At 39.9% G+C, this 557,673-nt stretch overlaps 13 protein-coding genes, 5 long non-coding RNA genes and 1 other non-coding gene across 48 annotated transcripts; 12 read left to right on the forward strand and 7 right to left on the reverse strand.

The window, feature by feature from the left end:
- The first annotated feature begins 13,426 nt into the window (after window positions 1–13,426).
- tanc2b (tetratricopeptide repeat, ankyrin repeat and coiled-coil containing 2b) lies at window positions 13,427–198,424 on the forward strand. Of its 22 annotated transcripts, none has more exons than XM_023949338.2 (32): window positions 13,427–13,805; window positions 41,391–41,482; window positions 60,289–60,389; window positions 113,132–113,203; window positions 116,226–116,405; window positions 138,484–138,600; window positions 146,219–146,367; window positions 152,502–152,685; window positions 154,174–154,422; window positions 162,578–162,709; window positions 171,302–171,340; window positions 171,838–172,119; window positions 172,286–172,410; window positions 174,337–174,568; window positions 174,681–174,850; window positions 175,113–175,391; window positions 175,761–175,928; window positions 177,036–177,196; window positions 178,516–178,624; window positions 178,724–178,846; window positions 178,925–179,161; window positions 179,265–179,474; window positions 180,244–180,337; window positions 182,035–182,168; window positions 183,612–183,735; window positions 184,059–184,234; window positions 184,996–185,128; window positions 186,789–186,818; window positions 188,386–188,477; window positions 190,698–190,844; window positions 191,926–192,026; window positions 193,579–198,424. In XM_023949338.2, the coding sequence occupies exons 3-32, from the start codon at window positions 60,323–60,325 to the stop codon at window positions 195,632–195,634; spliced, it is 6,372 nt and encodes a 2,123-aa protein (XP_023805106.1). In that variant the 5' UTR covers window positions 13,427–13,805; window positions 41,391–41,482; window positions 60,289–60,322; the 3' UTR covers window positions 195,635–198,424. The 22 variants fall into 22 exon arrangements, with proteins under 22 accessions (XP_023805106.1, XP_023805108.1, XP_023805109.1 ...); XM_023949339.2 differs by having other exon boundaries at window positions 13,467–13,805; window positions 60,292–60,389; XM_023949340.2 differs by lacking the exon at window positions 186,789–186,818.
- LOC144987745 (uncharacterized) lies at window positions 79,253–79,506 on the reverse strand. Its single transcript, XR_013651409.1, has 2 exons — window positions 79,403–79,506; window positions 79,253–79,324 (listed from the first exon to the last, which is right to left on the reverse strand). It is a non-coding gene; the product is annotated as an uncharacterized LOC144987745 (long non-coding RNA).
- On the forward strand, window positions 79,841–84,555 carry LOC144987743 (uncharacterized). The gene has a single exon (XM_078937053.1). It carries the CDS (start codon window positions 79,937–79,939, stop codon window positions 84,428–84,430), a length of 4,494 nt encoding a protein of 1,497 aa, XP_078793179.1. The 5' UTR covers window positions 79,841–79,936; the 3' UTR covers window positions 84,431–84,555.
- Window positions 198,425–198,609: 185 nt separating the features above from the next.
- On the reverse strand, window positions 198,610–202,337 carry g6pc3 (glucose-6-phosphatase catalytic subunit 3). Of its 2 annotated transcripts, none has more exons than XM_078937054.1 (6): window positions 202,202–202,337; window positions 200,145–200,254; window positions 199,980–200,070; window positions 199,764–199,882; window positions 199,417–199,558; window positions 198,610–199,325 (listed from the first exon to the last, which is right to left on the reverse strand). In XM_078937054.1, exons 1-6 carry the CDS (start codon window positions 202,207–202,209, stop codon window positions 198,983–198,985), a joined length of 813 nt encoding a protein of 270 aa, XP_078793180.1. In that variant the 5' UTR covers window positions 202,210–202,337; the 3' UTR covers window positions 198,610–198,982. The 2 variants fall into 2 exon arrangements, with proteins under 2 accessions (XP_078793180.1, XP_004080645.1); XM_004080597.5 differs by lacking the exon at window positions 202,202–202,337 and adding an exon at window positions 201,649–202,002.
- lsm12b (LSM12 homolog b) lies at window positions 201,283–209,674 on the forward strand. 5 transcript variants are annotated; one of them, XM_004080598.4, is made up of 6 exons: window positions 201,283–201,434; window positions 202,232–202,383; window positions 204,529–204,662; window positions 206,857–206,966; window positions 207,237–207,363; window positions 209,049–209,674. In XM_004080598.4, exons 1-6 carry the CDS (start codon window positions 201,409–201,411, stop codon window positions 209,139–209,141), a joined length of 642 nt encoding a protein of 213 aa, XP_004080646.1. In that variant the 5' UTR covers window positions 201,283–201,408; the 3' UTR covers window positions 209,142–209,674. The 5 variants fall into 5 exon arrangements, with proteins under 5 accessions (XP_004080646.1, XP_078793184.1, XP_078793183.1 ...); XM_078937058.1 differs by lacking the exon at window positions 209,049–209,674 and adding an exon at window positions 207,549–207,635; XM_078937057.1 differs by lacking the exon at window positions 209,049–209,674 and adding an exon at window positions 207,549–207,569 and having other exon boundaries at window positions 201,325–201,434; window positions 202,159–202,383.
- Window positions 209,675–210,297: 623 nt separating this feature from the next.
- On the forward strand, window positions 210,298–212,792 carry LOC101168993 (uncharacterized). Its single transcript, XM_004080619.4, has 2 exons — window positions 210,298–210,692; window positions 211,888–212,792. The coding sequence occupies exons 1-2, from the start codon at window positions 210,399–210,401 to the stop codon at window positions 212,650–212,652; spliced, it is 1,059 nt and encodes a 352-aa protein (XP_004080667.2). The 5' UTR covers window positions 210,298–210,398; the 3' UTR covers window positions 212,653–212,792.
- A 480-nt stretch (window positions 212,793–213,272) lies between these two features.
- On the reverse strand, window positions 213,273–218,016 carry tmem101 (transmembrane protein 101). Its single transcript, XM_023949642.2, has 4 exons — window positions 217,827–218,016; window positions 216,501–216,681; window positions 215,476–215,622; window positions 213,273–214,903 (listed from the first exon to the last, which is right to left on the reverse strand). The coding sequence occupies exons 1-4, from the start codon at window positions 217,955–217,957 to the stop codon at window positions 214,595–214,597; spliced, it is 768 nt and encodes a 255-aa protein (XP_023805410.1). The 5' UTR covers window positions 217,958–218,016; the 3' UTR covers window positions 213,273–214,594.
- A 345-nt stretch (window positions 218,017–218,361) lies between these two features.
- On the forward strand, window positions 218,362–222,228 carry gngt2b (guanine nucleotide binding protein (G protein), gamma transducing activity polypeptide 2b). The gene is made up of 4 exons (XM_078937059.1): window positions 218,362–218,489; window positions 221,328–221,564; window positions 221,670–221,758; window positions 221,869–222,228. The coding sequence occupies exons 3-4, from the start codon at window positions 221,675–221,677 to the stop codon at window positions 221,995–221,997; spliced, it is 213 nt and encodes a 70-aa protein (XP_078793185.1). The 5' UTR covers window positions 218,362–218,489; window positions 221,328–221,564; window positions 221,670–221,674; the 3' UTR covers window positions 221,998–222,228.
- A 6,017-nt stretch (window positions 222,229–228,245) lies between these two features.
- On the forward strand, window positions 228,246–237,096 carry si:ch1073-13h15.3 (inactive all-trans-retinol 13,14-reductase). The gene is made up of 11 exons (XM_004080596.5): window positions 228,246–228,468; window positions 231,757–231,939; window positions 233,436–233,677; window positions 233,757–233,952; window positions 234,066–234,263; window positions 234,339–234,458; window positions 234,765–234,903; window positions 235,252–235,361; window positions 235,483–235,649; window positions 235,755–235,914; window positions 236,062–237,096. The coding sequence occupies exons 1-11, from the start codon at window positions 228,312–228,314 to the stop codon at window positions 236,229–236,231; spliced, it is 1,842 nt and encodes a 613-aa protein (XP_004080644.1). The 5' UTR covers window positions 228,246–228,311; the 3' UTR covers window positions 236,232–237,096.
- A 25,113-nt stretch (window positions 237,097–262,209) lies between these two features.
- On the forward strand, window positions 262,210–280,808 carry col1a1b (collagen, type I, alpha 1b). The gene is made up of 51 exons (XM_004080595.4): window positions 262,210–262,524; window positions 264,227–264,412; window positions 264,974–264,993; window positions 265,149–265,184; window positions 265,726–265,827; window positions 266,185–266,250; window positions 266,333–266,377; window positions 266,474–266,527; window positions 266,814–266,867; window positions 266,972–267,025; window positions 267,146–267,199; window positions 267,281–267,334; window positions 267,446–267,490; window positions 267,598–267,651; window positions 267,772–267,816; window positions 267,942–267,995; window positions 268,734–268,832; window positions 268,931–268,975; window positions 269,060–269,158; window positions 269,261–269,314; window positions 269,403–269,510; window positions 269,692–269,745; window positions 269,875–269,973; window positions 270,066–270,119; window positions 270,233–270,331; window positions 270,600–270,653; window positions 270,774–270,827; window positions 270,994–271,047; window positions 271,140–271,193; window positions 271,318–271,362; window positions 271,464–271,562; window positions 273,212–273,319; window positions 273,776–273,883; window positions 274,219–274,272; window positions 274,351–274,404; window positions 274,504–274,611; window positions 274,761–274,814; window positions 275,769–275,822; window positions 275,929–276,090; window positions 276,178–276,285; window positions 276,380–276,487; window positions 276,578–276,631; window positions 276,702–276,809; window positions 276,904–276,957; window positions 277,048–277,155; window positions 278,308–278,361; window positions 279,042–279,149; window positions 279,237–279,516; window positions 279,602–279,792; window positions 279,887–280,129; window positions 280,236–280,808. Exons 1-51 carry the CDS (start codon window positions 262,443–262,445, stop codon window positions 280,380–280,382), a joined length of 4,341 nt encoding a protein of 1,446 aa, XP_004080643.2. The 5' UTR covers window positions 262,210–262,442; the 3' UTR covers window positions 280,383–280,808.
- A 1,829-nt stretch (window positions 280,809–282,637) lies between these two features.
- On the reverse strand, window positions 282,638–287,447 carry sgca (sarcoglycan, alpha). The gene is made up of 10 exons (XM_004080594.4): window positions 287,290–287,447; window positions 286,937–287,065; window positions 286,687–286,838; window positions 285,784–285,850; window positions 285,506–285,704; window positions 285,267–285,435; window positions 284,945–285,153; window positions 284,671–284,697; window positions 284,402–284,575; window positions 282,638–282,858 (listed from the first exon to the last, which is right to left on the reverse strand). Exons 1-10 carry the CDS (start codon window positions 287,324–287,326, stop codon window positions 282,828–282,830), a joined length of 1,194 nt encoding a protein of 397 aa, XP_004080642.1. The 5' UTR covers window positions 287,327–287,447; the 3' UTR covers window positions 282,638–282,827.
- Window positions 287,448–289,270: 1,823 nt separating this feature from the next.
- LOC101168498 (neurabin-2) lies at window positions 289,271–315,684 on the forward strand. 2 transcript variants are annotated; one of them, XM_023949443.2, is made up of 11 exons: window positions 289,271–289,388; window positions 289,485–290,977; window positions 305,755–305,887; window positions 307,021–307,141; window positions 308,213–308,317; window positions 309,071–309,203; window positions 311,113–311,265; window positions 311,380–311,433; window positions 311,528–311,757; window positions 311,831–311,936; window positions 314,448–315,684. In XM_023949443.2, exons 2-11 carry the CDS (start codon window positions 289,721–289,723, stop codon window positions 314,496–314,498), a joined length of 2,343 nt encoding a protein of 780 aa, XP_023805211.1. In that variant the 5' UTR covers window positions 289,271–289,388; window positions 289,485–289,720; the 3' UTR covers window positions 314,499–315,684. The 2 variants fall into 2 exon arrangements, with proteins under 2 accessions (XP_023805211.1, XP_078793187.1); XM_078937061.1 differs by having other exon boundaries at window positions 311,831–311,927.
- Window positions 315,685–316,608: 924 nt separating this feature from the next.
- LOC101168249 (histone-lysine N-methyltransferase PRDM9) lies at window positions 316,609–322,304 on the reverse strand. Of its 2 annotated transcripts, none has more exons than XM_011488352.4 (7): window positions 322,142–322,304; window positions 321,664–321,774; window positions 321,508–321,594; window positions 321,048–321,325; window positions 320,898–320,965; window positions 319,764–319,954; window positions 316,609–319,091 (listed from the first exon to the last, which is right to left on the reverse strand). In XM_011488352.4, exons 2-7 carry the CDS (start codon window positions 321,758–321,760, stop codon window positions 317,158–317,160), a joined length of 2,655 nt encoding a protein of 884 aa, XP_011486654.1. In that variant the 5' UTR covers window positions 321,761–321,774; window positions 322,142–322,304; the 3' UTR covers window positions 316,609–317,157. The 2 variants fall into 2 exon arrangements, with proteins under 2 accessions (XP_011486654.1, XP_011486653.1); XM_011488351.4 differs by having other exon boundaries at window positions 321,994–322,282.
- Window positions 322,305–323,693: 1,389 nt separating this feature from the next.
- On the forward strand, window positions 323,694–323,764 carry trnag-ccc (transfer RNA glycine (anticodon CCC)). Its single transcript has one exon. It is a non-coding gene; the product is annotated as a tRNA-Gly (tRNA).
- Window positions 323,765–341,147: 17,383 nt separating this feature from the next.
- On the forward strand, window positions 341,148–347,036 carry LOC144987791 (uncharacterized). The gene is made up of 2 exons (XR_013651457.1): window positions 341,148–341,397; window positions 342,015–347,036. It is a non-coding gene; the product is annotated as an uncharacterized LOC144987791 (long non-coding RNA).
- Window positions 347,037–445,182: 98,146 nt separating this feature from the next.
- On the forward strand, window positions 445,183–450,913 carry LOC111946414 (uncharacterized). The gene is made up of 2 exons (XR_002872134.2): window positions 445,183–446,627; window positions 447,286–450,913. It is a non-coding gene; the product is annotated as an uncharacterized LOC111946414 (long non-coding RNA).
- LOC101161678 (heparan sulfate glucosamine 3-O-sulfotransferase 3A1) lies at window positions 448,988–494,676 on the reverse strand. The gene is made up of 2 exons (XM_004080593.5): window positions 493,895–494,676; window positions 448,988–451,128 (listed from the first exon to the last, which is right to left on the reverse strand). Exons 1-2 carry the CDS (start codon window positions 494,416–494,418, stop codon window positions 450,507–450,509), a joined length of 1,146 nt encoding a protein of 381 aa, XP_004080641.1. The 5' UTR covers window positions 494,419–494,676; the 3' UTR covers window positions 448,988–450,506.
- A 16,618-nt stretch (window positions 494,677–511,294) lies between these two features.
- LOC144987760 (uncharacterized) lies at window positions 511,295–513,109 on the forward strand. 2 transcript variants are annotated; one of them, XR_013651426.1, is made up of 2 exons: window positions 511,295–512,383; window positions 512,817–513,109. It is a non-coding gene; the product is annotated as an uncharacterized LOC144987760 (long non-coding RNA). The 2 variants fall into 2 exon arrangements; XR_013651425.1 differs by having other exon boundaries at window positions 511,295–512,191.
- Window positions 513,110–513,172: 63 nt separating this feature from the next.
- On the reverse strand, window positions 513,173–514,419 carry LOC144987759 (uncharacterized). Its single transcript, XR_013651424.1, has 3 exons — window positions 514,186–514,419; window positions 513,647–513,761; window positions 513,173–513,566 (listed from the first exon to the last, which is right to left on the reverse strand). It is a non-coding gene; the product is annotated as an uncharacterized LOC144987759 (long non-coding RNA).
- Between the last annotated feature and the right edge of the window lie 43,254 nt (window positions 514,420–557,673).

Genomic DNA, 557,673 nt, shown 5'->3' on the forward strand with positions numbered 1-557,673 from the left:
TTAAAGATCCACTCCAAAAAGGGTGTGGGATTTTTATGATGATGGACGACATTTATAACAAAAAAATTAATTTAAAAGATTGTTAAAAATTGCATTTCTGAATGTTTTTTTCCCCGCCCACTTTGTTGTGAAACAGGAGCAGATTTAAATAAACAGCCAACTCCCTGCGCAGTAATGGGGAAGGAGAAGTGGGACGGGGAGAAATTACTCTGCAGAAACTATGTCCAAAAAACAACAGATTTTTCTTGGCATAACCATAATGCAACGACCACTGGGAACACTTTTCCAACAGATCAAAAGATGATCGGTGTGGGACTTAAAGTCTGTGAAATGGTCCAGGATGAAATCAGAGGACATACCATCAAAATGAACAAAATTCTTAAAGAAAAATTAACATTAAGGTAATTACCATGTTTATAATTATACATTTATTTACCAATCCCTAAACTTATTTATTTAAGATTCAAAATCAATAACCGACCAAACAATTAAGCAATGCACCACGGAGACCCCAAATAATAGAAAAATCAGAAAATAAAATGATGTGAATTAAGGGGCCAGGATGCTCCATGGGATTATTGGAAAACTTCTCAACAAATTCCATGAATCCTATGATCAAGCAAGCTGTTGTTTAGGAAGGAACCTCTACCTACATACTATGTTGTCTTTCAATCATATTTAAACTCAGTGATGATCATAAATAGAGAAAGTTTTGTAGCTTAGAACACAGTTAAATCTCAAATTATGACTTTCTTTTTTTATCTAAATAGTTAAAACAGCTTTGGAGAACTCTTCTACCATAGTATGTCCATAGATCCATGAAAATGCATGTGTGGCTTTGTGTGATGTCTTTACTCACAATAAGATTTTTTAATCCATAACTCAATCTTAGAGTAGAACCCTGATCTAAATCGTATTTTATTTTACCATTTACAGCTCACCTTTGATAGAGCTTAAGACTGATTGGAAACTTTTTTTTGTGTTTTCTTTTTTCACAACCTGATTTAAAAAAAAAAGAGTTGAAGTCATGAAACTACTTTGACATGTAGTGAGCATGACATGAGCATCAAAAACATCTAGTGAGTTTACGTGCAATAATTTTTCATCAACTTTTGTATGATGCTCATCTAAATACCACACCAACATTAGCTCAAAACATCTAACATTTTTATAGAGTTTCAGCAGTTTTTTTTGTGAATGGCTGAATTTCCAATACCAAATTCTCTCTGTAGGAACTTACCGTTCTCTGCTCAAGATACCGTACTCACTATGTTTAGTGATTTTCTGTTGGATTTTGGAACCACAAATCAGTGGAGTATTTTTTCTTATTATTATTTTACATCTACAGTATGGATCTAAGTTTTTAAAAAAAAGTAAAGGTATTTTGCCTCTGCTTCCTCAAAATGCACATGCAATCGATTAAAGGTCAGTAAAAATTAGTTTTGAGACTATTTTTTTAATTACTCGAGTGATGTCATTTCTAAGATCCGACAGTAAGGATTCTTAAGCCATGTAAGTTTTGCCATCCAGCTTTTTTAGCTCCTGTCATCTCTTTAAGAAAGAGTCAATGGGATGCAGAATGTCCTTCTTTGTTCTCTCTTATTTTTTCTGAAATATCTGAAGGTCAGGGGGCATTGAAGATTAAAAAGCTCTGCTGAACCTTCATTAAACTCTGGTGGAGGCTTATGTGTACTCAGAATCAAGAGGAGATATCTGTGACTGCTTCATCCATCAAATTCACCAGACACCTGTCTCAGACACCCTGCACAAAAGCCAGTTTCCAGGGCGTCACAATGGATGTAATTATATGTAAATATAAAAATATGTAATTTAGCTCTGTTGGTTTGCCTGTCAGTAGATCATTTTATCACATACTTCACAAAGACAGACATGTGTCACCGTCATGATTTAATTATGATCAGTGTCAAATGGGATCAAGCCTGACGAGAATTTGCAATGAATGTTAAGATCATGATGTTAGACATTTGTATCACATGTTAAGACATTGGTATCACATAGAAATGTTTAAAATTGAATAGGAGAAACTAATTTCTTGCAACTAAGTTCCTATCTGATACTGGCTGACAGTTAATAACACCTAAGAAATAGATCTTGGCACTTTACAACAATTTATGACTCAAATTCATGTATTATCTAGTATGTCTTAACCAGTTCTGCAGATGTTCAAGTTTCCTCTGCTTCAGGCAACACTTTGATTTGCTTCAACTATGACAGATTAAATCAATGCACCTGATTAAACCAGTTAACCATCCTTTAGTATTTATCTTCTACCACTGCCAGTTCAGTGCATGGTTTACTCCAACTTTCACTTTGTCCCTGCTCTGACAAATGGGTCTGCATGTGTATTGATTGAATGAAGAGGTCAGAGGAATGTCTAACCAGTGACGTGTGGTGAGGTTGATGGCTGGTGAGGCACTGAATCCTCTGGAGTCAGATTTACAATTGCTAAAACTGCAGGTAAAAGCATACACACAAGAACATAGTTGTCCTACAAAGAACATTTATTCTATATGCATGGATAGAACACTCTTCTTGTGTATAAATTATTCATATGTACTGTAAACATTAGAAAGTATACAGATGTGTTCAGCACACATTTGACCCTCAGTAACTATTTCTAGTATTTTTCCAACTTCAAAGTCTAGTACTTTAATCAGTGTATTTAAATGTTTTCTGTGAAAATGATCATAAAAATAAAACAAAAGATTTTACTTAACAGTCTTTTCATTTTTTTTTAACATTTTTAAAAAACGAACATTGAAAAATGGCTGCAAGGTGGTGCAGTGGTTAGCGCTGTTGCCTCACAGCAAGAAGGCCCCTGGTTCAAGTCCCAGCTGGGGGACCTAAAACTGAACATCAATGGGGGACCTTTCTGTGTGGAGTTTGCATGTTTTCCCCAAGCACACATGGGTTTTCTCCGGGGATTCCAGCTTTCTCCCACCGTCCAAACACATTCTTCCAAATTGTCCGTGAGTGTGCATGGGTGTGTGATAGGTGTGACCCTGTGACAGATTGGCAACCTGTCCAGGGTGTCCCATGCCTTTACCCATAAGTGACCGGGATAGGCTTCAGTGACCCCGAAAGGGACAAATGGAAGAAAATGAACATTGAAAAACATGTTTTGCCGATCCCTCTACACACAAAACTCTATGATATGTTCAGTGACATCACAATTATGACAGGTGAGGCTGTCATAATCGAGATAAAATAGAAAAAGGTAAATTAAGTAAATGTTATTTTTCACTGATCTGTGTTAAATATACATTTTCAGTCAACTCGTCAACACGTGTTCCACAGTTTCTGAGGTTAAAACCGCCAAATTTGAGTGTTGCACGATCACAGATGGAGCGGAAACTCCGGGTGAGGCTCTGAAGCACTGTGCCTCATGTCTGTCTCATGTCTGACGGCAGCCAAGTCTAACAGGGATGTCTATTTATCATTCACATGTCAAAAGCTCTGTGGGGAAGAGTAACTGAGGTTTGATTGGCACTAACCTTGTTTTTCTTGAAAAATTATTAATGATTTAGGTTATTGGGCCTGCTTTTGTCATAAATATTTAATCAAACCTGCCCCCCAGTTCCCTTAATCTTCTTCAGAAGATCTGTGCACATGCTCCTGAACACAATGAGGGTGAGTTTGAACACAAAAGTAAGCAGTTTTTAATGAAACTGTTCAGAAATTCTTACACAGACACCAGAAATGCACTAAGTGAAAGCTAAACCAGATCATAGTTCAACCATCCATAGATAGAAAAAAAAGAAGTGATAAATATATTAGGAATTTTGATTTTCTATTTAAAGCTCAACATTTTTCATTAAATATGTATGCAAGTTAATGGAGCTGCACCTTTCATGAGTGTCAGCATCACTAACCCTTATTGACAGACCTTTTATTAGCCTGTCTTGTGTTTTCAACTTGTGATTTTTAGCAAGGAAGGGACACTTTTCAGAAATGTGTGACATAAACAAGATGGTAAAAAAATTCTAATATGTAGTGCTTTATGTGGTTGTATAAAATAAGTGTGTTTGGGATGTGTAATTGATAACATAGAGGTTATTGTGTTGGGATGCAAGGGCGGGCTTACCATTAACCACATTAGGACAAAGTAGAGAATGGTAAGGGGCAAAAAATGTCTAAAATAATTTCCACATCCATTATTACTGATCTCTGTCATAAAAAAACCCACATCCCTTAAATAGCATAAGACTGTTGGCCGTCTCATGTGAAAGTGTTTCATTCGCCCCCGTCCATGTGTGGCAACGGACACCAAATTGATGACAGATGAGCAAGTTTGCTGCTGATGCACCGAGGTTCATGATCCACAGCTGTCTTCAGTTCAGTTAATTACCCTCAGCCTCTTTAAGTGTCTTGGTTTCTGTTCATCCTTGTCAGGTCATCTGCTCTGTTGTGTCACCAGTTTGGTTCTCCCCATAGTTTTGTCGTGTTTCAGTTTGTTTATTAAATGTTTTATTTCCTGTCACCAAACCTGGTCTCCTGCATTTTGGGTCCTCCACCACCAGTTCCTGACAGAAAGGGACAGAAAAGAAGAGGAAAGGGGGGAGAAAATTGCCATTTTCAGAACATTTGTTTATTTATTTTTTTATTGATGCCACTACATAGTGTAGTAGTGTTTGTTTCACTATCCAAGGTTTTGTGTTTTTTTTTTTTCCCCCCTTTTTTATTAAAACTTGACAAATTAAAAAAAAAAACACAAGATCATCATTTATGTCTTACTAAAACGTGAACGGGTTGGTAACAAATTAGCACATTTATTAAATTAAATGTTTTCATGGAAAAAAAAAATTATATATATGTAACTGAGCACCTGGAAAAACATGTAAACTCCACGTTCAAACATCAACATCGTTTACGTCACTTAGCTTAGCCATAGAAAGAAGGTAAGAGTTGAGCCAACAATAGCTGCAGTCAAAATGACTATGTACTTAAGCCAGTGTTTCTCAAACTTTTTCTCTTGTTCCCCCCTTTGAAGAAGGAAAAATGTTCATATCCCCCCCAACCCCGAAAAAACAGTGAAAAATTAAGCCAAATATGTCAAACTTTAATACCATATTAAAATCTTAAACATTCTTTCTGCTAGAGACTAGAAAAAAATTAAATAAAGGATCATTCACCTTGTAAGAACAATAACAATAACCGATAAAAACCGACAAAAAGAAACAAAAAGTTGTGTTAATGGCTGCAATTTACCTGCTTTGTGCTACACATCTTTTCAAAATGAGGTTGTAGGTTTGTTACTGCAACTCTCAAGTCATGCTCAATATTGAACCTGGCTCTGTTCTTTGTTTTCAAAGTGGCAACAGCAGAAAATCTGGGGGGACAGAGGCATTACATCCATTATACAAGCATTTCTCCATTCTTCAACAAATATGATCACAGTTGCAAAGAAAGGTGGGTGTAGGTATTCTATCCGTACCAGTCGCACGTGCGAAATGCGTCAACATCCGGGCTGCATTACCGGTCAAGGTATGTGACTACAATTTTAAAATTCATTGAATTGCCCTGATCTTATTATGTCACTGGAACGGGCACAAAGAAACATTTCCAATGGTATAAATATCATTCAGACCGGTCAGAGAATAAGAAAGTTATGGCATTTTAAGTGTTCACATGTCGGTCATAATTTTATTCCTGAATCATAAAGGAAAACAACAAAAGGTTTAGCGACCTGAATCAAAGATGGGAATATTCTTAGTGTCATAACTTTCTCATTACTTGTCCAATCCAAGAAAGGGAGGTATCATTGTAAAGCTATTCAAAAGAACTACAAGAATTAAAGTTGACATCAAACCAATTTTTATTTCTTTATTATCAAATAATTAATTAGGCAAATAATCAAGAAAATGGTACAGTTCAATTTGAAGCTACACAGATGCTGTGAGGCAGAGTAAATACTGACATTTTCAGCATTACATTTAATGTTTATAAAATGATTTAGTGTAAGAAAAACACCTTTTAAAGCAGACATCTTATTTCCACTAGATATTTTTGAGTTAACAGAAAGAGAAAATCAGAAAAAAAATGAAAATAATCTATAAAGTCTGCAAAAATATTAAACTAAAGGGATAAAAATACTACGAAATATTTGTAAAAAGTCATAATTTATTTTTAAATAAATACAATAATAAAACAGTTATTTAATTAAAAATACCACATTCTAAAAGTATTTAATTAAACTACATCTGCTCTAGTATGTTTGTGTGCATTCACTGCTTTGACAAAGAGACTTGCGAACAAAAAAACAGTACCTGCTAACTTTTATTTTCTCATTAAATTTTCAGGAGGTGGAAAATACAACAAAAATCGTCTAGTATTGTCAGGAACTGGTGGTGGAGGACCCAAAATGCAGGAGACCAGGATTGATGATAGGAAATAAAACATTAAATTAACAAACCGAAAAATGACAAAAATATGAGGAGAAACAAAACTGTGACACAACAGAGCAGATGACCTGACAAGGATGAACAGAAACCAAGACACTTACATAGGCTGAGGGTCATTAACTGAACTGAAGACAGCTGTGGATCATGAACCTGAAACTTGAGTGACTGACAAGAGGGAAACCAAAAACATGACAAGGGAAACCAAACCACTGAATCCTTACAAGTATCAAAACTAGACACCAACTAACTTAACTTAAAAAGCTGACTAGTGGTTTTGAGAACCGGAATTTTCGTCCAGAAAACTTTCTATGTTATACTGCACGGATTAAAAATATTTGAGAAGCATGTCAAAAACAAATTTACTATGTTACTATGTTATTAACCAGATGTGCTCGACCTTATGCTACCTACTGTTCAAGCAAGTCAACGCTGCAGCCTCGCGCACAGGTCTGATCGCTGGTTTGGAAGAAAATTCCGGTGGTTAAGATACTCATATGTGTATGCTAAGACGTTAAAACAGCCGTTAACAAGATTCTTATATTGTATTGTTATAAATGTTGTATTTTGTATTGTATTCTGCAAATGTTCAATGAAAAAAAGGAAAAAACAGTGTGTAATCCTGGAACCGAGCAGGTGGCCCCCGTAGGCGTACAGGTCGCGCCCCGTCCCCTCTCCCGTCGGCTGCCTCAGCAGATCCTGGGTAGGTCACAGCCACATCTTCCAAGGTGCCGTCTCCCTCATCCTCCGATGGAACCCTGTCTTGCTTTTTTGGGATCTTCTGATGGGCTTTGCCACCAGGCGTCTGGGGCCTCGTCTTGGCCTTACATGGTTGGTCCCATCTGGCCTTCGTCTTGGGATTTCGGCTGCCAAAAAACAAGTATATGGTTTAAGTTGGTTGAAATGCACAACACTCTTTGACCCTCCCTGAACAGGAACAGTCTATAAAGCACTTCTGTTAGCTGTTCACGAACTCTAAAAGGGCCCTTAAAACACCTTTGTAGTTTGGCACACAACCCACTCTTCCTGGCTTTATTATGGACCCAAACCAACTCCCCCTCTGAGTAATATTGGAAATTAGCCCTTTAGTTCAAGTCATCTTTTGTGTGTGCTGTACGTGGCTTAATCCCACCAGCAGGACCCGGTTTCTGGTGTGGTGGCAGAGACATATGTTCAGGCGGTTCTACCAAGATTTTAACCATTGACCACACAAACTTACAACCAGCATGGAGGTCACTTCTGCTCACAACACCCCCTCACTCATGGTGAGGAACTTTACACCCAAGATCCCCCACTTCCCATGAGGTTTAGTAGCTGAAGATGGGGCTAACCCCCAGGTCGCCACAGTATTATACTCTGACTATGAATTCGGAAGCCTCAGTTGGACTATTAGTTAAATTTTCCTACTTTTCTACAGTAACTTTTCTTTAAACTTGTTGTGATGTTGTCACCTTAGAATGAAGCAACTTAAGAAAGATTTGACATGACAGTTTTACACCAGATGTGCCTTTTTACATGGAGTATTTCTTTTTTGATTCCATTCCATGACATGCTCAAAAACACACAAAACACTCTTGTCAGTGTTAAGGCTTACTTTGGATTCTGTCTGATTGATTATATATAAACAAAACATGTTATTTCTGGTAGTTCATTATAGAATGGACAGACGTACAATATAACTGACTACATTTGTATATCAAAAGACAATATAGGGCTTGCAATAGCTCTCATTAGATTTCTGAGCACAGTACATGTTATTTGATGATGGGAAACCGAAATATTTGTGATTTTAGAGCTTTACACAATCTTTTTAGTTCAATGTGCATGTGTACTGTAAACTATGATGTAAACGTGCATGCAAAACTGTTAGTGACGGCCAGTGAGACTGCACTTCCACAGATGTCAGCTCACGTAACCTTGCTTTAAACGCCCTGTTTTTACACCGATGTCCAGCGGTTGGAGTTCCTCCGTCAAACCTCCCAGAATGATAGCAAGCTCCTAGTTCATTTGCTTCACTTGTTTTTTCACAGGGTCTGTGAAATGTGCGCGCATGGAGTCACAGATTAACAGAGATGGTGACGCGTGGAAAAAACCAACTGGTTTCTTTACGTAAACCTCACTCAGCCACACTTCCTTCCCCCATTCTCATGCCGTCTTCTTCTCCGGCCGAAGTCCCACTACAACACTTTAGGTGCACCGCTTCATAGGGCGCCCCCTACATTTAAGACTTTTAAGTGCGCCTTATGGTCGTGAAAGCACGTTATTTAGTTATTCCCAGCCTATGTTAGAATATTTTTCTAGCATTTAAATCTCCCGAGCAAACTTCCGGAAACAGTCTCAAAGTTCCAAAATATACTTCAGCTAGCCTCAAAATAAAAGTAAAAACAATCATAACTGACTTAAACATCGCACCAAAACATCAGTAATTTTAATACCCCAGTAGACAAAACGGTAATATTTGAATTAATGGAATTCGACCTACTTTTCAACACATGACAAAACAGATATTTTATAAGGAAGATACAAAAGGAGTTAAAAACATGGTTTTCAGTGAAAGGACTAAAGACTGCGGTCAACCCAGCCGTCTTTCGGATCTCCGGTGTAAAATCAGCCGCTCCTGAAATTTGTGTGCACTTGTATTCTCAGCTTTACGGGATCTAAGCGAACACTGCTGAAAACAATTTCCGGTTTTCAAAATAAGTCCAAAACACTGAAAAGTCATATGACTGAAAGAAAAAGAAAAAAAAAAACCGTACTATTCCTATATTAATTAAATGTAAGTTTATCATGAAAAAGGCTGAGATACAATTGGGTGTGTATAAGCAACAAGTTGGCTACATAGACAATCATTTCCAGGCACTTTTACCGAAGAAAAGTTTAATTATTAATATTTGAAAACCCAAATATTTTGTTTTCATAAAAAACAATGGTCTTTTTCTGACAAAGGCACTATGTTTGAGACACTGTAGCAAAAGATTTAGCGCTAATCCATGATAGTAACCACTTTAATTCCCTTAAAGAACAAGTTGGCTACACATGTCCACGTACATTTACTGTAGAAAAGTGGAATTATCCTGGTATGGACACCTAAATATTGTACATTTTAACAAGTGCTGATTGCCTTTTTCTAACAAAGATGCTATGTTTGAGACACAGTAGCAAAATGTTTTCTTTGTGAAAACATAAAAAAATTGGGTTTTAAAACATGAATCTTCTTTCTCTTTCGGCTTTTCCCATCAGGGGTCGCCACAGCGAATCATCCTTTTCCACCTCACTCTATCATGGACATCTTCTACCCTAACATTAGCCAACTTCATGTCCTCTGTTAAGACATCCATGTATCTCCTCTTTGGCCGTCCTCTTGCCCTCCTGCCAGGCAGCTCCATCTCCAACATCCTTCTACCAATATATCCACTATCCCTCCTCTGAACATGTCCAAACCATCTCAGTCTGGCTTCTCTGACTTTGTCGCTAACACAGGCAACATGAGCCGTCCCTCTGATGGACTCGTTCCTTATCCTGTCTAACCTGGTCACTCCTAAGGAGAACCTCAACATCTTCATCTCCGCTACCTCCATCTCAGCCTCTTGTCTCTGTCTCACTGCTACCGTCTCTAACCCATAGAGCAGAGCTGGTCTCACCACTGTCTTGTACACCTTTCCTTTGAGTCTTGCTGGCACTCTTCTGTCACACAACACTCCTGACACTTTCCTCCAACCGCTCCAACCTGCCTGCACTCGCCTCTTCACCTCTTTTCCACACTCCCCATCACACTGAACTGTTGACCCCAAGTACTTAAACTCCTGCACCTTCTTCACCTCAGCCCCCTGTAACCTAACGCTTCTACCTTGATCCCTCTCGTTCAGACACATGTATTCTGTCTTACTACGACTGACCTTCATGCCTCTTCTTTCCAGAGCAAACCTCCACCTCTCTAGCTGTTCCTCCACCTGCTCTCTACTCTCACTGCAAATTACAATGTCATCCGCAAACATCATTGTCCAGGGAGATTCCTGTCTTACCTCGTCTGTCAGCCTGTCCATCAGCATAGCAAACAAAAAAGGACTCAAAGCTGATCCTTGGTGTAGTCCCACCTCCACCTTGAACTCCTCTGTCTGACCTACAGCACATCTCACCACCGTCATACTTCTCTCATACATGTCCTGAACTACTCTGACATACTTCTCTGCCACTCCAGACGACCTCATACAGTACCACAGCTCCTCCCTCGGCACCCTGTCATACGCCTTCTCTAAATCTACGAACACACAATGCAGCTCCTTCTGACCTTCTCTGTACTTTTCCATCAACATTCTCAAAGCAAAAATGGCATCAGTGGTGCTCTTACGGGGCATGAAACCATACTGCTGCTCACAGATCTCCACCTTCTTCCTAAGCCTGGCTTCCACTACTCTTTCCCACAGCTTCATTGTGTGGCTCATCAACTTTATTCCTCTATAGTTGCTGCAGTTCTGCGTGTCACCCTTGTTCTTAAAGATCGGAACCAGAACGCTTCTCCTCCATTCCTCAGGCATCTTCTCACTCTCTAAAATCCTATTGAACAACCTTGTTAGAAATTCCACTGCTGCCTCTCCTAAGCACTTCCATACCTCCACAGGTAGGTCATCAGGACCAACGGCCTTTCCGCTCTTCATCCTTTTCAGAGCCTTCCTAACCTCATCCTTTCCAATCTCTGCTACTTCCTGCTCCACAACAACCACATCTTCCTCCCTTCTTTCCCTGTCATTTTCCACGTTCATCAGCTCCTCAAAATACTCCTTCCATCTTTTCTGTACACTCTCCTGGGTTGTTAGCACCTTTCCATCTCTGTCCTTAATCACCCTTATCTGTTGCACGTCCTTCCCATCTCTGTCTCTCTGTCTGGCTAGCCTGTACAAGTCCTTCTCTCCTTCCTTTGTGTCTAACCTGTCATATAGCTCATCGTAAGCCTTCTGTTTGGCCTTTGCCACCTCTCTCTTCACTCTACGCTGCGCTTCCTTGTACTCCTGTCTACCTTCCTCAGTCCTTTCTACATCCCACTTCTTTTTAGCCAACCTCTTCCTCTGGACGCATTCCTGTACTTCCTCATTCCACCACCAAGTCTCTTTACCGTCTTTCCTCTTTCCAGATGACACACCTAGCACCTTCCTACCTGTTTCCCTGATAATTTCTGCTGTAGTTTCCCAGTCATCTGGAAGCTCATCCTGACCACCCAGACCCTGTCTCAACTTCTGCCTAAATTCCTCACAAGTTTCTTCATTCTGTAGCTTCCACCACTTGGTCTTCTTTTCTGTTTTCCCTCTCTTCTTCTTCCTGACCTCCAGAGTCATCTTACACACCACCATGCGGTGCTGTCTGGCTACACTCTCTCCTACCACCACTTTGCAGTCATTAACCTCTCTCAAATGGCCTCGTCTACATAGGATGTAGTCCACCTGGGTACTCCTACCTCCACTTCTGTATGTCACTCTATGTTCCTCTCTCTTCTGGAAGTAAGTGTTGACTACAGCCATTTCCATCCTCTTCGCAAAGTCCACCACCATCTGTCCCTCCAGATTCCTTTCCTTCACACCAAACCTGCCCATCACCTCCTCATCACCTCTATTGCCCTCACCAACATGCCCATTAAAGTCTGCTCCAATAACAACTCTCTCTCCTCTGGGGAAACTCTGTATGACCTCATCCAACTCACTCCAGAATCTCTCCTTCACTTCTAACTCACAGCCAACCTGTGGCGCATACCCACTGACTACATTCACCATCACCCCTTCGATTTCTAACTTTAAGCTCATCATCCTGTCTGAGACTCTTTTCACCTCTAGAACACTGTTTACAAACTCCCCCTTCAGAATCACTCCTACCCCGTTTCTCTTCCTATCAACACCATGATAGAACAGTTTGTATCCTCCTCCAATACTACGTGCCTTGCTGCCCTTCCACCTTGTCTCCTGCACACACAGTACATCTACCTTCCTTCTCTCCATCATGTCTGCCAGCTCTCTGCCTTTCCCTGTCATTGTGCCAACGTTAAGAGTCCCTATTCTCAAACCTATGTTCCTGCCTTTTCCCTTCTCTCTCTGGCCACGGGCCCTTCTGCCTCCCCTCCTTCTTCGACCAACAGTAGTCAAATTTCCACCGACACCCTGTAGGTTAACAGCATCGGTGGCGGTCGTTGTTAACCCGGGCCTCGACCGATCCGGTATGTCTAAAGTGTTGTGGATGATTCGCATGGTTATTTTGGCAATTTTTACGCCGGATGCCCTTCCTGACGCAACCCTCTCTATTTATCCGGGCTTGGGACCGGCACAGAGGCAACTGGCTTGCAACCCCTGTGGCTAGCCAGGGGTTGCAAGCCAGTAAAACATGAATGATTTCACTTTTCTACCGTAAAAGTGTCTAGAAATGACAGTCTGTGTAGCCAACTTGGTCCTGAAGGGAAATATAGTAGTTACTGTCATGGATAAGAGCAAAATCTTTTGCCAGTGTCTCAAGAATATGCCAAACGGTCAAATGTTTGATATTTCACACCTGGATTGTTCAGTCTTTTTTTAAAAATTGAGTGTGAGATTATTCAAAACAGTTCAGAAGTAAAATATACTTACTCTCACAAATTATGAAGAAATAATATTTAAGGATATTAAAAATTTTATCACAAATACCAAACAGTTTTAGACTTTTTAATCAAGCCAAGTGTGCTTATGTCTACACTTCTATGTTCCATTATGAAGTGTTTGTACTGAGTCTCGAAAATCATATATCATAACATGTCCACATGTGAAAAATTAAAATACAATTAAAATTAACAAAAATAAACAGGCCATGATATGATTGGGTGTATGTTTATACACACCCAATCTTATCTCAGTCTTTTTTTCATAAAAAAAAAATATACATACATATGATTAATATAAGAATAGTATGTCTTTTTACTTTCAATCATTCACATGCCTTTTCGGTGTTTTAAACTTATTTTGAAAACCGGAAATGGATTTCAGCCGTGTTCGCTTAGGTCCTGTAAAGCTGAGACTACGAGAGCACCAAAAATTCAGAAGCGGCTGATTTGACACCGGAGATCCGAATGTGGGCTGGCTGGACCGGAGCTGCGGCTACCTGCAGCAAAGCCAGTTCGCATTGCGCCGTGGAGGCGCCCCGGGCGGGTCGCCACAGTAGACTTTGTTTTGTGGGCTGAATGTGGGGGGCTCGAACGGTGCTGCTAATTTTCACAGCCGCTTGCTTGAACACGAATCGGAAACGCGCAGGCCATTCAGAGGGACTTTGGAGCTGGCTCTAACCACTGCAGCGGACCGGTAGAGAAGGAGCCACGAATGCCACACGGCCAGGCAGGAGAGAGAAAAAAAACAAAACAAAGGTTCCGGTCTAGAGAAGGTAAACACGTCTCCTTTCCTAGTCGATGACTTTTTAAAGTTAATCTAAGTGTACTTTTATTAGACGTTAGCGTTTTTGGACAGTTTTGATGCATCATTACATGTTGACGATTATAAAGCTTATATCGTCTTGCTGTTCTTAAGCCCACGATAAGCCTATAACCCAGCCCCCCCCCCCCCCCCCCAGTGTTTAATGACATGCACTTTGTAGACAAAAAGAGGAATCAGCACATGTGAGGCATTGTTGTTTTTGCATCTTTAACATCACTATTTTTTATAGTAACTATAATAAAGCAGTATCGATCCATAAATCAAATGCCTTCTGCCAACCGTATATCACATATGCAACAGACTGTTGGGGGGGCTGCCCACCCAGACTTCCAAGTTCCCCACAAAACTAAAAGGTTTATGTGAAAGAAGCTGTTCTTACTTGTTCAGTGGCCCCAGGCCAGCATCTACTTCACTGTGCACAGCCTATTATCTGACATCTGGTCCTTCTTGACAAAGACGTATGTGGTAATAGTATGTTTCAGCACAGGCGCTTAATCTGTGTAATGCCTGTTGTTGGGAAGGCGAAAACACTTATTTCTCTCTGATCATCATTCGACACTTTTGCGTCTAAGACGCCAGGGGGAACAAATAAATATGTATTTTTTCAATTTCTGTAGGTCTTATGGGTTCTGGAAGTTTTTGGTTCCAGAGGACTCTCTTGATAAAGCATTCACCACAAGTGTAGTTGTGTGTAGTAAGATTTTCTCCAGCTCTCATGGTTTTTGCATGAAGCTAGAGATGGCTGCCTGCACACTCGTCTTTTTTTAAGTTCTTGGTTGTCAGCTTTTCGGAGATGAAAGGCAGTCATCTTCAGAGTGCTCCAACATCATGCCAGTGACTTGTGCTAGTTTGTGCGTTTTTACCCCCAACTTCTCCTGACACACATCTGCAAGTGTCGTTTTTCCATTATGAGATCATGATGTTTTCTACCGCCTGCTCCTGAAGCTTTTCGTCTTCTGTTGCTTATCTCTCTGTGTTGAGTGGGGGGTTTGTGACAAGGCTTTGTTTTCCACAGTCTGAGCCAACGCAGTCCCTACTGCTCATGCTCAGTGACAGGCCAAAGGTCTAAAATAAAAAACACATCATAAGCCAATGATTTTCCACAAACCCAGTTTTACACAAAGCAGCCTTTGGGGCTGTCAGAACAAAACAACATCTTTGAACCAAAGCGGCTGCATTTTTCTTTCAAATCTTGGAGGTATTGGGAAGGTCATCCTATCAGAACATGGTTGTATTTGTGCCAGAATTTGACACAGCTATTAACAGGTTTTCCATTCGTTAGATCAATTTTTGAGTGTTCAAACTACAAATATTAACAGTGTAAAGCAAGAAGCTTCACTTCCAACAAACGTAAATGTCTAAAGAGGTTGTGATCCTTGCACATCAGTCATCAGAGCTCCTCGGTTACCCGGGCGACGAGTATTGTGCTAGTGGATGCAAACGACACTGTCATATTTGTGAACGAATTGAGGGCAAAATAATTTTGGAGATTAGATTTTGTTCTAATATATCCACATTTTTTTAAACCTAACATCAAGCTTTTGGTTCTTACACCAACCGGACACAAAGAAAAGGCAATATAAATAGACTGTTTTTGCCCAAAGAAATGTTTTGGTTTCTGAACAAGAATGCAACAGACATGGCAAGCAATGTCAGAGTTATCCAGCTGTACAGTTTTGAGCCAGATATCAGATGAGGAAAACAAAGACGTGCATGGATCTAGTCGTCCACAAGTGGAAGTATCGGAATGGAGCGGAGCAGGGAGCTTGTGTTCCACCCAGTTTTCTATTTTCTAATTCTATTTCTCAGAAATGCAATTTTAAGCATAATGTTTTATACATGTCCTCCATCCTCAGAAAAATGCCACAAGAACATCTTAAAAACAGCAAAAACACGATTGTCATCGGAATGTGTCTTTAATGTATCTGAAAATTTTGGATTAGTTTTGAACTTGAACATTTGGCTCATTCTTTTGTAGAAAAAGCACTTTTACTTTGGCTTTTTGAATCATTTTTAAAACGTGCAAAAATATGATAAGATGATTTCATAGAAAATGAGATTTAAATGTGTTGTCTGGTTTTTATGAATCAAATGTTAGTCCCCAAAAATGTAAAATGTCATTGACTTAATCAGTCCCAGGTTGAGGCAGTTAAAAAGGTCAAGTATTACTTTGTGGTTTAAAAAACGTGATTAAATATGATTGTTTATCAAATTAACTTCGGGATATCTTTTCGAGACGACAATGCTTTTGAACTGTGTGGGTTTAATTAAGAGGATTTTAGCTGCACAAGATGGTTTGACTGCTCGCTCAGAGATTAAAAGGTTGCTGGTTTAATGAGCTCAAACAGCTCTTTTTGTGAGCTTCCACTGCCAAGCCAGACAGCACTGGGTGTTGCTCTCTGCCTCTTATCAGCTCTGAAAATGTGAGATTGTTTCCTGTATGGAGAGTAAAGGTGTAGCCCTCTGGGATTTTTTGCATTCATTTCCCTGAGCGCTCAGGCAGGGGCCCCCTCTTCATACTTTTTTAATCAGGAAAAACAGTCATGCAGAGCCAGAAAACCTACCAGGGATAGAAAAAAACAACAACAAAAAAGCATTCTCATCTTTATGTGTACTTTAGCTCTTTGCATAATCATCAGTTCAGGAAAAATCCAGTGTGACTGAATTAAAATCTTTCGGTCATATTTCCTTCTTGGTCACTAACTCGATTTTTGCTGCTTAAGCGGGAAACGCTTTAGAAGGCAATACTGGAAATGGCATTTTTGACACGGATGCTGGCAGACCTTCATCTCTGCTGCAAAAGGTTCCCCAGCTTCTTTGTTTTTTTCTTTAGTTTTCAGCATCAGCGATTAGTCGCAAATTGAAGACGAAAAGTCAAACTATGGGGTCAGCTGTTAAAACTCTAATGCAACATTCACACCAGGCTTTGCAACACATGTACAAGTGAACACATTCAATGAAAATTCTATATAAATGCTTGTATTCGCTCATTTCTGGCTTCTATGAACTCTTGGGTTCATACGTTGCTACACATGTTTTTAAGTCTGTTTTTGGCTCTAAATACAAAATGCGCTACCGTTAAACACATGTTCAAAATTAAACCAGTTGAAATTTCAGCAGTCGGGGACTCGGATTTGGTAGAGATGTAGCATCCTTTCAAAACACGGAAGTACCAATCATTTGAGAATTGAGCATGAAGGAGGAATTCATAATGCAGTTTGTGACCGGCCGGAATCATGGCACCAAGTCTTTCATTTATTGGAACAGTACTGTGACAGAAAAAGCCTGGATCAAAGATTCACAAGATATGCGCCGCTTTGGGTTTTTGCACCAAGCCTCGTCCCACTGTGAGTATGGGTACATGAGGCTAGTATTGGGTAGCGATAGTCCAGTGTGGACACAATAAAAGTTAATTGCAGATTGCTCGTTTAGTGCGTTCTTGAATGTACATTACATATCATGAGTCTAAATAACATTACGTGCAGAAATGACCCACTCCAATAAAAAGCATTCACTTGTAGGCGTCCTGATCCATCTACATCTTTGTTTTCCTCATCAAAGCTCTTTTAAAATAGCTCAAAATATGATTGGAGTGGTCTTTAAAGAGTGACAGAGTCTCTGGCACGTCCTCGATTTCATCACAGCCCTTTGATTATGTGGGAAGCAGGTCAAAAGTGTCTTCATAGCACTTCTTGTTAGTGACCAGACTTTGAAACTTATCCTTTCTGGACTCTCCGCCAGGGAAATATTTTTTTTTAGCTGTTGAACTCCCTTTGTCTCCTCTGTTTCTGCAGAGAGTATCTGACATTCACTGAGTTCTGATGAGGACAGTTTGACTTTTGCTTCTCACCTCCTTTTGATCACATTGACTTAGGTAAAAATGTTCTAATACAAACCTGCCTTCTGCTGCCATAAATCAAGCTTTGGCTCCAGGCTTTTATGTCTGCTGCCATTTGTCTCAAATAACCAAATTTTATGGATGTTTAGTTTTGCAGTACATACATCAAAAAATCCATAATGGTTGTTCTGCAATAGTCTCATTGATGTGATGTTTTTGTTGAGGATTTCCCAATCAAGTTTTTTTGGGCCCGATCTGATTCCGAGTCATTTGATTTGAGTATCTGCTGATACTGAGTCCTGATCTGATACTTTTCAGATTTAGGTTTTTCCTTATTTTTTTTATTTCATTGGCATTGTTCTATTATTTAACCCTTAAACAAAGCACGTCTGTGAAGTGGGTTGAACAGTCAAGTAAAAATTGTGTTACTATTGACTTGAAAAAAAAGTTAATTATAATTTATCATAGTAGTAGATCATCTGGACTTAGTTTTTAAAGTTAGAAGACGTTTCACCTCTTATCCAAAAGGCTTTGTCAATTCATTTCACAAAGCCTTTTGGATAAGAGGTGAAACGTCTTCTAACTTAAAAAATATAAATCTAGATGACAACCCCTAAATCTACTACTATGATGGAATCAACCTGGATGAATGAGAGTCATCGACTTAATTTTAATTTAGTTATATAGGTGATAATTAGTCATGTGAGAAAGCTTAGTGACTTTAGCTTTAATATCTTCAGAACGACTAAACATTTTTAACGTAATATCTTAATTTAAAATCATTTAAAAATAATGATCATTATTCATGACTAGCTGATATCATTTGAACCATTTATTAGTTGTTGTTGTTTTCTAGAGATAATGGAAGTCTTTTTTAAACACTTAAGACTTTAATCTTGTACGACACAATATTTTGGGTTTTATTACCCCAGTAGTTCATTTTCCTGACTGGGGCTCTGTCAGAGAAATATAAAAAGGCATAATAAAGAAAAGATCGGGTCTAAGGGGGTTAAATCACTTTTCCCCAGAGCTAGCACTTCTGCAGCTGTCTCACTGTCGCCGCAGGAGAGCTCCGTTCTATCAAAAAGATACATAAACCCGATCTTTTTCTGTTGAAATACCTTTGTGGGTCATCGTTTGGGTTGAGACAAACCAATAGACACTTGCTGTCAGGTTTAAGCTAGCTTGACAGAACTGTTTTTGTTCGCTTCCCGCTTGAACTGATGCCGTATTCTGCTGCGCTTTTTGGCAATAAAATGTTGTGATCCATTCATGACATGCAGACTACTAGTGGAGTATCCATCCAGAAAAATAAGCTTCAAATATAAAGCTCCGATCATAATCAGAATAAATCAAATATCCGATCACTTGACAGACAACATCTGATTTCGATTGAGTCAGCAACTATGTGATCGGCCCTGAAATTCCGATCACGTGATTGGATCGGGACATCTCTAGTTATTGTACAGAGGTGTGTGGTTTCCTAAGCATCCAAAACAGACAAGATTCATGTTTCTCTTCTTTTGTTTAATAAAATGTAACATGCAACTTTAAAACCACAATTGGTTCATCCAAAGATACAGGACCAGATCAAAGAGTTCTGGGGCTTCATTTATAAAACTTTGCGTAGGATTTGCGTCAGAAGTGGCGTACAGATGAAACATAGGACGTGCGTACGCACAGAAATATTCGGATTTATTAAACCGTGCGCACGCACATCCTACGCATCTTTCCCTTTATAAATCACAACCGATTCTAAATGCAGCGCAGCTTTTTGCGGCTACATGACACGCCCATAGTTGCCCATAAATAGTCCGTGAAACGCCCACAAATTAATATTCATGGCTTGCTAAATCATGGCAAACACAGAGAGGAAATCAAAAAAACGTAACTTCACTCAATGTGAAGTAGAAGTTATGGTTGACGAGGTGGAAAAGAGGATAAAACGTTGTTTGGAGGGCACAGTGTGGGCATTACTAATGCCAAAAAGGCACGTGAGCGGCAAACGGTGGCAGACGCCGTAAATGCTGTAGCCTCACAACCTCGGACCGTGGCCGAAATAAAAAAGAAATGAAAGAAATGATCGGACATCAAAGTCGAGGCAAAAAAACGTCTAGCGCTGCATCGGCAGAGTGTGTCCGCCACGTGGGGGGGTTGGGGGGGGGTCGGGGGGGGCGGGGCGGCGCTGACCCCTCTTGATGAGAAACTGGCCGCTATTATTGGGGAATCCCTATTAAGTCCCCTTATCGGCGTCCTCCTCGGAGGGGACGCCGACGCGCCAGGGTCAGGGTGACACAGGTAAGAGAAATAATTAAAATGAATGCAGTCAAGTCACATGTATGCAGGCTACACAATTACAGATTATTAATATAGAACAATTTTATTTTAGTTGCTGGGTGTTCCAGCGGGGCCAGTGGTTACGATGCTGCAGCTGAGCAGCCGTCTGGCCCCAGCGTCTCCACGGCACGCGGCTCTCAACCCTCCAGCAGTGGACGTTTCCTCACCGATGCAGTCCTTGAAATGCAGAGGGAAGACAGTAGTTCAATCAGAGAGGTGGCCAAGGAGTTGGGCGAAATCAAGATCGCCCTGACTGAAATAAACTGCACGATGAGGGAATTCTTAAATAAATAATATTTTCCACACCTCTTTTTCTTTATAAGCGACGCATCACTTCCAAACGCTGGCGCACAGCAGCAGCAAATGGCTCAAATGCGTGGGGATGGGGTTCAGGGTCGGGGCCAACACAGCAATCAGCGCCAGGGGGTAGAGGCACGTTTTTAAGCTGTGCCACATTGTGTAGCACAGCACATGCCAGCACGATTTGGCACACACTGTCACTTTCACGTGTTTCTTCCATCTGCCGACGGTGTCGCCATTTCTCATTTCACCCGTTTTTGTGCGTACGCCTGGGTCAGAGCTTGCGTGGAGGACCGCACATTTTCCCGTCAAGTTTGCTTTTTATAAATCTCAACTATTGCGTAGAGAGTGGCGTACGCCTTCTTTTGTGCGTACGCACAAAAGAAGGCGTACGCCTTCTTGTCCTTCTCCATTGTACAATGGTACTGGGGGCAATTACCATATCAATGAAGAGCAGTTAGCATCACTCAGTGAGGGTCCTTAGGCAAGGCCCTTAACGCTACTGCCTCCCGAGCGCAGTTCAGTTGCAGCTCACCGCTCCCCCAGGGGATGGGTCAAATGCGGAGAAGAATTTCCCCATTGAGGGATAAATAAAGTATACGGAAAAAAATAAATAAATAAATAAATGAGGCCCCTGGTGTTTTGACTGCTACTATGGAGGACTACTTGCTATTAAGTTATGGTATAGAAGCCTATTTAAGAGTCCACACAGCAAGGCGGTAGTAGATGCCAACTTATTCATGTGTTTAAGTCAATGATTTTTGCAATTGTGTAGGAATAACTTTGTGTCTCACAGAGAAATGTGTGAAAGAAAAACAGTTTTAAATTTCAACAGATGGGGTGGATGAAGTCATATGTTTACGTGTGACACTCAAGCCTCTTGATCTATCTGTGTAGGGCAGGGTTGGGCAAAGTACGGCCCGCGGCTGGATCCGGCCCGCCTCCATGTTTGGTCCGGCCCACTGAACAATATCAAAGACCCATGTTTTTTAATTTGTAATCTGTAATCAGACTCTGTGGATTTCATCGATCACGGGTTATTTTTAGAACGTAACTCCTGCAATAAACTAGGGAACTCTGTAGTGGTGATAAGGGAATGCAGATATATGCTTAGCTGCAACAGAAGACATATAAATGTGCTTTTTTCATTATTACTTGGTGAGAAACAGACGTGCAGGATACAGCGCAGTTGCTCAGTTTTAGCTCAAACTCTGAGACGTGTGAGGAGCTGCAGCCCTCAAAGTCTCAGCGGGTCAATGACGGGAGAGGATCCACTATTTGGTTTTTCTTTTAAATTTTTCAGTATATTTTTTCCTGACTTTTTGTCTTTGAAAATCACAGTTATTTGGTCATTTTTTAATTTCATAAATACACTCTAAAAAGAGTATTTGGGCTGTAGTTGGAAAGATGAACTTTTTACATTGATCTAACTTAATTATTTAGTTTGGTGAAAATAAATCATTTTTTTGAGTTCATTCAACTTAAAAATAACACTTAGTTTTCTGACATAGTCATTTTACTTTCCATCAACTTAATTCAATTAAGCTGGTATTACTTTGGTGTGAAGCTGTCAATGCGTCATGACGTCATAACGTAAGGCAGCGCAAGGAATTGTGGGATACATTTTCTTTGCCCATCTGGGCAGATTGTAAGTCTGAGTTTTGGTCCATGTGTTTTGATGTCTAGCTGTTTTACTCTGTTTTAATTAGTAATTTAAACTGTTATGTTTATTTCTTTCTGCACCCTGAGTTACAGTTTGGGAGAGGACGAGGACGAACTCCCTGGTGCGGAAAAACACTGCTCCCAGTAGTAAAGGCAGAGTTCACGACACGTGAGCTCCTGCCTTGTAATGCGAGACATTACTGGGTCACTCATGTCTCTGACATGGAAATCACAAGGCCCATTGGTTGTAACTTTAGAAAAGTGTGTCAATTCAAGTTGTATAAACAAAAACAAAAAAAATGTAAGTTAGATAAACTTATTAAATTGAGTTGGATAGACATAAAAAATTAAGTTGAATAAACTTAATTCAATTACGTGTTACCAATTGAAATGATTCAATGAAGTTGGATCAACTTTTTTCTTTTTAGAGTGTAGTGTTATTTATTTTATTAAAAGGATCATGAATTAATAAAACTTTATTATAGGGCTTTGCAATAACAGAAAGATAAAAGAAGTTTAAAGAAAAAGAGTTATTGTGGCTAGGGTTGGGCGATGTCCCCTAATTTGGCCGTTGACGATGTTTGCTGTCAACCATCGGGATGGACGATGACATCGTCGGGGGGGGGGGGGGGGGGGTGTTTTTACATTTTTCGTTCTTATATAACTGCTATTCGTTATTTCGCTTTTTTCCTTTTATTTCCCAACTAATGGTTAATCCGCGATGATCCAGTATAAACTGAGGGAAGTGACTTTTACTGAAAAAGTAACAAGCAAAATAGAAAAGAAGTGGTCCGCTCCCGCACTTAACTAGCGAAGTGGACCGGCGGAGGGCGGATTTACAGCTTTATGTTTGATGGGAGGGGGGGGGGGGGGTACATGAGCGGTATGTGTGGGAGATTTAAGACTGCGATCCGTCCCGCAGCTCTAGGGGTACGAGCTATCAAACTCAGAACCGGGTCTAAACGTGTGTCTGAGCACAGTTCGAAACGTCAGCACACACAGCGGTTTGAGCTTCAAAGCAGAAATGTCACTCAGTTCTTAGAAAACATTCAATCAATCACGTGGATTTGTGTTTCCAGTCGTTTCCCGACTAAATAAAGGCTGATGTTATTCACAGGATGCAGCACCACCCAAAGCTTATGTTGTTAGCCCGTGTTAGCATACTGCTAATCCTGGCTACGTTCAGAAAAAGCACTGACCACACGGATTAAAATTCAAATGATGAGCGAACAGGTGTTTCATAATAACCGTAAAATTATTAAAAGCACGTTTAGAAGATCGTCTCGTATTTTACCGAGCTGACATGTCAATGCATATAGCCGCTCGGCGCTGTTATCGTTTTGTATTGAATTGTTACCTTCAATAAAGTTTGGAAAAAAAGCCGCTCGGCGGAAGTTGTATCTTCTTCCGGTTTTCAAACTGCGCATGTGCGAATACTGCGCGTGTGCGAATGATTTATTCCGACCGAAATTGTGACCTTAGTGAACGTTTTTATATTCTGAAAACATTTTTCTGGGCCCATGTACACGGTTGGATTCTAATCCGACCATTGATCCCATCAGGATATTTTGTACATGTAACCGCGGCTTATGGTGTCGACGCGCAACGTGGCGGGGGCGTGGCATCACGATGGTGGTCTCTCCATCGGGATGTCAGTCACCCATCACGATGGACGATGATATCGTCCATCGGCACAACCCTAATTGTGGCCCTCACAAGAAAAAGTTTGGGGACCTGCTCTAGCATCCATGTTGTGTTGGAAGATTTGTCACTAAAGTTTCTACCAACTAGTGTCTGGATAGGTCAGTTGATTAAGTGCAGGACTGGCACATAGGACATCAGGGTTTCATTCCCAGGGGGCACGATGAGCTTTATTTAGTGTGGGTCCTTGGGCAAGAGCCTTTGCGCTACTCTCTAACCATGTAGCCAAGTCTGGGTTCCCCTAATAAAATACAGGGTTGTGTCAGGCGTAAAAATCTCTGCCAAACCATATGTGTGAATCAGTAAAAGCTGATTCGCTGTGGCGACCCCTGAAGGGATATGCTGAAAGGTGAGTAACAACACTACAGTTTAGACCAAAGGAATGCTAAGAGTTTCCAGAAACCATACCATTTAGTTTGGTTACGTTATAGTTGTAACCTAGAAAAAAGCAATTGTAGGTTGTTCTTTTGCCTATGTCTTCAGTTACCATTGATACTTGTATGGATATGTGATGCATTACGAACGTACAGAAAAAGTCTAAGCTATTACAAATGTTTTAAGTACTCATTTATGGAAGTTGTCCTTTTTATCTGTAATTATTGTAATTATTTGTATTTAAAAAAAAAAAGTCAAGAATTATGACTTGCACAATGTGTTTACTTATGTACTTAACAAAGTTATGCTGTAACCAACTATTTGGAACTCTTAGTTGACAGTAAGTGCCCTGCAGACAAGATGGCAGTGTTTGTGGCTTTTATTATCTTCGTGTAGATGTATAAATGGCTTTTAAAGCCAGAGAGATGCTGACTTGTAGGACTTGTTCAAAGTGATGCATAGCTGTGAATATACGCGAAGACCAGATGCCTATGTAAGAGGTAATTTCTACCACAATTCCTGTAGTTTGCACGGATATATATCAGGGTGACAGTTACTGCTGTGACTGTGCTCTTTGAGCTCATTGCTGCATTGCAGTTTTAATGAAATCAAGTTAATCACTTCTCTCCAGACAAGCAGAAGTGTTTTATCCATTCTTTTATGTCTGCTGCCTCTTAGATTACATCAGATTACCTGATTCAAGATAGCTAAACTGTGGGGTAATAAATATTTACTCCATTCAATGAGTCTGCCATTCAAACCTCCCCTTGGGAAGCAAATATCCCTGTTAGCCTATTAGACAGCTGCTTGCGCTTGCACCAGCTGTCGATGGCAGATAATTGGCAGAGTATTCATTAGGCTTGAAAGCTAGCTCTCATAGAAAGAACAACTGCTACAGCCACAACCCTGTTGAGCATTTGGTGACCTCTGACCCAGAACCCCTCCCCAACAAAGTGCATAGTTTAACACCTATCAGGTGGTTTCCCTCTGTTTCAGTCTGGCCACACATAAAAAAAGTTGGCTTTCAAGGGTTTCACTCATTTACCTTGTTATCTACACTGGCAACATCTGGAGTTATTAATTGTAGATCATCGGGGTCTTTGTCTTTTATTGTGAAACCTGGTTTTCTGCCAGAAATGTTAAAACAGTGCCTCTGTTGTTGCTGAAGTTTGTTATGAGGTGCTTGTGTGAAGTTCTCAATGAAACATCAGCGCCTTTTTAGATCATCTGTACGTGGCTGTTTTGTTTTTTCCTAAATGTTGTGATCATTGGACTCCTGGAAACAGGTCTCAGTTACGTACCTTTAGGGTTTGCTTCATTATAGGACTCACATATAGGACTCCTTTCTCAGTCTTTCTGCTGGGTGTGTCAAGTATTGTCAGAATGAAGAGAAAATGACTTAATGAAAAGTGCTGAAAGTGTTTTCATCTTTTTCAATGACACCTTTTGAGTTAACAAGCTGTGGTTACATTCCAGTCCAGGCCAAAAAAAGATGGTTTAAGCTGCTTTTTCTAACTGTATCTGATAACCAATATCTCCATGACACAATGAAGGCTGTCTTAATTAACAAAACATTTACATTTAGCAGTAACATGTCACAAATGTCTTAAGCAATATTTTAAAGTCCCACTCCAATCACCTTTCGATCTATTGTCAAAGTCTTCCCAGTGGTCTTTTAATTATGATTGTAACATTTTTAGCCCAAATTAAAAAACCTTTTGTAGTTTCCTCTGACATAGTTTCTGCAGAGCAGCAGTAGTTCATCAGAAATTCACCTCTGAGTTGTGGGCGGGACTTTACTGAATTAACTTAATCAAACTAAACCAAAGTCTGATTACTGACCTCTGTGTTTGCAGCTGCAACATCATGCAGCATGTTTGGTTCGGTTAAATTAAATATATCTTGTGTACTTCGTGCAACAAGAGTTTATTATCCTTTTACTTATCCTTTATTATTCTAACAGTTTATAATCCTTTACTTTAGTCCACAGTGTTCTGTTTTAAGGTTTTTATTCTGTGTCAACAGGTTTTCAACCACCGAGACTGGTTTTGGGGAGGGGGGCGTCTTTACACTGGTGATTTATTTTTCAAGGTAGGGGAGTGGTCTGCCGCTTCAGCCTCCAGCCAACAAATTATGTCCTTGTTCAAACATAACAGTGCATTGTGTTGGCTGTTAGGACACAGAATCCCCTCCGAGTTGGTCTTAAAATACCTTGTGGTTTCCAAACCCCAAATGCACATTAAGGAGACATGAAAGAGACGAGTTCAATGAGCAAATATATAGAAATTTAGCTCTCATAACGTTTATTTCACATCTTTATTATTCACTTTGCATGAAAGATAATCCCCACAACTAGTAAACCTTATGTCTTAAAGACCCACTCAGATGAAAATGGTATTTTTTATGTTTTTAACATGTTCTTGTAGCATTTTTCTAATGATGGAGGACATTTAGTAAGAAATGAAGCTTAAAATGGCATTTCTCTAATTTTTGCAAGCAACAAGCCCCTTGCTCCGTTCCATTCTGATACATTCACTTGTAGATGACTAGATCCATGTGCGTCTTTGTTTTTCTCATCAGAGCTGGTATCTAGCTGGTCTAGCACAAAATTGTACAGCTTGATAGCTATAATATTGCTCACCGTTTTTGTTGCACCAGTAATGTTAGGTTGGGGTTGTAATGGGGCTATTAGCTAGCGGGAGAGAGTGTAAACAAATGGATGATGGGAAGTAGAAGTGGGCTTACTCCACGGCGACAGTAACACTCAGAGGCAAATTTTTAACCAACTACTGCCGTTCTGTAGAAACTATGTTTTAGAAAACGACACAGGTTTTTAAAAAAAAAAAAAAAAAATAAAAAAAAATAAAAAAAAAAAATATATATATATATATATATATGATATAATGTACAAAAACTGAAAGAAATATCCATAACACTGACTTTATTGTGATCTGTATATAAATATAATTTCAATTTGTAAGGTCTTGTGCTGTTTTGGTTTAGTTTTTCCTTCTATATTTTTTTGTTTTGTTTCTAGGTTAGATTCAGTTTTTAAACAATGTATCTACCTCCTTCATCTTCACACCAAGTTCCAGTTTGTAATGATCTCCTTTGCATTTTGTTAGTCACTTAGTTTCTGATTTTCAGTTTGTCCCTATTCATCATGTTCATTTTATATCATGGTTCTGTTCAGGTTTAACTTTATACACTGTCATATTTAAATTCCTGATGAAAACATTGTTGGAATATTAGATTATTTACCGTACATTACAGGAGGTATTTATGTCTGGCTAAATCTAATCCCTTTGTGATTGGTTGAAGAGCAAACAAATGAGCACGGCAAATCTATTTCCTGTTTGTATCTCTTTTAAGTTTAAAAAGGTTATCTTCCAGTGCACATGTAAATTTATTTTTCACTGTAGTCTTTGGCAGTTATAGACTGAAGATAAGATAAATTGGACTGTTGGGAGATCTCTGAACCAGACAGCAGATTAGACAGACAGCCTAATTATTAATGGAGTATTATGTTTTGGGACTTGGGGCTTTTCTCAAACCCCTCTTCGGTGGATTAAAGAAAATGGGGTTGGGCTTGACCTATTACCATATTTTGTGCACTGTAAGGCATTTAAAAGTCTTTTTTTTTCTATACGAGTGCGCCTTATAATCCAGAGTGCCTCATATATATATATATATATATATATATTAATTGGTTGAAAGCTATAAAGCATTCAACCCATTGTTTTCCTGTTTCTCTTTCTTTCTTTCTTTCTTATTGTATCTTCCGCCATTTTCTGGCACTTAACTATTTCTACAATCTTTCAGCTATTTTAACCATTCGACTAATAAAATGTTCAGCTCTTTCAGCTTTTTCCAGCTATAACGTTTGGTCCTCAAAACCCTTAAACTTTTTAAGATATTCCAGGATTTTAAGGCATTAATTACCTGTCAATTTCTGACCTTGTTTGTAACACATGAAAAATATCGCTAAAACAAATGTTACTGTCCGAATCTACAATTCCGGAACACCCTCGAAATTTCCCAGAAGTCTCTGCGAAAAACCAGTGTGCATTGATGCTCATTAGATTGGTGAATATAGACCACACTACAGTATGTTTCAACAATTTTTGCAAAGAAAATGTATTTAAATTTATTTTTTAATAAAATGTCAGTTTTCATCTTCATAACACAGTGGATTCATAAATGGTCATCGCAAAATGCTCATATTTAGGGGCACAGTTAAGTGGCAGTTTAGCTTAGGCAGTAGAGCAGGTCGTCCAACAACCGAAGGGTTGGTGGATCGATCCCTGCTCTCCCCAGCCAGCTGTCGCCCCCCCGAGCGCGGCTAGTCTGCAGCTTACCGCTCCCCCCTAGGGGATGGGTCAAAATGCGGAGAAGAATTTCCCCATTGTGGGATAAATAAAGTATCATTTATTATTGTTATTATATAAACAACACAGAGGGAAATCGATTACGTCATAATCTCTGGTTAAAAATAAATAAATAAAAAAAGTAGTGAGCATTGTGTCCGAATTGCTTTTATAATCCATGGCACTAGATAGTCCCACACTATATAATTTTTTAGTTTTTTAGTGGTTGGGTGGGAGTTTGGACATAGCCTGTGTCTACGGTAACTATCTGTTAGTAACACGTAAAAGTGTGCAGACAATACCTGTAACTCCCAACCTTGTTTGCAGCAGGTAAAAAACAGAGATACTGCTAAAACAAATGTTACTGTGACCAATTTAACGCCCAATATTGTTAGTAATACGTAAAAAAAACACACTACGACACGGCTACACATTAGTAGCAAAAGTGTATTTACGATAACGCCAAACTTTAATTGAAACTTGGTAAAACACTAATATTTTGACAGACCGTTGTACCTCTCAAAATTGCTTCGCCATGAGTAAGCACAACAGATTTAATCTTTATGCAAAGTGCTTTGGATTATATAGTGCACTGTCATTTTTGAAAGAAATTAAGGTATTGAAGTGCACCAAAAAACTGTATTCTCAAGCATTTACTAAGTGTTTTTTTTCTTAGAAAGATCATTTCACAATGACTTCTGTCAAATAACTGTAGTTAGCTCAGAAAATCTGTGTGCTTCAAAAAAAAGACAACAGTCTATAATAACAGTTTGATATTTTTAAGTTAGGTTAAATAAGTTTAAATTTGAGTGCATAGGACTTAATTGGTTCATAATGTGGTCATGTGATTTTTCTTTCGGTTAGATGTGGCATCACCAACCCTATTTTTTCTGAAACGGCAAATAAACCAGAAAGAGGCTACAATTGGTATACCATTTCATGGTCAAATTTAAAACAAATGTAGGTGCACTCTTAGTACAGTTTTCATAATTATAGGATTTGGCCTTGGAGGGGACAAGATTTCTAAAATTGACCCTTGGTAATAAATGGGGAATGACTTGCTAGAGTACAAATACTCTTTAGGCAGTTTGGTAAACTGTATTTGGTTCCATTTACCTCTATTGACAACCTAATTTTAATTCAAAAGCCAGCCTCTGAACCCTTTCAAAATATGACAATGGTGTTCCAAATCTAAAACTTTGTAATAAAGTCATTGGATGCAAAGTCAAAGCATCCTTATTTGTAAACTTGCTACTTTCACCTCCGATATAATAACCTCTTGGCGTTCTTTTGTTTTCAAAGAATGCTGTTTCTGAAGTGCAAGTTGTAAAGGAAGTGTGACCAATAGATTTTTTTCCTGATCGCTTGTCTGCTCTGAAAGTTGAAAAGATCCAGAGAACGGCAGCTTTTCCTTAAGGTTAGGGTCAGCAACTCCCACAGCGGGTGACAGGAAGCCAGAGGGACTGACTTTACACAGCACCTAATGAGCCTCTAATTGATATCCAGCTGAAACGCCCCACAGAGTCTTAATGCCACTTCCAATGGGCCCATATAATGTCCGCTCTTCATTAAACTAACAAGAGGCAGAATGCCTTGAAGCATACATTTTATAGCGGAAGTCACAGCACTGACATGGCAGTTGGTAAGCGAAAGAGTTTTCTGCTGGAGTGAATAGATAACACACAATTGCACAGTTGTACACACTCACAACCACTCCCTTTTTTTTGTTTGACCAACCAGAAAATTAACAGTGACTGTGTCCTTTTATTTCATTGCTTTTAATCTTTGTTGGTCACAGTTTAATGTCTCTTCCAGCTGGATTCCTGGAATGTAAATAGAAAATTTCCCTGCATTTAATGAGATATAATGCTTAAAATGCAGTGACGTTTAAGAAAGGGTGTTAATCCAAAGAAATAGTTTAAATCCTCTCTCCAACAACAACATTTTTGGTAGTTACGGATGTTCACATTTTGAGCATTTTAGAATGGAAGTTGGCATCCATAAAATATTTGGCATCGTTTTTAATGGGTCCCACTTGACTTGGTGTGCCCCAAACTAATACCTACCACCCATAGCCGTCTTCTGCGAGCTATTTTGTCAAATTGGGTTATCTCCAAGCTTGTCTTTAACATTCTTACACTGCTAGATCTTCTTGGATTTTGACGGTACAAAGAGCTTTAGAGTCTCTTTGTGTTAGCTCCCTACCATTGACTGTATAAGAGAACTTGCAAAAAATACCTTACTTCCAGTTCCCACGAAATTAAGTCAATTCTATCGCCATTTTTTACATGATACAGATGCTGACAAGTTGGAACCAGATTGGTCCGAGACTGTCTGAGTGTTCATTTCTATGCCAACCACTCCCACCAATCAAGAGTGACCTTGGTGGAAGTCCACACCCCTACTACTTGTAAACAGGCTTGTGAGAATCTGTCAATCACATGTTTTGAATTTTTGACATGAGACCACTTACAGGCATCTGATTGGCCAGTTTATAACTTGAATAACATTCACCACAGAAAAAATATCCTGAAAAACATTTGAATTAGCAACAACATGTTAAAAAAAGGTAATAGAGCAAGAATAGTCATTATGATTATTAACTCAAAAATTCTGGAAAAGGTAGTCTCTGAACAATTGTCAGAATTCTTAGATAAAAGGAGTATCTATGACACTTTTCAGTCAGGTTTTCGTAAACATCACTACACAGAGACCTGCTGAAAGTGTCCAGGGATATTTTAATGTCTGCTGATTCTGAAAAATACACTGTCCTAGTTTCACTAAATCTTTCATCAGCCTTTGGCACGTTGACCACCAGATCTTATTCGACAGATGAAGGGACCTGATTGGTTTGTCAGGGTCAGTTCTCCACTGATTTTCCCCTTACTTATCTGTTCAGAATTTCAGTGTCATGGGCAACCACATAATGTCTAAGTCAGCAGACTTACAGTGTGGGCTTCCTCAGGTCTCTGTTCTGGGCCCTGTTCTGTTTCTCCTACACATGATCACTTGGGATGATTGTTTTACGTGGTATATGATTTTTGTCTTCTAAACATATATATATATATATATATATATATATATATATATATATATATATATATATATATATATATATATATATATATATATATATATATATATATAAATATATATATATATATATATATATAAATAAAAAGCAAAAAAAAAAAAAACGCCCCTCTCACCCTCCGTGGGTGGTTTCTCCTCCAAGCTCGGGTCCTCTACCAGAGGCCTGGGAGCTTTAGGGTCCTGCGCAGTATCTTAGCTGTTCCTAGCACTGCGCTTTTCTGGACTGAGAGGTCTGAGGTCTTTCCAGGTATCTGTTGTAGCCACTCCTCCAGCTTGGGGGTTACTGCCCCGAGTGCTCCAATTACCACAGGCACCACTGTCACCTTCACTTTCCATGCTTTCTCCAGTTCTTCTCTGAGTCCCTGGTATTTCTCCAGTTTCTCATGTTCCTTCTTCCTGATGTTTCCATCGCTTGGCACTGCCACATCCACCACAACGGCTTTCCTCTGTTCTTTATCCACCACTACAATGTCTGGTTGGTTTTCCATTACCATCCTATCAGTCTGGATCTGGAAGTCCCACAGGATCTTTGCCCTCTCATTCTCTACCACCTTCGGAGGTGTTTCCCATTTTGACCTTGGGGTTTCCAGTTCATATACTACACACATGTTCCTGTATATTATTCCAGCCACTTGATTGTGGCGCTCCATGTATGCTTTACCTGCCAGCATCTTACATCCTGCAGTTATGTGCTGGATTGTTTCAGGGGCCTCTTTGCACAGCCTACACTTTGGGCCTTGTCTGGTGTGGTAGATCTGAGCCTCTATCGCTCTGGTGCTCAGGGCTTGTTCCTGAGCTGCCAGGATGAGCGCTTCAGTACTGTCCTGGCCAGCCCTTTCTAGCCATTGGTAGGACTTCTTGATATCAGCCACTTCAGTTATGGTCCGGTGGTACATCCCATGCAGGGGTTTGTCCTCCCATGAGGATCTGTCCTCCAGCACTGTGTCCTCTGCTCTCCATTGCCTGAGACATTCACTGAGCACACTGTCATTTGGGGCCTTGAGCTTGATGTACTCATGCATCTTGGATGTTTCATCCTGGATAGTGGCTTCTACGCTCACTAGTCCTCGGCCTCCTTCCTTGCGGCTAGCATACAGTCTCAGGGTGCTGGATTTGGGATGGAACCCTCCATGCATGGTGAGGAGCTTTCGTGTTTTAACATCCATCGTCTGTATCTCTTCCTTTGGCCATCTTATTATTCCTGCAGGGTATCTGATAACTGGCAGTGCGTAGCTGTTTATTGCCCGCGTCTTATTTTTGCCATTGAGCTGGCTTCTCAGGACTTGCCTTACTCGTTGGAGGTATTTAGCTGTTGCAGCTTTCCTTGTTGCCTGCTCCAGGTTGCCATTTGCCTGGGGAATTCCAAGGTACTTGTAACTGTCCTCGATGTCTGTTATTGTTCCTTCTGGGAGTGAGACCCCTCCTGTGTGGACTACCTTGCCTCTCTTTGTCACCATCCGGCTGCATTTCTCGAGCCCGAATGACATCCCAATGTCAGTACTGTAGATCCTGGTGGTGTGGATCAGGGAGTCAATGTCACGCTCGCTCTTAGCATATAGCTTGATGTCATCCATGTAGAGGAGGTGACTGATGTTGGCCCCATTTTTGAGTCGGTATCCATAGCCAGTCTTGTTGATTATTTGGCTGAGGGGGTTCAGACCTATGCAGAACAGCAGTGGGGACAGAGCATCACCTTGGTATATCCCACATTTGATGGACACTTGTGCAAGTGGCTTCCCATTGGCTTCAAGGGTGGTTTTCCACAGCTTCATCGAGTTTCTCATGAAGGCTCTTAGAGTCCTGTTGATGTTGTACAGCTCCAAGCATTCAGTGATCCATGTCTGTGGCATTTAGTCATAGGCCTTCTTGTAATCAATCCAGGCTGTGCACAGGTTGGTGTGTCGTGACTTGCAGTCTTTGGCGACTGTTCTGTCGACCAGGAGTTGGTGTTTGGCTCCTTTGGAGTCTCTACCAATGCCCTTCTGTGTGTTACTCATGAATTGATCCATGTGCCTGTTTATCTTGGTTGCAATGATGCCTGACATGAGCTTCCATGTTGTGGACAGACAGGTTATTGGCCGGTAGTTGGATGGGATTGCACCCTTTGAGGGATCCTTCTGGATCAGGATCGTTCGCCCTTCCGTTAGCCATTCGGGGTGAGTCCCATCTCTAAGCAGCTGGTTCATTTGTGCTGCCAGGCGCTCGTGGAGTGCGGTAAGCTTCTTTAGCCAGTAGGCATGGATCATGTCAGGCCCCGGTGCTGTCCAGTTCTTCATACCTGAGACTCTTTCTTGGATGTCAGCCACTGTGATGGTTACTGGATTCTGTTCAGGGAGGTTGCTATGTTCTTTTCTCAGAGAGACCAGCCACTGGGCATTGCTGTTATGTGCTGTCTCTTTCTCCCATATACTTTTCCAGTACTGTTCAGTTTCCAGCCTTGGTGGGTCTGCTCGGCTGTTTTGACCCTGCCACTGAGTGTACACTTTTGCAGGTTGAGTTGCGAAGAGCCTGTTTATTCGTCTGGCTTCATTGTCTCTTGTGTACCTCTTTAGGCGGCTGCTCAAGGCTAGGAGCCTTCGTTTGGCAGTTTCCAGTGCTTCAGGTATGGACATCTGGCTGTATCTCTTAGGTACTTGCTTTCTCATTGTACCTCTTTGAGCCTCTGTCAGCTTACTCACATCCTTCCGAGTTGCCTTGATTTTGGCCTCTAACCGTTGCTTCCATGGTGGGTACTGTTTTCTTCCATGGTTGCTCTTATAAGCAAGCATCTCAAGGATCACTGCTGCTGAAGTGTAAACCAGTTCATATTTGGATTTTTGGGACCAGTGGCTACTTCCTATTTGGAATGCCAGGGTGGAGCGGTCACCAGGTCTAGTTCTAATATGTAGTCAATGACCCCAAACATATACCCTCCACCTAAAGCCATCTCATGTGAGCTAGTTCATCAAATTGTGTCGCCACGTCTTTAAACTGCTAGATCTTTTTGACAAGTCAGACATTCTTGGATTTTGACTGTACAAAGAGCTTTAGAGTGTCTTTGCATTACATATATTTTCCTGTGTTTACATTGTTAAAAGTAAGGATAAATGCATGTATATTTCTTTCACTCAGTAACAAAAAATTACACATTGTAAACTTATCAAATACTGAATATGACATCATATTTATTCACTGAGAGAGGTAGGTTAATCTCGCCCTAAACTTAGTTTAGAGAAGAATTGCTGAAAGGAAAAGCAAAAGTCAGCGCTGGCATGAAGTTGGAGACAATTTGCTTTCAGTGCTTTATTGAGATTGCATTATAAACTCCCCGCCAGACATTAAAAAGAGTATTCTCTATGACAAATGCTTTTAGAGTATTTATTCAAAATGAACAATTAAATGCTAATAAGAGAAGAGGTGCCAAAAGCTGACATATTTAAGTATAATTTATGGAGATTATGATAAAATGGGCAAAATTCATTCTGGAAATGTTGTCATCTCCCGTTAAGGGTAAATGCTTTGCCTCATTATGTTTATTACATTAAACATTGCAGCATTGTTTTTTTTTTTTTTTTTGTAATAGCAGAGACCTCTGAATGTGCATAATGGCCAGGGCCGGCCCTTGCCAATTTGGTGCCCTAGGTAAGATTGGTGGTGCCCCTTCGCATTGCAGTAAATTTAACTGCTAGTCTACATATACTTACAAGAAAGTCAATAACTTTGTCTCTGCAAATTTTTTTCTTTAAATACTGCAACTGCACATATAAAAATACTTAGAAAGAATAAAAAACAATATTACAAAAATGAACAATTTAAAACATTTTAAATGTTTGTTTCTCTTTCGGCTTTACCCATCAGGGGTCGCCACAGCGAACAAGTCGCATGGTAAACTTGGCAATGTTTTACGCCAGATGCCCTTCCTGACGCAACCCTCTCAAAGCAACCGGGCTAGGGACCGGCACAGAAGTAGAGAAGGGAACAGGGAGCAGCCCGGATTTGAACCTGGGTTTCACGGACGGAAGGCGCCGCAAACCAGCACGAGCTGTTTCAATTTAAACATCGAGCTGTTTCTGAATTTAAAACATTTTAAATACAATATAAATACTGTAGCTGAAAGTATATATTAATACATGTAAACAAGTGACATTAACTTAAAAAAATAAGATATTAAAGCAGGGGTGCTCATTACGTCGTTCGCGAAGTAAGGAAGTGATGGTAGATAGCGAGCCATGAAATTTAAATAAACAAAAACATAAAAATGTATTTTTAAAGAAATCCGTCACATCCTGTAAAATATGTCACTTGATTGACATTCAGAACGGCCAATCGAACATCCTCTGAAACAAAAGTCACTGTGTTTAACTACATTGAGGACACATTCTTTTACATACAGACATAGAGAGAGAAAGAGAAAAAAGAGAGAGAGATAGAGAATGAACTTCTTTTGATAAATGATTCAAGATGTAAGTCTAATGTAATCATATGATGATCACTAATGGCAACCGGATAAATGGAACATCCATATACCCTGTTGCTATAACTGTTAGTGAGATAAGACCAGAGAGAGAGAGAGAGAGAGAGAGAGAGACAAAGTGATGTACTGTAGATCTTTTGGAGCTTGATGTCATAAAAGTAGCTTGCATGCCAAAAAAGTATGGGCACCCCTGTATTGAAGAAACAACAAAAACATTCTTTTTTTTATTTTATTTAAAAAATGATCTTACAAAGACAAGGTGGCGCTTTGGTACTTGCCTTAACTTTAATTACTTAATGACTACACCACCACCTCCTCTTCAATCTGACAAAACCTTTTATTGGAGCAAAGTCTTTTAAAACATCTTCATATGACAACTGTTTTGAGACCATATAGTTTACACTTATGAGTTTATGACGGCATCTTCACTGAGACGTTCTTACATCATCATAGATTTCAAGTACGTTTTAATCAGTTTATCCTTTAACAGCGAGAGTGGCAGAGATTCTCAAAGTAGGTTGCAGTTAGCAGTTACCGTATCTGTTAGAGGAGATGGACAGTGAGCTTGCTCTATTGCTTGGTTTCTTATCTTCCACAGACAAATGCATTTTCTCTTAATGGATTTGTAGACTGTGCTCAAACCTTTGTATTTTTGAGAAATGAAAATGGGAAATCATGACAATATTGTTTAATTTTGTTTTATTGTCTTTAATTAATAATGATATGATGATGATGATGATAATGATGATATTTCTTCTTGTGTCTAGTTGGATCTCCTACAAAACAAATATTGAATTGATTGTTCAAGCTCTTGTGCTGTAATCTTTAATAGTAATGAACAGTAACCTTAAGGCAGACCTGCCAGTGTTTGTGGTTCCTTCGCACAGATGTTTGACGGTTAAGCAGTGTGCCTTTCAACAGCTGCTCAGACACAGCCCGCAAGCTGCTGTTACAGTAATCCTGTAAATGATTAGGCAAAACAGTTATGGTGCTGTCCAATGTGACAGAGGCTTTCAAACTGCCCAACGGAGCGAGGAACATCAGAGCAAACGACTGAGCGATGGGGAAATGAGGAAAGCTTCACAAGGAGCTGTTTTTGAACAAAACAATCTACACAACATGTCTTTTGTTTTAATAAATATCACATATTTTAATGTTTGTCTGCTTTTGCTCACCACAAAATGGTAAAACTCCAACAAAAACCAATGGTTCTAACTAAAAATGATTTATTTAAAAGGGGTCTTTGTGCTTCTACTATTCTGTGACAAACTACTAATGCTAAAAGTATTTTAAGTCTACTTTTGACCATGTGGTAGTATTTGAGTGTGTGGTAATGGAGTGGAAACAGTAACAGATTGGAATTGTTTGCTCTAAAATGCTTTTTTGGAATGAAATGCATAGTAGTGGATTGACGCTAAAAATAAACTCCCTAAAAGTAGAAACATAATTTAATTTGAGATTTAAGCATGCGATTTACTAGATTTGAGTTTAAAAAAAAGCCCTACAGTGAAAATTTTTTTAGAGTACCCATTAAGAAAAACCTAGAAACAGTTTTTTTGTAAGCGGCAGTGGAGTAGGAAGGTGCAGGAGTTTTCTAAAGTATTATGGCCAAAGGGCGATGTGCTATCTGGATTTGCTCTTTCTTCCTGCTTTTTCCCCCTGTTAAGTGTCTGTTTGAGGCAATATCTTTAACAAACATGCGGCAATTGTATATGCATGAAATCTGGGTAAAATGTCAATTTCAAAAAACGCAATGTGAAGGAAACCCCCTCAATAAAACTGGGAAATATATAAAAAATATTTGCCAAATTACAATCTTCAAGATAATCTTGATCTAAGAAAGCCCTAAGTTATACTTTTCTTTGAGTGCAATATATAATTTTCTTGGTATTATAATACTTGTTTTATAAAAAGTAATTTAATGTAATGTAATACAAATGTGAATGCATCATAAGTCGAACATTAGCAGTGCCATACAAAACGGGAACCAGCACTATCACCATTTGTAAAAACATCACCTTACGTTAACAATAACCGTTAACTAGTTGACTAATCGCAATAAAACAATTGTTGACTAATCAACATTCATAAATAAAAGACTTCTGGGAACACTTTTAAAAAACTCAAAAGATGATCAGAGTGGGACTTTAAAGAATTTTTTTTCACTCAGTGCATACATAAACTTAAGAGACAGAAAAGGGGATTCCCGTCATTTTTTATGACATGGTATTTACTTTAGTTGATTTAATCCTCACATGTTACACATTTTATAGCAGACAGACAGAAAGTCTTATTAAAACATACAACAATCTAAAACTATAATCTGTAAATTGAATTTTTGCCAATTTCTTTACCTAATGCAAAGCAGTAAATCTGGACTTCTGAAAACACATGTTTTTACTTCTAACTGTATTCGTTTGTACGTGTCTTCTGTCTGCTACACAAACACATCGCTACTCTGTGCTTTTTCCAGAGTTTTGACAAAAATAAAACATGATCCAGGGAGAATGAACATATGTTCTGAGCAATCAGGCCAGTTCCTCTACTTGTTTGTCTCACTGCACAGAGCAGTAGATGGTTCACGGTTTTTGGGCTCCAGCCAACTACATGAAGCCATTTGTACTGGCCGAAAGCTTAAAGACTAGAGGCCTCTGAGAAAGAGATGAGAGGAAAAGCTTAAAAGTCATTTTCAGTTAGTAAATAGGAACTTGGATTCTTCTACTTAGAGAGTTGTTTGATCTCAGTTCTGGCCTTTTCATTTATGAATGCACACACCCAATGGACACGGCAGAATTATGTGTACTGTCACATGATTAACACTTGATGTATCCATGGGAGCTGTCTCCATGGACGGTGTTTTAATGTTGACTGACAAGAGTTTTCAGCGAAAATCCCATCGTGGGAGACCATGGGGAGGTGTTTTGCCCCTTTGTATCATCATCAGCTCAAGGGGACAGCTGTCTAACCAATGTGACCTTTGGTTTAGCTGTGCAAGAGAAGTATCTTTTTGTGGCTTCTGGCATGTTCCTTTAATCCCAAACTAATGTATTTCTGTTTGTATTTTTTTTATTTTTTACCAATCATACTTGCAAGAAGTTGCCTAATTGTTTCTCATCATGGCTCCAGATGATTGATTTTTCTTGTCTCCTTTGCTTTAGAAACTCCTTTAATAAAATATTTGGGACAAATACAATAAATTGAATAATTACCCCGGCTTCTTCTTTTCATGGCTTTGATTAATTTAAAATTTCATTGGCACTTCTGTGCAAAATTCTTAAAGAGAAATTTGCAAGTCGTAATTAAATAAAAAGAGTAAAGTCTATCTGACACTCTTGAAAGTGAACACTTGAAAGATAGGTATGACATCACCGTGTACCTCGTCTCTGGCTCGCCTTTACTACTGCTTCTACTCCTGGCTGTGGATCCTACCTCTGGCTTGTCTCTGCTCTGTAACTGGCCGTGTACCTCCTCTCTGCTCCTGCTCACCTGGCTGTGGATCCTGTCTCCGGCTCGACTCGCGCCCCCGACTGTCCCCCCAACTCTGTCTGGATGAAGCTTGTCTGCTGGACTTTAAATATGCAGTTGTAGAGTTAGATAAGTTAGTTCTTCTCTATGAGTTCTGGTAAATCATCTGTCTGTCCTGGTGGAGGATCCCTCCTTCATGTGGGCACCCCTGAGGTTTCTTCGTTTTTTCCGGAATCAGTTTTTTTTTTTTTTTTTAGGAGTTTTTCCTTACCACAAAGGGGGGTCTAAGGGCAGCTTATCTCCGCTTACCTCCGCTTATCCGGGACCGGGTCGCGGGGCAGCAGTCTAAGCAGAGATGCCCAGACTTCCCTTGCCCCAGCCACTTCCTCCAGCTCCTCTGGGGAGAGGTGTCTATACAAATAACATTGAATTGAATTGAATAGTGCTCTGCTTTTTTGAAACTATAGGAAAATGGTTAGACAAAGCAATCTTTAAGGCAGCTTTAAAAGGTTTCTTAATGTCACCTTCAAATTAAAAGGCCACTTCTCCTCTGTGTGCTGTTCCAACCTAAAAGACAATTGTCAAAATGTACCTAAGGAAAGGTGCAGTGAAAATCTAGTTACAAAGATGGAGGATGTTTTCCAAGTAGATAGAAAATATGTTAATTTTGTGTAAAGTTAAAATTTCTTACTTTGAAGTTAAGACGATATTTGTTTTTGAAACAACTTGCCTGAAGTTGCGTTAACACCGCCCTTAAGTGGGCCACTCCCAATAACAATCTCTGTAAATATGTGCAAAAAGCGAGTTTCGTTCAAAACCCTCGCGTTCAGACGTTGCTACTTAAGTTTCTACAAATATTTTGGGGCTCTACATACAAAACGTGTGGCCATTGAACGTGCATTGAAAGTAAACCAGTTAAACTTTGACCAATCAGAGACTCGAATTTGGCAGTGGTGTATGGATGGCATCCGCTTTTAATGCATGTAAGTGCCAACCCTTAAAAAGTTGAACATGGAGGAGAAATGACTAATTGCAATTTGTGCCCGGCCGAAATTATATGACACCAAGTCTTTCATATATCAGAATACAGCTGTGACAAAAAAAAAACCTGGAGCAAAATTCACAAGACTTGCACCGCTTCACCATTTTACACCAAGTCTCTTCCAACTGTAGGTGGCAGACATGTACTGGTAAACCAGTAGAGAAACAAATAGAAGAAGATGCCCCTCCCTGCTTGTCCAGTGTGAACACCATGGACGTCAAAGAACCCGCTTTTATGCTTTCTTGAAGCCGTGTCACATGCCTGGTGTGTCTGTAGCTTAAGAGTTAAGAGAAGTGCACCTAGCTCTACTTGATTTCTATTTTAAATGAGCCTCAATCCTTAAGTCAAAAGGTAATAAGGCTGTACTATTTTCATGGTGTCAGTGTGCGTTTTGTATATAAGAAGCAAGGAAAATGTGAGCCCTGTAGAAGGGAAGAACCAAACTCCCTTTTACAGAAATACCTATTGTGGTTCACATCACATGACTTCTGACATCTCCCACATATTTGAGTCCTCCACTCTGAAAGCTGAAGGCAGCTGGAAAGCTCTGTTGGATAGCTGCTCATCTAATGATATAATGACACATTTAGGCAGAGTGCTTAGATGCTTTGCATCACTACTCTGAAAGCAGTTCTTTATTTCAGATCCTCCCACAGAAGAATCCTAATAACTGCCTCAGTGACAACCAGTCCTTGTTGCCCTGCATGCTTTTTTTTCTGAACCACCAGCTTTTGTTTGTAGTTTTTGTTGGATAAAGATCAGCAACAGAGTGAACGGTTACATGCCAGAGTGCCCACTCCTCTGGGCTTTATTTCAACTAAGCCAGATGTCAAGTTGTTCCTGCGATCTGCCAGTTCAGTCAGCTGAAAGGAAAGTTTGATTTGACTTGGGTGTCTTTGCAGAGATCACCGGATTTCAGCACTGCAAGAGGATTCATGGTCGGTGAGATGTAGCGCCCCATCGCTCTCAAAGCCAGATTTGTTGTCTGTTCATGGTGAGTCCTCAGCTTCACAGAACCTATGTTTACCTGCCAAACATCTCAGTGCACCAAAATGGCAGCGAAATGGCTTCAAAAAAGAAAAAAACAAAGAAGCAAGAACAAAAGATTTTTATTTTATGACTTTAATGAACCTTTAGGTGAATTTACAGTACTTTCATGTAAAGCTCCTCAATACTCTTAGTATCTTTTTTGTTTAAATCTTATCAAATTTGATAAATTCTTTACATTTTTACTGTTGTCTTTTGTTGCACCTGCCTCATCTTGTGTGCTTTTTATTACAGTAAGTTTGTCATAGTAAATATATAGTTGAACTTTTAATTTCTTTAGACAGACCACATTACTCAATTGATCTGCAGCTCCTCAAATAAACATTTCTGCAACAAACTTTAAAGACCAAGTTTGTTAAAAAGTGGATTGTTTTATTTTATGAAAGAACATGTCTTATAAGTACATTCTTCCTTATTTCATTAGGACCCACTCTGATAAAAATAGTGTTTTTGGTGTTTTTAACATGTTCTTGTAGAATTTGTATGGTTATGGAGCTCAAGTATAAAGAAAATTCTGCATTAAATAGCATTTTTGAGTATTTCTTTATTCAAATAACTGTAAATCAGGACCACACTGAAAAATGATGTCAGAAAAAGCTTACAGTTGTTACGTAGAAGTTAGAATCGGCAGGTTACCTGCTGCCTTCTCTGCCTCATCTAGCTCAAAACTGTACGGCTGGATAGCTCCAATTGCTGGCTATTTTTGTTTCACTGCTAATGTTAGGTTGGAGGCGTATAAACAAGGAATGATGGGATATCAGAGGAGGCTTACTTCTGCGCCAAAGGTCCTGCCCACAAATCAGAGGTAGATTTCTCATGGACTACTGCCCCTCTGTCCCTTTCTTGAACGTGTCCTCACTTCTGATTGATGTGTCAGCTTGAGGCCATATGTAATTACTTCGTGACTAGCCAGCCATAGAATTGTTGTTTTTGGCTCTGAAACCGATCTAAAGTCGAAGCAAAACCTTCAGGTGTTAGCATATACAGAAAACAAGCGCTGTCGAGAATTGATACAACAATTTTTATGAGTAAAAACAACAAAAAGAAGCAGGAAATTACAACTTTACAATCTCATTACCAACAATGCCTTCATTTTTTTTTGGACTATAAGTCGCTCTTGAGAGTAAGTCACACTTTTGGGAAATTTATTACCAAAATACAGGAAGAACATTTCATTTTGAAATGCAAGTAAAAAACAGAATAGATAAACAATAATAGACTAAATATATTGGTAATGAAGCTGAATATGGTAACCATATTCAGCCTCATGAAACATAGAAATCTAGTATATTTGCGCCACATATAAAGAATTATTCAGACAAGCATAACATAAAGAACAGGCTAACAAGTCAACTAAGCTCTTTATATCACTTCAAATCAATAAATCCATTGAATTCTTCATCCTCTCTGTCACTTTAGAAAAATTCCGCCAAGGCTGGTGTAAAAATGAGCAGCGCTTCTTCTTCTGTCTTGCTGTCAGAAGCAACAACTGATAAACACACCTACAGTGCCCTCGAGTGGTTGAGTACAAGTCCCCGGCCAAACTATGCTGAAAACTGAAGGGGGACCTGGCTGCAGAAAAGATGGAGCCATCATTAGCCAGAAGTGAAATGCCACAAGTTTTCAGAATTGTAGAACCTTTTATTAAAACTTTTTAGTGTGAATAAACGGTTTAGTGTGCAAAATGAGCTTAAGATGTTTCACGGTATGTTAAAGGGCATAGGTCTTGACATAGACATCTTGGTGTTAAAGATTTAAAGCTTAAACGGAGAAAAAAAAAATCATAATTGTTAGGGTCCCAGTTAAATTAGTCTTGTTCGATGAAAAAAATTAGTATTTTTTTAATCAAAATGTGGAGGAAAAAATCAACTTCTGATTCTGGTCTGAAAATGTTTATTTGTTTCAAGTGATTTTTGAACTTTGCATGTTGTCAATTTTTTAAAATACTTTTGTTTATGATATGTAGTTTTATTTGATCAGTTATAGATGAGTAATTACCTTTGTTGTGTTAGGAGAGTTTGGCTCCCAAACTGCAGGGGTATGCAAAGCGACACTCGCTGGCCCACATGTATACGGCTGTGACCAGTAAAACGCAAGCTGGTAAATGGAGTGGAAGACTAGCCCCATTAAACTCTGACTCTCCTCTGAGAAGGAGGCTAACAGCTCTGAATGCTGGCCTCTTGCTCCCTGGCAGAAAGTGCTGACACAAATTTTTCTCTGACAAAAATGCCTTCTGGCCGCACGACACTGGCTCTTTTCTTCCTTTTGATTGCTCCGCCGTAAAGCTGGGGCTACACAAAAGAGACCCAGTGTGCCACTGGCATATAGAGGGTGGCGTAAATTATAATCAGGCCATAAACTAGCACAAAGTACTGCATTGCTCACAGTTTACATGGGGATAAGTGAACCCTTTGTTTTGGAGAGGTGATTGGGATTTTACATGTTTTTTATACTTTTATCTCCTGCTTGCAAGTTATTCTGGGAAACAAACTGCAAGCTTCTTTGTCAAGGTGGTCCTATTTAACAACCTCATATACGATGCTCTGCAACATTGTTCAATCACGTGCAAATCCTAGTAATTTACTCGGCATCTGGGTCTAGGAAAAAGCGCCCTTTTCTTTTTAGCTGCTGTGCAGATCTGTCAGTTAGATATTGACCCATAGTGGTGACCGCAGTGTTGGCAAGTTGTCTAGAGAAAATAAATATTTCTTTCATCGTAAATTATTGGCTACTATTCCCTTTAGTATGCATGTCATAAATGATGGAAGGCATTTATGCTTTAAAAAAAGCGTTGATGTTTTTGCTGCTTATCTCTTACCATTAAAATGCTTTGAATACTTAAACTCCAGTCAATTGAAGGCCTTTTTTACTTAGTGTCCATCATGTATTGACCAGTCAGTTGCTTTTGGCTGCAAGTGCTTGTGGGGATGGTGATGGCTAGATTGATCAATGTTGTCAAGCTGCTAAAGGGAACGTGAAGAAGGTTGGTCCTCAGTGGGATGTGTGGGTGGGTGAGCTGCAGCCTACAGCTTCTGAAAGGGAGCTATGTTAAATCTGACACATCAAAGCCCACATCCCCAACACTGACAGCTACTGAAAACACATTTCAGTAGCATGATAAAGCAGGCTTGTTTCATTTTCCCATTTGGTAATGGAGGTCTATGTTGACATGTGTGTTGAAGCCATGTTGCTTTATGCCGATCTCATCTAACCTATTGACGGAGAACTGGACAGAGCAAGTGCGATGTCACCCAAAGAAAATGCCTTAGCGTGCTTGTTGGCTTTGCTCCAGGTGATAAAAAAGGATTGTGCTATTTGCCTTCTGCACAATTTGCAGTCCACATAACTCTGTTTTTGTAGTATTTTAAATAACTGAAATACCTCCACACGGGGGCCAAAATTTAATGTTTGAGTCACCGGCCAAGTTGGCTACTAGATTAAAAAAAAAGCATCTACTGACCAAACATATTTTTTACCGGCCAAATTATTTTTATTATATATCATTGACATTAAAGCTGCGGCGCTCTCATGAGGGAAGGAGGAGGATTCAGCACATCTGACAGGTCGCAGTTTTTGGTGTAACACCGACTCTGTAATGCTTCAGAGACACTGGTTAAACACAGTGGATTCAATTCTGGTATTATTTAGAAAATACAGTTTTTTTTTCATTAATGTCCAAAGAATTAATTTTGTTTTATTTATCTGCCACGTCCTAAAGTCTGGTCGTGAAAATACTGTCTGACTTTAAACCGGTATGTGTTTACATTTCGGCAACACACAGACCACCTTGTTAGCTTAGCATCATAGCATTAGCGTCTAACAATAGCGCTGTCTCCAAATCAACACTTCTTATTCTGTCTGTTGCTGCTGTAAGTGAAGCAGCTTTATCCTCCAGTTTTGTATACTGTTATAAATCGTCACATGTTCCGCCGCTAACTTCACATAGATGACGGGACTGTGGGGGTGGACGGTGTCTCGCGTGTGTTTGTTTACCTTGCAAACAGACGGTAGAGGAGAAAAGGAAAAAAAATTAACTGAAAGGAGAGTTAATAAACAAAACTAATTTTACGCAACGATTTACTTGCCATGTGGTGACTAACCCGCTAACTTTTACTCTCCAAAGAGGAGAAAATGCTCGCAACTGGCAAGTGTTAATTTTGAACCCTTCAAAGCAAAAGTTTATCGCGATAGACTCTGTTTTTTGTATAGAAAAAGTTCTATCACGATAAATATTGTTTAGTTTTCTTGCCCAGCCCTAGGAAAAGATATGTCCATATCTCCTCATGGGTTCATGAGGTCATTCAGAGACTCTCACAATACGGTGAGCCTCACAATATACTTCACGATAATCGCGCTTTGAGCGGTACTTCCGTTTCTCTGTGACCCAGTTTGACGACTTGCTGTCCCGCATTATAGTTTTTCGTTTTTTATTCCACTGTACCAAAACTGTGTATACAGATGACCTCTGTATTCCTGCACATCTCTTTCCCTGTTTATTTTTCTGAACACTCCTATTTTTGTATATATTCTTTCAAAATGTGTATTTGATAACTCGTCATTACCGTCTGTACATGCTTGTGCCAAACTCCTACTTGCTACTGTGACAAGGAAATTTCCCATTCGTGGGATTAATAAATAAATAAATCTAAATCTAAGCGGAAAGAAGGCCTGATCGGAAGAAAAATACGCCATGTAAACACGCTGTTCGGAATAGTCTACCCCGATCAGACTCGTTCGGATCAAAATTTCTTTCCGATCGAGATAGGTGGGTTATGCCGATTGTTGATCCCATCGTTGTGCATGTAAATAGTTCATTCCGATCGTGTGTCACTACTGCTCTTGTTTAACGTCATGCATAGACGGTGTTTCGCTCCAGAGAAAGCTTTGGAGCTCAAACTGGAACGACCGGCTGCTCTGAGGTTGCCGGTGTGCAGCGCGGAGCGCTGCTCCGCCCTCGCCCCGCTGGCTCCTTGCCTCTCCCTTCTCTTACACCCCTCGCAAGGGGGGTGCTTGGGAGGAGCACTTCGTGCCCCGTGATGTCTGGACCCTGCGCGGTCCTGGGTTCAGGTGCCGGTGGACGGAGCAAACCGTGTCTCTGAGCAGAGCAGCCAGACTTCTAACTTTGTTTTTGAGGGGAGGGGAGGATGCTTTGTCACGTGTGTGTTTTGTTGTTTTGTTATGTGTGGGAGACTTTGGACTGCGATCCCGCCGCTCTGGGTTAGCAAGCTGCTCGAGCAGAGCTCGGACCCCCAGCTCACACTTTGCTTTGGGGCGGTGTGTGAGCTTTTCAAAGCAGAAATGCTGCGCAGTCCTTAGAAACCATTCAAACAATCACCTGGATTTGTTACCAGTCGTGTCCCGACAAAATAAAGGCTGATGTTATTCCCACATATTTACGTGCAGCCAAGATGCAAATTGCAGCATTTCCCGCATCGATTCTATGTTCATCCAAGGCTAAATGTTGTTAGGGCCTGTTAGCCTTTTCCTAACCCTTCTTCCGGCTCCGTTCTGCAACAAAAAAAGCACTGACCCCACGGATTAAAAATAAAATGATGAGCAAACAGGTGCTTCATAATAACTATAACAATAATAAAAGCACGTTTAAAAGATCATCTCGTATATTAGGGAGCAGCCACATATCTATGTATGTGGCAGCTGAGCTTGTTCACAGCGAGACTCATTTCTTCTTCCGGTATTTTAAAGAGAAGTGCGCATGTGCAAATGATTTATTCCGACTGAAAGTGTGGCCCATGTAGACGTTTGTTATAATCGAAAAAGGTTTTTCTGGGCCCATGTACACCGTTGAATTCTAATCCGATATTTGATCCGATCAAGATATTTTGCACATGTAACCGCGGCTATTGAAACTGGATGCCCAAATCGCTTTCAGTGGGAACACAGCGTCAGCGAAATGGAAAAACACTTTTTTTTTTAACCTGTTTACTTATGGCAAAACCATAACAGCTAGAATTCACACTGGACTGCAAATACACCCCAGAACACCCTTAATGTGCACTCAATGTTTTAATTTTTTAGCAGGTGAGGCATGCATTAACTCCACAGTGCTTCATGATTCCTTCTTCAAAAAGAAATGTTCAGTGCTGTTTGCTGACTTATATGGTTGTAGCTAGCAGCTGATCTAATTGTCATTCTGCTCATTTAAGCATGCAGACTGCTGCACTGTTGTTGAGCGGACATTTGCTCACCCCAGGGATATATTAGCAATTATGTCTAAAGAGCCGTCTCAGGTGTTTTTTTTCTCCCCAAACAAGGACTTCCTTGTTTTTGTTCATTATCAGCATACAGAACAGAAATAATAGAAAATAGATAGCATAATATGTTGTGACTTTGCAATTTCTTCAACCAATAATGTCTCTTGGAAAAAAATGTTCGAGGAGAGCTAGTTTTTGTCGTCATTTAAATATTGTTTATCATAACTTTGACTTGCTTCCAGTACTCTTCACTGAGACCAAAGGTCTCCAGAGAAGGAATAAATAGCAGAGAAATCAATCTCTGCTAATGTGTGGTTTGAAAATAACATGCTGTGAACAGCATGAAAATAAGATCTGCATTGTTGTATTAGCAGAGCTCTGCAACTGTCATTCTGCTTCATACATAATTACTGTGTAGGAAGGAGATATGCAAAGTTGTCGTAAATCCATGTTTATTTTGTCAAAACAGGAACCCTGCTTCCACCACTTCCTAAAATTTGTGGCCTATAAATAAGAAATCGGTTCAGACCCTAGTCTGCATTCAGTTTTTCTGTAGAAATGTTGGATTGACTTGATTGCAGAGGACTATAGTAGTCCATGTACTCTGCTATTTAGAGGAAACTAATTCAAATGATAATTTAAATTGAAAAAGTATGCATACCAAACTGTAAACCTAATTTTCCAAGTCCAAAATAGTATTTTATAAAACTAATAAAGACAGCACATTCTTATTATAATAATTATTATTATATATATACCAGTACTACTTTATTAAAATTTTTCTTACACCATATGTCGCATATCGTGATTAAGTCAGGGTTCTAGTTTTGGTCCTACTTGTTAAAGTTGGTCATTGTCTAAAAGCTTTTCTTTTAACACGATCAGTAAAACATCTATGATCAAGAGGCCAATCAAGAGACCAACTTTGTGCATAATTTAGATGTGAAGGCTTATGATTATATTCTGTGAATTACCAAACAAACTACCCATTTGTTCCAGATATTAAATTAAGGCATAAAATGATTACGGGAAGTAGCTTGTCTTGCTAGTGTAACACAATGACCTGTTCACCTTGTGAATTGACCTGTCTTTAGTTACTTTTTCACCCTTTAACAATGAAGCTGTGGCCAGCGACAGCAAAATAATGCACACTCCTTGAATTACCTTAACTCTTCAGATGGTAAACCAGCTGACTGAGAGAGCACTTCACAGTAGTGATCATTAGATAATATATATTTAGCTTTAAATAATACTTAAAATCCATGGTGTTGTTTTTTTATGATTATTGAGCCATTGTAACCATTGCTGGCACATGTATTATGAGAAAAAAAGTCAAACTATTTCTCTTAACAGAGGATAATAATTTATGTAAAACAGAAAGATGCTAATTATTTACTGAAACACCATTGGAACATCTTGCTGTTATAAATGCATCAATGCCTTTCTTCTTCTTTATTGAGGGTTTTGATGTTTTATGGCTTTGTTTTCTGATTTTCTTTAGAAAAGAAGTTAATTTGTGGTAGTGACTAAATGTGGCAGTAACCTCAGCACCACATGTCCTTGTTCCCCCACACATGATTGACGTGTCGCGAGGCTCTGGCTGGAATCTAACAGACATTTATTGGTGGCTATCTGCCATCAGAGGTCGGTTGCTTAGTTAATGTGCTAATTGGCTTTTAGTTTCCTCTGGTCTTGTCTTTGCTTTCAATCAAACATCACACTAGCATGACAGCACTTAAAATGGCAGGTGAAGCTGGAAAAGAAATCAGTTAAAATCCTTTCTTTGCTTCCTACGCAGTGAATGGCAGTCCTGAGGGCCACCTTTGTCCTTGTTGGGCACACTTTTTCATTTTTCCGCAGATTCCATAGTCCTGGGATTGAAAAAAAGTATTCTCACCAAATATGAAAGTGGAACATAGGACATGTATGACAAGAATGTGATTGAGCAAATAATCGGAAAAATTTCCTTTAAATGAATTTCATTTTTCATCCATCTTCTTCCGTTTTGTCCTTTACGGGATCCTGGCCACTTAGGCGCGAAGGCAGGGGAGACCCTGGACAGGTCGCCAGTCTGTCGCCGGTGAATTTCATTTTTGATTCCAATATTTGATTTAAAATACATTTCAGTTTAATGTTAAATTATACTAATGTCAGCATTCTTTTAAAGGCTTATCTCTAAACAAAAACCTGCTAAATCTTTTTCAAAAGTTGTTGGAAAAAAAAAACATTAAACAGATTAGTAGGCTTAAAACTTGAAAACAAATTTGCACTTAAAACATAGTACACAACACAAAACACAGTTGGATATTAGATTAAGGAAAGGTAATGAAATTATGGTTTCATTTAAAAATTCATCTTGTTCTGAAGATCAAAATTTATTTCATGTCTTTGGATATTTATGGCTCTTTTGGAACATTCATTCATGAAGCCAGAAGTTTTAGATGCAATGATTTTCAGTCTTTTATTTTGTTTTGTAACAAATACTGAGACTATGTGGAATTTTGATAAGTTGGATTTTCTATCTGTCCGTCCGTCCGTGGCAGGGAGCATATACTTGAATATTTTAGCTTTTTAAGTATGTTCCACGACTTGATAAAATCAAGATGTTTGATTAGGTAAAACCTTTAAATATCCAAACATACTTTTGATAGTTTGCCTTTTGATTTAATGTTAATTAGGATTATTTATACTTTTTCTTAGAATTTAGTATTTTTTTCATATTTCTGACTTTTTTATTATTCCTTTTTTTCCATTATATATTATTTAGTTCCTGCTTTAATTTCAGACTTGTAATTTTCCCATTAATCTTTAAAGTATTGTTTCCTTTTCTGAATTCCTTCTTTATTCTTATGATGAAAAAAAAAATTAAAGAGTCATAAAGGCCTCTTGGCCCTAATCCTTTCTGCAATAATTAGAGCATAACCCCTTCATCTTTTTACTTTTAAGTGAAGTAAAACCTAATTACAATTATTACGTTTTCTTTGGTAACCCCATTTAACTGTAAGTGCTTTTATTATCTTCATTATTCTTGACTATTTTTGTATTTTATCCACTTTTGAAACAGGTTTCGTACTTAAAGTTTAAACAGAAGTCAATATGACTCTAAGGTTTTCACCCACGTTTTGCTTCTTCTGGTATGATTTTTTTGTTTATAGTGTTTCTTCTTTCATTGCTCGCCATAAGCAACACTGATTACATAAAAATGGAACAGTAATACAGTGTAAACCCTCCAACACTTCAGCTCATTTGCATTCGTAGGGCAGACATATTCCCTGCAAAAGCGGTTTGTGGATGAGATGAAAGAAGATTACAAAGGGTGCGCTGTTAATTCACAGTGGATAAAGAAGTTCTACAGTGAACGTGAGCATGGGAGAGGTGTACAGACAGAAGTGGAACGATGCATAATTCATCAGGAAACGGTTTCATCTCCCATCTCAGTCAGTGTGCCGCTTCAATAAAATCCTGATTCCATCCATGCCTGTGTAATTTGCAGTCTTATTTCCCCAGACGTGAACAAAACAAGCTGTTGTCAACAATCACTTTTGACAGTTGGACATGTTTTTCTGACTGTCTGTGAGCCCAGTTGTAGGCAGAAAGTCAATTTTTCAGCACCAAATGTCATCTTGAGAACCCATTCGACATATATAGAGTCGCTTTCAATCTCCCTCCCCCTGTTTGGCTGGATGGCAATATGTCATCGATCTGTTCTATTCTTGCCTCTGTTGTTTGAAGCCATACTCGCTCACTCGATCCATCCCATTCTAACTATATCTTAAGAGTAGGCAGAGTTCTCTGTACCTCTGTTGGATTACAGTAAGTTTGTCATTCCCTTTTTCTATTGAAATGCAGAACCATATATACAACCATTTTCTCTAGATTCCATTATGATTTAAAAAATTGAAAGTTTTACCCTTTTTTTTGCATCTTTTTAAATATTGCAAGCAAACTTTGTATAATACATCATTATTAAATGCTGTCACAATGAGTGTCATTCTTTTCAAGGCCATAATTATCGTCTTAGTTGAAAACAATCCTCCCCGTCTAATTCAGGCAGGACGCTAGGTTATTATTTAACATCACATCCTACAAGGTCAAGGTATAGGGGAGGGTTTAAAAACATCATGTGGATATGAAATCGATCTGAATTTTTTTAAAGTTGGTATTAACTCATTTCATTCATCTTTAGCATTTTTAAAATTTTCATAAAAAAAGCTTACTTATTTATAAATGTATTAAAAGGTTTTATTGTGATTTATTATTATGGTTTTCTTAAAGACCCGCTCCAACCCCCCACCCCCACCCCTGTACCCAGACAACTCCATCAGATTAAGAGAGCAGCTGCTAAAATACCATTACAATGCAGCAAGCACATATTTGAAACTGCTTGTGTCTCTGGAGTCCCACAAAGATCAAGGTGTAGGTTCCTCAGAGGCTTGCAGTTATGCATAAACCTATTCAGACACCCCTAAACAACACTCACAACCAGAAACGGCTGCAGTGTTCCCAGACTAGTCTTCAAACAGACTCGTTTACTGATGCCAAATGCCGTGCTACCCTGAATGGTCCCTGAATGGATGGATGGAGTAGTTGGTTGTTGGTTGATGGCCACCATGTCCCAACAAGGCTGTGACATCATCAAGAATGTGGCAGAGTTGTGTTTTGGGCTGGAATCATGAGGAGAGGACTGGTTGGCCCATTGACTTTTCGGAAGATGTGAAAAGGACCTCTGAAAAGTATGTGGAGTTTTTGACTGACCACTTTCTTTCGTGGTCCAAAAGGAAGAACTGTGTGTTTGGTAACAAAAACATCATGCATGACCATGCAATGGACCATCTCATGCTGCAAGGAATGCCTCTGCATCATTGGCAATGCAATGCCCCCCCATCCTCTCCTAACCTCAACCCTATTGAGAACCTTTGGAGCATCCTCAAGCAACATATATATGAGGGTGGGAAGCAGTTCATATCCAAACTCTGGGATTCTCTATTCTCCAAAGAAATTCAAGCAGAAACTCTCCAAAACTCACAAGTTCAATGGATGCAAAAATTGTGAAGCTGCTATAAAATAAGGGATCTTATGTTAACTTGACCTTTTAAGATGTTTTTGATTGAAATAGGTTTTTATTCCAGTAAATATGAACTCCTAATGCAGAAAATTCAACAAAAGACCATCTTCAGGTCTGCGGAATCAATAAAATGTCGTGGAACTCTGTTGTACGTAATAATGTGGAACAGTGCACTTTAAGGTTTTTGTTTGTAAAAACTACTGTTATCTTTAGGAGGTTTCTTCAATAACAATTAATATAGACTCTAATGGTTAGCGACTCAAAAATTATGCTATCATTTGCAATGATTATTTAGAAAAATCATTGAAAAATATAATTTACATAGCAACTTGAGATGCGCTGTAAATGTGTAATACCAATAATGTGATATGAAAAGGATAGAAATAGACAAACATAAGATTTTAAAGAACAGTGTAACTTAAAAATAAAATTAAAACATCTAATGGAATACGTTACACTAAATAACAAACCAAAGTCAAAAGATCTTGGTTTCAGTTTGAGACAAAACTGTGACATCTGCTGGCCTTCAAAAATTAACAACAACAAAAAAGCAACTGTTCTTTTTTTGCACTCGACTCTTTAGATTTTTTTAAACGAGTGTTACAAAATATTTAAAAGCAGAGCATTAATCAATTAACTTTCAAGCTATTAAATGTTTGCTGGAGACCTTGCAGATGAACTGCCAAAATGCATCTCCCAATAAAAATCCTGGCAGTCCGTGCAGAACTGCAGTGCAGCTGAATGGCTGTCTAATCTCACCATCCACTGCTTTGCTGCTGTGGAGCGCAACAGTATAAACCCATTATTGCAAAATGTAATGTTATCAAGGACTTATGAATAAATGCAAAAAGCACTACAGTGTTGGAGGAAGGCGTTTAATCCATGCACTCATAGGAAAAAGTTTTTGGATGACTTCCTGTGAAAGTAAACTCTGCGCGGAGCGGTTATGCTAAATATTGATTGTCACAGAAATCAGCATATTTTTTCCATTTGGGCTCACAGGGTGTAATGAAGTGTGACTGAATCGGTCATATGCTGTAAAAGATTCAATTCTGATGCACATCAAAGCAATCAAGTAAACAGTAAATAGTTAGGAAAAAGTGCAAATATTTTTAGACTTGTGATAATTTAATGTCATCATTAGTTCAGACTATAGATGGCCTCTTAATTTTAGTCAGTGCAAATGTTGATTACATGCAGTTACCCACATTCTAAAACTGACCATCATGCAATGACCATCTTATCCTTGAAGCTGCCTGTCAAACCCTGTCTTGTATCTCCTGCTGTACCTTTGTTTTGTGTTTTTTAGCAGCGCTGAAACAACAAAGGTGAACAAATGGGACTTTTCAAGAGAATTCATGCAAAGTCCTGTGGTTAATGAAATTTACATGTCATGTTTCAGAGCAAAGAACAGGTTCATCTTCATCGTTTAAATGTGGAAGTGGGTGGCAGTGGCTCAGGTGGTCGAGCAGGTTGTCCAATGATCGAAGGGTCGGCGGTTCGATCCCCGCTCCCCCCAGTCAACTGTTGTTGTGTCCTTGGGAGGAGGTCCTTGGGCCTCCAGTGTGGCTCAGCTGGTGTGTGTGAATGTACATGAATGTCCCGGTGATGGTAGAGCGGCCGTAGGCGCGAACTGGCAGCCACACCTCTGTCAGCCTGTCCCAGGGCAGCTGTGGCTGCATCAGTAGTTACCATCACCAAGCATGAATGAATAATGGACACATTGTAAGCGCTTTGAGCGTCTGGAAAAGCGCAGATAAATCCAATCCATTATTATTATTGTCATAACTCTTGCAGGGATTTCCTGATCCGATTGGAACTGATTTCCGATCACGTAGTTTCAAACTTGATCGGAAACGGATGTTGTGTCCCAGTCAGGGATCGGATATTTGATCAGCGCTATATTTCAAGCATTTATTACACTAGAACTCTAGGTATCAAGAATGGATGGCAAAATTTTATTGCCGTGAAACGAAGCGGAGTACGGCACAAGTTCAACCAGGAAGTGCACAAAAACAGTTTGGTGATCTAGTGAGATCTTCACAGTATCAGATCAGGGGATTTGTCAATTGTGTTTTTACTTTTTGACAATATTACTGCAATCTTTAACCTTTTTACACATAGTTGTCCTATTTCTGCTTGATTGTTTAAGTTACTTTACAGAAGTAATTTTTTGTTTTGTTTTAAATGATAAAAGAAGGTCAATTAAAAAATAAAAGGTACAACCTGGATCTGTTGATTACATTTGTTCATTTTATTAAATGTGTTACAAAAGTATCAGATGGAGACTCCGTATCGGCAGATATTGAAAATCAAATAACTCTGATCGGGGCCAAGAAAATCTGATTGGGATGTCCCTAATTCTTCTGCGACTTTTTGTGTGGCAGCATATGTTGCAGCAGCACTTGTGTAATGGCCAGCAGGTATAGCAGTGAGGTCTATAAATAAAGAGGCTGGATGAGGGACTAGAAATGATTGCTGCAAGTATTTAACTTCATGCAGAAAAAAAAATAGCAGTTAAATGAAACATTTGTTAAAGTATTTCACCTTTATAGCAAAACCATTTAGTCTGTTTATGGCTTTACCTTACCTGCACATTAATTAAACACTAAATATTTCCTCAAAAGTGATACTTCTGGTTACTAATCCATCTGCAGGTTCAGTCTGTAGGACATCTTTGTGAACATTGCATAGCGACACCTCTACCTAACATAGTTATTGTTGTTGTTCACAGAAACGAGCAGAAAAGAGCATGGCAAGCTAAAGTAAAACATAACGGAATCAGAGCTGCAATGCTGTTGTTGTTTTGATGTCTGCAGGGAGAAATGCTTTTTCAGAATTCACTTACAAGCCGTGCCGTCTGCCATTGAAGAGATTTCAAAGAAGACATGTGGTTAGACAGCTCTTATTGAATGGCTGTGCATTGTGATTTTTTTCCTCCATGTGCATAATCTGGCTAAGAGAATTTTGAGCACCTACCTGCATGGCAAACAGTATTTATTTGGTCTTCCCAGACGTTCTCTAAAACAAACGAGGCTAAATAAAAGGCCAGGAATTACGTTCACTTTCATTTGGCTCTTTGTGATTCTAATAAAGGTTGACAAGCTATTTTGGTCTTTTCCTATGAATGGATTTGAGTGAGAGGACAGAAAAGGTCTGAGTCTGTTCAAACTGGGTACAGACTTTGTAATGAAACCTTGTGACAGCTGGCTTGTGCAGGAGGACTTCAGCTTCCCCCGGGATCACGCCGCAACCAGTGCACACGGATATTCACTGAGTGTTTGGGATGCGCTGTTTTATAAGTCCTATACTTTCACAAGAGTTTAGTTCAGATTTGTTGTTTATTTTTTGTTAAAAAAAAAAGTCAGGCAAACTTATCAGAGAGAACTTATAGAGATATAAGTTAGAAAAATGTAAACTTTGGGTACATTCAGAAAAGTGTAGACAAAATGTCATTGTTGTTACATATTTTTTAGATAATTTTAAGGTTAATTCATGCATATGCGGATGGTACACTTATTTTTTTAAAGTTCAGACAGACATTATTTGGACAAAAGAATGTAAAGAAGGGGCCCAGTGACAGACTGGCGACCTGTCCAGGGTGTACCTCACCTTCACTAAACAGTAGCCGGGACTCGTCTCTGGCATTCCCGTGACCCCGAAAGGGATATAGTGGGTTAAAAAAAATTGATGGATGGATTGGATGGTTATTTACAGTTTTCATGGGTGTTAAAAAGTAAATATCCGTCCATCTATCCATCCATCCTTCCATCCATCCATCCTTAGAACCAGCTGAATCCCTTTCAGGGCCATGGAGTTGCCGGAGCCAAACCAGATACTGCTGACGGGGTTACACCCTGCACATGTCGCCAGGAAGTTGCACGGCCCAAAAGTAAATGTACAAAATGTATTAATAAACATTAAATCTTGAGATGAATTTTTTTTTTTACTTAACATATCCGCATCCATCAGAGTGTTTTAAAACTGTACCTGACAGATGGAACTAAATACACACACATAAAAGAAAAAAAAAATTCTGATCCTAAAAGTAACAAACGAGGTCTTTTAGACCAATCCCATCCCCCATGTGGTCCTTAGTGATATAGATGTCTGCACTGCCCATTGCAGTGCTAGTGGTGCCAGAATAAATCTAGATGAATAAATAATCTGTGGCAGGGCTGGAGGGAAATTTAGTCCGCAGCAACCCTAAGCGGTTTCTTCATTGCCTTGTGCGGCCTCTCACCTTGCGCGCTGGGCCCTGACACTTCCCTTATTGATATTGCTGTGATTAATGGAGCTCTGCCCCCCCCAACCATCCTCAGACAGGAGAATATGACTTATCTGTGTCTAAAGCGTGCGGGTGTGTCCTGCTGTAAGGAGATGCGAGGAGATTCACCACTGGATGCAACTCACTGGATGTTTTCTTGCTTGACTTTAGACATACACGTCCAGAATTTTCGGTTTAACCAACAGAAATGAAATGTTACATTTTATGAAAATATGTTTTATGACTATATCATTCTTATTTGATTTATATTCAGACAGAGAAATTGTGCTGTAATTAACCATTATTGAAACATGGCTGACCTTCAGTTTTTGCACGTTTCTTTCACATTTAATCGTGAAGAGCCCTTGAATGTTTTTGTTGTGTGAAGCTACGCGTGTTCGAGCGGGCACGTCCAATGAAAAGTCTATGTAAACGCAGTGGTACGCGCGTTTTAGGCTTCTGCTTTTAAAATTCTTGTGTTCGCGCACTGCTACCTATGTTTCTATGACCATTTTTGGGTTCTACGTTCTAAACGCGCTGCCATTGAATGCGTGTTGCAAGTTAGGCTAGGTTGAATTCTGACCAATCAAGGACTGGCTTTGGTAGTGAGATATGGATGGAATTACAAACTGTTAATTATGGAGGTGAAATCAATAACTATTGCTGTCAGAATTATATGACACAAAGTCTTTCAAATTAAATATAGCGGTGAAAGAAAAACACTGCAGCACAGTTCACAGTGCTTTGACATTTCCCACCAAGTCTGCCCCAACAGTAGGTGGTGGACGTGCTCTAGTATCGGGTAAAGACAGTCCAGTGTGAACACCATAGCTAAACACATTCTTGGTTTGAGTGTAGCATTAGAGCTATATTCCTAAAATAATTATTTTCCCCCACTAGTTTTCAATAACTTTTCTCCCTTTTCCTATTGGGCCTTCTGAGATTTCTGCTTTAAGGTAATCACATTAAACAATCCTGCCCCCCCATGAGAAGTGTGTGTGCTCTATTATTGTGTTTGTGTGGTTTGGAGGTTTGGAGTAACATAATAGAAATCCTATAAGACGGCCCAACTCTAACATCAATGGCCCCATTAAAATATACTTTATTGATTTGGAAAAAAAAGCTTTGTAATGAATTTATTGGGTGGGGGTAGCATTAGATTTGATTAGCATTAGTCTTTCATTCATCCAGATTGATTCCTTTGTTGTAGTAAGTTTTTACAAAAAAAAGCACTACACTCTATAATGAATTTAACTCAAACACACTCAACTGTTGTTTTTTTTTTACTTACTACTTGCATTAGATCAGTGGGCACAGTTGCTCCCACAATGTAGTCTTTTTTTTTCAAGGCTTTAGCTACGTACACACCAGACATGTAACAAACGCTCAAGATAGTGCTAAACGTGGGTTTTTAAATTTGCGTTTACTTAGCCCATGGTGTTCATGCTAGACAAGCAGGGAGGGGCTTCTTTTCCTTTTTTCTTTTTCCAACTGTAACATGCGGACATGTTACAGTTAGAAGTGACTTGGTTTCGAAAGGTTGAAGCTATGCAAATCTCGCGAATCTTAATCCAGGTTTTTTCTTTCACAGCTCTATTCCGATATATAAAAGACTGGGCCCAGAGTTATTAATGTCTTCTTCCAGAAACACACGAGAGCAGGAGTTTTGAACTCAGTGGACCCAATCCCGTATTTACGCCCGTTTACATAGACTTTATATTGGAAGTGGTCACTTGAATGCACTTTGCTGAGGGTGGTAGGAATGCAGCTTCAAAGATTCATTATTTAACTAAGAAATGCAATAATGTCATTTCATCCTTTATTTTAATGACACAAATTGTTAAACCATTATTTTTCCATAATTTCAACTAATGAAAGCCAAAAAGGTTTTTTGTTTAATACTACAGTGCCTTAGCTTATGCAGCTCATCTTAGATCCTGAGATGAGCTGCATCCGCTTACACATACATACAGATCATCTGTGAGAGTGTGCTGCTTCTTTCCAGTGCAATGATTGGTACACAAGGTCAGAGATGGTGAGAATGGTCATTTGCAACTCAGATTTGGAGCACACATCATAATACACATTTTTAGACGACATGGATCCCAAGTAAGCACAATGTTCTGTTTGCTTCGTATTTTCCTCAGCACGAGCCGCAATTCGTCAATACGCCGGACTCGGAGTCGCGGTGGTGCTACCAATACCAAGATGAATTTTGGGCAGCACCAATGCAGTCTCTCCATCTATATGCAGGATCCAAAAAGAGATTTTTTCGTCAAAATATGTTTTATACTCCTAAAAAAGTTCTACACTGGATGGAAAAGAAAGGGAATGAGGCAGATTTGAGTAGAACAGGTATAAAAAACAGGTGATGGAGAAAAGGGAGTAGATAAAGTGTGTGTGTGTCGGGGGGGGGGGGGGGGGTGCAGAGTTCAGAAAAAGTAGAGATAAAAGGAGTGGAGACATATAAAAATGCAATGAAAGTTTGAGGTTTAATGTTGCAAATGTCATTAATAAATACTCACAGAAGAAATGGAATTTTTGTACGTAACCATTCGCCCAAAACAAACAGACAAATACAATTAAGTACAATCCTGCATAGACACATGGAAATTTATGCAGATCAACACAAACAACTCTACACACAACATATACAAGCCAATGCAAAGACAATACAAAACCTGCACACAAACATATGTGTCTGTGTAGAAGCGATCTTTAAGGTGTGCTCAGGTGAGCAGTGTAGTGATAAACACACCTCCAAGGAACTAAAACAGTGACACCCCGGGGAACAAAAAATCACACCGTTGAAAAGAAAACTGGTCACCCTGGCCTCATATACTTTCAAATAAGATGCCCAAGACGGCTTTGTTCACCCTCAAAGTACTGTTGGACCACTACTCCCTTCCATTCTTCACTAATTACATGAAAGCATTTGATCCTTTGATGACACAGATAAGATTAAGCACTAATGAACAGGATCTCTTCCTGCATCCGATTTTAGATGGATAATGCCCATTAACTCCTTTTGAAGCTGCATTTTACTTCTCTCTTATCGTAAGAAAAATGCTTGAATGATATCCCTAATGTTCCTTCCAACTAATGCGTTATATTGTTAAGACTGTCGGGGAAATCTTCTGACAGAACTGGTCACGCTAAAGGAGCCCACAGGAAGCCTAAACACGCATCTTCTCTCTTTTTTCCCCCAGCAGATCTTTCTGTAGACGAGCATCTGCTGCAGCCATGTTCAGGAACAGCTTGAAGATGCTGCTGACGGGGGGGAAGGCCAACCGAAAGAGTCGCAGCAGCGGTAAGTCGGTCTTGTGATCGCAAATCACAACAGTGACACATCTGCTTGTCAGCAGCACATGAGGTGTTGACTCAGTTACTAAGAATATTTTAGGAGGCAGAACTGCAACTCAGGAGGTGCAATTTAAAAGAAAAAAAAAGTTAGGAGCAAAATGCACAGTTAAAAAAAAAATCAAACCAATAAACTGTGAAGAAGAAGAAAAAAGCTATGTAAGCTTTCTAAACTTAAAGAACCACTCTGATGAGAATTTGGTTTTTGGTGTTTTTTTAACATGTTCCTGTAGCATTTTTCTCATGAAGAAGGACATGTATTAAAAAAAAAATAAGATTAAAATTGCATTTCTGAGTATTTCTTTCTTCAGATTGTTGTAAATCAGGAGCAGGCAAAAAAACTGTTAAGAAAGATTGGATCTGTTACATAGAGAATATTCTGGGCCACAAACCCCCTGCTCCGCTCCATTCGGATGTATCCACTTGCAGACAAATATATCCATGTGCGTTTTTTTGGTTCCTTGTCTGAGATGGCATCTGGCTCAACTCTGTACAGCTGGATAGCTCTAATACTGCTGGCTATTTCTGTTGTAATGTTAGCTTGGGGTTGTCAGGGGCTGTAAGCTAGAGGGAGAGAGTGTAAACAGATGAATGATGAGAAGTAGAGGCGGTCTTACTCCACGCCAGCAGGTCCACTCACAGCTTAGAGTCAAATTTCAAATGAACTAGGGTCCTACTTACTAACTCGAAGAATCATTTTCTATTCTATCAAACCAGATCGATCTGTCTGAGGCAGCATCAAATCTAATCGACCAATACCATTATAAAATCATTTCAAAATGAAATAAATATATAACCAAATGGAAATAAGTAAATACCATATGGATTGAGACATGGAAAAAATGGAAAAACAAATGTTATTTCCAGTAAAGAAATAAAAAAAGTTTAGAAAAACGAAACACAACAAAAAAACAGAAAAGGTAGGTACTAAGGCTTATCACTAATTGGATCATGATATTCAGTATCACTTCATGTCAAATACCTTTCGGTTTAAATGATGGACAAATGTCATCATCCAATCAGTGATGTTCCATAGGATCTATGTTGACATGGTGCCTCTGCCAGCTGCTCTCCCCCTCCCCTGCCTGCTCTGCTCCGGACGCGACCAGCTGTCTCCACTTACCCTCATCACCACCATGGCCTCTTAAGGAGTTCCTGGACCTCCACTCGACGCCAGTTCGTTTACCTCCCACGGAATAATCTACTCTGGATCTCACCTGGTCGCAGTCCTCTAATTTCACGCCGTCTCACCTCTGGAATCCTGCAACTGCTCTCCTCCAGCCAGCCGCCGCGCCTCTGTTGGAAATAAGCCAAAACTCACCTTCCTATATAAAAACTTCTAAACTCACTTTAATGTCTGAGTCTCCTTCTGGGTTACAGCATCTGGGTCACTCCGAATTATAGTCATACCATGACATATGTTTTCCGGTTTCACGTTGTGTTTAGTTTTTCTAACATTTCATTTGGTTTTCAGGAAATTACTTTAGTTTTTGTGTTTTATGTTTTTTGTTCGTTTCTTTCACGTTTTGATTTCTGAAATGTAATGCTAAAATAGAATTTGTTTGGCTTTTTTTTACCTGCCTAAATGTTTTTGTGTGATTTGCACTTCAGGGCCACCGTAGGGAGGGGCTTCTGCTCCTTTTTTCTTTTTCCACTGTGAATTATTAATTTCTCCCTGATGATCAATTTTCTAATGGTTGGCACTTTGTGAATTAGAAGTACCATCCATGCAAATGGTAATCCCAAATCTTATCCCCTAATTGGTCAAAGTTTGACCTGAATTAACTCTTAACACGCCTTCAATGGCAGCTCGTTTTCTAAAAGAGCCTGAAAACGGTTGTAAATTTGCATTGCTACGCATGGATGCCAGAGCTGGAAGCCTAAAACGCGCATTTACATCGACTTTTTATTGGAAGTGGTCGCTTAAACAAGCGTTGCAGAGGGCGGTGTGAACGTAGCTCTAGATGCGTTTTGTTCATTTGGAGCATCTGCATAATGGAGAGGCAACGAAGCGATGGTGCCCAACTGTTTTGCCATCTTCATGTTTTCACTTGGCAGTGTTTGGATTCTTCCATCATGACATTTGGCTCGTCCAGCTTTTCTGCACTCGCCTATACATGTTTGCCCTTCTGAAGCTTTTACTTTACATTAACCATAAAAGAAAAAACCCTCAAACACCTGTATGGATGTATTTTTGATAAGCTGTTCAGCTATTTCCAAGGGCAGAGGGAGCAGAAGAGTTTATTAGGCAGGCAGCGCTCCCCACCCAGTTCCCACTCTTGATGCATCGCGAAAGCATTTGGCTCAAAGGAAGGAGTTTCTGCCCTGTAAAGAATGTGTTCGTGTACAGTCTGCGTGTGAATGGGCTGATTGAAACGCGCCTCTGATGGAAGATGGTGAGATGTGATTTTCGTCTGCTGTGTTTGACTTAAAAGGCAGTGTCAGACTTAAGGAATGGTGGAGCTGGAGGGGGGAAATAGACCCGCTAATCTGAAGACAACAGATGAACCGGCTGTCCCAGTGATCTGCGCTGGAGAAATAGTTTGAGCCCCAAGTTACCAAACTGGTGAATGGCAGTTTTAAAATTGAATAACAGAGATAAGCAGCTTGGAATGTGAATGGGATGAGTTGAACAAATCTGTGTCGTGGGGCACTCTGTGAAAAGAGCGTTATCTCACTGGAAAATAGCTTTGTGTTGCCAGCTTCATCCTAAGACGTTATCACTTATATTCGAGTGAGCCTTACATGTCATTGTACTTGGTCTAACGTCTGTCTGGTTAATCAGACGCCACTCAATATCTGAAGTCAATGCTCACTTAAGAGAATTTACCACAACACCCCAGGACTCAGTGTGCAGACTTCAGATAGAAGTATTTAAAAAAAAAAGTATTTTTTAACTTTAACTAACCTATTTTTCTGAGTATAAGTTGTGGTATTTTTTTGCATAGTTTGGCCCGGTTACTCAGGTGCAACTTGTATGCTATTTTCTTTTATATTAAATAGCGACAACCACTAGAGGGCACTGTAGGTGCGTGTATCAGTATTTGCTACTGACAGCAACATAGAAGAAGAGCTGCGTGTCACTACCCGATCGGTAACAGCTACCAGATCCATCCCCACATGTGTGAAAATAGATACTTCCACGGCACTTACTGGTCTTGAGATGTTAGAAGCAAGAAAAATTTCTTAAGATGTTGAAAAAAGAATGAAACACAAAATAAAAGTTATTGATCACAACTGTACGATCCTCACCGCAAATGTGCAAAATAAGATCACACGGCTGAGTGTACGCAATCCGTCCCGTGCATGGGCAAATGTCTTCTTCTGTTATAAACGGTTAATTTGACTGTAAAATAGTATTTCTCAGAATAAAAGGCCTTCTATTCTTTTCCCATTTCCAACAAGTAAAACATTGTATCAATGAGATTTTCATTGTCTGTATGAGGGAAACAGAAATTTGCATGATCAGGGAGTAATTGTTGTTATCTGTTGCAATGTTGGCGACAAGAGGAAGTGATGTAAGATTTGCGCATTTGTGGAACTCAGTGGTGGACCGTGCATGACGGTAGTTATGCGTGCATAAATTCTGGTTATTATTGTTACTTATTCAGTTATTATGATTTGTGTTTTAAGCTGAAATGTTCGTTCTTGTTTCCGTAAAAGTGTGACCTATATATGCTAATTTTTCTTCTTTATTATGCATTTATTGGCTGCTGCGACTCTGTGTGGAAGCCAGACTTTGTGACAGAGCTGCCAGCAGCAACTGCATGTACAAATGCACACTTTCCTGGAAAGCCACATCATAGCATGATCCCTGTACTGCATCATTTTTTTTTACACTGCAAACTGTCCTTTGCATTATAGATGAAGGCTTGTGTAAGTGTTTGGAATTTGTAGTACTTCTTTTCATTTCAGGGGTAAAAGTTCTACTATTTCCAATACTTTTTCCTGTCAGGGGTCTAAATTTGAAACAAAGTCAACTTTCTGACACCCAATTACAGTTTATGGCACTGACTGATTGGAAAATGAGAAATGGGGTTCGAAAGGTTGGGGTGTCTGGACAGGGAGCTGTTGCGTGACTAATAAGCACTTAGAGCAATGAGCGGGAGAGCTGCAGTGGAGCAGGGACAATGTAATTTACATAAATGTGTACATGGTTATCATGGAGGTTAGGTTGATTTAGGTTTTACAAAACTGAAGTTTAAAGTATATTTTGTGTGATTGCTGAAAGAACTGTAAGCTGTTTTGTGGAGCTGCAGCGCTCTAAATGTTTTGGGGATTCAATGCAGTTTGACATAATCTCCTTATCAAGCTTGTTTTAGGAGTCATTTTTTAAAATATTTCTGCCATATCAATAAAAAAAAAAAGCAAAAAAAAACACTCAGTCTAAAGATTTAGAAACATTCTGTTTTAAATCTTGCAACTATCTCCACCCGGGTCTGTGTTTAAATGCACCACTTATTTTTATTTATAGTAAGATATCTAAGTTTGAACAGCCTAGGTTACATATCTATTTCCAATGTTTTACAACTTTTTAAAAAAAAGTTTATGTAAAATAATGATTGAAATCTTTTTAATGTTGTCGCAGTTTGGTTCATTAAAAAAAGACCATTTGAAAGTTTGAATACTATGTCTTCAGTAAAGCATTAAAAGTCATATTTATTGAGTTAAAGAAATGTAACACTTTAATTGTTAATATAGCAAAAGGCAACACTGACAACTTCCTGTTTGAAGCATGTTCATAAACGAATCTATCTGGAATCAGGTCAGTTTAACTGCTTATCCATTGGTGGCTTGTGACGTTTGTACCATGTGACACATGGGCTTGTGCTTATTCAGTCCAATGTATATTGGCTCGATTTTGCAATTGTATTCAGGGCTCCAGACTAACTTTTTTCACTAGGAGCACTGTGGCCCCCAACTGAAAATTTTAGGGGCACAACCAGAAAATTTAGGGGCGCATACCGTAAATCAACATGCTAACCAAATCTACTAATTTCCACTGTGTTATGAATAAATACTTTAATAATGAGATGCAGAAATTACAATGTGCTGTTCCAAATTCAGTGTCACATTTTAATCTGCACTTTTGAAGTTGCAACAAAAAGGGAAACCGACAGTACCATCGCTGTCATGACAGTACAAATAGTAAACAAAAAACCATACATTCAGAATAAAAAAAAGTTTTTAGTAACGAAGTGATTACCGTAGTAACCTTTTGGTCATTTCACAGTTACAAACAATACTTAAATGTATGTAAACATTAGGGGATGGAAATACATCTTGGTGACACCAAATAGGTGCAGCCAAGATGCACAATAAGCGTGTTTGAGATCACCCAGGTGGACGCTGCACAGATCACCTGGTGTGAGATGTATATTTTTGTTTTTGCTCCAACATCACCTGTCATTCAAAACCAAAAAATATCACGAGAAAGGGGCGGGAGCAAGGCGCCAACCTACGCGAACACAGCTGGAAATTTAGCACTGCTCTGACTGAAAGCTGCCCTACCGACTACAAAACAATGCATTATGGGACATGTATCCTGATGGGCTTTTATATTTCAGTGATCAATTAAGATAATTTAAATTACCAACTGATTAAAAAAAGGCTACATACATTACAAAACAGTAAAATAATTATAAAAGATATAATATCAGAAATCACAGATCATACCAAGGGGGAGAGGCATATTACAAATAAATTGAATGTTAAGGACAACAACTTCCTGTTCACCTTCAGTCTCGCTGCAGCTTCGCCTTCATCTCCCCCCCCCCACGGGCCTGGTCTCCCCAACGATCCAGGCGCGGCGCTGGTTAGGTTGCATTTTCCCCACGTGTTTTAAGTGTGTCTATTGAGTTGTCGCTCACACGTGTTTAGAGCCCCGTTAGCTGTCACGCATGTAGGTGTGGGACATTTATGCTCCTCAGCTGACCTTCTCCCGCGGGAGCGATGTGCTGCCGTAACGCATGAGAACCGCGGTTTGCTTCGCGAGTTTGAACATCTGCTGCAGACTCTGACACTGGTACACTGGCTGCAGGTCGGAAGAAGGAATCAATAGTACACTTGTTCATAGCTCAGACGCACATATCAGCTTGTGATGATATTTGTCTCCGTTTCCTTCCCACAGATGTTTTCGCGCGCTCGATTATCTCTAGGCCCCTCCCCCTCCACGCATTTTAGCCACTTAGTGACTTTCCCTATTCTTCTCACACGCATTGGCTGCCTCACAGACAGGCTTCACTCAATGAAACGCGAGTGTGTGCTTGCGTCTCATGAGTATGTGTGCGAGTGTGTGTGTGTGTGTTTGCGTGCGTGTGCGCTCACGTCTCATTGATTATTTCATTGATCATTGACGTGCCCCTTCCACGTTTAATGTATAAAAAATATGGAGGGTGGGGGAGGCAAATTTATCGGTAGCACATGTGCGACTGTATGTAAAATTCAGTCGCACACTCTAATTTTGGTCGCAAAATGCGACCATTTGGTCGCAGTCTGGAGCCTTGGTTTTATGATCAAAGTAAATTCAATCATGCTTCAGCTGTAGAACAACCGTTTAAGGTAAGTTCTACCAACCGTCAGGATTAACTAGCTTCTATTGGCCCATTTTCAAAAATGTCTGAGTTCATTGAGTAACATTCAGCCTATGGTGACAACTTTAAATGTAGATATGGATAAATATAGATATGGATTGTTCTATATGCAGTCATTGATTTATGTTGACCGTGTTCAACTCACTTTTCCATGTTTTGTTTTGCTTTTTGAGCTGATCGGTTTGCATCAGAAACTCTTAATTTTCCTTGTTTGGGAGGTGTAAAAAAGGAAAAGTAAAAAAGTAAAAAGGTTTGTTAACAAATATAGCAAAATTTTAAACACTAGAAAATTAACTAATTTGTCGCTGTTAAGATGTAAACAATGTAATGTGCTTAATTAATAAAAATAAAAACAAAACTGGCTGTTCATGCACTTCAAATGGCCTTTTTCTAAAAACAAAAACAAAAACATTGCCTTGTTTATTATGCCTTATTCGTAACTGCCCTTACGGTTAGATGCGAGCTGTCTGCGGGTAATAAATGTGCAAACCTGTACGTAAACGGCACACAGGAAAATCAAGCAAAAATCAAGGACATAAATCCCTCAGTGGACCTGTAGAGTGAAAATGTCCATGCACATTTTTTTCTATGGAGGATGGTGACAGGTTGTAGCAAACGGATACCAAAGACAATGATGAAGTAAGGGTAAAGTAGGTACGTGTTGTCCAAATGTTTCGTCTCTCTCCCCCTCATATCCTGTGGACTTGTGAGTGCTGTTTACCCGATCAGTCAGTGCTCCTTACATGCCCCGTACAGGTCTGCCCATTCTTCGCCAGCAGATAGCCTGTATCCACCTTTAAGGGTAGTTGTGACTATTGGTTTATTAATGTCTAGAGTGTGGCTAGAGTGTGGCTAGAGTGTGGCTTAAGGGCACCGTGCAACAGCATCATTCATTCGTCATAAATGCGTGCAACTTAGATTAGCCTTATGAATACTTTACGATACCTCATGCACATCAATTCTACCTTCTATTTCAACGAGCCTCAAGGGAACTGCAAGATATACCTGCCCTCCCCTGAAGATGCAACCGCTCCTCTGTACAAACCTCCCTTAAGGGTCAACCCCCGTATGGGGTCTATGTTAATTTACTACTTGTTTTTTGTTCTTGGTTGGTGTGCAATACCACTCCCAAAGGGGGGGGGGGATCAATCTGAATGATGAATCAATCTGAATCGAGACAAGCTCCATAGATCAATAATCGATCTTTTATGCCTTTACTTTTCCGGTGACCTAACGCATGACAGCAGTAAAGCTAAAGTCTGCTAGCTTGGTGCTAACATATAATCGAATTTCCTTGATTGATTGACTAAACACACACTGCTGACTAAATGAGCAGCTTTTTATACTAACAGGCAGGAATTTTCCAAACTTTTAAAGAAGCTTTTTTAAAAAAAACAACCATTTGTGGTTTGAAACAATGGTTTTTATTTTATTTTGGAATGAATTGTAAAGCTAAAGCGTGAGCTCCACCTAGTGGCCAAACTATTGCTTATTATTGTATTTCTATACAAATAAATGTGTAAACAGTGTAAATTCAAAATCGAATAGTGAATCAAATTGATCCAGGCTTTAGTGAATTAAATCAAATAATTTCTTGAAATTCTTGGTGAAACCCAGCCCTTTGAGGTTCTTTTTTGGAGCTTTGAAAGTATAAATGTGCGCTGTTGTCATTAGCCTTTACAATATTGCGCAAATTTATTGCTATCACCATTAAACCTCTTGCGATATAAGAGAAACGTACTTTTAAATCACATTTTAGTTGACAATAAATGTATCTAAAATACATTAGTTTTTTTCTCTCCAGTGTTCCTTTGCTGCAGAACATTCAAACTTTCCGTTACTGGGAATACTGTTCAGGCAGCCAAGTTTCTCCTCCGTCTTAGTATGTGAATGTCTGAAGGCAGCAGGTTCTTGACAGGAATCAACCCCCCCCTCCCCCTAATTACAACAGTTTAATTGATGGCTCATTCTCCACTGTGGCTAAGAGATCTGATTAGAGATCATCAGATCAGCAAACATGCTTAGAGCTCTGAGGCACCAGCAAGAAGTGGCAGCCTTAATGCAGTTGAAATGCACTTACTGCCATGTCTCTACTGCAAGTTGCAGCCAGTTTCCTGTAGCCAAATAATATGCTTTGTCTTGTAGATGTGACGTCTTTGTAGATGATGTAAAGTGGACTTCATCATGCTCAAAGCACTTTTCAAAGTGTGTCTTTTCCTTTGTTCAGTCTTGCGCTGAAGTGAGTCCTTACATTTGAAGCGCTGTGACAGCTATAGAGTCCTTTGATTTCAGATTTGTAAATGAACACATATAAAAGTGTCATTTTTGGACAGCCACACCGACGATATATCATCAAAAAACATGACGTTTTTTTTCTGCAAACTGACTTTTTCTTTCAAATCTTTGAAGTTTTTTTTCTTTATTCTGCTTTGCAAAGATTTGCTTCCAGATCTCCTATTTTTATCCATTTTGTTCTTTTGTTGCACCTAATTCTATCTGCTGCTTTATATAAACATAACCGACTGCATAGAGATGAATCATTTCACCCTGCAGAATATTGTCAGAAAGATGCAAGAGGTTGTAGCAAAAGAGGCAGCAGCTTTACATGAGCCTTTGCTGGCTTTTCTCCATCGTGCGACAGATTGGCACCTACTGCTCCACAGAATGTTCCCTTCCTTCCTGTATTAATGAACCAGGGGAAAAAAAATGAATGGACAGATTTCAGTGAACCAGATCCTGTTAAGAGGCAAGAGTGTGGCTCTCCTGCAGAGCTTTCTTACACTGGGTTTGGACCTGTTTGCAGCAGATTTAAAAATAGCAACCCATTATTAGTTTTAGACCCAAAGAGTGTTGTGTTTTTTTTTAAACACTATCTGCCATTAGCAGTTAGTGCAAATTTGAAAATGGTTTAGTATAAAGACAGCTCAAAACATAGGATGTATTCAGACTAGAAAAGTCTGTTGGTCTGGATGGAGTTAGCATAATTTGGTCTAGAGTCATGAACCTTGCATTTGGTTTGTATTCAGACTGCTTTTCAACTGGACATATCTGTTAGGAACAAAGGTTTGTAAAAAAAAAAAAGCATTTGATTGAACATCTTTTCAGTCATTTACCAGGAGTTATGGGGGCGGGACAAAGGAACCAGAGAACAAATAATGGAAGTGCTACACTTTGCAATTTTTGTTGGTTAGTTCATTTATTCAAATTTAATATTTTGGTGACCAATTCTGAGCATCTGTATCAACATCAGGGACAACACTTTATACTTTGGTACGGTGGTGGCATACTGATTAAAGATTAGTGTGAAAGGCAATGTGTATCACGTTAGAAGTTGTTTTAATAAGCCTGGTGGCATCCAACCAAATTTCAATGAGTTGGTGTAACTCATCGTCATGCCTGTTACCTTCCTAGTCTGTTTATGTCCTGTAATGCCCTACGGTGACTCCAGTTGTTGCGCTCCGAGCATGTATACCGTTCTGACTGAGGAACCAGATCACAGTCCGACTGGAAACAAACAGAGGTCACCTCGAAAGATGGGTTCAAGAGCGGTTCCTGGTCCCGGACCAAGGTCCACTTGGGTGTATTCAGAATAAAAATTTGTTCCAGATTATCGGGGGAAACTAACTCTCATTCACTTTAAGCCAATCAAATGTGTCCAGTCTGAATATATACATAGTCTAAACCACAGATCGACTGAAATGTTTTCTTCAGGGCCGATACCGAAAATTAGTAGCCAGGATGGCCGATATTCAATTTATCCCTTCATTCATTTTTTCACGGATGATTTATGTCGTAAAAAGACATTTGCGTTAACGTGTTAAAAGTGACAGCCCTAGTAGTGTGACGTGCAAAGTACTGAATGATTGGTTCCGATAACATTTTAAAATGCTGGAGACAGAGCACCTGAGCCAAAGTAACTAGTTCAATATCGAATTGTCGGATAAAGAAAAAAATAATAAAAAGCCGATCCCTATAAATGTCAAAACGATAAATATATGTGCCAATAATCGGCATGGCAGATAATGTCAACCCCTAGTATAAAATACTAAGAATTGTAATATTTGTACGAGTTTCTATTTTCTAAAAATAGCTTTCGTGATCTGGTTGGTTTAAAAAAATCAAATGAAAAAACTGTAAATCCCATTTGTGTATTGCATATGTGCAACTTTTATACCTAGTATTTATCTTTCAGCTGATTTAATCGGATGGTTTATTTTTGCTTTTCTGGTTTCTTCATTCAGAAAGTGAATGAATGAATGGACGGGGTGCACAGCTTTAGAAAAGGATTTGACCTTTGGCTACTTGAACAACAGTCTGATGTCTGCGACCTCATTTAGCTTTACTGCGGCATGCCATTTTACTGTCACCCCAAAGCAAATGACATTTTGAAGTTGCTTTGAAAAAAAAATGCATGACTGCAAACTGTTTTTTAGAATAAAAGACTTCTCATCAGCAGATATGTGGGCAAGTTCATTCTGTTTCCTGGTCAGAACTCCAACATCCAGGAAAAGCTAGTTTTGGCTTTAGGAATTCCTAAAAGTTGACTTCCTGTTTGTAAGTTGCCAATAAAATGACACAGGTCTGCAAGGATTTGAATTTGGTAACACACATTTCTGTTGGATCCCTCATTAGTGCTTTAATAAAATGAGCAAAACTAGGTGATCAGGGATAAAGTAGTGTTTGATCTGATGGGGAACATGTTGTTTACTGCCCTTGTGGTTGGATATGGACTGTCTGCAGAGGAAAAATGAGCAAACCTGGCATATACAAGTGACATGGACAAAATATGAAAATTTTAGGCCACTCGATGAACCCGTATTGCAAAACTTTTTATTTAGGGTGACAGGTTTGATCTTTTGTCAGAGTGTTTATTAACTGAAAATGTTTGCAAGTAAATGCACTGCAGCAGGATCTTATGCCATATTGCAAGTGACAGGTCGTAACAAACATTTATACCACCCGTAAGTGTAAAGTAGGTGATACGCAGGCTTATCGTGCAGATTTTTCATATTTATACTTTGTGTTGGCATCCTACGGGGTCTTATAGGCACTTACGAATCCCCTCCACACTTGCACCCTACCACCTACTGGTATTAGTACGACAGAGTCACCCGTACGTCATAAGTGTGTGTAATTTACATGATCCTTATAAATACTTCATTATACATATTAAATACTTATTAAGTACAAATACATTTATTACAGGTACAACAATGGTATGTTCCATTTTCATGACTTACCTTGAGCAAGACTCAACGGGACTGTAAGACACACCTGGTCCCCTTCAGATGCGGCTGTTCCTGTCTATGACCATCCCCATGACCTGTATGGGTCAACCTCTGTACAGCTGTATTAGACTAAGGCTTCAGGCTAATCAGCAGGCACTTGTGACCTCATCTTTGAGTAACCTTGGCAACATAAACTTCAAAACAAAAGCCAGGTGAAGGTTAGGATCAGTCCAACTGTAGGCAAGCCGCCATTGCTTGGAGGTGTGGGTGAAGGGTCCTTGCTGTCTTGTGAAGTGTGCGATGCACTTATGGGCTCATCATCATGGTTCAGTAGAGCTACGAGATGGACATACCACCCTCGTCACAGCCACTTACGAGCCTTCACTAAATGACCTCCTTTAAGCCTGGCAGGCTCAGTAATGTGACAGGCGGAAATCTCTGCTGCGGTCCATTTTGAGACCTGCATGCACCCTGCAGGGCAGGAAGTCCTACCACTATTTTATTTTTACCCCAACTGTAATCCATGTGGGTTTACTTATTGTAAATAGTTTTTTACTTCTATCCCATTTGTGTATTGCATATGTGCAATACACAAAGGATGTAATAACACCTATAAATCTAATTATAATATCACACAAGCAAAAATGTCACTTACTTTGTACTTTGAACTATAATTCCAGGGTGCTTTATTTTTGAAAAATACTACAGAATTCAATGTAAAAGTGTTAACAGCTACAGAAAAAAGTAGAGCAAACTAGTCAGACAATATTCTTGCAATGAGCCACACTCATGTTCCTCTATTGCCACAATTATCCCAGTAAAGCATCTCCTCTTCTCGCTTTTTGCTCTAGTGATCTGTAGTGTGTGAAAAGTGTGTCTATTGAGCTGATGGTCCTCCCTCCTCACTTATCATAACTGCTCATTGGACTTGTGGAATAATGTCTGCCCTGAGACTGGAAAGGTGGGAGTTCAAATCCATGACCATGTCATACCAAAGACTCTAAAAATGGGACCCAATGCCTCCCTGCTTGACCCTTGACTCTGAGCATTAAGGGGTTGAATTGGGGAGGGGTTAAACCACTAAAGGATTCACTGCTCCCCCAGGGGATGGGTCAAATGCAGAGAGCAAATTTCACACATTTAGCAGTGTGACAGCAAATGGGACTTTTGTTACCATTGTAAGGCCTTGTGTATTGTAGCTAGTAATATTCACCCAATCAACGCTGGGAGGGATTCTTACTAAGATCTGAACGATCTTCATGACCTTTTTGTCTGCAGTGTGACAGCCCTTCTTGCAACTGATTTCACCTTCTGTTGAAGAACAAAGGGATTTTGCTGGAGTGCACCAAAATAAACTGGTTTTTCATTGTTTGTGCTGCCTATTTGTGAAAAAAAGTGTCTTCCAGTTGGAGAACTTCTTGATGATCATAGTCATGTTTTCATTGCCTCATTCTGCAGTCGTGTTCTTATTATAATATGTCCTCTGTGTTTTCTCATCTTTTGTTCTGAATCTGTACGGGTCACTTCTCAAGTTGATGGCGTGATTAATGCTGGGTGTCAATAGCTGAAGTGTGACTGATAATGTTTTCAGCTGCTGGTAGATCTCTGACCTAGATATGGTGGCATTTCTTAAGTGGTAGGTAAGTAGGAATGTAGAAAACAACTTTTGGCAGACCCCATCCTGTCTCCCATTATCCCACGTGTATTTTCAAAAAGGGGGAAAGAGCTGCTGTCAACGCTCGACTAACTGAATTTAAAAATAAACCAGTAACACATTTAAGCCTGAAAGATGAATGATTTTTTTTTCTACTAAAGATGAAAACAACTGTTCAAAGGCTTTTGTCACAACTGTTCAACAGAACAGTTTATGGGCTTTACAGCAGCTAAATTTATTCAGTACATCCATCTATTACTTTGTCTTCTGCAGAGTGGTGTTAGGGCTAAAACGTAACAACTTTAGAACAGCTCAACTCTAAAGCTAAGTTCACACTGTCCTCAGCAATGCACGTTCGAGCGACCACAAGTCAATTTAAACACGCATAAATGTGATGATTGAAACTATCGTGCTTACGCATCGCTATGTAAGTTTATATTAAAATTAATAATCGCAGTTTGTGCACGGACAGAATTATATGACACCAAGTCTTTCATATTTCGTAATCTAGATGTGAAAGAAAAATACTGGAGCAAGATTCACGAGATTTGCAACACTTCAACATTTCACATCAAGCTACTTCCAATTGCAGATGGTGGACATGCGCTAGTCAACAGTAGAACAAGCACAGGGTTTTGTTGGTAAAAAAAAATGAATCATCTGAATCAATCCAAGCCTAATAAATCAATAATCAATCCATAAAAGAAGAGATTAATCTTCTATGCATGTCCTTTGCCAGTGACCTAACGTATAACAGCACCAAAAGTTCGCTAGCTTGATGCTAACGTATAATTTGAATTTCCCATAGGATGGCTAATGCTATTGTTGTTTGACTAAACATACATTGCTGCCAAAAGTACAGCTTTATATAGTCACAGGCATCAATTGTCCAAACTCTTTTAAGTAAACATTTTTTTTAAAGTGACCATTTTTGTTCTAAAGCATAATTGGTTGCTATAGCGCGAGCTCCACCGAGGGATCAAACTTAAATGCCCTCCAGGAGAGGCAGAACAGAATGATCTGCACGTTTGTTGGAGCTTCTCCTTTTAAGTCATGTATCACTGTATGAAGTTCACAATCTGATTTATTATTTCACTAATAACATTTAACTGTATGTGAACTATATCAGATTAATATAAATATCTTCAGAACATGTAGATATAAAAAAAACCCTTCAAATAGACACATTTGAATTTCTGTTCAAATGTGCAAATCCAAATTGAATTGAATTGAATTGAGTGGATCAAAAGAATCTAATAAATTGTAAATCGGATTGATTCTGGAAATGATTGGTGACACCCAGCCCTAAACAAGAATAAGCCTCTCCACCCAGCTCGTCCAGTGTGAACACCATATGCTGAAAGGGGGTTCAAGAATGCACGTATAGCACGTTTTTGAACGAATCACTCATTCCTGGTGTGAATATAAGCTTGACACTCCCTTAGCTGAATTTGTATTCAACAGAGAGAATTGAATTAAAAAAATTCCAGCACAGGTGGAACATAGCTGTACCATGAATTTATAACTCTTCTGCACCCTAAATTCAAGTTTTTAGACCAAACTGAAGTTTTATCAATAAATAAAAGAGCTCTAGCTGTTTTTTTTATTAAGTCTGTTTACAAAAACATTTACTTTAGTCTTCTTTTGAATAAAAGCTACTAGTTAAATATTTATTCAGTGAGAGCTGGATAAGGGTTTTTTAGAGTGATGTTGGGGTTCAGTTTCTTACAAAAAACATTGACGGGTGAGTATAAGAGAACTGGACTGAGTTACTCCGATACTCAGGCGGTTGAGGCGCGAACTGGCAGCCACGCCTTTGTCAGTCTGCCCCAGGGCAGCTGTGGCTACATCAGTAGCTTACCATCACCAAGTATGAATGAGGAGTGAATGAATAATGGACACAATGTAAGCGCTTTGACCGTCTGGAAAAGCGCAGATAAATCCAATCCATTATTATTATTATTATACCACCTTGGTACCTGCAGGCTCCAAGAATCCAAAATCCTATAGACTTCTGTAGATAAAAAAAACAGCGATTACTGTCATTTTATTTGTCAGAATAGCCATACTTACTCTGCTACCTATTTTGACATGTTTTTTGACATGACAAGACTGGTTGATTACAATGATAACTTAGACTGATTCAGATACATTACTCCTCACTGACGTCGTCTGTCTCCAAAATTCAATTTTCTTAACAAGAAAAATGGTGACTGAATTGACTTTATTTTGTTAGAGTAAGTAAGGCATTTTTTATAGGTGGCGTGACTCAGTCCAGTTATATTATACAGTCAGTGACCGAGCAGCAACTCAGAACAGAAGTTTCAGGAGAACTAAAACCATTCTGGTTATCATTGTCTAAATGGACATGTAGTCCATTTGAGTTCCTGGATTGAGGTACTTATTTCTGGCTGATGAGGTTTTCCACGCTGGATGGCGCACAATGTGCATTGTTAAAGTTCAACATGGGTGGAATACATCAAGCTTAAAGGAGGCTTTGCTCTGATAAAGATTCATAAGAGCTCTGTTAGACATTTAAGCTGGAGTTAACTTGTGCATATTAGATTAGACTGCTTATATATTGAGATGTGGCCTGTAAAGAGCAGGCTCCCACCTTCACCCCACTGGATTATTAAATACTGGGGCAGGTGAGAAGCTTTTCTCTGAAAAAAATGTGAAAATGAAAAAACATTTAAACTTTTGTCAGATTAAAATTACAAATCCATGAGCCATGAGCAGCGTTGTATGACCCACAGGCTCTACCTACACCTACCCACCCGTCTTAGCCACTGTCACTGCCTGAGCGGCTACTTTGGGCCCTTCACTCTCTGCCTCTGCCATCCTGGTCAGAGCTGCATGTAATACATTCAATAAAAAACTCTTTTTTGAAAATGGCAGATTATGTTGGTTTTAATTCATAGCAACCATTTTTTGTTCGCCTGGGGATGACAAACGTAATTTTTTGAAGAATCGGCAAAAGTAAGCATTTGGATTTCCTTATCAACTGAGGTTTTTTGTCAACCACATTTTTTCACATTCCTATATTGTGTCATTGTTTTGTTCAGCTTAAGACAGGGGATTCATGTATAACATTTCCACAATATTCTAGTAAAGAATGTGCAAGCAACAGGGAAACGCCGCTTTTGCAAGCTCACCATGCTAACTCAATTCAAAATTTAATTACAACTTTTTTTCCCGAGTAGCTTCCTAACGATGCTCGATGAGTTAGGAGTCGATAGATCAAAATTCCTTGGAGGAGTTCAAATTTGTAGCTGGTACTAAAGGTGATTCCTTTTTTTTTTGTGGAAAACTCAAGGCAGTGGCCTCTTTCCGAGGTCAAAGGTAACTAAAACGTTGGTTGTGGTTGTAGACTTAATATAGAGGTATGCGTCGCCAAATTTCACACCACCACACAATGGCCACCAATCTGTAGATCCTGTGGCCATCCCATAAAATGTAAAAACGTCCTTTGGATATCCTCGACATTTATGTTTTTGTTTCTTAAGTGGAATTTGATTTTTCTTTTTTTAACCCTATAAAAGGTTTTGGCCCCATTGTTTTTTTTTTTTTTTTTTTTTTTTTTTTTTTTTTTTTTTTTTTTTTTTTTTTTTAACTTGTCCTGTCCAACAGCTAGGCAAACAGATGAGAGCTGAGGGCCTCTTGTGTTGGACATATTTTATTCTAACAAGAGGGGTTATTCATCTTCAGACAAACCAAAGGTATGTCTGAATAAACCCCTTTTGTAATTGAGGCCAAACTTTATTAATTTCAATCATGTTTGAAAATCTTTGGTGTTGGACCGGACGGAAAAGGAAAGAGGGGAACAAGAGAGAGGGACGTTAGAGAGAGGGGGGGGTAGGAGGGTGATAATAGGAGGGGAAGGGGGGTAAGACCATGAAGCAGCATAGAGCAGGCAGGTTTACTGGTTGTTTATCGTTACGGTACGGTTCAAATGTAGTACAAAAAGGGCGGGGCCTGTTCACACACACTCAAATATTATCAACACACCTGCTAGCCGCAGAAATGTCCACATGTCAACATGCACACAAAACAGATAGTGTTCACGAACGCATACTTATGCCTTTAAACCAACTAGTGTGAAATCTTTCATTCATTCAATCATGCAAACTATTAGTGCAAAGGTGAGCTAACACCTGTGCTCAGGTGAGTGTTTATGTTCTTCTAAAATGGATGGTGGAATGTGAAAAGAAGGAGGAGGAGCGCCCAGCCACCCCCACACCCATACCCCCGCCGCAGCAGCAGCGGCAGCCGGAATTCCCCCAGCGCCACACGGGAACAGGCAGGGAACAACCGCCCCCCGGGCGACCAAGACCGCCACCCAGGCCAGGGCCAGCAGGACCGCCGCGAGGCCCCCAGAGCCAGAGAGCAGGGAGGCGCAGAGGGAAAGAGAGCGCCGCCCCAGCCCAGCCAGGAAAGCAGCCCCCCGCCGCGCCGGAAGAGCCCAACGCAGGGCCCCACCGGAGAGGGACGCCCACAGCCCCAGACGAGCACCCCACCACCACCCAGGAGTTCCGGGCATCCCCCCGCCCCGACCCCAGGTACGAGCCAGGACCCCCCAAGGGAGACCCGCTCCGCACTCCAGGCAGCCACCCACCCGGCCCACGGTTGGTCCAGGTAGGAGCAAGGCAGGGGCCCGCCGCCCCCGCCCAGGAGGGGGGAACCCCGGGGAAAAAAGGGCGGCCCATAAGGGATGTTATAAATATGGCCCGACCAGGCTCGGCCATGTTGGAAGTTTGGCGGGGCCCAGCGCCCAGGGGCAAGGACCAGGACCCACCCCCCAGGGACACGAACACCCCCGGCTCAGGTGTAATATGAACCCCCCCACCGTGCGGAGAGAGCACCGCCGGGCCCAGGGAGCCGGCACCCAAGGGACACGGCCGCCATCGCCAAGGGGCCCACACCCCCCACCAGGGACGGGGTAGGGGACAGATGGACCCAGGTCCCACCTTCCTTGTAAAATGTGTGTGCGTGTATGGGTGTTTGAGAGGGTGTTTGTGTGCATGTGTGTGTGTTTATGTTTGAATGTATATATTGAAGGGGGAGGGGTGTGTGTACTAAGGGGGGTGCAGTTAAAATTGGCGAGTAGGGCACTAAGGGGACATCTCCTGATTACTCACAGTGATGTCCCCTCACCCTCCACACCAAGGGGCCCTAAATGTCTAAGGTGCGGTTAAAATTGGCGGGTAGGGTGCCAGGAGGACATCTGCTGCTTGCTGGCAGTGATGTCCAAGCACCCCCCCTACCAAGGACCCTACGTGTCTAAGGTGCTGTGACAACGAGCAGCTGTCACATTAAAGAAACAGACAGAAAAGGTTCATTGACAGAGTTTATTGTTTTGGTGCAGTTAAAGTTAAGCAGCGGCAGCAATGTTCTTCTAGGTCAGGAGCACCTGTGAAAGCACATAGATTTAAATATTTGTTTTACACCTGCTGCCTTGTCTATGCTTTGTCTGATTGTGATGACTTACCTCTGTTTTCTGTGTCAGAAATGGTCCGCCAGCAAAAGAGGTCCCTAAGGGTACAAGGACCTTATATTGGTTCCAGGGAGGGAACCAAAATCATTGTATAGTTAACAGGGGAGATTTAGATTAGTAATTTTAGTATTGGAGTGAATTATTGAAATGTTTTAGGAACAGTCTGTGTATTCTATTTTTGCATGGGGAAATTATCTATTTTTATAGGGGTTAGGGGAACTTTGAATGTACATATTTTAATATTTTGTGTAAATAGATTTTCTGTGGGAACCTGGGTGGATGGTAGCTCCCAAAGGTGAAATCCTATAAAGGTGGGAGTTGTAACCATTGGGGTTGGTTGTTGGTTGGTGGTTAGAGCTGGGCCATGACTGTGAAATGCCAACAGAAGAAATTGGAAAATAAAGTTTGAGTAAAAAATTAAGTCCTGAGACTCCGCCTGTGCTTCTACCATGAGGATGGCCTCCGAGACTACGAGCTGAACGTGACAAGTGGTGTCAGAAGCAAACAATTAAAAGCACAGTGCAGAAAATGACAAGAGGAAAAAAGACTGAGACCCCTGATCTTCCTTTGGATGATGATAAAGCCACCTCATCTCACCAGGAAGGAGCAGCTGCTCCTGATGAACCAGATAAATTGGAGGAGTTGACTACTCTGGTGAGGACTCTCGTCCAATCTCAGGCGTCCAGAGATAAACTGGTGGAAAAGGAGTCTGCACGCCAAGACCAAAGATGGAAAAACCTCCAGCATCAATTTCAGATGCTCCAAACACAAGTAAAAGAATTAAAAGATGATTTTGAGACCAGAGCGGAGCAGGATGATGATGATGATGATGTTGGAGAAGGGGCTGATGACGTGCAGCTTGCTATGCCAACCAGCTGTGGACCTGTCCCACCCACACAACGGGGACCAATACTGCAAAAACAACCCAAGATCTTACCACTTTCGCCTGAAGATGACATCGAACACTATCTCATGACATTCGAAAGGATAGCTACTGTTTGCCGCTGGCCTAAAGAGGAATGGGCTATTCAGCTCATCCCATTGCTCACAGGTAAAGCACGAAGTGCATATGTGCTTATGGATTTTGATGACTCTGAAGACTACGAGAAGGTCAAAGAAGTAATTCTGGCCAAATATGAGATCACGGCAGAGACATACAGGAAAAGATTTCGTGCTTTGGACATCAATCCTGGAGAGACCCCACGTGAACTCTATGTGCGCCTGAGGGAACTTTTCAACAAATGGGTGAAACCGGAAGCCTGCACTGTGAAAGAGATTTCTGAGAAGTTAATCCTGGAGCAGTTTCTTCGGATGATGAACCCAGAAATGGAAATTTGGATTCGTGAACGAGATCCACAGTCTGCAGAAGAGGCTTCACGTCTAGCAGAAGTTTTTCTATCAGCTAGAAGCGGGAGAGGAAGACCTAACTTTGGCCGTGACAGCTACTTCTCTGGGCGGAGTAAGTCTTATGCGGGTGAAAGGGGTGGTCAAACACATAGTAGAATGCATAATAGCCCCAGGCAATTTTCAGCTAAAGCCAAGGAGAGCAGATGTTCATTTTCTAGTTCTAAGCAGGATGTCCGCTGTTATCAATGTAATGAAATAGGCCACACCCAGTATACTTGTCCTGCCACTAGACAAAATCCACCTTCCCTGCTATGTACAGTGCCTAGACCCTCTCAGCCGGTTCAGGTCCAGAAAGAAGTTGTGACAGTACCTGTATTGATTAATGGTCAGAGAAAAGAGGCTTTGCTAGACTCTGGTTGCTTTAAATCGGTTGTTCTGGAGAGTCTGGTTCCAAGAGATTTATGGAATGAAGCTACTGCTACCATCGGTTGTGTTCATGGTGATGAGAAAGCGTATCGTACTGCTGAAGTTTATCTAACTATAGATGGTCAAACTTATCTCATGCCAGTAGTCCTTGTGCCAGAGCTGCCTTTTTCTGTTATATTGGGTAGAGATGTACCTTTGCTTTTTGATTTAATACAACAAGCGCATGCAAAGATGGATGGAGGTGTTTGTGAGACATCTGTTCAGGCTCAGAGGAAGCCAGTTGGATCAGATCATCAGCATGCAGTTTCTCTTTGCAATATAGTAACAACAAGAGCAAATGCAGCTAGAAATCTACTTGAGGAGCTTCCTTTTCACAACACCGAGTTAGAAATATCTCCTGTGAAAGTGCGAAAATCTAGAGCTCAGAGAAGAAGAGAAAAGTTCTTGGCTACAGTTGAAACACAGTGTGATGATGAGAAACAACCCAGCCACGTTTTGGATTTCCAAGTTCCAGCTGATATAGCTGCTCTCCAAAGAGCTGACCCCAGACTTAAAGTATGGTTTGACAAAGTCTCAGAAATAGAAGGGCAGAAGACCGGTAGAGTAGAGTGTCTGACAGATAAGATTTATCTGATTAAAAATGGCATCCTTTACCAACGTCATGGAACAGTTGAAGCCTTAGCACTGCCGCAATGTTTTTCAAAGAAAGTTATGGGGATTGGTCATTCCATCCCATGGGCTGGTCACTTAGCTTTCCAGAAGTCACTCAACAGAATAGCTAATAGGTTTGTTTGGCCTGCTATGTATACCCAGTTAAAGGAGTTCTGTGCTTCATGTGAAATATGTCAGTTAACAGCACCACAGGGAGTTGCCCGGGCTCCACTCCAGCCTTTACCACTTATTGAGACCCCCTTTGACAGAATAGGCATGGACATAGTGGGGCCACTTGAGAAAAGTTCATCAGGTCATAAATACATTTTGGTTATTTGTGATTATGCCACACGTTACCCGGAAGCTTTTCCCCTGAGATCAGTTAAAGCAAGACAAATAGCAAACTGCCTTATTCAACTGTTCTCCAGAGTGGGCATACCAAAAGAGATTCTGACAGACTGTGGAACCAACTTCCTTTCCAAACTGTTAAAACAAGTGTATAGTCTGCTAGGAGTTAAGGGCATTAAGACCACCCCATACCACCCCCAGACAGATGGACTGGTCGAAAGATTCAATCAAACCCTGAAAACCATGCTACGCAAGTTTGTGTCAGAGACAGGCACGGACTGGGACCAATGGCTGCCTTATCTTTTGTTTGCATACCGGGAAGTGCCACAAGCATCAACAGGTTTTTCACCTTTTGAACTTCTTTATGGTCGCCAGGTCAGAGGACCACTTGATCTCCTCAAAGATTACTGGGAAAAGCCAGTGACGGATAAAGACAATGTGGTGTCCTACGTCCTGAAGATGAGAGAGAGGCTTGAAAGGATGAGTACGTTGGCACAAGAACACATGAGGTCAGCACAAGCACAACAGAAGACGTGGTATGACAAGAAAGCCAAAGATAGAATTTTCCAGGTTGGTCAGCAGGTGCTGTTGCTCCTCCCCACCAGTGACAATAAGCTGTTGGCCAGATGGCAGGGTCCTTACAGCATCACCAAACGTTTGGGTGAGGTCACCTATGAACTTTACATGCCTGAAAAATTAAAAAAACATCAGCGCTTCCATGTAAATCTGTTGAAGGAGTTTCAGCTACCAGCATCAAACAAGCAGGAGTGCAACCAGACATTCTTTATCCGGGTGGCTGATGATGATGAGGAGGAGAGGGAGCAGTTGTTTCCACATGAAGAAATGGCATCCAGCCCTGTCGATGTGTCACATCTCCAACCGGATCGGCAGAGGGAGGTGGGGCGATTATTAGATGCAGAACTTTTCAAGGAGACACCAGGATTCACCACACTGGTTCAGCACAAGGTTCACCTGAAGGAAGATGCAGTTCCCCGTCGAAGGTACTACAGAATTCCAGAACGTTTGGTTGTAAAGCTCGAGAAGGAGATTGAACTGATGTTGAAGCTGGGCGTCATTGAGCCATCAACCAGTGGGTGGTGCAGTCCTGTTGTGTTGGTCCCAAAGAAGGATGGATCACTGAGATTTTGCATTGATTTCAGATATCTAAATGCAGTATCAAAGATCCAGTCATACCCGATGCCACGAATAGATGAACTGTTGGAGAGGGTTGGAAAATCAAAATTCATCACTACGCTCGACTTGAGTAAAGGCTACTGGCAAGTGGCACTTGCACAAGAGACCAAGGAGCTGACAGCATTTACAACACCTTATGGCAAGTTTCAATTCAAGGTGATGCCATTTGGTCTCCAGGGGGCACCAGCGACATTTCAGAGGCTCATGGATGAGATTCTGAGAGATGTTCCCCAGTTTGCAGCGGCATATCTGGATGATGTTATAATTTTCAGCCACTCCTGGCGGGACCACATGTCTCATCTGCGCCATGTTCTCCATCTAATAAAAGCAGCGGGACTGACGATCAACCCAGGCAAATGTGTCGTGGCCCAACAACAGGTCGAGTATCTGGGCCATGTTGTGGGTCAGGGTCTGGTGAAACCACGTGTTGGCAAAGTGGAAGCCATTCAGGAATATCCGATACCCACAACCAAGAAGAAAGTGCGGGCCTTTGTAGGGCTGGTTGGGTGGTACAGTAAATTTATTCCCCATTTTGCAGATCGAGCAGCTGTTCTTACTGATCTCACCAGGGCTTCTGCACCTAACAAGGTTGTTTGGACTGAGGACTGTGATGCAGCGTTTCGGGATCTGAAGAGGGCCATCACAAGTGAGTCTGTTCTATACAGCCCTGACTTCACTCGACCCTTCATCCTGCAAACAGATGCATCTGCTGTTGGACTTGGAGCAGTCTTGGTGCAAGAAGCTGAAGGGGAGAGGCATCCAGTGCTGTTCCTAAGCAGGAAACTCCTCGACCGAGAGACCCGATACTCTACAGTGGAGAAGGAGTGTTTGGCCATGAAGTGGGCGATTGACTCTCTGAGGTACTATCTGCTGGGGCGCCACTTCTGCCTAGAGACAGATCATCGTGCCCTGCAATGGCTGAGGAGAATGAAAGACTCCAATACACGTCTCACTGCATGGTACCTGTCTCTTCAAGCCTATGATTTCACAGTGCAATATCGAGCAGGAAAGACCAACTGTGTGGCAGACTGTTTGTCCCGTGTTCATGAGAATTGATGTACTATAAACTTGGGAGAGGGGGTGAGGAAATGTGACAACGAGCAGCTGTCACATTAAAGAAACAGACAGAAAAGGTTCATTGACAGAGTTTATTGTTTTGGTGCAGTTAAAGTTAAGCAGCGGCAGCAATGTTCTTCTAGGTCAGGAGCACCTGTGAAAGCACATAGATTTAAATATTTGTTTTACACCTGCTGCCTTGTCTATGCCTTGTCTGATTGTGATGACTTACCTCTGTTTTCTGTGTCAGAAATGGTCCGCCAGCAAAAGAGGTCCCTAAGGGTACAAGGACCTTATATTGGTTCCAGGGAGGGAACCAAAATCATTGTATAGTTAACAGGGGAGATTTAGATTAGTAATTTTAGTATTGGAGTGAATTATTGAAATGTTTTAGGAACAGTCTGTGTATTCTATTTTTGCATGGGGAAATTATCTATTTTTATAGGGGTTAGGGGAACTTTGAATGTACATATTTTAATATTTTGTGTAAATAGATTTTCTGTGGGAACCTGGGTGGATGGTAGCTCCCAAAGGTGAAATCCTATAAAGGTGGGAGTTGTAACCATTGGGGTTGGTTGTTGGTTGGTGGTTAGAGCTGGGCCATGACTGTGAAATGCCAACAGAAGAAATTGGAAAATAAAGTTTGAGTAAAAAATTAAGTCCTGAGACTCCGCCTGTGCTTCTACCATGAGGATGGCCTCCGAGACTACGAGCTGAACGTGACAGGTGCAAATAAAACCGAAAGAGGGGGGGCCCACTCCATACGGCAACCATAGGAGGGGGGCCACTCCCAAGTAGCCCCCCCCCAAGGCGCATCGCAGGCTAAACCCCCCACCCCCTCACCCTAATATGAGGTTATATAAGGAAGGGGGTAAGTTGGGGACAGCTGGTAGACTGTCCCCCGGTGGTCAAACAGCCGTCCCCCAGCCCACCCCCAGCAAAGGGGCCAGGGCCACCCAGCCCAGGGGCCCACCCCCGGAGGCGCCGACACCCCAGGCCCGGCACCACCCACCCCACACAGAGAGAGAGGAGCCAGAAAGCGTCGCCCCCCCCCTGGAGCAAGCCCAGGCCCCCACCCCCAGACGCCGGCCCTAGAAGAGCTCTGGTCAGGCCTCGACGGGACCGAGGAGGCCAACCGGCCGAGGCAACCACTGATTGCCTCAGCGGAGACCCCGACCCGCTAGCCCCCCCGACCCGTACTAATAATGGGCCCCCCCTCCCCCCCAGAACGCCCCCCCACAGGACAGGGCCGACAAGCCCCCCACCCCACCCCACCCAAGACCCCGCAGCCGAAGCGGGTGACACCCAGAGCGACCGGGGGCCCCGAGAGGGTTGTCCCGTCCCGTCCCAGAGCCAGGGAAGGGCCGATCCCAGCCCCAGGTGCAGATGGGCAGCCCATCCGGCGCCGCTGGGCCCCCCCCACCCGAGCAGGGCCCCCCGCCAACCCCCCCCAGTACAGGCAAAGGGACCACCCCCCCAAGCCAAGCCAGACCACCACCCCACCCCCCCACCACGCACCCCCACACCCAAGCCCAGAGGACCACGCAGCGCCCCAGCCCGCCCCACCCAGGCACCGGACCCGACCCCCCGACCAACGGAGCCCCCCACCGCCCCCGCCAGGCACCGGAAGCCCCGACCCCCACCCCAAACCACGGCAGAAGGGCAAGGAGCAGCGACGACCAGGCCCTCCACCCCCTAAGTCATGGAGTCAACCACAGGAGACCAGAGAGACTGAATTCTTTCAAAGTTACTTGAGCTTTGGGCTGACATTTTTTCCAAGCTGATATGATCAAACAGCAGATTTCTGTGTTGACTTATGTTTATATTTTTCTTGTTTTTCCAATTTATTAAAATAGTTTTTTTGGCAATACAAAGAGTTATGAAAATGATAGATGCTAATCCTTCTTCTATATCGATGGCACTCATGTCACCAAGCACACAAAGTGACGGTGAGGCAGTGATTGAAACCTTAAGCCAGACTGATAAATCGGCACATACCTGCTGCCAGAGAGCCCTGACAGGAGTGCAGAACCACAGTGCGTGCATGTAGCTGTCGGGTAGATTATTATCACAGTGCTCGCAAATGTCTGAGTTACTGAGACCCATCTTGAACATCCTCTGTCCAGTGTAGTAAATTCTGTGAAGAGTTTTGAGATGGATTAGCTGCAGATTTGGACTTTTTGTCAGTTTAAAGGTGTTTAGACAAAGTTCTGACCAGAAGCTTTCATCTGTGCTGATGCTCAAATCTGCATCCCATTTTTTTGTTGGAAGGGCAATATTGTTATCTAAATTACATAAAAGTTTGTATATTTTGGAGAGAGTTCTATTCATTGAAAAATTAATCAGAGTGGTAACTACATCTGGTAGCTTTAAATCGTCGTCTTTAATTTTATACTTTTTAGTAATACTTGATTTAAGTTGCTGATATTCCAAGAAGTTATTTATTCCATGTTTGTCTTGAAGTTCCTGGGGGGTTATGAATCTTCTATCAATAATTACGTGCTCTAGTTGTTTTATGCCCCCTGCTTGCCAAGCTGGGAAGTGAATCATTTTTTTGTTAATAAGGATGTCCGGGTTGTTCCAGATGGGTGTCATTTTGCACGGTTGAATTGATGATTTTGATATTTTGAGAAATTCCCACCAGGCTGTTAAGGTGACATTTATATTAATGCTTTTGAAACAATCCTGTTTTTTAACTGTTTGGCTAATAAATGGTAGCTGTGACAGGTTGATCTTTCCACATAACACCTGTTCCAAGTCTAACCATGAGTTGGTTTCTGGATTATTTTTTAACCATTTTAAGATATATTGTAATCTATTTGCAAGAAAGTATTTGTGGAAATTAGGTAGTTCTAATCCTCCACAGCTTTTTGCAGATTTTAAAGTTTTTAGACTAATTCTTGCAGGTTTATTGTTCCATAGAAAGCTTGATATGGATGAGTCTAATGTTTTGAACCATTTTAATGGCGGTTGTGTGGGAATCATTGAGAAGAGATAATTAACCTTGGGTAAGATTTTCATTTTAACCGTGGCTACCTTGCCCATAAGGGACAGAGGCAGGTTGGTCCAGCGTGTTAGATCGTCCTGTATGCTTTTCAGTAATGGGGTGTGGTTTAGCTGCACCAGTTCTGATAGTTTGGGGGAAAAGTAGATACCCAGATATTTGATATTTCCTGTTTTAACTGGAATTGTGAGTCTTTGTTCCATATTCCTGTTGAGTGGTAATAAAACAGACTTATTCCAATTAATGGAATAGTCTGATATGGAGGAGAATTCATTTATGATCATTGCTGTTTCATTTACAGAATGTAAATTCCTTAAAAACAGTAATATGTCATCCGCATAAAGACTAATTTTATGATGGCTGTGTTTGGTTTTTATTCCTATAATGCTCTCATTCTGTCTTATTGCTGCAGCTAAAGGCTCAATGAATATAGCAAAAAGAGAAGGAGAGAGTGGGCAGCCCTGTCTGGTTCCTCTTCCAAGAAAAAATTGTTTTTTGTTTTTTTTTTTATGGTTTGGCTGTAATGACATCTCAGCAAAAATGCAATTTTAAGATTAATTCTTATTTGTCCTCCATCATCAGAAAAATACCACAAGGAATATGGTTTAAAAAACAAACCTTTTCCTTGCAGTAGGTCCTTTAAACATTGTTGTTGTCTTGGAAGCAAATTTAAATTTAGAAAGTTAAGGATTTATTTTCGTTTGGAGTTCATGGATGTTTTTTTTCTGCATCAACTTTGACTTTACAACTTGTTTCTCCTGCCCCCAAGTGGCAAAAAAGAAACAAAAAGGCAGATGAATGTTCAGAGTGGTTTTAGAAAACAACATCGATTTACTAGTAATTTAAGGCTCAGCCAAACAGAAAAAGCAACTGTACCGCTTTGACCTCGAAGGAGTTAAGGAATTTCGCCATGGCTGGGGAGAAACACAGAGGAGGAGGATGGAGAGTAACTGCTGCCAGAGAACATGAAGAGGAGGAGTAGGAGGAGTGAGCGAGAGTACCCTGTCTGCTTTGGTTCGTGGGGATCTAAGTGTGTGTGCTTGAGTAGCTCAGTGAATGTATGCGCTCAGACACCTAGAGCTCGTCGCCCTCCTTCATTGCTCACATTGTGGCGAGCTCTCTGTCTGGGCCCTCCTTTGCCTCTCCCTCAATTCCTTTCTATTCTTTCCCTCTACAGTTTGTTTTTTTCCTTTCTGCATTGTTTTTCCCTTCTTTATTTTCCTTTTTTTGTTTCTTTTGGTGTAGGATTTTCTTTACTATGCTGCAGGATTTTTATTGCCTAGGCAGACGCTTTCTTGACTGATGATGAAGGTGAGTCGGATGAACTCTGAGGGTTTGTCACTGATGTGTTCGCTAAATTACTTTTTTAAAATTCCAAATGAATTAGCTTTTTTTTTTTTTTACAATCTAAGTGAGTGGCTATAGGTTTGGAAAAAGCCTCGGAGTGCTTAACCGTCCCTAAGTGTGTTATAGGGGAGCGCTGTGTGGCATCTGTATTTCTGAACTGGTCTCAGCAGCATGTGCGAAAGCCCAAGTTGAGCTCATTTGTTTGCTCGGCTGTGACTGCTGCGCTTGGTGTCACCTTGACCCGAGCTTTCACAGCAATTTGTGCCTCGACGACATCGTGCCACACCTTTGAGCATGGACACTGTCAGAATGTGTCACTGTAGACAGATACTGATGTAAGCGGAGAGGCCAATGGTGTCTGGCAGATGGCTCGTGGAGGAGGAATTAACTTCCAAATCATTCGTTTTTGATATGCTTTAAGTATTATGTTATGTCACTTCTTTTTATGTAAAATACCTGCGTGGCTATCGGCTTACAAATTGTTTGGTTTTTGCATTGTTTTATGAAAATGTGAAGTGAGATGTTTTCAATTTTCTAAAGCTTAAGAGTCAATCAAATCAGGTGACAGAAACGTTCATATTTTCCGTTTCTCCTTTTTTACTTTTAAAGTATTTTACATATTATTGCAATTGTTATATGAGCAAAAAGTACTTGATATTTGTTTTCTATCGAGACATCTTTCTTGGTCAAGTTGGAAAAATGTTTATTTTGGGCATCAGAAAGTTTCATTTTCTGACGCTACTACTTAGTTTTGCAGATTCTTGTCTACCGGTATGTATTTTGTCCTATTGTCCTGTGGGTACTGTTGCAAAAATACGGCTAACTCTGAGGTTTGTACTTGTTGTCTTTGTGTTGCTCTAAAAGTTATTGCTAAAAATGGTTTGGTTTTAGCAAATGTTGTGTCATATGTGCTCTTTGATTATCTGCCGTTCTTCTTTGTTTTCTTTTTGTTAAATCGTTTTAATCATGTCTGGGAGCTTTTGGCTGTAGCTCACACATTACGCTGTAGTGAAATGGACTCGTACGGGCGCTGCAGGTTTTTTGGTTTTTCAAACGCATGGAGGGTCATAGAGAAGAGTTGCTGCATCTTAAGAGGAGCGCAGGTGCGTCTTGCAGCTCCCTCAAAACTCATACAGCCACCTCAAGAGAGGTCATGAAAATGGAATGTATGATTGTCATGCGTATTGTATCATTTATCGTGAAGTATTATGTACCAGGTATGCTGTCGTATGGTCCCCTTAGTCTAGTAACCAGTAATGTGTGCACACCTACTTCACCCTGACTTACCCCTCACGTCATGTATAGGTGTTTGCTATGACCTTTGCCCCGCAACATGCCCATAGAAAGAGTGTGTTGCAGAGGGTGGTGTGAATGTAACTTAATGGTCAATGTGCTGGCTAAAGTGCTTTGAAAATGTAGTACAAAACGAAATAGATTATTAACTGTAAAACAAAAAAATGATTTTAACTCTTCTTTGGTCTTTTGCCTCCCCGGCAAAGAGAGTTAATTAACAAAAGCAGCCATTTGGTATTTATCTGTGCTTAAGTCCACCAAGTTGCCCTCAAGCATATATTGTGGACTAATTATTTTGCTTATTAAGATAAAACATCTTCTGTTTTTCCAAAATGGAATAACACAAGGCCTGTTAATTTCTCCTTTATCACCTCTGTCACTCCAGTTCCTGTTCTCTCCTCCTCTCTCTGTCATCACTTTGCAACTCTCTCTGTCTTTCTCACACACTCTTTCCCACCCACTCGGATATTTCTGGTGAACAAAAGGAGACGAAAGATCTGGAGATAAAACGCCAGAGCAGGGAAGACTTAATGTGCGTAGGGTAATGAGTCTTTGCCACTTCATCCCTCTTTTCCTCCCACTTTCACATCTTTTTTCCCTCCCCCAAGGTCTATCCATCTCTTAACAAAAATAGATGCTTCCATCCTAAGAGGAGTACCTTTTACTATCACTGGTTCTGTCCCTCCCCTTTTATCCCTCTGTTGCTCCTTTGTTTTTGATTGCTTTACCTACATTGATGTCCTTTTGTCAAGTATTACAACTTTACAGAATGAATATCTATTTATGCTTATTATTTCATTTTTTTTACTGACCAATCTTATTTATTATTTTCTCCTATTTACCACTTTGTGACTTCAATGACAAATCGTCGAAATACTCAGAAAATGTAACGTTACGTTCACGTCAGACACAGAAACGCGTGTGAGAGTGACCACTTTCAATGAAAAGTCTACGTAACTGCACGTATGCACGTTTCGGGCTTCCACACACAAAATTCTTGCATTCTTCCATCGTTGCCCAAATTGTCAAGTCAGTTTTTTTGGCAGATAGGTGAAACTAGGGCTGCACGATATGAAGAAAACTTGCGATATGCGATATCAGTGATTAATATTGCGATAACAATATAATTTGCGGTATATAAACAATTAGCAAAACAACCAAAAATATTATTCCCATTCCATTACAACAGCTTAAAAATTATACTACAAATGACCCTTGTTGACATAGGAGGCGAACATACAACATAATAGGGCGCCATCTGATTAGTTAACAACATGAAGGGGTCCATCTGATTGTTCAAATGCAGAAACGGATTCTTTCAATCCATTAAACACTTCAAGTTGCCATAAGATTGTTTGGCCACATCTAAGGTAACCATTTATTGCAAATTTGCTGTCTTTTGCGATATGCATATTGCACAGCTTGATATTGCGATAACAATAAATTTGCGGTATATTGTGCAGGCCTAGGTGAAACAATCGATCACTTCTGGATAGAAGCATGATCCATCCATCCATCTTCCTCCGCTTATCCGGGACCGGGTCGCGGGGGCAGCAGACTGAGCAGAGATGCCCAGACTTCCCTCACCCCAGCCACTTCCTCCAGCTCCTCTGGGGGGACCCCGAGACGTTCCCAGGCCAGCCGAGAGACGTAGTCTCTCCAGCGTGTCCTGGGTCTTCCCCGGGGCCTCCGCCCAGTGGGACATGCCCGGAACACCTCTCCAGGGAGGCGTCCAGGAGGCATCCGAACTAGATGCCCGAGCCACCTCAACTGGCTCCTTTCGATGTGGAGGAGAAGCGGTTCTACTCCGAGCTCTCCGCGGGTGACCGAGCTTCTCACCCTATCTCTAAGGGAGCGCCCAGCCACCCTGCGGAGGAAGCTCATTTCAGCCGCTTGTATTCGGGACCTCGTTCTTTCGGTCATGACCCATAGCTCATGACCATAGGTGAGTACTGGAACGTAGATCGACCGGTAAATTGAGAGCTTTGCTTTTCGGCTCAGCTCTCTCTTCACCACGACGGACTGATAGAGCGACCGCATAACTACGGACGCTGCTCCGATCCGCCTGTCAATCTCACGCTCCGATTTTCCCTCACTCGTGAACAAGACCCCAAGATATTTAAACTCCTCCACCTGGGGCAAGGACACTCCACCGACCGAGAGATGGCAAACTACCTTTCTCCGGTCAAGGACCAAGGCCTCAGATTTAGCGGTGCTGACCCTCATCCCAGCCGCTTCACACTCGGCCGCAAACCGCCCCAATGCACGCTGGAGGTCCCGGTTCGATGAAGCCAACAGGACAACATCATCTGCAAAAAGCAGAGAGGAAATCCTGTGGTCCCCAAACCAGATCCCTTCCGGCCCCTGGCTGCGCCTAGAAATTCTGTCCATAAAAACTATGAACAGAACCGGTGATAGAGGGCAGCCCTGCCGGAGTCCAACGTGGACCGGGAACAGGTCTGACTTACTGCCGGCTATGCGGACCAAGCTCCTACTCCGGTCATACAGAGACCGGACAGCCCTCAGTAAGGCTCCCCGGACCCCATACTCCAAGAGCACCCCCCCACAGGATGCCACGGGGGACGCGGTCGAACGCCTTCTCCAAATCCACAAAACACATATGGACTGGATGGGCGAACTCCCACAAACCCTCCAGCACCCTAGATAGGGTGTAGAGCTGGTCCACTGTTCCACGACCAGGACGGAAACCGCACTGTTGTTCCTGAATCCGAGGTTCGACTATCGGACGGACTCTCCTCTCCAGTACCCTGGCATAGACTTTCCCAGGGAGGCTGAGGAGTGTAATTCCCCTATGGTTGGAACACACCCTCCGGTCCCCCTTCTTAAAGAGGGGAACCACCACCCCTGTCTGCCAGTCCAGTGGTACGGTTCCCGACCGCCACGCGATGCTGCAGAGACGTGTCAGCCAAGACACTCCCACAGCATCCAGAGACTTGAGGTGCTCAGGGCGGACTTCATCCACCCCCGGGGCCTTGCCACCGAGGAGCTCGTTGACTACCTCAGTGACTTCAGCCCGGGTAATGGACAGCCCCACCCCAAAATCCTCACTCTCCACTTCTTCAAAAGAAGGCGTGTCAGTGGGATTGAGGAGATCCTCGAAGTACTCCTTCCACCGCCCGACAATGTCCCCAGTCGAAGTCAACAGCTCCCCACCTGCACTGAAAACGGTGCCTGTGGAGAACTGCTTTCCCCTCCTGAGTTGTCGGATGGTTTGCCAGAATTTCTTCGAGGCCAACCGATAGTCCTTCTCCATGGCCTCACCGAACTCCTCCCAGGACCGAGTTTTCGCCTCCGCAACAGTCCGGGCCGCAGCTCGCTTAGACTGCCAGTACCTGTCAGCTGCCTCTGGAGTCCCGCAGGCCAGCCAGGCCTGGTAGGACTCCTTCTTCAGCTTGACGGCATCCCTTACTTCCGGTGTCCACCACCGGGTTCTGGGGTTACCGCCGCGACAGGCACCAGAGACCTTGCGACCACAGCTCCGAGCAGCAGCAGAGACAATGGAGGTGGAAAACATGGTCCACTCGGACTCAATGTCCCCAACCTCCCCCGGTACCTGTTTGAAGTTCTCCCGGATGTGGGAGTTAAAGACTTCCCTGACGGAGGGCTCAGCCAGACGTTCCCAGCAGACCCTCACAGTACGTTTGGGTCTTCCAAGTCTTTCCGGCCTCCTTCCCCGCCAGCGAATCCAACTCACCACCAGGTAGTGATCGGTGGACAGCTCCGCCCCTCTCTTCACCCGAGTGTCCAAGACACAGGGCCGAAGGTCACCTGAAACAACTACAAAGTCGATCATTGACCTCCTGCCTAGGGCGTCCTGATGCCAGGTGTACTGATGGACACCCTTGTGCTCGAACATGGTGTTCGTTATGGACAAACTATGACGAGCACAGAAGTCCAATAACAAAACACCACTCGGGTTCAGATCAGGGGGGGCGTTCCTACCAATCACACCCCTCCAGGTGCCACTGTCATTGCCCACGTGGGCATTGAAGTCCCCCAGGAAGACAATGGAGTCCCCCGTTGGGGCACTTTCCAGTACCCCTTCGAGAGACACCAAGAAGGCCTGGTACTCCGAACTGCTGTTCGGCCCGTAAGCCGAAACCACAGTTAGAGACCTGTCCCCCACCCGGAGGCGGAGGGACATGACCCTCTCGTCCACCGGGGTGAACTCCAACACTTGGCGGCTGAGTTGGGGGCTCACGAGTAAGCCTACGCCAGCCCGCCGCCTCTCACCTTGGGCAACTCCAGAGTGGTAGAGAGTCCAACCCCTCTCTAAGGACTGAGTTTCAGAGCCCAGGCTATGTGTGGAGGTGAGCCCGACTATATCTAGACGGTATCTCTCAACCTCTCGCACCAGCTCAGGCTCCTTCCCTCCCAGAGAGGTGACATTCCATGTCCCAAAAGCCAGGTTCCATGATCGGGGTTTGGGCCGCCGAGGCACCCGCCCTCGACTGCCACCCAAACCACATTGCACCGGCCCCTTTTGAGGTCTCCTACGGGTGGTGGGCCCATGGGAGAGTGGTCCCACGTCGCTCCTTCGGACTGTGCCCGACCGGGACCCGTGGGAAGAGCCCCGGCCACCAGGCGCTCGCCTCCGAGCCCCGACCCTGGGCCTGGCTCCAGAGTGGGGCCCCGGTGACGCCAATCCGGGCGACGTAATCGGGTCCTCGTTGTTTCTTTTCATCAGGGGTTTCTGAACCGCTCTTTGTCTGGCTCGTCACCCAGGACCTGTCTGCCATGGGAGACCCTACCAGGGGCTTAAGCCCCAGACAGCTTAGCTCCTGGGATCACCCGAGCTCTCAAACTCCCCCACCACGTTAAGGTGGCGGTTCACGGGGAACCATGATATTTGACACAAATGTAGTCAACTAAGTCCTCTTTCATATAAAAGCAAGACCCACCTTGGATCTTGCTTGGTACTTCCATTATTCAAGATGGCTTCCATATATGGTTGCCAAAACATATTTTTGCTAAGAACTCAAAAATATGACCCTGTAGGGCATGATAATATTTTGTTAATTAATATAAACATGTACATTCTGCACATTTTAAGCCCAAGATCAAGTCTGTATGACAAATTGTTCTTGAGATCACATGTTTCATCTGAAACAGTGGGCAGGTACGACTGTACATTATTACAGTGTACCGTTCAAGAACAGCTGTTATAACTTCAAGTGTGGAGCTAAGTTTCGTTAACACTGGTGTCACTTCAGGAAAAACTTCCCAAGCATCAAATGCAGTCCTCTTGCCTCTGCCTGCAAATGAAGATGTGGTGTCTGAGCCACTGAAAGCATGGAAGAAAGGAAAGGCTTTGCACTTGTCAGAACCAAGGCAATACTTTCAGCCCAGCTCTGGTAATTTTCAAAAGTGCCACTCTTTCTCTTTTGGGCACGTGCTTTGTTGTATAAGCCAACTAAATGCAGGTTTAGTTGCAGGTTTGTACCAGCAAGTTTAGCAAAAATGTTAAATTGCACACCATTTAACATTTTCATGGACTTCCATGGTCTGTGTCTGGTGAATTGTACCACCCCCAGTTTCGCAGAAGAAGCAAGTGTCCCTGCCATTACTTAAGATGACTTTAGTATGAGTTTTCACAGGGCTGTCTGCACTTTCAGAGCTCTTTCAAGTTTTAAATTGCTGAACTTGTTCAAACAAGACGTGTGGCATAAGACTTTCTTAGACCTCAGAGACTCTGCAATCCCCTTGCCCATAATCCAAAAGTTTCAGGTTAATTTTTACTGAAACTTCACCAGCATCAGAAAATGTAATGTTTTCAGCAAAAGTGACATCGCCTGAGCCATGTGACGCTCTACTGCTTTTGGCAGGACAGATACTGAACAGTTTCTGACTGGCATATAATACATTTTGTCCAATCCGTCACATTCTTTTGACTCCCACTTCTAGATTTTAAACAGGCACAGTCTTCTTGTGGATCCATGTTGTCTCACTTCCTGGTAATCTGCAGTTGATGAATTGTTTTCACTAGCACCACTGCTAATATTTTACAATAACGACTTGGAATACCTGGAAAGAAAAAGAAAAAAGAAATCATACAGGAATACCCGGCGGAAAAAAAAAGAAAGTTAAGCAATGATTAGTGCCTTGGTCAAATAAGGCCGACCGGGTTACACATGTTTCATTGGAAGTGATTGCTCAAACTCCAGTTGCCAAGGCCGGTGTGTATGTAGCTTTATGCTAAAAGCACATTCAAAAACCCTGCTTCAGCGCCTTTTTGAATGTGCCACACATGCCCGGTGTGTATGAAGCTTAAGTGTTTGACCATGTTATAGTCACAAAAATGTTAGTTTGAGCCCACATACATGTCTGATTTTTGACTTTTCATTTGGATTTTTACATTTTTGACTTCTCACTATTAATTGCTTTGTGCACATAGACACCGGATTGCAATATGAAGGGAGCAAACACCGTCTTGAATCAGAATAAGGAAATGCTTTAGGAGTGCCACAGCAAGATAAACCCAACCCAGACTGGCGGTACGTCCAAAAATGTCCTAGACTGAGTGTCTGATGGTATTGATTGTGTTATCCTTGAAATTATGTCTGCATTGTATGTAAGTCTGTAGCTTTGAATAACTTTGAATTGGTTATTTACTGCCCCTTCTTTCCTCCTCTTCAGGATAATTGTGATCTCTGTGGGGTTTTTTGTTTGTTATACAGTAAATACATGATTTGAACATACTTCTTTCTGGGCTCTTCAGAGATGCAGTTTTGGGAACCACAGTTAGCTTTTGAATTTTTAAGGTTCCTCTGTAAATATTTTATCCTCCAGACCACATAAAAAGCAAAGGTTAGGTTTGTAGTAGAGTGGGACAACAAAGAGACTGATAAAAATAGGGTAAATCCTCAACTTCAGGATTAAAGCTTGTTTAAAAACAAAAGAAACTATAGTATAGTTTACCAAGTAACTACTGTTTGGCTTTTCAACCAAGCAAGTCAGTCCATCTTCACTCATGTATTAATGACAAACTTCATATCGGAAATCAAATACATGCAATGAGAAAACATTTCATTTTCTCACTTCCATATACAGTTATTTGTAATTTAATTTGCTAAACCATTTTTATCCTTTCCATTTAGCTTTTGCTTGACATATTTGGGGCTAAAAAGCACAAAGAAAGCAAGAAAAGAGAATCTCCTGAATGTAATATCTGTTTTTTTTTATTGGTTAGATGGGTGCACAGGTGTGATGTTGTTGACGTTTATCTGTGAGCTGTGCTGGTGCTGAATCCAAAACTGCCAGCATACTGGGATGAATCTAGAGCCCACAGAACCATAGATATTACATAACATAGGACTGCCATATAGCATTACATAATACAGGGTCATTTTAGCCCAAATGTGCGGTAGGCTGTTTAATCAGAGAGCTGCTTCCAACCAAGGAACTGTTTTTAAATTACAATATTTATTGTTCGATTGATAAAGAATAAATACATCCCTTTAAAATGCAGCTTAAACTATGAAATTACTAAAAACATTGCAATATAATTGATTTTAATTGTAAATAATTAGTTTTAATCACAAAATTATATTTAATAATACCTGTATTTTAATCACTATTTATTGCTGATCATTAAAAAGCTGCATTGGCTATGTGCTTGATTCAAAAAGCATCCAGGTGATCCATAACAGCAAATGTTTAATAATGACCACCAAAGATGCCACTTTCCTTTAATACTCGAACCTTAGTCAGGTGCACCTGTACTGGGGTTGACATGTATGGGTGCTGTGGGTTTTTGGGTTGTCGGACAGGAACGGCCACATCTTAAGGGGAGTGGAAGTGCGTCTTAAGGGTCGACCAGCCACCTCAAAGGATATCATAAAACTGGAACATATGATTGTTGTGCGCTTGGTAAGCATACGTGTGATGCTGTTGTACGATGTCCTTATCTCGCTATCTAGTTGTTTGTAAGGTGCACATACTGGTTCCTCACTGACCTTGCACAAATTGCACAGTCTGCAGAATTCGGGAGAGTTAAAAAAATGTTGCATGTCACCTACATCACCCATACTTGTTAATGTGGGTGACCATGCTTTTTAGTGTGTGCTAAGACTTAACGTGCCTGTACAACGACAATGTTCAGTAACATTTTTGCTCTACCAACTGACAGAGCGACCTACGACCTTGATATTTCATGCGGGCCACCTGCACACCCCTGCTGGTTTGCCCATTTTATGCCCGGAGACAATCCAATTGTAAGGGCAGTTGTGACTAAGGCTTAAGCAGCAGCAACACATCATAGTAACTTACTTTTGAAATCTCTAAGTTTTTTCAATGGAAATGCAAAATGAGGTTAGATGATGTGATTCATGGGAACCTATTATCTCATGTTGGACTTTAGAGAATTCTAATGACAAATAATTCCAGAAAATAATGGACTTAGTCACTGGCGAAAAAGGATAAGAAGAAAATAAATTCATTTTTTTAAGTCAAAATCTTTTAGTATTTAAAAAAAAGCCTACTTATATCGTAGTACAGCTATACCACTTACTAAGCAAGACCAACATTTAGACAACAAATGCTCAAAAAAGAGCAATACATGGTACAAAAATGACTGTACAAAGCCACCATGCTGGAAATGTTAAGATAAATACTAGGCGTTCTTGTAAAAAATCTACTCAATGAAACGTTCTTGGTTTAATACAGCTCATTTTAGACAAAAGTAGTTGTTTTATGCAGTAACTCTTCACATTTTGTGCAAAAAACTACATCCATTTAAAACCTTATCGGCATATGTTCTAACGCTTTCAAAAAATAGTCCACCAATTTGTATGTTGTAGCTGTCATGTTGGTGATAAAAGACATCTAGCTCCATATAGTAGCCTACTTTCTCGGTAAGTGTCTGCTGTGGCACTGCAGGCTCCTCAATCCCCCGGTCTACTTTATATTTAATGTGTATTTCATTATTCAGGCTGGCTTGTTTGCAGCAACAGAGCCATCTTCATAGCAGCTGAAGCAATGTGTGGGCATAATCTGTGTGTGTGTATGAGTGTGGTTTTTCTTGCCTCTTCAATCGTCATATTGACACTGAGAACAGAGTGAGTTATTGCATCGCTGTGGGCAAGAATGGGATAAGAATAGCAGAGAGCCATGAGAGAAGCTGCAGAAGCAAGACGGCCCGTGTGGTTCTCTCGTTTCACCTTTCTTCTTCATCTACGCTTAATCTGTTTCTATGGCCACACTTGATGGCTACCATTCTTTTTTTTGTATTCTCTACTGTGTTCCCTCTTTTTGGGTGTTTTTTTCCTCTTGTCATTATTTCCCCCTTGCAGACTGGAAGCTTTCTCCACTGAGAACAAAAACAAATTGACACTTCACTTATGTGCCCTTGGCCTTTTTTTACCCAACATGCAACAAGGTCTCCACTGTCGCCTTTACAGTCGTGTTTCTATGCTTACGGCTGTTCTTGGCATAATGTGTTCTGGGCTTTTTCCCTCTGCTGTACTTTTCATTGTTATGTTTGCATTCAGTTTCTGTTTTACACAGAAAGCCAAGCACTGACTCATCAGTTTAGATAAAGTAGAGTTTAGATTTCATCCGCTAAATGGTATGGTCTTCTTTTCTTTGAAACTTTTTTTTTTGTTTGTTTTGTTAAAGAGCTTTCCCTATTTATGTGGCATTTTCTGAAAACATGACTCATTTCAGGGTCATCCCTCTTCAAAATGAATATAGCCAACCAGCCACTAAACAAATTGATTAGTCATGCTGCCTGTAGACAGACCACAGAATGTTAAACTGATTCCTGTGACTTTAAGAGAGAATTTATATAAAGCATAATCTCCTAATCTACAGCCTTTAGCTGTGTCATCAACACTAAATAGATATTGGACTGTCAGTAAGAAGTTCTGTAAAGGCTTTAAACTTTAAGCTGTGACGGTGATTCATGTTTGTAGCGTATTTTCTGTGCACCATCGATAAATAGTCAATTTTCAAAATTATATAACAAATAAGACGCACCAAAGTATTAGGGGCCTTTAGGTGAGGCAAAATTGTCAGAGATAACACATTCATAGTAACTGTAGAACTTGTTTGTGGCACTACATTCTAGCTATATTACAAACGTTAGCTTATTTACAATGCCTGTAACTTCCAACCTTGTTAGGACCATGCAAAAAACTGCAACTACAATAACTCCCAACCTTGTGACATTAGTAGTAACACGTAAAAAAAAAAAACACAGTACAACATGCTAGCATTATTAGCATGTTCACAATAACGCCCAACTTTGTTTGCAGCAGAATTAATCCACATATAAGGCGCTCCGGATTTTAAGGTGCACAGTTGATTTTTGGAAAGAAAAAAAGTTGCTTTTAAATGTGCCTTATAGTGCAGGGAAAACAAGTTTACTTTGTTTGTTTCTGAGGTTCCTTGCTTTTATAAAATCCACACAGTGGTTTTTTCTGGTTAAAATCTAATCTAATTGATATGAAATGGTGGATACAAACAAGAAAATAATTAGCTCGCCAGGCAAAGTAGTCCATAAAACAAAAACCACTGATATCCACCCTACGTTGTTTTGTTCTTTTGCTTTGTTGTTTGTCTGGCAAAGACATTGAGGTTTATGGAAATATTTTTTTAATCTTCTATTATCTTCCACAGGTTGACTTAATGTTTCATTTGTCTCCTCATATTTTCTCCCCCCCCTTTACCTTCTATTTAATGCCCAAAGTCGCGACTGTAAATACTGAAGACAGATATTTTATTAGCAGAACAAATTGTGTTGGGGAGAGAAACCAACAAGCTGACAGCAACATCAAACTGGTTTTTAATTGAAATACTAATAGGGATCTGGCAATGGATGCCAAGCAGTGCATCTAAACTGAAGGCTGAAACAGAGAACAGAACATGGTATGTGACTCATCTGAGGAATTCAGCTGTACAGAGGAATATTTCTTATGTCAGATAAGGTAAATTGAACTAGTTCAAATTTAACATGACATTCAAAACAGTTCAAAAGAAGAGTAAACTCCTCACTCCTCTGCTTTCACAAATCTTCGGATGACTATGTTTCAGCTGTGTGTGTGGGAGGGGCAGATTTACCAGCTACAGCATCAACTGATTGTTAAGGACTGGGCTGCTCATTCCTGATGCTCAAGATCTACCAGCATACCTGTTTTCCAGCTTGCCCTGAACTGCTTTCTGCTGATTACCTGGACCAGGTGTGTTCATTCAATCAGAATGCGGGGCTAATCAGCAGCTAGCAGGACTTGGAGATCTGGAAAACGGTCCGGGTGGTAGATATCGAGGACTAGGAATGAGCAGCCCTGGTTAAGGAAAAGAAATGTGTGTTCCATATTGGAATTTTTTTTTGTAACTATTCTTTTAATAGCTATAATAACTTAATTAGTACATAAATATTTTTTGTTAAATTAATATTTACAGTTTGGTCAAAGTGATTAGTGCATTCTTTTTTGCCTGTAGATGAATGGGTTGAATATCAATATGTGAGTCAGATGGGTTACCTCTTCCAACTGGTATTTAATACATGGGTATGGTGGCTGTAATGTTCCAAATAAAAAAATAGCAAACTTTAGTTGGAGAATTACTGAGATTCAGTATATAGAACAGTGCTTTAACCCAGAGAAGTCAAATTAGCAATATACGCAGAAATGAGTGTCCACTAGATTATTTCATTTAAAAGAATGCACTGAAGTTTTTTTTATTTTTTTTTTATCATGAAGCTGGCAGGAACATGCAATGACTGAACACCAACTCTAAACCCTAAAGTTTAAACCGAAGCAAAGAATAACACTTCAAATATTACAAGATATAAAACCAAAACCTAAAATATTCAGATAACACAAGAAAACAACAATAGATCTGATAAATATATAACATACACCATGTTTCAGATATTGTGCAATCATGTTAGGAGTCTCTTGAAAATATGTAAAATAAATAAGTAAAATTAACAAAAGCAAAAAGTGCAGATTTCTTGAAATGCAATGGTTATTTTTAAGATCATTAAAGAATGAATTATACTTAATATTGTTTCATTTTTTTATTTGCCCAACATCTGGTTTAAACATTTATAGCACCTCTCAAAATACACAATGTTTATGTAGTTATTAAAATGTAAAAAGTCCTTCAGCTTCTACCCCAGAATTAATAATAATAAGACTTCTGCTATTACTCAACAAAAGAAAAGCCTTTTCCCCCTAAAAATGCTAAAATTTAGAAAGATTACTCATTATATTAATATTATAAAATTTTCCTATATTTCTCTTAAGGCAGCAGTGTGGTAGTTGGTTTCTTTTGCTGTCTGTCATTGAAGCAGGTAATGTTAAAGCTGGAAAAAAAATCTTTAGCAATAGAAAAGAGCACCAAGTGCAGCGGGAGCTTTTTCCTCCTCAACCTCACTGTGGGAATTCTTCAGGATTCCAAGTTTTTCTCATTAAACAGTGTTCCTCTATGCAGAGAGGGGCATCTGCAACCTTAGCAGGAGTCATACTTACACCTCCCTTCTCCGCAGACAGCCTGAGGTCAAAGGGACCTTTAGGTGATGCTGTTCTGAATACTACACTAAAACACTCCAACGGTATGCAGACTGAAGTGGGGATGTTTTAACAAGCTGTCAACTCATCAGTTGTTGGTATTTTGCCAATAAATTAAGTCAATAAATTGTTCATCTTACAGTTTTACATTCAGAGAAACAATGAAAATGTCCAAATAACTGCAAAAATGTGTAACATATTTATTGTTGCAGTTTAAATTCTAAATCAAATATTAGAAAAGAATGAAAAACCATCATGGCGGTGCTGAGCTGAGCCTTTTTTGCACAGTTTTGAAGGGGAACTTCAGCTGGCGTTGGCATTTGAAGGTGCCTCACGCTTGCCGAGAAGTGAATCTTCTGTTTTCACACGCAGGCTGCAAGACCAACATGTCACTCCAAACCTTGGAGTTCTTGCAACATGTTCCTGACACATTGCTGGAGCTTAGATCCTGTTCTTTGTGCGTCAACGTTTGTGTGATTGTTCAGACATTTGAAATGATTGTGGTAAACATAAAAAAAAAAACCTGGTAGATTTATCAGCAATGGTTGCTGATTACGCAAAAAAGACTAAAGACTATAAACCAACATATTCTGTATATTATTAACATCGTGCACACTGGCGTTAATGAAATGGTCTATTTTCAAATGTATGTCACATATACGGTGCACCAAACTATAAGGTGCATAAAGCAAGACAAATAAATTAGAGTGAAATTTGTCAGTGTGGACCTCTCTAAATTGCTTCAACATCAGTAAACAATTAATCCCAATATAAGGTGCTTTAGATTATAAGGTGCAATGTTGCCAATAACTGTTATTTTAGTTGCAATTTCATTTTTTTAATGTTTTCCGTGCAGTGATTAACAGCCTTTAATTCAGATGACATAATCTGCAGTTTGAAGACACAGAGTCCAAAGGAATTCTGAGCATGAGCTTTTTTAAATTACAAAATACTAGTATCTTGTTTTTGCAGATGATAATTCAGAGGTTGTGTGTTTTGATGTGACAAATGATCAACTGTTAACCTCTTCCTGGTTAAATGAAAAACAAAAACAAAAGAGGTTTTTATACATATAGCTACAATGAAAAGTCTGAGTATTTGTGTTCTTGGTCCTTTCGGCCAAATAATGTTTTAAAATAGTGTGGTAGTTGTGTTTTATGTCTTTATGAAACATATTTGTTATTTTGTTTATTTTTTTGGAATTGCAATATTCCTTTAGCTTTCATGGACCAGGATTTCTGTTGAAAACAGTGACTATATAAGAACTGGACTGAGTTCAGTGTCACATCACCCATGGACAATTGCTTACTTACAATTGCCATTTCTTATTATTGCGGACGTCACCACGTCGGAGCCAGACGTCGTCACTTAGCAGTGATTGGTCCGAGTTGGCTTGAGTCATCGTTTCTATGGCAACCACGCTCTCCAAACTGGAGTGAGCTGGTTAGAAGTCCACATCCTTAGGGCTCTGGAGAATCCGTCTATCAAACACTTTGAATGTTTGATGTGAGATGCTAGACTTTTATTGAGTCATCTGATTGGCCAGTTGATCATTTAAATATTTGCAATAAAATATATATTCAAAAAATTAGCAAGAATATTTTAAAAATGGGTATCAGAGCTCGAAGGGTCCATAGGAGTCTATACGATTTTGGTTCTTGGAGCAGGCAGGCACTTCCTATCTGGAATGCCAGGGGGGAGGAGCCACTTAGTTTAGTTCCTATATGCAGGCAGTGATTGAAACTGTTGTAGAAGTAGACATCATTGTTTCTGCATCTCTGTGTCTTGAAAAAGAATCCCAGATTTTTCTCAAGAAAGAACCTTTTTCTTCACTTCTGTGTTCGTCCTCTTCCTCAGTCTCATCCTTACTGAAGCAGAAACCTTCCAACACTTCCATTTCCGTTTGGTTATTTTTACTGCAAGCGTTTCACATCTCTGCTTTGTGATGTAACTCCAGTGGTGTGTCAGACTGCAGGTAGGAGATAGTGATGCCGCCTCCCTCTCTTTTTTTCCAGACTCTTATTCACTTGCTTTTATTTATATACGTTTTAAACGAAGCCTGCCCACTCAGCGCTGCGACACTGCTTTTTTCTGAGCAATTGATGGCAGTGTGGGAGTTAAAGCAGATCTGGGGTTTTTTTGTTGTTTTTTTCTGTATCTTTGCTCTATAACAAGTATTATACACACTCACTATCTCTTCCTCTTTCCTCCATCATAACACCTCCGTCTGTCCAGGACACTGCTGAGTTGTAGTGCTGTCAGCCAGAGCCTGACGCACTCAGTCACTCTCATATGCGTCACCTCACTGGCTGCCTTCCAGTCGTACAGTACTTCAGTAGAATGGGTCAGTTTTTTTGGAGGGGGGGTTTTAGACAAATTTTTAATGTAAAGGAACGCCCGCTGGAGCGTGTAATATATTTTTAAAGCCTATTTTCTTCAAACAGCATTGTCTACATCAGTTTTAAATCATGAATGTTTTTTTTAACAATTAAATATTCTTTACCTTTTGCATAGATGCTACACTGATCCTCAGTAACATTGTCTTTAGCCATTTGCGGTTCCAAGAGATTCCTGATGTTTTTCAGAAACATCTCGCAGGTAACCAGCCTGTTTACTGTTGTAGCTCCAAAACTATTTTGATGCTCCCTTTAAAATGGGCGTATGTTTCAGGCAGACCAAAGAATACATACATACATACATATATATAACAATAGTGGAATGAAGACACTGGACAACTTCAAACATTAATTTTTTGTTTGACCTCATATTTTTTGGACATTTGCTCACAAGGGTTGTTCAAAGTCTGTGCCAAAGTTGTAAGAACAGATATCGTGTAAATGGTAAATGGCGCATACTTGTATAGCGCTTTTCTACCTTCCTCGAAGGCCCAAAGCGCTTTACAGTCACAGTCCCATTCACCCATGCACACACACATTCACACTTGTGGTGGCTTCGCTGCCGAACACTGCCGAACACAGGCATACGAACATGGGTCGACCACCCTACCTCTGCACCACGGCCGCCGTGTACTAGAGTGCGCACCGGATAATAAGTCGCAAAAATAATGAATGGTTTCTTTTCGAACTTATGTAATATATAAGGCGCATTAAGTGACACCGAACACCCAACCATGTTGGTTGTAAAAAACAGACTGAGCGCCGTGTATCTTTCAAAGTTGCTTTGACATTAGTAAACACAACCAGAAATAAATTATATATAGGGTGCCCTGGATTATAAGGCACACTGTCGATTTTTGTCTAAAGTTGAGGCTTTTAAGTTTGTAATAAAAAAAAGGGAAGAAAAATAGATGAGATAAGATCTTTTTCTTTTTCACCTCAGATTAAAGCAATGCACTTGATTTCCTTTGGCTGGGTTAATCTTAAAGGGCCTATACCACGCTACTCTTAAGCCTTTTAGAGCAAACAATATCCATGTATATGATAGTATTTTACCTTTGACACACAAAAAAACGACTTTGAAATAATTAAATAGGAAATAATATGAAATTGAGTTACTTTCGCAGCTCAATATCTGAGGCATCAGCTTTTGCTCTTTGTTGGTGCTGCCCATTTAATGATGTCAACCTAGAGCGAGCCTCGTTTTGCGTTTCACCCAAGAAAACAAACAACATCCAAACTTTTGCAAAGATGGATGTGGATATTATATATATGAAAGGAAAGTGTTTTGCCAAACGGTGTTACCACCGCCCCCACCAGCACCGAGGGCGGTGCTGGCAGCGCAAACTCTTCTTGGAAGGGGCTCTTCTCACTCATCTGCATCAGCTCATAAGAATCCGCTCGTTTTCGTGGGTTCAGAAGGGGCTGGTCCTCAGAATGCAAGTTTTTAGAGGAAAACTCAGACATGCGTGAACGTATCAAAATACCGCTTTGGGGTTTCTTTTAGTGAGGAATGAACATTATAATACACTTATAAGCTCAAAAAACTGATTTTGCATGGTATGTATATGCCCCTAATTTTTTTTTTTATCTGTGGTCGCAAGAATACTTCAGAATAAAAAGTGCTTGAAAGTATTGCTTAATTACTTATTGAGCTTTTGCTTTACATCCTTCACTCAAAAACATATTTTTAGTAAGGTGTTATCGTAAATAATGCTTGATTTCATTCAACGGCCGCTGTTGGCTAATATTTGGAGAGGTCAAAGTTTAATGATGTCATATCCTGCCAATGAATATTAAATAAATAGTATGAATTATGCACAGGGCAAGTGATCTCAGATTTTATCCACCTTTGGATGCTTGACGCTGTAAAACACACTCGAAGCTGTTTTTGTTTATGTAAATGGGGTATAGATATTTCCTCTTTCATTGCATTCACGGTTGCTTGATATATTGGACGATACCACTGATCTAGAGTTTGTTCCTATATCAGTAAACTAAAAGGAACAACAAATGAGAAGAAAGGGCAACAACAATCATTTGTATTCATTATATGGCATTTCTCATAAATACGAATCGGGATTATCTTTGTTTGTTCTGCTTTAATAAAGCATTTTGGTTCTCTATCTCTTGGAACATCTCTTTGTTGAAACTTAAACTGAAGTTCACAAGAACGGTCCATCTATTCCTTCTCCTGGGGGTCCTTAGACCTGTTTTCCTTCAATATCAGACTGCTTAAGACTTGACAGGATTCTCTTTTACTCTGTCACTGCAGGTAATAAAAGCAGTGACAAACAGTTTCCTTCTTTGAGCACCGCTCTTTTTTTTTTTATACCCCTCTAAGTTCATTTAAAGGATTGGGTAGAATAGACTCAAGAGTGTTTACATTCTTTAGATAAATGAAATCATCTTATTTACTTTTTTTTCTTTAAGTGTCTGATTTTAAGTAAAATTAAAATGAATGCTAATTTATGTAGAAAATAAGACATTCCTTCAAAATCTTTACCCAGACACTTGTTTTATTTCTCTATTATAGTTATCTCTTTGCTTTTGCTATTATTTGTATATATTTTTTTGTTTAAAAAAATAAATGTCCTATTAGAAATGTTAGTTTTTGATGTCATGAAATTAATATATAAAAAAGTAACACTTTGTAGAAGCCTGTTCTAAGAAAAAATGTGCAGAGGTGTATTAACTGCCTATAATTGCTGCTACATGTTTTGACACTGAGAAATGTTTTTATAAATGTAAAAACCTAAAACTTTTTAAAACTTACTGTTTTTCAAAATTATTTAGTGGTTAGGCTCTCTTCTTTTCTAAACTTAGGTCAAAAGTTTTCCCAATATGTCAAAATTGTTTCGATTAAACAATAATATGAATGTGATGTAGTAGATTTATTCCGTTTTTTTTTTTTACTATTTAAATCCTTAGTGATTTTCTGTATAAATAGCAGTTATTGCTCTTTAACAGTTTTACAGACGTAGAATATTTTGGGATCTTTTCGGTTTTGTGCCGCTGGTGTGTGGTTCTTGTGATTTTCGCTCTCCGTTTTCAGGCTTCTGCCGCCCCGCTGTGCCTCAATTATAACTTGACACTTTTTTTTGTCTAAACAAATGACTGAAAAGCCTATTTCAGATCAAAGGTGGGATTCCGTCTTTGTTTGAAACAGCCCAGATTTCATCTCGCAATGTTATGTCTTACAAAACCAAAGTTTAATTTTCTTATAGAAACAAGCAGGATTTTGTCATTCTGCTGAATATAAAAACTAGTGTGTCGTTCTAATCTTAGCTCAACACCTTTGCTTCATATGTATGAAACACAGATAATAAGTTTTTGATGAAAGGAGATCCCTGCTGTTTATTTGGCAGGATGTCAAAGCCCTCGACTTCCTGTGGTGAACCCGGGCCGGCTCACTACCTCAGGGTACTGATGAGATGTCTTACAGAAAATGGGTGTGTTTCTCGTTTAGATCCAACAGACAGATTTTTATGGGAGCCTCCACAGAGGCAGAGGAAGATGTTTACCAGATGTCTACAGTGTTTCATTAAGATGTTTCCTTTTGTTGTGAATCTGGTTAAACAAAGCTTAAGTGAAAGTTGGACCCCAAAGGAGCCATGAGCTTGTTTGTGAACTACAAACTTCTGCATTCTGGCAGAAATAATATAATGAGCAATTGATTCCTAATGGACTACCGGAACACCGTGATGAAGGTGAGGCTGTCTATATTGATTTTCTGCCACGGCTCAAATGAAGCTGTAGAAAGTGTTGCAGACATCAGTCCTAATTACTTCTGATTTATGCCGCTTGACAAATATTTATAAAAGTTAATTTCTTGTGATTATAAAATGTTTAGCTCTGTGAAATCATATTGAAATATACGATATAACAGCAGCATCTTCGCAAACGTGATGCCCACTTTACATGTTGAAATTGGTTTTTTTCTACTACGTATATATATATTTCCTTTTTTAATATCCAAAATGCTTTGGCAAATAGTGCATCTCCCCACAGGAGAAAGCCTCCTTATTTAGCATGATATGCACACCACTTTGTAGTTGTGTGGCCCGCTGTGCGCTAAATAGATGTCAGGGTGTTTTATTATATTACCGCCCAAGTGATCCCTCTCTTTCGGTGTGCGAGATTTACTGGGATTCGGTTGGCTTAACATTTAACTCTCAGGAAACAAGTGTCTGGGATTCAAAGGTGTTTATTAAACCAGAAACATGTTTCTTGTTTTGGACTGGTGAGATTGTATAATGCTTTCTAAATGTCATACTCTTATTCAGGAAAAAAAAGGAAAATAACCTAAGAATTCAGGATCTCATCTGCATTTGTCAGGTTTTTCTTCTATGCTTTCCGTCTTTTTCTGATTATTATTGCAAATCACAATAGGACTTGCGATACATCATTGCCATTAATTGCAACAGATTTATTTGAACAAGTCAATAAAACTTAAACTGCACTCAAAATTACCCTTGTCTACCTAGGAGGCAGGCATCAACCATAAAAAAAGCTTCATTCGATTGGTCAATGATTTTAAGAGGTCTGTGCAATTGGTCAAATGAGTAAAGCTCTTTTTGTCATTTGTGAAATTCTTAAAGCCTCTATGAATTTGTTTTAGCATGCATGTAAACATTTATGGTCACCATTCATCACAATTTACTGTATTTTCCGCACTATAGAACGGACCGAATTATAATGCGTACCGTCAAAGCATGGTATAGTTTCAAAATTATGTCACATATAAGGTGCCCTGAACGACAAGAAACATTATACAAAAGTCAGAGATAAGTCAGTCAGTCAGACTTCATTAACTGCGTCCATAGCAACTCTAGAACTTGTTTGTGCCACACTACATGTTAGATGCATTAGCATTCTCACAATACCTGTAACTCCGAACCTTGTTTGCAATTTGTAAAAAAACAGACTGCTACCACTAAAACAAATGTTACTGTGACTACGCTGACTCCTAACCTTGGTAGGAAAATGTTAAAAAACAGTCTGACACGGGTAAAGGTCAGCTCCTTCATCATATTCACAATAACACCCAACCATATTACCCCATATATGATCCTTACACACTTAAACATTAACCCAAATACAAGGCACTCCTAATTTTTTGGGGGGGGGATTATAGCTTTTTAAAGGGTCTTATAGTGCGGAAAATACGTAAGGCCTGTGCTATATGGGTATTGCACAGGCTGATATTGCAATGACGATCAATTTCCAATTTATTGTGCTGGCCTGTAAGCAAGTTTGTTTTCTGTTTACATTTAGTATGTACTCCAATCGTGTGTAAATTCAAACTTTTCAACAGATGTAGAATTTAAAAACAGATTTTTGTTTCAAAGATAGTTTATATATTTTTTCTCCGTGACAACTGGATTGGTGACTCCACAGTCCAACCTTTTTAGATCTTTTGTAAACATAGGTAAACATCAGAAACCAGCAGCAGAGTTTCTTTTATCACTGAGTGACAAGAAATTGCATTAAGGTAAAGTAAATCTTTGGATTTTATGAATAAATATCAAAATTTTCTTATTAAAAGACTAAATTAAAACTGAAACAGATTTTATTTCAAACCCACTTCAGTGCGTGTGAGTGGTCGAATTGTAATATTCCACCTCCATCCTCTTGTTTTAGCTAATGAAATGAAAATATGTCTCCATCTTTTGGTGCCCTGCACTCCTCCATGTCTGTGTTGACTTCCTAAAAAGCCATTGATCTGTGTGGCAGGACATGCTGCTGGTATCATAGATAATTAAAGAACATGTGAATGGGCGGGGTCAGTGGAGTTCTCTAATGAAATGTCTTTGGAAAATAAACTGTATCAGACCCACATGAACAAAAGGTTTATTGTGAATTTGTGAAACATTCCTCTGCATCCATCTAGAAACAGCCATGCGGTTGTTTACCAGATGTGGGTAAGAATGAAGCCTGCATGTTTTATTGTGATTACGGTTTCTGCTTCCCACATGCAGTTGTGTTTGAATATTTCCACACATTCCTGTTGGATACCAAAGCTTTTGCAAATCCTCTTTGAGGTGTGCGTTTATTTCTACTGCACAGGTTTTGATGGGGAATGTAGTTTATTGTGTATACAAAGAGAGATGTTTATTGAATATCCAATTATTTGTAAGTTTGTTTTACCTTTGTCGGGGGTAAATTAGAAGTGAAATCCCATTCTCATAATCAAGTATTTGTGTTTCTTGGCCCCCATCTATGAAACTCATACCTACCAGGTATTTGATGCATGCTCTTGAATGTGCATTAAGCCCTCGGTGTACAAGCGTACACACTGAAAAAACGGGGAGAAGCTTCTCTGTCTTTTTCTTGTTCTACTGTCTACTATCGTATGTCCACCGCCTACAGTTGAAGGAGGCTTAGCAGGCATTCCCACAAATCTCACGTTTTGGACACGAAGCAGAAACTGGTTCGTTGCTAGCGTCCTTACAACGGCGGGATTGAGTGGACCTGGTTTAGTTTTTATTTGAAAATCAAATGCAGACATCGTCAGGCTCGTTGCCGTGCCTGTGCTCACCAGACACCAACTGTGCTCTGAGTTTGGCGAGTTTCACCGAGTCACTACCTAATCCAAGTCCCTGATTGGTCAAAGTTTGACCTTGTTTAGCTTGCAATGTGAGTTCAATGGCCACGCATTTTGTACGGAGTGTCCAAAAACAGTCGTAAAAAGGGTGAACGTCAGAATTGTGAACTCAGGAGCCCAAAGCGCGGATTTAGACGATTGCATAGACTTTTCATTGGAGGTGGCCACTTGAACCTGCGTTGCTGATTAACTGCAGACATCATCGTACATAACCGGAAGTCCTTCAGTGGAACCATAATTCTCCCCATATTAGTCAAAAAACGTTTTTATTTTCCGGCTACCCTAACAGTTACGGTTTGTCCCGTTTTAAACTTTAATAAAAGCTTTTTTACAATCATGAACGCTTGGTTATGATTAGGGTTAGTTGTAACATATTCGCTTCTGGCTGTTGATGTCATCTTGTCTGCAGCAAGGTTGCTCTTGTTGCCGAGGGGGGTGTAAACGTAGCTTAATGTGACTTAACTCTAATAAACCTGCTAAGATAAGAGTGAAAGATCTCTGCAGAGGACTCCCTCCATGGTCATTTTCTGGCTTTCCCAGTTCTCACACAACCATGCCCTCCAGCTGATTCTATCTGTTCATCGACAAGCTTGATCTTTCCACCAGTGAACCAATCCAGCCTGCTGTGCGGTTTCTGGCTCACAGGGAGAGATTCTGGAATGAAACACATAATAGTTGAGTGCTTATTTTGGTTTCTCTGAGTTTGTGTAAGCTCTAGGCTTGAAAGTCATGCAAGGTTTGCTAAAACATCTGTCAATCAAAGGATAAACAGAAAGCCCTTTTGCTTCATGCAACAATCTCTCATCTAGCTTCATCGGATAAAACTGTTTTTTTTGGCCAGTTTTTATTCTTGTAAGTCTGATTTATTTTTAGCCTGCTTTGTTCTGCTGGGATGTGAGAGTACTTCACTTTTTTTTCCACACCTTCTCTGTTAGCCTGCTGGCCTTCACAGTCAGATCCATCTGCACATGAGTAGGATTATGAAGCGATCCTCTGGTGACATTCAGTCTGTATTGATACCCCCCCCCCCTTTCAGTCCTATCCACTGTGGGATAATTCTGCCTGCTCCCTCAGGCATAATTGATCCTCATATCATTAGCCTTATGTGGATCTTTTCGGGGAAACGCCTACAGTTTTGCTGCTGTTCCTCTTTCAGCGAAGCGCAGAGCTAAGTGAGCTCCTCATTTGTGACGGGGATCACAGGATTGCTGTAATGTAAACTACGTTGTTATCAGCATGGGCAAGCCCAAGCTTCAGATGACTGACTCTTTAGTCTAAACATGGGGAGGAGGAAAAAATGGAGCACGAAAGCACGCTCCCATTTTTCCACAATAAGGGGCCGATATGGGCAAGGGAGGGAAGGAATTGAGGGTCTGTGTGTGAGCAGCCTCTTAGGGGTCCTCCGATCCCACACCTGGATGATCGGGCGAGAGGACGTGGCTTTCCTCCTGGCCCCCAACATCTCATTTTGCCACCAACGAGCTCATTCCCTGTCTTTGTCTTTTTGCTCCTCGTCTGCAGATGGCGGGAGCGATGACTTGGCAGACCCTCGCTCACCCAGCCTGGACCCTCATCTGAGCCACATTGGCCAAGGTAAGAAAAACTTAAATTAAGTTTAGGGAGGAATTATTGTCTTTTACAACCAGCAAAATTACGCCTTAGAAATACAGTTTTGCGTATCAGGAAGTGTGCTAAAGTGTGTAAAAGAAAGTTGCTGGAAACACTTTTACCTTCTCATTTCCTGTAATGCCCCCCGTAGACTGTTCCCAGACTCAATTTCTGCTCCCTCAATATTTCCATTGAAGCAAAGTCTGTATTCCGGCTGTATTTTATTAGACTTTATAGCACAGAGGAGTTTATGACTACAAGGAATAAACTTATATTTACAGGAAGGGAACTTTTTATGTACCTGTAATTTTGTCTGTAAATCCGAATTACTTCTTGAAGGCGGGGGCAGAGTGGATGACCCAGGAGGAGTTTTGGAATTCATGTTTTGGTGTTTTTATCTGAGCACCTTGATGAGTGGGTGTTTGTGCTTATTTGAAGGACATAGAGTGGCCCTTGTGGATGTCTCTTATCGCAGTCTAAAGTAAAAACAGTCATTTCCACTTTGGCACATTTTTTTATCCTCTTCTTTTCACCTCAGAAATGCAGCAGCAGCTTCTTCTTTTAAAGGCGGTGCATCTCCATTGAGTTGACACAAAAAAATAGAACGCTCATTAATCATTTTGAATGTTTACATCGTCTCTGTCATGCCTACGTCTGATGTTTGTCCCTCTGCAGCACAACTTAATGCAAGAGTTTTAGTTCTAGTCCGTTCCAGCCAGAGAAATGACAAACAAGGTTTCTAAATACAAACTTCCATTGTACTTTCAAAATAAGTTTGTAGAAAATGTTATTGTAAATATAAGGTGATGTGCCTAAGCAATAATCCAAGTTAACACCACGAAAAACACTGGCGTCCATAGTCATTTAAGACACAAAACATGCATTTTACAAGAACACAGAGAGGAAGGAGAGGGCCTGATTGCCAAAGTTTTGGATGTTGATGACTATAGAAAGTCATGCAAAAACAAAAACTTAATACTTAAATTTCAGTGTATTCCTCTGTGCTTCAGAGCACACCCCTGTGAAGAAAAGTGCTTCTCCTCAGCGCTACAAGTCCGACGCAGATAACTGTACTGGCAGACGAATAGCCAGCCCTAAGTCGCTCTGGCTCCTCTATAAAAAAAAAAAAAAACACTTTTGGACACCACTACAACTTTAATTACCCCCACAGTTGTAGCAATAGGGAGAAGTCAGAGGGGTAGGGAGGCAATTTGGATTTGGCCTGTGTAAACTAACTGGCGGTCTTGAGACAGATTTTCCAGGCAACTTGGGGGAGACATGCGGCACGGACCAGTATATTCCGGGATAATTTATGTCCTGAATCGGAATTTATCTTAGAGCCATGCAATACATGTCAGCAGGCAGTGCCTTACTTGGAATATGCGTGGTCACTGTCTGAAGGTCAACAGAAGAATATTTCTCTTTGTTCTGGAGTTTTGGAGGACGCTAAAATTATGTCGTATAGTGGCTGCCATTAACTGCTGCCAGAATACCAAACCACCCATTGGTATTCACACCACAGGCTGCATGCATGTGGACAGTTCACATGCTGGGGGGAGGTTACCGCCATCCTGGCTGTTGCAGGAACATTCCCCAGTGAATGGATGGACTGAATCCAGCACTACTGGAACCACAGAGATATGCGTGGATTTGATATTCGCTCCAAGCTGTTTTGTTCTTGTGTATTTGTATTGCTGTAGCTGATTTACCAAACACCCCCCCCCCCCCCCCCCCCCGGCTGGAATTGATAAATGGATGTGTTTACAGACACTCCCTCTTTTCCTTTTTTTTAAAACTTTTTTTTAATATACTTGTTTGCACGAAGTAAGAAAAGAAATTCCTTAGTTGTCATAATCTGCGGTTTTTCAAGAAAGAGGGGAAAACTGGGCAGATGAAAGAGGGTGGGTGGTTGTTTATGCTCTTGTCTATAATTACCGCTCATTGTGAGAGGCTGTGTTTAAATACTCTCCCATGGCCATGACTGTACCCTTCTTTGATTTGTCTAAACACATTTGAGGTGATTTCAAACCCCTTCTTTTTATTATTCTGAAATGAAAGGACAGGGTTTGAGCGTGAGGCCAGGGGGCCCACAGTCTGTTATGGTTCTATCAAAATGGCATGTGACGCCGGCAGGGGTGTTCTCACTTTTGGGTCATGCTTGCTTTTACGCTCAATAATATTGTCAAACTGATTCCAGAATCTAGGAACCAGCACGTAGCGCTGCGCTCTGACCGTCCTGAAGTTCTTTCAGAAAAAAAATTAAAGTGAGACTTAAATATTAAAAACCCACTCCAATAAAAATGCTGTTTTTGGTGTTTTCAACATGTTGTTGAAGCAATTTTTCCATTTTGAAGGATATATGTAAAGAAAATTCAGCTTAAAATTGTATTTCTGAGTACTGCTTTATTCAATCATTGTGAATCAGGAGCAGACAAAAAAATGATTTTTGAAAAAGCCTGTAGGTGTGACGTAAAATCTATATCGGAGGCCACAAGCTCCCTGCTCCACTCCATTATGATGCACTTGTAGACAAATAGATCCATGTACGTCTTCGTTTTTCTCGCCTGAGTTGACATCTGGCTCAAAACTGTACGTCTGGATACAATATTGCTAATTTTATTGCACTCGTGGGCTGTAAGCTACGGGGTCCCTAAGCTACCTCTTTTCGTCTGCTTCTGATTCACAACAATTTGATCAATTAAATATTCAGAAATGCAATTTTAATCTTATTTTTCTTTTGATGTGCCCTCAATTATCAAAAGAAATTACAAAAACATGTTAAAAAACAAAACAAAACACTATTTTCATCTGAGTGAGTGTTTTAAAAAAAGGTTCTGCTTAAGATTCAAAAGGTTAAACCTAATAGAAGTTATGGTCTCAACTAAAAAGCTGTTTCTCTTAATTATCATGGACGATGATGTCATTGGTTTGGTAGGGATCATGTGCTCCTTTGCAGATTTAGTCCAAATCCCTTCAATCTATATTTTTGCCCCCTCCCTCTCTGCAGGTGGCAGCATAGATAGTGACTGTGCCTTTGAAGGCGACTACGCCGTGCCTCCGCTCTCCATTACTGAGGGCATGCAGCACATTCGAATAATGGAGGGCGTGTCACGCTCTCTGCCCTCCTCCCCGCTGCTCACCCACCAGACCATTGGTGTGAGGCTGCAGCCTGTGAAGAAACTCACAGGTAAGCCCTAACTGCCATTGTAACAATTTATAACCTGAGGTAAGGAGAAAATAGGCAGAGATATCCTATTCAGGGTGTCCTTGCCCTATCGTCTCATTGGGTTGATGTAGTCTATGGTTTATTGTACCAGTGATTCTCAACTGTGTACCTTGAAACTCAATGTTTTTTTTAACAAAATCTTGGTTTTTGAACATTTTTCAGAGTCCTAGTACTTCAGGTATCCCGTAACTTGCTGATAGGCTGTAATCATTGTGCTAGGTTCACACGGTGCTCGTGGTCTTAAATGTGCCACACATGATCAGTTTGTATGTAGCATTAAACTTATTTAATTCATCTGGACAGAAACATCAAATCTTGTTTCTTGACCTGGTTGGACCAAACTAATGTCAAGAATACCTCACTAACTGCAACCTCCGTCCTTGATCACTTTAATCTTCCAGTTTTTATTATTTGCTTCTTCAATGTAACCATTCAGAACGTGGATCAATGCCCCCCCTCTCTATTTTTCTCTAATAACTGGAAAATGAGACGTCTTGTGCCTTCTGCTGTCAAAATGGGGGAATCTGTAGGTTTTCTACAGCCTCCGCATAGAAGCACAGTGGGTGTGTGGTGAGATTTAGGAGCCACCACTAGGGTGCACCAGCCTCCCAGCATCCTCGGATTATTAACTCTTTCAAGCAGCATGATCTTTTTTTTTACCTCATACAAAATGATTTATGGTTTTTCTTGGGCCATCCGGACTCTGGGTATTAAAGAGGAAACACCCCATAATTTCCCCTCTATTTTTCCTGGAAGTGCCAAACTGCTGTGGAGGGGGAATTCATCAGAGGGTGCAGCATTAGGGTTTGATTTAAGAACAAGTCATTTTTATCAGGTCAAATCACTCCTTTCCCCTTATTTTTCCTTTTCATCTTGTTGCTTTAAGAGCAACTCTTTCCTTTTTTTTTTTTTTTGCCCCGTATCATGCTGTATCATGGCAGATTCAGCCTTCACTTTCATCTTTGTGTTTCAAAGTGAATTTTTAAGAGGCCCAGTAAGTGCGAGAATCCTTAAACACCTATGTGTGTATGTGCTTGTTTTCTTGATAGCTAAGAACAGCTTGATTTATGATGCAGGGAGCCATGTCTGTTTTTTCTGTTCTTTTTGTGAGAGGTCTCTTTTTGAGCTTTGGCACGCATGTCATTATTTGGCTTGATGCATTACACCATTCAAATGCTGCTTGTTTTGTGGGTGGCTTTCATTTCAGGGATTAAACTAAGATGTGAGGATTTGCGTGTCTTAGATATGAATTTAGATGTAGTGTTTTCTGTTTTGTTTTGTTTTTCCTACCATTTAACTTTAAACCTGGTATGAAAAGTTTACTTTTTTTTCATGTGAGTGAACAAAAAAATGATAATCCAAAAAACAAATGCAGCGCCAGAAGTAAACATTGCTCTTAAAGCCCCAGAAATGTCTTCTATATATATGTTTGTGTGCATGTGTGTGTGTATATACTGTATATAGGCACTATACATTTATTTTTTATCAGATGCCTCATTTTGAGATATTTTTCATTTGCATTTGCGACATTGTGAAGATCAAATACAACTAATAAACTGGCCTTATGAAGTTTTCCCAATAGAACAGACTTCCAACCTCTACTTTTACATCATCACGGGGTATTTTATTCAAACAAAAACAAAACAAAAACGCAAGAACAAAACATCAGGTCCAGAGTGCTCAAATTTAACACGCAAAAACAGTAGAAACATTTTTTGAGCAATTAAAAATATTTTGATCAAAAACATCTTAATAACACCAACATAAATGTTGACATATCCCGTGCACATGCTGCGTACACAGTGGTACTCAAACACCAAGACGTGCACTGGGAGCAATGTAAGAGACGAGTTCAAATAAAACGTTCATGCAAGTAAAGAGTGGGATCTTTGGTTTTTATAACTGTAAACATGACAATAGTTATAATTAAAAAAATAGATTAACGTGATAAAAAAAAGGACGGGTATATTAAATCGATTTGCTTATTTATCGCTTAGCAGACTGTATCCATCCGTAGATTCATGTTGTGACTGAGGCATTAAATAAGGTCTACTGTCAAAATGATACTATAAAATGAATCCCTTGTTCTGAGCAAGTACGATAAATTAACTTAAGTAAAAGTGCAGCCGTGGTGCACTAGAGCGGTTAACCTCTGATTGGAATACTGCAGGTTTGGTTCCCGCATTGCCTGCCCATGTGTTGAAGCGTCCTTGGGCAAGACACTGAACCCCACGTTGAACCTGGGGGTTATAAGTTTGCGCCAGTGTTTGGCAGCGGATCCGCCATCAGTGTGTGAATGTGTGTGTAAATTGGTGAATGGTACTGTGGCTGTAAAGCACTTTGGTTCTTCTAAGAATGTAGTAAAGCGCTAGTATACGCCATTTACCATTTTAAAAAGGATGGGGGAATAGGACCACTCCTAATATTGCAAAGACTACTTTTAGGAGTTGTTGTAAATGTTACCTTAATGAAATTCATCACCAGGCCTATCTATTTTTGATTGGGGCTCAGCTTTTGTCTACTCTACTTACCTGTGGCTGAGAGTCCTTATAATCACAGAAGACACTTTATTTTAGCATGAGTTTGCTCAAGTAAAAGGTGACTACATGCAGAAGTGGCCTGAGCTGCACTCCCCCCTTCAGGTCCTCAAAGGCTTACGCATATCTGCAGCACCAGATTGTTCCTGTGCTCAGAGACTCCAGCATTGTCACCCTTTAATTAATTTCACTCAGCACCAGATCCGGCACCGCTGACAATGTCAGCTTGAGTGTTTTTTTTGGTGTCACAAGCCAGAACCCCCCGTCCAGGCCAGAGATGGCAGAGATGGCTGGAGGAGCGATGGCAGTGGAATGCACCAAAGAGCAAACAGCGGCAGGTCTACAGGCTTCAGCGCTTTGATCCTCTTTGGTAGCCTTCATCAACGGCAGCTGTCCAGCGCCCTCCTGCGTACCTCCTGATTGGACTCAGTTCGGCAGAGTGGTGATGTTTGTACGGACTTCAGTTATTCAACCTCAAGGCTCTGATTGAATGAATTAGTTTTAGAAAGCCATTGAGTGTCTGATTTAATCCCTTCTGCTTGCCTGGAGACTCTCAGGGGGGTCTGCAGATGCTCAGATGGTCAACTGAGGAAAAAGGAAGGATTGAGACATATGAACACCAAATACTTCAGCCAATGTAGGTATTACTTGAATTTTTGCAGAGGTGGTCAGCTGTCAACTTAGTCTTGCTGGTTTTTTCTTTGCTTTTTATGACTTCTTTTTTTGTGGGAACATTTTGATGGTTAAGTTTCCTAATTCAACTCTTAATGCTGGGTCATTGACTGTACATGGGAACTGGACTGACCCCTCCTTCCCGGCGTTCCAAACAGGAAGTCCTTGCTGGCTCCAAAACACCAGAATCCCTTTGACTTCTATTGAGAAATAAACAGCTATTACTCAGTCATTATATTTGTCAGATTAAATATTTTTACTCGGATACCTATTTTTTAACTTGCTAATTCTAGTTTTTTTCAATATATATTATCTGTAGTGCAAGTTATTCAAGTTATGAACTGGCCAATCAGATGCACATAAAGTATGTGGTCTCATGTTGAACGTTCAAAACGTTTTAGAGTAACCAGCTTTTAATTGCTAGGGGTGTGGCCTTCCAACAAGCTCACTTCTTATTTGCGAGGGTGGTTGCCATAGAAACAATTACACGGACTGACTCAGACCAATCACAGCTTACTGACTTTGCCTGGCTCCAACATGGCAGCGTTCATATCGTGAAAATTGGCGACTTATTTCTTTTATTCACTACTCTATACCACTTTGAGTTCCTCACTTTTGATTTTGCTCATTTTTATGAACTCATTCTTTGCTCTTACTCAAGTGTCAAGCTCACTAGAGCTTTCGCCTCACCTAATTGATTGGTTGCTTCCACTCAAAAACATTTCAGACGTTTTTTTTTTTTCAACACTTCTTCATTGCTTGCCCCTTAATGAATTGTGGCAATCAATGCAATCACTGCCTCCCCACAGATTTCCATATCAAAGTGTGGCATTTGGCTCCAAAATAGCACAGTTTTATTACTTTTCTTGAGTAACAATGTCAAAATGAGGAAGCCTAATATGTCAACGGTGATCAAATATGGTGTGTGAAGAGGGACATTTTACTGATTCAGTCATTTGATTTGTTTTCTCTCATAATACTTTACATTTGTAGCTTCTTTAATGCCTTTAATATACTATATTAGATTTATTCTAAATTCTATTCTTTCTCTTAATATTTTCTGTCACTGAATCATCTCTCTTTCAAACAGCTTTATGACCACTTTTGTCAAACCAGCAATGTTCCACGCTGTGGGCATTTTGCAATAACTATTTGCTTATATCACTGTGGTAATTTTGAAACATCGCTCACGCTCACCATGCATCTTTGGCCAGCTTTATGTTTTATGAGGCATCTGTTCTTTTTTTTTTTTATGCAAACTGACATTTGAGGCATCTCTATCTCAACGCCTCCTTAGCCAGCCTTGCACCCTGAGAAAATTGTTTCTCAATTATTGTCATTATTTCCTCCCTCAACTGTCTGTGCCAGGGCAAACCCAGCAAATCATTTATTCCCCTGAAAGGAAATGTGACATTTTCAGCTCTATAGTCACAGGTGAGATATTAGGAGTGAAGGTTAAGAGTAGAGAAGGGTAATTGAAATCTAAGTAAGAAAGCCCTATGGAGGTGCAACAAGCAAGCTGCTGCGACAGAAATGCTTTTAATGTTACAGACATTCGGCTGTCTGGATATTTGAGCAATCAAGTGTCCTTAAGCGCAAACATCCGGTCTGTAACCCTAACCCCTCTTTTTTAGCCTTTTCAGAAGCTACATACACAACCATGTGACACATGCTCAAGAACAAGCTAAATCTAGGTTCTTGAACGCGAGTACAGCCCGGGGTGTTCACACTGGACATGCAGAGAGGGACTTCTTCTTTTTCTACAATTAACCAGCTTGTGTCTGCTTACAGTTGGTGCGAAATGTTGAAGCGGTTCAAATCTTGCGAATTTTGCTCCAACTTGGCGTTATATTATCACATCTGGGCACAAACCACAACTATAAATGTCTCCTCCATGATCAGTTTTTGAAACGGTTGGCACTTTTGTGAATGAAAAAGAATGCCATCCATACGTCACTGGCAAATCCCAGTCGCTGATTGGTCACAGTTGAACCTGGTTTAACTTTTAACCTGCGATCAATGGCCACATATTTTGTACATAGAGCCCGAAAACAGTCGTAGAAACAGTCGTAGAAACGTAACTGCGCAGGAATGTGAGAGTTTTGAATGCAGAGTTCTGTAATGCGCTTTACTTGCGTTCATATAGACTTCTTGTCGTAAGTGGTTGCTTGAATGCGCGTTACCAAGGGTGATGTGAATGCTTTTCCAGGATGGTTGTTTCTTAAATCCTCATTTGCAGCTGTGGTATATTTGATATTCTAGACAACTACTATTCACCTCAACGATTTTGATTTGGTGGTATAATATCTTTGGAAAATGGCAGCAGGCAAAAGCGCCAAAATATAAAAATACAGCTTTAACTATCTATTTAGAAACCAAATGGTGACCCTGAAAATCAGCGTGAAGAAGCTATAAAAATAGATGCATAGAAAGTGCGGGGGCAAAAGTTTTACCTGCAGTTGTCTTCATAGCTTGTTAAGAATATCTTAAAGGGGTTTGAGAAGCTCATCTGGGGTAAATAAGATTGAATAAAGGAGATAATCATAAAAACCTGAACTGTTGGTCTCTAAATTAACAGATCAGGACTGCGACAGAAGCAAAGGCGGGTCAAAATAAACCCCTCCAATTGGTGTTTGAGCCCTCAAAGTAGCTATAGAACATGGCTGTGGCTGTATAAATAGAGTTTCAAGGGTACAACAAGGACAGACATTGGCTGCATGAGCCCTGAATGAGAATAGAGGTGTGTTTAACTGAATCCCCTTGTTTTTCAGATGCATGTCTTTTTTTTTTTTTATTCTGAAGCATCCCCACAGCCTCTATACACACGCAGAAAAACTGTGTGCCTTTAATAACGCCCTCCCCTTTTTATGCCATTTTCTTTCCTGCCTCAATATCCACCCTTCTCCACCCCCTCCTTTTGCGCTCTGGTTGCTATGACAACAGCAGCACTGCAGCATTCATCTACTGGAGACCTAGGCTCCTTTTTTTTTTCTGTAGAGAGAGTGCGCCTCTCACATCTATACATAACTCACTAAGAGCTAATGCAGTCACAGAGTCGAAGCAGGAGCTCACCTCACTCTGTGCACGCTGGAAAACACCCTGTGTTGTTTGGCTTGCTTTGTTTTGTTTTTTTTACCTGTGTTTTTTTTTTGGTGATGGCACAGGTTTAGGTCACCTGTCATCTCCCCCTGGTGGATTCTGCCATCACAGAGTTTTCACCTCTGTGTCTCTCTCTTTCCCCAGTGACACAGTGACTGTTACATTCCTCCTCGCCTTTTCCTCCCTCTATCCTCTTCCTCCTCCTCCTCCTCCACCTCTCACTCTTCCTGTCACTGCCATATCCGCCTGGCTCCGTATCATTTGCTGCGCCTGCACTGAGCGAGTAGCATCACCACTGAAACCTGTGGAGATTTCTTCAGCGGACAGAGAGGAGCTCTTTCCTTCCTCTGCATTAATCCTCTTCTTCACTGCGTTGTTTTTTGTAATTTAATTTTCATTTGCTCGTTCATTTCGCTCTTGGTGTTTTTTAATGAGCTGGTCACCGCTCAGGGGGGACGGACTGCTTGTGTCGCTGGAAGGGGAAGGAGGGGAGTTGGTTCCGTACTCCAGCCTTCAGGAATGCGAGATCTGGTTTGAGAATGGTGAGCCCAGCCACACCCTCATGTTTTTGTTTCATTCCTCCATCTCCGCCTGTAAACCGCCTCGTCCTGTCATTTCTTTACCTGCTGCTCCACCTTTGCCTCAGCCAGTCTCGCCTGCCTCAGTGTTGACCACTGGTTCGAGTGGTCCATAGATAGGGAGATAATGTAGGGAAAGTGGTCAAAGTAATTTTGGTCTATGAAGTGATGCATTTGTCAAAGGGCTGAGGTCTAATCACAGTGTGGGCTCAAGGGCCTGTGAATCAACCAGAGTGTGACAAAGTAAGGGTTTTTTTTTCATTGTTTTGTAGAAAGCTGGTCTGTTTGATGCGTCAGCGTGGGTGATCCTTCAATTGTCTTTGTGTATGTATGTTTCCATACATATGTGTGTGTGTGCGTTTGAGTGTGTCTAAGCACTAACTGTAGGCGGCTGATGGTGCTTGTTCCTGTTGTGTTCCCCCTTTCCTTCCAGAGTACAGCAGTGTTTATACAGCATACGGTTGCATAAGTAGCTTGAAGTTAGATTGTCCTCCAGCTTGTTTTTATGTGCTAGAATCACCCTGTCAAATGCTGAGACGTGGTTCCATCTTCTGGTTCTGCGGGCTCCCCGTCTGGTCCCGAGGGACAGTTTGATGATGTATAGACAAAACAAAATGTCTCAATAACATCACCAGCAGAACTCAAGCACCCCATCAGCAGCTGCTGCCGCTCGTCTCAGGTGAACACTTTTGCGAGGTGTCTACAGCTGGGTTTCACACCACTTTGTTTCACCACCTGGAGGGTTCGATCATGAGCTTTACTTGTCACTTGTCATTCAAAATAGTATCCCTGACCCTAAGAATCTTCATTTTGGCCTTTTAGGGTTAATAGTTAGCTTTGGCTTTAGTCTCTGGAGAGGAGGAAAGTTCTCCAAGAAAGCCTCATTGAGTTTTTAACCTGATGGAGCAGAGCGTGCACAGCATGCCCTTCCACAAAGCATGAACTTTTGCATCAAACCAGCCTGAAAGACCAAAATGTCAAATGTCCAAATTGATTTTAAGAGACTTTATATAAATACCCATACAAAACAAAAGCAGGAATGTCTGCCCATCTTAATGTGTTTTGTGGATGGTCCCATGTTGACCATATGGTGGAGCTCATGCAGGTGTCTTTGTTGTTACATCTTTGTTGCACTGTGATTACAGCACAACAAAATATTAATAGAGATTATTTTAACACCAAAGTAGACGACATGAAACATTGACCCTTTGTTTTGTTAATTTTAAAAACAAATTGGCACAGATTAGGACTTGGATTGGAAAAATCTCTTCCGAACCACCTCTGTGAATCAGTGAAAGCTGATTGGCTGTGGCAACCCCTGAAGGGATATGCTGAAAGGAGCATAACAGCATCACTGTACTGTAGCAGAACAGTCTGTAATTGTGTCCCAACAAGTTGTTTAAAAGTTTTTTCATTACAATTTGTGACAAAAACATATGAATTTTACAGAGTTGTGTCAAGACTTCTGCTAAAGGGGACTTGTGAGCATCTCAGAGATTTGAGGGGCTTTTGGAAAGTTAGATTACATCTTTTCTAGAATTTAATTGAAGTGTGTAACATTTGACTCCCTTTGTGGTGTGGCTAACATTTCAAGTAGGGACTTGAAATGCTTTAGTTCTGTATACTAGATCAAATTTATGGCAATATAAACAAAACAGACTTAAAGTTCCATTAGTTGTGACGCAGCTAGGTGTGTAAAATTAGTCACCCATTTCACCCATCCCCTGGGGGAGCGGTGAGCTGCTTACAAACCAGCGCATGGCAACCATGTGGTGGTTTAAGGCCCCAATCCAACCCCTTATTGCTGAGTGTCAAGCAGGGAGGTATTGGGTCCCTTTTTTAGCCTTTGGTATGACTCGGCCTGGATTTGAACACACAACTTGGGGTGGACACTCTACCACAAGGCTAGTCATTTACACTTGTTGCATTCACATGTATCTCATATGTTGTTACATTTCTGGAGACGATGATCATCAACTTGATGAAGTGGAATGTTGAAAAGCTGATAAACATTGTGTTATGACTGGGATCAAATTGAAAGCTTGTTACAACTTTTACTCCAGTTTTACTTCATGTGAATTGTGAAGGCATGCGTGCGTCATTTTCCCATAGAAAACATATTTGTCTTATTATGCTTATGCATTTTTGAATGCACGTTCTTGAACGCGCTTTTAGCTTATGGTGCTCACGATGGACTGTCGCTACTCTATACTAGCGCATGTACCTACAGTTAAAAGAGCGGTGCAAATCTAGTGAATCTTGCTTCAGGCTTTTGTCCTCCACAAATCTATTCAGATATTTGAATGACTTGGTGTCAAATAATTCCAGTTGGGCACAAGCCACAATTCTCCTCCATGATCCATTTTTTTAAACGATTGGCACTTCTGTGAATTAAAAGGGACTCACCCATATATCACAACCAAATCTAAGTCCCTAATTGGTCAAAGTTCAACTGATTTAACATTTGCCACATGAGTTCAGTGGTTACCAGTTTTGTACGAAGAGCCCAAAAATGGTAATAGAAACTTGCAAAGTGACGCGTGAATGTGAGAGTTTTTAACATTGAAGCCCGAAATGCACACATACCCAAGTTTACATAGACTACATAGACCACACTTCACATAAGAACCCAAAGTCTGGACTGTATTTGCTTCTGCTGTTAGAATTTGGCGTATTTTCATGGACCGGCCGTTAGGACGTGGTAGATAAATAAAACAAAATTAATTCATAGGACATTAATAAAAAAAAACTGTATTATGAAATAAACCATAATTCTCCAGCAAAAAACAACAAAGATTAGCAACAATCTAAACTACGAAAAGAAATTCTAAGAATTTACTTTTAGTTCTTAGCTTATTCAAAGGGTGTTGACAAAAATTGTTGTCAATTTTGTGTTTGATCTGTAAAACTTGAAAACATTAGAATTTATTTATAGAATTAATGCTTTGTTTTTCAATGGAACTGATCAAGCAGTTTAGCAGTCTTTTTATTTAAGTTCTCTTTTGTAACTTGAAAGCTTTTGCTTTATGTTCGTTCAATGCATCTATTATGTTTACAGGATGATAGGAAAGAAATATTGAAATCTAAACAACTTGTTGATTATTACACTTTTTTATTATGCACAGAGTGTTCAAATTTGACAAATATAGTTATTTGGATTATATCGAGACATGTATCGTTATCGCCTGATGTGAAAAAGAACGATATTGTGATTTAAAAATTCTATATCGCCCAGACCTGTTTGGAAGATGGAATGTTTTCCCATGATCTTCATGTTTGTGGAGAATTGGTTCTGTTTTTTGGAACAAAATGACAAACCCCGACTAAAAAAAAACAGGGTTTGAACTGTGATTTCATTTGAAGTCAGTGAAAAGGTTGGAGGGTGTGATAACAATGTTTTTTAAACTTCTTCGTTGTTTTATGGTTTGTAATTTGGTTTAAGCAGGAGTAATTTCAAGTAATGAGTTAAATAGTTTAAAAAATATTTTTGTCTTTGTTGAAATATTATTCTTTAAAGTCCCACTCTGATTATTTTTGAGCATGTCCTTTGGTCCTTTATTAGGGTTATGCTATTTTTAGATATAAATCAAAAAACCTGTTGTTTTCTAGGAAGAAGTTTCTGCAAAGCAACAGGGGTTCAAATGAAATTCACCTATGAGTTTTGGGTGGGGCTGTTAGCATGGAGCAACTCCGCCTCCCTTCATTCCACATGGCTGAGAGCTTTCCGTTTAAAGCTCTCCGCTAGCTTAAAGCCCCTCACACCCCCCACCCCAACGTTACTGGTTCAACAAAAATGGCGAGCAATATTTGAGCTATCCAGCCGTATAGTTTTGAAGCCGGTGTCAGCTCAGACGAGGAAAACAAATACGTTGATGGATCTATTTGTCTACAAGTGAATGCATCAGAATGAAGCAGAGCAGGGAACTTGCGTCCCGCCAACTGTATTTTTTCAACCTTGTCTTCTCCTGATTGAAAACATTTTGAAAATAGAAATATTCAGAAAAATTTAAGGTTGTTTTTTTTCATATATGTCCTTCATCACAAAATGTCACAAAAACATGTTCAAAACACCAAAAACACAATTTTTAGTGTGTTTTTCATACTAATTAGTTCCAAACATACAGAAAGTTGTTTTTGATGTTTGAAATCTTTTTGGGACAATTTTTAAAAATTGCTTCCTCCTGTTTCGATTTTCTGAGTATTTTTTTGTTTCTACTATGAATTTGATTTGGGGATTCAGCTATACCTTCTGGGCAAAGCCACATCTTCAGCGTTGAAAAGAGAAACCCGCAGTGTGCTAATAATAGCATGATAATGATTTGCTTACAAAACACAGCAGCGGGTTACATATACCACCTCACTGCATTCTGCTAATGCTTTCTGGGGGGGAGCTGAGCAAACATTTCTTTGCGAGGGGCTTGAGCACATACCTCCAGACAAGTGTAACTGCGTGTGTGTGTTCATGCATGTCTAAAGCTACAGTGTCTGGCGCACAGCTCTGCACAATGGCACCAGCCACAGTATTAAAATTCCCCTCTTGTCTGGCTGTTGTTAACTTATGTGCCCAGAAGTTTCAATGATGCTGGTCCAGTGTTAACCTCAGCTCGGGTATAGTGACTCCAGTCGCCTCAATGGTAGCAAAAACTCAAAAATTGAAACACCTTGATGCACAAAAAAACGTACATGCAGATTTTCTCAATGACAAGAATGTGGTTGTTAAGTTTGGTGTCTCTGGGAGGTTATAAATATCCCCTCCAGGGGCTGATCTCCAGCTGGAACAAAGGTCATGGATATTATTAGATCACCAGATCAAATGTTGTCCTTGACAATTGTTAGTCTCACTTTCCCAAAGCACTTTCATTTTTAATTTTACAGTGTGCTGCTCTCCTCGAGAGTACAGACCTTTCTTGTCCTCAGGAGGAGAAAAGTGTGTTAAAAGTTCATTTGTGTGTGTTAGTCGTCCCCTCCAATAAAAGGAGAGAAATCAGGAAAAAGTGATTTTAGAGCAAAGTTTCTGGCAGAAACTGTCCCAAAGCAGAACTCAATCAGAAGAGAGCTCTCTGTTTACAAGAGAGTTCTTTTGAGCGCACGTGGACTAGAGTGGGATTCAGATAGAACACAGAGCAAATTACTGATTTATTATGGAAGCGATTCTGTAGCATAAATAAAAAGCAAAGTCAAAACCAGAAATGCTTTTTCATTTTCAAAATGAAGCTTCATTTTTTGACTCAAAAATAAAATGAAAAAGCAATCCACCAAAATGCTTTTTCATTTCCTTCCTCAACACAGCTTATTCTGTCACTTAATTAAAATTAAAATGAGAATGGTATTTGACATTTCATTTTCAAGACGTTCTCTTGTAAATGTGTAGCAAAATTCATTTAGAAATGTCTAATTTGACATTTAAAATGGAGTAATAGAAATGCTTTTTAATTTTCAAAATGAAGCTGCATCAAATGCCTCAAAATTAAAATGAAAAAGCAATACTTCAAAATGCTTTTTCATTTTATACTTCAACACAGCTTTTTCTCTCACTTAATTAAAATGCTAATGAAAATGGTTTTTGACATTTCATTTTCAAAAACGTCCCTGGTAAATGTGTAGCAAAATTCATTTAGAAATGTCTAATTTGACATTTAAAATGGAGTAATAGAAATGCTTTTTAATTTTCAAAATGAAGCTGCATCAAATGACTCAAAATTTAAATGAAAAAGCAATATTTCAAAATGTTTTTTCATTTTATACTTAAAAACCGCTTTTTCTGTGTTATAATTAAAACGAAAATGCAAAGAGGGGATTGCATTTGCATTTTCACATCCACCCTGCGAACTTTGTCGCAAAATTCTTTCTCAGTGAGCATTAGGAGAGGGGAGGCGGGGCGATGACGTCACTGCTTTCTCTGCGTGTCCGACCGCTGACAGACACAGACACACCAGGAACAGTGTGGCTTTCTGTAAGCAGCAGAGAAGACGGCTTTGTGTTGGTTGTGAACTTCTGATGAGTTTCCACAGCTTCTCAGGACTACATAGCAGTATGTCCGCCTTCTGCGGTCCTCCTGACGCACCGCGGATAAGCTTTTTCTTCGGACCGCCAGCCAGCTGCCTTCGCATAGCGGAGCGCGAAGCTCCCGATCATGATCGCTGAAGGCGGAAATGCTGCTGCGATCTGAGAAACCATCATATGAATTTGTGTTTCCAGTGGTGTCCAGAACAAAAATAAAGACTGATGTCATTCCCACATATTTAGAAATTTATTTGCAGCTTAGCGCTGAATTTGCTGTTCGATGACAGCTGGAGCCCCATCAACAGATAGCGGATTTCACCGTGGTAAACGTTTGCTGGTTGGACCAAAAACACTCACTCAGCGCGAAGCTCCAGGAGACTATCTTCATAATGCGCTTTTATAACACAGTTAAGATTATATTTAAAAAATAAATAAATAAATAAAACAAAAAAAAAAAGATTAAGGGCCTGCTCGATCATATTATTTTAAATCCGTGCGGTCAGACGACGCTGAAGTTGGCTTTCGATTCACAGCTTCTGATTCGCGAGGGCACTAAAGGAACATTCCGCTGCATTTTTCACATTAAGATCACCTAAAACCGGGTCCTGTTCACAAACCGCTGAACCTGGACTGCTCAAACCTGGATTCCTGGATCTTAATGCGACAAATGCAGTGAAATGTTCCTTTAGTGCCCTTGCGAATCAGAACCTGTGAATCGTAAGCCAACTTCAACGGTCGGACACACAGAGAAAGCAGTGACGTCATCGCCCCGCCTCCCCTCTCCTAATGCTCACTGAGAAAGAATTTTGCTACAAAGTTCGCAGGGTGAATGTGAAAATGCAAATGCAATCCCCTTTTTGCATTTTCGTTTGAATTATGACACAGAAAAGCGGTTTTAAGTACAAAATGAAAAAGCATTTTGAAATATTGCTTTTTCATTTAAATTTTGAGTCATTTGATGCAGCTTCATTTGAAAATTAAAAAGCATTTCTGTTTATCCATTTTAATTGTCAAATTAGACATTTCTAAATGAATTTTGCTACACATTTACCAGGGACGTTTTTGAAAATGAAATGTCAAAAACCATTTTCATTAGCATTTTATTTAAGTGACAGAAAAAGCTGTGTTGAAGTATAAAATGAAAAAGCATTTTGAAATATTGCTTTTTCATTTTAATTTTGAGTCAAAAAATGCAGCTTCATTTTGAAAATTAAAAAGCATTTCTATTAATCCATTTTAAATGTCAAATTAGACATTTCTAAATGAATTATGCTACACATTTACCAGAGAACATCTTGAAAATGAAATGTCAAATACCATTTTAATTTTAATTTTAATTAAGTGACAGAATAAGCTGTGTTGAGGAAGGAAATGAAAAAGCATTTTGGTGGTTTGCTTTTTCATTTTATTTTTGAGTCAAAAAATGCTGCTTCATTTTGAAAATGAAAAAGCATTTCTGGTTTTGACTTTGCTTTTTATTTATGCTACAGAATCGCTTCCATAATTTATGGTTCACTACAGTGAGAAGGCCAGATATAGGCATTGGCAAGAGGGGGCCAATGCTTCCCGAAATTCTGTCAGTGGAAAAATGGCTTACTTAAAGGAAATAATTATGGTCAGAATTGTGGTACCTTATGTATTGTCATTGTTGCAGTAATTACTGTGTCCATTTCTAGATTTCAATCTAAAAGGGGGGCTTTGGGGGTAGTGTAAATTTTACAAATTTTATAAATCTTTTTTACATATTTGGTTGTTAAAGAAAAAAACAACAGGAGAAATTCTTATGTTTTGAATTTTTTGTTGACAAAAAGGTTGAACATTCTTTCCATTTGCCACTGATGTAATCCCATCCATCTGTCCATCCAACCAGCCATTAATGTATTCATTTTGGGGTCACAGGAACCAACCCAACTACTGTTTGGCAAAGGCGGGGTACACCCGGGACAGGTCGCCTTTCTGTTACAGGGCCACACAGCCACACATGCACACCTAGGGACAATTTTGAGATATGTTTTTGGACTGTGTGCTAGGAAGAGGCCAAGAAGCCATTGGCTGTTCTTAGACCCTCCCTCAGTGCAGTGAAAATGCTGCCAGTGTTTGCACCTTGCTTGCTAATCTTCTCAAGGCTTTAGCTGGTAGATGCGCTCGCGAATGTCTGCAGACACATTCCCTCACTCAGACACGCAGCTAGAACGAAGTCTAACTAATGGACTTGCAATTGCTGCTTTCTGTCAGCAGGCTCCATGTTGCACAGCAACATCTGCTCTGCATTGTTTTGTTGGGAAAGTCAACAAGAGGGGCATGCATAATCATTTGAGGTCTCTGAGCTGGATTAGAGCGTGCACAAGATCAAGCATTTAGTCCAGATATGAGGAGGTTTTATTCCAACCTTTGTTGAATACAAACCTACATTTTTAGGTGGGAATATTGGATTTTCTTTGCAGTTATTTGGAATTTATTTAAACATATTTTAAAGTGTGTTTTTATTACCGGTATTCCTACATTTGGCCTAAAATGTATTCATCTTCTCTTGTGTGTCTCTGGGTCCTCCCAGGATCAGACTATTGGCTGAAAAAGACCAGCTCCTCTAAAGGAGCTGACATTTCTTTGATTTCATTTAAGTAAAAGGCGTTTGGTTTGGGTGAAGTCGACGTTAACATCACCTCAGAGAGGTGGACAACTCTTCTCCTGTTTCCCTGTGCTGTTGCCATAGTGACACTAGCCGCCTGTTCAGTCGATGCAGAGCTCTGCTTTCGTTTGCAGACAGCGAGGCAGAGCATGTCCTCACCCACATCATTTCTGTGTGTGTATATGTTAATGCATGCATGTGTGGGTGCCCTTGTCTCTGTCTGAGTGGGTGCCTGAGGTTGTATGTAATCGAGACAGTAGAATTGATGCTTCATTGCTGGAGAGATGTTTGCATTTGTTTTTGTAAAAGTTGATGTCTTCACTGGACATCGATCAGACAATTTTCAGTGCTCGTGGAGGCCAAATAATCATTTTGGGAGCATTTTTGTGTGTTGAAAGTTCAGATTGTGTAGATTTTTTTTTTAAATCATCTTAAAGTCCCACTCCAATCATCTTCAAAACTGTTGTAAAAATGTTTCCAATGGTCTTTTAATTTTGATTTATCTGTTTTTAGCTCAAATAAAAAAACCTGTGTCGTTTTCTAAGACATAGTTTCTGAAAAGCAGCAGTGGTTGGAAATGAGGAATTTCCCTCTGAGTTGTGGGCAGGAGATCCAGAGCACCTCCGTCCCCACCTCCCATCACCCAAAACTGAGAAATCTCTGTTTACATGCTCTTAGCTCATAGCCCCTCACACCCCCAACCTATAATAACCGTTGCAACAACAATAATGGTGAGCAATATCACAGCTTTCCAGCTGTACAGTTTTGAGCCAGATGCCAGCTTTGACAAGTGGATGCATCAGAATGGGGCAGAGCAGGGAGCTTGTGGACCTTTCAAATGTATTTTCGATGTCATTAATACAATTTTTTTTCAAACTGCATTTTTTTCATCTGCTCCTGATTGACAGCGATTTAAGAAATACTCAGAAATGCAATTTTAGGCTTAATGTTTTCTTAAATTCTCTCCATTATTAGAAAAAAATTCCACAAGAACATCAAAACACCAAAAATACAATTTTCATCGGAGTAACTTTAAACCAAACTGCTAAACCCTTACATTTTTTTCATTTTATGAAACCTATCCTCACATTAGATGGAACATCAAATACTTGAAAAATGTTATTTTCTGTTAGCTTCTTTTATTTTGCCTGCAGCCTTTTTTTGTGCATCATCTTCCTTTATTTTTACCCCATTTCCACATGCATGTCATATGCATATTCATATTCACACCCTCGCATGCAGGGCTTCTAACAAATATCTATTTTACGGCCACATGCATCTGTACACGCAGACATGATATATTTATTCATAAGCTCATTAGACGAGTGGATCTGCCTGCTGCCATCCATCACACTGCCACCCATCTTCGGCCTGGCACACACTTACAACAGAAGCAGAGAAGTCCATGGGATTTAGCCTCCTGGAAGCTTTGAATTGAGAAGATTTTCTGCAATAGAGGAGAAGTTTTCTTGCCATTTCGAAAAAGTGAGACTAGCTAGAGTTCAAACATGAGTGAATAATCTTTGAATGTAATCTGGAAGTTACAGATTTGAAATATTAACAGTTAAAAACAGCCAGTGCATTCATTTTTAGGGTTCTAATTTGACTTTTTTACTTTTTTACTTTTATAAGTCTCGACCAACAATTTCCATGTCATTTTTCTGTAAAATACTGTCAAATTCATGGTGAAATTGACAGCATTCACTTCCCGCTGAATCTATTGGGACTCCATTTCTAGTGGAGCTGGGTATTAAAATAGTCATACAATTTGTGGTACCAGCACCAAATTTGGCATGGATGTATCTTAGGATCCCTTCTATCAGAAAAGCATGTTAGCCACAAGAAAATGCAAAATTTTAAAATGTATAAAATGTACATATAACAGTATTCTGGAGATAACACTCAAGTTTAAAGACTGAATTTTGTGCATGAACAGCCCTTATTGATCAGACTGGGGCAAATAGACATTGAATATTTTTGTACCAATTGAGGTCCCATCTTTATGAATGGCCATTTTTGGCTAACATGTTATCCTGAAAGAGGGGATCCTAAGGTATATTCATGCCAAATTTGGTGCTTTAACTACAAAATCCAAGATTTGACTGACAAATCAGCCTAACAATTTCTGCTAATTAAAGCATTTGTCTTTTTAGCTGGAGTTAGCCGTCATGACCTTATTTTATTAACAATGTGTTAAGAATGCAGAAGCTTACACCGCAAATACGGAATCTAAAAAATTATAAAAGGACTTTTGCTTTAAGAAACCTCTTCATATTTTTTTCTTGCAAAAAAATAATCTTGCTAAGACCGTTTTTTTTTAACCAAATTGGCAGAGTTTTTTCACTTTAAGAAAATCTTCCAATAGGGTAAGAATTTTTGACTTATTTCTAATGTGCCTGGTTTTTCTCCAGCAAAAACGTCCTAACTTTTACAGAATTGTAAAAGTATAATTACAGTAAAAGGAGATGTCTTCACTCTCATTCAGTCACAGAATGACAGCCAGTATGGACTCCTTCTCTGTTGATTGAAAACTACATCTATGTTGTAGTTAATATAATCAAATAAGTGGGCAGCTGGACTTGGGTTTTTTATTGAAGATGTTTCCCTTCTTCTCCAAGAGGCTTCAAGCCGTTGTTGTTTAATCAAAATGAAAGGATGTTTTGTGAAAGGCAGTTGTGGATCTCTCTGGATCCTCATTTTGGCTGTCAGAAGTCATTTATCTGTGTTGGCTGACTTCCTAGATTTGGTCAATTAGCAGACTCCACTGTAGTCCACACCAGAACATTGTTAAGGCACTAAGACTTCACTCCCATAGATGTAAAACAAGTATTCTTTTTTCTCTAATAGGGAAGGGTTTTGTTGTGAGACAAGGGAGAGTTTGTAGGGATTATTTTTGCATACATTTTGTAACGTTTGCAGATAGCCAAGTTTCTGTATTATCCATCCTTCTTAGACAAATGAAAGTAATTTTATAAATATGATGAAACATTTTGGTAAGTGTGCTTTACTATTTTTCATCATATTTCTAACATTTTTTTGTATTCGTCTCAGAAGGATGACTAACACAGAAACTTGACGATCCTATCGTCCCTCATCAGGATCTATTCTATCAGTCATCAAAATGTCTATTGAACAGTAAATTCTGTAGATTGTTCGATAAAGACAAGCAAAACTAAAATCCTAATCTCCGCACTATAGGGCGCACGGAATTATAAGGCGCACGTCAATGAATGGTCTATTTTTGAAAAAAGGAGGCAGACCTATAAGGTGCATTACATAACACAAGAGTCAGATATAAGTCCATCAGTCAGTAAGACTTTAATAACTGTGTTGACAATAACTCTAGAACATTTTTGTAACATGCTACACGTTACACACTTTAGAATTGTTAGCCGTGTTAGCAAAGTCACAATACCTGTAACTCCTAACCTTGTTTGCAACATGTAAAAAAACGGTTGATACAAATAAAACAAACGTTACTATGACTACGCTAACTCCTGGCCTTTGTTAAAAACACGTATGAAAAACACAGACCGACACCGCTATATATTAGCTGCGTTAGCATACTCACAATGACACCCAACTTTGTTTGCAACTCGTAAAAAAAGCCTGCCAAATCAAAGTTCTTTCTACAGTTCACTCCTTGTCCATGAATCCCAGAACAAGAATAATCTATATATAAGGCGCTCCAGGATATGAGGCGCATTGTCGTTTTTTGAAAAAGATTGAGGTTTAGAAGTGTGCCTTATAGTGTGGAAAGTATGGCAGTGTTATTTTTATCTCCTTAAAAATAAAAGAATATCTAACTGCAACATTTAAATCTATCAAATGTTTTGGGAATTATTTCTATTTTTCTTTTCCAAAGAGTCATTAAGGACTCTATTTGGGTCATCTGTAGACTATTCACTAACTATTGCATTTTGTTTATTTTATGTTTTACTTCTTACCATTCTAAAATTCCATGACATGTCGTTTAACTTTTCTATATGGTACCCTAAGATATGGATGCATTTTTATTAAGCCTGGGATATGCATAACATATTTTATTACTGTTTGGTAATGAACATAAACAAACACATTACTGCTTCTTCTGCATGTCACAAAATTATGTGTAATGGAAGCAATTTATGACATTGTTTTAAACGCATTTTGCGTGCAGTTAATTTGGAAACCATTTCATGTAGTTACATAACCACAACAGTTATTTAAATTTATGGATGTACATAGTAATAGATGGTAGAACTAAAGAACTAATATATTTAATCTGTTTCTTTTTTCCTGTTTTTTTGTGGTTCAGCAACTTCATCAGCTTAATTTAATGACTTTCTTTCATTTCAAAGGTTTTTACTCTGATTTTAAAGCATCAATTGTGTGCTATGCATTAAAAATTATTAGATGATAAAACATAATATGTTACCATAACACACAAAGAAAATGCTAATTAATAAGTGTCATTACGGGATTTACTACAATTATATCTCAAACCTTGAGGTAAACAAGTGAGCAGGAGCAGTAAAAGCAATAAAATACTCTATATGTTGTCTTGTGTTACCTGAAGTCATGTTTTTGATACATGGTAGAAAAAAACTCAGTGTTGTGTATCTGGTCTATGGCAGAAGCCACATTAGCATAATTATAAGGACTTTAATGTTTAACCATCACAAAATCTCCCCGAACAGCCAAATGAAGTAAAAAAAGGGTATTACAAACTCAAGCAATGGGATGTTACATAGTCAGAGGAAATAAAAATGTTGTTTAAATACAGAATATAGGAGTTCCGGTTATTTCCCCTACTCCTTGGGAGCTTGTAGTGACAAAAGCTGTGACATGATCCCTAAGTCAGGCTAGAAAGGAACCTATTTTTGTTGTGAGGTCATTGTTGCTTGAACATATGTTTCATGGTTTCCTGCTCGCTGCACTCTTGTCCAGCGCGGTGCTGCTCGCTCAGATTGCTTTGGACATGTGCACTCACCCAGTTTGGTAAACAGTGGTGCCTATAGACCATGTTCTAGTAATTCTTTTTAGCAGATAAAGATGCTACTGCGTGATGCACAGAAAAAGATCCACTGTTGATTTAGAGATTATTTAGAGATTATTTAAATTGAAGTTTTAGTGAAATTAAGTTTTCCGATGTGACTGGAGCATGGTTGTCTGTGACTGTCAACAGAAAAAAGGAGTGCTTGCCAGTTTCGACTGCGCGCCAATGTACTAGCAAAGCATTGTGGGATTTGTAGTAGTCGTGGTACAGTATATACTGCAGGCCAGCTCTAATGCACATTTGATATGATCTCGTGGGCCAATTATAATTACACTGCGGGGCAGTTTGGCCCCCGGGCCTGAGATTGACACGTGTGGTTTAAGGGATTGAATAAATATAAAAAACACTTAAACTTAGTCGTGAGTTTCTTCTTAATTTTGCTTCCTCTACCACATTTATCGCCTTGCACTTTGGTATTGACTGAAAGAGGTGGTGGGAGAGCATAAGGCTTTGTGGCCATGTTGGTACTGTTGTGGAGAAGCACAGAAAGGGATTCAACATAGTTCTTTCCATATTGATTGGCCACTTTTGGAGGAGCACTCTGTGATCAAAAGACCACTGGGAATGCTTTAAAGGGATAATCGCAGTAGAAAAAGTAAATCTGAAATGAAATTATTATTATTTAAATCATTTTTCGGAACTGAGTCAGAATGAAATAATGTCTAAATCCTCTTATATTTTGAATATAGTAATAGTGGCCTTGTCTTCGAAATCCTGTGACGTAGAAACTGCACTTTTCTGAATCGAGTTTGCTCATATAGATTAAATGGTGCAATGTCCACGCGATTGCACTATGGCCGTAAATTCCAATTGTGGATCATGTCAACAGCTTGTGTCACATTTCACAGCAGTTGGGAGAATTCCCTTTTGATGGCCTTGCAACCAATGCGATTACAAATCTCTATCAAGTTTAAACCAGGTATCATGGTCTGTCTAGCAGCTCTGCAGCCTCTGTTGTCACATTGTATCCTATGAATCTCTTATGATACGTCTACACCGGGATGGAAATGCCTGTTTGAGCGACCGCTTCCAATGAAAGTGTGTGTATATGTGCGTTTTGGGCATCCAAGTTTTAAGTGTAAAACACCCCACAATGGTTACGCTCTGAAAATTAAAGCAGTTGAACTTTGACATGCCTTTGACATTTCCTCTTTTAACTGTGACTACGAGCCGACGTTGTCCAAAAGTTTTGCCTTGCCCGCTACCTGCTTGTCCATGCCACTTGTTTACTCATGCTTTAGCTTAATCTGACTTGAGGCAAAAGCAAGCTGCACCAAAAAGCCTGCTCGATGTTTGCATTTTTACTTGTGTGCTGCTTCAAATTCATACGGTCTCTGTCTTTCTCCCTTTCTGTCCTTCTCCTCCCTGTCTCTCTGTCACTCCTCCTCATCCCCTTCCATCTCTCTGATCTGTGTGTTTCGTTGTGCGTTTATGCGTGTGTGTTGTCCTCCTCTCTATACGTGTGCGTGCTTTCTGCTCCCAGCCCCTCTGCGGAAAGCAAAGTTTGTGGAGAGCCCTCGCATTCCACAATCAGAGCTTGGCTTCCCTACAAACACCTCCACCACTGCCAGGAATCCAGACCTGGACACATATTTCCCTGGTAAGTTTTTTTATGTTGCACCTTGTGTGTCCACAAAAGCATATGAGAAATGGGTGAAACTTATGAGTTTGGTAGTTTTTTCTCACCAGCTGCTGTGGGATAAAACTCCGAGGTCATTAATCAAATCGCTCGTGCCAACAGTGCCCATCCTCATTGCCTCCTCCCTCTCAGACTCTTTAATCCTCCTTTGCTGCTTTCTCTGAGCTTGTTTAGTTGCCACTACTGTTTTATGTTAACTTCACTGTCGGCTTTTGCTTTGTAATCCTGCTGATGGTTCAGATCCCCTCCCCTTGCCCTCTACCCCAGCAATTCTCCGTCAAACCCGCCTTTCCCGCCGCACTTGCTTGGATATTAAAGCGGTTCAGTTGAGGACAGAGCTCTGCTGGGACTTGGTTCCGGGTATATCTGCTTTCTCATCTAGCAGTGTAAGCTTACGTACTTTGGTTGACTCAACCCCTTGTGGTTTTGTGGATCTCTTAGGTTGATGGCAGGGAAGGCTCTTAAGTTTTAAAGCGAAAAACCTTAGAAAAATGGTCTTTCTGTCTTTTGCCGTCTGTCAGCCTCTTCTGCTGAATTTCTGCCCCGTGGGAACACCAAGTAGGTGATTTATACTAGAAGGTAGTTTGTAGAAATGAGACATTTCTCTGGTCCACTTGGATCAACTCTTTAGTTTTGGTGTTGACCTTAACTGTGTTGATGAGCTGTGGTATTTTAAGGCTTAAATAATATTTTGAGGAAATAAAATGGTTCATTACTCACAAAAGTTCCTGTTTGTGCAATGGCAACATGAAGCTTTGAGGACCGGGTGGATAGTCTCATCTCCTGGAGGACAGATGGACACATGAGCTTTTAACATGCCCTCCATGGCACGAGTAGCAGCAGGAAGGTGACTTAAGCATCTGACTGCATGCCAGTCCTCCCGCTGCTTCTGCTGACCCGCACTCTCAACAGGAGCAGTCCAGTTATCTTTGTTGGTCATCTTTGTTTATGGCCAACAAAGACGTGTGGTTTTGTTAAGAGATTTGCTAAATTTCTTGTGAAACTCCTTACCAATCATTCTCTAAATGGAACATTTCAATAATTGCTGGAGTTCTGCCATTTTTATGGCAATTAAAGTGGATGTTTATGTGTTTTTAAATCATAATATATTCACTTAAAGTGGCTTTACTTGGACTGGAGCTTCTCTACAGGTAAATGTAGTTTTAATATTTTGGTTTAGTTTGAAGAGTTTTTGCTTATAAATAAAGTTAATGTTTTTATTTGAAACCAATAGACCAATAGACATCTGTAGTGAAATAAACAGCTTATCATTATATTTGTCAGATTAATCGTTCTTGCTCTGATACCTTTTTTTATTTTCTTACTAATTATTATTTTTTTCAATGGTATTTTTCTGTAGTGCAGATTATTCAAGTTATAAACTGGCCAATCAGATGTCTCAATAAAAGTATGTGGTCCAGCATTTCAAATGCTGATTGACAGATTCTTCCGAAACCCTCTTTCAAGTGATAGGTGGTGGACTTCCAACAAGCTCACTCCTGATTGGTAAGAGTGGTTGTCATAGAAACCATGACTCGGATCAACAACATTTTACAAAATTGTTTAATAATAAACGTACACATCCTAAAATTCTTTTTCCTACTAAACAGGAAGTGACACCGCTTGAAAACAACATTGCTTCCAATAAAATGAGAGGAATTCTGGGAGCACACAACATCCCAGAAGAATTCCAGAAGTGACACAACTCTCAGACTCTGACACAGCTCTGAAGTGACTTTTTCTATTTTTGAAGAGACTTGTGCCTTAGTTACAACTGTCCTCACGGGTGGATATGGGTTAGTATACAGGAGACAAAATGGGCAAACTTGTACGGGACACGCAGGTGCCCAAGAAATGTCGAGGTCGTAGACCGCTTGGTGAGCATGTAGATCGAAAATGTTCCTTTATTTTCTACGGGCATACTGGAAGTGACAGGTTGTTTTGAACCCTTAACACGTAAGGGTAGGTAAGGGGCAAGTAGGTGAGGCGTCTTATACCGATTTTTCTTTTTTTTTTTACCCCCAAACTCTGCGTGCTTGGCAAGAGGCTTTTTTGTGCTGTTCAAGTGATAAGTGGGGAAATTAGACAAAGTGTACGGTAGAGACAAAACCCCTTGGGTCCAGTATTGGGTCAATAAGGGTAGTACACACACCTTACTAATGACTAGAGGCTACCTTACGTCAGAATCACTTGTGCATCATAAGTGCAAACGACTAACATTATCCCTACAATACTTTTATACACACTTTTACCACAAGACAAAGGTACATTCCATTTTTACAACGTTTCTTGAAGGGGTTGTACGAGGAACAGGGGCGTGTGACTAATTCCTTAGCTGAGCGGTTTTATTTTATACAAGATCCAAATGGCCATGCAAAGTTGTAGGAAGCACTCAAGTTTTCCTGGATAGATTTTTAATTTGTGTTTAGTCATTATGTTCTCATATTATTATGTCATATTTTTATCTTGATGTGTATTTTGTCTCACATTATCTAAAGAGTAGGTCAAACACACTGAACGAGGCTATCCTACAAATGATATTAGTGGAACAACTGGAAAGAATTCTGCTTTACATGTCATTCTTTCTCCCTTCTTTTGCTGTGACCCCGACTTGAGAAGTGCAGCAACTTTGTGAAAAGCTGATAAAGTAGCACATTGTAACAGCTGAATTTGTAAAAGCTTTAAAAGAAATGCAAGGTTTTTTACTTTTCTCATAATGTCTTTCCTAAGCTCAGTAAAAAAGTAAGATCTTTTTCATCATCAAAACATTTTTCCACACAGAATTCAGACATTATTTGCAAATAGTTTCTCCTTGGGACTCATAATGAAATATTAAACCATTTTTCCCCCTTAATTCAGTAAACAGAATAAATTGTTTATTGTCAACATAAATTTATATATTTTTAAATCGCAAAGGAAACATAAAAAGTTTTACTAACACATTAGCTGGCGAAAATTGTGTGTAGATACCGTCTGCAGATCGTGGTGCTCTCCTGACAGTTAGTGACTTTGTTTGTGTGAACCCTTCAAATGCTTTTGCAAAGATAAAATCACAGCTCTGTGCATCAGGAAAACTAAATCTAGACACCTGATCTCAATGTCAGCATTCCCCTTGCAGGTTTTCATATGCCTGTATAGATATGTTTAGCATTGTCCTTAAAGTTCCTTGTTTGTTTTTGAGTCTCACATCACTCAATTAAGTCCCACTCCAATCATCTTTTGATCTATTTTAAAAGCGTTCCTAGTGATCCCTTAATTATGAAAATGCTGATGAAGCAAAATCAATAACACTGTGTCGTTTTCTAAGACATAGGTTTTGTGGAGCAGCAGTAGTTCATTAAAAATTTGCCTCTGAATTGTGAGCGGGACTGTTCCCTGTCCTCATATCCTATCCTCTCTTTGTTTACACTCTCTTGGGCTAGCTTACAGCCCCTCACTACCACAACCCAACATTACCGGTGCAACAAAAATGGCGAGCTATGCAGACGTATAGTTTTGAGCCAAATACCAGCTCAGACGAGGGAAACAAAGACGTGCAGGGATCTTACTCTCTACAAGTCTATACATCCGAATGGAGGGGAGCAGGTATCGACTGCTTACAACGATTTGAATACAGAAATTCTCATTAATGCAAGTTTAATCTTAATTTTCTTTATATATTTCCTCCATCATGTAAAAATGCTACCAGAACATGTTAAAAATACAAAAAATAATATTTTCATTGAGGTGGGTCTTAAAAGCTCGTTTACAGTTGAATGTGAGAACCAAGTTGTGTTATTTTCTAAAAGGGATTTTGTATACGGTAAAATACCTATTTAAACTCACTCAAGGACAGGTGAAGAAGAAACAAGGGTGCTGTTAAAACCATCACCGTTTCGATCTGGTCCAGTCACCTGCCAGCCGCACACATGGCTCCTCTTGGTGCGAGAGGGCAGCTCCGAGGATGGCCAGGCAGAAACAGATGCGCTTGCACAGAAACACATTCTTAGCTGCGTGCAAAGATAGTTTCTATGGCAACCATCTGTCTCCTTTGCAGCTCAGGAATTCAGTGAACAGTGAGCCTATATATGTTGGCATGGACTGGATGAAAAAGGGTTCTTTTTGGTCTAAAATTAACCTCTTTTTTTAATCAATTATTTTGTTGCTGGACGTAAACACAAAATGATAAAATGATCACAGCTTCATTAGGAGTTTTCTAATGATGTTCAGTGTGTGTGTAGCAATGTAGACCTCTGTAGTTTCAGTATTACCGTCATAACCTGAACTTAAAGCACAAAGGGTGGAACTGGAAATGGAATGAGGAGTTAATTTACTTAACAATTAAGACAATTTATGGTTTGACCAACCAAAGGTAACTCCTTGAGCCAGAAGCTGCAACTCAACATATGATAATGCTGTTTAAAGAGATCGTTGATCTTCTGCTTAAGGGGAGGGGTTTTGCTCCCACAATTGCGGCGGCCCTAAGGTGCAAATCAACAAATTATCTCAACGCAAAAACATATTAATGATCACAATGACAATTAAAAAAAACGCAAAAGGATTAAAAAAAACCATCGCATTTGAGGAAATCAAAACAAATTTATCAAGTTCTGGAAAAAAAATGATACAAAATAAAAATAAAATATTTCGGAAAACACAAGTAATGTCTAGATATGAAATGTTAGAAAATGAAACAAAAGCAAAAATGTGAAAGGTAGGTACTATGGGACATCACATTGTCATTATGGGATAATAACGTTATGCTTCGTACTAACCTTAAAACTTTTATTAGTGTGCAGACATTAAAGATGCACTTGAAAACTAAAACATCAAAAATCAAGCGTCATCATTCAATCAGGCTTCCATAGTACCTACCTTTTCATGTTTTTTATTATGTTTTATTTTTTTATGTTTTCAAAAACGTTTCGTTTTTATTTTGTCTGTAATTTTTTTCGGAATTGCGTTTTGGTTTCTGGAATTGAGTTTTAATTTCCAAATTGAAAAGTTTTTTACTATTGCTTTTTAAATTGTTGTTGTGATCTTTAATATGAATTTACGTTGAGTGATTTGTCGGTGCGTTTTAGGGCCACCGTACATGAACACAAACTGCTCATAAAACACAAAGGCTGCAAAAGGAAGAAAATAAAAGAGGAAATTTAAAAAGTGGAAATGAAAGAAAATACTGGATTACCGTGTCAGCAATTTGCTAAGGACTACAGAGGTAGGACTTCAAATCTGTTATAGCTCCTTAACAAATGATTAATAAATAGGTAGTGAATGAAATGTATTTATTAAATGAAAAGTATTTATAAAATACTTGTTAAATAACAGTTAACAGTTTGTTAAGGGTTGATAAATGTGCATTACAGATAGCCAATAGATAAATAAGTTGACTAAGTATAGCGTAGAGATATAGAGATATAGATATTAGTATTAGTTAGTAGCTTATATTATTTATTTGGATACTATTCTAAAGTTGAAAATGCTCCTCATTTACTAACCTTTAATACATTTTGGATAGTTGTTAAAAACAACAACAACCCAGTAACCTATATAAACTATTAAGTTATACTTATTAAGTTATTAAGAAGTAACATACTAACACCTTGTTCGTGATCCATCAATAATTAATAGGGTACAGTTATAAATCATGAAAAAGTAATTAATAATTTGCTAACAAACAGCTTGTTCATGTGCAATCTATTAATAAGTAATATGGTACAGTTACAAAACAATAACAAATAATTATCAAATAATTAATAACTTGCTAATTAACCCGTAGTTAGTCATCTGTTGGTTATCTATAAAGCCCATTTATAAATCAATAACGAACTGTTACGTGTCATTTTACAAGTCATTGATAACTCCTTAACTAACAGTTTATTAAGGACTTGTTAAATACCTATAACGAATTATAAAGTGTTACCAACTTCAAAGGCAGAGTAAATCGCAGACCCTGCTTGATCTTGGTTAGGGTCACAAACCCCCTTTCAAAAGCAGTGGAATAACCTTTGGCTTATGTATTCACTATTCAGGATGAGCGGACCATCAACTCAGATGCATTCTGCTTTGCTTCTTTTCCCGTCGAGGTAATTGGTGAATCTTGTGCATTCATTGTGCTCACAGTGAACCCAGATACTCCTCTAAGCAGTGATGGCCGGCCCACCAAAACCCGTGCCTGATTAACTTGTTTGGAAGCTGACACGCGCCTTGATTACCTAATTATTGCTCGCTGCTGTGCGTGTTTTTATTGAAGCTCTGCAGCATGTCATTTTGATTCGATTCAAAGGTTTCATTTTTCTTTCTCCTGTCTCAGAGAGTGCCTATCTTACTTACTCTCAGACAGACTCTAGAGTCAATCTAATGAGGATCCTGCCAGTGATCTGCCTCTTCTGCCATCCCCGAGTGAACAGAGAGGGGAGCCCAGGCTTTAGATTGCCTGTCTATCCCCACAAGGTGCTCTGAGGAGTGAGGGACCACAGGCTTTAGACAAGCTGTCTTCAGAGGAGTGGGGTGGTGGCTGGGACTGTCTAATGGCTGTCAGTTAAGGCTTCATGTGGCTACCTGCTTGTCTGGTTCAACCTGCTTTGGTGTGAATGAGAAAACTGGTCCTGCCACTTACTGATCTCGCTGTTGTTTGTTTGGACTCCAGCCATCTGGATCTGTTTGCTTCAGTCTCATTAATGTCCAAACCAATTCAGAGACGTGGACATCCAATCAAGTTTGGACACTAGTTAGTTTATTTACAACCAGGAGAGTAAAAACTTCAAACTGGGGGAATAGCAAACAGGGCGAGACTGAATTAGAGCTGGTGTAGCAGGGCACCTCCAGGTGTTGTTGAAAACCTGACACCGACATTGATGGGTTTGTTTGTGGGTGGAAAGTAGCCAGGCAACCGGGGGGTAGGATGAAGTCATGTTGGGGTTTCTTGCTTTGACTCCTGTTTTACGGCTGAGAGCTAACACCCCCTCCGTGTTTGTCGATTGCTTCTGGTGCACGACGTGTCTGTAAATAGGATAAAGATGTGGGTACACGCCCGCTTTGTCCTGAAAAGTTGTTCTCCCTGTGACTCACTCGCGCATGCAGGTGATGGGCGTTCCTCATTGCGTCACTCAGGTTGCAGCGGTGACGAGTGGTGCGGAAGGAGCAGTGTTTTTGCCTTCCTACCATTCACTGTGAAACTGTTTTCTAGACAGTTGGAGACTTCCGCTGGCTGAGGAGTTTTTGTTAGAGGATTCGCTAAAGAAACGTCCCGTTTTCTATGGAATGCATTCACAATGCACAGCTTTAAGCAACAAAAAAACTCAGGTAGTGTTTCCTTTGTGTTCTCAGGGGCAGATCCCTTGTATCCTGTGTGCAAGTTTGATCTTTTTAGATGAAAAAGTGAAACATTTTTTTGTGTTTTACTGTTGTTCAGACAAAGCTAGCAAAGTCTTGTTTTTTTATACACAGATATGAAACTGAAACCCTCTTTTAGTGTCATATTAAGCTGCTGGTGTGTTTTCCGCCCACCACTGACACTCGTTCGCATGCTTCTTTCTCCTCTGTTCCTCTCCCACATCTTCCTCATCCTCCTCCTTCTGTCTATCTGCCTCTGCAGGGGAGTCAAGCCAGGAGCTGGGGCCCCCTCCATCGGTGGATGAGGCTGCCAACACATTGATGACGCGGTTGGGTTTCCTTCTGGGAGATAAAGTGAGTGAGGGGCCAGTTGGTACCCATTACAGCATGGAGGAACCCGAGGCAAGACAGGTAACACTCAGAACCACACCTGCACACATAATAAGAATAAATCAATGTCATCGTCAGAACCTACAATGCATTTTTAAATCTGAATTTAATTTTAAAATATCTATTTGTCCAGAGCTTGTTTTTTAATAAACAAAAGCTTTTAGTAAACAATGGTGCTTAGCCATCCTTTCTCCAACATGTTGTCATAATATGACTGGACCTTCCATCTGAAATAAATAAATCAGCTTTCACCTTTTAAGTGGCTCCTGAGTAGCATTTAATCCACAAATATTCTTCATTAATCCTCTAAAATAACTTTGTCCCTGATTTTCTGATCTCCATTTTTGCCCTTGAGCTCACACAGTACAATATTTCTAACCTCAAGCTGAAATATATTTAATTTTATAAAGGAACTGCCCCAGGCCTGTTAAATAAATTCAATGCATGACATGGATGTACAGTTTTGTTGAGTTGTAGGTGATTTATGTAACTTTGTTAAAAATGTGCTGTTTTTGACACATTTAAGTTCAACTTTGGACAAATTAATCCTGTTTAAATGGTAAATTAGTCATTACAAAAACTAAAGTCTGCATATGTTTTTTGATTTAACTTTATTACATCTGAAACTAGAAACAAAATGATTTTTTTCTGGTCTAACTGTCCAACTTGATAATATTTTGAAATTTTGTAAACTTTACTATTTAAATAAAAAAAATACTACAAAAAAAAAGACAAATAATTTATTGCAAAGTTTTATACATTTTTCTTCATCCACTATTAATATATTTTATGAAAACAATTAATAGTCCCACCCCGATCATCTTCAACCATCAGCATCAACATGGAAAAACATTGTTATTGAGTGATGTTTATTAATATTATTGAACTGCTGGAAGATCCAGCCACATTTTATCTTCAGTGCTCTCACTGATGAAAGGAGGTTTAGTCTAAAATCTCTTCATACCCAAAGAAAACCCTATCTTTAATTCAGATCAGTCGTTTTTTTCCCACTTTGCAGAAAAGCAGCCCCAAATCATGATGTTTCAACCCCCATGCTTCACAGTGGGTATGGTGTACTCACCATTATTTTCCCTCCAAACACGGCGAGTGGCGTTTATACCAGAGTTCCATTTCTTTTGTCTCAGCTGACCACATGACATTCTCCCAATCCTCGTGTGGATCATCCAGTTTGCCTCTGGAGAACTCCGGGCACTTACTGGTTTAAGCAGCAGGGACATTTAGAGCACTACAGGATTTTAATCCATGACAACGTAGTGTGTTATAGTAACTTTTGTTAGCTCTCTTCAGATTTCTGTTTCCTCACTGTCCTGAAAATCATGTGGTGAGAATTTGGATGAAGCTCCAGGTGGAGGCGGTTGGATGCAGAAACTCTCTTACAGACATCAGATAACACATCTTATCATCTAATTACACCTCTTTGAGTAACAAATTCTTCAGAATTTCTCTTTTTCTTTCACTTTGATATTACTATATGAAAACAGGCATCTTGGTTCACATCAAATGTGCCAGAGCACCAAAACCCTTCTATTAATGTGTTGCGCAACAAACAGCCCCTGGCACAGCGAGCGGGCTGCTTTCTCTACCCAAACCTAATTTGACACGAATTTTCAAACTGTGGGAGGAAACTGTTGTAGCGCAGAGATTGTGAAGAAGTAGGGAGGTGGGGAAAGGGGTCCAACCTGTTGATGAGGCAGCCGTCTGCACTACAACAGTGTGGATAAGCGATTACACTGATAGACAGCCTGCTCTTGATGGGGGCACAGCTGAAGCAATAGGGGTGTGAAAATTGAAATAAGGTTATTTAAGCAGTTCTTTTTTTGAGATGTGACTCATGCCAGGATACACCATGTTCACTGCATAAAACCTCCAGTATTGCAGTTATTTTTAATTAATTTCCACCAAAACTGACAGGTTTTCTAGTGCCTGCATGTTTTTGCTGATCGTTGAGTGAGGCTTTTGTTGCATTTTGCTTGAGGTTTCCTTTCTTTAAGTTGATGCCAGCAGACACAGGCAAGCATATGAAACACAATATGCTGAAAAAGCAATTTCTGGTTCCTCTTTGCAGCTCAGCAGCGACCTGATACAAGATAACCTTTGCAGTGCTCTGCAAATTCCAGTTAACATTTTAAATAGATTCTATTATGATACATTATCAGATTTAAAGAAAAAAGTGCTGAAATTTGTGAAAAAGGTTGCTCTTTCTATTGGGGAAAAATGCTGCGGCTCCTCCTGAAACAGCTCATACTTTAAAAATTATTTGAGTTTTTTTTTTTTATATATTATGTAAGCATTTTAAAATAATGTTTAAAGTACAAGCTGTTTATTGATTCTCCATATTGCCTGACACTGGATGATTATATTTTATTATGGCAGTAAGTAGCGTCATAAATCCTGTTGTCTGGTAATGTGTCTTTGGTCTTCTCTTTAACTTACAGTAGAAGGATGCAGTTATCAGGCTACTACTATTCTGAAATGAGAGGATGGTTGGTGGCAAGATATGATACTGGGATGGACACTTTTGACCTTTTTCTGCTTTTTACCCTTATGTGGAAAAGAGTATTCAGCCGATTTCTGTAATATCTGAAACTCTTTTTCAATCTGGGTTTTTTCTCTTTCTCGAAACCAAGATTTTTTTTGTTACATCTTTCAGCTTTTTTCTCTCATTTTCAGTCCACTTTTTTGTACCTGACCAATGAATTATTCAATTCCCAACACTAACTAGGAAAATTCCTTTTCTCTTTGGAGGGAAAATATATCATAAATCTTTTGCAAACTGCTGTGGTTAGAATCTTTTTGTTATTTAGAGTAAACAACTCTAATTAGAACAAATGATGTACGGATAAAAAGTTATAGAAAAAACGTTGGACTAATTTATGAGTTTTTGACATTGCTTTTTATCAGTGCATTATTTCAAGTTTAAACCTCCATTTTTGTGGAGGTTTTTTTATTTATTTATTTATTAATTTCTAAAGCAACAAAAACTCAGAGAAAATCATTTAAAAAATCGTGTAATGAGCAAACAACAATAAAGATTAACTTTTTAGTTGGCTCATACTAAGCCTGATGTAATATAATAAAACAGTAAATAATAAATCCTTCTTAAATTCAGCACACCTATTTAAAGGGCCTATATTATACTTTTCGTGAGCCTTTTAGAGTACATTATAACCATGAATATGAAAATATATTACCTTTGGCACACAAAAGAACGCATTTCTTATGAAATTATTTTCGCGAGCTCATTTTTGTACCTACAAGTAAGATGACTCGATCTCTTAGGCACCGCCTTTGGCTCTGTGTGTGTGCTGCATTTTTCATATGGTCAACCTAGAGCCAGCCTTGGCGGCATGTCTGTGTTTCGCCAACAAAACGACATCCAAACTTTTGCAAATATGGATGTGCATAATGTGCATAGGAAAACTAAAGCGTTTTGCTGATCACCGCTAGCTCGTGCGGTGCTTGAAGCGCAGCCTCTTCCTGGAAGGGGCTGTTCCTCACATTCATATGACCCGCTCGTTTTCATGGATTGGGTTGGGAGGGGCTGGTGCACTGAGAGCAGGTTTTTGGAGGAATACTCAGAAAGGCGTGAATTGATCAAAATATGGCTTTGAGGTTGTTTTTCACAAGCAATTAAAATTATAAAACACGCAAAAGCTCGTTGATTTTGGATGATATATGCCTTTCGACATGAACATACTGGTGTTCAGTAGGACTTTCATCACCATTTGGTGCAATGGTTTAACATACGGTTCGGTTTTAAACCAAGAATTGTGGCATCCCTAATAAATACACATATATTTATAGTCAGACAGACCTATAATTGCTTTACACCAGTGTTGGTAAATTTTGGTCAGATGCTGTTTGAAACTGAGCTAAATGACCTCAGCAATAAGCAGAACAAAGTGACCTTAAGCTGCAGGAGCAGTTAATTGCCCTTCACTGCTTGAACAACTGCGGTGCTACGAGTTCAGCTCAGTCCCTGTGCAGCAACATTTAAGGTCAAATCCTCACAAGACCAAGATCATTAGCCCAGATCTGCAATCCAGATCTGTGAATTTGGTCTGTGAAGTTGTTAAAGACCAACCATTAAGAAATGTATTTGGCAGTAAGGAGTAAGATTGTTACCATTGTACTATTAAATGAACACAATGACATTTATTTTAAATGAGTTTCTAAAACAAATCTTTAATTTAATCAAACCTCTACTATGTAAATTATTTGAATGCAAAATGTAGTCAAACTTGATCACATGAGAAATGTTACATTTTGATTTCAGCTCATCAGTGTTAAATTTGAATGTCCTCCATGTTGATCAGGTTTGTTTTTTTCCAACTAACTTCTAGAGTCTTAAACCATGCATATTCGCAAAAAGTAAAGGAAAGAACCCAAAAGAAAATGTTTTTGAGTACCAAAATCTTTTGCTTTGAACTGATTTGGCCATTTTTGATAAAGTTATTGCTGCAGTTGTGCCACATCCTTTCATTCAAACCATGCACTGCAATGACTGAGCTGCAACAGTAAATAGAAGTGTTATCACCAAAGCCCAGTATGAACTGCTGTTTGCAGCACCTAAAGATTTATTTCCTTCCCAAGGAGATTCCAACATGTTGAGAAATGGATCTGCGGATCACCCACTTACCTCTAGGTTAACTGACAACCTTCCCTCCATCACCAGAGCCGAAACGTCAGGGGACTGCAGCAGATAAATGACAGATGGAGCAATGTGAACGTTGGGACCCTCATTCTAAATGACTCATGGCTAATGTATTAGTAGCTTTGTCCCTTCTGTCTTTTTACAGGCAATTAATGTAGACTATGTTTACCCTTGAGCACCACTTTATTCCTCTTGTTCTCTATGCTTCAGAAAGACATTAGGGTTTTGAAAAGTGTTTGAATTTGGTCTTCTAGTTGACGGTTTACCAAAACAAGTGGGATCTTTGGCAGCTAATGGAACTGTGGTCCTCAAAAACACAATATGACAGATTTAGTTTGCTTCTACCTCTTTTCCACACCAACTTCCTCTAGCATTGTAAGATCATTCCCAGTGTGGGAGCTTCTGAGCATGCTCAGATCAAATATGTCCAGATAAACTGGTAATTTTTTGAATCACTTGGGTGCTCATTTATGGTTTCAGTTCAGTATTTGAAATGCTCCGCTTTAGCTGGACTTCCATATTTGTCTGACATAATGCAGTTCTACTGTTTAGCATCACTCCCTCCTCAAACCTTGTAGACGTTGTGCTTTCATCTTTTAGGCATGTGCACCTGTGTGTGTGTTTTGTGTAACACTAAATACGTGGGCGCCTGCCGCAGCTGATCGGACGCAGCAGAGTGTTTTTATTTTGTCCCCTGTGGTTGCCTGTCTTCTAATAAGAGCTGACATTAAATGGGATCCCTGCAGGGTGCCAAAAGAAGGCCAGGACTTTAAAAGACCCTTTTTTTTTAGATTAAGTGGAATTTTATATTCATTTCTTGAATTTTATTCACTTATTTTAATAGAAAAGTCCAGAAACCATGTGGTTTGTCAAGAGATAAAAATAAAGTTTCTTAAAGACATTAGGACATTTGTAAATGAAAATATTACTCACTGGAGGGGGGGTTGCTCTGATCCAATAGTCCAGCCCTTAACTGACAGATGAATTTCCAATGAACTTCTGCCGCTCTGCAGAAATTATGTCTTCAAAAAAAAATACAGGTTTTTTGATTTTGCCTAAAAACGGCATCATCATATTTAAAAAACCACTTGGAACACTTTGAAAATGCTTAAAAAGATTATTAGAGTGGGACTTTAATAATAAGTAATAATTTTACTTTCTTCCCTTAAATGTAACTTTAAAAAAAGTTACTTTTATCCCAGAAACCTTTACTAAGTTTCTATAGAATGAATAAAAAGAATTTAAGAAAATATTTTCATTCTGTATTTATTAGCTATAAATTCTTAATGAAATTATTGTCACTGCAAAAAAGGAAGATAGCTCTTCGCTCTTCGAAGATAGCAAATACTGTTTTTATCAGAAACTATATCTTCTCAAGTTCCACATCAGAATCACAGGTTTAAGATCAAAAATGGAAGCTGCACCTGCGCTCAAGAGGTCAAGCCAAATCTGGAGGTTTGTGTTTATGTGTGTATTCCAGAGCCATAACCAGAGGATTAGTCCCTGCTCAACCCTGACCAGCAGCACTGCCTCCCCACCTGCAGGCAGCCCCTGCTCCACCCTCCCCCCCTCCATGCCAGGCCAGTCCGGGAACAAGGACTGCGCCTATGGATCCGTCACCAGTCCCACCTCCACGTTGGAGAGCAGAGACAGCGGGATAATTGGTGAGATCTGCATCCTCGTTTAAACCAGAACTCAGAATCATCTGGTTGTTTGCACAATCAAAGAAATGCTGTAGTGTAAAGTTTGCAGTCAAACTGTCTGTTTTCTCACAGTTGCAACAATGACCTTCACAGCAAAACAGGATTAGTGGCTTAGCAAGGAAACTTCGGCTGTGGCTTTTATTTTGTCACGCAGGTGGTTTACATCTTCAAGTTAGGTATCACTATGGCAACTCATGCTGGACTCTGAACCTGGTTCATTCTTCCATAGGAGATTAACAAAAAAAGAAAGTTAATCAAGAACATTTGGCACATAGTCAGTTTTTTTCCTGTATTTAAAGTAATATATCCTCTATATTAGCATACAATGTGTCAAGACTATCAAATGGCTTTAGTATTGTAAGTATTGAAAACATCAATACAGTATTAGGGTTTACCTTAAAAAAGCAAAAAATCCACTTCACCTTTTTTGTAAATGTGTAGCTTTATTTATATAAAATTATTTTTCTTTGAAAAATTAAAACTTTTTATAACATATATACAAATTAATTCTCATAAAATGTTGGCTTTTTCCTCGTAAATGTCAGACTTCACAAACTAGAACTTTTTTTAAACAATTTTAAGACTTTGACCTCATAAATGTTGACTTTCTTTACTCATAATGTTACACCTTTTTTTCTTAAAATTTAATTTCATAAATATATTTATTTATTCTCCTTTTAGGTAGCCCCTATACTACATGGTAGAAATCTTTTGAGACAAATATTTAAGAAAATACTCAAACAGCTAAAATTCTTCTGTAAAATGTAACTTTTTTGTCAAGAACACTGAAATGTGACTCCAATGGATCCATGTAGAATGTTAAATTTAGTTTTTTCTTAAAGTGTCACAACTGTTTTTACTTTCCCCTAACATTTTTCTTTTAGCCCATTCAGTAAACAAAACAGAAATATTTGATAGTTGGTTGTTTTTATGAAAACTATCCAACTTTGTTAACGTCATCTGGCGCCTGCAGCATCTCTGTTCCATTCATGCACTTATATCCAGTGTCAGTTAGAGCCTTACTGCCGTAACTATTTGATAACAAGTTATGTCTTTAGTTTCAGGGTGAGCTAAAGTAGAAAACTGAAAGGATTTTAAACATGATTTGTCTTATTGAACTCTTTCTGTTTAAAGCGGTTTGGATCCATTATTGCATTTGCATCACCTGCAGCACTTGCATGTCAACAGCAGGGCTGAAAAGCCTGCTGATGTGAAGCTTTTTTTGTCTAAACAACTGTCATCATTGTTTCCTGGCAACCATGATGAACACCGTCAGCTTGAGAAGAACAACACGATGCCAAAAAATTATTGACTCAGAGCATCAGTAAATAGATTAACACTCATGGGTTTGGAAAAGGAGGCCAAGGTGGACCGGTGTGGGATTCCAGTGTGAAAAGTACCCTGACAAAAACGTTTTTGTTTGTTTTTGTGTTGTTTGTGTTTTTGCAGCCACGCTTACCAGCTATTCGGAGAACATGGAGCGAGGCGGGAAATACGGCGAGGGCTTGCGGGGCAATCTCAAACTCTGGCAGTCCCAGAAATCAGGCATGGACTCGTTTCTGTACAGGGTGGATGAAAACATGACCGCATCCACCTACAGCCTCAACAAAATCCCTGAGCGCAGCCTGGAAAGCATGTCCTCCCACTCTGCCCACTCCATCCCTCTGTACCTCATGCCCCGTCCCAATTCAGTGGCTGGTGAGTCCTTTCCTTTTCCCCTACTGGTTCAACGACTCAAACTGGTGAATATCCATGCAGTAAACCCACTTTGTCGAAGCAGAATACATTTTCTGGCAAAATGGGACTGAACTGCTAATGTTCAGTCAAGTCCTCCCCTCTTTTTTCCTCTCCTTTCATCCCTTGTTACCTTGCCTGTTTTCTTCTGAGATGAACCAGCACTCTTTTATGTAATTCGTTTGATCAAAATATAACAATGCGCTAACATTTTTCTTCTGATGAATGAATATTTTATAAGCTAGCGCTGGTCGACCTGCATTACAAAACGCCAGTTCAGGCTCTGAATTGACATGTCCAGCATCACCTAAAAGATGCTTCTGACCAACACTTCTTCTGGCCTTTGGCTTTCATTTGCTACACTGACAAATCACCTGCTGACCTATGATGTTTAAAATTTCCAGACAAGAATGTAGTCGGCTAAAAGCAGCATCTCGAGTCAAAAATAAGACATTTCTGCTCATCTTTTATGTTTACTTCTGCATTGTTGCTGAGAAAAACGGCCTTTTGAGTTAATCTGAAGGTTGGAAATTGCCGTTCATCAGGCTTTTCTACTGTTTGTTACTGAGCCGCATGTTTTTCTGCAGCTCAGTAGTCACCGTTGATCTGTGGTAGAAGCTAAAATAGTTAAACTGTTTAAGAGGACGAAAGCTGCAGACAAGTTAAAGGCTTTTTGCTTAGCAGGCAAAAGTGAAATCTGCAGCAAACTTCCTCTGTTGCATAACTGTACTTAAAAAAATGGAGGAGATAATTTAAAAAAAAAGTGAAACAGTGTTATTAATATACTACCAGAACTTGGTCATTTTGGGTTTATATTAATACTTGTCTTGTTTTTATCTTCCTGTTTTGCTCATCAGTATGTTTGATGTGGTGTTTGTTGTCGAGCTGAGTGTGTGATGCAAGCTTCCTTCCATTCAGACCTGGTTTTAAAGTAGTGAGATGCATTTTTGGATGCATTTCAATATAATGCCAGGTACGAATGAGCCACTAAGTCCCACATTGTTGCCGCATGTGTAAAAATATCGAAAAAGGTTGTTGCATTGAGTAAGGCTTGTTATGCTGTCTACTGTATGAGTGCGTTTGGTGAATTAGAAACGCACCACAAGAGGGTTTGTAGAACATAGAGTTCCTTTTAATGTCAGGATTGTCAACCTTTAGAAGTTGCACCATACATTCTTTGTAATAAGGAGTCCAAGTAAAGGGGTAAAGCTGGAGGAACTGCAGCAACCACAAAAACAAACACCACATAATATAAAATACTCATTGAAATCAGAAACTAAAAGCAAGAAAAGTGATTACTAGGGCGCACCGGATAATAAGGCGCAACGTCAATGAATGGTCTATTTTTGAACTTATATCAAGTATAAACTTGTACAAACTTTAGGGCGAGCCAAAAGAGTCAGAGTTAAGTCCGTCTGTCAGTAACTCTGGAACTTGTAACCTGCTACACATTAGCCATGTTAGTGTATTCACATACTTGGAACTCCATACTTGGTTGTTGGATTGTTGGAAGATCTTGGTGTTGGAGGGTGTTTTCGTACCAATCTTTATTAATGGCTGTGTTTTTGTGAATGATCCCACGCCCTTGAATGAGAAGCAACCCCACACATGAATGGTCTCAGGATGCTTCATGTTGGCATTACATACGACTGATGGTAGCGCCCACCTTTTCTTCTCCGGACAAGCCTTTTCCTAGATGCCCCAAACAATTGAAAAGAGGCTTCATCGGAGAATATGACTTTGAACCAGTGCTCTGCAGTCCCCAGGCCATACTTTTTGCAGAAGATCAATCTGTCCCTGATGTTTTTTTTGTAGAGAAGTGGCTTCTTTGCTGCCCTTCTTGACACCAGGACACCAGGCAAGCTCTGCACTGTTGGCACTCCGATCCCGCTGAATCCTCTTTAGGAGACGACTCTGCTGCTTGTTGGACTTTCTTGGACGAAGCTTTCTTAACAAGAACTGAACCCTTTTCCTTAAAGTCTTTGATGATCCTATCAATTGTTGATTTAGTTTCAATCTTAGTAGCAACAATATCCTTGCCTGTGAAGCCATTTTTATGCAACGGAATGATGGCTGCAGGCGTTTCTTTGCAGGTCACCAAGGTTAACAATGGAAGAACAAGGATTTCAAGCATCACTTTCCTTTTAACATGTCAAGTCTGGCATTCTAACCCAATCAGCCTGACATAATGATCTTCAGCCTTGTGCTAGTCAACATTTTAACCTGAGTTAACAAGACAAGTATTGAAATTATCTCAGCAGGTCCTTCAGTGACAGCTATGAAATGCAGTGGAACGTTTTTTTACTGGATTAAGTTAATTTTCATGGCAAGGAAGAACTATGCAATTCATCTGATCACTCCTCATAACATTCTGGAGTATATGCAAATTGTTATTACAAAAACCTAAGCAGCAACCTTTCCATTTTCCAATATTTCTGTAATTCTCAAAATTTTCGGCAATGACTGTACGCGTTAGGCCCGTCACAATATTTACCATAACCCTTAAATCTTGTTTTCAACAATTAAAAAACAGTCTGATAACGCTAAAACAAATGTTACTGTGACTATGCTGTCACATTCCCAGATTTGAATCTAACACAATTTCTCAAATTGAAATGAGTTGTTTCTTTTATCTTTTATGATCATTTGGAGTAAACTATTCTAATATTTGAAAATCTAAGTGACGGCATGCATGTAGGCCTAGAATCTTAGAAAAAGCATGTGGAGGAAAACACTCAGAGTGGAAGGACAGTTAAATCAGCCGTTTGTATCGTAAATGCTAAGGTCTTTTGTGTGTTTTATTGTTAGATATAAATGCAACAAAAATCTCCCCAAAGTAAAAGAACATATTGCAGAAAAAATAGCAGTTTTATAACTAAAGAAATCCTCATGGGTCTGATTGTATTCTTCTTTATATCTTTAGAGAGGCTGCTACAGACAATGAGCTATATTATGCACTTCTCCTACTCCCACTGGAAAATGTCGGCTTTGTGTGTGATCGCACACTCTTATGTATTTTCACTGAACGCAGTAATGTGTCTAACAAGGGCTGTCGCTGCGCCTCTGACCCGTTCCTTATGCCGGTCATGTTCTGCGGTTTGACGCCTCTGTCTGGCAGCGCTGCCACTCCGAGGTATACATCCTCGATATCATCTCTGCCCCTTGGTGCCCAGATCTTCAAAGGGAGCCGAAGACGGCTTCAAATGTCGCTGCAAGAAGCAAATGATGCAAATAAAATAGAGAATTGAGTTAGAAAGTGGGAGTAAGTCCATCACAAAGATGTAAGTGAGCCGCTTCATTTTTAGGAGGCACAATTGAAACTGCTCGCAGAGGAGATGGATACATCTGGAAGTGGTATGGGTGGAGCTATCAATCGACTTATTCAATGAATTGATTTATATTCTTACAATCCAACCAGATAAATCTGTCTGAGGCAAGCTGTTTATCAAATCAACATATATCATTATAGAATTGTTTCAAAATAAAATAAATTGAATGTAATTGATACTGGAAAATAGATAGAGAATACATGTAGATTGAGGAACATAGGTTTGTTTTACTATGACGTAAAAACGACAGTCCCGTGACAACCAACTACACACATGATCAAGATGATCAAGCCATCATTAGAATTTAATGTGGGGAAACACTTTGAACTTTTCAAAGACGTGTGACCTTAAAGTCCTGTACAGATGTCCTGGATCAATTTTAGGTCAATCAGATCAATTTGGTTCGTTCAAGATGAACCAATATATCGACTATGAATCGTAATGGCAACCACAAATAATGATATGAATCGAATCGTGGTTAAAATGAATCGTTACACAGTGGAGTGAAAGAGTTTCGGAATGTTTCTTTCTCTGCCCGTCTCTCCTCCACAAAGAGTCATTAGATGATGTAGGAATGGGAGGCAAACACAGGCTAAGGATTGGCCGGGCTCATGCAGCAGCGGAACATCAAAGCCCCCGGCATTAACCGTCTCTATTCCCCACAGTGATGGTGAGACTGGCTTTGATGTGTGAGGAGGGAAGGGGGGGCCAAACGGAGCATGAGCAGAAGGCGACAGGGGAGGAAAACAAGGAGTGAGGGGCATACTCTATTACCTAATGAAGGCAGTACGTTGGCAGAGCCTGAGATGGATATGGAGCGAGGAGAAACTAGGACCACGCATTTGCATTTCTTCCTCCCTCCATGGAGCTGCCAGTGAACAGACGAGAGCGGTGTGGACCAGAATTTAAAGCAAGCAACGGGAGAATTGAGGGAAATGCTTAAAAAAATGAAAGCATCAGTCTTTCTGCAGCTGTGCCTCAGTGTACTGACTCAAAAAAGGCTGTGTTCACCTGTTTAGTTTTTAAAGAGATGTTCAGAAAGCATCAAATTTAAATATCAAACTTGTTTGATATTTAAATTCACCAGCATTTCTTTTATAATTCTTATAAAGCTGCTATCATTAGTTGTTGTTAATTTTCAGAATCAACCCCTCTTCCTCAATTCTCAGGTTTGAAGCAAACTGAAAAGGATCCTTATTGCAGTTCCTCACATGGCCACTAGAGGTTGTTTCATAAGGAATCAAATTACTATTGACTCCCATTTTTAGTTCTAGTTACTATTGGGTCAAATCACAATCAGCTTAAAGTGAAGAAAATTCCAGATTTTAAATTTGAAAAACAGGCATGGTAAGTTTTCAAAACGTCTTCCACATCTTTCAAATTTACAATTTTTTCCTTCAAATTTTTAGATTTCTTTCAAGTTTACAATGTGTATGTTTGAGTTTAAAACTGTTTAAAATTATATTTTTATTTTATTTTATTTGCAATGTCAATTTTTACTATCTATAAACCACTTTAAGCTGATCCTAATTTGACCCCATAAATTGTACACTAAAAATAAACCAGTGTACTGCCTGATTAGAAAAATGTTAAAGATATTTATTTTTTAGTTATTGATGACAACTCTAGAGGCTATTAATTTTCAAATTGGCTGTTTTGATGTGGATAATACAAGAATTTGTTAATTATTGAGGCATTTGTATATATATTTTTTAAGATCAACATGCTTATCCTACATCACAAATTCTGAACAACTTCCTTTTTGCTCTACAGAATCTGACTTCAGAGATTATCTGTCATCTTAATATTTGCTAAAAAAACATTCCAAAAAGTTTGGTTTGCAGTTTTGCATCCCTTCTCTTCATCCTGAACCTCAAATAGACTCATCTGGTAAAAACAGGCTGATTATTGTTGGAATTGCTTCGCACACACCCACACAACCATATTGTTTACAGTAGATTTAAGTAACAATGAGTGATGCATGTGTGCTTCTGAATGTGTAACTTGATAGGTCAAACAAGGACAGCAGGGCTTGTTCGAATGACAAATAAACACATTCCTTGTATTCAGCCTTTTTTTAAAATATTATATTAAGCTGATTTTTGCACTTGTTTTTGCTGAATTCTGAGGGCAAAAACATTGTTTAAAAAAAAACATTACAAATTACAGTACTTTACTTCATAACCTACATGATATAGAAACATTGACATTATCAGTTTATGTAAATACAGTTTTTAGCTAAAATCACTATATAAATGAAATAATATTTTTTCCTTTTATCTGCTGCATGTTTATGAAGGATTGTCCTACATTCAAAAGAGGTTTATGTAAGTCTCATGCATTACAGACCATAATACTAATAATACTTGCACATTAATACAAGTAGAGCACGACATGGCAGAGCTAGACTTAAAATCTTTATTAAATCCTTAATGTACCAATCGGCTTGAATAATTAAATCTTGAAGTATTTTTGACTAAAAAAAACTTTTACTAAAATTTTCGTTTTTTTTTTATCATCATATCTACTTTGGGACTAATTGTTGTCACGTTCCAAATAAAAATATTATAATATTGAAATATTAAAAATATTAATGATAAATATAATTCTCAGTCAGATGAGAGTTTTTATTTTAGCTTCCTTGTGTTTTTAAGACAGCGAGTCAGCATGTAGGCTGACGCTGGACAGCGGCTCAGCTGTTGTTTTTTTAGGGTGTCTGCATGTGTCCGTTTAGACAGTCACTCTGTCTCAAAAACAGGAAGTGTGTGCTGTGTGGGTTTAAAGCTCTCTGTTGCACAAAGACTTTTTCTATGACCAAGCCTCCTTTCACTTTCTGCTCCATGCTGCTTTCTTCTGCCGGCACTGAAGCACAGCGTTTGTGGATCCCCATCAGGCTGCTGCATTGCAGATAGGAATGATGAGCACACAGATTCATGCTCTCACAGGCAGAAGAGAAAGAGAGGAAATATCCTTTTATATTTTAAAAGAAAAGGATTTTCAGCTTTTTAGCCCTGAGTCATTCTTTGGATTGGTTGCAAATTAACTACTTGCAGTCCAGTTGGTCGAACACCCCCACCCCACACTGAGATCTAACCACAACATTCTCAGCTGCCATTTTCCCTCCATTTTGGGAAACCCATGTGGCTCCTTTTTTTGTTTTGTTTTTTTGTTTGGGGTCCTTGGTTGGTGTGACTCAGCAGCACACATACCTCCGTCCTTGACTGAGCTTCACTGGAAAAGCAGTCAAGCTGCTCCGTGACAACCAGAACAGGATGAGGGGATCCGTTTTGAGCTTTCTAAAGGTAATGGGTGGATGGTTGAGAAGCTTCAGTCCCCAAGGGATTACTTACAGTAGCAGAAGATGCACTCAAAAGCAGCAAGGATTTTAGGTGTCCTCCTCCTCCTTGAAATTGACTGAATCTTAAAACTTCACCTTTTCATGTATTGTGTGAAAACAAAAAAACTCCATACTTTACCTCCTACTAAAGGCAAATGCTTGCATTTTGATTGAAATGTGTTGCTGCCAATGTTTACTCTTTGATCCCTAACGGTGCAAATATGCACCAAACCACTTTGGCTCGAAGTTACCTTAACTTAGCATCTACTTGAAAAGAAAAACAGAAGTTTGTTTGATTTTTTTCCTATCTTGGACTAAATTCAGGCGTCAAGGGGTTAAAAGGCCAAATCAAGCTTATTCAAATGTGCATTTTGTAAATTCATCCTAACAGCAACAATTTATGCAAAACACATGTCACCAGGTATTTGTGTCTAGTTTTAAGTTTAAATATCTTTTTACACTGGATATAAGAAAACAAATCTCCTAGTATTTTTTCAATAAAATCTAAGAACTTGTTTTAAGATATTAAATCTTAAATATCTTGTTGCATCATTTTGATTTGGGAAAAATCATATTTTAAGCAATATTTCTAATGATACTAGTTCTTTAACTCATAATTTGCATAAATTATGGAATTGTAGTCTTATTTTAGTTGGTCTATAAAGGAGAATAGTAGGACTGCTAAAAATAGAATATTTTTTAAGGGAAAAGCAAGCATGTATATGTACCTACCGTACTTTGAATTTTTAAAACTGTTTTTTATTATATTTTTTTGAACAATATACACTTATTTCAAGAAATCTCCAATTACCAGAGCAGTATACCTAAAAAGGAGTATTTATAGCCAAAATCAAGATGTTGGATTTTTAACCTCCAAGACAAAAAGCTCATGAATTTTTGTGTAGCCACAAACTGATGAAAGTGGAAGTTAATCTGCACCATTTTTTGTAAATCAGATTTCCTAAGTTTCTGAAAGGAACTCCACATGTTCCCTGTCAGAACTGTGGAGTTCAGGTGTGGTAGTTTACCCAACCTGCTGCTCGATCACACCAGCAATGTCCGATCTCATCCAACATTCAACGGCTCAGAGTGTTCGCCCTGAAGACACACTGGTGTGAACAATCAGCAGCCAGTGTCAGACGGCGCTCTCTCCATGAATAAGACATTTGTCTGTTGAGCTAATTAATCCTGAGAGGGGCCGGATGGCATCTGCTTCCATGCCGCGTGACAGACACGGAGAGGAGGGGATCTGAGGGCTGAAGTATGCTGGGTTGGTTCCCTCTCTGATGAAGGAGTTGGCAAATGTAAGAGAACCAACAACCACCTCTGGAAGCTAATATGAATCTTAGCCACTGCTGTGTGTATCCTTACTATAGGTTTGTTTATGGCTCACTATGTAGCGTTGTTTCAGCGATTTCGCTTTCTGACAAAAGCTGCTTTGTTCTTTAAACAGCCACCAGTTCAGCCCACCTGGAGGACCTGGCATACCTGGATGAGCAGAGGCACACACCCCTACGCACCTCGCTGCGAATGCCGAGACAGAGCACCACCTGCGGGCCGGGGCGCTCTGGGCCGGACCTGAGAGGTGAGCACAATACTCCCACTTTTCACAACAACTGTGAAAGTTCTCACACTTAAAAAGATGAGAGGCCTGTAATTTTCATCATACACATACCTCAACTATCAAAGACAAAATAAAAATCCTGAAGATCACACTGTCGGATTCTTAAAGAATTTACAGTAAACCCTTGTTTTTTCGCGGGGGTTACGTTCCAAAAAGAACCCGTGATAGGCAAAATCTGTGAAGTATAATCCTTTTTTTTTTTACAATTATTATACAATGAAATACTCTATTATACATTAAAAAGAAAGAACAAACCATTTTACAGGCTCAAACATTTGTTTCACAAATCAAAGTACTTTAGAAACGTTTTATTGAACAAATAACTTCTGTACTGTACTGTCAAATAATAATTTTAATCATCGATGTGAACAGAAGGCATCAAATTGCGAAGATTAGCCCCACCCACCGCGACCCGAGTAATTGGAGTCAACGGGACAAAATTTTAAATGATTATGAAAAAAAATACAAAGTACAGTTGGACAAATAGTGACTCAGGTGTATTTCACTGGTATTCAGACTGAGTCGCTGCATCCTGATTCCGCTCTGCAGTGTTTTCTCCTTGTGAAGCCCGCGGTGCAGGTGTGTTTGTTCAGGACAAGAACAGTGATAGGCAGTTGTTGTCACTCTTTTTTTCTATGGGTTTTAGAGAAACTCGAAATTGCTAGAGAATTTGCACGTCTGTGATTTAAATTTGGCAAGCTGTTTTACGTACGTGTACATATTAAACTGCAACGTTACTGACGCACAGGTAGAGAAGAAGCGGAGTGACTTTTTAGCCAATCAGGAGAATGCAGAACACAATGCACGATGCAAATCCGTGAAGTAGCGAAACCGTGAAAAGTAAACCGTGTTATAGCGAGGGATCACTGTATTAGCAAATTACGGTGGAAAATAAGTATTTGGTCACCTACAAACAAGATTTCTGGCTCTCACAGAGCTTATTTATATTACACTTATTTTCCAACATAATTTCTAAAAAAAAAAAAAATATTTAAAAATCAGACATTGTGATTTCCTAGATTTTTTTCTCATATAGTCTCCCATAGTTAAGGTAAAACCTATGATGAAAATTACAGGCTTCTCTCATCTTTTTAATTGGGAGAACAATTGATGGCTGACTAAATACTGTTTTGCCCCTGTGTGACACACACAGAACAACATCATTGAGGAATTGTCTTTTTTTGAACTTATGTCATTTGTAAGGAAGCGGTCGCATTAAGTGAGACAAAGGAGTCAGAAATAAGTCTGTTATTCAGTTAGACTTTATTAACTGCGTTCATATAACTCCAGAACTTGTTTGTGACACACAACACATTAGCCACGTTAGCCGTGTTCGCGTGTTCACAATAAAATTCCCGACCTGGTTTGCAACTTGTAAAGGAACAGACTAATGCCACTAAAACAAACGTTACTATGACTACGCTAACGACCTTTGTTACACGTAAAAAAACACAGACGAAACACTACACATGAGCCGCATTAGCGTATTAACAACAGCACCCAATCTTGTTTGCAACTCGTCAAATAAATGGAAATGGAAATTTTGTTGTTTTTATATTAAGTGTTTATGGTAAAAGTTTTGGCTCGAATCTTGAATGAAGTGCTCCAGTCAGGATGTTAGCAATTAAAAAGCAAAAGTTCAGTGTCTCAGATTCTGCTGCACTTCACATCAAACACTTTGTGCAGAAGGCACCATTCTGCTGCAATTTTCATCCACTAGCAGCACATCTCAAAGCACGTCAAATTGGCGAGGCAAAGTGTGCTTAAGTGACTCTAAATCAAACAGAGAACTCAAAAGAACTCACATGTGTTGCTGATGTGGCGAGGGCAGTTGTCAGTGGACACTGAATGTTCTGAGCTGTCGCAGGAAATAAACAGGGGGGCGGGGGGTACACAAAAAGCCTTTTGTCCACCTTGAGATTCTAAAACTCCTAAATTTGTCTCTGTGCTTAAAAGTCAGCATGCACTTAACTGCTCTTTGTTCCTCCTCTACCTTCTTACCAAATGACCTCATGTCACATTACTGTCCCATCGCCCTTCCTCCTCTGTCCCGAAGCGAGTAATCCGTGCCATCATGGCAGCCTTGTCAGGCAGACACAAATGGGAGTCTGTCTGTTTTTAACACCTGTTAAGACCCCACTCACTGAGACCATTCTCTAGCGAGCCCTGATGTGATTTACTCCGCTTCAAGACAGCTGGCTGCACACAAACGCATTGTCAGAGAAAAAAAAAGCTGGACGGGGATGGACAGAGACGCAGAGAGAGAAAAAAAAGAAGAAGAAAAATAGACTAACCGAAAGAGGTAGTTCCCCCCTTAAAGTCTTGCTGCCAAAGCCTCTTGTTTCAAACGTCCCTCTCTAAGGGCAGTGGAGTGTTTACAAGCCAAAGGACGGCGTCCTGGCCGGCTCTCTGCCTCCTCAGCTCAGTGTCAGAACCTGCATTAGTGTGTGGAACCTGTGGTTTCAGTGTAGGAGGCAGAAAAAGAGATGGAAACAGACAGGACAACCTAAGGATACATTTAAAGTCTTTCACCTGATTTTATCGTAAAAATCTAAAATGATTTGTCAAGAAAATTAAAAAAAAAGGTGAGTTTGTAATTTAATAATTGTAGATTTAACATTTTATTGGCTTAAAGTCCTACTCCAATTGTCTTTTGATCTTTTGTAAAAGTGTTCCCAGTGATTTTCAATTATAATTTTTTTCCTTTTTTTAGATGGGATGTCCAGATCAGGCTGTTATTGTCCGATTCTGAGTTATTTGATTTTCTGCTGATACCGAGTCCCGATCCAATAAATACTTTTGTGACACATTTTTAGCGAAAATTAACAAATTGCCAGGACAGATTCAGACAGACAAACAGATTCCGGTATTCCTCTATTTTTATTTCATTAGAATTGTTTTATCATTTAACCCTTAAACAGAGCACTTCTGTGTAGTAACTTGAACAATCAAGTAAAATAGTGTAACTATCAACTACAAGAAAAATTCTTGACCATTTTCTAGTTATATAGGTGATAATTAGTCATGTGAGAAAGTTTAGTGACTTTAGCGTTGATATTTTCAGAAATATTAAGCATTTTTGACATAATGCAATTTGTATTTTAATTTAAAATTATTACAAATAAATTATGATTATTCATGACTAGTTGATAACAGATGAACCATTTATTAGTGTGTTTGCTTATTAGTTTTTTCAAAGATTATGGGAGACTTTAACCTCTCACTACATTTTTTCAACATTTTGGATTTTATTGCCACAGTAGTTGATTTTCCTGACTGGGGCTCTGTCAGAGAAATCTAAAAGGCATATTAAAGAAAAGCTCGGCTCTAAGGGGGTTAAATCACTTTTTCCCAAATGTAGCACTTCTGTCACGTCTCTCTGTCGCCGCAGGAGAGCTCCGTTCTATCAAAAAGAGACATAAACCCGATCTTTTTCTGTTGAAATACCTTTGTAGGTCATCGTTTGCGTTTAGACAAACCAATAGACACTTGCTGTCAGTTTTAAACGCTTATAAAAAGTTATTGATCCTGGAAGTCTGAATGTGTGAACATCTGGCTAGCTTGACTGAAGTGTTTTTGTGCGGCTCCGGCTTGAACTGATGCCGTATTCTGCTGCCCTTTTTGGCAATAAAATGTTTTGATCCGTTCATGACATGCAGACTTCTAGTGGAGTATTTGTCCGTAATAGTAAGCTTGAGATATAATGCTCTGATCATCAAAGGAATAAAAATAAATATCCAATCACTGATTAGAAGACAACATCCGATTTCAATCGAGTTATCCATCACGTGATCTGGCCTGATTTCCGAACACATGATCAGAGCAGGGCATCCCTAGTATATAGGCAAATTTAAAAAAACTTTTAAATTTTTTATGACATTTTTTGTAGAGCAACAGTAGTTCTTTAGAAATTTCCCTCTGAGTTGTGGGTGGGACTGTTTTTCGTCTGCTCCTGATCCACAACAATTTGAATAAAGAAGTATTTTCCTCGCGTGGGGTTTTAAAAGGCTCTAAATAAATTGACACAAGAAGTTAGCAGTTCTGAAAGATTATTGTTACAGGTATTTTGCAGTCTTCATCCTTGTGCCTCTTCTTTTTTATTGTTTCTGTCCATCTACAGCAAACGCTGTCCATTTCTTTTTAGCTTTATCCTATAAATCCAAGCTTTTATAGCTTCTTTTCCCCATTTCAAGCAGCTTGGAGCCAAAGCAGCTGAACGAAGAATAGAGAGGGCACTTCTGCTGCAGCTCTTGTTGGTTCACTCACACTGCAACTGAATATGAAGCACATTTTGTACACACCTATCTGCATACATTTATGGTGTTTCTGTAAAGCGTAAGCATTTGAGGCAAACAGTCAGAAGCGAGGCAGTGAGTGACGTTAGCCAGAACCCTTGACTGTTATATGAGAACTACATGGAGGGAATGGGACATCACTCACTGACAACAACGATTCCTACAACCACATTTTTTCAGTTCAGTTGCCATTTTTTTGCTACACGGACACATCCATGTTGGAGCCAGACATCGTCAATAAGCAATGATTGGTCAAAAATCTGTCAAACAAATGTTTTGAATATTCAATTTGGGGTTACATACTTTTATTGAGGCATCTAAATAATCAGTTCAAATATTGAATAACTTGGAATAAAGAAAAAATATCATGAAACAAATAGAATTAGCAAACGGATGTTAAGAAAAAGATATCACAGCAATGATGTTTATCCTGACAAATAGAATGACTAAGTGATAACTGTTAGGTGGTTCTTAATAGAAGTGTTTGGGATTTTGGTTTCTTGCAGCCAGCAGGTACTTCCTGTTTGGAATGCGAGAGGGAAGGGTCACTTAGTCCAGTTCTCATACACAGTCAATGGTCAGAACTAGTCAATCTGCCAAAGGATTAAAAGTGACCTGCCCTGACCTTTTGTCTATCAATCTAAAACTGTGCAACAAATGAGCCATACACCCACTTTCTATAGCAAAACACGAGGTAAACGCAGAAAAAAATAAGTGTTTAGAACTCGGAATTTTGAGACGGATTTCTGCAGGCCTCGGAGAGCTGCCATTCCAAGGCAAGAGACATGGGATGACACAGAAGCCGCCCACTTATTTTCACTAAGCTGTATGCTGAACAAACACTTTCTCTTTCCCTATTTACTGGACTGAAAAAACAGGTTTTTCATAAATTTATCTTTCATCTTTCTTTAACTTGTTTAGAGCAGTTTACCCTATTCTTCAAACTATAAATCGCTCTGAAGTGTGAGTGGCTTCAGACAAAAAAGGCATAATAAATAAGAAAAACATTGTATGTAGGTAGTACTGGAGTATAAATAACACCCCCAGCCAAAGTATGCAAAAAAACATCACTTATACTCTTAAAAAAAATGTAATTGTTTGAATCTAGTTCTGGATTAAAAAATTCCAAGTGTGCCAACAATAAGCACATTTATCTGTGCCTAAAAGCAGGGGTGGAGCTACAGGGGGGCAGCACCCCCCAGCAAATGGGTTTGCCCCCACCCCCCACACACACTTGTCCCCTAATTTTTGAGTTATTACTAACAAAGATTAAGTAATCATCAATACAAGCTTCTTTAGGCATTGAAAAAATAGCAGCTAAAATAAAAGTAACAATAAATTAAATTAACATACATGTTCTCATTTGCCACCCTACCAAAGTCATATGCCATCCCATATGTCTAACATACTGTCTAAAAGTGAAAAAATCATATGTATATATACGTATGATTTTTTTTTTTAGCCCAAAACAACATTTTTCTAAAGTTGCTGATTTAAATGTTATTTTCTAAAATAAACGGCATATATTTTGACCTTTTTCATAGTTTAATGTGCAGTCTACATCATAAAGGGCCTCCTTAAATTTAGCAGCTTATAACAGATTGAGTTGTCCATTTTATTTATGATATTTTCTTTCATTCCCTCGAGAAATACTCTTGAAGACGAGATCCCATGAGATACGCCTCCATCCAGATTAGAACGGCTATTTCTGGAAAGTATTTGTTTACAGCAGTCAAAAGAGTCCAGCCAGAATCTGTGTTAGATAACAGTAAAATATTTAAAACAAACTGACAACTACAATTCTGGCTGCATTGTCTGCTATCTGTTTGACAAAAGTATGTCATATATTTTGAAAAAAACCTGATGTTATCTGTTGAACGCTTAGTTTGACTTGTAAAAATGCCGGTTTGTATTGAGCCATTACATATTGATATGGCAGCTCATTGATGTGAAAAAAAGCCAAATCCGTATTCTTCCACTACTCCTAAGGTTTCTCCCTACCCCTACATTTTAGCACTCTATACTGAGAGTTATGAAAACTAGTGATGTCATCAATAGTCGCCGGTCAGCTGAAATGCATATAAACCTTGGTTTCATAACTTTAAAAATGTCATGCTAAAATGAAAAGTCATTACTTACATTAACATGTAAACTACTTTGCATCAGAGCACACCCACGTTATGAGAAACGCTTACCCTCCGCAGCACATTACGACGCAGAACACCCTCGCGACGGAGGGCTTGGCATTCCCATGCCGCGAGGGTTAGCCCCTAAAAAAAACTATTTCAGACAAACCTACCCCTCCAAATGCCCCTACAATTGCAAGGATAGGGAGAAGCCTTAGGGGTATGGGAAGATTGTGGATTCGGCCAAAGTAAACTGATTGATATCTGAAACCATTATCTGCAATGACGATTTATAATATCTTTTCTGGAATAACATAAAGCAATAACACATTAGATAAGAATTTTTTAAATAAAAATTACATACAATTTAACTGTTGCAGTTGTGTAAATATTTACTTTGTTGTTCTTTTTAGCTGTTGTTGTCATCTTTAATATGTTTTTGCGTTAAGTGATTTGTTGTTGTGATTTGCACTTCAAGGCCACCTTACTTTTGACCCAACCTGGCAACCCATCTCACCTCTTACAAACTCCTCATGACCTGACTGATCATTTGATCAACTCCTGCTCTATTCATTTCCTCATTTTGCCTCCACCCGTCTTGTTCATCACTCCTCTTTGCTCCTGATCCTCTGCTTCTCTTTTCCTCTCAAGGCTGCTCAGCCACCGTGAGTCATCCCAACCTGGTGAATAATTAAAAAGTCTCAGACTCCCTCTGTCTAGCTGCGATGGTTCGATGTTAGGCGAGGAAGAGAAGGTGAAGAAATACCTTGCTCAGCGTAGCCAGAGGGGAAATGTTATGGACAGGATTATGAGCAACTACCATCCATCCATCCATCCATCCCTCACACGGAAAATTTGCTTTTAGCTTCCTCGAAACAACTCCCTCGTCCCTCGTTCACCACACAATTGCCTTGTTTTCCTGGAAATCTGGCGCAGAGGGGCAACAGTGGCCCCTCAACTCTAGGCTTGATGTGGTAAATCGTTTTGGAGGATGCTGCCTGGTGGCGCATCGTTAAGTTTAGTAGATCCATGAGGACAGGAGCGGCTTTGCAGGCACATTTGGCATTCAGTCACACCCCCCATCCTCAGGATAACTGGATTAGCCCCACTTTAATCAGAGTAGCTTTGCGTCTTTAGCTCCTTATTTCAGTGATCGATGGCGTTGGCAGCCCCGGTCACTCTATTGCATTTTCTGTCGCCAGTATTGCATCAGGTGTACCACAGGAAGAACATCACAGCAGAACTTTCTCCGCGTTTTTGACCGTCATTATTTTGTGTGTTTGTCAAGTTGGCACAAAAATAATTAGACCTGGGACTTGAATAATGAAAAGTCTCTCATTACATCGGGCTGCAGCTGGCGGTAAAAGCCAGCACAGGTCCCGCAGTGTCTCACCAGCCCGCCGCCATCTTCCAGATTTATCAGTTTATGCTTTTTTGCTGATTGTGTCTGGAAATTATCACGTTTTGCTTTCCGTTTTATGATTATAATTAACGGTCTTGGAAAGGAATACGGTCGAGGGCTGCAAAACGGCATTAGGAGCAATTTCAGCTGGTTAAATCATTTAGACCGTGCAGTTTTCCAAGCTGAGGCGAAGAGCTGGGCACTCCCCTGGACTTACAAAGCAGCAGACTGCTGGGAGAGCAGGAAGGGAACTTCTGTGCTTTGCATAAACATATTTGTAAACGACTCAACTGTAGCTGTTTTACTGATCATGTGCAATGACACACCGCACAGGCTTTCGTTTGACTAGTTCCTTCTCCCTGATGTCTCCTATCCTTAGGATAAAATGCTACCAGGAACAGATTTAGTTACTATTATAGGGATTGATTGATCTCGCCTAAGCGCTAAGGAACCAATTAGATCCTCCCCAAAAGGCGAACCTTTCCTAACCTCCCCTGCAGACTCACTACAATGTAATTCAAAGGATTTCAATTAACAATCGACCTTGGTTTTGGTGGGTTTGCAATATATCTGACATCATTATGCTATTGCTGCTTCCTCTATATTTCTTTTCTTCAACCTGCGCTGCACCTTGACCTGCCCTCTTTGCTTGTTTCTGTTCCTGTCCTCACTGCCTTTGCTTTTTCTTTTTTAATGGCTTCGTCTCCTTTCTGCTTGCTGCTTGCTTCAGCTTCTGCAAATAACACCCATGCCTGGCAATCCCAGTCACGTAAGTTATTCCACCTTTCATTTGTCGTTTCTTCTTTTTTGGGGGCTTTATGAGTCGACCTCAGAAAGCAGACTTCTAACCCTGATGTCATTTCAAAGTAATGACACAGCCAATAAAGAGAAAGTGTTTTTCTTTTAAGAGTTTAAATCCCTTTAAAAAAAGAAACCCCCAAGAGATGACGCGCACATCTTTTTTTATGTCACACAACTCTAGAGGTTCATACCAGATTCGTTTCAGCCTCTTTAATGTTCTATATGTCCTGCAGAGAAGATGCCCGACCTCTGGAGGACTTTGGTTTAACAACTCCCCCTAGTGAGGAAAAATACGATTAGCGATGGATTTAAGAAAGCAGACTTTTAAAAAGTTAATGAACAATTATAATCTTACACAACATTTTTATTTATTCACGAAATTACAAAAACACAGATTCTGCTGTGAGTTTGTTCTCCAACATGCTCTTCTACGTTAACGCTTTCTCCCTTTCCCTGACCCGCCAGTGCGTTTTGCACCCTATCGACCTCAAGACATCGCTCTCAAACCGCTGCTCTTCGAAGTGCCCAGCATTACCATGGACTCGGTCTTCACTGGACGTGAGTGGCTCTTCCAAGAGATTGATGTCCACCTCAACAGATCACACACCAGCATCAGCCAAGGCGTCGTGATCGTGGGCAACATCGGCTTTGGCAAGACGGCCATCATCTCTCGCCTGGTCGCACTCAGTTGCCACGGCACCCGCATGAGGCAGATTGCTTCCGACAGCCCTCAGGCCTCACCCAAACGTAGGCATCCATTTATGTTAGACACGTGTTTTTGATACAGTTGAATGAAATATTTTTTTTCACTTTAGAATCATAAGGCATCAAAAAAGCTAATTTGCACTTTTGTGTGTAAAGGAATGACAGGCTTGAGCCTTCTTTGAGTGAGATTTTATTCTATTGTGTACAGATGGAGAGGGGCTCCCTCTCACGCAGCCACAGCCCACGCACGGCACCCTGGGAGGAGGCAGCTGCCCTGGAACCCCCGAGATGAGGCGGCGTCAGGAGGAAGCCATGAGGAGGCTAGCATCTCAGGTACACAACTACGCAACCACACCACTGTTTACTTTTTAAACTCAGATTTACTTCTTCTATATGTTCTTTCAAAATTAAACAATTTTAAGCTTCTAAATCTTTTTTTTTCTACAAGGATAAAGAAATTCCAGCTTACCTTTTATTCTTACATACTCCGTTGAGTGCCAATTAAAAAGATTTATATTCTTATTATTTCCTAGCTGTATTGCCTTTTTAGAAAAGAAAAAAAATGTATAAAATTAGGATAAAAAAAAACCTGCAAAGTATTTTAAAAACCCACTCCAGTCATCTTTTGGTCTCTTGTAAAAGCGTACCCAGTGGTCTTTTCATTATAATTAGCCTGTTTTAAGTCCAAATTTAAAAAAAAACCTGTGTAATTTTCTAGGACAAAGTTTCTGTAGAATGATGGTAGTTAATTAGAAATTTGCCTCTGATTTGTGGGCGGGACCGTTGGCATAGAGCAACCCCGCCCCCCTATGCCCTCCCTGTTGCTAAGAGCTGTCTTTTTAGCGGCGTAGAGGGCTTGTGGCTTGCCCAGTGTATTTTATACGTCACAAATAGACTCTTTTTAAATGACATTGTTTTGTCTGTTCCTGTTTCTCAGCGATTTAATTATTAAATATTCCGGAATGCAATTTTAAGCTTAATTTCTATTAGTATATGTCTTCCATCATGACAGAATTGATGAACATGATGAAAACACCAAAAATACAGTTTTTATCTGATCTGGTCTTTAAAATATCAACATTTTGCTGTAGTTTTGTTGAGCTCTGCTGAGCCACAGTTGTAAAAATAAAAATATCCTATTTGGTTTTGTCTGTTTAAATAAAGATTAAAGATGAAAAATAACGTATTTTCTTATTTCTATTATTTAAAATTAGTGAGAAATTGTTTCAATGCAAGTGCACACAGCTTTGGATTTCTAAGAAATCTTACATTTTAAAGTCTTTGGGTGAATTTGGGTGTTACACAATTTACAACAGGTGGGGATCAGTTGTGGAAGTCGGGTCATTGTCTTTCTTTAAACCTTTTTAAACGTGGACAGCTGCACTCTTTTTACCCCGTCTATATAAACCTATACGACGAGAGAAACCTGCTCTCGTTTTCTGCTCTTCTGTCTGCTATAACACCTCAGTCCCCCTTTTCCTGCTGCTTAGCCATCTGCCTCCCCAGCCTGATGCATTATGCAGATGTGTTTAAAAAAGAAAAAACAACTTTGCCAAGGAGCCTTATGAAATATTTATACCTGCAGAAAGCCATTTCCCAGTCAAGCTATTAGATCTTGTTAACTCTTTGTATTAATAATTGAGCTTACTCCTTCTTTCACCCCTTTTGTCTTAAAGCTCTTTACTCCATTGTGACCAAAAATTAGCTCTTTTTGATTAACCCCTTCCATTTATTATATATTTCTCATTGGAGCCACACCTACTAAAATGTTATACCCAATTATTCAAAAAACTAAAAACCTGCACTTGATTTTCCACCAGTGTCTGTCTTTTCGGGACTGTTTCTTCACCCGTTCGTCTGTTTAATCTTTCATCTGATCGTGTTTCAGCTGTGAAATGTGACAGTGTAACACTTGACTCCTTCATGCCACAGTCATCTCACACATGCGTGAGCCAATTCCGAATCTGTCTCCCCTGGCAGCCGGAAGCAATGAATTAATAATAGCTAAAGCCATACAGCAAAACGAGAGGTATTATGTTTCATTATACTCCAATCATTCACCATGAAGTTGACTCAGTCCCAAACGAATTAGGGCTGTAGTATACCCTAGAAAAAGTCACTTTGCAATAACACATCCTGAAAAATGTCTTCATTGAGATGAAATTTATCAATAGTCACTAACTTTTTATATGGTTGGTGGAGCAGAAGTACTGCAGTTTCCCACAAATCACCTCATTCTTCTTGTCTTTGCTTCTCTAGGTGGTGGCGTATCACTACTGCCAGGCGGATAATGCCTACACTTGCCTGGTGCCAGAGTTTGTGCACAATGTTGCAGCGCTGTTGTGCCGCTCGCCACACCTTTCAGCCTATAGGGAGCAGATGCTGAGGGAGCCACACCTGCAGAGCACCCTGAGCCTGCGCTCTTGTGTCCAGGACCCCCTGTCCTCTTTTAGGAGGGGAGTCTTGGAACCTTTGGATGCACTTTACAAAGGTGATAAAAGTACTGCTAAAATATAAAAGACTAAATCTATTTTTTTATCCTCATACTATATTTATTACATTCACCTATTTATCTCTTTTTCTCTGTACTACATGTTTTTCAGAGAGGAAAATCAGCTCTGAGGAGGACCTCATCATCCTCATCGATGGCCTAAACGAAGCAGAGTTCCACAAACCCGACTACGGAGACACCATCGTGTCCTTCCTTACCAAAACAATAAACAAGTTCCCTCCTTGGCTCAAGCTCGTGGTCACAGTCAGGACCACGTTGCAGGTGCTTTTGTTTTAAATGCCATTTTAATGCTTCTGAGCTTTGCGGATCATATGAATAATCTTTTTTTTTTTAATCATTTTTGTCAAGTTGACCTTTTAGTTTATTTTTGGGTGTTTGCATTCCTGCAATATCATATTCCTCCTCTTTGCACAACTTGTCTAACGTTGATGGAAACTTTTTGAAACATTTTGTTCTCAATGTTTTGTTTCTACCTCTATGATTTACTATGAATGAAATCAACCTCATAACTCTAATTCTGCAGGAGATTACCAACGCACTGCCGTTTCACCGCATCTCCCTGGACAGCCTGGAAGAGAACGACGCCATTGACCAGGACCTGCAGGGCTACATCCTGCACCGCATCCACAGCAGTCCAGAGATCCAGAACAACATCTCGCTGAATGGCAAGATGGACAACACCACCTTCGGGAAACTCAGCGGGCACCTCAAAGCTCTGAGCCAGGGATCCTATCTGTACCTCAAACTCACCTTTGATCTTATTGAGAAGGGCTACCTTGTACTCAAAAGCTCCAGCTATAAGGTGGGCATTGATGCACACGTAATGACTAAAAGGACTTTGGTACCTAACTTATTCTACCACTGACTGGAAAAGCATCTGAAATTAAAATTTTAGTCTAAAAGAACATGCATTCTATCATACAAACTCGTGTCACACAACCTATTTACTTCTGACAATTTAAAAAGATGTCTGATTTTCTAATGTTTTGTATATTTTGTAATGAAACATTTCATCTCACACCTCCAACGTTCATTGAATTCTCTCTTTGATGAGTTCACATTCTCCTTTCAGAGGAAGGCCCAATGCTATGCAAACACAATTCATTTCAAAGAGAAGGGATCCGGAGAAAATCAGCGTGTTAAGTCAGAATTTCTGTCCTTCTTTCCTCAGGTGGTTCCGGTAAATCTGGCAGAGGTGTACCTGCTGCAGTGCAACATGCGCTTCCCCACGCAGTCGTCGTTTGAGCGGGCTCTTCCGCTGCTTAATGTGGCCTTGGCATCGCTTCATCCTCTGACGGACGAGCAGATTTATCAGTCAATCAACGCTGGTTCTCTGGAGGTAGTTAGCCTTAAACATTCCTTTCGAATATTGTGGAGTTAATGTAACTTTTTTAAGCGTTTGATTTGATTAAATGGTTTATTGTTGCATGGATCTTACATTTTGTACCAGATTGACCTACTTTTTATCTTCATTCATGAAATTCTATGTTTTATTAGTTTATTTGGCACCACAATTTTTTCTATCAAGTAAAAAAACAAAAAACTAGCTTATTCGGAGGTATGTTTAGCCACACTGATTGGTGACATGCTGATCGTCTTTTGATCTACTTTAAAGCATTCCTTGTTTCTTTTTAGTTATGATGATGTATTTTTGAGCCAAAATAAAAAAATCTGGGTCGTTTTCTATGACAGAGTTCCTGCAGAGTGGCAGGAGTTCATTAGAAGTTCGCTTCTGAGTTGTGGGCAGGAGTGTTGGCTCATAGTAAGCACCCCCCCCTTCCCATTATCCATCTGTTTACACCTTCATGGGCTACCTAACAGCCCCTCACAACTCCAACCTAACATTAGTGGTGCAACAATAATTGTGAGCAATATTGGAGCTATCCACCCCTTTAGTTTTGAGCTAGATGCCAGCTTAGACAAGGAAAACAAAGGCATACATGGATCTTGTCGTCCATGAGTGGATGCATCAGAATCGAGCGGGCCACTTATGGCCCACCCGTCATATTTTTTACGTCACAAATAAACTCTTTTTAAAATGGCATCTTTGCCTCTGCTCCTGACTTTACAACTTTGAGATGAATTTTCTTTACAAAGTCCTCCATCATTTGAAAAAAGCAACAAGTTAAAGACTCACTTATTTTTTTTAACACAGGTTTTTGGCTAAAAACAGCGTAATCATCATAAAAAGACCACAGTGAATGCTTTTAAATCAAATCAAAGAATGATTAGTGCGGAACTTGAAAAAGCTTTCACGTTAGAATGTCTTTTTGTAAACATTCGATAACTTTCAGTGTTTTTTTGAGCACGTCTAATAGAAAAAGAACATTATTTTTTCCCCTTTCTTTTAAGGTAAAAACAACAAATGTTTAAACATGTATTATCTTCAACGTAATTGTTGTAATAAGTATGCAAACTCTGCAAATATTTACTTTTGTCGTGGCAGGGAACACTGGACTGGGAGGACTTCCAACAGCGTGTGGATAATCTATCAGTCTTCCTGGTGAAAAGAAGGGACGGTACCAGGATGTTTGTCCACCCCTCCTTTAGGGAGTGGTTGATCTGGAGAGAAGAGGGAGAAAAGACAAAGTTCCTGTGTGATCCAAGGTAAGGACGAGGGTGATGGAATACTAGCTAAATAAAAAAATGAATATTGTGTGAAAGCTTAACAACAAATTGACTTAAAACCTAATCATTCATTCATTCATTGGACAGGTCGTCAGTCTGTCGCAGGGCCACAATCACACACCCATGCACACTCACATTCACACCTATGGACAATTTAGAGTAACCATTTAACCTATGAAGCATGTTTTTAGACGGTGGGAGGAAGCCCAAGTCCACGGAGAAAACCCACACATGCACGGGAAGAACATGCAAACTCCACACAGAAAGGTCCCCTATTGGTGTTCTATTTTACGTCCCCCAGCCGGGACTTGAGCCAGGGGCCTTCTTGCTGTGAAGAAAGAGCGCTAACCACTGCCCCACAGTGCAGCACAGTAATAATGGAAGAAGATTTAAAACCTTCCTCTTGTGTTATGGCTAAGACCAACCCAATTTCTAATTTTAAAAGCTTAAAAGAACCAAAAATAATTTGTTTATTGATTCAAGGCTTTATGACTTTGTCAATGACCTTGTTATCAAAAAAATATATTGGTTGTTGTTCGTTTATCCTTGCAAATCTATATATTTGTTCTGACTTATTCTGCTTTTTATTTGTATTTATTTTCAAGTTTTGGGATCCAGAGAAAAAAATTCTTTGTCGTTTTCTTGAAGGACAAACAAATAAATAAAAAATGAAGAAATAATAATGTAACAGCAATCTTTTATTCAATGATGGGATTTATTTAAGGTAAATTTTATTTTTATCGTTCAATCAAAATTAAAATGAAGGGGTATCCTGAAAACTATCCAAATGGCTCTGGCCTAAAACATCAAAAACAATAATTTCTTGGATAAGGAGACCTAACAAGCTAATAAAATAATAATAATTTTTTTTTAAATGGGGATGGTAATTAATGGTTTTTAGTGTATTTTATAGCTGATCAAAGATGTAGGTCAAAACTGACCTGTCACCAAAAGGTGTAGTAACAGAAAGCTAACACAGAGGAAGGTTAACAACATCTCTTGTTAGTTTTTCTTCAAAGTGCCACTGGAATTGCAGTTATAAAGAGTTTAAAGACATTTTTTCTTGTATTTCAGTTTTTATAACCAATAGACAATGTCATCAGCAGTAAAATAATGTAATTATGTGATGTAAACAGTCATCTCTGTTTATTATTTGGTTACTATGTTTATTCAACAAAAAACATGTTTTTCACACTCTTTTTGATCAATCACTTGCACCATAATTTTGCAAAATTGCAAAACGTCTCTCACTGTTTGCTATTGCTTCAGCTTCAAAACTCTGTTTATTGTCTCTGTAGGAATGGACACACCCTGCTGGCTTTCTGGTTTTCTCGACTGCAGAACAAGCTGAACAGACAGCAGACTATTGAGCTCGGACATCACATCCTCAAAGCACATATCTTCAAGGTAAGTCGGTATATGTCCTCGGCGTTATCGATACAAACACACGCCCCCACACAGCTGTGCCTGAGCCTCTCAGTAATGAATATTTACTCTGTCTTCAAGGGCCTTAGCAAGAAAGTTGGCGTTTCCTCATCCATCTTGCAAGGTCTGTGGGTGTCCTACAGCACAGAGGGTCTTTCGGCTGCACTTTCCTCACTCAGAAATCTCTACACCCCCAACATCAAGGTATAGACTAATTTTTAAATGTCACAGCATTTACTTTTCCAAATATTTGGGGATGTTTATTGGATATCCCCTGTTTAGGTGAGCCGACTTCTGATGCTCGGTGGTGCCAATGTCAACTATCGGACCGAGGTGTTGAACAACGCCCCCGTCCTGTGTGTCCACTCCCACTTGGGATACATGGACATGGTGGCCCTCTTGTTGGAGTTTGGCGCCTCGGTCGATGCTCAGTCTGAAAGCGGCCTAACACCGCTGAGCTATGCCGCCGCAGGGGGAAACATGGCCATTGTGACTGCGCTCTGTCGCAGAAGGGCAAAGGTCTGTCACAATGTTTAAAGAAAAAGAATACAATGAAACTGAAAGTCCTTCAATTTGCAACTGTTTTTTTTTTTTACCTTTCATATTTTTCTCTTTATCAAAGGTTAACCATCTGGATAAGAACGGCCAGTGTGCTCTAGTTCACGCTGCCCTGCGAGGCCACATGGAAGTAGTGAAGTTTCTCATCCAGTGTGATTGGAGTGTGGGGTCACAGCCGCAGCAGTCACCACAGATCCAACAGCAGTCTGCCTTCACTAAGAGTCAAGCAGTGCAGCAGGCTCTCATCGCAGCAGCCAGCATGGGGTACACTGAGGTACAACTGCTGCTTTCACAGTCATTATTGATAAAGCTTTAGCAAAGAACGTCTTCCCAAGTGTTGATTCTGTGCACAGACACATATACATCCCTCTTTTTTCCCCCATTTCCTGTTTTGTTATTTCCTAAATGCTTCTCCCATCCCCCCCCATTCCCTCAATCAGTTTCAAAATGATAATGATATAAAGTTTGTTCACCAAATATAATATTTTTCATGAAAGGACATCATGTATATCAAAAAAATGTATCAAAAATGAGCCTAAAATTGTATTTACCTTTAGCAAAAATTTGTTCATTTGAAATGTATTTTATTAAGTATACTTACGTATAACAAGTGTACTATAGACCAGGGGTGCCCACACTATTTTGGCATCTGCAATCTACAATCTTCAATTCCAAAATCCAGTGCTCTGGAAATTTCCCAGCAGTCTTTGCGAAAAAATAGTATGCATCAACGGTCACTAGATTAGAAAATATAGACCATAATGCATTGCATTAAAAGATTTTTAATGTGAAATTTTTTTTTTGTCTATTTTTTATAAACTATCCAAGTTTTCATCATCAGAAAAAAGAATTAATAAATGGCCTTTGTATAATATTCATACTTATTACATTTTTAAAAAATAAGATAGGGGGATAGTTAGATAAGAAGAGAAGATAGATAGTTGAGACAAATAAATAAATAGATATGATACGATAGATATGCCTTTATTCTCACTGTCCTCATGTACCATGGGCATTAACGGTTCTTCCTATTTTTTCATCAGATTGTGTCCTACTTGCTGGACCTGCCTGAGAAAGATGAAGAGGAAGTGGAGCGAGCTCAAATCAATAACTTTGACACCCTGTGGGGGGAGACAGGTGGGAATACTTACAGCATCTTGATATTACTTATAAAAAATCACTCCAATACATTCATCTTTTGAATGCTTAATCTCCTCTCGTGTCTATGTGTGATGCACTCATACTGAGGGTTTTATCCTGAGATGTGGAAAATTATTTTTTTCAAAGGATCTGCAGCATAATCATACCATGTGTTCTCTGGGTGGGACTGCAGATGTGAACAGTTGTTTATATGAGTCAGCATCTTGGTGCATCAGAGACTGATGACAGAGCTCACCGTGTCATTGAAGTACATTTGGGATTTGGCTTCAACAGGAGGAGGCAACAGATAAAAAGGGTACAGGGCTCCTGGGACAAAGACCGGTTCAAAGATTGTTTACGTCTTTGCAGGTTGTGAAGAAAGTCGTGAGTTATTGTAACCTAAGGCTATAAAAGCTCATTCTAATCTTTATTCCCCAGCTGCAGTGTTGGTAACCCTTTTCCTCACTGTCATCTAGGAAAAAAAGGACATGTTCTCCTCTGCCACAATTTTACTATTTATGACTGAACAGAAGATAATAGCTGTTCTGGAAGAGGAGCAATGACTTTATACTAGAGTTTTAATACCATGTAATGGGTTCTTCTAAAGTGTCAATTTTAAAGCTGGTATCACTTTGAATGAAGATATTTTGGGATTTCTGATTTATAATACCTGGCAACTCCAAATGTACACCTAAAATAAATGTATATACAGGATGGTTTCAATTTTTTTTTCTTTCTATTGCCTGAAGACCCATTGCGATCATCTTTTGGTCTATTTTAGAATCGTTCCCAGTCATCTTTTAATAATGCTGTATATAGCCAAAATGGAAAAACCTGTCTCATTTTTGAACACATAATTTCTGCAGAGTGGCAATAGTTTGTTAGAAATTCCCTTCCAAGTATGTGTAGAACAACCCCGCCCCCTTCCCCTCACCTTGTAGCATGGAGCTTGTTGCCTGCCCGGCATATTTTCTACATCACAAATACAATCTTTTTTAAACTGCATTTTTTTCTCTGCTCCTGATTCACAACGATTTACATAAAGAAATATTTTTTTTAGATTTGTCCTCCACCAACAGAAAAATGCAACAAGAACATATTAAAAACACCAAAAATACAATTTTCATCAGAGTGGGTCTTGAATTCATGACAATTCTGACTGAGGTGGACTTTTTTTTAATTAGCAGAATTTTTAGGGATGTGGTTTTTTGATAGTCAGGTTAGTTGACCTAAAGGTGAACCCAATAGAGCATCAAACGTCCCTCTGGTCCCACCCAATTGGTGTCATCAGAAAATGCTAGAAGTAGATGAAATAAACTCTGCTCAATGTTCTTGTGCTACTCTAGATTCCAGGCCTTGATGTCAGACTTTGTCGATCGAGTGTGTTTACATCTTTGGTCAATTCAATGTAATTTGGGGATTTTATAATATACATTATCAAACTACTTTAAAAGGTTTTGAGAATCAAATAAGTGTCTGAGTTAACCAGGCTTTTTTGGGATGGTTTTGTTTTGGTCAATTGTAAAATATTGTTTGCTTTCAAATCATCCAAATATAAATTGTTTAAAATGTCAGCTTCATCATTCATAACTTTTGTTCTATTGCACCAAAAATGCTTTAAAATACTTCAGAAACCTCGGGTTTGGTAGAAATGCACATTCCCTTCATCATGCCTTAAACGTTTGTGCGTCCAGCTCTGACGGCGGCCTCAGGACGGGGGAAACTGGAGGTCTGTCGCCTGCTGCTGGAACAGGGAGCAGCTGTGGCTCAACCGAACAGACGAGGCATCGTCCCCCTCTTCAGCGCCGTCCGACACGGACACTGGCAGGTCAGTGTAGACCTCATACATTGTTTACAGCTGTTTTCCTCTTGAAAGCTGTTTGGTAGTGATGTGACGTTCACGAACAAATCGATTCTTTTGAACGATTGGAATCGACTTGTGGTCGGCTGAGAACCGTTCTTTCTTTCATCCTTTTTTTTCTCCGTCCCCTGAGTGTTTATAGAGCCTCTGAGTCGTGGCGCGTTGCAGTGAGCGGGGGCGCTCAGTTTTGTTCTAGAGTTGTAGTCGTGAGTTTAAGTTGTTCTGTTTTTGGTAAAATGTTTCCCCTTAGGTTTTGCATGGAGCTTCTAACTAGCCTGATCTGTTTCTTATCTTGTATCAATATTGGGTTTGTTGGTTACGGTTTGTTACCATATTTAAGTTTATTTTTTCAATAATGTAATCTTGTAATAGTAAAATAAATTCGTTTTTAAACACTCCTGACATTACACCAGATTAAGAGGCCTTATGTTTTTTATCAATCCTCCAAAATGCTCACGTCAGATGACTGAGTAAAATGATGATTACCGGTAAATGTATTGTCAGAACTATTAGTGTTTATTATTAGATTAAGTTTAAAGCACATGCTCTTATCTTCTTATATAGCCTATTGAAAAGTATAACACTGTTATAGATTAAATATTGTAAAAATTTAAAAGCTGCATGTTATAACTAAATGGCCTAATGGCCACAAAAAAGTGTATTTTTATAAAAAGAGTAGTCAGATTTTGCACCTCTTACTGTTTTTTCAGTAAGAAACTAGACCAAATGGTTCTTTTGGAGGTTGCAGACCCCTGTTTTAGCTGTTACTGTAAATTAAAAACACAATTCAAAGTACAGATACACTCTCCTTATACATATACATGCTGCATATGCTGGGAGTGGAATATTCGCAATGAATCCATATTAGACTTTAACATCTATTCCACACATGTCAAATGAAGCTATAATTGATATTTCCAAAATAATTTGAACTCAATTATTGGTGGAAAATCTGACTTTCAATTATTCGGCTCCAGATTTCAGCCCATCAATCCTCCCTGAGATTATTTCCAGGATTAAATGAATAAAGAAGTGAATAAATATAAAAAGAGCCAAATGAGCCAGTCTTTTGAGCTTCTCTTTGAAATGATCTGATCCAAGAGATTTGACTCCCTAAAAAGAGCCATGAATCCCATCACTACTATTCAGGATAACTGGAACCTATCCCAGCTGTCATTAGATGAAAAGTGGAAGATTTTAACAGCCACATAGATTTATTACTTTACTATTTTCAGGGAATTCCTGGAAATCTGAACATTCCAGTCTCTCAGTAATGATTGTTGCTTTTACTTTCACTTATACTGTCTGCTTTAAGCAAGATTCTCATTTTTTTGCCAATTTGCAGTTTATGAGATGAGAAAGATAGCTGCAGATTAACGGTTATCAGATCATTTTGCTTTGCTCCTCCAGATTGTGGACCTCCTGCTGACACACGGAGCAGATGTCAACCTGGCAGATAAGCAGGGTCGCACACCTCTGATGATGGCTGCCTCAGAAGGTCATTTAGGAACTGTTGAGTTTTTGCTTGCTCAGGGTGAGTACTTCCTTTGTGTAAAATACATTCAAGCTCTTTTTAATAAATATTGTACAATATTTTCATTGATTTACAAAAAGTCCAAAGTAATTCTGTTATCAAATCATTGTCATTAGGTAAAATATGATAAAACTATGAAATAAATCTGATAGTAAACCCGATTAATCTTCATCATAAACTCTGTATTTCCACTTCCCATATGACTTTTTCATTTTCTTGATCTTTATACAAATTTTAAAACAAATGAAAGCACATTGATTGAGGTGAAATGTGACGCAGACATTTAATGCAGCATGCTGGAACAAAAGTGTTTCTTTTTCCAGGAGCTTCTCTGTCTCTGATGGATAAGGAGGGTCTGACCGCTCTAAGTTGGGCGTGTCTAAAGGGCCACTTAGATGTCGTTCGCTACCTGGTGGAAAGCGGCGCCGCCACTGACCATGCTGACAAGAATGGACGCACACCTCTAGACCTTGCAGCGTTCTATGGCGACTCAGACGTGGTAAGTTTGATCATTATTTTTAAAAAATTGAAGCTAAAATCAAATTTTTTAGTCTTTTTGAATTTTATTTTGAAACTCTCTAGTGGTTTTAGAACTGACCCTTTGTCCCTCTATCCATCTATCTAGCATATTATGTTATAAAAAGAGCAATGGTGCAGTGAGTTAGTGATCTAAAATGACAGAAAATACCCATGCACTCCCACCGCTCAGCTTTGCGAGTTGCAGTAACTTTAAACACAAAATCTGTGTTTTTTGTTTTGAAAATTCAGAGGCAAACTTCATGCTTTTATTTTCTATCTGAACAAAGATGACTTTTTGTCCATGGAAAAAAATTCAAGGCAGTAATGCCTAACTTTTACTTTCATATATTAAAGTAAAATGCAAAGAAAAGAAAAACTTGAAAATCCCAAGATGCCTAATAGTTCATGGTAAACATTTACCTTTTCAAATGATCACTTACTACGTTTAGTTTTCCTGTTTTCAAAAGCCAGATTCCAATCATAAAAATGTGTGCAAATCTATGTATAATTAAAATTTGGCCACTTTTATTTAATAGTTTTTGTCAAATTCATTGCAGAGGTGTGATTGGGTTGACTCTGAATCCCCTCAGTGTCATTTAAGTCACATTTGCATTCACCCACAACAGATTGAGGTTACCTGCAGCCCAGCTCCATCTGACTGTCTGTTCCTGGATCAATGCAGTGCACGCTCGGCTGCGCAATCATTTAATTAAAAAGTGTTTTTCCCCTGGTTTTTTTCAGGTTCAGTTTTTAGTTGACCACGGGGCCATGATAGAGCACGTGGACTACAGTGGGATGCGTCCTCTGGACAGGGCGGTGGGTTGCAGAAACACATCGGTGGTGGTCGCGCTGCTCAAGAAAGGAGCCAAGATAGGTAAGAAGGAGGTCGAAATGATAAAAAAGGAGTGAATGCAAATGAATGCAGCCTGTTTGTTCTGCCCTGTCATGAGGAAAGGCTGAAATAAGATACAAATTCAGTCTGTATCTTATTGCATTTTGATCAAGTGAAGTTCAAGAATGAGCTGCATGAAGACGGAAACTATTTTAAAGTTGATTTCCTCTTAAGGACACACTGCTTTATGGAAGCGTGTTGTATCCAAGAAAAAAAAAACAGCTGTTTTTCTTTCTATTTTTTTTTTTTTAAGAACTACAAAAACTCCAAACAGGCTGGGCTCTAAACTTAATGTGCTTATGAAACTCTGACCTGCAATTAAAAGTTGATAAGCCGCAATGTGTCGGTGTCATTGACATGATCTGTGTTCGTTATGTGCTCATCACGATATCGCCAGCCTGTTTTGTTTTACAGAGCAAAACGCTGGGAAGCATTAAATATTGACCAGGTTGAATTTATTTTCAGCTTTTTGATAGTTTTCTTTCGTTTTTTTCAAGATAATTTTTTTAAGGGTTACAACACTTGTAGTTGTAGTTACAACTGTTGTATGTGAAGTTTTTTTTAACAATATTGACTACTTGTGATGTTTTTGAAATTTTTTAAAAGGTCTTGTAGAGGAATTGATATTGTTTGGTTTTTTTTTTTGTCTGTACTTTATTGATGGTCCCTGCCTGCCTCTGAAGCGTCACACACCTTAACATCAACTCAAAACTCAGAACAGGCGGATCATATTTATTAAAGACAATGGTTGTAACTTGTTTTCTGCATCAGCACAAACAAATAAACAGTTCACACTGGTTGATAGAACTAACACTTCACCAACGTTTTGCTCTGTAAAGTCTGTGGATAAAGTAAGCAGGAAAGACAAAACAGACTGGCGATATCTGATGAGCATTTAGACTTAACGGGTAATGTCTGTGACACGTACAGTTTTTGGCTTTTAATTGGTGATCATCTCATGAGCAGATGAGGTTAGTGCCCAGCCTGTTTATACAGTACAGACCAAAAGTTTGGACACACCTTCTTATTCAAATGAATGGGAAGGTGTATCCAAACTTTTGGTTTGTAATGTAGGTCTTTTGTAGTTCTTAAGAAAATGTGCACTAAAAACACAGAAAAAAATTAGATTTAAATTAGATTTTATTTAATTGGAATTGGAGAAAGATTTGTGTTGCCGTGTAAAGTAGTCCCCTTTCTGTACGCCATCCGCCCCCTTACTGCCGCACTGTCTGCCTTTTCTCAGCTATTTCTGGTTCTGATGTTTTGTTATTGTACAGCTCTCCCACTGTGTTGTTTTGCCTCTTCTTCTTTTTATCATGTTATTTCGCGGCTTCTATCTTTCTCTTCTGCTCGTTTCTCTCAGTCGCCTCTTCAATTCTTCTGCGGTTGCTCAGAGACGCCATTAGGGCTTCCAGTGTTTCCTCTCTTCTCTTTTTTTTCTCGCTAAAAGGCCTTTATCTTTGGCTTCTCACTGCTGCTTATGTTCCTTCCCTCACTATCCTCCTTCACCATCGCCACCTCTTTCTTTCTTCTCACTCCCACACCTCTATTTCCATTTAAAATCCTCCTCGCCCTCCTTTCCCCCACCTCACTCTAAACCCTCACTCTCGCCCCAATGCCCCACCTCTTTCTCCGGCACCAGGATGTCAGACGCTGCCCAGTCGACCCAGAGGTAAAGCCAAGGCTGTCGACTTCTCACCCTACCAGGCATTTTGACAGCTCTATCTCCTCTCTCTGTGTTGTCTGTGTCGTCCTAAGTGTCGGCAGGCCAGCTTTAGCTACCTTCTCAAACTGACAAATAATAATACGCAAAGGTATTAACACTGACAGAGATGCAGTCTGGATTGCCTAGAGGTAGATGTCCAAATGGTTAATGACAGCATGCCCAGCTTACAGCCTGAGGTTTTGACCGTCCGTCCTTCAGATGCATGACAGAAGCTCTAAGTAACTCCTGGGTGGTAGTTATTCAGTTCCAAATGCATGCATTTGTAATTCCTCTCTCTGTACCCCCCGCCACCACAGACCGCAGCGATTAAACCCTCTGCTCTGCATCCATCCTCCAGACGTTTCCTCTGTGTCAGCTATAGTCCAGTCAACAGCATTCCTCCCTTCACCGCCCCGCTCAGAGGATGGCTAACGCCTGCAAAGACTGCTCTGTCCCTCCTGCTTGCTTCTTTTGTTTCTTGTATCTGTTTTTTGGTGTGATATCCCTTGCTTGTCTTGTCTGTCACGTTTCTGTGTATCTGTGTTGCTGTGTAGATGCATACATCTGGGACTTTGGTTTTTAACCCTCAAAAAGGTCTACGGGGATGATTTGCAAATACCGTATTTTTTGGACAACAAGTCGCAGCAGCCAAAAGATTTATAATAAAGAAGAAAAAAAATCATATATAAGTTGCACTTTTGGGAGAAATGTATGTAACAAAAATCTGGAACAAGAATGGACATTTCATCTTGAAAAGCAAATCATAATAACGGAATAGATAATAATAGGCTGAATATATGTGCACTTCACTATTGTAACACATCAATGCTTCATGAAACTGGAATCTAGTATATTTGCACAACGTATGAACAATCATTAACATAGCATAGAATAAACATAGAACATGCTAACAAGTCAACTGAACTCTATATATATCACTTTCAATCACAAACTCCATTAAATTTTTCATGATTTGTGTCGCTTTGGAAAATTCCATCAGACTGAGTGGCACTACTTCTTCATAGCAAATACTGATATAAACGTCCACAGTGCCCTCTAGTGGTTGCTTTTTTTCTTCTTCTTCTCCAAATTACATATATGTTGCAACTTGGTATAAATCACCTCCCTGGTCAAACTATGCATAAAACTATAATTTATACTCTGAAAAATATGGTAATCTGACATTTAGCTCAAAACATTTAACTGTTTTATGCATTTGTGTGAAGTTTGTCTGGGCTAAAATTAGCTCTTTTTGATTACAATTATACATCATCTCTGTCTTGTGGAGTTATATGCGGGATTAAAAAAATAGCAGCTAAAGCCTAAAGTAAGGTCACAATGAGGCATCAGAACAGGTTTTTTTTTCATCTTTTTCGAGGTGATCTGCTTGTCTTCTCTCTTCCATTCCTCATGTTGGTTGATGTCTTTATTGCTGTTCATACTGCTGTGTAGTATGTCTCCCTGCCCTCTCTCGTATTGCATTCCTGTGAGGCTTTCTCACGGTTTTTTATCTGCTCCTTCCTGTCTGACACAGGTCCAGCAACGTGGGCCATGGCCACCTCCAAACCCGACATCATGATTATCCTGCTCAGCAAGCTCATCGAGGAGGGGGACAACTTCTACAAGGTCAAAAAAACAAGCAGCAGCATTGAACTGTTACACAATGGGGAACTTTTCTTGATATGTTTGAAATAGTTTAGGGTATTTCTTCACCAATCTCAGTTAAGACATCCTAAAATGTATTCAATGACACTTTACATAGAACGAAGATAAGGTATTTTTCGGAAATCCTTTGAAATTATAACAATTGACAAGTTCTCAAACCCTCCAGCTCCATATCCGTCATTTCCACAATCAAGTACAATGATATTGTAAAAATATTTAATTGCCAAACTGAGAATTTTGGAGTGCAAAGTACTTTAAAACAATAATAGCAAATCTCCCACCATAGCTGCAATACCAAATATTTTACTGAATCAGAAAAAGTCCAAGAAGAGCTATTTTGGACTGTTTCTTACTGATCAAAGCCTAGAAGAAAGTCTATTTTGTCGCCTTTAGGAAAATTTGAAACTACTTTGCATTCATTGCATTATTACTTTTATAATAAATATGAATTATATTTCTTTTTTGACATCACTGAAAGCAGAAATATGAAAAGAAATTAACATTTTCTCAAAATGTAATTTTTGTTTTTTACTTTTCACTGAAACTCAAATGACGTCCATTCAATGTAAACGACTTCCTGTGCCAAATAGGATCATCTCAGCACAGCTGATGTACTTCTACAAAAGGTTTTAAACAACAACAGACAAAAATGGCATTTTCTCTGGTTATACCTTAAGTCTACTTTGGTTTTTCCTACTTACTAAAGCTGTTAACCTGAACATAAACATGAATTCATTGGTTTACATATTTTTAAGCAACTCCCCTCTGGAACAGCTACTAACTATTGTTGTGCAGCACAAGATAATTTGCGCTTTGAACTCGTAAAATAAACTGAGTTATCAGAAAAAACTACACTAAGTTTTGCTTAGCATCTGAAATATGTGCATTCTGGAGAAAGCATAGAGCAAACAAGGCCTCTAGATGTCAGCAGGTATGTAAAAAACATTTACATAGCTGATCTTACTACTAGGTGTGCATCAACCATACATGTATAAATAAACTTAACTAATCTAAATTAAATAAATTATTATCAAGTAACCTTTACTCTTAAAAATTATTATTATTTTAGTTTTTGTCAGCCATTACGGAGGGGTAAAAGAGCCACATGTGGCTCCGTAGCCTCAGGTTGCAGATCCCTGGCCCTGTCTAAAACTGCCTTTTTTATTAAATATTCTTGAAAAAGCTGTTTACCAACAGCTCACTGACCTTCTCCTGCTAAACATTTGTTATAATGACTTTGAGTCAAATTTTAGGTTGTATCAAAGCACTGAGTTGACTCTCATTAATGTGGTTTAAAGCAGTCACAGATCAAATTCTGGTAATTTTGGGACTGCAGAGACTAAGTAGGCATCTCCAGTTCTTCCAGTGGGTTAAGTCTTATTTTGAAGTCAAGTTGTACATCATTGAAATTGGTGTCTTAGACCAAGGAGCCTTGACCTGTGAGGTCCCCCAGGGCTCCATCTTGGGACCTCTTTTGTTCAGTACATGCTTTTTCTTGGCCAGGTGTTAAGCAGCAATTTTACCACAGTTATAAAGGTAACCCATCTCACCCCTAGCAGGTGAATATGGATCAATGGACTTAGTCTGTCACTGCATCCAGCAGATCACTGATTGGATACTACATTTTTTATTGCAGTTTAACACAGGCGAGTACAAGATAATCATATGTGACCCGGAAAAATAAGAAAAGGTGTTAACACCTTTCTTTTAAACCTGAAACTCAGGTTAGAAGTCTAAGGCTAACCATGGACTCTGACTTGAGTTTTAATAGTCACATTAAATCCAAGACATCATCAGACTACAAGTGTATCAGTTTCTGTCCTCAAATCAGTGCACTGCCTTCCTGTTCTCCGAAGAACTGGCATTAAAAAGCTCTGCTTGTCTTTGAGTCTCTCCATGGCTTGGCACAAAAGTTCATCTCTGACATGTCAGTTCCTTTCAGTTTGATGGATTTATAACTTGCATAAGCTTTAATTCTAGCCAGCTGAAACTTCGCTATTGCTCTCTGTGCTTTTATTATCATTTTATTTATTTTAGTTATAATTATTTGACTACTTTACTGTTGTACTTCATATATTTTATTTTAAATGTAATTTTTTATATGCAACTAAACTTGCCCTGTTTACTTAGAAGAAGTTAAATAAAGAATTTAAACTAAAATGGAGCATTTTTCTTTTGCAGAAGGGGAAGGTGAAGGAGGCAGCTCAACGTTATCAATACGCTTTGAAAAAGTTTCCGCGGGAAGGCTTCAGTGAGGACCTCAAGACGTTCAGAGAACTAAAAGTGTCCCTCTTCCTCAACCTGTCCCGATGTCGCAGGAAAATGAATGTAAGCACTCATGGATGTTTGCTAAAGTTCATTGTATCTCTTTAACTTTTAAAATCAATACAACATTATGTAGCTTTCAATAATACATTTGACAGAGACATTATGCAACAATATTGAATACAGCTAATGACTACAATCTAACTATACTTTAACTTCACAGATCTGATCTTCAACTTAAAACAAGCTACTTTTTAAAGATTATTGACTTTGTAATCATACATTTGGTTGCTGAATGGGAAATATGTTTTTTTTACTTTTGATTTAAAAAAATAAATGAAAAAGAAAGTTAATTTTAAAAAAAATCATTAAATAGTAAATAAAATAAATCATTATTACCTAATTTCTTTCTTAAGTTCATTAAAATGTTAAACTTGCCAAAGTTTATGGAGATTGTTGCTGTTTTTATTATAGGGAGACAAAAAAAAAAATTAAAGTCAGTGACTTAGTATTTAAATGTATATACATAACCTGCATTACTTTCTCTACCTTAGTTATTTGGACATCTTATGGTGCCATTAAACCCTCTCCGATCATCTTTTAAATTATTTTAAAGTCTTCCAACTTGTCTTTTAATTATGATTATCCCATTTTTAGCCAAAAGCCCAAAATCAGTGTCGTTTTCCAGGACATGGTTTTTGCAGTTTGCAGGAGTTCATTAGAATTCTGCCTCTGAGTTGTTGGTGGTGAAACATTGGTTCAGAGCAACCCCGCCCCTCTTCTGCTCCCCTTTTGCTGAGAGATCTCTGTTTAAGCGGAGGAGGGGAGCTAGTGACCTGCCCAGCATATTTTCTACACCACAAATTCAATACTTAGAAATGCTATTTTAAACTCAATTTTCTTTATACGTGTCCTTCATCATTAGAAAAAAATCACAAGAACATGTTAAAAACACTTGCATTTGTTACGACATTAAAACAACTTTTTTTCATGGAAAATCTGTATACACTTGTTAAAATCTAGATTCTTTTTTCCAGATTTGTGATGTTTTCATTTCAAAAAGATGATCCAACATAAAAAAGTGCTGCTTTAATGGTTGATGCTCCTTACATTGTGTTTTTTATGGTCACTTTTGTGTTTTTAGGACTTTGGGATGGCTGAGGAATTTGCTACCAAGGCACTTGAACTCAAACCAAAATGCTATGAGGCATATTACGCCAGGGCGCGTGCCAAACGAAACAGCAGGTGTGCTCTCTTTGCTCCTTCTTATTGTTATCTTTCAGTCTTTTCATTTAAATTGTTTCATATTTCCTACAATAGAGTATTACAGTCCACATGAAATTAAAAAAGAAATTAAATTTACAAGAATAAAGTCACAAAATTATGAAGAAAGAATCGTAATTGCACATGAATAAAGCTGTAATATTACAAGGAACAAGTCATAATTTTACGAGAAAGAAAACGTAAAATTGTAATAATAATTTCAAATTAGAAGAATTGAAGAATTATCAGAATCAGAATCCTTTTTATTGTCATTGTTTATGGTGATACATAAAATTGCAGCAGCCTTGGAGTGGTGAAAATAAAATAGAATAAAATAAAAAAAAGAAAATACTGCAACTCACATGTCTAAACAAAAATGTACAATATGTACAGAAACAATTGAATATTAAATACGTATGAAAAAATAGAATGGAATGAGTTGAGTTTCCATGAGCGCAGCATAGTAGATATTGTGCGTTATTGCACAGAGACCTGGTTATTGCACACATGTATAGTAGTCAGTAATTTAGCATTTCTAAAAAGTTTGTTGTAGTTGGTGGAAGTGTGTATGTGTTCCGTATGGTGATTGCCTATGGAAAAAAGCTGTTCCTTAGAGTAAAAGTTACTTACGAGTTAAAGAGTCAATATTTGATGATAATAAAGTTATCATTTCACAAGTTATAAAATTAGATTTGACGAGATTAAAGTCATACATTTATGAGGCAAAAGTCTGTATACTAAGAAAAATATAAACAACAACAAAAACTGAACAGATGTCATGTTCTCTCTCATGCTGAAGCATGAGAGATGTCGAGTGCTGTGTCTTTTTGTCGTTTAGTGAGTCAGCGTTTTTTACTGAAGACATTAAAAAGAATTTGCAGAAGACAGGACCTCTTCAGAAGAACATTTTTGATCCACAAGGAGTGGATTTTTTCTTGAAGGCGTCTGCAGTATAGTTGTAGAGGTCCAAGTGCATTATGGTACATCATATGGTGATTATGGCATCACCTCCAACTATGTAAAGTTGATCTGTAAGGATGTATTTAGTTAGCATGTAATGTGGATGGAGGCTAACAATCAACTTCATTTTGAAAAAGCATGGATAAAGCATAAATTTATGACTTTTTTCTCATAAATTTGCGACTTTATTCTCATAAATTTATGACTTTATTCTTATATCATTACGAATTTTCTCTTTTAAAATTATGGCTTTTATTCCCATAAATTTCTGACTTTAACCATAAAAAATTACAACATTTTTCTTTTATTTTTTACACTTTACAATCATAAAATTACAACTTTTCACTCATAGATTTACGACTTTATTCTCGTAAATTTGCCACTTTTTCTCGTAAAATTACGAATTTTTTCTCTGAAATTTTCACCTTTTTTCTCGTAAAATTAAGACTTTTTTCTCCGAAATTTACGACTTTATGCTCATAAAATCTTGACTTTTTATGGTGGCCCTAAATTAACCCAGTCTTAGTTTCCAAAATAAAATGAACAAATTAAAAAGAGTTGTTTTATTTTGCAGACAATTTGCTGAAGCCTTAGAGGACCTGAATGAAGCCATAAAACAGTGCCCCAACAACCGAGAAATCCAGCGGCTACTCCAGAGGGTGGAGGAGGAATGTCACCAGCTCAACCAGGAGGACCAGCAGCAGCAGGAACTGGAACTGGAGCCTCCACCCTCCCCTCCTCCTACGCCTCCCCCAGAAGAGGAGGATATCCTGTCAATGCCTCTTCCACCTCCCCCAGAGCCCCGTCTGGAGGACATGGAGCCTGTCCAGGACCTGTTTGAGGATGAGGACTACCTTGAACAGGAGTTGGAGGCCATGTCAATTAATCTGCCCCCACCTGACTCTCACAGCAACCCCTCCAGTCTTCCAGTCATTCAAAGCCCACCACTATCCCCAACACATTCAGATCAACTTTACATGGTTGGAGGCTCACCAATGGGCCAGCCCTATGAGTACCACCCCACCTCCTCCTCCATGTCCTCCCCGACTCGTGGTACATACCAAACAACATCCCCCTCTCTGTCCCCAACGCATCAGAACTCCCACTACCGACATAGTCCTCCTCATACGTCTCCAGTTCACCAGTCCTCCTACCGCTACAGCCCACCCCCTATGGGCACTGGGGGTCAGGGGATGGACCAGAGCCCTCCCCCTTCCCCTTTACGTCGAGCTGCTCAATACAGAGCCAGCCCGCCACTAGAAAGCGTTTGCATGTACAGGTCCCAGTCTGGGTCACCTGTACGCTACCAGTCAGAGCAGCTACCTGGGCGACCCAAATCTCCTCTTTCTAAGATGAGCAGCCAGCGTTCATTCCAGCTGAGTTCACAGCCTTCTCTATCTTCACACCACCACCAAGCTCAAGGTCTTCGCCTCCAGCCTTCAATCGCCCAAATAGTCCGTACAAACCAGCCTAGCAACGTGATGGGTAATAGCAGCTTTGGCGGCCAGTTAGGCCACTCCATTGGTGGCCGATACCAAGGAGGTTCGGTTGACGTGGAGAGCCGCTTGGTATACCAGCCCTCCCTAGATGGACGGTCTATGCCCCAAGTCCAGGCCAGTCTCAGCTCTGGGGCCCTCTGTCAGCACGGTGGCCGAGGAGGGGTTATGGAGTCAAACCTGTTAAAAGATGAGCTACCCCAGCGCCCCTCCTCTGCGTACCGCGCCAGCAGCGGGGGCCCGGGGGGCATCAGATATAGCCAGACACCTCAGATAAGCCGCAGTCAGTCAGCTGCCTACTACCCGGTCTCTGAGCACGTTCTGGAACGGGCCAATGCCATGCCTCCCTGTCAGCTGGGCTCTCCTGAGATCTCCCATATGATGAGACGCCCGGTCAGCGCCAACACAACAGAGATGAAGCAGCATGTACCCACCCCCAGGCCTCTCATCCATTCTCAGAGTGTAGGCCTGCGATTTTCCCCCTCTAGCAACAACATCTCAACTGGATCTACATCCAATTTAGGACCAGGCTTCAGACCTTCCTCTTCCATTCAGCAGATGGAGATTCCCTTACAGCCCACGTATGAACGCAGCTGTGACGACATCTCCCCTATTTCCCCTCCACAGGGTGGTGGGGGGCTGTATCAAGGCGAGAGCACCCGCTCTAGAAACACTCCATTTATGGGCATCATAGACAAGACCGCACGGACTCAGCAGTACCTTCATCAGCCCTCTCGGTCCAGGGCTATGACATCCATGGATTCCGCTATTAGTCCAACCTCGCCTGGACAGCTGGTCCAGCAAGGCTCCACCTACAGTCCCCCACCCTCGTTGGGCAATATAGCCTACTACAACAAGACCAACAACGCCCAAAATGGTCACCTGTTGGAGGAGGACTACTACTCCCAAACCCCTTCACTGGGCAAGCTGGCTAACGGCTCCCGTGGAGGTGGCGATATTCTGGAACGGGTCAGCCAGGTGCCCACCTATCCAGACGTGAAAGTGGCGAGGACTCTGCCTGTTGCACAAGCCTACCAGGACAACATGTACCGCCAGCTTTCACGCGACTCCCGAACCCAAGGCCCCACATCCCCCATCAAACCAAAGAGACCATTTGTGGAGTCGAATGTGTGATGGGCTGTTTGTGACTGGATGGTTGGACTTAGTGAAGGAGAGCGTGGAAGGATATTTATCTAGACAGCTAATCTGTGTATGTGTCATGGACAAACTTATTCCATGGAAGTCACAAGGGAAATTCCAGAGGAACATGCAGCTGGCTCCATTTAGTAAACTAGCGATCATCCTGGAAAAACACCATAGACGTGATTATTTCATTATCATATTCTGCACACAGGTTAAATGATAGGAGGGTTCTGGGATCTCATTCTCAGTCAAAGACCGTTGCACTTCCAAAACATGGCATGGCACAAAGTTCCCACAAGTGACTTTAATGAATGGAACTGAAAGAGAACCCATAAGACTCTACTGTGGACTCCTTTCCATCTTCTTTTCTTTCAGAGTGTGCTCTTAATCAAGTTTGCTGTTAGGCGCTATGATATAAAATACAGTTCTATCTGTTCAGAAAAATACAAATGGCTCATAACTCATTACATATAGAAAAAAATTACAATATTTATAAAGAAGCTATATATTGTACATAGAAATAAAGCAAAACATAGTTTGCATTTTAAATTGACTTACGTTTGCCTCTGCTAGTCATATGGATGTGGAAAACCGGCCACTGTAAGGAAGGAATGAGGAAGTCAGACCAACTTTGACGCATAATTACCTCTTTTTGTGTCTTTTTATCGCACAAGATGGCAATACCCTGCAGATTTCTTTTTACAAAAGGGCGGAAACATTTTTTTTAAATGTTTCACTCATCTTTCAGTCTTCTCATCTGTTAAATCTTTCAGAATGTTTTCTTTTTTTTTTTCAGCAGTTTTCTCGAATGTTTAGTTGTCTGATAAAAACATACCACTTTGTTCAATTAGATCGGGAATTGTGACATTCTGTGAGTCATTTCCATTTGTTGTAACCTTTATTTAAAGAAAACAAAAAAAATGGTGAAGTCCTGCCCATATAAAGCAAGAGTTCTTAAACCTCCAAAAACTTAAGGCATAGAAATAGATCTAGCAGACGAGTTATAATTTAATTCTTGACATTTCTTCAGCATTGGAGGCTTTTTGGAGTATTTTGTGGTTGCCAAAACTGTCAAACCGCTCAGAAATAAGGCACACTGTGCCAAAAAGAGGGGTGGAGAGTTGATTCTCCATCTTTTTGGTATATTTCCAAACTGAAGGAGATATTATTCTAATGTGGGAAACTGGTATTCAGCGTATCTTTGAAGAAGCACACGTACACTAAGCTGCAAACCGTATATCTAGATGTCTTTACCTCATTTAAGACTGGTAAAACATACCAAATACATCATTTTAACCAAAAGTAGATCTAAGTTTTTGATGTCTTTTCTTTAAAAAATTATTACTTTAAAAACGACTTTTTATGTTGTGTTTTTTGTGATTTATAAAGTACCAACGCCTTTATATTCTTGTCTATTAAGACTATCTGTTAACACCATATTTGCTAAATAATACAGTATAGACGGGATGAAATGGATGATATGAATAAGTCCAGGTTTGCACAAATGACTGTGCTACTCAGAAAAGGATGGTGCAATAACTATCTTTGGGCCTAAAGATTGTTAACCCTCATTTATTTAAGTACTTCTGTGAACAGAAAGCTGTCATGAGGGGTTTTAGTTGGTTTTTTCATCTGTGTCAGAGTTGCCTTTCTTCCTCCTTTGCGTAGTGATGGGTAAGAACTCAGCAGCTGCAAGCAAGCAAATTCATAACCCTTTGTTTAAGGTTTTGATTCCTTTTTCAGTTTATCCTCACATTGCATTTTTTCCAATCATTTCTGCTCAAAGAAGGCTTCGCTTTTAACTAAGGTTGCACTTTATGTATGAAACATAATGCTCTGATGGCTGAATTGGAAGAAAATGTGTGCGTGATGGGTCATGTGTCTGAGTGCTGATGCATGACTTTTGTAAACACTGGTGGTTTGCAACACAACACAGAAATGGATTACCGTTAAAACCCAAAACAAATGTTGATCATCTGCAGACTCACTCTAGCACAACTTAAAGAAACTGGCTCAGATATTTCTCTCCGTCCAGCTTGGGTTTGTTGTGTCTCTTTAGGTGCCAATCATTTGTCATAAAATCTCTGGATCAACCAGTGTGATACACCACTATTGAGCACATTTGAAAAAATAGTCAAACTACTGCAAAAAAAAACAAAGAAAAAAGGTTTTAGGAGCTGAAAATCCATATTTGGGGTTTGCTTTATACAGGTGTGGGATAATAAACATATTCAAGTTGTTTGTATATGTTGGAAACATTATGGAGTGTGTGTGAAACATTTTATTGGGATATATGATGAAGAAATTATATAAAAAAGACAGTTTCTCCTGATTGTCTCCCGCTTGTCTTCACCTGCAACCGGAGATGCCCTATTTATCTTTACAGAAATGAAGGTTTAGACTGTAAAGTATTTAATTTAAACAGGACTTTCTAAGCAGATGCTATCTGAGAGTGTGTGCTTCTGAGCAGTTGTATATTAGGTCACTGTAAATAGTTTAATGCATGCTCTGTTCTTTCCATGAGCTGAAGCAGAAACATGTACAGAGGTGTGTCTCTGGTGTGTGTGATGCAACGTAGGGGGTCAGGATAAGGAGACTTTACTGCTGTTTCCGGAACCGTCCTTATCATTTTCCCCTCAATCTCACCAGAGGAAATGGTTTCCTTTCGTTTTATTTTAATGTATTTGCTTGCTGAGCAGAGTTCTCTTGTCTGTAAATGTGAGCTTTCAGATCGCTGTGATAAAAAGTTTCATTAAAAACAATAAAAAAAATAAAGAAAAATGTGTTTTTATCTCATAACTGGTTGGAATATGTACAGTCAAACCCATGTGTTGGTATAAAGAAGCTATTTATAAATATTATCAACTACAGCATATCATTTGTTTGTTTTTTTTACTAATTTCTGCATTACATTCACATGTATAATGCAAAAGACATTCATATCTGCAAATAATTATCAACTAAAAGACAACCAATTGCTTTTTTATTTTACAAAAAAAATGTTTTTGTCAAGTTTGAAGGTGACTCAGTTAAATGTATAAAACAACCCTATTCAATTGGTTTTTTTTGTTTTTGGTGAAGAAATAATTTAAAAATCATTTAAATTATTCTTAAAAAAACTATCCCAACAAATTCTGTTCAATATTTACACTTAAGGCTTAAGTACTCTTTAAATAAAAATAAAAGCAACTTTGTCAGATGATTTGCAAAGCATGAACATGTAAACTAATTAAAAGTGTTACTTCCCCTTGCACAAAATAGAGATAAAATATTGTAAGTTTTTGGAACAAATGAAAAGTTTGTGGTCCTTGGAGATGAGTTACATTAGGAGGAGCACATCTAGTCTTTCTTCTTTTTGTGTGTCAAAAGGTGCACCAGCCCCGGCACAAACACCATGACGATCTGAGGGACAAGAACAAATTTGACGAAGAACAGACTATAGAACAAGCCCTGTGGTTTAACGGGGAGCGGCAGCCGATTCACATGGTAGAGTCCCATTGACGAAACGGCCAAAGATAGCGCCCTTGGTGCCCACGGCAGAGACCATCCCCCTGGCTTCCAGTATTGAGCCAGCCCCAAACCTACAAGCGCCCCACAGTCACGGGTCAGAGAGGAAAACGGGGCTGTGTCCAAACGGATCCACTCCGCACGGCTGCACCATTTCTTCGCCAAAGAAATTGACCTGTACAAATCAGAACCCAAAGCAACAAATTAGTTAAATATGAATGTGAAGACACCTCCTAATGCAGGCAAGTATAGGAATAAAAACTCACCAATAGATGTCAACTCCCAGCTGCTGCAATGCAACGTTGAGTATCAGAGCGCTGAGCATCAGACCAGTGCTGAAGCTAAGAAAGAACAGCAGGGGGCGACCTTCTGGAACTGTGCTTTTCAGAGTGACAACCAGAAGGAGCCCTGAGAAGAATCAGATGTTAGAAAATGGATTATAAAACACTTAGTTTTATATATTCATATTAGTATCAAGTTTTATTCTGCCTTTATAGTTGTTATTTAAACTGTTATTGGTATCTTTAGGTAAAAACAAAAAGTGAAAAATAATGTAAGAAGTGCTGCATTAAAGCAGATGCATTTTTTGGCTTTCATAATACAACAGTCAGACCTGTTAGCCAGCCAGCGATGACTTGATGAGGGAAATGGGCGAGGATGAAAATCCTGGAGATTCCAACTGCAGCCAGAAGTGTGACATAAAGCACGTAGGGAAGTCCTGATATCACCCAGCTGGAAGCAGATTAAAAACGAAAAAAAACAAAGACTTGTTTAAAAAAAAAAAAAGAAATTTCCATGAATTCAATGCTTATTCTACTGACTGACCCACCTGTGAGTACGGGAGTAAATGAATGACCCCAGTGACGACACAACAACCCACCAAACTGCTGCTGTCACCATTGCATGTCCAGATGGACTCCCTGAGAGACAGACACCAGTTTAGGAGACCTGCAACGTCTTACGTGTGCCGCATTTTTCTTTCACAACTTCTCACCTGGTCCGGTTTCACAAGTGGAGGGAAACTGATGAACTTTGGGTTGGTTGGTTTTATCATATAGACGGGATTCACCAATCCACCAAAAAGGCCTTTCTCCAAACAGCATCCTGAGGGAAAAATGCAAAAACACTTTAGTGTAGATAATTACTTTATAGCAGTATATTATATATTTATTTCGGGAATCTCATGCTTATATTAATATGGGGGGGGATGACTGCCCTCACAATTGCTGTTTGCTTTGATAAGGAACATCTGAATGATAAAACATGTGACTAAACTAAATAATAGGCCCAAAAGAGAGAAACATTTTACAAGATAACAGAAAAGTGCTTTTTTATCTATTAAGTGATAATTGGGAGGGGGCTTTAACACAATATTACTTTTTGGGGATCGTATATTTCCTATTTAACTATTTTGGATTGTCCCTTGGAAAAAAATTGTACACTTAAAGCTTAATTTGTTAAGTATGTGAGTATAGCAAAAATATTACTCTACCTGTAGTGTAGGAAGTATTCTGAGTACTAAATTAGAAAAATTTAAGTGTACAGTATTGAAAAAGTAAACTTCAAGTATACTGCTTCACTTTTAGAATAGACAAACTATACAGTAGTACACTTTTTTTTTTGCCAGTAAGATATTTCCAACCAAATTGTAACCTTACGTTTGGTGTCTAGTGAAAACTCATTTTTTCATTAGCAACATATTTAACCCTTATATTGTGTCTGGGTCAAAATGGACTAATTTTTTATGGAACTATTTTAAACACAATTTAAGGGTTCAATTGCTTAATAAGTTACGTTTCCTGCCTTTTTTTAAATATCAATATATATCTTTGTATATAAGCAGTTCATTTTCTCTATGTATGTTATCTTAAACGTTTGATATTTTCTTGTTTTAATAATTTTATTAAACAAAAAGTTAGGTAGAAATTGAACTTAATCTCATATTAAAGAAGCGTTTTTAGAACACTATAATTCCAAACCTGTTTATTTGTTAATTGGTTATTTTCTGCTCACGAAAACAGCACCGCTGCTTTGTGTACTACATGTTCCCTCATGTAACACATTTGAATCAGCTAACCAGCTGTAGCCTACAGATACAAATTTTAATTTCAATTTCACAGTTATTAGAATCAGGTGCGCCAGACAAAGAAAAAGGGGTAAAACGTCCACGGATGGGATAAATGAGGACCAGTGTGGAGGCAAAACTTCTCTAAAAAATAGAACTTTTACCCATTCCCAAGAGATTGAGTTCCGCCGACATGTTTCACCCCGGATTAATTACAGGGTAGGACTGCAGTGCTGACCGGAAGCTAACGTGTTTACTAATGAAAAAAACTACATTTTAAAATGAATTAATGCAGACACGAGTAACGAATTGGTATATAGACCTACAAGCATCGCTAAAAATGAATTAAATTGCATGTTATTTAGTAGAAGTACCTCGGATAAATGTTAACGTGCCAAGTTTAATGAAACAGCTCAAACTCAAACGACCTTACCATTTAAACACTAGGTTTAACCACTCCGATATAGCAGCCACCCAGACAATCGCCAGTCCAGTTCGTTTGCTGATGAAATAAGTACAAGGAAAGACGAGTAGAAAGGCTGCTTTAGGATCTCCAAGAAGAGTGACCGTAAGCCAAAACTTTTCTAGATGACTCGTTCGTTCCTGAAGGATTTCAGCCACCCAAATTCCGTGGGTGTATACTGTCTCCATTTACAAACTATTTATTTGTATATGTATGGTGAGTGAAGATGCAGCCGTCTTATGTTGCTTAGAAATGTGCAGCCAAAAACCCCGTAGCGCGCATGTTTTCTGTAGCTAGGGGGCGCTCAGAAAGACAGGAAATGGGAGGGGGGGTCAGTTGGTCAAGGCGTAAATTTCCACTGGATTTTTAAATTAACGTCTAAAATAATTAAATTAAGAGTCCAAAATAATTTTCTTGTACGTTTTTCTTCTTCTTTTAAATCTAAAATAATTATTTAAAATTGTTCCTTTGACATGAAAGACCGGTACATGTCGTACAAAGACACGCCCAGATTTCATCTCACCACGACATCACGCTGCTTTACGTACGGCAGGCGCTCCGGTTTCCTGGCGGAGAAGATGGCGGCTCCTGGACCGGGGGAGTATTTTAGCGTCGGGAGCCATGTCTCTTGCCTCACCTGCCTAGGCCAACGTCTGCAAGGAGAAGTTGTCGCATTTGATTACCAGTCCAAGATGTTAACTTTGAGTATCCTTTCCCTTTTTTCGTGTTGCTAGTAGTAGCCTTGCTGGCCTGCTTGGCTGCAAGGGGCCTCTAGGGTAACCGAAAAAAATATGTCAAATAGTGCTCCGCGCAGGCGTAATTGGTGGGAGCTCAGCTACACATCGGTGTTCGTTTTAATTTATTTATAATTGTCAATATGGCTCTTCAACTGTTTCGTATCACTGGAAGACGATTTTTGAGACACGCACGTGTGCTGAAACGTTTCAGCGAATCGGGCGGTCGTGTGAGTGTTTTGAATCCTCTAATTGTGGTGCCAGGCTTGGACATGGATCACTATCTGGCAGCGAACCCTCGTAAGGCATCATGGCTGTGTGTGCTCTCAACGGCCGGAGCGGTGCTAGTTAAGTTAGCGGGCTAGGCTAACGTGACATTCGCCACATCCCGCTCCGGTTGTGGTGTTCTTACACGCCTTTCGCCGTGTCCAACGCCGTTAGTCTAATACGCCATTGGTTATTTTGTCAAGTTGTTTTGAACGACTAATAGCCACACTAGTGGCTGGCCACTAATAATTTCGATGTTAGCTTGGCTAACACATGCTAGGTAAAGTCGAAACCAACACACTGCCGCCGCTGTTTTAAAATCTCATTTACGTTTTCTACGTTCAATATAATGGTGTCTGTCTCGTCACCCTTCGATTTAGCGACTTTAATGATTTTCTCTGAGTAAATGCCACATTTCGGCGACAATGTCATTTGGGGTTCAGGTGGGCAGCATCATGGCTAATGATTACAGTCAACCTTAGGCTTAGCTGTTCGCTGAACTTGCCTACAGCTACACCCATTCATTCAGTCATCCGTGTCACACTGAGAGTGATTCATAAAATCTGTCTCTGAACTAAACTGTCTTTAAATGCCGTTCAGACTTAAAATATTTCATATTGCTTCGGTAGGTGCAACACAAATTGTAGATTTTGGGCTTTTATTTTGTAGTAAGCTCAATCTCTGGTTTTACTGGAGAAAAACGTCTTGTACAATATGTTCAAATGCTGTAAAGGAAATGGAAATGAGGCGAAGAAAGGACAAATTGTTTTGCCAGGCTCAAATGTTAAAGATGCTGCTGCTGCTACTACTACTACTACTAGTTACATTATTTTAAATATTGGCACATTTGTGGCTTTTACGCAAAACTGCATAGATTACCCAGCTTTGTTAAAGACCAACCCAAACAAAAATCATGTTGTTTTATTAAGATGTTGTGGAATTTTTCTGATGATGGAGGAAATGTAGTATTGAAACTGGATTTCTGAGCATTTCATTATTCATATCATTGTGAATCAGGAGCAGACAGAAAAAAGGCAGTTGGAAAAAGCTTGTAGGTGTGACGCAGAACTTACAACGGCCACCCACAAGCTTCCTGATCCGTTCCATTCTGATTCATCCACATCTCATCTTACTCCTCTGAGCTGGCATCTGGCTCAGAACTGTATGGCTTTCCATTTTTATTGAACCAGTAATGTTATGTAGGGGTTGTAAGGGGCTGTAAGCTAGCAGGAGAGAACATAAACGGAAGGATGATGGTAAATGGGGCAGGCTTACTCCGCACAAACAGTTCTGCCCACAACTCGAGGGCAAATTTCTAATGAACTAGTGCTGGTCAGCAGAAGCTTTAGTCTAGAACACTACAGGTTTATTTATTTTTGCTAAAACGGCATTGGTGAAATGAGCGGATAATTTGAATAATTTTTTTCTATTGGACAAGTTCAACAGACTTCTCTGTTAACTGAAAGTGAAAAGAAGGAGGGTTTTATGTGCTGATGCTGGGGACTGTCAGCATTCCCAAACAAATTGTTTTTTTCTTTGTGATACCATCTGGTTTTGTACATAACCTTCATGAACCTTTTATGCATTAAACCTTTTGGAAACTAACCTTATCGGAGATTATTTAAAGTGGCTTTTTTTAACTTTCAGTTTGCATTTTTTAAATTAGCTTTAAGTGAAAACTGTTTCGTTGGAACGTACAAAATATTTTCTCTTAATTTATTGGTTATAAGTATCATCTCTTATGTTTCAATGTCAGCATTCCTGTTTTAAATGGGAACATGATTCATTTCTCATTTTGTTCTTGGAGATATTATCATGAAGTTGTCCATCTTAACTTGCTCCTTCAAAGAATGTGCTTCCTCCAGTGGCAAGCCAAACCTGCACGACGTCATCCTGATCAACTTAGCCTACGTTTCTGAAGTGGACATAATTAATGACCGCACTGAGACTCCTCCTCCACTAGCATCACTGAATGTTAGCAAGGTAAGCCAGTTGGTTTATTTTGTAGTACCTCTGTTGTCAGACTTTTTTTTAAGGGTAAGATATTGGTGAATTTTTCCATTAAAGTCCCCCTATTACAATTTTTAAAAATAAAAACGTTCTCAGTGGTGTTTTAATTATGCTTATGAAGTTTTTCAACCAAAACCCCACAACCTAAATGTCCTAAAAAGCCATATTTCATGTTTATCTGAAGCCTCCATTTCCCAAATCTCTATATGGGCGTGGCTATTGGTGCTGAGCTGAGTAGCTCCACCCTCCAGCCCCCCTTACTACAAGCTGCATCTTTGCATGAGTGAAGAGCTTGACACAAGGAGGGGGGGCCCAAACGACACTGTCTCAGAATCGAAGAAAATTGGTAGATTCACTTGCACAGCAGATAAAATAAAATGCCAGAAATAACTATCCAAATGTAATTTTCCAAAAATGTGCTGGACTTTTTTATTGGCTGCACAGACCGGAGGAAGGGTTAAGGATTAGATTATGGGTTAGGGTTGAGCTGCATTCTCACCGAACGCGATTCGTGCGGCACAGGCGGCCAGTTTTAATGTTAAGTCAATGGTACAGATGCGATTTGAGGTCCCGTGGTGCGATTTGAGCGACGGCTGTGGCGTGATGGCTTTGGCAGCATCGTGCCATGATTTGGTACCCACCAGAACTGTCTGAACCAAATCGCCTAATAATACCAGTCTGTCCCAGGGCCAATGGAGCTGGAGCGATCCCGACCACTATGCCAGCTCCTGGGAGGCGGGGTGGGGACCATCCCGCCTCCACCCTGCTCTGGCCTTTTTGAACTTGATAGTTGTCTTATTTTCATCCGGGCTATAATGTAATGTTCCCATGATTTTCATTTTTTTATTTTTACCTTCTCTGATTAATGCGGGACAGCAAGCCTTCAAACTCAGTCAGAGAGGGAACACAAATGCAGAGAACACATGTAGGAATTTTAACTTTAAGTTTAAATTCGTGGGCCAACAACAAAATCCAGCTTTGGAAATACGTTCAGGCACTGTAGCAATGTTCCATCTTCTCTTCTCCGGCACCTAAGCTTGTGGAGCTGGCCAGGGCCAATCGGGGGGCTTGTGTAATGCATGCGCTCCTGGGCTGTTGTGACCTCACAAAGATCCATTAATTCAAACAGAGCGTCTTTGCAACAGTTTATTGACAGTAAATAAAAAGGACAAATAGTCAAATCCAATTGGAATTTTTTTTTAATTACATTTGTTCTCTTTCATAAGAAAATGCTACAAGTACATGTCAAAAACTCAAAAAACATGATTTTCATCAGTGTTCATCTGATACAACTGATGGCCAAATAAACAATGAATGTTTCATAGCATTTTGTTGGTTAAAAAAATGTTTTTGCTTAAGAGGCTTACATTTTTGAAAGTCTTATTTTAAGTACAAACATATTGTCCTCAAATCAATAATGATTTAACATGAACGAATCCGATTCAACCGCATGTGCAGAGGGCTTTAATATAATTCTTAATGCTGCTAGCATAATGCTATAGAATCTTAATGGTGGGGATTCATATCCTTTGTTCACACAGTCTGGGTTTTGCATCACTTTTTTTCTGTTTCTGCATCTTGAAGTCGTGTAAAAAAAGTTGTCTTTCATTTCAGCCCGTGTTGCATGTCTGTACTATCCTCCATGTTAAGAAAGGGGGATTTATTAAATCACCCAAAAACTTCTCAATCATCAAAAGACTCATTTAGTTAACTGATTCTGCAATTAATGGTTCTTGCGTCGAACAACTTGGCACTTAGTTCCTGTAGCTGGGTTGTGTGACTCGTACAGAAACGGTGGTGCTTTATCAAATGCCAATCTTATTGTTTCAAGTTCATTGTTGACGTTTCACAGTGGCTGCATGGAAGTGGCTTGTGGGAATTCAGATGCATGGCACATCAGTTTAGCTGACTGTTTTTTGGCTTAACTCGGGGTGGCCCCACATCTGTTAAGCCGGATCCTTTCTAGTTTAAATGAGTTGGAGCATTCACGATTCTTGCTCTTATGCTGCATATTTAAGAGATCAGACTGAGTTTACTTTGTGTTCCGAAGACAATGAGTCACTTTTAGTCACGAACCAGTAAACAAAGGTTGAAAACCTGCCGAACAATGCTGTCAGTCTCTCCATTTGACACTAAAACTGCTTTTGTGCTCTTCATTTCTTCACAGCTTGCCAATCGAGCACGGACAGAAAAGGAGGACAAGCTGTCCCAAGCCTATGCAATCAGTGCTGGGGTTTCTGTGGAGGGCCAACAGCTATTCCAGACTATTCATAAAACGTAAGATCATGTGTCCTTTCATCTTCCAATAGTCAGGCTCTAAATAAAACCTCATCTGTTAAAAATAAAATATATTGATCAACTTTTATGTATTTTAAAGGCTTCCATTAGTGTACAATGCGGAAAATCTTGACCTAATGAAAATTCGTTTTATTATAATGCTATTGACAACTGTTTTGTTTGTTTTTTTGCAATATTTGACTTGTATTATTATAAATGAGTTATACTCTGAAGACCGTCATGAAATATCTTTCTTTTTCTATTTTTCAGCATCAAAGACTGTAAATGGCAGGAGAAGAACATTATTGTGATGGACGATGTCATTATCTCACCGCCTTACCAGGTCGAGAACTGCAAAGGCAAAGAGGGAAGCGCTTTAAGTCATGTACGCAAAATAGTAAGTGTGTTTCTGTTTTTTTCTTCCACACATTGTTTTTAAAAAAAGATATGCATTTATTTTGCCCGTCTGACTCAGGCTGTGTGGATTTGTTCAGCGCCATTCTTGATCAAAGTGAATCTATGGCAACTTTTTGGTGACTGTATTTGGACTTGGGTTGTTAAATCCCGGCATGTTTTCCTCAGATGTGATGACTGGAAAGTTCTGAGAGAAGCCCAGCTGATGGAACGTGGACTTTTTCACTCAAACTCTTTTGATTTAAAAAAAAAAATAAGTCCATTCAAATGTCAAAGTAAAGGTCTTGTGAGGACTAAGCGTTTTACTTTTGTCCAAATATTTCCACTAATATTTCTGTATTTGTATTTTAAAGTTTAGCAGCAAAGCAAAATCTGACTTTTCTATCTTTTTGTGTACACAAATAAATGGCTCTAATGAATTTTTAGACGATATCAAAAAATCTATAAATATCTTTTTGCCACTGTTGAAATTATTTTTTTTCTCTAAATATCAACAGTAGTGCGTCCTAAATGTTTTCTAGGGTATTTGGGGAATTTTGAAACGTATGGTGTACCATACAGACAGATGTCAACCGTATCTTATAATTTTAGAACTGCATGATTAGGATTTCTTCTTTAATATTTTCCCAATAAATCTGTTTACCATGCACTCCCATCTCCACACAGCACTATTAAAAAAACAAAAAAAACATTCAGCAGACTTTAAAAAAACTGCACTTTTGCCAAGAAGAGATTAAAGTTCATCCCAACATCTGCTAGCGTTTTATTAACTGAGACGGTCCTGACTGCACTTTGTTTCAGCGAATTTTGCTTCCCCTGTCACTCCACCCAAATCATTTCAGAGAAGTCGTCATGAAATTCTTGGGAACGCTGCATTTGAACCATAAAATGCAACTGATGGGAAGCACTGTCTTAGGAAATGCTAAACCCATTCCATGATCTTTTGATCTATTTTTAAAGCGTTCCCAGTGGCCTTATAATTATGATTTTTTTTTTTTTTTTTTTTTTTTTTTTTTTTTTTTTTTTTTTTTTTTTTAACTTTCATTTTTTAGGACATAGTTTCTGTTGTGCAGCAGAAGTTGATTAGAAATTCACCCATGAGTTGTGGGGAGGCGGGACTGAAGCTACAATCACACCAGCCTCAGCCATACGGGTTCAAGAGGCCACTACCAATTAAGTCTATGCAAGTGTGCGCTTCGGGCTTCATGACGTTCACACGCTGCTATGCAAGTTTCTACGACAGTTTTTGGGCTCTACGTACAAAACGTGTGGCCATTGTGCGTTGAAGGTTAAACCAGTCAAACTCTAATTTGGAAGTAATGTATGGATGGCGCAGGTCTTTTATTCATGGAAGTACCAACTGTTTGAAAATTGATCATGGAGGAGAAAACTAAAAAATGTGCTTTGTGTCTGGCTGGATGTCTATGACCCAAAAGTCTTTCAGATCTCTGAATAGAGATGGAAAAGAAAAAGCCTAGAGCAAGATTAACGAGATTTTCACCACTTTGACATTTTGCACAAAGTGTATCTGTAGTAACAGTCCAGTGTGAACACCATGAGCTACATGTGTGTTCTTGGACATGCAATTCTCTTTTCCTTAAAGACATGATTTTTCTGTAATTATTTAAAAATAGAACCACTAATGTTCTTCCTGCTGTGCTCCAACAGGTTGAGAAACATTTTAGAGACCTGGAAAGTCAGAAGTCCATGCAACGTTCACAAGCACAGCAAACACAGAAGGACTCCACTTTATCATCTTGAGTTGGCAGCGTGGGTCGGCCAGAGAAGGCGACGCGGGCGGTTCTGTTCCCACTGCCAGACAAAGTCAGCATTCCTTGTCCTCAGTCTGAGACCACAAGGAGGAGCGCTGAGGGCCCTGGATCCTGAAGATCAAAATACCATGAAATAAAAAAAGAAAAGAAAAAAAGAGATTAAATCTTAAATTAGACTTTATAAAGAATAATTTAAAACATGAACCATAAAGCAACCATAGTTTCCTTCAACTAACTTTTACCATTTTGTCCCCGCCCCAATTTCCTTTTAACTCCTCCCCTTCTGTTCCTGAAGCATTTTTCTGCCCTCCTTCCTTTGCCTTCAGTTCCATTATAAAGAGAGAAAACTAGAGCAGTCAGAAAGGCTTGTTAGCTTTATTTTCTGTCTTGGAATTTTTTTTTTCTTCTGTATCCATGTTCTACTGTCTGTATTTTCTGTATTTTAAACAAAAAATGTGACTTGAAACGCCACACTTTAAAGGACATTTTCTAAAATAAAAGTAACAAAAATTCTGACTGTAATTTGGAACCACTTTGTGACTGGAGACGTCTTTCAGCGAAAGGGGCTGTCAGACTTTGGGGTCATATTGAGTGCAAACCGGTGGATTCTTCAGCTCTTAATTCATTTTGTCTACAGATGGTTTGTCCCATCTTTTGTTCATATGAGGTTATTTCTGGTTACGGTTTGACAGCCATGTCAATTCGTGGAAGTGACCATGGCTCTTCTGTCATAATCCTCTCATTTCTGTTTCTCTGACATTTGCTTTATCCTCTGAACCACAAAATATTTAAAAATAGCTTTTAATCTTTAAAAATGTGATTAGGAAGTTTGGTTTCCACTGATTCTCCTGCATGTTGCATAATACGTTCTGCATGAAGCATATGTCTGCAAGTTGCTGAAGATGCTCAGATTTACTGATGGTACACGTTCATACCCCCAGCAGTTGAGCCAATCCGGTCAATGTTATGTAAGGGAATGCAGCAGCAGGATGAAGTGACTGCTATCATGCAAACCTGCTTAACATATCCATGTACCGAAGTGGATGAAAATCCCTGTTTTGGGAAGGCATCCAGAACAGACTAGGATTGCTTCCCAAATATGGTTATGTGATCATCGCTTTAAACCCATAAGCCCTCTCTAATCAGGAATATTCCACGTGTGCTCGCTGTGGGGGTCTGCTGCAGCACGTTTTCATGCAACGTTTTCAGATGCACGGCTCTGAGTCGAGCAGATGCAGAGAGGAAGATGTCTACCAGCTGCTGCAGGATGCTTTCCTTGATGTCTCTGCTGCCTCTTCTGAACGCCACGGCGAGCTTTAGGCCGTGCCCCGGCTCCTGTCTGTGCTACAGATCTTCTGACTTGGTTGACTGTAGATCTTCAGGATTGGACCAAGTCCCTTCAGATGTTCCCAAAGGAACCTGGCTCCTGGATCTGAGTGGGAACAAGGTTGAAGATGTGCACACCCGATCGTTCATGGGGTTATGGGCCCTCCGGATTCTTTTACTGTCCAACAACAGCATCCATACTCTACATCCACAGGTATGGATTCATCTGGTTTAGGTGTTTGTGGAGCATTATGTTGAGATCCTCCAAAACAGTTGGGGGTTAAGTATGCTTTTAAATTCAGGCACCTTTTTATGAAGAAAAACATACACATGCTGTCCACTATTAGGTACAGGTGTTAGTACCAGCTTGGACCCCTTTTGCCTTTAGAACTGCCTTATTTCTCCGAGTTTGGTCCATATTGACATAATAGCATCACACAGTTGCTGCAGATTTGTCGGATGCACATCCATGAGGCCATTTGGGTACAGTAAAGTCATTGTCATGTTCAAGAAACCCATCTGAGATGATTCCAGCACATCCTGCTGGAAGTAGCCATCAGAAGACATTCTGGTCATAAAGGGATGGTCAGAAACAATATTCAGGTAGGCTGTGGTGTTGTAGCCATCCATGCCCAAATGGTACAGGCAAAAAAAGTGCCAAGAAAATTTCCCCATACCATTTCACCACCACCGGCCTGAACTGTTGACAAAAGGCAGGATGGATCCATGCTTTCATGTTGTTGATGCCAAATTCTGACCCTATCATCTGAATGTTGCAGGCGAAATGGAGACTCATAAGACCAGAAAAGGTTTTTCGCAGTCTTTCATTGTGCAGTTTTGGTGAGCCTGTGTGAACTGTAGCCTCAGTTACCTGTTCTTAGCTGACAGGAGTGGCACCAAGTATGGTCTCGTGCTGCTGTAGCCCATCTGCCTCAAGGTTGAACGGTTGTAACCCATGGTTATTTGAGTTCCTGTTGTCTTTCTATCAGCTGGATCCAGTCTGGCCATTCTCCTCTGACCTCTGGCATCAACAACAAGCATTTCTGCCCACAAAACTGCCGTTCACAGGATAATTTCTCTTTTTCCGACCATTCTCCATAAACCCTAGAGATGGTTGTGGGTGAAAATCCCACTAGGTCAGCTGTTTCTGGAATACTCAGACCAGCCCGTCTTGCACCAACAGCCATGTTACATTCAAAGTCCCTTCAGTCATCTTTCTTTTGGTGCTCAGTTTGAACTGCAGCAGATTGTCTTGACCATGTCTCTATGTCTAAATGCACTGAGATGCTGCCATGTGATTGGCTTAAGAGAAATTTGCTTTAATGAGCAGTTGGACAGGTGTGCCTAGTGTAGTGTAGAATAAAATATTCAGATTTTCTGGGAATAATGTGTCATTTCTGGCTTTTTAGGCTCTCTTATCCCTCCAGTTTTTGGAGAGATTGGATTTGAGTTTCAACCGGCTGCGCTCCCTACCTCCAGACTTCACTCAGAGTCTATCCTCCCTCCAGGAGCTCCGGTTAGACCACAACCTCCTAAAGCACCTGGACTCAGCTTCACTGGAGGACTCTGATAATCTGAGGAAACTAGACCTCAGTCACAACCGCATCCAGTACATGGATGTTAGAGCTTTCAAAAGTCTGAGTCGCCTGCGCCTCCTCAATCTGCAGGGAAACCGTCTAAACGTGCTTATGAACGGTCTTCTGAGCAGGCAGCAGGCCCTGGAGGTCCTTTTGCTGGGTCACAACAACATCTCCACCATCGAGGCCGAAGCTCTAGCTCCCCTGCGCAGCCTCACGCTGCTGGGTCTCCATGGAAACCAGCTGGAGCACATCAAGTTTAAGACCTTCCTAAAATTGCAGACCACCAGCACCCACATCCAAATGTCCCGCAACCCGTGGATCTGCGACTGCGACCTGCAGCGCGTCTTCGGCAAGATCCAGCATGTGCGCCACCTGCACGTGGAGGATTACAAGGACATCGTTTGCCACGCCCCTCCGCAGCAGGCCGGGAGCCTCCTAGCCTCCATGGACAGCCAGCTGTGCATGGCTGAGACGGCCACTGTGCTGGTAATCACCATCACGGTGATGATTGCAGTGATCGGCGCTCTCATCAAAGCTGAGCGCAACCGGAAGAACAAGCAGGCCGCGAGCGATGCTGAGTCAGCGGAAAAATGAGGATCTGTCAGGTCAGGAAGGTCGACTGAAGACACATACTAGAGCTATAACCCTTGTGCTATCTTAGATGACCCCACCCTTACATTGACGTGTTCTCCCTACACAAGGGATAATATGTATTCATTCACTTAGACACTAGATAGTAGGTAACATTTGACACTATATTAACTATAAGAGTATTAATATCCGTTCTCAGGCCTAAAACAAGATTTTTTTTATTGCCAGAAGCAGAATTAATTTTTTTTTAAAACGGCTAATTTCCAAAAATTCGTTTAATATCACTATTGATATACCCAAAAGACCTCACTGTGTCAAACTTGGCTACCTTTTGTATTTTTAGATATTTATTGATTACCTTTAACCCTTGTTCTATCTTAGATGACCCCACCCTTGCATTGACGTGTTCTCCCTACCATGACAAAAGTGGATAAAGGTGGAAAGATTTCATGAAATCCATGGACACCAGTGAAGATCACAAATCATTTAAGAAAAAAGGTTCAGAGCACTGTCTAGTGGGTCTAGATGACCCAACTCCCAATGGAAAAGTGCCCAGGATAGCACAAGGGTTACACTACCCGTAAAAGAAGCAAAAATATGAAATATAATTTAAACACGGGGGATTAATCTAAACCACTCTTTATTGATAATTGACTTTTTGATTACAGGATAGTAATTTATTTTCATATTTATTTTCACTTTTATAAAGATGACAGCAGATTTACATTTAACAGTCCCCATAAGTATAATAAAAATACCTTTTTAATATATTTTCATGAAGCCTATTCCACATTATTAGTTGCTATTATTATTGTTAGCATTTATATAAAAACTATAGAGCTGTTGTGTAAAATAAGACATTTTGTTTGAGTACAGAGAATTGAAAACATTTTCTTCACATTTGCCTCAAATTCTACTTTTTTGATTTAAGAAATCCATGAATAAAGCCCCAGATCAAATTTAACAATGCAGTTTTTTTTCCAGCAGCACATTAACAATAAAAAACCAACAATTATATACTTTTACCAGAGCAAAGGCATTTAGGAAAAAAAATCAAAAATTAAATGTTATGGATACAATAATGCAAAAAAACGTGTTTAATCACACCAATAACCTGGAGAATAAGCCTAAGAACGATATTCTATACAACCTTTAGTCAAAAGAAGACAGTACTTGAGTAAAATATTTTTAAAAAATTTCCCTTGTTTCCACAGTCTTTTCATAAAATCAAGCCTTTAAAAAATATATTTAACCCTATAAAGCATCAGCTTGGTGATTTATCTTGTCCAACCGGTTTGATCAAATCAAATGTCTAATAACAAAATAAAATTAATTCAACAATATGAACAATATGCGACTCTGGTGTAAACTTTCTCTTTTCTCAGTAAATTTCCATCAAATGAAGGATTTTTATGGATATTTCATTATTTTTAAATAACTATACACTTTTACCCCCACAAATAATGTGTAACTCATATTTCACAAAGAACATAAAAAAAAATGTCTCTTTAAGACGTATAAACCCACACTTCTGAAATGTTTATTAACAAATAAAAAAGAGCAGTGCAACAACATTTTCCTTTTTTTGTGAAAGTTTTAAAAATGCGCTACCAACCAAGTTCTGAATACTTTTACTGGGGTGAAATTTCCTGCATTCTTCTTCTGCAAACTGTCAAGTGTTGTGTCGCTTAAAAAATGTAAACCTGAATCCGAAGAAATGGCTAGTAAACAAACAAAAACAAAACGTGTGTTTCCTTGGAAAAGCAACATTATCAGATGGATAAAAACAATCCCAGCAGGATGTCCGACTGGCTCCACTCAGAGAGTCCTGAGGTGTCACCATGCGAGTGCAGCTTCAAGTACAGGTTGGGACCAAAAAAAGGCCATAATAATCTCACCTTGAGCAAACATCAAAATCTCTAGAAGTCCATAAAGGCCTGAAGCTTTAACCATCAGTAGCCAGGATCAGCAAAGCGCCCAAAATGCCCACGTTGTGACCAATCAGCTTCATCTGGTTCCAGAACTCCACTTTGCTATTGTGGTGCCAGTACCCAATGTTCCCGTCGATGAACAGGATCACTAAAGGAAGGACGGTGGCGAGGATCTGAGCGGCCAGGCGGATGTACCAGCCCGAGAGGAACGCCAAGGCGAGCACACCGAACAGCACCTCCAGCAGCATCAGAGTGATCTCTCCTCCAACAATATGGCTCAGATAGGCTTGCCTGTCCTCTTTGCTGTGCTGCAGGGAGTACACCTAGTGGAGAAAAGTGTTAATGCAGGGGTTTGAGTTGACAAATGTTTTTTAGTGTGAAGTTTCTAGTTGTTTATTTAAACCACTTTAAAGTCCCACTCTGATCATCTTTTGATCTATTGTAAAGTGTTCCCACTGGTCTTTTAATTATTAACCTATCAGTTTTTAGCCAAAATTCAAGAAACCTGTGTCGTTTTCTAGGACACAGTTTCGTCAGAGTGGCAGGAGTTCATTAGAAATTCATATCTGAGTTATGGATGGGATGTTGGCGTGGAGAAACCCCGCCCCCCTTCCCATCCCACTGCGGAGAGCTCAGAGCAGGAAGCTTGTGGGCCTACCAGTTTATTTTCCACATTACAAATTTTTCAAACTGCATTTATTCGTCTGCTCCTGATTCAGGATTTGAATAAACAATAATCATAAAGAAAATTAATCGTAAATGTGCATGTCTATGTGTCTTCATCAAGAGAAAAACGCCACAAAAACATGCTGAAAACACCAAAAACACGGTTTTCGTCGGAGTGGGTCTTTAACAAAATGATTCAAAAGCCACCTTTTTTCTGTTTCTGTCTTACCATGCAGATTAGATAGATTCCAAGGAAAATCTGTCCAGTGGACTGCAGAGATCTGCTGCGGGATTTTTGTCTGTATATCTCCCCCGCGCCGCTGGCCAGAATCAAAAAGCCTCCAATGATGGCCAGAGCTCTGGAGTACATTCGTACCTGCAGGACCAGAGTTCACACTGTTAGAATCTAAGCTCAATTGTTCTTTTTGTCTTCTCCTAGTGTCTTCATGTAAACATCCGTAGGCCAGGTTTGCCATGAAGTTTTAACTAACAATACAGTTTTAGGATTTAACAAAATATTTACACCTTTTCATTTTTGGTAATGGAAAAAACAACTTGTAAAATGTTTGGACATGAGGTAAAAAAGGGTATTAACTGATGTAATTACAGCTTTATTACAAAATTAAGACAATGCGTATAAAAAAATGTTTGAAAATCATGTTTAGTTGGGTAAATATATGTTAATTTGTATTTACAAACGTTTTTTAGAATTTTTTAAAATTAGTATAACAGTAAGTTTGATAAATACAACATTTTTAAAACCATGATCTGTATTTGGAGAGGGAACTATAACAAAGATTTACTAAAGCACACAATTATATACATGTATAGTCCTTACTGCAACCACATGGGGGCACTGTCCAGTGCTTCCATGTTACAGTTCCCATTTCCACATAAAAGCAGACAGTTCGGTTTGGGGGGACAATCGCCATAAAACTGAAGGAAAACTGCTTGTGGGAATTGTAGGATAATTCACTGTACGGATGCCTGAATGGAGCCACCAGTGAATTTAAATAAATATTCATTTGTTTTTATATTAAAATAAGTCTGTTTAAGAAAAGATTAAAGGAAGAACATGTCATCCTTTTCTTTGACTGTTTTAAGTTGGCTCTCATCGTATAAAACCAATTTTTTTCCCCTTCTCTTCTTCTGATCAGACTTAAACATTTAGATTTTCCATCTGTTGCCATTGTATTTCATACAAGCTCAAATTACAGCTAAATGATCGTCTGCATATCAAAGGGTGTCACTCACCTTAAGCCACTCGCCATAATAAACCTGCTCTCCAACATAGGATGCGTAGGTGCTAACGGTTAGCTGCAGGGCAGAAGCTAAAGCAAACCACCTCCTCTTCACGCCAAATGACATGAAGCTGGCGCAGAGAACTGCCACCCCCATGTCCACATACAGGTACGGTACATGGATGTCTGGCTTTCTGAAAATCAACAGAAAGATTAGAAAGAGTCACAGTCTTTCAGTGTTACAGCAAAATTCAGCAGTCACTCCTAATTTTGGGTAGTTACAGAATTTATTACAATTTTTTCATAAAAACACCTTCACAAACCAAACTAATTACTATACATTCTTTTTTTTTTACTTGTCCTGTCCAACAGCTGGGCAGGCAGATGAGAGCTGAAGGCCTCTTGTGTTGGACATATTTTACTTTTACAACAGGGGTTATGAATCTTCTGACAAAACAGAGGTATGTCTGAATAAACCCCTTTTGTAATCGAGGCCAGACTTTATTCATTTTAATTATTTTTGAAATTCTTTTGTGTTGGACTGGACAGAAAAGGAAAGAAGGGAAGAAGAGAGAGGGATGTTAGAGAGGGGGGATAGGAGGGTGATCATAGGAGGGGGGAAGGGGGTAAAACCATGAAGCAGCATAAAGCAACAAGCTACTGGATGTTTATCACTACGGTAAGGTACAGATAGAACACAAATCTCAAAGGGGCGGGGCCTGTCCACACACACACTCAAATGTTATAAACACACCTGTTAGCTGCAAAATACTATACATTCTCTAACCCCCCAAAAATTTTACTTTTTTTTTTAATCTTGCACTTTACTTTTTATTGGATAAAAGCAACATGTTGGAGACATAATGCAGTAAATAAACATTAAAATTCTGTTTAAAAAAAGGAAGAAAGAAAAAAAGAAAATCAAACCCTGAAGGCTAAAAAGAGCAGGGATAATTACAGCAGTGATTAAATAAGCATACGTTTAAAATGACTCAAAAAGGTGGGTTCTATAAATAAGATCCATTTTCTGTAATTACAGGATAAAGCGCGTGCAAGTTGAACCAGCCCACCACTACTGAGAGAAGTTAGACTACACCTTCAATTTTCTTTGCTACAAACCTTTCACATAAAAACTGACACAAAAAATGAAGCTGCCTTTAGACTACGGCCGGTACTGAACTATTTATTTGTCATTTTTAATCACTGAAACTAAGATATTATAATAGTTTTCATGGAAATTCCTCGAAGTTATAGTGAATCTGAACAGTTACAGTGAACTTCCTGGCTAACGTTAGCTCAGTGCTGTCGCGCTAGTAGCACTTTTGTTAAATTGTTTTACCTTTTTGAGTCCGCTCTTTCAGCAAACAGCATCAGCATACTAAAGCAGTTCCAAAACCCGAACCGGGTCAGAATGAACGCCCCTAACTGGGAAAGGAACCGCAACATCTGCTTCCTACTAGGGCCGGCCATAGTTGCAGCTGTCGTATCCGCCGACAGAGGCTGGATGTTGTTGATTTCCGGATCCGGAAAACGTCATTTTTGTAGGTTTCAAAATAAGAGGATGCATTGGCTGTTTTCAGTTCAGTCACACGTCTTCTTCTAGACTTCTATTTTGGAAAAAAAAGAAGAAGCTATTACTCAGTGTTTCTATTAGTCAGAATGACCATTCTTGCTCTGAAACCTTTTTCTTAATACCTTCTTGCTAATTCAAATTTTTTGCTATGATATTTTTCTTTATCGCACGTTATTAAAGTTATAAACTGACCCATCAGATGCCTCAGTAATAGAATTGTGGAACCAGCTGGCGCCCACCTTGAATATTTGATTGACAGATTCTCAACAGCTGCTTTTGAACCAGCTTACTCATGATTGACGACAGTAGTTGCCCTAGAAAAGGGACTCAGACCGACTTGGACCAATCACTGTGGACTGGCTCCAAATGGCGGCGCCCATATCGTGGAAAATTGGCGACTGAATTAGCTTCATTTCCCTGGAGCTGGAGGTAAGGCAATATCTATGGATGATGTCACACCCACTTTGTCTAGTGATATATACTGTCTATATTGTCTCAGCCTCCTTCTACCAATAGATTTACTGTCTGTCTTCTGGTCATGTCTGAACCATCTCAGTCTGGCCTCTCTGACTAGCTCCAAAACCTCTAACATGTGCCGTCCCTCTGATGTCATCATTCCTGATCCTATCTATCCTGGTCACTCCTAGAGAACCTCAGCATCTTCATCTCTGCTACCTCCAGCTCTGCTTCCTGTCTTTTCTTCAGTGCCACTGTCTCTATGCCGAACAACATGGCAGTTTTGTACATCTTTCCTTGAGCTGAAACTTTTCTATCACACTTGACACTTTTTTCCACCCATTCCAACCTGCCTTTACTCCACTTCTTCTTTTCTTTACTCTCTCTATTACTCTTAACTGTTGATCCTAAAATCCTCCACCTTCTTCTCCCAGTAACTTTACTCTTCCACTTGGGTTCCTCTCACTCACACACATGTGCTCTATCTTACTGAGGCTAACCTTCAGTCCTCTCCTTTCCAGGGCAAACCTCCACCTGTTCACTACTCTGCAAATCACAACATCATCTGAAATCAAACTGTCACACATGTCTCTTATTTTGAAGAAAACCGACAGTAACAATAGAGAAGCTTTTTCTATTGGCTGAGATCAGCAAATGAGCCAAGTGTGCCACTTACTGGATATGTCTATATTTTTTGTAACAAAATTTTGTTTGACACACGAAGATCGGATTTGTTACATTTCTCTTCCACATTTGTCCAATTTATATACTTAAAAAAATAAACAAACTGTAAATTAGTAATTTTAAAAAATAGTTTGTGCATAAACCATACACAATTTTGCTATTCTATCACAGTTTTCTCTTTTAAAAATAATATAGGCTTTTTTTTAAATGTAATTTGTCTTTTCTAAATTGCTAGGGGTTGTTTGTGCAAAGGATATGCCTGGATATTATATACTATAAAAGGTCAAAGCTTCTATATGTCATTGTGCTGTCTTGGTGTAAATTGTAACCAACTCAAAGAGTTTGACTCACAAACCTGCACAGCCAAGCCTGTTAATCCAGTGACGTGTTCGAGGCTAATCGTGAGTGCTAACCCAGATCCTGAAAATGGCTTAGTGTGAGTCCTGCTAAACGTTCACTTCAGGATTACCTGTTTGTCATGTCCAACATCAAATGTCAAATGGAGGTGATGAGTACAAGAACACAATTTCTGATTAGGATGTTTAAGTGAAATACCACATTTTCATTTTTAAAGATTTGATTGTTTCCGGCTTTTATGAAAAGAAGTACATCCATCCACGCACGCACGCACGCACGCACGCACGCACGCACATACATACACACAGTTCAAATTTCAATAACCACAGCTTTCTCTTAATGTGGACTAAAATATCAACTGAGTTGGTTTGCAAAAATGAAATAAATAATGCTTTCAGGATTACTAAAAAAAATATCCATGGTAGAAATACACAATTTGCTTATGTGACCTAACTGACTGAAATATGTACAATTTGACCCCTAAATAACAAATTTTTAATACTATTTGGGTTTTTATTTTAGAAAGTGTTTTTTTAATGACATTGGTTAGACAGGGTAATCAGCTTTCTCACTTCCTTGGGTTGAAGGGATTGTCACGTGATGTGAAAGTAACTGACACCATTTAGTCAAAGTCTTACAGCTTTTACTCCTTTTTACATAATAAGTTTTCCATGGTTTCCTTTTAATACCACTGTTCAAATATAATACTCATTCACCAATACTACCAGCCAAATAATAATGCTCATCCTCAGTAGGCAATAGGTAGGTGTTGTACCTGAAATACATTTTTGCTAAGCAAATATGTTTGTAAAGGCAATATTGACATGAACATTCTCCACATGTGGGTAATAATTTCCACAATCCCCCATTTTCACAGAATCACATTCTCTACATACATTAAGTACATATGTGCAATAATGTAGGCCTATTGGACCTTTAAAGAACGTGAGATGTGTTAAAGTACCGAAAGGTGAAACTACAGTTGAAATTATCCAGTTATTAGAAAATAACCCTTCTCCTTGTCCAATTTTCTGATTCTATTTTTTTCTGTTCAAGAAGATGCCAAATCAAGTGGAGTCCTGGACCTAATGGTACATTCCGAATTAGTGACATATGGCGTGAAGGGGTTAAATTCTGCTGCACAACCTCTGTACAAGCATTGATACACTCTAATAAAACTATCTATCCATACAAGATCAACATTTTAATTCTGAAAAAATACTATGTTATGAGAACAAGTGGTGTTTCCCATCAACCCAAAAACATTACATCAGCAGTGAAGTAGAACTTGAGAACTTTTAAACCGCTTACAGAAGAGGAATGCACCGTACTGATTTAAAAGAGAAAAGGGTGGATGTTACAAAACATGTGGAAAATCATGCTGTTATTCAAAAGGATGATCAAATTGAAACAAGAATTGACAGCAGCACACAAATCAAAATCAATCGAAAAAGTCAGATCCTATGGAAGATGCCCACAAAACTACATTCTCAGGGGTGTTTTTGTAAAAGATTGGGTCAAAATGGAACTAGTTTTCCTAATGTGAGCAGCCATGGTATGCTATTTTCAAGATTAAAAAGAAAAGTACTAAAATATATATTTTTCTGCATTCAGTAAATTTGATAACACAATCTACCTGGTACAGAAGATCAAAGAGTTGATATTTTAGCATTTAAATGCATGCCCACAAACCTATTATCTTAATGGACCTACTATCTTTGTCCTATTTGCTGAGAAGAAATTGCAGGAATCTTCTTCTTTCCTGATCAGACTTTAAAGCCGCTGGTTGCTTAATCTCATCATGGCGGATTGGTGACATCAGGTCCAATCCTGTGGCGACCTTGCTCAAAAGCCACAAGTGAGGATCAGCTTGGATCAGGAGCAGTGTTACACTGTAGATCGATCAGTGGTCAGGAGTGACCAGACCAGAGGAAAGCACACAACTCATGCTGAGCTCTTAGGAGCCAACACATTTCTCTGATTGTTGGGGATCCCGCCATTCAACAGGTAAATGCTAACAGCTGAGATGTTTCTCTTTGATGGATGCAGTACTTTTTTATTTGGGGGTATGTTTTCAAGATTTTAAACAAAGAAATGAACTTCCTGTTGCAGCAAGGATGGCTCGGGATATGTCAGATAAGGAAATCCTGAAAATGGAGTTGGACCAGTTGAAGAAGGAAGTTAACACACCAAGATCAGCAGTGAGTAAATAGCATTTATTTATTTACTTCGGCCTATAGGATTAGAATGAAAAGGGAAAGTAATTATCAAAAAACATATTTTTTAGTAAATTTTTTTCCCCTCTGAACAGGTGAGTAAAAACTGTGCGGACACAATTGCTTTCGTGGAAGGATTGATGCCAAATGATCCGCTGATCAAAGGAGTTCCGGATGACAAGAACCCCTACAAGGGAGACAAAGGAGGCTGCACTATAACATAGCACACTGCTTTCTAAGGAAAAGTAAAAAATATGTCTTTTTTTTCGTTTTTAAGAAGAGTTGGTTGCTTTGGGATGGCAGAACTCTTGAATACTTGTAGATAAAATGTACAGTAGAAAAACTAGTGTGATGATTCTTCCAGAAAGAACTTTTCCACCAATGAGTATGTATTTCAAATAAATAAAAACCTGTTTGACTGTAATTAAAAGTAAATAGATGTTTAAATCTTAAAACTGAGACTGAGCTGTGTTTTTTTTTCCGATGCACACCTGCACAGGTACAAAGTGTTTTCTGACAAATTTCTGACCTATTTTTTTGATTCACCTGCTTTAACAGAGAAAAAAAGGCAGCAGTGGTGCTGTACCTCCTGCTTAGTCCGAATCATAATAGGATTTCTGTTCTGCAGCGCAGTCGGCCTCTTGAGCTTGAGCCTCTTCCTGTATCAAAGTCTTTAAGCTCATTTTACTCTTCATCTCTGTTTCTGCTTTCAGCTTTCCATCCCATTAGCGTCATTTGGAATCCTGTAATTTGTTTGGCAAATTGCAAAAAGGCAATTGAGATAAAGGGATTTTCCGTTTGATACTGAAAATGTGACAGACTAAAAAGAAAAAAGGCTACTGAGGGTTAAGGAACACAGAAAGGAACATGAGAATTTCAAATAAAAGTGACACTACAGGTAAAATATTTTTCCATTTATAAGTGAAGTAAATTATATTGAATAAATTAATTAATTAATGTAAAAAAAAGTTTTCTTGACTGTTAGAGGCAGGACTAGGCTTTAGGCAAAAGTACTCCTGATACAAACATTGTACACAACGGAAAGACTAAAATTGCAAATAGTTTGGATTTATTCAGGGGTTAACTCGGCCCTGCGACAGACTGGCAACCTGTCCAAGGTTTACCCTTCCTTCGCCCACAAGTAGCCCGGTGAGGGATAAAACGGGTTTAGAAAATGGATGAATAGATGGATCAAGGTGAACTCCTCTTTATTTAAAACTTGATTTGAATGACGAAAACAATGGCTTTTCCTTTGTCGCTGAATGACATGAGTAGAGTGCAGAAGCTGCAGAATTCTTTTGCAAATGCTTCTTTTGTCCGTTAAAAAATAGTACAAAACCTTCCAAAATGATACATTTCTACTATTAAACTTTCTAGTTTATGCAAAAGCTGGTTCTCTCAACTGTTTAGAGGATAAATTTGGAACTCATAGAAATTAAAGTATTTTATTTTCTTTATTAATCAATAATGACCCTGAAATTCAATTTAATGGCACTGAGGTGTGCTTGAGAACTAAATCATGATTAGAATCAACAATTGCACTTCAAACTGTTTGATACTTGAAAAGATTCAAAACCTTGTTTCTAGCCATTCAAGACATTTAGTACTTTTCCAGTTTAATTTTCTCAACAAAAATGAGTAATCTGGACATGTTTTGGTAGTGGGATATCTGAAGTTATCCAATTAGAGCCCAAATGAGATTGGAAATGTTAAGAAGAACCTAAGAAGCTCCGTAATCAAATCTCAATCAGGAGGGCCCACAGATGGACCACAGCTTCACAGCAGCTTAGAGAATAGAACTAGAACTAAAGCAATGTTATTAGAAAATTAAAGATAAGATAATCAAAAAAGTCCAGTTGGAACCTTTCCAGTCAGAAGCAGTATGTCAACATGACATGATTTTTAGGCTGACGTGTCTGTGTTATCTGTGCGCTCTGCAAAGTCAGCTGAAAAAAGGAAATACTGCAACTTCAAAGCAAAGTCCAAGAACAGAGTCCACGAAACAACAAGAAACTGGGATTGTCACATCAAAAACAGTTGAAATTTACAATCAATCTAAAGGGCAAAAAAAGGACATACTGCAAAAAAGGCCCCTTACAATAGGTGACAAATTCTTAAAATTTGAAAAATGATTCTTTTTTTTCAAACTTTATTTGTCAGCTTTTTCATTCACAGTATCCTGTTACAGTATTGTTGGGCTCATATTTATAGATATAGACTGGAAACAAAAACAAAACAAATTTTTTTGTCATACATAAACAGGTAACAGGTAGAAAGTAGAATATAACTAAGAAATAAGCAAGAACAAACAAAAAGAAAAAAAAAAAAAAAAAAAAAAAACTCCCACCCAACCCGCCCTAGGCTCTAAAAACAGAGGAAGGAACACTAAGAGAAACAAAAGAGAGATGATTGATAACAGTCTCAATTTCCCACATGCAAGTCCTCAATCGTCAAAAGTAAATGTTTTCACATATTCAATAAGGGGGTGCCACGTCACCGAAAATTTTTGTTGAGTTGATTTTACCCTGTATCTGAGCTTCTCTAAAGGCAGGAAGGAAAGTAACTCTTTTAACCATTGGGAAACCGACGGAGCTTTGTCAGATTTCCAGTGGAATAAAATCAATCTACGTGCGAGTAGAGTTGCAAATGCAATGGCATTTTCCTGAGATTTGTTTGCTTTATGTTGAGGTGTCATAATACCAAAAATACCAATCCGAAAGTCAGGTGTCAGTTCTTTTCCATAGATATGGGACAGGACCTGAAATATATTTCCCCAGTAATTGTGTAGATTGGGGCAGGACCAAATCATGTGGCCTTCAGTAGCTGGTACATGTTTGCATCTCGGGCAGGCAGGATCGGCACCTGGAAAAATCTTTGCTAGCCTCTCTCCTGTATAATGGAGACGGTGAAGTATTTTGTATACGAGTCAGACAGGATTTCCACTCTTGTTTCGACACATTGACTCCAATATCTTTTTCCCATCTGGTTTTGGTTTTTATCCATTTAATAGGTTTCACATCCAGCAAAAGTTTGTAAATGTTTGAAATTCTTTTCTTGCCGAAAGCATCTAATTCTAAAAGGGTGTCCACTTCATTTTTAGGCGGTAAATAGGGAAATGAAGAGTACAGGGTCTTTGCAAAACTACGTATTTGTAAATATCTGAACATGTGTGAGGCGGATATGTTGTAATCCCTGATTAGACTATCAAATGCGCAGAAACCATTGTCCGAAAAAAGTTGATAGAAGAATTTTAGACCTTTGACATGCCAGCTTTTAAAGGCATTATCTGTGACAGAGGGCAGGAAGAATGGATTAGAGGAAATGGGGAAAAATCCGCTGGCTTGTTGAAGTGCAAAATGTTTCCTAAACTGGAACCAAATCTGGATAGAAGCTCTGACAATCGGGTTCATGTTTTGTTGTGGTCGATTTTGAGATGATGAAGAAGTTAGCAGTGGTATTGGATTAGACATCAGTTCCATTTGTGCCCAAACTTCCCCTTCATTGGTCTCATATAGATGCTTCCAATGCAATAATTTGGTGATGTTTGCTGCCCAGTAATAGAGAATAAAATTTGGGAGTCCTAGCCCTCCTGCGTCCTTTGGTACCTCCAAATAGGTCTTTTTCATTCTAGGATTTGACTTATTTCAAATAAATGCTGCTACCATTTGATCTAGGTTTCTGAAGATGGATTTAGTTATGAAAATAGGAATCATTTGAAAAGTATATAAGAATTTTGGTAAGACGGACATTTTAATAATATTTATCCTGCCTGCAAGTGAGGTTGGTAACGAGGACCATTTTTTTAAGTCTTGTGATGTCTGTTCTAACAAAGATTCAAAGTTTCGAGTTCGTAGTTCCCCCATTGTGCGGGCGATGTTTATTCCTAAGTATTTAAATGTATCTTTTTCTACTTTGAAGGGGAAAGCGGAAAAATCACTGTCAATATTATTAATGGGAAACAACAAGCTTTTGGTGTAATTCAATTTATATCCAGAAATGTGACCTAATTGATCTAGTACGTTGAGTAGTCTAGGTATTGATATAGATGGATTAGAGATATACAACAACAAATCATCCGCATAGAGTGACACTTTATGTATAATACTCCCTCTGAAAAATAATTCTAAAGATAAGCAAAAAAGAAATCTGCCAAATGGGTACGAAAACTGGTCTTTCCAACAATTCTTATTTTAAGAAAAATGTTTAATCACTTGGAAATGTTTTCTTAAGCTGTGATTACTTTTCATTTTAAAAGTTTTTCTTAAGATTATTTTACTTGCAAGACATAAAATAAGACATTGTTTATTGAAACGGGACAGAGGATGGAAATTAGCCTAGGCTACAATCCTGCATATTTACAGTGTCTCATTACCTTTACAGTATTCTACACTATTTGTTGTATGCGTTGTCCCTTAAATAAATAAATACAAATACAAACAAGGGTTTCATACTTTCTTAAAAGGCCTGTATCATGCAAAATCAACACTTCTATTTTATATGCACAAAATGCACATCCATCTTTGCAAAAGTTTGGATGTTGTTTGTTTTCATTGGTGAAACACAGACACGCTGCAGAGGCAGGCGCTAGGTTGATATCATGAAATGGGCTGCACCCACAAGGAAGGAAAGCTGGTGCCTCAGTGATCAAGTCGTCTTACTTTCGGGTAGAAAAAGAACAAATTTGTGAGCCAAAGGTAATGTATTCTCATATATATGCAGTTTACTCTGAAAGGCTTATGAAAAGCATTATATAGGCCCTTTAAGATTCTGTTTTCGCAAAATGTGGTGGGACTTTACAGAAAACTGAGAGGCAGGTTTTTTTTTTTTTTTTTTACAGATTTTTGACATTAAAATGTGGGGGGGAAAATCAAATCCAATTTGAAAGAATTTGTTATTCTCAGGATTCTGAATTGAGTAAAAATGTTTCCTTTTCTTGCAAACTGGAGTTCAGATTTGGCTTTCATTACAAATGTGACTCCTTTTGCAAAGTCAGGGCATCTAGGTTTAGTTTTTAAAGTATTACAAGCAAAATGTTTGTATTTTAGGTCTGAGGAAATGGACACCCTTCCAGCTGACTTAAAATCTTACTCTGATCATCTTTTTGTCTATTTTCAAAGCATTCCCAGGGGTCTTTTAATCATGATTACACCCTTTTTTTAAGCCAAAATCAAAACACCTGTGTCATTTTCTTGGAGATAGTTTCTGCAGAGCGGCAGTGGTTCATTAGAAATTCACCTCTGAATTGTGGGAAGGACTGTTGGTGTGGAGTAAACCCATCTCCCTTACCATCATCCCTCTTTTTATGTACTCTCCTGCTAGCTTACAGCCTCTAACAATCCCAACCTAACTAACATCACCGGTGTAACAAAAATGGTGAGCAATGTTGGAGCTATTCAGCCATACAGGTTTGAGCCAGATGCCATCTCGGACGAGGAAAACAAAGACGACACGGCTCTAATCTTCCACAAGTGGAAGCAGCAGAATGGACCAGCGAGCTTGTGGTCTGCCTATTGTAGATTATACGTCACAAATACGCTCTCTTTCCAATGCCATTTTGTGTATCTGCTCTTGATTCACAATGTTTTAACGAAAGGAATACTCAGAAATGTAAATTTGAGCTTCTCTATATATGTCCCCAAAAATGAGAAAAAATGGTACAAGAACATGGTAAAAAGACCCAAAAACACGATTTTCTTAGAGTGGGTCTTGAAATGTTCAAAACTTGGGGTGAAAAGAAAGAACCAAAGTTAGGTTCTTGGTTCCTAATATCATGGTCAGTCATAGCAAAACTATACCTTCAATGTCATTATGAGGATCTACATGGCATCTTTTATCAAAATTTCGCTGATTCAGACGTTTAACTGAAAGATACACACCAACAAACATGATTGCTGCAGCCTTGGACGGGGTGTTTGTGACCTTAAACTTTCATGCTTTAAAAGGTTAGACACCTGTGCTGTGAGATGGTGGATGTTTGCAGTTCTTCATTTACTTCAGTCCCTGTGACCAAAGCCCGGTCCCTATCTCAGCTGAAATGCTGGAACTCAGTCTTCTCTCTCATTTGGACAGCTGTAAAACCATAAAGTAGAAACTAAACTTTTGAAATCTATGTAGACTTTTACTTTGAAAGTTTATCTAAATTGCCTTATTAGATAAAACCAATTCTAGATACCATTTATCAAATGTAGGCATTTTTTTTATCTTGGAGTTTTTAGGCTTACACAATGCAGGAAAGTTTATTCTTTGAAATAAAGCTTGCATTCTTCAACAATTTTTTTGTGTAGTTTTTTAAAATTAATTATTGAATTAAACAAATATACCAAATAACTCGTTTATATATTTTTGACATTTCCATTTGCATTACAATAAGCTTTTATCAGTTTGTACTCTCTCATCACAGGAAAAATGGGTCTCTCCTCACTTTATCTTTACTGCTGTTTGTATCAAGTTCCTCTCCACACCCTAGCCCCTAACAATAAAAGAACAGCAGCCAGGTGCTTTGCTGCACAGAAAGAGACGGACTTTCCTTCATTCAAACATGTGGCTCTTGATTGCCGTACTGGGTCTGGTTGTGTGGGCAGGTGGTACATACTGGTACCTGTTTGGGAAGCCCAGCGCCTTCTCCTCAGAGTCAGTGAGACCGCCTGGACCTCGAGAGTTTGACCAGAAAAATCGAGACAAGATCATCAAGCAAGGTAACAATAAACAAAAACAAAAAAAACCCGGCACAAAATGGAATTATAATGTATTTGAAACTCAATTCATAAGAATAAATGTCATGTTGAATCAGTAGTTCTAATTTTTAAGAAATATTTAAAAAGAGAACTATTAAACTTTTAAAACCTTTAACTTCTTAAATTCACATTTGCACAAATATCTATTTAAGGCAAAAAAAAAATAGTAAAAAAATGTCTTTAAACTTATATTAACATAAATCCATTGGAAGTATAAAACTTTGCAGAATCACATCACTACACAATGCTTTCTATTGCCGTTTATAAAAGTGTAGTAACATTTACATATTTATTTGTTAAAGCACGCTGTCTGATATTATCAAAAGACCTGCTTTACCATTACTACATCGAGCTTTATCAAAGATCAGGCGAATACAGTGAAATGAAAAAGAGAAAAATCAGCTGAGAGTTTCCTCAGAAACCCGCCTTGCAAAGAAAAAGAAGACTGACATCCCTACTGAATGAGGCTGAAGAGTGAGAGCAGCAATGACTACAAAAGTCAAAGCAATGAAGGGAAGAAAAATGTACTTTCAAGCTTCTACACACTGGGCATGTGACACATGCCCAAGAATGGGCTAAACTCAGGTTCTTGAGCGTGTGTTGAGCCCATGGTGTTCAAGTAGGGAGGGGATTCTTCTTCTTTTTCTTTTTTACTGTTTACCAGCGCATGTCCACCAACTACAGTTGGAAGAGGCTTGGTGGGAAATGTCAAAGCGATGCAAATCGCTCTTGGCTTTTTCTTTCACAGCTCTATTTGGATATATGTAAGACTGGGTGTCATATAATTTTGGCCGGGCACAAACCACAATTATTCATTTCTCCTTCATGATCAATTTTCAACTTGTTGGCACTCCAGTGAATTAAAAGGGATGTCATCCATGTGCCACAACCAAATCCCAGTCCCTGATCTAGCTTTTAACCTGCGTTCAATATTTTGTACGTAAAGCCCAAAAGCAGTTGTAAAACCGTGTGTAGCTACGTGTGAACATGAGAGTTTTGAAAGCCGAAATCTGATACGCATGTGTACGCGTGTTTAGTTACACTGCTCTTAGCAATTTGCATTTTAATCAGCCCCTTCCAAGTCTATGTAAACACGCATAAACTTGTGTTTTGGCCTTATGCATTCAAAAACTCTTGCATTCATGTGTTTACATCGTTTCTTGATAGTGGAGATAAAATAAAAAATTGCAGTCTGTACCCTGCCGAAGTTAAATGACACCAGGTCTTTTTCTGGATTGGAGTATAGCTGTGAAAGGAAAAATCTGGTGCAGTTTTCGTGAGATCAGAACTGCTTCAGCATGTCGCAGCTTTTTCCAGCATTACAGGTGGCGGACATGTGCTAGTTAACAATAGAAAAAGAAAAAGAAGCCTCTTCCAGCTTGTCAAGTGTGAAAACCATTGTCTTGAGTTTTGCGCATTCTTGAACATGAGACACATGCCTGGTGTGTCTGTAGCTAATGACATCAGTGGAAGTGGCTGCTTGAACACGTGTTGTCAAGGGCGGTGTGAAAAATAGCTTCAAAATCTATATTGCAGGTAAAGTTGCTGTGGAAAATATTAACAAAATGCTAGTAAATATAGTTATCCACAGAGAAAGTCTTTGCATAAATGACTGAATTTCAACAAAATATAAAGCAGAGGAAAAACTTTTTTGTCTGGTTCTTGGACCACATTGGTCCAAGAAAAGGTCTTTTCCCAAACAAATTTAAACTTCATTTCCAACCTACCTTTCATTGTGTGACACCCATTTACTGCCTGCATGAAGAAATATGAAATACCAGAACAAGATGGCTACAACTCCAAATTCCCAAACCCATACTCTTCTTTATTCCTAGACCACACCCACTCCTCTATTTGTGTGGATTTTGCAAATCAAATGGGGGATTAGCATCTCCACCTCATGCAGAGGTGGAGACACACATCCTGTGTGTCAACCTATGTGTCAATAATCAACCTATTGATTATTTATCCATTTAAGTTAAGTACAAAATTGGTGGAAACTCTACACCTATGTGTCATAAACTAGTTCTCAAATGAGCAGAAGTGCAGTGACACTTTTATTCAAGCATTTTATCTAAATTAGATTCAGAAAGATGGTCTGACCAACAGCCCAGAGATCTAGTTCAGTGTTTATGACAGAAAAAAAACACATTTCAACCTTCAGACTGAGTTATATAACATACTGTATCATGTTAATTAGGATAACTGTGAGAACTTAAACACATAAGGTTTGCTTGTTTATTAGGGATACCCATTCGCTTCCAACAGGATGGGTGCTATTTTTTCCTGGGGTTGGAAAGGAACATATTTCTGTACATTTTGCTAAAAAATATACATGTTGAAGATTACAAAAATATTCTCAAATTCAATGGAAAGCTCTTAATTTTTTTTAGTGAATACTAAACATACCAATACTCATGTAAGTGTCTTTTTGATGCAGAATAAATTCAATTACTTCTTAAAGGTAATAAAAGTAATGCCACAAATGTGTTTTACATTTTAGCAGCGTGAAACCTTCAGGTTCCCAAACAAAGTACTGATATTTATTTCTATTAAAAGCCAACTTTTGCTCATTTCATCAAGCAATTAGTTTGTGCCTTTTTTTTGCATTTGTAAAATGTAACCTATGTGACCTGTCATTGGTTAAACAAATTACTATTTCGTTTCCACGAAATAGTAATTTATTTCCTCGAAATAGTAATTAGTTCCCTCAAAATAATTGTGACCTTTTACACACCCCTTATTTTCAACAGGAAATAAACTTGAATGCTTCCGGTTACATATTCACTGTAAATAAGATTTGGTTTAAAGTAATAATAAACAGGTTGCAAGTCCACTGCAGGGCCACACACTCACATTCAATCCTAGGGGCAATTAGAGTCACCAACTAACTTATGAAGCATACTTTTAGACTGTGGGAGGAAACCCAGGTAAAACCAACCAGGAGAACTAACCCCACACCACTATGCAGCCCAGCATTTAACAAATATGTCTTGTTCAAGGTTTGTTTTACTTTCCAGGTTGACTTCATAGCTAAATCTTATGTTGCATCATCAGCAATATTAGCATGCCAGCATTTCTTAACCATCATTTGTACATATTGTGTATAATAGTGGACCTATGCAATTACTTTGTGTCACTCAACGTTTTACCATCATAATATCTGCATAAAAACCTTTATAATAGACTGATTTCTGTAACATAAATACTATAAGGTGATCATGTCAACAGCAGTATTTTATTCTCCAGGTTTCAGTGCTTCCAAAGTTCCCAAGAACCTGGATGTGATCGTCATCGGCAGTGGAATCGGTGGGCTGACAGCGGCAGCCACGCTGGCCAAAGCTGGGAAGAAGGTTCTGGTTCTAGAACAACATGATCAGGCAGGAGGCTGCTGCCACACCTACATAGAGAAAGGCTTTGAGTTTGATGTTGGTGAGTTTACGATTGTGTCATGACGGATGCATTCATTTTCTTCTTTGAATAGGCCTGAGATTGTGTTTTTTCTAATTAAAATCTAATTTTTTGCCGGAATTGTCACAGATATTTGGTATTTAAATGGTCTCGAACTGAGAGGAATTGAAAATTAATGTGCAGCATTACAAAATAGTTAATTTTATTAGTGAGAGAGAAATGTTTTGTCTAATCAAAAGTGCAAATTTAAAACAATAAAAATAAAATAGGAGAAGGTTGTCATAAATATCCTATTGTAAGAGAAGATTAAAACAGCTGAAGTATTTTATGAAATCCCAGGTGTTGACACACCAAAAATATATATTTTTCTATTAAGTTTTTTAACTATCTGTAGTATTTTATTCAGTTTGTTTCATTTGAATTCAGTTTACCTGAATGTTAATTCCAGCTGACAAAAAGGGTAATTTAGTTTGCATTTTCGCAAAGGTTCGTTTAGTGGTATTAATTGAAGTTGTGAGATTTCTGAATGCAGCTAAAATTAATACTTAACCATCTCTTCTTCTTCATAATCTGAATTTTTTTTTTTATGATACCCCTTTTTAAAATAAAATGTAAAACATGTTCTAAAGAAAAGAAAACAAAGACTTTTGCCACAGGGAACACAGAAAGAGTGACAAATGAAGTAGTTCAGTAATCACTATTAAAGTTGATACAGATTTACTTAAAGGCACCAAAAATATTCACTGACAAACAGGAAATAATGCAGTAATCAGTACATTTTCAGGAGAATGTGTGTATAATCTAAGACGATACTGATTGGTCCTAATTTAAAGGTTTCAACAAGTTTGGAAAGTCTAAAAAAAAAAACTTTGTTATTTTACAGTTAGTTTTTGAAGTAATCCAGCGCAAAATCAAAACTTTTACAAAAGTAATGCTAATCCATAAAATAGTAATAAGATTTTTGGTACCTAATACAAGCATTGGTAAAAAAAAAAATGTAAGTAATGCTTAGCTTTCAGGCAACCAGTTTGTTCCTCAATTGTTGTTCATCTTTCGGTCTTTGCTGTTAGGAGTCGCCACTCCGAATCAGCTTTCACTGATTGGCACAGGTGGTTTGTCAGAGAGTTTTCTTGCCGGATGCCCTTCCTGACACAACCCTGTTTTTTCAAGGCACAGTGAACAAAAATTCTGGTTTAAAACCCAACTGTATCCCAACCCATTTCATTGTTACTTGTTTAATAGCAAATTTTAAAGATTTTTCTGAATTTTTCATTTTTTGTTGTTTTGTAATAAAAAATAAAAAATCCAACCGAAACAAAACCCTAAAATCGAGGTTTGAAGCTGAAACTTGGAAAGTGAATTGCTGAATCCCTACTAAACAACCTTGAGTGTATCTTACTATAAAACTTTTCCGAGTTGGCATTTTGGGAACATATTTTATTTTATTTTAAATCAACTTTTATTTTCTGTATGTAACCACAACAGTGACCTTTTATTTACTGTTCTCTTCTGTCCAGGCCTTCACTACATAGGTCAGGTCCACGAGAACAGTCTCCTGCGAATCGCCTTTGACCAGATCACTGAAGGACAACTGGAGTTTCAGGAACTTAATCCACATTTTGACACCGTTGTGATCGGCCAGGGCAAAGATAAACGAGAGTACACAATAGTTTCTGGTAAAACGGAAATGAAAACCCATCTGATGAAACAGTTCCCTGATGAGACCGAAGCCATAGAGACGTTCTTTAAAATCATGAAGGTAGCAATAGTTTCCTATATTTCTTTTTTCAAAATTCCTGTTCTATAACTGTCTCTAAATGTCCTCCATGTTTCAACAGCTCTCCGCTAAGAAAACCCACTATTTGGCCACTCTGAAGCTGATTCCTCAGTGGCTGTCTCTGTTCCTGCTGAAATCTGGAATTGCAAACCTTGTTTCTCCTGTTTTCCGTCTCTCAGGCACATGTGCAACAGATTTTGTGAACAATTTAACCACAAATAAAGATCTTCAAGTCATCTTTTCCTACTTTTTTTATGGTAGGCCCTCAACCATTGCTATGTGCAGATTTAAAGGGTTTTCAACACTCAGACTTGTTTGAGGACATTTAAATTCTTATCAGTAAACTGAAAGTTTTTTTCTGAACATGCAGGTGTTCCCCCAAGTGACTCCAGCATTCTGATCAATGCCCTCCTGTTTCACCACTACAAACGTGGCGCCTACTACCCCAAGGGCGGCGCCAGTGAGATTGCGTTCCATATCATCCGCACCATTCAAAAACATGGAGGGAACTGTTTAGTCAGAGCTCCTGTTTCTCAGATCCTGGTCGATGACAAGGGGGCAGCTTATGGTGGGAAACTGCTCAATTCCATTGAAATTTAGAGATGTTTTGAAGGTAAAACGTTCTGTTGGTGCTGTGCGGCAGGAGTGAAGGTGAGAAGAGGCCTCGAGGAGGTGGAGGTTCACGCTCCTGTGGTGGTTTCAAACTGCGGCATCTTCTCCACCTTTGAGAAACTGCTCCCACCAGAGATTCAAGTCAAACAAGGTGAGCAACCTGATGGATTTGAATGCAGGTTTTTCAAAAAGATTTTAACAAAATTTTTTATTGGGGCATAATGATTAATTTTACCCACAATTCCATCCATATCATAATTTACGATTCCTAGTCGATATTAGTTAATTTTTAACATTGATCTTTTTTTGCTGCTATGAAGCGTGTTGTCGGATGTGATGCACTTGGTCATTTTTACGTTATAGTATAAACTTACTGTGTCTCAATCCAAATGGTATTTTCCAAGATCAATTTTAAATTGATTTATCGTTACACCCCTGATTTCTAATCTTCTTTTAGAGATCCAGGACAGACTGAACATGATGAAACACGGCAGAGGTTCACTTTTGGTCTTCTCTGGCTTTGATGGAACTGAGGAGGAGCTGGGCCTGGTGTCCACTAACTTCTGGCTGTACAAGGACAATGACATGGACAAGTCGTGAGTATTGAGGAAAAACCCTACAGAAAAGGAAGAGAGCGGCCTCAAGGGGGTGCTGTTGCATAACAACAAGCTTGAACTTGCTGCAGGGGAACTTTCAATCAAACAGGCAGAAAGTTTAATTTGAGCATTATTGGGCTTTTGAGTGGAAATTCATTTTAATCACGGCCCTTAGCAATCATAGACCATACCATTTTTGCAATTCTTCTTTCTCAAAAACTTACCAAAATCGCCTGTTCAAAATTTTTAACATAATGAACGACCCCTCCAAAAAAAGATATTACAGTAGGAGAATCCAGCACATGCGACGCCACTGACAACTTTAATTTTAATTGCTTTTTCTATAAGGATGGATGAATTCTTTGCTTTAAGCAAAGAGGAGGCCCCTGACAACATCCCCATGATGTTTATCACAGTGCCTTCAGCCAAAGATCCAGAGGCCAAAATACGGCATCCAGGTACACATGACTTATTTTCCACAGCGAAAATAGAGGCTGGGATTAAAGCACCATAAACACATGCAAGATGTCAAAAACTTAGTTTGATGTTTCAGACTGTGATGATTCTGTCCTCCTATAGGAAAATCCTGCATGACCATACTCACCATGGTTAAGTATGAATGGTTCGAAGAGTGGAAGGACACAACTGTGCGCAAAAGGGGGGATGAATACAATAACTACAAAATGAGATTTGCTAAGAACCTCTTTGACTGGGCCTGCACTTTATTCCCCCAAATCAAAGATAAGGTGGGATCTGTCATTTTCCTTCAGACCTGCACATGTTTAACTAAAACAGCACCTATTTGCAATTCTGATTTGACTGTTTTTTTGTTTTTCACATAATTTTTCCAGTTGGTGTTCCAGGATGTAGCCACTCCACTCACAAACATGCACTACTTGGGATCTCAGCGGGGTGCCATGTACTCTGCAGAGCACAATCTGGAACGTTTTTACGCCAAGGCAGTTGTTAAGAACAGGTGCAACACCCCTGTCAAAAACCTCTACATCTCAGGTATAAAACGGAATTTAAAAACTTTCTTATATACAACCTTGTAACAACCTTATATTAGGTTGTTACAAGTTTGAAAAATAGCTTTAGGAAACAAGCAAAGCTGAACTAAAAATATTTGTATTTTGCATTGTTGCACGTCTCTTTCAGGCCAAGATGTGTTCAGCTGTGGAATAGCTGGTGCTCTGCATGGAGGACTCCTCTGCGCCTCCACAGTGTTGGATCAAATCGTCTATATCGATTTGCTTCTCTTGAAGAAGAAGTTGAAGAGGAGAAAAGCCAGAGAGCTGGCCCACCAGGCCAAGAAGAAGCTGCAGTAAGAGCTCCATTGCTTCCCTGCAGGACAGAGTAGAAGCCTTACAAACATGATGCAGGACTTTTCCTGACTGAATCTAAGAGAAAAATATAGGAAATATTGTATGTCTTGGGTGGCAAGCTAATGATACAGTAAATGTTGTGCAGTCTGTATTTTAGCATCAATTTTTTACATTGGAGTATCAAACTGAACCTCTATGGGTGCTTGTGTGGGATTGGTTGAAGTGGGACCTTTTTTAAAAGGTCAGGGGAGTATTTTTTAGTTTTTGGGTTCAAACTGGTGGAACTGAAAATACATCACGCAATACTTCATTGTGGCATTTTCCTCATGATTAAGGGCATTTAAAAAGAAGATTAAGCTCAATATTGCATTTCTGAGCATTTCTTTATTGAAATTGTGGTGAATCAAGAGCAGACGAAAAAATGTTGTTTGAAAAAGATCATACTTGTGATGTAAGAAAACGCTGGGCGGGCCATAAGCTTCCTGCTCCGTCCCATTCTGAAGCATCCAATTGTAAACAAAGAGATCCTTTTATATCATTGTTTTCCTTGTCCATGCTGGCATCTGGTTCAATAGTGTGTAAACAGAAAGCTCTCAGCAACGAGGAGGGGCTGGGGGGCTGGGTTGCAACAATAGTCCCATCCACAACTACGAGGCAAATTTCAGAATTTCTGCAGAAACTATGTCCTAGAAAACTACACAGGTTGCCAAAAAAACAACAAAATCTTAATTAAAAGACCACTTGGGACTCTTTTAAAATAGATCAAAAGGTGCTCGGAGTGAGTCCTGTTAGACAAAAACATGGGAGGAGAATGTTTTGTTGTTCTTTCTTGTGTTACTCCTAATAAAAAAAACGTTTTTCTTCCAAAGTGCAGTTTCTTGTATTTATTTTAAAGAAAGCTGATTGTTTTCTCTATCATAAACTGTCACTTATGCACAAAGAAGCACATCAGCATACAGCTGACTGCAATGGCACACAACATAACAAACTGTACCACAACATAAATTAAAAAACATCACAAACAAATCATAAATTTGCCAAATTGACCACATGTTCTGTGGTGGCCTCACTGTTTAAAAATTAAACTATAAACTTAATATAATATATATTTAAGGTTCTTATATACAAATCTATTCTATAAAAACGAATCATTTTTTAATAGCTTTTGTTCTTTTAGTTTGAAGGCATGACAAGAACCTCAGAAATCTACTGGTGTCAATATTTTTTTTATCTGGCAAAACTTTATTTTTTACAGTTGTTCTCATGATAAAAACAACAATTAAAGACAAACAACTCAAATATAAAGTGAAAATAAACACAATTTCAACAGGATTCAAACGTTTTTCCTGATGGCGTGAACATCCCTCACAGGTGAGCTGAGGCCTCGACAGTCCTCTGGGTTTAGTTCCCACCTATGTTGTTCTGACCTGACTTGTAACCCTGCTGTTGTTTGCTTTTCTGCAGGAATCAAACGTTCAGGGTGAAACCTCAGATTTCCTGCACTAAGTGAACATTTCCTCAGTAAACGCTGGGCAGATTGGCTGACAAACTGTGGCCTACAGGGGATGTCTGAGGGGATCTGAGGAGAAGAATGAACCCTCTGTAAGGAAAGCGGTGGGAAGCAAGAGCCTTTTTTCCTCTGTTAACCTCCATCCTTCTGCTTTTCAAGAACAGAAAAATCATATTGACACAAATGGAAGCTGATTTTTCTAGTTTAGAGCTTTCTATTCAGGGATATAAAAATATTTAAACTGCAGAAAAAACTAAAAAGTACAAGTAGGGGTTTAATATTATCACTTTGGTTTAGTGGATTAACCTCTAGACACCTATTAATGCACGTATACACCAAACTACTTGTACTCATAAAATTACTAAAATTTTTTATCTAGATGAATACAAAAACGTAAGTGATTTTTCTTTTCATAGCTGGAAATAAGTTCAGGCATAAGGGCTCTTGTTTATTAAGCCTTCTTTATTTCTCTTAGACAGGGCACCAATTAAGCAGGATTAGCTACTGTGGTAATTTAACCCAATACGTGATGTCCACAAATGTGGACGCCAGGTCTTCAGGGGTTACGGCTTATCATTTCCACAGCTTGATTAACATGATGGTAACTCCCAGATGTACTTTCCTCGGATTGACTCAGACACCAATCTAAACTTGATTTAGCCGGTTCAAAACCATGATGGTTTTTGCCATTTTTCCAAGTGACGTGTCCCGGGAGTCAGCCTGTCTGCTGCTTGGCTGGTGAAACCACTCATTTGGTTGAGTTGAAACTCTTTTGGATGGGTCTTGGTTGATAGTGTTTACAGAGTGATGTTTACTGAGTTTCAAAATCCCAATTTCCATTGCTTAAGAAAGTCACATTTTCTGTTTTTATTATAAAAAGTAAATATTTCCCACAAAATAAAATGTACAGCTTATCAAATTTAATGAACTGATGTAAATATGTTAATAAATTATTAAAAATCTAATTGAAATGCCACCAATTACAGTCATTATTAGGATTATGTCAATATTAACTTTAACAACACTCTGGACCAAAACAAAAAAGGAGCCAGAACTGCATCACAGAATGAACTGATCCTTGTGAACAAGGATGAACTTCTTTTACTGAGATTATGAGATTTCTTTTTTTTTACAAAACTCAGTCAAAGCTTCCTCCTATAGTTCCCCTGAACAGCTGAGACAGAAGAGGGAGCTCTACACATTCATCAGCATCCCTCTGAAGCTGAAAGTCAGATGTAGAACAGACGCAAAAAGCTTTGTCACACCCACCCTCCCTTCTCACTGATCATACAAGAATTGGAATACATTTCTGACTCTAAAGTAGAGTCCTCTTTTTATCCCTGTATGATCCAGAGGCCTTTCTGGTGCTACCCATAATGCACTGTTACAGCATTAAAGTATTTGTATTATTTTAGACAACAGGGGCTTGGTGAGGTAAAACTGTGTGTGGGCCAACAATTCAGTCTGCATAACATTTAATGCAAATTGACTATTTTATAAAAAAAGATTTTTGCCAAATGACACTTTTCATTTCTACATACTGAACAGAAATACACCTAAATACACTTTTGACAAAATTACTGTGAATTTCTGATTTGAAGGCTGGAAATAAAATAAAAAAGAAAAAGTCTAGAATAAAAACTTTCGTTAATAATTAATCTGGGTTCTTATGAAGTGTTACATATCAAACGCTCACAGTAAACTTCTAAATGTAAATCTTGTGAACAGGAAAATACCACAAATCTAGTTTTGATCAGAGAAACAAATGCATCTGTTGTTCTTGTTTGACCCTTAAGGCTTTGTTTTTAGTTAATAAAGAGCTAATACATATTCTTATTTAAAGAGAAAGAAATGAAAAATAGATGATGATGTGCACATCTTTTAAACTATACAGAAGAACAAAAAAGAAAGGTAGAAATTCTGCTAAAGAGATGGCTGATTATCGACAAAGCATACATTTTACTCCCAAACACCCCGGATTTGAGATTTTTTTATCCAAAAGAAAAGTATTTTTAAATCAGCTTTTAGCTCGATTAACGTGTTTCTAAACATAAGATGTTTACAACCTCTTCCTTCTAATTTACACTCTGTGGTGCCGTGACATATAAATACTTTTATATATGGCGAAGAACCAATTTATCTTTGATGGACGTCATATAAAAGGTGAAACATTTGTTTTTGCTGAGATGAAAAGATCTTAAATATAGAGGATAAGCGAAATAAAAATATGTTGATAAAAGGGTACCAGCAGAAACCAAAGCCAAAGGTTTTTTGACCAGCAGAAGCAGAACTTGGACCTCTCTCACTAGTAATTTCTTTTTTAGGCAGCTCCCACATGTTTAAACTTGATCTCACATGGAGAGGCCCACAGAGTTGTACTTCTTCTACCACCTTTACTGGTTTAAATACATGACAAGGAAGAACAATCTACAGAAACTGCAATGCTCTTCTTATCTTACCCTGTTAAATGTGTGTTTTTGTCAAATAAAGTCACAGTGTAGCAGCAGGATTGGCTCAGTCTGCTTTCACATTGCTGTTGCCTCTGCGCTCAGCCAGATTTCCTTCTTTTCCAGATGTTGAAGCTCCTCCCCTTTGGCCTGCCGCTGCCTCCCACAGCTCGGGCTGAGCCAACAGTTACAGCTGCTACCAGTCCGACGGCTCGCAAGAAAGAAGAAGAGCATTTATTTCCTTTTTGGTGGCCCAGAAGACAGGGAGACATATGTGGCCTGAAGACACGAGCAGGTGATTAACGGTGCAATGTGGCAATTTAAAGGTCCTTCAAACACATTCTTTTTGTCACTCAAGGTCATGAAAAATAAAACATTCCAACCTTTTTGAAGCAGTTTTGACATTTTAGTCAGGATTTACTTAAGTGTAAAAATAGTTTTCTTCTTTGCAAAGATTACTGATCAACTCTGACTGGGGTCAGCTTTGCAAAGTGCTTTTTTTTGCATTTCCACTGTTTTTTCCTCTCTGCCAGAAAATACTTCATAGACCAACACTGAGCAAGTCCATACAGTAAACCATGCAATAATAAAAAACAGTTTTCAAAACATTCCCCCTCTAAAAAGAAAAGGCCTCTAATGTCCTGCTTCCTGTTATCTTCAAAAAATCATGTCTGAAACAACACCAACTCTTTGCTCTGAGACTGCAGGCAACTTTGTGGTTGCTGGAGCTTCCAAGTTCTCATTTTTCAGCTGTCCTGTGGAATTAAAGCAATCTTGATCACCGTATGCTGACAGCCTTTTTGATTTTAGAACCACTCATGTCCTTTTTGATTACTCTTTTTTTCTCTCATTTTAACACCCTAAAAGACCTAATTCTTGTATTTGAAAGGCTCTGTAATTGTAAAAACTGTGTTCATGAAGGTCCTCCCCTTTTATGGCTTCAAATATTATCCTCCATAAACATCACACAGGTAAACATAATCTATATCTTGACACAACAAGGATTTAGTAAAGATATCTACGATGAGGCCTTCAGATTGAGAGCTTTCCCCTTTAAAACTCCATGGTGACGTGGGGCCCCAACACAGTTCTATCCTTCCCAGCTGTATTTCCTGTGAGGCTGCTCTTCACACTCACTTATAAATTATGCTCTATGTTGGTATTTGAATAAGAGAAGACAAGACAAATGCAGGGAAGCCCAAACAGAGAGGAATGTCTAAGTTTCCAATGGTGCCTTATCGTCTCAGAAACGAATCAGAATCAGAATCAGAAATACTTGATTGATCCCACACGTGGGAAATTTGTTTGTCACCATAGCAACTGACAGCAAAGGGAATAAAAAGACTTAAAATGATATAAAAAACAAGAAGAAAGAAAATGTAGCATAAATGCAAACATCAAAGTAGTATAATTAATTGTACAAATGCAGATTTGATTGTTTAACACATGTTTTTTTAATTTATATATGATTGATATTTGTTTGATTTGCATCAGTTCATTGTCACACGTTTCTTACAGCAACAATCAAGAGAGGTAAGAAAGCTGCAAACTTTTCAAAGTGAATATTTAAGCTCAAATGCACAATTTGAACATCTGAACTTTTGAGAAATACCTAAAGTACCTGAAAATAAAAAAAAATTAACCCATAAAGCTTTGCTCTGCTGATCATCTTTAAAGGTTTTGCAAGCCTTCATGGGTTTGCAAAATTATCCATGAATGCATTTAGGAGAACATGATGACCCAGTAAAAACTGGGTCCTGCATCAGAAAATGCTTGAAAAATGACTCATATATGAGATATTTTCAGGTGATGTCTTTTCTCTTATCCTTTGAAACAAGTCCATCTTCCAAACTGTATTAGTTTTTCCTTCTTTTTGATACAGTCTGCCGTTTCTTTGTCTGCAGTTGTTCCTGTCTGAGACAGTGGAGGGGGCTCTGATGGGATCAGAGGCAGCTCTCAGTGGTTTAGGAACACACATGACCAATCTTAGGAGCTTTTCTTCTCAACAATTTTGGATTTTCCAGCAGTGATAATATAAAACAATCATACTGGTTGTCTTTATGTAGATAAATTTGGTGTGACCTAATGAGATCCTCCATCTGGAGGTTCATAAGCTGAGGAAGGTTGTGAAATTGAACTTTTCTGGTTTGCTCTCAGTACTCTTCCTCACACCTTTTCCAGGTTTTGCTCTCTGCTCCACAGTTTGCTGAGACATGCTCAGCTCTTGATCTTGACACACACCAGATGTTTGCTGTTCCACTTTACATAGATGTGGGAAGCATTTGACCAGAAGGTGGCATCCTTCAGGTTCTGTCCTATTGGTGCTTTTTAATTTAGGGTTATATTTACCTAGTAGAGCTGGAGTTTATTACAGTTAAAAAGTTATTTCTACTCTATAAAAATACCAAAAAAAAAAACAACTTTAAAAAGAATGGCAAAAAGAAATATTTTTTACGGAAGTGGACAGCACCAAAGACAGTCATAAATGTTCATGTCAATCAGGACTATTGGTCTCCAGACTTCCACTGGGCACCATCCTGCTGCTGATTACCTGGATTAGAGGAGTTTTACCAAAAAGAAGCTACAATGTAGCTGGAAAACTTGTGACACAAACCCTCCAAACGTTGATTCTTTTTGTTATTTTCCTGTGTTTTTCACTTGTTTTCTTTCTAGAGAAAAGAAAGACACTCTGGACTCTGGTTGTGCAGCACTAATTACTCTCATCTCCTGTCAGGTCAAATGCTACTTTGCTGTTTGACGGGTGGTTTTCTTTGACCTCTACGACCCAGCACCACAATTTAAAAGGGGTGGCGGTCATAATTTAGCATAAAAAAGTTTAGTCATTTTCAGGTCTGTTTTGTATTTCTAATGAAAAAATTGTGAATATTGGCAACTTTTAAAAAGCCAAATTTTCTTTATTAACTCAACAAAATGTTTTGAAGATTTCAATCCCATCTTGTTGCCTTTTTTGCTTTGTTCATGTCTCATAGCTCACAATGGTGAAAAGTATGCATTTCTGAAAATTAAAGGCAGCAGATGTGTTCAAAAGTGTTGTTAACTATTGTTCCTAGAGGTGAATGCAGTCTTCTGCAAAGAAGACCTTGTTATCAACATCTTATCAACAGCTTGTCTTGTTTTTTTAGGAAGTTACAAACAATATTTGGCAAGCCTTGAGATGTAAAACAAAATCAAAGAAGCAGCCCTAAAGAAGAAACTTGAGCAGTCAAGAGTCAGACATTGGTGAGCATTGCCAAGTGAAGACAAGAAACTCTACCTCCATTAACCTCATTTTTATAAATATGGTTACACGAAGCTGAAACTAAGCCCCAACATGATTAAAAAATAACTTTGCAGAATATTCCACATTCAGTTCTTCAAGACCTACTCTGATAAAAATTGTGTTTTTAACAGTTCTTGGGGCATTTTTCTGATGATGGAGGGCATAATTAAAGAAAATTGAGCTCAAAATTGAAGTTTTGATCATTTCTTTATTGAAACAATTGTGAATCAGGAGCAGATGGAAAATGCAATTTGATAAAGCTTGTAGTTATGGCGTAGGAAATATGCTGGATTGCCCACAAGCTTCCTGCTCCAAGCTCTCAGCAACAGGGATGGGAGAGGGGTGATGGTCTGCACCAAAAGTTTCCCCCCTACAACTCAGAGGTGAACTTCTAATGAACTGCTGCCGCTCTGCCGTAACTATATCAAATTATATGTTGATTTATATGCTGATTTTGGCAACAAAAAAAATCATAATTAAAAGACCACTGGGAAAACTTTTTCAAAAGTTGATCAGAGTGGGACTTTAAGGAATTACATGCAGATGACCTTTGGACGCTTTCAGAATGTTAATGTCTGAAAGTGACATGACAAATGCAAAAGACCGAAGCGTGATTTTGATGTAGGAGTGAAAATGTCAGTAAAGTGGAGAAAACTTTGCAGAGTTTACAAAGGTTTTAACTGAAGCTTAACCTGGCAGAAAATATCTGACCCCTGACTTTAAAGTTCCACTCCAATCATCTTTTGATCTATTTTCATTGTGTTCCCAGTGGCCTTTTAATTCTGATTGTGCCATTTTTAGGCAAAATCAAAAACTTGTTGAATCAAGTATTTTCGGTAGAAATGCAAGTTTTTTATGAGCTTATAGTGTACAGTTCTGGTAATTGTGGTTCCTGAATTTATCCTAAAAATCTATCCATGGATCCACCCACTTCTCTTTAATTGGGGTCAGAGGAGTGGTAAGCTAAGCAAAGAAAGACAAAATCAGTTCAGTGATCTGTGCTCTGCCACGAGGTCTCCTCCTAGTTGAACATGCCCTGTTTTCATTTTTTCCCCTTAAAGTTTTGCTTCTGCGGCTGAATAACACAGCACAGCAGAGGAAAATGCAGCCTCTTTAAGTGATTCCAGATGCTGAAGAAACAGTATTTGTGCTGTGAGTGAACAAAAAGATGTTCCCCCTTCACTCTTTGTTATCATCTACTGCTGTCACCGTCATATTTTCCTTCATTCATCACAGTGGAAGTGAAATGAAGTTGTTTTCTGTACCATTAGGTTAAAAAAAAGCTTCACCTAAAGATACGAAATCAAATTTCACGACACTAAAGTTTTGGGGGAAGAACAAAATCCACTACGTCAGAGGTGGGAGGAGCTTCACAAAAACAGTACCACAAAAAAGCTATACATGACACAAAATGCGTTCTCTGTGCATAGTCACAGATCACATGTGTGTGATTTGATGGCACTATATTTGTCTTTGTGTGAATAATGAAGTCAGGGGAGGGCTACGTAAACGGGGATGGGGTGTTTGGTGTGGAAGAAGGTGGAGACTAATGAAGCTGGGACACTCCCACCTTGTAGGATCTTGGGAGGCTCCTCTTTTCAACTGGTCTTCTTCCTGCCACTGTTAAAGGGTATTTAAAGGGGTAGGAGGAGGTTCTTCCGCAATGTGTAAGGCAGGTAAAGACAGAACACAGAAACAGAGGAACCACTGCATGGAGAAGACTGAAAACATGCCAAACATGCTTTTAAAAAAAAGAAAATTAAACATTTATGAGAATTTTTTTTTAGTATTTTTGGAAATCTTGTTTTCTAAAGTTGCAAAGTGAGCAGAGCAGCTAAACTCAGACTCGTGAGCTTGGTAAGCTCAAGGAAAATTATGCAAAGTAGGAATGTCGACTTTGAGTCAAATCCAAGGAGTTATTTCTGGTTTCGCAGAAGCTTGCGAGGCAGGACAGTAGACATTATAAATGTTTCCAAAGGATCAGTACATCAGCGCTGCAGCTTATATGCAGCAGAGAGTGAAAGTGCTTTGAAAGGGCCAAAACAAAAACCCACTATTGACCCCATTTTTAAACTTATCTTGCTATTGTAAAACTCAATTTTTAATCTTTAAAAAATTGGTAGCTTTAAACTAAAATGAATGTGTTTTTGTTTGACACATAGCATCATGTATAACAGAAATCTTTATTTGCATCCCTTGAAATCATTATTTCCTAGATTAAACCAAACAGCTGAATTAATCTGTATCAAATTAAGTTCGATTCTTCTGTGCATAGGAAAATGTTTGACTTTGTCCAGAGCCTGCCAAAAATGTATAAAATCATAAACTATTTTTTTGTAACTCAATGAAAAATCCTTAGTTTAAAAACAATTATAAACTGTCATAACACTTCATTGGTTTAAGGGGGTCAAATAAGATGCAGATATATCCACCATCTCCATCCAGACAGCTCCTCCTCCCCGCTCTTCCTTGGTGTGGCTCACATTTTCTGGCTTGACACAGTTTTTTTTTCTCTTTTTTGTTCCTCCTCTTTGCACCTTGTCCAAGTAACCTCCCTTTGTTGATGTGGCAGGCCTGGGAAATGAAGAGTTCATGTAGAGGAAAAGAAAAGCACCTCCTCTCCTTTTTCTTCTCTTTTTCTGTCCGTTTGCTTGCAAACGTGGACAAGCTAAAAAAAAAAAAAGACAATGTGAGGATTCAACAATGGTTTGTAGCACTCTGTACACATCAATCATACTTTTCCCCCTCAATATTTATCATAGCCATTAGTGTTAAACCTTGAATGTGTAAATTAGAGACTCATTGTGTTTGCTGTTTTTTTCTGACTTTTTGGTGAAAACACAATCTCTGAAATCATTTTTAAAGCTGTTTAAATCTATTAATGGCGAACAATCTGATAAAGGAGAGGGCACAATTGGTTCTAGTGCTAGTACAGATCAGACTTTCCGTGATGTGGAAGCTATGGAGCCATTTCTTCTCTTACATTCTGAAGATGAACAGCTGAACACAGACCACAGAGAGACACGACTCTTATCTAAATAAGGACAATTAGGTGGAGTCAGTCAGAGCTTGTGCAGTGATTATCTCCACCCACTCCCAGCTCACTAAACCATGTGCCAGTGCTCATTGTGTTTAAATATGTGACGTGGAAACCTCAAAATCTTCTCATTTTCTTCAGAGTTCTAACCTGTTTGGCTTAAGCTCCTGTTCTCTTCTTTTCTTGGAAGTATTTTGCTTTTAAAGTCCGAGTCATTTGTAAAAAAAAAAAAAAAAAAACCTTTTTTTCCCCAGCATTACCTCTGCAGATGTTCTCATGCTCAAAAATGATAAATGAATAACCTCTAATTCTTGTTATTTTTATATAAACTAAACCTGGAATATCTGAAATATATATGGATCTGCAAGGTGGTTTTTATGTATATTGTATTTTCAGGAAGGCAGACGTTAAATCTGGCTCCAAGGGTGCAGTCGTGTCAGCAGCTCTTCTGCAGCCCTGCCCTAAAGAGCTTTCTCGCATAGGCAGGGGGTCAACATAGTGGAGCTGTAGAAAAGCTGTGCCCTCATCTTTGTTGAGCCCACTTTTTTGTCGTATGCTTCCCATTAGCAGAGGGGGGAGCATGCAGATTAATGGGGAAACTGCCGCTGGCTTAATTTTTTTCCTCAAAAAATACAACAACAACCGAAATAGTAGCAACAAACCCAGCTTAACTATACATTTACCATAGTTCAGTTGGTCTGGATCACCTGGATCCCAAAAACACAACCAGAATCAGAGTGCACTTGCAAGGAATTTGATTTTGGTGACTTGTGTGCTTATGTACAAGGAAAAGCAAACAAGGATAAAGAATAAATGCAGTAGGTGTAAAGAATATGTACAACATTTAAGCCAGTTTAAAACATGATGTTTGTATCAGTGGAGGCGTTTCTCCAACCAGAGCCTTAAAGGTAGTCTGTTTCATCCACAAGCTGTTGAGGAGGAGAGCCATTTGTGGACCAGCTTTGATAGGTAGTTTGACAAAATTTTTCTAAATAACACTGTAAAATTAAAAAAAATTGTAAAAATGTAAAAAGAAAAACAAAAAAATCTGCAGTTTTAATTTTAATTAATTTTAATTAATTTTAGTTCATTTTAATTAATTTTAATTAATTTTGATAGAGCACAAATAACTTTATGAAGATGAAATTGAGATTTTTTTGATTATTTTTATTATTAAAAAAAAACAGAACAGGCTAAGACTGTCATGGTGCCTCTGTCAGTTCTCCTCCCCCTCCCAGCTTTGCTCTGCTCCTGACTCACCAGCTGTGACTACTCACCTCATCAGTCACCTGTGCTTCTTAAGGAGACCCAGCTCCAGCATTCTTCGCCAGTTTGTTAAACCTGATGGTGCCTAGTCTCACTGAGCTCTACGGCTGGCCCCCTTGTCTCGCATCTCTTGCTAACCTTGTCTTTGTTGTGCCTCAGGAATCTCATGCCATGAGAGTCACCTGAGTCTGACACCACCTCGAGCAGCAGCTGTCCTCCTGATTACTCTGAAGCTTTCATCCCTTCAAGATCCTCAGCCCCGCCGCTCCTCAAGAACTCCAGCCGCGCCATTCAATCCAACTCCGGTTTGCCACAGAACCTCATCTGGACCTCCGGCCTCGGCCTCGCCAAAGCCTCCAATCACGCCAATCCTCAAGACCTCTTGGATCCACAAAATAAATCTCATTTACTCTCCCAACCACTTACCTGTGTCCTCCTTCCGAGTTTCAGCTTCTGGGTCTGTCTCGTGTTCGTATCATGAAAAAGACCTTATTAAATGAAGTGTAGGAGACTGATATGCCATAAAATATGATCAAGTGAGGAAAAAGTCAGATCTGTTTTTTTACAGAATGTGGATAGAAAGCTTTAGGACTGCAATTTGTGCACAAAAAATGCTCTGAACAGCAGCATTTAAATGACTGTAATTTATGAGTCCAAGAGTCCCCCTATATTAAATGTGGCAAGGCTTCCAAACTGGTTCCTGGCTTCCAATTAAACAAACAAAAAACACCTCAAGGCACTGTAAAAGACACAGGGGAGCTGAAACACTTTCAGGGGAAAAAAAGCCCTTCAGCTTTTTAGTTACTGAGTGAGGACACCAAAAGATCCTGACTTTAATGTGATCTTGCTGGTACTGTGAGGACAGAGCAATCTAGGTTATTTCTTTCTATGAACACATTTCTTTTAGTTAATTTTTGTAATGGCAGCATTTCAAAAAAGGTTAAAATAGGGGTCAGTCTGTACATCCATGTCACCAAGTGGCTCCTGCAAACATCTGGACTTGTTTGTCCTGGATGGAAAGTTCAGTAAATCTTTCTACAGGGAGGTTTATTGTTAGGAGCAAAATAGTGTCATCTTTAATGAAAATTGACAAGATCTTTCTACCTGTGTTATAAAACGGGGCAGCTGTGGTCCAGTGGTAGGGCAGTCATCCTTCAATCAGAACATTGCAGGTTCAATTCCTGCCCATGTGTCTTTGGGCAAGACACCAAACCCCACCTTACCTGGGTGGAAGGCTAGCACCAGCCCCCAGCAACAGAGCCACCACCAGTGTGTGACTGTGTAACTGTGCAAATGGGTCTGTGACTGTAAAGCACCTTGGGCCTTTGAAGAAGGTAGAAAAGTACTATATAAGTATACACCATTTACCATAAAGTGTCACATTTTGGCAAGAAATCCGGAAAAAAAACCTTCCCTTTCTTGATTTGAAAAGGAAACAAAAGTTATTTCCTTTATTGAATGTAAGCCTCATAAAATTAGTTACACTTACAGTATACAGGAAAATAGGATATGTTTTGGTCACATTAAACTGTATTACTTAAACAATAAACAACCAAATTTTGTTTGCTACATTTTTATAAATTCAATGGTGCATCACTATATCAGGGTTCATCTTTTGAGTTTTTTTTCAACAGCCACTTTGCATGTTGTCACCCTGATTGGGTGTAGACAATTGTCAATCAATCTCCGTGCCGCCTCTCCCGCATAGAATGCGATCAGCTCACTAAATATATATAAATCTTTGATCGTGGTAAGATATTTGTCTTCATTCTGTGCTAAACTTATTTTTCTATGAAGGTTTGAAATCCAAAATGTAAAATGTTCATATCAGTCTGAATAAATGGATTAACATGTAGTGAGGAATATTACTGCCTCAAAACATGTATAATTATTGTACAAATTTCGGTAACTACTTTGCAGTTTTCAACTATGGCGGGTTATTTTTAGAGCATAACTCCTGTGATAAACCAGGAAACACTGTATATAGAGCGGATCTCAAATAATATTTGAAGAACCTAATGACCAAGGAATGCAGGTTTTCCACAGTGTTGAAATTGCTTATTAAATTGTATTTTCAAGAGATTGGAGCAAAATAAAAACCAAAACTTCCAAGCTTTATAACCATAGGCATGACTTATGTGTTTATGTGTGCTTTTTCCCCCCAAAACCTTTTCCATTAATCTTTCCCTGGCTTAGTCAATTTCTCCTTTTATTCTCCTTCTTCTTTTCTTCCTTTCTTTGTCTGTCAAGAGAGAAAAAGGAAAAGTCTGCAACAGCTGAGTGAGTGGAGCCAAGAACCCAGCCCAGTGGCCATTTCTCTTCTATTTTGTTACCTTCTAATTTTATTTTATTTTTAGATGAAGGTTTATAGAGTCAGAGTCTAGAGGGAAAGGACAAAAAAGAAAAGACAAACACAAGACAAATCCTGGGACTCTCCAATGTTCATTCAATGTCCTCTCTACTAATACACCACATACAGATCAAATATGAAGCTTTTTAAAATGTTTGTCGCCTTAAGTTCTACCTAGTGAAGAATAAATGACTCAAAAGAAAAAAGTATGTTTGGAAAATGTTTGGACTATGTGCCATCTGGAAAGATTTTGGTCCCAGCTGCATAACAGATAAAAATCACCGTTCTTCGCCTGCATTTGAGGATGTATCACATCATCTTAGTAACTTAACAGCTAGATCCTGTTGGGAAACTAGGCTTTTATTAAGAGTTACTGTTTGTTCTTTACTTGACATTTTTACGGATGCTAATAAATCCAGAATTACACGTTTCAATGCAGCTTCTGTTCAAATTAAGGGTTGAAAAGATAAGAATCTGTACCGAGATCAACAAAATCATCTGGTTTTCAAACCTATACAGGTGTCCATGTCATCCAAGTGTACATGGAATTCTAAAGGCAGAATAAATTATAGTTTTGTATTTTAATGATGGCCTGCTATTTTAGTTAGCTTTGACTGAATACCTGTTGCCACAAGGAGTGAATGACGGAAAGACGAAGAGGGTGTATTTGTTTTTTGTCTTTACTGTTAGTCAAGATTTTTTTGAAATATATGTTTGCCCGGAATGAACAACTAATGGCAATGGGGCTAATTATCATGACAATGGAAATTGGACAATTACCATAACAATGGTGAGCAATTAACATCACTCAGCCTGTTTATCCATCTGGCTTCATTGTCTCTTGTGTACCTCTTTAGGCGGCTGCTCAAGGCTAGGAACCTTTGTTTGGCAGTTTCCAGTGCTTCAGGTAAGGGCATCCGGCTGTATCTCTTAGGTACTTTCTTTCTCATTGTACCTATTTGAGCATCTGTCAGCTTACTCACATCCCTCCGAGTTGCCTTGATTTTGGCCTCTAACCGTTGCTTCCATGGTGGGTACTGTGTTCTCCCATGGATGCTTTTATAGCCAAGCATTTCAAGGATCACTGCTGCTGAAGTGTAAAATTAGTTTCTGTGAATGTTGTGGTAGGAATTGCCCTCAGTGCTTCATTCACAGTTTCCAGGAGACTTTCAGGGGGTACATCACTTAACCGTTGTAGCTTGTGTCGAGGTTGCCTAGTGTTCATTCTAGACATGTCTTTCAGGTCAGTTGCTGCCTCACTCAGCGTATCTGTGGTTGTTGGGGCTGTACACCCAAGCTCAGGGTGGGAGTGTGGTATAGCCTCCTCTCTGACCTGCTGTTCTGACTCTCCCATGGTGTTCCAATTGTATTGTACTGCTTCAAGCTCAAGTTGTGATAGGAGTTGCCGTTTGTGGATGTTAGAGCATTGGGCTACCAGTTGTTTGGGAGTTAGCCTTGATTGTGGGTTTCGAAGCGTCCATTGAGTCCACATTCTTTGTATGTAACCCCTCTGGGTGGGATTATTTGAGGAGTAGCATTCTAACAGAACCTTGTTCTCACATCTAGTACATTTCCATCTTGTTCAAATTGCCCACTTTCCATCAGGGTGCTCTGGTCCCCCAGCACCTGACGCAGACCATGTTTGGCCGGCGACGTCTGAGCCAGCATGACATGTGGTTCATTGTCTCTCATGTTGTGAGGTAGGCAGTTGGCGGTTAAGGGTCTTGCCCAAGGACCCTCACCGAGTGATGTTAATTGCTCACAATTGTTATGGTAATTGTCCAATTTCCAATGTTATGATAATTAGCCCCATTGCCATTAGTTGTTCATTCCGAGCAAACATATATTTCAAACAAATCTTGACTAACAGTAAAGACAAAAAACAAATACACCCTCTTCGTCTTTCCGTCATTCACTCCTTGTGGCAACAGGTATTCAGTCAAAGCTAACTAAAATAGCAGGCCATCATTAAAATACAAAACTATAATTTATTCTGCCTTTAGAATTCCATGTACACTTGGATGACATGGACACCTGTATAGGTTTGAAAACCAGATGAGTTTGTTGATCTCGGTACAGATTCTCATCTTTTCATTTGTTATGTATATAATTCCACAAAAAAGAAAACTCTTTGATTGAGAAGGTGTGTCCAAACTTTTGGTCTGTACTGTACGTATTACATCACTGAAATATTGTATACTGAAATATATCATATTTCCGTAACATCTTCATTCAGGTCTGGATCTGAGGAGTGGAACTAGATGAGGGCAAGGCAAGTAACTCACAATTTCCTCATCTAACATTACAGTTCTCACTGCCTCACTTCCAGCCAACATCTGCAAGCTGTTACCCTGTGCTGTCAGACTGACAAAGAGCGGGCACATAAACCAAAGCTCCTCCTCCTCCTCCTCTTCCTCCTCCTCCAGAAGTGGTGCTTTCTGAACATGTGGCTGGCACAAGGATCTATCATTAAGCGCTAAAGCTCCTCCACTAAGGCTCTGTCCTGAGTTTTCCCAACATGCAACAGAATTGTTTAACTGTCATTGGGATGGGACCACCAGACAAAGCTGTATACAAGTCTCAAAATTACCTAATGTATTAACTTTTTCAGTTAGCGGAAGTTATTTATATATTCCACGTGTAATATGCAATGTAAGCTCAAAAGAGTTATGGCTCAAGTGTAAGAACACAAAATTTAAGTAAATCATAAAGAACTCGGAAATTATGCACAATATCTTCACAGTAACAGTAAAAATACCAATAGAGTTAATAAAGCTCTAAGTAAACAATCCATCCATCCATCCATCCAACCATTCATCCGACCCCCAGGTTTATGTGTGCATATCTATGGTAAACAACTTGGTGTCTTCAAAGGTTGTCCTGCATCTAGGAAGCAGCTCAAAGCAGAGTACAGGAATGATTTAACGTGGCGCATTCACGCCCATCCTCCCCATGAAAAGAGGAGGCAACATAAAGGAGGGAGGACAGTCGGGTGGAGGTAGAAGTCACTACTGGCCATTTAGGTGGCTTGGGTCATATACACTGCCTTTGCTAAACAGCGGGTTAAGTGAAATAATTTTTACCCATGATAGACATTTGGGAGAGACGGAACAGACGAGAGACCACACTGCATTCTTTTGTACTGAGGTCACGTTTTTTTCTCCTCAACTTCTCTGAAGTACTCAGCAAACTTTGGGCTGGACTTTATAAGAGAGGAGAGTCTGCACATGCTCAGATGTGAATTTCTGCTGGTGTTGGTGATATTTTTTTTATGGCATGGGGAAATTGATAGGTAAATCAACACTGTTGAGTGTTAAAGCACAATCCAACATCCAAATCTCCTTCGGAACCAGAATATTTAAGGAAAGTGATGCATATTTACTTTTAAAATGTTTAATTGAGTCCCCTGACACAATACCAAAAAGCTGTAAAGACAAGGAAAAAAAGGGAAAGAAGACTTTAAATATTAATGCCATAAAATGGACCAAAATGAGCAGTAGGCTACCATCAAAAAGTTACCAGTAAGCTACAAAATACAATAAAACATAATAACATTCTTAATATCAGCATTTCGTTGCATTTCGTTGCCTTGTACCTACATGTGCAGTGACAATAAAGTTGAATCTAATCTAATCTAATCTAATCTAATCTAATCTAATCTAATCTAATCTAATCTAATCTAATCTAATCTAATCTAATCTAATCTAATCTAATCTAATCTAATCTAATCTAATCTAATAAGGGCATGTTTCCAAAAAAGTAGATTGATTGGTCTCAAGCTAGGTTAACTTGGCAACGTAGGTTCAAGTGAACATTTTCAAGTAAAGGTCTATGTCTATATGCATATATGTGCATTTCGGGTTTTTGCGTTCTAATCTCACATTCACACATGCACATTTGAAAGACTTTTTTCAGGCTCGATGTACAAAATGCGTGGCCATTGAATTTGTGTTGAAAGTTAAACTTTGACCAATCAGGGACTTGATTGAAATATGGATGGCGTCCCTTTTAATTTATGGATTATACCATTTACCAATTTAATTATGAGAATCTACCATCTGTATGGGGGTGTCCGTGTCCCTTTGGTGTGGTTCTGGTCCCTGCCCTTGAGTGCCGGCCTTCTCCAAAATTCCAACTGTGGGTGAGTTTGGTCAGGGCCTATTTACAACACTTCTTGTGGACCCCCACTTCTCTTGGGCATCCTCCTCCTCGGCAGGGGTGGCTGGGTCCTGCCTTGCTCTCTCCTGGACCAACCATGGGATGGGTAGGTGGCTGCCTGGAGCATGAGTCGGGTCTCCCTTGAGGGGCTCTGGCTCATACCTGGGGTTGGGGTGGGGGGATGCTCAGAGCTCCCGGGTGGTGGTGGGCTGCTCGTCTGGGGCTGGGGGTGCTCTCCTGGGCTGGGGCCCCATGTTGGCCGTCCAGGCATGACGAGGGGGCTATTCTTCTGGTTGGGCTGGAGCTTGCACTCTCTGGCATTGGGGGCCCCTGTGGTGGTCCTGCTGGCCCTGGCCTGGGTGGCAGACGTGATTGCCCATTGGGCGGTTGTTCTCTACCTGCTATACTGTGTGGGTGTTGGGGGTCCTGCTTCCGCTGCTGCTGCAGCGGGGGCCTTGGTGTGGGGATAACTGAGCACTCCCTCTTTTTTTTTACATTCCATCATCCACCCCCAGAAGAACACAAACACTAACTTGGGCACAGGTGCTATCTCACCTTTGCACAAATAGTTTGCGTGACTGAATAAAAGGTTTCACATGTGTTAGTCTGAATGCATAAGTATGCATGTGGGAACGTTAGCTGTATAATGTCCATATTGACTTGTTTGTATGTGAACAGTATTGGAGCCAAAAGATATGTTTGTAACATTTGAGTGTGTGTGTGGACAGGCCGGTCCCTTTTAAATTTGTTATACATCTAAACCTCATCACATGTTGACATTTTGATATGATACTAAGCTTTTCTATCAAGAATTTAGTCAAACAATTTAGTCAAACTGAAGAAAAATTGACCTTATTTTTACTTAGTTCACCCTTTTTAAAACCACAGTTAATCATAATTTCCAAATGTCATACCATTAAAAATGCACATTAACATTTTTAGGCAACAAGAGTTGTCTATCTATGGAAGTATTTCCAGAATGTCATTGCCTCAGTGGAGCTTTCTCTTTCTCTTTTTTTAAAATTGTTTTATTAGAAGTGTAGCGAAGGGAGAGAATGAGTCATCCAGCAGATGGGATTCTTCCCCCCTACGTACTACGAACTCATTTCCAGTGTCTCCAAGCTTGGGGTTACCTGCTGTCTGTTATGCTTTGTGAGATGTTTAGTTTGACAAAGAACATTTGTTTTTTCCTTTCCTTTTGAGTTTTTGTCTGGAATCCATGTCTCCCCATTCAGCACGGAGGTGTCTCTCCTTTCCTTGTCTGTTGCTCCTTCCCTTTCCATCCTTTTTCACTATACTTCCATTTTTCCCATGCATAAACATCTCTTTTTGTGAGTGCTTGCTAAGGGGCAGCAAGCAGCTGAATGAAGAACTTTTACATCTGGAAAATTTGAGCTCCCAAATGAGCGATAGAGGAAAGGCAGAGCAGTCAGGCTTCAGAGTTACTGTCTGCAAAGAGGAGAAACAAAAGGAAAGGCTCTGAAAAAGTATGCTTAAAACAAACGCTAAAACAAAAAAAAAAAACAAAGGAAAATAGAGGATTTAAGGTCTCATGTGGCCTCACTATACAAAGTTGAATTAGGACAACTGCAAAATTGAACGATAAAACAAACAAACACTTAAGTAGTGTTAAAAAATAAGGAAAAATCAGAGTTGAATTATCTTGACGAGACAGAAGGTAAAATAGCGACACTGTTTAGAGAAAAACTAATAAACTCCGTGAAAACTGCAATAAAGTATCAAGTTACTATGCTATTTTGCCCAAACCCCATCAAAGGAGAATATGTTAACAACCCTTTTTAGAGGACCTCCAGAGGCAAATATGGAACTTCGTCATGCTGATTTTTTTTTCTTTTAAAATTCTTTCACAGTTGAGCTTCTTGCAACGACAAATCACAAAAAAAAGAAATAAAAAATACATTTTTGCACCACAGCTTCTTGTTTTGCATTACATAAAGTAAATGAGAAATGGCAACTAAAAAATATTTAAATATCAATTTTGGTAAGAAGTTTATGGAAAATGTTTTCTCTTAATGGAGACAAAACTATCTTTGCTAAAAGAAAACATGAGTTTAAAGAACTGTTTAAAAATGTTTGTTAAAAATGAAAGGAGCTTCTAACGCTGGTGTTCTCGCCAGGAGTCGTGCCCATATCATTAGGCAGGGAAAGATCCAGTCATCTTTTCCATTCATTCCCTCGGTCTGTCTGAGTGGACGTCTGAGCTAGTGGGGGAGTGGAAGGATGAGAAGAGAAGGGGAGGCAGGGCAACGAAGAGGGAAGTAGGGATGGAAAGCTGGAGTTTGGATGGGGGCTGGGAAACAGCAGTCAGCCAGATGCAGGGACAAGAGGAAAACCAGACAGAGAAAAGGGCTGCTGCTGAAAGCTGTGCTTCATGAGGGTAACAGTTAAAAACGGCAGATCATTGCTTCAAAACAAGGGCTGTCAGTGCAGAAAGACGCCATTAGCAATCCCAAATGTAGTAGTTACAAGTTTGTTAAACATGCTAACTTTGTATTCTTTGTCTAACAGCCTCAGAGAGGACGTCACACATCTTGAGGGGTGGTACTCCTGAGAGGTTGGACTTTTTAGTCAGCAGAGTTGGTTTAAAAAAAAAGAAAAAAGTTGGGCATCCAAATGTAGTTCCCTTCACTAACTGCTGCATCTGATAGATTGTACCATCAGGTGACTTTTTTTTGTTGTTGTTAAAGATGACTCAACCTGTAGGTAAAGACATTTTTTGGACTTTATTTTAAAATATGGTGGCTAATTCCAAATACAGTTTGTTGTGAAATAAAGCAAAACCAAACATATGTAAAGCAAACACAGAAGGGCACATACATGAATAATACCAGACAATATAATGCAATTTATGGAGATTTATGGAGATAAAGTGCAAAGTAGTACAGTGAAAGAAACAGATAAAGAACCAAATTTGGAACCAGGTCTTGCTTGATTGCTTAAACAATCAGATTACCTCCTAGATTTTCTCTTCAGCTTAACTTCATACTAAATTGTTATTGAAATAAATGAGAATACATTGTTTTTTTTAAATATTTTTTCATCTTCGAACAGACAATTTCCTTTCCTGAAAGTTGTTCCAAGATGACTGGCTTTGGTTGTGATTATTACTTTTTTTTCTTGAACAGGGAATTTTGGGAAATATTTAAAGATAAACAGTGCTACAGTCAGATAACAGCTATTTAGAATTTAAAGAAATACTGTTTAGTGACTGATGTGATAGTGAGACTGTACAATTTTCCCCATATACCCTGTAATCTGTCTGAGGCAGGTGGGCCTTCTCTTTAAACAATGGATAAAAACGTCTGCACAAAAACACTCCATTTGAAGTAATTATTGCAGGGAACCATGGGAGTTCATAAATCAATTGCAAAGTTAGAAAGTAAGTCAGGAAGGACATATAAGTAAAGGAAAAATGTGGAGATTGGACTCTTAAATAAGAAAAAGTAAGGGCTTCCAGGATTGATTGCAACAAAAAGACTCAGAGTCCTACAAGTCCACACATGTGGATGAAGCAGGCAGAAGCTTCACGCTGCTGGATTTAGCTTAGAGGCTTTGTGAGGAATGCATCATTCCAACTTCTTCAGCTTTAAGCTTTTTAAACTATTTATTAACAATTGCAACAATGTTGGGGTTGACATAAAATTGCAAATTGCATTAAGCTGAGTGATTCAGTTGGAGTTGCAGCAGCACAAAGAACACTTTTTAAGATCTTAACTCTTCCAAACCAGCAATGGAGCACCTCTGCTGTCAAACAGGCATAAATGCTTCCATGAGGGTGGAGGGTGGGTGTTTGTAATTATTTTTCATTGTCGAAAACTGTTATTTTTTTCTCAGAAACATCCACTAACACCACTAAAATGATAAAACTGTGGCTTTCATCTTTCCACATACAGTGCACAGAAGCTCCTCAAACAGGTCTGTGCTCCAAGCTTGATGTGATGCTAACTCCCCAGCTACAAAACTGTGGAGTTCTTTTTTGCAAGAAACTGCATTGCTTCAAGCTACAAAGAGTAATAGCATCAAATCATTCTGGCTGCTTCCACCCAAACCAGTCTGAGCTTTACATATTATAGGCTGCAGTAAATTGAGTCCAAGACAAACGCTAGAAAATTACCAGTTCTATTTAAATGCTGTGCTGTGAACTTAAGCGTTGTGTCACCCACAGAATAAAATCATGAAAGCACAACCTTAAAGGTTGATTTCTATGAGCAAATTGGGTTTTTATGAAATCAAGTAATACATAAAGAAAAAACTCAAATTAATTTTGGATTAAAATAAAGCCAAACAGAACTTAAAACCTCAGGACTTAATTAAAAGGGTTGTAAACAAGCAGACTTTCATTATTTTTGCTTTAACTTGAAAAAATACTTTAACGCATGATGAATTTTAAATAATAGAAAAAAAATTCTAATCTCCAGTCATTCATTCATCTTCCTCCGCTCATCTGGGACCGTCGGGAGGGGGGGCAGCAGCAGTCTAAGCAAAGATGCTCAGACTTCCCTCACCGCAGCCACTTCCTCCAGCTCCTCTGGGGCGACCCCAAGCAGTTCCCAGGCCAGCCGGGAGACGTAGTCTTTCCAGCGTGTCCTGGGTCTTCCTCAGACCCTCCACCCAGTGGGACATCCCACCTCCCCGGGTAGCCATCAAGGAGGCATCCGAACTAGATACCCAAGCCGCCTCAACTTTCAATGTACAGGAGAAGCGGTTCTACTCCGAGCTCTCAGAGGGTGACCGAACATCTCACCCTATCTCTAAGGGAGCGCCCAGCCACCCTTGAAAGCTCATTTCAGCCGCTTCGTGCGGGACCTCGTTCTTTCGGTCCTGACCCAGAGCTCATGACCATAGGTGAATATTGGAACAAAAATCGAACGGTAAATCGAGAGCTTTGCTTTTTGACTCAACTCTCTCTTCACCACAACGGATCGGTACAGCGACCGCATAACTATGGACGCTGCTCCGATCTGCCTGTCAATTTCACGCTCCGGTCTTCCTTCCCTCGTAAACAAGATCAAGAGATATTTAACCCTTGTGCTATCTTAGATGACCCCACCCTTACTTTGACGTGTTATTCCTACCATGACAAAGGTGGATAAAGGTGGAAAGATTTCATGTAATCCATGGACACCAGTGAGGTTCACAAATCATTGAAGAAAAAAGGTTCAGAGCACTGTCTAGTGCACATGTGTCAAACTCAAGGCCCGGGGGCCAAATGTGGCCCTCCATGTCATTTTATGTGGCCCGCGAGAGCATAAAAGAGTTTAATTTCTTAGAATAAAAAATAAAAATTGGTGTGTATTTATTCATATTTAGGGGAAATCAGACTTGAAATATCGGATTGGGCAACTATACATTAGGACTTAAACACTGTCCATATTACCTAACTTGACAGAATCAAATTTAAAAGGATTTCTGCTAAAGTAACAAGCAAACATATGTTTTCTACGCAACTGTAATTATCACTTTCAAAGGTTCTAGTAAATGAATAATGAATTATTTAACATTAAGGAGTAGTTACATTTAGTTTTAATTACATTTAGTAACACGTATAAGTTATATTTGGCCCTTTGAGGACAGCCGCTGTGCTGATGTGGCCCACGGTGAAAAGGAGTTTGACACCCCTGGTCTAGTGGGTCTAGATGACCCAACTCCCAACGTTAATGTGCCTAGGATAGCACAAGGGTTACACTCCTCCACCTGGGGCAGGGACACTCCGCCCATTAAGGGATGGCAAACTACCTTTCACCTGTCGAGACCCATGGCCTCAGATTTAGCGGTGCTGACCCCACCCGCATCAAACTGAATCCTACCGAACAAATCTGAGGCCATGGGTCTCGACAGGTGAAAGGTAGTTTGCCATCCCTTAATGGGTGGAGTGTCCCTGCCCCAGGTGGAGGAGTGTAACCCTTGTGCTATCCTAGGCACATCAACGTTGGGAGTTGGGTCATCTAGACCCACTAGACAGTGCGCTGAACCTTTTTTCTTCAATGATTTGTGAACCTCACTGGCGTCCATGGATTACACGAAATCTTTCCACCTTTATCCAGCTTTGTCACGGAAGGGAGAACATGTCAATGCAAGGGTGGGGTCATCTAAGATAGCACAAGGGTTAAATTAACCAACATGAGCAGTGATGAAGTGATGAGGAGGGCCTTGTTTTTTAGTCACTAATCTGAACTCTGTTCTATAGCAGGGACCTTCCCTTCAAAGACAATATTTAAGTTGAAAATGTTGAATGAATCATGTAACAAGACAATAATTTACAACAATAAATTTACAACAGAAGAAAAAGTCATAATCAGGGTTTTTAATACCTAAAATCCTTAATAAACGGGAGCTTTTTCTTAGAAAATAAACTTTTATGGGGCGGGGGGTGGCACAGATATCCAGCAGTGTTTGTCCCAAACAAGTTTTCCTCTAAGGCCCTAGATCCCCATTCCTGTGAAACTGTGGCCACAGGATCAAAGGATGTCCTGGTCAGCTTCAGGTACGGATGGAAATTTGAATGAGCCGGGCTGGGTTGTGTTTGCATGTTCTCCTTGTGCATGTGTGGCTTTTCTCTAGCCACTACACTTCCTTGCACAGTCCAAAATGAAGCTTCATAGATTAAATCGTATGTCTAAATTACCCTTAGGTGTGCATGTGAGGCCCTGCAATAGGCTGTGGACCTGTTCTGGGTGTACCACGCGCAATAGTAGCTGGATTGGCATCAACACCGTGACCCAGAAAGGGATTCAGAGTTCCTGTAGATGGAATATTTTTTAGATACAAGATAAAAATTAAGACAAAAATGCCATAAAATGCTTGGAATGAGAAGAACCTAATCATTTGCTAAAGTTACAAGAAGTTCTCAAAAAATGCAACAGCAGTACCTTGCAAAAATACAGATAGAAAAGCAAAAACATAATAAAGACTGATAAAAAATACAGAAAGAAAAAGGAGATCAGCTTTTTTAATTACTTTGTTATATTAATCAATGTGTATCTTTTTAATGATAAATTGTGATCAGATTGGAGCTTGTTTTGATAAATGTAGAAAGACACAGCAGCAGAGTAAATGAGGCCCGACTGGAGCCCTTTGTAATAGTAGAAGCTGCAACGTGTCCACAGAGAAACCGCACTTTTTCTTCATGAGCCAGTTTTTTTCCTCCTTCTCCTTTACATATCTGGTATCATAAGATGTCTCTTGAAAATTTTGGGGCTTTTTTTTCATCAGCATTTTACTCCAATTAGGCCAAACTTATTGTAAGACAGAATCGAAAATGAGGAGAAACACAAGTGTGATCAATCACTGAAGTATATAAAGTAACATTTGTTTTACTTTAGGTGTAAATTTGTGTTCAGAGTCTAAGAGCTAAAAGTGTTGTTTTTTTTTGTAACGCTCACAGAATTTTCTTTTTATGTTTAAATGTTTGGAAGAACTGAGGGTTGAACGCCAAGAAGGCAAAGCACCACACAAAAAGATAGTTTTCAAGATGCTAAGAAGGGCTGAAGGAAGCAAAACTACAAGACTACATGTCTTTATGCATAAATCCAACGGCAAACAAAGATCATCCATTGTATTTCCCCCGTGCGTAAATTACGCACACTCCAATTCCAACCCAGATCTTTTTGGACACGTTTATTTTACCTTCCGACAATTTTGACATGAAACATCTAAAGTCCACCTCTGTTCAAATAAGATTCCTCACAGACACATCCTTACTAAACATGAAACAAAAGCCAGCTGCAAAGTAAGGATGGTTTGTCTTGGATGAAAGACGCTACAAGATCCATCTAACGAGGCTACGAGCAGATCGATGTTAGCAGAAGCCGGCGCGTAAATGATGACTATCTCGACTTCACTCCAGATCCACGTTTAAGTTGAGGCGTGAACTTGTTTGACATGTTTTAAGACGGCCCCTCTGTCTGATGAAGGAGGGCCTCTGCGTCTCCAACATGTTAAAGTAATACAGTACGTCCAGACCTCCCCAAATGTTTGGGCATATAAAAGCCCAGCTTGCTCATTTGTTTAGGCAGTAGGGAGTTTCTGCTAGGGTCTGGGTTGGAGTTACACGCATAGACCGGACCCTAGTCTGCATGAGTGGTGTCTGAGGAGAAAAAAAGGATTCCCTTTGCCGCAAAGAATCTACATGTCTAACATTTAGACATGTTCAGCTTTGTGGATATTCGGTTAGCGCTTTTGCTCAGCGCAACAGCGCTGTTGGTGAGAGGTCAAGGCGAGGATGATAGTAAGTACCATTTTCAGACATTGCTTTGAGATGGGTTTTTTTTTTTTTGGGACAATGGCTCTCTCGGGAAGAGGAAAGCGCGCAAGGATGCTGCGCAGTTCGCTGGAACAGCCCTGCTCTTAGAAGATGTCCGACTCAACTGGGAAAGATGGGGGAATTATTTGCAGTTTGGGGCGTTTTGGGTGCGCTTCTCTGGAGATCTAGAAGCGCAGGAATGTACAGCTTGGATTTTTCGACGCAGTTTGCCCATCGCACTGACGTGCAGATACATGCTCAGAGTGCGTCCTCTTGCTGGGGTGCAAACCCGAAGGGAGCAGCTGCATTGTCTCTGATGCCGCTGGGACAGGCCTCTGAAAGTTCATGCAAAGTTGAACAGCAGGAATCAAAAAATGGTGGCTGGAGGCAACTTTTACTTTTTTGTCTTTTTGTAATTAGTTTATTTGGAACTAAACATCTTTTATAAACCTACCAAAAACACAGAAAATAAATTAAACTTGGCTTTACGCATATTTAAGACCTATTTCAAACGAATCGAAAAACAATTTATGATGAGGTCTTAAAGCTGAGCTAAAGGTGAAAAAAACGAGTGGAAAAATTGCTAAGGTATGACGTCGACAAAGAAAAAGCTCGTCTAGACACCCGTTAATCTTGAAACCAGTGATCTCTGCTCGTGGTGGAGAACAGCGCCACTCAGTGGCTAAAAAAATGAGCAAACTCCCGTTGTGCAAACCCATCTGAGACCTTTACCCATCTAAACGCACATCTACTTTAAGCCTCCTGTCATTTTTAAAACTTATTAAAAGTGTCTTAACTTTAAAGAAGGATTTTTTTTAACTGATCTATGATTGCATAAATGGCGCAAAGTATCTTATGACAGGCTTTTTGGAGAGATATATTGGTCTTTTAGTTGACATTTGGGCACATCAGAGAATCTGGCAGCACAGATTGATGATAGACGTTTGTTTTGAGGCCTGTAATAACAGTCAGGCCTGGATGGAGAGGGTGACAGGAGGACCTGGCCCACCTTTTGCTTTAAAAAGTAGGCTGTGTGCAGAAAAGCACAAAAAATGATTTAAACTGACAGAGTACCCCAAAATTATTTGGGTATGAAAAGAGCACTGTATTAATTATCTTATTTTTGTTTTTTTCGTTGAACTGTTTCTTTTAGACTGTTGGTATTCCAATTTCAAAGTACAACTGATTTCAAGCAAGTTTTATATAGACATGAACAAAAATCCAGTTTATAAAAATATATATATTTCAAAAGATTAATTCAGATTATTTCAAGAAATTTGTATGTATTATGTTTGAGTGGAAAATGTTACATGATTGCATTCTTAATATTGTCATTTGAGGGGAAAGGTTTTGTCAAACTAAATTGCCAGAATAACTAGCTCATATTATTTTCTGAAGGGTACCTTTGCTACTGTAAAGAACATGTGTTAATGGAATAAACATCTGTTTTTGTGAGCAGGTTTGATGGCCTGCTCAGTCCCAAAAATGTCTGCTTTTGTTTGTCAAGCCGCTTTTCTATTGTCTCTGATTTGTTTTTTCCTCCATCAGAAGCATGCCTCATTTTCATTGTATATATGTTTCATTGTTTTCTGACCACACATAAACCGCTACATACTTTTAGATTCTCTATTTCATGCTTCATTCAAAAATGCATTTTAAAAAAAAAAATGTTTTTCTCCCTTTATAGACAGATCTGCAGGATGTGAGATGAACGGAGAGTTTTACAACGAGAACGATGTATTTAAACCAGAACCCTGCAAGATGTGTACATGCCAAAATGGACAACCTCTGTGCGATGAAGTCTACTGTGAGGACATCCTGGACTGCGAGGATCCGTACATCCCAGAGGGAGAGTGCTGCCCAGTCTGCAATGGTACTTCTAATCTGCTCATTTATTAGCTTTTTGGCACCACCCAGTTTCCTCCCCCCTGACTTTGACCACCTGTCTGTGTGGCCACACAGACAGGTGGTATTATTGCCCTGGCCACTTTTCTTCTTCCTGGCTTACAGATTTCTGTCATAAATAAAACGTTCATATTACAACTTACTCAGTTATGAATGTTTAGCCATTTGATAACAGATTATATTTGCTTTTGATGTTGATTTTTCTCAGATTTCCTTTTCCTGCCAACATTATACCCTTGTAGAACTGAGCATTGTGTCCACATCATGTCATGCTCACAAAAAACAAAAGAAATTTCCCTATTTTTTTCAAAAGTTATTCGATAACTTGAGAGTCCTGTTTTTCATTGCCTTGTCCAGAAATCCCTCACATGCTGAGTGTCCTACTTTGACCTTCTTAACTTGAGACAGATTCAATTGGCTTGTTTGTTGATTCTAAGTTGACATTCTTTTCAATCAGAAAATATTTTACAAGCTTTAGCTAATTCTTGTTGCAGATCTCTGACATTTTTTCTTTTGTGATTTTGTTTAGACGGTCAGGAAGACTACAAGGTATTTTAACTTTTTTTATAAAATCTATTTTGAAAGCTTTATAGCTTTGAAATTTATCTTAAGCACAATCTGGCAACTTTGTGTGTCTGTTTAATTCTAAATTTTTGTCAAATTGATGAAACTGACATAACTGAGGTTTGTTTCTTTTTCTATAGATGCCAGAAGGCCCCGAAGGCCCCAGAGGAGACCCCGTAAGTTTGAATTTTATTATTAAAAGCATCTAGACTGTTTAAAACACAATCTTGTATATATATTACTGAGTTAAAAGGTTAAAATATTCTAAAAGTTGTTATGATACGTTGTTTTTTGTGGAAAGAAGTAACAGGAAGTTGTGTTTCTGCAGAAATAATGCATTTTTTTAATGTCATGGTTGATTATTTTAAATAATGGTGTTGAGAAAGGTTTTAAGGAATGACAAAAAACAAGAAATGCAACGCATCTTTGGGCCAAAGAGGGCATAAAAGCTGAGCTTATAGCTGCTGCAGGGGTGGTTAAAACTCATTTTTGGGGGGGTCAAAAGGTCAATTAAAGTATAAAGTCTCAGACTGACTAAAACAATCTCATGCTTTACTCTAACATCGTAATTTTAAACAGCTTCTAAGATATTAGGCAGGTTTTTGTCTCTCACTTTCAGAGCATTTTCAAATATTCGGGGTTTAAAATTGAAAACAGAAATTATTTGTTTGTAATACTGCTAAATACACGGGCATTTTTGTGTTTTTTATTCCACAGGGTCCAGCTGGTCCTCCTGGCAGAGATGGAATCCCCGGACAACCTGGCCTCCCCGGCCCACCTGGCCTCCCTGGCGCACCTGGAACCACCGGCATTGGCGGAGTGAGTATCACCATTTGAAAAAATAAAATCTCACCAAAGGAGACATTTTTTTTAAGAGATAGAAGTACTGAAAGTGTAGAAGAACTAGCTGACTTTCAGCACTGAGAGTGTGAAAGCTCTCTTCCTCTCAGGTTTAGATGCAGAATGACTCAAGTTCATGCTTTTGAGCACCTTAGATTTGGGAGCCTTACCTTTTTGTAAATTCATTTACAAGGTTTCTGACAAGTAACCACACTGTAAGTCCTTGTTCTTCCATAAGGTTGGAAGTGTTTAGGGACAGAAAACAGACATCATCTGAATACCGAGTTTGTATTTCTCTGTTTTCTTCATTTTCACTGTTTTCTTTTGCTGTCACAGAACTTCTCTCCTCAAATGAGCTTCGACCCCTCAAAGTCAAGCGGCCCACCAGTTCCTGGCCCAATGGTGCGAACCTTCATCCTTTTTAAAAGTAATTACCTTATGGAACACTAGATTTACTCAACTTTTTCACCTTCTTCATCAACAGGGTCCCCTGGGCCCCCGTGGTCCTCCTGGACCCCCTGGAGCTTCAGTAAGTGTTATTTTAATGATATTTAAGATTTTAGTTCTGACCACAGACCTTCTTTTAAAAAATGACATTTGATCTGTTTTTCTTCCTGTGATACAGGGTCCTCAGGGTTTCAATGGACCTCCTGGAGAGCCTGGAGAACCTGGAGCTTCTGTGAGTATACACACAATAGCTTTGTAGTGAAAATCTAAAATGTCAGCTTGGTCCACATAAAGTTTATGTAAAATGTTTATAAAAAAAAAATCTTTTTGAGAGGATTTCTTTTTAAAATTCTTCATTTACTAATACTTTTCTGCTTGGTTTAATTTCTTGCCCTCCTACTTTTAACCAATAAATGAATATCTGCAAATGGTGTCATCTTATTGTCTCGGTTTAAACCCGTCCAGAGAAGAATTGGATATCATCTTTTGCATTTGTCCTCACAATTGTCGTTTTTTAGGGTCCCATGGGTCCCCGTGGTCCTGGTGGACCCCCTGGAAAGAACGGAGATGATGTAAGTAATTTGAAGGAGATTTTTTTTATTGCCCTGCTGTTTCGTTCTGTTTTTTATCGACTAGTGAATAATGATGGTTGTTTCTATCCATGGTCTAACAAAAGGGCGAGCCCGGCAAACCTGGACGCCCTGGTGAGCGTGGAAGTGCTGGCCCCCAGGTAAGCGATTCCAGTCCTGGGAAAGGGACACAGAGGAAATTGATTAAGTTTTTAGTTTTTGAGTTATATAACGCTTGTGGAGATGATCTATTTCTTGAGATAACCTTTATATTCTTGCAGGGTGCCCGTGGATTTCCTGGAACTCCAGGACTCCCCGGCATCAAGGGACACAGAGTAAGTTTGAGTTATCATTTCTAACCAATGTAATATGATTATATAGGGGCCATCTGATCCTATTCTGCTGGCTGATCTTAGGGTTTCAGTGGTCTGGATGGAGCCAAAGGAGACGCTGGTCCAGCTGGTCCCAAGGTATGATGGAGGGGAAGGTTACAGATCTTCAAATTTTAAATCTGAACAAAAATGTAAATATTATAGAATTAAAAGGGTTGATAAGTATTAACTGAGCGTTTCTGTCAACAGGGAGAGCCTGGTGCCCCTGGTGAGAATGGCATCCCCGGTGCTATGGTACGTTCTGCCTCACATTTGTCAGGTTTTAAATATTTTTTTATTACTCATTGGTATAAAAAATTAATATTTCCTCTAACTCAGTTAGAATGCGCTCTCTTTTTTAGGGTGCTCGTGGTCTCCCAGGAGAGAGGGGTCGTCCTGGAGCTCCTGGCCCTGCTGTAAGCACTAAGTTTTGTGTTTTTAGTCCTGTTGAGTAAATATCAAAGGATGTTAAAATTTCATGAAAAGACTTGTGATTTCTTATATTTGATGTAAACTTTTCCACCTTTTCCCCTTAGGGTGCTCGTGGTAATGATGGTAACACTGGTGCTGCTGGTCCTCCTGTAAGTACTACAACACACAAAACTGAAGTTGTATAAGTGCATCAACATCTTTGAGTTATTTTTTGTCAGCAAACACAATGAGTGATTCAAGGACTAATAATGTTCTGTGTTTTAATCTTATCCAGGGCCCTACCGGACCTGCTGGCCCCCCTGGATTCCCAGGTGGTCCTGGTGCTAAGGTAAGTCAGTCAGTGTTGTTTGCAGATAAAAATACATTTGGTAACGAGCTGTTGCTGAATTTACATTGTCTAACATGAAAAAATGTTAGACAATGACCAATTTGTCAAAAACATTTCTAACTCTAAGGATCCTTAATCCTGATTTTATAGTAATTTTTTGTAGAATACTATGACTGATACATTCTTGGTATTGGAGATGTGTTTAGATTAGCACATAAATAATATTTCATATGCAAACTCTACTGACTGTTTGGTATTCTATCAGGGAGCATAGAGAAAATTGGTGCAACAGGTAATACAGGCTCCTTTATGTGATACTACCGGTAATATAAAAATCCAACCACCAGATAGTCATTTTTAATCTGTAATGGCCATTTCATACATACAAAAACACTTAAACCTGTTTAAGATTTAGAAAGTAAAAAATAAATCACTCTCCCAATATATTTTCAAATGTAATATATCAAAGGAACAAATTCATTTTGAATTGAACATAAAATCAATTAAGTCTGTTTAAGTCTGACACCTATTCATGCAAATATGCTTTTAACCACCTCGGCTCCAAAATTACCTTAATTTAGCATCTACTACTAGCATCTAATAAAGCACAAGTGATTTTTCTTTCATAAATATATTTTAATTAAATCATCAATAGGTGAACAGAGAAAAGTACTGATGTATATTTCAGTTGGTGTAAAAGGTGAGCGTTTTGGTTACTGTACCTGTTTGACTCCACAGGGAGAAACAGGTCCTCAGGGAGGTCGTGGAGCTGAAGGACCACAGGGTGCACGTGGTGAGCCTGGTAACCCAGGCCCTGCTGGAGCTGCTGGTCCTGCTGTAAGTAAAGACTGTTAATGTTTTTTTTTTGTTGTAATTTTGGTTTATAAATGAGATGCCAAGCACTCTTATCATTTTTGTGATTATTATTGTAACAGGGTAATCCCGGTTCTGATGGTAACCCCGGTGCTAAGGGCTCTCCTGTAAGTTTACCACAGGATGATCATAACAGTATTGTTTGATTCTGGATACTGCAAAACTCTTCATCCTCATTTTCTTTCCCTCAGGGTATGGCCGGTATTACTGGTGCTCCTGGTATGCCTGGTATGCGTGGTCCCCCTGGAGGTCAGGGAGCTGTTGGTGCTCAGGGTCAGAAAGGTAACAATGTAAGTAAGCAATTTTGCATGTTGATTTTAAAAAAAGTTTGCCAAGTTTATAAATTGCAAGGATCATCCAACACCCTGAACGAAAATGGATTCTGTCAACAGGGTGATCCTGGTCCTCCTGGTCCTAAGGGAGAGGCTGGAGCCAAGGGTGAACCTGTAAGTTTTAAAACTACAGTGGTGAAACATTTCAAATATCAGCCACTTGTGGGTGGAATTATAACTGATGGTTTCCATCTTTTTCTAGGGCCCAGCTGGACTTCAGGGACTTCCTGGCCCATCAGGTGAAGAAGGAAAGAGAGGACCTCGTGGAGAGCCTGGTGGTGCTGGAGCCCGTGGAGCCCCTGGAGAGCGTGTACGTTGTCCTTCATCTTTTGCTCAGCTTGACCACTTTTTTGTCAGTCACATATAAATATGTATTTTAGACAGGTAAAATGCTAAAAATGCGAATTATGCCTTTGAAAGTTTAACACATTTAAGGTTTTTGTGCACAAAGTGTATTTAGGTAATTAATGTGATTGGTTTGTGTGTTCTAGGGTGCTCCTGGTGCTCGAGGTTTCCCTGGTGCTGATGGAGCTGGTGGTCCAAAGGTGAGCACATTGATTTATCCAACAGTTCAAGTCAAAAAGTGCACTTGATAAAGAAACAATTAGATGTTACTTTTTCAACATTTAGTACTTGGAGAAACTCCTCTTGACTCTTTTTAACTTGTGTTTCAGGGTGCCCCTGGTGAGCGTGGTGCCCCTGGACCAATGGGACCCCAAGGAGCCACTGGTGAATCTGGATCCCCTGGTGCACCTGGTGCTCCTGGATCCAAGGTTGGTTAAAAATAAAAATAAAACAAAAAAAAATGTTGATGAGAGCATTTCTCACATCTGCATCCCGCACATCTGTTGTTTTAACTTTTTAGGGTGTGACTGGTAGCCCTGGAAGTCCTGGGCCTGATGGCAAAGCTGGACCTGCTGTGAGTTTGTATGATTTCTGAATTATGGAAGATGAAGAATATGGGGAATCACTAGAAACGTGTTCAAATGTTAACATGTTCTCTTTTTTATTTATTTGCTAATTAAATGCTAGGGCGCTCCCGGACAAGACGGTCGCACAGGACCTGCTGGCCCTCCTGGGGCCAGAGGACAGCCTGGTGTCATGGGATTCCCCGGACCCAAAGGAAGTTCTGTGAGTCAAATCAATTCATTTTGATAAAAGTTGCTTGTAATACAAGAAAAAAAAAGAAATAAATAATCACTAGTAATACTGAAATGTTAAGGAAAATGTAGTGCAAGGAACTGTTCTGGCAGATTCATGCTGCAACTCAGTGCAGGATAAAGTTCACTAATAAATAGCATTCAGACAGAGTGTATGAACGTGTGTAAGCTTTTTATCACAAAGCTCAATAAAGCTTCATGATCTTGACCTCTTCTGTAAACTTTTGTCTTTCTGACAGGGTGAAAATGGTAAGCCTGGTGAAAGAGGCCCCGCTGGACCTGTTGGTGCCGTTGTAAGTAAAAGAAACATTTCTAAATTGTACAAACTAGGGTGCTTTTCTGCAAGCTGGATCATTCAAAACATATGAAAAACTAGAAGCAGGAAATAAAAGTTTACTGATTAATGTTTTTAGGGTGCTCCTGGCAAAGATGGTGATGTTGGTGCTCCTGGACCTGCTGGACCTGCTGTAAGTATCTCAGCTTCTTTTTGCTATTAGCAATCATGTTTTCTACTTGGGTTGAATTAAAGGTGATGAGTTGAACGTGTTATTATTCATAATCCCTGAGAACAAACTACTTTTAGCATGAGTTGTTCCTGAATTTTGTTGCATGTTTCTCCTCATCTTTGTGCAGGGTGCTGCTGGAGAGAAGGGAGAGCAGGGACCTGCTGGTCCTAATGGTTTCCAGGTAAGATTTCACCTCAGCTGCCAAAATGCTCAAGGTTTTGTGTGACATTTCTTGGTTGCATTGCCTCACTGAAATCTTTTATCTGCGTAAAGGGTCTTCCTGGACCTCAAGGTGCAACAGGTGAAACTGGCAAGCCTGGTGAGCAGGTATGATTCACAAAGAATTATTACATTTCAGATTTCTACCCTGAATTTAGTCACAATTTAGACAGTTGGATTGATGACAATGCCTTAAATTTGGACTCTGAAATCGTCTTTCTCTTGTCTTTAGGGTGTTCCTGGTGAAGCTGGACCTCCTGGCCCATCTGGAGCCAGAGTAAGTGTCTCACACCTTTTCAAAACCCTTCTAGTGTCTTGTGGAGATTGTATTACTGGTCACTTAAAGGGCTCTGAAGGATTTAATTATCTAACCTGCAGGGTGAAAGGGGATTCCCTGGAGAGCGTGGTGGCAATGGGCCTGCTGGTCCAGCTGGACCTCGTGGTGCTCCTGGTTCTGCTGGTAACGATGGACCTAAGGTATGTTTCTGAAGGTTAATGGGTTTTTGTTGTTAATGACATCCTGTATGAGCTCACAACTGAGGATAAATAAATTTTGTATAAACACAGGTAGAAAAAAATACAAAGTAAGCTTCTCATAACTACAAGGAACACTACAACTGAGTTTGAAGAAAAATAAACTTTTTTAGATAAACCTACATTTCCTATATGGGCTATGTGTATGCACTATATCAGCCTCTTCTTCCTGTCTGGAGTAGTGGCTGAAGAGCCCAAACACAGAAGACCAGGCTTGTGGACAGGTGCTTATTCTCAGAAACAAACAAACGCACACAAACTACGATAAAAATATGACTAAAAAAGCAAGAAATATGACATGAAAAAAAGGCAATGTCTAATTAAAAAAAACAAGCATTAAAATATACTGTTCAGAAACAGCTGGGGGAATAAACCGGGTGTGATGGTAAAAAAAACTGAACCATAAAGAGACTTATTCTCACACTTCCATTATGAAAGGGAAGGGTCATAATATGTGTTTTTATTGAAAACACATTTTTCACACTTATTGATGTTATGCAAAACCAAGAAAATCTCAGAATTAATGCTGGTGGGAATAAACAACTGAACAACTTAATGTCTAAAGTTTCATTTTTATTCTCTTTTCTAGTCTTCACACTTAGTAATGTTTGCATTTAAGAATGACCAATCAGCTGACAGATTTTTTCATAAACTGCATTCTAATATAACCCCTCAAACTTTGTCTAATTTTCTCACACGTGGTTAAGATGTTTAAAACAAGCAAGAGTCAGAGTGAAATTCAATAATTATCATTTTTCCTTTCCTATCCATTTTTTGTTGCTCTTGTGTCATGTTTTTCTCAAAAGGTTTTAGCTGTTTCTTACAAAGCATCAATGAGTACTAAAAACATAAACAATCCCTCTTTATACTGAAACCTGGTTACTGCCAGAATGAGACCCTGCAAAATTCAAAAGAAAATCTAACCCTGTAGCTTATTTACAAACTCCTGGAATCAAAATGACTCCAAAGATGGAACAATGGTTTATCCAATCCCTCTCAGAGGAAGTTATTGTACTGACCTCGCTTATCTTTGTCAATCTTAAGACTGAATGAAGGACCTTGATTATCTCTCACGACTTCATGATATAATTCTGTGAACTCATTGGAGCTATTTAATGACACTGAAAATAGATTATCTTTAAATGGATTATTCAGTTTTACCTTCCCTTTCATTCATTTAACCAACTGCTGTGGTATCATCAGTAAATGTTACCAGTTTTCTCTGTGATTTAGGATCTGTAGCCTATTTAGGGCTCTTTAGGGCTAGTGGAAGCTAGCAGCAGCTAGAACACATCTGGCACCATTAATACGGAATTTTCTGTAACTGTTTTTTATTTCTGGTTTAAAATGACCAACAAGTTTGACTAAACAACATTTGATTTGTTTTTAGATACATTTATTGTTTTCTACGTTTTTAACCAATGAGATGCATGAAACACTTTAACCTTTGAAATTTGATATCATTCACACAAATCGAACATGGATACTGCAACCATGTGCGTTTTTTCCCCAAAGCAAATGCACTCGTGTATACAGAGGGTCTAGCTTTGGGACTCATACAGATGTTGATGTAAACTTTTTTTTGTGTGCAGGGTGAGCCTGGTGCTGCTGGTGCCCCCGGTGGTGTGGGATCCCCCGGTATGCAGGGAATGCCTGGAGAGCGAGGAGCTGCTGGTCTCCCTGGAGTTAAGGGAGAAAGAGTGAGTATCACAGCACTCTTTCTCCTTGCTTAAGTTACTTTGCTCTTTAGTTACCAAATATTTCATGGAAGTCATGTTTTCAAAAATGCTTGTTATTTCTTTAGGCTTTATTTTTTACAATGCTGAATTGCTGTCTTAACTTCCCTAAAAGACAAAAAAAATTCTGCTCCATCAACTACTATTTCCAAACTTACTTCTAAACTATAATGTAGCAAAGAGGACTAAAAGACCAAATGTTAAAAAGTTTAAGTCCCAGTAGTTGGTGTGTGAAATCTGTTCTCCACATAAGCGGTGAGCTGCAGACACAGCCACACTTGGGAACTATGGTGGTTTAACCCCCCAATCCAACCCCTCATGATGAGTGTCAAGCTGGGAGGCATTGGGACATAAGTTTCTCACTTCTTTTTGATCTTAAAATTCAGACTCTGAAATTCAACAACATTTCTTCCTGGTCAGGGTGACCCCGGTGGTAAAGGAGCTGATGGTGCAGCTGGCAAAGATGGTGTCCGTGGCATGACTGGTCTTATTGGAATGCCTGGACCTCCCGGTCCTCAGGGAGAGAAGGTAAGATCCAGATAACACCATTTCTTTTGTTTCTTAAAAAAGAAAAATCATCTATGGAAAATCATTGAAGTTATCAAACTCTACTCGACTTTAGTTAATAATCATTATATTTAATGAATCTAATGTGACCCAAGTTTGTATTTTATGCATTACTTCAAAAATCTACACTGTTAAGAGGATGGCATCTTCTTAATGTTTCTTTTTTCTTTTTTTTAAACAATGGATTTTGTTATTTCTGAAAAGAGTTTGATATATTTGTGTGATTTCAATAAACAATCAAATCAAATCAAATAACAAGCTTGACTGACCCACTTTTTCTCCTTGTCTGGTTTTAGGGAGAGCCTGGTCCCGTTGGAGTTGCTGGACTGACTGGTCCTCGTGGTTCCCCCGTAAGTTGCTCCACCTTAATGAATACGCATCTGCATGTAGACTATATATTGTGAGGTTCTGCATTTTTGTGCTAAAAGGGTGAGCGTGGAGAGAATGGACCTCCTGGACCCGCTGGCTTTGCTGGACCTCCTGTAAGTACCAGTTTGTTGCTTATATCTACAGGATGAGTATTACTGATACACCTTTGATCATCAAACATGACTCATGATTTTCTGGTGCTCTCTCTTTAGGGTGCTGATGGTCAACCTGGTCTCAAGGGAGAGTCTGGAGACACTGGACCTAAGGGAGATGCTGGTGCTCCTGGACCCGCTGGACCTGTCGGAGCCGCTGGTCCTCAGGTTGGGTCACCTAAAACTCACTCAAACAATATGTTTTTCCGCAAAGAAAAATCCTAAAAATCAGAAATACAACGATGATGAGTATGGTACTTATTCTTGTTTTTAATTATTGGGCTTAATTTGGCATCACTGATTTTTTTCAATAACAGGGACCCGCTGGACCTCCTGGACCCAAAGGTGCTCGTGGTGGTGCTGGTGCTCCTGTAAGTATTCAGTTGAAGTTTATAATTACGTAGAAATTTAAAAATGTTGAAGATGTACAGATATTTATGAAAAGCTACGCAAAAACATATCTACATGTTTAGGGTTGCTCTTTTTTGGGGTGTTTTATGACTTTGCAACGTGTGGCCTTAACAAAAAGAATAAAACACAGAAAAAGGGATTTAAATGTTTAAGTGAATTAAAGTTTTGTACTGTTTAATGTTTTATTAGCAAGTGAAAGTTTGCAATTTCAGTTTTTCAGACTTCACATGTATTTAGAAGCTTCGACTGTTACCTTTTAAAAAGAGTTTCCCTCAACCTTATTTTAACCAAAGTATATTTTCCCTTGGTAAAAATCTCAGGGCAGACCCTCAATCAACATATATAAAGGAAAAGTTTAAACTCTGTAATCTGTATTAAAAATATACCCGCATTTTCATCAAAGTGTCTTTAATAAGAATCAAATAAACCTAAAGAAGAAAGTTTTTTATGATCATTCAGAAGTCTCAAACCCAGTGTAACACATGGGCCTGTTTGGATGAATACAGAGCTCATATCCTGGAAATAAATGTTTTTTAGACAAATTCTCATGGCACATCAGGTCACCATGGCACACTGGTTAAAAGCACTGCTTTAAGCAAGAGAAGCACATTCATGCAGTTCTCTTAAGATCTGCATGAACGGGAATTAGTATTTCATTCCTAATTCTGATTACGCATGTTCAGACAAGAGAAAAGATACAACTAAAACTATTATATAAGTGTATTTTTATTTTTTTGTTTTATATAAATTAATGGAAATAATAAATAATTTGTTTTCTAAATGTGATTTAAATATGATTCAATTTTTTTGCCTGAATCACCAATTTTTGCATATTTTCATGTTGTGAACCATCATCTCTCAATTCTCTGCATCACCTCTTAAATTTAATTTAGACTTTCATTTTTTCTCTTTAGGGCCCTACTGGTTACCCTGGACCTGCTGGCAGAGTTGGACCTCCCGGTCCTGCTGTGAGTTCCCTCACACACTATCCAATGTGTTCTCCACTGGCTCGTCATCCCACATAACAGCCTTGTTTTGCCAGGTTTCTTGTCATAACCTATAAATGATTTCCAGGGAGCTGCTGGGCCTCCTGGACCTGTTGGACCCGTTGGCAAAGATGGAGCAAGAGGGCAACGTGGTGAAACTGGACCTGCTGGACGCCCAGGAGAAGCTGGTGCTGCTGGACCTCCAGGACCCCCTGGAGAGAAGGGATCTCCCGGTTCTGATGGAGCTGCTGTACGTGTTCTGTTATTTTGACAGAAGTGAAAACACACTATATTCTTCTTATTAAATAATAACAGGCCACATTTTTCTACTGTTTAGGGTACCCCTGGTGCCCCTGGACCTCAAGGTATCGCTGGTCAGCGTGGTATTGTTGGTCTCCCTGGACAGCGTGGAGAGCGTGGTTTCCCTGGTATGCCTGGACCAGCTGTGAGTAGTCTCCAAAAAATTCCCTCTGCAATCACATTTAATGCACTTTTTTTTTTGTCTCCTCCATGAACTGTCAATTCGGGTGTTTTTTTAGGGTGAGCCTGGAAAGCAGGGAGCTTCCGGACCTGTTGGTGAGCGTGGAGCCCCTGGACCAGCTGGCCCTCCTGGGCTTTCTGGTGCCCCTGGAGAGGCTGGTCGTGAGGTAAAAGATTTTGAGAAAACTAAAATGACCCCTTCAAAAGATTCCTTCACTTTCTCAGTCATAAAACACTTTTCAAACAAATTTTTGCAGGGATCTGCTGGTAACGATGGTGCTCCTGGTCGTGATGGAGCTCCTGGACCCAAGGTAATTTTATTACCATTCACTAATTTGAACATGTGTTACTTTCGTGAGTATTAAAGCAGTGTCCATTTAGGGAGACCGTGGTGAGAGTGGAACTCCTGGGCCTCCTGGACCCCCTGGTGCGCCCGGAGCCCCAGGTGCTGTTGGCCCCTCCGGCAAGGCCGGTGACCGTGGAGAGACTGTAAGCTCACTTCCAGCCAGCTCATGAATTCAATCTTGTTGGAATGTTTCAATCTGTGTCCAGTAGAAAGTTAAAAGGTCTTCCTCCCTTTTAGGGTCCTGCTGGTCCTTCTGGTCCTGCCGGCCCTGCTGGTGTTCGTGGACCTGCTGTACGTTCCTCTATAGTTGATATAAAGTGGTAATTTTTTTGCAGAATTTTACATTTATTTCAGGCTAACTTGTGATGGCGTGTTTCAAAGGGCCCTGCTGGAGCTAAGGGAGACAGAGGAGAGACTGGTGAGGCTGGAGAAAGAGGCCACAAGGGACACAGAGGATTCACTGGCATGCAGGGTCTGCCCGGACCTGCTGTGAGTAACTAAGCTTTAAAAATGAAAACAGGCATGGCATCATTAATATGATTAGCTGGATCCATCATCTGATCATGAAGATAACGAGAATTCACAGTTGTGAGTATTAGATAAATTTATGAACCGATTTGAACTTTCTTTGTACAAAAAAGTAATACAAAAATTCACACTTGCCACAGCAAAAAGAGGTACCTGTACACTAAAAATCGGAAAATTACACTAATCCTTATATGAAATCACTAGAACGTCGTGAAATTAGCTAGTAATTTTTAGTTAACAAGAAATCTTACATAGAGATCAAAATCTAAACACAAAGAGTTCAACACAAGCATTTAAAAAGGGAAAAATAAGCTAAAAAAGCTAACTGTTAGATAGAATTATTTCGAATTGAATGTTATACAGGCCAATAAGAAGGTTGTATGTTGAAGGTGATTTGTATTTTTTGAGGTTTTTGTACCTAACTGTAGTTCCTTTTGATTACAGTGACTAAAAGCTATTGTCATGAGTGGTAATGACTCATTTCAGAACAAAATGTGAACCACTTTTGCCCTTTCCTTTTTAGGCACATTGTTTTGTTTTATCTGTATTTTTGACTCTTGTGTTCATTTTCATTTTGTGTTTGTGCTTAAAATAAAATCAAAAATACTAATAATAAAAATTAAAGAATAAAAATAAAATGAGAGTATGATCGTAATACAAGTTTGTCCACATTTACATATTCCTAAAAAATCCAAATCTAGCACCTATTCTTATAACATACATCTAAATTTTTGTTTCCAAAATAGTGATAATGAATTTCAGTATAACATTTTATTGCATTGTCTGTATTTTTGAGTCCTAAAACAAGTTTTTCTACTGTCAAGAGCAAATACTTTGGACACATTTTAAGAAAAATTTCTATATTTCTAGATCTTTGCCCTTAATGAGACAAACTATTCTCAACATTGTTGATTTTGAGAAAAGCTTATAATGGTGTAGGGTAAAGCAAAGTTAAGACAATTTAAAACCTGGTAAAATATCTTGGATGTCAAAAAACAAGATTTTAAATGTTTGCAAGTATTAACTAGTTTGCAGTGTACTTTTGTGTGCACAACACTGAAAAAATTTACACTGCATATTGTTCTCCATGTAATTGTCCTCAATTGCCTCTAGGGACCTTCTGGAGAAAGAGGACCTGCTGGTTCCTCTGGACCTGCTGGACCTCGTGTAAGCATAACTGTTTCTACAGACACTTCACAATTATCTACACAAATAAACTTGTCCATTTAGGAAAATAGCTTTAGTTTGATCTATTCTTACTCTATAACCATTTGTTTCATATTTGATGCACACACTTCTGAGATCCCTTTCCCATTAGCATGGTCCAAATTTCAAATTGGCTGCCTCCATGAGATCTCAAAAACACTTTTGGCAGCAAAAGTTTTGCTAATTTTCAAATATTTATGGTGATAATAACTCCTCTATTCTTCTTTTTTTTAACAACTGCTTTCTGTATAAAAGAAATTTACATTTGTTGATAAATCGTTATTTATAATACAATTGTATTGTGTAAAAAATGTGTGGATCAAATTTGAGGCATTGACTTAATGAGATGCTTTTTTCCTGAAAACTCATATCAATGTTTTTGCAACTAATATTGGTGTAAGTTACACATTTTTCCAAACCACCCAATGTATTGTATTTGACACTATGTCTCACAAAAAACCCATTGCTAAATTATTTTATGTGGATTTCATCAAAAACCAAGAAAAAAAAGTTTTTTTGGTCAATTCTTTGATGTAGTGGTCTTAACTGGATTAAATAGTTGTTTTCCTTCATTTTACACATACAGTGGCTATGAATTGAACTGATTTTTTCTAATCAGTTAGCTTGGTTTTGCTTCATAGGGACCCGCTGGAAACAACGGTTCCCCAGGTAAGGATGGTGTGAACGGTATGCCCGGACCCATTGGACCCCCTGGACCTCGTGGTCGCAATGGAGATATGGGACCCGCTGTAAGTTTCCCAACCATCAATGTTTCACTCCCTTTTAACCTCCTGGACTACACCTGCAGTACTTAATGTCCTGGTGTCTCAAAACAGGGTCCTCCCGGACCTCCTGGACTCCCTGGACCTCCTGGACCTCCCGGAAGTGGATTCGACTTTGTCAGTCAACCTATTCAGGAGAAAGCCCCCGATCCCCTGCGCGGAGGCTACCGTGCCGATGATCCCAATATGGTTCGCGATCGTGACATGGAGGTTGACACCACCCTCAAAACCTTGAGCCAGAGAGTAGAGAAGATCCGCAGCCCAGACGGTAGCCAGAAGAGCCCAGCACGCATGTGCCGCGACCTGAGGATGTGCCACCCTGAGTGGAAGAGCGGTGAGTGCAGATCTCTTATTCCACAGAAAAAGACTACTTTAAATATAAGCTCATTTTGAAGTCTAATTATCTTGTTGCATTTCAGGCATGTACTGGGTTGACCCCAACCAGGGCTCTCCTCTGGATGCCATCAAAGTCCACTGCAACATGGAAACTGGAGAGACCTGCGTCTCTCCCAGCCAGTCTAGCATCCCCATGAAGAACTGGTACAGAACCAAGAACATCAGAGAGAAGAAACACGTCTGGTTCAGCGAGTCCATGACTGGTGGATTCCAGGTGAGAAAAGAGTCAATTCGAAAATAAATATGTATCCATTCTGATTGATCAGGCTACTGACATCATATATGCTCTGCCATCTTCTTTCATGCAGTTCCAGTATGGCGGCAGTGAAGCTGATCCTGAGGATGTCAACATCCAGATTGCCTTCATGCGTCTGATGTCCAACCAGGCCTCTCAGAACATCACATACCACTGCAAGAACAGCATCGCCTACATGGATTCTGCCACCGGCAACTTGAAAAAGGCCCTGCTTCTCCAGGGCTCCAGCGATACCGAGATCAGAGCTGAGGGCAACAGCCGCTTCACATACAGTGTCAGCGAGGATGGCTGCACGGTGAGTTCATGCCCTGTCCTACAGCTCACTTTGAACAGAAATGTACATCAAAGATATGAATATCAAAGCAACTTTCTGATTTTAAAAAAAATGTTTACCTCTACAGTCACACACTGGCACATGGGGCAAGACAGTCATCGACTACAAGACACCAAAAACATCCCGCTTGCCCATCATTGACATTGCTCCTATGGATGTTGGTGGACCTGATCAGGAATTTGGCGTTGAAGTTGGCCCTGTTTGCTTCTTGTAAAAATGAAAGAAAGATGGACGTGACATTGTTGTTTTTTTTTTTTTCTAGCAGTCATCTCTAAATCCCTTTTTCTATGCAATCAAAACTCATTCGGCTGCCATTGGGCCACATGCTTAAAACCACTCTACTGAAGACAGTGTTTTTTGTTTTGTTTTTACCGACCATGAGATTTCTTTCTTTTTTTTTTTTGGGACTGCCACTGCAACCAAACCATGAGGACACTTTAAAGAAAAATCTCTTGCTTCCACTAACAACAAGAAAATAATGTTTACTTTTGTAAAATATTCCCTTTGACAATTGAGAAAGAGAGCCACATGTGCAATGAAACACAGCTGACTTTTGCCATTTTCTATCACTGCAGAAGGACATTGAAAACAACCAATGATATGTACCATTTTTCTGGTGTCAAATAAATTGTAAAAAGTGTGGAGTGTCTTCTTGATCTAAATTCTGAAGGGAAATACCTAGGAAAAACTAAGAAAAGATGAAAAAGATCATTGCAGTATGTAGATGGCTACCTCATATGAAGTCACCCCTAGAATAAAGTTTTTTTTTCCAGCTAGTTTTGTAGGGGTGTATTAAAAACCAATTAAAGGTGCTATTAGTAAGGTTTAGTTATTGGTATTTGATAGTGAAACCCTCATTGTCATTGCAAAGATGATCAACAGTTCCTGCAAAACTTTGGTGCTACTAAATTGACTCATTCTATTGTTGTCTATGCAGTGCAACTGTTTTCTTTTTCTACTTTGACAGCGCTCTTTTGAATCGTTTTGAAAAGGAAAGGATGTTAAGGATGCAATCATGTCTTTGTAGATAAAAGCAAGTGACTTTGATTCAAAAACTGTCTCTGTGTTCAGTTCTGATCCCTCTATCTGTCTATGCAACGTGGAAAGCCAGAAACCAGAAACCAGCACACATCTTCCACCTGCTGTTGATGTTGTTTGTTGATGTCTTTTTCACAAAGGGTGTCTTAAAAAAGTAAAAAAAAAAAAAGAAAAAAAGAATCCAAAGCGGACCCACTTTCATGGTTGAAAAGAGAGATTCTGTACTTATTTTGTACATGTATAATAAATCAAGATGTTTTTAATTATTGTCGGAGCTGAAATAAAGCATGTGAAGTGGTCTATTCATATATTGTGTACACTGAGATTTCACTGTTCTGTTTGGCAACTGTTGTGAAGCTGAGTAAGAAAACATTTGAGAGCATCAAGTTATTAACTAAAAAGAAGTATGACCTGTGTTTTTTTTATTTGTTTAGGTATCAGCTTTTCACAACAGTTGCAATGACCATTGATAACAGTGAAAACAAGAGAAAATCTATTATTCTAGCTAAGCTTCATTTAGTTTTAGTGCCACACACAAACACAAGATGGTCAACTTATCAGTTGCAGATACATTACTTCAATCTAGAGATACAATAATTACTCTTTCCACAGTAATAATTCATTTTCTGGCTTTAAAGGAAAACTTCAAATTAGAAAAATAGCAACAACAGTCAACAGGGGCGGCAGTGGCTCAGGCGGTTGAGCAGGTTGTCCAAGGATCTGCGGTTCGATCCCAGCTCCCCCCAGCAAACTGTAATGTGTCCTTGGGCAAGACACTTCACCCTCCTTGCCTCCAGTGTGGCTCCACTGGCGTTTGCATGTGTATGAATGATCCCGGTGATGGTCAGAGTGGCCGTAGACGTAAACTGGCAGCCACGCCTCTGACAGTCTTCCCCAGGACAGCTGTGGCTACATCAGTAGCTTACCATCACCAAGTATGAATGAGGAGTGAATGAATAATGGACACACTGTAAGCGCTTTGAGCGTCTGGATGACCCCATTGCCAATGTTAAAGTGCCTCGGATAGCACAAGGGTTAACATTGGGAGTGGGGTCATCTAGACCCACTAGACAGTGCGCTGAACCTTTTTTCTTCAATGATTTGTGAACCTCAATGGTGTCCATGGATTACATGAAATCTTTCTACCTTTATCCACCTTTGTCATGGTAGGGAGAACACACGTCAATGCAAGGGTGGGGTCATCTAAGATAGCACAAGGGCTAAGGGAGCTCCCAGCCACCCTACAGAGGAAGCCCATTTCAGCGGCTTGTATTTGGGACCTTGTTCTTTTGGTCATGACCCAAAGAATAAGAATAAGCTTTTCCAACTTATTCAAAAAAGTTTTAAGCCATTTTGTACACAATTAAAATGACATCTCAAATTTAAAGTTTGAATATGCAATATATTCTTCAGGGAAAATGATAAACAGCACATGGTTTATTGGTTTATTACACAGCACACAACTTATTTAATCATGATTACAGCCAAATCAAGAAACACATCAAGTATCCCATTGAAAACTTAAAGCCTGAAACATGTGATATATGATCCATGATTGGTGGCACTTCTAGAAAACATCATCAACATAAGATGGATCAACGTCGCTGATGTTAATGCAGCTTCATCTGGGAAGTGTGTCACTGTAAGGATCCCTTTGAAATCAAGAGAAAAGAAAATGGCATTCACACAACATCCAGAAGGAAAAAAAGTCAAACGTAAAGTTTTATTGATTGCACATAACCACATATTCTGTTTTTCAAATGTTTTTGTTTTTACTGTATCTTCATTACTATTCGGAAAATTTGAAATTTAGCTTTAAATAATTAACTAAAGCAACAAGACACTGATCAAACGCAGATCAGCAAAACTATCAGATTAAATTAGATTAGATAATTTAAAATGATCAGGTTAGACTAGATTAGAAAACTTCATTTATCCATGGGGAAATTCCCTTATCTTAATAAATAAAGTTATCTAATCTAATAATAATAATAAAAATAATAATAATAATAATTACTGTTAAAATAAGATTATTTTTTGTCAACCTAAAAAGCATTTCATTTTCATTTTATTTTATTCCATTTTTAGCAATAAAAGTAAACCTTTTTGAAATTATAGGTTTATTTTAAGCAGTTAATCCAAAATATTACATTTTTTGATTAGCTTTCATTATAGAGGTTAACATTAATTAATGTAATTAATTACCGGTACTCTAAGTGTAGTTAATCAGTGTAAATAGAGTAATTCATGTTAAAGTAATATTATACAGCAACAAATTCCTTTTTGCTCTAACAAAGTAGTACAAAGCATTACTAATGAACTAATGAACTGCTATTTTAAATTCCAACTGAAATCACTGAACCAAATTTCTAGGTATGTTTTCACAGCACCAAACCCATTTTTGTGTTTGTAATAGATGTCTGGTCCAGCCTTATCACAGAACCAATGGGTTTCCTGTTGTCACTTATAGGTTAATTATAGTAAAGTAAACACACTTTTAGTCTTTCTGAAGCATATTGGGTTTTTAGTTTGGTCTGTTTTTTTTCTTTTTTCAAAGTGAATTGACTAAAACTAAATGCTGGTCCCTCAACTTTTCTTATAGTGCTTTTTCTATACCAACAATAACACTAGTTATTTTGTTTTATTTTATTTTATTTTAGGAAAAAGCCTAAATAAACACACAAAATAAAATAAAAGATATATACAGTATATAAAAAAATCCCAATCAAAAGTAATAATAAATAAACTGAATTCCCCATGATCTAATGATGATGATCGATGATATAAGTAAATGCATCGCAATACATTTTTCATCCATCCATCCGTCTTCTTCTTCCAGGACCGGGTCGCAGGGGCAGCAGTCTAAGCAAAGATGCCCAGACTTCCCTCACCCTGGCCACTTCCTCCAGCTCCTCTGGGGGGGGGGGGCACCGAGGCATTTCCAGGCCAGCTAAGAGACTACATCTCTCCAGTGGGTCTTTGGGGCCTCCGTCCAGTGGGACATGCCCGGAACATCTCCCCATTTTATAAAATGTTCTACTTCTGATGGTATTTCAAAGTATGCAACTTAAAGAAATACAGGTGTTGAAACAATTCTGAATGCTACAGTCGAACCACAACAAGAGGGATTCTGTATTACACTGTATAATAGTTTGGAAGAAAATTGCACAACATTGGTAATGAAAGGTCACTCACTGTTGGGCCATGATGAGAGGAATGCTGTCAGAATGAAGCGGCGAAGCCCTCTCTCCTGTTCGGCTGTTAAACATGGGCAGCGTCGAGAGAGGGGGGGGCACACCACGGCTCCCTGCCATGCCCCTCAGCTCATCTGTGTTACCATGAATGGTATAGTGGTGGTAGAGCTGGATTCTGGAGGATACATTTCATCATGTTTAGTGTTTTCTGTTCCTGCCGCCTTTATTCCAGTCTGCAAAGTGACCGCATGTCGTAAAGTTTATACTTACTCGTCTGTCCTTGCATTCCTCTTTGTACTATTGGGGAAAAAATGATGTGTTAAAATCAAAATAATTCAACTTAAAAAAATTTTTTTTTTTTGGAGGAAATCACTTTTTGACTAACTTTAATTCATCAAAACTTGTCTTAGTTTGTCGTAAACTCAAAATTACAACCTTACAAACAGAAAAGGAACATAATTTCTTGCTATTTTTGCAATATGAACCATTTTACTGTATTTAAGTTCATTATTTATTATTTATAAAATATATATTAGATACATACAGTCCCTCTCGTCTTCCAAACATGATGAAGGCCAGCAGCAGACAGAGGACAAAGGCAAGAATCAAGGGCACAATCACTGTCACTATGTAGTCCGGGAAATAGTCCCTTCCTGGGGGAGAATCGGGAGGATTGAAGTCCCCTCCGGCCTCTAAAATCCCTGAACCCATTGAGGGAGCAGGTGGCTCCGGCTCCCGCTTGGTGAGGTCAAACTGCAGGGAAAGACAGAAGAGAAATGCTGCTTCTGTTTTTAGCAACTGTGGGGAGACCACACAGACATCTGACAGGGGCTTTAGTGCTCAGAGAATTAAAACCTAGGTCTCACCAGTTTTGTTTTGCACCAGGTGATGCAGTTGCTGGGTATGGAGCAAAAATTGCATCCTCCCGGTCCCTTAGCTCTGGGTTCTGCTGCACACTGCCTTTGGTGCTCTGGCTTCAGGATCCTCAGTAGACATTCTGAGAAGTACTTGTGTGACGCCACCTTCACATACACACTAACACAAATAAGATCTGTTAAACAAACCAATAATTCAAGGAAATATTCTTGCAAAAGTAAATATTTACCCCTCATAGTGTCCTGCAATCGGGAGAGGAACTCTGCCACCACGGTCAAGGGCATTAGTCATGTTCACAATTTCTAAGCTCTCTGTGTTCCACAGCTTCTGCAGGTCCTGCTTGATTTCATTCTGAACAGAAGAGGGCAGCACTCTTTCAATCTCCCGCAGAGCAATGAAGAATTCAGCTTGATAGGGCAGCATATTTCCTGTGAGTAGCATAGGGGATTTCAGACACATCTTTTGTTATCTCTTCACCTACACACTTTCTGTGGTGAGCACACTTACCTTCAACAATTTTGATCACCAAAGTCTCTTTTGCAGTGTCATAGCTGCGTTTGTTGACTGCATGGACCTGTCAGAACAAAAATGAGCAGCAAGTTCACTATTGTCATGCTTGACAGGAATGGCAAATGCTCCTTCTGTGCACTTCACATCAAATCATTTTCAGGATGCAATAAGTTCCTTCTCAGGGTTACGTTTCCATTTGCAAACGTGTACTAGAAAATTAGTGTTGCTTATTAAAGCTGATTTAGTCATCTTCAGACAGATGAGTCCATCCTGCAAGGTAGTTTTCGGCCGCTCAAGCTACTAGGTGTAAGTCACGATAGTGTCATTGTCAGAAGACACCAAACTAGAACTGGAAGCACACCAACTTGGCCAGACAATCACTGTGTCCTCAAGCATCAGCATAGTCTCTGTTGCATTTTTATGCTAAATTTGAAATGAAAAAAACAAAAAAAGAACTGACAGAGAAACTCCTAATCATACTTTTTTTTAACGTACATGATTTGGTTGACAAATGTATTGGATTGTATTGGCTCAAATGTTTTCAGATTGTTCCAGTATCCAATGTGTGTGCATAAGTGAGCAGTGATGAACTACATTTACTCAGTTACATTTACTTGAGTGACCATGCCTACTGAACTTATGATTGAGCTTTCTCCAGGACCACCCAATGACAGCAGCTTCTAAATTTAAAAAAATATTTTTTTATTTTAAATCTCATTTACAGTTTGAAAACTGGTATTATATTAATGTGTTTTGATTTTTATTAACATTTCTGCATTTATACATTGTCACAAATACTATAAAACTTACATATTTCTGAGGTTTGACTTTTGTCACAAAACGATCACAAAGGCAGCATGTGCTGAACTGATAGGTAAAAAAATTTAAAATAAATCTCACCTCAATAATACTTTTTCCAGGGGAGGTTGGGGTGCCATAAAGAAAGCCATTATCATTTGGGTGCCGTTGGATGAAGCGCAACCACTCTGGGAGGTCTGGGAAATTCTGCTGTTTGCACTTAAATATAATAGGGTCGTTGTAATACTTTTCATCTGGATGACATGAACAAACAAGAAAAGTTTAAATCAAAGGGAAACCCTGTTGTTGATCACACAATTTCATTTCAAGAAAATGCAAGATCTGAGATTACCATAGAGTTTTCTAAGTGGTTCCAAGTCACTTTGGATAGTTTCTTTCGTCAGCTCATGTGTAAATAACCTCCCCACAGGAATGGTTAATTTGACTTCTGCTTTGGCCCCAAACAAGCTGGCAGCACAAACTGTGAAAAAAATGCTCATAACAATAAGTTATTTATCTGAAGTGCAAAAACTAAGAACATGTGAAAGAGGACATGAAAACACGCCCTTAATGTTGTCCTCTGGTGATATCCGTCAGATATTATAAACAAAGCTATTTCTAAATAAAATATACCAAATGCTAAAGAAAAAAAACAAATTAATTTATTCTTTAGACATTAGACTGCAGTTTAAAAAAAAAACTTGCCTGTTAGAAAGAAGAGCCCGCTCCCGTAGCCTGCCATCTTGTTTGGGCTTTTGATTGACAGAGCCAAATGAAGACACTGAAACACAGTCAGGGCTATTTTTGACCCTTTCACCTCATGTCATCCAGATACTAGGCAGCCAGTCTGTTACTGGAATCAATAATATTCCCTTTGCTGATATGACAACAAACAACTTGGGCATTATTTTCAATATTTGACCTGTGTTCGGATTTTACATGCAAGTGATTTTATTTTTCCTCAAAGGGGCAAAAAAAAAGTGTCAAGTTAAAAACAAAACCCACCCTTGGTTATTTTAACTATGTAGTTTTAAGTGTTAAAGTAGTTGGTCCTTAGTTGATTAATTTTTATTTTAATAACAGTGATTAGTCAGAATCTGATAATTAAAAAAAATATCAATGTGTGTGCACCTCAGAATTTTTTTTATATAAAATTAACAAAGCAAAACAGCATCTGCAAAACGAGCAATCATCCACTCTGTAATCTTTAGAAATAAAAAAGTATGTGATTGGCATCTGGTTTCTTTTTATTTCAATACCATCTTGACAAAAATCCTGACTTATGATTTTTAAATTGTAAAATATATATATATATATATATATATATATATATATATATATTACAATTTAAAACATGTCAGCTTGATGAATAACCAGCTCGTGCACATGAAAATGCATAGTTATACAACCATTGAAACTGTCACTCATTTCGATTTTTTAAAATTCCTTAAATAAAATGAATTCTTTTCAACACAACATTCACTGTTTACTGCGTCTGTTGTCGCTGCAGATACAGACAGCAAGCAGCAATGTGGCTGCAAGAAATGGACGTGATTGGACGAGGAGGTTTGACGTTAGCGGTATTTTTACTGGGTCCTAGTGCTAACCATTAGTGGGTTCAATAGTGACAAAATTTGTCAAAAACTTGTGTAGTGTACACACACACACGCACATGCACGCACGCACACACACACACGCACACACATAAAAACAACGAAACGAAATAAGAAATAACAATTAAAATTAAAATAGGGGTCTACTGATTAGAAAGTTACATTTAAAAACTTTTAATAGTTTAATTGTTGTTGATATATTTTCATTTTTTCTATAGAAGATAAACATCTTTTTAAATCTATTTATTTAATTATTTTAATCAAAGGGGACTCTAATACTGCCTCACAATTAACTCTTTGTTTTTGCAAAATAATGAATGTACATATATGGTAACAACAGATTCACCTTATGTTATTAATTATTGCTTTGCTTAATTTGACCGAAAACAATTCCAAAAAAAACCAAAAACATAAAAATGACAATTTTCTGATGCTTTCTCCTTTTTTTGAGGGGTCTTGAAGAATTGAGTATTTATTTATAAACAGGCTATGTATGGATTTACAATATATAAGTTGACCCCATAAATAAAAAGAATTAAAGGAATAAGAAAAGGAAAAAAGAACACTAGTTTTATTTCAAAATGCCACTCCAATCATCTTTGGATCTATTGTAAAAGCGTTCCCAGGGGTCTTTAAATTGTGATTATGCTTTTCGTGTGTCGTTGCTGTGTCGTTTTCTAGGGCAAAGTTTCTGCAAAGTGAGAGTAATTCATTAGAAATTCACCAATAAGTTGTTGGCAGTACTGTTGGGGTGAAGTAAGCTTCCACTGCATCAACCTTTTGTTTACATTCCCGCTATTTTACAACCCATCACAATCCCAACCTAACTTTATCAGTGCAACAAAAATGGTGAACAATATTGGAGATACACAGCCGTACAATTTTGAGCCAGATATCAGCTCAGACGAGAAAAATGAAGATGTACATGGGTTTTGATCTATTTGTCTGTAATGGAGCAGAGCAGGGATACTTTGGCTACAAGAACATGTTAAAATTACACAAAAAACATGATTTTCAATGGAGTTGGTCTTTAAAAATTCAGGTGGATTAATAAGTCGACGGGCACACGGACCCGGGATCCTTCTCCCCCGCCATGCAGCAGCAGCGGTCTGCCGCTGCTAGAGGACCAGAAATCTGAAGCTCCCAGAATGAGGAGATCAAAATGATGCTGCCTATAAAAAGGGATTAAACGTAAGCAATCTGTCGTCAGTTGAGCTTAAATCCGCCTCACATCCCTAGTCTGTTTTTCTGTGCAAATTTATTTTAATGACTAATGCATTTTTCTAGGACGGCCGCGCGCCCGTTGGTGCAAGTGTGAGCGTGCTAATGACAGATGCATCGTGCTCACTTTCTCTGCTGCAGCACTAGAAAGGAATTGCAGCGCGGAGACGCGGAGGGCCTTTAATGCAAGCTGTTGTTTGGGTTTCAAACCCTCTGCTGGTCCAGCCCGGGCGCCACCTTTCTGGTGGATGCTAAAGATTTGCCCGTGGGAGTTAGGGAGACATGCCCACGCGTGACTGACCATGATGAAGACCGAACCCACATCCAAGAGCACCGGCTCGGGCTCCACGCTCCGAAGCCCATCCCCGCACAGGAACGCGTACGAGGCGGGGATGCAGGCCCTGAAGCCCGTCAAAGACAATGCCGCAAACGGAGACCTGCAGGAGGGTCCCCGGGGCCGGAGGTACGGCTCTAACGTGCACCGGATCAAGAACATGTTCCAGCAGATGCAAACCACGTCCCCGGCCGATGCGGAGGGGGAGGACGGCGCGAGGAACGCGGACAAATCCGTGCGCCTGTCCCTCCCCAGAGCCGGCAGCCTGAACGAGAACGTGGACCACAGCGCCCTGCTGAAGCTCGGATCAACCGTGTCCGAGCGAGTCAGCAAATTCGACCCCAAACCGGACAACGGGCACCAGCGGGCCTCGTCACCGAGCTACTCCAAGCTGCAGGAGACCCGGCGCATCTTCGAGGAGAGGCAGCAGCAGGAGAAGCTGGCCACCACCAGGGTCCTGCTGAAGACGGACAAGGCCTCCGGCTTTCAGGAGGGCCGGCTGGATGTGGTGTCGCGCTTCAACGGCAGCACCGAGTCCCTGGACAGCTTGGACACCAGTGACGCTGTGTCCCCCACGGTCAGCCAACTCAGCGCCGTGTTTGAACGCGCGGCCGAGCTCCGGAACAACCTCCACCGCCTGTCCTCCACGCCGCCGCTCCCCTCTCGGGGGGTCAGCGCCAAGGTGGGCGTGTTGAACTCAAAGATAATCACCAAAAGGGTCTTTGCATCTGGTAACCAGGAGAAGGGAGAGATAAGCAATCAGAAAGGCCAAGAGGGGCCATCAAGGGGCCACATAGGGAGGGTGACGCCCCCATCTGATAGCATAAATGGAGGCCAAAGTGATGAACTTCTTGGTCAGGTGGGAGACCAAACAGTTTTACGGAGTGAGGCGAAAGGTGAGGAGAAATCCGGCTGCACAACACTTCAAGGTGACACTCGCATGGAAAATGGAGGACCTGCTGCTGAAAGGCAGGAGGTGAAGGATGCAGGGGTGGAGGAAGACAGGACTGTCAGAGATGACCATTCAGTTGATAACAGCACCTGTAATGCTATGGGGGAGGACTTTGAGGGAAGCCAGAAGGAGGAGGAGGAGGAGGAGGAGGAAGATGATGAGGAGGATGACCGATACGAGCCAGAGTCCAGCTGTGTGGAGATTCCTGGGCTGAATGTGGAGGAGGACCCACCTCCTTCGAGGAAGATCCGCTTCAGCACAGAGCCCATCAAGGTGAGAACACGAGGAACATCTGTCACGTTGGTGCAGTTGGATTCATATCCTGTTAAAGACCTGTCCTGTTATTCTGTGTTTTTACCATGTTCTTGTGGCATTTTTCTCATATCAAAACAATTAAGCTCAAAATGGCATTTCTGAGTGAGTATAGATAAAAAACTGCAGTTGGAAAAAGCTTTCAGGTGTGACGTAGAAGTTACAACAGCAAGCTGCAATCTCTTTGCTCCACTCCATTATGATGCATCCACTTGCAGATGACTAAATCCATGTACGTCTTCGTTCTCCTCGTCCGAGCTGGTATTTTGATTTGATTTCACCAATGAATGATGGGAAGTAGAAGAAGACTTACTCCGCTTACAACTCAAAGGTGAATTTATACTGCCGCTCTGCACCAATGTCCTACAGAACGACACAGGTTTTTGGCTAAAACCATCATAATTATAATTGAAAGGCCGCTGGGAACGTTTTTTTTCCCCAATGCTCGGCCAGGGACTTTAAGGTATTAGACCTCAGACCTTAGAGGTTATATGCAGCTCAACAGTCATAGTGCCTTTGTCAGCCTTTTTAATTAACTCCCTCAGCTCCTTTCACTGCTGACATTTTGGTTTGCTTCCTTCACATCCTCCCTCCACCTAATAGAGGTGCATTCTGACTGCGCAGCTGACACAACACCTGAAATGCAATGATGCAAATGTGAACCACAGCAGAAGCTGCATCCATAAACAGCTACATTGACTTGCAAAGGGGCAGATTTTAGAGACGTGGTGTAGTCTTAAGGATACTGGAGTGGAGTGTTTAGGAATTTTTGACACATCAAGTGAGAAAAAAAGGCTGTGATCTCCTTCTTGGACCACTGAGACGACAGAGAAGGGCCAGACGAGGAGGAGCTGATTCACAGCGTCTCTGTTTCTGCTGGGGTGTAATGATCTGGAGAGCAGCACGAAGCTCACTGGCTCCGCTTTTGCTGTGCTCTGCCCTCGAGCTTTTCAAGCACGCAGAGACGCCTGTCAGACAAAGTGGGACCTGACACTGCACATCACACGCATTTCCTCGCACAGAATGCCATTTCTCTCCAGTGACTAGGCACTCCTGTCCTTTATCATGGAAACTCGAGTCAAAAGTTGCTCTTGTTCTTCTTTTCCTGGCTGCTCTTTATCTAGAAGTGCCCAGTTACAGTATTTTAGTCGGTTTTTGACAAGAAAAAAATTGAATGTACGATAAAAATCTGAAAGCAGCATCTAAAAGACTCAGTCCAATTGTGTTGTAGGTGTTTTTATGTTCTTGTGGTATTTATCTGAGAATTGAGGACATGTAAAAAAAAATTAGGCTTAAAATTGCATTTCTGAGTATTTACTTTCAAATTGTTGTGAATCAGGAGCAGTCGAAAAAATACAGTTTGAAAAAGATCGTATTTGTGATCCCTGCTCCCTCCTCCACTCCATTCATGTAGTTCTTTGTTTTCCTGTCCGAGCTGGCATCTGGCTCCAAACTGTACGGCTGGATAGCTCCAAAATTACTTGCCATTTTTGTTGAACTGCTAATGTTAGCTTGAGGGTCTTGCATAGGTCTCGCAAGACTTTCAACAGTAGTGCGTGGTTGTTGCGTGACAAAGGAAAAACTCTTAAGGCCTGTTCACACCGGGACGAATTTCGCCGGCGATTTTCGCCGACGTTTAACGCCTCGTGACTAAACAAAGGGCACCAACGAGAGTGTGCACACCGACGCGAAAAAACGCCACGCGTTAAAGCGTCAAAAAAAAAAAAAACGCCTCGGGTTCGTTTTTTTTTTCGACGCGTCGCGTCGAAATCTACTCGACCAATGAGAATGGCGCTTTTGCTCACGTGTCTGGAGCTTCTGAAGTTACAGTAAAACACAACTTGGGGGCGCTCAAACACAAAACTGCCTTGCTGAGCACACATACCAGCGAAGAAGATAGACGCCAAGTAGCGTCTACACTGCCGCGAAGCAATAATGACGGACATTCTAAAATATCCCCGAACCAAGCACCAGTTGGAGCTACTGGTGCTTGAAATAGTCATGTTTTCTTTGTTTGATTCTGACAAGCGTGTAAATACTTGCTCTCTTCTTCTGAGTGAAAAGCGACTTTAAGAAGCGTAAAGTTGCGCAGCGCCACCTTGTGTACAGGAGTATTTCTGTTTTACATTAAGCGCCATCTAATGTCAGGGAATGAAATTGCATGTTCACTCCACTCATCGTCAGCGAAAATCGCCTGGGTGTGAACACAAAAAACGTGGCGAAAAACGCTGGCGAATAACGCCTGGCGAATATTCGTCCCGGTGTGTACGGGCCTTTAGTAACAAGGAAGGGTATAGGGATGGGGTTGCTCCACGCCAACAGTCCCCCCACAACTTAGAGGCACATTTCTAATGAACTCAGAAAATGACAGCAAGCTTAACAGGTTTTTATTTTATATTATTTTGACTAAAAACAGCATAATCATGATTAAAAGACAACTGGGAACACTTTTCCAATAGTTTCAAAGCTGATTAGAGTGGGACTGAAATCGTTTATTGAATAATAAAAAAAAAAAAAATTGTTTTGTTTAATATTCTGTGAATATGTCTTAGCTTTGAAAGTTCTAAGTAGTAGGTATATTTGTGTTTGTCATGTGACCTGTCACAGTAGTGAAGAAGAGGAGTAGCACCCAACTGTTGCTAATTAAATACACTTGATTAATCAAATCATCATCTAAGGGAATAAGCAGTTTTGTGCAATTTGTAAAGGCTAGCAACATAATTTTTTCATCATTTTAGATAAGAAAGATTATTCTGTGTAAAAAAAAAAATCATTGTCATCGTTAATCTTCCTATCATAGAATGTCATGACAAGTTCACACCATATTCTGGCTGTGCAGTCTTCAAAGAAACTAGAAAAACCCAGGAGTCACTTGTAATCCTGATCATCCTTTAATTAGCACAGTAAGGGTTAAAGTTGTTGACCGCATAATTACAGACTACACAAGAATGGCTTGTATAGAAGGCTCTTATTCCTGGCTATTGCTAGTCTCGTGCATTATGGAAGAATGCACCACAGAATCTTTAAAAAATAATGTGTTTCTAACTGGCCAAATTATGGGGAAAACCAAGCACAAAAAAAGCACCATTTGAAAATATGGTGTGGAAATGATGGCATGTTTGAAGCCACAGGACTTGAATGGTTTGTAAAAGTCTACCATAAACATTAAAAATGAGCCATTTTTCTATAAAATCCTAACTGGGAGTACCATCAGATTTGACGCGTGCACCACAGAAATCGGACCCTTAAAAACCCTGGTTGATATGACACGGTTCACTTTCAGATTTCATAAGAATTTGTCCTCTTGTAGAAATTTAGAGCACAAATTTCAGTTTGTTTTTGAATGTTTGGTGAAAACAACTATGCTTACACTCTGAGACTGGTCCTTTGGTGTCCGAACTGCAAAACTGGTGTCTTCGCTTGGCTGTTCTTTCTTAATCAATGATCAGTTTGCATACAGCTCATATTAAAAAGAGCAAAACTATTTCAAAAATTCATATGCACAAAGTATCGGTTAAAAACCCCAAATTAGATTATTGTCAATGAGATTAATTCAATTCAATTCAATTTTATTTGTATTGCCCAAATTCACAACAACAGTCGTCTCGATGGGCTTCGTATCGGTATTTGAAAAAGTGAAACATAAACTCAAAAGGATCATGAATACATAGAGTGCAATAGGAAAATACTAAATTGAACTAACAGACTAAGCTAAACTGGCATCCCTGCCCTTGGACCCTCCTTCGCGGTAAGGAAAAACTCCTAAAAAAAAACGGATTATTGGTGTGCAGGATCCTGATATCGTCCATATCTGCCAGACTTTTTTTTAATAGAATTTGCTCAAGTTATGTTCGCATCACCCTCGGCAACGCACGTTCAAGCGACTTTTTCCAATGAAAAGTCTATGTATGTGGGCACACATATGTGCATTTCTGGCTTCCGTGTTCAAAACTCTTGTGTTTACACGTCGCTATGCCTCGGATTTGGCAGTGACGTATGGATGGCATCCCTTTTAATTCCTGGTAGTGCGAACTGTTTGAACATTGGTCATGAAGGAGAAATAACTAATTGCGGTTTGTGCCCGGCCGGAATTATATAACACCAAGTCTTCTACATATCAGAATAGAACTGTGAAAAAAACAGCCTGGAGCACGATTGGCGAGATTTGCACCGCTTCGACATTTCACACCAAGCCTTCTCCAACTGTAGTTGGTGGACATGCGCTAGTCAACAATAGCAAAAGAAGAAGAAGCCCCTTTTTTCTCGTCCAGTGTGAACACCATAGGCTAAATGTGCATGTCACATACCCAGTGTGAATGCAGCTTCACGTTTATTGCACAACAGCTGCTCTTCTGGAATATTAGATTCTCATTCTTATTTCAAATTACCGGTAGTCACAGTTCGTTTTCATAGATCTTCATCACAGAACTGAGTTGTTCCACATATTGTGTAATTTCCCACTAAAAGAAGTTGTAACTTAATGGATTTCTTTCAGTAAAATATTTTGAGGGAGTTTTTAAAGTCACACTCAGATCAGCATTTGATCTATTGGAAAAGTGGCCCAAGGGGTCATTAAGTGTGGTTATGCCGTTTTTAGCCAAAGTAAAAAAAAAATCTGTGTCATTTTCTAAAACATAGTTTCTGCAGAGCAGGAGTTCTTAGATATTTGCCTCTGAGTTGTGGGTGGGACTGTTGGGGTGGAGCAGCCCCGCCCCCTTCCCTCCCTTGTTACTGAGCGCTCTCTGTTTACACTCTCCCCCGCTATCTTACAAACCCTAGCTGGCCCACATGGTTCTAGTCATATTCAAGTGGATGAAACAGAATGGAGCAGGGAGCTTGTGACTCACCCACCGTGTTTTCTACATCACAATTAAGAACTTTATATTATTTCGCATACTATTCCGCATTATTTCGGCTTCTCCTGATTCACAACAATTTGAATAAAGAAATGCTCAAAAATGCAATTTTGAGATCGTTTTCTGTATATTCTTCCACCAGAAAAAAAATGTTTTAAATGCCTAAAACACCATTTTCATCGGAGAGGGTCTTTAAATGATCTAATGTTAGGGAAATTTTTTAAACAATAGCTATATGTGAGTCTGAAAGGGTTTTTGAGCTGAAGGTTGGCAACAAAACATGAATAACATTTGCAATATAGTCTTTGCAATGTTTTAAATTTTGTTATTTTTTAAAACTCAAACCAAATATTTGTACAATTAAGGTTTGGAATTTGTGCAGACACATGTTGCAAATGTCCAGTATGTCTTCAGCCATACTTATGTCATCAAAATAAGCACTGGTTAGTGTAGAAAGGAATTAACCCTTTTTTCATTTGACTGAATAAGCACTAAAAAGATCTCATTTCAAACACCTTAAAACATTTGTGAGTAAAAGAACAAATGTTAAAAGCATTTCTCCTTAGTGTTCATATATTAAAAAGATGAAATGATGGTAGAAGGCATCACAGGAAATAAGAAAACATCTCATGAAATTATAGTTGTTGGAACTTGGATGTATTAAGAGCATTGGTGTTGTCTCTTGTTGTTCATTGCAATAAGCTTTAAAAAATATTAATCTATAAAAGTGTCAATTAAAATGTCCAAGACTAAATATGAATTTTCTTGATTGCTGAAGAATGTCTCTCTATTAAAACCACTAAAAGAGCAATTCTAATCATAATTTTTACTCCTTTAATATCTCCTGCAGCTTTTAATGGTTTTGCCGAAATGCTCCCTGAAAAGTAATAATTCTACAAGTACAATCAGTAGGATAGTAATAATAACAACTTTGAATTAAATTTTATGTGATAAATGGATCCACAGATGTATTTTGTACATACAAAGGATTGTAGGTATTGTCTGTATGGTCAAAAGCCTTTTAAAAATTGCCAACTAAAAATGGCTTTATGGATCTATTGTGATGAGAATATTAACCTTTAATGGACTGATATAAGTGCGGTACCTATTCGTGTTTTTCCAGGAAAAGGAAAAACCCATGAAATGCCTCAGTCACAACTCCTGCTGTGGGCGGTACGGGCTATAGATGGGCAAAAAATGGGCTGAGCTGTATGGGGCACGCAGGTGGCTTGCATAAAATTTTAAGGTCCTGCTGAACACTTCGGGTGTATTTAAACTGGAAATTTCTTCTGAATTATCAGGGGAAAGAAACTCTGATTCACTTTAAGCGGACCAAATGTGTTCAGTCTGAATATACCCTTAAATAGGGCTGCACGATATGAGGAAAACTTGCCATATGCGATATTGGTGATCAATATTGCAATGACGATATAACTTGTGGTACATGAACAAATAGCAAAACAACCAAAAAGATAATTTCCATTTCACTGCAACAGTTTAACAGTTTAAAAATGATACTCCAAATGACCATCATCTACATAGAAGGGGGGAACATCTAACATAAAAGCAGTCCATCCAATTGGTCAATAACGTGAAGGACTCCATCCGATTGGTCAAATGCATAATGGGATTTATTTGATTCGTTAAATACTTCAAGCTGCCATAAGATTGTTTTAGCACAGTTAAGGTTACCAGTTATTGTGATTTTCGCCGTCTTTTGCGATATGCGTATTGCACAGCTTGATATCGCGCCAACAATATTGTGATTTATTCTGCAGGTCTACCCTTAAACTACGGGTAAGTAAGGGTGAAGTAGGCGAGATGCAGCTGCGTCATACAGATTTTGTGTTTTTGAAACAACCTCCCTACAACTTGCGTACTGAGCAAAGGGCATATCAATGCTGTTCAGGTAATAAGTGTGTGCTTCTTGTAAGCAGTCCGTTAGAAATGTGGAAATTAGACAATTGGAGCATAGTTTGTGTGGGCGTCCTACGTGTGTGCAGTATTAGCATGCAGTCAGTAAAGGAGACAGTGAGTGCACCGTATTAAAGACTAGAGTGTTGCGTAAGGGTACAAGTGTCACCTGTATGTCATAGGTGCTTGCAACTTGCATTATCCTTACAAATACTTCACAGCACATTTACCACAATTGTGCGTTCCATTTTCTTGACATCCTTTAAGAAGGCTGCATAAGCCACAAGGGAACTGAAAGACACACCTACATTCGCATTAAGATGCAGCCGCTCCTCTCTACGACAACCATGGACAACCCAAAAACCTGCAGCACCAGTACAGGTACATGTGATTAATGCAAAAACAGCAGCATTAGAATATCTGATATTCTGATACTTAGTTAAAATTGACTTTTATTGAAACTAATAAATTGAGAAAATGCTAAATATTTTTTGGGAAATAGACAGAATTTATGATAAACACATTATTTTATTCTGGTCAGGTCTGATCCTTCCATAGTAGGAAGAAAAATACCTCCATAAAAATTCCTAACTGATTGCCTTTAATTGGCTGGATTTGTTTTGGATGTAGTCAACATTGCAGAATAACCCCTAATGGAGTTCCTTTATCCTCAGAGTGACCCCTTGTTAGATTGGAGACTGATGCAACAGCAGGGGTGTGAGATCAAATGGGAGTGGCGTCGTTATGGCACTGGAAAACTGCTGGCTTTCGAGTTGAACTGTTGCTTGGTTGTGTTTTTCCTCTTCCAAACAGGAAGTGTCCATTTTTAGTGCATATTTCCCCCTCTCTGTTCAACAATGTTGCTTCTTGTAAAATGTCAGTCTGCTGGTGTGAAGGCACTGGAATGGCTGCACGTCATTCACTGTCCCCATTTTGCACAGAGCTCTGTCTGTCTGTCTGTCTCCATCATCGCAAAATGGCTAAACAGCAGCTCTGCTTTGGGGACAGTCCACAGCAGACTCGAGTGTTTGCTCCTCCTGACTCTTTTTGTCTGGCTCTCTCTTCTATCCCCTTCGCTCTTTGTCACCAGGCTGCCACAGTTTGTATAAATAGCCGCTTTGTTAGCGTCACACACTCTCCACGCTTTTAGCAGCCGCCTCCTTTGCTCAGGAAGCTGCCTCTCATTTCTTATTTATTTTTATAGCTTGTTTGTTTGCGGCCACATTTGTTTACACTAGCTATGTTTAAAAAAAAAAAAAGAAAAGGAATCCAGTTTTGGATTGAGCGTTTTGGTAAATTTTTGTTCTTCAGTTATTCTTCCTATGAAAAAAGCTTTTTTTGATTTTTAAAAAGAGATAATCCCTATTGGATTTGTGATGCAGTCTATTCAAACCAAAAATAATCCGATTTGATTCCTCATACGGCAGCATCACCTTGATCACTCATTACCTGACTTCCACTCACAATTTATTTACCCCCTCTTTGTCTTTGGCATTATGCAACTGCAGTCTAGGAAGGACCCCATTTCAGAAACTCCAGGAATGATAGAGGCTTCTACTTGGTAAAATCACATATAAGGCTAGTAAGGAATGTTTAGAATATGAAGGTTACTAATATTGGACCCTTGCATGTCATTTTTGGTGGTTTGGGTTTATTGCGTAGGTCAGTGAAATAGCCCCCCACTCCAAAAAAGTAGCCATATGTCACAGTATCCTCAAACTGTCTGTTGCGTTAGACTCAGCAGGCCTGGAGCATCTCATGCAGTGCATTACTCACAACCAGGAGGGGCCGAAGACCAGACAGATTATCAGCAAGGTCATGCTGTCCCACTTCTCAGTCCTGCAGGGGTGGGTTGTAAGCATTTGTGTTGTGCACCCGCTCGCTCAGGTTACTGCGACGAACCACATCCTACTCTCTGTGCCTTTTTGGTTTTCATTAGCCTGTCATCATCCTGTCAAAAAAAAATTGCAGACGCTGGTAATGGTTACGTCAGGCCCTGACTGGGATGGGGAACGTTTTTTCTTTTAAATAGAAGTCCTTATTTAAAATGTATTATTCTTAAAATGGTAGTTTGCTGTTAAGATTTATATAATACATTTTAGACCTAACCCTAAAGTTTTAAACATCGCTTCTGGGGATTCTTTATATTCGTGCACCCCCATAACAATGCACAAATACACAAGTTGAGTTTACTTCTAAGGTTTTTTTTTTCCTCAACAGTTCTAAGATACACAAAAGAGACAGAAAAGTGTTACGCTTTGACCTCAGTTGTTGTTTTTTAACCTTTTAAGACTGGAGATGTCGCTAGCAACACTAAAGAACACACGCTCTTCAATGTACCGTAACTCTTCAACCCAACAACTTATTCAGCTGATTCTGGCTAGGAGAAAAGTGGCTTTTCATATGGGCTTTGCAAAGATATCCAACACTTTATTTTAGTTATGTTACATTTTGCCATAACCTCGATTTTCTCTATGACAGAATGGGCTGAAATCAGGTAAATTGCGTAATCTGTTGAAGAGTTACAGTAGTTGCAAGAACATAAACACTGGCGCTAAAGCTTTAGTTTTTAATGGTTAAAAGCTGTCACTTATTTTCTTCTGACCTCTGTAATAACTTTGCATTGATTAAAGTGTCCGATCTTTAACTTCTAGGCTGAAGCTTTTGTGCACAAAAAATGCTTTTACCAAACAACCACTTGTAACTGAAAGACAGTCCTCAAAGAACAAAATGCGTTAAATTTCAACACAGCTGTCGTCTACTTTTTTCACTAAAATGAGCTTTAATTACTGCAACTGCACAAAAAGTAGGTATGAATTGAATCTACTGGGGGCACGTTCTATCTCAAAAGTGAAACAAACTGCTATTGAAGCATAAGGTACATTAATGTTAAATGTCATTACTGAAAACATGTGCAACTTGCACTCAACTTTAGAGTCACATTCAAAGTAGGCATGTGATGAGTGTTAAAGAATGCACAAAACGCTGGTTCTTGAACACACATTTGGCTCATGGTGTTTTTCTTTTTCTTTATCTACTGTTTACTTACCCATGTCCTCCACCTACAGTTGTGGCTTGGTGCGCAACGTTGAAGTGGTGCAAATCTTGTGAATCTTGCTCCAGGCTTTTTCTTTCACAACTGTATTACGATAAATGAAAGAACTGGTGTCATATAATTCTGGCCGGGAGCAAACCGCAATTATAAATTTCTTCTTCATGAGTAATTTTCACTTTGGTTAATTAAAAGGGACATCGTCCATGCGTCGCCACCAAATCCAAATTCCAGATTGGTCAAAGGTCCACTTGGTTTAACTTTGAATGCCCGTTCAATGGCTGTGCGTTTTGTATGTAAATCCTGAAAACGGTCTTAAAATGTGCAAAGCTTCACGTGACAGTTTTGAATGAGGAAGCCTGAAATGCACATTTGCGCATGTATACTTTGACTTTTCATTGAACATGGTTGCTTGAATGTCCATTGCCGAGGGCGGTGTGAACAAGTGAGGATGTTCATGTTCATGTGAACATGTGACCATGTTCACACCACACAGTTCTTCGGCACTGATTTTACCATGCTGTCCATGCTGTGCAAAGAGTCATATACGATCAAATACGCTAAAAAATACACAGACTATGCATTAATTACTTATAAAAGCCATCATTGTAAAGATGGAATGACGCATCAGTGTGGCAACATCCCTACAGTTTAACTGTGACATCTAATCAAAGCATTCTGATTAACATAATGTAAGCATGAAAAAAAAAGCAGCTATTTCCTAATCATAAGAGAAATGTGTAATCATCTCCTTTAGATTTAAAAACAAAAATTCCTATCATACTTTAAACATAACAGATTCACCGAAGGAACATGATGCAACTGTTTTTTTCAGATTACTAAGAAAATGCATCTAATGTTTTCAAGTTTTCATAAATTCCATCGTATTTCCCAAAAAATATTTAGCATTTTTTTCAATTTATTAGTTTCAATAAAAGCAGAAAATGAGATGCTCCGATGTTCTGCAAAACACATTTCACAGGTTCCCCAATACGTTTCATTTAGGTTAGCAGCTTCTGATAGAGTTAATATCGGGCTCTTCAAAATAAAAGTCTGTCGAGAAAAAGTTATATCGCGATCTTTTTAATTAACATTTTATCGCCCAGCTCTACTTTCTATTTAGGAGAGAATCAGCTTGTGAAAATCAGGTTGACATGCTCCTTTACTACTTTTTTTTTAGACGGCATTTATTCATTTTATTGGTGAAACACAAAATAAGATTTAATTTGAAGGAGGAAACAGTACAGTAGTTAAAAAGCAAGTGTTAACAGTGGAACATGGGCGTTAGTGCTAGTTTTCAAGCTGCAGTTTGCAATCCAGTCACAGCAAGAAGGCCATCCATCATGTTGCAACCTCTCTTCACTAGATCAGAGGATTCCAAAGCAGCTGTATCATTTAGCTATCTCCTTTTAACATCACCTCCATTGTAAAATGGTAGTTGTCAGCGCTTCTAATACCCATCACAAATGCGTGTGCTCTTTGACGTCACAGCCGCAATCTGTTGGCTGGTGAATGGCTCTACAGAGCTTTTGTAGGACATCCCGGGCGACTGGTGGCTAAGGGAGAGGGAGGGAGGGAGGAAGGGAGTTTCCTGGCCATCTGTTGGCTCCTTTTGACCTACTATCTGCCACAACTGGAACAACGCAGACCAGCCCCCCTTGGGCGCCCACCCCCCCTTCCACCACACTGCCTTTAATCCCAATGTTTACCTTCCAAAGGCATCCACGTCACCATTCGCAGAGTTAATCTATACATGCTTAAGTCAGGTCAGAGGTTACATCATGCAAGATCCCAATTGCACTGTCCACCCTGAGTGGGATCATTGCACATAATGAGGGCCAAAAATCCTACAACTGGAAGGGAAAGCGTTAGGTCTAGGCAGAGATACTTTTTCCTGGTCTCCAAAGAGGACACCAGTCCTGAGCTTGTCCTTTGGTCTTAAATGCCAGGCAGGACAAGCACCTGATTGTAGTTGCTTGTTTTCATTGCCATAATGATTTTATTGCAACTATATGTTTGTAGCATGAGGGGTTCAGGAGCCACAAGTGAGGCACTGCACTGGTTTATGCTGCTTGTTGCTGTTTTTGCATGCTGCTACTTGTGTTGGAAACGATGCATCTTCTTTAATCCACATTCTGGGTAATCCCGCTGAGTTCTAAGGTAATCTAAATCAAAAGCCAGTCTGTTCTGCTCATGTGATCACTTCCAGTAAACTGAAGCATTTGTTGACATACTGTTGCAGGCCCAGCTGCAGTAAGCAATTTAGAATTCTTTTAGCCACATTAGTCCTATTTGAAATTTAAAAAACTCTATAGCCTTAGGTTAAAAAGAAAGGCCTTTTCAAATTGATTTTGCTTTATTAGCCAAGTAAAAAGGTAACAAATTGTTTTTAAATAGAAGTACATCACCTGTATGTAGTTTATGCTTATTTAAACTTTTGTTTACAGTGAATCTCTTCATCCTTTAAAAAATTACAGTAGTGTTAGAGTACTGTATTTTTATGCACCATACGGCGTACTTGAAATCCTTCATTATTTTAAACAATAACGGTGCCCCTTATTATTTGGAGCACCTTTTATGTAGATTGATTCTGGTTGTGCTTCAGTGATCTCTAGGCGATTTTGAGAAGTGCATGGCACTCTATTAAAATGTCAGTCTCTTCTGTTTAGGAGTTGGGTGTTATTGTAAATATGATATTTGCAGCTAACGTGTAGCGGGGACTGTTTTTTTACGTGTTACTAACAAGGTTTGGAGTAAGCGTAGTCACTGACTCAGTTTTAGAGATATTGGTATTGTAAATATGATAACGTGGCTAAGATTTAGGGTGTTAAAAACAGGTCAAGTTACTGTAAACACAGTCTGACTGACTGACTTATCTCTGATTTTCTTTCTCTCGTTTAATGTAACTTATAGCTTGGTGCTTCCTATATATGACATAAGTTCATTGACGGTGTGCCTTGTAATCCAGTGTGCCTTACAGTGTGGAAAATACAGGAATCACTGGGCTGCAACCTAAGGATCATTTAGCAGAGGGCCTCAACAACAAGAAAGTTTTGTCATATTGTAGCAAAATAAAAAATGGGTCAGATGCCTAAAGCAGCTTGATGCTATAGCTATTTGTACAATGTTTTTGCACAAGTACCATGTATTTCTCTGATTGGTTTTGGGGCAAAATGGTTTCAGGAGCAACTTTGATGAAGTAAGATTGTCAAGGGAAAGTTCTGGCTCTGAATTAGTGCAGCTAGTGGTGAGCATGAGGGGCTGCATACACAATCACCTCAGGAGACTGAAAACGAGGCTCTTAAAGATTCAACTCGCTCCGCACGAGTGTGGGTTTGTGTGAACAGCACCTGCAAGGCCTCCATTAGCATGCTGGAGGAGGTTATGTAAACCATCATGCTGTTAGACCAGGGAGAATGTGGGAAGTTGAGCCCTCCAAACAGAGTCCTCTGTCTTCATGAAAGCAGCTCCCAGTGGCTGTGATTGATTTTTTCTTCTTCTTTTTCCCCTGAATGTTTGGTTACCACTGTGAAATGATATGCCTCAGAGGTCTGGAGAAGAGACTGTGGCTGTGTGTTGAAACAATGAAATTGAATTTCATTATGTCTGCATGAGCAATGGTGGTCAGTCATAATCAAACCAGAAATGAAATTATGGATATCAGCTCGAATCCCAACAACTTCCAATAGACTGTAACAGCTTTAGCAGTTTCCAAAAATAGCATCTGCTTCTTTGATGCCTTGTTTCACTACTTTGAGTTTTATGTGAAAAGTACTTTTTAAAGTAGGGGTGAGAGCAGTAGCTTTATTAATAGATCAAACACGTCTTTCATTGTTTTTTTTGTTTTTTTACATATGGTAGCTTGAGTGGATTTCAGGAATTGAAATTGGCATTTAAAAACTTTTTTTTAATTTTGTGGTCACAATTTTGCAAAAAAAAAAAGGCCACCAGTTTCAGCCATGTCTTTGCAGCTTTGTCGAATAATCTTGAATCCAACCACATCTCATAAAGAATCTGCCTCTTTTGCATTCCACTTTCAGTTCTTCTCCCTTCTGGGTTTCATCACTGTGCAACACATGCTCTTCAATAAAACTACTTTATTTTTTTGCTATTTTGCATAGCAGAAATCTGCGTAAAGCAGGCCTCTTACTGCATTTAATCTATGCACTAATCTTGCTATTGCTTTAAATTTCTTTTACATTTCAATTGTATAGTTCTGTCAGACACATTTTCTTGTGTCTTCTACCCACAGTGTGGATGAAATTGGAAATTTATATTCTTTTTTTATGACTCAAATCATCACTTGATGCAGGATTTAAAAGTATCCAAACTTAAGTCAAAGACCAAAACTTATCAGAGCTTAATAGTGAACAGGAACGGTTTAAGGTTGGATGGATTTGCAGATACTTTGTTAGAAATAAATGAAGGAGGGACTTTTTAGACCCTAAATGGAACAAAAGAGTCCTATTTTTTTTAAGTAAGAATTTTTAGAAACTGTATTTTTTTTTCTTCAGAGATCATCTATGCTCCCTTTCTCAGATTATTGTGCAATGCAGGATACACATTAGTGGATCAAAGGTTTCATGTTTCTTTGGGTTCATCCCAATGAAGTTTTTTATCAGTTATTTTGTGAACTGAATGGTCCCATTTTACCATAACCTCCAATTACAGAAATGCCACCATGACATTGCAGTGTTATGATATTCAGTACATTTTACCAAAAAAAAGGAACCTGCTTTTGAAAAGTAATCAACCACAACAGCAGTTTAAAGTCTTATAATGGTGCATGTACCATATCTTTAATATATATTTGGAAGTATTAGGACATTTCCTACTACTTATAAGAAAGACACTTAAAGCTGTAAGATACATAAATGTGATTTTCAGTGTTTTCCTCTCTTTTTCTGCTTGTTCAGGTATTTGCCACCTATCCCAACGAGGACTATGACAGGCGTAATGAGGATGTGGATCCCATGGCCGCATCAGCTGAATATGAATTGGAGAAGAGGGTGGAGAGGCTGGACCTGTTCCCTGTGGAGCTAGAGAAAGGTACTAAAGCTAAAATCTCCTTAAATGAGACACCTCATTGTGCAAAGGTTTAAAAGATATTTGTCATTTTGAGTCTCTAGCGTTTGGAAAAATTATTTTACTGAGACAAGTAAGGGACTGGTAATGTTTTTACAGCAGTGTAGCATTTGGATGCCTCCATCTGACTCGCATCAGGTCAGCTTAAGGATTCTGGTACAAATTTCTTATCCTTAAATGCCAACATTATTTCACATAAAAGAAAATTAAGCAAATAATCCACATTTGCCATTTAATATACTGTGATCGAGACTTAGAAAAAGGCTCAATCACTTTTTTATTCTTTTATTTTTAGAATTTGAGGTTTGGTGATAATTGTACTGAAATTGCAAGTTAGTAGTTTTTCTACATATTATTTACTAATATTTACATTTTTTCCTCTTAGATGGTGATGCAAATTTCTGAAGTTTGATGATTTTGACGGTTGTTTTTGCGGCTTTTCTTTTTTATTTGAATTCTTACTGTTTTTCTCAGAATTTGAGCTTCAGTTAGAATTTCATTTTTTACTAAAATCATAAATCTTGGGTTATTTATTTTTCTGAAATTTGACTTTTTTGGGTCATGAATGTTGATGTAAATTTCTAAATTATGAACGTTTTGACAGTTGGTTTTCTAACTTTTTTTTTTTCAAACTTGTTCCTCAGAGTAGAGTTGAGAAAAACAAGTCATAGTTTGCTGTTATAGATCTTTTTTACTTTTCTTTTTTATTTTCCAGTGGCCTCAATCTTTTTTCCATAGTTATTTTATACAAGATTAGTGTATTAGAGTGCTTGATCATGTATCGCGGAATCAGGACTGCTGTGTGTAAAAAGGCAAAGGGCTTTTTAACCATAAGTTCATGTTGCAGTCTATAACGGGAATGCATATGATAAGATCAGAGATTTCATGGTACTCTGGCCACTATAACCACATTACAAAAAAAATCGGTGTCAGCTAAAACATAGGAGAACATGTCTAAAGTTGCAAAGAGAACTTTTCCATAAGCAGTGGAATTGAAGTTTTTACACTCCAGAGACCTGACCTGATGATAAATCCAGGTAAACTTCCAAAAGCCCTTTAACCCTGTGCAGCAGTGATAGTTCATTGTTTTTTTTCAGATAGCGATGGCCTGGGCATCAGTATCATCGGCATGGGTGCAGGGGCTGATATGGGCCTGGAGAAACTGGGCATCTTCGTCAAGACTGTAACAGACGGGGGAGCAGCACATAGAGATGGAAGGTGAGTTTACAGTGGATGTTGGAGTGCTGGTTTAACTGTGGGACCTAACAGAAGGTCAGAAAACTAAAAGTCAGACTCCGATCATCTTTTGACCCGTCCTAAAAGGGTTCCCAATGGTTTTTTAAATTTGATTATGCCGTTTATAGCCGAAACTAAAAAAATCGGAGTCATTTTCTAGCACAGAGTTTCTGCAGAGCGGCAGGAGTTGTTTAGAAATTCACCTCTGAGTTGTGACCAGGACTGTTGGCATGGAGAAAGCCCACTCTCTTCCCATCATCCATCTGTTTACACTCTCCCCCGCTAGCTTACAGCCCCTTACAACCCCAACCTAACACTACCGGTGCAACAAAAATGGCAAGCAATATTGAAGCTAACCAGCCATAAAGTTATGAGCCAGATGTCAGCTCAGACAAGGAAAACAAAGACGCACATGGATCTAGTCATCTACAAGTGGATGGAGCGGAGCAGGGAGCTTGTGGCTGGCCATCGTAGGTTTTTACGTCACACCTACAAGCTTTTGAAATGGCATTTTTTTTGTCTGCTCCTGATTACCAATCAATTTCAATTAAGAAATACTCAGAGATGGAATCTCTGAGTATGTTCTCTCCGTCACGCAGCCGACCGGCTTTTCCAATCCCGTTGGTGATGGTGGATTTTTTCACGCTGCTTTTAACTTGAAAGCTGCATCATATTGTAGCGGCGATCACGTGCACGTTGGGTCTAACGGCACCAAAGGATTCTGGGATGCGGCCGGGCATGCGTGTTTCGTTTTTTGAACCATGACTGAAGTGTCTAAGACCTGAAGTGACATCCATGCTGTTTGGCTGCTTAGTTTGTTGAAAAACAAATGACTTGTGGTTGCTGTTAGATAAAGAATTCAAACCATTCACTGAATCCGAAAGTCCGTACATGGCGGCCACCAAGAAAATCCATAAATTAGCCGCGTCACTGAATAAGCCGCAGGGCTGTGAGCGCAGGAAAAAAGTAGCGGCTTATAGTCCGAGAATTACGGTATATAAAAGATTACAAGATTAAAACTGTGTTTTTTTATTCTGTGAATGGTTTCTGCAGGATCCAGGTGAATGACCTGATTGTGGAGGTGGACGGAACCAGTTTGGTGGGGGTCACCCAGAATTTTGCTGCCTCTGTACTCAGGAACACCTCAGGAACAGTCAAGTAAGAATTACATTGAAGTTTTTTTTGGTTTTCTTTAACTCTGTTTTAAAATACTTTATTTTATTTCAAATAAAAGTAATTTCAAATTAAAATATAGCCTCATGTTTTTTTATAGAGGCTTCAGTTTGCAATGTATTTCAAATTTTCTTTTGAGATGTCGAGCAGTATCCTTCCTGACACGCAAGACGACTTTAACCACATCCTTCCTTTTCTGTCCACCAGATTTGAGATTTTTATCCTTTGTCTCACAGGGTCATCATGATTGCACCCTTCCGCACTTAGGAACTCCTTCTTTTTCGCTCTGAAAAGAGCCTTAAGAAAACACTCTGGAGCCAAAGAAAACACCGTTATCAGCAGCAAACACTACTGCCATCCACAGCATCATTTCTAAATGCCACATGTCTATTTTCAGCCTTTGCTTTATGGCGTCTGAGTGACGCAGGCTTTTCCTGCGTGCTCCTTTTGTAACCTGAACTCATTCATAATTCAGGGTTTAGTGGTCTGCTCTGTGAGGATAATTGTTAAGGAGTTTGAAGATCACAGACCTTTTGTTGATGAATCTGCTGTAGTGATGAAGAGTAACGCAGCTCAAATCTGTTAGTGAAGGACATCAGGTTGACAGGAAGTGTTTGTTTAAATACCCCTAAAAACCAACGGAAACTGAAAGGAGGCAGAGTTTTTTTTTCTTTTTCTGTAGATTTAAATGTCATCAAATTTTGAGTTTAGAGTCAGACAGATTGATGCTTCATGCAGGTTCGTGATCGGACGAGAAAAGCCAGGAGAACAGAGTGAGGTGGCCCAGCTGATCCAGCAGACGCTGGAGCAGGAGCGCTGGCAGAGAGAGATGATGGAGCAGCGGTACAATCAGTACATGGATGAGCAAGAGGTCAGTCACCAAAAAAAAAAAAAAGAAAAGAAAATGCTGCAAAAACATCTCAAACTTGTCTTGGCTAAAGAGAAAATGTTCGCAAAACTACTCCAGACAAATTAAGAGAAAAAAAACTTCATCAAAGTAGGAAGAACCTCAAAGGCAACTTTATTAATATTAGGAATACAATATAAGTACTAATCAAAAGTAATTATTTAGATGTTTTAAATAGAATTACTACATTTAAAATCCCACTCCAATGATCTTTTTGTCTGTTGTTAAAGTTTTCTCAGTGGTCTTTTAATCAGGATTATGCTGTTTTTAAGTCCAAATAAAAAAAACGTGCTGTTTCTAGGACATAGTTTCTGCAGTGTGACAGTAATCCATTCGAAATTCACCTCTGAGTTGTAGAGGGGCTGTTGGTGCGGAGTAACCCCGCCCCCACTTACTGTCACCCATAGCTGTCAACTTTCTGTTCAAACTCTCCCGCTAGGACATAGTTTCTGCAGAGTGACAGTAGTTCATCAGATATTTCCCTCCGAGTTGTGAGCGGAACCAGAGCAAATCTGCTACCGTCCCATCATCCATCTATTAACACTCTCTCCTGCTAGCTTACAGCCTCTCACACCCTTAACCTAACCATACCGGTGTAACAAAAACGGGGAGCAATATTAGAGTTATTCAGCTGTACAGTTTAGAGGCAGAGTCCAGCTCAGACGAGGAAAACAAAAACATACATGGATGTTGTTGATTCACAATGATTTAAATCAAGAAATTCTCAGAAATGCAATTTTAAGATTATTTTCTTTAGACATGTCCTCCATCATGGGAAAATGCCACAAAAACAAGTTAAAAAACACCATTTTCATCAGAGTGGGTCTTTAAAATGTAAAAAAAAAAAACACCAAAATAGTACATGAAAATCTCGTGATTCCTTGTCTTTCTGCTTTTGCAATTTGGAATGTATTTTAAAATACTGTTAGAAAACTGGCTAATATTAATTAATAAATTAATTTCCTAAACTATTGGAGGCTTTTTGTATAGCACTTTGGAATGGCACAAAATACAATTTTCAAGCTTGTTTTTTAACTTCTTGCTTTTCTTAGAGGAAAGTCCTTACTCTTTTCTTAGAGGAAAGTCCTTACTGACAAACCCTTCTGTTGCATTAGTTTTCTGCTCTTAACTCAAAATATTAAGTTAAATAGAAGAGGACAACAAATACAAACTGAATCTGTTCTCACTTTCTATACACATTTTTAAATAAAAGCAGTTTGGAATCATTGTTCTGCTCTTCTGCATAAAGACTTCTGCTTAGGAAACCCTAATTCCTTTCTGAACTTTTAAAATTTTTAGGATGTTATTGTAAAGACATCATCGTGAATCAATTCTTCTTTTTACAGGAATTTAAGGGGAAATTCTCAGAGGATGGCATAATTCTAAAAACCTGTCTGTTTTATAATTTCATCACTTGGGACAAAAATCTGTGTCTGGGAAAGCTTGCAGAGTGGGAATCTGATATACTGAATAAGATGAAATTAAATTGAATTTTTGCAGCAGACTCAAAGGTTCATTCTCAAAGGTTTTTAAATAAAAATCTAAGAAATTTTAAAAGTTGGCATGACGAAATCACAACCGTAAAATAAACTCCTTTTAGCCTATATTTTGTCCTTAGCTTCACTTTAGGATTATAAAATCGATTTCTAAGCCTCAAAAACAGAAGTTTGTGTGGCTCCAGAAGAGCTTTTGTGTGCTTAAATCATCTGTACTTGTAGCACCATCTAGTGGCAATTTTGTGTCAGTGCACAGAACTAAGATGTTGAATGCTTGTTGAATGCTTATTTTTATCCAAGTATCTGATATTGTTTTCCCTTAGCGCATATTCAATGATGGATTATTGCCCATGAACACACCTTCTTTTTTACTGTAGGGAGCTGAATATGGCACAGATGAGGAAGAGGATGAGGATGAGGAGACCAGTCCACCATATCCCAACGCCATTGAGGTTTTTGACTTGGCAGAGAACGAGGACATTTCGCCTCTGGAGACGGATCCAGAGAAACTGGCCCATAAATACAAAGAGGTGTGAAACGATGCGCTTTAAGTAGAATGTGTCAACTGTAATTAAAAAAATACTGATGTATCTAACATTCTCACAGGTATTTAAAGTTATTTTCTTTGTCTTTTGTTGCCAAAGCTTCAAATAAAACATGCTGTGACCCAAGCTGAGATCCAGCAGCTGAAAAGGAAGGTAGGAGAACATTTAGGATTACTTTAAACCCCCTGTAGGTTAAAGTGTGATTTGAAAAGAGGACATGATTTAAAGTATGATTTTATCCCTACAGCTGCACCATGCGGAGCAGGACAAGCAGCGCTGGCGCATGGATAAGGCCCAGCTGGAGCAGACGCTGCAGGAGAACAAGGAGCGGATGGAGAAGCTGGAAGGCTACTGGATGGAAGCTCAGAGCCTGTGTCAGGCGGTGGACGAGCACCTGAAGGAGACACAGGCTCAGTATCAGGCGCTGGAGCGCAAATACAGCAAAGCCAAGCGAATGATCAAGGAGTATCAGCAGAAGTAAGATTATCCCAAAGCTTTAAGTGTTTGATTGTTATATGACAAAAAGGTAACTTTTCAATTTGTGTCAAAGGGAAATCGAATATCTAAAGGAGGAGACTCAGCGTTGTGCACAAGCTGGAGCCGAGACCTCCCTTCTGAAAGAGGAGTCGGGACAACTGGAAGAGGAGGTAGGAGAGGTACTGAAGACTAGATCTTGAAGAGTAATTTGTCTACAGAGAGGCTTTTATTTAGCAAGTGGAATCCAGGTCAAACAAATAAAAAGAAATACAATTCATGTCTTTAAACCTCATTTAATCACATTTTTACTTAGTTAGCCATTTCTTAATTTATTTGAAGAAACATATTCAGATTTCCAAAGTTCCCAAAAACCTACTTTATGCAAATATTTATTCTCACCAAATGCAAATAAGAGACATACAGTTTGTGTTGCATTAAAGGAAAACATTCTTGCCAAGCTTTCGTTATTTTAATTTTTTTCAGAAGTGATTTTAATTTTTACTCTGCATTCTTGTGTCACATCAAACAATTTTTATAATAATTAAACTTGGTGTTATTAATTATAGTTCATTATTAATCATAATTTGTTAGTAGCTTTTTAAAAACTGAAAAAGTAAAACCACAATCACACAGTACTGTAAATGAAATGTCTGTGTTTTATTTCAGTCCTTTCAAAATAAAATGTACACAGTGTCAAGTAAGATCCTTCTGCTGTAGCAGATTTACTTGAATAAAAAATGCAGGAAAGCCAGTTTAAACATGGCATATTTTAATCATTATAACTTTAAGGTCTCCTCCTTTTTTTCCTGTTTATTGTCAAATACACTGCTCAAAAATATAGGGAACACTCCGAAACTGCATACCTGAACAAATGAAATATTCGTTTTAAGTGCTTTAGTCTTTGCACAGTTGCATGCACTGACAACACAGCCTCCCAAATATTATTAATGAAAATGAAATGATTAACCTATGGAGGTCTGGATGTGGAATCAAACTCAAAATTAAAGTGGAAAAACACGCTTTAAAGTAATGTCTTTGGAACAAATCAAAATGAGGCTCAGTTGTGGGCGTGGCCTCCACACGATGGTCTTCTGGGGGATCTCCTCCCGCACCTGGACCAAAGCATAGGCCAATTCCTGGACAGTCAGTGGTGCAACCTGCCATTGGCAGATGGGCCGAGACATGATGTCCCAGATGTGCTCATTTGGATTCAGGTCTGGGAAATGGGCGGGAAAGTCTATTACATCAATGCCTTCACCTAGCAGACACTGCTAAAACACTGCAGCCACATGAGGTCCAGCATTGTCTTGCATTAGGAGGAACCAGCATATGATCTCACAAGGTGTCTGAGAATCTCATTTCGGTACCTAATGGCAGTCAGGTCTCTTTTGGTGAGAGCATGAAGAGCTGTGTGGCTCTCCAAAGAAATGCCACCCCAAGTCATTGCCGACCCTCTGCCAAACCAGTCATGTTGTACGATGCCGCAGGCAGCAGAATGTTCTCCTCGGCGTCTCCAGACTCTGTCATGTCTGTCACATGTGCTTAGTGTTAACCTGCTTTCATCTGTGAAGAGCACACAGCGCCAGTGGCGAATTTGCCAATCTTGGTGTTCTGTAGCAAATGCCAAATGTCTTGCATGGGAGTTGTACGTACTTAGGCCTTCGTAGTCTATTTTTAACAGTTTGAGCAGACGCATGCACCTTTGTGACCTGCTGGAGGTCATTTTGCAGGGCTCTGGCATTGCTCCTGTCTCTCCTTGCACAAAGAAGGAGGTAGTGGTCCTGATGCAGGGTTGTTGGTCCTTCACATCTTTTGATATGCTGGCCTGTCTCCTCGTAGCGCTTCCATGGTCTGGATACTACGCTGAAAGATACAGCAAATCTTCTTGCCACTGCTCGCATTGACAATGCCCTCCTGGATAAGTTTCACTTCTTGGGCCTGTGGTGTGGGTTGTAGACACCGTCTCATGGTACAACTGGAGTGACGGCACTGTCGTGATTCAAAGGTCACCAAAACATCAGCCAGAAAACATCAAGACGGAGAAGTTCTCTGTGGTCACACTCCGTTGTTGGAGGTGTCCTGCTGATCGCTTGTCTATTCCACTTGCACAAAAACATGTGAAATCTATTGTAGGTCAGCGTTGCTTCCTAATTGGACAGATTGATTACAAAGAAGTCTGATTGACTTGGAGTAACATTGAGTTGTTTAGGTGTTCCCTTAATTTTTTAAGCAGTGTATATTACAACATTGTTTTAGAATGCCTTTATTCCTAATCTATATCTGTAAATGCAATTCAATGTTTTATAACAGATTTTTGCCTCTGAACTGCAACTGTTGGACAGTAGAAGATAAGAATACATGCTTTCAACTTATTCTAATAACAATAAACTTTTTTACCATCATTTTGCTTGTTTATCTGACCTCTTAAAACCTAAACAAAAGTAAAGCTTTTTAACTTAAACAAATTATCAAACTAAAAGCCCGTTATTTCTTTACATTTTTAGCATGTTTCTTCAAAGCCAAATGGAGGGATAAAGCCTCTGGTTTTAGACCCCTTTTAATAATTATAACAGATCAAAAATTAGCTAGTAGATCTGACATGTTTATTAATGTGCAGATATGTTACATATTGCCTATAGTTGTCTGCTTTTTATTCCCTGAACTTACAGAACTGTTTTTGTTTTTTTCAGGTTGCCGATCTGGAGTGCCGGGTGGAGGAACTGAAATCCGAACCTCTATAAAAGCCCCCCCCCCCCCCCCCCCCACCTTATTTGCATATGATCCCCCAACGACCAGAAGTGTTATGGTATTTAGACTGAACTGCAGGGTATGTTTTGTCTCCAGCGTGGTGGTCGCAAACTGTGTCCTCAGGCCTCGTGTTTAACCACTAAACCCTTTTAAACCGTGTTTTTCTGTTTAATATTTATGAAAAGTTTTACGATCTGGAATGCAGAATTGGTTAAACTTTAGATGTTTTCATTTCTTTTTTATGTTTATTTTTTAAAGTTCCGTATTTTTTGCCCAGAATTTTCTTGTTTTGTGACAAACCAAGCTGTTTACTTCAGTTGCCAAACAACAAAAGTCCTTTTTCTTTTTTTCGCCTAGCTCTGTGACCTTATTTTCTGTGTACAGATGTGAAACTGTGTGGTTTATCAGTTCGGTTTGTAAAAAGTTTTATTGTGTATAACATTTATCATAATGTAAAGTCATGAGCGGCTTGTAAATTTTATTTGATTGGACCGAGACTGCACTAGACATGAAGGAGGAGCTTCTGTGGACGGAAGAATCGAGGGTGGCATTCTATTTTTCTTCTTCTTCTTTTTTTTTTTTTAAGTGTACAAACTGTAACCCTACATTCATGGCGGGTCACCGTGACGACCACTAGCTGCCTACCTTTCTGATGTGTTCCCTTTTTACAACCAACCCTCCAGTTTCACTTCTCGTCTTTCAGATCAAGGACCAACTTTAGAAATAAACTACTTCTCTTTTCTCCTCCGATAGATGTTAAGGACTTGTGTAACTGATAATAGCTAGAACTACTGATAAAAGAAACATTACAAAAACTGGAGAAGGAACTTTTTAGTCTAGAACCAGCAATGTTGAAACACATGGGGGGGTGAAAACACTGCCAGGTTTCTACCGGTTTTTCACATACATTAAATGTGCAACCTGTTATAATCAGTATGTTTGTATGACTCAAGACTTCAAGGTGTTCCTTTTAAGGTGTAGTTAAGGTGGAAATGTGAGCTTTTAGGATACAAACTGACTGGAGCATCAGTTATGTAAAAGGTAGATCTGGGTGAAAAGAAATAAAAAAACATGAAAAACAGGCATGGTTATGACTATTTTCATAATATTGAGGCTTGTACAGTGCACATGCTTTGCATTGTATGTTTTGTGGAATAAATGGTCATCAGTGAAGATCAATTTGGTGTTTTTTTATTATTATTTTAAAGCCAGGAGAGACTACAGCAGTTTGTTTTCCTGCAGATTGCACAATATTAACACTATATACCTTGTGCTATCTTAGATGACCCCACCCTTGCATTGACGTGTTCTCCCTACCATGACAAAGGTGGAAAGATTTCATGTAATCCATGGACATCAGTGAAGATCACAAATCATTGAAGAAAAAGGGTCAGAGCACTGTCTAGTCTAGTGGGTCTAGATGACCCAACTCCCAATGCTTAAGTGCCTAGGATAGCACAAGGGTTACAGAATGCAAAATTTGTTGTTATAAATTCTTTATAATACAGTTACACAATGTTAAAAATGTGTGGATCAAATTTGAGATGGTGGGTGAAAGAGGTGTTTTATTTACTAAACAATCATGTCTATTTTTACCCTTGTGCTATCCTAGGCACTTTAACATTGGGAGTTGGGTCATCCATACCCACTAGACAGTGCGCTGAACCTTTTTTCTTCAATGATTTGTGATCTTCACTGGTGTCCATGGATTACATGAAATCTTTCCTCCTTTATCCACTTTTGTCATGGTAGGGAGAACACGTCAATGTGAGGGGGGGGTCATCTAAGATAGCACAAGGGATATTTGAGCAAACCCCTAGGCTAAACTTTATATGAATTATATTTGTTACCGTTTTTTTTGTTGGACCAGACAGAAAAGAAGAGGGATGTGGGGGTAGAAGGTGAATTATAGAAGGGGGGAGGTTGAATCACAAAGCATCATAAAGCAACGGGAGCCAAATTCGATGTGCTCATCCATAAATGTGTTCATAAACGTATACGCTCACGTGGTGGTGGTGGGGAGCTATAGTCAAGTTTTTTGGCCTCATTGCTTCATGGAAACATTGACTGTATATCACATTTACAATGCACAGAGGACACGGATGTCGTTAAGAGGTTTATTTATTTTGAAAAAGCATCGGTAAACACGTCTCCATGTCAGGGTTTGCGTTCAGTCTTTTTTTTCTAGGGCGGTCTTTACTTTCTACAGCAGCAGCTGCATCTGACAGAATGCGCTTTCAGCGTTACTCCCATCTCTATGACCAAGTTTGATGGCTTCCTGACCAGCGTTAGTCAGAGGAAGGAAAAAAATCAAAGAACAATAATGTCTCAATGTAAATAGGAAAAATCTAACATTTAGGAGGAAAATCATCAGATTCTTGTTTGTTTTGAATGCTGCTTCTTCAGTGTTGCTGTCAGTTGTAAATATTGATACACACACCTACAGTCCCCTCTGCTTGAGGGAAACTTGTTGTTAGTGGGGAAAATAAAGAATATATTAGCCAATATTTGCTTCTTAAAAATCATATCAGTTGCACCCCAGGCCAAATATTGCAAAATAAACATGAAAAAATATGGTCTTTTGTTAGGAAATAAAGCCTTTATCAATAAGTAGAGAATTTCTGCAGATTTTTAATGCTAAATGAGATGAAGTTACATGTGCATCTTCTGAACGTGCCTCCGGAGATGATAGTTTCTGGAGAAGCTCTTCCCACACTGGCTGCATTTGAACATTCTCTGCCCTAAGTGGAGCAGCTGGTGAGCTTTCAGGCTCTGCGGGCGGCTGAAGCTCTTGCTGCACTCGGTGCAGCTGTAGGGCTTCACACCTGTGTGCTTCCTCTCGTGCCTCTTCAGGTCTCCCGACTGCCGGAAGCTGTCGCCGCAGTGGGTGCACAGGTAGGGCTTCTCGCCCGTGTGAGTCCTGAGGTGCACGTTGAGCTGGCCCACGTACGAGAAGCTTTTGCTGCATTGGGTGCAGGAGAAGGGCTTCTCGCCTGTGTGGATGCGCTGGTGCTGCTTCAAGCTGTAGTGGTTGGTGAAGCTCTTTCCACAGTCGGTGCACAAATACAGAACTTTTACCTGCTTCAAGCATTGGTGCGACTTCAACTCTTTGGTGGTTCCAAAGTCTATTCCACAATGCTTACAAACGGGCTCCGCTTCTTTCTCCTCCAGCTGAACTATCGGAGCGCCTTGCTCGCATAGTGACAGGAACTCCACTGGGTGGTGCCGCTTTATGTGCTTGTTTAAGTAGCTTTTCAGGGTGAAGGAAAACTGACAGTAGGGGCAAGGGTAATGCTCGGCTGCACAGTGATATTTCAAGCAAGAATTATTTTTCTGATGCTGTTTGAGCTTCCCAGCCGTAGAGAAGTCTCTACTACAGCGCTCGCAGCTGTAGGACTTTGCTTTTAAGTGTACAACCAACTCGTGTCTTCTCAGGAAGCCGGACTTCAAAAAAGTGGCTCCACACTGACCGCACTTGAGGGGTTTCAGGGAGCACTTGTGAGCTTTGAGATCGTCCGGTTTGGTGTACGTTTGTTTGCAGTGATTGCAGCTGAACCATCGCTGTATCTTTGCTTTGCTGGCGCCGTCGGCCTCTGAGCTTTTTTCTGTCTTAGTGGGGCTGGCTGCTTTGCGTTTTGGGGCTACAAGCTTGGTTACGGCAGAAACCTTCGACCTTGCTGCGAGACGCTGAGGCCTAGGACACGAATCCTTCTGGACTGGTTCGGCGTGAAGGGAGACGTCCTCTTCACCTGAGTGAAGTTTATTTATGTGCTGCTGCAAGGCATCCACTGAGTCGAAGCTGGTCAAACACTTGGCGCAGCTGAAGGGCATCGGGGGCGGGCATTCTGGATGCGCCTTTGCTTTGTCCTTCTTTTCCATTTTCTTGCGGTGGCACCGCAGGTGCCGGTTCAGGTCGTGGTACTGGACGAAGCATTTCTGGCACACGCTGCAGACGTACGGACGAAGCTTCTCGTGGGCGCTCACTCTGTGTTTCTTGAAGTCGGCTTCATTCGTGAAGCTGCTGCTGCAGTCGGAACATGCAAAATGATCCGGATCTGCCGCTTCGGATGCCGCTGGGTCCAGAACCTGTGCATCTTTTTCCAGACCTTCAGCTGCAACGACATCCTTGGTTTTCTCAGAATCATCCGCGTTCGGCGTGGAGCTCTCGCACATGACTTCGCCCCCATTCTGAGCTTTCACCGGTATCTGCTTTCTGTGAACAAGCTGATGTCTTATCAAGCCGGACGCCTGACTGAAGCTCCTCCTGCAGTGCGGGCAGCAGTACGGCCGCTTGTTGGAGTGGACGCACAGCTTGTGCCTCTTTAGATGAGGTATTTGCTTAAAAACCTTCCCACAATCCTCGCAGGTGTTGGATTTGACAGAATCCACAGTTATAATGGTCACAGATTCAGTGAAGTGAGCCGAGTCGACACCAGAAGCGAGATGTTCCTCAGCTGCTTCTATGACTTTAGGCTGATTGTGAAAGTTCTCGGTGTGTCGCTGGAGGAAAGACTCGGTGGTGAAAGAGAGATGACAGCCGGAGCACGGAAAGATGGAAGAAGTTGTTGATGCATTGTTCTCTGCAACTGAAATAAAGCATAAGAAGTCGCACCAAATATAAGACTTTAAAGACCGACTCCAATGAAAACCATGTTTTGGGTGTTTCTTATATGTTCTTGTGGCATTTTTCTGATGATGGAGGACATATATGAAGAAATTTAAGCTTAAATTTGAATTTCTGCATTTTTCCTTTTTCAAATCGTTGTTACTCAGGAGCAGACAAAAGATCGGTATGAAAAAGCTTGCAGTTGTGACATAGAAGTTACAATCGGCAAGCTCCTTGCTCCGCTCCATTCTGATGCATTTTCTTGTAGATGACAAGATCCATGCGCATCTTCCTTTTCCTCATCTGGGCTGGCATCTGGCTCAAAACTGTACAGCTGGGTAACTCCAATATTGCTCCCTATTTTTTTACACCGCTAATGTTAGGTTGGGGGTGTGAGGGGATGTAGGCTAGCGAGTGTAAACAGAAGGATGATGGGGAAGGGGCCAGGCTTGCTCTAGTTCCGCTTACAACTCAGAGGCAAATTTCTAATAAACTACTGCCGCTCTGCAGAAAACGACAGGTTTATGTCTAAAAACAGCATGCTTATAATCAAAAGATGACTGGGAACACTTAGACAATAGATCAAAATATGATCATAGTGGGACTTTAATATGACTTATCAGAAATATAGCAAAAAAACAAAAAAAAGTACCTGCTGCATTCAACTTGGAAAGCCACATTTGAGTCCAAGCTTTGCTGAAATGAGAGAGCAGCTGGTTGCTGGGCCACACTGTAAGCTCATCTCCCGTGTGGATGGTCCGACAGCAGTGATAAAGGATGCTCCCGTTATACTGGACTGCCAGCAGGTTTGTCTCTTCTTTAGAACGAGCAAAGGTGATGTACCTGTTTAAGAAGACAAAAAGCAACGCTTAAACCTGGAAGCAGGAAGTGTTTGTGATGCAGAAAAGCAAGTTAATGTGAAGAGAAATCAAACGCTGGTTTAAGAGACGCTCACAAAAAATATGGCACAAAGAGAATCTAGAAATAGCTTGGAATAAAGTTCACTCCCATGCTTGTGATCTAAAAATATACATCTGGCTTCAGACTTTATTATCAAGCAGATGTTTTGATTATTCATCAAGAGCAGAATAAAGTGGAAATACCAAAAATCTCATAATTTATCGGTATTCAATAGGTTTCTATGCAAAATCTTAATACAGGTAATAAAGAACAAGATGAAACTGTGTCTGTTTATGAGTAATATTTTAAAATTCTTCATTTGTTTCCATCCAAAGTCCTGCTCCAACCAATCTTTGATTTATTTTAAAAGCTTTCCCAGTTTCATCATGATTATTCTGTTTTTAGGCAAATTCAAAAAACCTGTGTCGTTTTCTAAAACAGTGTTTTTCAACTGGTGCGCTGCAGCAAACTACTGTGCAGAGGGAAATAGTTCATCTGCCATTGTTAGGATATCAGCTCTGTGTTCATCCAAAAAGGCCCTGATAAAACACTGAGTAGTTAAGATATGATAGATCATAAAATACTTTTTTCTTTGTGTTCTTTGTGTTTATATGAATTGCATCTTACATTTTTTTTAAACAGTAAAATGAGCATATCGCTGTTCTTTCCTCTGTTTGACCTGTTTTTCCACTACCAACCCAGCAAGTCTATCTTATATTTCACAACCTGTTTTATAGTTCTGCACAGACATGTAGAAGGGGGAAAACACTTACTTAAATAAAAAAATCAGCTCCTAACAATTGGATTTATTGCTTAAAGATGCCGTTTAAGACCTTCATTTCTACTAAATATTAATTTTAGGACATTAAATAAAGTATTTCACTACCTCATCCAGTTTGAGTAGAGGTCATTGGTGGCATCAATGTACTCATAGTGGTCTTCATCTTTGTGAATCTACAAATAAGGCCAAAAATAAATAAATAAAAGTACATTTCAGTTTTCAGCTTTGCTGATAATAGTCAAAATGAACACCAACCTCCCAGGAAAATGCACTTGTAATAGCATTTTCCTTTGTAGTTACTTCCCCTTCATATGGTCCAAAATGCATCCCAGGAGACACTTCTGGTCCATGATTAATGACACCAATTCCTGCACTGGGTATACTAGATCTGCCAATCATCAGGCCATAGGGTAAAGTGAGTAGAGCCCTCTGCTGGGTGCCCATGCTTGTTGAGAAGTCGAGAATGAAAGAAGGGCCATTTATATTGTTAGGGTCACTCTGGTTCTGGAAAAGAGTTAGACACTCCTCACAACCTGGATTGGAGAAAAAGAAGACACTAAAGTGGGTTAGCTTATTCATTGGGACAAAATGAAGGACATTTTAGATCAAGCTATAACTATCAGAAATTAGGGTTGCTGCAGGAAGAAGCAACGTTAGCAATAATATATAACAAATTAACAATAAATAGGCATTAAAACAAGAATCCTTTACTTACAAAAGCCATCATGACCCCTGGAACTTTCCTCTTGTCCCACAGAATTTAATAACTCCTGGATAGATGTTTGTGTCGCCTCCAAAACCACTGCAGGAACAGTCTTACATTTTATACCAGAACTTCGCATCACTGAAAATGTGTTTGTTATGCTCCTACCTGCAGGACTGTTGTGTTTCAGCTGAACACATTCATCTGCTTCAATTACTTCCTCCGTGGTTTCAACCCACTCCACGTCGGTGGCTCTTTCAGACATGAGTAAAAAATAATCTGAGGACGAAAGGACCATAGCACTTTAAATTTAGGCTCAAGCCTCAGATCAAGCTACATTTGCACACGCAATGAAAAAAACAACTGTCAAAACACACGACGTGCCAAACGTTAGCATAACCAAATTAGCTCAAAATCTTGTTCGTTTTATACAAATATGCTTAAAAAATTAAATATGCTTAAGATATTTTTTAAAAAACGGATTAAAGTTATTCTTACGTATAAGTACTCTTGAGGCAAAAATTTACACTAACTACTGTTAGAAAAATGTGGCTATAATCCAAGACCAAACGAGGCGAGCGGTATCAGAACGCAACAAAATTAGTTCTCAAATTGAATGAACTAATTTTGAATTGAAGATTTTTACCTAAGCAAAACAAAAATATTTGTTATAACTCAAAATATTCCCCCGACTTTTCTAATAAAAGAAAAGTAATTGCTAGCACTTAGCCAAAATGACAGCTTGAACCAAAGTACTTGCAAAATTACTCCGGAAGTAATTGTGATGGATTTTCAGCGTAAAGGTTGCTGTTTCCACTTTCAGTACAGGCCAATGATATACATCACTAGAGGAGACATCACGTGATTCCTCATGGGAGGGGAGCACCCCATCTTGTTGAGGTGAAGTCACTCCTGCAGTCCATGCATGTGAACACATTTTTTGCAAAATGCCAATTCATTGTGCTGGTTTCAACTGCCAATAGCGAAGAAGTTAGTCCACGAACGAGGAAGGTAAGTATTATAATTTTTTTCTTTTAATGCTGCAGGGGCATCATTAATAGTATAACATGTTGACATGCATGATGCTGCAGGGCTGTTATAAACGTGTAGGGATGATATATGTATAATTTGCTGTTGACATAAATGTACATTTTATTTTGTTAAACCTATATACAGCATACTACGACTAGGCTATTATAGTAATATGGATTTATACATTTCTGACTCAGTGACTGAACTTTTCTTGCAGGTTTCCAATGGATTCAGACTTAAGGAAAAAGTGGGCCTTGGCAATAAAAAGAGCTAACCCAGATGGATCACTGTGGTTACCAACTAATACAGTCTGGATATGTTCAAAACATTTTGTGGAAGCACATTTTGATAAGACTGGCCAGACTGTTCGCTTGAAACCCGACACCATACCATCTGTGTAACACCAAATTGATCAATCACATGAATTAGTAAATCTATTGTTTTTCTTTATTTTTCTTCTTTTTTTAAGGCTAAATGTGTTATTGACTTTTGGACTTATTGTTGACTTATTATAGATTTATTCTTATCATTTATTGTTATTATTGAATTACTATTAATTTATTAATATTTGATTATTGATTTATTATTATTATAATAATTATTGTCTTATCATGTATATATTGTTATTATTTATTATCATTATTGACTTCCTATTGACTTTTTGTTGGAATTTTCTAAATAATTTAAATTACAAGTCAAAGAGGTCTAAAACTTTTACATTTTTAAAAACTATTTTTAAAAATTCTTTGTAATAATTGTTTTTTGTAAGAAGTCCTGCATTTTTCATTAAAGTTTGAGTTTTTTAAGGCTGCCTGTTTCTCTTATTTAACAACAAGAAATGATGTGTGTGTATATGTATATATATATATATATATATATATATATATATATATATATATATATATATATATATATATATATATATATATATATATATATATATATATATATACACACCTCACACCAAGATGGCGTCGCGCTTCGCCACCGTCGGCCAGGATGTCCCAAGCGGGCGTGTCTCCTCTAGTGATATAACTCATTGGTACAGGGAATGACATATCCGTGGACATTTCTAGCATTTCAAAACAATTTTTATATACATGTAAAATGACCAACACAGAGTTTGTAGAGACAAGTAAAACTGGCGTGACGTTTAAACGCATGCAGCGCCGCTGGTGTAGTGGTATCATGCAAGATTCCCATTCTTGCGACCCGGGTTCGATTCCCGGGCGGCGCACGATTCTTTTGTTTTTCTTAATGCATTTGATGTCTAAAGTTTCACTGTAGATGTGTTTTTGCAAAAAACGCATAACAAAAAACTCTTCGAACTCTTATTTCTGTGTGGACTGAGGCATTATGCATGTCTACCTCTAAAAACCTCGGACTCCAAATAGCATTATGGAAAGCATCAGATAATCACGTAAGAACACTACTAGCGTTGCTCTTCTTGCGCTGCAAAAGCTTGCCTGCTGACATCATGCATCATGGTTGACCTATGCGCGGTCCATACGTCCTGCTTCTCCATTGCATCCACCCTCTCGGAGCTCGGAATCAGCATCAGCTCAAAGCTGACTCGACGTCAATCAAATCTTGCGATGCTTCGACTGCAGTTTGGAGTGGGAGCAGACACGTTCTTTGCCTTATTTTTTAACGTGCCGACTTTTGCGCGTGCTCCGTAATATCACAGATGTGCTCATCATCAGAAAGAAACAAGGCTTTCTGCACCTCAATAGAAAGGTCACAATGAAAGTGCTCAAGTTTTATTTTTAGTTTGATGAAGCTTACTCCGCTTCAACAGTGCTGCCCACAAGAGACCACTAATGAACAACTGGTACTATGCAGAAACTATGTCCTGGAAAACGGGCCAAGATTTGTGTAATTTTGTTTAAAAAAAGCATAATCATGATTAAAATTTTCTCTCCAATTCTCCAACATCATAAATGTCCCTAAACTTGTTTTCTTTGTTTGTTTGCTTATTTTTTCTTTGTCAGGTTGAGCCAAAAATAAAAGCGGAGACAGAGGAGCAAATGTGTTATCTGCTGATAACTACAGGTTGCAATGCGGCCATCAGATGCCCAAACAATTTTAATTCAAAGTAAATTCTAAAAATAATATATTTTTGCCATCATCATCGGTAAGCATTGCATACCTGCGTTTGTTGGAGTTTGAAGACTCACAGGTGTGAGGCAGTGCTGTGTGGTCACAAAGGAACCATTAAATGTCTGGACCTTCATGGCGACAACAAAAAATAAAAAGAGCACCATGAAAAAAAAAAAAAACTTCTATTCATGGTGCACACTGCAGAGGTTAAATGTTGCCAATTTGCATGTTTATATCAATTTTTTTCCTTTTTACATTATGTTCATATTTGTATTGTTCCAATATTCCATTGGAATTGTATTTAGCTAAAATTTTTATTACAGTGATATTTTTACTGCTCTGTATTTGCACATTTTCTGTTGATTAAACTTATGAAGCCAAAACTTATGAAGGATAAGATTGGTTACAATAACATATGAAAATAAGTACAAGGCGCGTTTTTTCCATACTTTGACCAGGGGTGCGACTTATTCCTAAGGTGCGGCTTATATTTTTTAAAATACATTACAACAACCACTAGAGGACACTAACAGTGTGTGTATCAGTATTTGCTACTGACAGCAATACATTTCTCCCAAAAGTGTGACTTATGCTGTGAGCCGGAGCAACTTATAGTCCAAGAAATATAATACTGCAGAAAGAAGCAGTTTAATTTAGCTGTAATCGTAAATTAGCTCATTTATTACATCCATTCTTGTCAAAATACTAGCTAAACAAGTTTTTTTTCCTCAACAAAATGTGAATCTTTACGGATTACCTTTTTTATTTCTTTCTCCATGGCCTAATCCTCTCCTGTAGATTTTAATGCGTAGGTTTTGTTTTAAAATAATATAAACATGAAAAAGTACTAAAAGTTTGACTCCTTTTGAAGACAATGACAATCAGTGAAACAGTAACAGTAAAAAACAAGAAATATGACGTATACCATTACTTCACTTAGTTAAATTATATATAATGCACAGACAAAAACCATTCAAAGGAAAAGTACAGACAAAGGAAGGAAGTTACATGTTTAAGTAAGTTTTCCTTGTGTTTTTGTTTTATAAATAAATAAGTATATTCTAAATACATTGTTTAGGTACTTTTGTGGCATAACAGAAATATTAGAACATTTTTTGTCGTTAGACACTTAACAAAAGGTGTTTCCCCAATAAAATAATACTTAGACACACAATTGTGCTGGATAATTAAAGTTTTAGGAGTATGTATTGAGAAATGGAGTAAAATTAGATTTGTCATATTTCTTTATATAAATAATATTGTATGGCATGTTAATGCAAAATATAATTTGTTTGGTTGCCAGTGTGAAGGCTAGGAACATAGAAGCATGATTTCAATTTCAAGCACCTGAGCTCTGTCCTGTGTGTGAAAACCAATGAAGCAACAGCCAAGGGCTGATGAAAATATGGAGCATGGACAACACATCATTGCTCAGGGTGGGAGGCTCAGTAAACACCAAAAATGTTGAATTTTTTGGGCACTGAAAAGTTCTTTTTGATACAAAGTCAAACAAATCTTCTGATTTGTTCATATTGTTTAATCTCCCTTTTTAAGGTTATTACATTTCATCAAAGCTCAGTGAAGTGCTTGTTTTTTGATAAATGACACCTTCTCTCTGGAGAATTTGTACGGTCATGGCGTGGAGCACCTGTTGTAAAACGAAAGAGGGCTTTGGAACATTTAACCATCCAAAGTGAGTCAAACAGCTCCAAAGGAAACATGAAGCTGTCCTGCAGTTTATTTTAAATAATCAAAATTAGTGATATCAGAGAGCTGTATGTTTTATTAAAGCAGGGAAGTAAAATCTCTGATGCTCGCCTTCCTCTATGTTGTTAACGTCTGTTCGGATGGAAAGATTCACATTTTTCTTTACTGGAGATTGTTTATGGGAAATCCCAGCAGACCTTAAATCAGGCCAACCAAATGTTGTCCCTACACTTCCACAAACACAGGTGAATTGACTTATTAGTTTGATTGCGTAACAAAATCAAACTATTGTTCTTCTGTTGTCTTCCGTACGTTTTTGTCTGAGCATATCATCTGCATCATTCCATACATCCAATTTCTGCCAATTATCAAAATGTTCTGCAAGTGAAGGACATTATTGCTCTCTTCTGCATCTTATGGTTCTTCTGCAATTCAACAAAGTCACTGCAACATTTGCCATAGAAATACATGGGGAAGGCTCTTTATGCTTTTAAAAAAATTAAGCACATTTTTTGTCTGCTTTTTTTTGTGGATTTGTCAACTGTCTTTAAATAATTTTGCAAATATTTAAAGTTTTTAAAATAATTGAAGTAGTTTAAATTTCAAATATAATGGAAGTCAATGAGGAGTACAGTTTTACTTTACTGTTTTTGAAATGTATCTCCTACAGGTTTTGACCTAGATACACCATTTAAACTTTAAAATTAAGTGGAGGGATTGCGCTATACAGGTATTACTCTTATTTGGGAAATTTCAAATAGTTTTTGAACTACAGCTGATAGAAATTAGGCAACAGACAGGCGTTTGTGTGTATTGCGGAATGTTCGCAGACCTTAAGTGGGTGACATCAGCGCTAGAGTGAAGACAGTGTTTTTTCAGACAAAACATTTCTGAACAAACTGCTGTAACTCAACCATTCAAACATTCAAACATTCAAATCCCTGGGCAACATTTTAGGCACACCCTTGGATTTCCTCTTTCAGTATTCTTTTTCTGCCATTTATGGACAATTGTGTTTACTTCTGCAATTTTTTTCTGCAACTTGTGGTTTTTATGCCACTTATGGTTTTTCTGCAATGTAACAGAAACTGCAGCATTACAATGAAAAAGCTTTTCTGCAGCTTCAAACTTTAATCTCTAAACACTTCTGCAAACTTTATGCAAGCAGCTTTAGTAGTTTTGTAAACTTTTTTCCTTTCAATAAACATCAGGTTCTTCTGCTAAAAGTTATGTAATTAAGCACTTAAAAGCAGCAACCGTTAGCAATCAAATGCATTGCCGCAAGAAATTCAACTTTTCTAGTTTTCTTTACTTTTCGTGAGTAACTTTTTCTTAGTAAGGCACTTTTTGATTTTCCACTGCTTTGTTGTAGTATACTGGCAAACAGCACAACTGGTGTAATCAGTGGTCAAAAGTCAATTTCAATACTTTGTTATATAAGCTTTTTTGTCAAGCCAGAGATTAAACATTTTCCATTAAGTCTTCAGGTTTTCATACACTGTTGCTGCTTTTTGGGTCCATTCCTCCATGCAGATCTTCTCTAGAGCTGTGATGTTTTGGGCTGGTGCTGGGGAATATGGACTTCAACTCTCTTCAAAGATTGAATGGCATTAAGATCTGGAGACTGGCTAGACCACTCCAGGACTTTGAAACGGTTCTCATGGAGCAGTAGTTTTGTTGCCCGGACGATGTGTTCATTGGGGATCATTGTCAGGCCGTAGGATTTAGCCATGTTTTATCTTCAGTGCTCTTGCTGATAGAAGGAGGATTTCATTCAAAATCTCACAATACACTACCCCATTGTTTCTTTCCTTGTCATGGGAGATACCATGGTTGCTCTACCCACCATGGTTTGAGGCTAAAATCAAGGCATTTCAATGAGAAGTGACTCAAGTTGCAGAGGCCCAGAGAGCTTCATTAATAAAGTAAGTGCCAAGGAGATACAGCCAGATGCCAATACCTGAAACACTGGAAAATGCCAAACAAAGGATCCTGGCTTTGAACAGCCAGCTAAAGTGGTTAACAAGAGACTACAAAGCCTAAAGGCCCGTACACACCGGGACGAATTTCGCCGGCGAAATTAGCCGACGTTTAACGCCTCGTGACTAAACAAAGGGCACCAATGTGAGTGTGCACACCGACGCGAAAAAACGCCACGCGTCAAAGCGTCACTTTTTAAAAAACGCCTCGGGTTCGTTTTTTTGGTTTGACGCCTCGCGTCAAAAACTATACGACCAATGAGAACGGCGCTTTTGCACACGTGTCTGGAGCTTCTGAAATAACAGTAAAACACAACTTGGGGGCGCTCAAACACAAAACTGTCTTGCTGAGCACACATACCAGCGAAGAAGATAGACGCCGAGTTGCATCTACACAGCCGCGAAGAAGACAACGAAGATGCAGGGCACGATGAATCTAGAGTTGCTGGTCTCGTTGGTGTCCGAGCACAAAGAACTTTACAACAAACGCGAAAGAGATTACAAAAATCTGGACAAAAGAGAACAGTTATGGAGTGGCATTGCACAGCAAATGGGCCTTGATGGTGAGTTTCATTTAATTTAATTGCCTTTAATGTACGTTCCAACAAACGTTTCTTTGACAATCGCCATTGTTTGTGTGCTGTAGTGGAGGAGGTAAAACAAAAATGGAAGAGCCTGCGAGACACATACACGCGAAAAAGCGCGAAGAAGACTGCCGAAGTGGACAGGCGGCTAAACAAAAGAAGGCCTGGAAATTTATGAAGGTGATGGAGTTCCTCGCAGCATCAACAGAATTTTGAAGGTAATATTATCATTAAACATTGATTAACATGATTAACATGATATCATTGCATGTTCCCTGTTTACAATGCAATCACACCTCTAGTTCAATATATTAGTTTATGTTCTGTGTATAGGTAACCTCTGCTGAAATTTTGTTGCCTGACATATGGTACAATTAAATTAGTATGAATCTAAACAAAATTATTTAAACATTAAGCTCTGGGGTATTTTGTCAAAATGGGTATGAAGTGTGGCATGGCCCACAGTGTGAGTTCTTGTTTCTGATGTAAACTGAATTTGTCTTTACAGTGTCCACAGTAATATTTCCCAGGAAAATACGGATGAAGGGGTTGATGAAGTGGTAATTAATGAAGATGTCAGCGACAGAGAAGCATCGGCAAGCACATCCTCAGGATCGACCTCCTCCAGCCACAACTGTGAAGCCTACTACTTGTAACAAAAGAAAAAGGCCTGAGACACCAGACTTGTTGGACCGGTACCTTTTGTCAAAGGAAGCGAGGGAAAATGAGAAAGAGGAACGGAGAAGAGAAAAAGAGGAACGCAGAGAGCAAAGAAGAGAACAACTAAACGGTGAAAATTATCTGTTTGCTATTGGTTTAATACCAACATGAAGAAGACTGTCCCCAGCTGTACAGTCTTCGGTCAAACTCAGAATCCATCAGCTATTGCATGATGCTGAGTTTGGCCAGGCCTCTTCTGCTGTTTTTCCGCAGCATTCACCGGTGTCCTACCACCAGCTCCCCCCGCAGACCCCACCAAACTATGGCTGCTCTACGTCATGGCAACCCTAGATTTTTACTGTATACATTTTAATTCTGTCTTTTTTTGTTTTATATTCAGGAAATTTATTTATAAATAGCTATTTCATAAATGTTTATTTGCACTACTCTTCATTTGCACTGCAGTCATTGTGACTTATTTGCACGCTCCTTTGTTTACATTCTTTGTGATTGTTCTTGCAGCTCATCATAGTTCATTTAAAATAAAACGTTTCATTTTTCCTAAAGAAATTGTGCATCAGTGTCTTGAAAGTAATGTAGCATTTTGAGATTTTGCATATTTTTGGACATAAGTATTCGTGACCTCTTATTGAAATAGCTATGTGCCCAATTATGGAGTCACTGCATTTATAGGCAACATCTACAGGAACATAACTATTATGGGCACAGCATTGTGCAGGGAATGAGAACATCTTAAAGAAAAAGCTAGTAAAAATGTTTATTAAAATGACACACTTTAAAACGTACACCTTACATTTAGTTGTAAATAAGTATATGTTGAAGTGACCAAATTACTTTACATTTTACAAAAAAAACACGCTTTAACTTTGCTAGAACATATATCAAAAATGTTTAATTTGTTGTGGTGAGTGCTGCCATATTAATTAATGAAGAATCAGATGCAATAGATTTGATAGTGTATTCAAGTTCAAAGAAATTGCATATATACACATACACTAGCGGTTTTCACAATGGAAAATATAATTAAAATGGCTCAAATTTTCAGGTTGATATCATCTGTTCCCCAGAGCATGGTTCACATGTTCATACTGCTAAGCAACTTCTCCTGCTGGTGAGTTGAAGTACTCTTTGTACAGTTCTCGGACATTTTGGGCCTCCACAGATGCCCGCTGCCCTCTACAATGTTCAAAGCCTTGTAGTGGTTGCTCACAATCACGGTCATCTTCTGTGGCATGATTCTGGTCTTCTCCTTTCGGGCGCAAATAATTGCACAATACACAAGCAGCTTTGACAACTTTGTCAACAACACTTGGTTGAACCTGTAAAGTTCTTTGGAAAACCCGGAAGCGTTGACTGAGGATGCCAAATACATTTTCAGAGATGCGCCGTGCCCGAGACAAACGATAATTGAAAACTCTCTTGTCTGTGGGGAGGCGGCGTCCAGGGTATGGCCGGAGGAGATATGGTTTCAGCGGAAAAGCTTCATCTGCTACAATGACATGGTTAACTTTTCCGAGCTCAGGAGCACCTGGAAGTTCACTTGGTGGGGGAACATTCAGAGTTCCATCTCTGAGTGCCTTTCCTAGTCCAGAATTGGCAAAGATTCCTCCATCACTGTTGCTGCCATAGCTCCCCACATCAACCATCAGGAAGCGGTAATCTGCATCAACTAAGGCCAGCAAGACAACGGAGAATGTACCTTTATAATTAAAGTAGAGAGAACCAGAGTTTGCAGTTGCCTGGATGGATATGCGTTTCCCATCCATGGCTCCCAAGCAGTTAGGGAAATTCCATCTTTCATGGAATCTCCTGGCTGTACTCCTCCACATCTCTTCAGTAGGCACAGGCAAATGTTCATCTCTGAGGCAGTGCCACAATGCATCACAGGTTTCTCTCACTATCGAAGCCACAGTTGACACACCAAGTCGAAAGCTGGACGCAATAGTGCGGTACGAGTCCCCAGTGCTTAGAAAACTGAAATAGAAATAGACAAATACTAGTTTTTAACAACACTTAACATATGTTTTTACAACATTCATTGAAGTGAATAACAATGTAAACGAACTCACCGTAAACACACGGCCAAACGCTGTTCTGGGTCGATTGGTTTACGGTAGTGTGTCTGTTCTTTCGTCAGCGAGGGAGCCAGTTGTTGAAGTAAATTTTCGAACTCACTGACGGACATTCTAAAATATCCCCGAAAACGCTCATGATACATTTTCAGCTCTTGTATCAGTCGATAAAACTCCCCATGTTCTTCTCTTCTCGTATTTATGGGATGTACCCAAAATCGGCGTCTTTTCCGGCGTCTTTCAGCATTCAACAGAACAATAATTTCTTCATCGCTGGAACTGGAACTGGAGCTACTGGTGCTTGAAATATCCATGTTTTCTTTGTTTGATTCTGACAAGCGCGTAAATACAGGCTCTCTTCTTCTTAGTGAAAAGCGACTTTAGGAAGCATAAAGTTGTGCAGCGCCACCTTGTGTTCAGGAGTATTTCTGTTTTACATTAAGCGCCATCTAATGTCAGGGAATGAAATTGCATGTTCGCTCGGCTCATCGTCAGCGAAAATCGCCTGGGTGTGAACACAAAAAACGTGGCGAAAAACGCTGGCGAATAACGCCTGGCGAATATTCGTCCCGGTGTGTACGGGCCTTAACATTGCATTGGATAAAGAACAGAGGAGAGCCGCTTAGGTGAATGTGGTGGTATTGCCTCAAAAAGAAGGAACATGAGAAACTGGAGAAATACCAGGGATTCAGAGAATAGCGGGAGAAAGCATGGAAGATAATAATAAGGAATTGGATTTATCTGCGATTTTCCAGACGCTCAAAGCACTTACAGTGTGTCCATTATTGATGGTAGAGGCGTACAATCCCTCTGACCATCACCAGGATCATTCATGGAGAGTGCTTCCTCCCACTCCATCCCCTCAATAATCCTTCTAATATCGGTCAACAGTTCAGAGCTCCGTTGATCACTCATTCTGGATCTGTGGCAAACATTCATACACAGCAGCTTTCAGTCTCTCACACCATTTCAGTACAAATCCCTCAATTGTTTGCAGGTTTAAACATTCAGTGACTTCTGAGCTCATGTGATGCTTTAATGAACTTTTTCTATCATAACCATCCAGATTAAAGAGCAAAAAGCCTTAGTGGATAATAATCATCATACGAGGTCCAAAACATGTGTCCCGATTCTGAACTAAGTCAAAAGATGTAGAAGATGTATTTATGATTTTTTCTTTTATTTCGATATTTGAAAGACTTGGTGTAATATAATTCTTCCCAGACACAAACCGCAATTATTAATTTCTCCTCCCTGATCAATTTTTAAAAGGTTGGTACTTCCATGAATTAAAAGGGAATTCATCCATGTGTCATTACCTAATCTGAGTCCCTGAATTGCCAAAGTTTAATCGGGTTTGCCTTTTATGACCGCGTATGGCCACGTATTGTGTATGTGGTGCCTGAAAACAGTAATAGAAACTCGCATGAACACACGAGTTTTTAATGTGAAAGTCCTAAACAAGCATTTACATAGACTTTTCATTGGAATAAGTTGTTTGAAGCATATTGCAGGGTATGAATGGAGAGTTTCTGTCGTTAAAGACTCTGCACCTACAAAAACGGTCTCTCAGAAATAACAAGTGTTTTTTTTGTGTGGAACTGTTATAGTATAGTCATAAAGGGAATACGTTATGTAAAATATGTCATAATTTTCTTTATCACATAACTATAACTCTGTCACAACACTCCAATTTGCTTTGGATTATTGGATTTACTTCACATTTTAACATGTTTCCTTACCAGTACACTTGGGGTCAGTATTGCACCACATGTTTAGAAGCTGAAGCAAGACTTCATTTTTACCCCCAAACTAAATGATTAAACTTTTTTCAAAACACGTAATATTCTGTCATAAAGTTTTATTTTAGCCAAATATATGTTTATGTTTTGCATTTTTATTTACATTGTTCAACTAGTTATTATCTATAACTTTTTTCACTTATATAAACTAAAGACAGACACATTTTTTGAGTTATGCTTCACATGTAACTGCCACAGTGTACTTGTCCCTTTATAATCTTTTTTTTTATCAAGATCACAATCAATCACTAATGTTTCCAAAATTAACTGGTGGATTTAGGAAAAACACCATTAAATCAATCAAGCAATGATTTGAGCTTCAGATGTGCTTCTGTGCACATCACCACAGGGAGCAGAGTTAGTCCCATTCAGAGACTTTCCACTTGCCCTCCGGGCCCCGGTGCCTCAGGGGCATCATTAAAAGTGACGTGGCTGAAGATCAGGGAGAGGACTGTCCCGGCTTTGACAGCACCGGCACTTGTGAATAACAAAAGGGTTTTTGAGGGGAAACCGAGTCCACTTAGGGAGATCCTCTTCTTTCACAGGCAACACTGCTGCTAATATGCGCAGAAAACTGAGGAGAATGGCTGTTTCTTTTCTACTGTGGTGGTGTGAAGCAGTAAGACAATCCCCACCCTGGCACCTCCTCCCAAGTTCACTTTAGCTTCTTTAGGCAGCACAGCCCCCACTATTGTTTCATCAGGTGTGGAGTCTCTTGTCCAGACGCAGCTGAGCTGCAGGGGGGATTAAGAGTGCAAAATCAAAGCCGAGTTCGAAAGGAGAAAGTCTTCATGGAGGAATGCTCTTAGACCTTCTGCTCCCTTGAGTAGACCTTAGAGTTAACTATGAAAGGGGGAGGGAGCACAGATTTATTTATGTATGAGAAGAAGCTTGAAAGAATTGACAGTTAACCCCCTTATGGTGAAGAGAGGTCGAAAGGGTTGGAAGCAAGGGGCTTAAAAACAGCAAAAGATGACCCTGTTTGCTGCAGCTGACCTTAAACCTGCCTGGATTTTCATCTCTAAAGATGCATATTTGCATGTTAGTTCACACGTCAAATGAATTTTTCCCTTTTTGTCATACTGTGTCAGAATCTGGTTGAAGCAAGTAGCATCTACCAACAACGAGTGCCATCTTCTCAAAGCTAGGTCAGTTCAGGCCAGTCATGGTGAAAGATGCGATTAACCAAATCCCAATCTTCACTTCTATATTTGCATGCAGCTCAGACTGGTGGCAGACTTGCCCCCGAGCAGCGTAGGCACTCAGTTACCAGGTCTAACAAGCATCAGATGGAAAACCTCAAGGAATAAGGCAACAACAGTGTTTTAAAGAGGATCAACTAAAAAACAGAATATGGTGGAGTTCCACCAAAATGGTTGGAGAAATGAATCCATGATTGATTAAAGATCCCACTGAGCAAAATCATGGCCTGGCAGAGTAATGACAGCAACCCAGGAAAGAAATATCAACTCTCTGGGTTGTAGAACAGCTTTGACTCACACGGCTAACAAGATCCACATGTCTTTCTGTCCTCATGTGAACATTTAGATCTTGAGCAAAAGTGGTCACAAAACAAAAGGAGGCAGATAACAGAAACACAATTCAGTAATTGTGTCTAGTTAAAGATGGGTCCAAACACACTGACAAACAAATACAGCACGGCGAATTGGATACACCAAGTGGGACTGCTCTCTGACTTCAAATCCATGGACTGTTACAGCAAGGCAGCTTCTCATTTTCAGTAGATGAACTTTACCAAAATCTGAGGGCCTTGATGAAAACAAAAGCATACAAGAAAAGGAGGTTACTTTTGTCTTGTAGTTTCTTCTATACTATAGTTGTTTCTATGGGAAATCTTGGAAATTATTCACTGCTAACACATGCATGCTTACATATAATGATAATAACTTCATTTGTTGTCTACAATTCCAATATTTTGCTGTTCCACAGACTTCATTTGGATCCGTTGTCTTCTGAGAAGCCATTGAAATTTATGAACTAACCAAGGATAGGGGCTTGTACAGAGACCTCCTATATTTTTTTGTTTGTTCCTGTCTATAAATATCAAGTTTTAACAGGGGCAATCTACAAACTGATTGTGTGCAGACTGATGTAATCCATACAGAGAAATCTAGGGTGTACCCCGACTTTTGCACCTCATGCAGGAACATTCAACAAACTGTATTAAATCCAAAATGTGATTTTTATGCAGATGACAGTTTTTTATTTAACTGGTTTTTTAATCCGAGCACACACTCTTTTAAGTACAACAGGCTTTTATTTTAAAACAAGATCAAGGTTTTTCTTTAAAGACAGGACAGTGGTATTATGCTCCCTTTTTTGTCAATTTGGCACTGGCAACAAATTATATGTTAAACTTTATCATAAAGCTCTAAGATTGATTCCTTAACTTAAACCTTACATTTTCAATACTAGAACTGTTTCAAACACATTTATTTCCCTTTGATGGAATTATCCTTTTTATTTTTGTGTACTTTAGTATGTTGTAAGTGTTTGGGCTTTTTATTTTATTTGTGAATTTTCCTATCATGGTCGAAAGATTTGTTATATCCTTTCATAACTTTTTGTATCATCTCTTGTCTGAAAAAGCCTTCACTCTTTTTCAAATAAAAGAGCTCTGACTTTATCACACCTTTATCTTGGAATCATTACACAAAATGATTCTTTTTACTGTCTTTGAAGACTTCGCCTGGACTTTTATACACCTTTACAGTTTAGAACTGTACTTATCATTTATTGTTGTTTTTTTTAACTTTCTGCAAAATTTTATAAGTCCACAGCAGTTTTGCAAAAAAATTGTTACTTGTGTTTTGTTTTTTAACCAAAAACCCAAACAACATACTTTTTTAATATAGGTCAAGTAATAAAATATGTTTAAAAACAAGCAATTAGTTCAAACCTATTAGGTTTTGGCTGTTTCTGTAAGAAAAAGGTTCTGACGTTTGCCGAGCATTCAAATATTCTTCATGCTCAGCTGAACTCATGACAAAATGGTACTTTGAGTCCACTGAGACATTCAGTGACTGCCACAGAAATCAGTCACGGTTGCTTGAAGGTGACAGAATTAAACGTAATAATTTCAGTATTTTTGCAGACATAAATACACAGATGTAAAAGCCAAGAGGTCAACTGCCTAAAACTTCCTCGGTTAGAGGTCAGCAGACCTAAATCGTATAAGGAAGGGGGAGAGGCGGTTTGGAACAACAGGCCCATTCACAGAGGAAAAACTTGCTTCCTGCCACTAAATGAACAGAAAATTAATTGTAGCTCGGATCGACAAAGGTCGCCATGCATCGCAGAAGAAGAATAAAACACTTTAGAGAGCTGCGAGTGGCCGCTGAGGAGAAGTACAGGTCACTGATGATGACTGATTACAATCAGAAGTGTGATGGTCAAAGGTGTGAGTGAGAGGGATTGAGCTTGGTAAAGCTAATGGACATCTCTATCAATGCTTTCCTTTGATTCTGACTCAGACAGCACAGATCAAGGGCTTACAAACTATTTGCAGCTTGCTCATGTCAAGTAGAGATGTTTGATCTCCTCTGAGTCCTGATAAAAGCAAAGCTCTCCCTTTTTCTAAAGGTCCTAGTCAAACATGTCTTTTATGATTTGCTGGGAAGAAAACATTAAATCAGCCTTTTAACAGAATTTAAAAAGAATTTTAAGCTTAATTTTCTTTGTATACCTCCTCCACCGTGAGAAACATGTCACAAGAATGTGTTATTAACACAGAAAACACAATTTTCATTGGAGTGGGTCTTATTTTTATTGGGTCTAATATTTTTAGAAATATTCTAGAAATGGCGTAATGGAGAATCGGTTTACCTCAACACTCAGATCAACTCGCCCTCCACACAAATCCTCTCCATGACCCAAAACATCTGGTGCTAATGTGAGTCAGTGGCATATCTCCCTCCAAAAAAGAAAAAAGAAAAACAAGCATGACAACTGTACGACACAAGTGGTAGGAATCAGCCAGACTCTGTTATTGCCCAGCACTTGTATCAACAAGCTGAGGCTCTTGCCAAGCTGTCAAACATCTAAACCAGGACACCCGTTGGTTCTTCTCAGCTGCAAAAGTAGGCTCTTCCTTAACTAATCTCAAATGAGGAGACGGTTAGAAGCCAAAGGAGTGTTTACTGTACAAACATAAGTTAAAATGTTGTGTCTGCGAAGCTGTCTTGTTTTCGTCTGGGAACCAGAGTGTCATTAAATTGTGCTTGATGTGACTTTGCCAGTGTCTTTTTTTTAATTTGAGATTATGTTTTTGGTCTTTTTAAAATAGTCTTGTTTTTCTTATGATGGAGGACATATATAAAGAGAAATTAAGTGTAAAAATGCTCTTCTGAGTATTTCTTTATTCAGATTTGTTGTGAATCAGGAGCAGACACAAAAATGTTGCTTGAAATAACTTGTAGCAGTGAAATAAAAAATATACCGTAAATTCCGGACTACAAAGCGCACCCGATTACAAGCCGCACCTACCCATTTTCACGTGTAAAATTAGTTTTATACATACACAAGCCGCGTCAGAGTACAAGCCGCGCATGTGTTAGGCGATATTGTCATCCTGACAGATCACGGCCAGAATCCCAGAGTGAGTGCAATTCATTAGCACATTGTGGGTGGTTCCAGCTTTGCCTCTGGCTCATGTATTTGAGTGTATCGACATCTGTCAAACAGCATGGACCTCTATTCTGTTCACAAGTTCCTCAGTTATGGTGTTTTTATTTCATTTTTTTTTACTTATTGACAATATAGGTATCATACATAAAATTACAAACAGTAACCATATAATCAACATTACATCCCTCAGTTATGATGAGGAAATTTACATCCGCGATTCCACATTTCCCATGAGTCTTAGGGGCTAAAGGCGGGGCCAACGCCCGGCTCGCCATACTGTTGTACGTGTTTAAGAATGAGCAAGTATCAGCAGTGCATGGAGGGGTGAACGGGTAAAGCTCTCCTTCCGCTTGTGTCGCAGCAGCGTTATGGGAGTAACAGGACTGGTTAAAAAACACACCGGTAAAATACAGCAGCGGCGACTGAAAAGCGCGCGCCTCAGCGTGATACGCGCGCCTCAGTGCGGCGCGTGCGTCAGAATTCAGAAGCCTCTGCACTCCGCGGACGCCTCTGCGCTCCGCTCCCGCCCCGCGCGCTCCTTGTCTCCCCTTCCTATCTACTCCGACACCTCTGGCCAGGGCTGCTTCAAGGAGGAGCACTTCGTCCCCGTTGCGCCGGTGGAAGGAGCAAATCGTTTCTGTGCAAAGCAATCGGACTTAATACTGTACGTTTTGTGTATGAGGGGCGGATGCGTTGTTACGTGTGGGAGCCTTCAGACTGCCATCCGCCCCGCAGCTCAATCAGCAGGAGAAGATGTCTCCAGCTCACACGGAGGCTGTGAGTTTTTCAAAGCAAAATTCCGCTTTTACGGTTTCCTTAGAAACCGTAAATGGAGTGTAAATTCACTCCATGCGCTGTTCTCTCCGTCACGCAGCAAACCGGCTTTTCCAAACCCGTTGGTGACGGTGGACTTTTTTACGCTGCTTTTAACGATTGCTTTTAACTTGAAAGCTTCATCATATTGTAGCGGCAATCACGTGCACGTTGGGTCTAATGGCCCCAAAGGATTCTGGGATGCGGCCGGGCATGCGTGTTTCATTTTGTTGAACCATGACTGAAGTGTCTAAGACCTGAAGTCAAGTCCATGCTGTTTGGCTGCTTAGAGGTGTGTTGAATATAAATGTCTTGTGCTTGGTGTTAGACAAAGAATACAAACTATTCACTGAGTTCGAAAGTACGTACATGGCGGCCGCTAATTAAATCCATAAATTAACCGCGTCACTGAATAAGCCGCAGGGCTGTAAGCGCAGGAAAAAAGTAGCGGCTTGTAGTCCGGAAATTACGGTAATCAGCAGGCCATGGTCCCTGCTCCGCTCACTTGTAGACTAGATCCACATACATCTTTGTTTTCCTCGTCTGAGTTGGCTCAAAACTGGGCAGCTGGCTAGCTCCAATACTGCTCGCCATTTTCGTTGCCCCACTAATGTTAGTTTGGGGTTGTGAGGGGCTGTAAGCTAGCAGCAGAACATGTAGACAGAATGATGTTGAGAGGCAGGGGTGGGCTTATTCCAAGCTAACAGTCCCACCCACAAGTCAGAGGTGAATTTCTAATAAACTACTACTGTGCAAAAACTATGCCCCCGAAAACGTCATAGGTTTTTTGATTTGGCTATAAATGGTATCATCATAATTAAAGAATCACTGGAAATGTTTTTAAAATGGATCAAAAAATTATTGGAGTGGAACTTTAAAGAGGAGGAAAACTAGGATTTCTTCCCTTTTTTGTTGTCTGGAGGAAGCTCAGTGCTAAAGTTTATTGAGTACAATATTTTTCAAGATGTAGCCCTCCTCCTATTTTTGCTGGTACTGTTGTGACAAAACAAATCAATTTAAAGAGTTCATGCTTTATATAATTAAGATCATCTTACAGATTAAAGGCCTTTTAAAAATGAAGAAAACTCTTAACATTTGCCAGAGTTATAAATAAACAGAAATGTAAACAGTTTGCAAACTTGAAAAATATTGCCGATTCATGCAGCTTAAGTCCAAAAATGTAACTCCAGAGAGACTGGTTAGCAAAGCTTGTTCAGAGGCAAAGAGAAATAATAGAACAGAGAGGCAGGTGGAAAACATTAAATTCTGCTAAAAAAGAAGAGCTAAAGATAAAAACATATGAAGTAATTTCAGTTAAAACAAGCAGACAACACTTGCTCAGTGGATTGCCCTCGTAATTCATCCATCGGAACCTTTTGTTCTTGCTGTCAAAGTTTAAAGACCCACTCCAATGAAAAATGTGTTTTTGACATGTTCCTGGGGTATTTTCCTGATGATGGAGGACATATATAATGAAAATAATGTTAAAATGGCATCTTTAAGTATTTATTCCAAGGTATTCCAAGGTTTTTCAAGAGAAAAAAAAACACCTCTGGTAATTACAAGTTTGGGCGCTAATCAAATCAAAATATCTTATTTAATACATTTGTCATTAAAAAATATTTTAAACCAGACTTTATTGATTTTATTTTTGGTGCACAAAATGTCATTTTTTTCTGTGGGAGACAATGGGAAACTGCTTCTTTCTAAAGCCTACCTCCAATGGTCTTTTAAGAAACTGCAATATTTGATACTTAAATTCTTTTCAACCCTTGTGCTACCTTAGATGACCTTAACCTTACATTGACGTGTTCTCCCTACCATGACAAAGGTGGATAAAGGTGAAAAGATTTCTTGTAATCCATGGAAACCAGTGAGGTTCACAAATCATTAAAGAAAAAAGGTTTAGCGCACTGTCTAGTGGGTCTAGATGACCCAACTCCCAATGTTAACGTGCCTAGGATAGCACAAGGGTTAAATGAGGAGCAATAGATGGAAGATTTGAAGTTAATTCAGAATGCAGACTAAAACTTTGATGCACTCAAAGACCATAAAGCTGCAATATATTAATAGGTTAAAAGTGCTGAAATCCCTGCAACATTGGAATTTTCATAAAATGTCATAATATAAAGAGGTCAAGAAAATAATGCCTCTCTATACTTTATCATCAAATCATTCTAAAAAGAATCTGAACTATCACAAACTTTAGACTGAAACATAAAGTAGGCACTTGAGGAGATTACCTCTGTTACATGCAGGGGTTTTTCAAGTCTTTCTTTTGTTTCTTTCCTCTGCATGTGCTTAACGAGCTGAGTGAAGACACCTGGTGGAGACCTGACCAGCTGCACAATCAGGCCCCAAAGCCAGCCACCAGGCCTGCATATAAGCTCCTGTGAACCACTGGAGGAGGAAGCTCTTCCTGGATCACTACCAGATGAATGTTTTGAGCTTGCTGTGTTGGAGATTGTGGGAGGTTTGTGGACAGGTAAGACAGGGTACCCTGTACACCTCATGCAGCTTGCGTTCTGTTAGACACACTAAGTAAGTTGGTTGGTGCCACCCCTTGTATGTTTTATCATCACTTTATAGATAAGGCAGTGAGTCTTTTCTTTTCTTGTTTTAGTTTTAGCGCTTTGATAGCCAGGCTGAGTTTTGTTCTATTAATTTCATTCCTTTGGCCCAACCTTTGTCCCTACCTCCCCAACTCCACGTCCAATAAAATCTTTAAAAGTTCCTCATTGTGTGTGTTTATGTTACGTACACCTCCGCCCTAGACCTGTTCGTTTGTGAACGTAACATAATTGGGGGCTCGTCCGGGATACTGTTAACCTGTGTTTGACATTTACGTTTGTTTTCACACAATGTTTGATTTACAGGACTTTCTGGATCACCCTAGTCATCTTAAAGTTGACTTGTGTCGCAAGGATGATCTTTTGCTTATTGCTGCTCATTTTGGCATTAGTGTTTCTAAGCAAAGCCTGAAAAGAGAAATTAAAAACCATGTGGTGGGGAAGTTAATTCAGATTGGTGTTCTGGGAGAGCCTATGGATGCTGGCCATGCTGTTCTGGGAGAGGCTGTTTCTCCTGGTGTTTCTGTTTCAGATGTGAAGGACCATATCACACCCATTCGTCCACCAGAGGGTGTTCCTGCAATGCCTGTCACCTTGCCCCGCTTTGATGCATCCTCTCCTCATGTTTCTGGTTCCGGTGCCAAACTAAAAGTACGGCTAACTCGACTCCATTTGGAAGCAGAAGAGAGGGAGAGGGTGAGAAAAGCAGAGTACGACCTACGTCTCCAGGTGAAAAAATTAGAAATTGAAGCCGAAAAAGAGATCAGGCTCCGCCAGATAGAACTCGAAGCCATGAAAATTTCCTCAGGACAGTTTCAACCCTCACTATCTGAAAAATCGGGGGACGTTTTAACAAAGCACAGTTTTGATGTCAGTAGAAATATTGCACTTGTACCAGCATTCAGGGAGTCAGAAGTTGATTCGTATTTCAATGCATTTGAAAGGGTTGCTAGTGCACTAGACTGGCCAAAAGACATGTGGCCTATTTTGCTCCATTGCAAATTGGTTGGAAAGGCCCAAGAAGTTGTGTCTGCTTTGTCTTTACAGGAAAGCTTGGATTACAGTGTCCTCAAAGAAGCTATACTACGTGCATATGAACTAGTGCCTGAGGCATACAGGCAGAGGTATCGGAACCACAAAAAGTCCAGTGAGCAGACTTTTGTGGAGTTTGCACGTGAAAAGGGGAATCTCTTTGACAAGTGGTGTGCTTCTAGCAATGTCAAAGATGACTTTGAAGCACTACGTCAGCTGGTCTTGCTAGAAGACTTCAAGAGAGCTTTGCCAGAAAAGCTTGTGGTGTTCTTAAATGAACAAAAAGTGTCTTCTCTGTCTAAGGCGGCTGTCCTAGCTGACGAGTTTGTGTTGACACACAAAAATGTATTTGGGGCACTTCACTCTCAAAGCCACTCTGATCCTCTATTAACTCGCCTTAGCCATTCAGATAAACCAAAGCCACCATTGTCACCCCCTCGCTCATGTTTTTACTGCCACAAAAGGGGACATCTTATTGCTGACTGCTATGCCCTGAAGAAGAAGTCAACCTCTTCTAGTCAACCAAAGGGAATGGGATTGATGCAGGCTACATGTTCTGATCTCCCACGTCAACAGGAGGGTATCAACATGGACCCCTGTTTCAAGCCATTTGTCTCAACTGGTGTTGTGTCTCTTACTGATGACACGGCTGTCCAGTGTCCTGTAAGAATCTTAAGAGACACTGGAGGGTCACAATCTATAGTCCGTGACGGTGTTCTGCCCTTAACAGAGGCGTCATCGTGTGGTTCCTTTGTCATGATTCAGGGAATTGGAGCAAACCTGGTTTCTGCTCCTTTGCACACGATCTACCTGAAGTCATCACTTGTAACCGGAATGGTTAAAGTAGCAGTTCTTTCAGCTCTGCCTATCGACGGCGTTGACCTCATTTTAGGTAATGATTTGGCTGGGGGGAAAGTCACCCCAGTCCCTGAGTTACTCGACAGCCCTAGCATGGATGATGTGCCAGATAAATTGATGGATGATGTTCTTTTTCCATCATGCGTTGTGACCAGGGCCCGATCCAAGAAGGGTGAAATTGACCTGTCTGACTCATTTCTTGCCACAGATGAGTCGTCTGACGGAGAAGAGCGCACAAAGGAAGTGAAACAAGTTGTGCCTCCTCTCACCAGCATTGCCGATCCAAATCCTGCTAGTCGTAAAGACTTTATCATGGCTCAAAGATATGATGTAACCCTTTCCAGGTGTTTGTCTTCTGTTGTCTTGAAGGAGGAGGCTAGGAGAAAAACAACTGCTTACTTCCTTGACAATAATCTGCTGATGCGACGATGGTCAGATGGATTGGAAACCGGAGGCAGGGATGTGTATCAGGTTGTGGTGCCCACAGATTACCGTAACAAGGTTCTGTCCTTGGCCCATGACCACCCCTGGTCTGGACACTTGGGGGTTAACAAGACCTATAACAGGATCCTGAGGCATTTTTTCTGGCCTGGCCTCAGGGCAGATGTTGTAAGGTTTTGTAAAACATGTCATAAATGTCAGGTGGCAGGTAAACCAAATCAGGTGATACGACCTGCTCCACTCCATCCCATCCCTGCAATAGGAGAGCCATTCGGAAGAGTAATAATAGATTGTGTGGGGCCATTGCCAAAAACAAAGATGGGGAACCAATTCCTATTAACTATAATGTGTGCTGCTACTAGGTTTCCTGAGGCCATCCCTTTGAGAAAGATTACAGCCCCAGTAATCACCAAAGCGTTGGTGAAATTTTTTACAGTGTTCGGACTCCCAACAGAAATCCAATCGGATCAAGGAACGAATTTTAAATCAAGAACCTTTGCCCGAGCATTAGAGTGTCTTGGGATCAAACACGTGACTTCCAGCCCATATCACCCTGAGAGTCAGGGAGCTCTGGAGCGGTTTCATCAGACTCTTAAGGCTATGTTACGGAAGCACTGTTATGACTCAGAGAAGACATGGGATGAAAGCATTCCCTTTGTTTTGTTTGCTGCTCGTGAGGCTGTACAAGACTCTCTTGGATTCAGTCCTTCAGAGTTGGTGTTTGGACATGACGTCAGGGGTCCACTTAAAATGTTAAAAGAAACTCTTGTTTCTCAGACAAAGGAACTTAAGAGCGTTCCAGAGTATGTTGCCAAACTAAGGGCCAGACTCCAGCAGGCTTGTTCTCTGGCAAGGAACAACTTAGTTTTCTCTCAGGAGAAGATGAAGCGACATTACGATCGGCAGGCCATAGTAAGGTCATTTGAGTGCGGTGACAAGGTATTGGTTTTTTTGCCCAAACCTGGATCAGCCTTGTCTACCAAGTTTTCTGGACCTTACATTGTGGAGAAGAAGTTAAGTGCAACAGATTACCTCATTCGAACCCCTGAAAGGCGTCGCAGTACAAGAGTGTGTCATGTTAACATGCTCAAACCGTACTACACTCGTGAGATGCAAAATCAGGAGCAATCTCAAGATGCCAACACAGATAGTTTGCCTGTGGCTTTAGCCTTGACTGCATCTCCACCTGAAGACAATGACTTTTTGTTGTCCGACATTGGAACTCAGGGGATTAAATTGTGTAATAGTGACATAATGTCTAACTTGCCTTTCCACCTAGCTCACCTATCAGAAAGTCAGTTTAGAGATTTAGAGGCATTGATTAGGGACTTTCAATGTCTTTTTGGTGATGTACCCTCTCAGACAACATATATTGAACATGACATTGTTCTTACTACCGCTTCCCCAATCAAGCAGAATGCATACCGGATTAACCCGGTAAAGAGAAGCCTGATGAGGAAAGAGGTGGAGTACCTCTTGCAGCATGGTTTAGCCATTCCAAGTAGTAGTCCTTGGAGCTCCCCTTGTCTTTTGGAGGTTAAAAAAAATGGAAGCCCTCGGTTCTGTACCGATTATCGTAAAGTGAACGCGATTACAGTACCAGATGCCCATCCGTTACCACTTATTGATGACTGTATAGATGAGATCGGTCCCGCAAAATTTGTGACCAAGCTGGATATGCTAAAAGGGTATTGGCAGGTTCCTCTGACTAAGCGTGCTTCTGATATTTCAGCTTTTGTTACACCTGACTACTTTCTCCAGTATACGGTCATGCCTTTCGGGATGTGCAATGCACCTGCAACCTTCCAAAGGCTGGTGAGTAAAGTACTGGGGGATGTTAGAAATTGTAGGTCATATCTTGATGACATTGTGGTGTACTCGGATGACTGGAACAGCCATGTGTCATCTCTGAGGAAAGTCTTCACGCGTTTGTCAGCAGCCTCATTAACGTTGAACCTCGCAAAATGTGAGTTTGGGAAAGGCACAGTCCTTTACCTTGGACAACAGGTTGGCAGTGGGAAGATATGTCCAGCTAATACTAAGGTGCTGGCCATCAAGGACTTTCCAATACCTACCACCAGGAGAGAACTCCGTCGCTTTCTGGGGATGGCTGGTTATTATCGTCGGTTCTGTAGGAACTTTTCTTCTGTTGCTGCACCCTTAACATCGATGACTAGTCCTTCTGTGCCTTTTGTGTGGTCTAACGAATGCCAGCAGGCTTTCAACAACCTCAAAGGCATCCTGTGCTGCAATCCTGTCTTGTCTGCTCCCGACTCTTCCAGGCCTTTCAAGCTTGAAGTTGACGCTAGTTCTGTGGGAGCAGGTGCGGTCCTATTGCAAGAAGATGAGGACAACATTGACCATCCTGTTGCGTACTTCTCCCGCAAGTTCAACAAACACCAACTACACTATTCAACTATAGAAAAGGAGACACTTGCACTGTTGTTAGCCCTGCAACACTTCGAAGTGTATTTAGGCTCTAGTTGTGTACCGATAAAGGTGTTTACAGACCACAACCCTTTAGTTTTTCTCTCCCAAATGTACAACAACAACCAGCGTCTTATGAGGTGGTCCCTAATTTGTCAAGACTACAACTTGGACATACAACATAAAAAGGGCTCTGAAAATGTGATGGCTGATGCTTTGTCCAGAGCAGTCCTGGAATGAGAATTTTTTTTTTTTTTTTTTTTCCCTCTTGCATTGTACCAAACATGTTTGGTCTTGTATGGGTGGGGGTGTTACATGCAGGGGTTTTTCAAGTCTTTCTTTTGTTTCTTTCCTCTGCATGTGCTTAACGAGCTGAGTGAAGACACCTGGTGGAGACCTGACCAGCTGCACAATCAGGCCCCAAAGCCAGCCACCAGGCCTGCATATAAGCTCCTGTGAACCACTGGAGGAGGAAGCTCTTCCTGGATCACTACCAGATGAATGTTTTGAGCTTGCTGTGTTGGAGATTGTGGGAGGTTTGTGGACAGGTAAGACAGGGTACCCTGTACACCTCATGCAGCTTGCGTTCTGTTAGACACACTAAGTAAGTTGGTTGGTGCCACCCCTTGTATGTTTTATCATCACTTTATAGATAAGGCAGTGAGTCTTTTCTTTTCTTGTTTTAGTTTTAGCGCTTTGATAGCCAGGCTGAGTTTTGTTCTATTAATTTCATTCCTTTGGCCCAACCTTTGTCCCTACCTCCCCAACTCCACGTCCAATAAAATCTTTAAAAGTTCCTCATTGTGTGTGTTTATGTTACGTACACCTCCGCCCTAGACCTGTTCGTTTGTGAACGTAACAACCTCTATTCCTAATCTATTACATCACCCACTGAAAATATTTTTTATGCCCTTATTTCTCTTGTTTATATTGAATGCAATAGTGATTCAGTGATCCACTAAGTCCAACCGGCTCCCGCCCGCCCTCCTTCAGTGCACAGCTGTTAAAACACTCCACATTATTCTCATAATTGTTTCAATGTGTGGTCTGTAATTTGAATGTGCCAAGTTGGAGGAGTGAAGTTCTGAATGGTTGTGGTTTAAAGGCAAGCATTTACTGTCATTCTTTTGTAAATTCCAAATGCCTTATTGGCAGGTGACTCAATATTTTACAACAAAACCTAATTTACCAAGAAGTACCGGTAAATGAATCACTGACCTTTATAGGGACAGACTGCTTGAAATGGACCCACATCATATTTAATTGTGGCTTAATAGACAATCTCAGAATAAACAAAAGTTACTTTTGTTTTTTTTACTCTGTAATTTATGAGCCAAGAGGAGGAGATTTGACAGACAGAGATGAATTGGAAAGAACTTTAAGGTATGCATGTTAGAAAATGGTTTCTTTTGGCTCAATCATGGTATGAAATCGTAACTTTTGGTTTACATTTTTCCTAATCCCAAATGTCACATCATCTAAAAAGTAAATAGGAATGGAGCATATTTATAACAAACTTAAATGTACAAAGCACCATTTTTAAAAAAGATCTGTGTTTGAATGCTTCAAGTTGGAAAGGAACTGCGTACTCATCATTGTCAAATGACTATGTTTAGATTTGTAGTGAGTTGTTAAATCCCAAACCACACCATATATTGCATATATTTTAATGCATCTTAGCAATAATAGTCAAACGAAGAAATATAAAGGACATTTAAGAGAGTCCAAATTAGTTTTAACTAAAAGAACTGCAAAAAAATGCTTAAAAAGTTATTTCATATAGAGTCGTTTTTTAAACCTTTAGAAATGTGTAAGTAATTGTTTTCTAATTCAAACCTTTTTTATTGTTAGTGTAATGTAACATATCTTTTACAATATTTGCATTTCTTTTCAACATCTGTTAACACCAAAAGAGGAATGAAATACTAACAGTTTGGAGGGAAACATGAAGGATATTGCAGTATTGTGCAGCAAAAGTCCAAAAATATGCAGCTCAGCTGGAGAATCTACAGCAGGTGAGATGAGGAATGTAAGGGATCTTCTTGCAGCTGCTGCATTCAACTGTTCGAAGTGTGTTAAAGGTTGTCTGCCAGTTAGTGTGCTGGGTGTCTTCTATTATAAAAATGGCAAATGTCTTTTTATGTACAATCTGTACAAACCATCACTTTATTTTGCAAGTTTTATAGAGTGTGTTTGATGAAGCACTTAATTACTTATCTTTGACTTAGTGAAAGACAAACCTTTTGCAAGTGGCGTTTTAGTTACCAAACAAAACACAATACAACAATTAAAAAAAAAAGCTGTTATATGTGATGAAATGATTACAAAGGTGGATAATCACTTGAAATAGTTTAAATAACAATGCACTGCATCCATAAATTAAACATTTTCAAGCGTTTCTTACAACATTGTCTCATTTGTGCACCAAACTGTATCATTAAAGTTCCACTCCAATGATCTTTGATCTATTTTAAAAGCATTCCCAGTGGTCTTTTAATTATGATGGTGTCATTTTTTAACCATCAAAAACACTGTGTTGTTTTCTAGGACATAGTTTCTGCAGAGCAGCAGTAGTTCATTAGAAATTCTCCTTTGAGGTGTGGGTGGTTCTGTTGGACTGGAGTAAGCCTGCCATGATTTCCCACCATCCATCTGTTTATGTGCTCTACCTTGAGTTTACATCCCCTCATGACCCCAACCTAGCATTACCGCAACATTAGCATTACTGCATTACTGCAACAAAAATGGCAAGCAATTTTGGAGCTATCCAGCCGTGTAAGCTAAACTAAGGCGTACATAGATCTATTTTTCTGCAAGTGGATGCATCCGAATGGAGCGGAGAATGAATCTTGTGGCTTGGCGTAGTAGGTCCTTTGTCACATCTAAAAAATGTTTTTCAATGGCATTTTTTTGTCCGCTCCAGATTCCCAGCCATTTAAATAAAGAAATAATCAGAAATGCAATTTTAACCTTAATTTTCATTATATATGTCCTTCATCATAAGTAAAATGCCACAAGAACATGTTAAAAACACTGAAAACACAGTTTTCATCGGAATGGGTTTTGATTGCTTTTCTTAAGCCTTTCAGAGTAAACTACTGTATATCCATATACGTGATAATCTTTTACCTTTGGCACACTAAAGAACAATTATTTTATGGAATATTAATTATTTTTGCAGCTAATTTTCTTACCTGGAAGAAAGACAACTTGATCTCTGAGCCACCGCCTTTCGTTCTTTGTGGGTGCCGTGGCAGCGTGTCTGCGTCTCACTCACAAAAACAAACAACATACGAACTTTTGCAGAGATGGACGTGTATATTGTACATATAAAAGGAAAGGGTTTTGCCAATCCCTGCTAGCTCCACTGAGAAAGTGTGTGTGTGTAAGCCCGAGGGCGTTGCTGGCAGTGCAGATTCTTCCTGGAAGGGGCTGTTCTTCACTTTCATACGTATAAATGTGAGAACCAACTGGTTTTTGTGGATTGGGAGGACCTGGTGCTCAGAGAGCAGGGTTTTAGAGGAATACTCAAAAAAGGAAGACTTCCGGGTTAGCAGACTTCCGGGTTAGCATGACGCTGTGACGCGGACCGGCTCGAGACCTGGTGGAAAATAAGATGATTTAATCCTGGGAAACTAAAACAACAAACAAGCCAGCGGAATATCTTTTTTCTCTCTTTTTCTTCTTTTTTGGGATAAATACACCGTCCCAGTGTCATTCCCCCCCCCCGATTTTTTTCCAAAGAAAACTCCGAACGTCCTGGAGAGCTGCAGCAGCGAGGAGGATCTGGACAGCCTGACAAGCTACATCGACGAGCAATACGAGCGTCTCGTCATGGGAAAAACCCCTCAGTCAGCCAAGCCAGCCGCCCCCACCAAGCGGAGCCGACCCGAAGAATCACCGGGAGCTTCTCCACCGAAGACGGAGTTTGAATCTAACGCGTGGGATATGCTTCTTAGCATTGATGCAAAACTATCCAGCTTCGACAGCCGTCTTTCCCTCCTGGAAGTTCTTCACTGGGAATTTCAAGAGATCAAGGATGCTCTAGAATTTTCCCAAAAACAAGTGGAAACCCTGACCGCGGAGAATTCAGCGCTGAGGGAGTCGGTAAAGTCCATCACTGATGGAATGAGCCAACTCTCTGAAGAAAATAAGAAGATCAAGGAGTCCATTCTGGATCTTCAATCAAGATCCATGAGAGATAACCTGGTGGTCATGGGAATACCAGAAACACCAGAAGAAAAATTAAAAACTTTATTCAAACCCAGCTAAAGCTTCCAGAGGAAAAAGTTAAAACCATAAACTTTCACCGTGTGCATCGCATGGGAGCAGTGAGACCTGGGAAGCGCAGGCCCAGACCCATCGTGGCCAAGTTTGTCCTTCACAAGGAGAAGGAAGAGGTGAGGCGCCGTGGCAGGGAGCTCCGGGGAACCGACTTCAGGATGGATGATCAGTTCCCCAAAGAAATCTTGGAGCGCCGAAGGATCCTGTTCCCCATCAGGAACAAATTTCTGAGTGAAGGGGCCCGCGCTGTCATCTCTGTGGACCGACTCTATGTGAATGGACAGCTCCACCGCGACCCAAACGTCACTCCCTGGCTCTTCTAAACCAGATATGTATCCACACCCTTTACACTCTCTGCACAGGTGTTAGTTTATGCTTATATGTGACACACTGGGCATAACTCACGGGGCATAAAGGTTTTCCACTTTAGATAAAATCACCACCAGTCTCCTCAGCAGCTTCAAGCCTGTTCATGATAGGTTTGTTCTGTTTCTACCCTCCCTGTTTCCTTATTTCTCTGCACTCCTTTCCCTTTTTTCTTTTTTCACACCCTATTCCCTCCCCCTCACCTTAGCTGCCACATAACCCAGCCACTCTACAATAGTACTGATCTGCACAACACACTCAGACACTCAGGATTTCCAGCATTACATCACATGCACTGTGCATTACACATTAAGCCTCATAGCAACATCAAGCACACTCATTTTTGCCTCCATCAATAACATACAGTTTCTAACATTCACCTCAACAGCAGCATGTCCACCCTAAGGTTAGTTACTTGGAATGTGCACGGAGCTGGAACCAGAGAGAAGAGACTGAAAATAATGAGCAAATTAAAAGATCTCAAAACTGATTTTGCGTTTCTTCAAGAAACTCATATGTCTAATTCCTTAGTGAATATTCTCGCCACAGCAGATTTTCCCAACGTATATTCAGCCTGTTATAATTCTAGACAGAGAGGAGTAACAATTATGATAAATAGGGAAATTAAATTCACAGAAACTAGTACAGTCATAGACCCAGAAGGAAGATTTACAATAGTCACTCTTTCCACTCAAAATATGCAGCTGTGTTTAGCTAATGTGTACGCCCCCAATGTAGATGACCCTAAATTCTTTCATTGCTTCTTCTCTGCGCTATCTGAACATACAGACAAATCGCTAATCATTGCAGGTGACCTCAACATGTGTTTAGATCCAGAGATGGATAAGCTAAATAACACAGGAAATCTTAGAATCTGGCAATCCACAAACACTGTTAAACAGTACATGGAGGATTTTGGTCTTTGTGATGTTTGGCGTTTATTCCACCCCACGAAAAGAACTTATACCTTTTTCTCCACAGTTCATCAATCATACTCCAGGCTAGATTATTTCTTGGTTAACAGCTCCTTGTTGAGCATAGCTACGGAAGCACAGATCCACCCCATTACTATCAGCGACCACGCACCAGTTTCCCTAACTCTTAAAAACAAAACATCACCACCTTCATTAAGGAGCTGGAGGTTCAATACATCGTTGCTCAGAGACCCTAACTTTATAGATTTCTTTGCTAAAGAATGGTCCTCATATCTTCAAAATAATGACCACCCAGGTATTTCCTCGTGCCTTTTATGGGAGGCCGGGAAAGCAGTCATGAGAGGAAAAATAATCGCCTTCTCATCCCACAAAAAAAGAAAAGAAAACTCTAAACTAGTGGATTCAGAGCAAAAAATCAGACTGTTAGAGGAAACCTACAGCAACTCTCCGGATGAACAAACTCTACAACAAATAAGGAAAGTAAGAATCGAATTAAATGAAATAACTAATCAAAGAACACAGTTTTTATTACAGAGACTACGCTTGGAGAGGTTTGATCACAGTAATAAATCTGGGAAATATTTGGCAAATCAACTCAAAATAAACAAAGAGAAGACAACTATTTCATCAGTCATAGACCTAACAGAAAATGCAACACATGATCCAGCTGCAATAAATTCAGTTTTTAAAAACTTTTACCAATCTCTCTACTCATCCCAAATTAATCCTTCTGACAATGACATCAACAGTTTTCTCAATAGCATAGATTTGCCTAGACCAACAGAGGAACAAATCACAGCCCTGGAGTCCCCTTTTACTAAAGAAGAGCTACATAAAGCATTAACCAACATGCCTAGTAAAAAAGCCCCAGGACCAGACGGCTTCCCAGCAGAATTTTATAAAGAGTTTTGGCAAATCTTAGCTCCCATTTTTCTCAGAATGACAATAGAAATTAAGGACAACAATTATCTACCTCCAAATATGAATTCTGCTAATATAATCTTACTTCTGAAACCTGGGAAAGATCCCACATCACCATCCAGCTATCGACCCATATCGCTGATTAATGCAGATCTTAAAATAATCTGCAAAGCTTTGGCGGGAAGGCTGGAGAAGGTAGTTCCCTCTCTAATACATCCTGACCAAACAGGTTTTATAAAGGGTAGACATTCATCTACCAACATGCGCAGATTAATCAACCTCATAGATTATACAACCATCAACAACCGAGAAGCAACCATTTTGTCACTGGACGCAGAAAAGGCATTTGATCGGGTCAACTGGAAATTTTTAATAGCCACCCTGAACAAATTTGGCTTTGGAAAATCATTTATTAACTGGATTAAAATACTATATGCCTCTCCTAATGCTCGTATCAGAACAAATGATCAAACATCTCCAAGCTTTAATTTACAAAGAGGAACCAGACAAGGCTGTCCACTATCTCCGTCTTTATTTGCACTATTTATTGAACCTCTAGCTGCTGCTATTAGGCAAAGTCGAGACATTGAAGGCATTCAAACCAAAAATTTAGAACACAAAATAAGTCTTTATGCAGATGATGTTTTACTATTTACTCCTAATTCACAATCTTCCATCTGCCAAATCATCTCCCTAATTAACAGATTTTCCTCAGTCTCAGAATACTCCATAAACTGGTCTAAAAGCACAATTCTACCAATTAATTGCAATTATCTAAATCCGTCATCTATTAAAATACAAACAGGCAACATAAAGTACTTAGGTATAAATATCTCCTCTAGGCTTTCTTATCTACTCAAGCTAAACCACACCCAACTACTTAAAACAACCGAGGCTGATCTCACTAGATGGAAAACTCTACCCATTTCTCTAATCGGGAGAGTTGCAGCCATAAAAATGATGATTCTCCCAAAAATTAACTACCTATTTTCAATGATTCCTTCCAAACCTCCAACTTCTTGGTTCAAATCATTAGACTCATTCATTTCCCAATACCTCTGGGAAGGTAAACCCCCACGGATTAGTTTAAAAACTATTAAAAAACCTAAAGATAGAGGAGGACTAGGCCTTCCAGACTTCCAGGACTACTACTCCGCGAACAGATTGTGTTATGTACAAAAATGGCTGAATCCTGGTGTGCTGGATGAATCCTGGCTAGACATTGAACAAAATCTCTGTGATAACCTAGATATTTCTAATTTACCTTTCTTCAGTTCTAAAATTAAACAACACAAATGCTTCAGAAGTTTAAACATCAGCTCATCCTTAACAGCCTGGTGGGATTTTCTTAAAAAAAGCAACCTCACATTATTTCCATGTAAACTTACCCCCATTTGGAATAACCCTGACATTTTGATTAACAAAACATGATTCATTTTGCTTCATGGAAGAACAAAGGAATCCAGCAGTTCCAGCATATAATTCAGAATAGAAAATTTATGGCCCTCTCAACGTTATCCTCAACCTATGGAATTAATATAAACAAATTTCTAGAATATCAGCAGCTTAAATCAGCTATAAGCACTAAATACTGCCTGACCCAAATAGACCTAGACCCTCCCCTTACAGTAACACATTTCATGGACCTTAAAAATCCCAAACTCACCTCCAAAATTTATAAGATGTTATCAGACATAGATGAAACCATTTACTTACCCATGACAAAATGGGAGTCTGAGCTATCATTGAATTTTAGTGATCAATTTTGGCTACAGATCTGTTTGAATGCCTTTAATATGACCAAAAGCCCTAATCTGCAACTTATTCAATACAAGATTCTCCACAGAACTCACTACACCGGACAGAGGTTATTTAAAATGGGTCTCAATCAGTCTGCTATATGCACACAGTGCATAGGTAACAACATAGACGACTATTTGCATGCCCTGTGGGTCTGTCCACCTGTCCAATCATTCTGGCGTAAGGTTTGTGAGGATTTATCAATCTGGTTTAATCATAAGATTCCTGCTTGCCCCAAATTCTGCTTATTAGGTGACCTGAATAACATCAACATGGAATCTAACAAGGCTTATATGGTTCTCACCGCTGTATGTATCGCAAAGAAAACTATCCTCCTAAACTGGAAATCTAAAAATAATCTTAGCATCAACCACTACAGAAACTTCATGTCAGAGCATATTAGTTCAGAGATAATGTCCTCCACAAAAAACCTGTCGGCTTCAGACTCTCCCTGGCTCCAGCTGGTTAGTCACATCACCTAGTGGGGGTGGGATGGTGATAGGTTGAGCCGGGTCCTGGCTGGTTGGGTGGGCCGGGGTGGGTTTGGGGGGGTGGGCCTGTCGTTCTCCCGGCTCGGGGCTCTGGTTGCCTGGGTGGGGTGGTGGTGGGGGCGCACACTCTGCCGGCAACTTGGCAGGGGTTCCTGGGCGGGTGCCTTCTGGGCGCAGGGTAGGCAGTGCGGCTGACCGGGAACGGCGGGCGGGTGCCGTGCTGGGTGGCTGGTTGCCGTGGCGGGGGCTGGGGGGGGGGCTTGGGGCTCTGGGGCCTGGGGTCGTCTGCCCGTGGCTGGTGTTTCGCCCGTGGCCGGTGGTTGGTGCGTGGCCTGGCCCCCCGGGGGTCGACGCCGCAGTCACAGCAGGGGTTAATGGGTTCACTTGGGTGGGTTTATTTCATTATTATTATTATTATTATTATTATTATTATTATTATTATTATTATTATTATTATTATATTAATTATTTTATTATTATTATTATTATTATTATTATTATTATATTAATTATTTTATTATTATTAATATTATTATTTTATTATTTTATTATTTATTTATTTTGGGGGGGGGCCTGGGGGGGCAGTGTGCTAGTCCTTAGGGGGGCCAGGGTATGAATGGTGGGGCTGGACCCCCTGCCCCCCCGTTCTGGCACCGGGACCCTTCCTTGCTGGCTATCTCTCGGCGCCGCGAGGCTCTGGCCTCCAACTGCGGCTGGCTTGCCGTTTCTGGCTGCCCGGCCGCTCTGGGAGGGGGGGCGCCTACCGCGGCCGGCTGGGGGGCCGGTCGCTCGGGGGAGCCTTCTCCCCCGGTTGTGCCCATCCGCCCGCTCCTCCCTGCTCTCACCCAAACAAATATTGCACACAGGCACATAGGGCCCCGGGATCTGGATGGGAGGGGTATGCTGGCGGGGCTCACTGGGGATGCCCCTCTCTGGGTTCTCGTTGGCACCCGCCCTCCTCCCCGCTTTTTACTTGCATATTAGACACTCTGATTCATCTAGGGCCTTGTGGAGAGGGTCTGGTGGAGGGGGGCACGGTGAAACATCTGTGCTCACCTTTCGCTGGCCCCCCCCACAATTTTAACTTCCTCTGTAGACACACACACTGCATGCTAGCAGCACACACACAGCAAATACACACCACTCACAGAGGGACTCCGGAGTGGGGGGCTTTGCGGCTTGGCAGCGGTGGAGCCCCCCACACTGGTGACCTCCTATTTTACCTGCAGCACACACACAGCACTCCCACACCTCCATACATGGGTGGGGTCGGGGGGGGGGCGGCCGGTCTTCACCCGCCTGGTCCTCTCAGGGCGGCCGGGCTTATGGGTATCCTGTGGGAGGGGTCGGGCATGCGGCGCTGGGGGTCGGCCGGCTGGGGGGGGGGGGGGGGGGGGGGTTACTGCGTGGCGGCGGGGGTAGGGAGGGTAACCAGATGATTGTGAGTATGTGTGTGTGAGTGCATGGGTAGGACCGACCTGGGGGCTGGCTCGCTGGGACCCTCTGGGGCTTTCCCTCCCCATCACAGAGAGGGGAGGGCACTGAGAGGGTTGGGGAGGGGGGGTTCAGATATTATGGCGGGGGGGGGGGGGGGGGTTGTAGTGCGTAGGGTTTTAGGGGGGTGGCTGTGGCTGTGGGTGCGTGGCGATCCCTGGGTTGCTAAGGTCGCGTGCCTGGGCTGGCTTGCGGGGACGGGGCGCCGGTCGGGTGGTGGCTGGCTCATGGGTTCCGGGGGCCCTGGCTTCGTCCCTGGCCTTTGTCTCGGTGTCCGGCGCCCGGTGGCCCCCATGGCTGCCGCCTGGTACGGCTAAGCGCTCCTGTCTTGTGGCCTGGGGGCCGGACACTGGGTTCGCTTGTGCCTCTGGGCATTGGGGGGGCCCCTGTAGGGGGGCCCTCTTTGTGCCTGGCTGGTGGGGTGGGCGGTCCCCTCCCCTCCCGGGCTGCCTGGGTCCGGATGCTGGGGGGGCTTCTGGCCTGGGGGGCTCTGCTCCCCTTTCCTGGTCTGGCTGGTCTGGCTGGGTAGGTTCTGGCTCCCTTTATGAACACACGGTTCACGTCGGCAGCATGCATGTATCTCCACCCCCACGTGCACGTGCACACTGCCACACTCCCTGTCTGCTTCATCCCTCCTCCTTACCTACAGTGTATTGATGGACAGATTTTTTTCGCTCATCTTAGTGTCAGATTTTCACCTTTGATGTAACATTCGTCTTTCCAGCAGATCTGGTATAATTGTTACAGCTTAAATTAATAACTTAGTCAAATCAGTGCTTGTATCCCCCACCTTTTCACCTTTCTTCCTTTTACTCTCTTCAACCCTCCCCTCACATTCTTCCCCTCTCCCTCCCCACACACACTAAATGTTACAAATAAATAAAAAATAATACGACAAAAAGGGGTTTATACAAATCTACACTCTAGTTTCTTGAAGCTATATAACCTCTTTTTGTGATAGTAAAACCTGTCCAACACAAAAAGCCTTCAGCTCTAATCTGTTTGCTCAGCTGTTGGACAGAACAAGTTAAAAAAAAAAAAAAAAAAGAAAAAAAAGAAATGCATGCATAGATCAAAATAGCACTATGGGGTTGTTGTTTTTGTGGGGAATCACCATTACAATACACTTAAAAGCTCAAAGAGTTAATTAAGCATAATATTAGTCCCTTTAAGAGGCATTATAGTGCAAGTTTGAGTTTGGGTGAAAAAAAAAACTCAGGAGCATCACACATCCCAGCTCAGTCCTTTTAAAATTGTGAAGATAATGGTTTAATCTACTGTATTTTGTCCTTAAAAGTATATTTTTTAAGAAGTGAGGTTGCTTTCTAAAAGAGAATAGAGCAACAGAAATTGAGCTTTCATAAAATAGAAGTAAGTCACATAAAAGTTTTTTTTTCACAATTTGAAAAATAATTTCTACAAAACTCAACTTTTTCATCCTTTAGCGGTTTTGTGTGACAAGATCCATGAAAAACTCTGGAGTTAGAAGAAAAAAAGTTTGTAAGTTAAAAAAATAACCTGTCCTATAACCGATCCAGTGCATAATTAGAAGACATTGAACAGTTATTTGTAGAACCACCGTGAGTTATTGGTGGTTTGCTTAACTGATGAACATTTTCCCTTTTCTAGTTATCCATCCAGCGAGGAACTGTAAGTCTGGCAATCCAGTGAGACCCTGACTCATAAAACCACACATGCTCTGAGTGCTGCCTGTAAATATGACATGAACCAATTAAAAATTGCTTTACACAACCAAAAAAATTCTCTGAATTCAGCTTCCACACCAGGAAAATACTGTTTTTGCAGAGCTGGCAGAATTTGCTGATGACTAATTTATCAACTCTCTTTGGCTGCTATTTGCTGCTATACTGTATGTTCGTTTAGTATACAACCGGTTTTTGGTTTTGCTTGTTTTATTCTAAATGTTGAATCCACCCATTGAAGGATGACTTTCTGGAAGATCTGAACAGAAATGAAAGGAGAGTTTGTGCAGTTTGGATAATAAGAGAGTAGAATGATACTTTCCAGAAACAGTAAAAGACCAATGCTGGAGTTTTTTGGTGCAGCCATTAAAACCACACTATCAAACTTCAAACCTAGAAAAAAGTTTCAGTTTGACATTTTTCATGCTTTTTAAAGCCCCGTTGTACCTGTCGGGTATAATCAGCTCAGGCCTTTTTTAGCTTTTTTTTCTACTTTTCTACTTGTCTTATTGATATATCTTAAAAATAAAATCTTTTTTTGGTGGCAATTCTAGAACACCCTTGACTTCTTTTTCTTTTTTTTTTTACAAATGTTTTTATATTTATGTTTATTACACAGTTGTTTCGCAATAAACCTGTACAAAAAACTATCTTCCAAGTGGTAAATTGTGTAATATTTCTATCAAAAAGCAATAAAATTGAAAATAAACAGTTTTTAATTTTTTATAGCAAAATATCAAACATGTACAGACAAAATAAAAATGTACAAATCCTCTAGCAAAGCAAAGACAAGTTCAAAACAATGTGAAACATGTTAAGAAAACCAGGCAAAGCTCCACAAAACTATATGTTCCAAGGATTTGTTCCAAGAAGTGCCATACATTTGTGTCATAACTCTTGTTCTAATGTTTTAAGCAAACTTGTCAAAGCTAAACACGTTCTGGTAACATTCACATCAAATTTTTAATAAAAACAATGTTAATGGTGGGTTGGTTTCATTTTTGAGTCATTGTAAACAGCTGATGTGATTCTTTTGTTAAGTTTAAAAGACAATTTTCACACATGTCTATACTTTTAAATGCTTTGTTTTTATATTGAGATTTTTTAGAATAAAATCCATGATTTAAATGGAAACTAGAGATCAAATGAGAAACAACCCAAATGATGCTGTGAAAAAATGTTTTATTGTTGTTAACAGAGTAGTAAAAAAACACAAATGTGCATCTATTTTTCTCATCCACACTGCTGACAACTGCAGCCTGCATGGCACGAGTGACGGATGTCCTGTCCTTGTTCCTCTAATATGTCATGAAACCTAACCCTCATCTGTGGGTCTTTGGGGCCACTAATGTTATGAAAAAGAGTTGAGTTGCTCTAAAACGTCTTGGAACTGTTTTCAATGGTAAATTAAAATAAACCTTTGGTTTGCAGTCAGGAGTCCCGTTGGCACAGTGCACATAAAAAGGCCCATTACTTTGAAAAAAAAACAAAAACGTTTTGAGGACTCAACAGTGGCACCATCCAACCAAGCTGGAGTAAAGTGCATGGTGGGAGATCTAGATTAACAGGTTAAAGATATTCAAACATTGCAGTTGCAAACATTTTATTGAAGTTAAATACAAACATCACAGGACATTTTGAGCAAAATTGCTTACTTTGGAAATTTCTATCCAAGTGGCATCCAGATTTTGCCGCTAATTTTGCTGCCTGAATGTACTTAATGCGGTAGTGTGAGGCAAATCAGACTCTAAAGAAACTGTTTCAAAATAATTCCCCGCAACACTTTACAATGTTAAACAGTAAAGACATTGGGACAATTGTATATTTATTTTCCTTTTTCTTTATTGTCTCTGATGAAGTTGTTGTTTTTCACAGCAGTTTTCCTTCAGTTTGAGCTTCACCACTGGAGGAAACAAAGTTATGGATGCAGAAAAAGACATTTTGTTCACTTCAATGATGCAGATTTTCAGTTTTTTTAATTTATTTTGACAAGAAAAAGTGCCAGTTTCCTGCTCTTTCTTGCTGCTGAAAGATTAGTGGTGAAATGAGATTTGTTTGAAAAGAATTGTTTATCCTTGTGGTTTTCCACTCATGCCATTCTCTACACATGGCTAAAAAATGTGACCTTTACAAAATCCAAAAGGAAACAATAAAAATAAATAAAACAGACCTGTGTAAAAGATGATAAGATTTACAAAAAAGAAAATTGTACCGTTTCCACTGTTTTTAACCACTTCCTATATTATATCATCAATGCAGCTCAAATATGCTTACCAATAAAACATGCAGAGAAACAATAAAGGAATGTAAGTAGGTAAATGCTTAGGAATCCTTGCCACTTTGATGTGTAAACAGTCTGCTGCGAGTCAGTTTGTGCAGCAAATGTTAAGAGCACATATAAACACACATCAGATGATAAAATAGGTGCTAACAGAACACAGAGCATGGGGGAAAAAAAGCATTGGCAGTTATACAAATTCGCCGAAACAAATTGATTTTTTTTGATAAAATTGTCCGTTTTTAAATCTGAAGGAAAATTTGTTTTGGGTGAATTTCTAATTCATTTTTCTAATGGTGCACATACATAAAGAAAATTGAGCCTAAAATTGCATTTCTGACTATTTCTTTATTCAAATCGCGTTGAAAAAATGCTGTTGGAAAAAGCTTGTTGTCAGAAAGTACTACGGCATGTCACAAGCTCCCTTCCCCACTCCAATCTGATGCTTCCACTTGTAGACAACTACATTCATGTACACCTTGGTTTTCCGCCCCCGAGCTCACATCTGGCTAAGGACTATAAATGCCTGGATAGCTCCAATATTGCTCTCGATTTTTGCTGCACTGCTAATGTTAGGTTGGGGGTGTGAGGGACTGTATGCTTGCGGTAGAGCGTGTAAACAGACGGAGTAGGGCTAACTCTGCACCATCAGTCCCACCCACAACTCAGAGGCGGATTTCTGATGTTGCTCTGCAGAACCTTTTTTCCTGAAAACCACTCAGGTTTTTGGGTTTTGGCTAAAAGTGGCAAAATTATAATTCAAAGACCACTGGAATGCTTTTACAAAAAAAGCAAAAAATGACTCAACTTATGTGCATCCTTGCTTATGTACTTATTTTGCATATATTTATTTTGTTATGTTCTGTCTGGACTACATTTTTTAAATATAGTACGTATAAAATAAAGACAGGTTTGTTTTCTCAAGGTAATCAAAAGTCTCTCCTGAGCTAACCAGTTGAGGCTGAAATGGTAAACTGTATGTGGATAGTGACTGCCTGCACTCTGAGAACCAGCATTCATGCACGCTTTGTGCAAGCACTCTGTCATGGAAAAGCAAACATTTTATCAACACACACTTTGAAGACCATCTGCGACAAACACTGTCTTTTAGAATTCGCCTTTCATATATTCCATCACTTTGGTCTGTGTAAAAATGGTCATTTGGCCCTCAATCATGTTTGAACTCCTCCAAGCTGGTGCATTTATATATGTTGACATAGTTTAGGCTGCCTTCACATCTGAGCCTTGTAGTTGGTATCAAATGACCTTTGATGTTATTTACTGATGTGTGTTTGGGTTCAGTTCAAACCTGCAGTGTAAACACTGGTGTGAACCCAACATCAGGTTGGCTCTTTTCTATTTTATCAAATGATTATTTTTTTTTTTTTACAAGAGAACCAAACGTGAAATGTAGCAGGAAGACAAATAGTTCAAACAAATTGTTGCAATAAAAATATGCGTTGATTTGATTCGATTTGAAATTCATGGTTGCCGATTCGATTGACTTATGGTTTTGGTTCATTTTGAACGATCCAATTTGATCCAATTTTCTGAACTAAGATTGATCCAAGACATCTTTAGTCAAAAATTCAACTAAATCAGAGATACATACGTGGGTACTAAACAGTGTAGGTGAACAATATGCAGTCGTTTTTTTGTTTTTTTGTTTTATGTGGATGAAATGAAATAATTTGGTTTTAGGAATACCTTAGATAAAAGTTTGATTACATTTATAAAAAATCAAATACATTATTTTCCTACTTTAGGAAAAAAAGCTATAAGCCTGCATATAACCATTCAAAGCCTTGGTCACATGCATGTATAGGCGGGTTAACTGGAAGGGTGCTGCAAAATTCTGGGGTGTCCTGGCCCATAGAGAGTTGTAGACAGGAGGGGCTTCACCATAAGGGCAGCACGGGTGTATAAAGAAAATTAAGCTTGGTGCAAAAGGTGAGGCGGTTGACCTCTGATTGGAACTTTGCAGGTTTGTGTTCGCATTCACCCACCCAGTGTTCGCATTCACCCATTCACACACTGATGTGTGTGAATGGGTGAATGCGGCTGTAACTGTAAAACGTTTTGGGCCTTCGAGGAAAGTAGAAAAGCGCTATCCAAGTATATGCCATTTAACATTACATTTCTGAGTGTTTCTTTATTTAAAGCTTGGTAATCAGGAGAAAATGGAAAATACCATTGGAAAAGCTTGTTGTGATGTAGAACCTACAACAGCAAGCCACAAGCTCCCTGTTCTGCCCCATTCTGAGGCATCCTCTTGCACACAGATAGATCCATGTTTGTCTTTGTTTTTCTTGTTTAAGATGGCTTGGCTCAGAACTGTACGTCTGGCCAGCTCCAATGCTGCTCGCCATTTTTGTTGCACCACTCATGTAAAGTTAGGGTTGTGAGGGGCTGTAAGCTACAGGATAGTGTGTAAACAAAGGGATGATTGAAACTGGGTACAGGTCACTCCGCGACGTGACAACGGTCCTGCCCACAAATCAGAGGTGGATTCCTGATGAACTGCTGCAGCTCTAGAGAAACTATGTCCTGAAAGTGATAGGTTTTTTGATTTAGGCAAAAAACAGCAAAACCATAATTAACCGCTGGTAATTATTTACAATAGATCAAAAGATGATTGAAGTGCAGCTTTAGCGAAAGCCACGAAAACGGATTGTATGGATGCTGTGCATGTGTATTGTAAAGTATTCATAAGGATATTGTAAGTTACACATACTTATAAAGCAGTGGCAATTTCTTTAAGATTGCAATTGAAGCTCTGCTTCCCTTTGTGTCACAAAATTAATGGTCAAATATTTACTATTGTATTAAAATTTTATTGACTAAAAATGCGTTAGAAAACGTTCATCTCAAAGACAAGTTCGTTCAGAATCAGTTACAAATAGCAGGTCGGCTGACTCGATTTCCTTCTCATACATTCCCGCAGCGTCACTGTGCTTTTCCCTATTGAAGCTCAGCATCCATTGACTTCAATGGGGCTGCTTTGAACGTTTTTTTTCAGCGCTTTGAAACTAGACGGTCATTGGATAAACGCTGCAATTATGTCCTGCCCACGGACGCTCAGCGTCTCTGGGGGTGAATGGGGAGTGGGCTGGCCCGGATTTCGAGCTTCTGCGTGACGCTTGGAGGGTCTGTCAAAAAAATGCATCTCCTTTTGACTGACAGCAATTCTGTACTATAAGGACTCCGAAGCCTTCGAAGCCAGTCGAAATAAAAACTGCTGCAACCTATTTCTGTGAGGTTCAGGGGCCAGGGCGGGTTAGTTTGTTGCATTCTAGATTGGTTGTGGGGTTTCCGGTTTCTTTGGGCCTTTATTTTGGTTACTTCCGGTTTCTCCCGTTTGTGTAGCCTCCACCTTTACTTCTGCTTATGAATTGCACCTGTTCACGCACCTGTTGTTCATCATTAATGTGTATTTAAGTTCCTTCTACCCAGTGCCTGTCACAGGATCGTTTTGCATTCTTTGTGCTTCGAGTCTCTGCTTCGAGATTAAAGAAAGAAAAACTCGCCATCCCATCCGCCTCAGCCGTCTTCCTCGGCGTCCATACCTGTGGCTCCGGCGCTCCTCACTCCTGCGGTTCCGCTGGCCCGACCTGAGAGGTTCTCCAGTGCTTCGGGGGACTGTCGGGCATTCATTACGCAATGCGAACTGCATTTTGAGCTCCAGGCAGACACGTACCCTACAGATCGCACCAAGGTGGCGTTCATCATCTCCCACCTTACGGACAGGGCCGGAGTGTGGGCTACGGCGGAATGGCAACGTGGGGCCGCCACCTGTGATTCCCGCCCGGCTTTCCTAGAAGCCTTTACTCAGGTCTTCCTGCATACGAGACCAGGCCGGGAGGGTGCTCGAGCGCTGATGCGGCTGCGTCAGGGAGGACGCCGAGTGGCGGATTACGCAATCGACTTCCGGACTCTCGCCTCAGAGAGCGCATGGAACCCCACAGACGCTTTCCTGGAGGGTCTTTCAGATGAGCTGAAGGATCAGCTGGCGCCGCTGGATTTGCCCTCATCCGTAGATGCCCTCATCGCGCTGGCAATCCGGATTGATAACCGGCTGCAGGATCGCCGGCTAGAGCGACGCGTGAATTCATTCTCCCCAGCAGGGGTAGTAGCACCACAATCCTCTAATGATTATCCTGTTTCCACAGACACCCCAGCTCCTTCTACTGAGGAACCTATGTTATTGGGTCGAGGGTCCCTCACCGCCTCCGAACACAGACGGCGGATGACGGCTGGTGAGTGCCTTTACTGTGGGAAGCGGGGTCATTTCTGCCGGGACTGCCCAAAAGCCACCGCTCGTCACTAAGAGTGGGCACACTGACGAGCGGCGGAGAAACGCCCACTAGAGCTATTTCCAATGCTTGCTTTTTGGAGGGGCACCTAGTTTTTCAGAAAAGGGGGGTACCCATCAGGGCTTTGTTAGACTCAGGTTCTGAGCAGAATCTCATGGATGTCGAGCTGGCCAGACAGGCCGGGTTCGTAACCAGGTTGCTTCCCCGTCCATTTCAGGTCGTTTCGCTTAACGGCGAGGTCGTTGCAACTATTTCCAAGGTGACTGACGCCGTCCATCTCATTTTATCCGGTAATCATCATGAGTACACCCGTTTTTTTCTGTTTTCATCTCCACAGAACCCGGTGGTGTTGGGGTTCCCCTGGTTATTGAAACATGATCCGTTCAGTGACTGGTCCGCTAGTAGCATCATTAGTTGGAGTAACCATTGCCATGAGACCTGTTTGCGCTCAGCTCGACATCCAGAGCCTGGCCCCGCAGCCCCAGTTGAGCAGCCGCCCTTGCCAGACCTCTCCGCGGTGCCACCGGAGTACCATGACTTAGGGGAGGTCTTTTCGAAGTCTCAGGCTCTCTCTCTGCCACCCCACAGACCTTATGACTGTTCCATTAACTTGCAGCCCGGAGCTCCATTACCTAAGAGCCACCTGTATAATTTGTCTAGGTCGGAGAGAGAGGCTATGGAACAGTACGTAGCTGATTCACTGAGGGCCGGCCTCATTAGACCCTCCTCGTCTCCTTTGGGGGCTGGCTTCTTTTTTGTGGGGAAAAAGGATGGTTCCTTACGGCCGTGTATAGACTATCGGGGTTTGAACGCCATCACTGTAAAGAACCGGTATCCTCTTCCCCTAATGAACTCTGCGTTTGAGTCATTGCAGGAAGCCAGAATCTTCACCAAGCTGGACTTGCGGAACGCTTATCATCTGGTGCGCATCAAGGCTGGGGACGAGTGGAAGACGGCGTTCAACACGCCGCTCGGACATTACGAGTACTTGGTCTAGCCTTTTGGCTTGGCTAATGCTCCTGCGGTGTTTCAGGGGTTAATCAATGATGTACTCCGGGATTTCCTCCAGCATTTTGTTTTCGTGTACTTGGATGATATCCTTATTTTTTCCAGGGATCCCAGCGAACATAGGCGGCATGTTCGTCTGGTCCTCCAGCGGTTGTTAGAGAACAGATTATTTGTTAAGGCGGAGAAATGTGTGTTTCATTCTCCTTGTGTTTCCTTTTTGGGGTTTGTTATCGCGGGAGGGGAGTTGCGGCCCGATCCGGCCAAGGTGAGTGCAGTGGTTAATTGGCCCGCCCCCAACAACCGAAAACAGCTCCAGCGATTTCTGGGGTTTGCTAATTTTCTGCGGCGTTTCATCCGTAACTTTGATTCAACTTACCTCTGTGTTCCTGCTTTTGCATCCACGCGTCGAGCTTGACAATTTCTCTGATATTTGCTTGGCGAAATTCCTTGATTTTTTTACTTTTTAATAGACAATTTTATGATGTAGGCCGAAAATGAGCTTCCCCTCTCTGACAGACCACTGTTATAAAGTAAAGGTGATTTCATATGGTTCCTTACTCTAGTCATTAGTAAGATGCATGCACTAGCTCTTTATTGACTACGCACAAATATGCCCCTTGGATGCCCACACAAACAACGCTTTAAATGTTTAATTTGCTCATTTCAGTCAGGCTCCACGAAAAGACCACATCGCGTGAATAGCAACATTGGGGTCCTTGCGAAGTTTTCAAGGTTTTGGGGGGTTGAAAAAAAGAAAAAATCTAAACTACTTCATCATCACAGGTGGTGTAAGACCCAATATGCATAAGACCTGGTGGCAGAAATGTAACAATAAATAAATTGACCTGAAGAAGACAAAAACCATGGGAGCAACAAAAAAGAAAAAGGTTTTCAAACTGAAAACCAGACGCTTAAATAGGCTGAAGGCATTTGACTAAAATGAAGACAGCTGTGGATCATGATTGACTTAAAATTGGTATGACTGACAAAGGGCAACTCAGAACATGAACAAAAACCAAACATAAAAACCAAACTAAAACACAGAACCTATACGCACTTACACTTAATTCCCTGTTGTTTAATTGTTCGCTATGACCAATTGCTCGCAGTATGCTTTTAGAAAAATATGTGCACAAACATTTTAAGGGCTTATCCATTGATATTGATATTTCATGCGGGCCACCTGCATGCCCCACACAGGTTTGCCTATTTTTTTTTCTGCCTGGAGACAACCTGTATCCACATGTAGGGCAGTAGTTCCTAAGGTTTAAGCTGTTTTCAAGCATATTCCATATCTTGTTGTATGTATTTCTCTAACTGTACTTTGCTAAGAATTACCTGATGACCTACAGAAAACCTCCTAAAGCAGCACATTTTGTTTTTCCATAAATTATGTTTTCCATTTCAGAATTCAGCTGCAATTCTAATGACTGAACTGACCATGGAAAAAAAACACATTTGCAACACATATCTTACCACAGTGCTGAACACCAGCTCATCCCCGCAGTATTATTGAGAAGATGATGTCTACATTGAGAAGAGACACTGAGGAAACTTTCAAATTTCCTCGTCACAGACAGAAAAGCAAACACATACTTTCTTGCAGTTGAGTTTTCCCTTATGCATTCATTTTAAACACAGCCACAATCCTTTTCACAGTCAACAACTTTGGGTGAAGCTACAAGCAAAGACAACCGTAAAATTGCAAGTATAATGTTCAGTCACAAAGTGCAGAATGGCCATGCGATAAAGCACCAAAGAGAAATGCAGATAGGAGCCATGGCAACCTGCCTTCTTGTTCAGAACAAACAAACAAATAGAAAAGGGGAGAGAGTGAAGGCCAATTATACGCCTCTCCTATTTTCCTGACGGTTAACAAAAGGTGGACCGCTTCTTAAACTGCTTTTGTCAGACTTACAATGAGGTCTGGATTGAAAATGTTTGAGGTTTTACCTAAATCTCCAGTTTCTGCTGTAAATCTGATCCATCTGGAAATCTCAGAGTAATTAAGATATAAACAGAGATACGGAGATTATTATTTGCCATATTCATTTGCTTTATCCAAGTTAAGATGAAATTTGAATTTACCTGAACAAAGAATCCCTTCTCAGAAAGAAAATGTTATAGTAGTATTAATCTACTTCCACATGTAGACTCTTTACTAAGCCTTCTGGATGAAGATTCCATTTTAGATCCTGTGCATATCTAGAAAAATTGTCTAATATTAAATAGGATTTAAAAATAGCTTAAGCAGATAGCTTAATTTTAGAACTGCTGTGTGAGTTCTGATGTTTTTTAACAGAATGGTAATGATCGATTAATTAACCGATTACTTAACTAAATATTTCTTGAAGTTGCAATTGTCAAACATTAAATGTAAAAACTCTGTCACCAAAAGATCTCTGCAATTACTTATTCTTAAATTCCAGTTTGTAGTAATCCTTTAAAAAATTTGTTCAAATAAGAAAAGATTTTATTGATATGGACTTTTTAACATGTAGTGAGTGTGGTGGCATGCCTGACAACAATTTTTCCACCACTGTCTGAGTCTGAAGCAGTTTGCGGATGTATTGTTTACACGATCAGGTGTTGTCATAGATCTTTTGCAGATCTTTCCCTCCCGTCAGCTATTAGACTTTACTTTGCCTCATAGATACTGGACACCTCTCTGTGTTATTTTATCGTATTTCCTTTTTGGTATTATTGCTGTCATTTGTTGTATTTTAGTTGTATTTGTTATCTGTTATTAACTGTTGATTTTATTATAATCAGTTTTTTTTCTTGAGTTTCCAGTTGTGGAATCAATTAAAATTCGTCATTCCGTCCATCTTACCCACCTACCCTACCTATCTGCCTGCTCGCATACAACTTTCCAGAGCCACCTGTGCATGTGAAGAACTGCAGATGTGATTTTATGTGAGACTTAACAGGAGAGAGAACTTTTCGTTGGACTGTGTGAACCTCTCAAGTCATGAAACTGGATGCCTAGAAGTGGTTGAGGGGACGATGTCTTTGTGCTTCCCCACAATAGTGTATCCCCCTACTTATCATTCCTCAGCCATCAGCAGGGCCACTGTGGTGCAACACTAGAGCCCTTTGCCTAATACAGTACACACACAGTGATGACAACAACCAGCAGATGAATAGGGTAGCAGACTGTGGAGATTAATGGAGAACCCATTAGGTTTGTAACTCATGAGAGATGTGTTTGTTTCAACCTTTTTCTGCACTGTTTGGCACTCTGGTGCATTTGCAATGAATTACACATGTTTTCAATAATGGCAGAAACAGTCTAAAATCCAAACTCCATGTACAAAAAGCTTTAAAGTGTTGAAAACATTCATAGAGCGCAATGTCAACATGCACTACTTTCATTGTAAATATATCTGTTACTGCCTTAAATGGGGAACTTCTGAGGATTCCTTCAGCCTGAGAAAGATTGAGATGATCATAAACTGCAAAGTTTTATCAAACAGTTTTTGTTCCTGTCTGGAGAAGTTTTATTCTGAGTTTTGCCTCAGTCATCTAGTTGGCCAAAATAATGGAAAATGAAAAAAGTAGTGTTTTGCATATCGCAGTAGCTGGAAAAAAAATAAACTGACATTGGCTTCAAAAAGCACTTCCACCTTAATTTTGTGACTCCACTGGTCTGGCTGTGACATGTGAGATGAATGGCAGTGCTGGCTGACCAATCTTTTTGTGTCAAAGACAAATGAGACCAAAACTGGCCAATTAGATGAAAGACACCTCTGCTATACATAGGAAGGTGGGTATGTAAATAAATCATTTTAAATTTGACATTGACATCATGCCAAAATGTTCATGGGGGCCCTAAAAGGGTTATTGTGTAAAAAAATAACAAACATTGGTGGGTCTTTTCTTTTTGACAACCATTGGATAAATTGTTAGAAACCAGTAGAAAAAAAGGCTTTTCTGTGAGTCACTTGTTAACGTACATTAACAATAATGAAGATTCCTAAATGTAACACAGGGTTTACTACACCAGCAACTACAATTAATTTGGTGGAATTTTACTTTTGAGCATGGGCAAAACCACCTGGACACTCATAACATTACTTTTGGCCAGGTACTACTGCTAAAAACAAACAAGGAACTTTGTTTTAATTGTATTTCTTGTTATTCAAGCTGCAGACCATCCATCCATCCATCCATCCATCCATCCATCCATCCATCCATCCATCCATCCATCCATCCATCCATCCATCCATCACAGGATTTCTGGAACCTGCCTCAGCTACTGTTGGGCGAAGGCAGGTCGCCAGTCTGTTGCAGGGCCACACACTCACATGCACACTTAAGTACAATTTAAAGATACTAATTAACCTATGAAACAGGTATTTTGGACTGTGGGAGTAAGCCGGAGTGCTCAGCGAAAACACAGAAAGGTCCCAGCCAGGACTCAGACCAGAGCCGTTTTGTGAGACTGTAACCACTACAATACATTTTTCCTGTCATTACCCAAAGCTCATGGCCATAGGTGAAGGTATAAACATAGATTGACAAGTACATTGAGAACTTTACCTTTTGACTTTGTTCCTTCCTTATTACAATGGATTGATGCAGTGACTGCAATGCTGCATCTGCAGTAAAGTTAAATGCTGTCATCACAGGCAACTCCAGGGAGTCAAAGAGTCCAACTCCTCTCAAAAAGGTGGAATTCAGAGCCCTGACTGCAAGGACAATCTCTTAAGTGTTTTTAGCCTGGTCGGCTCAACATTCTACACAATCTCAAACTCCTTATAACTCAGTGACAGGAGGCTGAATGTCCCAATGGTTAGAATCAGTCCACATGGACTGGGCATTTGTTCTTGACTACCATCCAAACACAGTGCTAGCCTTTTGTTGTTCTTCCGACAGGTGGGGAGCATTTGAGAAGGCATAAACTCAGTCTCTGGGCTTAGCCTGGCCAGGTCTCATGGGAAGAAGCCCAAACATGACATGTTCTCCTGCATACCCAGACCTTAAGCCTTTCTCCATGGTCTCCAGGGCCTGTCTGGGTGAAACAGGGGCTTTTTTTTTTCTTACATGGAAAATTTGGCCCAATTTTTGTCTGGCTTGTTACTTAGGATGTGTCATAGGATATCCAACAAAAAATCTTTTCTCCTGACAGCAAAGCAAATAGGATCATTCAAGCTGTCAAACCACTCATCAGGATAAGATGGTGCACAAAACAGCTTTAGTGCAAGTGCATTTGTACAGAAATGCTTTTAACCATGTTTAACTAGAGTTATCAAGTGTCAATATTCTATAGCTTTTTTTTTTGTGACGGTAATTCAAATATTTCCTTAATAAAAAAAACAGATTGGAAAGAAAACAGTTGAAGCATTAAAAATCAATTACTTCCAATGTACCAATCAGAATTTCAGAAAGAAACAAAAATTATCTTCAGATGTCAGTTTGGACTATATTGATAAGTTATGTCATTGTCTTGGTATTTGGTTAGTTTTTAGTGCATCTCAGAAGCTTTCTAGCTTTCTTTATCTGAAAATGGTTCAGTCACTCTGTTTAAATGTTTTCTTTTTGTGTTCATTGACGGCTACGCTTTTTGGGATCTAATTTGCACATTATTCCAGATTTTTGTGAATTATCCTCAAGACAAATTTTCCGTCTCCTTGGTTTTCCATCCAGACACTCACAGTAGCCTTGGTTTTACCTTCACTTGGCATGTACAAAGTCATCATAAAAGCTCTGCTTATGAGCACATAAATGTGGATGAGCCTTTGCAAGAGTACGATCATATCCCATTCTGCAATGATGTGTACATTCCTGAGGACATTTATGACTTACCATAATGGATTGTGGCCCAGTAAAGATTCCCTAACTGTTCCTCTTTACTGCCAACAGACTTGGCACTGATAGTTTCTCTGGAGAAAAGTACTATTTTAAGTAAGTGCTTCCTTACATTTAGTATTATTCATTTGCAACTTGATTTTATTCATATTTGGACAATACAAGGAATTTGTTTACTTTTTACAGTAATTCAAAATCCTTTTTTCATTTTTTAACAATGCCACCACTTTAACAGTGACTATCTATTTTGTCTAATTGGTATTCTTACCAAAAGCCAACTGTAATATAAATTATGTTAAAATCCTTTTATCTACACTCAAGCACTAGAAAAACAACAAGCACCTCAAGCTATAAAAAGCCACCCATCAGTCTGCTTATCAACACTTTTACATAATTAACACTGTTTTGTCAGGGTCCATACATTTGCAGAATAAATGCGTACTCTTGGCTCAGAGTTTTACTTCTCATTGGACAAAAGGAAGTGAGTAACAGTGTTTTCATAAACAATGCCTATTGCCTGTGCCTGTGGGAATGGTTACAACGCCACAGCTTACTTGAGTATTGTTGGTGACCATGTCCATCCCTTTATGACCACAGTGTACCATCTTCTATGACTACTTCCAGCAGAATTCATCTAATCTAATCTCAGACTGGTTTCTTGAACATGACATTTAGTTCACTGCTCATTAGGCCTCCACAGTCACCATATCTGTACCCAATAGAACACTTTTGGGATATGGTGGAACGGGAGATTGGCATCATGAAAGTCTGCACTAACCGTGTGATGCTATCATGTCAATATGAACCACACTCTCTTGTGAATGTTTCCAGTAACTTGTTGAATCTATGTCATGAAGGATTGAGGCAGTTCTAATGGCATGTGTTTCAACCCTTTCTCTGTTTGTCACATAAAATAATGTCTTTATTGACACTCCTTTCCCTCCACAATCCACCTCATGCACAAAATGTAATAAGTTCCAAATGGCATGCCAATAAAGTAACTTATTTGCTTAAAAATGGAGAATTGCTAAAGGAATGGACACTTCCCAGCAGTGATCAAACAAGGAAGATAGCTGCAATATAAAATAAATAAATAAATAAAAAATTAACACTATTTTCACTGTAATCAAAAGTCTATGTCAACAACTTAGTTTCACGTATAATCCCAGCAGGTCCACATTAGTGCTAAATTACTTGTAACTACTACAACGTTTTTTTATTTTTATGAGTACATTTCAACACAGATTCTGAGGATTATATCACCTCTTTGGAGAATCCCGTGTGCTTACTCATGAATGAGCTGTTTTAATGGTGCCATATTCCCATCATGCACATCTGTTTCACATGATTTAACGGGTCATCAATTCTACTGTTTCTCCTGCCATATTTTCTAATCTGAGACAACTTACAGTCTGAGAGGTTCAATCTGTGATCTGAATGTAAACATATTTGTTAAACACAGATAAACGCATGAAATCACTGTGCTTTATTAGCTTCCACCACGTGGAGTCTAGCTGATGAACAGGTAAAAATAAATAAATAATATACAAATGGTATTTTCTGCACTATAGGTGCACAAAAAGTCTTAGTTTTTAGGGTCTGTGGCTGTGGAGCAGAGGTAGAGTGGTGGACCTCTGACTGGAGTACTGCAGGTCAGATTCCTGGCTTGCCCATCAAATTGTCCTTGAGCAAGACTCTGAACCCCACGTTGCTTCTGGTGGTAACATGTTGGCGCCAGTGTAAGGCAGTGCATCAGTTTGTGAATATGTAGCATGCTAAACGGGCCAACATGCTGAATCAGTGAAAACATCAAACTGGAAAAGAAAACAATTGCAGATAACAGAAATTTGCTTTATTACAATGCAAAAATAAATACATTTGTAATTTCTTTGGACAAACTTAGTACAATATTTTATTTGTTTTAGGAAACTAAGCATGTATACTAACTGAAAAAATAAAAAAAGGAAGTCTTTTGGCTGTCTTCTTAAGACATATTTAAATTACGTCCCAGCATGAGCTGTGGTCAAAGCTGAAAGACTATGAGAATCCTAATAAGGCTACATTTTGTTTGTACATACAAATCCATGTCAAAAGTAAAACAACAAAACAAAACTTAGAGTTGTCTGCTGAAATTGTTGTGTAATAAAAGCAACTGTGAAGATTCTGCACTTGGATTTTTGTGATATTTCTTTGGTTTTTTCATGTTCTGTTTTCCTTGTCAGTCTCACCAGGTTAAAGTTGATCATCCACGTGTCACGGTGCCTCTGGGAGTCTCTCCTCCCCCTCCCCTCTCTGCTCTGCCTTCCTGATTGGACCCAGCTGTGGACACTCACCTCATCACCTACCTGCCTTCTTAAGGAGATCCAGCTCCAGAATTCATCGCCAGTTTGTTGCCCCATATGGGGCTTAGTCTGGTCTCAAGTTTTGTATTTTGCTCTCTCTGTCTATAGGACTTGCGTCTCACCATCTCACGAGCAGACTAATCCTCATCAAGGAACCTGAGCCTCCAGCCAGGTTCGTCTCCAGCCACGCCACAATTTCAGCCAAGTCACTGCTCCAAGCCAGGTCAAGACTTCAAGCCAAGTCACAACTCCAAGCTACTACTCCTGGCTGCCACGTCAGTACCATCACGCTGTCGGAGAATTTCGCAGAATACTCACCCACTAACTCTCATCCAGGAAAACAAATTCCTTACTCCCCATCTTTCTCTCTTCTGTGTTCCTTCCGGGTTCCAGCGTCTGGGTCTGCTTCCCCTAGTGTATCATGACACCACAGTTGTCTTCATTTAGTTTAGCAAGTGAATTTAAGGAGATTATTTTTCAGTTCTAAATTGTCAAGTCATCTATTTGGTCAATTTCTTATTTCTCCATGTGATTCATGGTCGAGTTTATTTGTTTCCGCCACCAAGTCCAGTCTCCTGCACATTGGGTCCTACACCACTAGTTCCTGACCGTAATATCCTTCAGGATTGTAAAAAGAAATTAATGGGACATTCTGTTCTATGTCAAGTTCAGAGTTTAGTTTGGGGCTTTTGCATTATAGACGAAAATAGCTATGATAGTTCGTCCTCAAAGACTTATTCTGTGACACGTCCCCCTGCTGAATGAAAGCCCATCTTCAGGAAGTAGACACCTCATTACACTAAAATGGGGGTGGCAAAAGTCATTGCATTGGATGAAAAAATGTCAAGACATGATGGACCACACATGTTGTTCCTGACCTGCAGTGCACAGCATGTAAAACAGCAGCAACTCTTTTGTCTGCACATTTTTACCTCCCTCTCTAAATACCCTTCCTCATTGCCCTTTAAAGCAGACACAAACTAATGGGATGCAACTTCTGGTGCAATGATAGACAAGAGATTTATAGTAAGGGATGAAGGAAGAGAGTGATGAAGCTGTCTGCTGCAGATCCAGTCCCCGCATCTGTCCGGTTCTACTTGGCAGCATCTCTAAGCAATTCAGCTGGGAGAGAAATATGCAGGTGCTTTTCTTTTTTTTTTTTAACAAACAGATGCATCAGGCTGAGCCAAGTATAAGATGCATAAAAAGAAAAATGTTTTGTTCAAGCTCAAGCTGTGCATTTGGGAGGAGACATGCTTTTGTCAAAGTATTTAAAAATGTTTGCTGTGTTGCTTTTTTTGTTGTCGCAAATTCCCTGTAAATCAAAACCATTATAAATTAAAGGCTTTAGTTTTCTGTCTTTTAAATACATTTTAATATCCAAACACAAAAAGCATGACAGTACTGTGCTTTAGCCCAGCGGTCCCCAACCTTCATTGGCCATGGACCGGTTTGATGTCTGGCAAAATTCTCACGAACCGGTATGTTATATGTGGCGGACACACGCTGCAGCAACGCTGCAATAAAGGCAGAGACACGTGATAAGATGTACCCTGCACTCTTATTTTGACACGCTAAACATTGTACATCGCACAAGTGTCATCATCCTCTCCCCTTCCCCACACTCATGGTGCTAAAAAGAAGTAAACACAACAGGAAGTTGAAGGCTCCTCTTCTGTCTCCTGGCTTGGCCTTTTCCACTTGGCAAAAAAACTTTCCAAAGACGTTTGTTTTTTATTCATTTTGCTAGTTCCTGGCCTGGGTTTTATTTTAGCGGTATCCCATGACGTGACCGAGACGAGCAAATTGGCCTGCGTCAAGAGTAACACAGACGGATGTAACAGAGAATCGGGCAATTTTTCAAAATAAAACATCTTCCAGTTTCCGATATAAATAAAACGGAAGTGATGCAAATGACCCACGGACCAGTACTGCTCCGCGGCCCGGGAGTTGGGGACCACTGTTTTATATATAGTACTTGAGGTGTGGGTTAAGAGAGGAATTATGTCTAAAATGGTCATCAAGGAAATAAAATTACAGTTTGTGGTGAAAATCTGGTTAGTGATAACATGTTCTACTTTTTTAAAGTATTTTTACAACATTACCCATAGTAAAAAAAACAAAAATACTGCACATGCTTTTTAGAAAGTTTTTTTGTTTAATTCTATGGTAATAATTCAGTCTTGACAAATAGACAATGCAGTCTTAAAATGAAATGAATTAGCAAAAAATAATACATGAATAGTTTTAGATGACAACTCTATAAGGTAATCAACCCTTCTTAGTGTTTTCTCTTCTACTATGTGCTGGTCGTCTGCATTCCCAATGCTCCTGCACTGCAGCAGTATTCATTTGCAAGTATTCAGAGACATATGTTTTCAGGGGGAATGGAGTTCCCTTTGCAGTGGGAAGATAATTTTTATGTAAAAGTTTGAGCACAAATTGAGAATGGCCATGTGATATTTCAGTAACATCTAATGATGACTATTAACAAAGAAGGGACCTGGGGTCGGGTTTTCTATCTCAAAAAGTCGTACAACAGACAGACACGCACTCAGGAGAAAACTCAATAGAGTTGCTTAAATTCAACTCCCATAATAAACACTAACTGCTTTTGCTTTCAAAGAGTTCAATTTAAATCGACAAGTGGTGGATTGACACACAACACCATCCATCCATCCATCCATCCATCCATCCATCCATCCATCCATCCATCCATCCATCCATCCATCCATCCATCCATCCATCCATCCATCCATCCATCCATCCATCCATCCATCCATCCATCCATCCATCTATCCATCCATCCACCCACCCACCCATCCATCCATCTTCCTCCGCTTATCTGCAACCGGCTTATCTGCAACCTAAGCATAGATGCCCAGACTTCCCTCTCCCCAGCCACTTCCTCCAGCTCCTCTGGGGGGACCCCGAGGTGTTCCCAGGCCAGCCAAGAGACATAGTCTCTCAACCGTGTCCTTGGTCTTCCCAGGGGCCTCCGTCCAGTGGGACATGCCCGGAACTACTCCCCAGGTAGGCGTCCTGGAGGCATCCAGACTAGATGCCCGAGCCACCTCAACTGACTCTTTTCGATGTGGAGGAGAAGCGGTTCTACTCCAAGCTCTCCGCGGGTGACCGAGCTTCTCACCCTATCTCTAAGGGAGCGCCCAGCCACTCTACGGAGGAAGCTCATTTCAGCCGCTTGCATTCGGGATCTTGTCCTTTCGGTCATGACCCAAAGCTCATGACCATGTTATTGAAACGAAGATCGACCGGTATATTGGGAGCCTCGCCTTTTGGCTCAGCTCTCTCCACAATGGACCAATACAGCGACCGCATATATACAGATCCTGCTCCGATCCACCTGTCAATCTTTCGTGAACAAGACCCCAATATATTTAAACTCCTCCAACTGCGATAGGGACACTCCACCCACAGAGAGATGGTAAACTACCTTTCACCGGTCAAGAACCATGGTCTCAGATTTAGCGGTGCTGACCCTCATCCCAGCCGCTTCACACTCGGCTGCAAACCACCCCAATGCATGCTGGAGGTCCCAGCACGATGAAGCCAACAGGAAAACATCATCTGCAAAGAGCAGAGAGGAAATCCTGTGGTCCCCAAACCAGACCCCTCCGGCCCCTGGTTGCGGCTAGAAATTATGTCTATAAAAACTATGAACAGAACCAGTGATAAAGGCCAGCCCTGCCGGAGTCCACCATGCACCGGGAACAAGTCTGACTTACTGCCGGCTATGCGAACCATCCTCTTGCTCGGGTCATACAGAGACTCGCTGGAGTGCCCGGACCCCATACTCCCAGAGCTCCCTCCACAGGATACCACGGGGAACACGGTCAAATGCCTTCTCCAAATCCACAAAACACATATGGACTGGATGAGCAAACTCCCACAAACCCTCCAGCACCCTAAAGAGGGTGTAGAGCTGGTCCACTGTTCCATGACAAGGGAAGAAACCACACTGTTGTTCCTGGATCTGAGGTTCGACTATCTGACGGACTCTCCTGTCCAGTGCCCTGGCATAGACTTTCTCAGGGAGGCTGAGGAGTGTGATTCCCCGCTAGTTGGAACACACCCTCCGGTCCCCCCTTCTTAAAAAGGGGAACCAACCACCCCTGTCTGCCAATCCATTGGTACAGTTCACGACTGCCATGCCATGCTGTAGACACGTGTCAGCCAAGACACTCCCACAGCATCCAGAGACTTGAGGTACTAAGGGCGGACTTCGTCTACTCCCAGAGCCTTGCCACAGAGGAGCTCATTGACTACCCTTAGTGACTTCAGCTTGGGTGATAGACAGCCTAACCCCAAAGTCCACATTCTCTGCTTCCTCAAAAGAAGGCGTGTCAGTGGGATTGAGGAGATCCTCGAAGTATTCCTTCCAATGCCCGACAATAACTCTAGTTGAAGTCAACAGCTCCCCACCTGCACTGAAAATGGTGCCACACCCACACTGAAATTCTACTACTTTTGAATTTGCTTAGTGGTTATGGCAAAGCAATGTTTTTGTATGTGGAGCTTATTTCAATTAAATGTAATTTCAAGCTGCAACTTGTGTGTTTTGCCTAGTATGAATCAGGTTTTTGTTTAATGCATTTATTATTGATGGCATGTTTTCAAGATTTTTTTTGGGTTCCAAGTGCAAAACGTGCAGCCATTGAATACACTTCAAAAGTTAAACCAGTTGAACTTTGACCAATCAGGTACTCGGAATGACATTTGAATGACTTTTATTTAAAAACACGGAATTGCCAATCCTATTAAAGTTGATCATGAAGGAAAAATTAATAATTACGGTTTGTATCCGAGTTACATGACACCAAATCTTTGATACAGAATATCTGAATAGCGCTGTGCAAAAAAAGGTCTGGAGCAAGATTTGAAAGATTTGCACAAATTTGACATTTTGCACCAAGCTTCTTCTAACTATGAGTACATGCACTAGTATCGGAGAGCGGCAGTGTGCACTCTGTATACTAAAAATGCATTCAAGGAAACCTGTCTAGAGTGTTCTTGAACATGCATCATGTGGTCTGTAAGTACATAGTACAAGCTGCATCATGTAGAGATCTTCATAAATGTCTGGTTTATTTTAATCTGTTTCCTGAGGCATCATCCAATCAGGGAACAACGTTTTTACGTAGCCTACTACTTTTAGGATGAATTGAAAATGTCGCAAAATTGAGGTGAAGGTGGATCACACACAACCCATTTGAGGCCAATATCATGTCTTTTTTATAAATAAGTTCTGTAAATTATCAACTCACTACATAAAAACACTTTAAGATTAAGCTTTAACTGGCCTTAGTGGATTTTGGACCGCTATTAGTATGTAATGCTCTTTGTCATGAAAAATCAGAAAGATCAACCAAAATTCTCTTTGTAGTATTTGTTGTACTAGATATGCCAGTCTCATTGCAGAAACAATTACTCCAAAAGATCTTAAATAGTGTCCTACAGTGTAGCCTAAAGAGTACTTTTAGAGCTGGAATTCAAGCGTTTTAAACCATTTCGGCATGTGTTTTTGAGCAGCTTTGTTCTTTAACAATGCTTCCTGCCAACTAATTCTGGAGGCTATAACCCAATGAGACGTTCTTCTCGGTGATGTGCTGTCCAGCTGAGTTATAGTAGGAAGTGAAATAACTGCTTCTATGTGTACCTGGCTGTGCAGCAGGAGAGGAAGCAGGAAATGTTCACTATAGCAGGGTGCTTTGTACCTCATAGGAGATAATGGGCTCCGTGCGGTGAGAATGAGATGTGCCTCGGGGGCATGTTCCACACCAACATGTCCAGTGTGTCAACACCAGGCAGCATTTCTTGTCATATCATCATAACTTTAAATACAATCTTTATATATTTATTCAAAACCGTTCCTTCTAGTCACTTACCTGACTATTGAGTAAATCTGGTGTGTGAGGTGAAAAAGAATGAAACAATACTGTTCTAATCAGTAATAAATGGTCTGGAACAGAACAAAGCTGAAACAATTGGTCAAGGTTCCATTAGCTTCCATAAATGTTAAGTAATACAATAGGCATATGACTAAGTGCAGGTTTTTGAATGCGATTATAGTCCCTGGTGTTCTTACTAGACAAGCAGCGATGCGATTCTTCTTCTTTTCTTTTTCTCCTGTTACTAGCAGGTGTCCACCACCAACAGTTAGAAGAGGCTTGATGTAAAATGTCAAAATTGGTGCAAATATTGTGAATCTTGTTCCAGGCTGTTTTATCTTACATCTCTACTCCAATATATAAAAGACATGGCGTCGTACAACTCCGGCCTGGCACAAAGTGCAATTATTAATTTTTCCACCATGATCAACGGTTCAAAAGATTGATACTTCTGTGAATTTAAAGGAACGCCATCCATAGGTCACTCCCAAATCTGAGTCCCTTGGTCAAAATTTGACCTGGTTTAACTTTCAATGCAGGTTCGATGGCAAAATCAAGTGTACATAGAGCAAAAAAACAGTTGTAAAAACTTGCATAGCCATGAGTCACTGTACCTTTTGCGTTGAGGTCGGCAGGCACAAATAACAAAGCTTGTGAAGACACAGCAGCATCCAGATGCCTTGTGCATGTTACTGCAGACAAACTCCACTTTTTATAGAGAGATTACAGTCAAACATAGGTGATGCTTACATTTTTTATTAGACCACAAGAGCTGGCTGCATGATTGATGAATAATGACGGATGCCTCACTGTTTGGTCTCTGCAACTGATGTTTGGCATACACATAATTATTCTTTTACTGGGTATGGGCTTTTATTTTTATTTTTTATTATTGTAGATACTTTGACTTTTTAACTGTTGACAGTTTAATTCTGAGATGGCTTCATAAATTTGTGTTAGCCATATGCAGGTCTTGTCCGAACAAAACTGTTAGGTAATTGCTCATTTACAACCTGGATGCTGCAATAGGTTTTTATTTTTTTAGAGTGGAGAAATTAAAGATAGAGTAAGTTAATGGACACCCTTTTAATTTCATACTGCTGTAAAAAGATTAGCCTAGAGGCTTTGAGCAGCCTTTAAATCAGAACTGTTGGAAAAGCCATTTGCTCACATAAATATCTCAATTCTACATTTTTTAAATATTAAAATACATATATATATATATATATATATATATATATATATATATATATATATATATATATATATATATATATATATACATATCCCAGAAGAAACAATAGCAGACATTGAGGACAGTTACAAGTGCCTTGGAAATCCGCAGGCACATGGCAACCTGGAGCAGGCAACAAGGAAAGCTGCAACAGCTAAATACCTCCAACGAGTAAGGCAAGTCCTGAGAAGCCAGCTCAATGGCAAAAATAAGACCCGGGCAATAAACAAACAGCTACGCACTGCCAGTTATCAGATACCCTGCAGGAATAATAAGATGGCCAAAGGAAGAGATACAGACGATGGATGTTAAAACACGGAAGCTCCTCACCATGCATGGAGGATTCCATCCCAAATTCAGCACCCTGAGACTATATGCTAGCCGCAATGAAGGAGGCCGAGGACTAGTGAGCGTAGAAGCCACTATCTAGGATGAAACATCCAAGATGCATGAATACATCAAGCTCAAGGCCCCAACTGACAGTGTGCTCAGTGAATGTCTCAGGCAATGGAGAGCAGAAGATACAGTGCTGGAGGACAGATCCTCATGGGAGGACAAACCCCTGCATGAGATGTCCCACCGGACCATAACTGAAGTGGCTGATATCAAGAATTCCTACCAATGGCTAGAAAGAGCTGGCCTACAGGACAGCACTGAAGCGCTCATCCTGGCAGCTCAGGAACAAGCCCTGAGCACCAGAGCGATAGAGGCTCAGATCTACCACACAAGACAAGACCCCAAGGTGTAGGCTGTGCAAAGAGGCGCCTGAAACAATCCAGCACATAACTGCAGGATGTAAGATGCTGGCAGGTAAAGCATACATGGAGTGCCACAATCAAGTGGCTGGAATAATATACAGGAACATGTGTGCAGAATATGAACTGGAAACCCCAAGGTCAAAATGGGAAACACCTCCGAAGGTGGTAGAGAATGAGAGGGCAAAGATCCTGTGGGACTTCCAGACACAGACTGATAGGATGGTAATGGCGAACTAACCAGACATTGTAGTGGTGGATAAAGAACAGAGGAAAGCCGTTGTGGTGGATGTGGCAGTGCCAAGCGATGGGAACATCAGGAAGAAAGTATATGAGAAACTGGAGAAATACCAGGGACTCAGAGAAGAACTGCAGAAAGCATGGAAAGTGAAGGTGACAGTGATGCCTGTGGTAATTGGAGCAGTCGGGGCAGTAACGCCCAAGCTGGAGGAGTGGCTACAACAGATACCTGGAAAGACCTCAGACCTCTCAGTCCAGAAAAGCGCAGTGCTAGGAACAGCTAAGATACTGGGCAGGACCCTCAACCTCAAACCACCCGCGGAGGGTGAGAGGGGCGTTTTTTATATATATACTGTATATATATATATATAAATATACAGTATATATGTATGATTAAAGATAAACTGTTTTGAATCTGTCAAACTCAAGGCCCACGGGCCAAATGTGGCCCGCCATGGTATTTTATGTGGCCCGTGAGAGCATGAAAGTTTTTTAATTTCTTAAAATGCTTTTTTTTTTAGTTGATTACATATTATTTATGTGTAGCTGCTGCTATAATTATTCAGTGTTTGCAGGTCTTATGTGTGTATGCAGACAAATTGTTGTCATCAAACAGTGAGTTGGATGCAAGGCTGTGTGCAGCCTTTTTTTGTAAAATGTTACACGTGTAATACATGTTCTTTCTAGCTCAGTTTTGTTATTTTTCTTTATTCACTTGGACAGCTTGATCTTTCATTAATGGAGTTATATTGATTTTATTAAGCGGACAAAATGTAAAAGGATTTATGCTAGAGTAACAAGCAAACATGTTTTCTATGCAACTGTAACTGTCATTTTAAAAAGTTATAATAAATAAATAACTAGTTATTTAACATTAAGGAGTAGTTACATTTATTTTTATTTCAAAACATTTAGTTACATGTATAAGATATATCTGGCCCTTTGAGGACAGCCACTATGCTGATGTGGCCCAAAGTGAAAATGAGTTTGACACCCCTGATCTAAGTAATTTACAGTCAAAAGATCCAGTTAAAAAACTTAGCACCATGCCTCTGGTTGTAATGATCCAAGCCATGCTGGCTTGAGCATGGTTATTTGACCAACAGTCTTCCTGCAGTCCAATGCTAAAATTTCACCCTGTTGTCTTTATTCTTGATGAACCTAACAGCAAATGTTGGAATTAAATTGTTTTAATCACAAACACATTAACCATGTCTGTATTTACTATTATAGTTTCCTGTAATAGTGAACACATTAAACAATCAATGCACATTCTCAGATTGTCCTCTGTCTACTAGGGATGACAGACATGCATGTATAAGTATCAATATATATATATTTTTTTATCTTTTTTACTGTTTAAAAGAGAAAAGAAAGTGTTCCAATAGGAAAAACAATACAACATTTTAAAAAAAGGAAAATTCATCATCAAAAGAAAAACAAAGAGAAAAACAAAACACAACAAAAAAAATCCATCAGTACAGAGAACTAATGTCATCACAAAATTTGAACAATTTGAAGGAAAACATTCGTGTCGCAAATGAAAAAATGTTTTAAAATAAAACTTTTTTGAAAGCAAGCATTTATTATCATTTTTTGCTACTTAAAAGGTATTGTTTTTAAAAACTCAACATTTTGTTTGCAATTTAGGAATTTTTTTAATCTTAAAACTGTTAATATCAATATCACATCATAACGCATTACTGTAAAGCACTTTGGTACATATGACATTGCAATGTGCTATTTGAATGCAATTCATCCATTTATAAGCGTGATGCAACTAAATAAACTTTCTTTTAACGCTTAATATTGTTAGTTTGTGTGTGAATTTACAATCCCTGTAATTTCTCCTTTTTTTAACCATAGCTGATAGTTACTGATGGTCTGCATTTTGGTTTAATATTGTGACCTGAAGATGAAACTAAGCTAAAGTCAGGAGCAGTCAGCAGCCGCGATGTGCATGTCAAATTTTTGACCTTTCAAGTCTTGCCCAAAGACTTGCAAGAATTATTTGCAGTCTATGACCACAGACTGTTTGTTATCTTGACACAAGGTGGTGAAAATCTGCTCTGGCAGCTGTAACGGATCCTTAAGGTCTGCTTGTGGCGTTCTGGCCAGAGCTGTGCACTCTAAAAAGAGTTTTTAGGCTGTAGTTTTAAAGATTAACTTTTTTTTTTACATTAATTTAACTTAATTATTTGCTTTGGCAAAGATAAATCATTTTTTTGAGTTCAACCAACCTAAAAATAACACATAGTTATCAGATGTAGTTATTTACTTTCATTCAAATGAATTTAATTAAGTTGGCGTAGCTTCGGTGTGAAGCCGTCAATGGGTGATGACGTCATAATGTAGGGACGTACTTGGAAAGGGTGCCCTGCACATTACCAACTGCACTCTAGGGGCTCCTGCTGGAGTATCAATCAAGGACATTCGCATCAACTGTGAGTTATAATCATAATAGTAAAAAGTGATGAAAAAGTGTTTTGTAAAACATGAATTCCCATGAGGTTGTTTATTTTGCCTGAATTTTGCTCTTAGAATATATTTAATATATATAAATATATGATTGGGCCTGTTGTCAGATCCAGCAGCGCAAGGAATTGTGGGAGACCATTCCCTTTGCCTGTCTGGACGGATTAGGGTTTAAGTGTGGTTTTTTGTCGATGTGTGTTGTTGTCTAGCTGTTTGACTCTGTTTTGCCTTTATTTTTTGTATCCTGTTTTTTTTTTAATTTCTTTTGGCACCAGAGCAGTGGGAAAATGGGACGTGTTAACTATATCATCACCCCCTACAACATCAAATGACTAGATTTCACATCAAATATTGGTCAAATCTTTTGTCTATATTTCATTTCTTTATGTAATGAATTCCTTAATTATAGATGCATCAGTCAACATCCCATCTTTGAAACCTTATTTGTGCTCCAATAGCTTGATGACAAACAACCACAGGCTATATATTACTGGTTGCTAGCAGGACGAAGAAAGGTATGGACAGGTTTATGTGGACTAATACATAAGACACTGTGCCCCAACAAAAATACAAAGAGCAGACAGTTGTGGTTTGTAACTAAAACAAGCAGCCGGAAGTCCATTTAATTAGCACCCCAAAGTCTCTGAGCTGCTATAAAAACTCTCTGGCTGGTGGAGAACGATGTTGTTCCATTGATATAGTTGACTACTTTTCAATTTCCAACATAGAAGTAAGAGGTCCTGTGTTGGACCATAGCGGTTTACCTGACCCACCATCACTGAAGTTTGTGTTGTCTGGATCAGTAATGGGTATCTTGTGGGGTACAAGTAATTTGTTTTATCTATTCATCATCTTAAAAGTTGGGTTTCTGTTTTAGTTAGCAATAGTAGCAGTTTTTATGGTACAGAACTTCAGTAAAAGAATGTAAAAGACTGGAAAATAAGGTTGCCAGATCTTGTAACAATTATAAGTAAGCAGGCATGTGAATACAAGCCCAAACCAAGCGCAGTTCCAACAGGAAATAAAAAAGCCCAAATAAGTAACTATTGTTAAGGAAAAGAAGTCCAAAACACCACAACCTGCAACTAATAATAATCATAAACTACTTGACCAAAAACAAGTCAAAGCCAATCCAAACTAGAGTACTTGTTTCAAGAGACTGCTGGGGAACAGTTTGTCAAAAGTTTACAAAAAGACAAAAGCATAAAACAGACTATTCACGCAACAGCTAGTACCTCCATTGACTGTATATGAGAACTGAGTGAGTGTGACATAACCCATAGTAAATAACTTACTTGCGTCTCCAACCAAGTCAATTTGTTCACCACTTTTTGGCAATACGGACACCATCCTGTTGGAGCTAGACAACATTAGTTAGTTAGCAGTGATTGGTCCAAGTTGGTCTGACTCAACGTTTCAACAACTTTTGAGAAAGAATTTTGTGAAAAAAAGGATTCAGAAGAAGTCTTCATGAATTTTTTTCATTTATTAGGTGTTTACTTCACGAAATCAGTGACGTTATATTTGCTGTTTAAAAAAAAAGAAGTAGTGAGCTTGGTGTACGAATTAGTACAGCATTAAAGAGTTTTTTAGTAGTTAGGAAGGGAATTTGGACATAACCTATGAGATTTCGGCTACTTGGAATTTGGAACGCCAGGGGGGAGGGGTCACTTGGTCCAATTCTCATATACAGTCAGTGGTCTGAGCCATTTTTTGAAAAATCATTCAAACATGAGTGAATGAGTTGCTTTGTCAACATAAAAGGTTAATTGAACACACAAGAAAAAAAAAGGTTGTGGACTGTTGGTCAAGACAAAGACCTTACCGGTAGTCTGATTTTTCTTAAGTGAAGAACTCCAACCCTTGAATTTCCGATTACAGATTTAAAATAACCTTTACCAACATCTTAAGGCACTGTGGAGACTGGGGTGGGTGCGCTTTGATACGAACCCCAAGATGCCGCCAAACGTGTATGGCGGCTATGTTGAAAGCGCCTCGGCGTGCCACAGAGACACATCTATGATGTACTGTTACAAGTGTTGCATTGAAATTCCTCTGCTGCCACAGAATGAGGAAGAACGTGATGAATGCCCCGTCATGTTGCGGATATAAGTGCTCCCATAGATTACCGCAACACATACTACACTGCCTGACACAAATGTGTTCCAATGACGGCTCATCTTTCTTCTCGGACATCTCTCTTTTTTTATTTCCTCAATGTGCCAAGGAGCTTTGGACAAACAGGTTAAAAATACTATCCAATCACAGTCTTGTTGGAGGAGAGATGAGATTGAGCAGGTGAAGGAATAATGACTGCTTCATCTGTAGCAAGGACAGCCAGAATGTGAAGATCTGCATGTGACTTGTCCACCTTATCCTAACAGAAATGTCCTTTTAGAAATATCTGACAGCCCCCTACCTTGTAGCAAGCTACTGCGCTCCTCCACCACTTCAAAACAAATGTTACACATTGAGAACACCTGATGCTTAAATTTATGTCTCGACTTGTCAGCACCTAACTACTCAGACACATTTGTGCACGCACATCAGCTGAAATGAACACAGACACCGTTTGAGATCCTCTGGAGAGGAATCTGCACCACTGCTATCATTACAGGCATCTTGTGCATGTCTGGGGCATGTCACAACCTTTCCTGAGTGCCACTGAGCCTCACTGCTGTCTACTCTTCACCACTTCATGTTTCAGGGTTGCATCTGTGCAGCTAGAAGCTATTTTACCTGTTGTCAGACATTTGATGAACTAACAAGGGTAGGCAGATTGGTGACATAAGCCCACCATCCCGCAATAAAATCTATTATTAAAAAAAATGTACTTATAAAGTACGTAACTAAAATCTAGTTAAACAAATTAGTGCAACATTGTATTTAGGGAAAGCATACTGAGATGTATAAACATATTAAATATTATTTATGATTGCAGGTGTTGTATAGTAAAAGTAAATATATTAATATTTTAAAAAAGCCGGTCAATTTAAATAATAAGGAAGCCCCTCAAGTTTTGAAATTAACATGTGCTGATACTAAAATTAATAACTGATAAAAAATACATTTTAAAATCTTTCAGTTTTCACTTTTTAAAAAAAGGGGGGTTCACATATTTAAACATGCTAAAAAAGCAAACTGGTATTTGAAAGTCATGTTTTCACTAAAAAGAAGGTTTAAAAAACCATCAGCATGTGACATAACTTTGTATTGTCAAAGATGCTGTTGCTTCAAATGGTGTTTTTTAATAGAAAGTTTCTAATTCATACAAAAGAAATAAAGTGACTATCTATCAAAACAGCAACAACAACAAAAAAAAAGAAAAGATAGAAAAGAGGATTTAGAATGTTATCTTTTATGGTTTTGATAACAGAAAACTGAAGCCTGGAGAAAGGTAGTATGGTTTATGCTATAATAACCACTCAGTTATCATGGACTCTTGTAAAATAGTCCAGCAGGATTACTGGTCTGCATCCTGTATGCCTTTAAGCTACTTTTTCCAACAAACTGTAACAGTGCTTGCAGTGTCACTTTCCTGTTACTGATGATAATAACTACAATGATTAGGGTATTACTCAGTACAAAAACAAAGTTGTGTAGAAACAGCATATTTCTTACAATGCGAGAGATGTGGGCCACACAGTGTGACCCCTGCTCCTGAATCATAACATGGGGAAGAATAACAGCATCCCGTTGATGCTAATTACAAAGGAAGGAGGAGGTCTGTGCTAATTAGGTAAAAAAGGGCTGACTAAGCCAAAGCAGCTCAGAGAAGAAGAAGGAGAGCAAGGCCTCCCATGTCCTTGTGGTGCGGTCTGGCTTTAATAAAGACGACATGACTTCTTCATAGTCTGCCAGTGTGTGTGGTGGCCGATGAGGCTACTGTTTTCCCATAATCCAGGACCACAACAGGGAATTTCCAAGTCGTGAACCAAACTTTACCCTATATTACTGTTTTAAAAAATTTAGGGAGATGTTTTTTTCTACGTTTATTCAAAAATGTTTTTGTGGGGCTTCATTCTTTGTACATTCATTGACAATTTTGTCGTATAATTCCTCCGTCCTCTACATTTACCTTTTTTTTTTTTACTGTGAACGAACACAAGTTCCGTTTTTAACACTGTCCCTGTTTTTTCGTTTTTCAATAGTGCTCTCTTTTGCATTCTCTCTTTTCCTCCACCGGACTATCTTTTTCATCCCCTCCCATCACTTATTTTGCTTTTCTTTCCTGTCTATCAGTGGGACATCAGTGTATTCCATCACTAGAGTGGGAGCTTTCTGATAGAGGTTAATGGATTGGGCAGGATGAAGCATTGTGTCCCGCTGTCAGAAACTGCCATTTGTTTTGTGCGGGGATCAATGTGGAGATCTGGGTTGGTGCCTGCTGGAGATGATGGAGTAATGTCTAACCACAAAACCATAAGAAACTGACAGTGGGAAATCACATCACAACACAGCAGCACCTCCGCTTTAATTTTAAATTTTCCTGGAGAAAACGTTTGTAGTTTATACGCGTAAGTGAAAACTTTATTTTATGACTTTTAATATCATCATCAAACTGAAATGTAACATCAACATATGCTAATTTGATTTTTGAATATACTTGAAGGGTTAAAGGATAATACTCCTAATTTTTTATTTCTGTTTCCTTGGAAATAAAAAAATAAAATCTCCAGGTCTTAAAAACGTATAGTCAACTCTTTAGGAAAAGACTAAAGGGAAGAATTTTTTTTCTTTATTTGAGTCACAGTTCAAAGTAATATGCAATTCTCAATTGACAATTTAATATGCAATTCAGGCTTGGAATATGAAGATACATTTTGAAATTTAGAATTCAATTTAAAATGTACCATTTGATATGAAAAAATTAAAAAATCAAATATTAAATAAAAACAAGATCAATTGTATTTGGAATTGTCATGTGATTTTGACATCATAATTCAAATAGCAATGCAATTTGTAATTATTCAATATACAATTTGACATTTTAATTTGAAAATGCATTTTGCAATTTACTATACAATAAAAAAAAGACATTTCAATACGTGTTTTGCTTTGAATTAATTTTAAAGTAACCTAAAATCTATTGCATTGTAAAATTCCATGCTGTTTTTGTGAAAAAATTCAAATTCAATTGTAAAAAACAAAACAAAAAAATATAACAGTGCCCCGCTGGTGTAATGCATTTTTCTTTTGCATAGCATCAAGCTTGATGTGTGTCAATTATTTTGATGTGTTAATTGAAAAAGAAATTGAAAAAAGGGTTTCCTTTGCAGTTTTTACCCTCAAAAACCTCTTCCAAGCAGAGAAACTATTTTTCCCGATAAATCCAAGTTGTTTTTTTTTTACTTGTCCTGTCCAACAGCTGAGCAGCCAGATGAAAGCTTAAGGCCTCTTGTGTTGGACAGATTTTACTGTTACAATAGGGGTTTTATGGATCTTCAGACAAACAGAGTGTGTATTTGTATAAACCCCTTTTGTATTTGAGGCTAAGCTTTATTTATGATAATAATATTTATGCATTCCTTGTTGGATCGGACAGAAGAAAAGAAGAGAGAAAGAAATAGAATGGGATGTTAGAGATGGGGGATAAGGGGTCAGAATGGGGGAGATGGGGGGGTAGTTGATAATAAAAGTCAAAACATGAGTGTCATAAGTAAACTGCATGACTTAGTTTACACATCAACAAATAGTCTGCAAACAGCTATGTACAGGTTGGAAGTGTATTCATACATAAATAAATAAAATAAATCACACATTATTGTATCATTAATGATGGAAAATTTATCTCACAAAACTTATGGTAAATGGCGTATACTTATATAGCGCCTTTCTTCCTACAAGGACAAAGCGCTTTACAGTCACAGACCCATTCACTCACACATTCACACACTGGTGGCGGCTCCGCTGCCAAACACAGACAGATACACACAAGATTTGCATTAACAATATTCTTGAAGAGGGGTGGAAAAACAGTACCCATGCCCACAGTTGTGCAAAAGTGAATAAGCAGGTGGTTTGAACGAATGTATGCTTCTTACAGTGTACCTTGATCACATTGAATGCTCCAGCAAAGGCAGGAAGCCCGGCACATCACACCCCAGAGCTACGGGTTGACAGCGCAGAAGCCCGGCTGATCCAGACATCCAAGAGCCGCCCGTCAAAAAAAGACCTGGGAACTACCACCCTCTTGCGCACCGGACCCCCACCACGGAGACAGAGGCCAAGACCCGACAGCCCCCCGACCGAGGAGTAGGAGGAACAAAGAGCATGCAGAGCCGGAGCCTCCACTGAGGCAGGGACCCACCCTACCCCAATAAATTCAAGCTTTTCTTCGAAATTGACGTGTTTCCATTTGGCAAATTTATTATCGCAAATCCAATTTGCACAATTTTATAGTCAAAGGAAAGGCAGCGTTCAAGAGAGGCATGGAAAGAGGTGGGGACTCACAATAAGATCACTTTTGTTTGGCAACAGCAGTTGCCATAGATACGATGAATCAGAGTCCAGTAGGGAGCAAGGCAACGGTCAATCCCCCCTGCCTAAGAGGAGGACGTCCAGGAGAAGTGGGGGTCCCCAGCGAGTGTGGTTAAACTTGTGCCGACCAGGCTCCCCTGTTGGAATTTTGAAAAGACGAGAACCCAAGGCCAAGGACCGGAACCAGCAGCACAGGGACATGGACACTCCCAAGCTGAAATGTGATTCCGGCTCATGGCTTAGCCAAATAACTCAGGGATCCCTCTTCCCGCATAGAGAGAGGGCCCCCAGGCCCAGAAAGCCAGCGCCCAATGTAAACGGCCACCATTGCTGAGGGCTTGATTCCCCCACGAAAATTCACTTAATAGTAAAATTTGTGATTTTAGAAATGTGTTGGGTGTGCCACAAGCTTCCAGCTCCTTGCTCCACTTGATTCCGATACATCCACTTGTTGACGACTACATTTTTTTCCTTGTCTGAGCTGGCATCTTGCTCAAATCTGTCTTATAGGGTGTGCTTTGTGAACTTTTCTCCTGTTAGTCTTGTGTAGCTGATTACACGATGACACCATTTTCATTTTTGACAGTTCCAAACATGTCCTGCGAGTTATGAAACTGGGCATCCTGCCATCACCTTGTACAGCTCTGGTTCAGCTTAACTGTTTTTCACCTCAGCCTGCCCCTTGTTAGGTAAAGTGAATTTTACTAATGCCTGGTGTGGGCTAATGCCTTCTTTTACAAGCCTAATAAGAATAATGGCTTTTCATAAATTTTCAGCCTTCCTGATCTTATGAGACAGGTTGTAAATGAGTTATGAATTATAACGCCCCTACTTGGCACTTAGAGTTTAACGGCAAAAGCACATTTGGAAAGAAGGCTGTTGGCTTTACAGGAGTGTGCATGGAATAATCCACCGAGACATCATACATGTGCACAAATGACGTTGGGCTTTGAGACCTGTACATGCATATATTTCCAAAGGCCAAGGCTTTTTTAATCCAAAAATGTTTAATGTGCAGATTTTAACAGAAAACTGAAAGTTGTTTTTTTTCTCAGTTCTGTTGATTAATTTAAAGTACTGTCAAACAGTATCAATTTCAAATAAAAAAGAAACATGCTGATATCACATGTGCTGCTAAAATTAACTTTTCATTAACTATTTATGCTTCCATAAAATTAAGACATGGAAAACACACCTATATGCAAGGCTTACAGCAAACATTTAAGTATTTTTATTTCACACATCGGCACAATTATTGAAAGTTTTTTTTTTTTTCAAAATTTTCACGAAACCCTTGTGTAATTAAAAGACTTCCAAACTTTATTTACCAACCTACATTATTAAAAAAATTGAACTTTTGTACAGAAAAAAAAACTGTCAAAGTATGGTGGTGCAAGAGCAGTGCAAGAGCTCAGAGGACAAGAGACAACTGTCAGACAAGGAGACAACTTAGCTGGAACAAATAAATTGAAAATGGTTTATACTTATATAGTCTTTTACTATTCTTATAGCACTTTAGAGTCGCTATACCATTCACTCCAGACACATTTACACTAATAGCAGTTCTGCTGCCGAACACTGCCGCCAACCATTGTGGGATTCAGCGCCTAGCCCTAGGACACTTTGACACATGGGCGGACAGGGCAAGAGGCGATCCTATGAGCTTCTGATCAGAGGTTGATCACCCTTGTTCTGCACCGTGACCACCTGATTGAGCAGTAATGCTATTTTAAACATGAGGCAAATCAAAACCAGGAAAACAAATTTGCGTGATCCGTGCAAATCTCGCCTTTAAAACTGCAGCAACACAACCCTTTGGTCTGTATTGACAACTGAAACAGCAGCATTAAACCTAAATCTACCTGAACGATTTATCATTTTACCCAGTAAAATATTGAATGCATATATGAAATCTTGTGGTTTGTGAAATATTAATAAAAACCATTGGAATCCAAAACTAACTGGTAAATAGTAGTGTGTCAGTTGCATTTACAATTTATACCTTGTTTTCTTTTTTTTTTTTAAAGTTTCTTTTAGACAGAAGTTGCCCGCCTTGTTTTTCCTTTTGCCCTCAGTTTAAGAGGATAAACGATAAGGTACCAAAGATTCACCAGGTAAATCACCTGATTACAGCGCTTAACTTATTAACACCGGAAATGTTGCTGGCGAGACCCAAATAACACACAGTCTTTGACTTACCATTCCCCTTTACCATTTATGCAACCAAAGTGACGCGGAAAAGTGGCTTTTTCTATCAGCTTTGCGTCGTTATATAACACTTTTTGCACCAATATGCAACACATTACTAACATGAAGTGTTACAACTTAACCCTTATGCTATCTTAGATGACCCCACCCTTACATTGACGTGTTCTCCCTACCATGACAAAGCTGGATAAACGTGGAAAGATTTTATGTAATCCATGGACACCAGTGAAGATCACAAATCATTGAAGAAAAAAGGTTCAGCGCACTGTTTAGTGGGTCTAGATGACCCAACTCACAATGTTAAAGTGCCTAGGATAGCACAAGGGTTAAAGCCACTTTTCTCTGCGACAGAATCCGCTGATCCGTGTAAGCACTTTACTGTTGTAAATTGTTGCATATCAATGCAAATCAACTTTTCTCCGCTTTACAATCCATTATAATTAAGTTAATTGCGTAATTGGTTGAATAGTTATCATAGTCAAAAGAATTACAGCTCTGCAGCACCTGCTTTGTAGCCCAGTACTCCTGCAAGTACTATGGGAAGAAGCCCATAGTACTTGGTGGGGCTCAACCCAAAAAAACGTCTGGTTGCTTGCTTGTAAGCCTACTACCATGAAGAAAGGACAACAAAAGATTTTAGTAGTAATCAAGTGCTTGTGCCGATCCACAGAATTGGCCCCATTCTCTTTTCACAGACTGAAAAGAGCAAGAGTTTGTGTTGAAGCCTATGCGGTACTGGCTTGAGATAGTTGGGGTTGCCTACACTCATTTTGGGTCTGAAACCATTATTCAGCTTGAAAAAAAGGTGTAATAGAAAAGGCCCCAACTAAGGGACCCATTGGGAAATGAAAGTGATGCTTTGAAAAGTGTGATCAGGGGGAAGACAACAGAAACAGCTGAGTAAATGAATCAAGTTCGGGAAAATATTTTAATTTTAAAACATTTTAATTTGAGGGCTCAAAGCCTTACAAAGTATGACAGTTGACAACAAAAAGAGAGAGTTGTTTCAATTTCAAGTAGCAAATGAAATTCCCTCAAACACATAAAATTACCTTGGAAACATTTTTGAATATGTTTTTGGCAATTTGGAGATACTGTAATTCTTGACAGAAAGTCTTAACATCACCCGATGGATATTGCACAATGAAAATGAAACCTGAAGAGGATGTTAATCCGAATTTGACTTTTCAAAAAATGTTATTGTCAGATTTACTTTTAAACCCCAAATCAACATCTCCAAAATTGGTGAATAGGAAACAAAGCACAATTCACTAAAAAAGGTTCTTGAAACCAGACTTTAAAATTGTTTTGGCCTAAAAGTAGTTGCAAAATCAGAATTTGTAACATGGTTCCCAATGGAGAATTTTTCCATTTGGCAACCTTCCTCTAATGGTCTAAGATGAAGCTGCAACACTTGGTTCTTCTTGGTTTGGGCCAATTTCAGGGACTTGGTCCAATCCTTTTGAGTGACAATGTATGTTTGTTCTAAGAAAAAATTCCAAGACAGGAAAATAACAGTCTACGAGACAACACAGGCCATCTCCAACATGCATGTGATTAAATCAACAATCTCTTAGGTCCAGCTAACTGCAGCACCACCCCTCTGCGGACCTCTCATTCAGGGGTTGAGCTGTCCTCCCATCTGTCCTCAGAGTTCAGAGGGTAAACCAGCAGAGAAACCAGACACTGGTTTGGTGTGAGCTGCGAGAGGGTTAAAGTCAGGACAATCTGAAGAATGGCCTTTGATTGCCCTCATCCATGTGTAGTAAGAGGAACCTGACACTGAGGTTGCTATTGAAGTACCACAGGAGGGGCTGATAACTGGTCTCACTGGATCAGACCCAGTGTGCATGCAGCCTCTTGGCCTCCTTAAAAGACAGTGGCAGGTGTGTGACAGATCTGTGTGTTAAAAGACCCCCCACCCCACAAAGATGACAGCCTCTTGGCCTGTCTGTAGGACCGATAAGAGGTTTAGCTATTACTTTGCCAAACCATGTTTTGAAAAAGGTTGTTCCATAATGTAAGGTGTTCGTTATAAATTTCTTTTATAATCTGGAGAGCAAAAAAAGTCACAAGCAAAATAAAAATGTTGATCACATTGATCAGTTAGTAAATGAAATGAGGAGAAAGTAACATTTTCTGGAAGTAGATTGAAATCCAGGTTCAGACACAAGAGCAAACACAAGAGGTAACATGCATCTCAATTATATTGTTTTATACATCAATTTGTTTTCATATACCAGCTAATGGGTTAAGCTAAAAGGAAGAATGCAATCACCTTTCACTGAAGAGTCAATTAAATTCTTTTTAGTAAATCGATTTCAATCCTGGGCTGCAGGAGCAAAAACAGCTGACTGGTAAAACAACCTAGTTAAGTCTTAACTTAGTTAAATGATGCCTGGGCTTGTGATGTCTGACATAAGTTGTAGTTCTCTGCAGGAGAAACTAATTAGGTTTGCACTTTCCCTGCCAGGTAGATCAGAAAGATGTAATCAAGAAGATTGAAACACAGGAAATAAAATCCCACCATTTAATTATGCTTTTGTTGAGTAAAAATGTTTAAATCTTTGCCAGGATGGATTTAAAAAATGGCGTGATTTTGTGCCTTTTTCTCCAACTAACCTATTGGCACAATGCTTTTTTTTTGGCAAACAGTAAACATCCTGTAACCAACATTCTCCAACTTATAAATTGGTACAGAGAAGTGAGATGTAACAGACAAAACAATCAGTATAGTATAGTTTTGGTACTAAAAACACACAATTCAAAACTTTTAAGTGAAAGTATTAAGCTTTTGTCAGCATCACATGAAGAAGTCTCCCTGATTATTATTTGCATCTTCCTAGAGTTTCAGTTACGCAACTTTTTTTTTTATGGTCACTTAAAAGGTATCCTTTACCATAGGGAGTGGGGTTTGCTATACAGCAAATAACAAAAGTCCCTTATTTTTTAGCACTACTTTATTCTGAATTTCTAATTTTTTTTATTTTTTATTCTTCAAAACAATTCTACAATAGTTTTGCTTACTGCATAGTGGTAACTCTTTAATATGTAACATTGCTGTGCAACAAAATTGCCGAACAATGTTGGAGCTATCCAGCCATCCAGCTTTGAGCTAAATGCCAGCTCAGAAAGGAGCAGAGCAAGGAGCTAGTCGCCCAGCGTATTTTCTACATGACAAATACAATCTTCTTCAAGCAGCATTTTTTTTAACCGTCTGCTCCTGATTCACAACAAGTTGAATAAAGAAATACTCAGAAAAGCTATTTAAATTTTAATTTTCTACGTCCTCCATCATCAGGAAAACACAACAAGAACGTGTTACTCCAAAAAACACAGGTTTACAGCGGATTGGGTCTTTCAGTCCAGAATGCCCATGTTTCAATATAAAAAATAGCCTGAGAATTTATTGGTCACTCATAGCTAAACTGTGCTCAAACTCTAATTTGCTAATTTTATTCATTATCCAGTCTCCCAAATTCACTTGAAGAGCTGTTGCAGGTGTTTATACAATAACCTATTTGATCAATTTAAATAAAGATTTGCTGCTATAGTAAATACTTTGAGTCTGCAATTTGTTGGATAAATTGCAACACTGGTTTGAATATTAAACGTTGCAGAATGCCCAAAAATCTGGTCCTTTTTGTTTACATTGAAGTGTATAAATTCATTCTACCTGCAAAAACACAAAGACAAATTATTTTAACTAGTTACCACATAAGGGGAACTTTAAAAAAAAATCGGGCATTTCCTTTTTGTTATACTTTGGTTTTAAGTAGGTAATTTTGTATTTGCAATCATGAAACACAGGTGGCATTTTGTATTTGCAATTATGAAACACAGGTGGCATCTCATTCTTTACCTAAAAAATAAACATCTGTTGTTTTTGTCCTAATGATTATTTGTGTTCTTTTTTTGGGATAAATTATTATAAGCGATGGAAGGTGAGAAGGGGGTTTACACATAAAGGGGGAAGGAACTCTCAAGTCTCCAACTCGACCCCAAGTGGCATCATTGTCATCACCTTGTTCTGATTTCATTTCATCTCTCGGCGCCACCAGCCCAGCCAATATCTGCGTATCCAGTTACAGGAGGCCCAACTCTTTTTATTTTCATGGGAACTCAAGGACAGAGAGTCTTGTGCAAAGATGAGAGGATATTTATATGAATGCACATTATGTTGTGTTCTCAGTACTCATGGACATTTAGCGCCTATCTCTGAATAGCATCAGAGGCTTTCAGCTCGACAGAGTCATTAATATCAGGAGGGTTTATGTGTTTCATATTGCCTCCACGCCAGCAGGGACCGCATGCCTGATGAGATGGTTAGTGTGGAAGAGGATGTAACATTCATTTTCATAGCCTCATTCACAGTTTGAGCTCAGACCACAGTGGTGTCCAGATTTAATCACTTTCTCTCCATAAAGGTCAGGCCAGTGGCCAAAAGCCAGCATAGCTCCATCGTTTGATTAAATGTATTTTTAGAAGATTTGTTTATTTTTTAGGACTTTTCATCTCTGATGTTGCAGCTTTTTGTTACAAGGTTAAAAACTGTTTTTGGCAATTTTTTATGAACTCTACAAAAAAATTATATTAGTTCTGGAAAGGCCATCTTAGTTAAACGTGGAGAAATTTCATGCAAATTTTTCAAATGCTTCACATTCAAACAGGTGCATCCCAAATAGTGATTGTGCAATACTCACTTTGCAAAAACTGAATCTTATGAATGTAAAAAGACCCCTGTTTTATCTTATTTTGTGTCATGCAAGAAAAATAATCTAATCAAAAAAATGTTTCAATAGCAAAATAAGCTTAGTTTGAGAAAACATATCTTAGTGACAAGAATGTTTTAACTAAAATGACAATTCTTGCATGTTTCTGATCCCATTGGCAATCTTTTGTTTTTTTTGGCTTGGTTTTTTAAATGTATTTACTATTTTTTACTCACGTGGATCTTTCAATGTTTGCCTAAAGTTGAAACAAAATTCTGTTTGAAGTTGAAACTGAATTCTAAATTCTGAAACTTGCCAGATCAGTATCAAGCAACCTAGACGTTGTTTGTTAGTTGTCCTACAGAGCCCGTAAACCCATTGGTTTTGAACTGCAGTTTCCTGTGTTTGTTTCCCACAACCATTTCTTATCACAAACCCTAGTTTCAGACGTTTAGGCTTTGCTCAGCATGTCTTAAGATCTTTTTAGTAACATCATTTTGAAAAGGTATTTAGGAAAGAGTGGAGTGCCTCTTTATCCCTTGTGCTATCTTAGATGACCCCACCCTTACATTGACGTGTTCTCCCTACCATGACAAAGCTGGATAAAGGTGGAAAGATTTCATGTAATCCATGGACACCAGTGAAGATCACAAATCATTGAAGAAAAAAGGGTCAGAGCACTGTCTAGTGGGTCTAGATGACCCAACTCCCAATGTTAAAGTGCCTAGGATAGCACAAGCGTTACGTGGATGCAACATGGAAGCATAAATAAATCTTTATATGTGACTAAGAAACTAAAAGAATGCAATGTAATATATTTAAGACTATTTATGACGGAGGACATGCTATTGTAAGCAGTGGAAAAAGTTTTCGTTAGATTTCCTACTGAAAGATGGATAAGTAGATTAGTATGAATACATTTAGTTTTTGGAGATTTAGGTTTTGAAAAATGTAGCAGCACGTTTTTTTTTGTTTTTTTTACTTTCCGGTTGAATTCATACAACAAAGTGATTTGCAAGGACCAGAGTTGGCCAACCTTGCCTTTCACAGAGTGCTTCAGGGTTCATGCCATGGTGCTGTGTGGATTTGGAGAACATATCTGTGAAATCGGGGTCTGTGGCCCACTAAAGGGCCATCTGATCTCTAAAGCAGGAGCTTGGTTCTTATAGTCAGCAGTAAGTGAAACCTGTTCCCAGTGGATGTTGGATATCTGTCAGGGGTGTCTTGTTTAATTTAACCAGGACCTTGAATGTACACTGGGGCAGTTCGTATTTGAGTATAGGGTGACTGAAATGAGAATTATGACCTCAAAGTCAGAAGCCATGGTTCTCTACCAGTAAAAAGGTAGTCTGTCCTCTCCAGCCAGGTCGAGAGCTACAGTGGAGGAGTGTAACCCTTGTGCTATCCTTGGCACTTTAACGTTGGGAGTTGGGCCATCTAGACCCACTAGACAGTGTGTTGAACATTTTTTCTTCAATGATTTGTGATCTTCACTGGTGTCCATGGATTACATGAAATCTGTCCACCTTTATCCACCTTTGTCATGGTAGGAATAACATGTCAATGTAAGGGTGGGGTCATCTAAGATAGCACAAGGGTTAAGTATCTTGGAATTTTGTTTACAAGGGAGGGAAGGATGGAGTGTAAAATAATCAGGTGAGAAAATACTAAAGAAGGAAACAGGGGAAGATGAAGAGGAGAAAGATGAAGCTTTGTCCTGAAATAGACAAAAATAAAAGGAACTTAATCACCAATAGTAAAGGTTGGGTTCTCAAATATGTAATAATTACAGTAGTAATAATTTAACACAATTGCTTGAATGTGAACATCAGACTAATGTCAGTTTGTGATTTTCTCATCAGCAGAGGAGACAGGTTTCCAGAAAAAAGGAAGAATCCAGCAAAAAGATCCAGAACGAAGAAGATGAGGGTCACAACGTTTTTTCAAGCACAAAAAGGTCAAATGATTTGACACAATTTTTATCATAACTCAGTTTATAAGTAAAAATAGACATTTCCATAACAGAATAACTAAAACAGAATTTTGTTTCGTTTTTTTTCAGCTGAATTTCACACTTCAAATCACACTATGGCTAACACCAAAGAGCTGTCTAAGAAACGAGGCTGGGAGGACTAAATGTGCAGTAGGTAAGCAGTTCGGTGTGAAGAAATCATCTGTTGGAGCAATTATTAGGAAATGGAAGAGATACAAGACCACTGATAATCTCTCTCCATCTGGGGCTCCCCTCAAGATCTCACCCTGTGGGGTCAAAATGATCACAAGAACAGAGAGCAAAAATCCCAGAACCCCACGGGGGACCTAGTGAATGAGCTGAAAAGAGCTGGGACCAAAGAAAAAAGGTTACCATCAGTAAAACACTACGCTGCCAGGGACTCAAAACATGCAGTGCCCTGCTAAAACCAGTAGATTTAAAGTTTTCCAGAGAGCAACTTGGGGATCCTGAAAAGGATTGGGAGAATTTCCTATGGTCAGATAAAACCAAAATACAACTTTTGTTAAGAACTTGTCATGTCTGGAGGAGATAAGATGCTGAGTTGCATCCAAAGGACACCATACCTTCTGTAAAGCATGGGGGTGGAAATATCATGCTTTTGGGCTGCTTCTCAGCAAAAAGGACCAGGACGACTGATTTGTGTAAAAAAGAATGAATGGGCCCATGTATCGTCAGATTTTGAGTGAAAACCTCCTTTGATCAGCAAGGGCATGGATGATGAAACATGGCCGGGTCCTTCAGCATGGCAACGATCCCAAACACACTGACCGGGTACTGAAGAAGTGGCTTCGTAAGAGGCATTTCAAGGTCCTGGAGTGGCCAAGCCAGTCTTCAGATTTCAACCCCATAGAAAATCTTTGGAGGAAGCGACACCCCCAAAACACCACTGCTCTAGAGAAGATCTCCATGGAGGAATAGGCCAAAATACCAGCAACAGTTTGTAAAAACCATGTGAAGAAAACTGTTGAGTGCTGTCGTTGCCTACAAAGGGTATATATACTTCAAACACAAAATGTAACAAATAGAAATAATAAAAAAACAAAAAAACACAAAAGCACTCATCTGTTTGCTCAGTTGTTGATCAGAACAAGTTGAAAAAAAACAACAACAAAAAAACAAAGGGTATATGACAAAGTAATGAGTTAACTTTTGTCATGGACCAAATACTTTCTTTGTACCATGATTTAAAAATAAGACAATTTGATTTTCTCATTTTGTCCCGTAGTTGAGGTATACCTATGATGAAAATTACAGGCCTCTCTCATCTTTTGAAGTGAGAGAACTTGCCTAATTGGTGACTGACTAAATACTTTTTTGCCCCACTATATTTATCTCTGAGTCACATTGGTTGAACTTTTGGTTAAAAATGTCCTAAACCGGAACGGATAAGGTTGTTCCGAATGAACCAATGTCAACTATGAATTGGTTCCGCAACCACAAGTTATGATATGTTTTAAATCGTAGTTCAAATGAATTGTTCCACCCCAATACACATGTTAAACAAGGAAGGTGGAGCCACTGTTCTCAGACTCCTCTTTTTAAATTTTGGAAATAATTATTATTAAAAGACCAGTGGGAACTTTTTTAAAAAAGATCAAAATATGATCAGAGTAGGACTTTAAGCAAAAATAAAAGCCATGAGTGAACTCTGCCTTATTTATTAAAAATCATGGTGACAGGACTGGGGCTGGTTCAAGTTTAAGTAGCACGTTTGTTATGTCAGCTATTCAAATTTAAGGGGAAAAAAACTACAAAAAACAATTAGTAATTCACCTCCTGTAGAGGTTTGACCAGAACTAATCCCTCATAGGTTGGTAACAATGCAGAGTTGGAGCAGCTGCCAGCGTACCCTGGCAACTTCCAAAATCAACACCTCAAGGGCTGCAAGAGTCATAGCAAGAGTGACTCATAGTCCATGTTTCCCAGCATGCTTTGCCACAGTGGTGCCCTTCACCCTGCGACCTGCCATAATGGCAGCATAGGGAGATGAAAAGAACCATTTGACATGGGCAGACACAGTCGCGGCGGCCTCACGCTGCTTGCTGGCTTTTCAAAAACAGCCCACATGGAGGGAGCAAAGACACAGGGCAGCTTGAGCAACAAGAGTCAACACAATCACCCACCAAAGAAATCATGTTCTTTTCCCAGCAACTACAAAACGATTGTGCATGCTACTGACATACCTGCATCTTTTTATGGTGTTCACCTGATTATTAATTCAAATAGCTGTGTTCATTTTCCTCTCCAGTGGCGCAGAATATTGCTACTTTAGTCCTGCTTCCATTAATGACTCAGATTCCTGCAGATGTTTACTGACCAGAAGGAGCAAAATGACAGAAGCAAAGACTCCAATCTGTTGCACAACTTTTATCGTCCAAACACTTTAGTCAGTTAGCCTGAATGTGTGGAAAAGCACCATCTGTGCCTGGAGCCAGCAAACACCTCAGTCATCATTCCTGCAGTCTCTGGCATTGTGACGATAATGGGACTTTAAATCAGTGCTTTGCACCCCCAGGGTTCATTATAGGAGGACGACCCATTGTGGTTGCTCAGTGACAATATCAAATGGCAGCTGAAGGAGGAGGGGGGGTTCGGGAGAAAGTGAGGCAGATGGTACTGAGGGATGACAATGATGCCATTTCACAGCGTATGCTCCACCTGTGGCGTGACGGAGGCTGTTGTTAGGGGCTGTTGATGCCTGCGGAGATGAATGCGACGGATAAACATGTTTCTCCAATCATTGCTGATTGAGACGTCTGGACAAGCACAAGCGGAAACTAAAAAGAAAAAATCCTTTTTTTTTGTCCAATCCAGACATCAGTGGATTTCTTGCATCAGAAAAAAAAATGTTTTTGATTAATTTGTTTTCTAGTTTAGAATTTTGCCCTAAAAGTGTTGTAACTTATTTTTGGATTGTAATTGGGGAACAAGCAGCCTAATTGTTGAATGTCTGTAAATTTTAAAGTGAACTGGAAGTTTAAACAAAGAACACACGACTTTCTGCAAGGAAAATTCTTTAAAATATCCTCTGAGCAGCACATTAAGCACTTCTCCATGACAGCATATGTTAAACCAGAAAAAATGATTTTTAAAGAAAGCCAGACAAGATGTTTTAAGACAGAACAGGTGGTTCCCAGTTCAAAAAGTGCAGGGATGAGGTTGTGTTTTCCTTTTTCCAGCAGCTATATATATATATATATATTTTCCTTCTGCTTTTATTCGCCATGAGGCTCACGTTCTGAGAGTCTTCCTCCCCAGTCTGCCAGCTTAAGAGCAGCATTATTATCGGCAAAGTGCTTTTCAAATCCGCTCCTGCTCAACACCAGGATGTCTTCTGCATGCTAATCCGCAGGGATACGGATCCATCACTCCTCTGTCGTTCTCTCATGCCTGGCATGCCTGAGACAGCTGGGAAAACAGCTTAGGCCGACAGTCTGCTCATGAACTGGGAATTTTAGGCCACCACTGCCCCGCTTCACTGCAGACCACTTTACAGTAGTGCAAAAACACAACGCTGGCTTGTCTCTGCACTTCGAGGTTGCACGCTTGAGCAAACGTGGGGAGAAAGAATGAAATTGCCTCCTTGACCACCGGAAAATGTCATGTTTAACTGCTTTTATGAAACTGACAAAGCTTGTAGATGCTCTGGAAACTGAGGAAAAGAGAAATACTTTGACTGCAGGCAGTTGGGTTTATAATTTGTTCCTTGTGGCATGGAAATTCTCATTTTGTGGGTTTTTCTTTGTGTCAAACAGATGCATACGTACGGTCTGAATGCCGTTCATGCACTGCATTAGCTCCAGAATCTTCCTCTGCTGTCATCCTCCTCATTGCAAAATGTTTCCTTAGTTTTATCGTTGCAGCTCTCTGCTGGCAACTGCCTAATCTTTTAACTTCATATTTTGAGACAAAATCACTTTCTTTCTTTCTTTCTTGGGAGCTACTGCTGAGGCTGATAAAGTACATTCTCACAACCACCCGGTAATACATCAACGCAGGAACATTAACATCCGATTTCAGCTTGAAGGGTACACCTCTTTGCATCATTTTTTAACATGCAGCCTCCTCAGCATTTTACTCCCCCATGGTCTGTAAAAGCTGCACCGTTGAAGTCAAGAATTCCACACAAAGGTTTTATACAGTCAGAGCAGCAAAAGCATTCTTTGTGTTTAAGCAAGGTGGCAAAAAAGGGTAATTTGATAATCACAGAGTGTAAGCTCCCTTTTATGATTTTTGACATTATATAGGAATTGTTTTTTGTTAATTTCTACTAAGTTGTATTGACTAATTTCTGTTCTGGGAACCCCTATCAAATTTGTGTATTTAATGTTTGAACACTTGTTTAGATCAGAAACCTACGTGTAATATAAACACTAGAGGGCGCAGACCCGTTGTTTCTTGTTGATGTAATTCAAAGAAGGATTACATTAAGTTTTGTTGTTACCGATTTTGTTAGTAAAAATTAAAGATGGACAGAGTAATTGCTTCCCCATCCCTCTGGTTACTCCCTATTGCTCCAATTGTAGGGGCATTTGAAGCTACGATAATGTCCAAAAGTGTTTTTTAAGGAGCAGCTGTAGTGACTTAGGGCTCGCTATCCCTTCATCGGTAGGGTGATCCGTGTGGTGCTTGTTCCACGGTGGGTGTGTTCTGGAGCACAGAAGCTTACATCTAAATATAAGTAATACGTCTTTGTTTTTGCATGACTTATAAAGTTATAAAACCAATGTTGTTATGTATTTTTCATGCAGTGGCAGCTACATGCTAACGTAGATGACCTGCAATGACATCATTAAGCGGTAGTAATGTCCCCATTTAACAACAGCATTTTTTTCATATCTCTCCGCTTGGAGAGATAAATGTAGGAATATAAGAAAAAGCTGTAGGGGTAGAGAAGCAATTTGGATTTAGCCTTGTTGTCATCCATACGTCACTCATACATCCAAGTCCCTGATCTGTCAAAGTTCAACTTGGTTTAACTGGCAACGAGCTTTCAATGGCCTTGTGTTTTGTACGTAGAGACCCAAACAAGAAACTTGCCAGAAACTTGCATAACTAAGTGTGACCGTGATAGTTTTAAACACGGAAACCTGAAATACATGTTTACATGAGTTTACATAGACTTTTCAACAGAATTGGCTGCTTGGTAATGCGAGTTGCTGATGTCAGTGTGAAAACAATCCAGGCCTCAAACTCCAACTTCCAGCTGGTTTTCCAGAAACTCTTCCTTGCTGTTGATTAGCTAGATCTGGTATGTTTAGCTAATAAGGAGCTTCAATGGCAGGTTGGTTGAAAAACCTGTTGGAGGCTTGTAACTACACCTGTACAAGATATGGTCCAAGTGAACAGAGTATGTTAAATTAATTAGATCTGATATTGTGTAGAACAATACTGGCCCGCACAAATGATTATGATTTACAGTTAAAGTGATAAAGCAACACACCATTCTCCATTTGTTGGATTGTAAAATTACAACATGCTTTCTCAAGAAAAGGTTTGTTCTTTACTTGAAAAGTCATTTATTCATTCATCTTCTAAACCCATTTTTGTCCCTTTCAGTGTGATGGGGCTGCCAGAGCCTATCCTGGACAGGTTGCCAGTCTGACGAAGGACCACAACCACACACACTCGCATTCACACCTAGGAACAATTTAGAATTACCAATTAACCTATGACGCATATTATTGGATGGTAGGAGGAAACTGGAGTCCTTGGAGAAAACACACGCAGGCACAGGGAGAACTCCACACAGAGAATTCCCCTATTAGTGATTCTGTTACTGGTCCCCCAGCCAAGACTTGAGCTGGGGCCTTCTTTCTGTGAGGCTAGGGCGCTAAGCACTGCGCCACCATGCACCCCCACCTTAAAAGTCTTTAAATAAAACTTTTGAACACTTGGAAAATAGTTTTGATTCAAAATTAACCAATTCAACAAGAACAAGATGGTTTTTCTTCCATTTGCAGACATATTTGCCTCCTCTTTCTTGGTTGTCACAGTGATGATTCCGTAACCATCTTAAAACTATCAATTAACACAGTAAGGGACTTCTACTAAAGTCTGTTTGACGCCTCTAGCTTGCAGGCTAATGAGATAAAGGGGAAACTCTTACACTGCAAATAACAGGCCCCTTATAAAATGAGTCAAATATTTTACCCCATTGGCAGATTTTCTTTAAATAAGCAAAAAAAAAATTTTTTAAACTGCCAATGAGGTAAGAAAAATGATCTTACCAAGAATTCTTCTTTAAAGAAAATAATTAAATTCACTAAGACATGTTTTCTCAAAATAAGATTACTTTGCTATAGTAAAAATTGATTACTTTTAAAAAGAGAATTTTTTTGGAAACAAGGTTCTGATTGGAGTGGGGTTGGTCATCGCTTAAAAATAGAAGAAATCCATTTTGTGGCAACCATGGAGCAAACTGCAAACATTTTGCATCAACTTTTTTATATTTCATCTTAAATTGATGAATCTTTGGGATTTAGTATCAGATTAAATCTGTTGAGTTGCTGCAAAGTCCTCTTTTGACCTGAGATTTTACTCTTTGAATGACACGTTTTACCTCATGCACCTTTAAGATTAAAGAGATTGTTAGGGGGAAGCCAAAGTGCTAATCTTCAGAGGACATTTAAGAAGTGAGCAGTATCACCAAGACTATTGGGAGTGCAGAGACAGAGAGGTTCTTTAGAGAGGAAGAGAGTGGAGGGGATAAATACAGTGAACAGCGATAAAGAGGTAATCATCTCCTCTCAAAGCATATTTTATCCAGTGGGGTTATTAGGAGGATGGAGATGAGTCAAATCCACACAGACGCCTCTCCCCATCTCCCTGTATTTACCCGTTCCTGATCCGCTCTCCATGTCCGACCTGCTTTGGCTCAGCGCCCAGCTCACTCAGTCTCAGCCATTCACAGTACTTTAAATGTTTCAAAGATTCACGCTAATAACTCATGAAAAGCCAATGCAATATGCAACACAGAAATTGAAGCAACGAGTTTTAATTAAAAGTTTCACTTAAGCTTTCTCTATTTGCTGCTATCATTTCACTGGAAAGGGAAGGAGCTTTTCAAAGATAGGGGGCAGTGCTCTCAAAGGAAGAAAACTGCCAGAAAACAGCTGACAGCACTCAAAAGTACTATAAAATGTCATTGAAATAACCTAAAGATCATACATTTTTAAATTGACTTTAAATTAAACCTGCTAAAAAAACATCAATCCAAGACGACAAAGATTCAAATCCCATTTAGAAAAAAATGATTTCAAATAAAAATCCTCCTTTAGGATACATATTTACCTTCATTTCAGCAGGTGACAGTAATTCACTTAACCCTTTCTGCTGATTGGATTTGCAGACCTGTGTCTGGAACTCGGCTCCGTGCTGAGGATGAATCTGTTTGCCTTCTGCTTCATGACAGAATTAGCTCTTAATAATAAAAGATTGATGTGAAGTAATGTTGTCATTACATGCTGCACTAGACAATTAGGTGCCTCTCTGTATGTTGTTTTCCCTTTGTAATTTTCTCTGCCTTTTATTTTTTCAGTGATTTTACTCCCCCCCTTTTTTTAGTACCATCTATTTTTTTTTCTACATTGACAAAGTCACCTCCTTCTATTAGTTTGGCTTAAAATCTACAGTACACAATTGTATATAATTTAAGAAACACAAACAGATGCTGGATAAGCTTGTGCTTAAGCCTTATGGTCACAACAGGTGGACACGAGGTGTCTGGGTACAAAAGGTGGTCTGCATGAAAGATCAAGGTCATAGACTGCTTGGTAAACCCTTAGGGCGAAAATGTTCATGCAGATATTGTTTACAGGCATGCTGCAGGCAACAGGTTGTAGCGAACGCTTAAACAACACGTAAGTGGTGAAGTAGGTGAGACGCAGCTCTTTTGTACAGATTTTTCTTTATTGACAAAATCTTTCTTTTTAATCCCTCCCAAATCCTGCACACTGCGCAAGCGGCCCGTTACTGCTGTTCTGTTTGAGTAATAAGTGTGTACTCCTTGCATACAGCCTGTTGCTGTTTGAAATTCGGAAATTAGACAATCATAGTCTAGTTTGTGTAGGCATCCTTTAGGCTTTTACGTATTATGTACACACCCCATGTGTATGGCAATTGCATGGGGTCAGTAAGGGGCCAGTTCGAGCACTTAATGACTAGAGCAAAAGGGCACCTTACAAATGTTTCCCAATACACTTACCAAACACACAGCAATCTAAGTTCCATTTCAATTATGGCCCTAAATGTGGCTGTATGATCCTCAAAGGAACTACAGGATACAACTGTGCACCCCTTAAGATGCGCCTCTCTACGCCGCTCAAAGGGGCGGACAACCCAAAAATCCTCAGCACCCTTACAGGTCAAACCCGTACAGGGGCATGTGACTAAGACTTTACGTCAGGGGTGTCCAAACCTTTTGCAAAGAAGGGTAGATTTGGTCAGGTGACAATGAGTGAGGGGCAACAACCAGCCTGACATTCTATAAGCCTCTATTTAATAAAATGAAAAACGAATGAAATATTTTATGAAATTTCAATTGCTTTTTATTTCCTCATATAGAACAGAAATACATCTGAGTACATTTCCCCCCCAAAAACTTTGAATTTTGTATTTGAAGACAAAAAACATGAAGAAAAAGTCTGTCTGGAAAAAAATAAAAACGTCATCAACATTAAACCCGGGTTCATATAAAGTGTAACTTATTTTTCATTATTAAATGTTCACTGTAAACTTCTAAATTTAAATCAAGTGAACAAGAAAAAATAGTAATCTTATTCAAAAGCAGTAATCACAGACACAGTTATTTTGTATATCATAAAAAAAACTAAATTTAAACTTTTCCTGGTAGCTCTTGCTTCCAACTTTACAGCTGACATTCTAGAAATGAGCTAGAAAGTGTAACAGAAGGGTTTAGGGGCAGTGTTTCCACAGGTTTATAACCACTAATTATATAATCTAGCCAATGACAATCAAGAACTGGCACACAGTTTTTAGGAAGTGTGGCTGCTTCTCCTGTAAAAACAGTTAAAAGTGGTGTTTTTGTGTCCTTTTCTTAAACTATTTTCCACTCTCCATTTTCCAACCTATTACTGAGGAGGTAAATTCTACAGAGGGTCTTGCTTTGGAGAATTTGTTTGTTTGGTTCACTGAAATATTAAAGTCATGACTAAAACATGAATTGTTTGTTTCTTAATGAGAAATGAAATAGTAATGTTGTTGTAGTAACCTAGTTTTAACCAATAGACAGACTAAATACCGTAAAGCTCAGTCGTATTGTATAATCCACATGTTTGACCTTTAAGTTTGCTTCACTTGACTCCATTCCATGCACCTAGGTCAGTTCAGAGTCCCATGTTTTTGCCAGCTTGAATGGGGAGGGTGGGGGGTATTCAGTATTTGAATTAACACATTCAGACATAGCACATTCAAGGCAAAGAGGCAGGTGTAAGTACTCCCTACACGCTACATTTTACATGCTGGATGCTGAATTCCATGCACTTGCATAATGACCATATTTTGAATTTCGTTGCAGCATCAGGTACAGGTTTGTTTGCATTTTCTTGCAAAGGAAAGCGATCTTCATGCTAATCGTCACGATAGGTTAAATAGGCCACAGTTCAGAGAGAAAGTTCACCTTTTATTGCTTGTTTGGGTCCAGATGATGAAACAAAAGTTTGTTACAAAGGAGTCATCGCAGTGATATAGAACAATTGAGCTATGTGACCGGAACTTCTTTTTTAGGGGTGGTATATCACTGTGGAATATCATTATTTAATCCAGACCCAGCAGCCAATCAGAATCAAGCATTCACCCGTGCCATGGTATGTTAAAAATCTGTGGATCAAATTTGATTAAATCACCCATGGTTTCATAATTAATACCTGTATCTTGTAAAAAATATTATGTTGCAAAAATGTTTTTGTGGATTTCATCAAAGGGTTTAAAAAAACATCTCAATTCCAATTAAATTGAATTCTCTGTCAATACTTTTTATGTGGGCTTTACAGAGTTACTCATGAGTCAAAAATTAATCCAGTATCTTGAATGATTTGATTATTTTTTTATTTTTATATTTGTTGTGTTATTTTTTTATCTGTTTAAATCATGTTAGATTATCCTTTTTTCTCTGAAACAGCTCTGAATCTTCTAATAAAATCAAGCATCACTTTATTCTTTTATGCCCTAAACACAAATATATATTTAGGATTAAAACATTGAAGCTAAATTCTTTTTTTGGTAACCTAACACATTTGAAAAAACAATCAGAACACAGTTTATAAAAGATAGCAGCTGCAACATCATCCCCAACCAACACACAAACATCTCTCTGTTCAACCTGGTCCACCTCCAGGTGTTCCCATTAAAGTCCCAGTTGCCTTCCTAAACTCCATCAACCACCCTGCTGCCTAGGCTGTACCCATGACAGTGCCTGAATGCATTCATAAACACTGGCAGGACTGACGTCTCAATAGGCTCCTTCTTCCCGCACTATCAGCTTACAGTCTATAATTACGGACAATCATCTCGGATCAAGAGCGTCTGCATGAACAGGCCAACATAACATCTGCTGCTTTGGCTGCCAGACCAAGGAGGACATTTATACTGAAAGGTAAGCTAATAGTGGCTGAGCGAGAGAAAAAGGGGAGGGAAGGGAGGGTTAACATTAACAGGTAAGAGAAGCCATTCAGAGAGCCACACACAGTAGAGAGGCTTTACCTTTCAGAGCAGGTGCCCCAAGATATTTCTTATCTCCCTCATGCCAGTGAGGAGTTCTTATCTGCAAAAGAAAGTACTCCAGGGTGTTGTGACAGACCTCTGTGGAATCATATTTATGTGCAATAGGAAAAATATTGGGTCTCAAAGTTTCACTACACATAGTACAGGCGGCAAAAAACTAAATTTTGTCTGCTGCTTAACTCCTGAAAGATTAAATGCTTTGTTCGTCACATTTTGTTCAGTTTTCACTTAACTAAAACCAGTTTTTGGGTCTTGGCTTACGGAAGTTTTGCCACATCCTAAACCATGTGTTTTTTTTTTGCTTTTTTTTTTTTTTTGTGGGGCGTGACTTATACTCGCTCAGGTGTGACTTGTGTGGGTTTTTTAAATAAATAAATAGGTTCATATATTTGTTATTTTCCCACTAACAATCGCTAGAGGGCACTGTAGGTTTGTCTATCAGTATTTGCAGCAATGCAGAAGAAGAAGCGCCATCCAAAACAAACCGACAAAGGACAAACCAAATGTTCTACTCCTGAACTTGATATTTTTTCTTATTATTACATTATTATTCTTATTTTTAGTTTTTCCTTCCTTGGGCTAATGCGAGTTAGCAAGTCATCAAACGGGCCACAGAGAGATGGAAGTACTACTTAAATAAAAAAACCATCATCCAAGTCAATGCTTCCATGAAGCAATGAGGCTAAAAACCTATATGGTAGCTCCTATCTACACGGAAGGAGTGCGTAGTTTATGAACAAATTTTGGTAATAGTGTTGAGCATTCAATTTGATGCACGTCAAAAGAGAGACACAGACACAAATTTGACGCACATATTTCAGTTAGTATAAATGCAGCATTACATTGGGCTTTGCAGTGTTGCTCAGAAGTGTTGGACTTTTCTCCCAAAAGTGTGAGTTATACTTCAGTGTGACTTAAATATGGTTTTTCCTTCTTTATTATAGAATTTTTTTGGCTGCTGCAACTTATACTCTTGAGCAACGTTTAGTCTATAAAATGCAGACTTACAGCTTCTTCCGTTTTTAAAAGTCCCTCTCATTTTGGTCCTCCATCAATGCTCATGATACAAGGACCTGACCCCTTGGAAACGCATGCAAATCTGGATATGCCTAAGCTAACATGTTGCCAGGAAGAGCTTACCTACCTGTGCAGGGGGAGGTTGCCTACATACCCCTTACCCGGAATGGCTGCAATTCTCTGAGCTTGTTTTTCTTTAGTTTCAATCTCAATTTTGTTTCAAGCATCCCTCACTCTCATTATTTAGGGTGGGCTGGGGTTGTTATGGGCATCTGGGATTAGTTTTTTGAAGGGAAACGTTTTTTTTTTTTTGTTTTGTTTTTTTTAAGATCGGTGCCTTTTCACTTTAGTTACTATTAATTCTTTTTTAGTAATAATAATAATAATAATACATTTTATTTATAATGTACTTTTCATTAAATGAAACCTCAAAGTTTTTCTTTTTTTTAAATGTAGTTTCTGCCTTAGTTTTGTTTTCAAGCCATTGTCTGTCTTCTGGTTTTCTGTTTTGCCAACTAGCTTCTATCTTGATCCATATAATTAGTTCATCACTTTTTTGGGCCATATTTGAGTTCAGTCAAACATGCGTTTGCCACATATGATCCTCAAGCAACAGGTAAAGAGATAAAACATTAGTAGAGTGTAAAACTCTCTAAACAGTAATTGAAGAAAAGACAATTATAAATTTAAAGTTTGCCTTTTTAATTGTTAGAAAGAGTATCTTTAGTTTTACAGACACTTTGTGTCCAACTGTTCGTCCACCCAAACTGTCACCTCATCTGCCTTCCTCATCTATACTTCCATTACAATTCAGTCTGCATAAACAAAGTTAATCAGACTCAGATGGCTGTAGGCTGTGAAACAAACCACGGCCCTGTGTTGGACCTACAAAGACATGCATTACTTCATTTGGACTTTGGAGGTAACCCAAGTCCAAATGTAAAAAAAACAACAACACACCAAGTTGTTGGCTTTGTGCACTATACAGAGCTGGCAAAGACATCATCAATACTCACAGTAGAACAGACCCATGAAATGCACACACACCTCTGTGAGACAGGGTTCAAAGCAACCAACGCACACCACTGGGAAAAAGGTCAAGTAATGCCTCATGATTCTGTGTACATTTTTAATCACAACCTTCATTATTTGTGATAATCAATAAGGCAGTAATACATTTCATCTGAGGCTGTTCCTATAAACAACGAAATGTTAATGAAAGTTGAGGTATAGATGCAAGCCTACCTCCCTCAGCTACATGCGGATCTTCTTGGATTTCTTTTGCAAATCTCACTTTGTAATCAACGGGGACACTTGCGAAAAATATTAAAATTTATCCGTACAATAATTTGAGCTAAGAAATCCAAGACCAGTGTTGTTTTTGAGAAAACAATTATATTTGCAAAGGTTTTGCATTCCATTGTATTTTTTACTTGAAATGCAAAGGATTGTGTCATTTGGTTTACTTCCACTACTTGGTTCACAGACCTGTGTATGAATTCACAACTGCTATTAAGTTAACCTGTAACTGAATCAAGAAACAGACAGACCTTATTTCATTGAGGTTTTAAGCCTGCTGTTGCAGTTGTAAGAAATAGCTCACATTCCTCAAAGAAGGTATGTGAAGGCATTTGGTTTTGCTTTTTAAGTTGACACATTTTTTATTATGTAAACCACTTTGTGTTACAAATTTATAAAAAGTACTTTATGAATAAAGTTTTATTTGATTTGATTTGAAAGAAGGGATTCCACTCTTTGTGAAAGAGCTATAAAGCTAAAAAAGTGTCATATATTGATGTATGAGTATTCAAAAAATCAAAATACACCTTTTTTCCACTTTGTAAATCTTTAACAATATGATCTAAAGCTCAAAAACTTAAGAATTTTAGATAACTTAATAAAAAGTCATTAAAGGTCTCCTGTGCCTGACTTTGAAGCCTCTGTCATGCTTCTTGCTCGAGCAACACCCTGTTTGACCTCGTGTTTAGTCTCGGAAAGGGGTCATTAAAGGCTTAAGCTGCAAGGTAATGATAATGTTGTGACAACAGAACAGGGGTGAGGTAAAAACTGACTTCAGGAGACAGCTGAGACTTCACTCAGGGGACCTACAGGGCGGTTAGAAGGAGGGAAATGATGGTTATTTGCACACTCTTGAGACATGGATATTAGGCTTGAGACTGGTGGAGGGACTTGATGACAGCCTGTTCCAAATTAGAGCTTGAGATGTGCTAAAATGAGGACGTTGCATTCATTTTTTAAGTGTTCTGCTTCTAAAAAGGAAGTAAAATAGACAAAAATAAAAATGTTCAAAATGCAGTAAATTTGCCGACAATTTTAATTTACTCTTATAGGAAAAGTTTAGCTTGAATGGCTGCAATTCAGTATGACGTTCATCCATTTGTTCCATCCGCCTCCCCCTCCTGACAGCATTCATTTTCATTCTGTGGCTTGTTGATTTTCCACTGTATAGCTCCTGGCAAGTTGAATGTGACAAAAATGAAGAGTAATGGGCTTTGTCTCAGTTCTTTTATCTTTGTGCAAAGGCTGCTTTTGTCACTGCTCTGATATTTTTTTCCTCCCCAGGAAAAAAAAACAATCTTCTTTGAGCCAAAAGCACTTCCACATGCTGTACAAGAGCTCCAGAGCTTCGAGCCAAAAGGAGAGACAGCCTCAGCTTTGGACTCCAGCCTGCCTTAACCTCTTTGTGTTTTCATGCAGCTGCACCACCCTGTATTTTATAGTGAGAAAAAACACCGCAGGTATGCCGTTCTGTGCCCACTCCGCAACACTACACACCCAACACAAGCTACAAAAAGATTAAGTCATTGAAGAGATGCTTTAATTCAAGGCTATTTTCAAAATGAAGCTTGTAAAGTCTGCACAAAAGTTTGTTTTCTTAAAAAATCAGCTACATTTGGAAAATGTAAAACCTTACCTGAACCCTGTAGACCAAACTAGCAAATCCCGACAAGGGATACATCTTTGCAAGTGAATTTTGATCAGATTAACTACACACAACTCTTCAGTGGACTAAAGATAAAAAGAGCAAAAGCAAACAAAAAGATTCTAGATGCCTATTGTTTTGGGGGAAAAGACCTTTAGCTCCAATTAAAAGAATTGAGAAAATTTGGGAAGAGTAAAACATGGCACAGGAGTTTGCAGATGATTATTAAAATACTATAATTAGAAAACTAGATTGATTATTGAAGACCCACGCCACTTTTCTTTTGATCGATCTATTTTTCCGTTTTAGCCAAAATCTAAAACCTGTGTTGTTTTGTAGGACAGAGTTTCTGCAGAGCGGCAGTAGTTCATTCACACCTGAGTCGTGGGTGGGAACGTTGGCATGGACCAACCCTGCCCCCGCTTCCACTCCCCATTAATGAGACGTCTTTGTTTATATTCTCTCCCACTAGCTTACAGCCCCTCACACCCCCAACCTGACATTGTCAGTGCAAAGAAAATGGCGAGTGTTACACGATGTTACCAGGTGGTTAGATCTGCCTCCTTCCAATGGAAGGTCAGGGGATTCATTTGTAGGTTAGGGTGCCCAAAACGAGCACTAAAAGAGAAGAAACGACAAGCATGAAGAAGAAAAGCGGACTAGCTAGTCTCAAATTAAAGCTAGTGGTTGTCCTTAAGTTGATTTCAGGGCATTTGAAATACTAAATAGTAAATGAACCCATTATGCTGAGTGTCAAATGGAGTCGTTTTCCGTTCACTGAGCTCGTGCTCCTTTACCTGCTAAATACTTTTTGTGATGAATGGTGATTTAAAATTAAATCTGTGTTTACCTAACAATCTATCTACTTCTTGCAAAACCCATTTATGCATCTAAAGAGATCATAAGATTTTTTGATACTATCCTTTTGTTGTGTTTTGTTGTGTCCTCACTCATTTTTTTAAAGCAGGTGCAAAAGCATGTCAACTAAAGACTGTCATGGCAAAACGTTTATAGTGAGACTTCTCTATGCAACAATTTTGGAAATTTATTGGATCCATTCACATAAACAACACACAGGTTTAAACAGACAGCGGTTTGACTACAGTTGCCACAAACAGGTCATGAAAAACTTCCTCCAAATTGTCAGCACATGAATCAAGACAGTATGACAGTATGACTGTGCCCAAGGCCAGTATTTCAGCACTCCCGATCTCTTTATCCATCCCTCCACCCTGTCAGCCACCCTTCTGTCTCATAAATGGGACAGTACTGCTTGAGGAGCCACGGCGCCTGGAGGAGGGACAAAACTATTATCTTTCTTGCAGCAGAAGCAGCAGCTCGTACAGTATCACTAAACAGGAGATAGCAAGTCGCAGACAAGCTGCTGCCCTCTGTCAGGGTGTCACCAAGTCTGTTTTTCCACTGTCAAGCATGTCCCGTTGTTGTGTTTTTTCCTGCTGGACACGCATAAGCTGAAAACAATTTTCTGGGCCAATGCCTAAGTGTGTCTGAGAAATTCAGAAAGTCTAGCCAGGAAAAGACATTTGGAGGAAACGGGGAAGCAACCTGGCTGCTGTAGCAGCATGTGGATGACTTTTGAGGAATTTTACTTTACAACCCCACCCCTCTAAGCTAATCTGAAAGCTGTCTGTGAGCAAAGGCACCCATTAAAAAGCTTCAACAGGAGCACTAATGCAAATCCCTGCATTAGGGTGTGTGTGTTAAAGCTAAAAATATGGAAATACAGATCAGCTACACATTGAACTCAAGGTGGCAGATGAAGAAGAAAACAGGATTCTTTATGTTACTTCAATGTTGTATGTTAAGACATTCTGTATTGTTCGAACTAAATTGCACTGTATGTAGAAATGTATTTAACGAAGTACGGGAACAAGAATGGACCTTTTATATTGAAAGGCAGATCTTATTAACAGAATAAATAATAAATAATAGACTAAATATTTGCATGCATGATTTTTCTAAATGTAAACCCTCTTTCTTTTAATTTCCAGCAGGACAAATAAAAAGATTTTTTATGTCACAGTGCAACCATACTTGAAAGATGAAGTGCAGCAGCACTGCGTGTACTAAAAGTCTTTTCACTCATTTCTCTTCAGCAGTGAGCCAAATGTAGCCTCATCCTCTTCTTCTGAGCTCCCAGATGGCATAGTTTCCTGCTGCGGCCATTGTTTCTCCGTGCTTCTTAAAGTCCTTCTTGCTTTAGTTGAGATATTTTGATGAGCTTTGACTTACCTCTTGTTCTTTTTCGCTATTTTTACTGAGTGTAAAACATAAAAATGCAGCATGACTTCTCTAATTGTCTTGGTTGAAATGTTCAAACGTTCTGCAGATTTTTATTATATTATATTTTATTATATCATATGTTTCTTTGTTAAAGACACCCTTAAGGACAGTCTCTGGTGTCACTTTTAGGATTCTAGCTGCACAATGAAGCCTAAAGTGGATATGGTATATTGACTGGAGTTCACTCTGATGACATCAGCAACCTTCAAAAAGTGGGTGACTGGGAGGGACGAAGTGAAGTGAAAGTTTTCTTGGGTCCACCAACCTCGAATTTTAGCATGGAAACAGTAAAAATAAAAGCACGACTCAAAAAGACAATTTCAGAATAAAAGCGCAACTCAAAACGAGGATTTCAGAATGGTGAGAAAACAAATCGGCAGTTGAGAAATATGATTGTGCTTTGGGTTGTATCTTTTGGTCGCAAATTGTTGATCTGATTGTGGTTTATGTAAACAATTTATTCCAATTGTGGATTACTACTGCGCTGGCTTTTACGTCATGTGTAGGCAGGTGGTGCTCCAGAGGAGGCCTTGGAGCGGCAATAGGACCGTACGACCGACCACATTCATGTGTGCTAGCACTGGAGAGTGCTTTTTTTACGGTGTGGGCTCCGGAAGAGGCTTCAGACTGTAGTAGTGGCGTTTCAAAGAATGCAGACGCTGGTTTCACCATAAACTCCTCATTTATTTCGAACACTCGGTTACTGTTGGCCGTAACCACGCTGTACAAAACAGGGTCAGCCTTCCCAACTAAAAAAACGAGCTTCCCCCCAGTCTCGCGGCTTTTCCTCCCGTCCCCCGCCACGCCCACTGTTCTCTGTAATCAACAGAGCAATTAAGCATCTAATAGAACATTAACAAAGGAACAGAACACGGGGATGCTACACTGCCTCCCCCTAACAAAGGCCCTCGCCCCGAGGGGCCGCAGAAAAAGTCCTTGAGGTGGCCTGGAGGCTTTCTCTGTCTCTGAGGCCTCCTTGGAGTGAGAGTGTGGGGTTGTGCTCGTGTTTCTGGGACCTCCAGCTGAGGAGCAGGGGTAGAGTTCAGGGAGGGGGCAGAAAGACAAGGTTGTAGAAGGGGGCCAGAATGTACGTCGGATGGGGGTGTCACATTTCTTGGAGGATGCTTTGGGGGTCCAGAAAACTGCTGAGGTTGAGCATCACCTCTATAAGGGGCAAGCCGGTCCAGGTGGAGAACCACCCGTCTCCCCCTAGGTGAGAGTTGGACCCTATATACTACCTCACCCAGCACCTCAAACACTTCACAAGGCCCAACCCAGTGGCAGTCCAGTTTGGGGCACCTACCCTTCCTCCGTTTAGGATTGTACACCCACACCAGGTCCCCAGCTTTAAAGTCTCTTCCTCTGGCCCTCATGTCATAGTCCTGTTTCTGCCGTACACCCGCTTTCTGCAGCTGATCACGAGCAAATGCATGGGCAGAGTCCATCTGGTCCTGGAGTCTCCTGGCATATTCCGGTCCTGGTGGAGCTGCTGGTGTGTCTGGGGTTCTACCAAAAACCATCTCGGCTGGTGTCCGTAGCTCTCGTCCCAACATCAACAGAGCAGGAGTGCACAATGTGGAATCCTGCACAGCAGACCTGTAGGCCAAAAGAACAAGGGGTAAATGACTGTCCCAATCCCGTTGGTGTTCGGCTGTGAGGATGGCAAGTTGTTTTGCCAACGTTTTGTTGAACCGTTCGACCAATCCATCGCTCTGGGGATGCAAAGGTGTGGTCCGTGTCTTTTGTATGCCCAGCTGCTTACACATAGCACCAAATACTGCAGACTCAAAATTTCTGCCTTGATCGCTGTGGATGATCTCCGGTGTTCCAAATCTGGCAAACATCCCAGCTACCAAAGCATCTGCTACACTCTCTGCTTCCTGGTCTGGTATGGCGTATGCCTCGGGCCATTTTGTAAAATAGTCCATGGCTACCAGAACGTAGCGATTGCCGTGGTCTGTGCGGGGAAAGGGGCCCAGAATGTCCACAGCTACCCTCTCCATTAAGTGCCCACAGCCAGCTGCTGGAGCTGGGCACGTGACTGATCTGACGGGCCCTGTTATGCTGTATAGAGATCGCAGCGACGGCAAAAATCTTCGACATCCCTCCTCAACCAGCCCCAATAAAACCCTTGTCGGAGTCGTCGAAGAGTTTTTGAAATTCCGAAATGGCCAGCTCCTGTAGTTCCGTGACAGGATTTTAGAACAGATTCTTTCAGGGAACTGGGGACCACAATCTGCCACCTCTCCTCCCCGTTGCTGGTTCCTTCCAGGCTCTCTGAAGCACCCTATCCTTCACTCGTAGAGCCCCGAACTTGAACAGTCTTTTGGTGTTCGGTGAACACCCAGCCACCTCCTCCCACTTTGGTTTCGGCCCAGCCTCCACCTACCCCAGCACAGGTTTCAGGTCAACATCCTGTTCCTGTTGTGCTCTCCATTCAAGGGGGCTGACGAGTTGTATTGCCCTGCAGATCAGGTCATCACGGTTGTCCATGGGGCCCAACTCCTAAACGCAGAGCTCTGTTTCCCGGGCCTCCCTTTTTCACAGTATCCGCATCCAAGAGGGCCACAGGGCCGCCGGGACATGGCATCAGCGTTGGTATGGTGAGCTCTTGCTCTGTACTCCACTTTGAAGGTGTACGGTGCCAACTCCTCCAGCCAACGTGCAATCTGTCCTTCTGGCTCCTTGAAGGACATCAACCATTGAATTGCTGAGTGGTCAGTACGAACAGTGAACGGTAGTCCACACAGGTAATACTTGAAGTGGCTAACTGCTCTCACAATGGCAAGGAGTTCTCTGCGCGTCACGCAGTAGCGCCTCTCTGCTTTGTTGAAAGTACGACTGAAGTACGCCACCACTCTCTCCCCTTTTGATCCAACTCGGCTCAGCACTGCCCCCATTCCTACCTCGCTGGCATCTGTATCCAGAATGAATGGAAGGTTGGGGTCCGGGGGATTAAGAATAGGAGACTCTGTCAAGGCTTTCTTTAATGAGCCGAAGGCCTGCTCAGACTCTGGTGTCCAGGCAAAATCCTTGTCTTTTCTCTGTAGGCCAAACAAAGGTGCAGCTATACAAGAGAAACCCCGCACGAATCGTCTGTAGTAGGAAGCTAGGCTGATGAAACTCTTCAGTTCTCTTAGATTGGTGGGGGTTGGCCAGTCTCTCACTGCTTGCACTTTCTCCTCCAGTGTGCTGATCCCATCTCCACCAATCCTGTGCCCCAGAAACTCAAGCTCTCCCTTCATAAAGCAACATTTGTCAGGGTGGAGCTTCAGACCAGCTGCTGCTATTCTCCGTAGAACCCGCCGCAGAGACCCCAAAGCTGTCTCAAAGGCGCCCCCGTGGACCAGAATGTCATCCAAATAGATCAGACATTCCTGTCGAGGGGTGTCGGCCAGCACCTTTTCCATTAAACGTTCAAAGGTGGCCGGAGCATTGCACAGGCCAAACGGCAGAACACGAAACTGCCAAAGCCCCCTCCCTGTGCAAAAAGCAGTCTTTGGTTTGGCTTCAGGGCTGAGGGGCACCTGCCAGTATCCACTCCGTAAGTCCAAGGAGGAGAACCAGGAAGAACCGGACAACAAGTCCAAAGACTCATCAATGCGGGATAATGGATATGAGTCCTTTCTAGTCACACTGTTCCTTTCTAGTCACACACTAGTCACAGAACCTCATTTTTGAGCTCTTCTTTTTGCTAACCATCCCGACTCCCGAGGCCCAGGGACTGTCAGACGGCTCAATTATGCCAGCCCTCAGCATCTCACCAATTGCATCATCAGCAGCTACTTGGTGTGCCAATGGGAGGCGACGGGGGCGTTTCCTGATGGGCCGTGCAGGGCGTTTCCTGATGGGCCGTGCATCACCAGTGTGGATTTCATGTTGGACCAGGTGTGTCAAGCCAACTTCCTCTTCAGACAGAGCAAAAATGTCCTTGAATTCTAACACCTGCCACAGCTCCTCCTGTTGCCCAGGGTCTAAGTTTTCACAGCTGTGTTCCCATACCTTTCTTAATTTAGTCAACCTGTCCAACTTGTCAACAGAAGGCTGTCGGGTTGAGGCAGGAGGCTGTGCAACCGTCGGGGGCTGGGGATGGTGAGGAAGCGGAAAGGTTTGAAGTGGGGGGTCTAAACGATGGTGTGCTCCTCTCACCTTAGCAGCAGGCAGTTGCGGTCTGGGTACCTGTGAAGAATGCACTATTAAAACTGTGGGGCCCTGGGAAAGGCCAGCGTGTTATTTCCCAGATCCAGCACGCAGGTGGCACCCCGCAGAAAGTCCAGTCCCGATATGCAGGGGTGCTGCACTGCTGCAACCCACACCTTAAAGTCCACAGAAAATTCTCCGATCTGTATGGCCACTGTCCTTTTCCCCAGCATAGGGGCGAGCTCACCGGTTACAGCCCGCAGTTTCACGATTGTAGGTTCCACCTGTGTTCCCGCAGGAACCAGGTCAGGTCTCAAAAGTGTAGCTGTGGAGCCGCTGTCAATTAAAGCTATACAAGGGGTCCCGGCCAGGGCGACAGGTATGTGACAAAAATCTCCTTTACGAGTCCAGCCCACCACCCTCAGTGACTCTGTGTCGTCATCTGTCCTTGGCCACAGTGAAGCCCCGCTCCAGCTGTTCGGCTGAGTTTCAACCTGGGGAAGTGAGGCAGTGGGGGACACAGAGGTTGGGGCCTGTGTCGTCCCATCTACACAGGCCTGGAGACGTTTCCCTGAACACCAGCCCGTTTTGGGCACCGCACGCTGATATGGCCAGGTTGGCCGCACACCCAGCAAACGGGTGGGTCCCGGCGAGCGCCAGTGCGCGGTGGTTGTACGGCCACGGCTCAGATCAGTTCAGTCAATTCATCCGCCCATGCTGGCTTTTCTTGGCTTGAGTCTGCATGCACCACAGTCTTTACAACTGGACCGGTGCCAGCGAAGTCGTTTTCTGTTGCTGCTGCTCCAACCATCTCTCGTTCCAGGGCCAGTTCCAGAGCCTCCTGCAGGCTGGAGGGACGTGCCAGTTGTGTCTGAATCCGCAGCTCTCTGGGGCTTATGGCTCTGATGAACTGATCTCTGGCCAGTTCACTCTGCACATCAGCAGGCATGTGGGCACATGCTCTCCTTGTTAGGGTTTCAATGTCATTGGCCAATACACGGAGCGGCTCACCGTCATGTCTTAGTCTGTTTGCCAACGCCGAACGAAGGACACTGGGTCTGCAACACTGTCCAAACCGCTGCTGTAGAGCACTGACCAGAGCTTTATAATCACCCCTTTCTGCAGGGCTGAGCAGCAGCAGGCATGTTAATGCTTCATCTGTGAGGCACATGGCCAGCTGCAGAGCTTTAACATCTTCTGACCAGCCTGTAGCCCACGTTAAAAGTTCAAACTGGGAATGGAAAGCCTCCCAATCCGCTTTGCCGGAGTATTCCGGAGTTTTCACCTGGAGTTGGGCTGGCTGGGCACCGCCATCTTTGTTTACATTCGGCCAGACGTCACTATCCACTGGCTTTCTTGCGCCGGCTCTGGCTGCCTCGCTGAAGCCAGCATCAGCAGCCATCTCCCTGGCTGTTTGTCTCAGATGGGTTACGTGCTCCGCAGCTTGCCTCAATCCCACCAGATGCCAAGAAAGACCAGCGAGATCATCATGCGTCATCTCCTCCTTAATTTTGGGACGGGCGTTGGGTTTTCCTCGCGGCGTCGCCATCTTCCCCGCTGACTGAGTTGCAATGCACGGCAAGCCCTACCAGACTAGCGGTGAGGTGAGTCAGAACTCAGAATTTCTCCCTTTTTTCTTTGATTGCTTTTACTTCTGACACCAATGTGGCGTTTCAAAGAATGCAGACGCTGGTTTCACCATAAACTCCTCATTTATTTCGAACACTCCGTTACTGTCGGCCGTAACCACGTCGTACAAAACAGGGTCAGCCATCCCAACTAAAAAAACGAGATTCCCTCCTAGTCTCGCGGCTTTTCCTCCCGTCTCCCACAACGCCCACCGTTCTCCGTAATCAACAGAGCAATTTAGCATCTAATAGAACATTAACAAAGGAACAGAACACGGGGATGCTACAATATAAATGTGCAGCCAAGATGCTCTGCGGCACTGACCGCAAGGATTTTAAGTGCATCCAAGGCTAAATGTTGTTGGCACTAATCCTAAAACTTCTTCCGGGTTCATGCGGCCAGGAATAAAACACTGGCCGCACATATTTAGAAAAGGATGAGTGAACAGGCAATTAATAATAATAATAAAAGCATGTTGAGAAGATCATCTCGCTCTATGCCAAAGCTTTGTTTGTTTTATATATTCTTCTTTATTCTACGGCCACTTGCAGTATTTTAGACAGTTCTGCGCATGTCAACATGATTTATTCAGATTGAAAGTGTGGTGTATGTAAATGTTTGATATAATCAGATAAGGTTTTTTGAGCCCATGTACACAGTTCAATTTTAATCCAATCAAAGATATTTTGCACATGTAACTGCAGCTAGTGAGCAAGTGTGCTGCTTTAACATGCAAAGTAATGTTTAGGCTTTTGATGATCTCAGTTCTCACTTTGAAGGCAGATGGGTTCCAAGCAGCACTATAGTGACAAAAGCAATTTTTACTATTAGTTTTTCAGCAGTTTATTCATCCAAATTCTGTACTTCAGGACTTTTTTAAAACAATCATGCTGAGATAATTTAGCACTACAAATCATGATTTTATCGGAAATGTTACATTAGAGCAGTTTTTAAAAAGGTTTAAAAGTCTAAAAAAAGCTCGTTTTTAACTGCACAAAGCTGTAGGCTCTTTTTTTACTGTATTCTGAGATGTAAAAGCCACTCAGTGCAGGTATTATTTACAGTCCGGTTATTACATATTTTTATTAACTCATAAATTCTTCGTAATATGGATAAATGGGTCTGAGCACATTATGTTGCTCCTGTGCTAAATAAAGTTGAAGGAAATTATCACCTACTTTCTCCTTTCCTTTTATCAGTTTACACGCAGGATGCCTGAATGTATAATTCAGTTTTTTCCCTTGTACTGCTGCACTGTGTAAAGATCATTGTATTGGAAAAGAGTCAAATTTGTTTCCACCTCTTTAATACAGTAAAGTCTTGCAAAGTGGTAACAGGAAAGCGGAGGTGTGTGAATGTGTCAACTGGAATAATTTACCTCCAGCTCTGCCCCCTCTGTTGCTCTCATCATAGCCTTAAGGCCCGTACACACCGGGACGAATATTCGCCAGGCGTTATTCGCCAGCGTTTTTCGCCACGTTTTTTGTGTTCACACCCAGGCGATTTTCGCTGACGATGAGCCGAGTGAACATGCAATTTCATTCCCTGACATTAGATGGCGCTTAATGTAAAACAGAAATACTCCTGTACACAAGGTGGCGCTGCGCAACTTTACGCTTCTTAAAGTCGCTTTTCACTCAGAAGAAGAGAGCAAGTATTTATGCGCTTGTCAGAATCATACAAAGAAAAAATGAATATTTCAAGCACCATTTGCTCCAACTGGTGCTTGGTTTGGGGATATTTTAGAATGTCCGTCATTATTTCTTCGCGGCTGTGTAGATGCAACTCGGCGTCTATCTTCTTCGCTGGCATGTGTGCTCAGCAAGGCAGTTTTGTGTTCGAGCGCCCCGAAGTTGTGTTTTACTGTAACTTTAGAGGCTCCAGACACGTGTGCAAAAGCGCCATTCTCATTGGTCGAATAGATTTCGACCGGTGTGCACACTCTCATTGGTGCCCTTTGTTTAGTCACGAGGCGTTAAACGTCGGCGAAAATCGCGCGCGAAATTCGTCCCGGTGTGTACGGGCCTATACAGATTTCCTTTCATTTTTGATTCTTGTCACACATCACACCTGAAACCTTCCTTCACCATTCTAACCTGCTGCACACATTTCTTCACCTCTTTCCCACACTCTGTTGTTTTGGACTGTTACCCTAAGGATTCAAAGTCCTCCACCTTCTTTACCTCTTCTCCTTGTAACCCCACCTTTTTAAGAGTTCCTCTTATTTACACACAGATACTCTGTCTTGCTTTCTGCCCTTTTATTCCTCTCTTTTCTAAAGCAAGCCTCCACCTCTCTAAATTTTCCTCCACTACCTTTTCCCATAAATTCATTGTGTGACTCATCAGTTTGATTACCTTTTTTTATATTTAAACCGTGGTTTCTCTTCTTCTTAAAAAGACGGAACCAGGACACTTCTACTCCATTTCTTAGGCATCCTTTCACTCTTGTTAAACAGTCCAATCAGGAACTCTACTGTCACTTCTCCTAAAAACCCTAATATGCAGATTTGCTATAAGGACCAACTGCCTTCCTTCATCTTTTTTGCTATTTCCTGCTCCACTACAGCTTCCTCTTTTACTCTGTGCTCTCAAACTATGTCTTTATTCATAAGCTCTTCAAAGTACTATCATCAGATGTTTTTAGCCTGATTGCTACATGTTTGTGTACATCTCATTTACAATGCATGGAAGACATGTTGAAGAGCTTTACAAAAAAATCAGTAACAGATCTCCCTGTCTGGGTCCATGCAATCATTCAGAGACTCTCCCTGCACAGTGAGCTTCACTTCTGCTGAGGGAGCTGCATCTGAATGACGGCCGGCTTCCACTGTGTTCCATGTCTCTGCAACCCAGTTTGAAAATTTACTCTCACAGTAACCCAAGAGTACGGTGGCCCAGAAGGGTCACAACACAACACAACACATTAACTTTACACACAACACATTAACTTTACACACAATACATTAGCTTAACACACAACACATTAACTTTACACACAACACATTAACTTTACACACAACACATTAACTTTGGCCCAGAAGGGTCACAACACAACACATTAACTTTACACACAACACATTAACTTTACACACAACACATTAGCTTAACACACAACACATTAACTTTACACACAACACATTAACTTAACACACAACACATTAACTTTACACACAACACATTAACTTTACACACAACACATTAACTCAACACACAACACATTAACTCACAACACAACACAATAACTCACAACACAACACATTAACTCACAACACGACACATTAACTCACAACACAACACATTAACTCACAACACAACAAATTAACTCACAACACAATAACTCACAACACAACACATTAACTCACAACACAACACAATAACTCACAACACAACACATTAACTCACAACGGAAGTAAAGCTGCAATGGAAGTGCTTTTATTCTGAAATTTCCACTGGGCTGAGTGGCTAACTGCCTAACAGAAAGTAACGTCACAGTGAGCTGTGGAGGGAGCATGACTAAGCTCCTTATGAAGACAGGCACACAGGTGAATTAAATCAGGTGATTGCACTGCTGTGATGAGCTGCCAAGGTGGAGTGGCCTAGGATCATGACACATACCCCTACAAGCTGGCCATGCCCTGCTCAGCTATGACGTTCTGACAACATTTCTAACAGTATTTAGAGTCATTCCAAACAGCCATCCTCTGATCAGGCTCATTAGACCCACAGCATCCTATTAGTCTAGTAAGTTGCTCAGATGCTGTTTCTCCAATCTGTGAAGACATAAACCCCACAAGGAGATGTTAAAGAGCCAGTGGAAATAGGTTGATTTCCTCGCCAACAACTTCTGGTGCAGGCGTCTTCTGTCGACCATGTCTAAAAAGTCTCTACTTCTTCCATTCTAAGTTAATCCATTCAACATACCTACTATGTGTCCTTTACTCCTTCCTTTCTTGTCTCTTGCTACAACATGCCTTCCACCTCTCCTTTCTAGATCAGTTGTTGTTACCTCGGGCTACGATGGATCCCGTAAGAAAGTTCTGTTTATTAATTATTTTAGCTTTATTTTATATTGAATTATCTTTTTGACACTACCCTCTGCATTTACCCAGACTTGGGACTGTTACAACGAAGCACTGGATTGTGCCCCCTTGTGGTTGCATTACTATTTGTGGCTCCATAAAATTTTTTTATTTCTTAAAGATCATAAATGATTTTTCTTTACTTGTATGATATGTTTTGGCTGCATTAGTATTTGATTATAACCTTATATATATATATATATATATATATATATATATAGAATTACATGTTTTGGTTCCATTTATGTTATGTTTGTTGATGAGATAGTTTGTTATATTTAACTAAATAATTTTTCCAAGGAATGGGAATAAGAGGCTTTTGTAACAATTTGTCAGCAGATTAACAACTTATAATATATGTCCGATATGTCGGAAGATTGCAGGTTCGATTCCTGCCTTGCCCGCCCATGTGTCAAAGTGTCCTTGGGCAAGACACTGAACCCCACCTTGCCTCTGGTGGAAGGTTGGTGCCAGAGTTCAGCAGTGGAGCCGCCTCCAATGGGAGCCCCAGCATAACTTCCGGTGCTCTGAATGGTGTTACTTGGATATTGGTTCCTTTTAGTAATGTCTTTAACTTTCTTGCAAAACCAAAATCTATTAGTTTTATCCTCAAAGATTCTTCTTCAGCAAACATAATGTTGTCCAATTTGATATCCCAGACGCCGGGTACACCTTAGACCAGGGGTCAGCAACCTGTGTGCGGCGCATGCGACTCTCTTTGCTGCAGCTCTCTGTGGTTTTGTAAAATAACTATTATGTTCTAAGATTGTCTTGGTGCCTTTAACACCATCAAAATGTGCAAGCGGGCAAAATAAACTTGCAGAGGGGGGTATCTGCCCACTCCACGTGTTTTATTTTTTTCCTCGTAGTTTCCGCGTAAAATCAATGATATTTGGGCGCCCTGACTATCGTGTCAACCTGCTGCACCGATGACTGTATTTTGCACCCTCTGTGTAGAGTACACTGAGGGATGTGAACAGGTGAACAGGTAGAGAGGAAAAGCAGGTGGTGAGGCTGGGGAGGGGCTTTGACTCACCGCTTATGATTGCAGAGGATGTTGCGGCTCCCTGTGTTTTCATTTCTGTGGGAAACTGAGCCAAATGACTCTTTGAGTGATAACGGTTACAGACCCCTGGCCTAGACGGTCTGTCGCAAATCTCATGGAGGGGGAGCAATTGCGATAAATACCCCGACTCCCTCCCGGGATGCGAGCTGGCGGCCAGACAGAGACCCCCTGCAGGATGGGGAGCCAGCCTGCTCGGGCCTCCTGAACCTTATGATATGTTTTTATTTTCATCGAGACAATAATTATGAATCAGGTCCCCTGGTTTTACTCTAACAGCCACACAACCTAACTTAGTCCGCTATTATATTTTCATGTGAAAAAAATCGCCTAAATTATGCCTAAAGCCATTTTTACCCATAAATTTAGAGCCAAATCCGCCAAATTGGGCGGAAAAACCGCCAATCTGGCAACACTGCCTTGGGCAATGGGGTCACCAATTTCATACCCAGCAAAAATTACTTGTCTCGCATGTGATGCTTGTTTCACTGAATGCGGGTTCTTGAATGCGCTTTATTCATATGGTGTTGTATGGTGGACTTGGTGTCATATAATTTCAGGTGGGCACAAACCACAATTATTAATTTCTTCTTCACTATCAACTGTCAAACAGTTGGCACTTGGATTAAAGAGGATGCCATCCAGATGTCACTACCAAATTTGAGTCCTTGATTGGCAAAAAATCAACCTGCTTGCTTTTTAACGCCCATTCAGTGGCCACACATTGTGTATATAGACCAAAAAATGGACTTACGAACTTGCATAGCAACACATGAATGCAAAAGTTTTGTATCCCGAAGCCCGGAACTCTCATTTACGCTCGTTTACATAGACTTTTTTACTGGAAGTGGTCGTGTGGTCGTGCGCATTGCTGAGTCCAGTGTGAAGTCAGCATTACACCTCAAGATTAACCACCATACAAAATCTTCTTAAAGACTTTTAACCAAACAAACAATCTCTCTTCAAACTTCTCAGCGAGTAACCTCGTAAGAAAACCTACTGACAACCAAAAACCCTCTTCTCTCTGAGTGCACCTCCGATTATACCTCTGCTAGATAAGTTGTTGAGCTGCGTTTGTGGCCAGACAAGCTGCACAGCAGACTTGGGTCAAGGGATGGCGTTCACTAGGCTGTGGAACGTATCAGGGCATAAAACTCTCTGCTCTCAACACTCTACCACTCACAAAGTTTTTATTTTTATTTTATTATTTCAAGTTCTCTACAAAACACCATTACACATACAAAATGTCTTTTTCTGGCAGCCCCTTAAGAATTGTAGATGTTTGGTTTGTAATTTTCTTTTCACTCTAAAATCAATATCTTCTGCCGCAGTCTTGACTGAACCCGCTGAAGCGTGTTTCTTAACCTAATGGACCCACAAGTCCCCATCTGTTAGTGAAAGAGATCTCAACCGGGACTTTTTCTGTCTGTCCAAACATGGTGTAGTAAACAGGAAAAATCTTGTTTTTTTTTTCCGATTGGATTTCCATGAAACAAGCAAACAACTATAAGACAAATATGTGGCCATTAAAGTGTACATATAAAGACCAAAAACAAAACAGAAGAAAGCTACAGCATCTCAGTAAAAGATGGATGGTAAACATAAAAAGAAAATGACCCGATCCCTACATAGACGTGTTATCCCTACCATGACAAAGGTGGATAAAGGTGAAGAGGATTTCATGTAATCCATAGACACCAGTGAAGATCACAAATCATTGAAGAAAAACGGTTTAGTGCACTGTCTAGTGGGTCTAGATGACCCCACTCCCAATGTTGCCAGTGCCTAGGATAGTACAAGCGTTACAAGCATAATTTTGTTTGTCATTTTTACTCTACATAAATTCAAATGAGGCTGTATGGTGGCGCAGTGGTTAGTGCTCTTGCCTCACAGCAAGAAGGTCCCTGGTTTAAGTCCCAGCTGGGGGACCTGAACCAGAACATCAATGAGGGACCTTTCTGTGTGGAGTCTGCATGTTTTTCCCGTGCATGTGTGGGTTTTCTCCAGGAACTCCGGCTTCCTCCCACCGTCCGAAAACATGCTTCATAGGTTCATTGGGTAATCTAAATTGTCCCTAGGTGTGAATGTGTGGCAGCCCCATGACCCTGAAAGGGAATAAACAGAAGAAGATGAATGAATTAATAAAGTCAAATAAATAATTGGACGTATTTTACTGAGATTGATGATTGGGTATAGTCACTGTACATTTTTGATCCATTTTTTTTCTGGAAGGATTAAATAAAAATCTTGAAGAACATCAGATCCAGTAATCCACCAACGGCGGGAAGGGTCTCAGACTCCCACACCTGGGGGAGCTTGTCATGTCTGACATGACGCTGCTTTGATATGAATTGCGAGTGAAGGTGTTCTAACTCTTTCCTCAGTTAGAATATGCTTTTTTGTTGATTTACATTAACAGAATATCTTTTAAAGTACCACATTTGCTCTGATTGTTTTGATTTATATCTTTAATCTCTCAAAGTCGTCAACATTATGATACAATGTCCATATATCCAAAAATGAAAAAAGCTTTATGGATGATCTCATTTTAGAGTGTGTTTTATTGCTTTTGCTGCTGCTTTCCTTTTTCTGGTTTATCCGCTAACTTTGCTTTGGGTCAAATGATGCATACCTTCTTGAATAGAACAACTTTTGAACTGTTAAATAAAACCTTTACAACATTTGCCAGACACATCGACCTTGGACCATCACTGACAGAGAAGGCTAGATTGAAGAGAAACAGGAAAGAGGAGGCAGGGTGGATAGAACAGGGATATATGTTGTGGTTACTCATAAAATGGTGAAAGCTGAAAAGAAAACACGTTTTTAAGCACACAAAACTGCGATGGGACTTGATGAACTTTGGTGTGTGGGGGTGGGATAGACAGAGACAACAAGAGAAAGATCTAACAAGGTTTTTAAACAAATTTGGCATGAACGCGATGCGCAATGGCTTTAGGTTGAATTCATTTGCTACTGTGCCTGTGGGTTTGCTTGGACAAATAGTCGAAGGGCCAATTGATGCAATAATTTAGGCTATGCCCGAATTAATTCCCTACTCTATAACTACTAAAAAAACTATACAGTGGAGGACTGTCTACAGCTCTGGATTTAAAAAATAATTTGTACACCATTCTCACTTTTTTTTTAAGCAGTAAATATGACATCACAGAGTTCCTTAAATAAAAACCTAATAGATGTGAACATTTATAAAGAGTATTTGTGAATTGACTGTGTTCTGATGATGGAAACTTGGATGATTTATACAAAAATAATTAAAATAGGATACTTTTCTTCACATAAAAAAATGTTCAAATGCATAGTGGTCTATTGGCAATCTAGTGAGCATCAATGCACATTGTTTTTTTTCGCAGAAATTTCCAGGGCACTTGATTTTGAAATTTTAGATTCAGATAGTTCTACTAAATGGTGAACAGAATTCTAACACAACCAATCAAGTGAATAGAAATAAAAAAGACTCACATCCGTCTGCAGTTATCTCTTATTTTTTTTACTTTAGTAACACATGTGGAACCAGAACAAGACCATAATTTGCTTTTTTCTGACATCCCTTGAAAGTTTTAAACACAACTTCTTTACTTCTAGTTTTTTGAAAAAGAGTTTATATGCTTATCCAACTTCTAAAATAAGCCATTAAGAGCTCTCATAATTTGAAATCTTGTCTTATTGTCCAGTAGCTGCAATAAGATATTCTATTGTCCCACTCTCTGACCTTTTCAAACAATCATAGAAAATATGAAGTTATTAGGTTTTCTTGAGCTTCAGCTGGGCCTCACTGAAGATTACCTGGAACTAAATTGTGTTAGAGTGATGTACTTATTCTCTGAGCTAATTAAAACTGGAAATGACCTCTAAAGTTCTGCAAGGCATTATTTAGCTAAAAAACGTCAGCCACCAGACAAATAAATGCAAGAACTAGCACGCACACAGCATCAAGTTTGTCAGTCTGTGAGAAGGATTTCCAGATCTTTAACCCCTGACAGGATAAGCAACACTGGAGATGTATTCACAGCCCTAATCCTACCTTGGTGTTCACTCCACTGGGTGCCTGCATTTTTTATTTTCACATATTTTTCTGCTTTTTATCACATCAACCTCAAATGGACCTGAATCCTTTTTATACCCTCAAACAGCATCAGGATAACATTGGCCTCAGCAATCTGATTTATGCAAGCTTTGGTTGAAACAATGCCCTTTATTTTTAAACCAGATCTGTCATAATAAATGGATTGTGTGTCACCACCAATGTTCATTCTCACAGTCTGATCTGACGCCAATGTCTGCATGGTTGGGTAGGGGCTTTAAAACAATGCTTCTAAATAACTGTAAAAGAAAAAATATTATTTTAATTCTATTGCTCTTATGAATTCCAGTTTACTGTCTAACTTTCGTCATGAGGAGTCAGTCATGAGATAAACACAGAATTGTCTGCCAGTTTACCTCCTAAAATCTCCCCTGCACCCTGATGCAGTAGTTCTTTGCTTATCTCAGTGTCACACAATCCCCCCTGCACCTCTCACAATGTGAAACTGCTGCTTTTTCACAGCGCTTGAAGAGGGAGTACGAGTGGAACGAGCCCTCCGAGATTCCAAGCACCATCAGCATTAATGCAGCCGTTCTCCATCTGCAGTTACATTGTGACTCACGCCAAGGTAACCTGCAGCATGGTGAATTACACAATGTTTGGTACTGGTTTTCCTCTTGATCCAGTTTTCAGCATGTTTTGCTTGTTATCAGCCGCACACATTCTCTTTATGTGAAGAATAGATGAGCTCAGATGTGTACCTTCCATGATTTTAGATAATTACTTTAGAGCAAACATACTTCAAACCTTTATCCAAGGTTCAAAATCCAACAGGTAATTATGCATTTGTGATAGGACATAGAAGACAAGAACTCAGCTGGGTAAAACAAGAAAACTTGCACTAGTGTCCATGTTCACTCATTAAGCTGTAATCTCATCTTCTGTTTTACTGTTTCTCTCAAGTTTTGCGGAACTAAAGTTTTGTATCTTATTTAACTTACAATGACTTTTTTTTTCTTTCACACTTGAATTTCTCAGAACAGTCAGTGGAATTATCTGACCCTGAAGGTGTTTTTTTGGGCTTCTGGTTTCCTTTAACTTTTGAGGGTAAGGTTTATCTTCATTCTCTGATACAATTTGATATTAATTTTCCCTTAGCCAATAACTGTCAAAGTGGATGCTAAAACATTTGTGCCAACTTCAGTCTCATCCAACTTATCCAAAGGATTCAGGTCCATATGAGTTGGATGTGGTGGGAAAGATCCAGCAATCTTAAAAAAACAAAACCCCTCCTTCGCAATCAGATTGCAAATAAAACAGAATCCCCCCCCACCCCCAACTAACTGTCCAGCCACACAAAAACCCCAGAAAGAAACATCAGTGTCATAATGAATCAGACCCCAGCTTTCAGATAAAAACCAGACCTTTTTGCAAGACTCATAGTGTCATGTTCTGACAAGATGCAGAAAAGTTAGTTCAGATTGGACAACTGTACACGTCTTATGCCTTGTCTTTCAGAGTAACAGATTCAATGGCCTCTGTTCGCAAGTGCCTGCCTTGGAACTAGTATGAAGCAAACCACTTCAAGCAGCGTTTACCTCCAACAGCACACACAGATAAAAACCAGATTACCTCAAATTTCAATTGAAATTTAAAATGTGACCTTTTTCTGGTGACTTTAAATAGAACTATGTGGAATATAAATGTTGCATTTTTTGTAACTCCTCTATTCTAAACCTTCCTTTGTATTCTTTTTTAGTTTTAATTTTTTAGCTATTTTACACAATAAAATTGCTGCCAAGAATGTCATAAAATATTTTTTTATAATAAGGCTTCTAAATTAATTAGTTTTAGGGCTTAAACATTTTCATTTGATAGTGAGCCATTTCTCAGGAAGCCGCAGAAAATGTTAAAATGAAGTAAAATTCTAAAACATTGGAAGTGCTGAGAGCAGCAGTGCATGCTGAAACACCACAAAATATGTTTAAAACAAAGGGGGCCCTTTCGTTAATATTTATGAGCCAGCGCTACAGACTTCTGATGTGTCCACTGGTCTCTGGTATTGATCACGAGGAAAGTTCCATTTGCAGAGGCCAGAGAAGTCAGATATGTGTAGTCCAGACCCACAAGGTCAGTGTTGACAAATTAGTTTGTTGATGGGTCAGTGAGAGGGGTTACATGCCCCCCCAGGGAGGAGTTCTGGGGTCAAGTTTGAGCTAATCCAAGCACTCTGTGTTGCAGCACATACATTGGAAAATGCTCCTTTGCAGTGTTGCATCACATTTTCGTTAAACAAAATATGAGAAAAAAAAGGTTTTAATAAAACTGTATCTACAATTTGAGTAAAGGTAATTCGTTTTTATTTTTTTCTTTATGTGCTGCTTTCTCCTGAAAATTATTTTGTAACAATGCAAAGCATGTGTGCTATACATGAAAATGTGTTGTACAGGATGCTGTGTGTGTGTGTGTGTGTGTGTGTCCTTATTTCACTCCATTACCTCCCGATTGATTGAAGGGTGGGATTGATGTGTTAATCCGTTCTCCCGGCAGAAACAGTCCTGTCTTTGGAGACGCAGAAGTTTTGCACTCTCTAGCGCTAACTGGAAAATGAAGTAATCAAGCTGAGAGCTTGACGAGGCTCGTCGTTCGCCTTGTAGTTTTCTCAAAGCCTTTGATCAAGGACTGCTTAGGTTTCGAATTAACGGCTGGTTACCTTTCAGAGACCACACTAAGCACACGGCTACTTTGGGGATTTAGGCCGCTTTAATGCCTGTTTTCCAAGCTTATCTGTGGTATTTGAACCAATACGTTAGCAGAGGTCCATGGTGTGTTGCCAACCACCACACAAGTAGACATTGCAAAGCTCAGTAATGGTGATCGTCATGAAGTTTTGATTAAACATAACTGTTTTTTTTTGCTAACAGGAAAGTTTGGTGAGTTCTCGCACTTTCTTCAGACTGTTTTAAAGGCCCTGTCCAATCATCTTTTGATTTATTTTAAAAGCGCTCACAGTTGTCTTTTAATTATGGTGATGCCATTTTTATTCACACAAAAAAAAACAACCTGTGTTGTTTTCGAGGACATAGTTTCTGCAAAGCTACAGTAGTTCATGAGAATTTCCCCTCTAAGTTGTGGGCGGAACCATTGACATGGACCATGTTGCTCTCCCTGTTGCTAAGAGCTCCCTGTTTACTCTCTCTCCAGCTAGTTTACAGCCCCTTACAATCTTAATCTAACATTACCGGTGTAGGTACCATAACCATTCGGCCTGCAACAACCGTTCGGGGTCCTTCGACTAGTGCTGACGTTGCATTATGTGATTGGCTGTCCGTTGGTCTGATAACGTGTCAGATAGTGATTGGTCTGGACAAATGACTATACTACCATAGAAGAAGATATTATGGGGTCTGTTGTAAACAAACAGCTCAGACACAGAGCGAGATTATCTTCTAAACGTGCTTTTATTATTATGATTATTTTTAATTGAATTTGCAGCCAAATGGACTGCGGTCTGAACCCTTCTCCGGACTGCACACTATAAAAAAGCACCTTCCCTGCCTGCGAACACGAAGCTACGAGACTCCAGCTGCTCTGATCAGAGACACTGTTCGCTTGTGTGGAGCAGAAGGTTCATTCTGACAGCCATAGATCTTTTAACAAAGTGGGTTGTGGCAAAATCTCTTTAAACGTTACAAAGAATAATCTCAGACATAACTTATGAAGGAAAAGGAAACGTGAAATGAAAATTTGAAGAGCCCGAGCAGATCTCCACGCTACGTAGTTTGTCCAAGTGGGGTTACCGTAGTGTGACGTTATCCTCAGTCGAAAGGACCCCGAACTGTAGTTGTAGGCCGAATGGTTGTTACCTACACCAGTGCAACAAAAATGGCGAGCAATCTTGGTGCTATCCAGGCATTCAGTTTTAAACCAGGAGTGGATGTATCAGAATGGAGCGGAGAAGATGTCACAAATAAGCTCTTTTTCAAATAGCATTTTTGTAAAATAGAATAAACTATTACATTATTTTAGGGAATACCTTTGTCTGCTGGAGAGCAGGGGTTAAGCTTACCTTGTAGCTCAAAAAAAGAAAAAACCTGGCTTCACATTTTCCAGTGACCAATGCAATACTTACAGAATCTCAACGGTCACACGAAAGTGCGGCTGCTCCCACGATTCAAAGAAAAGAGCAGAGAAAGGTTAAAAGCTCCTGGGGCCTGCAGACACATTTTTCAGGGAGGTGGGTAATAGGATCAGGGCTTCCATAACTCCCCGGAGCAGCCAATCCTCCCTCGTTTCTGCCCGTTTAGCCTTCAAAGAGAAAGTTTGTGTGTCTGTGACGGCTGGTCAGGGGGTTAAGAGGGAAAAGTGCATTTTTTTGGTCACAAACTCAATTTCCTTGGTGAGCTGAAAAGGCCATGCTTTAAAACCCGAAGCATAAAGCCTGTTTAATTTGCCTCACATACTGTATCCTCCTGACCTGCTCCCTCTGGTGAGGATGAAGCGGCTCAGGGTTGCATGGATTTAGGATCCAGTCCTCCTTGAAGTCATAAACTTATGTGAAGCCCAATATTGAGGTTTTACACGCTTTGTTTTATACAAATGAGAGCAAATTATGATCTAATCTCAAATCCAAAACACATTGTGTCTATTTGTTCTATCTGAAAGTATGCTTTTTGGGATTTTGCAAAAAAAAAAGATGGACATTTCCAATTAACCCTCAAAGGGTCAATGAATAACATTTTATTATGTCTTTAAAAATACTATATCCCTGCGATGTCCCCAGCCGTCACCCGCAAGTGGTGGGGATAGGCTCCGGCAGGCCCGTGACCCCGAAAGGGAATAAACGGATTAGAAAATAAATGAATGAATGAATGAATATCCCTGGGATAAATGTTTATATAATCCTGATCTAGATTAGTAATTGCATTAATTGCTTACACAATATTATGATTCTTGTGAAAGTACATGCTTGACCGCCAAGTTTCAACATTGAATCGATCACATTTGAACTGTCTTTGATAATTAGAGGAGCTCAATTGAGATGCAGTGGAGCTGCAGTTCCTGAGCACCCACCGATAAGATCAGATGACAATGACTGAGTAGGAGACAACAAGGGTGCAGGGTCCCCGAGAGTGACCTCGGCCAGGATTCGCTCACCAGCTGCTGCCTGAAACAGGAAACCCTTGCACCTCTTCTGCCATTCACCTAGAACGCTTACCTTACACACTGCCTGCTCACTCGGCATGTATGTGGATGCAAATACCAACAGTATCCTTTACTAAAGATTCCCCTGCAACCAGGAACTCATTTTAAGGAAAACTGTTTCTGAAAACAACACATTTTGATTTGAATGACACTCTTTTTAAGTTGCTCTTGAAAATTATTCATTCATTTTCTAATCCATTTGTCCCTTTTGGGGTTACAGGGCAGCCAGAGCCTATCCCAGCCACTTGCAGGGGGACATCCTAGACAGGTTGCCAGCCTGTCACAGGGTCACAATCACACACCCATGAGCAATTTAGGGTAACCAATAAACCTATGATGCACGTTTTTGGAGAGTGGGAGTAAGCCAGAGTCCCCAGAGAAAACCCACGAGGAGAACATGTAAACTCCACACAGAATGGTCCCCTTGATGTTCTGTTTCAGGTCCCTCGGCCGGGGCTTGAACCAGGGGCTTTATTACTGTGAGGCAAGAGTGCTGACCTCTGCGCCACCGTCTTACAAACTAATGCTTTGCAATTCTGTTTTACTGGATTTTTTACAAAGTGAAACTTTGTCTTGATGCTCAACTTTTTGAGCTGTAAACTGTTAGGCATGGGGGGATGTAATGATGATTAGGCAACTCTTGTCATGCATGAATTCACTGCTGCACAAAAGTATGGAGAGAAAAAAAAGCTATGCTCCTAAAGCTGTGTCAAGTTTACTGGTATAAAACCCCAATGTTCACGTCCAAAACGTTTACACTAAAGCCGAATAAACAAGGACATTCCATTTGTTTACCCTGATCTTTTATACTAAACTCAGAATATAATAAGAGACCAAAGACTCGATATACCTATGTGGGACAATTAAATTTAAGTGTTCTTAGCCATAAAGCTTTGCTGCTCAACTTTTTAAGATGTAAAGTGGCAGGGATGGTGGTGGTGGGTTGATGATTTGGTTATTCTTGCTGCAACAGAACATGGCACCTCACTGAGTCATGCAAGAACTCACATGTAGGCGAAATTATAAGATGGAGAAAATAAAGTCAAGTTGCCAAGGCTTTGTGAAATTTGCTGGTATAAAAACCCAGTGTTTTTATATATATACGGGGAATTCCTCTTTTTTTGTATAGCTATTGAATATATAACTTAGAATATGATGAGCTAAGAGACTATAAAGACTTGATTTTTATTTGACTTTGCTGAACTGAAAAGGATACCTCGACTTTTCTGGAACAATGAGATTTAAAGGCACTTAGCCTTGATGCTCAACTTTTTGAGCTGTAAACTGTTAGGCATGGTGAGGGAAGGATAATGATTAGGCTGCTCTTGTTGCAACAGGACATGGGCACCTCATAGAGTAATGCACAAACTCACAGATGAAGGAATAGTATGGAGAAAAAAAGTTATATCGCTAAAGTTTGGTCAAGTTTGCTGGTTTAAAAACACAATGTTAATGACCAACAATTTTTACAAAAGACTTGATAAAAGAGGTAGTCTTCTCTCTTAATCTTTTAAATAAAATGTAGAATATGATGGAAAAAGAGGCTGATACTGACAAATAAGGTCTATGACTGATTGTAAAGTATGTAGCCATAAATCGTACAGACAATTAGAAAAGTCATGAAGTCAAGAATGAAATGTGTTTATTAAAATCTATACAGCCTCAGTGACGGTTATGCCATCAGCAGAAACAGATCCATTCAAAGATTGAACTTTGTCCTCTATAGAAACACAATCCTTTAGAAAAGAGGGAGCTGTCATATTTGTAAGTAGAAGGTGCTGTGTTTGTACCAGACGAACATTAAACAATGACCCCACCACGACACCCTCATTTGTCAGAGTGAGACCTACTTTTAAATAAAACATCAAACGAGGACAGGAGGGAAGGAGCCTGTTTGGTTGAGTTGCGTTCCTCACCTCAAAGGTTCGCCAGATGTGGTGGAATAAAGTGACAAATGTACTAGAAACGTTCCTGCTGTAAATCTTTACATCAAAAAGACCTGCTCTACCTAAACAGATAGTCTTAAATCCATTGACAAGGCCTCATAAAGACTTCCATCAGGTTAGTTCATCATGTTAGCTCCCATAAGTAACACTCATTCAATAGCCTTGGGTGATAAATAATTGCTTCGTGGAACCTTGACTTTTATTCTGTTGTTTGCATGCTGTCCCTTCAGTAAGCACTGTGGCACTCTGACAGCTTTAATTATTAACAAACTCCTTTTGCCTCACTGTGTACTCTCCGAGCGAGGACTTGTGTGGCGGGTAAATATGACGCCTCAACAAAAGAAAGCTGTAAACCTACAGGTTTTTGTGTGTGACAGAAATTTTATACAACTCTGAGTATGTAATGATGGCTGTTTTGTGAAGACAGAAAAAAAGTGAAACATTGTTTTCTTTTTGTTTGTTTTGCATCCATTTACTTTTGAGGGCATTAAGACCTCCAAGTGTGATGGGCCAGTGCCTGTAATGAGGGAGGGAGTAAACAGGGAACAGCTCTTATTTATTCATGAGACAAACAAGACTGCACAAAATGGGAATAAGTGTGTGATAATTTATTTAGAGCTATTTGTTTTAGGCCACCTAGGCCAAACTGGCTATCTAACGAGGACTCTTTATCCCAGCTCTCAGTTTTGGGCTTGTTTGTTTTAGATAAACTTTCAGAGTTTATTTTACTTTTTGTTGCCTATAGGTTTGTATTTAGAAATGGGATATAAAAAAGGGTCAAAAGACAAATCTGGCACAAATTTAGAATAAAGTTTGCAAGAACAATAGGAAAACCAATTGTAGTAGGATAAATTCCCGCTCCAAACCTCTTTTGATTGATTGTAAAATTGTTCCCAGTGGTCTTTTAATTATGATTATGCCATTTTAAAGCAAAATAATAAATAAAAACATTGTCTTCTAGTTTCCACAGAGCAGCAGTAGTCATTAGAAACGGTCTGGCATCAACTCTCATCAGCGACTGGGCTTTGGGTTTTTTCACCATGGTCCGAGGGCGGCCGTGGTGCAGCGGTAGGGCGGTAGGGCGGTCGTCCCATGATCGTAAGGTTGCAGGTTCGATTCCCGCCTTGCACGCCCATGAGTCGAAGTGTCCTTGGGCAAGACACTGAACCCCACCTTGCCTCTGGTGGTAGGCGGGCGCCTGTGTTTGGCAGCGGAGCGACCACCAGTGTGTGACTGTGTGTGTGAATGTGTGTGTGACTGGGTGAATGGGTCTGTGACTGTAAAGCGCTTTGTCCTTGTAGGAAGAAAGGCGCTATATAAGTATACACCATTTATTCCATACATACAAGATGTCTTCGGAGGGCCTTACCGCCAATGATTTTAGACTTGTTTCATGCACATTTCCTGTTTCACAAATGCATCTTTTAATCGCATTATCAAGGTCTCCTTAGTGAAATCAAATATAGCTGTTTTCAACCAAGGTTACAAGAGTTGATGAGACATAAGTGTGGCTAGAAACATATTTAACCCTTGTGCTATCTTAGATGACCCCACACTTGCATTGACGTGTTCACCCTACCATGACAAAGGTGGATAAAGGTGGAAATATTTCATGTAATCCATGGACACCAGTGAAGATCACAAATCATTGAAGAAAAAAGGTTCAGAGCACTGTCTAGTGGGTCTAGATGACCCAACTCCCAATGTTAAAGTGCCTAGGACAGCACAATTGTTACTTTAGTAGAAATCACCAGATAAAGAGGTGGATTTGTTAATTGGGTGATCCAAAGTCAGCAAATGCAAGAGAGATTTTTCAGTTTATCTATGAAATAAAACTTTGATTCTAAATCATTTATTTGGATCTTAAACATTGTACTCCAGCGCAAGTTAATATCCAATCTTATGAAAAATGCTCAATACTTTCCAATACTAAGCATTAGGATGTAAAGCCTTAATCGCATACGTTTTTCAACAAACTAATAACAGATTATACCTTTTTATATTAGATTTGAGATATTTGTTTATTAAATAGACTGTAAAGTTCTCTGGATTATTTCTTAAGTAGTAAAAAAAAATTATCATAAAGAAAAGATGAGACCTGTAAATACTGCAAGCTGCAAACGCAGACTTTTTTTGTTTTTGCAAGGATATTATTGCGACACTTGTCCAAGTTTTCTTGGTTTAATCATGCTTTGTGTTCAAATCAGGTTCAGTATTTACCTTTCAGTTTCAGTCATAACAGACTTTAATTGAAAAATAACTCTAAGCTTATTTAAGGGTCTGGTTTTCAGAGTGTTTGTGTTAGCTCATCAGTTTTAACACTCTTCCATTCTATCTTGTTTGAGGTCATTTCACTGTTTCATTTTCTCATATTTAAGTTTAGTCCTTTTTTTCTTCTTTTTGGAGTTTTTTATTGTCTACCTATCCAGATTAATAGTGCCTAATGTTTTTAGTATCACAATTACCTTTAAAATAATCCTTTTTTGATATGCATCAGTACTAAAATCACAAATTCTAATTAGACATTCATATATTCATATTCATTCGTTATTGCCTGCTTTAATACAAAATTTATTTAAATCAATGGAAAAAAACCTTTGGATGGTTTGGGGAAATTATTTGCTCCTTTTTGCCTTCTAATGTTAGGCATTTGAGTTAACTTATTTTGAAAAGCCAACATAGTTTAATGTTAATGTTTAATGTTTAATGTTAATGTTTTATGTTGTTTTTTAGTTAATGTTTTTTCAGAGGCCGACAATTCATAGTTATAAGCTTATGACCACAGATTGAGGTAATACACACACACACACACACATATATATATATAATATATTTGGTGAAATCTCCAAGGAATGGAGGGAAATGTGTATTTTTGAGGACCAAAATTAAAAAAACAAACAAACATATATATATATATATATATATATATATATATATATATATATATATATATATATATATATATATATATATATATATATATATATATATATAGACACCTTTTATATATATATATTCTGTGAATTTATGACTTCTTTTTTACAGAGTAAGCATGTTTTCCACAATATATTTACTTCAAAGAGTGGACGCAGTTCTGCTCTGTGACTCTGTAACTACAGTATATGGTTCCAGTGTTGACTGGCAGGGCCGCTTTCTGCTATGAGCAACCAATCTTTTCTTGCATGAGGAAAGTTGGACTGTTTCCCTTTGACAATATAATCTGGTTTAGAGTCCTGGCACTCTGCTTTTCATCCAAACCAAGGAAACTTTGAGCTTGACATGAACACATCTTTAATCTTGTGTCACAATCAATCATCACTTTTTAAAAACCAGCAGCTCTTTTGCAGAAGAAGGATGCGTGAAAAGTGGAGTTAGAACATTTTATATGGGGGGCTGCAAGGGGGGGGGCAGAACACATTGGAAGGGTGGCCAATGAAATAGAAGTAGAAGTCCGTTACAAAAACAGGGTGAAAATCACGTAAAATAGATTTTTTTTATTGATTTCTTAATTTTCGTCAATAATGATACCAATATTGACTCAAAAATTGTGGGCTGCTCCACCAGTTTTTTGCTAGAGGAGCAGATGCCCCCCTTAAACCCTGCAGCAACAGAAACGATACCTGCTTCCATACAATCTTAGTTGTAAATTTTGTGTTGTCTGCTGTACATTGCAAAGAGTGGCTCTGTGATTTACAGCTGCCATGCAAAAGCAACAGTTAAATGGTTTTTCATAATAAAAGCTTTTTTCCGTGGACTTATTTAAAAGTAAAACTTAAAATTAACCCATTTTAAAAGTAAAAAGAGGAGTAATCCATTTTGTTAGAGAAGGAAAAAATTCCATTGTGACCAAAAAATAAAAGGAAAAAAAAAAATTCTTGTCATCTCCAGAGAAAGTTTGATGATAAATTGAGGACTTAAGTATGCCACACTCTGTTTTATGTATCTTAGATTGGATTACTTGCACGCCGAGTGAGAATCAAACCGAAAGTTTGCCACTCAGTTCTGAAGTATTAAAATCTTTCTTTGGAAAGAACCCCTGACTGATGAAGCAAACTTGAACCTGAATGAATGACTCAGTCACCCTTTTTGTTGTTTTGATAAGGGCTCTACACGGAGCGTGCCTGGTGAAGATATTTGCCCAGACTAGGTCAGGGATTAAAGGCTTTTCTTATAGGAAGAAGAGAAAACAGAGGTTTGATCCCTTCCTTGTCCTTCCGCGGGGCAGAAGTGGGTGGCATTCAGCATCAAAGCAGAGGGCAGTATTTGTGAAGGACTCTGTGACACAGTGTTGAGCCACGTCTGCAGTGAGTTTGTCTGCGTGCGAGGAGATGAAGAAGCAAACCAGTCTGGGTGTGTGCAAGAGCTCTCAGTACTTTTCTCCTCTTCAAAGAAATGTGTCTTTAATCCAGTGCCGTCATCGTTTTGCATGGACCAAAATGCTCTGGGCACTTTGCATGCATATGCACATGTGAGCTCTCTCCCTTGTTTTTTCTTGTTTCGATGCAGTTTGGCCATCGTGACTGGTGCTTCTACAATGAATATTTGTGCAAAACAAACTCAGACTGGCATGTCTGAGGAAAGGTGAGGTTGGATTGAGGTTTTTGGGTTCTACTTTGGTACAAAGTACAGTCAGTGCATAACAATGGGGCACCAGTGAGGCCCTCAAGAAAAACTGATGGACCACCCAAATAAGTAGCCCCCTCTTTTCTAAATCCTGTTAAATTCCAATAAACCGTATAGACACCTTCAATCAAGCCACAAATGTAAATACAAATACATTCAATATGAAAAGAAAAAAAAAGATGGAAAGCAAACCTGCAATTCCATTCTCAACTTGTGGGGGCAGCATAATACAAAAAAGTAAAATACACACCTTTATTAAGTTATGGTAACCCTAACCCAGAGAAGTAAACAAACAATGAGGGTTCAATTAAACCTATTTAAAGTCCTTTTTGAACTGATTTCCGTGTGGAAAATACAGTTAAGTGTTTGACACTTTGTAAAGTTTGAATCTGCAATCCCATCAAGGGTTAGCGCTTTGGAATGTGAGAGCAGGTTTTCAGGTGCTCACATTAGTAGAAGAAATGCTACAAAAGCCAATGATAGACAAGGTAGCAGAGTAACCCTTGTGCCATCCTAGGCAGTTTACCATTTGGAGTTGGGTCATGTAGACCCACTAGACAGTAAACTTCACTTTAACCCTTTGCTTGACAGTTTTTTTTAGACATTTAAAAACTCCAGCATAATCTGCACAAATTTACAAAATCTGCAATTTGTAAATATTTATTTCTTAAAAAATTAACTTTCACAATTGTAGGCTACTTTACCCCACCATGCCTTGCCAAAAGCCTTTATTTTTTTTTAATCTTTCTTTAAAAAGATTTTTAATTAATTGGTAGAAATAAGTGACAAGCACATATCTGAAGGAAAGATCCTAAAGATTTTATAAGCTAAACTCATAATTAATGTGACAAAAAGCACTTCCTTAAATTAAAATGTCCATGCTTTATAGCTGATGCCGCAACTGATTTTCTCTCCATCACAGACTCAGCAGGTTCTGGCAGTCCTGTAAATGTCTTTCAGTCCCTGACATATTCTGTTAAAGCACACGTGACAAGAAATGTTAACACACATTGACCGTTCATTGTTAATGCTTTCATTTGTTTACTATCAGATGGGTCAGAAAGGTGCTTTGTTAAGAGTTAAAAACGTTTTTGTTGAGTCACTTACAAAACATAAAACTTAAACACTATTAATTTAGTGGTATTTGAAAAAAAATACACATTTTTGTTTTCTATCTCATTTGTACACATCATCAGCAAAAGTTTTTTTTTAAATATTTATTTTTTTAAGCAAGATTTTCAAACACTAATAAAACATTACTCATAATAATAAGAAAAAATAGTTTTTCTATCGCTGCATAGCCAAAAAATGATCAGGGTTACTCTTGTGGTGTTAATGCTTTGAGAAAAACGTCAAGAATGATTTCTGCTGGGCTTCTGCATGCTTTTTTTTCAGATTTAAACGTACACAAAAACAAAATAGGGTGTTCTTTTTTTTTTTTTGTTAAAGAAAAGGTTCTGAGCCGAATCCATTCTGACAGGACCGGTCTGCAGGTCGTCCCACAGCAGATGTTGTTTTATCTGTTTCTCTTTCATAGGAAGCTGCCCTTCAGAGAGTCAAGATGAAAACTGTCTGTGTTTATTACTGCTAGGAACCATCACCAAGGGGGCCCCCGCCGACCCGCCAAGGGAGGAATAACAAGCAAACCCGAGGAGTCAACAAATGGACAGCAGTCTACAGTTCGCTTTATGCAGAAGTCCCACTTCCTTTCAGCACTGGCTGTCCACACAAGCTTCAGAAATCTGTCGACTTTCAACAGGTCTCCTCCACTCATCGGAGTTCATTTGCTAAGTGGCTGTCAGTGCAGTTTTCCAAATAAGCCGGCCGACTGCAGGAGGAAAAGGTCAAGAGCTAAGAAAACATGTAGCTTTAGGAAGGGGGGTGGTTAGACATGAGCAATTCAGCCTCAAGATGTTAGTAATCTACTGTTCCTACAATATTGTCGTCTAAAGTTACTCTGTGGAGGGGCATTGGGGGGGGGGGGGGGGGGGGGGTTGTATGTTTTAAGCCAGATCATTATTTGAAACTTTTTGCTCTGAAATTCTGATGATGAAATCTCAATTCAAAAGTCTCATTTGTTTGCTTCAGGGAAATAAAGCTTCACTCTTTTTAGGCAAAAAAAGTTCAGTTAAGGTCATGTACTTTAGTGAAATATAGTTTTAGGGTTATATGAGTATTTAAATGACACAGATAAAAGATTTATTGACTATCATTTGAAAAACACAAATGTGACTACTTCTGCCTTTTTATGTAAATGCGGTGCAAACAAAAATACTGTCATGGCAAGCAAGACGAGGCAGACCCAGGCGCTGGAACCCGGAAGGAAAACACAAGGTGAGTAAGTTGGTTAGTCAAGTTTTAATGACATTTGGAGTTGCTTGAGATCTTGATGTGGCTGGAGGCTGGAGAGCAGCGGGTGAAGTTGCTGGAAGTAGCTTGGGCTTGAGGCGAGGCTGGTGGTCGGATTTGGCTCGTGGCGAGGCTGGAGGTCAGTGATGGCTCGAGGCGAGGCTGGAGGTTCTTGGTGTTCCGAGAGGTTCTGTGGTTCAGGTAATCCGGTGACTCAGGTGTCCACTCGTGGTCAGAATGTCCTGAAGGCAAGGCAATGCAAGTTAGCCATGAACATGAACACTTGGACTAAACTAGACGAGAGACCAGGTTAGGCACCATCAGGGGCAACGAACTGGCAATGAATGCTGGTTCTGGATCTCCTTAAGTAGGCCTGGTCGGTCATTAGGTGAGTGTACACAGCTGGGAATCATCAGGAGCCAAGCAGAGAGGGGATGGGGAGGAAGACTGTCAGAGGCACCATGACAAATACGTCCAATCACAAGCTAGCTTCTAACGAGTTGAGTCAATCTAAATTGGCTGAAGGTGAGTGCCCAGCCAGCTGGGCACTCTCCCTCCTTCTTTTCACGTTCCACCATCCATTTTAGAAGAACATAAACACTCACCTGAGCACAGGTGTTAGCTCAACAGACTGAATGACTGAAATATTTCACACTAGTTGGTTTTAAGGCATAAGTATGCGTGTGAACACTATCTGTTTTGTGTACATGTCGACAGGTGGACATTTTTGCAACTAACAGGTGTGTTTATAACATTTGAGTGTGTGTGTGGACAGGCTCCGCCCTTTTTTTTTGTTTTTTTTTTACATTTGAACCTTACCATAATGATTAACAACCAGTAAACTTGCTGCTTTATGCTGCTTCATGGTCTTATCCCCCTTCCCCTCCTATTATCACCCCCTACCCCCCCTCTCTCTAACGTCCCTCTCTCTTCTTCCCCTCTTTCCTTTTCCGTCCGGTCCAACACCAAAGATTTTCAGACATGTTTGAAATTAATAAAGTTTGGCCTCAATTACAAAAGGGGTTTATTCAGACATACCTTTGGTTTGTCTGAAGATTAATAACCCCTCTTGTTAAAGTAAAATATGTCCAACCCAAGAGGCCCTCAGCTCTCATCTGTCTGCCTAGCTGTTGGACAGGACAAGTTAAAAAAAAAAAAAATAAATAAAATAAATTGGCTGAAGGTGAACTACAACAAGAGATGTGTTCTATGTGCACTAAACATAACCTTTTTTCACAGCCCTTCAAACAACACCTGAATAAATTAATACAACACAGTTTTTATCCACAAAGAACAAAATTGTCTAAATACCCAAAATGGCAGGTTTTTATGTATGAAGCTGTTGTCAGACACTTTATTTTTGTTGCTTGAATTAAAATGTTCTAAACAGAAATAGAAAAAAAGTTTCTCTGTTGAAGGGCATTTTCATTTATAATCTTAAATACCAAATGAAAAATATGAATCCAGATTGGATCCATTTAGGTAAAAGTATTGGACAGGATCATAACACTTAACGTTAGATGAATTTTTGATGTTTCGATTTGTGGATCATGTATCAAAATGCCCACCGAATCATGTGAGAAGAAAAGTTACTCAACCATGATATTGTAAGACCAAATGCGGCTTCAAATCCATCTATAGTTACCCAAAATAATATCAAAATATAAAATAAAATACTTAAGGATGCATTTACCCTATTTTCAAGGAGGATCCCTGGATTATTAGGCACACCGTCAACAAATGGTCTGTTTTTGAACTAAACGCTACACATTAGTTTCATTATTATGTTAACATTGAAACCGAAATTTGTAGTGAATTCATTGCATCTTCGGTCAGTCCACCCTCCCCATGAATCCTGTTGGAGTGGTTTGTCCTGTCGCTCCCGTGTCAAGTAGTTCGTCCTGCTCTCTTCGCTCATCCAACACTTAAACGATCAAACCTCATGCCCTCTCCTTCCTAACGGAGTCATGGTAAAATACATGTTTTGTGTCATGAAAGATGCTATGTTTTTGAACCTCCACAATTAAACTTTCGTTGTCTGTGGTGGTGTTATCTGCATTTTTTTTTTATTCATAAGTCCAACAATAACAATGAGAATGCCAGGGGAATCTGTGGTGTTACTCTGACATCAGTAAAGACAACCAGAATTAATCTGTGTATAAAATGCTCTGGATTATAAGAAACCGCTGTTATTTTCTTTTTTTTTTTAAATGAAAATAAAAATTAAGGCTTTTTTAGTGCACCTTATAGTGCGGAAAATATAGTATTTTAAAAATTAATTGATATTCTACTTTTGCTAATTCAGTATTCCCTAAAAATAGTCTTTTTTAGGTTAGACTCAGCCTCGTTTTAGCCTGAAAAACGTTCTCAAGGGCTACATAAGCGTTTAATGTCCGGTCACATGTGGTGGACAAATTACTACATAAATGTTTATATTGTGGAGCATCTCTTCTTGTTTGTTTCGTCTTGAAAACTGACATAAATTTGAGGTTTTGTTTTTTTCTCCTCTATAACCTTCACCTTATGGACCTTTTATTGCTCAAAAAGTGTTACAAAATGTTTTGTTTTTTGAACACATGGATCTTATAAATGCTGAGAAGCTGTTCGCCCCACTGGATTTTTCAACCTGAAGCTTGCTGTAAAATCTTAGTTTCCTCTGGTTTCTCTGTCCTGCAGGCTGAGATAAGCAGAGACATTATGTTCAGGTGTAAGAGAGTAGATAGGACGCATGCAGCTGAGGATTGTTGATTCTGCAGGCAAATGAGCCTGTTAGCTACGTGAGCGGCACTGAAATGACTTCAATGTTTGCACCAACTTCCTAAAGCTGATTTTATTTATTTATTTTTAGGTGGACTGGATACCAATGAAAAATGAATGAGCCGATGTTTCCTTATTCTGTTTTATTTAATGGGTGCAGTAAAAACCCAACAGCTTGAATAATCAGCAATGGTTAGCCAAAATCTGAAGTGCTTTTTAGGATTTTTGCATAAAAAATTAGCTCAATCAATCATTTTAAACATACTGATAAATGGTACACAGTCATTGACTGTATATGAGAACTGGAATGAGTGACCCCCTCCCCCCTTGCGTTCCAAACAGGAAGTGCTCACTGGGCCCAGGAAGCCAAAATCCCATAGCTTTCTATTGATAAATTAACAGCTGGTAATCAGTCATTTTATTTGAAAGAAGACCAATTTTGCTCAGTTACGTTTTTTTTAACAGGTTCTTGACATTCCTATTTTTTTCTTTCTTTATTGCAAGTTATTCAAGTTCTGATCTGCCAATCAGATGCCTTAAAGAAAGGATGTGGTCTCACATTGAATGTTTCATTGATTCTCCAAAGCCTGCTTTTAAGTGGCAGGGGTATGGACTTCCAATAAGCTCACTTCTGATTGGCAAGTTTGTTGCCATAAAAACAATGACTCAGACTTAGACCGATCACTGCTAACTAATGTCATCTGGGTCCTCTATGGTGACATCTGTATCGCGAAAAAGCGGTACGTTACAATGCAAGAAATAAAAAAGATTAGAATTTATTAAGCTGGAGAGATGAAATTTGAATTCAAAAAGTTATTTTAAACAACTTTTTTTTTTACTGTGACCTTTAAACTTTGCATTTAAATATATTCAGGAATAAAACAAAAAACAAAACCAAGTCTGGTATAGAACTAAGCACAAAAAAAGCTAAGAAGTTATTCCAAACATACAATGCTTCTGCACTTTCTGAATAAATACATCTCAAAAATACATATATATTCTCATTTTTATTATATTCTTGCTAGAAACATGTTAGAAGATAAAAGCATCTATGCATGTTCAAAATACAGCATCAGCTCAGTTAGAACGCACCAAGATTCGTTTGAAACACAATCTTCTGCTTTTACTCTTTCAAACTCTTTTTCTTTTTCTGTTTTGAACAAGAACAGTCGTTCATAATGCAAACCCTTCAAGAATGTATCAAAAATAGAAATTTCCACTGATAACTGATTAGAAAAAGCTTTGATGACAGAAAAACAAAAACGTTGCATATCTGCTGTGGAGAAATTTTTCTCCTCAACCATAAAAGTAGAATATTGCTTTAAATTAGTGCAGAAACGGGAGGAGCAGAAACACAGTAGTTAAGACTTGGAGAATATCACTGAAAGTTTAAGAATAAACGATCAGATAGAAGGTTACTGGAATAAAGTTTGAAACATTTCTTTTTTCCTTAGTATAAAAATCAAAGTAAATCTCCCTGATAATTTGATTTTTACCCGATTAAAAATGTTCAACTAAAGATTTTGGAAATGTATTTATGCCAGTGATACAGAAACTTTCAACTTTATTCCCAAAGTCTCAGACTGATCTTTGACGGGACTCCATCTGGATATTTCTGACCTTCCTCAGTGTTAAATTTAAAGACATTCAGTCATCCCAGCCAAAAAAACGCCCCGTCATCTGATAGAACTTCATATTGAAGGGTCTGTAGAAGTCCCGCAGCCTCTGTACCACCTCCGGATCAATGTTCGGATGAGTCCGTCCTTTGGTCTTCCCCAAGCAGTGTGGCTTGCTGCTGCCTTCTGCTTTCTTGAGGCACGGGAAACCCTTGGTCTGGTTGAAGTAGAAGTGTTTGTCTGTGATGATCCTCTTGAGGCCTAAGAAGTCCTGAACGCGACCCAGCTCTCCAGCCGGGTCACTGATCAAACGCTCGCCGCTGACAAACAGGATCTGCTCCATGGGGAAATACTGCAGCCAGTTGTCCAGGTGCTTGGCGTAGATACCGATCTGGATGGCGCTCCAGGAAGTGTCAATGAGCCCTGTAGTCCTGTTTTTGAAGGTGAGGCTCTCAAAAGAGGGAATGTCAGGCTTCTTAGACAATGTCTGTGTGTAGTCAGAGATAGCCCTAGTGACGGGGTCCCGCACTACCACGATTAACTTGGTGTCCCTGGACATGGCTGATATCCGTGCTGGAGCCTCTCTGGTCACAAAGTAGCTGGGGGTTTTCTCCATTGTGATCTGGCCCTCCAGGGTCTTGGGCATCAACTCCCTAAACAGACAAACACAAAATTTATTCAACATGCCATTCTGTCTGATGTTATTTAAGTAACAGAACAAAATAAGAAACACAAACCTCCCTTTATTAATGCTACTAGTTGTAATCTAACAGGCAGCAATAGTTAAACACAAAACCAATAAAGTAGACAGTGAATTGTACAGTTTATCTGTACTTTATTTGGAGCAAATCTGATTACTACTACTATTTAGTGCTGAAAAAGTACCAAAACAACATTTGTGTAGAAGAAAAAAAGAAAAACCCAAAATATGGAAGAAAGGATTACAACACAAAGAGGGCATGGTGATGAACACAACAGTTTCTGAAGATTTATCAGAATTTCACAAAACAAAGGTGATGAGCGCACTAAGCTGTTGAAAAGGGGTTCAAATCCTTCAAGGTTATAAAAAGATTAATTTAATAAATGACCATAGTGAGTATTTAATGGGGATAGTGACCAAATTTAAAATTATTTCTAGCTTAGTTGTAACTTGATGTTCTTTGAGATAAATATGTTATAGCTAGAACTGGGAGATATGGCCAAAATAAAAATGAATCCCCATATTGATTACATAAAATAAACTGGATTTTAAATCAATTATCCACCAGAGTCTATTTGACCACAAAGTATGGATTATTTAGCAGCTGTGATGCTTTTTGATTCTCTTAGACCAGGGGTGTCAAACTCATTTTCACTGGGGGCCACATCAGCATAGTGGCTGTCCTCAAAGGGCCAGATATAACTTATTCATGTAACTAAATGTAATAAAAAATAAATTTAACTACTGTTAAATAACTCATTATTTATTTATTATTACTTTTTAAAGTGACAATTACAGTTGCATAGAAAACATATGTTTGCTTGTTACTTTAGCATAAATCCTTTTAAATTTGATTCTGTCAGGTTACGTTATATGGATGGTGTTTAGGTCCCAATGTATAGGTGCCCAATCTGAAATTTCAAGTCCGATTCCCCCTAGATATGAATAAATAAACACCATAAATTTTATTTTAAGAAATAAAATGACATGGAGGGCCACATTTGGCCCGCGGGCCTTGAGTTCGACACGTGTCTTAGATTGCTCAGCCCGCCTGCAGTGGTGCGCTATGGCAACGTCCTCTGAACCCAAACATAGCACTGCGCCCCGAATGTGAACGTGACATAAAGGATGTCAATGACTGTTTCTGTCAGTTATAGGTAGGTCAAAAAGAAATTACAGAAGAGCATTTGGACTTTAAACATGACAACAAAGGGTTAAAAAAAAAGTTAAGGTGTGCAGAAAAATTGGATGGACAGACAGTTCTGGAACTGCGCGACAACATGGACATAACTACACTCAAAAATGGGAATTGTCCAAAATCAAGGGTGGTATGAAATCTTGCAGAATTTAAAACCCAACCATAATATTTCTAAAAAGTTTCAAAGAGTTTTTGAGTAGAGTTTGCGAGGAATCAACCTCCTGTCATGCTAAGAACACCGAACACATGGTAAAATCTTTTTAACTTTTGGTCTTGCAGCTTCTTCTGCTTTTAGTAAATAATTGACAACTATTTTCAATTTTTCCATTACTTTTTTCTTACTTTCAACTGTTAATTTAAAACATTACATGAATAAAGCCCTTTTACAGAAATAAAACTACCTCAGAGCTAAACATTTGCCATACTGTTCTAATAAAACTAAATTAACCTAAAATAAGTCGGAAACATTTTCTTATTCTTTATTTGTTTTTTTCTTTCCTCCTTTGCTACTTAGAGTGTGTGTTCACCGTCAGGACAGTGACCTCAAGCAAAGCGGGTAAAAGCAGCCTATGAATGATTAACATGCCCTCCCTCCACCATTTAAAGTCTCTGCAGAATACAGCTTTAAAATTCACCAAAGTACAGAATGCGAGCGTCAATTATTCATCCACCTGGCTGGTGCTGCTTACAGCAGGAGGCGGAAGGAATTGGCACCAGCTAAGTGGCCCAGACTCCTCGTGTAAAAGAAAAGTTTGCCACCTGTGGAAAAACTGCTGAAGCCATGAAAAAAAGATGTCCTCTGAAACTTCTCATTTAAACTCATCTCTGTAGTCTGCTGTTCCTGTGCAGAGACAGAAGCAAAGCTTCAACCCGCCACTCAGGCTTTCTGTACCATCATGCTCCGTTTAACAAACATGGAAGCTGATGAGGCAAAGGGCACTGAGATGTTTGCGGTGGCTGAGCTGTACACAAACAGCAAAAGCCTGAGCTGTCATCGCAGACGTGATTCCACTCAGGGGTTTCAGACAGTGTCACAGGAAACCCTTTCCTTTTCTGACATTGCAGCTAACAAGACAGCATTTTACAAATCCCTGCTGCACAAATAATGTTACATCTAGCAAGGTGGTTGAGGTGTTGAGGTGGAGAAAAAAGGTTTTAGGTTCGGTGTGATGAAAGAGGAAGCAAGAAATCCTGTCCGGTGACATCCTCGAAAGGTTTTTCTTTTACAGTCAACCATCCCATATGCCGGATGGAAAGGTTGACTTACAATATTATGAAATTTATAATGCGTGCAGAAGACACTGATTGATATGCTCATGAATTTTACTACTGCTCCACAAAAAAAAGTTGATTTAAGTAGAAAAAAAAAACATCTCTAAGTCTACAGTAAAAAAGGTTTCTTTTTTTGCATATATTCATTTACATAAAATACTTCAAACATAGTAACTACTAAAATACATGTATTGTAAAAAACAATTATCTTTGAATATTTTCAAAGCACGCATATTCACTAAAGAACAAGGGTCAGTGTGTTTTCGGGCTTTGATTTTCAGACATCCTAAACTGGGTGAACCAAACGAGGGTGACAAAGCCCTAGCTTGTGTTCAAGCAATGTGCTACTCCATCCCCTCTAAATCTACAGGCCCCTAGAGGCTTTTTCAGCAGCCGGGGTGATGTTCCTGGAGGGTATTCTTTCCAGTAGTCCCTGTGGTTCAACCATTTTTAGGAGCATCCACTAAAATGGTTGAAGTTTTTATCTTGTCAGGTAAAGTCAAAAGTGTTATAAATCCATGCAGTGGAAGGAAGTTGGCCTTGACAGCTTTACTTATGTTTATTCAAGGTTCTGGCTTCTAGTTGAGCTCAATAAACAAAATGTAACAGATCTAAAAGCTGTAAGTCAATACCTTCAGGCTGCTGTCAGAGCGTATCTAGTCATGCGGCTGAACATGCTGAGCGCGTCTTTCCTTAGAGGAACAGATCATGATGTCAGCACAAAAGGAGCAAAGAGGAGGTGAATGGCGTGCTACAGCATCAAAACAGGCGACCCAGTGTCCTCTCACACTGACCATCACCCGACCTCTCCAGTCCTCTCAGTATCTGCTGGCAGCTGTGCATGGAGGATTGTGGACATAACTCCTTTCCTTTTACATGAACCCTGCCTCACTGCAGTAACAGTCCACAGGGAGACTGTAAGCTGCAGCTGTAAAACAAACCCACTGTTAGTACTGACGATTTAGATACCACCTCACCTGCAATCTACCCATGTCTCAACCCACTGCTGCTTTGATCATGTAGATCTGGGGGGGAAAAAACTGTTCCCTTCAAAATACCTTAACAGCAAAACACAAAAAATGAGCATTTTTTTCTAATAAAGAAAAGAGATGAGCCCGCACTGAAGGAAACATCCATATTTGATGACATGGATGAAGCTTTTTCTGCAGTGGATGCACTCAGAATGGTGGTGTTGATGTGAGGGACCAGCGTGGAGACTGTTGAATGTGAACCTTAAGCTTCTCGTGTTTTCTAGCTTTCATCCTTTATGGAGAAAAAAAGGTTAAACTTTCAATTTGTTTTGGAAGAAATGAAACCTAATTGATTGTTTCCTCAGATTGAGCACTATGAAACTGTGACTGACATTAAAAGAAAGAAAGAAAAATCATGTAATATTACTTATGATGTGAAACTCTTTGGTTTCTATCCAGTGTTTGTCACATATGTTTAATTTTTTGAGTCTGAAAAAGTCTTGGTGTGGGCTATCTTGTGATTAGATAACATTTTATGTTCAAAGCAAGTTTTTCTAGTGACTTTCTTTGCATACTTTTCCTTCTCTGCCATCACTTGAAGCGTAACAACCAGAGTCATGTACATTTAGGCCTGTCTTTCCTTTTCTTTTCTATTGTCAGAATGGAGCTGTACAAGCCCTCAGAAAATCCCTGTTGGAGTGGGAAAGTAAATGCAAAACAATAAATCATAAATACATTTGCTGTGTTTTTTTTTCTTTCTAAATAAATAATGTTATTTTGATTATAATTTAAGTCTAAAATTTCTTCTACTGCTTTGTGATCTCTTGACACATTTGGTGGATTTTTGTATATATAGTTAAAAAAATGAAAATGAGGGTGGGTAAGCAGAATGAGACAAAAATAAATAAATAATGATAAACAAAACTCAGTCGATTTTTAGAGAGTTTAAAGAGCTTTGTGATTCCCTGAAGTGAATGACAGATCATGGAGGAGTGACTTTAATCGCATTTCATGTAGTTCCTTTATTTTTGGATAATAAAAGTAATATAAATCAACAATGTGTGACAGTTTAACAACCTTTGCACTAAGTGGTCAAGAAATTCAATTCAATTAAAATAAATCAAAAGAAATTGAAGACAATTTCCAAAAGTAAGGACATTAAGGAAATGTCATTAAATGATGCCTCATTCCAGTTAAATTTGAAGCTGGAAAGTAAAACCAAACAATCAAACAAAAACAATGTCAACACAAATGTGCACACAACGCAAAACTCATTTTGGACTTTTTGCAATAGTTAAATTCCTAAAACAATACAATTTACCAAAAAAGATCTCAATTCATTTTCATAATTGTAGACTTTTAACATTATTAATGAAGAATACATGATTAACTCAAATATGAGGAAAAGACAACAGGTTCGATCCTTTCAGTGAATGATGAGTCCTGTTTGGTTTGCACCAAAATCGCATAGAAAAAACAAGCTAAAACTATTTTGATCTCAGTTTGCCATCTTAAGCAGATCCTTTGAAAGTCACTATTCATAGCAAGCAGACTGTTTTTGTTTGCTCCATTACCTCTCAACCGGAGCAGAGCAGCTGCATCCCACACGTGTGACGAGCTTGCGGACAAGGACAACCATTAAAAGATCATTTCATAGTAAATGAGCTTCAGCTAATCAGAAAGTAAGTTGTTAAAAAGACTTGGAAAAAAGTACATTTCCATGACACCATAAAAAGTTATTTATAAAAGTTGGCAATTTATAGCAAAAAGTTGGCTGCATTTCCAATTAGGTTTTTTACCGACCGAACTAACTGCAAATGAGGGACTGTTGTTGTTAAGGATGACATTCTTTCTGTTATGCTTGAATTCTTTTCAAATTTAAAATTTAAATGCAAAATGAGGAAACAATTAAAAGGCGACAGACTACCTCTGACATACTTTTTCCTTAGTCAATATTTTAATGGGAGAGCTTAAGTAAGTAAGTAAGTTTTATTTATATCTGTGCCTTTCATAGAGAAAATCACAAAACGCTGAACAAAAAAGCAACACAATACAATACAATAAAAACACAGAAACAATTATGATGTAAAACAAAACTAAACAGAATAAAATACACGTAGAACAGAGATAACAATAAAACCAGTCAGCTAAAAGCATTTTTGAATAACAGAGGGAGGGCATTCCAGAGTCTGGGGGCTATTGCCTGGAACTACTGGTCACCTCTGGTTTTAGATTTTTGCTTAGACCCATACTGGTGTGTTTCTTTTCCCCTCCTTAATAGGGGCATTAAACGAGAGGAGCAGCAGTACGGTAGGTGATGTAAGAGACGACAAAGCGTCCAAATGCCCCAGATTTACAGCGAGTCCAGCCTTTGCTTTGATGTCTCCATAGCACGGCTAAAATACAACTCCCAAGGCCCATTGAGGCAGGGAAACAGGCAGCAGGATCCACTCAAGCAACAAGAAGGATCTCAAAAACCAAGGCAGAAAGAGCGAACATGAACCCAGGTTTGTCCTTAAATCAAATTCACTGTTTTGGCTTCCTTTCAAGTGTTGGAGTGGAAAAAAAAAAGGATAGGATGTGTTGGACATAACAAATAGCTTCTGTACGCAAAATGAATGACATGTTGTAATTTGACTTCATCCCTCTCATATGGAACTGACTATGTGGAAAGAGATGCCAGAAGTTTGTCATGTTGCTTCATTCCTTTCTCTGAGGCTTACTCAGTAACATACAGTCCATCCCTAAATGGCTTCTTTGTGAAGTTGTCTATAAAGTAAGTGCGTTTTTAAGAGTTTGATGCATCAGTGCTTCCTAGCTGAACTTTTACTCACAACCAAGCCAACTCTGCCAACTTTTCCTGACTGAAAATTATGTCAGACCATAAAAGAGTCTGAGAACGCCTTATTTTAAACTGGAATCACTTGAAATAAACGTGAAATTATGAAATGAAAAAAGTGAACCAGGAGATTAAATTACCTCCAGCTTGACTGTTGTCTTTTTCTCCTGTTTGGATGGGTTGGTGGGCATTTGGATCTCCTCCAATTCAGTCAATTGGTGGGAGTTATAAAAACACAAAGGCAAGTGGGCATGAGTGCTGACCACTTTAACCCACCAGCCTTTGATTCGTTTCAACTTCTTCCAGCAGGAGACCTTGGCAAGCAACCACCCCAAGGCCCCACCACAACCAGTAGATCATAATCTTGTAATTGGCTCAATATTTGCACTGTTTGCATGCCATGTGAGCGCAAGCGAGGCTTTAGGTGGCTCAGACCCGCCAGATATTTTCCAGGTCAGTGGACGCCAGCGGAGGTCAGAGGAGAACAGTGAAAGAGGAAGTGAGGGGGTAATTTGGAGTAATGGTTGATGTGTGGCAGCTGACTGCTTTGTCAGTCTTGTGTGAAAACACAGTCCTGTACCTGCCCTGCAGCCTGCAAGTGCAATCATGTCTCCAGAAAATGGCTATGTATCAGCTGGGAAATTGATGTGTTACTAGCGATAGCTTTTTTTAATTTTTTGGATTATATTGAAATGCCACTGAAAGAGCGTCCGTTGACGGGTGAGAAAAAGTGTCTCTTCATCTAAAGATAAGCAGAGGGACGGACCTTTAATTCAGGGATTAACCTGTGGGCACTAGAGATTTAGCTCCAGAGTTTACATTCTTTTGACTGCAGTAACTCTTCAACTGAGAGACAGAGATGGGAAGGACGTGCAACAGATAAGGGTGATTAAGGACAGAGATGGAAAGGTGCTAACAACCCAAGAGAGTGTACAGAAAAGATGGAAGGAGTATTTTGAGGAGCTGATGAACGAGGAAAATGACAGGGAAAGAAGGGAGGAAGATGTGGCTGTTGTGGAGCAGGAAGTAGCAGAGATTGGAAAGGAGGAGGTTAGGAAGGCTCTGAAAAGGATGAAGAGCGGAAAGGCCGTTGGTCCTGATGACCTACCTGTGGAGGTATGGAAGTGCTTAGGAGAGGCAGCAGTGGAATTTCTAACAAGGTTGTTCAATAGGATTTTAGAGAGTGAGAAGATGCCTGAGGAATGGAGGAGAAGCGTTCTGGTTCCGATCTTTAAGAACAAGGGTGACACGCAGAACTGCAGCAACTATAGAGGAATCAAGTTGATGAGCCACACAATGAAGCTGTGGGAAAGAGTAGTGGAAGCCAGGCTTAGGAAGAAGGTGGAGATCTGTGAGCAGCAGTATGGTTTCATGCCCCGTAAGAGCACCACTGATGCCATTTTTGCTTTGAGAATGTTGATGGAAAAGTACAGAGAAGGTCAGAAGGAGCTGCATTGTGTGTTCGTAGATTTAGAGAAGGCGTATGACAGGGTGCCGAGGGAGGAGCTGTGGTACTGTATGAGGTCGTCTGGAGTGGCAGAGAAGTATGTCAGAGTAGTTCAGGACATGTATGAGAGAAGTATGACGGTGGTGAGATGTGCTGTAGGTCAGACAGAGGAGTTCAAGGTGGAGGTGGGACTACACCAAGGATCAGCTTTGAGTCCTTTTTTGTTTGCTATGCTGATGGACAGGCTGACAGACGAGGTAAGACAGGAATCTCCCTGGACAATGATGTTTGCGGATGACATTGTAATTTGCAGTGAGAGTAGAGAGCAGGTGGAGGAACAGCTAGAGAGCTGGAGGTTTGCTCTGGAAAGAAGAGGCATGAAGGTCAGTCGTAGTAAGACAGAATACATGTGTCTGAACGAGAGGGATCAAGGTAGAAGCGTTAGGTTACAGGGGGCTGAGGTGAAGAAGGTGCAGGAGTTTAAGTACTTGGGGTCAACAGTTCAGTGTGATGGGGATTGTGGAAAAGAGGTGAAGAGGCGAGTGCAGGCAGGTTGGAGCGGTTGGAGGAAAGTGTCAGGAGTGTTGTGTGACAGAAGAGTGTCAGCAAGACTCAAAGGAAAGGTGTACAAGACAGTGGTGAGACCAGCTCTGCTCTATGGGTTAGAGACGGTAGCAGTGAGACAGAGACAAGAGGCTGAGATGGAGGTAGCGGAGATGAAGATGTTGAGGTTCTCCTTAGGAGTGACCAGGTTAGACAGGATAAGGAACGAGTACATCAGAGGGACGGCTCATGTTGCCTGTGTTAGCGACAAAGTCAGAGAAGCCAGACTGAGATGGTTTGGACATGTTCAGAGGAGGGATAGTGGATATATTGGTAGAAGGATGTTGGAGATGGAGCTGCCTGGCAGGAGGGCAAGAGGACGGCCAAAGAGGAGATACATGGATGTCTTAACAGAGGACATGAAGTTGGCTAACGTTAGGGTAGAAGATGTTCATGATAGAGTGAGGTGGAAAAGGATGATTCGCTGTGGCGACCCCTGATGGGAAAAGCCGAAAGAGAAAGAAGAACTCTTCAACTGTTTATGCAATGATGTAATTCAAACAAATACAGGAGCGGAGAAAAGCAGCCTTGTGCTGATGTGTTAATAATGTGTTGCATAACGGGTCTGCAAAGTGTTTCATACTGTATATCGGTGCAGAGCCAATGAAATGAAAAGCCCCCTTTCCCCGTGTCAGAATCAGCTGATTCACATTGATCGCGTATCTGATCAAAGACCTATGGTGAGTCAAAGAGCGTGAGTTATTTAGGTGCTGCCGGCGACATCTCCGGTGTTAAAGTGTTAAAGCCATGTCTTTTCCTGTAACGCCCAGTCATGCTGCATCTTGATTTTTTTGCTGCAACTATGTGACACTTCCAGGTGTTTTAGGGAGGCTGAGTGAAAGCAAAACCAACCAGCTGAAAATATATTTTCTCTTGGCATTAATCACTCAATCAAATAAGTCCTAGTCATGCTATAGTGAAAGCACAAATATTTAGGTGTTATTGTTTGGCCTTATGACATGCCCCAAGCCATAGCGCTTTCTGGTGAACCAAACAATGTTTACATGAACTTCCTCCATTCAAATTCTAACTAAGAAAGACGACGTCTAACTGATATCACCATGGATTCCAAGAAAGAAATAATTTCTTTGATTTCAAGGTCAAAGGAACTTTCCAGGCTTTGCTTTTATTTGTTTTGTATTCAACAACACAGCCATGCTGGTGTGAAAGCACTATTGGAGAGTTAATTACTAGTTTAACACAAAGAAGCCTTCAACTCAACTCAACAATTTACAACTATCCAAGGTTTCTGTTATTTTGTGTACATTTTACACATGATGATTTTGATTTCTATTAGCTTTGTCTTCCTTGTTTTCTCAGTTTTTCTCATCATATTTTAAACGCTTGATTCTTTTATTTTTCCTTCCTATTACAAATTTTCCTTCTGAATAAAGTCATGGAAGCTCTGACGCTTTAAGCAGTTCAGGGACAAACTGTTTCCAGATAAGTGAATTATATATAGTTAGGAAACAAAATGAGAGGATGTGATTCACTGTTTTATCAGACAAGAGTTTGATAAACAGCAGGCAGGAAAGAAAAAAAAAAAGAAACAAATGTAAGAAAACAACATCAGGGTCAAGGTAAATACCACTCTGTCAGACTAAAGATTTATTTTATTTCAAATGTGAAAAACTGCCATGAATTATTTAAGGCGGTTTTCAAAGAAAAAGCAGGAAATTAGACTTCTGTTTTTTTTTACATTTAAACTTGATAATTGAATTGTTACAGCTTTTTGCTGTTAGCATTTTATTTGACCAAGGCAGATGGAAACATAAAAAAACATGAAATGTGTCCCTGTGTGTTTTTTTTTAACTCATGTGGGAAACATGTTACTGCCTTGTTGTCCTCTCAAGACATTTTAGTTACAGTTTTCAGGTGCACTTAGATATCTTTTTAAAAACAAAAGTTTTGAGGAGTTTAAAATAAAAAATAAATAGAAAAAAAAAAAAATATATATATATATATATATATATATATATATATATATATATATTACACATAGATAGATCAAAACCAAAACTTAGCCAAATAAAAGCAAAATCTTTACATATTTCTTTTCCCCTTTCCAACTTTTTAAGTTTACTGAGTAAGGAGACAAAATACGTTTTTTTCTTTTTTCTAACTTGCTTGTGAATTATTTCATTTTTGTTTTCTTTTCAAAACAGTGACTGAGAGCAGCTGTGGAGTGTAGAACGCATTTGGGTTCTTTTGAAAACTCTCAGAATTCCAGATGCAGACTGCAAACTCAGGTCTGGGGTAGGAACATTTTTTTAATAGTATTACTTTTACAACTCAGCACAATTGATGCTTTAGACTAAATTAACAAAGGTCATTCTGTCATTTTTTTATATTTGTAGATTTTGACAGTTTTGCAAGAAAGAAAAGCAATGAAAAAGACAGGAGTCTATTTATTTAATTTTACAAAAATTATATACCTAACGTCATTCTCCGATTGTTTTTTTTCCTATAGCAGTTCAGATCAGTTCAACTCACTCAACTGGCCTGTAAATACATCTTCTCATTGCCTATCTGCGTGACTTAGGTGAGACCTAAACTGAACCGAATCAGAATATTTCTCTTCGTACTCAAGCATTTTTACCATTGTTTTTGTGGTCAAAGTGTCATTTCTGGCATTCAAACATGAGATGCCTTTCAGTATGATGTGCCGTACAAGAGTTTAAAACCTGGTTACAACCAACACTATTACCGCACTAATGCACATGTGTATGTTAAATATTCACGTCACATCTTTCTCGAAAATGTAACGTGTTCTGCAAATGTTCAGCTAAGAGGAACTAACAAATTGTCTCGCACAAGCCTCCACTTTTTCATCACAACTACTCAACTGCTGCTGTTTTTTTCTTTTTCCAGTTTGCACCTTTTTTTTTTACATATTTGTACATGTCAGTGTTAAATTACTAGCTAGCTTATCCAATCCATTCGTAAAAAGTTCCGCCGCAGGTGCAGTTGTTAATAGGCACAGAAGAAGTCACAGTGTCACCACAGTTGGGAACTCTGCTCTAAGAAAACACTCAAGATTAGGAGAAAAGAAAAAGAGATTGAAAATCTTTCTTTGTTTTTTTTTAGCAAATGTTGAGCCCAGAGGTCATCAAGAGCCACAGAGTACATTTGAACACACATAAAAAGATGTTTTTCTGGATAGCAAATATAAAGCTTTGAACAAAATCTCCCACATTCCCAGACAATTTCTTTGAACCATTTGTTTAAAGTTAAAAAGTTTTTAACATTGCTTGTAGAGTAAGACCCTCGCAGGAAGTGACTTTTTAAGGATTTATCATGAAAATATTTGATCCCAAAATTGTTTTCAATGTACCATGTTTTCAAATGTTCCCCTCAGTTAAAGTTAGACATTCCTCCCCTTTTTCTTATGGCCCATAAAATTGAAATATGATAGCAAACAGATCAATCTCATGAGTTCCAGTGAACTCCTTTCAGCATTTCAATTCTCAACTTAAGCCAAATTTGAATACAAAAATGTAAAAGCTCTGTATCAAATCCACGAAAGCCAAACTAAATGAGAATTTACTTTGACCCAAATGGGAGGCTTTGAGGGGCCCACTCTGCGATAATTACCCATGACAAAAGGCTGAGGCTTTTGTCTTTGGGACCATTGCCACGGTGGTTTTCAAGCTGCCGAAACCTTCAATATAAACATTTCAGGCAGCAGAATATACTGTCTAAGAACATGTCTGTTATGAGAAACATCTCTCCTGGCACAGATCCTGCCTGCACTGTAGAAATGAGAGACACAATGACAAAAACTAAAAGAAAAAACTCTGATTTTTTTGAACATTTCATAACATTTTCTGGTAAAAAAAAAAAAAACTTTCAACTTCTTCTCTATAGACTTCCCCTTTATTTTTTAAAGATGATAATCATTTGGTCTTTCCATTAAAAATTATAGTTTAGTTACAGTAACCGACGGATAACATGATCGCAATCAAAACATGTCGACACAACTAAACTATTGTTTTTCAGTAAAATATGAAAATGTTTCTCTTAAACCATTTTATATGTGCTGCAAAATATACAGTATAATTAGCTGTAGATCACCAGCATTTTTTGACACACGTCTACGAATAAGTTTAAGCAAAAATGAAACGAGAGCCATTTTTTGACCACAGTTAGCATTGAGAAGGTTCCGTAGATGTGTATCATTCACAAGTAAAACTATGACGAAAGATACTTTATATTTTCTTATATACAAAGACGGAATGGAAGTTAATGAAATGGAAAAAAGCCAAACTTCCATCTTTTCACAACTTACATCATCTCTGTTTTGTGGTTTTTAACTTTAAGCCAAATGGTTTTCTCTAAAGATGTTTCGAAAAAATGTTAGATGGGTGGAGGGTTGTATTTTTGTTCTACAAAACATTGTTGTACTGCATGTGAATTATTGCAAAGGTTACAAACACTTTTGCAAAAGAATAATAAGATACATTGATTTCCAGGCTTTTTGAATGGAGTTTGAAAAAAAAGCTCAATATGTTTTCAATTAAAAAGAAACAAATATTGGAATTCATCCAAAGACCACTGAAGGCTGATGACTGAAGTGAAGAATTTCAGATTGACTCACGTGCTGAAGTCTGATTTTAAACACACACAAAAAACAAAATGGGCGGATGTGGATTTGTATTTTTATTTTTTATGTTTATGCTTCCATTTCTTCTACTGACAAGTGTGTCGGTTTTTTGGGGTTGTGTTTTTTTGATCAGCAGGTAGGTGGACCATAACGCCAAATGTTCGAAATGTCTGATTGACAGAATCTCCTGTTCCCGCTTTCAAATCACCGCTATTTTGAAAGTTTTGGTGAGAATGGTTGGCATACAATGACTTACACGACTGGGACCAATCACTGCTTACTAACAACGTCTGGCTCCAACATGGCACCATTCTAACTGCAAAAAAAGATCAACGCAATTTACTCCATTTGGTTGGAGCCGGAAGTAAACCATTTTCTATGGGGGACGTCCAGTTATCTTATACAGTCAATGGATAAACTCAAAAAAGCTTTAAACTTATCTCCCGCCCTATTTTGGCTGTTGAATAAACTCCAGGCAACAGCCTGTCCTCCTTCAGATTTTAATTTCATTTTGCAGAATTCAGCAGATAACATCAGAGATCTACGTTGTCCTGTGAATAGATGTCTACGGTTGTGATAAATGAGCAAATGTGATACAGTCCGATGTATTTTAAACTAGGATAAAAGGAGAATGAACTACTTTCAAAGGTTTTGCATGAACCTTTTTGGTGTCCAATCAAAGCTCTTTACACTTTGTTTAATATTCGCTGGATAATTTTAATTCACAATAAATGGCTATGTATTTCAAACATTCTAACATTATTAAACAAATACTGCAGTGGCCCGTTAAAATGACCTTAGAAAACAATTACAAAATTGAAATAATAAGTCTTCAGCAAAAACAACTGTCTAAAGCCCAAAATGCAAAACTCAAAGCATTTTGGCTGTAGTTACAAACCAATAATGGCTATTTCCATCTTTTAAAACCCAAGAAGTCGACTTGGGTGTGGTAGTGAATGAAGTACTGTGTGTGTGTGCAGCAACATTAGAGCGTTTATTCGTCCGCTTTAACCACACAATGCATATTTTAAAAAGATGAAAAAGCTTGTGGAGATGATGTCACGAGCATCCTTAGAGCCCACGTCGCCAGTATGTCTGCTTTCATCTTCAGTTGGGTTTTCATCTCACATCCAGAGCCCAGATAAGCACATCAATGCGCTGATCATAATTTAGTAGTATATCTGCGCTCAGAATCGCTCTATACTGTACCCCATGCAAAAGCACAGAAATAAAACTTGACAGGTTGAAAGTCTTAAGTGTTGTTGGCATTCTTCTGCGAGCCGAGACTATAAATCGCCAGGGATTTTCGAAAATAGAACAACTTCTAAAAAGAAGTCATTGTTCTGTTCAAGTACTGGCATAGAGCGAAGCCAAAATTAGTCAGGTAGCATCACAGCCAGCAAAGCCAGACCAGACAGGCTGGCAGTTTGATTCACTGTGGACTCAGAACATCGTTGCTCTCAGGGTTATCTCACAGCAGCAAGCCGCTTTAAGTTTCATCTGCAGCCGTGCCGTATTTCATTACAGTTCTCGCTTTCTAACAGTACTTTGTTTCAGGACTCTTGGGCAGAGGACGGAAAAACGCAGTAAAACAATTTTAATACTTGAAACTTGATAGATGTTAACATAAAAACTTCCAAGTATTTGACAGTTAACTTTAAACAGTTTGAGGGGCACATGAAGTTGAAGCTTGCCTAAAAACTTTAAAAGTCAGTAAAAGAACAGCAATCATATGCAGCAGATCCAAAACCGATCAGGTTTCTGTTTAGACTAAGCAAACGGAGGAGAAAAAGAGAAGGACAGTGTGGGATGTTGGGCAGGAGAGTAAAGGAAAAGCTTAGTATACGAGCTAAGTGTCTAGCAGACGAAAGTATCTAGAAGTGTGGAAAAAAATAAAAATCTTTCTGAGGTTTCCTTTTTTGTTAATTCATCTTTTGCCTCCTCCTGCCTGCCTCCATACTCTCAGGTTTAGAATACAAAGTGGCTGGCACATCCCATGGCATCACTCGTCTTTGTGCCAAACCACAGTGAAGATCACCCTGGAGGTGCTTGAACCTTCTGTGCAGCCAGCACACAAGAAGTAGATGAGCAAAGATTAGCATGCACAAATGGTCCAACCCTATCACTTCTTTTGGCATAAACTCATTACAAAAAGGCTTGCACAACCACCATACAACACTTTCATATTTTGGTGTCAGGCATACATACAGATCAACAACACAATCCAATGTGGTCCAGAAATTTTACATAACTTTGATGCTTGCTTCCCCTAAACTTTTCTGAAGACTAAAAAATCTATCTAGTTTAAGCAAGTTGCCGAATGATTTATGCTCTTTGAGGCTTAGAACTAATGCAGTTCAGTAAGGCACGCAGGAAGGTGCGAGGGTTAAAGACATGGTTGAATGTGCGATTTCCATTTTGCGTCCTCTGCATTATCCATTAAATAAATAGCCTGAGGAAAATGGAACTTTATGCAGCTCATTTCTGTCGAGGCAGCACTGCTATAACGAAGAGCTGATGCCGAGACCACTGTGCTATCAGCGAAAGTTGGACCAGCTCCTTCTTATTATACCAAGCTCCAGTGAGGTGGGGCAGGAGGGAAAACAGGTTGTCGCTGAAGGAAAAGGTGAAAAATGACCCACTGTGGAATGTCACAGCAGCTAAACGGTGTAGATGGGCTAAAGTGCAGCCAGCGGTTGCCTGGGGCTGGGCTGTGTTTCAGAATTCAACAGACCTCCACTGAGAATCCAGGAGGCCCTATCGTGGCTGAGCTAAACTAGTCATGTAATGGGAAAACACCTCCTCTTACTCTCTAGACTGTGGAGAGGTAACCTTATCTGGGAAGCTGAGTTGAGGGCACAAGATAATATAAAGTCTAACAAGGAACTGCAGTCTGAGGGGCCGCTGACAATGTGCTAATGTTTTAGCCTGTCAGCCCTCAGTGAGTAAAGACGGATGGCTTTAGAAATAGAAAGTAATCATAGAGTGAAACCTTACTGTTGGGTTTAGGACAATGGATGTAGCATAGAGACCATTTCATTTTTCTTCTTGATATAAAAAAGCTTTGCTAAAACTTCAAGCAATTCGAGAACAACAACAAAAAAAAGCATCAGCTCAAAAGTAGTGAGGTAATCAATATCCCTAAATTACATTCTATTTTGTATATTCCCAGCATTATACTCAAGTTTGGTTGGACCACATCAGCACATAGAATCACCCCCTTTCCCAAGATAGAGTTCTCCCAAGAGGCGTATGTTAAGATCCTGATCCTACCTACTTAGAGTGCAGTCACCCAGTCTAACTAATAAGTACTGCTGGTGCAGCAACAAGGTTGTGATCCCTTGCTTGCTTCCTCACAGCAATATGTCAATGTAGAACATTGGCTGTAAGGTGAAGTCGATTTGGATATACTTCGAGTTTTGATACACCCCTAACTCTGCTGAGATAGCGTGGATCCATCCATGATGATCAGCCCACCGACTTAACAGCCGGCCTCTGGGGGTTAACAATGCTAAATCATAGTCTGGCAGATTAAAGGCAAATACAGCTGTTAAATAATTTCCAGAGGGAAAGTATTATTGACAAAAAATATTTATGCTGGCATCATTTTCTTAAATTTGCAATGGTGTAGATCTTAATAGATAGATTTCTTCTCAACCTAGCTTCACACTGTGACGTTCAAAGTGAAGAAGTCTAAATTGAATCTTCTCAGATTTATTTTGAAAGGTATCAGAACATACTGTACAATGAACTTGGTGCCCTCAGTTCTTGTCTTTTACAAAATAAAATCAAGCCCGAGCTGTTGAACACTTAAACACCAGAGCTGTCGGCAGCAACACCTAAATAACACAGGCTCTTTGACATGCCGTAACTATTTGACTGTTTAAGTAATCAACATGAAGCAGCTTATTCTCATGCGGAGAACTAATATGCAACACATTAGTAACGTAAAATGTTACATAACGGCACAAAGCCACTTTTCTCCATGACAGAATCAGCTGATTAACGTTGATTGCTTAAACACTTCACTACTATAAAACATTGCATATTTATAAAAGAATGTCAAGATTGGAGCTCCAGTGTCAAAGGGTTAGACAAAGGGTTAAACCTTACAATAAAAAATATTTCTATTACATTTTATCATTGACAACTGTTTACAACAACTATCACTTAACACACGTGCATCAGGCTTAAAAAGCCAACATGTGTTCATAAATGTACCTACAAAGCTGTTTAAAAGAAATCTGCTCTGGTGTTCATTAGCTCAAGTCTGGAATCCCCTAAAGTGGCTTTAGAAGAGAGCAGTTCAAAAACATCTGTATCCTGGTTGTGATGAGCTCTTGTTGATGATCCCTGTTCTCTAAAGTATAATATACAAGTCCTGAAATGCAAGCAGCGTTGATCCAAATTTGTCTAACCCGATTGGAAACATCTTGTTAATTCCACATGTTAAATATTTATTGTTTTCTAATGCATAATTGGTATTTGTAACCTATGCAGTAAAGCAAAATCTAGCTGAGTTTAATGGTGCATTTAGACTGGACAACTTTGGTCGCTTAAAGTGAACCAGTGTTTGTTTCCCGCAGTAATCCAGAGCTAGTTTTCAGTCTGAATGCACCCAAGCAGACCCTGGTCCAAACCCTCTCTGACTCATCTTTCGAGGTAGTCTTGTTTCGTTTCCAATCAGACTGAGCTCTGGTTTGCTCCGAGTTTTTCTCAGTCTCAATAAAATCTGTGCTATGAGCAGAACAACTGGAATTAACGGCCATAGCTGGGCATTGTGGGATGTAAGGAAACAGCCATGAGCCGAGGAGAAACATGGAGCAATGATTAGACACAGCAAGTCATTGAAATTTGGTCAGATGCATGCAGTGTCATTAAAAAAACTTTTAACATGATACACATTTACACATTGCTTCGCACAATCTATATGTAATAAACATGTATCAGAGCACCTTCATACCCCGCAAAATATTTGACTGGCAGATTCTCCTAAGCCTGCTATAAGTGAAAGGGAAGTGGACTTCAAACATGCTCACTCCTTATTAGCAGCAGTGATTGCCATAAAAACGTAGACTCAGACAACTTCCTGTCATCTGGCTCCAAAGTGGCGAGGTCCGTCTCGTGGAGAAATGGGGAATGAATTGGCTTTATTTTGCTGGAGCTGGAAGTTAGGCATTTTCTATGGGTGACGTCACACGCGATCCATCCAGTCCTCTCTTATTCAGTCAATGGCAGCCTTTGAGCATACCTTCGCCGTACCAGGGTAGCAAGTAAAAAGGGCCTTGAATACACCTTAACTCAACAATCTCCACCCACCTCAAAGAATAATTTCCATTTAAATAAAATAACTTTACAGTCTACAACTTTAGTTTGCTGCGCAATCCTTGTGCTAGAGATCTAAAACTGTTCTTTTTTATGTCTTTGCAGGAGAGATCACTCCTGTTATTAGGATCATCTGAATAAAGCCAGCTGATTTTGTTTGGCTTGTTTGGCTAAGCAGGAAAAATTTAAAGGTCATGGACTGGTGCCAGACAACAGCACACATACTTGGCTAATATTACACTTAGGGTGTAATACTTTTCAGAACAAATCTTTCATCAAAGATGTCAAAGATGGATTGAGTATTACCAGGACTGAATGACTGAAGACATCTAAATAATGAACAAAATAAGTTGACCAATTCTTTGATGTACTGTATTTTTTGGACCATAAGGCTTACTTAAAAGGATTGAATTTTCTCATAAATAGACCATGCACCTTCTTATACAATGTGCCTAACGGTTCTGCTATCGGTACTGGAGAAGTCACATTTTTTTGTGTCCCACAAGATATAAACGTTATCTGCCATATCTAACTTACCAAGTGAGTCAATTTTCCGTTAATTATGATGATATTAATTTTGCTATTCCCGCTGAAGAGGAGAGGTCTGTCTGCCTATTAGTGTGGACGGGGGGCAGGGCTGTTGTTCAGACAGTACCCGGCACGCACACACAAGACAAGGAAGCGCACACACGAGTCGATAATCGAAATCGAAAAACATTATGTTGATTAAGGTACGTTAGGTTTGTTTTACTATAACATAAAACAATGAAGTGCATTATAGCGGACTACACGCGTGATGGCAGCAAAAAAGGATCACAGTCCGTGTGGAAACACTTGTGTTTCACATACGACCATACAGTGTGGTATAATCTTCTAATAATGTTTTCTTTGTATTATTTTGAGGTGGAAAAACAACAGTGGGCTGAACTTTATCAAACTAAAATGTAAGTAGATTTGGCATTAATTCTTGTTTACTTGTTTGTTTGTACACATATCTATTTTACACTTGCAAGAATAGAAAAAATATTCAGGAAAACTCCCTCTGCACTTTTCTGTCACACTGCTTGAATTTTTGGCTGAAGATGTGCTGGATCGATATTAGGTCAGTGCATTTGATCGAATCGGATCCTTCAAAAAGACCAGTTATCAAATATGAATGAGATCAACAACAAGAAATTATGATATGAATTGAACTGTTGTTAAAAAGAATCAATATACCCATTCTGTGCACCGTAGGGTCTGCAAAATACAGTATCAGTTTTTATAATGGTACCCAAAGAAGTCAGTGCTATTAAAAAATGCAAAATAATAATAGTATCAAAATTTGAATTAATGTTTAATTATTTAAAAAAACATTGTTTATGCTGTATTTTCTACTATCAAATTATTTAGGAATGTAGTTCAACTCATTATTATTATTATTATTTTGTATTCATGGGTAATAATATTAGCCTATTCCCTTTTTTCTGTAACAAATAATCAAAATGCTTGCCAAAGCTCACTTGATTATAAAGTCCACACCATAACCAAAGCTCTGTGAGCAGGTTATTGCTTGTAGGCAGTGCCCCTGCATTTCTCCATGGGGATGGTAAATGAGGTGTTTAAAAGGGAGGAGACACAAGCCTTATGATTCATGTTATCAATCAGTAACCTCCTTTCAATTTTTTCACAATGGTGCAATTGCCCGAAAAACACATTACCATTGAGAGAGTTCCACAGAGAGTAATAATGGGTGCATTTTGGCGTTATGACTGAGTAAAACCCTACCAGCTTTTAATGACAGAAGTTCCTTAAATGTAGATTGAGACAATTATAATAATAAATAATGCTATTCACGAGCACAACTAGAACATATCAAGTGCAAAAATGAAAACAAGGAGGGGCTGGGTGTGCACAATCAGTCAAAAATAAACGTTCACGACAAAAACAGGCAAAGCAAAACGAAAAGTATATTAATGCCATTTATATTCATGACAGTAAAAAGAGGTTATTAAATGCTCCTTTCGATCACATTTGCGTTTAAATTACACCAAAGCAGTGCAAATGAAAACCGATAAAACAAATGAGAGGGATAATGTAAAATTTTGAATACAGATTGTGTTCATCTCATCTCATTAAATAAATGTATTTGTTTGTAATAAAAATCAAATACATTGTACCTGTATGTCTGCAAACATGCCTCTTTTGATCGTATACATTTAAAAGCATAGCTATTTGCTACTAAGGGATTATTAGTTCACTTTCAGTCCCAACAGAACTTATCTCCAGGATGAACTTCTACCAAAAATGTTCATCAAGGAGATTTAGAATCATATGCCGGCAGACAGCTGCCAAAAGTTTTTGAGTGAGGGGGCGGGTTGGGGGTCCTTTCAGCTGGATTTACTGTACGGCGTGCAGAGCCAACCCTGAATTAAAGCTAGACGAATAAAAGAAAAAAGGAAACAGTTGAGTAAAAACAGGGCAGTGAAAAGGAATATTCACTGCTGCTGGGCTGAATGGAAAATAATATGATGTAATAAATGGTGTGTCAAAAACAGACCGGCCCACGGCAGCCGCTAAGTCTGTGCATTTGCGTGCGTGTTTAGGCCTTTCCATTAATGCTTTTGCACATTTGGTGGAACAAATGAAGCAGTGGATCATCAGTGAGGGCTGCTATGGCTGAGTGACGCCTTCGCAGAACAATCCACAATACACAGCTGTCCTTAAGATCTAATAAATCTATCATTGCAGTAAATCCTAAACAACAAGATCCATACTGTTGCATCTAAATGACTCAAGTTGGTGTCTTGTTTTTAAATTAATTTGGAAAAATATGGGTTAAGTCTATATGTTCTACAGGTGATTAACGCTTGTGTACTTCTGCTATCTTTAAATCACAGCAGACACTTCATTTTTACAAGATTGTGGGAGACAGTTCTGTGACTTTACAGGCAATGCAGCATTAGGCATTAGACTGTCAAGCCCGGGACTCTGACAGCCAACTGAACAATTAGCAGAAGGTTGCTCAATCCGCTTTGCCACAACCAACCAATTTAAATCTTCTGCTTTGTCAAGATTGCCAGACTGATGAAGCCACTTTAATGAGTGATGAAATGTTTCAAGGAAAAAGATTTTAAGTCCAGATGGCTAGAATCAACTTCAAGACAACATCACCTGAATGAATGAGATGATGAGTGAAAACCTTCATCAACGCTTTGCCAAGCTTGTCACATTGTTTCATGGTGGCAACGATTGGTCTGTCATGGACCACATTGACAACATTTGTAGCTTTGATGCATATAGATAAAAAATAGCAAACCACTGGAATATATCACAACTCTGATCTTTGTATTTTAAGTGTTGCCAAAAACAATTGAAGCTTTGAAATTTCAGTTGAACACAGAACGTGGATATCTGTGACCAACTGAAGACAAAGCAACCTCTGAAGTGTGCAACAAAACCCTTTCAACAGCATTTAAATCATTACAAGTTCATAAAAGACAATATTCAAGTACACTTTATATCAGATTTTGATATTTTAAATAAATACACACTTGTTAAAGGCATTTCTTCATTCACTTTATCATTTTGCAACCTTATTCGCTTGGCATTAACAGCAAAAGCTGAAAGTAAAGATGCCAAGGTCATTGTGACCAACTGATTTATTGAAGCATAGTCATTAGTTGCAGTCCTAATGCTGACTAACAGTACATTATTTTAAGTCTTTTTTTTTGCTCTTGTTTAGTGTGACAGAGTGGTTATTAATAATTCTGGTTGAGTCCATGTGAAGAAAAGGGGGATTCAAAACATGTAGAGCAGCAAATAAAGCAGCAGGGCCACTAAACCCTCATTTGTGTTAATCAAACTTCTCTAAATTGTTTGTGTAATGAAATTACAGCTGCCAGGGAGGCCTGGGGGACATCAATTAAGCAGATAAGCAAATGAAAATAAATTGCTTTTTATCATATGTGCGTCCGCCTGCTTGTGTGTCCAGTAAACACAGGAAAAACAGGAAAAAGATTTTTTCTCAGTGATTCAGAAACCCATAAATTGCTCTGACAGTCACTGAATGCAGCTCCTGTTTATAGAGCTGTGGGAAACCAGGAGTTACTTCCTCTTCAAAGCTAAATACCCTGTAATACAACTTTTTTTTTTTTTACATTAATGACCAATTTTATGAGCATTAACAGTTGATTTTAATTGATTTTTTTCCTCGTAAATACTTCAGATTTCCTGTGATTTAAGTTTTTAACCTAGTACATTGGTTTTTTTGAATATAATTGTATGGCTACAATACACGGAATAAGTTCTGTAACTGGATTTTTTTAAACTGTGTCAATGTTTTTCTATTGAATTTACCTGTCCCTTTAAAATCTTAATCAACTATGGATGTTAGAAAAATGAAGCAGATAAAAACAAATGTTATCTGTACTGGTTGTAAAAAAAAACATAAAAACAGTCCAAATGGCTCAGATAAACATTAATAATCCTAAAAAAAACAATTCTTAGGCTTTTTCAAACAGAAAATGTGTTTTGGGTCTTTATTCCTTCATCTTTCAGTGAATTTCTGTTAGGATTGAGCTCCTCCCACTCCTACCGGGGAATAATCGCCTCACCTGTTTCCAGTCTCCTCATCAACCTTCAGCCTATTTATGGACTCCTCACCTTCCAGCCGATGTCAGTCCGTCTGCTCTCAGCGGTAGAGTACTGACCTATGCTAAACTCTAGACCTTGTCAAAACCATTTCTATGCTTATGCTCATGCCTATGCCAAGAATCCTAATCTACTGTTAATCTGTTTCCTTCAGACATTGCCTCCAGCATCCTCCACACCTTTGGTCTCATCTGCCGTCCAGGATCCAGCCACCTAAGCCACCACCACTGGGACTGATTAAAAACTCTTTTCCACCAACCATCTCTGTTCTGTCCTGCTTCTGGGTCCAGCCTCGTAAACTCTAACAGAACGGACTGACCATCATGGACCCAGCAGGCTCAGACCCCATTAACCAGACTCTGTCTACCCATGCCTCCACCCTGGACCGACAAGGACAGATGATCGACGCTCTGTCTAACAATCAACAGACCATCTCGCAGCAACTAGCACAGCTCCAATCTCTGCTTCAGACCATCGCTGACGCGACGCACTTACCTTCGGCTTCAGCTGCTGCTCCTCCTCCTCAGCCGCCTCCTGTGAGTCCCTCGCCCGTACATGAAGCACGTATTCCTAACCCGGATCCATTTTCCGGAACCACCGATCACTGTCGTGGTTTTCTCCTGCAATGCACTCTAGTCTTCTCGCAACAGTCCGCCATGTATTCCTCGGATGAAGCAAAGATCGCCTTCGTCGTTGGTTTATTGCGAGGTCGGGCTCTGGAATGGGCAGAAGCCTTCCTGGCTAATCGCAGCTCCGCTCCATTATCTTTTCAAGCCTTTTTGGGGCATTTCAAACAAGTGTTTGAAACTCCAGAAAAGTACCACGACTCCTCCAGGAAACTGCTCAGTCTCCGACAGGAGAGACGCTCTGTGGCGGAGTACTCCGTTGACTTCCGCATCTTAGCCACGAAAGCAGGTTGGGACATGCGAGCCCTACAGGAAGTGTTCTATAACGGATTAACAGATTCGATCAAAGCTGAACTATTGCATTATGATAAACCGGACTCCCTTGAGTCTTTGATTACACTTTCCATTCGGATTGATAACCGCCTCCGCGAGCGCCGCGGCTCTCGAAACTACAAGTCCCAGCTGGCCTTCCCGAGACCCACGACACGTCCGGTCACGCCCCCTTCTGTTTTTTCTTCTGCCGATATTCCTGCTCACTCATTAACCCCTGAGGAACCGATGCAGCTTGGTAGGACGCGTTTAACACCAAAGGAAAAAGAGGAGCGTCGGACAAGAGGAGAATGTTTTTACTGTGGCAGTAAAGATCACCAAGTGGCAGTCTGCCCCCTCAGGCCAAAAGAGAGAGCCCTTCAGTGATCATGGGGACACTGAAGGGCACTGTCTCTGACTCTCAAACCCCAGCTAGAACTGAATTCCTGGTCCCGATCCATATCCGCCCTCATCGACTCTGGTGCTGAGGGCAACTTCATCAATAAGAACCTAGCCCTTGAAGCTGGATTAACTCTCCTCCACCTGGACCCCTGCTTAAAGGTCAGTGCAGCTAACGGACAGACTCTAACTCTGATTCATCACCAGACTACTCCTGTTAACCTATGTTTTTCTGGCAACCACTGTGAGTCTCTCCAGTTTTATGTTTTTCAGGCTACTTCCTGCCAAATCATTTTGGGACGTCCATGGCTTAGTTTGCATAATCCCCACATTGACTGGCAGACAAACTGCATTATAAGTTGGAGTCCTTACTGTCACTCCACCTGTCTTCGCTCTGCCCTGCCTGATTTACAGACTACTGATTTGCCACCTGTTTCCCCAGACCTGTCTGGCGTCCCTCCGGTGTATCATGACCTTGCAGCGGTGTTCAGTAAGCAAAGGGCTTCCACCCTTCCTCCTCACAGACCGTATGACATTGCCATAGATCTGCTCCCAGGTGTCACCTTACCTTCTTCTAAACTGTACAGTCTCTCCAGACCAGAACTCATGGCCATGGAACGATACATCAAGGAGTCCCTCGCTGCGGGCATAATCCGACCATCCTCTTCTCCCCTGGCGGCTGGCTTTTTCTTTGTGGAGAAGAAGGACAAGTCTCTGCGGCCCTGTATTGACTACCGTCATCTCAATAACATCACGGTAAAGAACAAATACCCCTTGCCGTTACTAAATTCAGCCTTTGAGTATCTCCAGGGAGCTTCGGTCTTTACCAAATTAGATCTCCGTAATGCTTACCATCTTGTGCGGGTGAGAGAGGGAGACGAATGGAAGACAGCATTCAACACACCTTTAGGCCACTTCGAGTACCTGGTGATGCCTTTTGGGTTAACCAATGCACCAGCAGTATTCCAGGCACTCGTAAATGACGTGCTCAGAGACTTTCTTAATCGGTTTGTGTTTGTCTACCTGGACGACATTCTTATCTACTCCCCCTCTCTCGATTCCCATGTCCAGCATGTGCATTTGGTCCTCCAAAGACTCCTCGAAAACAAACTGTACATCAAGGCGGAGAAATGTGAATTCCACGTCCCCAAGATCTCGTTCCTAGGTTTTGTTATAGAAAAGGGTCATGTTAACATGGATCCCACGAAGGTCGCTGCCATTAAGGAATGGCCCCGACCAACCTCCCGTAAAGACCTTCAGCGTTTCCTTGGTTTTTCTAATTTTTATCGTCGCTTCATGCGCAACTTCAGCAGCATTGCACGCCCCCTAACGTCTCTTACATCTCCCAAAACTCCTTTTTTGTGGAGCCAGGAAGCTGAGGATGCCTTCAACCTTCTCAAGACCCGGTTCACCACCGCCCCCGTGTTGGCCCAAGCCGATCCATCTCGACAGTTTATGGTGGAGGTGGATGCCTCTGATACCGGGGTGGGGGCGGTCCTCTCCCAACGCACTCCAGATGGGAAGCTTCACCCGTGTGCGTTCTTTTCCCGCAAACTGTCACCCTCCGAGCGCAATTACGACGTTGGTAATAGGGAATTGCTGGCCATTAAATTGGCTTTGGAAGAATGGCGCCATTGGCTGGAGGGTGCCGAACTTCCCTTTATAGTCTGGACAGATCACAAAAACCTCGAATACATAGTTTCTGCCAGAAGACTCAACCCTCGTCAGGCCCGTTGGGCTTTGTTTTTTAGCCGGTTTAATTTTACTGTCTCCTTTCGCCCTGGGTCACGCAACGTGAAGCCTGATGCGCTCTCCCGCCTGCATTCCCCTGAAGAACCAGAGACCTCCTCTAGTCCCATCCTCCCTCCGTCCTGTGTGCTTGCCAGTCTCTCCTGGGAGATCGAGACCGCCATCCAGCAAGCTCTGGCCACTGATCCAGACCCCGGAGGTGGACCACCCAATCGCCAGTATGTCCCAGCATCGGTCCGGTCTCGAGTGTTGACTTGGGTCCATGCGTCTCGGTTCTCCTGCCATCCGGGGTTCCGTCGGACTCTACTCCAAGTCCAGCGGCATTTCTGGTGGCCTTCCATCATCTCAGACACTAAGGCCTATGTGGCTGCTTGCACCATTTGCGCCACCAGCAAATCCTCCCATCAAGCTCCTGCTGGCCTTCTTAATCCACTTCCTGTCCCTTCCAGACCATGGTCACACATAGCAGTGGATTTCGTCACCGGACTCCCCGCCTCTCAAGGGAACACTGTCATCTTGACGATTGTGGACAGATTCTCCAAGGCTGCTCATTTTGTGGCGCTGCCCAAACTTCCCACTGCTACTGAGACCGCCAGGTGCCTCACTGACCATGTTTTTCGGCTCCATGGCATTCCCTGTGACATTGTTTCTGATCGTGGCCCCCAGTTTTCTTCCCAGGTCTGGAAGAACTTTTGCCAGGGACTGGGTGCCACGGCCAGCTTGTCCTCTGGTTTCCATCCCCAAACCAATGGCCAGACCGAACGCACGAACCAGGATTTGGAGTCTGCCCTTCGATGCGTTTGTTCCCAGAACCCCAGTTCATGGTCTAACCATCTGAGCTGGATAGAATATGCCCATAATAGTCTGGTCTCTTCCGCCACAGGAAGGTCCCCTTTTGAGGCCTATTTGGGCTACCAGCCCCCTCTGTTTCCCTCTGAAGAGGTTGACTTAACTGTTCCCTCTGTGGCAGATCACATCAGACGCTGTCGCAGGGTCTGGTCGGCGACTAGACAGTCGCTCCTACGTGCTACACAGCGTGCTAAGACCTCTGCTGACAGGCGCCGTTCTCCAGCTCCACCTTACGCTCCTGGATAGGAGGTTTGGCTGTCCACCAAGGACCTTCCCCTTCACACAGAGTCACGGAAGTTGTCACCTCGCTTCATCGGACCCTTCATTGTAGACTCTGTCATTAATCCTGCCAGTGTCAAGCTACGTCTCCCACGCTCCATGAAGGTTCATCCGGTCTTCCACGTCTCCCGCCTCAAACCTGTGGTCTCCAGTCCGCTGTGCCCTCCTTCCGGACCCCCTCCTCCCGCCCGTCTGGTGGACGGCCATCCGGTCTACACTGTCCGTCGCCTTCTGGATGTGCGTCGGCGGGGTCGTGGCCTCCAGTTCTTGGTGGACTGGGAGGGCTATGGCCCGGAGGAGCGCTGCTGGGTGCCTCGTTCGTTTATTGTGGACCCTGCTCTGGTGCGGGAGTTTCGCCGCCTGCACCCTGACCGTTTTCGTCCGCCGGGTGGCGTCCCTTGAGAGGGGGGTCCTGTTAGGATTGAGCTCCTCCCACTCCTACCGGGGAATAATCGCCTCACCTGTTTCCAGTCTCCTCATCAACCTTCAGCCTATTTATGGACTCCTCACCTTCCAGCCGATGTCAGTCCGTCTGCTCTCAGCGGTAGAGTACTGACCTATGCTAAACTCTAGACCTTGTCAAAACCATTTCTATGCTTATGCTCATGCCTATGCCAAGAATCCTAATCTACTGTTAATCTGTTTCCTTCAGACATTGCCTCCAGCATCCTCCACACCTTTGGTCTCATCTGCCGTCCAGGATCCAGCCACCTAAGCCACCACCACTGGGACTGATTAAAAACTCTTTTCCACCAACCATCTCTGTTCTGTCCTGCTTCTGGGTCCAGCCTCGTAAACTCTAACAATTTCATCATATTCTCAAGCATCATGCTCCAGACGGAGCTCAAATAATCTGTTCAGTCTTTGTTTCATGCATATTATTAAGGAAATGGAAGCTCCAAACATGTAAAATACATTATTATAACTGTTTTTTATTACAATAAGAAGCATCCTGAATGGAAAATTTTCTGGCAGATAACTGTTATCCACTTAAAAAGCCAGGAAATGTCCTTTTTCCCCCAGAGGCGCGCAGTAGATAGTCAATAGGCTCCTAGAATGTCATGAATGAGGAAAACTGACATCCAGCTTAGCATTAAATAAAAGAGACAAGTCCAATATGTCCAAAGACTGGAGCTTTGCTGGATGTGTGAGCATCACAGGCGAGGGCCACAATGAGGAAAGACAGCAAAGTTAATGGATGAGATCAGGGCTTCCTGGTGAATAATGCAGCCTGGCTAATTGGCTGAATTAATAATGGATGGGAGTCTGTTTGGGGAGACAAGGGTGGGAGCAGCAGTGGATAAGGAGCAACTACAATGTTATTAGAGAGGACTTTGACTGCTGTATCTTGTACATCAGTCTATGTTGGTGGCTAAATAACCAGCCTCCTCCTCCTCCTATTGATGCTTCGACAGTAAGGGAGAATGTGACCATGTAGGAAGAAGACGTCAGGGTAAACAATCGTCCTGACAACATAATTACATAATAAGCCATGGCCCCGCAACATTTTTGACAGATAAAATGATTTGGGCTAACGTTGAGTCCTACAGGCTTCACAGTGATGCTTTGTCCCTCTTGTAAACAGACCAAGAATAAGCCAGCTGAGAAATTAACACAAACAGCATTAATCTTACAAATGCTCACACTACGCAGTTCAGCTAGAATTTCCTGATTGGAACAAGTGAGAGAACGACACAAAAACTTATCGGATCCTAGTGAAAGGAATAAAATACTCGGAATATAAAGGGATGAGAAAATAGATTTCTCGGTAAACTTGATTTATATGCCACATTCAAGGTGTCCCATTTCCAGAGAGGTGCATTAAACCAACCCATAAAAAAGTCCTGTCTTTCCATCTCTGGGTCAACACCTTCAATTCCCTGCTGTGATCGTTCAGGAAACCCAAGAATCACTAGCTCAGGAATTCTTCAAAGGATTTTTGGCACTCAAGAAGCATTTGATGCAGCAGACATAGAAAAGATTTACTTTAGCTAAAATGTGTACACCTGCCGCATGTTTGATGAAGGTCCAGGAAGGCACGGCATGGCACCATAAATTTGGAAAAGGTCTTTTATATCTTTCCTATAAGCATTTATGCGGCTTTCCTGCTGAGTTTTATAAAGAATTCTGGGAACAACTGGCACCAACATTTTATAAAACGGTCACATCTATTAATGAGAGCCAATCAATGCCACCTAACATGAACTCAGCCAACATAATTCTTCTTCTAAAACCAGACAAAGATCCCACTAGTCCTTCAAGCTATCGCCCTATTTCTTTAATCAATGCAGATGTAAAAATTATCTGCAAAGCAGTAGCACAGAGAATAGAAATAATCACTCCTCACATAATTCACTTCGACCAGACTGGATTCATCAAAGGCAGACACTCGGATGATAATGTCCGTAGACTAGTTAATATAATAGACTTTGCCTCCATTGAAAACCAGGAAATGACGGTACTATCGCTGGATGCTGAAAAAGCCTTTGACAGAGTAAATTGGAAGTCCCTTATTGCTGCCCTCCATAAGTTTGGTTTTGGAAAAGCATTCATCAATTGGATCAAAATATTATATCACAACCCCAATGCATCAGTTAGAACTAATAAAAATACTTCAAACAGGTTTTTTCTTGGAAGAGGAACCAGACAGGGCTGCCCACTCTCTCCTTCTCTTTTTGCTATATTCATTGAGCCTTTAGCTGCAGCAATAAGACAGAATGAGAGCATTATAGGAATAAAAACCAAACACAGCCATCATAAAATTAGTCTTTATGCGGATGACATATTACTGTTTTTAAGGAATTTACATTCTGTAAATGAAACAGCAATGATCATAAATGAATTCTCCTCCATATCAGACTATTCCATTAATTGGAATAAGTCTGTTTTATTACCACTCAACAGGAATATGGAACAAAGACTCACAATTCCAGTTAAAACAGGAAATATCAAATATCTGGGTATCTACTTTTCCCCCAAACTATCAGAACTGGTGCAGCTAAACCACACCCCATTACTGAAAAGCATACAGGACGATCTAACACGCTGGACCAACCTGCCTCTGTCCCTTATGGGCAAGGTAGTCACGGTTAAAATGAAAATCTTACCCAAGGTTAATTATCTCTTCTCAATGATTCCCACACAACCGCCATTAAAATGGTTCAAAACATTAGACTCATCCATATCAAGCTTTCTATGGAACAACCAACCTGCAAGAATTAGTCTAAAAACTTTAAAATCTGCAAAAAGCTGTGGAGGATTAGAATTACCTAACTTCCACAAATACTTTCTTGCAAATAGATTACAATATATCTTAAAATGGTTAAAAAATAATCCAGAAACCAACTCATGGTTAGACTTGGAACAGGCGTTATGAGGAAAGATCAACCTGTCACAGCTACCATTTATTAGCCAAACAGCTAAAAAACAGGATTGTTTCAAAAGCATTAATATAAATGCCACTTTAACAGCCTGGTGGGAATTTCTCAAAATATCAAAATCATCAATTCAACCGTGCAAAATGACACCCATCTGGAACAACCCGGACATCCTTATTAACAAAAAAATGATTCACTTCCCAGCTTGGCAAGCAGGGGGCATAAAACAACTAGAGCACATAATTATTGATAGAAGATTCATAACTCCCAAAGAACTTCAAGACAAATATGGAATAAATAACTTCTTGGAATATCAGCAACTTAAATCAAGTATTACTAAAAAGTATACATTTAAAGACGATTTAAAGCTACCAGATGTAGTTACCACTCTGATTAATTTTTCAATGAATAGAACTCTCTCCAAAATATACAAACTTTTATGTAATTTAGATAACAATATTGCCCTTCCAACAAAAAAATGGAATGCAGATTTGAGCATCAGCACAGATGAAAGCTTCTGGTCAGAACTCTGTCTAAACACCTTTAAACTGACAAAAAGTCCAAATCTGCAGCTAATCCATCTCAAAACTCTTCACAGAATTTACTACACTGGACAGAGGATGTTCAAGATGGGTCTCAGTAACTCAGACATTTGCGAGCACTGTGATAATAATCTACCCGACAGCTACATGCACGCACTGTGGTTCTGCACTCCTGTCCAGGCTCTCTGGCAGCAGGTATGTGCCGATTTATCAGTCTGGCTTAAGGTTTCAATCACTGCCTCACCGTCACTTTGTGTGCTTGGTGACATGAGTGCCATCGATATAGAAGAAGGATTAGCATCTATCATTTTCATAACTCTTTGTATTGCCAAAAAAACTATTTTAATAAATTGGAAAAACAAGAAAAATATAAACATAAGTCAACACAGAAATCTGCTGTTTGATCATATCAGCTTGGAAAAAATGTCAGCCCAAAGCTCAAGTAACTTTGAAAGAATTCAGTCTCTCTGGTCTTGGGGAGACCAGAGAGACTGCCTGTGCTCTTGGGGAGCACAGGCAAAGGGGGTGGTCCCTTTGCCTGTGCTGGGGGGGGTTGGCGGGGGGCCCTGCTCGGGGGGGCCCAGCGGCGCCGGATGGGCTGCCCATCTGCACCTGGGGCTGGGATCGGCCCTTCCCTGGCTCTGGGACGGGACGGGACAACCCTCTCGGGGCCCCCGGTCGCTCTGGGTGTCACCCGCTTCGGCTGCGGGGTCTGGGGTGGGGTGGGGTGGGGGGCTTGTCGGCCCTGTCCTGTGGGGGGGCGTTCTGGGGGGGAGGGGGGGCCCATTATTGGTACGGGTCGGGGGGGCTAGCGGGTCGTGGTCTCCGCTGAGGCAATCAGTGGTTGCCTCGGCCGGTTGGCCTCCTCGGTCCCGTCGAGGCCTGACCAGAGCTCCTCTAGGGCCGGCGTCTGGGGGCCTGGGCTTGCTCCGGGGGGGGCGACGCTTTCTGGCTCCTCTCTCTCTGTGTGGGGTGGGTGGTGCAGGGCCTGGGGTGTCGGCGCCTCCGGGGGTGGGGCCCCTGGGCTGGGTGGCCCTGGCCCCTTTGCTGGGGGGGGGGGGGGGGGGGCTGGGGGACGGCTGTTTGACCACCGGGGCACAGTCTACCAGCTGTCCCCAACTTACCCCCTTCCTCATATAACCTCATATTAGGGTGAGGGGGTGGGGGGTCTAGCCTGCGCTGCGCCTTGGGGGGGGGCTACTTGGCAGTGGCCCCCCTCCTATGGTTGCCGTATGGAGTGGGCCCCCCCTCTTTCAGTTTTATTTGCACCTTAGACATGTAGGGTCCTTGGTAGGGGGGGTGCTTGGACATCACTGCAAGCAAGCAGCAGATGTCCTCCTGGCACCCTACCCGCCAATTTTAACCGCACCTTAGACATTTAGGGCCCCTTGGTGTGGAGGGTGAGGGGACATCACTGTGAGTAATCAGGAGATGTCCCCTTAGTGCCCTACTCGCCAATTTTAACTGCACCCCCCTTAGTACACACACCCCTCCCCCTTCAAAATATTCAAACATAAACACACACACATGCACACAAACACCCTCTCAAACACCCATACACGCACACACATTTTACAAGGAAGGTGGGACCTGGGTCCATCTGTCCCCTACCCCTTCCCTAGTGGGGGGTGCGGGCCCCTTGGCGATGGCGGCCGTGTCCCTTGGGTGCTGGCTCCCTGGGCCCGGCGGTGCTCTCTCCGCGCGGTGGGGGGGTTCACATTACACCTGAGCCGGGGGTGTCCGTGTCCCTGGGGGGTGGGTCCTGGTCCTTGCCCCTGGGCGCTGGGCCCCGCCAAACTTCCAACATGGCCGAGCCTGGTCGGGCCATATTTATAACACCCCTTGTGGGCCGCCCTTTTTTCCCCGGGGTTCCCCCCTCCTGGGCGGGGGCGGCGGGCCCCTGCCTTGCTCCTACCTGGACCAACCGTGGGCCGGGTGGGTGGCTGCCTGGAGTGCGGAGCGGGTCTCCCTTGGGGGGGTCCTGGCTCGTACCTGGGGTCGGGGCGCGGGGATGCCCGGAACTCCTGGGTGTTGGTGGGGTGCTCGTCTGGGGCTGTGGGTGTCCCTCTCCGGTGGGGCCCTGCGTTGGGCTCTTCCGGCGCGGCGGGGGGGCTGCTTTCCTGGCTGGGCTGGGGCGGCGCTCTCTTTCCCTCCGCGCCTCCCTGCTCTCTGGCTCTGGGGGCCTCGCGGCGGTCCTGCTGGACCTGGCCTGGGTGGCGGTCTTGGTCGCCCGGGGGGCGGTTGTTCCCTGCCTGTTCCCGTATGGCGTTGGGGGAATTCCGGCTGCCGCTGCTGCTGCGGCGGGGGTCTGGGTGTGGGGGTGGCTGGGCGCTCCTCCTCCTTCTTTTCACATTCCACCATCCATTTTAGAAGAACATAAACACTCACTTGAGCACAGGTGTTAGCTCACCTTTGCACTAATAGTTTGCATGATTGAATGAATGAAAGATTTCACACTAGTTGGTTTAAAGGCATAGGTATGCGTTCGTGAACACTATCTGTTTTGTGTACATGTTGACAAGTGGACATTCTTGCAGCTAGCAGGTGTGTTGATAATATTTGAGTGTGTGTGAACAGGCCCCGCCCTTTTTGTACTACATTTGAACCGTACCATAATGATTAACAACCAGTAAACTTGTTGCTTTATGCTGCTTCATGGTCTTACCCCCCTTTCCCTCCTATTATCACCCTCCTACCCCCCCCTCTCTCTAACGTCCCTCTCTTTTTTTCCCCTCTTTCCTTTTCCGTCCGGTCCAACACCAAAGATGTTCAAACATGATTGAAATTAATAAAGTTTGGCCTCAATTACAAAAGGGGTTTATTCAGACATACCTTTGGTTTGTCTGAAGATTAATAACCCCTCTTGTTAAAATAAAATATGTCCAACACAAGAGGCCCTCAGCTCTCATCTGTTTGCCTAGCTGTTGGACAGGACAAGTTCAAAAAAAAAAAAAAAAAAAAAAAAAAAAGCATTTATGCATCCAATACATTGCTTTACAAGGTATTTTAAATGACTTAAGCTTGAAAGACTGATTTTTTTTAAATACACAAATGGTAATACATCATTAGTCATCCCTTTAAATCACATCCAACAATTGTTTCTTTTATTTTGTCACAAAACATTGAAACTTTTGACATAATCCTCATCAAATTTGATATGATACTATTTTGTGAGCTGGTGTTTCACTAATACAGATACTGGTCTTAGCATACATCTTATTTTCCTCTGTGTAAGTCCCATTAGGTGAGCATCAAAGGCATGTTTGAGCAATGATGCATTGATAAAATTTGGGAGATGACGTTACGTTGAGGTCACGTGGCTCAGGTTTGAGATACAGTTTACACTTTGAATTCACAGATATTGTGGTTTGGCTTCAGCATCACATAACCATGCACTCAAAATTTGTCTATAGCGCAGCAGCAGTGCATAGTGCTGCCTCTGAGACATTATGCAATCACAATGGTACGTATTTTTTGTGGTCACTCTATAATAAGCACTACACACTGCTAACTACATTAGGCGCTGCCTGGTATATCCAAACCAAAGGGAGGTTAGGAAAATTTAAAGTAGCAACAGCAACTGAGGAAAAGGACAGGTGGGAAACAAGCAGGATAGCAGATCTAGAGGATCCAGGTTGCTGAGAATATCACTTTTCTGATTTAAGATGGCTTCAGTTTGTACACTTTATGACTTGTGTAAATGAGTATTTATTTTTGCCATGACTTTTAGCACACCTTGTATTACAAACAATCTCTTGGGTTTTCCAAAACACTTCTAAAAGTAATTTTTAAAAAATTGGATAAAGCTGCAAATTTAACATAAAAAAGTTAGAAACGCTGTGAACTTCTCTTCGAAATATGACTTTTAATAATTTAAAATAACTATTTTGGTTAAAGAGAATACATTTCTTGTTTAAGTTATTTTAACTGAAGTAACAGAATCTGCGGTAGCTATTTATTTCTTCCACACTTTGCTTTCTGATATTCACTGCTCCGATTTTTCACTTTGGTTCACCAGAACTCAAATTTCTCCCCTTTTATTTACTTAAAAAAACAACAACACTAAAGAGAAATAGACAGTAGAGGATGGTCCCACCTTCTGTGTCTATCTTCCTGTCTAAAGCAAAGACATATCTAGTTACAGTAAAGTTACCAGTGTTCCACCTAAGATTGATTGAATTATGGTGTGGCTTCTCTGCACCTCCCTGTGGGCACATCAATCACAGGGCTCCACGCCACACAGGCCCTTTATCACTCTCTTCAATCTTTATGTAAAAAGATTCTGGTTGGGTTGTTGCACACCATCTATCAATAAACAAGTCAAGGGTGGCAAGCTCATTTTCTAACACCTTCCTCTCTTTAATCAAGCTGCCACGCATACGTAGGTATTTAGTAAAGAACACTTTTTCAAATTAATGTTCGACAGAAAAGCTGGATTTAAACAAGTCCTGCTTGACTTGAGATGGACACATACTAACCCTGTGCTTGTAATAAATTTGATTTCATCATCTGTAGAGCAAAGCCCTACTATATAGCTCAATGAATGGTTCCTTTGTAGCATGCAACCATTCAAAGGTGAAACACAATAGATTTGATGTAAGGCGTTTGTTTGAACAGCTGGAATTCTCCTTAAAAAAACAGGTAGGTTTTCGAAATGCGCTGGATCAACAGCACTTCTGCATGAGAGAAAAAGCTTCTGCGGCAGATTAAATGCCACTCTGTCATTCAACCTCCATTCACCAGCTCCATTATTAGCTATTTTAAAAATTGCACTGGATTTCTGGTCACGGTCTATAGTCCTGCCAAACCCTAATCTTCTGCATGTTTTATTTCACTCATCACCACCACGCAACTCTTTGTTCACCATTTCGCTGAAGTGTACAGAATACACTGGATATGAAAGTGTTGAAAGCTTGAATATAACATCGAAAGGAGAGGATGTTGGATGTTGGTCCATTTTTGTCCTTTGCCAAAGCCATGCCAATCCTTGAAATGGACTGAGAGAGCCACACATGCAGGAGCTTTAGGCTGCGCTGCAGTGTAACTCAACGTTTTGCATGGAAACAGGTTGGGCAGACAATCTGAGGTTGAGCCTGAGGTGCCGTCTGCCAAAGTTTTTGCCCATGTTTGCTGGCGGACTCTGCCAAGGCAACTGGCACAGCCCAAGCCACCAGCGGAGCAGGACAAAAAGCATTGTTTGTTGCCTTGCTGTCGCCACAAGGGCAGCTGCAGATAAGCGCACATCACACATGTGCATCCATGTCTTTAAGCACAGACATAGAGAGGGAAAACAATCCCACGGCTACCAAAAAGCCCATAAAAGACTCTTGAAAAGGCTTTTTCTGCTGAGTGAACAAATGTAAAAGATTTAATAAATGAACTTCCTCAAGTAGCAGACACTTTAACTGGTTTTCGATTTACATGAAATATCCAACCGTGCCAGAAGAAAAATACACGTACAGCAAAAAGTGATCTAAAGGAAATAGTTCTACAATATTTTTGAAAGGAAAACGAAAGACCCAGGAGAAGAGAGCTTCCTTCTTTTTATTGGTTCCCAGGCTTTCCACAGTTTTTTGTCTTTGTGAGCGTCTGCTCGTCTCTGATGGAAAATATGGAGGAGATCCCTGTCCTGTGATAAAGCTGCAGCCTCAGATACAGGAAAGAGAGATCCATCATACTGAGACGTTGGTTTACTGCGCCAGTCCGCATCATTGAGGGCCATACATGTTCCATCTGTGCATAATTGAACCAATTCCCCCTGTGCAGAAATAGCATGTTCCCAGAAATGCTAAAGCTCTTGGCAAATCTTCTAAAAGGCTAGACATACATGACCTTTAAGGATTGTGTTGTGGCGTGACTGCTGTACTATGAAGACCCAAAGATTGTCTCATCACTATAACACAAATGATCGGGGCTATAGGCTGAATTTGTTTTTGGATGGATAACATTTAACCTATTGACCTTTAAATGCCTTGTAGGGAGAAATACAGATCTAAAAAAATCGCTAAACATTTGTTTTTGTTCCATTTCTTCCTCTACATTCGTGTAGTGCCTGAAAGTAAGCAAATAACTGTGATGTTAAAAAACAACTATATTGGGTAAAATTCAGGAACAATAAATGTAACTGACATTCGTGTTTTTTTTTTGCTTCAGAAGTGTGAAACTATCTAAGATTTTCAGGTACAGTATGCTGCCTGAAAATAGATCACTGAGCTTCAGATGTAGCATAGACTCTTTTAAAGGTCACCTTCAGAAACAATCCATTGTTTGCTCTGCACCGCACCATTGCAGAGCTGTGTGTTTTTCTGCAGTCGAGCTCAATAAAACGTGATCTCAAGTGCCCATTTTGAAATATAAAACCTAAAATAAACGCCTTGTATCGTAAGGTCTAGAAGCTTGTAAAACACCCAACAGCTGCTAAGCTGACTGGCCAGGGGATACAAGAGGTCAGACAGGTTGCTGACTTGTGTACACATAACTCCAAAAGTGAACCAACAACTGAATCCTAGAAACAATGTAAGTTGATCCTATTGTTACAGTACCATATGTTGGCATGGTGACTCTGAGGGTGGTAGGTTCTGTAAAAGCCCCGTGACAACCTTTGTGACTGTGATCAATCACATTTCCTTTCTGCACATGCTCATCAAGGCTCCAGGAGGTGCTGATCCCTAACACCTGGAATATTTGCATCAAAGCAGCCCTTCCAGTGTCTCTCTTTGTTTGAGGACAACAAACAGTCTTATTTTTGATGTCACGTGAATACTTCAGGTGTAAGATCCAGGTGCCGTCTGCAAAGCACCCCTGCACCTGCTGCCTGTCTTCACCCACACATTGGAGGGCAGATTCCCAGGATGCCTTAGGGCAGCTGCTGACAGGCACTACTTTGGAGACTTCCCTTGCTTCTATCCATCTCCCCTTCATCGGGCCTCCTCGGGTCAGCTGCCAAGATGGTGGTGGCGATGGCGAAGGTCAAGGAGTTGGCAAAAAGAGTGTGGTGAGGGGTGGAAGAGGGGGAAGGGTCTGTCTTGTGGGTTTCCATGCATTCAACAGGGGGTGAAGCATCCCGGCTGGACAGTGATACTCAACAATAATCACTTTCACAATCCAAAGGCAGCGCAGAGCTCATGCTCAGCAAGATCACGTTTCATCATCTGTATGTGTGCGTGCATGCGCCCTCTTTTGCCCCTACTAGTACTGCTCCACTTACCTCATCCACCTGAACAAACCTGCCTCTGTGTTACCGTTGCTCAGCCCTAAAAAATATTAGATCAACATCCAAATCAGTATTTTTTTGTTTTTAATCAGCAAGCGTTTTTTCTTCAGATGCAGTAGACAAGTTCCTCATTTACAACTCATAGCCCTTAAAATAAACATTTACACTTCAGTCTTCACAGATGGCTTACAATTTCTAAAAGGTAAGCTTTACCTAAAAGCTAAACATGGCACTTTAATAAAAAGTTTCTCTCAGGTAGATGCAGTAAAACATCTCTCAATAGAATTTCAGCTTATTCCAAAATCAACTTTAGAACTAAATGTGTCAGACTACATGAAAAAATGACCATCCTAAGTTGTTTCTAGGGAGAGTAAAGTATATTTTATTACTGTGCAGCATTTTCTGGTGTCAAAACAAGATAAATCAAACATGGAATCAATTACAGGAAATGGGGGAAGCGTGTTTCCTAAATATTGACTGAGCCTTGGAGACTTTGCCAACAAATTCTGCCTTTTAACAACTATATAGACACACATCTGTAGAAACTGCATATAATGAGATGCACAGTGCGACAAACGTAGGATTTTCACAAGATTTGGGAAAGAAATTGTTTATGTTTTAAAATTTAGTTTAGTACTTCATAAATATGAATGAATAATAAACCTGCATAAGCAGGCCTCTTTTAGACCTGTTTTTCCAGCTGCAGGGAGATTTTACCTTGACACCTCAAAACAGCCACTCGTTATTTAATTTCTACAAATTTCCTAGGTGTTTATGACCAGCTCAACAATAAAAATGTATGTACATGTGCTTTCACATACAACATTACTATGCTGAAAAACTATGTTGGTTCTTAAAAAAAAAAAAAAAATCAAACCTTTCCCACTTGGAGCTGTGCAATTCTTTCCAAACTTTTGGCCTTCAAACTTTTCCAAAGTCGCAGAGGAAGGTGAAATATCTAGCAGCTGCAAACAAGACCAAACTTTGAAACTCTGCCACCTAATAAATTGAGTTGGTACGAGAGAAACTTGTCGTTCTCTTATTTTACCATCAGCACCTGACACTCTTTACTGTATTCATTTATATATATAAAGCTTACTAAACAAACTTGAGAAGCCTCAAGTGCAGGGGAAAAAAATCCTAAACTTTACAAAATAACTTTCATCCATAAATTTCAAATGCTGATGGGACACTTATCACTTACACAGAACTGTGTTTGAAGCTGTGAATTATTCTTTCTTTGTTCTGTGTTTAATTACATTTCAAGCTATCTTACCGCACTGACCAAAGCGGGAGACTGGAACCGGATCGCTGTACAAACACAAGCAGTCTCAACACAATACCCAGATTTATGATTCAAACCCCGTTTTTTATCATCACTGTGGAATCCCACTAAAATTGTACATCTTTTACAAACGCGCCAGCCCATAATTCATAATTCAATATAAACGAGTTTTTCTGGCTAAGCCTATTGTTTTTCTATGCTCTGAATCAGGAAGTGAAGCATTTGTGTTAATAGTAAGATTAGTGTTTTCATCCCTGACCTCCACAATTTAAAAGATTAAGAGTCCTTGAGTGAGAAAGGGATTTTCACATGTGTGTTTAGAACAAGCAGACCTGTATAAATAGTAAGAAGTGGCATAAAAGCACTTTGAGTGACCACAAAGAGCAAAAAGTTAACCTATATGAACAAGAGAAAGAAGTTACATTATATTTGAACTTAAGCTTCACAAGCTTAAGCAAAGATTGGATCGGTTATTGCACACACACAAAAAAAAAAGTCATTCTTGCAGCACTAAATCTATTTACATCTTGTACAAATCTGCGTGTGGTCACACATGTTTGGAAGAATAATTAACACACTAAAGGATCAGGTGAGACCTAATCCAAACGGTCTTTGGGTGTTTGGGTCTAGACGGCTGAAAGCTTGGGTGTTCGGTAACTTAAGTAGGACAAAAACCATAATAATGAGTACTCTGTCGCACAGGACTCTGCCTTACTTCACAGCGCTTACGCTTGACCTCCTTGTTCCTTCTGAGTGTCCATTTCCATGACAAAAACAAAACAGGTTGTACGTGGTAAGACAGAATCAAGTGGTGTAATGTAACACTGACTTGTGTGGGTTTCCTGTGTAATTAGGGGATGGGGATTTAACAAAAGACAGGAAATGTTCCATTATTATTTCTGTTTGTGTGAAACTGTAAATACAAAATTAAATCCAATAACACACGAAAAATGTAATTTATTTTTTGAATTTGGGATTGACTAATTTAGGGGTTCTAAATGTATAGGAAGGTTAAAGGCAGCTTTTCTTTTTTTCTTTTTTTTTTTTTTGTACGGCGGCAACAACTAAATCAACACTCGAGCATAAAAGCTGAGAAAACAACATAAACATCTCAAATTCAAGGTTAATCTTCCTTGAAAAAAACCTGAGAACCCACTGTCCAACGGTATTTTACTAACATAAAATAAAATCTTTTAAAAAAAATTAATAAGAGAATGACTGTTCTAGAACCAATTAGGATAAAATGACGAGAGAGAAAAAACATACAGATTAGTGAATGTTTTTCTGAAATTAGCTTTCTTCAAACTACAAATTAACCAAATTTATGCAAGACGAAATTGAACACTTTGTTTGTAAAATTTTAGCCCAGCTTTTTAAAATTTACAGCAGAAGGTTCAACATATAAAAAAACAATTAAAAAAAAAAAAAAAGTAAAAAATCCTACATTTTGCAGGTCAAGGGCACATATATTGATCTTTTTCATCAGGCATCAGTGGTGCATTCAAGACTGATTTCCTTGTTTGGAAGAGAAATTTCAAAAACGCTCCAGTGCCTCCCCATGTCACCCACTTCAAATGAACTCAACTTCATCAAATCCATGGAGGAGGCACAAAAGCTATCAGCTGGAGGACTCTTAGATGTCGTTGAAGAGCTGGCAACTCTCGCAGAGTAGGCCATTTCGTTTTTAACTGTAATTTATCCCTCCTTTAAACTCGAGGGGTCTTTCTGTTTAAAATGAGCAGCGTTAAAGCCAAGCGGCACTTGGGTCTAGCAGCGGTGCTGCGATCCAAATTCCAGGGAATCTTGGCAGCTCCTCTGGATAGATGGGACCCTCATGGATATAAAACCCCACAATGGATGAATAGGTAAACAGAAGGGTGTGAAAGAGTGATGGCAAAAAGAGAATGTTCACTCAGAGAGGCACAAAGAGGGCGGTGTGTGAGTGGGAGATGGGAGAAAAAACCGCGAGTGAGTGTTTGAGAGGGGGAGGCAAAGATTCTGAAGGGAGTTGTCGCTGAGTTGAGAGTAAAAGTTTTGTCTCTGAGCTTTTAGAGGTTGCTGTTTGTAGTAGTTAACTCAATCAAAAGGAGAGTTATGCCTCCCGAGACACTCAGGTAACCTTTCATTATGGCTCTAATTCTTTTTAATAACAGAGCTGCGATGTGGGCAATGCCCCATTAGACAGAGCCACTGAGAAGAAACGCCATTATTCCCCACAGGCCTGTGGAAATGTGAACGCAAAACACTCAGTCAAGTCGCCCTCACGCAGACAGATAAAATCAATTATGACCTGAACTCCAGCGGAGACAAATTATATCACTTTTCTTAAAAAACAAAAAAACAAAAAACAAAGAAAGAGTCTGCAATTGCAGATGTGTCTGAAAATTTGGCTTTTACTTTCAGTTTTATAAAGTGCTCCTAACCTGCTCTTGACACCACAAACCCGATCAAAAAGTAGCTTTTTTATCTGACTTGTATTTAATTTTTTGATTTTTTTTTTAAATCAAGTCAGGCTAGTCTAGGGAAACAATAACTTCACATTTAAGTTTATAAACTTTTTGAAGCTTTAAATGTGAATTAAATATTTGAAATTCTGGTTTTACAGATAAAAAGAGTTACTTTTAAGGTGTTGACCAGAGTTGTTTTCTTCTACAAACTGGTGTAAAAAAAAACAAATCTAATTTTGATAGATCAGATTTAACAGGGGGAAAAAAAGAAAAGAAAAGAAACACGTTTTCACCTTTAAAAATGTTTTTTTTTTGTCTAAATCAAAAGTTGTTTAACTCTTTAATTTGAGTTATAGTGAGCCGACTGATAGAATCAAATGAAAGCAAAACTAATGCAGCTTTAATAAATCAACAGGCTGTCCACATTGCTTATAATACAGCAGCAATTAGGCTACTTCAGAAAGTTGAGATGTTAAATAAAGATAGTAGGTTTGTCCAGACAAGCTCTTATCAGTGATGTATAGGAGACTAAAAAAAGGTTGGAACAACATAATCTATCATCGTGGCAATTTAATGACTAAAATAATATACAGGGGGAAATCTAGAACTCATTTTTGATTTTTTTATATATCCCGTTTCTTTTAAAGATTGTTGAACTCACCAAAAAGCACATGTTAATATAATATACAGGCTTAAATTATTATTTGAAAATGATCTTAGCTAGATTTGAAATAAAGATTTTTCAAATATTCACCTGTACCACTCCAGTCCGTTTCCATAGTGGCGGTCGAAGAAGTGCGGCTCCGCTCCCACGGCTCTGACGTCGGGATGAACCCGGAGAAACTCCAGCAGAGCCCGGGTCCCTCCTTTCTTCACCCCGATGATTAGAGCCCGAGGCAGCTTTTTGCTCCCCTCCCCGAGCGGACTGACTTTACCTGCAAACCTAGGTGGCACTTTTCTGGCGGCTCCCAAGTCCGGAGGAGGCAGCTGGAGGAACTCCTCTGTCCCCGCGATCACCTCCTCCGCCGGAGCCCCTGACGTGCGCCGGTCGGTTCCGTGGCTCATCACTTCCGAGCCACCGGTCCATCCGTACAGAAGCCTCTTGGTCCTCTCCGCAGCGCGGCTGGCGGAGGCTTTCACCGGTGAGGGTAAGGTGCTGCGGTCGGCGAGGATGTGCAGAAGGATGAGGGGGCCGAGGAGAGAGCCAAGCATGACTGCCGCTTTCCTTGAGGTGCTTCGGGACGGGGGGTCCAGTTTGTGGATGCGGCTAAAAGCCATACCGGTCCCTGGGTGGTCGGTGGAGAAGCCACAGCCATACTAAGCGCACATCACTAAGTCTTTTTGCCATGAAAAAAATAAACCCCAACAAAAACTCAAAAATGAGTCTGCAAACACATTTTTTTCTGTGGAACACAACTCCTGCAATAAAAAGCCAAATGATGCTTCAGTGAAAATAAATTCGAAAAGTTGCAGTTTCAGGTTTGCTCTTCTCAGGAAAGAGTCCCTGCCTCTTCTCACTGGAAGTGGGATGCAACCAGCCCTCAGACACGTGGATAGAGTTGTAAACTTGTCTTTCACATCCAGTTAGTTGACGTAAACCCTTCTCGACCAATCAGATTCAGGGGAAAGAAAGCAGGAACCAAGGAATTACGAGGTGGGTGGGAACACTGGTCAGACAAATTTTACACAGTAAAATGAAAACTAAATGGAATTGCAAGGCATATAAAACAGCGAGTAATAAAATAAACAGTTAGATCATAGCTATATGCTTAGACACTTCTAAAAAAAAATTAAGTTTCCTTTTTATTGTATTCTTATGTATCTTTAATGTATTTTTCTGCCGACTGCTTTTGTAATTGTATGCTGTTTTTAATTTTAATCCTAATTTAAACTTTCTTCTGTCTGCCTTTTATTGTGAAGCACTTTGGTACCCTGAAGGTGTTGTTAAGTGCTATATAAAAAAAGCTTAATTTAAAAAACGAAAACATTTGGCTATAAGTATAATTAAGGTTGAATTTTTATCACTTTTTATCAGAATTAACTACTGAAGCCGAAAGCCTAACCTTTTTTTGTTACCCATTTTCGCGGATCACAAGAAAACTCTGGGTTTTTTTTTGTTCTTGTAAAATACCAAGTTTTGAGTGCCGTGCAGTCATCCCATCTTACCCCTGTCATGCATCATTCTGTAACCATTTGATCACTGATGAACTGGACAACAACCACAGGATCACTAAAGTGCAGCCGACTGCGCGGCTGCAGCCAACCTTCTCCTCTAATGACAAGGACTGATTTGAACGTTGTTTATGACTGACAACATCAGCACAATCTCCACCTGAGTTAGACTACGAATAAAATGATCAATTATAAATTGATCATCTTCTGGTATTTGACATTTTCTCTGACAATGAAAATGTTTTCCTGCGGATTGTAGAAAAATTAATAAAGTATTGTAGCTAAGTTGGGCTGGGTGACTGTTTGGATTTCGCTACTGTCTGGAGCTCAGTGATCGCACAAAGCAGTGACGTCTGTTGGCTCCGGGTTCTGTCATTCAACCTGTTCTTGGGGGTTTGGGCTGATGGGTTTAGTTATCGACTAAATGAGGGAAGTAAAGGGAGGGTGGCTGGTGCATGAGACGAATTAGGGCGTTTGAGGAGCATAGCTCCACTGTTAATTCAAAAACTTGACCAAAAAATACAATTTTTTGGGGAGCTTTCCTTTTGCTGTTGTTGAGAGTTGTTGGTGTGAGCTGTGCAGTGTTTGGTACGGCCTGCAGAAACCACAAAATAAAAAACTTAAAACAGATTTCAACTCGGCGTCTCAGTACGAGAGAAGGAGAGACGGATGCTACACCATATTCTTCATTATCTCGTCATCACTTATCCATCTAATTTGAATAAAAAACTCAACAACCCTATGAAGCCCACTACATCCAAGAATTGACAAGGGATTAAAACCCTTTGATGAAATCCAAATGTTTTAAATGAAATACAATTATAATGCACTGGGCCATTTGGTAAAATTTTGCTCACAGCAATGTTATTTTAGGAGGCAAAAATACGACATGAGTGTTTTTAAGTAAAGTAAACACCTTGTTTATCCGTTGTCTGAAATTTGATACAAACATTTTTAACATGGAGTAAAAGTATTATGAAGCATTCATGACCGACAAACTTTGCATTCTTTTAATACAGCATGTAGTCATTTAAAACATGAGTAACATTAGATGATTTAAAAATCACCAGGAAAAGCCCTTCTACTGCCCCTAATGGAACGATAATTCACTACAGAGCAGAAAACATGGACCAAGTTATGTACAATGTGTTTAAGGAAAGTTCGATCATATTACTGAGATAGGGGTCTGTGAAATGCCTGTATTAAATATGATGCAAATGGTCATAAAGGTTAATAGAAAGTCAACAAGCACCAAATATGCTTTTGTAGAATCTTAGCAACTAAAAAGTCCTAGGAACATTCAAAGTCCTTCTGAAGATCTTCTAAAATCCAACAGGTCAAACGTGGCTTAAATTGGGCCACCAAAGAAGATGGCCTCTGCAATGAGATGCTGTTTATGACACGCAGAAGAACAAAAAGGATAAATAATGACAACGGGACACATTATTTCTTTACAAGTGGGCAAGAACAGAGCCAAATGTTTCACATCTGCTTCGGTCTTTTGAGTATTAGCATGAGAATGTGTAGGCAGTGCTTCAGTGCTGCGGCATACTGCTGCAAGAGAAACTGACTGAGGCCTCAACATTGGACTGCATTGCCTGTGCCAGATGTCCCCCGGGTTGTCAGGACAATGCAGAGGGGACGTCCCGCATTTAACAAATCACACCCCGTGTCTTTTCTTCGTGTCAGTGAGAGCAGAGGCGTTCAGCCTCGTCAAACCAACCATGATGACACTCAGCATTCCCCCACATGGGTCAATTGGCTTCACTTCCCCACTTATACTCACCTAAAAATGCACAAAAGGTTCAACATGTTATTTCCACTTAAAATAAAGTCAGACATTTTAAAATGCCTTAATTTGTTGGCTAACCAATGAGTTCTTCATTTGTTATAGAATTAATATAGTTTTTAACCTTTTAAGGGGTCAAAATATGAGTCAGAGGGGTCAAACATGATAAATGGAAGTCTGCACGATGCTCAATAGCATGAACATGTGTCTTTGGTCAAATGTTTATAGAATTTCCTTCTCGGATGCAACACATTGAACAAATTTTTTTAAGGGAAAAATTACAGTGTGAAAGTGAAAAATCTGAAATAAAATAAGACATTTTTAAATGTTAACACTCCAAAAATCTTTCCAAACCATCTGTTTATAATATCTCATTTTTATTTTGAAAAATAAATAAATAAATTAATAGGAGACAGTTTATTTAAAGCTGTATTTTTTCTCAGTCAGTCTTGGCTTAGTTACGCCGTCTCAGATTACTCTTGTTACTCATTCATTAAAGTGGCATTTTTATGTTTCATTTGCGCCGTTTTTCATATTTCAATGCTTAGTTAAACACGAAAGCAACATATCACGTGAAATAATCAAAAGCATAGAAAGAATTTGAAAAAATACTAAATATATTGAAGTGAAACAGAATACTTTTCTTGAAATTGCACATAAAATGTAAATTCCCATGTGAACCTAAAAAGTGGGTACTCTCATAAAACTGTTAGGAACTATTCTTAGTTCCATCGTGATGTCGTTAAAGGTCACTTGAAAATAAAGCTTAAGAATGGAAAACTAAATTGGCTTGCCCCAATTAGGTCTGAGTAGTTTTTCCAAAAAAATTTAAATCAATCTCTGATTTAAAAAACTTTTGATTAGTTTAATACCAGCAGTTGTCATTACCAAGGTCTAAGAAGGGGCTCCAAACACTGCAGCTAGTCTGCACATTGTTTGTGCAGTGACACACTTCCCCCAGAAAAAACTAAATGTATTTAGTGTGTAATTACACACCCAGCCATGGGTTCCTTCAGAAAAATGTGCAGGCAGTCTGAAGGGCATGTAAAAACGCAATTCAGCTTTCATCTTCACCGTTTATCCAAATTGCTGCACTATGGTTTCACTGACGTAGCCGGTGTGGAATCTTGGACAAGGAGTTGGGGTTTTAGGTCTAAAAAGAACACAAACTGTTTATCATCCATAGGCAATATTCTTGCAAATTTTTGCTTTTACATAATGTGCAAACTTCTCCAGGAATGCCATGGGAAAAGGGAGAATGCTCCACAGCAAAGCCAAATACGGAGAGGCGGATTTATCTCGTTTCAAAGAAAAACCATCCCTGAAGTTGAAGATTTGTTTTCTCTCTGATGCACCATCAATAGTGAGAATATGCAGGAAATGTTTCCATTGCCTAGATGGCCAAGTTTGACTGTGTCTGAGCCGTGCACATAATCTCCAGACAGGTTTATGAACTGAGGTTTGGGAACTGTCAGTCTGGAGGAGACATCTTTACTGCTGATATTATGGTTTGACATTTCTCCACCTGAAACACAAGATGATAAAATTCCACAGTTTAAATCATATTTATTTTTCTTTGCAGACTAAAATTAGTTGATGGCACGGACGGTAGATGAGCTGCATAAAAAAAAACATATTTAATCAAAAGTGTCCCAGGCATAGATGTAGTTTCTTTCCTGAATTTTTACATAAACGCCGACTGCATATTGGCAAAAGATTCGTCCTGTTTTATTAAATAGAAAAAATAATTCCCACACAGGAGCATTTTTTCTACCAATCCTAGAAAACTATTTTTGTTGTTGTGGCTTGCTTCATTATAGCAAGATGATTTTTTAATATGACTTTTTTAATTAAAAAAAAAGCTATTTCCTAGTGCAGCAGCACGCACACACCTTTCTGTGGAACTGATGTGCAGAATCTCAGTTTTTAACTAAAACAAAGAAGATTTTTCTTTCCTGTCTTTGTCTTCCTCAAGAGGATATATACATGTTCTATATACACAGCTGTTCTCCATTCATCGGAGCTGGATGTATTGGCAGACTGTGAGCAGGAAGAGCTTCTATTGAGCACAGAAATCTAAATAAATGTAGCTCTTAATTAGATTAACCCTCATCTAAGGTGGGCTTGTTCTCAGAAAACAGTCTGTTAATTACAAGAGACTCACAGTACAATTCTGTAGCTTTGAGATTATCATACAAAATAATGAGCACACGAGACACAAGTGGTATAATCCTTTAAGTAAAATCGATAAAATACCCAAAAATATCTTTATGATGTAAAAATGAACCTGTCAGAATGCCTGCTCATGGATGTCGAGCCACATTTGTGCCACATTCCTTCCTGTGAGAGGCAGCAGGAGGCAACTGATTATTTGGGAGAAGAGCGGGGACAGGAGGGAAGGAGGTGCTCTGGGATGTCAGGCTGTGGGTTAATCTCTGCTAGTTTGAAGATGAGCAGGTGTGCGTGCAAGAAGGTTAATTGCACATATGGGTGGTCATGTGTGGTACAACTGTCCAAATTAATCTCAAATCCTCTGGGCAATTGTCTATTCGTTACATCCATTGGTGTTAAGTATGAAAAGCAGTTTTTACAAACTCCTTATGGGAATTTTGATCAAAAATTACAGTCTGGTTGGCTTTGTTCTGTGCTAGATTGAGGTCATTCATAGCTCGGTTGGTCACATTTTTAAATTAAAATGAAAAGAAAAGGTAAATTTACTCTCTATGGCTAACAATATTGGGATCAAATTTGTATATATTTTTCCTATGATCGTCTTTTTCGCACCATAGTGCTGAATTATAAGGTGTATGGTTTATTTTTTCAATAAGACACACGAAGCGAGACAAAAGAGTCAGAGATCAGTGCATCAGTCAGTCAGACTTAACTAACTCTAACTTGTTATTAACATGTTTCATTTTAGCCTGGTTAAAAGCATGTTCACAACACCTGTTACTCCCAACCTTGTTAGAAACACGTAAAAAAAACTAACGCTACACGTTAGTCACATTAGTGTATTCACAATCCCACTCAACCAAATATTTTGACAGAATGCCTTGTACCTCTCAAAATCGCTTCAACATCAGTAAGCCCAGTTAAAATGTATTCATATATGAAGCGCTCCAAATTTTAAGATGCATGTTTTCTGAAAAAAATGAAGGCTTTCAAATGTGCCTTATAGTGCAGAAATTACAGTAGCCTACTTCTTTTGTTGCATTTACGCAGAACGCGATTTGCGTATCAAATTTGCATCTCTACATTACAAAAATGTATTCATAAACTTTCTAACTTGTCCTGTCCAACAGCTGAGCAAATAGATGAGAGCTGTTGGAGTGTATATTGTTGTGGGGTAAAGTGTGTGTACTAATAAATGGTGTGTGTACTGAATGTATTCATCAAATTAACGCTCCAGACGCGCATGGGAGGAGCTACTGTCAAAAGTGTATAGCCTCATCGCTACAAAGCATTGACTGTGTACGTGTATGTAGCCTAGTTTGATGACTTGCTGTCCCATAATAGTCTGAGGAGAGAAAAAAATTTCTCTTTATTATTGTCTTGATACAAATAAGAAAACAATCATAAAAGATAAGAACTAATGGCAACAATCAGCTACTTCTCCATGGTGTTATTTTGACTCCGCCCACTAGTCACATGAACATGTTACAGACCAAAGCTGAGTTCCTGACTGGTTGATGCATAACAAATTCTTCAAAGTACAGTTACTTTAATTCTGGAAACATCGCAATGTGACACCAGACACGTGTTGTTTCTAGACTACTGTGCCCGACGTTCAAAACTGATCCCATCTGTACACTGACTTAACATTGAAACTGGATTCCCCGGCATGGGAATTACATTTCTCTGTAAACATATCTTAAGATTATGTATCAAATATTGCTGAAACCCATCCGGTCTTTCCCAAAGTAAAGCCATCCAACACGAAGGTGCGAAAAAAGATAAAAATGTAACTACACAAAGATTCACAAGACCATAGAGCCAGCACAAACCAGGTTGGCTTTCTGGATCTGTGTTGTTCTTAAAGATAAGCCAAAAGTGCAGAGATGGTGGAGGGGGCTCCTGGTGTCTAAATGACCAGCACAGATGATGCATCAAGTACTAATTAGAGCACCGGTGGACAGCACCCTTGCTGTGTTCATTAAAAAGTAATATGCGAATGTCTGAGCTGCCATTTCCTGCAGATAAGCATCAGCTCACACGTCCAAGAAATACTGCCAACCCACGGGTTGTTTTAGCCACCGCTGCGGGGAATAATCACAGGTTATATATCCGACAACTATGAGCTAGTATAACCCAAGCTGCTACATAAGAATGAAAATGTGAGAGTCAAACTAAGTCTGTGTATTTTCATGTGCAAAAAGAATGGGAAATAAACCATTACTGGGGCACATTAGTCTTTTGTCTGAAACTGAGCTTTGTGTGGTCTTCAGGCCACACTGAGGTGTGAGCATTCCCCCGTTCTCAACACTGACGGGACAAGAAGTTGGGATGACATCCAAGATAAACAAGGTGCTCGGTTCATGTGACTGTTGTGCATAGTTAGAATAATTCACTGTCAAAGCAAAGCTGGAGACGGCAGGATGCTGTCAAAGACAGGAAACTTGACAGTGTGCACCGTGATGTGTGGAATCAGGCTGTTCTTAGAGATCTGTACCCACCTTCCTTCACATTAACAAACCCTCCAGTCTGTGTATAACCAGAGATGCAATGAGAGACAAGACTGTGCTGCTGCAGATGACAGATGTTGCTTTACCTCAGCCGTAGACTGTCTAACAAACGAACAGTTGTGCAAAGTGATTGATCTTTTCCTGGACCATCCACAAAGTGTGTAATGATGATAATTTAAATTGTTTTTTGTTTGCATTTAGTTGAAACCAGACAGGAAACAAATTGCAGAAAAAAATACTTATCAGTCAAAAAGAGATAATTTGAAAGTAGTAGGTGTAGGTTTGAAACCCAAACAGGTCAGCTATGTTACTAAGAATTGACAGATTGTACAAGAGTCAGTCCTGAATTCTTCTCCTTTTGATCATTTGTTCACAAACAAGTTATTCCCACACAACAGCAATTTTTCCATCGGAGAAGATCATACTACTCAAACAGATAATTTAAATTTAAGGACAATCTTTTGTAGGTAATCAGCTCACGTATAACATTTACAATAATTCCAGTCTGTGGATGTGTTTCCAAACACCTGGAAAATCTAATTAGATTGTGGAGTTGAATGACAAGTTAATAGGCGCTGAAGCAATTCCAGTTAGATGTGGTTTCAAGAGCAGTTGGCTTTCAGCCATTTGACTACAAATCTTCCAAATCATTGTTTTGAAATAAAATGTGTTGAAGACTTAGTGTTGAATTTAAGTATATATCTTTAATTTAAGATATGGGACTCTTTCGACTCATACATTTATTTCATTAATACTTTGTTTAGAATGGTTTTGTGCCATTTCAGTGCTACTGGTCTCTGAACACCCTTTGAATTTTTGCAGCTATATTGGAATTGATGAAGCTTTGTTTGTGTACATATGTTCCTTTTACATGTGTTTTTGTGTAACTGGGTTGCAGTGACTAAAAATAAAGAAAAGACAAAAGTTCACATTTACCATTTTCATTGTAGTTTTCAGCTCAGACTTATATCTCTTTTTATGACACAGTTTAATTATGTTTTCCCAGAGTGCCTATTGGTCTAATATTTTCCTGCTTAGCATCTGGTGACATTAATATTGTAAATTTAGTTGAACTACACCTCAGCAAAGGCACTGCTTTAAGCACCATTTGGTTTAGGTCTAAAATTCCAATTGAACGTAATTTAAAAAACAAAAACAAAAAACATCCAAGTAGATCTAATACTCTTAGCTTTAATTGTATAAATAATCCCACATTGTGGAAATCTACAAACCTGCAGACTCATTTTATTACAAGCTCAATGGAAGATTGAAAACAACTTACCACATCATCAGAATCGATCTGGTTTGTGAAAAGTGCTTCAGGCGCTGCTTTGCTGTTATTTTACCAGTTCTAGCTAAGTCATTCAGGAAACCTACCTGAACAGGAAAAGCAGCCCCACCAGACCCAATTTGAAGAGATGTAAGTCTGTCTGGATCAATTTGAGAGATACATTTTAAAAAAGCAACAACAAAAAAATCAAAAGAAGTTAATGACAATTATGACATGAACAACTAATTGTCCATGGAGAGTTTCTGAGAAGTTTAAGACAATCACAACTAAATTAGGGTTTACTCACACAAGACAAATCAAGCAAATGTGCTTCACACAAGTTCATGTCACCAGTTTGATTTCTATTTTCTGCTCAGGAACTGTCAAGTGTACCATTTAATGGCTGGCTCAAAGAGGTGGTGTCTGCCTCAGTGCGCATCATTAAAAGTATCTTAGCATATTATTTCAAAGTGACAATATAAATGATGTAACGTTATGTGTCGCGTTTAAGCTTTTTCAGAAGGTCATCAAAGCTGGAACAGTTATAAATATGCTAGAACTGCACTTCTCCTAGAACTTTCCAGGAGCTTGACTCATAAATGCTTTAAGCTGCTAATGCTATTACAAGAAGAATCTATAAGTCTCTGTGCTGCAGAGAATATTTTGAGACTGATCAATGCCATTGAGCCACCAGACAAGTGCATAGATGCAGAAACAGTCTAAAATCCTAGCAAAGCAACACATGCAGGTATTGAAACACACACTGCCGCTAAGGCACCCACACATGTTGTCCACACAGTACAGACAGACGGACTACTCTGACACTTGAAACAGAAACACATCTGGCCCAGTGGTCAGGAATGTAGAGGTTCCCAGGAGTTTTCATCTTAGCCGCCTAGACACACACCTTCTTCCACACCAAACCGAGTGCTAAGAAGGTGGTATGAGTTTTCAAAATTCTTCCAATTCACAGCTTGAAAGGTACTGCATTCTTTCTACCCTTAACAGAAGCCTTCTTGGCATTAAGAGAAAATGAAAATATCCTTTCTTGTCAGTTCGCTAGAGAACTAAAAATAAGAATATAAAATTTTGGATCATCTTTCGTTGCATTCAGCAACGACAAGTAAAGATGTCTATACTAATAAAGCTCAAACACTGGATTTAGTTTAATCTTTAAACCCTTTTCTTATTGTCATTTGCAGAAACCCAGAAACCATAGCCCACAAATAGTTTTACAATTTTGTTTCCTTTTTTTCCTTTTTCACAAAAACTGAAAAAGATATAACTTCATGGAAAAGAAATGCAAAGCGGCAAGTCTCCCCCTATTGCAGCTGCACTGCATATCATTTCTGCCCCCGCCAATAATGTCAGTGCGAGCTCATTTCCAAGTATAGATAGAAAAGATAGGGCCAACACCTCTGCAACCACAATTTGACACAACTAATTTAGAGCTGGTCTTTGATGGAAGCCTGGAATACATTACATCACCCGCACATAATAATAACGGAGGAGCATCAATCAAACTGGTCCTGTGCATACATTGTAGAATAAATAAAGCTTATCACTGGGTGACACGGTCTGTCCAACTCTGCTTTCCTGGCAGAAGGAAAGTATGTGTAAGCTGTGCCATCAGGCGCTGGTTCACTCTGCATAAATATGTGGTGTGCGAGTCAATTACGTTTTAATAAGGTAAAGCTGACAGCTTTCTGCTCAAACTCCAACACCCACTTGTGTCCAGAATCCCTGAATCAAAAAAACACACAAGTCCATATCCCTGGAGTTGTGAGAAAGAATGTTATTTCTTTGAATATGTATGCCAACCCCCGGAGTTGTCATCACACAACTCCAAATCTTCACGCATCGATGCCCACCTTTGCTGTCTTCATAACTTTCGTTCATTTTTTTCCAAATGTTAACTGGAGGCAGGTGCGAGTGAGCAGCTTTGGCCCTCATCGCCACTTTCCATATTATTTAGAAGGGGCCTTTTTGTTGATATATGGGTTCTGAGCTTGTTTTGATTGCTGTTCTCACCGCCACTTCTCAAAGTCCTCATTGTGCTGAGGGTGAGGCAGCGCGATGTCATGCCCCCCAGACAACTGGGGAATCCCAGAGTTTATGTCAGAGCATTCAGTAGACGAGGCTTTTCAGAGGGGCCCTGCATGTGCAGTGCATTCTGGGCAACCCAGGCATTTGTTAGCTTATGATGGATGGCGATGATGGGTGGAATCAAGGACTTCAGACCTGATTTGTCAGAAATAACACCAGAGAATAACCTCAGCTATATATCTGTTCCTCCCAGAGATATTAATTAATGTTAAGTCGAATGACTAATAATACAGTCCAAGAAATTAGTAATTTTTCTCAAAACTTTCTCTTCACTTTGTCAGGCAAAGATAATACCAGCTGTCGCTGTTTCACAACAGAAGTCAACCAACAGAGCCATGACGGCTCTAGATAGGTTGAAAAAACTCCAGCTTCCATAAACACATGCATTTTTTCCATTCTTTAAACAAAAGCTGATAAAGTCCCTACCTTTTGGATCAATTAGGATCTCATTGCAGTTGGTGTTCCCTTTATCCACTTTTCCAAGAACCAAAAGGCCTTTCAATATCATGACGGAATCTATTAATTCAAGTCTTTATTTGGATCTTACACTGAACCAGATTGTAGTGATAACTAGGAACTGCTTTAATCCAGCTAAAAGCTAATGCAGCTTTTGTTTGACACTGTAGAGAGAAATGTGGGCAACTAAGGGTTAATAAGAAAAATCCCCTACAACATGAGCTGCCATGCCATTCACTGCCATAGTGGTTTGGGCATTCGTGCAATTAGAGCGATTGCGTGGGGGAGCTGTTGTTCTGCTCCTTTCCTTTTGAAAAGACACAACTCTGATAGAGTAAATGTCAACATGACAGATCTCAGTTGTTTCTTTGTGCAAGTAGTGACAGCAAAAAAGACAAATCTCACACAAAAAAAACACTGTAAGTCCATGTGCACATGTCCCTGTTCCAAAGCTTTAATCAACGAGGCAGCGATGCTAAATAGTCATAACCTGAAAATTGCTGTTGAGAGACTTTGAACTTGTTGGGCGAAAAAAAAAATCAATGGTTTTCCTACCGTCAAGCTGGCGTGCGTGTTTGCTGAGCTTCACGTTTTAAATGCAGGGTTGCAGATATCTCCAGTCAGTCTGGTGATAAGCTGCCGTCAGACGGGATAAGTCCTCGTCGCCTCTACAGGCCATAGTCCAAACAAAACCAAAGCAAATATGAACCTATGAGCAGATGCGTGTGGCACATAAATATACACATCTACAGGAACAAAGAACATCCTCAGCTGCCACTGTCTGCACAGCTGATCTTGTACCTTTGAAAACCGGGGCATCCTTACTTAATGATCCCTTTATTTTAAACTGCTATTTCTCTCCTCTAGATCTAAGAGTGACATTTAATTATTATTCTTACATGCAGAGGTGTTATTTCTCTTTAGCCAAGTATTTATTTCTTGAAATTTGATGGTATTCTCACTTAATTCTAGTGTCTAAGACGGCACTTGCCATTTATGAGCTTCCACATTGGACATGACCGCTCATTCACTCACAGGGCTGCGAGTTTGTCGCTTAAGAGCAGCTATGTATTTAATTATTTATTGTTCTTTTTTTTAAGCAATCCTGATAAGAAATGGCTGTATTTTCTGCACTATAAGGTGCTTTTAAATGCCTTATTTAAAAAACAACTTATAATAGTGAACCTTTTATTGGTTAGAAAAAATTAATTCTGGTTGTGCTTATTGATGTTGATGCGATTTTTGAGAGGTACACGTCGCTCTATCAAAATGTCAGTCTGTTTTGTTATACAAGTTTTAAAGAATTAAGGGTGTTATTGTGAATACACAAACATGGCTAACATGTGGCGGTGTTGGACTGTGCCTTATTACATGGTAACGTTTGTTTTAGTGGTATCAGTCTGTAATTTTGTATCAAACAAAGTTGGGAGTTACAGGTATTGTGAATACACTAATGTGGCTAATACTTCTAATCTGGCTGAAGTGTGGTGTGTGACAACGTGTTACTGTGAACACAGTTAATAAAGTCTGGCTGACAGACTAACTCTTGTCTCACTTAATGCGGTTTTATATTTCTGCGTCTTACATCTGACATCGTTTTCAAAAAAAGACCATTCATTGACAGGGCGCCTTAGAATTTGGTGCACCCTAAAGTGCCGAAAATACAATAATGCTTTTCATCACTTCTGGTGTGTTTAATGTGAAACTATGAATTTAGCAGCCGTGGTAACAGGAAGTACATAAAATGTGCTTAAATGGCAAAAAACATAGTTTGATTTTTAATCAGACAGAAAAAATACTCAAAATCCAACATTTTGTCAAATTTGACGTCTGAAAGTACATCTCAAAAGAATGAGCAAGGAAAGTCTGATTGAATCAGTTCATTTGGAGCAAAGACGACCAGAAATGTTCACACCACCAACAATAAAGAAAAAAAAAAGCATAAACATTTTTTTAAAGCATGAGAATAAATAATGATAGTCATGACATAACATCAAAGAGAGGCTGCACCTTTTTCAAATTCCACATTTGCCTCACAGACTTTGTTTTTTTTGTTCTGCACTTTATAATTTTTCTCTCAAAACGCATCAGTTTTTCTCTTCCTTTATTTATTACCTTTTGGTTTGGTGTGGTTTATGACATAAATATAAGCCTTTCTTTATTTTCCCTATACTGCTAATTTGGAACTGATGTTAAATTTTGAACACTGCTCTCTTTCCACAGCACCATTTACCTTATACTTGAATCCGATTTAATTACTTGAACAAGCGTGCAGGCAGATGGAACATCTCCAACTGCTGCAAATGTGGCAATTTCTACCGATGTCACTTTTCCTTAAACAATTCCGAAAGCTTTCCACAGCCGTGTGTCATGCACCGCTCTACACGCCAAAATTCCTCCCCAGCTGTTTTTTCCTTGTTTCCTCTGGACAACCTCATTACAAGACGCAAATTAAAACTCTGATCTGAAGGCTCGCCTTGGAAACCGCTATAGAGAGCCGACTAATCTCTAATGTGCTAAATAATTACCTGCTTTGCTAACCTTTGATCTGTTGTGGTTAGGATGTGCGCTGGTCCTAAAAACACTGGAACGTTTATGAGGGAGCAACAACGAAGCCTTTCAAGCCTGCTAGGGTTTAAGCTTTCCCTGTAATAATGTGAGGCTTGTTTCCCAGATAGCACCCTAAAGTATTAAGGATTAGACTTTACAGGCGAAAATTGAGTTGGCCGATTTTTATTAATGTAAAGCCACATTATAGCTTGGTTTAATTCTAAGCCCCGGTCCTTGTGGATCTTAAAACTCACCACAGCCACTGCTTGGATTTCAACCATATTGCTAGGAGTTGATTCCTTGGCAGAAGAGAATGGTTTGAACTCTAAAACTGCATTGTTAGAGGAAAAAGGTTATGTGTATATCAAAGGCATTTAAAACATTATTTTTCTGAACCATTTTAGTGCGGAAAATTATGTTAATAGTGCAAAAAGAATACAGAGCAGTAAATACTATTGAGTCTGGATCGTGACATGTATTTGTGCCTCTCTGCAGAAACAACAGCAGCAGTTTAGTCCTCCGCTTAGACTCCCCGTGGGAACACTGAGCTGTAATGAGCTGAAAACTGCAGAAACCACAGTTGCCTGACATGCCTATGTTTAGCCACTTTACTGTGTAGAGAAAGAGGCAAGTGGATGTTCTTTAAAGAAACCTTAACATTTGCTCTGTTGACTGTTTGGAGCTGCCACTTTCTAACAAGTCGTGTTGACTGTGTTTCAAAGGAGGAGAAGTGGAGGATCCAAAGGCCAATTTCATTTCAAAACTCGATCTGCCATGCCATGGCTGGGATTTGCATAGCTAATTAGAAGCTGTCTTAGCCCCTTTTTTTTCAGCCGCTCTCCTCCTCCTCAGAGTTTGGCTTTGTACTGACAGTAAAGGGAGTCTAAGCCCCACTCAAAGACCTTTGAACTGAGCTTATGGAGCTAAATGAAACACCATGTTTCCAATGTAAACTCCTGATCACTAAATCTCAGTGTCAGCTCAAGCTTGGTGGTTTAGTAAAGTTACTTCAGAGCAGTTATATTTGCCCTACTTTTACCGTATGGGAATATTTTTACTTTGCTTGTGCCCCATAAACTGTAATTATGTTGAGTGCTGTATGGATTAATTATCTAGATTACTCTATATCTTTTTTTTTAACTTGTCCTGTCCAACAGGTGGGCAAACAGATGAGAGTTGAAGGCCTCTCGTGTTGGACATATTTTACTTTAACAATAGGGGTTATGAAAACCAGAGGTATGTCTGAATAAACCCCTTTGTAATCTGGGGCCAAACTTCATTCGTTTTAATCGTATTTGAAAATCTTTCGTGTAGGACTGGACGGAAAAGGAAAGGAGGGAAGAAGAGAGAGGGATGATGTGGGGGGGGGGGGGGGGGTAGAAGGGTGATTATAGAGGGGGGGGGGGCTAAAACCATGAAGCAGCATAAAGCAACAAATTTCTGGGTGGTTATACTCATGACAGTGAGGTTCAGATGTAATACAAGTCTATAAGGGCGGGGCCTGACCATACACACACTCAAATGTTATAAACACAGCTGTTGGCTCCAAAAATGTTCACGTCAACATGTACACAATACAAATAATGTTCACACACCTAAGCCAATGCCTTCAAACCAGCTAGTGTGAAATATTTCATTCGATCACGCCAACTATTTGTGCAAAGGTGAGCTAACACCTGTGCTCGAGTGAGTGTTAATGTTCTTCTAAAATCGATGATGGAATGTAAAAAGAAGGAGGGAGAGTGCCCAGTCATCTCCACACCAACACCATAGCAGCAGCGGCAGCTAGAACCCCCCAACACCTGCACAGTGGCAGATAAAGAACAACTGCCCCCCAGGCGATCACACCGTCACCCAGGCCAGGGCCAGCAGGACTGCCATGGGGGCCCCCAAAGCCAGAGAGCAGGGGGGCATGGGGGGACAGAGAGTGCAAGCTCCAGCCCAACCAGGAGAGCAGCCCCCCCACCACGCAGGGAGGGCCCAACGCAGGGCCCTGCCCCAGAAGAGCGCCCACAGCCCCAGACGAGCACCTCAGGAGTTCTGCCCCCCCCAACCCCAGGTATGAGCCAGGGAGACCCGTCCCACTATACCCGCCCCACGCTCCAGGGAGCCATCCACCCGGCCCACGGTTGGTCCAGGAGAGAGCAAGGCAGGGGCAAGCCATCCCCGCCCAGGAGGAGGACACCCAGGGGAAGAGGGGGCTCACAAGAAGTGTTGTAAACATTCCAAACACAGTTGGAAATTTGGCGAGACCCAGCGCTCAGGAGCAAGGACCAGAACCTACACCACAAGGACACGGACACCCCCAGGCTCAGATGTGATGTGATCCCCGGCTCTTGGTCTTGCCAGACAACTCAGGGATCCCTCTCCCTGAGTGGAGAGAGGACTGCCGGGCCCGGGAAGCCAGCACCCAAGAGACACGGCCGCCGTCGCCGAGGGACAGGGTAGAGGACACACCTTCCTTGTGAAATGCATGTGTGTGCGTGTGTTTGTGAGGCCGTGTGTGTGCATGTATGTGTGTTTGTGTTGGAGTGTATATTTTGAAGGGGCAAAGGGTGTAAGGGGGTGCAGTTAAAATTGGCGGGTAGGGTACTGAGAGGACATCTCCTGATTACTCACAGTGATGTTCAATCACCCTCCCCACCAAGGGGCCCTAAATGTCTAAGGTACATTTAAAATTGGAAGGTAGGGCGCTAAAGATTACTCTATATCTTGATATAAAGGGGGAATAGGAGACTTAAGGAACATCTTTACTTGGAATATGGAGCTCTTAAACTATTTACTTCACATATGTTATCTTTGAATGTGTTTACACTATAAGTTTTATAGTATGTGAATTTTGGGGTTTTTCTAAATCATTAAACTTTCTGTTTGGAGCTGTCTTGAAAATGAATGTATCTAAAGTTTATGGGGGTTCATCAGGGAGATTAAATAAACTAGGTTTTCTTTTTTTTTGCCTATAAGGTTAAATTTAAAATCTTAAGAATCTGTACTTGGACTATTTATACCAACCTATCTTGTTTTTTTTGTTTTTTTGCTTAAAAAATAAATTGCCACAATGTAACCATTGACCTTACAACAGCCCTAATGGGTGTGAGTCACTTCTACTTCATATGTGTTTTGGTGATCTCATACCTACGGTGGCCCTGAAGTGCAAACCATTCAACAAATCACTCGATACAAAAACATTTTTAAGATCACAGCAACAATTTAAAAAGCGTATTACATTTTAGAAAACAAAACAAAATTTCAGAAACCAAAACATAAAAAAGAAAAAAAGATTTCAGAAAAAAAAATTAATTTCCAGAAAAAAAAAAGAAATATTACAAAATGAAAACATTTCAGAAAAAAAATTAATTTCCAGAAAACAAAATGAAATAAAAAAAAATGAAAACATTTCAGAAAAACAAAATGAAATATTAAAAAATGAAAAACATTTCAGAAAAAAAATGAAATATTAAAAAATGAAAAACATTTCAGAACACAGAATGAATTTCCAGAAAACAAAACGAAATCTTCAAAAATGAAAAACATTTCCAAACCGGAAGAAGCAGGTACTATGGGACAACGCTGATTGGATGATGATGTTTGTCAATCATTTGAACTGAAAAGTATTTTAAATGAAGCGACGACGGATTTTATCGTCCAAACAACAATGTACCATGATAATTCCCGTATTTCCCATTTACATATTAAATCAAAAATGCAGCAAACAGATAATGAAGGTTTAAATTATTTTTTGAATATTTCGTCTGAAGCAGAACGGTCACCCGGAAGTAGTTTGTGTGGATGACGTCCGTTCTGCAGGTAAACAAAGAAAGGGACGGTAAAACGTTAACATAAACTTTAATCTTTGAATATTTAGCGGATGTGATGACAGAACGCACGCAGAAATATCAACACCAACCAGGTTTACAAATGTTTCAAAATGTCGTGAGAGGATTCTGTCTAAAGCAGCAGCTGCGAAGAAACGGGTGTTAAAGACGGCGCACATCAGGAAATGCAGTCCCGCCATCCACAGATAAGGTATGGAGGCACATTTGTTTGATCTAATAAATGTAGCGTTAAACGTGATTTCTAGGTGGGTGTTTACAGACAGATCCAAGATCCTTCAGTCATACGTTAATGACAGGTTACCTCATCAGCTGGAGAGGGGGGGTCACGTGGGCAGGATTCTCAGACAGGTGTACCAGCAGCATAAATCAGCAAAGCTGTCAGGTAAACTGCAGCAGTTTGTGTCTCAGAATAACATTTATGAATGCTTCTTATTCACACTATTAAGATCTGTGACTTTAGAGTGTGTCAGTGCACAGAAACATGACAGTAAATGACTGGATGTGCACATCATCAGACACGTCCAGGTGTGTAACTAAAGGTGGCAAAGTCTGTAGTGTAAAATAAATCTTTAAAAAAAACGTTTTAGTCTTTCAGGCAGAGGAGGAATACCAAATTGTTTTAGAATGTATTTTTTATAAGACTGAAATAATGTATTTTATTCTGAGTTTGGTGTTTTGACCCCTCCCTAATGAATTTCTGGTTTAACCCATTTTCTCCTCATTTTGATGAACTCAACTTTTTCCTGAATGAAAGATGAACGGCAGCCGATGTTTTTCTGTCAGGGATTTTTAATTTATTAATGTATCTCTGTCAGGGATTTCAAGAGCTGGAGCTGGAGTCCAGTGCAGAGGAAGCTGCAAGCATGTACGAGCAGGAACTGGGGTCCCTTACCTGTGCATCTTCCTCTGGATGTGATGCTGAGCAGCAATGTGGACAAAACTTCCCTGACATGACTCTTTTTGATATAGTTGTTAAGCACAAACAGACTTTTCCCAGATGCATTTTTTCCTCTAATAAATGTGACTGACAGGTACGCTGAGTAAATGCTGAATGTAAACGGAACATTTGATTGACTGCATGAAGAAGCCCATAAAGGAAAATCCACAATCGTTTCTTTGTTTCTGTTACTGAATAACGTATTCATGTTAAGTTTTCAATAAATATACTGCATTGCTATGAAACAAATTTGTTTATTTTCATATCCATTATTACAATCCTCACGTCAGCATCCAGTTTTTTCATTGACAAAAAAACATTTCTAAACAACAGCTTTGAAAATCAAACACCATCTTTGTTAATAAAGCTTTAAAACCTAAAATGGTAAACACGGAAAAACTCCTAAATGAAGCAAGCCTAATACGAACATTTTAAACTGGAGTTTTGCTTAAAGGAACATTAAGTTGTTTGGAGTTGTACAAGTGTTTGATGCGATTCCTCAGATATGATTTCCAGATCATCAGCCGGACACTAAAGCCAGGAATTGTGCTTCGTTTTTCACTCCCCACTGCATCATTTACAACTAAACAGGCTTATGCAGCAGGTTAAAGACGTTTTTTTAAAGGACCTGCAATTTAAAAAAAAAAATAGATATTAAGGTTAAATAATATTTATTGATTACATTTCACATAAATCATGGTGACTTGCCTGTACACTGCACAATGATATGAATGACTTTAGTCTTCTTGTATTCCCATGTAGAGCTGCCATCTGTTCTTCTGCAGCACAAACCTTTCTGGAACTTCGCTTTGAGAAACTTCACCTGCAGAAATATCACATGTTAATTCAATTAAGTATTTTATAAACTTTAAAGTTCATTTTTAAGTTTCAGTATATGTGTATATGCATGGTTCAAAAATATACAATGCACTTAAATATTATTTCCCATAAGAACTTGTTTACTGATTTCAGTCTTAAAGTCGATTTTTAGCAACACTGATGCCATATAATTACTGTAATTACTGTATAAATCACAGAATATGCTGGCTCGGAGCTTTTTCTCTCATGTTGTCACCGAAAACGGGAACGGCTATCATGTGAAGACGGTTCGTCTCCATCGGGTTCTTTTTGCGCATGCGCAAGATAAAAAGAAATTATCTTTTCAAAGCAGCACTTTAACATCCTAAAATTAACATCCTTAGAGACATGTGACTGACAAAAGAAAAGATCACAGAATTGATTCTTACCTAAAGATGATTGACAGCGTGAACCTCGCAGCCGTAGACATTAGTGCACAGCGTTCAAAGTAAAAGTGCTCACAAACTACTTCCGGGTGACCGTGTGTCAGGCGAAATGTTAAAAAAATAATTTTAAAGTTCATTAACAGTTTGCTGCATTTTTTATTTGATATATAAATGGGAAATACGTGGATTATTATAGTACATTGTTGTTTGGACGATAAAATCCGTCATCGCATCATTTAAAATACTTTTCAGTTCAAATGATTGACAAAAATCATCATCCAATCAGCGTTGTCCCATAGTACCTGCTTCTTCCAGTTTGGAAATGTTTTTCATTTTTGAAGATTTCGTTTTGTTTTCTGGAAATTCATTCTGTGTTCTGAAATGTTTTTCATTTTTTAATATTTCATTTTTTTTCTGAAATGTTTTTCATTTTTTAATATTTCATTTTTTTTCTGGAATTTTTTTTTCTGAAATGTTTTTCATTTTTTAATATTTCATTTTTTTCTGGAATTTTTTTTTTCTGAAATGTTTTCATTTTTTAATATTTCTTTTTTTCCTGGAAATTAATTTTGTTTTCTGAAATGTTTTTTTTTTGTCATTTTTGTTTTTCAAGTTTTGGTTTCTGAAATTTTGTTTTGTTTTCTAAAATGTAATGCTGCTTTAAAAAAATTTTTTTTTTTTTTTTTAATTGTTGTTGTGATCTTAAAAATGTTTTTGTATCGAGTGATTTGTTGAATGCTTTGCACTTCAGGGCCACCGTACATACCCAGCCATGATGACCTCAGAGCTAAAAACTGGCTTTAAATTAGCCTAATGCACAGATATGTAATATGTCACACAAATGGTCTGCAAGGAGGTTTAGTGGTTAGTACTCTCACCTCACTGCAAAAAGGCCCTGGTTTAAGTCTCTGCTTGGACAATCCTGTGTGGAGTTTGCATGTTCTCCCCATTCATGTGTCGGTTTTCCCTGGGCACAGGTATTCCCACTAAATTCCTAGTCCGAAAAACATGCTTCAAAGGTTCATTGGTGATTCCAAATTGTCCCAAGGTGTGGAAGTGATTGTGTGGTCCTAGAAAAACACTGATTGCCTGCCAAGAGTGTACCCCACCATAGCCCAGCTTAGATAGGATGAATGTCACCCAACCACTGCACGTCTATGTTCAGCCATTGGGTTTTCCCTATGCCAACAATGTTCTTTTTAGGGATATTAGGTTTGGAATATGGCAAGAAAACAGAGATGCACTCAAACTGACTGAGAAGTCAAATTTACTGAGTAACATATTTGCATACCATCTGTCTGCCATCAAAGCTCTGAAAGAAATCATTTTGACAGAGGTTTCTTGCATAACATTTGACAATATTGATGCAGATTGTATTTTCACTAACATATTAACAGACTTTTAAACTCTAAATGTAGCTAATTTTGGAAGGGCAAGTTTCATGGATATTACCCACATGTGGCCTTTCTTTTTGGAAAGCTTTACACCTAATTAGCTTTAAAGGCTTTTTGGAATGGATGTGAGTCTTGGGGTCTCAAAATTATAAAAGTAAAAAACAATTTGATGGATTTGTAAAGAAGAGGAACAATACATTGGTCTGAGCACTACTGACTAATGAGAGTCCAGGAGTTCATTTGAAGCATAAGATAACAAAAATGTCTGCATGCCCTCATTTTATGGATTTTCTTATGGATTTAAAATATTGCAATCTTGTCTCATAACATTTAATGACTCTAGAATTGAATAAAAATAAATACACAAGATAATTTTGTGTCTCGATGTAAGCAGAAATGAGGCTTAAAGAATCATGGCTGTCTGTGTCTCCATCACTCCAATAAATACAAGAATGTTGTCGTCTCCATGTCTGCCCCTGCTCTCCGTCTCCCATCTATTTCCACTGTCAGCCCTCTCCCATGCTTGAACACCCCGCTAAATCTCCTGTGTCACTGACACTTTACACTGTGTGTTTTCTTAATCATCTGCAAATTAGTCCCTTGTCGCCGATAAAATCCTCAAATCCCCTTGGCTTTGCCTCAGTCCAAACTCCTGCACAGGGCTTGAGTAAGTGGCGCTGGAAAACTCTGACTCCCAATCATCATTTATTTTCACTTTGCAAAAGGGAAAATATGCAGTGTTTGTGTTTGTGGATGTGTTAAAGGCCTGCAACACTTGGGTTGTAAACCTTTTTCTCTGGGCAGTTAATTCCAAGTCCAACATGGGCTGTTGTAGCCGAGCCTGTGTTTGTTTTGCTGCAAGCGTGTGCACTCTGCAGCTGCAGAATTTCCTCATGCCGATTGCTCATTTTTTCAGCCTCGCACATTACAACCAATATTTGTTTCACAACTGGGCTAGAGACTTCAGCAAGAGCACATTTTTTTAATCACAGGGAATCATGGGCAAAAGTTGGATCAACCTCTTTTCTCCTCCCTGTTTGTCTGCATTCTTTTTCATCCTCAATCTCTTTTAACAAGCCCTTGTCTATCGTGTTTCCCACCATCACTTTACCGCCTCCTCTTTCACTATCTTACTTTCCCTCTCACTATCACCCTGTGTCCTTGACTGTTGTGCTCCTCCTGTAAACAAGCAAAGGAATCACATCTTGGCATTCCTGAAACAACCCTGGATTTGATTTTACAACCCAATTAAACTTGAGCAGTAAATCAATGAGGCCAAAGAACATTTACTTTTTTTTCTCCGCGACTTCTTCCTTTCCTCACCACATGACAAAATGTAGGGCTCCCATGAGCCACAAACCTATATGGGATCCCTAGAAATAATGCACAGACCTATGCACTGTTTTTAAAGCCAAGACGCACTGTACGTATCCTATCACTACTAATGCCAACGCACATACTCATCCGCAACCTCACACGATTACTCATCCCTACTGTAGCTTCTTGTTTCCCCAATTTAAAGCTCTCAGACACAAAATGTGTCAAACCTGACTGCGTGTATCCTAAACCCCATCACTGAAACAGAGACATTTGATTCATCGAAAGGCATAAATAACGAATATTCTCCACTCTACTAGTGTCCCATTAATCTGCAAGTAGATTAAAATGTCACACAAAGTAGGGGCTAGGAGCCATGGCAGAGATGTTTGTCATGCAGTTCAGACAGTAATTGCGTGTGCTAATCAATCAAGACGATATGCACGTCGGTCATTTTCCATTACAAAGACAACAGGCTGTTGACTTAATGCTGGAAATGTTTCTTAACAGCTTATCAATAACTGGCTGCGGAACTTTGAGAGGATTTTAGGTTTGTGTAAAAAAAAAAAAGACCAACAAATTCACTTATTTTCTTTTAACATATTGATAAACTACTGTGAGACACAGAATGTAAAGTTTGTATCTCTGAAACTTAGTTATACAAACAGAAAAAAACAAAAGAAAAAACAAAGAGTGGTAGTTTTCTTGAAACCAAAAGACATTTTATTACAAAAATACTAAATGTTCATAGTAAAAAATATATTTAAGCAAGTCACAGTTGAATGACTAAATACAAAAAGCTTCTTTTGCCTCTTCTGTTAAATACTACGAAATGGTATGTAAATGTATAAAAACAAATGGATAAAACCTCTTTTAGCTGAGCACACCCTATAGGCCAATGAAGTTCCATATTTCTGCTTCTGCCTCACAAAGGCAGCACTTTACTGTGGTGAAACATTGTTCATCCACCAAACTGCCTCTAGAAGGCTCCCAGCTCCTCTATTAACTCAGAGAAACTCCTGCAGAGAAGCTGCAGACATTGCAAACACATGTGTGATACCAATCACAACCCAGTTGAACCTCTGGTGCCAAAAATCTGCCACAGCTCTTTGACAAATACAGGGCGCAGCCTTAAAAAGTCCACATGAGAAATGAACGGGCTTTCTCTTTTATTGCTTTGTTTGTAAGAACAGAAAGAAAAATTAGAAATGGTGATTAGCTTAGCAGAATGCTAAGACATTCATTCTGATGTGTCTCAGTTCATGGTGTTGGAGCACGTGTTAAGAAAGGAATTCCCTGTCAAGGTCAGTTTTATTTGGTCACTAAGCTGCGCTTTCATAGTACTTTACTTTAGAACCCAAACTGATTGCACTTTTAAGGCGGGACTCTGGATAAGCCAAAGGGAGTGAAGAGGATAACACAAAATGTTGCAGGTATCTCAGCTATGTGCCACTTTGTCTACAGTAATGAAGATAGAGGAATGGATGAGAAATTAAGAGTCAAAATAAGCTCCCTTTGATAGCATAAATGAAGCACTGAGTGTCCGTCAACGTTTATTTATTCAGCCAGCTGTCAGGAACCAGCTTCAGTCCTTCAGAGTTTGCCCTGCACCAGACAAGTTGCATTTTGTATTCTTTGCAAATCCGTCGCTGTCAGGCATTCATGAAGAACTCAGTCTGTCGTGTGTTTTTTCAGCTGTGACTACTGCAGCTTTTCACAAAGTAAACTTTACGGGGAAGAGGAATCCCACCTGTGAGAGTGAGAATGGAACTGTGACAATGAAGAATCAACTGCTGAAAGAGCGGTGCAGAAATAAACCAAAAACAAAATCAACAGCGTTGGTTTGAGTTGCATTTAACTGATTCAAACCAACATATAGAAATCTAGACTGATTTGTCTGAAAGTGTTGCCTTTCCAGAGCATTTGTAGCAGGAGATAAATATAATAGAATTAATGCTGGAAAATTAATTAGTTCATAGACTTTGGTTACCATAAATCACTCACTAAAGTACTCAAGTTCACTTTAATCACTTGACAAAAACAAACAAATGGAGCCACTCGTTTGTCATCATATCCTGTACATAAAATATTGCAGCTATAAAAACACATTTGTCTTGAACTACATTGTGATACATCTTATTACATAGGTCAACTGGAAAGGAATGAACTGAACCATGATTGCTTTTTTTGGGGGTGTGTGAATGTAAATTGCCAAAACATGTCAGTGTTATTGAGTTTCCAGTAAGTTCTCTAATTAAAGTATGTGAGTCTGTAACGTTTTCAGTTTATTAGCCTTTGTGTTTTGTTCTTTGTTGTTCTGTATAGGTTTGAGTTCATTTCCTGTTTTATTTTGTTAGGTTTCCTGTTTTGTTGTTATTTCGAGTTTTGCTTTTGGTCCCCATCTGTCCCGATTGAGTTCACCTGTGTCTCGTTTGTCTGCGTGTATTTAAGTCTTAAGCAAAACCAAACACAATGGCAAAGACACTAAAACTGTCACAGAGTCTGTTCATTTTTTTTCAGTGCCGATTTATTATTATAAATTTGTGCATGCGTAATTCTTGAATTGTGCGTAAATTAGGATTTGTGTATGCATATTCATGCTTTGTGCGTGCGTAAATTAGGATTTGTGCATAAATTTGGATTTGTGCGTGATTTGTTACTCACATAATACGTTTTGTGTATAAGTTAAAAAATATAAAATTAAAAAAATACAAAATGCAATTTAGGTATGCACAAATTAAGATTACAACAGCTTGAAAATACTTACACACACACATCTTTAAAAAACACGCACAAATCCCTTGTTACGCACACACGAAGCCAAAGTTACGCACGGGTCTACCGTGAGAATGTTTTCACTTCTCACAAATTCGTCCGTAAGTGCTGCGTTTAAATACCAGTGGAATGCTCGGTCATTAGAATTTTCCTATCAGCCTTCCCAGACAAGGACTCAATCAATACATGTAGACAGTAGATGTTGTAGTGTAGTAGTGTTGAACATAGAGGCTACTTACTTCGGGGCGCTGACCACCGAGATGGGCCGCCATTCTTCCCGTGTCTCAGTCTGACTGCCTTTGATTTTTCCAGAAGAAAAAAAACAGTGCCCCCTACTGGTCGCTCCTGTTACGCATTTTGTATCAATTCGGTGTCTCGGAGTATAATATACTTTTAATATATATATTAGCATTTAAAAGTGAACGTCATATTCCCAGATAATAATTGTTGTTTTCCTTTAAAGTTTTTTTAAGCCCTGCTACACCCACTGAAGGAAATACGTTTAGAAGGCAAGGCTGATAGGAAAAGTCTAATGACCGATCATTCCACTGGTATTTAAACACAGCACTTACGGACGAATTTGTGAGAAGTGAAAACAGTTTCACGGTAGACCCGTGCGTAACTTTGGCTTCGTGTGTGCGTTACAAGGTATTCGTGCGTGTTTTTTAAAGATGTGTGTGTGTAAGTATTTTCAAGCTGTTGTAATCTTGATTTGTGCAAACGTAAATTGCATTTTGTATTTTTTTAATTTTATATTTTTTTAACTTATACACAAAACGTATTATGCGAGTAACAAATCACGCACAAATCCAAATTTATGCAAAAATCCTAATTTACGCACGCACAAAGCAAGAATATGCATACACAAATCTTAATTTACGCACAAATCAAGAATTACGCACGCACAAATCCGACTGAGTCTAATTTCTCTCCATAAGAAACTCATCAAGAGCTCCAACCAGCAGCCAAGAAGACCTATGGGATACTGGTCATTATGGATTCCTGATGTTTTGTTCCTGTTTTCAGTAAAAAGACTTGTGAAGTCAACCCAGGGGATCAAGAACCAAGCAGGTCTCAATCAAGCATCAGAACTTTTTATTCAGTGAAGAGAATTTGCCAAATGAAATTTTACTGTGGTGAATAAAAATAAACGGTAGATTCTCCTAACATCTCAGGTTTGAGTGGCCTTGAAGTTCTTACTTCTCACACTAAAGATCTTTGTCGATAATGCTATGCTTTAACATGTCTGCTAAAAGCCAGCATTTTTGTGCAAATAGGTCTTATTGAACTGAATCAATCAACTGTATTCTCTTGGAAACTGTTACAGTATGCATTTTAGCTTTAAAAACACCAAACCTCAAGACCTGCTATCAAAACAATGTTGCCCTCACAAATGAGATGCTCTTCTTACAGCTATCTTGGGTGAGTTTGGTAGCATGTGATCCATGGTAGGTTTACAACAGCTGCTAAGTGGTTGCCCTTTTCCAAACATTTTTCTGTATTATGATTCCAGATGGAGCCACGCAACAAACCATCTGTTGTGTCTTCCCATGCCCATTCAGAAATTGCAAGTGCTTTTCATTAAATAATGCATTGAAGGTGGTGACTCATGAAAGTGTGAATGGTTGTCCTTCACTCAGAAGGTAGTTGGTTTGGTCCTCATATTTGCATTCCACAGGGCAAAATGTCCTTGGGCAAGGTACTAAACTCCCCAATACCCATCAGCGTACTTCTCACTTTTAAGATGCTTTGGATTAATGTAATGATTAAGTGTAATGTATACTGCCGTCAGTATTATGGTGGCTCACTCATTTGAGTGAGTGAGATTTGAGCTGTCTTCCATCACTCTAGAGCAGCATTACGTCCATGTAATGGAAGATTGTGGGCAATCTAAACAAAAAAAGCTAAAATATATGTATTTTTTAATCTGTCAGTGAATCATCATCCTCAGCGTGGAATATGTCACTCGATTGACTTGGAGAACGGCCAATCGAACATGCTCTGAGACATATGTCACTGTGTTTAACTACACTGTGCACTTTCCATTTTTCTTCTATCTGCAGCAGGGCTTCTGCCTATGGTGATGGGTTCCCTGGTGTAGGACTGCTCCAGCCCGCAGCAGCGTTTATTGAGGCTGGTTCGCAAGCCTCCTCAATCGGACGTGAGTACAAGGCTCCTGCTGCTGGGTCCGCGTTTCCTGCCCGAGAGAATCCGAGCCCATTCAGGCAGCAGCGTTGCCCAAAGCAAGCGCTTTTCGTGCCCACGTTCTAATTGAATCGGTTAGTTCAAAAGGGGCGCCAAGTCCAAGACGTTTGTTTTTCCAGGAAATTGTTTTAATTGCATAGCTTTTTTTTTTTTTTTTTTTTTTTTTTTTAACTTGTCCTGTCCAACAGCTGGGCAGACAGACGAGAGCTGAGGGCCTCTTGTGTTGGACATATTTTGCTTTAACAAGAGGGGTTATTAATCTTCTGACAAACCAAAGGTATGTCTGAATAAACCCCTTTTGTAATTGAGGCCAAACTTTATTAATTTCAATCATGTCTGAAAATCTTTGGTGTTGGACCGGACGGAAAAGGAAAGAGGGGAAGAAGAGAGAGGGACGCTAGAGAGAGGGGGGGGGGGTAGGGGGTGATAATAGGAGGGGAAGGGGGATAAGACCAACGCCACACGGGAACCGGCAGGGAACAACCGCCGCCCGGGCGACCAAGCCCGCCACCCAGGCCAGGGCCAGCAGGGCCGCCGCAAGGCCCCCAGAGCCAGAGGCCAGGGAAGCACGGAGGGAAAGAGAGCGCCGCCCCAGCCCAACCAGGAGAGCAGCCCCCCCGCCGCGCCGGGAGAACCCAACGCAGAGCCCCACCGGAGAAGGACGCCCACAGCCCCAAACGAGCACCCCACCACCACCCAGGAGTTCCGGGCATCCCCCCGCCCCAACCCCAGGTACGAGCCAGGACCCCCCAAGGGAGACCCGCTCCGCACTCCAGGCAGCCATCCGCCCGGCCCACGGTTGGTCCAGGGAGGAGCGAAGCAGGGGGCCCGCCGCCGCCGCCCAGGAGGGGGGAACCTCGGGGAAAAAAAGAGGGCCCACAAGGGGTGTTATAAATATGGCCCGACCAGGCTCGGCCACAGTTGGAAATTTGGCGGGGCCCAGCACTCAGGAGCAAGGACCAGAACCCACCCGCCAGGGACCAGACACCCCCGGCTCAGATGTAATGTGAACTCCCCCACCGCGCGGAGAGAGCACCGCCGGGCCCAGGAAGCCGGCACCCCGGGGACACGGCCGCCGTTGCAAAGGGGCCCGCACCCCCCACCAGGGAAGAGGCAGGGGACAGACGGACCCAGGTCCCACCTTCCTTGCAAAATGTGTGTGCGTGTATGTGTGTTTGAGATGGTGTGTGTGTGCATGTGTGTGTGTTTATGTTGGGATGTATATATTGAGGGGGGAGGGGTGTGTGTACTAAGGGGGGTGCAGTTAAAATTGGCGAGTAGGGCACTAAGGGGACATCTCCTGATTACTCACAGTGACGTCCCCTCACCCTCCCCACCAAGGGGCCCTAAATGTCTAAGGTGCGGTTAAAATTGGCGGGTAGGGTGCTAGGAGGACATCCGCTGCTTGCTGGCAGTGATGTCCAAGCACCCCCCCTAATTGCATAGCTTAAAGGGAGGCTACACCAAATGATTAATACTTTACCCAGTTTTAGCACCAGTTCATAGCTTACAAATGCTAGAATATGAAGCACCTCACTTTTATAATTTCCGAGGACTAGCAAACTAAAGTCTCTGGACTTGGGCCCTTCTTGAATTAAACAGGGGCGCTGCCATATTGGATTACTAGTGCTGCCATCTATGGGACAAATCAAAACCCCTGCAAGAGAGGCCAATGTCAAATGTCAAGCATAGTCAATACATTACAACCGAATTGTGACTTTTTTTTGCACATGAACAGATAGCTTTTCCCTTGAAGACCATAGAACATATAATGTCTCTATTTTGAACAATTGTGGACTTGGGCCCCCTTTGAACCAACTGATTCAATTATGTTTTACTTGAATTGACAAAGCCTCTTGGATAAGAGGTGAAACCTCATCTAACTTTAAAAACCAAGTCCAGATGACATCCCCTAAACCTACTACAATGGAACCAACCTGGATGAATGAGAGTCTTCATAGAGATGTTTTACTACAAAAATAATATTGCGGCGACCTGGGGGTTAGCCCCGCCTATAGCCACTAAGACTCATGGGAAGTGTAAAATCTTACCATAAGTGAGGAAGCTGTGAAGAGAAGTGACCTTCATGTTGTTACACTGTGTACCAGCTAGGTTGTTGTAGTATTAATTCTTATGACAAAGCCTTCTACTCACAAATATTTTATACTCGTATTGTACAGTTTTAGAAATATTAGTACATAAAAAAGTATTTTTGATTGATGATACATTAGAAGTTGTCAACTTTGAAGTTGAATAAAGTGACTTTGGGTCTTTTGGTGGTGTAGTGTTTGTAAAAAGAAACTAAAGGGATCCATGGGAGATGTTTCTGGCATGGAAAAGTTGATATTAAACTAGAAGAGTGTATCAAAACCAAAGCAATAAAGAAATTGCTTTGAAAATAATCATAATCCAAGTAAATACATTTTATTTGCCTTTTTTGCTCAGAAAGTAAGTAGAATTAAAAGCACAATTTAAAAAATAAATGCGGAAGTGTTTAATTCTTCTTTTTCTTAATTTTGATCCTTGCTTAGTTTGTGTCTGTGGAGTTCTTGGTTAACAAACATGGGATTGATTTGTATGTGAAGCTGCCAAATCCAATGGATTACTAGCTAAACCAATCCACTGCTTTCAAAAGAAAAAACATGGTGAGCACTAGTGGACGTGACATTTAATGCGTCTGTTTAACAGCAAGCAAGTACAGAAAAAATATCCCCTTGTAATTTTACATTTTCTATTTTTGTACAACCTGTCTCTGCTGACATCTCTTTGTACTCTAGTAGGGATTATTTTCATCTTTCAATATGTATTTTTAAAATGCATTTATGCCTTTTTTTCTCTTTTTTTCCTGTCATCAACAACAGAAGAGGATTGTTTTTAGAGCTTGAAGAATGATCTGCAGACTGAAAAGTCTTCTGCACTGTTGTCAAAAAATGAAAGAAATCTAAAGCAATACAAAAATATAAACAGAAAAAAATATTAAAGACATTTTTAAAATTCAATGATTTGAAAAATAGTAAGACACATATTTTTAAGCGAAAGTCATTTTTGCTGCGTTAAGTCTTAATAGTCTTAATTTGACAATGTAAGTATGGAGCAATATGAGCTAGTAGGGTTTTCTTGGTTATGTTTGGTCATTGTGGTCAGTGCTTGATTTGGAAGGGACTGGTGATGTTAGAGCTAAAATGCAGGAGACCAGGCTCGGTGACAGAAACCTAAAACATTTGATAAAAAAACGGAAACATGACAAAACCATGGGAGCAACAAAAAGGCTACCACAGAAGAACAGAACTGAGCAGATGACCTGACACTGAGGAACTGAAAACCGGACACATGAACTAAATGAAGATAGCTGTGGATGAACATCCTGAACCTGGTGTGACAGACAGGGCAACTCAGAACATGACTGAAACATTTAAAAATCAAACTAAACACTACAGCCCTTACAAATATTGCATTTAGGTAAGTATCTTTGTCTGTTCTTGATATTTTCTTTAGTCCATTTTTAAATCTTATTTTAAACAGTGTACAGTTTTTCTGTATTTTCTATCCAATCAAACCAAATCCTCTGGAATATCCTGATTTGAGCACACAGTTTTCCCACATTTCTAGATATTTAACTTTGGGACTACATTAATAAGGTTGTTCATGATTAACAGACAGATGTTGTTCATGGATCAACGTTCAGAAATCAAAAAACTTTTTGTTACTACCGAAAATGGTATTTTCTCACATCTGACTGTCACGTTTGTTTCTGACTCAAATCCAAATCAAGTATTTGAGGTCAAAATGAGCATTATCAGTGACACAGGTTCAGTTTTAAATTCATTGCTGCCTTAATTGTATCTTGACACACTTCCCTTTCTCTGGTCACTTGCTCTAACTCCTCTGGAGGAATCCCGAGGCATTCCCAGGCCAGACGAGAAACGTAGTGTCTCCAGAGTGTCCTGGGTCTACCTCAGGCCCTATACCTAGTGGGACATGCCCAGAACATCTCCCAAGACAAGATACCCGAGCCGTCTCAATTGGCTCCATTCAATGTGGAGGAGAAGCGGCTCTACTCTGAGCTCCCTCTGAGTGATTGACCATCTCACCCTATCTTTATGGGAGCGCCTAGACACCTTATGGAGGAAGCTTATTTTTTGCCGCTTGAATTTGGGATCTTCTTTAGGCCATGACCTAGAGCTCATAACCATAGGTAAGTGTTTGAACGAAGATCCACCGATAAATTGAGAGCTTTGTTTGCTGACTGGTAGGTTGAGGGTTCAAATCTACGGTTTGGTCAAACCATAGACTCTAAAAAATTGACCAAATCCCTCCAGGCTTGACACTTATGTCAAGCCTGGAGGGTTGACAGCACGACCTTTTTATTATTCCCACAAAATTTGCTATTGTCAATATTTATGTTGGACATACAAGAGATTTAAATGTGCAGTAATAACTATAGCCATAAAAAGCATGAAAAAGTCAGGTACCTTAAGGTTTTACATTAAAAACCAAATTTAAAATTGCAAAGCAAAAACACCCACACAGTCATGTTCAATGTTCCTGCTCCCTTAGGTGTGATGCACCATGACAAAATAGCCAATAATTGAACAACCCCTCAACACTTCAGTGAAAAGAGGGAACATCTGAAACGCCCTTTTTCCATGTCCCTCTGTTTTCTGTTCATCCTGCTGTCTGCTCTTGAAAAAGAACAGAATGATGATTAATGTCTTCGCTCTAATTAATATACAGCTGTGGAGTTGAAACAGCAGACTAACCCCTCCACAGGGATTTGGAGAGTGTGTGCGTGGATGCAGTGGTGAGCTGTGTGAGCAGACAGGTGGTGCTGATGGGGCGACGGGATTCACTTTGCTCCTTATTTGCATACATATGACAACCATCTGTGCTAATAGGCTTCTGTGATGTCTCTATTAGGCTCCACGCCACACTGTTTTGCCTGAGGACCATGCTGTTGTACCAACACTGTGTCCACGCCTGCCGCCTTTATGTGGCACGCCAGCTGAAGCCATCTAGTCACTGGAATAGAAAACGACATTGCTAGTCGATGTAATACAACTGTCCTTGTTGGAATAAAACCAAATGTGTCTATTTCTAGTTTAAAGGAAAAGTTACGAAATTGCGAGAGTTTCATTTACTGTAGGTTTCCCTGACTGCTTAGGAATATTTAGATAGTTTTGTTTACTGATTTTGTTAGCCTTTTGTTCTTTTTAAAATCAACCAAAACACACAGAAATTCATGTAAAAATGGTTCTCCATTGGGGCTGCACAGAGGTTACTTAAAAACTAAAGTAGTTAGCACTCTTGCTTCACAGCCAGAAGTCCCTGGTTCAAATCCTGACTGGGTTTTTTCTATGCAGAGTTTGCATGTTCTTTTTACGCATACATGGGTTTTCCCTGGGGACACTGGTTTCCTCTCACAGTCCCAAGACATGCTTCATAGATTAGTTGAAGATTCTAAATTGCACCTGAAGTGTGAATATGCACAGTATATATATATGTGGAAGAGATGCTGATTATTTTGCTGTTGCTTGTGTTGTTTTTGGACCACAGACAGGATTCAAGAATTCAAATGAACCTTCAGTTGTCAAGTAAGAATATCTCGTTAAGGTCATTTCAATTCACTGAGCTTTTCTTGAATATATCTAATCTTTTGGTTTAGAACCAAAAGATAAAACAATTTTATTAAAAATGTTAAATCAATAAAAACTTAACAAAACCATACATTTTCTTAAAAGACATTTAAGTCCTATGTGTGTTATATTTTAAAACTTTTCCAAAAGCCCAATATGTGAGGCAATTTCACAGTATTAGAACATTCTGTTCAAATCCTTATGCTTCATTCTAATGAAGAGAGATTACAGCAGATTCCAAAAAGTCATGCAGCAAGCACTCCATAATAAGAGGTGGAAATCACAAAATTGTGGGGCAGCCTGATGGTCCCTGTGCAGATTCCACCCGCATTACCAGTAATACATTTGTTGTGCTTTCAGTTCGAAGCAATTTATTTTATTGGATAAAATGACAAAAAGGAATTCAGTAAAATTTATTTCACAAAAAGGGGAATGGTTGGAAGAAATGCCAAAAAGGTAAGAAAATAAATGGTGCTGCTACCCTCAAACTGTGTATTTGGACCACTGGGCCGAGTGATCCTCTTACACTGAAACCTAATCTTGACAGAGAACGTATTACGCAGAGAACCAGATCAGTAAGGAGGAACAGCAGACAGTTGGGGAAAAAGAGAGACAGAGTACTCTATAAAGGAAGGATGCCAGCATCAGCACTTTGTTCCACTGTACAAATCAAGCTATTTTTCTTCCTTCCTGCTCTCTGTAAAGAATAAAAAACATTTAAACTGTCTCGGAAACTTAGCTTTCTGTCAACCACTCTTGTTAGCTCTTTATGTTTTTTACATGTTCATACCAATAAAAACAACCTTTTTTTCCCCCTTGATGTTCACCACATTGGCAAAAAATTATTTGAAATTTTTTTTTACAATGAGTGGCTGTGTGCTACTTAAACCTCCCCATTATTTTGTTTTCTATCCTTCAACTAAATACTCTTTTATGACCTTCAACTTTTCTTTCCCCTATATTTTTTCTTTTCCTGATTTGTTTATATAATTCTGACACAATGACCATGGAAAAACATAAACTATTAACACTGTAAGTCATAAAGTTGGAACTTATTTTAACTTATTTTTATACAGATCTCTTTTCTGTTTCTCCATACAAAGAAAAAGTAATGTACTGAGGTTTTGTGTACGAAAATAGTTATTTAGGTTTTGGCATTGATGATTATTTACACAAATTTGAAAAATATTTTGGCTTGACATAAAAATTGAAAAGAAAATCTGACAGAAAAGGATTTTGATAATGGAGATACACAATGAAAGTTAATCATACAACTGAATTAATTAAAACATTTTTTTTATAAAGTTTCTTTTGATAAAAAAAAATACCAACTTCATATTTTATGATTAAAAAAAAGTATATTTTCTGAAGTGTTCTTGTTCTCTGCTGCTATACATTTCGCCAACCTGTAACCACCAGGAGCAATGTGTTGTTCAGTGCCTTTAGTGACACTTATACTCACGGGTGGGCCAAATCTGTGATCCTATGATCAATAGTCATAATGGACATTGTACAGACAGAGATAAACAAAGATTCACCAATCACACCACAAGAAGACATCAGCCAACCCCGTCACAAACTCATAGTATATACCTTTTTTGCTTATTCCTATAAGAAGTTATACTTTTAGCCAAAATTGATGATAAAGGAATAAATTTCCTGAGATCGTTCCATTCATTTTCAGAACCTACTGAATCCCTTTTGGGGTCAGGACATTGCTGGAGCCAACTCAGCTTCTGTTGGTCGACGGTGGGGTACACCCTGAACTGGTTGCCAGTGTGGCAACCAGTTCAGGGTGTTGTCAGTGTGGCCCTGCAACAGCGCCACACTTACAACACCATTACAACAACATTGAAAGTTGAACCAGTTGAACTTTGACCAATCAGGGACTCTGTGACCTATGGATGGCATCCCTTTTCATTCACAGACATGTGTTTACAAAACTGATCGTTAAGGAGAAATTAATAATTGTGATCTCTGCCCGGCTTGAATCACGACAAGACGAATCAAGTCTTTCATATATCGGGACAGAGCTGTAAAAGAAAAATCCAGGAGCAAGATTCACGATATTTGCACCACTTCAACAAGTCGCACCAAGCTAGTTATATGCGCTAATATCGGGTAGCGACAGTTGGGTGTGAACACCATGGGCTAAACGTGTATTTAGCACATTCTTGAACATGCATCACACACCTGGTGTGAACATAACATTACGTGGATCTAGCAGCAGGCAAAAAGTGAGTTCGATACCTCCGCCAAGAATTCCTTTTCCAATCATCTCCTTCCCACTAAATATCTTTCCCCCTCTGCAAGTCTGCCGCACCCCCCCTTGTTTTTCAGTAAAGGCTTGTGTAGGTGTAATGAGTTTTGCCGCTCCGGAGCCATGCCTTCATGTAGATGTCTGTCTTGCAGTTCCTCCCTCTCTCCCACCATCCCTCCTGAATGTTCTCATTAGCCGTCGCTTGTGTTTTGCACTTTCATTTTACCCTCCTCTGCCTTTGCTCTACGCTAATGTTTATTGCTCACGTAGGTGTGATGGGTGATTGAACCTGCGCTGTTCTGTTTAACGGCTTCCCTTCTCCTGTCCATAAGTGACAGCTTGCTGAGGCGGGATGAGCTTTGTCTGCAGTCACAACACCTTCCAAACCTTCCATCAGCCGTTTGGTCCAGACAGCAGACTCCCAAGGCAGTAATGACCTCTGAATAGATGATGATAATAGCAGCCAGGTTAAAGACATCTCATAGCTCATCCTCTTCCCCTCCCTTCATTGCTTCAGTTTCTCCCTCCACCCAAACATCCAGCATGTTTACGGCTCAGAGGTGTGAAAAGTACCTCATAGTGCTGCATTTTTGCCTCGCAAGTTGTTTGTGTACCTGTTATTCGTATGACAAAACAAGACAAATTATAATTAACAACACCCGCCAAACTCCTCACTGCCAAGAAGCGATTTCCCACTGCAGCTGCAAGTGCCCCGGGCTTCTTATTGGCCCCTATCCTGTTGCGTAATGCTTTCTTAACATTGTGCCTGACTGAAAATCAATTAGCAACCTCTGTAATCACAGGAAGTGCAGGAAGACTCCTGGAAAACATCCAAGCTTGTTAATCTGTTCCTGAACAAACCATATTGTGCACTGCTCATTTCTCAGTTCTTACAGTACACCCACTAAACTAACCAGCTTTCACTCTTTCACTCAACGCTTGCTTGCTCCTCTTTCACCTGTCCACTCTTTTCCTCTTGTGCGTTGTCTAGTTTCACCTCTGAAACAATGTCAAATTGAAGGAGGAAGAAAAACCGGTGTCTGAGGAAAAAATAAAGCATCATGAGGCCCCTCCTCAGTCCCCTGTGCTGTTGAATCACTGCAGTCAGAAGGACAGACAGAAAATAAATCACATCAACCAATGGATCCGTGTGGATCTTAGTAGATGACAGCCACAGACAGGATATGCAAGCATTACATATATTGAGAAAACCCTTGTTTTTTTTATATCAAGAAAATGAGAATGTTCTGTAAGATGGGCAAATAAAGGACCGCCATTGGGAAGTTCTTGTCCGACTGGCAGACCAAACACCGTCAGCGATGATGTGAACGACCTCTCTGACACGACTGTTGCTTATCTTGGAAGCCTCGTCTTTATGAGACAGGCGACACGGCCATTACTAAAGCCAAGTGCCGGCGTCTCATTAGACTCGTAACTTCAGTGCCAGCTCGGCAGAGCAAGGGCACAAGAACTGACAGGGTCATCAAACTGCAGGAAGACACCAGCCTGACATGGAGGCCCAACGGCTGTAATAACGCCCACTGCCAGGCTCACAAGCAGCAGCCTGGCTTCCACAGCTGTTCCCTCACTCAATTTCCTCTGCAGAACATTTGCTTCTGATGACAGCCGATTGTTCTTATAACAGTACATGCAACTTTTAACATTTTCACCTTCTTGAAAGTAGGATTTTGAAACATTTCAAATGGGAAGTTTCTAAATAGTTGAAGGCATAATTGAATCTTTGCTTTTCAGATATGGTACCAGATTGACTTGTCTAGATGTGAGGAATAGCAGTTTAGCTTGGTTTTTCAGTGATGTTTTTGGTCATGTTTTGAGGGTTAACACCAGGTTAATGTTCATCAACAGCTGTCTTCATTTAGGTGATTAACCTCACTGTATGTAATTGTTTGGTTTTCAGTTCTTCATTGTCGGGTTTCATTGCTTTGTCATGTTTTTGTTTCTTCATGGTTTTGTCAAGTCTAAGTTTATTTATTGAATTTCTTTGAGTTTCTGCCTTTAGGATTACGACATTAGGATTTAAAATGTGTATTGGAACACCTGGAACCATTTACAAAGTATTATCACCATGTTTTTTCTATTTTTAAGAACCAAATTAGGTTTACATCTTTACCTATACATAAACAGCCCTGTGCTGTGTGTTTTTTTAATTAATTTTGCATACCTTTAGAAATTTTTTGTGTTTCTGTTCTTTTTTCTCCTGTTTTCCTTGGTGTTTTTTCCAATACTTCACATTTTAGAAATAATTTTTACAGTTTGGTTGTGTTTATATGTTTTCTATTTTTAATTTAAATATTCCACAGATAAGCGTTAACAATCATTATTGTCGTTGTTATTTATTTTTTTATATTTTTGTATTCTCTGGCTCTTTTGTTCTATTACAGCAATTTCCTATGCCTCAGGGTAAAAAAAAAAGAAATCCATGAAGATTTTGACTTTTTTTATTCAATTCTGTAATGTATTTGTCTTGGTTTACATTAGCCTACTGACATTTGTATCAATTGAATCAATTTAGATTTGTTCAAACTCAATATTTGATTTTTATTCATTTAGATGTTTATTTTTCACTATTTTGATTTTCAGTTCTTGAGTTTTTCTCTTCTCTCTCTTTGTTCCTCTGTGTTTTGGGTCCACCCTGCCTGTATGCTACCAAGCCTTATGCATTAATGCAACAAAACTGCACAAAGTAAATACATAAACCTCCTTCATTCAGTAGACCATGCAAACTATGTTTATTAAACTTTTTAAACCTAATATTCACTGGTGTAAAAAAAAAACATACGCTCACAATGAAAAAGAAAACTGATAATTTAACAGTACTGCAATGCATATCGACCAGGCATCGGGGTGGATGACGCCATCATCTACCTGCAGCATCGGGCCCTGTCTTACCTGGAGGCCCCTGGGAGCACTGTGAGAGTCATGTTTTTTGATTTCTCCAGTGCTTTCAACACAATTCAGCCATCACTGCTGAGGAGGAAGCTGGAGGTTGCAGGTGTGGACCAACATCTGGTTGCTTGGACCATCAACTATCTCACAGACAGGCCACAGTTTGTGAGGCTGCATGACTGTGTGTCTGATGTGGTGGTCTGCAGCACGGGGGCACCTCAAGGGACTGTGCTCTCCCCATACCTGTTTACCCTGTACACATCAGACTTCACCTACGACTCCCACCACTGTCATCTGCAGAAGTTCTCAGATGACAGTGCCATTGTGGGCTGTGTATCAGGGGGGGATGAGCAGGAGTACAGGGGGGTCATCACTGACTTTGTTAGCTGGTGTGAAGTTAACCACCTGCTGCTTAACACCAGCAAGACAAAGGAGCTGATACTGGACTTCAAGAGGTCCTCACCATCACAGTCACTGGTGAACATCCAGGGTTCAGACATTGAGGTCGTGGACACATTTAAATATCTGGGTGTTCACCTGAACAACAGACTGGACTGGTCCAACAACACGGATGCTCTGTACAGGAGGGGTCAGAGTCGCCTTCACCTGCTGAGGAGACTGAGGTCCTTTGGCGTGTGCAGACAGCTGCTGAGGACCTTTTACGACACTGTGGTGGCCTCAGTGGTCCTTTATGGAGTTGTGTGCTGGGCGGGGGGCAGTGCAGGCAGAGACTTGAAGAGGCTTAACAAACTGGTTAGGAGGGCCGGCTCTGTCCTGGGCTGCACACTTGAGTCCATCGAGGAGGTGGTGGACAGGAGGATGTTAGCTAAGCTGACATCCATCATGGATAACCCCTCCCACCCCCTGCACAAAACTGTAGAGGCACTGACCAGCTCCTTCAGCACCAGACTGTTGCACCCTCAGTGTAAGAAGGAGCGCTACCGCAGGTCATTCCTCCCCACAGCCATCAGACTGTACAACAGCGTGTCAAAGTGACACTCCACGGTCCCAGGGGTGTTTTTCTGTTTAGTTTAGTCATTGATTCATTTACTTTTGTTGTAGTTGTTGTTTTTCAATTTTAAATTGTTTTTTGTTCCTGAACAGTTGTTTGTTTTTGTTTTTGGTGTGAACTTCATTAATTATTTCTGTATTTTGAAAAAATTTGTAATGTTTTTTTACAGTTTACATGTTTTGCAGACTGCATGTTTTTTACACTTTTGCAGTTGTATTTATTCAATATTTAATATTTATTTCTTTATTTAATAAGAATCTAATTTTTGATAATAATTTTTCATAATAATTTTAGTAATATTTTTAATTATCTAATATAAATGTCATTTGTGATGTCCTTTATTGATGTTATATTATATAGATTATTTCTGAATGTCGTGTTGCTGCCACAGAAATGAAATTTCCCCATTGTGGGATTAATAAAGTCATCTATCTATCTATCTATCTATCTATCTATCTATGTGCTGCCAGAGATTATTCACACCCTGTAAATTTTGTGCGTGTCATTTTTTGTTAAAATGTATGCAAATATGTTTGTGTACATAGTTCCTTTTTGGATTAATGTCTCCTGTTCATCATGCTGTTACCTAGGAAATGCTAGTGTTATTTTAAATCAAGGAAAAAAAAGGCTTTAAACCCAAATTTGGTAGAAGTATAAACCATTTCTGGTATTACTGTATTTGATTATTGTTTTTAATTCAGTACCAAAACAATCATTTATTTTTACTCTATTTCTAGGGTTAGAAATATAATAGAAAATCATATTTGCACAGAAACATAAGCAGAAATGTTCTGTTAAATGTGATCAATGTTTCTAAAGCATATTTAGTTTGAATAAAAAACCATACATCTATACTGATGTCTTTTTTCCTTTTACATCTTGTTCCTCAAACGTCAGGGTACCACGTCACATTCAAATGTCTCTTTTCCTTTTGATCATCCCCAAACAAAAGCTGTGTGACACTAAACAGTCCATCTGTCGGGCTTGTGCTGCCATAAGTTCTCCTGTGGTGACAATTCTGTCTCTGTTTAAGTTGACAGCTCAACTTGAGCTCATCTATGTTCCACCTGTTTTGAATGTTCATAGCAGCCTCTTTTGTTCTGATGCTGCTTTTTTTCCCTTCAGTAATTTTTTCTCTTCATAATTCAAAAATGGACACCATGAAAAAAGCATTTCCTTTTCTCCTCCACCTTCAGTATGTATCTTTGTTCCTTTCAATGCCATGTCTGTTTAGTTGTTGTCCAAAAGCAATTTCTATGTCATGATTTCACAAGGATGAGGAACCCAGATGCTGCAACCCAGAAGGAAGACAGGTAAGTGGAGGATGAGAATGGATTTATTGTTTGCTCCAGATGTGAAGATGGCTGATTTGAGGAGTGTCCAGGTTAGACGTGGCTGTGGCGTGGCTGGAGGGTCTTGAAGCGGTTAGCGGCTGCCGAGAGTTTCCGTGCTCCTGAGGCGTAGAATGGAAGGTCCGTGCTGCCGTCACTCGTGAGCGGTAGGATCCTGAGACAGGGAGCAAAGAATTAGTTAGAGCCAGAGACTTGGAACAAAGCTGTAACGAGGCTAGAACCAGAGCAGTCACCATAAGGGGTAACAAACTGGCGTCGAGTAGTGGCGTTGATCTCCTTTTGAATCCACAGAAGATGATGAGGAGAGTGATGGCAGCTGGTGGCAATCAGGAACATTAGGGCAGAGCTGGAGGGGGGAGGAGACCGCCAGGCACCGTGACAGTACCCCCCCCTCAACGACCGCCTCCAGGCGGTCCGGGACGCCGATCCGGGTGGGCACGGAAAAAGTCAGCAAGGAGGGCACGGTCCAGGATCAGGGAACGGGAGACCCAAGAGCGTTCCTCCGGACCGTAACCCTCCCAATCCACGAGGAACTGGTGGCCGCGACCCCGGCGGCGGACATCCAAAATCCGACTGACCGTATAAGCCGGGGCACCATCGATGAGCCGGGCGGGTGGAGGGGAGGCGGATGGCGGGCAAAGCGCGCTGTCAACGACAGGCTTGACCTGAGAGACATGAAAGGTGGGATGGACTTTGAGAGCCGCTGGGAGGCGGAGGCGGACACAGGTGGGATTGATGACCTTTTCCACAGTATAGGGACCGATGAAGCGGGGGGCGAGCTTGCGGGAGGTGGCCTGAAGAGGAATATTACGGGATGACAACCAGACTTTCTGACCAGGGTGATATGTAGGACCCACCACACGATGACGGTTGGCCGTACGGCGATTGGTCTCCTTAGTCTGGAGCAGAGCAGCCTTGGTCTGATGCCAGATGCTCTGGCATCGGCGGAGATGGTCCTGAACAGAGGGGACAGCGAGGTCTAACTCGTGGGAAGGAAACAGCGGAGGCGGGAACCCCAGAGCAGCCTCGAACGGGGACAGGCCTGTGGCAGAAGAGGGGTGAGTGTTGTGCGCATATTCGGCCCAAACCAGATACCTGGACCAGTCAGAGGAGTTCCGGTCGGCGAGACAACGCAGTGATGTTTCGAGCTCCTGGTTAGCTCTTTCAGCTTGGCCGTTAGATTGGGGATGATAGCCTGAGGACAGGCTGACTGTGGCCCCCAAGGCCCCACAGAAAGCCTTCCAAACCTGGGAGACAAACTGGGGGCCCCGATCCGAGACAATGTCCACAGGAATACCATGGTGACGGAATACATGCTGGACCAGGATCTCCGTGGTTTCGGTGGCCGTGGGCAACTGTGGGAGCGGGATGAAAAGGACAAATTTAGAGAAGCGGTCTATGACGGTGAGGACGACCGTGTTTCCCTGAGAAGGAGGGAGACCGGTTACAAAGTCCAGGGCAATGTGGGACCAAGGACGCCCGGGAGTGGACAGCGGATGGAGGAGACCAGACGGTGGTGAGTTGGAGGTCTTGGAGCGGGCGCAGGTGGTACAGGCAGCCACATACTCCTTAACGTCCTTAGTCATGGAGGGCCAGAAAAAACGCCGACGGAGGAGGCAGAGAGTCCTGGTGACCCCGCCGTGACAGGCAAGACGTGAGGCGTGGGCCCACGTGATGACGTCGGACCTGAGAGATCGGGGTACATAAAGTGTTCCGTCAGGAGGTTCTGGGTGATTGGGTTCCTCACCTTGAGCTTGCATCACTTTATTCTCAATGTCCCAGGTAACGTTTCCAACGATGCAGGTGGAGGGAATGATGGGGTTCGTGGTGCCGTCCTGGTCATCAGAGGAGCAGTACTTCCGTGAGAGGGCGTCGGGCTTAATATTGCGGCTTCCTGGTCTGTAGGTTATGGTGAAATTGAAACGGTCAAAGAACAGGCACCAGCGGGCTTGACGGGAATTCAGTCTCTTGGCGGAGCGAAGATATGAAAGGTTCCTGTGATCAGTCCAGACAATAAATGGATGAACCGCACCCTCCAGCCAGTGTCGCCATTCTTCCAATGCTAATTTAATAGCGAGAAGTTCACGGTTGCCCACATCATAGTTGCGCTCAGCAGGGGTCAGTTTCTTAGAAAAGAAAGTGCAGGGCTTCAATTTGTTGGAGGACTCTTCCCGCTGAGATAATACTGCCCCGACGCCTGAGTCGGAGGCGTCAACCTCGACCACGAATTGTCTAGCTGGGTCGGGTTGTATTAGTATGGGGGCTGTAACGAAGAGGTTCTTGAGTGTGTCAAAAGCTTCTTGGGCATCCGAGTTCCATTGGTAGGCCCGAACAGTGGAAGTGAGTCGCGTGAGGGGAGCCGCGATGGAGCTGTAATTTCTAATAAACCGCCTATAGAAATTAGCGAACCCTAAAAATTGCTGAAGTTTCTTACGCGTGGTAGGGGGTTCCCACTTGGAGACAGCCTCGATTTTAGCGGGGTCGGGTCGAATGCTACCTGCCTCGAAGATGTACCCTAAGAAGGGGACGACGGTGGAATGAAACAGACATTTTTCGGCTTTGACAAAAAGCTGATTTTCAGACAATCGTTGGAGTACCAGACGAACGTGGTTTCTGTGCTGATCAGGATGTTTAGAGTAGATCAGTATGTCGTCAAGGTAGACAAAAACGAAGCGGTCGATAAAGTCCCGTAGAACGTCGTTTATGAGGCGCTGGAACACGGCAGGAGCGTTTGTTAACCCGAATGGCATGACGAGATACTCATAATGACCGAGAGGAGTTTTGAAAGCGGTTTTCCATTCATCACCCTCCTTGACCCGTACGAGATGATAAGCATTTCGTAGGTCAAGCTTGGAAAAGATACGGGCCTCCTGAATCGAGTCAAAGACAGAGCTGATGAGCGGAAGGGAATACTTGTCTTTTACCGTGATCTGATTTAGTTCTCGATAATCTACGCACGGTCGGAGGGTTTTGTCCTTCTTCTCGACAAAAAAAAACCCTGCACCGACAGGGGAGGAAGAAGGACGAATGTGCCCCGAGGAAAGTGCCTCTTGAATGTAAACCTCCATAGCGGCTTTCTCGGGGCCAGAGAGATTGAACAGCCTACTTTTAGGGAGAGGAGCGCCGTCCAATAAAGTGATTGAACAGTCGTAAGGCCGGTGGGGAGGTAAGGCACCAGCCTTAACTTTGCTGAAAACGGTATGAAGATCGTGGTAGCAACTAGGCACGTTAGACAGATCGATCTCCTCAGGAGATTTAACGGAGGCAGAATTAGCGGGTGGAACAGCGGATTGCAAACAGTTAGCGAGGCAGAACTCGCTCCAACCAATAATACGACGATGGACCCAATCAAATTGCGGGTTGTGGTGACGAAGCCAAGAGTACCCCAGAATAATGGGGTTCTGGGGGGTTTGAGTTACGAAGAACCGGGCGAGTTCTCTATGATTACCAGAAGTAATTAATAACACCGGTTCCGTACGGTGAGTAATCACCGAAAGGTGTTGACCCCCCAACCCAGCGGCTCTAATAGGGGAAGGAAGGGACTCTGTAGGCAGGGACAGGCGAGTAACTAGGCTGTGATCTATAAGATTCTGTTCAGCGCCGGAGTCAAAGCGTGGAGATCCAGAGTTTCAGAAACATGACTTAACTTGACAGGAATACGGAGAAAATCTTTAGAAGATGACAAGACTTGACCCGCCTGCGGCCTGTCCTCTAGCGGGGGGTTTTGGAGTTTAAACGCAGGCTACATTGGTGTACCTGGTGTCCTGGTTTTCCGCAGTAAAAGCATGCCCCTTCGATCCGGCGTCGCTGCCTCTCCTCTGCGGAAAGCTTGGAGTGTCCAATCTGCATGGGCTCGTCGGTCTGACTGCGAGAGGTTTCAGACTGGGTTATAGGAGAAATGTGTGCCGCCGTACCTTGTGGTGGATTAGCAGAACTTCTGCGTGGAGGCTGAGGTCTTTCATGCTGTCGTTCACGTAAGCGGGTGTCCGAACGGAGAGCCGCCGTCACGAGCTCCTCAAAAGAGTGGGTTTCTGGTTGCGAACACAGGTGGTCCTTAATGACTTCATTTAAAGACTGATAGAAGACCCCTCTCAATGCTGGATCCGTCCAGCCGGCTTCCACCGCCAGGATTCTGAAGTCTATGACGTGGTCGCTCACTGAGCGACTTCGCTGCTTAAGAGCCAGAAGCTTTCGTGAGGCTTCCTCCCGCTTACGGGGTTGGTCAAAAACCAGCCTGAATTCATTAATGAAGTGCTCGTACGATAGGTGGGTGACAGGATTGGCGGCCAGGAAAGCCTGAGCCCACTGCAGCGCTTTATTGCGGAGTGAGTTTATGATCAGGGTAATCTTGCTGAGGTCGGAGTCATAATACCTCGGGGCTTGCTGGAACAGGAGACTACATTGCAGCAGGAACCCTCCACAAGCTTCGACGTCGCCGAAGAATGGTTCCGGCTGCAGTCGGTAGTTTTCAGGTGACGGACCGGAAGCGGAAACTGCGGCGATGCTGGAAGCGGGAGGTGATGGTGCGGGGGTAGCCCCCTGGACAGTTAAATTCATCAAAGTTTGCGTTAGACCATCCAGGCGCCGAAAAAGTTCCTGTTGGGCAGAGGATACTTGCGACAGAGCGTCGGCTTGGCGGCCCAGGGCGATGCCTTGCTGGCTGACGGCAAAACGAAGTCCCTCTGGATCAGCTGGGTCCGGAAGTTGGCCAGTTTGTTCTGTCATGATTTCACAAGGATGAGGAACCCAGATGCTGCTCCAGATGTGAAGATGGCTGATTTGAGGAGTGTCCAGGTTAGACGTGGCTGTGGCGTGGCTGGAGGGTCTTGAAGCGGTTAGCGGCTGCCGAGAGTTTCCGTGCTCCTGAGGCGTAGAATGGAAGGTCCGTGCTGCCGTCACTCGTGAGCGGTAGGATCCTGAGACAGGGAGCAAAGAATTAGTTAGAGCCAGAGACTTGGAACAAAGCTGTAACGAGGCTAGAACCAGAGCAGTCACCATAAGGGGTAACAAACTGGCGTCGAGTAGTGGCGTTGATCTCCTTTTGAATCCACAGAAGATGATGAGGAGAGTGATGGCAGCTGGTGGCAATCAGGAACATTAGGGCAGAGCTGGAGGGGGGAGGAGACCGCCAGGCACCGTGACATTCTAACTTTTAAATAAAGTTGCATTTGAATAAGTGGGATAATTGTGACATTATTCAGATTTGACAAAGTAAACCACATGTTCTGATTTGTTTCTGTGTGTAAACTACAACACATTTAATTGCAGGTGTCAAAACGAACAGGAGGAGACAATTGTAAATAAAAAAGTTAGATTCAGGGGCAAAGATGGTTTAAAAAAAATGTAGAAGCTTAAATTTAACTAATTTTCCTTTTGTCTTTTAGGCAAATAAAATACATTTTTAGCATTTTCTCTAATTCTCATATAAATTTTTTGTTAATTATTTTATTTTCTTAGACCCAATAATTCACATTTTTTGGACACGATCAAAATCTGTTTTAAGCTCATTTATGTAAGTAAAACATATGGGTTTTTTTGCTCAGTATTTTCATAATTAAAGATCTAGAATATGAAAATGCATAATAAGAAAAAAAGTTTACTTTGAAAATAATAATGCTATTTTACTGGGTAAAGATACATGGTGTGTTGTTTTTTAAAGTGTTTTAGAAGACTTTGACTGAGCATTTGGAAAGCCCCCGCTCAGCTAATGTTTGGATTAATTAGGGAATCTCAGACCTTGACATCCTTCAGGAGGATACACTTTATCACTCCAGGCATTGTGTGTTTACTAAGAAGAGACGGAACGGTCCTAGCTGAAAAAAAAAAAAAACTCCTTCTCCTTCTCTCCTTCCTAGGCTTCTTGCTAGAGTAATCACGCAATTAGGAATGATTGATTGATCAGGGAGAGTGGGAAGAAGGAAATCCTCCCAGGGAAAGGGAAGGAATCTGTACAGTAGCTTTGAATCAGTTGGAAAATGGTCAGAATGATGAAGGCATCACAATGTCTAAAGGCAGAGTGACTAAGGAGGTGAAATTGCTTCACCTTAAAAAGCAGATAAGAAAAAGGATGTGTAGCGTGACGTGGATGCGTGTGGACTCCTGCATATGACGCCACACGAGAAAGATGGTTTTAATATGATTTGATTTTGATTTTATTGATTTATTTCAAGCATTGCAGTCAAAGCAATAAAGAATTTACACATATTTATCAAACTCATTACAGAAATGATGAAATGCATTACAGAAATGATGAAATGCATAGATTAAAAAGACAGAAAACAAAACAAAAATGTCACTTAAATATGGTTTGGAACAGAGAGGCTCTGGAAAGGCAGAGGAAAGCTGAACGTATTTTTCGCCTGTGAACAATAATAAAGCAGTGTCCAGCCACCATCAGGTTTTACCAAGAACATTGCAAGTCCAGTGCAGAATCTGAAGAGACTTTCGTTCACCATCTCCTACCCAAAAAAGTCTATTATTTAATGCTAGTGGCAGCAGCTGCAAGACACAGACCAACATGAGGACCCGTCCCATCCAAGCAGAAGTTACAGAACCTTTCCAAAGATTAGTTAACAGAATTCAATTTCTTCCAAATTTCTAAGAATATAGAATTGGCGCCCACTGTTTACCTTGATTTTAAGCATTTATGGGGAAGACTTCAGACTCGACAACTAGGACCATCACTGATCCCCTCAATAGTCTGAGTACGCCACAAGAGTTCATAGCTAAGGAGGCTGGCTGTTCACAGAGCATTGTGTCCAAGCAGATCAACAGAAAGTCTAATGGATGAACAAAATGTGGCAGTAGAAGATACCCCAGCAAAGGAGACGACTGGGGACTTCAGCAGATTATCAAAAGGACAAATTCAAGAACCTGACAGACATCCAGAAAGAGTGGAATGACACGGAGGAACAGCTTCAAAAAACACCACATTCAGACTCATTTGGGAGATGGACTACAACTGTCTGGTTCTTCGGGTAAATCCACCTCTGTGTCTGAGTTAAGGAGAAGAAGGACTTGACTGTTGGCCAGTGGTCAAAGGTCCAGTTTTCTGATGAAGTAAAGTGTGCCTTTCATTTGATGATCAAGCTTCAAAGGTTTGGAGGAAGGCTGGTGAGGAGCTGAATCCAAGATGCTTGAGGTCCAGAGGGACATCTCTTCAGCTACTCATGATTTGGGTTGTTATGTCCAGCGCTGGTGTTGGTACATTCTGCTTTCTTCAATCCAATATCACTGCAACAGCCTAGCAGAATGTTCTTGAGGACTTCATGACTCCTACTGCTGAGGATGTGGTTGGAGATGCAGATTTCATCTTCCAGCAGGACCTGGCCCCTGTCCAGACTGTTAAAGTATTAAACTTGGACATTTAATTTTGAAAATACTTTGTTTTGGTTGATATATTCATAATATCTGTCTTCATCTTTTTGCAAAAACTGGTTATTTTTCCACAGTATTCAGTTTTTCTAAAATCCATTTTTTTTGTGGGATTAATGAGCTGGAAACCCAATTTGTGTAGAAACTAAATAAATAAATGCTGGGACCTGAATATATATCCTATGAAAGTTTAATTTTATGGTTTGGAAATATGGAAATGAATACACTTCTTCATTATATTTTAACTTTCTTGAAAGCGTCTGTAAATTGTGAGCATCAGAATACACATGGCACTGAGGTAGGGGCCGAATGTTACCAATTCAGAAGAAAAAAATCATTTGAAATGATGACATTAAGAACCACATCAGGAACCACAGGCAGGATTTGTTGGTGCAGAGTTTGTCTTTGGCCATAGCAACACGCTGAACGTGCAGCAACACTTCCATGTCTCTTAAAAGGGTGATAAAAAAAAGTGCAATAAAAAGCAATGAGCAGTTGGCATAAAGCATGTGTCAACAACTTTTCTGAGGCTAAATTAAACATGAGAAGAGTGGTTGAGTAATTCATGAGCTAGACGAAGTGAAGTTTAGACTCACCAGGATGAAGATGTGCTGAGTCCTTAACATGCAAGTGATGGCTTTAGAGCATAATCAATACCTGGCACAGTCAGCGCTGGCACAGATGCCCTGGCTAGAGATCTTGTGAATTTTTAAATGCTGTTTTCCTGTTCTCTATTTAGAGCAAATAGGTTTCCTTGTACATACACACTTTTTATGGCCAGCTTTACTTGTTTTGCTGCACACTGGAAGCCGGGCGCTTAACAGCAAACACACTTAAGATAGACTTAATAATCCAGAAACTCAAAGCTGCATTACTTGGCTTTTTGCCCCCTTACATGCAACATAACATAAAGAATTCAAAAATATATTTTAATGACAGGTTGACACTTCATTAAAGTTGAACTCCATCCAGATTGGCTAAACAAATAAAAAGAAAATCCATCAATCCTTTGAATTTGTGACTCGTTTTTGCTGTTTCTTTTATCTGCTCATTGGACTCCTTCGGTTCATCGCAAAAACTTTGCTCAAGATGCTTGTATAAAAATTTGCGTCCGAAGGAGGTGCTGCGGGGGAGGAGAGGGGAGATGAACAGTACGTCGGCCCGTCGGCTTCCATTCCTCCTGCTAAGGAATATTTCACAGCTACTTCCACCGGTTACTGAATTGCTATAACCAAAGTTTGTGGCCCTGCACGGAGAAATGACATCAGCTGACTCAAAAGCGACCCATATTCTAGGTTCTTCAAAGTACCCACTTTTTGATTTGATTACTGCTTTGCACACACTTGGCATTCTCTTGATGAGCTTCAAGAGGTAGTCACCTGAAATGGTCTTCCAACAGTCTTGAAGGAGTTCCAAGAGACACAGCTCACCCCAAACCATCTTGATTGGGTTCAGATCCAGTGACTGTGGAGGCCAGGTCACCTGGCCCAGCACCCCATCACTCTCCTTGGTCAGATAGCCCTTACACAGCCTGGAGGTGTGTTTGGGGTCATTCTCCTGTTGAAAAATAAAGGATGGTCCAACTAAACACAAACTGGATGGAATAACATGCCGTTGCAAGATGCTGTGGTAGTCATGCTGGTTCAGTTCTGCCTTCAATTTTGAATAAATCTCCGTCACCAGCAAAGCACCTCCACACCATCACACCTCCTCCTTCATGCTTCACGGTGGGAACCAAGCATGTAGAGTCCATCCATTCACCTTTTCTTCGTCGCACAAAGACACGGTGGTTGGAACCAAAAAATTCAAATTTGGACTCATCAGACCAAAGCCCAGATTCCCACTGGTCTATTGTCCATTCCTTTTGTTCTTTAGCCCAAACAAGTCTCTTCTGCTTGTTGCCTTTCATTAGCAGTGGTTTCCTAGCAGATATTCTACCATGAAGGCCTGATTCACACAGTCTCCTTTTAACAGTTGTTGTAGAGATGTGTCTGCTGCTAGAACTCTGTGTGCCATTGACCTGTTCTCTAATCTGAGCTGCTGTTAACCTGCCATTTCTGAGCTGGTGAATCGGACGAACTTATCCTCCGCAGCAGAGGTGACTCTTGGTCTTCCATTCCTGGGGTGGTCTGCATGTGAACCAGTTTCTTTGTAGCACTTGATGGTTTTTATGACTGTACTTGGGGACACTTTCAAAGTTTTCCCAATTTTTTGGACTGACTGACCTTCATTTCTTAAAGTAACGATGGCCACTCATTTTTCTGTACTTAGCTGCTTTTTTCTTGCCATAATACAAACTCTAACTGTCTATTCAGTAGGACTATCCACCTGACTTCTGCACAACACAGCTGATGACCCAACCCCATTTATAAGGCAAGAAATTACACTTATTAAACCTGACAGGGCACACCTGTGCAGTGAAAAATATTTCAGGTGACTACCTCTGGAAGCTCAACAAGAGAAAGCCAAGAGTGTGCAAAGCAGCAATCAAATCAAAAGGTTGCTACTATGAAGAACCTACAATATGACATATTTTCAGTTGTTTGATTTAAAGATTCTGTTGTGGCTGGTTCCAACACTTTCTCATTCTTGACACGAACATACACTAACTGTCCCACACTGGAAAATGATCCAAACCACTGACACTCCTCTAGCTCCTCAAAATGGGAGTGTGAAAATCCAGCTGCAGTCAAGAAGTATTTAGCCCAATCAAAAATACATTCAGTCTATGGTACCCACTTATGAACAACTGTGCCCTTGACTAAACCTTAAAGATCCATTTTCCCACCAACAAAACTCATGAAAAAGACCTACTCTTGAGACTCAGAGGCTATCTTGTTTCACTAACTCTGTTAGTACGTTGCTGTTTTTTGAATAGTATGGCTTAATACAGTAATTGTTCATATGGTGCACTAATATACTAGATTCCTCCCATATTTCATGAAAAAGGATCAGTGTTTTACGGTAGTTAAGCGTGCATGTTTTCATTCTATGAATGTTATCTATGCAGTTATTACAATTTTTTTAATGAAATATTATACATGTTCTATTCTTATCATTCTTATAATATAATTATAATTATAAGAAAACTTATAATATTATTATACATTCTATTCTAGTTCCCATATTTTGTCAAATAACTATCTCCCAAAAGTGCGACTTATACTCCAATGCAACGTATATATGAATTTTTTTCTTCTTTATTATGCTCTTTTTGGCTGCTGCAACTTATACTTCAGAAGGATTAACAACTCCAGGCCTCGAGGGCCAGTGTCTGCATGATTTCCAGATATCCAAGACCTACTCATAACTAAGTACCGGGTCCAGGTGTGTTTCATATCCCCGTAAAAGAGCGAGAAAAATAGAACTTAATATCTAAATGTTTTGTCCACCTATGTATGTTTTGTAGTAAAAGGGTTCTAAAAATTCTTTTCTGAAACAGAAAAAAAGGGCAGCAGCAAGATAAACCAGTACTCTCCTATGTGGTTCGGTGGGTGGTGCACTGTCCACTTCAACTCCACCAAGACCATATATGGCAGCAAAATGAACATCCATGCACCTTGATGATTTTGACATGGACAAATCCAATTTATTTAGTTAAATGGCCATGGCGGATTCTGAATTTTAGTGGCAAATTATACGTTGTGCAAGGAAATCTCAGCTTTAGATTAGAGCAAAACCACTAAACACAGGTGATATCAGTTCCAGAGGTGATTTGTTTTGACACATTTTAATGGCATTGAAAAGATTATATTTTCTAGTTATTAAGGGGGTGAGGAAGGGGCTGGAGTGTAATAGTGCATGCTGTAGATTCATGTTTCCAATTTCTATAGAGAATAGGAGCATGACGGTGGTTCTGGCTTTGAATAGTAATCAGGAGCTCATCATTCTTCTTGTTTTGAAAGAGGATAATATGACAAATGTGTAACATTACTCTTTCTGAAATGTAAAGTCCCCAAATGGCAAAACAAGGTAATATCCTATTCAGAAAAACAGGAAAGTAAAATGAGAATCCGACATGAATAGTACATCCATTTTTATTCATTAAAAGGAAGCGCCATGAGGGGAACATGCAGGCGTTTTTGGGGTGCATATGATTTTTCCTAATCTAGTTTTTGATTGGCTGCAAGAACAAAAGACTTAAGCTATCAAAGTGCATGAAAAAATGTTCCAGCTGGGTAAAGTAGTTCTTTTTACAAGATGTTAACCATCTTTGTCACACAGATGTTTTTCATTGACGGGTCAAATTTGGTTTTAATTTGAGTTTTTCCAGCATTTATGAGCTCTTCAAAGTGACTGCTGCATATGAACTCTGTGCTGAAAGTGTACAGTGAAACTTTCTGTTGCGTCTTAGACACTGTATTGTGTTGTTGTTACGTTACCAGAGTTGCTGCTATTTTCTTCTGTTTTTAACCACAAAGGATTTTGTTCACATACCAGATTTTGTTCACATTATCTTGGCAGAAGTCTTCACAGTGGATCTCAGGTCATGTTAAGTGTGTATGTAAGAAATGCACATTCATCACTTGTCTTTTTCTGCTTCAAGTAACTCCCAGATAATGACTTTTCCAGCTGGCATCAATGTTCTGAGACAGAAAAGACAGGAAACAACTAAATAAATCAACTTCACCTGTTGTCCAAGACTGATTTTTCCCATAAATACCAATAGATAGCTCTTAACGCGACATTTTAAGTAGTGACAGTTTAAAAAAAAAAAAAGAAAAGAACTGAACAGCTTGACCAGTGAAACAAAATCATATGCTATGCGTTACTTTGCTTTTTGGTTATTTTTTTCAGAGTTTTCAGCAAACAAAAAACCTGTGTACTCCTCTGAAGTAACAGAGCTTGGTTTGGCAGGGAAGCAAAACCAAGCCTTCAAGCGGGACAATTCAAGTGTGACACCGGATGGGAATGGGACATGAAAGAGGCCTTCATGAATCCAACTGGTCCCCCCAGGTCAAGTCTCTAACAGCCATCCCCATCTTCATATGCATTCTTCATGTCCACAAAACAAGTGTGTTGGCAGAATACAAATGCCTATGAAAACCTGAGGTGTCTTTTAAACGGAGACCCTGTAACATGAGGCGACTGTTGGCCTTTTTGTTAAAGCCTTAGGAATCCAGACTGAACATTTAAGAGCTCCATAAACGATGTGAACCCAGAGATAATTTAGGACTAAAGACCATCAGGCAGAGAGATGCCAACTTTTGTAGACATTGGTGTCAAATATGCATCATTCAGACAAGTCCATTTGCAGTTTTTTTTGTATCATTTTACACAAATATTGGAAAAATACTTACAAGATTTAAAATAATTGTTTCAAATTGGAAGAAGATTATAGGTCACGTTTTTCCCAAAATAAAAATTCCCATTTGACAATTGTATCTATATGTTTTCTATCCAAACCCAGTTTATATTTGGGACTCAGACCTTGTATGGTTAAAATGTTCACATTATAGACCTACACTGGTGAAAATACAACTGTGCCTGAATTCCTTCACTAATGACTACATACTGTAGTGCACTATATAGTGCATTCACCATTTTGCAGTGCTGTCTACAATCTACAATCGAGTGCCCTAGAAATTACCCTGAAGTCTTTGCAGAATCAGTCTGCATCGATGCTCATTAGATTGGCGAATATAGACCACATTGCATCGTTTTTGAACATAAAAAATAAATAAATTATTTATGTATTCATCATCAGAACATGGTGGATGTTTTACGACTAAATAATAGTCGTAAAAAGCACATAGTTTCACTTAGTGAAATCTGTGGCATCATATTAAAATAAAATAAAAACAAGAGTAGTGAGCATGGTGTCTGAATTGCTTATAAAAGTCAGGGCACTAGATAATCCCGGGCTATATAATATTTTAGTAGTTACGGATTAAGATGGGTATTCAGACATAGTGTTTGAAACGCTTGACAGATTACACCAAGGAAGGGGTGTGGACTTCTTACAAGCTCATTCCTGATTGGTTACAGTGGTTGCCATAAAAAACAGGGACTCAGTCTGACTCGAAACCAATCACTGCTATCTGACGATGTCTGGCTCCAAATGGTGGCGTCCCTATCGTGGAAAAATGACGACTGAATTGATTTTATTTTGATATTTAAGATGTTTTCAATGAGCGACATCACAATCCCGTGGTCCAGTTCTCTAATACAGTCAATGAGTTTGAACACGAGTGCATGGAAACATTGTACGTATTAATGTATTTTTAAGTGCTGTTGTAAATAGTGTTGTCAAATCTTTAGATATTGTGAATAATAAGAAAGACTGAGTTTGTTCAGAGGGTAACGTCTTCCTCGTAGCTGTAGTAAAACATCAAAAGCTCAGGCTGGGCTGCAGTAATGCGAAAAGACTAATACCTGATTTAGCTAACGTATGCAGCTTTTCCTCCTGAACACAGACTGTAATCCTGCCGTTAAGGTGCTCAGCTCCCCGACATCAGCCGCGAAAAGCCTCTGGTGTTTGCTGTCTTAGCCGCTGAAGACATCTTAACAGAGATGGACTAATGCTGACAAACAAAAATGTTCATGAATATGACCTAGATATGCATTTCCTTGAATATGGCAGCATAAAGCCTAACAGAGTGAGAAATCCATCATCAGCTTGTTTAGGAGTAAAATTCAACTTGTAGTTACCACATTTGATGGATGCTATTAAATTTGACAAACCAATTTAAACTCATTCCAGAGTGATTCCATAAAAGAGCAATTATGAAATGGATTTCTCTGTCTCTTTTATGGCCCACCAAGCTGCCGTAAATGATGTGAAGTCTAACACAGTAGATCCGGAGTCTGGAGGGAATGTTGCAGCTTTGCCATTTATTACACCAAGAAAGAACAAAAGTTAACATGAGAGAAGATTCCAACTTGTATTCCCACTAGCCATCCATGCTTTCTCAGTGACACGTATTCCTTTTCATGCTCATGTTTTTTGGTTAGGAAAGAAACTTTTGATCATGAATCAGACTTTATGCAGAAAATGCAGAAGAGTGGTGAGGAGTGCTGGGGCTAAATGGGAAGAGGCAAAATTAATTATGCACGTCTTCTGCACATCCACCTTTTCCTCATTACTAGGAGCCATCTGACTGGTAATTAAATTCATAGGCTGATAGAATTCCCTCGTTTTCTGTCACCATGCTTTTCTTATGCACTTTGTCATTCTGGCACTTTCTAAAAAGAGAGCTGGGGGGCTTGAGAGCATCATATTTTAGTTTTTGTTTTTCTGTCTTTTATTTTTATGAATGTAATTTACTAAAAGAGTTTATTGTACTAGAGAAAATGCAATCTAGGGGAGCATGATCACCAAGTTTTTTCCAGTGATTCGTAATGGCCTGAAAAGGAGGAGAAGAAAGCCACCAAAGCACAGGCAGCTATGGAACTGCAGATAAGAAAAAACATCCAGGAATGTTCCATATTTTCCATCTTGTGAGACCTCGTAGACCACCACTGCCAGGAGTCTGTCATGCAGCCAGCCATGCATGCTGACCAGCTGAGAGAAAGGTCCTCTTCTGGCCTTGACGTTATCACAATGTATGTACAAGTGGCCGCCTGTTACTGAGAAAAGAACATATTGATGCCAAAAGTGTGTGAAGCAAGAATAGAGCCAGTTTCAAAAGGAGGGAAGAAACCACTTTATGTAGCAGTGGAAAGTGTCTGTGATGAACAAAGGCAAAGACCAGGGTGCACCACTAGTTCAAGAATCTGGGAAAATTACAATTATAGCAATGTTTCAGGGTCTGATCTATTTTGAATTTCACGAATTAAACATTTCAACAGAAACATGCGTCATGTATTGGGGACAAAATCTAAAGATGCAGGATAATATAAACATCATTAGATAACTGCATAAAATAGTATTTTTTCTGCCAACAAACAATTTATGCATTTTTCTTTTTGAAGTGACTTTGTATGTAAATGTATTAGTGCTCCTGTAATAAACTTCAATATGTAAATCTGGGTAGGTATTTTAGAAATAGATTTGGCAAATGAGATTTTTGGAGCAGGAATAATGCTTTATTTAACTCAATAAATACACTGTAATTTTCAACAACAGGTTATATATTGGAACTTGCTAAAACTGAATATGATAGCTTCAAAATACAATATTATAAACTAAAAGAGGGCAACAAAATAAAGCAGACTTGACTTCACAAAGTTAGACTAAAAAAAAAAGAAATCGTTAAGGCTCATATTCAAGAAAACATTAATAAAAGACTTGGAATGGAGACCAGCAGGCTTCAGGTCTAATAAAAAGGGGAAATACATTATTTGGGGATTGACCAACAGCCGGCTATGAGTCTTGCAATCAACACAATCCAAGTGTTAACACAAAAAAGAATTAAAGCTGATGGCCCATGGATGCTTTTCAAAATTAAACAAGAAGCACAATGGAGAGCATATATAAAAGAATTTCAGATCAAAGCAGATAAAAACTCATGGTTTGAGAAAGCTCTCAGTTATGACCCAGCAACTAAAATGGGTAGACCAAAGTCTCCCTGCTCCAATCCATTCTGATGCATCCACTTGCAGACAAGTAGATACATTAAAGTCTTCATTTTCTTTATCTGAGCTGTCATCTGACTCAAAACTGTATGATTGTAAACCTCCAATATTGCTCGCTGTTTTTGTTGCACCGCTAATGTTAGCTCGGGGTTGTGAGAGGCTGCAAGCTAGCGGGGGAGCATAGTTCATGGGATAACAGCGGAGACTTAATTCCGCACCCACCCACAACTCAGAGGGGAATTTTTGATAAACTCCTTCCGCTCTGCAGGTTCGAAAATGGTTCCAAAATAAGGAGGATTCTGTAGAAATAGGTAATTTGAGTTTAAGCATTTTAAAAAACAGGTGACTAAAATATGCTTTATAACAGTTCCCCTTTTATTATTATTATTTCTTTACCTAGTTTCCAAGAAAGGCCTGTTTGACCTTTTCCTCGCCCTGTTTTCAAGCTGATTCAGATTTCCAGCCTCACAGGAACCAGGCTACAAATCTTCATCTGATAGTAAAAAAATTGCCCTATAACCCAACATTATTTCAGCAGGGAGGAAGACAAAGTCCATTTTGTAAATGGACTCTTTCAGGAACATGCGGTCTTGCAATAGCTCAGCCTCCCTTGTGTACTTTTCTGATGGGAAACTGAGTTAGGAAGATGGGTTTATGGATTTATGACACACATGCAAGAGCACCTGAGAGAAATCTTTTCACATCTGGACTAGGTGCTGCTGCTGTGTAGAGTTACAACAACAGGGACACAATGAATTTTGATTTGATTTGATTTTAAAGGGTTTATTTCAAATATACTCTTTACTGGTGAGGAAAAGGGCAAATGAAGGCTCCATAGTATAGGTTTCTCCACATCTCCACAAGATTTGATCTTCATTAAAAACTTCTCATTGATCAACAAACTCTTTAGACAGTCATTAAAGGTAAATTGGTGTGCTGAAAACGTATTTTTTATGGTGGGGGGATAAAAAAACAAGCACAGCCACACTGATTGAAAAAACACATTGTCCCTGGATATGAAGACATGTGGAGACTTTACTGTAACCCCAGAAACCACATGCATGGTAGACTTCTTCTTCTTCCTTTTGACAAATTTGTGGGTGTCACACTATGGCCAAAATCCTGGACTTTGGCAGTGCAGCCAAACCAGATAACAACCACAGGGTGGCCGAGGGGCTGCTCTGACCCCACTGACTTGACTGCATGTTTCTGGACTTCAGAGACACCTATGAAGCTACCCTCCACTAAGAAGGCTTCCACATCCAGAACAAAAGAGGCTTATAACACCAAGATTTCAGTTTATAGGCATGAAAAAGAGTTACAGAGGAAGCAATAAAGAAGAAACAACGAAAATGCCTTATTTAGGGTTAATTCAGCTGACAGACACCATTTCAGTGATGGTTTAAAATCTGCCCCTAAGTCTTAAACAAGAATAAAAGAAGTAATTATTTAATCATAAAAGCACCCTTTTGTCATTAATAAATGTTAAAATGAAGCAGTCTGCATGTCAGAAAGACAAACGACAGACCCATACATCGCTCGACATCAATTTAGAGGAACTGTGGTTTTCCCAAAAACCACTTTACCCTCCCAAACCCTGCTTTTAGGCCTCTGGAATACACGGGATCCATTCCAAGGATCTCATTCCTCTTGGCTGTTTGGATGAGATTTTTGGTCAAAGAGGTTCCTCTGTGATTGATGAGCCATGGCCAATTAGAAGCTCAGCTATGGAGGCCCACAAAGACATGAATGATCTCAGACATAAACATTGATGGTCATGAGGCTTGGGAATACCTGTCCTTATTGGTTTCCAGTGAGCCACTGGGAGAGACAACAGATCAGCTCAGAATACTGAAATAATTTGCATTGTTGAGCATTTGAGACTGGCAAATCCATTTCCAAGCCAGAAAAAAAAAAAAAAACATGCATGGGTGACGTCAATTTGGTGCCATTCCATTGGGGGGGGTGTTAGAGCGGCTGTTAAGTCTGACATGAAGGGCGCCAGCCAGGAGCTCGTTAGACAAACTATGACAACAAAAAGTTGCCCTTGAAAATCAATTATAAACACCAGAGTGTCTGCATCTGTTTCTGCTTGGAGCTATGCAGCACTGTCTGCCTCCTTTGGTTTCTTTAGAAAGATCTGCCTTCACTGCCGTGCAGCGGGTCATCCTCATGGGATTAGTGATGGCACAAAAGCCTCTGGGACAGTTCTTGTAAATCACAGCAGACGAAGTGAGGCGATGACAGCTCTGAGAGACTTCTGCTGTCTGACTGGACCATTTACTGCGGCTTTTTGGGAGGAGAGTGTTTTATTCTAGGCAGTCAGTGAGATTCTCTGTGTGGCACAGTTTTAAGTAGAAAAAAAAACATATTGGCTTCATTGTGAAGGCCGAGTGAGTGCAGTAACTTGTTTGTGAGGCATCTTTTTGGTTCACTTCATAAACTATATGTTTAAACTAACCTCGGTAACAAGCCTTCAAGCACTTTCAATAAAAAGTCTATGTAAATGTGCATATATGCACTTTTCGAGCTTCCACGTTCAAAACTCTCGTGTTCACATGTCAATAAATGTTTTTAAGTCTGTTTTCAGGCTTGTTGAAAATTAAACCAGTTAAACTTTGACCAATCAAGGACTCGGATTTGGTTGTAACAAATGGGAAGCCTTCTTTTTAATTCACAAAAGTGCCAACTGTAAAGAATTGCGGTTTGTTCCTGGTCCAAATTAAATAACACCAAGTGTTTTGAATATTGGAACAGAGCTGCGAAAGAAAAAGCCTGGAGAAAGATTCATGAGATTTACACCGCTTCGACATGTCACACCAAGCCTCTTCCAACTGTGTAAGTACATGTGCTAGTATGGGTTAGCAACAGTCCAGTGTGAACAACATGTGCTAAAAGGGAATTGCAAGACACACCTATGCTCCCTTTAAGACTGCTCCTCTCCACCAGGACAACCCAAAAACCCACAGCCTTAACTGTACAGGTGCATGTGACCAAGGCTTTATCATCAGACTGATGAGGAGTCCCACAATGCTCCTAACCCTTTGAGTGTCTACAGTATAGTGGGCACTGTCATTACAATATGTTGTAAGCTTTACCCAATATTTTTTAGTTGCTTCCATATCTGTCCAAAAATATTGTTTCACATGAAAAAAAGGTTTGTGGATTGCTTGTTAATACAGTTCTCTGACTGTTTCATTCAGCGCTCATACCTCTTCCCAACCGGACTCTTTGTTAACAAGACATTTTTCAGTAAATATTTACTCTTTTAAAGCAAGCTTTCCACAGTTAAAACACCTGCTTTTCCAGTCATGGGAGGAATAAAACAAGTTCTGTTACATGCCCTAGAGACCTTATCTTACTTTTTTATGAGTTGTGCTTCTTCAATCAATCATGACTGCCCTTAAATAACTTAGTCTCTTTAGTCTCACTCCTTACACACTGTAATCTGGGAGAAAAAAGACCAAACAACTCTGAAGATAAAGCATTTTCAGTTACTATTTCTTCATTCTTTTCAGAAATTGCTTGTTTATGTGTATTGCATTCACTGGTACAAAAAATGTCTTTTAAGTGTTTCGCTATTTAAAATCTATCCCTAGTCTTAGACTTAGGGACCATTTCTTTGTATGTTACTGTAAAATAACAATAAAAGAATCTTTATCTGATCTCTCTGAGTGGGTTCCAGGATTTGTAATCTCTCTTATTTTGGCTGTTTTGTTCTATTTTGCCAATGCTTCAACTATGCAGACATTTCTTGTCTTGCCTTAACATTAACTGTGCCACTATTGTGTTGAAAAAGAGTGACAGTTCCCTTCATAAAAGAAAAAAAATAGATAGCATCCCTTTCCTGACAATAACCAGCTTTTATTCTGATAAACTATGTCATCACCCAGACAACAGAACCTTTCAATTCTTTTGTTCTTTTGTTGCTCTCTGGAGAGGATGTTTACGGCTTTTTCGTCTTTTTTTAAGATGCAGTGAAAGCGGAGTGATAAAAAGCCCTCATGCCGGGACCACCACAAGGGGTAGAGTAACCGTTAAGATTCTTTCAAAGACACTTTTGGCCTAAACACGCCCCACAAACTCCTGTTGCTTCTCAGCGCCGCCACTATGTTTTTCCCATCTGTCCTCCATGTCCTGTCTGCTTGTTTGCCCCATGGTCTAAGTGAATTAAAGCATGTTTGGTTTTGTCTTAACTCACTGGAGTGCAGCATCCAAACAAAGTGGGGCTTTCTAATTTGAGGAGAGAAGTCATCAAATTTCCAAAAAGTGTTTCAATTTAGCAGAAGCTCACACCGAAAATGGTAAAACTGTAGACGCACCGCAGTTATATAGTCTGGGTGGGTGTATTAGTACAAGAGACCAAAGTGAAGGTAAGACAGCCGGGTTAAAGACCCACTCTGATCATCTTTTGATCTATTTCAAAGTGGTCTTTTAATTATGATTATGCATTTTTTGGTCAAATTAAAAAATCTGTTGTTTTCTAGGATATAGTTTCTGCAAGAGTGGCAGGAGTTCAATAGAAATTTGCTTCTGAGTTGTGGGTGGGAACGTTGGCTCAGAGCAACCCTGTCCCCTCTTTGCCTCCCATATGCAAAGCAAGGAACCCTCCCACATATTTTCTACATCACGGAAATTGTGATGAAGTCAAAAAACTAAAAATTGTGATGAAAACTGTATTTGTTGTCTGCTCTTGATTTACAATGATTTGAATTAAGAAATATTCAGAAATGCAATTTTTCATCTTAATTTTCTTCATTTATGTCCTCCATGTAGAGAAAAATGATACAAGAATAAGCCAAAAAACACATAAAACACAATTTTCATCAGAGTGGGTCTTCAAATGGCATGGTTTCTTGGAATTTCCTAACAGAGTCAATTCTATTCACACTGCCTGGCGGTGAAAAAACAAATAAATTCTACTGTAATCTCAGGAAGTTTAAGCAACATGCTAACAAATGACCTTGTTGTTAATGTTAGCCCCACATCGTGGGATGAATGTCAGTCATCAGTTGTGGTAACCGACAATTACTATACAAAAGATTATGGTTTGACTTTGTGCCTTTCTAAGCCATTCACTTGGCAGCTTTAACCACTCAGGAATGCATTCCTTCAAACTCTGAAGAAATAAAGCCAAACGTGGAAATCTAAAGTTGTATGCAGAAATAAATATTATGAAATAAAATTCTGTTTTAGCTCTCAATACAAAACCAAATTTGAGGTTGACCCAGTCGGTGTGGGATAAAGTGGAGTATGATAGATCAGAGTGGGTATCCCTGCAATGAAAGACGATTTTATTGTTGGTCTGGAAAGGTTTTTTGCATGAGGTTAGCAATCATCACCCTCTCCATCTTTTCAATGATCGATCCATCTTTTTCCTGCAAAGTAGAGGCAGTAGTTTAAGTAGAGATGCCAGGACTTCCTTAACCACACCTCCTTCAGCCCTGCAACGGGGACTCCAAGGTGGCATAAAAAAAATTTGGGACTGCCGTTTTGGGAGATTGCTTCAATGAAACTTGTGATTGATCATTCCAGCTGCCTCGTTCATTTTAGGCAATGATAAATCAACAGTAACACAGATCAAATGCTAATCTAGATACCACTTTAGAATAGGGAGTTGCTTGAAGTATAATCATAATTTCAAACATGCTTGTTCGTGATTACAGATATGTAAAATTAAATTATATTTAAAAGACAACCTTAAAAAGAAACAACAAATAATTCCTTTAAAGTAGGTTAACAGCTTCACGAGCTCATTAAAACTAAATAGGGTAGGTATACTGACACATACTCAAGTACAACATTGTTATTATTATTAATAATTGAATTTGAGAAAAATGGAGATACATTTAATAAACATTTTCAATAATTTTCATGACAGCAATGTTTCCATTCAATCTGTGACATATGGGGTAGACTATACATATAAGGTAGGCATATCTTGGGGCATAGTAGATGTACATCCAAATGCCAGTTTGACAGAGCAGTTCTACTGCAAAATAAAATTACAGAAACACTGAATATTACACTTCAGTTAACCCACTGGGTTCGGACACATCTTTTAGATATTTATATTAAGGCTACTTTGTTGTTTACAGCGAGATATGCAATATGCATTAGACATTAATTCTTAGAGACCTGTTGCACAACGCTGTTTAGATCTCTAGTTGACGACTGTTCAATAGCTAAACATGTAAAGTCCCAATATGTAAATTTATAAACCAGCAGCCATTTTTCTTGAGGAGAGGTAGGGTTAATTAAGCAGAGTAATAAAAACAAACAAACGTAAAGAATAATTTGAAAGGTGTATTAATGGTGGTTTTGTGTGCTTTAGTGACCACCTTTCAAACTCTCAATGATGCAACAGGGGACCGCACTTGTAAAGACACATCTAAGAAGATCCGCAATGCAAAAGGACAATCTGGTGGTGTTTGAAAATTGGATCACACAGGTGAAAATGACTGTTTAAACCACGTTTTTTATGTGTTTAAAATGTCCTAAATGTGGGTTAATTTTAAAATTGTTAAAAAAACCTCCAATGTTCTGTTCTAAATTCTTACAGTGAATATGTTGTTCACACAGGAAGTTGACGAATTGTTGTTTTAATACGATGCAAGTTTCTGATACTTTTTAACCCCAGATAGTTTTCAGTAGAAATGTTTGCTACTTCTTGGAAAGTAGATTATACGTTTTTAAACCAAATCACAAATAAACTAATTGTAAAATCACAGTGTTTATTTTATAT

Source organism: Oryzias latipes, chromosome 19, assembly GCF_053564925.1.
Source record: "Oryzias latipes strain Hd-rR chromosome 19, Olatipes_Hd-rR_3.1".
Classification (NCBI taxonomy): Eukaryota; Metazoa; Chordata; class Actinopteri; order Beloniformes; family Adrianichthyidae; genus Oryzias; species Oryzias latipes.

Coding starts and splice junctions, on each gene's coding strand:
- LOC101161678 (XM_004080593.5), bottom strand. CDS start 494,418: ATGGCTTTTAGCCGCATCCACAAACTGGACCCCCCGTCCCGAAGCACC. Junction 451,129..493,894: donor AACGGACTGGAGTGGTACAG/GTGAATATTTGA, acceptor TTGTCTGTTTAG/GGAGTTGATGCCCAAGACCC.
- LOC101168498 (XM_023949443.2), top strand. CDS start 289,721: ATGATGAAGACCGAACCCACATCCAAGAGCACCGGCTCGGGCTCCACG. Junction 308,318..309,070: donor AACACCTCAGGAACAGTCAA/GTAAGAATTACA, acceptor TGCTTCATGCAG/GTTCGTGATCGGACGAGAAA. Junction 311,434..311,527: donor TCCAGCAGCTGAAAAGGAAG/GTAGGAGAACAT, acceptor TTATCCCTACAG/CTGCACCATGCGGAGCAGGA.
- si:ch1073-13h15.3 (XM_004080596.5), top strand. CDS start 228,312: ATGTGGCTCTTGATTGCCGTACTGGGTCTGGTTGTGTGGGCAGGTGGT. Junction 235,650..235,754: donor TCCCCCAAATCAAAGATAAG/GTGGGATCTGTC, acceptor TAATTTTTCCAG/TTGGTGTTCCAGGATGTAGC. Junction 235,915..236,061: donor CAAAAACCTCTACATCTCAG/GTATAAAACGGA, acceptor CGTCTCTTTCAG/GCCAAGATGTGTTCAGCTGT.
- sgca (XM_004080594.4), bottom strand. CDS start 287,326: ATGGCAGGCTACGGGAGCGGGCTCTTCTTTCTAACAG. Junction 287,066..287,289: donor CGGGCTCTTCTTTCTAACAG/GCAAGTTTTTTT, acceptor TTTTTTTCACAG/TTTGTGCTGCCAGCTTGTTT. Junction 285,154..285,266: donor CCTGGTGCAAAACAAAACTG/GTGAGACCTAGG, acceptor CTTTCCCTGCAG/TTTGACCTCACCAAGCGGGA.
- LOC101168249 (XM_011488352.4), bottom strand. CDS start 321,760: ATGTCTGAAAGAGCCACCGACGTGGAGTGGGTTGAAACCACGGAGGAA. Junction 321,595..321,663: donor GAAACACAACAGTCCTGCAG/GTAGGAGCATAA, acceptor CTGTTCCTGCAG/TGGTTTTGGAGGCGACACAA. Junction 320,966..321,047: donor CAAGTGCATTTTCCTGGGAG/GTTGGTGTTCAT, acceptor CCTTATTTGTAG/ATTCACAAAGATGAAGACCA.
- LOC144987743 (XM_078937053.1), top strand. CDS start 79,937: ATGACAAGAGGAAAAAAGACTGAGACCCCTGATCTTCCTTTGGATGAT.
- gngt2b (XM_078937059.1), top strand. CDS start 221,675: ATGGCTCGGGATATGTCAGATAAGGAAATCCTGAAAATGGAGTTGGAC. Junction 221,759..221,868: donor TTAACACACCAAGATCAGCA/GTGAGTAAATAG, acceptor CCCTCTGAACAG/GTGAGTAAAAACTGTGCGGA.
- lsm12b (XM_020711909.3), top strand. CDS start 202,167: ATGTCGTACAAAGACACGCCCAGATTTCATCTCACCACGACATCACGC. Junction 204,663..206,856: donor CATCACTGAATGTTAGCAAG/GTAAGCCAGTTG, acceptor ATTTCTTCACAG/CTTGCCAATCGAGCACGGAC. Junction 206,967..207,236: donor TTCCAGACTATTCATAAAAC/GTAAGATCATGT, acceptor TCTATTTTTCAG/CATCAAAGACTGTAAATGGC.
- col1a1b (XM_004080595.4), top strand. CDS start 262,443: ATGTTCAGCTTTGTGGATATTCGGTTAGCGCTTTTGCTCAGCGCAACA. Junction 267,335..267,445: donor CTGGTCCAGCTGGTCCCAAG/GTATGATGGAGG, acceptor TTCTGTCAACAG/GGAGAGCCTGGTGCCCCTGG. Junction 278,362..279,041: donor CTGGACCTGCTGGACCTCGT/GTAAGCATAACT, acceptor TTTGCTTCATAG/GGACCCGCTGGAAACAACGG.
- g6pc3 (XM_004080597.5), bottom strand. CDS start 201,866: ATGGAGACAGTATACACCCACGGAATTTGGGTGGCTGAAATCCTTCAG. Junction 200,255..201,648: donor TTAAACCTAGTGTTTAAATG/GTAAGGTCGTTT, acceptor TTTTTCCCTCAG/GATGCTGTTTGGAGAAAGGC. Junction 200,071..200,144: donor CACTTGTGAAACCGGACCAG/GTGAGAAGTTGT, acceptor TCTGTCTCTCAG/GGAGTCCATCTGGACATGCA.
- tmem101 (XM_023949642.2), bottom strand. CDS start 217,957: ATGGCCGGCCCTAGTAGGAAGCAGATGTTGCGGTTCCTTTCCCAGTTA. Junction 215,623..216,500: donor ATTATGGCGAGTGGCTTAAG/GTGAGTGACACC, acceptor CTGGTCCTGCAG/GTACGAATGTACTCCAGAGC. Junction 214,904..215,475: donor GAATCTATCTAATCTGCATG/GTAAGACAGAAA, acceptor TTTCTCCACTAG/GTGTACTCCCTGCAGCACAG.
- tanc2b (XM_023949338.2), top strand. CDS start 60,323: ATGTTCAGGAACAGCTTGAAGATGCTGCTGACGGGGGGGAAGGCCAAC. Junction 180,338..182,034: donor CACCCTGTGGGGGGAGACAG/GTGGGAATACTT, acceptor TTGTGCGTCCAG/CTCTGACGGCGGCCTCAGGA. Junction 185,129..186,788: donor CAAGAAAGGAGCCAAGATAG/GTAAGAAGGAGG, acceptor CTCCGGCACCAG/GATGTCAGACGCTGCCCAGT.
- LOC101168993 (XM_004080619.4), top strand. CDS start 210,399: ATGTCTACCAGCTGCTGCAGGATGCTTTCCTTGATGTCTCTGCTGCCT. Junction 210,693..211,887: donor TCCATACTCTACATCCACAG/GTATGGATTCAT, acceptor CTGGCTTTTTAG/GCTCTCTTATCCCTCCAGTT.